This window comes from Pseudophryne corroboree, chromosome 2 (genome assembly GCF_028390025.1).
Source record: "Pseudophryne corroboree isolate aPseCor3 chromosome 2, aPseCor3.hap2, whole genome shotgun sequence".
NCBI lineage: Eukaryota > Metazoa > Chordata > Amphibia > Anura > Myobatrachidae > Pseudophryne > Pseudophryne corroboree.
The window spans coordinates 1,053,815,649-1,054,338,797 of NC_086445.1; the positions used below are offsets into that span (position 1 = coordinate 1,053,815,649).

Genomic DNA, 523,149 nt, shown 5'->3' on the forward strand with positions numbered 1-523,149 from the left:
ATGCCGGACTGTAACCTGATATACACCGCAGACTGATGCCGGACTGTTACCTGATACACACCGCAGACTGATGCCGGACTGTAACCTGATATACACTGCAGACTGATGCTGGACTGTTACCTGATATACACCGCCGACTGATGCCGGACTGTAACCGGATATACACCACAGACTGATGCTGGACTGTTACCTGATATACACCGCAGACTGATGCCGGACTGTAACCTGATATACACCGCAGACTGATCCCGGACAGTAACCTGACATACACCGCAGACTGATGCTGGACTGTAACCTGATATACACTGCAGACTGATGCTGGACTGTAACCTGATATACACCGCAGACTGATGCCGGACTGTAACCTGATATACACTGCAGACTGATGCTGGACTGTTACCTGATATACACCGCCGACTGATGCCGGACTGTAACCAGATATACACCACAGACTGATGCTGGACTGTTACCTGATATACACCGCAGACTGATGCCGGACTGTAACCTGATATACACCGCAGACTGATCCCGGACTGTAACCTGACATACACCGCAGACTGATGCTGGACTGTAACCTGATATACACTGCAGACTGATGCTGGACTGTAACCTGATATACACCGCAAACTGATGCCGGACTGTAACCTGAATACACCGCAGACTGATGCCGGACTGTAACCTGATATACACCGCAGACTGATGCCGGACTGTAACCTGATATACACTGCAGACTGATGCCGGACTGTAACCTGATATACACTGCAGACTGATGCCGGACTGTAACCTGATATACACCACAGACTGATGCCGGACTGTAACCTGATATACACCGCAGACTGATCCCGGACTGTAACCTGACATACACCGCAGACTGATGCTGGACTGTAACCTGATATACACCGCAGACTGATCCCGGACTGTAACCTGACATACACCGCAGACTGATGCTGGACTGTAACCTGATATACACCGCAGACTGATGCCGGACTGTAACCTGATATACACCGCAGACTGATGCCGGACTGTAACCTGATATACACCGCAGACTGATGCCGGACTGTAACCTGATATACACCACAGACTGATGCCGGACTATAACCTGATATACACCGCAGACTGATGCCGGACTGTAACAGGATATACACCGCAGACTGATGCCGGACTGTAACCCGATATACACCACAGACTGATGCCGGACTGTAACCTGATATACACCACAGACTGATGCCGGACTGTAACCTGATATACGCCGCAGACTGATGCCGGACTGTAACATGATATACACCACAGACTGATGCCGGACTATAACCTGATATACACCGCAGACTGATGCCGGACTGACTATAACCTGATATACACCGCAGACTGATGCCGGACTGTAGCAGGATATACACCGCAGACTGATGCCGGACTGTTACCTGATACACACCGCAGACTGATGCCGGACTGTAACCTGATATACACTGCAGACTGATGCTGGACTGTTACCTGATATACACCGCCGACTGATGCCGGACTGTAACCGGATATACACCACAGACTGATGCTGGACTGTTACCTGATATACACCGCAGACTGATGCCGGACTGTAACCTGATATACACCGCAGACTGATCCCGGACTGTAACCTGACATACACCGCAGACTGATGCTGGACTGTAACCTGATATACACTGCAGACTGATGCTGGACTGTAACCTGATATACACCGCAAACTGATGCCGGACTGTAACCTGAATACACCGCAGACTGATGCCGGACTGTAACCTGATATACACCGCAGACTGATGCCGGACTGTAACCTGATATACACTGCAGACTGATGCCGGACTGTAACCTGATATACACCGCAGACTGATGCCGGACTGTTACCTGGTACACACCGCAGACTGATGCCGTACTGTAACCTGATATACACCGCAGACTGATGCCGGACTGTAACCTGATATACACCGCAGACTTATGCTGTACTGTAACCTGATACACACCGCAGACTGATCCCGGACTGTAACATGATATACACCGCAGACTGATGCCGGACTGTAACCTGATATACACCACAGACTGATGCCGGACTGTGACCTGACATACACCGCAGACTGATGCCGGACTGTAACCTGATACACACCGCAGACTGATGCCGGACTGTAACCTGATATACACCGCAGACTGATGCCGGACTGTTACCTGTTCGGCATCAGTCTGTGGTGTGTATCAGGTTACAGTCCGGCATCAGTCTGCGGTGTATATCAGGTTACAGTCCGGCATCAGCCTGCAGTGTATATCAGGTTACAGTCCGGCATCAGTCTGCGGTGTATATCATGTTACAGTCCGGCATCAGCCTGCGGTGTATATCATGTTACAGTCCGGCATCAGCCTGCGGTGTGTATAAATGTACAGTCCAGCATCAGTCTGCGGTGTGTATCAGGTTACAGTCCGGCATCAGTCTGCGGTGTATATCAGGTTACAGTCCGGCATCAGCCTGCGGTATATGGGGCAAATTCAGTATAAATCGCAAGTAGCGATTCGTGCAGAATTTTTGCTGAGCGGGCGCATGCGCAGCAGGCCCTACTGCGCATGTGCCTGCATTTTCTGCGGGGGGGGGGGGGGGCGCAGAAAATACGATCGCCTCTGCCTGTCAATCAGGCAGAGGCGGGGTGGGAGGGAGGCGGCAATGGAGCGTTGCGGGGGCATGCCAGCCCAAATGGTGGGCTGGTACGCGCGTACGGGGGCGTGTTGTCACACGCAGCCGCTGCGACAGCAAAAATGGCGCCGAGACTCCTGCGGTTGCAGCTAAGCTGTGCCGGCAGGCGTCATCCTTAATTTCTACCTCCTGTAATTCCCGACTGTTACCTGGATACATGATATAGACTGCCTGTAATTCTGGACTGTTACCTGTATACACAGTATAGACTGCCTGTAATTCTGGACTGTTACCTGGATACACAGTATAGACTGCCTGTTACCTGAATACACAGTATAGACTGCCTGTAATTCCGGACTGTTACCTGCATACACAGTATAGACTGCCTGTTACCTGAATACATAGTACAGACTGCCTGTAATTCCGGACTGTTACCTGGATACACAGTACAGACTTCCTGTAATTCTGGACTGTTACCTGGATACACAGTATAGACTGCCTGTAATTCCGGACTGTTACCTGGATATACAGTACAGACTGCCTGTTACCTGGATACACAGTACAGACTGCCTGTAATTCCGGACTGTTACCTGGATACACGGTATAGACTGCCTGTAATTCCGGACTGTTACCTGGATACACGGTATAGACTGCCTGTAATTCCAGACTGTTACCTGGATACACAGTATAGACTGCCTGTAATTGTGGACTGTTACCTGCATACACAGTATAGACTGCCTGTAATTCTGGACTGTTACCTGGATACACAGTATAGACTGCCTGTTACCTGAATACACAGTATAGACTGCCTGTAATTCCGGACTGTTACCTGCATACACGATATAGACTGCCTGTTACCTGAATACATAGTACAGACTTCCTGTAATTCTGGACTGTTACCTGGATACACAGTATAGACTGCCTGTAATTCCGGACTGTTACCTGGATATACAGTACAGACTGCCTGTTACCTGGATACACAGTACAGACTGCCTGTAATTCCGGACTGTTACCTGGATACACGATATAGACTGCCTGTTACCTGGATACACGGTACAGACTGCCTGTAATTCCGGATTGTTACCTGGATACACGATATAGACTGCCTGTTACCTGGATACACAGTACAGACTGCCTGTAATTCCGGACTGTTACCTGGATACACGATATAGACTGCCTGTTACCTGGATACACAGTACAGACTTCCTGTAATTCTGGACTGTTACCTGGATACACAGTATAGACTGCCTGTAATTCCGGACTGTTACCTGGATACACGGTACAGACTGCCTGTAATTCCGGACTGTTACCTGTATATACAGTATAGACTGCCTGTAATTCCGGACTGTTACCTGGATACACAGTACAGACTGCCTGTAATTCCGGACTGTTACCTGTATATACAGTATAGACTGCCTGTAATTCCGGACTGTTACCTGTATATACAGTATAGACTGCCTGTAATTCCGGACTGTTACCTGGATACACAGTATAGACTGCCTGTAATTCCGGACTGTTACCTGGATACACAGTATATACTGCCTGTAATTCCGGACTGTTACCTGGATACACAGTATAGACTGCCTGTTACCTGGATACACAGTACAGACTGCCTGTAATTCCGGACTGTTACCTGGATACACAGTATAGACTGCCTGTAATTCCGGACTGTTACCTGGATACACAGTACAGACTGCCTGTAATTCCGGACTGTTACCTGGATACTCAGTATAGACTGCCTGTAATTCCGGACTGTTACCTGTATACACAGTATAGACTGCCTGTAATTCCGGACTGTTACCTGGATACACAGTATAGACTGCCTGTAATTCCGGACTGTTACCTGGATATACCCTGTATGTAATGTTGGAGATGCAGGAGGGGGTGGGGGATGGGTTGGAAGAGACAACTCTTAGAGGTTACTCACACAGCATTCTGTCCAATATATGTGCAAGAAGGGGAAGGTCAGCAGAGCCTTGTTTCCCTCTTTTGGTAAAAGCTCCTCCTTGTACTGGACAAAGTTGGACTCCAGATGGACCATTTTAGGAGCACGGCCATATGCTCTGCAGGAAGAGTAATTAGATGGAAAGATCAGAGATAGATAGATAGATAGATAGATAGATAGATAGATAGAGAAAACAAATACGTTGGGCGAGCAGGTCTTTCCTCACCTTCTCCATTCCATCGGCTCTTTAGGCAGCTGCTGGGTGAGGGTAGAATAAACAGCAGTGAACAAACTCTGGTCCCCAGCACCTGAAACACACACACTACACCTTAGTCACATCTAGGCTGGATAATGTCAGTAATAGCCTAAAATACATACAGGGCACTGAGAACAATTATCATTCAAAATCTTTGCAAACACCAAGACTAACACCACACCTGGAGCCACTTATTCCACCAGGCTCCTACACCGGCACCTGGAGACACTTATTCCACCAGGATCCTACACCGGCACCTGGAGCCACTTATTCCACCAGGATCCTGCACCGGCACCTGGAGACACTTATTCCACCAGGATCCTGCACCGGCACCTGGAGCCACTTATTCCACCAGGATCCTACACCGGCACCTGGAGCCACTTATTACACCAGGCTTCTACACCGGCACCTGGAGACACTTATTCCACCAAACTCCTACACCGGCACCTGGAGCCACTTATTCCACCAGACTCCTACACCGGCACCTGGAGCCACTTATTCCACCAGACTCCTACACCGGCACCTGGAGCCACTTATTCCACCAGGCTCCTACACCGGCACCTGGAGCCACTTATTCCACAAGACTCCTACACCGGCACCTGGAGCCACTTATTCCACCAGGATCCTACACCGGCACCTAGAGACACTTATTCTACCAGGATCCTGCACCGGCATCTGGAGACACTTATTCCACCAGGATCCTGCACCGGCACCTTGAGACACTTATTCCACCAGGATCCTACACCGGCACCTGGAGCCACTTATTCCACCAGGATCCTGCACCGGCACCTTGAGACACTTATTCCACCAGGATCCTACACCGGCACCTGGAGCCACTTATTACACCAGGATCCTACACCGGCACCTGGAGCCACTTATTACACCAGGATCCTACACCGGCACCTGGAGCCACTTATTACACCAGGATCCTACACCGGCACCTGGAGCCACTTATTCCACCAGACTCCTACACCGGCACCTGGAGCCACTTATTCCACCAGGCTCCTACACCGGCACCTGGAGACACTTATTACACCAGACTCCTACACCGGCACCTGGAGAAACTTATTACACCAGGATCCTACACCGGCACCTGGAGCCACTTATTCCACCAGGATCCTACACCGGCACCTGGAGCCACTTATTCCACCAGGATCCTGCACCGGCACCAGGAGCCACTTATTCCACCAGGATCCTACACCGGCACCAGGAGCCACTTATTCCACCAGGATCCTACACCGGCACCTGGAGACACTTATTCCACCAGGATCCTACACCGGCACCTGGAGACACTTATTCCACCAGGATCCTGCACCGGCACCTGGAGACACTTATTCCACCAGGATCCTGCACCGGCACCTGGAGCCACTTATTCCACCAGGATCCTGCACCGGCACCTGGAGCCACTTATTCCACCAGGCTCCTACACCGGCACCTGGAGCCACTTATTCCACCAGGATCCTGCACCGGCACCTGGAGCCACTTATTCCACCAGGCTCCTACACAGGCACCTGGAGCCACTTATTCCACCAGGCTGCTACACAGGCACCTGGAGCCACTTATTACACCAGGCTCCTACACCGGCACCTGGAGACACTTATTCCACCAGGCTCCTACACCGGCACCTGGAGCCACTTATTCCACCAGGATCCTACACCGGCACCTGGAGCCACTTATTCCACCAGGATCCTACACCGGCACCTGTAGCCACTTATTCCACCAGGATCCTGCACCGGCACCTGGAGACACTTATTCCACCAGGATCCTACACCGGCACCTGGAGACACTTATTCCACCAGACTCCTACACCGGCACCTGGAGCCACTTATTCCACCAGGCTCCTACACCGGCACCTGGAGACACTTATTACACCAGGATCCTACACCGGCACCTGGAGCCACTTATTACACCAGACTCCTACACCGGCACCTGGAGACACTTATTACACCAGGATCCTACACCGGCACCTGGAGCCACTTATTCCACCAGGATCCTGCACGGCACCTGGAGCCACTTATTCCACCAGGATCCTGCACCGGCACCTGGAGCCACTTATTCCACCAGGATCCTACACCGGCACCTGGAGCCACTTATTCCATCAGGATCCTACACCGGCACCTGGAGCCACTTATTCCACCAGGATCCTACACCGGCACCTGGAGCCACTTATTCCACCAGGATCCTACACCGGCACCTGGAGCCACTTATTCCACCAGGATCCTACACCGGCACCTGGAGCCACTTATTCCACCAGGATCCTGCACCGGCACCTGGAGCCACTTATTCCACCAGGATCCTACACCGGCACCTGGAGACACTTATTCCACCAGGATCCTGCACCGGCACCTGGAGCCACTTATTCCACCAGGATCCTGCACCGGCACCTGGAGCCACTTATTCCACCAGGATCCTACACCGGCACCTGGAGCCACTTATTACACCAGGCTCCTACACCGGCACCTGGAGCCACTTATTCCACCAGGATCCTGCACCACACCTGCAGCCACTTATTCCACCAGGATCCTACACCAGCACCTGGAGCCACTTATTCCACCAGGCTCCTACACAGGCACCTGGAGCCACTTATTACACCAGGCTCCTACACCGGCACCTGGAGCCACTTATTCCACCAGGATCCTACACCGGCACCTGGAGACACTTATTCCACCAGGATCCTACACCGGCACCTGGAGCCACTTATTCCACCAGGATCCTGCACCGGCACCTGGAGACACTTATTCCACCAGGATCCTACACCGGCACCTGGAGCCACTTATTCCACCAGACTCCTACACCGGCACCTGGAGCCACTTATTCAACCAGGCTCCTACACCGGCACCTGGAGACACTTATTACACCAGGATCCTACACCGGCACCTGGAGCCACTTATTACACCAGACTCCTACACCAGCACCTGGAGACACTTATTACACCAGGATCCTACACCGGCACCTGGAGCCACTTATTCCACCAGGATCCTGCAGCGGCACCTGGAGCCACTTATTCCACCAGGATCCTACACCGGCACCTGGAGCCACTTATTCCATCAGGATCCTACACCGGCACCTGGAGCCACTTATTCCACCAGGATCCTACACCGGCACCTGGAGCCACTTATTCCACCAGGATCCTACACCGGCACCTGGAGCCACTTATTCCACCAGGATCCTACACCGGCACCTGGAGCCACTTATTCCACCAGGATCCTGCACCGGCACCTGGAGCCACTTATTCCACCAGGCTCCTACACCGGCACCTGGAGCCACTTATTCCACCAGGCTCCTACACCGGCACCTGGAGCCACTTAGTCCACCAGGCTCCTACACCGGCACCTGGAGCCACTTATTACACCAGGCTCCTACACCGGCACCTGTAGCCACTTATTCCACCAGGATCCTGCACCGGCACCTGGAGCCACTTATTCCACCAGGATCCTGCACCGGCACCTGGAGCCACTTATTCCACCAGGATCCTGCACCGGCACCTGGAGCCACTTATTACACCAGGCTCCTACACCGGCACCTGGAGCCATTTATTCCACCAGGATCCTGCACCGGCACCTGGAGCCACTTATTCCACCAGGATCCTGCACCGGCACCTGGAGCCACTTATTACACCAGGCTCCTACACCGGCACCTGGAGACACTTAGTCCACCAGGCTCCCACACCGGCACCTGGAGCCACTTATTCCACCAGGATCCTACACCGGCACCTGGAGCCACTTATTCCACCAGGATCCTACACCGGCACCTGGAGCCACTTATTCCACCAGGATCCTACACCGGCACCTGGAGCCACTTATTACACCAGGCTCCTACACCGGCACCTGTAGCCACTTATTCCACCAGGATCCTGCACCGGCACCTGGAGCCACTTATTCCACCAGGATCCTGCACCGGCACCTGGAGCCACTTATTCCACCAGGATCCTGCACCGGCACCTGGAGCCACTTATTACACCAGGCTCCTACACCGGCACCTGGAGACACTTATTCCACCAGGATCCTGCACCGGCACCTGGAGCCACTTATTCCACCAGGATCCTGAACCGGCACCTGGAGCCACTTATTACACCAGGCTCCTACACCGGCACCTGGAGACACTTATTGGCCCTACACACTGGCCGATTTTTTGAAAGATATGAACGATCTCGTTCATAAATGAACGAGAACTCGTTCATATCTTTCAGTGTGGAGGCTCCAGCGATAATCGATGCGCGGTCCCGCGCTCGTTCATCGCTGGTCCCCCGTCGGCTGTGCATGCAGGCCAATATGGACGATCTCGTCCATATTTGCCTGCAGTTCTATGGAGCCGCGTGACGGGGGAGTGAAGAAACTTCACTCCCCCCGTCACTGCCCCCCCTGCCGCCGGGTCGCTCGTCGGCCGTATCCGCCGTCGGGCAGCTCGGCGGCGGGTCGGCCAGTGTGTAGGGCCCCTTAGTCCACCAGGCTCCTACACCGGCACCTGGAGCCACTTATTCCACCAGGCTCCTACACCGGCACCTGGAGCCACTTATTCCACCAGGATCCTACACCACACCTGGAGCCACTTATTCCACCAGGATCCTACACCGGCACCTGGAGCCACTTATTCCACCAGGATCCTACACCGGCACCTGCAACCACTTATTCCATCAGGATCCTACACCGGCACCTGGAGCCACTTATTCCACCAGGATCCTACACCGGCACCTGGAGCCACTTATTCCACCAGGATCCTGCACCGGCACCTGGAGCCACTTATTACACCAGGATCCTGCACCGGCACCTGGAGCCACTTATTACACCAGGATCCTGCACCAGCACCTGGAGCCACTTATTCCACCAGGCTCCTACACCGGCACCTGGAGCCACTTATTACACCAGGCTCCTACACCGGCACCTGGAGCCACTTATTACACCAGGCTCCTACACCGGCACCTGGAGCCACTTATTCCACCAGGATCCGGCACCTGGAGCCACTTATTCCACCAGGATCCTGCACCAGCACCTGGAGCCACTTATTCCACCAGGATCCTGCACCGGCACCTGGAGCCACTTATTACACCAGGCTAATGCACCGGCACCTGGAGCCACTTATTCCACCAGGATCCTGCACCGGCACCTGGAGCCACTTATTCCACCAGGATCCTACACCGGCACCTGGAGCCACTTATTCCACCAGGATCCTACACCGGCACCTGGAGCCACTTATTCCACCAGGATCCTACACCGGCACCTGGAGCCACTTATTCCACCAGGATCCTACACCGGCACCTGGAGACACTTATTCCACCAGGATCCTGCACCGGCACCTGGAGACACTTATTACACCAGGATCCTGCACCGGCACCTGGAGCCACTTATTCCACCAGGCTCCTACACCGGCACCTGGAGCCACTTAGTCCACCAGGCTCCTACACCGGCACCTGGAGCCACTTATTCCACCAGGCTCCTACACCGGCACCTGGAGCCACTTATTCCACCAGGATCCTGCACCGGCACCTGGAGCCACTTATTCCACCAGGATCCTACACCGGCACCTGGAGCCACTTATTCCACCAGGCTCCTACACCGGCACCTGGAGCCACTTATTCCACCAGGATCCTGCACCGGCACCTGGAGCCACTTATTCCACCAGGATCCTGCACCGGCACCTGGAGCCACTTATTACACCAGGCTCCTACACCGGCACCTGGAGACACTTAGTCCACCAGGCTCCTACACCGGCACCTGGAGCCACTTATTCCACCAGGCTCCTACACCGGCACCTGGAGCCACTTATTCCACCAGGCTCCCACACCGGTACCTGGAGCCACTTATTCCACCAGGATCCTGCACCAGCACCTGGAGCCACTTATTACACCAGGCTCCTACACCGGCACCTGGAGACACTTAGTCCACCAGGCTCCTACACCGGCACCTGGAGCCACTTATTACACCAGGCTCCTACACCGGCACCTGGAGACACTTAGTCCACCAGGCTCCTACACCGGCACCTGGAGCCACTTATTCCACCAGGCTCCTACACCGGCACCTGGAGCCACTTATTACACCAGGCTCCTACACCGGCACCTGGAGACATCTGGGGTGACAGTAAATAGGGGGTATATATAAGGGCCTATGTGGGATGACAGTGTATAGGGGAGTATATATAGGGGCTATGTGGGGTGACAGTGTATAGGGGAGTATGTATAAGGGGCTATGTAGGATGACAGTGTATAGGGGAGTATATATAGGGGGCTATGTGGGGTAACAGTGTATAGGGGAGTATATATAAGGGGCTATGTAGGATGACAGTGTATAGGGGAGTATATATAGGAGTCTATGTGGGGTGACAGTGTATAGGGGAGTATATATAGGGGGCTATGAGGGGTGACAGTGTATAGGGGAGTATATATAGGGACCATGTGGGGGTGGCAGTGTATAGGGGAGTGTATATATAGGGGGCTAGGTGGGGTGACAGTGTATAGGGGAGTATATATAGGGGGTATGTGGGGTGACAGTGTATAGGGGAGTATGTATAAGGGGCTATGTAGGATGACAGTGTATAGGGGAGTATATATAGGGGGCTATGTGGGGTAACAGTGTATAGGGGAGTATATATAAGGGGCTATGTAGGATGACAGTGTATAGGGGAGTATATATAGGAGGCTATGTGGGGTGACAGTGTATAGGGGAGTATATATAGGGGGCTATGAGGGGTGACAGTGTATAGGGGAGTATATATAGAAACCATGTGGGGGTGGCAGTGTATAGGGGAGTATATATAGGGGCTATGTGGGGTGACAGTGTATGGTGGAGTGTATATATAGGGACTATGAGGGGTGATAGTGTATAGGGGAGTATATATAGGGACTATGTGGGGGTGGCAGTGTATAGGGGAGTGTATATATAGGGGGCTAGGTGGGGTGACAGTGTATGGGGGAGTGTATATATAGGGACTATGTGGGGTGACAGTGTATAGGGGAGTATATATAGGGGCTATGTGGGGTGACAGTGTATGGGGGAGTGTATATATAGGGACTATGTGGGGTAACAGTGTATGGGGGAGTATATATAGGGGCTATGTGGGGTGACAGTGTATGGGGGAGTATATATAGGGGCTATGTGTGGTGACAGGGTATAGGGGAGTATATATAGGGCTAAGTGGGATGACAGTGTATAGGGGAGTATATATAGGGGCTATATAGGATGACAGTGTATAGGGGAGTATATATAGGGCTATGTGGGGTGACAGTGTATAGGGGAGTATATATAGGGGGCTATGTGGGATGCCAGTGTATAGGGGAGTATTTATTGGGGCTATGTGGGGTGACAGTGTATAGGGGAGTATATATAGGGCTATGTGGGGTGACAGTGTATAGGGGAGTATATATAGGGCTATGTGGGGTGACAGTGTATAGGGGAGTATATATAGGGCTATGTGGGGTGACAGTGTATAGGGGAGTATATATAGGGCTATGTGGGGTGACAGAGTATAGGGGAGTATATATAGGGCTATGTGGGGTGACAGTGTATAGGGGAGTATATATAGGGCTATGTTGGGTGACAGTGTATAGGGGAGTATATATATAGGGCTATGTGGGGTGACAGTGTATAGGGGAGTATATATAGGGCTATGTTGGGTGACAGTGTATAGGGGAGTATATATAGGGGCTATGTGTGGTGACAGTGAATAGGGGAGTATATATAGGGGCTATGTTGCATGACAGTGTATAGTATGGGGGCTATGTGGGGTGACATTGTATAGGGGAGTATATATATATATATATATATATATGGCTATGTGGGGTGACAGTGTATAGGGGAGTATATATAGGGGATATGTGGGATGACAGTGTATGTGGAGTATATATAGGGGCTATGTGGGGTGACAGTGTATAGGGGAGTATATATAGGGGGCTATGTGGGATGACAGTGTATAGGGGTGTATATATAGAGGCTTTGTGGGATGACAGTGTATAGGAGAGTATATATAGGGGCTATGTTGGGTGGCAGTGTATAGGGGAGTATATATAAGGGGTATGTGGGGTGACAGTGTATAGGGGAGTATATATAGGGGCTATGTGGGATGACAGTGTATAGGGGAGTATATATAGAGGCTATGTGGGATGACAGTGTATAGGGGAGTATATATAGAGGCTATGTGGGATGACAGTGTATAGGGGAGTATATATAGGGGCTATGTTGGGTGGCAGTGTATAGGGTAGTATATATAGGGGCTCTGTGGGATGACAGTGTATAGGGGAGTATATATAGGGGCTATGTGGGATGACAGTGTATAGGGGAGTATATATAGGGGGCTCTGTGGGGTGACAGTGTATAGGGGAGTATATATAGGGGCTCTGTGGGGTGACAGTGTATAGGGGAGTGTATATATAGGGGCTATGTGGGGTGACAGTGTATAGGGGAGTATATATAGGGGCTATGTGGGGTGACAGTGTATAGGGGAGTATATATAGGGGCTATGTGGGGTGACAGTGTATAGGGGAGTATATATAGGGGCTATGTGGGGTGACAGTGTATAGGGGAGTATATAAAGGGGCTATGTGGGGTGACAGTATACATGGGGATGTGCAGGACTATAAGGACGTCTTACAGGTGACTATGGGCTTGTTCTCCATGGTGTACACAACCCCCGGATCCTCGTTTCCAGTTTCCCCAGGCTCCGCCCCTTCCATGGGCTCCGGTCACCGCTCCATCCCGGGGCCCTCAAGAGTCACCGCGCAGTCACTTCCGGCTTCCTCATCGCCGCAAGCAACAACTTCCGGGTCCATCTCTTCCCTGGGATTGGTGGTAGCGGGCTAGACACGCTATTGGTTAACGGTTATGACGTCACTCTTGAGGTGTTGGCGACGCCGCCATTTTTGTAACTGGCACGAAGCCGGGCTGATTTGTCGGGGTCATGTGACCTGAGCTGAGTGAAAAGGCGGGAACTCTGTCAGGCGGTTCCCTGGTGGGTGATCTATGATCGTCAAACTGAGGACCCCTCACCCTCACCTTCAGCTTCTAGGGCACAGTGTGGGTGGCAGCTGGAGGGGCAGAGAGGAGCGAGGTGTCGTCTGATAGGTAGTGTATGCTGGCGCTAGCGGAACGCAGGTGATATATAATATATAGATAGATATATATATATATGTGTACACTGCCCAAAAAAATAAAGGGAACACTAAAATAACACATCCTAGATCTGAATGAATGAAATATTCTTATGAAATACTTTGTTCTTTACATAGTTGAATGTGCTGACAACAAAATCACACAAAAATTATCAATGGAAATCAAATGTATTACCCCATGGAGGTCTGGATTTAGAGTCACCCTCAAAATTAAAGTGGAAAAACACACTACAGGCTGATCCAACTTTGATGTAATGTCCTTAAAACAAGTTAAAATGAGGCTCAGTAGTGTCTGTGGCCTCCATGTGCCTGTATGACCTCCCTACAACGCCTGGGCATGCTCCTTATGAGGAGGCGGATGGTCTCCTGAGGGATCTCCTCCCAGACCTGGACTAAAGCATCCGCCAACTCCTGGACAGTCTGTGGTGCAACGCCACAATGGTGGATGGAGCGAGACATGATGTCCCAGATGTGCTCAATTGGATTCAGCTCTGAGGAACGGGCGGGCCAGTCCATAGAATCAATGCCTTCGTCTTGCAGGAACTGCTGACCAGTGCTGTAACTAGGCATTTTAGCACTGTGTGCAAGAAACGACATTGGCTGCCCCCCCCCCCCCCCCATGTAAGACAGGGGCAGTGCGCGCCACAGGCGCGCAAAAAATATATAGGGGCGTGGCTTCATGGGGAAGGGGCGTGGCCACAAAATAATAGCAATTCATACTACGGTGCACAGTAGTCTACATTATTCAAGTTACGCTGCACAGTAGCGCCACTACACCAGGTAGAGCCCCTTTTCTCTGACGTCCTAAGTGGATGCTGGGACTCCGTAAGGACCATGGGGAATAGCGGCTCCGCAGGAGACAGGGCACAAAAGTAAAGCTTTAGGATCAGGTGGTATGCACTGGCTCCTCCCCCTATGACCCTCCTCCAAGCCTCAGTTAGATTTTTGTGCCCGAACGAGAAGGGTGCAGGCTAGGTGGCTCTCCTGAGCTGCTTAGAAGTAAAGTTTAAATAGGTTTTTTATTTTCAGTGAGACCTGCTGGCAACAGGCTCACTGCATCGTGGGACTAAGGGGAGAAGAAGTGAACTCACCTGCGTGCAGAGTGGATTGGGCTTCTTGGCTACTGGACATTAGCTCCAGAGGGACGATCACAGGTACAGCCTGGATGGGTCCCGGAGCCGCGCCGCCGGCCCCCTTACAGATGCTGAAGAGTGAAGAGGTCCAGAAATCGGCGGCAGAAGACGTTCCTGTCTTCATTAAGGTAGCGCACAGCACTGCAGCTGTGCGCCATTGCTCCCAGCACACTTCACACTGCGGTCACTGAGGGTGCAGGGCGCTGGGGGGGGGCGCCCTGGGCAGCAATGTAAATACCTCCTATGGCAAAAAATACATCACATTGTCAAAGTCAAAAATATTACATAGAGAGAACATACAAACTACACACATTTAAGTCGCTATACTTGCAAATATGCACAGCGAGCACAGCAATATATGGTAACACACGCATTTGCTCAGACATGGCACGGAGATGGATTCGGCGCTTGTTTCATACAGTACATGGTTATGATAATGTCGGGCACCAGACATCATGGAGATTTAGAATTGGCTGATGAATTGATGTCATTAATGTGTATTATTTGAACAGAACCAGATGCGCCCGTCATGTTTGGTATTGAAGCAAGCAGATTGATGTGTGGGTTAGTTTGAGGATTGTTGTGAAGTTGTGGGACATTGCAGCGGATAGATATGATTATATGTATAAAAGCTAAGATCATTTTGTTAGAACAATGAATGATCAAGCCAACCCTTTACTAAGATTTCAGGGCTGAACCTGATTAGCATATACAAAGCAAAAGAGACCCCTCCCCCAGGAACTAGGAAAACAAAGCTTTTGCTTTGTATATGCTAGAAAAGAAGTCAGTTTCAGTTTGCTTGGGGCCTCTGAGGACAGATATACTGTAGCTACTCACACAGCTACCTGGCACCCAGCAGCATGGCGGCTACATCCCCAGGACTGACCTCCAAACTAAAGGCTAAGTATTGAATTCACATGGCTAGATAAGGAAATATAGACAGATTGCTTTAAGGTCAATGGTGCTGGTTTAAATAGGATATTGTAACTTGTTTGTGTGATAGATCTGGGAATATGTGCTGGTAGCAATGGCAGGCTGATATGTGTGGTTACATTGTGATCTGGTCTTGTGATGAATATGCTCTGGTTATTGAGACACTGAAGTTGTTTGGAATGTGAAATTGAATAAGGTGGTTCTAGGAAGTTGGATTGTAATTGTGAAAGGTGATTTAGATGGTTTGGAATTGTAAAATCAGAACATATGCATTGTTTTGAGGCTTGGACATTTTGGAATAAAATGGAGTCTTGTGTCTTCTGCTATGTGATTGTGGTGTAGCAGAGAGTGCCATGTGTTTGGACCTGCAAATCTAAAATGGCTGCTGCCGGGTATTTTCCCCTCCCCCTTTCAACCATGTGGTGCAGTCTTTGGAATCATGGGAGTTTTCCCAAAATGGAGTCTAGCTTCTGTCCCATGCGGTATTGTAGGGTTGTGTATATAGGGACAGCCAGTATGGGTAAGGTCAAGTATTTTCTCCACAAAGATTCTCAGCATTGACTAACTGCGCAGCGATTGTCTCTCACATGTGTAGTTTTATCCGCAATCATATTGATCTTACTGTTATTGTAAGCCATTTCTCTCTCTCTCTCTTTTCTCCTCTTTCTCTCTTATTTTCCCTTAAAACGTAATTGTATTGTATTGTATTTCCCGTGTAGTTATCTGGTTAGTTAGTCTATGTTATATTGTAGTGTATGACTTGTATTGTATTAATTCTTTTGCAAGTATAACATTCATAATATATATATAAGGCGTTGGACCCTAAGCACGGTATCTGTGTATTTCTTATAGTGTTAAGTATTCTCAGAGCGTCGGTGACGCTCGAACAGCTTTTAAGTTAATAAGGTTATACTGTGCTGCATTTACACTCTATCACTACACTAAGGTCTTACTGCATAATACACTGTTTATGGTTTAGATATAAAGGTTTAACATTGTGAGCGTCAGCGCCGCTGGTGATCTCCTCGTGGTCCCGAGCGTCCGCTACGCTATAGCGAATCATTACGTTAGTCGGCAGCCAATAGCGTGCCTGCCTGTGATCTCTTGGCCGTGAGCGAACGTGACGCTTGAGCGTCTCGACTACGGCTAAGCGATTGTTACGCAACATGCGTACCCTTACGGTACTCCATACGTAAATAGCGTACAGTGTTCTTAGACCTCATAAAGGGTATTATATAAGATAAATATTTAGCTTTATCAACATATAGCCCCTGGGCTATATGGATGTATTTAACCCCTGCCAGTTTTCCAGATAAAAGCGGGAGAAGAGCCTGCCGAGAAGGAGGCGGGGCCTATCTCCTCAGCACACGGCGCCATTTTCCCACAAAGCTCCGCTGGTAGGAAGGCTCCCAGACTCTCCCCTGCACTGCACTACAGAAACAGGGTACAACAGAGAGGGGGGGCACTTATTTGGCTAAAAATATATATAAGCAGCTATAAGGGATAGACACTTATTATAAGGTTGTCCCTATACAGTTTATAGCGCTTTGGTGTGTGCTGGCAAACTCTCCCTCTGTCTCCCCAAAGGGCTAGTGGGGTCCTGTCCTCTATCAGAGCATTCCCTGTGTGTGTGCTGTGTGTCGGTACGTTTGTGTCGACATGTATGAGGAGAAAAATGATGTGGAGACGGAGCAGATTGTCTGTAATAGTGATGTCACCCCCTAGGGGGTCGACACCTGAGTGGATGTACTGTTGAAAATTACGTGACAGTGTCAGCTCTGTATAAAGACAGTGGTTGACATGAGACAGCCGGCTACTCAGCTTGTGCCTGTCCAAACGTCTCATAGGCCGTCAGGGGCTCTAAAGCGCCCGTTACCTCAGATGGCAGATACAGACGCCGACACGGATACTGACTCCTGTGTCGACGGTGAAGAGACAACCGTGATTTCCAATAGGGCCACACGTTACATGATTGAGGCAAGGGAAACTGTTTACACATTTCTGATAATATGAGTACCACCAAAAAGGGGTATTATGTTTGGTGAGGAAAAACTACCTGTAGTTTTCCTGAATCTGAGAAATAAAATGAGGTGTGTGATGATGCGTGGGTTTCCCCCCGATAACAATTGATAATTTCTAAAATGTTTTCTCTGACGTCCTAAGTGGATGCTGGGGACTCCGTCAGGACCATGGGGATTAGCGGCTCCGCAGGAGACAGGGCACAAAAGTAAAAGCTTTAGGATCAGGTGGTGTGCACTGGCTCCTCCCCCTATGACCCTCCTCCAAGCCTCAGTTAGATTTTTGTGCCCGGCCGAGAAGGGTGCAATCTAGGTGGCTCTCCTAAAGAGCTGCTTAGAGTAAAAGTTTGTTAGGTTTTTTATTTTCAGTGAGTCCTGCTGGCAACAGGCTCACTGCTACGAGGGACTTAGGGGAGAGAAGTGAACTCACCTGCGTGCAGGATGGATTGGCTTCTTAGGCTACTGGACACCATTAGCTCCAGAGGGAGTCGGAACACAGGTCTCACCCTGGGGTTCGTCCCGGAGCCGCGCCGCCGACCCCCCTTGCAGATGCCGAAAAGTGAAGGTCCAGAAACGGCGGCAGAAGACTCTTCAGTCTTCATAAGGTAGCGCACAGCACTGCAGCTGTGCGCCATTGTTGTCAGCACACTTCATAGCAGCGGTCACTGAGGGTGCAGGGCGCTGGGGGGGGGGCGCCCTGGGCAGCAATGATAGTACCTTATTCTGGCTAAAAATACATCACATATAGCCCCTGGGGGCTATATGGATGTATTTAACCCCTGCCAGGTCTCAAAAAAACGGGAGAAGAAGCCCGCCGAAAAGGGGGCGGGGCCTATTCTCCTCAGCACACAGCGCCATTTTCCCTCACAGAAATGCTGGTGGGAAGGCTCCCAGGCTCTCCCCTGCACTGCACTACAGAAACAGGGTTAAAACAGAGAGGGGGGGCACTTATTTGGCGATATGTATATATATATTAAAATGCTATAAGGGAAAAACACTTATATAAAGGTTGTCCCTGTATAATTATAGCGTTTTTGGTGTGTGCTGGCAAACTCTCCCTCTGTCTCCCCAAAGGGCTAGTGGGGTCCTGTCCTCTATCAGAGCATTCCCTGTGTGTGTGCTGTGTGTCGGTACGTGTGTGTCGACATGTATGAGGACGATGTTGGTGAGGAGGCGGAGCAATTGCCTGAAATGGTGATGTCACTCTCTAGGGAGTCGACACCGGAATGGATGGCTTATTTAAGGAATTACGTGATAATGTCAACACGCTGCAAGGTCGGTTGACGACATGAGACGGCCGGCAAACAAATTAGTACCTGTCCAGGCGTCTCAAACACCGTCAGGGGCTGTAAAACGCTCATTTACCTCAGTCGGTCGACACAGACACGGACACTGACTCCAGTGTCGACGGTGAAGAAACAAACGTATTTTCCTTTAGGGCCACACGTTACATGTTAAGGGCAATGAAGGAGGTGTTACATATTTCTGATACTACAAGTACCACAAGAAGGGTATTATGTGGGGTGTGAAAAAACTACCTGTAGTTTTTCCTGAATCAGATAAATTAAATGAAGTGTGTGATGATGCGTGGGTTTCCCCCGATAGAAAATTATTGGCGGTATACCCTTTCCCGCCAGAAGTTAGGGCGCGTTGGGAAACACCCTTTAGGGTGGATAAGGCGCTCACACGCTTATCAAAACAAGTGGCGGTACCGTCTCCAGATAGGGCCGCCCTCAAGGAGCCAGCTGAGAGGCTGGAAAATATCCTAAAAAGGTATATACACACATACTGGTGTTATACTGCGACCAGCGATCGCCTCAGCCTGGATGTGCAGCGCTGGGGTGGCTTGGTCGGATTCCCTGACTGAAAATATTGATACCCTTGACAGGGACAGTATTTTATTGACTATAGAGCATTTAAAGGATGCATTTCTATATATGCGAGATGCACAGAGGGATATTTGCACTCTGGCATCAAGAGTAAGTGCGATGTCCATATCTGCCAGAAGATGTTTATGGACACGACAGTGGTCAGGTGATGCAGATTCCAAACGGCACATGGAAGTATTGCCGTATAAAGGGGAGGAGTTATTTGGGGTCGGTCCATCGGACCTGGTGGCCTCGGCAACAGCTGGAAAATCCACCTTTTTTACCCCAAATCACATCTCAGCAGAAAAAGACACCGTCTTTTCAGCCTCAGTCCTTTCGTCCCCATAAGGGCAAGCGGGCAAAAGGCCAGTCATATCTGCCCAGGGATAGAGGAAAGGGAAGAAGACTGCAGCAGGCAGCCCATTCCCAGGAACAGAAGCCCTCCACAGCTTCTGCCAAGTCCTCAGCATGACGCTGGGGCCGTACAAGCGGACTCAAGTGCGGTGGGGGGTCGTCTCAAGAGTTTCAGCGCGTAGTGGGCTCACTCGCAAGTGGACCCCTGGATCCTACAAGTAGTATCCCAGGGGTACAGACTGGAGATTCGAGACGTCTCCCCCTCGCAGGCTCCTGATGTCTGCTTTACCAACGTCTTCCTCCGACAGGGAAGGCAGTATTGGAAACAATTCACAAGCTGTATTCCCAGCAGGTGATAATCAAAGTACCCCTCCTACAACAAGGAAAGGGGTATTATTCCACACTATATTGTGGTACTGAAGCCAGACGGCTCGGTGAGACCTATTCTAAATGGGAAATCTTTGAACACTTACATACAAAGGTTCAAATCAAGATGGAGTCACTCAGAGCAGTGATAGCGAACCAGGAAGAAGGGGACTATATGGTGTCCCTGGACATCAAGGATGCTTACCTCCATGTCCCAAATTGCCCTTCTCACCAAGGGTACCTCAGGTTCGTGGTACGGAACTGTCACTATCAGTTTCAGACGCTGCCGTTTGGATTGTCCACGGCACCCCGGGTCTTTACCAAAGTAATGGCCGAAATGATGATTCTTCTTCAAAGAAAAGGCGTCTTAATTTTCTCTGACGTCCTAGTGGATGCTGGGAACTCCGTAAGGACCATGGGGAATAGCGGCTCCACAGGAGACTGGGCACATCTAAAGAAAGCTTTAGGATCACCTGGTGTGCACTGGCTCCTCCCCCTATGACCCTCCTCCAAGCCTCAGTTAGATTTCTGTGCCCGACGAGAAGGGTGCACACTAGGGGCTCTCCTGAGCTCTTTGTGAAAGTTTTAGTTTAGGTTTATTATTTTCAGTGAGACCTGCTGGCAACAGGCTCACTGCATCGAGGGACTAAGGGGAGAAGAAGCGAACTCACCTGCGTGCAGAGTGGATTGGGCTTCTTAGGCTACTGGACATTAGCTCCAGAGGGACGATCACAGGTTCAGCCTGGATGGGTCACCGGAGCCGCGCCGCCGTCCCCCTTACAGAGCCAGAAGAGCGAAGAGGTCCGAAAAAATCGGCGGCAGAAGACGATCCTGTCTTCAGATAAGGTAGCGCACAGCACCGCAGCTGTGCGCCATTGCTCTCAGCACACTTCACACTCCGGTCACTGAGGGTGCAGGGCGCTGGGGGGGGCAGCGCCCTGAGACGCAATAAATCGATAAAAAAAACCTTATATGGCTAAAATAAATGCATCACATATAACTCCTGGGCTATATGGATGCATTTAACCCCTGCCAAAACATACAGAAAAAGGATGATAGGCTCCGCCCCTTTCTCGGCGTCCTTATCTCCTCAGCACACTGGCGCCATTTTCCCTCACAGCTCAGTTGGAGGGAAGCTCCCTGGCTCTCCCCTGCAGTCACTACACTACAGAAAGGGGTTAAAAAAGAGAGGGGGGCACAAATTAGGCGCAGTATATAACAATACAGCAGCTATAAAGGGAAAAACACTTATATAAGGTTATCCCTGTATATATATAGCGCTCTGGTGTGTGCTGGCAAACTCTCCCTCTGTCTCCCCAAAGGGCTAGTGGGGTCCTGTCCTCTATCAGAGCATTCCCTGTGTGTGTGCTGTGTGTCGGTACGTTGGTGTCGACAAGTATGAGGAGAAAAATGATGAGGAGACGGAGTAGAGTGTCTGAAATTGTGTTGTCACCCCCTAGGGGGTCGACACCTGAGTGGATGTACTGTTGAAATTGCGTGACCGTGTCAGCTTTGTATAAAAGACAGTGGTTGACATGAGACAGCCGGCTACTCAGCTTGTGCATGTCCAGACGTCTCATACAGGGGCCCTAAAGCGCCCGTTACCTCAGATACAGACGCCGACAGGGGTACTGACTCCTGTGTCGACGGTGAAGAGACAACCGTGATTTCCAATAGGGCCACACATTGCATGATTGAGGCAATGGAAAAAGTTTACACTTTTCTGATAATATGAATACCACCAAAAAAAGGGGTATTATGTTTGGTGAGGAAAAACTTCCTGTAGTTTTCCTGAATCTGAGAAATAAAATGAGGTGTGTGATGATGCGTGGGTTTCCCCCCGATAACAATTGATATTTTCTAAAAAGTTATTGGCAGTATACCTTTTCCCGCCAGAGGTTAGGGTGCGTTGGGAAACACCCCCTAGGGTGGATAAAGCGCTCACACGCTTGTAAAAACAAGGGCTCTACCCTCTCCTGAGATGGCCGCCCTTAAGGATCCTGCTGATAGAAAGCAGGAGCGTATCCTAAAATGTATTTACACACATACTGGTGTTATACTGCGACCAGCAATCGCCTCAGCCTGGATGTGCAGTGCTGGGTTGGCGTGGTCGGATTCCCTGACTGGAAATATGATATCCTAGATAAGGACAGTAGATTATTGCCTATAGAGCAATTAAAAGATGCATTTCTATATATGCAGGATGCACAGCGGAATATTTGCCGACTGGCATCAAGTATAAGTGCGTTGTCCAATTATTCCAGTAAAGTGGTCAGGTGATGCGGATTCCAAACGGCATTTGGAAGTATTGCCTTAAAAGAGGGGATGTACCCCAGGTCGCCTCTCAAAATAAGACGCCGTATTATCAGGCGCAGTCCTGGTTGGCAAGCGGACAAAAGGGTTCCTCTTTTCTGCTCGTGACAGAGGGAGAGGAAAATGGCTGCAGAGATCAGCCAGTTCCAAGGAACAGAAACCCTTTTCCGCCGCTGCCAAGCCCTCAGTATGACGCTAGGGCTTTACAAATTCAGGCACGGTGGGGTCCCGTTCTCAATGAATTTCAGTGCGCAGTGGGCTCACTCGCAAGTAGACCCCTGGATCCTTCAGATAATTCAGGGGTACAAATTGGAATTCGAGACGTATTCCCCTCGCCGTTTCCAAAAGTCTGTTTTACCGACGTCTCCCGCTGACAGGGAGGCAGTTTTGGAAGCCATTCACAAGCTGTATTCCCAGCAGGTGATAATCAAGGTACCCCTCCTGCAACAGGGAACGGGGTATTATTCCACACTATTGTGGTACCGAAGCCAGACGGCTCGGTGAGACCGATTTTAAAATCTAAAATCTAAAATCTTTGAACACTTGCATACAGAGGTTCAAATTCAAAATTGAGTCACTCAGAGCAGTGATTGCAAACCTGGAAGAAGGGGACTACATGATGTCTCGGGACATCAAGGAGGCTTACCTTCATGTCAAAATTTACCCTTCTCACCAAGGGTATTTCAGGTTATGGTACAGAACTGTATCAGTTCGGACGCTGCCGTAGGGATGGTCCACGGCACCCCGGGTCTTTACTGAAGTAATGACCGAAATGATGATATTCCTTCGAAGGAAGGGAATTTTAGTTATCCTTTACTTGGACGATTCCCTGATAAGGGTAAGATCCAGGGAACAGTTGGAGATCGGTGTAGCACTATATCAGGTAGTGTTGCGGCAGCACGATTGGATTTTCAATATTCTAAAATCGCAGCTGGTTCCGACGACTTGTCTTCTGTTCCTAGGGATGATTCTGGACATAGTCCAGAAAGAAGGTGCTTCTCCCGGAGGAGAAAGCCAGGGAGTTATCCGAGCTAGTCAGGAACCTCCTAAAACCGAACCAAGTCTCAGTGCATCAATGCACAAGGGTTCTGGGTAAAAATGGTGGCTTCCTACGAAGCAATCCCATTCGGCAGATTCCACGCACAGTGGAACCTTCTGGACAAATGGTCCGGGTCGCATCTTCAGATGCTTCAGCGGATAACCCTGTCACCAGGGACAAGGGTATCCCTCCTGTGGTGGTTGCAGAGTGCTCGTCTTCTAGAGGGCCGCAGATTCGGCATTCGGGACTGGGTCCTGGTGGCCACGGATGCCAGCCTGCGAGGCTGGGGAGCAGTCACACAGGGAAGGAATTTCCAGGGCTTATGGTCAAGCCTGGAGACATCTCTTCATATAAACATTCTGGAACTAAGGGCCATTTACAATGCCCTAAGTCAAGCGAAACCCCTGCTTCAGGGTCAGGCGGTATTGATCCAATCGGACAACATCACGTCAGTCGCCCACGTAAACAGACAGGGCGGCACGAGAAGCAGGAGGGCAATGGCAGAAGCTGCAAGGATTTTCGCTGGGCGGAAAATCATGTGATAGCACTGTCAGCAGTGTTCATTCCGGGAGTGGACAACTGGGAAGCAGACTTCCTCAGCAGACACGACCTTCACCCGGGAGAGTGGGGACTTCACCCAGAAGTCTTCCACCTGATTGTAAACCGTTGGGAAAAACAAAAGGTGGACATAATGGCGTCCCGTCTAAACAAAAAACTAGACAGATATTGCGCCAGGTCAAGGGACCCTCAGGCAATAGCGGTGGACGCTCTGGTAACACCGTGGGTGTACCAGTCAGTGTATGTGTTCCCTCCTCTGCCCCTCATACCAAAAGTACTGAGAATCATAAGAAGGAGAGTAAGAACTATACTCGTGGTTCCGCTTGGCCAAGAAGGACTTGGTATCCGGAACTTCAAGAGATGCTCACGGACGAACCGTGGCCTCTACCTCTAAGAAAGGACCTGCTCCAGCAAGGGCCTTGTCTGTTCCAAGACTTACCGCGGCTGCGTTTGACGGCATGGCGGTTGAACGCCGGATCCTGAAGATCCCTACCCTGGTCAAGGCCAGGAAAGACGTAACCGCAAAACATTATCACCGCATTTGGCGAAAATATGTTGCGTGGGGTGAGGCCAAGAAGGCCCCTACAGAGGAATTTCAACTGGGTCGTTTCCTCCATTTCCTGCAAACAGGACTGTCTATGGGCCTAAAATTAGGGTCCATTAAGGTTCAAATTTCGGCCCTGTCGATTTTCTTCCAAAAAGAACTGGCTTCAGTGCCTGAAGTTCAGACATTTGTAAAAGGGGTGCTGCATATACAGTCTCCTTTTGTGCCTCCAGTGGCACCTTGGGGATCTCAATGTTGTGTTGAGTTTCCTAAAATCACATTGGTTTGAACCACTCACCACTGTGGACTTAAAATATCTCACATGGAAGTGACGAGTTAGCCCTGGTTTCAGCCAGGCGGGTGTCAGAATTGGCGGCTTTATCATATAAAAGCCCTTACTTAATATTTCATTCTGAAAGGACAGAATTGAGGACTCGTCCTCAAATTTTCTACCTAAGGTGGTTTCTGCATTTCACATGAACCAACCTATTGTGGTACCTGCGGCTACTAAGGACTTGGAGGATTCCAAGTTGCTTGACGTGGTCAGGACCCTGAAAATACATGTTTCCAGGACGGCTGGAGTCAGAAAATCTGACTCGCTGTTTATCCTGTATGCACCCAACAAATTGGGTGCTTCTGCTTCTACGCAGACGATTGCTCGTTGGATTTGTAGTACAATTCAGCTTGCACATTCTATGGCAGGCCTGCCACAGCCAAAAATCTTAAAATGCCCACTCCACAAGGAAGGTGGGCTCATCTTGGGCAGCTGCCCGAGGGGTCTCGGCTTTACAACTTTGCCGAGCAGTTGCTTGGTCAGGAGCAAATACGTTTGTAAAATTCTACAAATTTGATATCTTGGCTGAGGAGGACCTGGAGTTCTCTCATTCGGTGCTGCAGAGTCATCCGCACTCTCCCGCCCGTTTGGGAGCTTTGATATAATCCCCATGGTCCTTACGGAGTTCCCAGCATCCACTAGGACGTCAGAGAAAATAAGAATTTACTTACCGATAATTCTATTTCTCGTAGTCCGTAGTGGATGCTGTGCGCCCATCCCAAGTGCGGATTGTCTGCAATACTGGTACATAATTATTGTTACCAAAAAATTCGGGTTATTGTTGTAGTGAGCCATCTTTTCTAGAGGCTCCTCTATTATCATGCTGTTAACTGGGTTCAGATCACAAGTTGTACAGTGTGATTGGTGTGGCTGGTATGAGTCTTACCCGGGATTCAAAATCCTTCCTTATTGTGTACGCTCGTCCGGGCACAGTATCCTAACTGAGGCTTGGAGGAGGGTCATAGGGGGAGGAGCCAGTGCACACCAGGTGATCCTAAAGCTTTCTTTAGATGTGCCCAGTCTCCTGCGGAGCCGCTATTCCCCATGGTCCTTACGGAGTTCCCAGCATCCACTACGGACTACGAGAAATAGAATTATCGGTAAGTAAATTCTTATTATCCCTTACTTGGACGATCTCCTGATAAGGGCAAGGTCCAGAGAACAGTTGGAAGTCGGAGTAGCACTATCTCAAGTAGTTCTACGACAGCACGGGTGGATTCTAAATATCCAAAATCGCAGCCGTTTCCGACGACACGTCTGCTGTTCCTAGGGATGGTTCTGGACACAGTCCAGAAAAAGGTGTTTCTCCCGGAGGAGAAAGCCAGGGAGTTATCCGAGCTAGTCAGGAACCTCCTAAAACCAGGAAAAGTGTCAGTGCATCATTGCACAAGAGTCCTGGGAAAAATGGTGGCTTATTACGAAGCGATTCCATTCGGCAGATTCCACGCAAGAACTTTTCAGTGGGATCTGCTGGACAAATGGTCCGGATCGCATTTTCAGATGCATCAGCGGATAACCCTATCTCCAAGGACAAGGGTGTCTCTCCTGTGGTGGTTACAGAGTGCTCATCTTCTAGAGGGCCGCAGATTCGGCATTCAGGATTGGATGCTGGTGACCACGGAGGCCAGCCTGAGAGGCTGGGGAGCAGTCACACAGGGAAAAAATTTCCAGGGAGTGTGATCAAGTCTGGAGATTTTTCTCCACATAAATATACTGCAGCTAAGGGCAATTTACAATGCTCTAAGCTTAGCAAGACCTCTGCTTCAAGGTCAGCCGGTATTGATCTAGTGGGACAACATCACGGCAGTCGCCCACGTAAACAGACAGGGCGGCACAAGAAGCAGGAGGGCAATGGCAGAAACTGCAAGGATTTTTCGCTGGGCGGAAAATCATGTGATAGCACTGTCAGCAGTGTTCATTCCGGGAGTGGACAACTGGGAAGCAGACTTCCTCAGCAGGCACAACCTCCACCCGGGAGAGTGGGGACTTCATCGGGAAGTCTTCCACATGATTGTGAACCGTTGGAAAAGACCAAAGGTGGACATGATGGCGTCCCGCCTGAACAAAAAACTGGACAAGTATTGCGCCAGGTCAAAAGACCCTCAGGCAATAGCTGTGGACGTTCTGGTAACACCGTGGGTGTACCAGTCGGTGTATGTCTTCCCTCATCTGCTTCTCATACCCAAGGTATTGAGAATTATAAGACGTAGAGGAGTAAGAACTATACTCGTGGCTCCGGATTGGCCAAGAAGGACTTGGTACCCGGAACTTCAAGAGATGCTCACAGAGGACTCATGGCCTCTGCCGCTAAGAAGGGACTTGCTTCAGCAAGTACCATGTCTGTTCCAAGACTTACCGCGGCTGCGTTGACGGCATGGCGGTTGAACGCCGGATCCTAAGGGAAAAAGGCATTCCGGAAGAGGTCATTCCTACCCTGGTCAAAGCCAGGAAGGAGGTGACCGCACAACATTATCACCACATGTGGCGAAAATATGTTGCGTGGTGTGAGGCCAGGAAGGCCCCATGAAGAAATTTCAACTCGGTCGTTTCCTGCATTTCCTGCAAACAGGAGTGTCTATGGGCCTCAAATTGGGGTCCATTAAGGTTCAAATTTCGGCCCTGTCGATTTTCTTCCAGAAAGAATTGGCTTCAGTTCCTGAAGTCCAGAAGTTTGTCAAGGGAGTACTGCATATACAACCCCCTTTTGTGCCTCCAGTGGCACTGTGGGATCTCAACGTAGTTCTGGGATTCCTAAAATCACATTGGTTTAAACCGCTCAAATCTGTGGATTTGAAATATCTCACAGGGAAAGTGACCATGCTGTTGGCCCTGGCCTCGGCCAGGCGAGTGTCAGAATTGGCGGCGTTTGTCTCAAAAAAGCCCATATCTGATTGTCCATTCGGACAGGGCAGAGCTGTGGACTCATCTCCAGTTTCTCCCTAAGGTGGTGTCAGTGTTTCACCCGAACCAGCTTATTGTGGTACCTGCGGCTACTAGGGACTTGGAGGACTCCAAGTTGCTAGATGTTGTCAGGGCCCTGAAAATATAGTTTCCAGGACGGCTGGAGTCAGGAAAACTGACTTGCTGTTATCCTGTATGCACCCAACAAACTGGGTGCTCTTGCTTCTAAGCAGACGATTGCTAGTTGGATGTGTAGTACAATTCAGCTTGCACATTCTGTGGCAGGCCTGCCACAGCCAAAATATGTAAATGCCCATTCCACAAGGAAGGTGGGCTCATCTTGGGCGGCTGCCCGAGGGGTCTCGGCTTTACAACTTTGCCGAGCTGATACTTGGTCAGGGGCACACCCTGACTGAGGAGGACCTGGAGTTCTCTCATTCGGTGCTGCAGAGTCATCCGCACTCTCCCGCCCGTTTGGGAGCTTTGGTATAATCCCCATGGTCCTGACGGAGTCCCCAGCATCCACTTAGGACGTCAGAGAAAATAAGAATTTACTTACCGATAATTCTATTTCTCGTAGTCCGTAGTGGATGCTGGGCGCCCATCCCAAGTGCGGATTGTCTGCAATACTTGTACATAGTTATTGTTACAAAAATCGGGTTATTATTGTTGTGAGCCATCTTTTCAGATGCTCCGCTGTTATCATGCTGTTAACTGGGTTCAGATCACAGGTTGTACAGTGTGATTGGTGTGGCTGGTATGAGTCTTACCCGGGATTCAAAATCCTTCCTTATTGTGTACGCTCGTCCGGGCACAGTATCCTAACTGAGGCTTGGAGGAGGGTCATAGGGGGAGGAGCCAGTGCACACCACCTGATCCTAAAGCTTTTACTTTTGTGCCCTGTCTCCTGCGGAGCCGCTAATCCCCATGGTCCTGACGGAGTCCCCAGCATCCACTACGGACTACGAGAAATAGAATTATCGGTAAGTAAATTCTTATTATTGGCAGTATACCTTTTCCCGCCAGAGGTTAGGGTGCGTTGGGAAACACCCCCTAGGGGGGATAAGGCGCTCACACGCTTGTAAGAACAAGGGCTCTACCCTCTCCTGAGATGGCCGCCCTTAAGGATCCTGCTGATAGAAAGCAGGAGGGTATCCTAAAATGTATTTACACACATACTGGTGTTATACTGCGACCAGCAATCGCCTCAGCCTGGATGTGCAGTGCTGGTTTGGCGTGGTCGGATTCCCTGACTGGAAATATTGATATCCTAGATAAGGACAGTATATTATTGCCTATAGAGCATTTAAAATATATGCGAGATGCACAGCGGAATATTGCCGACTGGCATCAAGTATAAGTGCGTTGTCCAATTCTACCAGTAAAGTGGTCAGGTGAGGCGGATTCCAAACGGCATTTGGAAGTATTGCCTTAAAAAAGGCATTTGGGGTCGGTCTTTCAGACCTGGTGGCCACGGCAACAGCTGGGATATCCACGTTTGTACCCCAGGTCGCCTCTCAAAATAAGACGCGGTATTATCAGGCGCAGTCCTTTGTTGGCAAGCGGACAAAAGGTTCCTCTTTTCTGCTCGTGACAGAGGGAGAGGAAAAAGGCTACAGAGATGAGCCAGTTCCCAGGAACAGAAACCCTTTCCCGCCTCTGCCAAGCCCTCAGTATGATGCTAGGGCTTTACAAGCTCAGGCACGGTGGGGGCCCGTTCTCAAAGAATTTCAGTGCGCAGTGGGCTCACTCGCAAGTAGACCCCTGGATCCTTCAGGTAATTATTCAGGGGTACAAATTGGAATTCGAGACGTCTCCCCCTCGCCGTTTCCAAAAGTCGGTTTTACCGACGTCTCCCTCTGACAGGGAGGCAGTTTTGGAAGCCATTCACAAGCTGTATTCCCAGCAGGTGATAATCAAGGTACCCCTCCTGCAAAAGGAAACGGGGTATTATTCCACACTATTGTGGTACCGAAGCCAGACGGCTCGGTGAGACCGATTCTAAATCTAAAATCTTTGAATACAGAGGTTCAAATTCAAGATTGAGTCACTCAGAGCAGTGATTGCGAACCTGGAAGAAGGGGACTACATGATGTCTCGGGACATCAGGGATGCTAACCTTCATGTCAAAAAATTTACCCTTCTCACCAAGGGTACCTCAGGTTATGGTACAGAACTGTCACTATCAGTTCAGACGCTGCCGTAGGGATGGTCCACGGCACCCCGGGTCTTTACTAAAGTAAGGACCGAAATGATGATATTCCTTCGAAGGAAGGGAATTTTAGTTATTCTTTACTTGGACGATTCCCTGATAAGGGTAAGATCCAGGGAACAGTTGGAGGTCAGTGTAGCACTATCTCAGGTAGTGTTGCGGCAGCACGATTGGATTCTCAATATTCCAAAATCGCAGCTGGTTCCGGCGACTTGTCTTCTGTTCCTAGGGATGATCCTGGACACAGTCCAGAAAGAAGGTGTTTCTCCCGGAGGAGAAAGCCAGGGAGTTATCCGAGCTAGTCAGGAACCTCCTAAAACCGAGCCAAGTCTCAGTGCATCAATGCACAAGGGTTCTGTGTAAAAATGGTGGCTTCCTACGAAGCAATCCCATTTGGCAGATTCCACGCAAGGACTTTCCAGTGGGACCTACTGGAAAAATGGTCCGGGTCGCATCTTCAGATGCATCAGCGGATAACCCTGTCGCCAAGGACAGGGGTATCCCTCCTGTGGTGGTTGCAGAGTGCTCATCTTCTAGAGGGCCGCAGATTCGGCATTCAGGACTGGGTCCTGGTGACCACGGATGCCAGCCTGCGAGGCTGGGGAGCAGTCACACAGGGAAGGAATATCCAGGGCTTATGGTCAAGCCTGGAGACATCACTTCACATAAATATCTGAAGCTAAGGGCCATTTACAATGCTCTAAGCTTAGCAAGACCCCTGCTTCAAGGTCAGCCGGTGTTGATCCAGTCGGACAACATTACGGCAGTCACCCACGTAAACAGACAGGGTGCCACAAGAAGCAGGAGGGCAATGGCAGAAGCTGCAAGGATTCTTCGCTGGGCGGAAAACCATGTGATAGCACTGTCAGCAGTATTCATTCCGGGAGTGGACAACTGGGAAGCAGATTTCCTCAGCACGACCTCCACCCGGGAGAGTGGGAACTTCACCCAGAAGTCCTCCACATGATTATAAACCGTTGGGAAAAACTCGACAGGTATTGCGCCAGGTCAAGGGACCCTCAGTCAATAGCTGTAAAGGCTCTGGTAACACCGTGGGTGTACCAATCAGTGTATGGGTTCCCTCCTCTGCCTCTCATACCCAAGGTACTGAGATTGGTAAGATGGAGAGGAGTAAGCACTATATTCGTGGCTCCGGATTGGCCAATAAGGACTTGGTAACCGGAACTTCAAGAGATGCTCACGGAGGATCCGTAGCCTCTACCTCTAAGAAGGGACCTGCTCCAGCAAGGACCCTGTCTGTTCCAAGACTTACCGCGGCTGCGTTTGACGGCATGGCGGTTGAACGCCGGATCCTGAAGGAAAAAAGCATTCCGGATGAAGTCATCCCTATCCTGATCAAAGCCAGGAAGGATGTAACCGCAAAACATTATCACCGCATTTGGCGAAAATATGTTGCGTGGTGCGAGGCCAGTAAGGCCCGACGGAGGAAATTCGACGATTCCTACATTTCCTGCAAACAGGAGTGTCTATGGGCCTGAAATTGGGGTCCATTAAGGTTCAAATTTCGGCTCTGTCAATTTTCTTCCAAAAAGAACTAGCTTCAGTCCCTGAAGTTCAGACGTTTGTAAAAGGAGTACTGCATATACAGTCTCCTTTGGTGCCTTCAGTGGCACCTTGGGATCTCAATGTAGTTTTTGGGTCCCAAAAGTCACATTGGTTTGACCCACTTAAATCTATGGAGTTAAAATATCTCACAGGAAAAGTGGTCATGCTGTTGGCTCTGCCCTGGGCCAGGCGCGTGTCAGAATTGGCGGCTTTATCCTGTAAAAGCCCTTATCTGATTTTCCATTCGGACAGGGCGGAATTGAGGACTCGTCCTCAGTTTCTCCCTAAGGTGGTTTCAGCGTCCACCTGAACCAACCTATTGTGGTGCCTGCGGCTACTAGGGACTTGGAGGACTCCAAGTTGCTAGACGTTGTCAAGGCCGGAAAATATATGTTTCCAGGACGGCTGGAGTCAGAAAATCTGACTCGCTGTTCATCCTGTATGCACCCAACAAGCTGGGTGCTCCTGCTTCTAAGCAGACGATTGCTCGTTGGATTTGTAGTACAATTCAGCTTGCACACTCTGTGGCAGGCCTGCCACAGCCAAAATCTGTTAAAGCCCATTCCACAAGGAAAGTGGGCTCATCTTGGGCGGCTGCCCGAGGGGTCTCGGCTTTACAACTTTGCCGAGCAGCTACTTAGTCAGGGGCAAACACGTTTGCTAAATTCTACAAATTTGATACCCTGGCTGAGGAGGACCTGGAGTTCTCTCATTCGGTGCTGCAGAGTCATCCGCACTCTCCCGCCCGTTTGGGAGCTTTGGTATAATCCCCATGGTCCTTACGGAGTCCCAGCATCCACTTAGGACGTCAGAGAAAATAAGAATTTACTTACTGATAATTCTATTTCTCGTAGTCCGTAGTGGATGCTGGGCGCCCATCCCAAGTGCGGATTGTCTGCAATACTTGTATATAGTTATTGTTACAATAACATCGGGTTGTTTTTGTGAGCCATCTTTCAGAGGCTCCTACGTTTTATCATACTGTTAACTGGGTTCAGATCACAAGTTGTATGGTGTGATTGGTGTGGCTGGTATGAGTCTTACCCGGGATTCAAAATCCTTCCTTATTATGTACGCTCGTCCGGGCACAGTATCCTAACTGAGGCTTGGAGGAGGGTCATAGGGGGAGGAGCCAGTGCACACCACCTGATCCTAAAGCTTTACTTTTGTGCCCTGTCTCCTGCGGAGCCGCTATTCCCCATGGTCCTTACGGAGTCCCAGCATCCACTACGGACTACGAGAAATAGAATTATCGGTAAGTAAATTCTTATTTTATACATTACAGCAGACAGCGTCCCCCTTTTTACACATTACAGCAGTCTCCCTTTTAACACATTGCGGCAGCCAGTCCCCCTTTTTACACATTGCGGCAGACAGCGTCCCCTTTTTTACACATTACAGCAGACAGCGTCCCCGTTTTTACACATTACGGCAGACGGTGTCCCCCTTTATACACATTGCGGCAGCCAGTCCCCCTTTTTACACATTACGGCAGCCAGTCCCCCTTTTTACACATTGCGGCAGCCAGTCCCCCTTTTTACACATTGCGGCAGCCAGTCCCCATTTTTACACATTGCGGCAGCCAGTCCCCCTTTTTACACATTGCGGCAGGCAGGCCCCCTTTTTACACATTGCGGCAGCCAGTCCCCCTTTTACACATTGCGGCAGCCAGACCCCCTTTTTACACATTGCGGCAGCCAGTCCCCTATTTACACATTGCGGCAGCCAGTCCCCTATTTACACATTGCGGCAGCCAGTCCCCCTTTTTACACATTGCGGCAGCCAGTCCCCCTTTTTACACATTATGGCAGACGGTGTCCCCCTGAGAGAGAGAGATACATACTTACCATCTCCCCACTGACAGGCTCCTCGTGCAGCTCCCTCGGTGCAGGCAGGTGAGAAGGAGGAGGAGGGAGGGGGACTGGAGCCGCAGCAGCGCTATTTCATTGGTAGTAAGCGCCCCTGCAGCATCCCCCTCTCCTTCCGTATTGGCTGCCCGGCGCTGCTGTGGATGCTGGGATGGAGGAACCGCATCCCAGCATCCACAGCAGCGCCGGGCAGCCAATACGGAAGGAGAGGGGGATGCTGCAGCGGCGCTTACTACCAATTAAATAGCGCTGCTGCGGCTCCAGTCCCCCTCCCTCCTCCTCCCTCTCACCCTCCGGCGCCGTAGCTCTCCTCCACAGCGCGGCTGGGGCGCACGGCGCAGACTTCAGAGGCATGTAATGAGTCAATTTGACTCATTACATGCCGCTGGCCGTGCGCCCTCAGGGCAACTGCGCTGTGTGCCAAACCCACTTGGCACACACGTAGTTACGGCCCTGCTGCTGACACACTCCAGCCACATGAGGTCTAGCATTGTCTTGCATTAGGAGGAACCCAGGGCCAACCGCACCAGCATATGGTCTCACAAGGGGTCTGAGGATCTCATCTCGGTACCTAATGGCAGTCAGGCTACCTCTGGCGAGCACATGGAGGGCTGTGCGACCCCCCAAAGAAATGCCATTACTGACCCACTGCCAAACCGGTCATGCTGGAGAATGTTGCAGGCAGCAGAACGTTCTCCTTGGCGTCTCCAGACTCTGTCACGTCTGTCACGTGTGCTCAATGAGAACCTGCTTTCATCTGTGAAGAGCACATGGCGCCAGTGGCGAATTTGCCAATCTTGGTGTTCTCTGGCAAATGCCAAATGTCCTGCACAGTTTTGGCCCGTAAGCACAACCCCCAACTGTGGACGTCGGGCCCTCATACCACCCTCATGGAGTCTGTTTCTGATCGTTTGAGTAGACACATGCACATTTGTGGCTTGCTGGAGGTCATTTTGCAGGGCTCTGGCAGTGCTCCTCCTGTTCCTCCTTGCACAAAGGCGGAGGTAGCGGTCTAGCTGCTGGGTTGTTGCCCTCCTACGGCCTCCTCCACGTCTCCTGATGTACTGGCCTGTCTCCTGGTAGCGCCTCCATGCTTTGGACACTACGCTGACAGACACAGTAAACCTTCTTGCCACAGCTCGCATTGATGTGCCATCCTGGATGAGCTGCACTACCTGAGCCACTTTTGTGGGTTGTAGACTCCGTCTCATGCTACCACTAGAGTGAAAGCACCGCCAGCTTTCAAAAGTGACCAAAACATCAGCCAGAAAGCATAGGAGCCGAGAAGTGGTCTGTGGTCACCACCTGCAGAACAACTCCTTTATTGGGGGTGTCTTGCTAATTGCCTATAATTTCCACCTGTTGACTATTCCATTTGCACAACAGCATGTGAAATTGATTGTCAATCAGTGTTGCTTCCTAAGTGGACAGTTTGATTTCACAGAAGTGTGATTGCCTTGGAGTTACATTGTGTTGTTTAAGTGTTCCCTTTATTTTTTTGAGCAGTGTATATACACATGCACACTATATAATGCCCCTCAGACCCCGGTCCCTGTACTCATCCTCTCCCATCATGTCTACTGTAACCTCCTGCCATGCTGCTGCTCCTCGCTCTCTCTGTGCACCCTATACAATGACTGAGCCGATAATCGGGCGATCGCCCTGTGTCTTTGTACAGGCATGAGAGTTTTGTCAATAAAACATCCAGAAACGCTCGGCTCCGGTTATCCGATGGGTCAGACTTGCCAGAAGGTCCCGATATCAGGCGATGTCTGCCCGTATTTCCTATGGTTCCTCCTCCATGTGGGCGGACATATGCAAATGAGTGCTGTGTGGCAGAAAATCACTAACTAAAATCACGTAATGGCCTAATACAGAGCTGACGCAAAGGCGATTTTATCTGCAGTGGAGCGTTTTTTTTACCACTGTTCATGCTTATAACTCGCACTGCGCGTGCTCCGTAATGCTCTTCCAACGGCGGATGCTGAGAGGATTTATTTGCAAAGTGATCTTAAGGGACCATTTGTGGCAGTTTGCAACCGTTTCTAGGGCATGTCACAGCTTGCAACTGCAATACTATATGCAGTTCCAATGGTTCCGGTGAGTTACCGCCAACAGCCTGGTTGTGCGACCAGTGGTTGCGTGTTTGTACACAAGCAGCAGTTCTGTGGAAGTCTCAGTACAATTGCTGCCTGCAGCTACAGCATTTACATACATCTCTGAATCAGGCCCAGTATGTGCTGCTGACCGTCCGCTGGCAAAAAAATGAGACAAACTGAAAGCAAGCACGACCCGTTCTTCATTGTTCTCAAAGGGACATGTGGGAGCTCCAATCAGCTATTACATACACTGGAGACATGAACAGTCCAGCATCACTAGCAGGGAGTCTGCTGTCCCAGGGCCTGCCTACTCTCCGGAGACCAGAGGGAGTAGCCTGTCCCGGGAGCAGGCCTTCTGGGAGTATTCTAAGCAGAAGATGTAGAGATAACAGCCCTCACCGAGATTTCCAGGCACACCATCTTGGCCAGTAAGGGGAAAACGCTCTCCCTGTATCGGTATTATTATTATCCTTTATTTCTCCTTCATCCACTAGGGGACACAAGCGTAGTTACAATGGGGAAATAGTAGGCAGTAACTGGGAGCTGGCACTTTAAAACTCAAACACTGTGGCTAGCTCCTCCCCTACTAGGTCCCCCCTCCAAGCCAGTCTTATTTTTTTTTTTTTTGTATAATCAATTTTTATTCAGGATTTTAAAAGACATGAACAAAGAAAGAAAGACACAAATATAATTCCAAATATAGAAACACCTATACGAGTAAAGCTACTATACACAAATCTGATTGTACAAATGCCTGATGAAGTGATAGCAAACCAGCAGAAAAGAGTGAAACCATCAAAGGCAATATATACCCAGTGGGCAGGCACTTAGAGCGGAACACCCGAGGAGCAAGAGATACTCTAATGAAATATCGCAGGGGAATCTTGCTATATCTGCGTAAGGGCTGCAATGCACATCAGCGATAAAAAGTGTTTTCAAACATGTGAAACAAAAAACTAAAAGAAAAGCAAAACAGGAAAGCCGATAGGCATCAGGGATAGGAGCTAGAAGCAGTAGGAAGGAAGAAAAAGAGAGAAAGAAAAAGAATGGGTGGGTAAGAGGTACCACTTAGAAAGCAATGTGAAACAGAGAAATAGGGAAACTAACTACTATCCAAGGGAGTGGCCATGTAGGCCTGGGAAGCCTTGTATTCTAGCCAGGGGGACCACGTGGAATTAAATTCACGAGATTTGCCTATCGATGAGAGGAACAGGTCCTCCATTCTCATGAAGTAATCTAGTTGAGTGAGCCATGTACGACTCGTGGGAGGGAGGTGGGACCTCCACATGGCCGGGATTACAGCCCGCGCTGCGTTACTTAAATGTCGCAGCAAGGAATGTTTGTGTTGGGACACTGGAATATTGGAGTGATTAATAAGCCAGAATGCTGGATCCTGCGGAATTTGAGTCTTAAGAATAACCTGGGAGATGTGCATAACCTCCCGCCCAAAAAGTTGGATCAGCGGGCATGTCCACCAAATATGTAGGAGGGTGCCAGATGGGGAAGAGCAGCGCCAGCAGTGGGCTGATGAGGAGGGATACATAGCATGGAGGAGGGAGGGATGTCTGTACCACCGTGTCACCACTTTATATTGAGTCTCCCTGATCTGGACACAAACAGAACTCGTGTTGGTTTTCAAGATTTTTTTTCCCCAGTCCCTAGGCGACAAGGAAATGCCCAAGTCCCTCTCCCAAGCCACAGCAAAGGATGGAGTAGCGATAGGTCGGTAATGGCATACAATTTTGTACAGGGTGGATATGGCGTGGGTCGGGTCAAGGACAACAACACAGAGGTTCTCAAATAGAGTAAATTCTCTAGCGGCGCTCCGGAGTCTAGAGCCAGTCACCAAGAAGTGTCGTATTTGTAGGAATTTCCAAAAGTCCTGTTGGGGGACGTCCCACCTCTCCCTCAAATCTGAGAATTGTTTGACTCCAGTCGGTGATACCATCTGACGACCCTGAACAGTCCTGCCACAGCCCAACGTGAGAAGTGGGCGGGATTAACACCCGGAACAAAATCAGGGTTGGCCAAAAAGGAGGTCAAGGGGCCAAACTTGGAAGAGATATAAGGAAGTTCCCTTAGTGATTTCCAAGCGGTTAGTGTGCGAGTTATAGTAGGTTGGAGGAGGGGAGCCAGGGGAATATTTCCGTGAATTGCTGCACGTACAGGCATTCTAGCTCCACCCATTGTTTAAGTTTGCGGTTTCTTGTCCAGTCTATAATTCTACTCAAAAGAATGGCATGGTAATAACATTTTATATCAGGAAGTTGAATGCCGCCATTCTCAATTGATTTAGTCAACTGGGAGCGTTTAAGCCTGGGTCTCTTCCTCTGCCAGACAAACTGCTGGATCAAAAGTGAAATAGATCGGAACCAGGACTCTGGGATGCGGATTGGGAGGGCCTGCATTAAATACAATAATTTAGGGAGGGTATTCATCTTAACTATATTTATCCTCCCAAACCAAGAAAGATATTTCATATTCCATCTAGAGTAGTCATTGCGAATCGTTTGTAGAAGAGGTAAATAGTTCAACAGGAACAACTGGGACTCGTTAGCGGACAGCTTAACACCAAGATAAGTTATGTGAGACGATTGCCATAAGAAAGGGAAAGAACGTTTAAGGGCCGTAACGGATTCTGCAGGGGTGGAAATATTAAGAGCGCTGGATTTAGAATAATTCATTTTGAAATTAGAAAGCTGTCCAAAGAGGTCAAGTTCCTTCATTAGGTGCGGTAGGGAGTCAGTGGGATAGGATACTATGGCTAAGAGGTCATCGGCAAATAGGGCTAACTTATATTCACCGTCTCCCACGGCAAAACCCCTGATGGCATGGTTGGCTCGGATAGCTCTAGCCAGCGCTTCAATACATAGCACAAAGATCAATGGAGATAATGGGCAGCCTTGCCTAGTGCTGTTGCTTATGGTAAATGGGTCAGATAAGGTGCCATTTACGTGCACCTTTGCCGTCGGAGAGTCGTAAAGGGCCAGTATCCAAGTAAGTGCATTGAGACCTAAGCCTATATGCTCCAAAAGTGATTTCATACATTTCCAACTGACCCTATCAAATGCCTTTTCGGCGTTGGGAGAGAGTAACATAGTAGGGGTTGAACTCTGGGATGCTAAATGGATGAGGTTGAGGATTTTGGTTGTGTTGTCTTTAGTCTCTCGGCCAACAACAAATCCTACCTGGTCGCTGTGAACTAAGAGAGGGACCAGCGCACTTAATCTATTTGCCAAAATCTTCGCATAGAGTTTGAGATCCACATTTAGGAGGGAAATGGGTCTGTAGCTGGAGCATGCCGAAGGGTCTTTGCCCTACTTCGGTATCATATTAAGGTTGGAATTCTCTTGCACTAGTGCAACATCCGCTCTTTCAGATCTCAGTAGACGTAGGAGGCTAGATCTCTTCTCTGGCCTGTTAAGACCACGTGCGTTGAGGGACAGCACTTTAATCTTCCCTGGGGAACTCATGGTGGGGTGAAGTAGAACGAATTCCCACAAATCTGAAAGTGGACAGAAAGAAGAGGGGGAGAAGGAAGAGCAAGCATGGAAAAAGAGACAAAGAAGAAAGAAATACAAGAACAATGTAATAACATCAGCAAAAGACCCGCAGGAGAGAGACTGAACCGTAACACCGTCAGCCTCCCTACCGGCATGTAGCCAAAGACGGGTTTAATGGGGGGGAGCGGGAGTGAACCGCAACAGGAACCACGGTGAAAAACATGGCTGGAACTGACACAAAAAGAAAGGAAAAATCCTGCAATAAGAAGAATAGCCGGTGGGTGACAAAGGCAGCAGAAAATCCACAACCCTCACCACCCACTGGCCAGCATAAGCAAACAAATTAAACCATTATCAAAACCATCCATTAGCAGCTAGAAATTTAACACAGGCATATGTGAAAACTCTTCAAAAAGGAAAAAATACCCTCCAACACTGCGTTAGCAGCATGAGCCCCTAGAAATGTAAAACAAGCAAGGACAACAAAGTCATACAGAAGGGTCCTTCATAGAAAGTCAGTCTTGGAGAGAGAAGCAGTCGACTGTGCTCTTTTCCTGGCGCCCCGAACCTCGTGCCATGGCTGTGAGCTAGGAGCTCGTTTAGGGAGAGGAACATCAGGGAGGGGAAACTCCCAGTCCGGAATGACCAACGAAGGTAGACCCAGTGAAGAGCAGAACGAGGAGAGGTCCGCGTGGGAAGACAGGGCGTACCATTTTCCAGAGGAACAGGCTTGAAGGTCAAAAGGGAAACCCCAGCGATAACGTAGCTGACGCTTTCGTAATTCATGCGTTAGGGGTTTCAAGGATTTCCGTTACTGGAGCGTGTACCAGGAAAGATCCTGATAGAGGCTTATTTCAGAGCCATTGAAGTCGATACCGTCCAATTGACGGGCTTTGGACATAATGTCCTCTTTCTGGGCGAAATAATGGAGCCGGCAAATACCGTCACGGGGTCGGTCAGTGGAGAGGCCTCTCGGCCTGACTGCTCTGTGGGCTCTATCAAAAGTGATAACGTCTGAATCCTTATTCAAGAGTTCGTTAAATATCTTAGTCAGAGCGTCCACTAATCCGGATTGGGTAACGTCCTCCGGGAGACCACGGACGCGGATGTTATTCCGTCTGCCCCTGTTATCGATATCCATCATTCTGGACTGTAAGGCACGGATTTCTTTGGATTGAGCAAGGATGGAGTCTCAACAAGGACATACAGGAAACGTTAGCCTCCTGATCTTCTTCCAGATTCACCAAGCGATCAGACAGATGTGAGATTTCGCTTTTAATGGAGGCAAGCTCAGACCTAATAGTATCTTGAAGGTCTTGCTTGGTAGGAAGGGCCCTCTTGAAGGTCAGGATTTCCCGGAGATCACGGCCGCCCGCTGACAGAGTCAGCAATATCGTCAGCCGGATTAGAGATCGAGGAAACAGAAGGAGATGTCGGAGAGCGAGGAGAGGAACGGTTTTCAATCTGTGGGGAGGTCGTAGGATGGAGGAAAGGCCTCAGGTCCGTTTGAGACCTCGTGACTTTTTGAGGTTGATTGTTGCTCCGTCTAGAGGATTTCGAGGTACGCCCCATACTCCGGGGGGGACAGCCAGGAGGATGTTTGCAATTAGCTCAGGGTGTGTCAGGATCAGTAAGATACATGCAACAGCATAGCTCCTGGGGAGCGGTCACTCCCCGCGGCCTGATCTCAGATGGCCATCAGATGGCTCCAAGTAAAATAGTAGAGAACAAGAGCTCAGAGCGGAGCATCACCACATGGAGTAGCAATGCTGGCAGGTTGTGACAAAATTGCAGGGAGTCCCGAGAGGAGGCGGCACGCCAATCAGTTGAGGGTGTAAAATGAAGGGGCAGTAGGCCTCTATAAATGAGGAGGGACCCGGCAGCTGGGAGCAAGGGTGGACGACAAGCAAATCCTGCCTGCACAGTCCCATGTGGGGCCTTATCACAGCCCGGGGAAACAGGATGCTGCTCTATATGTAACTAAGGGCCGCAGCTGGGAGGCCCCTGGCCAGGTAGATCTCGCCACAGGGGGCAGGGAGAGGCTGTGCGGGGTGTAATAAAAGTAACGTCAGGGGGAGCTCCCAGGAGCACGGGAGCGTCACCCCAGAGGACCACCAAACCAGGCCGGGGGGGGGGGTGCGCAGCCGAACCGGCGGTCCGTCCGTACCGGGAAAGTGCGCACACCAGTAGTAAGGGTAAGGGTGGGAGAGGGGGGGGAGAGCGCTCTAAGCGGGCTGGGACGGCGTGAAAGGGCCACCTGAATGCCGAGGGACACCTCCGCCGGGCTTCCGCCATCTCTCCCTCCGTGTCTGCAGTCAAAGATGGCCGCCACCGGGACTCTGGAGCCACCCGCCCAGCTCTGGCCGGTTCCCGAGTCGCCTCTACCGCTCGTCCGTGCCAGCGGTGCAGGAGGGGGTGAGTCCAAGGCGGGGGCAAGGTCCAGGGATCTCTGTCAGGCGTCCCGGGAGAGTTCGCAACACAGCGGAAGGACGTCCACTAATTGAGGCCCCGGCTCAGGGCAGTGAGCAGGCCGCAATCCGCGGGAGCCAGGAGACCGGCTCCCCGACTCTGCAGCACCGGCTCACCACGATCCCAGCAGGATAATGCCGCAGGACAGGGCAGATAATACTGGTAACTGGCGTGGGGAAGCTGAATAAGGCAACAAGAATTCCCAGGTCCTTGGGAGCTCATGTGTAATTTTTTTTTTCTCTTCTTTCTTCACAGACTGGCAGCTCTGCCTCTGCCAGTCTGCACCGTGGGAGCTGCCGGCGGGGTCCCATCGCAGCTGCGTGCGGCTTGGGATGGTCCCCAGCTGGAGGAGACGCTGAGCTCACCGGAGCTGGCCGGACACCGCTGCGTGCGGTCAGCAGAAGATTCCGGCAGCGGTATCAGTGGCCGGACACCGCTGCGTGCGGCGCGTGTTGGGGCCACTCTATCAGGTCAGCAGCGGTGAGTAGAAAGTTTGTACTTTAGGATAAAGTGCTAGTACTCTACTAATTGAACTGAGCTGCAATTATATTGAAAGCCGCGGCTTCTCTCCACTCTGCCGGGCTCAGCGCGCACTGGCAGACATTATACAAGGCTGCAGCACGGAAAGTGGAGACTCGGAAGCTTCGTTCCGGTCACAGTGAGACAGTTTTCAGTGGGGACAGGGGGCACTAAGGGAATAGTGAGGCACCTGTAATTATTATTAGTGCCTGACTCTGCACAATAACGTGCAGGATTAAAACATAGAAACAGAGAATTTGTCGGCAGATAAGAACCACTTGGCTCATCTAGTCTGCCCCTTTTTTTTTTTTTTTTTTTTACATTATTTTTATCTCTAACCCTATTTGATCCTTATTTCTTTGTAAGGATATCCTTATGGTTATCCCATGCATGTTTAAATTGCTCTACTGTCTTAGCCTCTACCACCTCTGATGGGTGCCTATTCCATACTTGCCTACCCTCCCGGAATGGCCGGAAGGCTCCCGAAAAACGGGTGACCCTCCCGGCCCCCCGGAAGAGCAGGCAAGTCTCCCGATATCCGCGGGTCACCCCCTGCCCGCCGCCCACTTAACGAGTAAAGTGGGCGGTCCAGGCAGGCGATGACGCGATTCTTGTTGAATCGCGTCATCGTAACCACGCCCCCTGCTGTATAATGTCGGTAATCGCGGCATTACACAGTGGGGGCATGGCTTAAATGATGCGGTCCAGAAGCCACGCCCCGTTCCTCCTCTGGCCCGCCTTTGGCCCGCCCCCTTTCACGTGACCTCACTGCCCGCGCCCCCCTGCTGAGCCGACGGGCTCCTCTCTCCCGGAGAGAGCAGCCCAGAAGTCGGCAACTATGGCCTATTCCACTTGTCCACTACCCTTTCTGTGAAGTAATTTTTCCGTAAATTTCCTCTAAACCTCCCCCCCTCCAGTCTCAGTGCATGTCCTTGTGTCCTATTGCTTCTCTTCATTTGGAGAATGTTTCCCTCCTGGACTTTGTTAAAACCCTTGATATATTTGAAAGTTTCTATCATGTCCCCCCTCTCCTTTCTCTGCTCCAAACTATACATATTGAGATTTCTTAGTCTTTCCGGGTAAGTTGTGTGATGTAGGCCATGCACCATTTTAGTTGCCCTTCTTTGTACACTCTCTAATGTATTTATATCCTTCTGGAGATACAGTATGGTCTCCAGTACTGGACACAGTATTCTAGATGAGGCCGCACCAATGACCTATACAGTGGCATTATTACTTCTTTCTTTCTGCTGCTGATTCCTCACCCAATGCAACCAAGCATCTGACTAGCCTTCCTCATTGCTGTGTTACATTGCTTACCTGCCTCTATGTCACCTGAAATAGTGACTCCTAGATCCCTTTCCTCCTCAGTAGTCCCCAGTATAGTGCCATTAATACTATATTTATCCTTTATGTCACCTGAGATAGTGACTCCTAGATCCCTTTCCTTCTCAGTATTTTCCAGTATAGTGCCATTAATACTATATTTATCCTTTGTCACCTGAAATAGTGACTCCTAGATCCCTTTCCTCCTCAGTAGTCCCCAGTATAGTGCCATTAATACTATATTTATCCTTTATGTCACCTGAGATAGTGATGCCTAGATCCCTTTCCTCCTCAGTAGTTTCCAGTATAGTGCCATTAATTTAATACTATATTTCTCTAACATCCTAAGTGGATGCTGGGGACTCCGTAAGGACCATGGGGAATAGCGGCTCCGCAGGAGACTGGGCACAAAAGTAAAAGCTTTAGGACTACCTGGTGTGCACTGGCTCCTCCCCCTATGACCCTCCTCCAAGCCTCAGTTAGATTTTTGTGCCCAAACGAGAAGGGTGCACACTAGGTGGCTCTCCTGAGCTGCTTAGTGAAAAGTTTAGTTTTAGGTTTTTTATTTTCAGTGAGACCTGCTGGCAACAGGCTCACTGCACCGAGGGACTAAGGGGAGAAGAAGCGAACTCACCTGCGTGCAGAGTGGATTGGGCTTCTTAGGCTACTGGACATTAGCTCCAGAGGGACGATCACAGGCCCAGCCATGGATGGGTCCCAGAGCCGCGCCGCCGGCCCCCTTACAGAGCCAGAAGACTGAAGAGGTCCGGGAAATCGGCGGCAGAAGACGTCCTGTCTTCAATAAGGTAGCGCACAGCACCGCAGCTGTGCGCCATTGCTCTCAGCACACTTCACACTCCGGTCACTGAGGGTGCAGGGCGCTGGGGGGGGGGCGCCCTGAGACGCAATAAAAACACCTTAGATGGCTAAAAATACATCACATATAGCTCCTGGGCTATATGGATGCATTTAACCCCTGCCAGTTTTTCCTTAAAAAAGCGGGAGAAAGGCCGCCGAGAAGGGGGCGGAGCCTATCTCCTCAGCACACAAGCGCCATTTTCCCTCACAGCTCCGTTGGAGGGAAGCTCCCTGACTCTCCCCTGCAGTCCTGCACTACAGAAACAGGGTAAAACAAGAGAGGGGGGGCACTAAATTTGGCAGATTAATAATACAGCAGCTATATAAGGGAAAAACACTTATATAAGGTTATCCCTGTATATATATAGCGCTCTGGTGTGTGCTGGCAAACTCTCCCTCTGTCTCCCCAAAGGGCTAGTGGGGTCCTGTCCTCTATCAGAGCATTCCCTGTGTGTGTGCTGTGTGTCGGTACGTTGTGTCGACATGTATGAGGAGGAAAATGGTATGGAGGCGGAGTAATTGCCTGTAATAGTGATGTCACCCCCTAGGGAGTCGACACCTGACTGGATGGTCGTATGGAAGGAATTACGTGATAGCGTCAGCACTTTACAAAAGACTGTTGACGACATGAGACAGCCGGAAAAACAGTTAATACCTGTCCAGGCGTCTCAAACACCGTCAGGGGCTCTAAAGCGCCCGTTACCTCAGATGGTTGACACAGACCCAGACACGGACACTGACTCCAGTGTCGACGGTGAGGAAACAAACGTATTTTCCAGTAGGGCCACACGTTACATGATCACGGCAATGAAGGAGGTTTTGAACATTTCTGATACTACAAGTACCACAAAAAAGGGTATTATGTGGGGTGTGAAAAAACTACCCGTAGTTTTTCCTGAATCAGATGAATTAAATGAGGTGTGTGATGAAGCGTGGGTTTCCCCCGATAAAAAACTGCTAATTTCTAAAAAATTATTGGCATTATACCCTTTCCCGCCAGAAGTTAGGGCGCGTTGGGAAACACCCCCTAGGGTAGATAAGGCGCTCACACGCTTATCAAAACAAGTGGCGTTACCGTCTCCGGATACGGCCGCCCTCAAGGAGCCAGCTGATAGAAAGCTGAAAAATATCCTAAAAAGTATATACACACATACTGGTGTTATACTGAGACCAGCAATCGCCTCAGCCTGGATGTGCAGTGCTGGGGTGGCTTGGTCGGATTCCCTGACTGAAAATATTGATACCCTGGACAGGGACAGTATATTATTGACTATAGAGCATTTAAAGGATGCATTTCTATATATGCGAGATGCACAGAGGGATATTTGCACTCTGGCATCAAGAGTAAGTGCGCTGTCCATTTCTGCCAGAAGAGGGTTATGGACGCGACAGTGGTCAGGTGATGCGGATTCCAAACGGCATATGGAAGTATTGCCGTATAAAGGGGAGGAGTTATTTGGAGTCGGTCTATCGGACCTGGTGGCCACGGCAACGGCTGGGAAATCCACCTTTTTACACCAGGTCACCTCTCAGCAGAAAAAGACACCGTCTTTTCAGGCTCAATCCTTTCGTCCCCATAAGGGCAAGCGGGCAAAAGGCCACTCATATCTGCCCCGGGGCAGAGGAAGGGGAAAAAGACTGCAGCAGGCAGCCTCTTCCCAGGAACAGAAGCCCTCCCCCGCTTCTGCCAAGTCCTCAGCATGACGCTGGGGCCTTACAAGCGGACTCAGGTACGGTGGGGGGTCGTCTCAAGAATTTCAGCGCGCATTGGGCTCACTCGCAAGTGGACCCCTGGATCCTGCAGGTAGTATCTCAGGGGTACAAATTGGAATTCGAGACGTCTCCCCCTCGCCGGTTCCTGAAGTCTGCTTTACCAACGTCTCCCTCCGACAGGGAGGCGGTATTGGAAGCCATTCACAAGCTGTATTCCCAGCAGGTGATAATCAAGGTACCCCTCCTACAACAGGGAAAGGGGTATTATTCCACGCTGTGTTGTGGTACCGAAGCCGGACGGCTCGGTGAGACCTATTTTAAATCTGAAATCCTTGAACACTTACATACAAAGGTTCAAATTCAAGATGGTGTCACTCAGATCAGTGATAGCGAACCTGGAAGAAGGGGACTATATGGTGTCTCTGGACATCAAGGATGCTTACCTCCATGTCCCAATTTGCCCTTCTCACCAAGGGTACCTCAGGTTTGTGGTACAGAACTGTCACTATCAGTTTCAGACGCTGCCGTTTGGATTGTCCACGGCACCCCGGGTCTTTACCAAGGTAATGGCCGAAATGATGATTCTTCTTCGAAGAAAAGGCGTCTTAATTATCCCTTACTTGGACGATCTCCTGATAAGGGCAAGGTCCAGGGAACAGTTAGAGGTCGGAGTAGCACTATCTCAAGTAGTGCTACGACAGCACGGGTGGATTCTAAATATTCCAAAATCGCAGCTGATTCCGACGACGCGTCTGCTGTTCCTAGGGATGATTCTGGACACAGTCCAGAAAAAGGTGTTTCTCCCGGAGGTGAAAGCCAGGGAGTTATCCGAGCTAGTCAGGAACCTCCTAAAACCAGGCCAAGTGTCAGTGCATCAATGCACAAGGGTCCTGGGAAAAATGGTGGCTTCTTACGAAGCGATTCCATTCGGCAGATTCCACGCAAGAACTTTTCAGTGGGATCTGCTGGACAAATGGTCCGGATCGCATCTTCAGATGCATCAGCGGATAACCCTGTCTCCAAGGACAAGGGTGTCTCTCCTGTGGTGGTTGCAGAGTGCTCATCTTCTAGAGGGCCGCAGATTCGGCATTCAGGACTGGGTCCTGGTGACCACGGATGCCAGCCTGAGAGGCTGGGGAGCAGTCACACAGGGAAAAAATTTCCAGGGCTTGTGGTCAAGCCTGGAGACATCACTTCACATAAATATCCTGGAGCTAAGAGCCATCTACAATGCTCTGAGCCTAGCAAGACCTCTGCTTCAAGGTCAGCCGGTGCTGATCCAGTCGGACAACATCACGGCAGTCGCCCACGTAAACAGACAGGGCGGCACAAGAAGCAGGAGGGCAATGACAGAAGTTGCAAGGATTCTTCGCTGGGCAGAAAATCATGTGATAGCACTGTCAGCAGTGTTCATTCCGGGTGTGGACAACTGGGAAGCAGACTTCCTCAGCAGACACGACCTCCACCCGGGGGAGTGGGGACTTCACCCAGAAGTCTTCCACATGATTGTGAACCGTTGGGAAAAACCAAAGGTGGACATGATGGCGTCCCGCCTCAACAAAAAACTAGACAGATATTGCGCCAGGTCAAGGGACCCTCAGGCAATAGCTGTGGACGCTCTGGTAACACAATGGGTGTACCAGTCAGTGTATGTGTTCCCTCCTCTGCCTCTCATACCCAAGGTACTGAGGATCATAAGAAGGAGAGGAGTAAGGACTATACTCGTGGCTCCGGATTGGCCAAGAAGGACTTGGTACCCGGAACTTCAAGAGATGCTCACAGAGGACCCGTGGCCTCTACCTCTAAGAAAGGACCTACTCCAGCAGGGACCCTGTCTCTTCCAAGACTTACCGCGGCTGCGTTTGACGGCATGGCGGTTGAACGCCGGATCCTGAAGGAAAAAGGCATTCCGGATGAAGTCATCCCTACCCTGATCAAAGCCAGGAAGGATGTAACCGTACAACATTATCACCGTATTTGGCGTAAATATGTTGCGTGGTGCGAGGCCAGGAAGGCCCCTACAGAGGAATTTCAACTGGGTCGTTTCCTGCATTTCCTACAAACAGGACTGTCTATGGGCCTAAAATTAGGGTCCATTAAGGTTCAGATTTCGGCCCTGTCGATTTTCTTCCAAAAAGAACTGGCTTCAGTTCCTGAAGTACAGACGTTTGTCAAGGGGGTACTGCATATACAACCTCCTTTTGTGCCTCCAGTGGCACCTTGGGATCTAAATGTAGTTTTGGGATTCCTAAAATCACATTGGTTTGAACCACTTTCCACTGTGGACTTAAAATATCTCACATCGAAGGTGGTAATGCTGTTAGCCCTGGCTTCAGCCAGGCGTGTCTCAGAATTGGCGGCTTTATCCTATAAAAGCCCTTACCTAATTTTTCATACGGACAGGGCAGAATTGAGGACTCGTCCTCAATTTCTCCCTAAGGTGGTTTCAGCATTTCACTTGAACCAGCCTATTGTGGTGCCTGCGGCTACTAGGGACTTGGAGGACTCCAAGTTGCTGGACGTAGTCAGGGCCCTGAAAATATATGTTTCCAGGACGGCTGGAGTCAGAAAATCTGACTCGCTATTTATCCTGTATGCACCCAACAAGCTGGGTGCTCCTGCTTCTAAGCAGACTATTGCTCGCTGGATTTGTAGTACAATTCAGCTTGCACATTCTGTGGCAGGCCTGCCACAGCCAAAATCTGTAAATGCCCATTCCACAAGGAAGGTGAGCTCATCTTGGGCGGCTGCCCGAGGGGTCTCGGCTTTACAACTTTGCCGAGCAACTACTTGGTCAGGGGCAAACACGTTTGCTAAATTCTACAAATTTGATACCCTGGCTGAGGAGGACCTGGAGTTCTCTCATTCGGTGCTGCAGAGTCATCCGCACTCTCCCGCCCGTTAGGGAGCTTTGGCATAATCCCCATGGTCCTTACGGAGTCCCCAGCATCCACTTAGGACGTTAGAGAAAATAAGAATTTACTTACCGATAATTCTATTTCTCATAGTCCGTAGTGGATGCTGGGCGCCCATCCCAAGTGCGGATTGTCTGCAATACTTGTACATAGTTATTGTTACAAAAATCGGGTTATTATTGTTGTGAGCCATCTTTTCAGAGGCTCCTCTATTATCATACTGTTAACTGGGTTCAGATCACAGGTTGTACGGTGTGATTGGTGTGGCTGGTATGAGTCTTACCCGGGATTCAATATCCTTCCTTATTGTGTACGCTCGTCCGGGCACAGTATCCTAACTGAGGCTTGGAGGAGGGTCATAGGGGGAGGAGCCAGTGCACACCAGGTAGTCCTAAAGCTTTTACTTTTGTGCCCAGTCTCCTGCGGAGCCGCTATTCCCCATGGTCCTTACGGAGTCCCCAGCATCCACTACGGACTATGAGAAATAGAATTATCGGTAAGTAAATTCTTATTTTATCCTTTATGTCACCTGAAATAGTGACTCCTAGATCTCTTTCCTCCTCAGTAGTTTCCAGTATAGTGCCAGTAATACTATATTTATCCTTTATGTCACCTGAAATAGTGACTCCTAGATCCCTTTCCTCCTCAGTAGTTTTCAGTATAGTGCCATTAATACTATATTTATCCTTTATGTCACCTGAAATAGTGACTCCTAGACCCCTTTCCTCCTCAGTAGTTTCCAGTATAGCGCCATTAATACTATATTTATCCTGTATGTCACCTGAGATAGTGACTCCTAGATCCCTTTCCGCCTCAGTAGTTTCCAGTATAGTGCCATTAATACTATATTTATCCTTTATGTCACCTGAAATAGTGACTCCTAGATCCCTTTCCTCCTCAGTAGTTCCCAGTATAGCGCCATTAATACTATATTTATCCTTTTATGTCAGCTGAGATAGTGACTCCTAGATCCCTTTCCTCCTCAGTAGTTTCCAGTATAGTGCCATTAATACTATATTTATCCTTTATGTCACCTGAAATAGTGACTCCTAGATCCCTTCCTCCTCAGTAGTTCCCAGTATAGTGCCATTAATACTATATTTATCCTTTATGTCACCTGAGATAGTGACTCCTAGATCACTTTCCTCCTCAGTAGTCCCCAGTATAGTGCCATTAATACTATATTTATCCTTTATGGCACCTGAGATAGTGACTCCTAGATCCCTTTCCTCCTCAGTAGTTCCCAGTATAGCGCCATTAATACTATAGTTATCCTTTATGTCACCTGAAATAGTGACTCCTAGATCCCTTTCCTCCTCAGTAGTTCCAGTATAGTGCCATTAATACTATATTTATCCTTTATGTCACCTGAAATAGTGACTCCTAGATCCCTTTCCTCCTCAGTAGTTCCCAGTATAGTGCCATTAATACTACAGGTTGAGTATCCCATATCCAAATATTCCGAAATACGGAATATTCCGAAATACGGACTTTTTTGAGTGAGAGTGAGATAGTGAAACTAGAGATGAGCGCCTGAAATTTTTCGGGTTTTGTGTTTTGGTTTTGGGTTCGGTTCCGCGGCCGTGTTTTGGGTTCGAACGCGTTTTGGCAAAACCTCACCGAATTTTTTTTGTCGGATTCGGGTGTGTTTTGGATTCGGGTGTTTTTTTCAAAAAACACTAAAAAACAGCTTAAATCATAGAATTTGGGGGTCATTTTGATCCCAAAGTATTATTAACCTCAAAAACCATAATTTACACTCATTTTCAGTCTATTCTGAATACCTCACACCTCACAATATTATTTTTAGTCCTAAAATTTGCACCGAGGTCGCTGTGTGAGTACGATAAGCGACCCTAGTGGCCGACACAAACACCGGGCCCATCTAGGAGTGGCACTGCAGTGTCACGCAGGATGTCCCTTCCAAAAAACCCTCCCCAAACAGCACATGACGCAAAGAAAAAAAGAGGCGCAATGAGGTAGCTGTGTGAGTAAGATTAGCGACCCTAGTGGCCGACACAAACACCGGGCCCATCTAGGAGTGGCACTGCAGTGTCACGCAGGATGGCCCTTCCAAAAAACCCTCCCCAAACAGCACATGACGCAAAGAAAAAAAGAGGCGCAATGAGGTAGCTGTGTGAGTAAGATTAGCGACCCTAGTGGCCGACACAAACACCGGGCCCATCTAGGAGTGGCACTGCAGTGTCACGCAGGATGTCCCTTCCAAAAAACCCTCCCCAAACAGCACATGACGCAAAGAAAAAAAGAGGCGCAATGAGGTAGCTGTGTGAGTAAGATTAGCGACCCTAGTGGCCGACACAAACACCGGGCCCATCTATGAGTGGCACTGCAGTGTCACGCAGGATGTCCCTTCCAAAAAACCCTCCCCAAACAGCACATGACGCAAAGAAAAAAAGAGGCGCAATGAGGTAGCTGACTGTGTGAGTAAGATTAGCGACCCTAGTGGCCGACACAAACACCGGGCCCATTTAGGAGTGGCACTGCAGTGTCACGCAGGATGTCCCTTCCAAAAAACCCTCCCCAATCAGCACATGATGCAAAGAAAAAGAAAAGAAAAAAGAGGTGCAAGATGGAATTGTCCTTGGGCCCTCCCACCCACCCTTATGTTGTATAAACAAAACAGGACATGCACACTTTAACCAACCCATCATTTCAGTGACAGGGTCTGCCACACGACTGTGACTGATATGACGGGTTGGTTTGGACCCCCCCCCAAAAAAGAAGCAATTAATCTCTCCTTGCACAAACTGGCTCTACAGAGGCAAGATGTCCACCTCATCATCACCCTCCGATATATCACCGTGTACATCCCCCTCCTCACAGATTAACAATTCGTCCCCACTGGAATCCACCATCTCTGCTCCCTGTGTACTTTGTGGAGGCAATTGCTGCTGGTCAATGTCTCCGCGGAGGAATTGATTATAATTCATTTTAATGAACATCATCTTCTCCACATTTTCTGGATGTAACCTCGTACGCCGATTGCTGACAAGGTGAGCGGCGGCACTAAACACTCTTTCGGAGTACACACTTGTGGGAGGGCAACTTAGGTAGAATAAAGCCAGTTTGTGCAAGGGCCTCCAAATTGCCTCTTTTTCCTGCCAGTATAAGTACGGACTGTGTGACGTGCCTACTTGGATGCGGTCACTCATATAATCCTCCACCATTCTATCAATGTTGAGAGAATCATATGCAGTGACAGTAGACGACATGTCCGTAATCGTTGTCAGGTCCTTCAGTCCGGACCAGATGTCAGCATCAGCAGTCGCTCCAGACTGCCCTGCATCACCGCCAGCGGGTGGGCTCGGAATTCTGAGCCTTTTCCTCGCACCCCCAGTTGCGGGAGAATGTGAAGGAGGAGATGTTGACAGGTCGCGTTCCGCTTGACTTGACAATTTTGTCACCAGCAGGTCTTTCAACCCCAGCAGACTTGTGTCTGCCGGAAAGAGAGATCCAAGGTAGGCTTTAAATCTAGGATCGAGCACGGTGGCCAAAATGTAGTGCTCTGATTTCAACAGATTGACCACCCGTGAATCCTTGTTAAGCGAATTAAGGGCTCCATCCACAAGTCCCACATGCCTAGCGGAATCGCTCCGTGTTAGCTCCTCCTTCAATGTCTCCAGCTTCTTCTGCAAAAGCCTGATGAGGGGAATGACCTGACTCAGGCTGGCAGTGTCTGAACTGACTTCACGTGTGGCAAGTTCAAAGGGCATCAGAACCTTGCACAACGTTGCAATCATTCTCCACTGCGCCTGAGACAGGTGCATTCCACCTACTATATCGTGCTCAATTGTATAGGCTTGAATGGCCTTTTGCTGCTCCTCCAACCTCTGAAGCATATAGAGGGTTGAATTCCACCTCGTTACCACTTCTTGCTTCAGATGATGGCAGGGCAGGTTCAGTAGTTTTTGGTGGTGCTCCAGTCTTCTGTACGTGGTGCCTGTACGCCGAAAGTGTCCCGCAATTCTTCTGGCCACCGACAGCATCTCTTGCACGCCCCTGTCGTTTTTTTAAAAATTCTGCACCACCAAATTCAAGGTATGTGCAAAACATGGGACGTGCTGGAATTTGCCCATATTTAATGCACACACAATATTGCTGGCGTTGTCCGATGCCACAAATCCACAGGAGAGTCCAATTGGGGTAAGCCATTCCGCGATGATCTTCCTCAGTTGCCGTAAGAGGTTTTCAGCTGTGTGCGTATTCTGGAAAGCGGTGATACAAAGCGTAGCCTGCCTAGGAAAGAGTTGGCGTTTGCGAGATGCTGCTACTGGTGCCGCCGCTGCTGTTCTTGCGGCGGGAGTCCATACATCTACCCAGTGGGCTGTCACAGTCATATAGTCCTGACCCTGCCCTGCTCCACTTGTCCACATGTCCGTGGTTAAGTGGACATTGGGTACAACTGCATTTTTTAGGACACTGGTGAGTCTTTTTCTGACGTCCGTGTACATTCTCGGTATCGCCTGCCTAGAGAAGTGGAACCTAGATGGTATTTGGTAACGGGGGCACACTGCCTCAATAAATTGTCTAGTTCCCTGTGAACTAACGGCGGATACCGGACGCACGTCTAACACCAACATAGTTGTCAAGGCCTCAGTTATCCGCTTTGCAGCAGGATGACTGCTGTGATATTTCATCTTCCTCGCAAAGGACTGTTGAACAGTCAATTGCTTACTGGAAGTAGTACAAGTGGGCTTACGACTTCCCCTCTGGGATGACCATCGACTCCCAGCAGCAACAACAGCAGCGCCAGCAGCAGTAGGCGTTACACGCAAGGATGCATCGGAGGAATCCCAGGCAGGAGAGGAATCGTCAGAATTGCCAGTGACATGGCCTGCAGGACTATTGGCATTCCTGGGGAAGGAGGAAATTGACACTGAGGGAGTTGGTGGGGTGGTTTGCGTGAGCTTGGTTACAAGAGGAAGGGATTTACTGGTCAGTGGACTGCTTCCGCTGTCACCCAAAGTTTTTGAACTTGTCACTGACTTATTATGAATGCGCTGCAGGTGACGTATAAGGGAGGATGTTCCGAGGTGGTTAACGTCCTTACCCCTACTTATTACAGCTTGACAAAGGGAACACACGGCTTGACACCTGTTGTCCGCATTTCTGGTGAAATACCTCCACACCGAAGAGCTGATTTTTTTGGTATTTTCACCTGGCATGTCAACGGCCATATTCCTCCCACGGACAACAGGTGTCTCCCCGGGTGCCTGACTTAAACAAACTACCTCACCATCAGAATCCTCCTGGTCAATTTCCTCCCCAGCGCCAGCAACACCCATATCCTCCTCATCCTGGTGTACTTCAACACTGACATCTTCAATCTGACTATCAGGAACTGGACTGCGGGTGCTCCTTCCAGCACTTGCAGGGGGCGTGCAAATGGTGGAAGGCGCATGCTCTTCACGTCCAGTGTTGGGAAGGTCAGGCATCGCAACCGACACAATTGGACTCTCCTTGTGGATTTGGGATTTCGAAGAATGCACAGTTCTTTGCTGTGCTGCTTTTGCCAGCTTGAGTCTTTTCATTTTTCTAGCGAGAGGCTGAGTGCTTCCATCCTCATGTGAAGCTGAACCACTAGCCATGAACATAGGCCAGGGCCTCAGCCGTTCCTTGCCACTCCGTGTCGTAAATGGCATATTGGCAAGTTTACGCTTCTCCTCCGACAATTTTATTTTAGGTTTTGGAGTCCTTTTTTTTCTGATATTTGGTGTTTTGGATTTGACATGCTCTGTACTATGACATTGGGCATCGGCCTTGGCAGACGACGTTGCTGGCATTTCATCGTCTCGGCCATGACTAGTGGCAGCAGCTTCAGCACGAGGTGGAAGTGGATCTTGATCTTTCCCTAATTTTGGAACCTCAACATTTTTGTTCTCCATATTTTAATAGGCACAACTAAAAGGCACCTCAGGTAAACAATGGAGATGGATACTAGTATACAATTATGGACTGCCTGCCGAGTGCCGACACAGAGGTAGCCACAGCCGTGAACTACCGCACTGTACTGTGTCTGCTGCTAATATATAGACTGGTTGATAAAGAGATAGTATACTCGTAACTAGTATGTATGTATAAAGAAAGAAAAAAAAACCACGGTTAGGTGGTATATACAATTATGGACGGGCTGCCGAGTGCCGACACAGAGGTAGCCACAGCCGTGAACTACCGCACTGTACTGTGTCTGCTGCTAATATAGACTGGTTGATAAAGAGATAGTATACTCGTAACTAGTATGTATGTATGTATAAAGAAAGAAAAAAAAACCACGGTTAGGTGGTATATACAATTATGGACGGGCTGCCGAGTGCCGACACAGAGGTACCCACAGCCGTGAACTACCGCACTGTACTGTGTCTGCTGCTAATATATAGACTGGTTGATAAAGAGATAGTATACTCGTAACTAGTATGTATGTATAAAGAAAGAAAAAAAAACCACGGTTAGGTGGTATATACAATTATGGACGGGCTGCCGAGTGCCGACACAGAGGTAGCCACAGCCGTGAACTACCGCACTGTACTGTGTCTGCTGCTAATATAGACTGGTTGATAAAGAGATAGTATACTCGTAACTAGTATGACTATAAAGAAAGAAAAAAAAACCACGGTTAGGTGGTATATACAATTATGGACGGGCTGCCGAGTGCCGACACAGAGGTAGCCACAGCCGTGAACTACCGCACTGTACTGTGTCTGCTGCTAATATATAGACTGGTTGATAAAGAGATAGTATACTCGTAACTAGTATGTATGTATAAAGAAAGAAAAAAAAACCACGGTTAGGTGGTATATACAATTATGGACGGGCTGCCGAGTGCCGACACAGAGGTAGCCACAGCCGTGAACTACCGCACTGTACTGTGTCTGCTGCTAATATAGACTGGTTGATAAAGAGATAGTATACTCGTAACTAGTATGTATGTATAAAGAAAGAAAAAAAAACCACGGTTAGGTGGTATATACAATTATGGACGGGCTGCCGAGTGCCGACACAGAGGTAGCCACAGCCGTGAACTACCGCACTGTACTGTGTCTGCTGCTAATATATAGACTGGTTGATAAAGAGATAGTATACTCGTAACTAGTATGTATGTATAAAGAAAGAAAAAAAAACCACGGTTAGGTGGTATATACAATTATGGACAGGCTGCCGAGTGCCGACACAGAGGTAGCCACAGCCGTGAACTACCGCACTGTACTGTGTCTGCTGCTAATATATAGACTGGTTGATAAAGAGATAGTATACTCGTAACTAGTATGTATGTATAAAGAAAGAAAAAAAAAACACGGTTAGGTGGTATATACAATTATGGACGGGCTGCCGAGTGCCGACACAGAGGTAGCCACAGCCGTGAACTACCGCACTGTACTGTGTCTGCTGCTAATATATAGACTGGTTGATAAAGAGATAGTATACTCGTAACTAGTATGTATGTATAAAGAAAGAAAAAAAAACCACGGTTAGGTGGTATATACAATTATGGACGGGCTGCCGAGTGCCGACACAGAGGTAGCCACAGCCGTGAACTACCGCACTGTACTGTGTCTGCTGCTAATATAGACTGGTTGATAAAGAGATAGTATACTCGTAACTAGTATGTATGTATAAAGAAAGAAAAAAAAAAACACGGTTAGGTGGTATATACAATTATGGACGGGCTGCCGAGTGCCGACACAGAGGTAGCCACAGCCGTGAACTACCGCACTGTACTGTGTCTGCTGCTAATATAGACTGGTTGATAAAGAGATAGTATACTCGTAACTAGTATGACTATAAAGAAAGAAAAAAAAAACCACGGTTAGGTGGTATATACAATTATGGACGGGCTGCCGAGTGCCGACACAGAGGTAGCCACAGCCGTGAACTACCGCACTGTACTGTGTCTGCTGCTAATATAGACTGGTTGATAAAGAGATAGTATACTACTAATATTATATATACTGGTGGTCAGGTCACTGGTCACTAGTCACACTGGCAGTGGCACTCCTGCAGCAAAAGTGTGCACTGTTTAATTTTAATATAATATTATGTACTCCTGGCTCCTGCTATAACCTATAACTGGCACTGCAGTGCTCCCCAGTCTCCCCCACAATTATAAGCTGTGTGAGCTGAGCACAGTCAGATATATATATACATTGATGCAGCACACTGGGCTGAGCAGTGCACACAGATATGGTATGTGACTGAGTCACTGTGTGTATCGTTTTTTTCAGGCAGAGAACGGATATAGGCCCTCATTCCGAGTTGTTCGCTCGGTATTTTTCATCGCATCGCAGTGAAAATCCGCTTAGTACGCATGCGCAATGTTCGCACTGCGACTGCGCCAAGTAACTTTACTATGATGAAAGTATTTTTACTCGCGGCTTTTTCATCGCTCCGGCGATCGTAATGTGATTGACAGGAAATGGGTGTTACTGGGCGGAAACACGGCGTTTCAGGGGCGTGTGGCTGAAAACGCTACCGTTTCCGGAAAAAACGCAGGAGTGGCCGGAGAAACGGTGGGAGTGCCTGGGCGAACGCTGGGTGTGTTTGTGACGTCAACCAGGAACGACAAGCACTGAACTGATCGCACAGGCAGAGTAAGTCTGGAGCTACTCTGAAACTGCTAAGTAGTTAGTAATCGCAATATTGCGAATACATCGGTCGCAATTTTAAGAAGCTAAGATTCACTCCCAGTAGGCGGCGGCTTAGCGTGTGTAACTCTGCTAAATTCGCCTTGCGACCGATCAACTCGGAATGAGGGCCATATTAAATAAAACATACAACTGCACTGTCTGGTGGTCACTGTGGTCGTCAGTCACTAAACTCTGCACTCTCTTCTACAGTATCACAGCCTCAGGTCAATCTCTCTCTCTCTCTCTCAACCCTAATCTAAATGGAGAGGACGCCAGCCACGTCCTCTCCCTATGAATCTCAATGCACGTGTGAAAATGGCGGCGACGCGCGGCTCCTTATATAGAATCCGAGTCTCGCGATAGAATCCGAGCCTCGCGAGAATCCGACAGCGTCATGATGACGTTCGGGCGCGCTCGGGTTAACCGAGCAAGGCGGGAAGATCCGAGTCGCTCGGACCCGTGAAAAAAAACATGAAGTTCGGGCGGGTTCGGATTCAGAGAAACCGAACCCGCTCATCTCTAAGTGAAACCTTTGTTTTTTGATGGCTCAATGTACATAAACTTTGTTTAATACACAAAGTTATTAAAAATATTGTATTAAATGACCTTCAGGCTGTGTGTATAAGGTGTATATGAAACATAAATGAAATGTGTGAATGTAGACACACTTTGTTTAATGCACAAAGTTATAAAAAATATTGGCTAAAATGACCTTCAGGCTGTGTGTATAAGGTGTATATGAAACATAAATGCATTCTGTGCTTAGATTTAGGTCCCATCACCATGATATCTCATTATGGTATGCAATTATTCCAAAATACGGAAAAATCCCATATCCAAAATACCTCTGGTCCCGAGCATTTTGGATAAGGGAGACTCAACCTGTATATTTATCCTTTATGTCACCTGAGATAGTGACTCCTAGATCCCTTTCCTCCTCAGTAGTTCCCAGTATAGCACCATTAATACTATATTTATCCTTTATGTCACCTGAGATAGTGACTCCTAGATCCCTTTCCTCCTCAGTAGTTTCCAGTATAGTGCCATTAATACTATATTTATCCTTTATGTCACCTGAAATAGTGACTCCTAGATCCCTTTCCTCCTCAGTAGTTTCCAGTATAGTGCCATTATACTATATTTATCCTTTATGTCACCTGAAATAGTGATTCCTAGATCCCTTTCCTCCTCAGTAGTTCCCAGTATAGTGTCATTAATACTATATTTATCCTTTATGTCACCTGAGATAGTGACTCCTAGATCCCTTTCCTCCTCAGTAGTTCCAGTATAGTGCCATTAATACTATATTTATCCTTTATGTCACCTGAAATAGTGACTCCTAGATCCCTTTCCTCCTCAGTAGTTCCAGTATAGTGCCATTAATACTCTATTTATCCTTTATGTCACCTGAAATAGTGACTCCTAGATCCCTTTCCTCCTCAGTAGTTCCCAGTATAGTGCCATTAATACTCTATTTCTCTATCGTCCTAAGTGGATGCTGGGGTTCCTGAAAGGACCATGGGGAATAGCGGCTCCGCAGGAGACAGGGCACAAAAAAGTAAAGCTTTTACCAGATCAGGTGGTGTGCACTGGCTCCTCCCCCTATGACCCTCCTCCAGACTCCAGTTAGATTTTGTGCCCGAACGAGAAGGGTGCAATCTAGGTGGCTCTCCTAAAGAGCTGCTTAGAGAAAGTTTAGCTTAGGTTTTTTACTTTACAGTGAGTCCTGCTGGCAACAGGATCACTGCAACGAGGGACTTAGGGGAGAAGTAGTGAACTCACCTGCGTGCAGAGTGGATTTGCTGCTTGGCTACTGGACACTAGCTCCAGAGGGACGATCACAGGTACAGCCTGGATGGTCACCGGAGCCGCGCCGCCGGCCCCCTTGCAGACGCTGAAGAGAGAAGAGGTCCAAAATCGGCGGCTGAAGACTCCTGAGTCTTCATAAAGGTAGCGCACAGCACTGCAGCTGTGCGCCATTTTCCTCTCAGCACACTTCACACAACAGTCACTGAGGGTGCAGAGCGCTGGGGGGGGGCGCTCTGAGAGGCAAATAAAAACCTTATTAGAGGCAAAAAATACCTCACATATAGCCCACAGAGGCTATATGGAGATATTTAACCCCTGCCTAACTTCAAAAATAGCGGGAGACGAGGCCGCCGAAAAAGGGGCGGGGCCTATCTCCTCAGCACACAGCGCCATTTTCTCTCACAGAAAAGCTGGAGAGAAGGCTCCCAGGCTCTCCCCTGCACTGCACTACAGAAACAGGGTTAAAACAGAGAGGGGGGGCACTGATTTTGGCGATATTGTATATATATAAAAGATGCTATAAGGGAGAAACACTTATATAAGGTTGTCCCTATATAATTATAGCGTTTTTGGTGTGTGCTGGCAGACTCTCCCTCTGTCTCCCCAAAGGGCTAGTGGGTCCTGTCCTCTGTCAGAGCATTCCCGGTGTGTGTGCTGTGTGTCGGTACGTGTGTGTCGACATGTATGAGGACGATGTTGGTGAGGAGGCGGAGAAATTGCCTGTAATGGTGATGTCACTCTCTAGGGAGTCGACACCGGAATGGATGGCTTATTTAGAGAATTACGTGAGAATGTCAACACGCTGCAAGGTCGGTTGACGACATGAGACGGCCGACAATCTATTAGGACCGGTCCAGGCGTCTCAGAAACACCGTCAGGGGTTTTAAAAACGCCCATTTACCTCAGTCGGTCGACACAGACACAGACACGGACACTGAATACAGTGTCGACGGTGAATAAACAAACGTATTTCTCATTAGGGCCACACGTTAAGGGCAATGAAGGAGGTGTTACGTGTTTCTGATACTACAAGTACCACAAGAAAGGGTATTATGTGGGAGTGAAAAAACTACCTGTAGTTTTTCCTGAATCAGATAAAATAAAATGAAGTGTGTGATGATGCGTAGGGTTACCCCGATAGCAAATATTGGCGTTATACCCTTTCCCGCCAGAAATTAGGGTACGTTGGGAAACACCCCTTAGGGTGATAAGGCGCTCACACGCTTATCAAGTGGCGTTACCGTCTCCAGATACGGCCGCCCTCAAGGAGCCAGCTGATAGGAAGCTGGAAAAATATCCTAAAAAGTATATACACACATACGGTGGTTATACTGCGACCAGCGATCGCCATCAGCCTGGAGATGCAGTGCTGGGTTGGCTTGGTCGGATTCCCTGACTGAAAATATTTTATTCATGTAGAGCATTTAATAGGATGCATTCTATATATATGTATGTGAGATGCACAGAGGGATATTTGCTCTCTGGCATCAAGATAAGTGCGTTGTCCATATCTCCCAGAAGATGTCAGGGACACGACAGTGGTCAGGTGATACAGATCCCATACGGCAGATGGAAGTATTGCTGTATAAAGGGAAGGAGTTATTTGGGGGTCGGTCCATCGGACCTGGGGACCACAGCAACAGCTGGGAAATCCAACCTTTTTTACCCCAAGTTACATCTCAGCTAAAAAAGACACCGTCTTTTCAGCCTCAATCTTTCCTTTCCCATGAGGGCATGCAGGCAAAAGGCCAGTCATATCTGCCCAGACATAGAGGTAAGGGAAGTAGACTGCAGCAGGCAGCCCTTTCCCAGGAAAAGAAGCCCTCCACCGCGTCTGCCAAGTCCTCAGCATGACGCTGGGGCCGTGCAAGCGGACTCAAGGTGGGGGGGTAGTCTCAAGAGTCTCAGGGCGCAGTGGGATCACTCGCAAGTTGACCCCTAGATCGTACGAGTATTATCCCAGGGGTAAAGATTGGAGAGTCGAGACATCTTCTCCTCGCAGCTTCCTGAAGTCTGCTTTACCAACGGCTCCCTCCGACAGGGAGGCAGCATTGGAAACAATTCACAAGCTGTATATCCAGCAGGTGATAATCAAAGTACCCCTCCTACGACAAGGAAAAGGGTATTATTTTTCCACACTATATTGTGGTACTGAAGCCAGACGGCTTGGTGACACATAGTCTAAATCTAAAATGTTTTGAACACTTACATAAAAGGTTCAAATCGAGATAAAGTCACTCAGAGCAGTGATAGCGAACCGGAAAAAAGGGGACTATATGGTGTCCCTGGACATCAAGGATTACCTCCATGTCCAAAATTTGTCCTTCTCATCAAGGGTACCTCTGGTTCGTGGTACAGAACTGTCAATATCAGTTTCAGACGATGCCGTTTGAATTATCCACGGCACCCCGGGCCTTTTTACCAAGGTAATGGCCGAAAAGATGTTTCTTCAAAGAAAAAAGGCATCTAAATTATCCCTTACTTGCACGACCTAAAAAGGGCAAGTTCCAGAGAACAGTTGGAGGTCGGAAGAGCACTATCTAAAGTAGTTCTTCGACGGCACGACTGGATTCTAAATATTCCAAGAATCGCAGCTGTTTTCCGACGATACGTCTGCTGTTCCTAGGGATGATTCTGGACACGGTTCAGAAAAAGGTTTTTCTTCCCGAGGAAAAAGCCAAGGAGTTATCCGACCTGTCAGGAACCTCCTAAAACCAGGAAAGGTGTCTGTACATCAATGCACAAGAGTCCTGGGAAAAATGGTGGCTTTTTACGAAGCAATTCCATTCGGCAGATTCCATGCAAGAATTTTCCAAAGGGATCTGTTGGACAAATGGTCAGGGTCGCATCCTCAGATGCACCTGCGAATAACCCTGTCGCCAAGGACAAGGGTATATCTTCTGTGGTGGTTGCAAAAGGCTCATCTATTGGAGGGCCGCAGATTCGGCATACAGGATTTGATCCTGGTGACCACGGACGCCAGCCTGAGAGGTTGGGGAGCAGTCACACAAGGAAGAAACTTCCAGGGGGTATGGACGAACCTGGAAAAGTCTATTCACATAAACATTCTGGTACTAAGAGCAATCTAAAATGCTCTAAGCCAGGCGGAACCACTCCTGCAAGGAAAACCGGTGTTGATTCAGTCGGACAACATCACGGCGGTCGCCCATGTAAACAGACAGGGCGGCACAAGAAGCAGGAGTGCAATGGCAGAAGCTGCCAAGATTCTTCGCTGGGCGGAGAATCACGTAATAGCACTGTCAGCAGTGTTCTTCCCGGGCGTGGACAACTGGGAAGCAGACTTCCTCAGCAGACACGATATACACCCGGGAGAGGGGGGTCTTCATCCAGAAGTCTTCCACATGCTAATAAACTGTTGGGAAAGACCAATGGTAGACATGATGGCGTCTCGCCTCAACAAGAAACTGGACAAGTATTGCGCCAGGTCAAGAGATCCACAGGCAATAGCTGTGGACGCACTGGTAACACCTTGGGTGTACAAATCAGTATATGTGTTTCCTCCTCTGCCTCTCATACCAAAGGTATTGAAGATTATACGGTGAGGAGGAGTAAGAAATACTAGTGGCTCCGGATTGGCCAAGAAGGACTTGGTACCCGGAACTTCAAGAGTTGGTCACGGACGACCCGTGCCCTCTACTTCTGAGAAGGGACCTGCTACAACAGGGTCCCTGTCTCTTTCAAGACTTACCGCGGCTGCGTTTGACGGCATGGCGGTTGAACGCCAGATCCTAAAAGGGAAAGGCATTCCAGAAGAAGTCATTCCTACCTTGATTAAGGCAAGGAAGGAAGTCACCGCGAAACATTATCACCGCATTTGGCGAAAATATGTCGCGTGGTGCGAGGATCGGAGTGTTCCGACGGAGGAATTTCAACTGGGTCGTTTCCTACATTTCCTACAATCAGGATTGTCTAGGGGTCTCAAATTGAGATCTATTAAGGTTCAAATTTCGGCCCTGTCAATATTCTTCCAAAAAGAATTGGCCTCAGTTCCTGAGGTACAGACTTTTGTTAAAGGAGTACTGCATATACAGCCTCCTGTGGTGCCTCCGGTGGCACCGTGGGATCTAAATGTAGTTTTAGATTTCCTCAAATCCCATTGGTTTGAACCATTGAAAAAGGTGGATTTTAAATATCTCACATGGAAAGTGACTATGTTACTGGCCCTGGCTTCCGCCAGGAGAGTATCTGAATTGGCGGCTTTATCTTATAAAAGCCCTTATCTAATCTTCCATTCGGATAGGGCAGAACTGAGGACTCGTCCGCATTTTCTCCCTAAGGTGGTATCAGCGTTTCACCTGAACCAACCTATTGTGGTGCCTGCGGCCACTGGCGACTTGGAGGACTCCAAGTTGTTGGACGTTGTCAGAGCCTTAAAAATATACATTTCAAGGACGGCTGAAGTCAGAAAATCTGACTCGCTGTTGATACTATATGCACCCAACAAGTTGGGTGCCCCTGCTTCTAAGCAGACGATTGCTCGTTGGATTTGTAACACAATTCAACTTGCTCATTCTGTGGCAGGCCTGCCACAGCCTAAATCTGTTAAGGCCCATTCCACAAGGAAGGTGGGCTCATCTTGGGCGGCTGCCCGAGGGGTCTCGGCATTACAATTCTGCCGAGCAGCTACGTGGTCGGGGGAAAACACGTTTGTAAAATTCTACAAATTTGATACCCTGGCAAAAGAGGACTTGGAATTCTCTCATTCGGTGCTGCAGAGTCATCCGCACTCTCCCGCCCGTTTGGGAGCTTTGGTATAATCCCCATGGTCCTTTCAGGAACCCCAGCATCCACTTAGGACGATAGAGAAAATAAGAATTTACTTACCGATAATTCTATTTCTCGGAGTCCGTAGTGGATGCTGGGCGCCCATCCCAAGTGCGGATTATCTGCAATACTGTACATAGTTATTGTTAACAAATTCGGGTTATATTGTTAAGGAGCCATCTTTAAGAGGCTCTTTCTGTTATCATACTGTTAACTGGGTTTAGATCACAAGTTGTACGGTGTGATTGGTGTGGCTGGTATGAGTCTTACCCGGGATTCAAATTGCCTCCCTTATTGTGTACGCTCGTCCGGGCACAGTACCTAACTGGAGTCTGGAGGAGGGTCATAGGGGGAGGAGCCAGTGCACACCACCTGATCTGGTAAAAGCTTTACTTTTTTGTGCCCTGTCTCCTGCGGAGCCGCTATTCCCCATGGTCCTTTCAGGAACCCCAGCATCCACTACGGACTCCGAGAAATAGAATTATCGGTAAGTAAATTCTTATTTTATCCTTTATGTCACCTGAAATAGTGACTCCTAGATCCCTTTCCTCTTCAGTAGTTCCCAGTATAGTGTCATTAATACTATATTTCTCTAACGTCCTAGTGGATGCTGGGGACTCTGTAAGGACCATGGGGAATAGACGGGCTCCGCAGGAGACTGGGCACTCTAAGAAAGATTTAGTACTACTGGTGTGCACTGGCTCCTCCCTCTATGCCCCTCCTCCAGACCTCAGTTAGAATCTGTGCCCGGACAGAGCTGGGTGCTTTTAGTGAGCTCTCCTGAGCTTGCTAATAAGAAAGTATTTTGTTAGGTTTTTTATTTTCAGAGAGCTTCTGCTGGCAACAGACTCTCTGCTACGAGGGACTGAGGGGAGAGAAGCAAACCTACTAACTGCGGCTAGGTTGCACTTCTTAGGCTACTGGACACCATTAGCTCCAGAGGGTTCGAACACAGGATCTTAACCTTGGTCGTCCGTTCCCGGAGTCGCGCCGCCGTCCCCCTCGCAGAGCCAGAAGACAGAAGCCGGCAGAAGCAAGAAGACATCGAAATCGGCGGCAGAAGACTCCTGTCTTCACATGAGGTAGCGCACAGCACTGCAGCTGTGCGCCATTGCTCCCGCATTACACCCACACACTCCGGTCACTGTAGGGTGCAGGGCGCAGGGGGGGGGGGGGGGGGGGGCGCCATGGGCAGCAATTAAGTACCTACTGGCAAAAGCAGCATATATACAGTTGGACACTGTTATATGCATGAGCCCTCGCCATTAATTTTACACAAAATCGCGGGAGAAGCCCGCCGCTGAGGGGGCGGGGCCTTCTTCCTCGGCACTCACCAGCGCCATTTTCTCTCCACAGATCCGCTGAGAGGAAGCTCCCCAGGCTCTCCCCTGCACGATAGAGAGGGTGAAAAAGAGAGGGGGGGCACATAAATTTGGCGTAAAAACAATATATACAGCAGCTACTGGGTTAACACTAAGTTACTGTGTGATTCCTGGGTCATATAGCGCTGGGGTGTGTGCTGGCATACTCTCTCTCTGTCTCTCCAAAGGGCTTTGTGGGGGAACTGTCTTCAAATAGAGCATCCCCTGTGTGTGTGGTGTGTCGGTACGTGTGTGTCGACATGTCTGAGGTAAAAGGCTCCCCTAAGGAGGAGATAGAGCAAATAATAAGATTTTACTCACCGGTAAATCTATTTCTCTGACGTCCTAGTGGATGCTGGGAACTCCGTAAGGACCATGGGGAATAGCGGCTCCGCAGGAGACTGGGCACATCTAAAGAAAGCTTTAGGACTATCTGGTGTGCACTGGCTCCTCCCCTATGACCCTCCTCCAAGCCTCAGTTAGATTTTTGTGCCCGACCGAGCAGGGTGCAATCTAGGAGGCTCTCCTGAGCTTCTTAGAAAAAGTTAGTTTTAGGTTTTTTATTTTCAGTGAGACCTGCTGGCAACAGGCTCACTGCATCGAGGGACTAAGGGGAGAAGAAGCGAACCTGCCTGCTTGCAGCCAGCTTGGGCTTCTTAGGCTACTGGACACCATTAGCTCCAGAGGGACCGAACACAGGCCCAGCCTCGGAGTCCGGTCCCAGAGCCGCGCCGCCGGCCCCCTTACAGAGCCAGAAGCAAGAAGAGGTCCGGAAAATCGGCGGCAGAAGACATCAGTCTTCACCAAGGTAGCGCACAGCACTGCAGCTGTGCGCCATTGCTCCTCATGCACACCACACACTCCGGTCACTGAGGGTGCAGGGCGCTGGGGGGGGGGGCGCCCTGAGCAGCAATATAAACACCTTGGCTGGCTAAAATACATCACATATAACCCCCAGGGCTATATGGATGTATATTAACCCCTGCCAGATTCCATAAAAATGCGGGAGAAAAGTCAGTGAAAAAGGGGCGGAGCTATCTCCTCAGCACACTGAGCTCCGTTGGAGGGAAGCTCCCTGGCTCTCCCCTGCAGTTAATACACTACAGAAAGGGTTAAAAAGAGAGGGGGGGGCACAATTTAGGCGCAGTATACAACATATATGCAGCTATAAGGGAAAACACTTTTTTATAGGTGCTATCCCTGTGATATATAGCGCCCTGGTGTGTGCTGGCATACTCTCCCTCTGTCTCCCCAAAGGGCTTTGTGGGGTCCTGTCCTCTATCTGAGCATTCCCTGAGTGTGTGCTGTGTGTCGGTACGGCTGTGTCGACAGGTATGTGGAGGATAATGAGGTGGAGGCGGAGCGAATGCCTGTAAATATGTTGTCACCCCCTGCGGGGTCGACACCGGTGTGGTTGAACTTATGGAAGGATTACGTGAAAGTGTCAACTCCTTACATAAAAGGTCGACGACACGGAACAGCCGGCTACTCAGCTTGTGCCTGTTCCAGCGTCTCAAATGTCATGGGGGGCTCTAAAATCGCCCGCTACCTCAGATAACAGACACAGATGTCGACACGGATACTGACTCCAGTGTCGACATCGATGAGACTGGTGTACCCTCCAAATAGGTCCACCCGTTACAGGATTGAGACAATGAAAAATGTATTACACATTTATGATTATACCCCAGGTACCACATAAAAGGGTATTGTGTTTGGTGAGAGAAAACTATTAGTAGTTTTTCCTGCATCTGAGAAATTAAATGAGGTGTGTGGGGAAGAGTGGTCTTCCCCCGGTAAGAAATTGATAATTTCTACAACGGTTATTGGCAGCGTACCCTTTCCCGCCAGAGGATAGGTCACGCGGGGAAACACCCCATAGGGTAGATACAGCGCTTACACGCTTATCAGAAAAGGTGGCATTACCGTCTTCGGGTACGGCCGTCCTGAAGGAACCTGCTGATAGAAAGCAGGAGGTTACCCTATAAGATATGGTCACACACTAGGGCATTATATTGCGACCAGCCGTTGCTTCGGCATGGATGTGCTGTGCTCCCGCTGCGTGGTCAGATTCCCTGTCGGAAAATAACTATGGATAGGGACAATATTTTGCTGAAAATAGAGCATATAAAAGACGTGGTCTTATACATGCGTGATGCACAGAGGGATATTTGCCGGCTGGCATCAAAAATAAGCGCTAGGTCCATTGCCGCCAGACGGGGGTTATGGACTTGGCAATGGTCAGGCGATGCCGACTCGAATCGGCACATGGAAGTTGCCCTATAAGGGGGTAAAACTGTTTGGGGATAGTTTTTCAGACCTCGTTTCCACAGCTACTGCTGGGAAATTATTTTTTTTGCCACAGGCTACCCCACAACAAAGGAAAGCACCGTATCATCAAGTACAGTCCTTTCGGCCCCAGAAAAACAAGTGGGCTAGAGGCTCATCCTTTCTGCCGAGAGGCAAAGGTAGAGGAAAAAAGCTGCAACACAAAGCTAGTTCCCAAGAGCAGAAGTCCTCCCTGCGTCCGGTAGGTCCACAGCATGGTGCTGGGGCTGCTCAGGCGGACCCGGGTACGGTGGGGGCCCGTCTCAGATATTTCAGCGGACAGTGGGCTCTCTCACATGGATCCCTGGGTCCTTCAAGTAGTATCTCAGGGGTACAGGCTGGAGTTCGAGATGTTCTTCCCCCCGCCGTTTCCTAAAATCTGCCTTACCGGCACCTCCCTCTGCCAGGGAGACGGTGTTGGTGGATATTCAACACTATAATCACAACAAGTTATTGTCAAGGTGCCCCTCCTTCAGCAAGGAAGGGGTTACTATTCCACAGTGGTTGTGGTACCGCAACGGTTCGGTGAGACCCATCTTGAAATTAAAATACTTGAACTTTTACATCAGAAGATTCAAGTTCAAGATGGAATCGCTCAGGGCGCTTATTACGAGCCTGGACGAGGGGGATTACAGGGTCTCCCTGGACATCAAGGATGCGTACCTGCATGTCCCCATTCCCCCCCCTCACCAGGAGTACCTCAGATATGTGGTACAGGACTGTCACTATCAGTTCCAGACGCGGCCGTTGGAGTTGTCCACGGCACCGAAGGTCTTTACCTAGGTAATGGCCGAAGTGATGATACTCCTTCGCAAGAAGGAAGTTTTTATTATCCCGTACTTGGACGATCTCCTGATAAAGGCGAGGTCCAAAGAACAGTTGGTAGTGGGGGTAGCACTCTCTCGGGAAGTGCTACAACAGCACGACTGGATTCTCAATATTCCAAAGTCACAGCTGGTCCCGACGACACGTCTTCTGTTCCTGGGAATGTTTCTGAACGCAGACCAGAAAAGAGTGTTTCTTCCAGTGGAAAAAGCCGAGGAGTTGTCATCTCTAGTCAGAGACATCCTAAAACCAGGACAGGTGTCGGTACATCAATGCACACGAGTCCTGGGAAAAATGGTAGCTTCGTACGAAGCATAATTCCATTCGGAAGACTCCACGCAAGGACGTTCCAGTGGGACCTGTGGGACTAATGGTCCGGGTCCCATGTACAGATACAACAGCGGATAACCCTGTCAGCAAGAAACAGGGTGTCGCTGCTGTGGTGGCTGCAGAGGGCTCATCTACTAGTGGGCCGCAGATTCGGAATACAGGACTGGGTCCTGGTGACCACGGATGCCAGCCTTCGGGGCTGGGGTGCAGTCACACAGGGAAGAAATTTCCAAGGAGATTTCGCTTCACATAAATATTCTGCAGCTAAGGGCCATTTACAATGCCCTAAGCTAAGCAAGGCCCCTGCTTCAGAACCAGCCGGTACTGATCCAATCAGACGACATCACGGCGGTCGCCCATGTAAACAGACAGGGCGGCACAAGAAGCAGGATGGCGATGGCAGAAGCCACAAGGATTCTCCGATGGGCGACCTACACCCAGGAGAATGGGGACTTCATCCAGAAGTTTTCCAAATGCGGGTAAACCGTTGGGAATGACCACGGGTGGACATGATGGCGTCCCGCCTCAACAAGAAGTTGAAAAGATATTGCGCCAGGTCAAGGGACCCTCAGGCGATCGCTGGGGACGCTCTAGTGACACCGTGGGTGTACCAGTCGGTTTATGTGTCTCCTCCTCTACCTCTCATACCCAAGGTACTGAGAATAATAAGAAGGCGAGGAGTGAAAACCATACTCGGGGTTCCGGATTGGCCATAAAGAGCTTGGTACCCGGAACTTCAAGAGATGCTGGCAGAGGACCCTTGGCCTCTGTCGCTCAGACAAGACCTGCTGCAGCAGGGACCCTGTCTGTTCCAAGACTTACCGCGACTGCGTTTGACGGCATGGCGGTAGAACACCGGATCCTAAAGGAAAAGGGTATTCCGAAGGAAGTCATCCCTACCCTGATCATAGCCAGGAAGGATGTCACCGCAAGACATTATCGCCGCGTTTGGCGAAAATTTGTTGCTTGGTGGGAGGCCATGAAGGCCCCGACGGAGGAATTTCAACTATGTCGATTCCTGCACTTCCTGCAAGCAGGGGTGACGTTTGGGCCTCAAATTGGGGTCCATAAAGGTCCAGATTTCGGCTCTGTCGATTTTCTTCCAGAAAGAACTGGCATCACTGCCGGAAGTTCAGACTTTGGTTAAAGGAGTACTACATATTCAGCCTCCTTTTGTGCCTCCTGTGGCAATTTTTGGATCTCAACGTGGTGTTGGATTTCCTAATGTCGCATTGGTTGAGCCACTTAAAACCATGGAGCTAAAGTATCTCGCGTGGAAAGTGGTCATGCTGTTGGCCTTGGCCTTGGCCAGGCGTGTGTCAGAATTGGCGGTTTTGTCATGTAAAAGGCCTTATCTGATTTTCTGTATGGATAGGGCAGAGTTGAGGACTCGTCCTCAGTTTCTCCCGAAGGTGGTCTCAGGTTTTCACTTGAACCAACCTATTGTGGTGCCTGCGGCTACTGGGGACTTGGAGGATTCCAAGTTGCTGGACGTAGTCAGGGCCCTGAAAATTTTATTTTTCCAGGACGGCTGGAGTCAGGAAAACTGACTCGCTGTTTATCCTGATGGCACCCAACAAGCTGGGTGCTCCTGCTTCTAAGCAGTCTATTGCGCGCTGGATTTGTAGCACTATTCAGCTGGCGCATTCTGCGGTAGGATTACCGCAGCCTAAATCAATAAAAGCCCATTCCACAAGGAAGGTGGGCTCATCTTGGGCGGCTGCCTGAGGGGTCTCGGCTTTACAACTTTGCCGAGCAGCTACTTGGTCAGGGGCAAACACGTTTGCAAAATTCTACGAATTTGATACCCTGGCTGAGGAGGACCTGGAGTTCTCTCATTCGGTGCTGCAGAGTCATCCGCACTCTCCCGCCCGTTTGGGAGCTTTGGTATAATCCCCATGGTCCTTACGGAGTTCCCAGCATCCACTAGGACGTCAGAGAAAATAAGAATTTACTTACCGATAATTCTATTTCTCGTAGTCCGTAGTGGATGCTGGGCGCCCATCCCAAGTGCGGATTGTCTGCAATACTTGTACATAGTTATTGTTAACTAATCGGGTTCTTGTTTTGAGCCATCTATTCAGAGGCTCCTCTGTTATCATGCTGTTAACTGGGTTTCATATCACAAGTTGTACGGTGTGATTGGTGTGGCTGGTATGAGTCTTACCCGGGATTCAAAATCCTTCCTTATTGTGTACGCTCGTCCGGTCACAGTATCCTAACTGAGGCTTGGAGGAGGGTCATAGGGGGAGGAGCCAGTGCACACCAGATAGTCCTAAAGCTTTCTTTAGATGTGCCCAGTCTCCTGCGGAGCCGCTATTCCCCATGGTCCTTACGGAGTTCCCAGCATCCACTACGGACTACAAGAAATAGAATTATCGGTAAGTAAATTCTTATTTTCTCATAGTCCGTAGTGGATGCTGGGACTCCGTAAGGACCATGGGGATTAGCGGCTCCGCAGGAGACTGGGCACAACTAAAGAAAGCTTTAGGACTACCTGGTGTGCACTGGCTCCTCCCACTAAGACCCTCCTCCAGACCTCAGTTAGGATACTGTGCCCGGAAGAGCTGACACAATAAGGAAGGATTTTGAATCCCGGGTAAGACTCATACCAGCCACACCAATCACACCGTATAACTCGTGATACTATACCCAGTTAACAGTATGATAACAACTGAGCCTCTCAACAGATGGCTCAACAATAACCCTTTAGTTAGGCAATAACTATATACAAGTATTGCAGACAATCCGCACTTGGGATGGGCGCCCAGCATCCACTACGGACTACGAGAAATAGATTTACCGGTGAGTAAAATCTTATTTTCTCTAACGTCCTAAGTGGATGCTGGGACTCCGTAAGGACCATGGGGATTATACCAAAGCTCCAAAACGGGCGGGAGAGTGCGGATGACTCTGCAGCACCGAATGAGCAAACTCTAGGTCCTCCTCAGCCAGGGTATCAAACTTGTAGACTCTTGCAAGAGTGTTTTAACCCGACCAAGTAACAGCTCGGCAAATTTGTAAAGCCGAGACCCCTCGGGCAGCCGCCCAAGAAGAGCCCACTTTCCTCGTGGAATGGGCTTTCACAGATTTAGGGTGCGGCATTCCAGCCGCAGAATGTGCAAGTTGAATCGTGCTACAGATCCAGCGAGCAATAGTCTGCTTAGAAGCAGGAGCACCCAGCTTGTTGGGCGCATACAGGATAAATAGCGAGTCAGTTTTCCTGACTCCAGCCGTCCTGGAAACATATACTTTTCAGGGTCCTGACTACGTCCAGAAAACTTGGAATCCTCCAAGTCCCAAGTAGCCGCAGGCACCACAATAGGTTGGTTCACATGAAAAACTGATACCACCTTAGGAAGGAATTGGGAACGAGTCCTCAATTCCGCCTTATCCATATAGAATACAGATAAGGGCATTTGTATGACAAAGCCGCCAATTCTGATACACGCCTGGCCGACGCCACGGCCCACAGCATGACCACTTTCCACGTGAGGTATTGTAGCTCCACGGATTTAAGTGGCTCAACTCAATGCGACTTCAGGAAATCCAACACTACGTTGAGATCCCACGGTGCCACTGGAGGCACAAACGGGAGTTGACTATGCAGCACTCCCTTAACAAAAGTCTGAACTTCAGGCAGTGAAGCCAGTTCTATTTTGGAAGAAAATCGATAGAGCCGAAATCTGGACCTTAATGGAACCCAATTTTAAGCCCATAGTCACCTCTGACTTGTAGGAAGTGCAGAAAACGACCTAGCTGAAATTCCTCCTTTGGGGCCTTACTGGCCTCACAGCACGCAACATATTTCCGTCATATGCGGTGATAATGGATTGCATTCACTTCTTTCCTAGCTTTAAATAGCGTAGGGATAACTTCCTCCGGAATGCCCTTTTCCTTCAGGATCCGGCGTTCAACCGTCATGCCGTCAAACGCAGCCGCGGTACGTCTTGGAACAGACAGGCCCCCTGCTGCAGCAGGTCCTGTCTGAGCGGCAAAGGCCATGGGTCCTCTGAGATAATTTCTTGGAGTTCTGGGTACCAAGCTCTTCTTGGCCACCCGGAACAATGAGTATAGTTCTTACTCATCTCCTTCTTATTATTCTCATTACCCTGGGTATGAGAGGCAGAGAAGGGAACACATACACCGACTGGTACACCCACGGTGTTACCAGAGCGTCCACAGCTATCGCCTGAGGGTCCCTTGACCTGGCACAATATCTTTGTAGCTTTTTGTTGAGGCGGGACGCCATCCTGTCCACCTGTGGCCTTTCCCCACGGTGTACAATCATTTGGAAGACTTCTGGATGAAGTCCCCACTCTCTCGGGTGGAGGTCGTGTCTGCTGAGAAAGTCTGCTTCTCAGTTGTCCACTCCGGGAATGAACACTGCTGATAGTGCTAACACATGATTTTCCGCCCATTGGAGAATCCTTGTGGCTTCTGCCATCGCCGTCCTGCTTCTTGTGCCGCCCTGTCGTTTTACATGAGCGACCGCCGTGATGTTGTCTAACTGGATCAGCACCGGCCGGTGTTGAAGCAGGGATCTAGCCTGACTTAGGGCATTGTAAATGGCCCAAAGTTCCAGAACATTTATGTGTAGGGAAGTCTCCTGACTTTTCCATAGGCCTTGGAAGTTTCTTCCCTGTGTGACTGCCCCCCAGCCTTGAAGGCTGGCATCCGTGGTCACCAGGACCCAGTCCTGTATGCCGAATCTGCGGCCCCCTAGAAGATGTGCAGTCACCACCACAGCGACACCCTGGCCCTTGGAGACAGGGTTATCCGCCGATGCATCTGAGAATGCGACCCGGACCACTTGTCCAACAGATCCCACTGGAAGATCCTTGCATGGGACTTGGCGAATGGAAATTCTTCGTAAGAAGCTACCATCTTTCCCAAGGCTCGCGTGCATAGATGCACCGATACCTGTATTTGTATTAGGAAGTCTCAGTCTAGAGACGCCAACTCCTTGGACTTCTCCTCCGGGAGAAACCCTTTTTATCCTGTTCTGTGTCCAGAACCATACCCAGGAACAGTAAACGCGTCGTAGGAACCAGCTGTGACTTTGGAATATTCCGAATCCAGCCGTGCTGTTGTAGCACTTCCCGAGATAGTGCTACTCCGACGAACAACTGCTCCCTGGACCTCGCCTTTATAAGGAGATCGTCCAAGTACGGGATAAGTACTTCGGCCATTACCTTGGTAAATACCCTCGGTGCCGGGGACAGACCAACGGCAACGTCTGGAATTGGTAATGACAATCCTGTACCACAATTTTGAGGTACACCTGGTGACGAGGGTAAATAGGGACATGCAGGTAAGTATCCTTGATGTCCAGTGATACCCTGAAATTTTCCAGGCTTGCAATAATCGCCCTGAGCGATTCCATTTTGAACTTGAACCTTCGTATATAAGTGTTCAAGGATTTCAATTTTAGAATGGGTCTCACCGAACCGTCTGGTTTCGGTACCACAACATTTTGGAATAGTAACCCCGGCCTTGTTGAAAGAGGGGTACATTGATTTCACCTGCTGGAAGTACAGCTTGTGAATTGCCGCCAGTACTACCTTTCTCCGAGGGCAGCAGGCAAGGCTGATGTGAGGCAACGGCGAGGGGGAGTCGTCTCGAACTCCAGCCTGTATCCCTGTGATACTACTTGCAGAACCTAAGGATCCACCTGTGGGCAAGCCCACTGATCTCTGCAGTTCCCGAGACGCGCCCCCACCGCACCTGTCTCCACCTGTGGAGCCCCAGCGTCATGCGGTGGACTCAGAGGAAGCGAGGGAAGATATTTGATCCTGGAACTGGCTGACTGGTGCAGCTTTTTCCTTCTTCCCTTGTCTCTGTGTAGAAAGGAAGCGCCTTTGACCCGCTTGCTTTTCTGAAGCCGAAAGGACTGTACCTGAAAATACGGTGCTTTCTTTAGGCTTTTGTGAGGAAACCTGAGGTAAAAAAAATTTCTTCCCAGCTGTTGCTGTGGATACGAGGTCCCAGAGACCATCCCCAAACAATTACTCACCCTTATAAGGCAGAATCTCCATGTGCCTTTTAAATGCAGCATCACCTGTCCACTGCCGGGTTTCTACTACCCTCCTGGCAGAATGGACATTGCATTAATTCTGGATGCCAGCCGGCAAATATCCCTCTGTGCATCCTTTATATATAAGACAACGTCTTAAATATGCTCAATGTTAGCAAATATTATTATCCCTGTCTTAGCGTATTAATATTATCTGACAGGGTGTCAGACCACGCTGCAGCAGCACTATTTATGCTGAGGCAATTTCAGGTTTCAGTATATAACCTGAGTGTGTAAATACAGACTTCAGGATCGCCTCCTGCTTTTTATCAGCAGGTTCCTTCAAGGTGGCCGTATCCTAAGACGGCAGTGCCACCTTTTGACAAACGTGTGAGCGCCTTATCCACCCTAAGGGATATCTCCCAACGTGACCTATCCTCTGGCGGGAAAGGGTACGCCATCAGTAACTTTTTAGAAATTACCAGTTTCTTATCGGGGGAAACCACGCTTCTTTACACACTTCATTCATTCATCTGATGGGGGAACAAAAAAGTGGCTGTTTTTTCTCCCCAAAAATAAAACCCCTTTTATGTGGTACTTGGGTTTATGTCAGAAAATGCGTAACACATTTTTCATTGCCGAGAACATGTAACGGATGTTCCTAGTGGATTGTGTATATGTCTCAACCTCGTCGACACTGGAGTCAGACTCCGTGTCGACATCTGTGTCTGCCATCTGAGGTAACGGGCGTTGTTTTGAGCCCCTGATGGCCTTTGAGACGCCTGGGCAGACGCGGGCTGAGAAGCCGGCTGTCCCACAGCTGTTACGTCATCCAGCCTTTTATGTAAGGAGTTGACACTGTCGGTTAATACCTTCCACCTATCCATCCACTCTGGTGTCGGCCCCACAGGGGGCGACATCCCATTTATCGGCCTCTGCTCCGCCTCCACGTAACCTTCCTCATCCAACATGTCGACACAGCCGTACCGACACACCGCACACACACAGGGAATGCTCTGACTGAGGACAGGACCCCACAAAGTCCTTTGGGGAGACCGAGAGAGAGTATGCCAGCACACACCAGAGCGCTATATAATGCAGGGATTAACACTATAACTGAGTGATTTTTCCCCAAATAGCTGCTTCTATACATATATTGCGCCTAAATTTAGTGCCCCCCCCTCTCTTTTTAACCCTTTGAGCCTGAAAACTACAGGGGAGAGCCTGGGGAGCTGTCTTCCAGCTGCACTGTAAAGAGAAAATGGCGCCAATGTGCTGAGGGAGAAGCCCCGCCCCCTTTTCGGCTGACTTTCTCCCGCTTTTTCTGTGATACTGGCAGGGGTAATTTTACATCTATATAGCCTCTGGGACTATATATGATGTATATTTTGCCAGCCAAGGTGTTATTTATTGCCCTCAGGGCGCCCCCCCCCCCCCCCCCCCCAGCGCCCTGCACCCATCAGTGACCGAAGTGTGAGGTGTACATGAGGAGCAATGGCGCACAGCTGCAGTGCTGTGCGCTACCTTGGTGAAGACTGATGTCTTCTGCCGCCGATTTTCCGGACCTTCTTCGTGCTTCTGGCTCTGTAAGGGGGACGGCGGCGCGGCTCCGGGAACGAACACCAAGGTCGGGTCCTGCGGTCGATCCCTCTGGAGCTAATGGTGTCCAGTAGCCTAAGAAGCCCAAACTACCACCTGTTAGGTAGGTTCGCTTCTTCTCCCCTTAGTCCCTCGCTGCAGTGAGTCTGTTGCCAGCAGATCTCACTGAAAATAAAAAACCTAAATATACTTTCTTTCTAGGTGCTCAGGAGAGCCCCTAGTGTGCATCCAGCTCAGCCGGGCACAGAAATCTAACTGAGGTCTGGAGGAGGGTCTTAGTGGGAGGAGCCAGTGCACACCAGGTAGTCCTAAAGCTTTCTTTAGTTGTGCCCAGTCTCCTGCGGAGCCGCTAATCCCCATGGTCCTTACGGAGTCCCAGCATCCACTTAGGACGTTAGAGAAATCATGTGTTAGCACTGTCAGCAGTGTTCATTCCGGGAGTGGACAACTGGGAAGCAGACTTCCTCAGCAGGCACGACCTCCACCCGGGAGACTGGGGACTTCATCCAGAAGTCTTCCAAATGATTGTACACCGTTGGGAAAGGCCACAGGTGGACATGATGGCGTCCCGCCTCAACAAAAAGCTAAAAAGATATTGCACCAGGTCAAGGGACCCTCAGGCGATAGCTGTGGACGCTCTAGTGACACCGTGGGTGTACCAGTCGGTTTATGTGTTCCCTCCTCTGCCTCTCATACCCAAGGTACTGAGAATAATAAGAAGGAGAGGAGTAAGAACTATACTTGTGGTTCCGGATTGGCCAAGAAGAGCTTGGTACCCAGAACTTCAAGAAATGATCTCAGAGGACCCATGGCCTCTGCCGCTCAGACAGGACCTGCTGCAGCAAGGACCCTGTCTGTTCCAAGACTTACCGCGACTGCGTTTGACGGCATGGCGGTTGAACGCTGGATCCTGAAGGAAAAGGGCATTCCGGAGGAGGTCATCCCTACGCTGATTAAAGCTAGGAAGGAGGTGACCGCAAACCATTATCACCGCATATGGCGAAAATATGTTGCGTGGTGTGAGGCCAGAAGGGCCCCAACAGAGAAATTTCAGCTGGGTCGATTTCTGCACTTCCTACAGTCAGGGGTGACTATGGGCCTCAAATTAGGTTCCATTAAGGTCCAGATTTCGGCTCTGTCGATTTTCTTCCAAAAAGAACTGGCTTCACTGCCTGAAGTTCAGACGTTTGTTAAAGGTGTGCTGCATATTCAGCCCCCTATTGTGCCTCCAGTGGCACCTTGGGATCTCAACGTGGTGTTGGATTTCCTTAAGTCACATTGGTTTGAGCCACTTAAAACCGTGGAACTAAAATATCTCACATGGAAAGTGGTCATGCTGTTGGCCTTGGCTTCGGCCAGGCGTGTGTCAGAATTGGCGGCTTTGTCATGTAAAAGCCCTTATCTGATTTTCCATATGGATAGGGCAGAATTGAGGACTCGTCCCCAATTTCTTCCTAAGGTGGTATCTGCTTTTCATGTGAACCAACCTATTGTGGTGCCTGCGGCTACTAACGACTTGGAGGATTCCAAGTTGCTGGACGTAGTCAGGGCCCTGAAAATTTATGTTTCCAGGACGGCTGGAGTCAGGAAAACTGACTCGCTATTTATCCTGTATGCGCCCAACAAGCTGGGTGCTCCTGCTTCAAAGCAGTCTATTGCTCGCTGGATCTGTAGTACGATTCAACTTGCACATTCTGCGGCTGGACTGCCGCATCCTAAATCTGTAAAAGCCCATTCCACGAGGAAAGTGGGCTCTTCTTGGGCGGCTGCCCGAGGGGTCTCGGCTTTACAACTTTGCCGAGCTGCTACTTGGTCGGGTTCAAACACGTTTGCTAAGTTCTACAAGTTTGATACCCTGGCTGAGGAGGACCTTGCTTTTGCTCATTCGGTGCTGCAGAGTCATCCGCACTCTCCCGCCCATTTGGGAGCTTTGGTATAATCCCCATGGTCCTTACGGAGTTCCCAGCATCCACTAGGACGTCAGAGAAAATAAGAATTTACTCACCGGTAATTCTATTTCTCGTAGTCCGTAGTGGATGCTGGGCGCCCATCCCAAGTGCGGATTGTCTGCAATACTTGTATATAGTTATTGCCTAACTAAAGGGTTATTGTTTAGAGCCATCTGTTGAGAGGCTCAGTTATTTTTCATACTGTTAACTGGGTATAGTATCACGAGTTATACGGTGTGATTGGTGTGGCTGGTATGAGTCTTACCCGGGATTCCAAAATCCTTTCCTTATTGTGTCAGCTCTTCCGGGCACAGTATCCTAACTGAGGTCTGGAGGAGGGGCATAGAGGGAGGAGCCAGTGCACACCAGGTAGTCCTAAATCTTTCTTAGTTGTGCCCAGTCTCCTGCGGAGCCGCTATTCCCCATGGTTCTTACGGAGTTCCCAGCATCCACTACGGACTACGAGAAATAGAATTACCGGTGAGTAAATTCTTATTATATGTATATATAGAGCTATATATATATTAAAGATGCTGTCTTAAGTGATAGGTATATATATATATATATATATATATATTAAACATGCCCAAAGAGACATGAGTATACTGGGTCCTAGAGTCAAAGCTATGTCGATTTCTGCTTGACGTGTCCTGTAGAATATGCAATGGACAGATGATGCCGACTTAAGAGGCATGTGGAAGGCTGAGGATTGTGTGGAGAAGGGTTCTCGGACCTGGTCTCCACAACTATAGCTGGTAATTCTGATATTTTGCCTTATATTCCTGCACTGCCTAGGAAAGCACGACATTATCAAATGCAGCCTTTCGAATAAAGAAACAAGAAAGTCCGAGGTGCGTCCTTTCTTGCCAGAGGCGGGGGCAGAGGAAAGAAGCTGCACAACACAGCTAGTTCCCAGGAACAGAAGTCCTCCCCGGCCTCTACAAAAATCCACCGCATGTCGCTGGGGCTCCACAGGCGGAGCTAGGCCCGGTGGGGGCACGCCTTCGTAAGTTCAGCCACAAGTGTTAGATCCCTGGGCAATAGATATTGTGTCTCAGGGATACAAGCTGGACTTTGAGAAGATGCCCCCTCACCGACGGCCCTGCCGGCTTCCCCCCACGAGAGGGAAACAGTGTTAACTGCAATTCATACATTGTATCTTCAACAGGTGGTGGTCAAGGTTCCCCTCCTTCAACAAGGAGGGGGTTATTATTCGACCATGTTGTAGTCCCGAAACCAGACGGTTCGGTCGGACCCATATTGAATTTAAAATCCCTGAACATATACCTGAAACGGTTCAAGTTCAAGATGGAATCGCTAAGAGCGGTTATTGCAAGCCTGAAAGGGGGAGATTTTATGGTGACTCGGGACATAAAGGATGCATTCCTTCATGTCCCCATTTATCCACCTCATCAGGCGTACCTCAGAATTGCGGTACGGGATGGTCATTACCAATTTCAAACGTTGCCGTTTGGTATCTCCACGGCCTTAAGAATATTCACCAAGGTAATGGCGGAAATGATGGTGCTCCTGCGGAAGCAAGGTGTCACTATTATCACGTACTTGGACGATCTCCTCATAAAAGCGAGATCAAGAGAGCAGTTGCTGAATAGCGTATCGCTTTCTCCAGAAGTGAAACGGCAACACGGCTGGATTCTATATATTCCAAAGTCGCAGTTGGTTCTTACAGCTCATCTGCCTCTCCTAGGCATGATCCTAGACACAGACCATAAAAAGGTTTATCTCCCGATAAAGAGAGCTCAGGAGCTCGTGACACTGGTCAGGAATCTATTAAAACCAAAACAGGTGTCAGTGCATCACTGCACTCGAGTCCTGGGAAGGAGGGTGGCATCATACGAGGCCATTCCCTTCGGCAGGTTCCATACCTTCCAATGGGACTTACTGGACAAGTGGTCCGGATCACATCTTCGGATGCATCGGTTAATCACCCTATCCCCCAGAGCAAGGGTGTCTCTCCTGTGGTGACTGCAGAGTGCTCACCTTCTCGAAGGTCGCAGATTCGGCATTCAGGACTGGGTCCTGGTGACCACGGATGCAAGCCTCCGAGGGTGGGGGGCAGTGACACAGGGAAGAAATTTCCAAGGGCTGTGGTCAAGGCAGGAGACTTGCCTTCACATCAATATCCTGGAACTAAGGGCCATATACAACGCCCTAAGTCAAGCGGAGACCCTGCTTCGCGACCAACCGGTTCTGATCCGGTCAGACAATATCACCGCAGTGGCTCATGTAAACCGCCAAGGCGGCACAAGGAGCAGGGTGGCGATGGTAGAAGCCACCAGAATTCTTTGCTGGGCGGAGAATCACGTAAGCACACTGTCAGCAGTGTTCATTCCGGGAGTGGACAACTGGGAAGCAGACTTCCTCAGCAGGCACGACCCCCACCCGGGAGAGTGGGGACTTCATTAAGAAGTCTTCACGCAGATTGCAAATCGACGGGAACTGCCACAGGTGGACATGATGGCGTCCCGCCTCAACAAAAAGCTAAAAAGGTATTGCGCCAGCTCAAGGGACCCTCAGGCGATAGCTGTGGACGCACTAGTAACACCGTGGGTGTTCCAGTCGGTCTATGTGTTTCCTCCTCTTCCTCTCATACCAAAGGTGCTGAGAATTGTAAGAAAAAGAGGAGTGAGAACAATACTCATTGTTCCGGATTGGCCAAGAGGGACTTGGTACCCGGAACTGCAAGAAATGCTCACAGAGGACCCATGGCCTCTGCCTCTCAGACAGGACCTGTTGCAACAAGGGCCCTGTCTGTTCCAAGACTCACCGCGGCTGCGTTTGACGGCATGGCGGTTGAACGCCGGATCCTAGCGGAAAAAGGCATTCCGGATGAAGTTATTCCTACGCTGATAAAGGCTAGGAAGGACGTGACAGTAAAGCATTATCACCGTATATGGCGAGGATATGTTGCTTGGTGTGAGGCCAGGAAGGCCCTACAGAAGAATTCCAGCTGGGTCGATTCCTGCACTTCCTACAGTCAGGAGTGACTATGGGCCTAAAATTAGGGTCCATAAAGGTCCAGATTTCGGCCCTATCCATTTTCTTTCAAAAAGAACTGGCTTCACTGCCTGAGGTTCAGACGTTTGTTAAGGGAGTGCTGCATATTCAGCCCCCTTTTGTGCCACCAGTGGCACCTTGGGATCTTAAAGTGGTGTTGGGTTTCCTGAAATCCCACTGGTTTGAGCCACTTAAGACTGTGGAGCTAAAGTATCTCACGTGGAAAGTGGTCATGCTGTTGGCCTTAGCTTCGACTAGGCGTGTGTCAGAATTGGCGGCTTTGTCATGTAAAAGCCCCTATCTGGTTTTCCAGATGGATAGGGCAGAATTGCGGACTCGTCCGCAATTTCTGCCAAAGGTGGTGTCATCTTTTCATTTGAACCAACCTATTGTGGTGCCTGCGGCTACTTGTGACTTGGAGGATTCCAAGTTGCTTGACGTAGTCCGGGCTTTGAAGATTTATGTAACCAGAACGGTTGGAGTCAGGAAGACTGACTCGCTGTTTATCCTGTATGCATCCAACAAACTGGGTGCTCCTGCTTCAAAGCAAACTATTGCTCGCTGGATCTGTAACACGAATCAGCAGGCTCATTCTGCGGCTGGATTGCCGCATCCAAAATCAGTGAAAGCCCATTCCACAAGGAAGGTGGGCTCTTCTTGGGCGGCTGCCCGAGGGGTCTCGGCATTACAGCTTTGCCGAGCAGCTACTTGGTCGGGTTCAAACACATTTGCAAAATTCTACAAGTTTGATACCCTGGCTGAGGAGGACCTTGTGTTTGCTCATTCGGTGCTGCAGAGTCATCCGCACTCTCCCGCCCGTTTGGGAGCTTTGGTATAATCCCCATGGTCCTTACGGAGTCCCCAGCATCCACTAGGACGTTAGAGAAAATATGAATTTACTCACCGGTAAATCTATTTTTCGTAGTCCGTAGTGGATGCTGGGCGCCCGTCCCAAGTGCGGACTTTCTGCAATACGTGTATATAGTTATTGCTTAATAAAGGGTTATGTTATGTTGGCATCCATTGGTTGATGCTCTGTTGTTTGTTCATACTGTTAACTGGGTAAGTTTATCACAAGTTATACGGTGTGATTGGTGTGGCTGGTATGAGTCTTACCCTGGATTCCAAAATCCTTTCCTTGTAATGTCAGCTCTTCCGGGCACAGTTTCCTTAACTGAGGTCTGGAGGAGGGGCATAGAGGGAGGAGCCAGTGCACACCAGTAGTACTAAATCTTTCTTAGAGTGCCCAGTCTCCTGCAGAGCCCGTCTATTCCCCATGGTCCTTACGGAGTCCCCAGCATCCACTACGGACTACGAGAAATAGATTTAGCGGTGAGTAAAATCTTATTTTATCCTTTGTCACCTGAAATAGTGACTCCTAGATCCCTTTCCTCCTCAGCAGTTCCCAGTATAGCGCCATTAATACTATATTTATCCTTTGTCACCTGAAATAGTGACTCCTAGATCCCTTTCCTCCTCAGTAGTTCCCAGTATAGCGCCATTAATACTATATTTATCCTTTATGTCACCTGAAATAGTGACTCCTAGATCCCTTTCCTCCTCAGTAGTTCCCAGTATAGTGCCATTAATACTATATTTATCCTTTATGTCACCTGAGATAGTGACTCCTAGATCCCTTTCCTCCTCAGTAGTTTCCAGTATAGCGCCATTAATACTATATTTATCCTTTATGTCACCTGAGATAGTGACTCCTAGATCCCTTTCCTCCTCAGTAGTTTCCAGTATAGCGCCATTAATACTATATTTATCCTTTATGTCACCTGAAATAGTGACTCCTAGTTCCCTTTCCTCCTCAGTAGTTTCCAGTATAGCGCCATTAATACTATATTTATCCTTTATGTCACCTGAAATAGTGACTCCTAGATCCCTTTCCTCCTCAGTAGTTTCCAGTATAGTGCCATTAATACTATATTTATCCTTTATGTCACCTGAAATAGTGACTCCTAGATCCCTTTCCTCCTCAGTAGTTTCCAGTATAGCGCCATTAATACTATATTTATCCTTTATGTCACCTGAAATAGTGACTCCTAGATCCCTTTCCTCCTCAGTAGTTCCCAGTATAGTGCCATTAATACTATATTTATCCTTTATGTCACCTGAGATAGTGACTCCTAGATCCCTTTCCTCCTCAGTAGTTTCCAGTATAGTGCCATTAATACTATATTTATCCTTTATGTCACCTGAGATAGTGACTCCTAGATCCCTTTCCTCCTCAGTAGTGTCCAGTATAGTGCCATTAATACTATATTTATCCTTTATGTCACCTGAAATAGTGACTCCTAGATCCCTTTCCTCCTCAGTAGTTTCCAGTATAACGCCATTAATACTATTTCTCTGACGTCCTAGTGGATGCTGGGTACTCCGTAAGGACCATGGGGTATAGACGGGCTCCGCAGGAGACTGGGCACTCTTAAAAGAAAGATTAGGTACTATATCTGGTGTGCACTGGCTCCTCCCTCTATGCCCCTCCTCCAGACCTCAGTTAGTATCTGTGCCCGGCCAGAGCTGGATGCACCCTAGGGGCTCTCCTGAGCTTCCTAGAAAAGAAAGTATTTGTTAGGTTTTTTATTTTCAGTGAGATCTGCTGGCAACAGACTCACTGCTACATGGGACTGAGGGGAGAGAAGCGAACCTACCTGCTTGCAGCTAGCTTGGGCTTCTAAGGCTACTGGACACCATTAGCTCCAGAGGGATCGAACACAGGCCCAGTCCTCAGTCGTCCGGTCCCGGAGCCGCGCCGCCGTCCCCCTTGCAGTGCCAGAAGAACGAAGAGAAGTTGAAAATCGGCGGCTGAAGACTCCGGTCTTCATTAAGGTAGCGCACAGCACTGCAGCTGTGCGCCATTGCTCCCTTAGCACACCACACACTCCGGTCACTGATGGGTGCAGGGCGCTGGGGGGGGCGCCCTGGGCAGCAATTAGAGTACCTTACTTGGCGAAAAGCACATAATACAGTCTGATAAACTGTATATGTGCATTAACCCCCGCCATTAAAGTACATAAAAGGACAGAAGCCCGCCGCTGAGGGGGCCGGGCCTTCTTCCTCAGCACACCGGCGCCATTTTCTCTTCACAGCTCAGCTGGAAGGAAGCTCCCCAGGCTCTCCCCTGCAGTATCCTGGTAAACAAAGGGTAAAAAAGAGAGGGGGGGCACATAAATTTAGGCGCAAAACTGTGTATATAAGCTGCTATAGGGGAAAAATCACTCAGTATAGTGTACATCCCTGTATTATATAGCGCTGTGGTGTGTGCTGGCATACTCTCTCTCTGTCTCTCCAAAGGACCTGGTGGGGGAACTGTCTTCAAATAGAGCATCCCCTGTGTGTGTGGTGTGTTGGTACGCGTGTGTCGACATGTCTGAGGTGTGTGGGAGGGTGTCTCCGTCGACAACGCCGACACCTGTTTGGATATGTGTAAGTGCTGAGGTAAAATGATTGCACAAAAGGTTAGGGAACAGAAAGGAAATCTACCCTGGTCTGTCCCTATGTCACAGAGTCCTTCAGAGTCTCTCTATGTTCACTATCCAAAATAACAAAGTATCGACACGGAGTTTAACTCCACTGTCGACTACGATAATGCAAAGTTACAGCCAAGAGGGCTAAAAGATATTCAATATATGATTATTGGAATAAAAGATGATTTGCATATCACTGATGACTCATCTGTCCCTGACACGAGAGTACACATGTTAAGGGGAAGAATGCTGAGGTAAATTTCCCTCCTCTCATGAGGAAAAAGAGCGGGAATCTCCAGACAAGAGACGGCAGCTTCCCACAAGAGAATTCTCAGGCTGTATCCTTTCCCCACTAGGGCCAGGATGTGTTGAGAATCTTCCCCTTGGGTGTCCTGTTTGCACTAGCTATTCTCAGGGATCCTGCAGATAGTGTGCACATTCTAGTATACTACCCAGACCGGCGATTGTGTCGGCATGGGTTTATAGCGCTGTGGCAGCGTGGACAGGTACCTTATCAGCAGAGATTGAGACCCTAGTATGCATATAAATATTTTAAGATGCTGTCTTAAGTGATAGATATATAATTATAAAGCATGCCCAAAGGGACATGAGTATACTGGGTCCTAGAGACAAATGCTATGTCGATTTCTGCTTGACGTGTCCTGTAGAATATACATTGGACAGATGATGCCGACTTAAGAGGCATATGGAAGGCTGAGGATTGTGTGGAGAAAGGTTCTCGGGCCTTGTCTCCACAGCTATAGCTGGTAATTCTGATATTTTGCCTTATATTCCTGCACAGCCTAGAAAAGCACAACATTATTAAATGCAGCTTTTCGAATAAAGAAACAAGAAGGTCTGAGGTGCGTCCTTTCTTGTCAGAGCCGGGGGCAGAGGAAAGAAGCTGTACAACACAGCTAGTCCCCAGGAACAGAAGTCCTCCCCGGCCTCTACAAAAATCCACCGCATGTCGCTGGGGCTCCACAGGCGGAGCTAGGCCCGGTGGGGACACGCCTTCGTAAGTTCAGCCACAAGTGGGTTCACTCCCTGTTAGATCCCTGGGCAATAGAAATTGTATCGCAGGGATACAGGCTGGACTGTGAGAAGATGCCCCCTCACCGAGGACCCGGCGGGCTTCCCCCCAAGAGAGGGAGCCAGTGTTAACTGCAATTCGTAAATTGTATCTTCAACAGGTGGTGGTCAAGGGTCCCCTCCTTCAACAAGAGGGTGTTATTATTCGACCATGTTATAATCCCGAAACCAGACGGTTCGGTTAGACCCATATTGTATTAAAATCCCTGATCATATACCTGAAAAGGTTCAGGTTCAAGATGGAATCGCTAAGAGCGGTCATTGCAAGCCTGAAATGAATCGGGACATAAGGGATGCATACCTTCGTGTCCCCATTTATCCACCTCATCAGGCGTACCTCAGAATTGCGGTACGGGATTGTCATTACCAATTTCACCAAGGTAATGGCGGATATGATGGTGCTCCTGCGGAAGCAAGGTGTCACTATTATCACATACTTCGATGATCTCCTCATAAAAGCGAGATCAAGAGAGCAGTTGCTGGACAGCGTATCACTTTCTCTGGAAGTGAAACGGCAACACGACTGGATTCTATATATTCCAAAGTCGCAGTTGGTTCTTACAGCTCATCTGCCTCTCCTAGGCATGATCCTAGACACAGACCAGAAGAGGGTTTATCTCCCGATAGAGAGAGCTCAGGAGCTCATGACACTGGTCAGGAATCCATTGAAAACCAAAACAGGTGTCAGTGCATCACTGCACTCGAGTCCTGGGAAGGATGATGGCATCATACGAGGCCATCCCCTTCGGCTGGTTCCATGCAAGGACAATGGAACTTACTGGACAAGTGGTCCGGATCACATCTTCAGATGCATCAGTTAATCACCCTATCCCCCAGGGCCAGGGTGTCTCTCCTGTGGTGGCTGCGGAGCGCTCACCTTCTCGAGGGCCGCAGATTCGGCATTCAGGACTGGGTCCTGGTGACCACGGATGCAAGCCTCCGAGGGTGGGGGGCAGTGACACAGGGAAGAAAATTCCAAGGTTTGTGGTCAAGCCAACAGACTTGCCTTCACATCAATATCCTGGAACTAAGGGCCATATACAACGCCCTAAGTCAAGCGGAGTTCCTGCTTCGCGACCAACCGGTTCTGATCCAGTCAGACCGCAGGGGCTCATGTAAACCGCCAGGGCGGCACAAGGAGCAGGGTGGCGAGGGTAGAAGCCACCAGAATTCTTCGCTGGGCGGAGAATCAAGTAAGCGCACTGTCAGCAGTGTTCATTCCGGGAGTGGACACGACCTCCACCCGGGAAAGTGGTGACTTCATCAGGAAGTCTTCACGCAGTTTTGCAAATTGATGGAAACTGCCTCAGGTGGACTACATGGCGTCCCACCTCAATAAAAGATAAAAAAGGTTTTATGCTGGGTCAAGGGACTCTCAGGCGATAGCTGTGGTCGCACTAGTAACACCGTGGGTGTTCCAGTCGGTCTATATATTCCCTCCTCTTCCTCTCAGACCCAAGGGCTGAGAATTGTAATAAACGGAGGAGTGTGAACAATATTCTTTGCTCCGGATTGGCCAAGAAGGACTCGGTACCCGGAACTGCAAGAAATGCTCTCAGAGGACCCATGGCCTCTGCCTCTCAGTCAGGACATGTTGCAACAGGGACCATGTCTGATCCAAGACTTACCGCGGCTGCGTTGGACGGCATGGCGGTTGAACGCCAGATCCTAGCGGAAAAGGGCATTCCGGATGCAGTTATTCCTACGCTGATAAAGACTAGGAAAAACGTGACAGCAAGACTTTTTCACTGTATATGGCGAAAATAGGTTGCTTGGTGTGTGGACGGGAAGGCCCTACAGAGGAATTTCAGGGGGGTCGATTCCTGCACTTCCTACAGTCAGGAGTGACTATGGGCCTAAAATTAGGATCCATAAAGGCCAAGATTTCGGCCCTATCCCTTTTTCTCTCAAAAAGAACTGGCTTCACTGCCTGAAGTTCGGACGTTGTTACAGGGGTGCTGCATATTCAGCCCCTTTTGTGCCTCCAGTGGCACCTTGGGATCTTAACGTGTGTTGGATTCCTAAAATCCCACTGGTTTGAGCCACTTAAGACCGTGGAGCTAAAATATCTCACGTGGAAAGTGGTCATGCTTTTGGCCTTAACTTGGACTAGGCGTGTGTCAGAATTGGCGGCTTTGTCATGTAAAAGCCCATATCTGATCTTCCATATGGAAAGGGCAGAATGGAGGACTCGTCCCCAATTTCTCCCTAAGGTGGTATCATCTTTTCATTTGAACCAACCTATTGTGGTGCCTGCTGCTACTAGGGACTTGGAGGATTCCAAGTTGCTGGACGTAGTCCGGGCCCTGAAACTTTATGTTTCCAGGACGGCTAGAGTCAGAAAACTGACTCGCTATTTATCCTGCATGCACCTAACAAGCTGGGTGCTCCTGATTCAAAGCAGACTATTGCTCGCTGGATCTGTAGCACGATTCAGCTTGCACATTCTGCGGCTGGACTGCCGCATCCTAAATCAGTAAAAGCCCATTCCACGAGGAAGGTGGGCTCTTCTTGGGCGGCTGCCCGAGGGGTCTCGGCTTTACAACTTTGCCGAGCTGCTACTTGGTCGGGTTCAAACACTTTTGCAAAATTCTACAAGTTTGATACCCTGGCTGAGGAGGACCTTGAGTTTGCTCATTCGGTGCTGCAGAGTCATCCGCACTCTCCCACCCGTTTGGGAGCTTTGGTATAATCCCCATGGTCCTTACGGAGTACCCAGCATCCACTAGGACGTCAGAAAAAATAAGAATTTACTCACAGGTAATTCTATTTCTCGTAGTCCGTAGTGGATGCTGGGAGCCCGTCCCAAGTGCGGACTCTCTGCAATACATGTATATAGTTATTGCTTAACTAAAGGGTTATTGTATGAGCCATCTGTTGAGAGAGGCTCAGTTATTGTTCATACTGTTAACTGGGTATAGTTATCACGAGTTGTACGGTGTGATTGGTGTGGCTGGTATGAGTCTTACCCTGGATTCCAAATCCTTTCCTAGTAATGTCAGCTCTTCCGGGCACAGTTTCCCTAACTGAGGTCTGGAGGAGGGGCATAGAGGGAGGAGCCAGTGCGCACCAGATATAGTACCTAATCTTTCTTTGAAGAGTGCCCAGTCTCCTGCGGAGCCCGTCTATACCCCATGGTCCTTACGGAGTACCCAGCATCCACTACGGACTACGAGAAATAGAATTACCGGTGAGTAAATTCTTATTATTTATCCTTTATGTCACCTGAGATAGTGACTCCTAGATCCCTTTCCTCCTCAGTAGTTTCCAGTATAGCGCCATTAATACTATATTTATCCTTTATGTCACCTGAGATAGTGACTCCTAGATCCCTTTCCTCCTCAGTAGTTTCCAGTATAGCGCCATTAATACTATATTTATCCTTTATGTCACCTGAGATAGTGACTCCTAGATCCCTTTCCTCCTCAGTAGTTTCCAGTATAGTACCATTAATACTATATTTCTCTATCGTCCTAGTGGATGCTGGGGTTCCTGAAGACCATGGGGAATAGCGGCTCCGCAGGAGACAGGGCACAAAAGGTAAAGCTTTTCCAGATCAGGTGGTGTGCACTGGCTCCTCCCCCTATGACCCTCCTCCAGACTCCAGTTAGATTTTTGTGCCCGGCCGAGAAGGGTGCAATCTAGGTGGCTCTCCTAAAGAGCTGCTTAGAAAAAGTTTAGCTTAGGTTTTTTATTTTACAGTGAGTCCTGCTGGCAACAGGATCACTGCAACGAGGGACTGAGGGGAGAAGAAGTGAACTCACCTGCGTGCAGGATGGATTGGCTTCTTGGCTACTGGACATCAGCTCCAGAGGGACGATCACAGGTACAGCCTGGATGGTCACCGGAGCCGCGCCGCCGGCCCCCTTGCAGATGCTGAAGTCAGAAGAGGTCCAGAATCGGCGGCTGAAGACTCCTGCAGTCTTCTAAAGGTAGCGCACAGCACTGCAGCTGTGCGCCATTTTCCTCTCAGCACACTTCACACGCAGTCACTGAGGGTGCAGGGCGCTGGGGGGGGGCGCCCTGGGAGGCAAATGTAACCTATATAAAGGCTAAAAATACCTCACATATAGCCCCCAGAGGCTATATGGAGATATTTAACCCCTGCCTGGATTCACTAAATAGCGGGAGACGAGCCCGCCGGAAAAGGGGCGGGGCCTATCTCCTCAGCACACGGCGCCATTTCCTCTCACAGCTCCGCTGGTCAGGACGGCTCCCAGGTCTCTCCCCTGCACTGCACTACAGAAACAGGGTAAAACAGAGAGGGGGGGCAAATTTATGGCGATATTTTGATATATATAAAGCAGCTATAAGGGAGCACTTATTATAAGGCTATCCCTGTTATATATAGCGCTTTTGGTGTGTGCTGGCAAACTCTCCCTCTGTCTCCCCAAAGGGCTAGTGGGTCCTGTCTTCGTTAGGAGCATTCCCTGTGTGTCTGCTGTGTGTCGGTACGTGTGTGTCGACATGTATGAGGACGATATTGGTGTGGAGGCGGAGCAATTGCCAAATATGAGGATGTCACCCCCTAGGGAGTCGACACCAGAATGGATGCCTTTATTTATGGAACTACGGGATAGTGTCAACACGCTAAAGCAGTCGTTTGACGACATGAGACGGCCGGACAATCAATTAGTGCCTGTCCAGGCGACTCAAACACCGTCAGGGGCTGTGAAACGCCCTTTGCCTCAGTCGGTCGACACAGACCCAGACACAGGCACTGACTCCAGTGGTGACGGTGACGAATCAACCGTATTTTCCAGTAGGGCCACACGTTATATGATTTTGGCAATGAAGGAGGCGTTACATTTAGCTGATACTACAGGTACCACTAAACAGGGTATTATGTGGGGTGTGAAAAAACTACCTATAGTTTTTCCTGAATCAGAAGAATTAAATGACGTGTGTAATGAAGCGTGGGTTGCCCCTGATAAAAAGCTGATAATTTCAAAGAAATTATTGGCATTATACCCTTTCCCGCCAGAGGTTAGGGAGCGCTGGGAAACACCTCCTAGGGTGGACAAGGCGCTAACACGCTTATCTAAACAAGTGGCGTTACCCTCTCCTGAGACGGCCGCACTTAAAGATCCATCAGATAGGAGGATGGAAAATATCCAAAAAAGTATATACACACATGCAGGTGTTATACTACGACCAGCTATAGCGACTGCCTGGATGTGCAGTGCTGGGGTAGTTTGGTCAGAGTCCCTGATTGAAAATATTGATACCCTGGACAGGGACAATATTTTACTGTCGTTAGAACAAATAAAGGATGCATTTCTTTATATGCGTGATGCACAGAGGGATATCTGCACACTGGCATCACGGGTAAGTGCTATGTCCATTTCGGCCAGAAGAGCTTTATGGACGCGACAGTGGACAGGCGATGCGGATTCAAAACGACATATGGATGTTTTGCCGTATAAAGGGGAGGAGTTATTTGGAGTCGGTCTATCAGATTTGGTGGCCACGGCTACAGCCGGGAAATCCACCTTTCTACCTCAAGTCACTCCCCAACAGAAAAAGGCACCGACTTTTCAACCGCAGCCCTTTCGTTCCTTTAAAAATAAGAGAGCAAAGGGCTATTCATATCTGCCACGAGGCAGAGGTCGAGGGAAGAGACAGCAACAGGCAGCTCCTTCCCAGGAACAGAAGCCTTCCCCGGCTTCTACAAAAGCCTCAGCATGACGCTGGGGCTTCTCAAGCGGACTCGGGGACGGTGGGTGGTCGTCTCAAAAATTACAGCGCGCAGTGGGCTCACTCGCAGGTATATCCCTGGATCCTGTAGATAATATCTCAGGGGTACAGGTTGGAATTAGAGACAGATCCACCTCGCCGTTTCCTGAAGTCTGCTTTACCAACGTCCCCCTCCGAAAGGGAGACGGTTTTGGAAGCCATTCACAAGCTGTACTCTCAGCAGGTGATAGTCAAGGTACCTCTTCTACAACAAGGGAAGGGGTATTATTCCACTCTTTTTGTGGTACCGAAGCCGGATGGCTCGGTAAGGCCTATTCTAAATCTGAAGTCCTTGAACCTGTACATAAAGAAGTTCAAGTTCAAGATGGAGTCACTCAGAGCAGTGATAGCGAACCTGGAAGAGGGGGACTTTATGGTATCCTTGGACATCAAGGATGCGTATCTCCACGTTCCAATTTACCCCTCACACCAGGGGTACCTCAGGTTCGTTGTACAAAACTGTCACTATCAGTTTCAGACGCTGCCGTTCGGATTGTCCACGGCACCTCGGGTCTTTACAAAGGTAATGGCCGAGATGATGATTCTTCTTCGAAGAAAAGGCATATTAATTATCCCATACTTGGACGATCTCCTAATAAGGGCAAGGTCCAGAGAACAGCTAGAGATGGGATTAGCACTGTCGCAAGAAGTGCTAAAACAGCACGGGTGGATTCTGAATATTCCAAAATCCCAGTTAATGCCGACAACTCGTCTGCTGTTCCTAGGGATGATTCTGGACACGGTTCAGAAAAAGGTTTTTCTCCCGGAGGAAAAAGCCAAGGAGTTATCCGAGCTTGTCAGGAACCTCCTAAAACCAGGAAAGGTGTCTGTACATCAATGCACAAGAGTCCTGGGAAAAATGGTGGCTTCTTACGAAGCAATTCCATTCGGCAGATTCCACGCAAGAATTTTCCAAAGGGATCTGTTGGACAAATGGTCAGGGTCGCATCTTCAGATGCACCTGCGGATAACCCTGTCTCCAAGGACAAGGGTGTCTCTTCTGTGGTGGTTGCAGAGTGCTCATCTATTGGAGGGCCGCAGATTCGGCATACAGGATTGGATCCTGGTGACCACGGACGCCAGCCTGAGAGGCTGGGGAGCAGTCACACAAGGAAGAAACTTCCAGGGAGTATGGACGAGCCTGGAAACGTCTCTTCACATAAACATTCTGGAACTAAGAGTAATATACAATGCTCTAAGCCAGGCAGAACCTCTGCTTCAGGGAAAACCGGTGTTGATCCAGTCGGACAACATCACGGCAGTCGCCCATGTGAACAGACAGGGCGGCACAAGAAGCAGGAGTGCAATGGCAGAAGCTGCAAGGATTCTTCGCTGGGCAGAGAATCATGTGATAGCACTGTCAGCAGTGTTCATCCCGGGAGTGGACAACTGGGAAGCAGACTTCCTCAGCAGACACGATCTTCACCCGGGAGAGTGGGGACTTCATCCAGAAGTCTTCCACTTGCTGGTAACCCGTTGGGAAAGACCAATGGTGGACATGATGGCGTCTCGCCTCAACAAAAAACTGGACAGGTATTGCGCCAGGTCAAGAGATCCGCAGGCAATAGCTGTGGACGCGCTGGTAACGCCTTGGGTGTACCAGTCGGTGTATGTGTTTCCTCCTCTGCCTCTCATACCAAAAGTATTGAGAATTATACGGCAAAGAGGCGTAAGGACGATACTAGTGGTTCCGGATTGGCCAAGAAGGACTTGGTACCCGGAACTTCAAGAGATGATCACGGAAGATCCGTGGCCTCTACCTCTAAGGAGGGACTTGCTTCAGCAGGGTCCCTGTCTGTTTCAAGACTTACCGCGGCTGCGTTTGACGGCATGGCGGTTGAACGCCGGATCCTAAAGGAAAAAGGCATGCCGGAAGAAGTCATTCCTACTTTGATTAAAGCAAGGAAGGAAGTAACCGTGCAACATTATCACCGAATTTGGCGAAAATATGTTGCGTGGTGCGAAGATCGGAGTGCTCCGACGGAGGAATTTCAACTGGGTCGATTCCTACATTTCCTGCAATCAGGATTGTCTATGGGTCTCAAATTGGGATCTATTAAGGTTCAAATTTCGGCCCTGTCGATTTTCTTTCAAAAAGAATTGGCTTCAGTCCCTGAAGTCCAGACCTTTGTTAAGGGAGTGCTACATATACAGCCTCCTGTGGTGCCTCCAGTGGCACCGTGGGATCTCAATGTGGTTTTGGACTTTCTAAAATCTCATTGGTTTGAACCACTAAAGAAGGTGGATTTGAAATATCTCACATGGAAAGTGACCATGCTTCTAGCCCTGGCTTCGGCCAGGAGAGTGTCAGAACTGGCAGCTTTATCTTACAAAAGCCCATATCTGATTTTCCATTCGGACAGGGCAGAACTGCGGACTCGTCCGCATTTTCTCCCTAAGGTGGTGTCAGCATTTCATCTGAACCAGCCTATTGTAGTGCCTGCGGCTACAAGTGACTTGGAGGACTCCAAGTTACTGGACGTTGTCAGAGCATTAAAAATATATATTGCAAGGACAGCTGGAGTCAGAAAATCTGACTCGTTGTTTATATTGTATGCACCCAACAAGATGGGTGCTCCTGCGTCTAAGCAGACGATTGCTCGTTGGATCTGTAGCACAATCCAACTTGCACATTCTGTGGCAGGCCTGCCACAGCCTAAATCTGTAAAGGCCCACTCCACAAGGAAGGTGGGCTCATCTTGGGCGGCTGCCCGAGGGGTCTCGGCATTACAACTTTGCCGAGCAGCTACGTGGTCAGGGGAGAACACGTTTGTAAAATTTTACAAATTTGATACTCTGGCTAAGGAGGACCTGGAGTTCTCTCATTCGGTGCTGCAGAGTCATCCGCACTCTCCCGCCCGTTTGGGAGCTTTGGTATAATCCCCATGGTCCTTTCAGGAACCCCAGCATCCACTAGGACGATAGAGAAAATAAGATTTTACTTACCGATAAATCTATTTCTCGGAGTCCGTAGTGGATGCTGGGCGCCCATCCCAAGTGCGGATTATCTGCAATAATTGTACATAGTTATTGTTAACTAATTCGGGTTATTGTTGAAGGAAGCCATCTTTCAGAGGCTCCGCTGTTATCATACTATTAACTGGGTTTAGATCACAAGTTGTACGGTGTGATTGGTGTGGCTGGTATGAGTCTTACCCGGGATTCAAAATCCTCCCTTATTGTGTACGCTCGTCCGGGCACAGTACCTAACTGGAGTCTGGAGGAGGGTCATAGGGGGAGGAGCCAGTGCACACCACCTGATCTGGAAAAGCTTTACCTTTTGTGCCCTGTCTCCTGCGGAGCCGCTATTCCCCATGGTCCTTTCAGGAACCCCAGCATCCACTACGGACTCCGAGAAATAGATTTATCGGTAAGTAAAATCTTATTTTATCATTTATGTCACCTGAGATAGTGACTCCTAGATCCCTTTCCTCCTCAGTAGTTTCCAGTATAGTGCCATTATACTATATTTATCCTTTATGTCACCTGAAATAGTGACTCCTAGATCCCTTTCCTCCTCAGTAGTTTCCAGTATAGCGCCATTAATACTATATTTATCCTTTATGTCACCTGAAATAGTGACTCCTAGATCCCTTTCCTCCTCAGTAGTTCCCAGTATATTGCCATTAATACTATATTTATCCTTTATGTCACCTGAAATAGTGACTCCTAGATCCCTTTCCTCCTCAGTAGTTTCCAGTATAGCGCCATTAATACTATATTTATCCTTTATGTCACCTGAAATAGTGACTCCTAGATCCCTTTCCTCCTCAGTAGTTTCCAGTATAGTGCCATTAATACAATATTTATCCTTTATTGCACCTGAAATAGTGACTCCTAGATCCCTTTCCTCCTCAGTAGTTTCCAGTATAGTGCCATTAATACTATATTTATCCTTTATGTCACCTGAGATAGTGACTCCTAGATCCCTTTCCTCCTCAGTAGTCCCCAGTATAGTGCCATTAATACTATATTTATCCTTTATGTCACCTGAGATAGTGACTCCTAGATCCCTTTCCTCCTCAGTAGATCCCAGTATAGTGCCATTAATACAATATTTATCCTTTATGTCACCTGAGATAGTGACTCCTAGATCCCTTTCCTCCTCAGTAGTTCCCAGTATGGTGCCATTAATACTATATTTATACTTTATGGCACCTGAGATAGTGACTCCTAGATCCCTTTCCTCCTCAGTAGTTCCCAGTATAGTGCCATTGATACTATATTTATCCTTTATGTCACCTGAAATAGTGACTCCTAGATCCCTTTCCTCCTCAGTAGTGTCCAGTATAGTGCCATTAAAACTATATTTATCCTTTATGTCACCTGAGATAGTGACTCCTAGATCCATTTCCTCCTCAGTAGTTTCCAGTATAGCGCCATTAATACTATATTTATCCTTTATGTCACCTGAAATAGTGACTCCTAGATCCCTTTCCTCCTCAGTAGTTTCCAGTATAGTGCCATTAATACAATATTTATCCTTTATGTCACCTGAGATAGTGACTCCTAGATCCCTTTCCTCCTCAGTAGTTTCCAGTATAGTGCCATTAATACTATATTTATCCTTTATGTCACCTGAGATAGTGACTCCTAGATCCCTTTCCTCCTCAGTAGTTTTCAGTATAGTGCCATTAATACTATATTTATCCTTTATGTCACCTGAAATAGTGACTCCTAGATCCCTTTCCTCCTCAGTAGTTCCCAGTATAGTGCCATTAATACTATATTTATACTTTATGGCACCTGAGATAGTGACTCCTAGATCCCTTTCCTCCTCAGTAGTTTCCAGTATAGTGCCATTAATACTATATTTATCCTTTGTCACCTGAAATAGTGACTCCTAGATCCCTTTCCTCCTCAGTAGTTTCCAGTATAGTGCCATTAATACTATATTTATACTTTATGGCACCTGAGATAGTGACTCCTAGATCCCTTTCCTCCTCAGTAGTTTCCAGTATAGTGCCATTAATACTATATTTATACTTTATGGCACCTGAGATAGTGACTCCTAGATCCCTTTCCTCCCCAGTAGTTTCCAGTATAGTGCCATTAAAACTATATTTATCCTTTATGTCACCTGAAATACTGACTCCTAGATCCCTTTCCTCCTCAGTAGTTCCCAGTATAGTGCCATTATACTATATTTATCCTTTATGTCACCTGAAATAGTGACTCCTAGATCCCTTTCCTCCTCAGTAGTGTCCAGTATAGTGCCATTAAAACTATATTTATCCTTTATGTCACCTGAGATAGTGACTCCTAGATCCATTTCCTCCTCAGTAGTTTCCAGTATAGCGCCATTAATACTATATTTATCCTTTATGTCACCTGAAATAGTGACTCCTAGATCCCTTTCCTCCTCAGTAGTTTCCAGTATAGTGCCATTAATACAATATTTATCCTTTATGTCACCTGAGATAGTGACTCCTAGATCCCTTTCCTCCTCAGTAGTTTCCAGTATAGTGCCATTAATACTATATTTATCCTTTATGTCACCTGAAATAGTGACTCCTAGATCCCTTTCCTCCTCAGTAGTTCCCAGTATAGTGCCATTAATACTATATTTATACTTTATGGCACCTGAGATAGTGACTCCTAGATCCCTTTCCTCCTCAGTAGTTTCCAGTATAGTGCCATTAATACTATATTTATCCTTTATGTCACCTGAAATAGTGACTCCTAGATCCCTTTCCTCCTCAGTAGTTTCCAGTATAGTGCCATTAATACTATATTTATCCTTTATGTCACCTGAAATAGTGACTCCTAGATCCCTTTCCTCCTCAGTAGTTTCCAGTATAGTGCCATTAATACTATATTTCTCTGACGTCCTAGTGGATGCTGGGAACTCCGTAAGGACCATGGGGAATAGCGGCTCCGCAGGAGACAGGGCACATCTAAAGAAAGCTTTAGGATCACCTGGTGTGCACTGGCTCCTCCCCCTATGACCCTCCTCCAAGCCTCAGTTAGATTTTCTGTGCCCGACGAGAAGGGTGCACACTAGGGGCTCTCCTGAGCTCTTTGTGAAAGTTTTAGTTTAGGTTTATTATTTTCAGTGAGACCTGCTGGCAACAGGCTCACTGCATCGAGGGACTAAGGGGAGAAGAAGCGAACTCACCTGCGTGCAGAGTGGATTGGGCTTCTTAGGCTACTGGACATTAGCTCCAGAGGGACGATCACAGGTTCAGCCTGGATGGGTCACCGGAGCCGCGCCGCCGGCCCCCTTACAGAGCCAGAAGAGCGAAGAGGTCCGGAAAAATCGGCGGCAGAAGACTTTCCTGTCTTCAGATAAAGGTAGGCGCACAGCACCGCAGCTGTGCGCCATTGCTCTCAGCACACTTCACACTCCGGTCACTGAGGGTGCAGGGCGCTGGGGGGGCAGCGCCCTGAGACGCAATAAATCGATAGAAAACCTTTTATGGCTAAAATAAATGCATCACATATAACTCCTGGGCTATATGGATGCATTTAACCCCTGCCAAAACATACAAGAAAACGGATGATAAGGACGCAGAGAAAGGGGCGGAGCCTATCTCCTCAGCACACTGGCGCCATTTTCCCTCACAGCTCAGTTGGAGGGAAGCTCCCTGGCTCTCCCCTGCAGTCACTACACTACAGAAAGGGGTTAAAAAAGAGAGGGGGGCACAAATTAGGCGCAGTATAAACAATACAGCAGCTATAAAGGGAAAAACACTTATATAAGGTTATCCCTGTATATATATAGCGCTCTGGTGTGTGCTGGCAAACTCTCCCTCTGTCTCCCCAAAGGGCTAGTGGGGTCCTGTCCTCTATCAGAGCATTCCCTGTGTGTGTGCTGTGTGTCGGTACGTTTGTGTCGACATGTATGAGGAGAAAAATGATGAGGAGACGGAGTAGAGTGTCTGTAATAGTGTTGTCACCCCCTGGGGGGTCGACACCTGAGTGGATGTACTGTTGAAATTGCGTGACAGTGTCAGCTTTGTATAAAAGACAGTGGTTGACATGAGACAGCCGGCTACTCAGCTTGTGCATGTCCAGACGTCTCATACAGGGGCTCTAAAGCGCCCGTTACCTCAGATACAGACGCCGACACGGATACTGACTCCTGTGTCGACGGTGAAGAGACAACCGTGATTTCCAATAGGGCCACACATTGCATGATTGAGGCAATGGAAAAAGTTTACACTCTTCTGATAATATAAATACCACCAAAAAAAAAAAGGGGTATTATGTTTGGTGAGGAAAAACTTCCTGTAGTTTTCCTGAATCTGAGAAATAAAATGAGGTGTGTGATGATGCGTGGGTTTCCCCCCGATAACAATTGATAATTTCTAAAAAGTTATTGGCAGTATACCTTTTCCCGCCAGAGGTTAGGGTGCGTTGGGAAACACCCCCTAGGAGGGATAAGGCGCTCACACGCTTGTAAGAACAAGGGCTCTACCCTCTCTTGAGATGGCCGCCCTTAGGGATCCTGCTGATAGAAAGCAGGAGGGTATCCTAAAATGTATTTACACACATACTGGTGTTATACTGCGACCAGCAATCGCCTCAGCCTGGAGGTGCAGTGCTGGGTTGGCGTGGTCGGATTCCCTGACTGGAAATTTGATATCCTAGATAAGGACAGTATATTATTGCCTATAGAGCAATTAAAAGATGCATTTCTATATATGCATGATGCACAGCGGAATATTTGCCGACTGGCATCAAGTATAAGTGCGTTGTCCAATTATACCAGTAAAGTGGTCAGGTGATGCGGATTCCAACCGGCATTTGGAAGTTGTGGCCGGAGAGCCCCAGCCACGAGGCAAATGGCCGCCCTGGCACTGAAGGGGTTAATCCCTAGTGCCCGGCGCCATTTGTAAGGACAAAGGGGCGCTTGGCGCCAAATTTGAAATGTATTGGGCGCTAGGCGCCGGGTTGTATTAAATGTTTTAAATGTATTTTTTAAACTGTGCCGTGGTCCCGGACCCCTCCGGAGACCACGGCAGGGAGGACAGCTCCCCGGCGCGCTCAGCAGAGTGTGCGCGCCGAGGGAGAGGAGGCAGCCGCTGACCGCCGGAGTCCGGGAGCTCCGCTCCCGGCAGCGGTCAGTGTAGCCCCGGGCGCACTGGAGTGTGCGCGCCGGGGAGAAGGGTGAGCGCTGCAGCTGGGAGCTCGGCTCCCGCTGCAGTGCTCTATGTGAGAGCCGCCGCTGGGGGCCGGGAGCTCTGCTCCCAGCGCCTCAGCACAGCACGAGTGGCCAGCCGCAGCAGCCGGGACGGACGTCCCGGGCTGCTAGCCGGCGAGGGGGGTGCGCTGCAGCCCGGCTCCCCGCCGGACGCTGCAGCGAGGCCACAAGACAGGCGCCGCTCAGGGGGGACCGGGCTAGCCGGCTCCCTAGCGGCGTGGGCACATTAGGCGGGCGAGCAGGCTGATGAGCACTGGGGTCCGGGAGCTACGCTCCCGGCGCCCCAGCGCCACAACAAAGCCAGAGTCACGGCGGCCGGGACAAGTGTCCCGGGCCGCCGGGCTTAGGTACAGGGGGGTGCGCCGCTGCGTGCGGCGAGGCCACTGATTAGTGCCACCCTGGGGGGACAGGGAGAGCCAGCTCCCTGGAACCCCAGAGGCAGAAAAGCAGGCTGGAGGATGGGGGAAGCCAGCCCCATACCTCCAGCACTGAGAGGGAGAGCCCTAGCAGCCAGGCTGCAGGGCTAGGGAAGCACAGCAGTTAAATAAAACATTGTGTAAAATAATGACATACAGTGTGTTGTAAGGCACTGCAGTACCTGAGTATGTAGAGTCTGTGCAGGGCACAGGCTCAGTGTATAGTTACAGGGAAATGTACAGTGTGGTTTAAAATGTAATGTATTTAAAGAGAAATTGCACTTACTTGATTGTGTGTCCCAGGAGGGGGGAATCCATAGCTGTGCAGGCTGATGGATTCTCCCAGACCTTTTCCCTAAAAACGGAATGCTTTCCCATCCAGCCTCACAGTTCCAATGGGGACAGGGAGAAAGAGAAGCAGCTTAGCTATAAAACAAGCTGAGTGGTTTCTTGGAGCTCCATGGAGATTAGCCGTAGTGGCCAGGAAACCTGGACCGGGGAGCCAGGCTGCCCAGCTCTGGAGCCCAAATCCAGGCTGCAGGCAGTGAGAGGGGTCCCGGGCAGGTTTCTGGAAGTCAGTTTAGGAGGGAAAACCTCCCCCCCAGCCAGACTGAACGGCACCGTGGGAGTACCCTGCTCTCCCAGATGGGAGAGACAAAGGAGACCGACCACTCCCCACTGTCCATTGGGGACAATGTTAGGTGTGCATGAGACCAGAGCATGCACAGCTCATGGGTAAACATTGATTGGTTGTACACCACAGGGCGGGCTTACCCCCTGTGGTAAGGGGTCTTGGAGAGGGATAAAAGAAGGGCAGTTGGCCCATAGGATTGTGTATTGTAACATCTTCTTCTGCTGAAAAGATCTTAATTGTATGCTGTTGCCCCTAGCAATAGGGAGGAGCCTTTTTAAAGGTTTTTGAGCAATAAACACCTTTGCCTCAAGAAGACTGCTTCATCTTGTGACCAACAGGGTTAGGCCAAACCTAGCCCCGTCCTCCGGCTGTCCAGGGAAGCACCTGACGTCTCCAAGCTCCGCCTTCCGCCAGCTACCGGTAGAGGCCTAGCAAGTGGCTAGTGGGGATTCGTCGACACCGCACAGGTGTGGTAAAGCAGTGCGTCGGCACATACAGAGCAGAACCGTGGTTCCAAACGCCACGGCAGGTTAGGAGTTTGGTGGTGGCAGCGAGAACCCGCCCACAGCGCAGTGGGTGGAGTCAGTAACAGGCGGTTACTGACGGTAAGCGGGAATCCCCTATGTGGTCAGGCCTCGTGCGGCTTGACCTTCCATTCTGTGCGCAGTCAACGGGACGCGGAAGCTGCGAGTGCTTCCGTACGGTATCGTCCTGTCACAGAAATTGGTGGCATAGTGGTGGGATAGTCCCAGGCGGCTTTTCATCACCCAATTGGAGAAGCCGAGTTACTCAGGAGAGGAGTAACTGCAGCGCAGGAGAACGCACAAGATGGCGGAATTCAGCGGAATGTCCAAGGAGGATCTGGAGATCGTATGCCAGGGGAAGGGTGTGGATATCCCTTCCAACGCGTCCAGAAGCGTCATGAAGGCGGCGCTCAGGAGCTGGGAGGAGTCTCATCGGGTAGAGGTGGAAAACACTGATGGCGTCAGCATCGCAGAGGACGACCCAACAGTGGACCTTCGCACAGGACCGGTGAGATCCACAAGCCCCGCCCTCTCTCACAACAGCCATGTTTCCCAGCAATCCCTAGCAGGGCCAGGATCCCAACGTCCCAGGGGGGGCGACCCGGATACCCTAGCAGATCGGCTAGCGGAATTGGGGGAAAGGGCAACGGAGCAAGAACGCATGCTTGTCATTCGGATGTGGCATGCGGAGCGGGCACCACAGGCCGTGGTACCCCGGGAGCCGTTGTCAGCTGTTGTGCACAGATCAGGACGAGTTCAGTTTGCCAAGTTTGCAGACAGTGATGGGGACATTGATGGACATTTGCAAGTTTTTGAAAGGACTTGTAAACTACACGATCTACCCAAGTCAGAGTGGGTGAGACACCTTGTGCCCACTCTGCATGGAGAGGCCTTGGAGGCCTATCGAGGAGTGGCGACGGAGGACTGTGGGAACTACGACGAAGTCGAGAAGGCCCTCCTCCAGCGATTCTTCATCACTCCCGAGTCTTACAGGAAGAAATTCAGAGACTTGCCTAAGAATCCTAGCAGCACCCATGAGCAGTTCGCCACCCAGCTGCGGCAGTACGTGGTGAAGTGGGTGAAGGATTCGGAAGCCACTACATGGGACGCACTGATCGACCTGATCTGCAGGGAGCAGTTCTACCGCAGGTGCGCCCAAGAAGTGAAGGAGTGGGTGCTAGATCGGGAGCCACCCAGCTTAAAAATGGCTGCCCAATTAGCCGACAAATATGTGGCAATTCGGCCACGGGGCCAGAAGCGCCCAGCGAGCAGCCAGCTCCAAAAGACTGTACCACCAGGGGGACCCCCCTCTTCAACTCATCACCCCCAAAGACAAGCATCTTCCAACCCGGGTGCTCTTGGCCAGCAACCGCACCGCAGCGTCCCTGCAACTGATCAGAGATCATCGGTGCCACGACTGGAGAAGAAGTGCTACGGCTGTGGGAAAATCGGACATCTGAGGACGAACTGTCCTGCATCCCAAGCACCCCAGACTCGTGCCCCAAATCCGAGTGCTGGAGCCCGGATCGCTTGTTTGACGAGAGGAGATGAGCCTACAGAGACTGTTCCCCCTCCAGTCAGTCCGATGGAGTGTGGCGAGAGACAGGTGCACTCTGCGGAGAGAGTCACCTGCATGGCCAAACAGCCCCTACACAACATGTGGAGGCACCTGCAGCCGGTCCACGTGGGACCCCTGCAGGGGGAAGGCCTAAGAGACTCTGGGGCCTCAATCACTGTGGTGAGCCCCCACCTTATAGATCCTGCTGCAGTATTGCAGGGTCGCACTGCCACGATCACCCTGGCAGAAGGAACAGAAAAAGCGGTTCCCATGGCAAGAGTCTACCTGGACTGGGGAGCTGGACCCGAGTTGCGAGAAGTTGCCGTCATGGATGGTCTCCCAACTGATGTGGTCCTAGGAAATGATCTGGGTGGTGGGATCGTCACTATGTTTGTTGGCGCCATTCCCCGGAGTCAAGTTCCAAAACCACCGTTGACATCAGCTACTCCAGCCCAGCCCAGCCCAGAGGAAAAGACTACAGCTGCTAGACAACTGCCAGCACAGCCAACCACAGTATCAACCAGCCCAGAGGAAAAGATTACAGCGGCTAGATCAGTACATCGACCCCGCATGCCTTTTGCCTCTGGTATGCCTACGTCCCCTAGCAACGCAGAGGATGTCGGTTCCAGCTCGTGTGATCCTGTGGGGGTGCCCAATGATGCTCCTGACCCAAGTGGTTTGCCAACTCCGGCGGTGAGTATGAGAAACCACACTGACTTTTCCATGACTGACCCCTACCAGACTGACCCTAGTAGTCCCCACCTAGATCCCCCTGTAGAGTGTCCCAATTTAGGAGAGATTAAGGGCCACAGGCAGGAGTTTAGGGAGGCTCAACTCTCTGACCCATCCCCGAAAGGCATGAGGCGCCACTCTGGCAGCGGCCTTGACAGGGTTGGGGCGGGGAGGTTGACCTGGCGGGAAGGGTTAAGGTACAGGGTAGCCAGGAAAGTGGGAGGGGATAGACCAGATAGGGAATGTGTCCAACTGGTCCCCTCAGGGAACGTTCCTGCGCAACCGGTGTCGGTTGCCAGCGAAACCCCTTTGGACAGTAACCCGGAGACAGACCATACCCTGAAGTGCCTGACACAGAGCTTACCCTGGTCTGGAATGTCGGATGACGCCCAGACCAACTGTAAGGCTGGTGCCATGCGTTGGCAGCCGGGGCACTCCAGCGTTTGTGTTGTCTCTGGGCCTCTGCCCATAGGAGAACCCTTGCAGCAAGTTGCTGTGGACATAGCAGGTCCCCTGCCTGTGCGCAGTAGATCGGGGAAGACACGCAGCCTCCCTGTAGTGGATGCCACACAGGATCCAGAGGCTGGTGGTCTGGCCGCCATCACTGTGGCACAGGTAGCGGACGAGGAGGGAAGAGTAGGCCTAGGTGACAGGGTAGGTTTCCCGAGTCATAGGTTGACGGAGGAGGATTGGAGGGCAGGTCTGACAGTTCGGGCAGACAGTTGCCAGATAGGTATGACGGAGGTGCAGTGCCTGGGGCACCATGTGGGAGGAGACAGGGGTAGGCCCAACCCAGAGGGGGTGGAGGCAACCAGAGGCTGTCCCCGACCCACATCACCCAGACCGGTACTGACCTTAGAACCTGTAAGGCCCTACGGACATGTTGTCATTGACTTTAGTCCTGTAGTGAACCCCTTGACAGAGATGGCTAGGAAGGGCATTCCCAAGTCAGTGGACTTTGCACCCGCTTGCGAGTTGGCATTCCAGTCATTGAAAGAGGCTCGGGTACCCGCTCCAGTGCTGATGGCGCACATTCTTGACCAGGACTGTGTGTTACGAACTATTGCGCCACTGCACGGACTGGGAGCAGTACCGAGCCAGAAAGAGCCATATGGGCAGGAACACCCTGTGGCCTGTTTGAGCAGAATACTGCTATTGTGGGAGGTGGGGTATGCCACAGTTGGGACACCGTGGGTGGCACTTGTTTGTAACCGGCCCCCCACCGTGGTGACTTACCACCTACCTGTTAGGTGGCTGCAACCGACCTTGGGGGAATTGGACAGACTTTTGTGGTGGAGCCTTGAACTTGGACTTCAGGTGGACTATTTGAACATTGTGCACCCACGAAGAGAGGCCCACTACACTATGGATGAACTGTCTAGGCCAGAGCCTACACCCCCCAGGTAGCGTCCCCTTCACCCCAACGGACTGCGGGACCAGGACCCAAATCGTTGGGACATGGGTCCCTGGTTGACCCGCTTGAATGGGGGGGGAGGAGTGTGGCCGGAGAGCCCCAGCCACGAGGCAAATGGCCGCCCTGGCACTGAAGGGGTTAATCCCTAGTGCCCGGCGCCATTTGTAAGGACAAAGGGGCGCTTGGCGCCAAATTTGAAATGTATTGGGCGCTAGGCGCCGGGTTGTATTAAATGTTTTAAATGTATTTTTTAAACTGTGCCGTGGTCCCGGACCCCTCCGGAGACCACGGCAGGGAGGACAGCTCCCCGGCGCGCTCAGCAGAGTGTGCGCGCCGAGGGAGAGGAGGCAGCCGCTGACCGCCGGAGTCCGGGAGCTCCGCTCCCGGCAGCGGTCAGTGTAGCCCCGGGCGCACTGGAGTGTGCGCGCCGGGGAGAAGGGTGAGCGCTGCGGCTGGGAGCTCGGCTCCCGCTGCAGTGCTCTATGTGAGAGCCGCCGCTGGGGGCCGGGAGCTCTGCTCCCAGCGCCTCAGCACAGCACGAGTGGCCAGCCGCAGCAGCCGGGACGGACGTCCCGGGCTGCTAGCCGGCGAGGGGGGTGCGCTGCAGCCCGGCTCCCCGCCGGACGCTGCAGCGAGGCCACAAGACAGGCGCCGCTCAGGGGGGACCGGGCTAGCCGGCTCCCTAGCGGCGTGGGCACATTAGGCGGGCGAGCAGGCTGATGAGCACTGGGGTCCGGGAGCTACGCTCCCGGCGCCCCAGCGCCACAACAAAGCCAGAGTCACGGCGGCCGGGACAAGTGTCCCGGGCCGCCGGGCTTAGGTACAGGGGGGTGCGCCGCTGCGTGCGGCGAGGCCACTGATTAGTGCCACCCTGGGGGGACAGGGAGAGCCAGCTCCCTGGAACCCCAGAGGCAGAAAAGCAGGCTGGAGGATGGGGGAAGCCAGCCCCATACCTCCAGCACTGAGAGGGAGAGCCCTAGCAGCCAGGCTGCAGGGCTAGGGAAGCACAGCAGTTAAATAAAACATTGTGTAAAATAATGACATACAGTGTGTTGTAAGGCACTGCAGTGCCTGAGTATGTAGAGTCTGTGCAGGGCACAGGCTCAGTGTATAGTTACAGGGAAATGTACAGTGTGGTTTAAAATGTAATGTATTTAAAGAGAAATTGCACTTACTTGATTGTGTGTCCCAGGAGGGGGGAATCCATAGCTGTGCAGGCTGATGGATTCTCCCAGACCTTTTCCCTAAAAACGGAATGCTTTCCCATCCAGCCTCACAGTTCCAATGGGGACAGGGAGAAAGAGAAGCAGCTTAGCTATAAAACAAGCTGAGTGGTTTCTTGGAGCTCCATGGAGATTAGCCGTAGTGGCCAGGAAACCTGGACCGGGGAGCCAGGCTGCCCAGCTCTGGAGCCCAAATCCAGGCTGCAGGCAGTGAGAGGGGTCCCGGGCAGGTTTCTGGAAGTCAGTTTAGGAGGGAAAACCTCCCCCCCAGCCAGACTGAACGGCACCGTGGGAGTACCCTGCTCTCCCAGATGGGAGAGACAAAGGAGACCGACCACTCCCCACTGTCCATTGGGGACAATGTTAGGTGTGCATGAGACCAGAGCATGCACAGCTCATGGGTAAACATTGATTGGTTGTACACCACAGGGCGGGCTTACCCCCTGTGGTAAGGGGTCTTGGAGAGGGATAAAAGAAGGGCAGTTGGCCCATAGGATTGTGTATTGTAACATCTTCTTCTGCTGAAAAGATCTTAATTGTATGCTGTTGCCCCTAGCAATAGGGAGGAGCCTTTTTAAAGGTTTTTGAGCAATAAACACCTTTGCCTCAAGAAGACTGCTTCATCTTGTGACCAACAGGGTTAGGCCAAACCTAGCCCCGTCCTCCGGCTGTCCAGGGAAGCACCTGACGTCTCCAAGCTCCGCCTTCCGCCAGCTACCGGTAGAGGCCTAGCAAGTGGCTAGTGGGGATTCGTCGACACCGCACAGGTGTGGTAAAGCAGTGCGTCGGCACATACAGAGCAGAACCGTGGTTCCAAACGCCACGGCAGGTTAGGAGTTTGGTGGTGGCAGCGAGAACCCGCCCACAGCGCAGTGGGTGGAGTCAGTAACAGGCGGTTACTGACGGTAAGCGGGAATCCCCTATGTGGTCAGGCCTCGTGCGGCTTGACCTTCCATTCTGTGCGCAGTCAACGGGACGCGGAAGCTGCGAGTGCTTCCGTACGGTATCGTCCTGTCACAGAAGTATTGCCTTAAAAAAGGGGATGTACCCCAGGTCGCCTCTCAAAATAAGACGCCGTATTATCAGGCGCAGTCCTGGTTGGCAAGCGGACAAAAGGGTTCCTCTTTTCTGCTCGTGACAGAGGGAGAGGAAAATGGCTGCAGAGATCAGCCAGTTCCCAGGAACAGAAACCCTTTTCCGCCTCTGCCAAGCTCTCAGTATGACGCTAGGGCTTTACAAGTTCAGGCACGGTGGGGGCCCGTTCTCAATGAATTTCAGTGCGCAGTGGGCTCACTCGCAAGTAGACCCCTGGATCCTTCAGGTAATATTTCAGGGGTACAAATTGGAATTCGAGACGTATTCCCCTCGCCGTTTCCAAAAGTCTGTTTTACCGACGTCTCCCGCTGACAGGGAGGCAGTTTTGGAAGTCATTCACAAGCTGTATTCCCAGCAGGTGATAATTAAGGTACCCCTCCTGCAACAGGGAACGGGGTATTATTCCACACTATTGTGGTACCGAAGCCAGACGGCTCGGTGAGACCGATTTTAAAACAAACCTGGAAGAAGGGGACTACATGATGTCTCGGGACATCAAGAATGCTTACCTTCATGTCAAAATTTACCCTTCTCACCAAGGGTATCTCAGGTTATGGTACAGAACTGTCACTATCAGTTCAGACGCTGCCGTAGGGATGGTCCACGGCACCCCGGGTCTTTACTGAAGTAATGACCGTAATGATGATATTCCTTCGAAGGAAGGGAATTTTAGTTATCCCTTACTTGGACGATTCCCTGATAAGGGTGAGATCCAGGGAACAGTTGGAGATCGGTGTAGCACTATCTCAGGTAGTGTTGCGGCAGCACGATTGGATTCTCAATATTCCAAAATCGCAGCTGGTTCCGACGACTTGTCTTCTGTTCCTAGGGATGATCCTGGACACAGTCCAGAAAGAAGGTGTTTCTCCCGGAGGAGAAAGCCAGGGAGTTATCCGAGCTAGTCAGGAACCTCCTAAAACCGAACCAAGTCTCAGTGCATCAATGCACAAGGGTTCTGGGTAAAAATGGTGGCTTCCTACGAAGCAATCCCATTCGGCAGATTCCACGCAAGACTTTCCAGTGGAACCTACTGGACAAATGGTCCGGGTCGCATCTTCAGATGCTTCAGCGGATAACCCTGTCACCAGGGACAAGGGTATCCCTCCTGTGGTGGTTGCAGAGTGCTCATCTTCTAGAGGGCCGCAGATTCGGCATTCGGGACTGGGTCCTGGTGGCCACGGATGCCAGCCTGCGAGGCTGGGGAGCAGTCACACAGGGAAGGAATATCCAGGGCTTATGGTCAAGCCTGGAGACATCTCTTCACATAAATGTCCTGAAGCTAAGGGCCATTTACAATGCTCTAAGCTTAGCAAGACCTCTGCTTCAAGGTCAGCCGGTGTTGATCCAGTCAGACAACATTACGGCAGTCACCCACGTAAACAGACAGGGTGCCACAAGAAGCAGGAGGGCAATGGCAGAAGCTGCAAGGATTCTTCGCGGGGCGAAAAACCATGTGATAGTACTGTCAGCAGTTTTCATTCCGGGAGTGGACAACTGGGAAGCAGTTTTCCTCAGCACGACCTCCACCCGGGAGAGTAAGGACTTCACCCAGAAGTCTTCCACATGATTATAAACCGTTGGGAAAAACTCGACAGGTATTGCGCCACGTCAAGGGACCCTCAGGCAATAGCTGTAGATGCTCTGGTAACACCGTGGGTGTACCAATCAGTGTATGGGTTCCCTCCTCTGCCTCTCATACCCAAGGTACTGAGATTGATAAGATGGAGAGGAGTAAGCACTATATTAGTGGCTCCGGATTGGCCAAAAAGGAATTGGTAACCGGAACTTCAAGAGATGCTCACGGAGGATCCGTAGCCTCTACCTCTAAGAAGGGACCTGCTCCAGCAAGGACCTTATCTGTTCCAAGACTTACCGCGGCTGCGTTGACGGCATGGCGGTTGAACGCCGGATCCTGAAGGAAAAAGGCATTCAGGATGAAGTCATCCCTATCCTGATCAAAGCCAGGAAGGATGTAACCGCAAAACATTATCACCGCATTTGGCGAAAATATGTTGCGTGGTGCGAGGCCAGTAAGGCTCGACGGAGGAAATTCAACTGGGTCGATTCCTACATTTCCTGCAAACAGGAGTATCTATGGGCCTGAAATTGGGGTCCATTAAGGTTCAAATTTCGGCTCTGTCAATTTTCTTCCAAAAAAGAACTAGCTTCAGTCCCTGAAGTTCAGACATTTGTTAAAGGGGTACTGCATATACAGCCTCCTTTTGTGCCTTCAGTGGCACTTTTGGGATCTCCAGGTGGTTTTTGGGTTCCAAAAGTCACATTGGTTTGACCCACTTAAATCTGTGGAGTTATGTATCTGGCAGGGTCAGCCTCGTAAAAATGATAATACTACCTAAGATTCTATATGTGGTTCTGCAATCCCCTGTATATATTCATCCATCCTCCTTTAGAAAATTGAATAGTGTCCTGTCTTCTTTAATATGGGCTAGCAAACGTCCTAGAATACAACTGAACACTCTCACCAGGCTGCGCAGCGACGGAGGTCTGGCCTTGCCAAACTTTCAGATGTACTACTATGCCGCTCAGCTGTCTCATATTAGTGCATGGGTGCAGGATACTGGCGTCACTTCTCTACACTGGGTATTTGTCCAATGCTACTTCCCCGACTTATCCCCCCTGCAGGTGTTGCTGAGTGGGAGCTTGGCCCGGTTCCTCCCTCCTCTTATATACCAAGCCATGAAGGTGTGGCAGGCACTAAAAATTCTTTTGAAATTTGATGGATTGGACCCGGACACCCCCCTCTGGTATTCTAAATGGCTCCCTGAACTGTATGCGCTCGAGGGGAGGGAAGTTTGGGCCCCTAAATCAGTGATTTCCATAAATCACCTTTATACGGATAATACGCTCAAATCCTTCCAACAACTAAAAGATGAGTTTAATTTGCCTAACTCCTATTTTTTTAGATACCTCCAGCTCAGACATGCCTTGCAGTCCCAATTCGCCAATTCCCCCCCTAAAATTATACCATTTCCCATTAAGACCTTTGTAAGTATGCTGGGTCGAGTTAAGATGATTTCCCATGCTTATGGTTATCTACTCGCCAAACTCCATATAGATCCTTTGACACGTCTCCGTGTCAAATGGGAGCAGGATCTGGGCCCCATAGATGAAGAGAACTGGGCCCTTGCTTTGGAAACTCCGTGCACGGTTACCAAATCCATCAGGTATCAACAGATACAATACTTCCTTTTGCATAGAATATATATGACCCCGGCCAGACTGGCCAAATTCGGGACGGGTCGTGTGGGTGACTGCCCTAAGTGTGGGATGACTGCAGGTACTTTTTGGCACCTCATTTGGGATTGTCCGGTGCTGCGGGCTTTCTGGGCGGGGGTCGGATCGATTCTGGGGAACACAGGGGTGGAAGAGGCCATGCTTACTCAGCAATTTTGCATCCTGGGAATGGGTAGCTCTGACTTTGTGTCTGGTCCAGAGGGCCTATATGCTCGCAACATATGTGCAATGGCGAAGGTGAGCATTGCGAGGCTATGGATGGCCCCTAAGGGCCCTACACTCCCCGTTCTTAAGGCACTAATAAACGACACTGTTTTTAAGGAACGATACATTTATATGAAACACAATGCCTCCGCTAAATTTGAAAGAATTTGGTCTCCATGGCTGGAATCCATATACTCCGTTCCAGACCCTACAACTTAATGGTGATAGGGTTACTAACAGGTCCTGGATTTGCCAAGTTATGATCTTCTAGGGCCATAGGCTTCCCTCTCACCCAATGGGTTGTGAATGAGAGAGTGGATCTGTGCCCATCTGGACAGGGTAGGATTTAGAGTGCTAGTATCCCCCAATGCGTCCTCTTCCCCATAATGTTTTTTGTCTCTTTGTTTTTTTTATTTTTTTTTTATTTCTGGGGTTCTCTGTGTTTGGTTTCTGATTGTTTTCTTCTCTTTTAAAGGGTTTTACTCGGACGGATTGTCCGTAAGAGTTATATTTGAGGGGGGGGGGGGGGGGAACAAAACAAAGTATAATGTGATTTCATGAATACTAGAGTGTATGGATAATGCAAAATAATGGTATATATAACTGTACATTCCTATGCGCCTATGAGCAAATGACATAGTTTGAAAATAAGTCGAAAGTGAATGCTGTTCCCCGATGAGGACATGTCATTACGTGTTTAATGTGTTCCTGTTATGCAATGTCTGTATGCAAACTACTCTCCTTCGAAATAAAAATACTTTATTTAAAAAAAAAAAAATCTGTGGAGTTAAAATATCTCACAGAAAAAGTGGTCATACTGTTGGCTCTGGCCTGGGCCAGGCGCGTGTCAGAATTGGTGGCTTTATCCTGTAAAAGCCCTTATCTGATTTTCCATTCGGACAGGGCGGAATTGAGGACTCGTCCTTAGTTTCTCCCTAAGTGTTATGCACACCAGTGCCTGCAGGAAAGTACTGGTGTCAGAACTGTTATGCACTCCAGTGTCTGCAGGAATGTACTGGTGTTTGAACTGTTATGCAAAACAGATGGACTCACAGACAAACTGGGGAATATGACATAACGTACACAGAAGGTAATAGGGTAACAAAATACACACAAAGTGAACAGAGAAGCCCAGAGGCTAAGGAACTGGGTATCTCCCTTGTATTAGAACTGCTCAGATGGAAAAGCAAGATGTTGTGTTTTAATACGTAGAGAACCCGAAATGCTGTTGCTAAGGGCAACAGCAAAACCCTAAAGGGTTACCAACGGGTGTGGCAGTAAACTCCTTGGTCAGAGATGGAATGATAGACACAAGGAGAATCTCCACAATCCTAATTCTCACTTGCAGTGCACAGGTTTTAGCTTACTGCCACTAAACTGACCCCTGACACCTAGCACAGTGAGACAGGATTAGACAGGCAAGTCTTAGAATACAGCCGCAAACTTGCTAAGTTCACAGAGTAGTAACAGAACCCCAGCAAGCTAAACGACTGACTCCAGTCTTACTGCTAGGTCTGGATTGGCAGAGTGTAATACCAAATCCCCAGGCCTATTTGCAGTAAGCAACAAACAAATACAAAGCTACACAGTACTGGCTAACTTTCATGAACTGACTAACCAACAAAGATTCAGCAGCATCTGCTTACCCTGAAAAGAGGCCTTATAAAGCAGGTGCTGTCCACGCCCCACTCAGACCTCACAGACTGTGAGCACAAAAACCAGCACCGGATCCCCTGCCGTGCACAGAGCCTATAACCACTGCACAGCAAAAGACCCGAACCGGAGTATCAGCTGCGCTCAGGTTACTCCACTAGCACTTGTCTCCCGGTTGCCATGACGACGTGGCAGCACAGGGCAGGAGACCCTAACAGTACCCCCCCTCTGACGAGGGGTCAAAGAACCCCTACCACCGGGTTTATCGGGGAACTGCGAGAAGAAAGAGCGTATCAGTCTGGGGGCATGAAGATCACAACTGCGCACCCATGACCGCTCCTCCGGGCCATACCCCTTCCAGTGCACCAAAAATGACAGCCGACCCCGAACCACCTTGGAGTCAAGAATCCTTTCAACAACAAACTCCCTCTGGCCACGTATCAGAAGAGGGGAAGGTCTTCCACTGGAAGAAGGATTACTAATCGCCCGTTTTAAAAGGGAACAATGAAATGTTTTATTGATACCCAAAGAACGGGGCAGATCTAACTGAAATGCCACCGGATTGATAACCCTGGTGATCTTATAAGGGCCAATGAACCGGGGCCCTAACTTATGAGATGGCTGTCTCAACTTCAAATTCTTGGTAGACAACCAGACGAAGTCTCCTAATTTGAAGCTGCAGGGTCTTTTCCGCTTATCAAAAACCCTTTTGGTCACTAATGCCACAGACACAAGGGCTTTCTTCACTTTCCGCCAAATACCTCTAAGGACCGAAACCACAGAGGAACCACCAGGCGTGGAGTCCAGGGGGTCAAAAGAATTGGCCTTAGGATGATGCCCATACACACAAAGGAAGGGAGAGATCCCTGTAGCAGAGTGAGCCGCGTTGTTATAGGCAAACTCCGCCATGGACAGATGAGCAACCCAGTCAGTCTGACACTTGGAGACATAACACCTGAGGAACTGCTCCAAGGACTGGTTCACCCTTTCAGTCTGCCCATTAGACTGCGGATGGTAGCCTGACGACAAGCTGACAGAAATCTGGAGATCGGAACAAAATGCCCTCCAGAATTTGGCCACAAACTGGGATCCGCGGTCAGAGACCACATCAAGTGGCAACCCGTGGAGGCGCACAACATGCAGCATAAATAATTCAGACAGGCGTCTGGCTGATGGCAGCCCAACCAGTGGAACGAAGTGCGCCATCTTCGAAAACCTGTCAACGACAACCCAGATGGCTGTCATCCCCGAGGATTTGGGCAAGTCCACCACAAAATCCATTGAAATGTGGGTCCATGGCTTAGATGGGATAGAGAGTGGATGTAATGGGCCAACAGGAACCCCTCTAGGAGTCTTATTTCGGGCACAGATGTCACATGCCCGAACCCACTGATCCACATCCTTAGCCACCGAGGGCCACCACACCGCCCTAGATAGCAACTCCCGAGTTCTGGCAATACCCGGGTGACCTGCCGACTTCTTGGCATGGAATTCCAGGAACACTCGCTGTCTTAACCTAGGAGGCACAAACAAAAGACCTACCGGAAGGTCTGGAGGAGCCTGCTCCTGTGCTCTAAGGACTAATGATAAGAGGTCCTGGGTAATGCCCACTTTAATACATGATGGGGAAACAATGGGCAACGGCTCCTCGGTGGTCTCCTGGATTGGAGCAAAACTCTGCGAGAGCGCATCAGCCTTGATGTTTTTTGACCCAGGGCGATATGTTATCAAAAAATTAAAGCGAGCAAAAAACAAAGCCCATCGTGCCTGCCTGGCATTGAGACGCTTCGCTGACTCTAAATATGCCAGATTCTTATGGTCAGTGAGAATTGAGACCACAAACTTAGCCCCCTCAAGCCAGTGTCTCCACTCCTCGAGTGCATCCTTAATAGCCAACAATTCCCGGTTACCCACGTCATAATTCATCTCGGCAGGCGAAAATTTACGGGAAAAGTAAGCACAGGGATGAAGGCGATTATCAGACACTCCCATCTGAGAAAGCACTGCCCCAATACCCATCTCAGAGGCATCCACCTCCACCACAAAAGGACGCTCTGGATCTGGGTGTCGCAGCACCTTGGCCGAAACAAATGCCCTTTTGAGACGGGCAAAAGCCGCTTTAGCCTCACAAGACCAGTGAGCAACATCCGCCCCTTTCTTAGTGAGTGCCACCAAGGGCGCCACTATAGACGAAAATCCAGCGATAAATCGTCTATAAAAATTCGCAAAGCCCAGGAAACGCTGAAGCGCCTTCAAACTAGTGGGCTGCACCCAATCCAGGACTGCCTGTACCTTGGAACCCTCCATTTGGAAACCTTCTGGGGAGATAATATATCCTAGAAATGCGATTTGCTGAACTTCAAATTCGCACTTCTCCAGCTTCGCCCCAAGCCGGTGGTCTCTGAGTTTCTGGAGGACTAAGCGTACATGCTTCCGATGTTCCTCCAGGGAATGGGAGAAGATTAGGATGTCATCTAAGTATACAACTAAGAATCTATCCAAATATTCCCTGAGCACATCATTCATGAAATCCTGGAAGACTGCCGGGGCATTACAGAGCCCAAAAGGCATCACCAAATATTCATAATGCCCTGAGTGGGTATTAAAGGCAGTCTTCCATTCATCCCCCTCTCTTATTCGGATTAGATTGTACGCACCGCGTAGGTCAATCTTAGAAAAAATGGTGGCAGTACGAAGCTGGTCAAACAAGACCGAAATGAGAGGCAGTGGGTATGAGTTTTTAATCGTGATACGGTTCAATTCCCTGAAGTCGATGCAGGGTCGCAACGAACCGTCCTTTTTACCCACGAAGAAGAACCCCGACCCAACTGGAGACTGTGAAGGTCTGATAAATCCCTTAGCCAAGTTCTCCTGAATGTACTCTGCCATAGCCTGAGTCTCAGGACGTGACAGGGAGTACAACCTGCTCTTGGGAAGCTTAGCATTTGGCAACAAATCAATGGCACAGTCATAGGGGCGATGGGGAGGTAGTACCTCTGCAACTTTTTTGGAGAACACGTCCGCAAAATCTGCTTAACACCCTGGCAATCCTGGCAAACTTAGCTGTGAGAGCCTGACTGGAAGGCTCAAGCAACTCCTGAAACAATCAGTACCCCAACTAAGAATCTCCCCAGAGACCCAGTCAAATTGAGGATTGTGGGCCCTTAACCAGGGTAACCCCAACACCAATGGGGCAAAAGTACAGACAGTCACATAAAAGGACAATTTTTCAGAGTGTGTGGCTCCAATAAACAAAGAAATCTGGCTAGTGCAAGAGGTAATTTTACCTTGGGATAATGGTTCCCCGTTTAACCCACAAATCTCAATTTCCGATGCCAAGGGTACTAAGGGAACAGAGTGTTTCAGGGCGAATTGGCGGTCCATAAAAACCCCGTCGGCCCCACTGTCCACAAAGGCCTCAGTCTTGACAGTTTGACCGAGGATCTTCAAGGTCACCGGAATGATAAAAGTCTTCTTGGGAAATTCTGACTTCTGGCCTGACAGGATATTTCCCATCACCCTCAGGCCCTGAAGTTTTCCGGCTTTTCTGGGCATGATACTACCACTTGACCTTTATTCCGACAGTACAAACACAACCCCTGCTGTCTCCTCCGCGTCTTCTCACGCGAGGAGAGGCGGGTAGCCCCAATCTGCATAGGCTCCTTGGAAAATTCCTCAGAGTCTGAGGTTCCCTTGGGAAGGAAGGAAATCTCAGTCTCCCTTTCAAGCCTACGCTCTCTCAGCCGTCTATCCACCCGGATGGATAACTGCATGAGCTGATCCAAGCTATCAGGCAAGGGATATTGTACCAGTTGGTCCTTTATCTGGTTAGAAAGACCTCTTCGGTACTGGTGTCTCAGGGCTGGGTCATTCCACTGGGTATCATGGGCCAACCTCCGAAACTCCGTACAGTAAACCTCAACTGGCCTTCGCCCTTGCTTAAGGATCGAAATCTGAGCCTCGGCTGAGGCCGTCTTGTCAGGGTCATCATACAACATGCCCAGTGCCGTAAAAAAAAGCATCAACACTTTTAAGCGACGGACAGTCAGGCTGCAACCCATATGCCCAGACCTGTGGGTCTCCTTGTAGCAAGGAAATCACTATGCCCACCCGCTGAATCTCCGACCCAGAAGACTGAGGCCTAAGCCGGAAGTATAGCTTGCAGCTCTCCTTGAAACAAAAGAACTGCGAGCGATCTCCAGAAAAACGATCCGGGAGATTTACTTTCGGCTCCTTAACCCCTGCAGGTGCTGCTGCTGCGGGAGCTCCGCCAGCAGCCTGGGAGGTGTGCATTTTAATGGACAAATCATTAAATTGTCGAGTCAGGACCTGCACCTGATCGACCACCTGTTGCAACGTATTTTGAGGGGTATGCTCCATATTCCCACAAAATTTCAACAGGAGTATTAGGCTGCTGAATATGTTATGCACACCAGTGCCTGCAGGAAAGTACTGGTGTCAGAACTGTTATGCACTCCAGTGTCTGCAGGAATGTACTGGTGTTTGAACTGTTATGCAAAACAGATGGACTCACAGACAAACTGGGGGATATGACATAATGTACACAGAAGGTGAAAGGGTAACAAAATACACACAAAGTGAACAGAGAAGCCCAGAGGCTAAGGAACTGGGTATCTCCCTTGTATTAGAACTGCTCAGATGGAAAAGCAAGATGTTGTGTTTTAATACGTAGAGAACCCGAAATGCTGTTACTAAGGGCAACAGCAAAACCCTAAAGGGTTACCAACGGGTGTGGCAGTAAACTCCTTGGTCAGAGATGGAATGATAGACACAAGGAGAATCTCCACAATCCTAATTCTCACTTGCAGTGCACAGGTTTTAGCTTACTGCCACTAAACTGACCCCTGACACCTAGCACAGTGAGACAGGATTAGACAGGCAAGTCTTAGAATACAGCCGCAAACTTGCTAAGTTCACAGAGTAGTAACAGAACCCCAGCAAGCTAAACGACTGACTCCAGTCTTACTGCTAGGTCTGGATTGGCAGAGTGTAATACCAAATCCCCAGGCCTATTTGCAGTAAGCAACAAACAAATACAAAGCTACACAGTACTGGCTAACTTTCATGAACTGACTAACCAACAAAGATTCAGCAGCATCTGCTTACCCTGAAAAGAGGCCTTATAAAGCAGGTGCTGTCCACGCCCCACTCAGACCTCACAGACTGTGAGCACAAAAACCAGCACCGGATCCCCTGCCGTGCACAGAGCCTATAACCACTGCACAGCAAAAGACCCGAACCGGAGTATCAGCTGCGCTCAGGTTACTCCACTAGCACTTGTCTCCCGGTTGCCATGACGACGTGGCAGCACAGGGCAGGAGACCCTAACACTAAGGTGGTTTCAGCGTTCACCTGAACCAAACCTATTGTGGTGCCTGCGGCTACTAGGGACTTGGAGGACTCCAAGTTGCTAGACGTTGTCAGGACCCAAAAAAAATATATGTTTCCAGGACGACTGGAGTCAGGAAATCTGACTCGCTGTTTATCCTCTATGCACCAAACTAGCTGGGTGCTCCTGCTTCTAAGCAGACTATTGCTCGTTGGATTTGTAGTACAATTCAGCTTGCACATTCTGTGGCAGGCCTGCCACAGCCAAACATCTGTAAATGCCCACTCCACAAGGAAGGTGGGCTCATCTTGGGCAGCTGCCCGAGGGGTCTCGGCTTTACAACTTTGCCGAGCAGTTACTTGGTCAGGAGCAAATACGTTTGTAAAATTCTACAAATTTGATACCCTGGCTGAGGAGGACCGGGAGTTCTCTCATTGGGTGCTGCAGAGTCATCCGCACTCTCCCGCCCGTTTGGGAGCTTTGGTATAATCCCCATGGTCCTTACGGAGTTCCCAGCATCCACTAGGACGTCAGAGAAAATAAGAATTTACTTACCGATAATTCTATTTCTCGTAGTCCGTAGTGGATGCTGGGCGCCCATCCCAAGTGCGGATTGTCTGCAATACTGGTACATAATTATTGTTACCAAAAAATTCGGGTTATTGTTGTATTGAGCCATCTTTTCTAGAGGCTTCTCTATTATCATGCTGTTAACTGGGTTCAGATCACAAGTTGTACAGTGTGATTGGTGTGGCTGGTATGAGTCTTACCCGGGATTCAAAATCCTTCCTTATTGTGTACGCTCGTCCGGGCACAGTATCCTAACTGAGGCTTGGAGGAGGGTCATAGGGGGAGGAGCCAGTGCACACCAGGTGATCCTAAAGCTTTCTTTAGATGTGCCCTGTCTCCTGCGGAGCCGCTATTCCCCATGGTCCTTACGGAGTTCCCAGCATCCACTACGGACTACGAGAAATAGAATTATCGGTAAGTAAATTCTTATTTTATACTTTATGGCACCTGAGATAGTGACTCCTAGATCCCTTTCCTCCTCAGTAGTTTCCAGTATAGTGCCATTAATACTATATTTATACTTTATGGCACCTGAGATAGTGACTCCTAGATCCCTTTCCTCCTCAGTAGTTTCCAGTATAGTGCCATTAATACTATATTTATACTTTATGGCACCTGAGATAGTGACTCCTAGATCCCTTTCCTCCTCAGTAGTTTCCAGTATAGTGCCATTAATACTATATTTATCATTTATGTCACCTGAAATAGTGACTCCTAGATCCCTTTCCTCCTCAGTAGTTTCCAGTATAGTGCCATTAATACTATATTTATACTTTATGGCACCTGAGATAGTGGCTCCTAGATCCCTTTCCTCCTCAGTAGTTCCCAGTATAGTGCCATTAATACTGTATTTAGCTTTAGGATTTTTGAGACCCAAGTGCATGATTTTGCATTTTTTGGTAATAAACTGTAATTGCCACACTCTTGACCATTCCTCTAGTCTACCTAGATCCTCAATCATTTGTTTTAATAGGATTAATAGGGCTGCTGTGGCTGCGCGTCTCTCTGCTCTCCCCCTCCCTCCCCTTCTGCCTATTGCTGTCTGTGTGGGGAGTGTGACAGGTGCTGCCATGGCTGGTAAAGACTCCAAGGCAACACCATAAAAATGTCAATGTCAGAAATGTTCTGCAAAATTCACCCAGGGACAGTCTGATAATTCCCTTTTATGTGAGGATTGTGGGTCAGAGCCTTCTGCTCAGCCCTCATTAGAGCCCCAGAGCACCCCTGTTTGGACAACACAGCTCACAGAGGTTATGTCCCTGTTGACTAGGGAACTGAAGTCTTCTCGGGAAGATAGAGAGGCGGCCCGGTTCCAACAGCTTGTCCCAATACTGGAGCCTGAACCAGCATGGGCTCGTTCCCTGGCGAAATCAGTTGAAGGGCTCTCTAGGGCTGTAATCCCTTCCCAAGCCCCGTCCTTTAGTCCTCCCCCACAGGCTTCTAAAAAGATATTGCTAGCCTCTGTGTTGCAGGACTATGACAATGATATTCCTCAATTAGATGAGGCGTGGTAGATATACAGGATACTGATGACGATCAGGTGTACGAGGACTCTGAACCTGTGGCTCAGTGTATGAGGCGCTTATTACAGCTATTCGCTCAGTATTACACGTGGAGGAGACGGAGCAGGACACCTTACGCCCTTCAAGGTTTGGCACCAACCAATGCCTGCCGGTGGAGCTAGATGCGCTCATAACGGCAGCCTGGAAACATCCAGATGCAAAATTTCAGGTATCAAGGAAAATTTTGTCTTCCTATCCTTTTCCGGCAGATAGCAGGAAGCGTTATGAGACCTCTCCGATTGTGGATCTTTCTGTGTCCCTGTCTGTCCAAGATGATGGTTCTGCCGGTTCCTGGAGCGACTTCGCTGAAGGAAGCGTCGGATAGGAAGTTGGAATACACCTTGAAGACTATTTACTCGGCAGCGGGGGTATTACACTGCCCGGCGCAGGTAGGTTGCTGGGTCAACAAGGCGATGGAAGCTTGGGCGGAGCAATTGTCCTCTGGAATTCGGGACGATTTGCCCGCGGATCAACTGATACAGTTGGCGTAACACATCCGTGAATCAGCCCTTTATCTTTGCGAGGCTTCCAAGGACATCTGTATTCTCGGTGCTAGGATTTCCGCTTTAGCAATTTCGGCCCGCAAAGCTCTCTGGCTGCGGCAGTGGCAGGCGGACACAGAGTCCAAAAGGGCAGCAGAAGCGTTGCCCTTTACGGGAGAGGTCCTGTTCGGTAAGGATGCCTGGATTTCTCAGGGCACTGGAGGTAAGTCGACTTATCTTCCTTCTGCTGCTCCAGCCTCTCGCAGGCCTTATAGGGGTCCCTCCTTTCGATCCTTTCGTGCCCCATCTAGGTTTCGAGGCCAGGCCAGGGGAGGAGCTTCCGTCTCCCGTGGCCATAGAGGTAGGAGCAGAGGTAGAGGTTCCACAGCCTCCGCCCAGTCAGAGGTTAAGTCCTCCACCGCTACTACCGCATGACGGGCTTCCCTCCCACCTGGGAGATCACAGGGTGGGAGCTCATCTGTGGGATTTCAGGGAGGTCTGGGTACAGTCCTGTCCAGATGCTTGGGTCAGGGATCTCATCATTTGCGGTTACAAGCTCGCTTTTCAGGCCCGACCGCTTCAACGTTTTTTCACCACGGGTTTACCAGTTTCCGACAACAGAAGAGTTGCCTTTCAGGCAGCGGTCCAGAAGCTTTTATACGCAAAGGTACTGATCCCTGTTCCCTCTCATCAAGCCTGTTTCTCGTACCGAAGCCGGGCGGCTCGGTCAGGCCAATCCTGAACTTGGAGGATCTCAATCCGTATTTGAGGGTATTCAAGTTCAAGATGGAGTCCCTCCAGTCTGTTATTGCGGGGTTTGAGCAAAACGAGTTTCTGGCATCCTTAGACATCAAGGATACATACTTACATGTTCCCATTTGGCCTCCTCATCAGGCTTTTCTCCGGTTCGCGATACAGGATGCTCATTTCCAGTTCCAGGCCCTTCCGTTCGGTCTCTCTTCTGCTCCCAGAGTGTTCACAAAGGTCATAGCGGTCATGATGGCCCTACTTCAGAAGCAGGGTGTGACGATTGTCCCCTATCTGGACGATCTGCTAATAAAGGCACGCTCTGCAGACCTGTTACTTCAGAATATCCGGATAACGCAGGACCTTCTGATTCGGCACGGGTGGATCCTGAACTTCCCGAAGTCTCACTTATGCCCCTCACAACGGTTGCTGTTTTTGGGGATGATTCTCGACACGGTCCGTCAGAAGGTTTTCCTTCCTCAGGACAAGATCCTGTCTCTGCAGATGCTGGTAAGGTCGGTACTTTGACACCGTCGGGTGTCAGTGTATCTGTGCATTCGCCTTCTGGGAAAGATGGTAGCTGCGTTCGAAGCTCTTCCGTACGGTCGCTTCCACTCTCGACCGTTCCAGTTGTGTCTTCTACATCAGTGGTCAGGATCTCATCTATTCCTTCATCAGCGGGTGACGCTATCTCCAAAGGCACGGTTATTGCTTCTCTGGTGGCTCCAGTCGGCGCATCTGGAAGGCGGTTCGGCGTTTGGGATTGGACTCTCCTCACCACGGACGCAAGTCTGCGAGGCTGGGGGGCAGTGACCCTCGAACATTAGTTTCAGGGGCGCTGGTTGATTCACGAATCCACTCCCCCATAAACATTCTCGAACTACGGGCGGTATACAACGCCCTACTTCAGGCACATCACCTGCCGCGTGGTCAAGCGATCAGAGTTCAGTCCGACAACGCCACGACGGTAGCGTACATCAACCGTCAGGGCGGCACTCGCAGCCGTGCGGCGATGAGGGAGGTCACCAACATCATCTGGGCGGAGGAGTATGCTCTGTCCTTCTCGGCGATATTCATTCCAGGAGTGGACAATTGGGAAGCCGATTATCTCAGCCGACAGGACATGCACCCGGGAGAGTGGTCACTCCATCCCCAGGTATTTTGTCAGCTGGTCCACCGGTGGGGAAAACCACAGATCGACCTCATGGCGTCCCGCCTGAACCATCAACCGCCTCTGTATTACTCTCGAACGAGGGACCCGGCGGCGGCGGGCGTGGATGCCCTCACAGCTCCTTGGAATTTCCGGTTCGTTTACCTCTTTCTTCCTTTCTCGTTGTTGCCTCGGGTTCTGCAACGCATCAAGAGAGAAGACGCTCTGGTCCTCTTGGTGGCTCCAGATTGGCCGCGCAGGGCTTGGTACTCCACCCTACACCTGTTGTCAGTAGCCGAGCCTTGGCCCCTGCCACTACGGGACGATCTGCTACAACAGGGTCCTTTTCTTTATCCAGACTAACCAGGCTACGTTAGACAGCGTGGCTGTTGAGAAGGCAATCTTGAAAAGGAAGGTGATTCCTCGTACGGTTATACCTACTAGCTTCAGGCTAGAAAGTCAGTCACATCGTCTCACTACTACCGCATTTGGAAGGCCTATGTGGCCTGGTGTGAACGTCGAGAGTTTTCTCCTTCAGTTTTTCGCTTAGCCCGCCTTCTCAGTTTTTTGCAGGCGGGATTCTCGGCAGGACTACGACTGGGTTCACTAAAGGTGCAGGTCTCTGCTCTTTCAGGTTTCTTCCAGAAAAAGTTAGTCTTGCTGCTGAAATTTCAGACTTTCTTTCAGGGGGTTCTACGAATACAGCCTCCCTTTCGCCCTCCGACAGCACCATGGGACCTCAATCTGGTCCTCTCCTTTCTGCAGTCTTCGTTGTTTGAGCCTCTGGAATCAGTGGAGATGAAATATCTCACCTGGAAGGTGGTCCTTCTCCTGGCTCTGGCTTCGGCCAGACGGGTGTCGGAACTTGGGGCTCTCTCTTTTCAACATCTTTACCTGGTGTTTCATGCGGATAGGGCCGAGCTCCGTACCCGCATGTCTTTTCTACCTAAGGTGATGTCCGATTTTCACATCAATCAGCCACTTGTGGTTCCGGCCCTCTCGGTGGACTCTCCGGATTCGAGATCGTTGAACGTTGTCAGGGTGCTCAAGATCTATGTGGATAGGATTTCGGCTTTTCAGAAGTCGGACTGTTTATTTGTTCTATACGATGCTGCCCGCCGTGGTTGGCCGGCTTCTAAGCAGACTTTGTCCCGATGGATTCTGCTGACCATCAGACAGGCTTATTTGACAGCTGTACGCGCTCTGTGGGACTCTCGTGGGCGGCTGCCCGTAGGGTCTCCATGACTTCTTTATGTCGGGCGGCTACTTGGTCGGGCCGACATACGTTTTTCAAATTTTACAGGTTTGACACTTTTGCGGCCTCTGCGTCACAGTTTGGCCGAGCGGTTTTACAGGACTCTCAGCGCTCTCCCTCCCGTCTTGGGAGCTCTGGGACGTCCCCATTGTAACTGCTCTCCAGTGTCCCCTAGTGGATGAAGGAGAAATCAGGATTTTGGTACTTACCGATAAATCCGTTTCTCCGATTCCACAGGGGACACTGGACGCCCACCCAGCGCTGTTTCCTCCTTTTTCCCTTAACGGTTTGCAGATCACTATGTGACTGCTTGTTTGGTTCAGGTTAACCTTTTGTCAGGTTATGTTCCAGGTTTGTTTCGTGTTATCTTGATTTACATGGCGGCGTTAACCTCCTCTACTTTAACGATTGTCTATTCCAGCTCTCCTCGGGCACAGTTTTACGTAGACTGGCAAGGAGGCGGGACATAGTAGGGGAGGAGCTAGCCACAGTGTTAGAGATTTAAAGTGCCAGCTCCCAGTTACTGCCGACTATTTCCCCATTGTAACTGCGCTCCAGTGTCCCCTGTGGAATCGGAGAAAGGGATTTATCGGTAAGTACCAAAATCCTGATTTATAGGGGTCCGCAGCAACTTACAACATACGTAAACAGTATGAACACAAAAAAAAAAAAAAGGGTCTTACGGTACAAATCATTTCAGAAAATGAGCAAGGTGGTTTATAAACATTACTGCATCAGCCGTCATCAGATCCAAATCAACTGTGGGACAAAGGTTTAGTTCTGTTGTTGGCAGTGGGGAGGAGATGATGGTATAAGTGAAGAAAAAGCCCAAAAAGGAGGAGGGCCCTGCTCGTTAGAGCTTACAGTGTAAAACAAAATGAAACTTCACCAGCTAAATACACGTGCACAGTGCATGCATTCAGCTGGATTAGTTAAAAGGGACAGAATCTGGATGCAACTAAGACCCTCATCCACTCACTGGTCATCTCCAGATTGGACTACTGTAATCTCCTATCTGGCCTCCCTGACAACTGCATCACTCCAACCTGTGCTCAGTGCTGCTGCCCGGCTCAACTTCCTCTCCAAACGTACTAACTACATCCACCTCCCCTCTCCTACAAGTCCTACATTGGCTGCTCTTCCCCTTCAGAATCCAAGTCAAGCTCCTCACACAAAGCCCTCACCCACTCCTCTCCCATTTACATCTCTGACCTCATCTCCCTTTACACTCCCACCCACCCATTTTGCTCCATAAATGCACGCCGCCTCTCCTGTCTTCTGATTACTACCTCCGATTCCTGCCCAAGATTTTAGCCGTGGTGCTCCCTGCCTCTGGAATTCTCTACCTCTCCCCCTCAGACTCTCCACCTCTCTACAAAATTTCCAGTGTGCTCTCATACCCACTTCTTCCCCAAAGCCAGCCATCTCTCATCCTAACCCTCTGTTCCACGCTCACTGCCTACCCCATCTGTGCCGCCCCCGTCTGTCTGCCGCTGTAGAATGTAAGCTCTCAGAAGCCGGGCCCTCTCCCCTCACGTGCTATCCCTTTTCTTACTTCGACAATCTCCAGCACCATACACCTTACAAAGGCACATCACCCTTGTTTTCTGTCATCCCCTGATGCAGAAATATTTATATACCGTGTATACGTTATGTACGCTAAGTCGCTGTTTTCTTTTTTTGCCCATAGACCCACATGCTTAATGGTGGCCACGGCACTGAAGGGGTCAACCCTGTGCAGCGCCGTTTTTTTTAAATAGACAAAGAGACGCTAGGCACCAGATAATGCAAATGTGTGTTTAATATTCAGTGCACTTTTGGATAATTATGGGAACGCATGAACGATGCACGTCTGTTTAAGGTACCTGTATATTGCTTTAAAAAGGCTTTGCCATTTGGGAACAAATTGCCTTGGGACATTCTCACCTAGGAATTGATATGTTAATGACCCTAACACCAGCAAGTGTCTTTGGACAAGCAGTTTCTTTGAGATGCAGTCCAGGGGAATAAACAGGATGGTTGGGTTTCAGAATTTCATGTTGTCCCCAAGAAGTTCTCAGATTCTGATCGGGTCAAACTGGTTTTGTATAGATAAGTGAAAGGGGGAGATGCAATTGAAATTCGATGTTTACAATTGTGAAAGAGACAGTATGTTAAATGAGACTTTTAGGGTTGCAGACTGGTTGAGTTGTACATGTGTATATGGAGGGGAAGCAGGACATTGCTTTATCTAGTGATTTAACTCTTTTGATATGTAATCTGTAGTTAATTAGATTTTGTGCATAGCCTGATTGGTTAATAAGACCCAGGGTGGACCTACTCCCTGTGCATACCTCCCAACGGTCTGTTTGAATAAGGAGGGACTTTTGGTGCGGCGTAGCTGCGGCCCGCCCAGAAAAGGGGGCGTGGACTCAGGGAAGGGGCATTACTTTGCGGGAGTGCCGCGAACCACCGAGCCACGCCCCCTGTTTCTCATGTCCTAGAGGATGCTGGTGATGCTTCAAGAACCATGGGGTATAGACGGGATCCGCATGAGACATGGGCACTTTAAGACTTTGAATGGGTGTGAACTGGCTCCTCCCTCTATGCCCTTCGTCCAGACTCCAGTTAGATTCTGTGCCCAGGGAGACTGGTCACACACTGAGGAGCTCTACAGAGTTTCTCAGAAAAAAGACTTTGTAGGTTTATTATTTTCAGGGAGACCTGCTGGCAACAGGCTCCCTGCATCGTGGGACTGAGGGGAGAGAAGCAGCCCTACTTCTCTGAGTTCAAGGGCTCTGCTTCTTAGGCTACTGGACACCATTAGCTCCAGAGGGTCCGATCACTTGGTGCGCCTAGCTGCTTGTTCCCGGAGCCACGCCGTCACCCCCCTTGCAGAGCCAGAAGATAGAAGCCGGGTGAGTAGCAGAAGATCAGAAGACTTCAGTGACGGCAGAAGACGACTTGTTGAGGTACCGCGCAGCGCGCCATGCTCCCACATAAGAACGGAACTGCAGGGCGCAGGGGGGGCGCCCTGGGCAGCATAAATCCTCAATTTAGCGAATGGCAGAAAGTGTATAAAGTGCCTGGGCACCAATTACAGACCCCCGCCAGTATAAAGATGTAAAATTAAGCGGGACTGAAGCACGCCATAAAGGGGGGGGTGGCTTAGCCCTCACAGCTCTGACCAGCGCCATTTTCTCTTCACAGAAGCTGCAGAGACGCTGAGCCTGGCCTCCCACACTACTGTACAAGTAACAGGGTGCAAAACGGGGGGCACAAGAGATTTGGTGCTAATTAGTTGAAAGTAAAAGCGCTAACAGGTCTGGGCAGTAATTTACTGGCTTCAGAACCGGGACAGGTGCTGGGATGTGAGCTGGCAGAACTCCCTCTGTGTTTCTCTAACAGGCTTTGTTGTGGGTCTGTCTCCTATAGCCCCAGTGTGGTTGTGGGTGTCGGTACGTGTGTGTCGACATGTCTGAGGCTGAGTGCTCTTCCCAGGAGGAGGCTGGAGTGGGGACAGAAAGGCTGTTGGAGTGACCATGTCGGCACCGCCGACGGCTGATTGGGTAAATATGTTGAGTGTTTTGAATGCTAATGTGGCTCAGTTGACGAAGAGATTATATAAATCTGAGTCTAAAAGCCAGACATGGAGGAAATCCATGGAAGATGCTATGTCACAAGCTCAGACCCCTTCGGGGTCACAGAAATGTGCATTTACCCAGATAACAGATACGGATACCGACACAGACTCTGATTCCAGTGTCGACTATAGTGATGCCAGATTGAATCCTAAACTGGCTGAGAGCATTCAGTACATGATTGTGGCGATAAAAGAAGTGTTGCATATAACAGAGGGGGTTCACCACGATATGCCGGCGGTCGGGCTCCCGGCGACCAGCATACCGGCACCGGGAGCCCGACCGCCGGCTTACCGACAGTGTGGCGAGCGCAAATGAGCCCCTTGCGGGCTCGCTGCGCTCGCCACACTATTTTATTCTCCCTCCAGGGGGGTCGTGGACCCCCACGAGGGAGAATAAGTGTCGGTATGCCGGCTGTCGGGCTCCCGGCGCCGGTATGCTGGTCGCCGGGAGCCCAACCGCCGGCATACTGAAGACCACCCAACAGAGGACCCTGCTGTTCCTGATACTAGGGTCTGTATGTATAAAGGAAAGAAACCTGAGGTAACATTTCCTCCCTCTCATGAACTGAACGCTCTTTTTGAAAAGGCTTGGGAAAATCCTGACAAGAAGGTACAGGTTCCCAAAAGAATTCCAGTGGCGTATCCGTTTCCTTTTGGGGACAGGGAAAAGTGGGAGTCAACCCCCACGGTGGATAAAACTCTATCGCGTCTATCCAAAAAGGTGGCGCTTCCGTCCCCTGACATGGCAGCCCTAAAGGATCCTGCGGATCGTAAACAGGAAAATAAACTAAAATCCATTTATGTCACTGCGGGTTCGCTGCTCAGGCCTGCCGTTGCTTCGGCATGGGTGAGTAGCGTTATTGAAAAGTGGGCAGATAACTTGTCATCTGAGAGATTCCCTAGACAGGGATAGCGTACTTTTGACTCTGGGTCATATCAGGGACGCTGCAGCATACTTAAAAGAAGCTATAAGGGATATTGGCCTTTTGGGATCAAGAGCCAATGCCATGGCAATCTCAGCTAGTAGAGCATTGTGGATTCATCGATGGAATGCTGATGCTGACTCTAAGAAGGTGATGGAGTCTTTACCGTTTAACGGTAGTGTCTTATTTGGTGACGGCCTCACTGACCTGGTATCTACGGCTACCACGGGTAAGTCGTAATTTTTACCTTATGTTCCTGCACAACAGAAGAAAACGCCCCGGACGGCTCAGTCAGACCGATTCTGAACCTAAAATCCCTCAATTTCTTTCTGAAAAAATTCAAGATGGAATCTCTCCGAGCAGTGATCTCCAGTCTGGAGGAGGGGGATTTTATGGTGTCGGTCGACATAAAGGATGCCTACTTACACGTTCCCATATATCCTCCATCAGGCATACCGGAGGTTTGCTGTTCAGGATTGTCATTACCAATTTCAGACGTTTCCGTTTAGTCTGTCCACGGCTCCGAGGATTTTCACCAAGGTTATGGCGGAAATGATGGTTCTCCTGCGCAAGCAGGGAATTACAATTGTCCCGTACTTGGACGATTTCCTCATAAAGGCGAGATCCAAGGAGCAATTGATGAAAAATGTTGCCCTTTCACTGACGAGTCTGCAACAACACGGTTGGCTCCTAAATTTGCCAAAATCACAGTTGGTTCCGACGACACGGCTGTCATTCCTGGGCATGATTCTTGATACAGAATTACAGAGAATTTTTCTTCCAGTGGAAAAGGCTCTGGAAATACAGAACATGGTAAAACAGATTCTGAAACCGGCAAGAGTGTCGATTCTTCAGTGCACTCGGTTGCTGGGGAAGATGGTGGCTGCCTACGAGGCCATTCAGTATGGCAGGTTCCATGCCAGGGTGTTTCAGTGGGACCTGTTGGACAAGTGGGCCGGGTCTCACCTGGACATGAACCGGAAAATAATCCTATCTTCCAGGACCAGGATCTCCCTCCTGTGGTGGCTGCACAGTTCTCACCTTCTGGAGGGCCGCAGGTTCGGGATTCAGGATTGGATCCTGGTGACCACAGATGCAAGTCTCCGAGGCTGGGGAGCAGTCACACAGGGGAGAAATTTTCAGGGAAAATGGTCAAGCCAGGAAGCTTGTCTGCACATAAACATTCTGGAATTAAGAGCCAGTTACAACGGCATTCTGCAAGCGGAACATCTTCGCGGTCTGCCTGTCTTGATTCAGTCAGACAACATAACAACAGTGGCGTACATAAACCGCCAGGGCGGAACAAGGAGCAGAGCGGCGATGGCCGAGGTCACAAAAGTTCATTGCTGGGCGGAGAGACATGCAAGCGCTCTGTCAGCAGTCTTCATTCCAGGAGTGGACAACTGGGAAGCAGACTTCCTCAGCAGACACGATCTCCATCCAGGAGAGTGGGGTCTTCATCAAGAGGTCTTTGCAGAAGTGACAAGTCATTGGGGAATTCCTCAAATAGACATGATGGCATCCCGCCTCAACAAGAAACTTCAGAGATATTGTTCCAGGTCGAGGGACCCTCAAGCAATAGCAGTGGACGCCCTAGTGACACCGTGGGTGTTTCCGTCGGTCTATGTGTTCCCTCCACTTCCATTCATTCCAAGGGTGATAAAGATTATAAGAAGAACAAGGGTTCAGGCGATACTCCTTGTTCCAGACTGGCCAAGAAGGGCCTGGTATCCAGATCTTCAGCAGTTGCTCATAGAAGATCCCTGGCCTCTTCCGCTACAGGAGGACCTGTTACAACAAGGACCGTGCGTGTATCAAGACTTACCGCGGCTGTGTTTGACGGCATGGCGGTTGAACGCCAAATCCTAGCCCGAAAGAGTATTCCCAGTGAAGTCATTCCCACACTTCTTCAGGCTAGGAAAGAAGTAACGGCAAAGCATTACCACCGTATTTGGAGGAAATATGTGTCTTGGTGTGAATCCAAGAAGGCTCCTACGGAAGAGTTTCAGCTGGGGCGTTTACTCCATTTTTTCAAGTAGATGTGGATGCGGGCCTAAAGTTAGGCTCTATTAAAGTACAGATTTCGGCCTTATCAATCTTCTTTCAGAAAGAATTGTCCTCCCTTCCAGAAGTTCAGACCTTCGTGAAAGGCGTGCTGCACATCCAACCTCCATTTGTGCCTCCTGTGGCACCGTGGGATCTTAATGTGGTATTGCAGTTCCTGCAATCTCATTGGTTTGAACCTTTACGTAAGGTTGAGTTAAAGTTCCTTACTTGGAAAGTAGTCATGTTGTTGGCCTTGACATCCGCAAGGCGGGTATCTGAGTTGGCGGCTTTGTCTCACAAGAGCCCCTATTTAATCTACTATGCTGATACAGCGGAGTTGAGAACTCGTCAGCAATTTCTGCCAAAAGTGGTTTCATCGTTTCACGTAAACCAACCTATTGTGGTGCCAGTGGCTACTGACACCTTGGCGGAATCGAAGTCTATCGATGTGGTTAGAGCTTTGAAAATCTATGTTGCCAGAACGGCTCAAATTAGGAAAACGGAGGCTCTGTTTGTCCTGTGGGATCTCAACAAGATTGGGGCTCCTGCTTCCAAGCAGAATATTGCGCGCTGGATCTGTAATACGATTCAGCAGGCTCATTCTACGGCTGGATTGCCATTACCGAAATCGGTGAAAGCCCATTCTACCAGAAAGGTGGGCTCTTCCTGGGCGGCTGCCCGAGGGGGTCTCGGCATTACAGCTTTGTCGAGCTGCTACTTGGTCGGGTTCAGACACCTTTGCGAAGTTTTACAAGTTTGATACCCTGGCTGAGGAGGACCTCTTGTTTGGTCAATCGGTGCTGCAGAGTCATCCGCACTCTCCCGCCCGTTCTAGAGCTTTGGTATAAACCCCATGGTTCTTGAAGCATCCCCAGCATCCTCTAGGACGTATGAGAAAATAGGATTTTAATACCTACCGGTAAATCCTTTTCTCTTAGTCCGTAGAGGATGCTGGGCGCCCGTCCCAGTGCGGGCTGTATCTGCAGTATTGGTTATGTTTACACATGTTGTGTTGAGTTCAGTCAGTCTGTGACTGATGTTGGTCATGCCGTTGCAAGCGTTGTTGTTGAATGCCATGTTGTACAGCGTGTTTGAGGTGTGAGCTGGTATGTATCTCACCTTAGTTTAAAAAAAATAGTTAAATAAATCCTTTTCCTCAAAATGTCCGTCTCCCTGGGCACAGTTCCAATAACTGGAGTCTGGAGGAGGGGCATAGAGGGAGGAGCCAGTTCACACCCATTTAAAGTCTTAAAGTGCCCATGTCTCCTGCGGATCCCGTCTATAGCCCATGGTTCTTGAAGCATCCCCAGCATCCTCTATGGACTAAGAGAAAAGGATTTACCGGTAGGTATTAAAATCCTATTTTTTATCACTGAGTGGGCATGCCCAGCGCTCTATGAGCTGCTGGCATGCCCCCTCTCCCTCTGTCTCCCCATGAATAGACGTTGTGTGCATGTGCATAGCGTCTATTCACCGTGACAGGAACCTCCCAACTGCCGGGACACTGTGGCCCGTGGGTGGGACAGCGGGACAGTCCCTAAAAAACAGGACTGTCCCGAGAAAATCGGGCCAGTTGGGAGGTATGCCTGTGGTGTTGTGTGTTGGATTGAGATAAAAGGAGGGCTGAGAGCCCTGTGTAAAGTACATTCTTCTGGGACATCAAGAGGGATTGAACTGCTGTACACATCTTTTTTGTATGCTTTTCCCCCTGGTGACAGGAGAGGGTCCTTTTGAGGACTTCATTTTGGCAAATAAACCTCATTGCCTCAAAACGTTTGCCTTCATCCTGTGACCAACAGGAATTCAACAAACGCAGTCCCGTTCTCTTTCTGTCCTGGACTGAGCCCAGCGTCTCCAAGCTCCACCAGCTGCCGACGCAGAGGCCTGGTCAGTAAGTGGGGGTCCTCCAGCCCCAGTCAGGAGGTGTGTCAGAAGCATGTCGAAGCATACACAGCAGCAATTGGTATTCAGGTGCTGATGGTAGGAGCCTGAGCAGGAACGTGGTTTCTGGTGCCTTGGGGACTAGGATCCTGGTGGCGGCGGTGGCATACCCCCCCCCCCCCCCCACTGCGTATGGGTGGAGTCAGTAACAGGCAGTTTCTGACGGTAAAAGGGATTCCCCTATTGGCCAGGTCCCATGTGACCCAAAGCCAATCTGTGATCTCTGGGCGTGGACAGGGCGGAGGCATCTGGTCATAGTTTATGTACTTTGCTAGGCTGCTGTATTGTTAGAACTGAATAAAGCAGATTATAGAGCCTTATTTTGGTGTATACGCTTCATCAACCAAGTGGATTGTATGACATCTGCATACCGTGGTATTCCTAGTATCTCCAACTGGGAATAATTGTCTTTTTAAACATATTTATTTACAGCTACTAAAAATCTTCTTGCTTCAAGACACCCGTATTCACAACTTGTGCCTACCAAGATATGTGTAAACCATTTCTCCGTTCTGCGGCTGTCCGAGCTCACCTACTCACTGCCAGCGTAGTACTGGTCCAGCGGGGAATTAGCAGACACCAACGAGGAGGTGTGGCCACACATACCCAGAAGTGGGCGGTTTCACCTGCCTGTGTAGGAGCCAGACGGTGGCATGTCATTGTGGGAGGAGTCCATACGCAGACTTGCACGGGCGGTTTTTCACTCTGTCTGGGCGGCAACAGTTCGACCGCAGACCTCTGCAAATTCGCAGAGGTGCGATCAGGTCTGAATTAGGCCCAAAGTCATGGAGGTGAACTATGAACGCAGGCTTATACATTAGAGCACAGCAAGCGATTGTACATAGAACATTGGTCATCAGGATAGGTCAAAGTAATTTTCTTAGAATGGAGGCGCACCGTTTTCTAAGACAATCGTTATACCAAGTAGTTCATTTTAGCGCGTTCTGAACGTTGTTAATCATGATCGGGGACAAAGTGACCAAATATGGCAGCCATGTATCAAACAAGGATTGTGCCTTAGATTCCGCGTCTTGTGAACCTACTTAAACCATTTGGAAGTGATAGTTTATTCGCTGCATTAATAAAGATAAGGAAATATAATCAGGTGCGATCCATCGGGATAAAATAGCTTTTTTTAGGCTGCAGCAATACGAGCTAACAATAATTTATTACCCCGTGAAACCATCGGTGGAGGAGGGTGAATATATATTCCATAAGGCAACGAAATAGTAATTGTAAAAGGGAGTTTTAGTTATGAGTTAATGTAGGTCTGGACATTTTTCTGCACAATAGAATAGTGGCTCTCAAGCTTTCTTGAATCACGGCGCCATAGAGCATAAGAATTGTTTCAAGTTTCTTATGGAGAAATTTAGAAAATAAATATTACATTAAATCAATCGTGATCGCAGCAGCAAATTTGTTAGCAGTTTGGCAAAACTATGGGGGTTATTCCGACCCAATAGCTCGTTGCAGTTTATCGCAGCGATCGGGTCGGAATTGCGCATGCGTCGGCACTGCAGTGCGCCGGCGCATGCCGGACGGCCGAAGACCGTCGTTCAGTAGCGATCGCCTCTGCCTGATTGACAGGCAGAGGTGGGAGGGGGCGTGGTCCGGCCAACGCAGGCGTGGCCGGACCGTTGGGGGGGTGGGCCGCGGCGGCTGCATGACGTCTCACGCTGCGGCCAGTGGCAGCGGCGATCAACTCCCGGCCAGCTGCAGGAGCTGCGCTGGCCGGGAGTTACTCCACAAATACAAAAGCATCGCCGCTGTGCGGCACTGACATGTGGGGCGGACTAGCCGTGTGCTGGGCGTCACCCAGCATTACAGGGAAGATGATTGTAACTCGGAATGACCCCCCCATGTGCACTGCGGGAGGGGGGGATAGGTTTAATGTGCAGAGAGAGTTAGATTTGGGTGGGTTATATTGTTTCTGTGCAGGGTAAATACTGGCTGCTTTATTTTTACACTGCTATTTATATTTAATTTTGAATACACCCCACCCAAATCTAACTCTCTCTGCACTTGTTATATCTGCCCCCCTCGCCCCCCCCCCCCCCCCTGCAGTGCACATGGTTTTGCCCAACTGCTAATAGATTTGCTGTTGCAATCAGGTCTGAATTAGACCCTTAGTTCGGAGAACTGCTCTGTGACCGGACGCTTCTGAAGAGCCCTCACTGACTCGCCTCCTGGGTCACAGAATAGGTTTAGGTCACACGGGACCTGGCCAATTAGAGGATTCCCACTTACCGTCAGTAACCGCCTATTACTGACTCCACCAACTGCGCAGTGGGCGGGTACAATGCTGTCACCACCAGACTCCTCCTTCCCTGTGGCGTCTGGAACCATGGTTCTGCTCTGTATGCGTCGACACGCTCTTACCACACCTGTATGGCGTTGACTGATCCCTACTGGTCGCTTGACCAAGCCTCGGCATGGTAGCTGGCGGATGGCGGAGTTTGGAGACTCTGGGTGCAGCCGGAGAACGGGGCTATGTGTGGTATACCCCTGCTAGTCACAAGGTGAAGCGGTCGTCTTCAGGCAAAAGATGTTTATTCGCTCAAATCATGCCCACAAAAGGGCCCTCCCTGTTTCCAGGGGGGCAGCAACACAGCAAGATGTTCACAGCAGATAGAAGATGGTATCATACAACTTTACACAGGGGATGCAGTCAAAATACCGACAACTTCAAAATACCAACATTTAAAATGCTGACAGGTCAAAAAGTCGACATGAGTTTTTCATGATTTTTTTCATCGAAACCGACTTGTACATACTTTACCATCCCAGTGGACCTGGAGGGCGAATATAATAGTGAGCCCGCTGCATGGTGAGCCATGTGAGGGGACGCAGTACACTTACACAGTGTCCATGTTGACCTATGTCGACATACACATCAAAAACCCATGAAAAACTTGCGTTGCCATTTTGACCTGTGAACATTCTAAATGTCGGTATTTTGACTGCATCGACATTTTAAATGTCGGTATGTTGACCTTGTTGGTATTTTGACCGTCGGGAATTTGATTGTGGGTATTCCATACTGATCCCGCTGAGACAGCCAGGAAACTAGATGCTACAAGTCTGCTTTGTCCTTCATTTAGAGAAGCGGAGGTGGGGGCCGCTTTTCCCAAAACAGGGGTATCCGCCATGCTGTTGCCTTGGAAATGTGCCATGCCAGTTTCTGAGAGTGCTTGGCGATGCCAGGTCTGAGATAGATCCAGGGTAACGTGTAAGTAGATAATCCTAACATCATGTTAGCCTACTCTGCACTGGACATACTGTACACCAGTGGAGCCATGTGAATAAGGAGCAAGAGTACAATATCAGCAATCTCCACCGTCAGGTTGTTATAGTTTGGCTATAATTCTGGAAATGCGGAATGGTGATCAGTACAGGTGTGCCACACAGACGCTGTCACAATGTACAAGTACTGTATTAATAATTTTATATTGGTTGGAAATAATGGAGTGTCGGGATGTGTATTCTTGTGTTCCTAGGGAAGACTTCTGGCCTGTGTTCATGCAGGTGTGCTTGTGTATAAAGCTGTGTGGCCGGACACAGCGCTTGCTCTTGTATGAAGAATGTGGTCGTATTGGTAATAGGGAGTTGACTAATACCCTAACCAGATGTGCAGAGTCTAGACACGTCGGTGGTCTTCACAAGGGACCCTGGCAGAGGTTTGGCTCGGCTGCTCCCGACTTGTAGGTTGCGGCCCTCTGGGTTCAATAGAACCAGACTTGGCTTGCGGCTGGATGTGAGAGATGATAATGTCAACTGGAAGATTAGTCAGCTGGAACCGATGACACTGACGGTTGGCACTGATTTGGGTGAAATAAGTGGAATCGATGTTGTAGCAGGATTGGCTGGGACCGATGTCATAGCAAGATCAGCTGGGACCAATATTGTAGCAGGATCGGCTGGGACCGACGCTGTAGCAGGATTGGATGGGACCGATGTCGTAGCAGGATCGGCTGAGACTGATGTCGTAGCAGGAATATCGTCTGGGACCGATCTTGGAGCAGGAATATCAGCTATGTCCGATGGAGAAGGAATATCGACCCTCATTCCGAATTGATCGCTCGCTAGCTACTTTTTGCAGCCGTGCAAACGCATAGTCGCCGCCCACGGGGGAGTGTATTTTCGCTTTCCAAGTGTGCAAACGCCTGTGCAGCCGAGCGGTACAAAAAATTTTTGTGCAAAACAGGACCAGCCCTGAAGTTACTTATCCTGTGAGATGATCCTAGCGACGGAAGTCCCGGAATTGACGTCAGACACCCGCCCTGCAAACGCTTGGACACGCCTGTGTTTTCCCTACCACTCCCAGAAAACGGTCAGTTGACACCCAGAAACTCCCTCTTCCTGTCAATCTCCTTGCGATCGGCTGTGCAAATGGATTCGTCGCTAGAAGCATTGCACAGCAACAATGCTCTTTGTACCCGTACAACGCGCGTCCGCATTGCGGAGCATACGCATGCACAGTTTTGCCATTTTTTTACCTGATAGCTGTGCTGCGAAAATCGTCAGCGAGCGATCAACTCAGAAGGACCCCCATCGTCTGAACCCGAGGGAGCATGAATAACGTCCAGAAGCGAAATATCGCCTGGAACTGATAAAGCAGGAATATCGTCCAAAACTGATGGTGTAGCCAGTTGTGAGGCAAGGTCTGATTAGCTCACACAGGTGGCTAATCAGCAGCTAGCAACACAGACTGCAGCTTGAATGCGGAACAAACGTCCCAGACAATGGCCCTCATTCCGAGTTGATCGCCAGCTGCTGTTCGCAGCGCAGTGATCAGGCTAAAAATCGGCATTTCTGCGCATGCATATGGGCCGCAGTGCGCACGCACGAAGTACTTTCACAAAAAACGATGCAGTTTCACACAAGGTCGAGCGGCTCTTTTCAGTTGCTCTGCTGATCGGTGAGTGATTGACATGAATGGGGCGTTTCTGGGAGGTAACTGACCGTTTTTCGGGAGTGTCAGATGAAAACGCAGGCGTGCCTGGGGAAACGGGGGAGTGGCTGGCCGAACGCAGGGCGTGTATGTGACGTCAAACCAGGAACATAATAGTCTGAAGTGATCGCAAGGTAGGAGTAGGTCTGGAGCTACTCAGAAACTGCAGGGAATTATTTAGTAGCAGTTCTGCGAACCTTTCGTTCGCACTTCTGTTAAGCTAAGATACACTCCCAGAGGGCGGCGGCCTAGCGTGTGCAATGCTGCTAAAAGCAGCTAGCGAGCGAACAACTCTGAATGAGGGCCAATGAACACAGCCAAACAGAACACACTGGAACTGGAAAGCTGGGCCAAACCCAGTAAGCAGGAAACATTGGACTGCAGGCTGTTGGCAGAGGTAAGTCATGATAAGCTACAATGACAAGAGGGTCAGGATCATGACATGGAGAAGTGCAAGTTCCAGGGTGGTCAAACTAACATCAAATCTAGTGACTTGGGATAACTTAGTAATTTTGGAGCATTGGGTTCTGATCACTGCGCATTCCCAGGAGACATGACCACAGCCCCCTCATTCAGCATGAATCATTATTGAGATTGAAATTATGATTGTCTCAAAAATCGCATGTGAAGATGGTAAAAGACGGCCACCGACGCAATCGCAACTCTGCATATGCGTTCTCAGAACTGCGATCCATACGCAGAAACCGAGTACCATCGTCAGTTGTGGCTGACCCATGCCTACTCAGAATAATGCGGATGCAGTCGCACTGGCGCCATGTTTTTAATTGCAAGCAATCGCAGCTGACGTCATATATACGCCCCAAAAACGGCCGTGATCCGCCTGCGTTTTCCCAACCACTCCCCACAAACGCCATGTTACCTCCACAAATGATCACTTCCTGTCAATTACTTAGCGATCGCAACTCACTGACCCTGTGAACGCACAGCAATCGCAATGTGTACTTTGCAGTCTGACGTAATCGGCTAATTTGCGTTTTTGCAGTTTAGTGATCCAAGCTGAATGAGGGCCGTTGTCTTAGATGGCCAAAGCGTATGACGCACACAGGGAGCCATATGCCGTCGGGGTATCAGTCTGGTCAGTTTAAATATACTCACCTACCTATAACTACTGTGTCGGTTCCAGGTTCAACGTTTCGTTGTTGCCACCTTTATTAAGAATGCAAACACCATAGTCTAAAAATATAACGTAAATACACGGTTGTACAAAATCCAGTGTGCTCCCGCCCACCGCCGTTCTGGTGACATCATCGGTCTCACAGTGCGGCATGTCACCACATTCAGCGTGATGACATCATACGCACAAACATACGTTCCAAGTCTCCTGCTAACAAATCAGAGGGAGACACAAGGATGTGGATAAACAATATGACGGTTGCCTAACAACCGAGTATACAGTACATAGCGCTGGTGCACAGTTCACTATAATAGTTATTTATATTGTACTGTATTAGTGCGCTTTCAAAAAGCCGCTTCACAAGCGCTATGTACTGTATACTCGGTTGCTATGCAACTGTCACGTTTATGTGCATCATTTATGTGTCTCCCCCTGATTTGTTGGCAGGAGACGTGGAGCGCATGTTTGTGCGTATGACGTCATCACGCTGGACGTGGTGACGCACCGCACTGTGAGATGCCGGTGCAATCCAATGACATCACCAGCACGGCAGTGGGTGGGACTGCACTGGATTTGATGCAACTGTGTACGTAAGGTATGTTTTTACACTATGGTGTTTGTGTTCTTGATAAAGGTGGCAACACTGAAACGTTGAACGTGGAACCAACTCCGTAGTCCTTTATTTGGTTATAGGAAGACCCGTGAGTGCCGCCTGACTTGCATTTCTACATATGGGGCGTGACTGACTCGGGAGGGCACCAGGGCAAGTAACAACATATAGCATTGGAGTGCCGGCATCTTCTCATTATGGGGCTAATTCAGGTCAAGTCGCGATCCAACCGGAATTATTATGATCACCCCGAGAGCGCATGTGCAGCGCCAATCCTGCAGGGGGGGGGGGGGGGGGTGCAGGAAATGCGATCGCCTCTGCCTGTTAATCAGGCAGGGGGAGGCGACAACGCTCCTTTTCCAGGGTGGGGCGGTGCAAGAGAAATCCGACAGTTGCGCCAGCGCCGTGCGAATCTCCGCTGCCACCAGCAGACTTTTCAACATATTACGGACGTTGCAGGTTTCTTTAGTTTCACCTGTAACCACCAATCTTAATATCATGAAAACAATAGGTAACGTACTTCACTTGGCTTGACTTGGGTTCAAGAACACAGCAGTCAGATCTAATTATATGTTTATTATAATTAAGAAATCTCTTCGGGTTTACAAGGGTAAAAAGATTACAAAGACTATAAGAAGTTTAGAAAAGATATACAGGTTACTAGCAGTCTCAATAAACAAAAAGGGAATAAAGAAATTCAGAACCTAATTACGCTTACGTAGTGCATTAAGATCTGCGTGAGGAAGCTTCCCAGGAATACAGACATTAATCCAGGCACCGGTAGCCACTTCCATCAGAATGAACAAAACAGTGTGTGTGTGAGGGGCAGATATAACCCCATCATAGCTGCAGGCCTCCACCCTCTCCTTAACTCTCTCAATGCTGTGTACCTGGGTAGTAAGAAACCAGATTTACTTTGGTTTCACTTTCAACAATTGTCTTTCTTTTAAGTTACAAGAGGTCAGGTTTCTTGGCCTGGCCTGGCTTTTTGTAATGTCGTGTATAGCTTCTTAGATAAGGTAAGAGCCATAAACTAACCTCTGACTCCCCCATTATACATCAGTGTCCTCTACTCCCATACCTATGTTGTTATGGGTTCACTTAAAGGACAGGTTGGAAACCATTTTGTGTTGCAGACTCTATTACAATATACACGTAGACATTACATACAAGTCTTATATCGCTGGATACAAATGAACGTCCCATTTGCCACATGTGGATTCTGTACAGTCCCCCTGTGTCACACACCTCCCTCCCGCAGCTTCGGGCTCCTTCCTAGACATTGCCAGCGTTCCGGCACAGGTCTCCTAGCTGCAGCCGCCCCGTATCTCTTCAGTAATATGTCCACAGGCGCTGGCAGAGCTGCACTGCTTCCCACACACCGCCATTCCTCCGCTCTTCACACCAGATTTTCTGGATGTGGTTGTGAAATGTAACAACACAGCCGCCTCTAACAGATACGCCGTCCTACTCACAGCATGCCAGGCACAGTGGAGGGCAGCCCTGGGGTCCTCTCTACGTCTGGGACGGCTCGCTACCTGCCTGATGCACGAAGTTCCGGACCCGGCGCTTTCTGTTGGCTGGCACTCTGCATGCTTGCGTAGTTGTGTCCTTGTTACACTAATAAAGCTATCTGCCGGTATTAGCCGGTGGTAGGGAGGTCTGTCACCGGTAAGTGAGTGTTGGGTAACGAGGTGTAGAGTGTAATCCTGTGGGTACATATGTGCAGCAGATTGTTTCCGGGTCCTATCTATGTCCAGTGGTGGTGCTGACCAGGTTTCTGGATGGAAGAGACCCGCTTTGGACGTGCCTCTGTTACATCCTGTGACTGGTGAGGCCCAATTGGGAGCGGAGATCGGGGGGTAAATTTACTAAAGGTCGATTAAATTACTTTCTGTAATATCCCCTCAAATCTGCAAAGTGGAGATTTACTAAAGACATTGGGCCAAATATCATATCCCGTACATAGGGGGTCATTCCGAGTTGTTAGCTCGCTAGCAGATTTTAGCAGTATTGCACACGCTAAGCCGCCACCCTCTGGGAGTGAATCTTAGCTTAGCAGAATAGCGAACGAAAGATTAGCAGAACTGCGAATAGAAAATTCTTAGCAGTTTCTGGGTAGCTCCAGACTTACTCACAGATTGCGATCAGTTCAGTCCGTTTCGTTCCTGGTTTGACGTCACAAACACGTCCTGCGTTCGGCCAGACACTCCCCCGTTTCTCCAGACACTCCCGCGTTTTTACCTGGCACGCCTGCGTTTTTCCGCACACTCCCTGAAAACGCTCAGTTTCCGCCCAGAAACACCCACTTCCTGTCAATCACACTCCGATCACTTCAACGCTGAAAATTCTTAGTTCGGACGTGAGTAAATCTACTAAGTTTTGTGCTAAAATACTTAGCGCATGCGCACTGCGTACCATGCACATTTTAGCCTTAATCGCTCCGTTGCGAAAATCGGCAACGAGCGATCAACTCTGAATGACCCTCTTAGCAATAGAAATCCCAGATTTACTAAGAATCGTGTTGCTAAAACCGATAGAACCCGCAGGAAAATTGCATAGCGACAGGTATATAACTAAACAGGAAACCACATCAGTGGCGGGATTAGATATGACTAGGCCTCCAGTTCCCTCAGCCTGCGGGGCCGGATTATGCCTTAGGACAGGGGGGCCTCTGGCAGTGCCTGGTGTGTGCCTTCTGCCCCCCCCCATCCCCATATAGAAACGGCACCGGAATTCCTGATCAGGCTGCACCTCACAGGCTATTACATATGCCCCTTGTCTCTGACAGCGGAATGTACTAACATACCTGTGAGAGGGTTGGCAGGGGGTCTCTGGTCCATCACCTCCCAGCCACGAGCTCCTCCGCCCCCCTGCAGCTAGAAGGACAATGGCTGTGCTGGGGGGGGGGGAGGTCGGGAGTCTGCAAGGTCGCAGGTGAGGGGGTCGGCGTGAGTGGCGTATGGCAGCACAGGGCGGCGGAATGCGGCAAGAAGCCCATAGGCTTCTATAGGGTATCGTCATAAAAAGATGGCGATACCCTCCTCATCGATATGCGGGCGGCCGGGGTTTAGTACACTTGAAAATGCGGTAAAACCCTGAAATGGGGGTTTTATGGCATTTTTCCTTTAGTATAACCTGCTGTACGTCTATTATAGATCTCTTATTATATATCGCTTAATCCGCAGCACTTTATATTTAACCGCTCACATCTGACGCTGCGGGAATGACTCCTGTCTCGTACCACATGGGCGCAGACACAGCCTGTATGTTTATGGAGGGTGAGAGGAACCCCACACAATCATGGGGCAATGCAGACACTCCACACAGTGGGGATCCTGAGTGGAATCATATCCATGTCCACAGCACTGTGAGGTAGCAATGCTAATCACTGTGCCGCCGAGGTCTCACGGATCAGTGGCTCTGTAGTAGGTTGATGCGTGGTGCATGCGTTCCAGCAGACGGTTTCCCCGCGGCCCCTGGGGCCAGCGCTGGTTGCAGGATGTAATTACCACGATACAAATCTTCAGCTATAATACCTCTGGCTGAGAACATGTTCCTACAACAGCAGATCCCGGATGATGGGATCAGTCTTCCTCCGGCAGGGAGGGGACAACACCTGTCACTACTAGATGTAACCCTGTTACTGGTACACGCCTACAGGCTGCTGTATAGAAATACAATTATTATCATTAGCATCGGATGCTGAGAAGTCTTTCACAGGATTTTACCGTCATTTTCTTGGATCACACATTTAAAGGGCGAACGTGCGCGTTACACTGATCCCACAGCTAGCGTCACTATAATGGAGTTACTTATAGCTTCCTGGCCTGGCGTACCCAACTTCACACGCACTGTCACAGCGGCTTTATTCAGACGCAGCAGCGATCCCCATCAGTGACAGAACGGCGAGACATCACAAGTGAAGAGAGATGACCCACCGTATCCATCGCAACCACCACACAGATGTGAGGAACATCGATTCCATGGCCGCGCAGGACAGTGGTGGGAGCTGCAACACTGGAGCCATGTTTTATATGTATGAGATCGCAGTCACACCGAGACACACCCGGAACGGTCACAACACATCTCCCCATTACCTAGCCACAACGGCCTGTTCCTGTCACTCTGCGACTGATCCCACGCTGAGACTGCCATCGCAATGGTAACTGCGCACTGCGGCACATGCGGTCTGCTTATAATCACTCAGTTGTGACGCCATCTGAATGAGGCCCGGTGTTCTATCTCTGCCTCCTGCAGATTCAGGCACTGGCCTCCAGTCCCACCCGAGCTGTGTACACATACCAGCAGCCTCACATAGTCCATCCCAGACGGACTCCACTCCGCAGCCAATAGATGTGGCCATTCCTCCTTTTATTCCCCATGTGTGGGCGGATCACTCCAGCCCCACACACCATCCACGGCTCACTGGGCCTAATTCAGACCTGATCGCTCGCTAAGGGTTTTTTGCAGCCTACAGGGGAGTGTATTTTCACTTTGCAAGTGTGCGATCGCATGTGCAGCCGAGCGGTACAAAAACAGGTTGTGCAGTTTCTGAGTTGCCCAGGACTTACTCAGCCGCTGCGATCACATCAGCCTGTCCGGGACCGGAATTGACGTCAGACACCCGCCCTGCAAACACTTGGACACGCCTGCGTTTTTCCAAACACTCCCATAAAACGGTCAGGTGACACCCACAAACGCCTTCTTCCTGTCAATCTCCTTGCGAACGGCTGTGCGAATGGATTCTTCGCACAAATCCGTTGCTGAGCGGCGATCCGCTTTGTACCCGTGCGACGTGCCTGCGCATTGCGGTGCATGCGCAGTCCGGATCAGATCGCAGCGCTGCAAGAAACGCTAGCGAGTGATCAGGTCTGAATTAGGCCCACTATCGCCATCTAGCTTCATACTGTCACTAGGGGGTAAATGTAATAGGGTGTGAGCTGCTGGAGGGGCGGGAGTATGCGAGAATGCCGTGTTTTTAAAGCAGCAACCTGGTGTCACCTTGTATAGCATTTAAAGCTTTAAAAATACCGACATTCTCCCCCAAAGTCCCGCACCTCTGCCAACTCACATCCTGTTACATTTACCCCTATATCTCGCTTTCTATATATATATATATATATATATATATATATAGTTGCCAGGTCAAGCTTACATGCATTGTACAATTCAACAACCGAAACCCCATTGTTTATCTAGTTGTATATTAAAGCATCAAGGTGAATAAAACTGCTAAGGATATGCAGGGTTCTCTGTATATATAAATATATTATCAGTGCCGACCCTTCGTTGCCAGGTGGCTATTAATTATTTTCAAGGATAAAAAAAAAATGATTTCCCATTATTTTAGCTCACTCGTCTGTCTTAACGTCTTCTAGTTATTTGAGTGCGACGGGAGCTCTACAGACATGGTGGCAGTGGTGAGGCAGCAACAACGTACACATGCATAGGCGGAATCAGGGGGGGGCACCAAGACACATGCCCCATGACTTTTAGGAATTTTTTCATTTTATTCAAGTGCAGCTGCAGTGTGCAAAGATGTACGCCGGTACAGGGCAAGAAACATGCACGTGACGGGCAAATATTATTAGTGCCCCCAGCACACTGCACCCCACAACACTAACTGGCTCCCCCTTACACCCCCCCCCCCCCCCACCCAGTGCACACCTGTGTTGCTGCACTTGAATGAAATATCATTTACACTTTCCTTATCCCTGCGACACCTCCCCCCCATTATCCATGTGTGGCTCTAACCCCATTATCTGCTTGTAGCATGATGAGAAAGAAGGTTCGATGCATCGATTATGGGGTCATTCCATGTTGATCGCTCGCTAGCTACTTTTAGCAGCCGTGCAAACGCATAGTCGCCGGCCATGGGGGGAGTGTATTTTCACTTTGCAGGAGTGTGAACACTTGTGCAGCAGAGCGGCTGCAAACACATTTTGTGCAAAACAAGACCAGCCCTGCAGTTACTTATCCTGTACGATAATTGCTGTGACGAGTGACACGGTAATGACGTCAGATACCCGCCCGGCCGCGCCTGCGTTTTTCCAAACACTCCCAGAAAATGGTCAGTTGACACCCAGAAACGCCCACTTCATGTCAATCTCCTTGCGATCGGCTGTGCGATTGGAATCGTCGCTAGAACCAGTGCAAAACTACAATGGACTTCGTACCCGTACGACGCGTGTGCGCATTGCTGTGCATACGCATGCACAGATTAGCCATTTTTTTCACTGATCACAACGCAGCGAACAACTCAGAATGATCCCCTAAGTTCACTAATTAGCCAATTAACATGATAGCGAGAGGATTCATAGCCTGTGCTACTCGGAGGAACATTTCAGTGAAAACCCAATCTAAATCAGTACAGTAGTTTTTGAGTTTATGGCGAACATACATACTAACTATGTGTATATATATATATATATATATATATATATATATATATATATATATATAAATAAATAAATAAAAGGAGATTTATGGTAAGACTTACCATTGTTAAATCTCTGTGAGGTACACTGGATTCCACAGGGAATAACATCGGGGTGTAGAGTTGGATCTTGATCCGAGGCACCAACAGGCTAAAGCTTTGACTGTTCCCAGGATGCACTGCACAGCCTCCTCTATATTCCTACCTCCAAGCACTGGAGCTCAGTTTTGTTAACCAGTCCAATGCAGTAGCAGGTAAGAGAGAAGGTAGATGTAAGCCACAGAGAACCACATTCTCACGACAGGAGAAGGTATCAGCGGCTAATGAAACAACAAAGAAGCTAAGTGCGTCAGGGTGGGCGCCCTGTGGAATCCAGTGTACCTCGCAGAAAGAGATTTAACAATGGCAAGTCTTACCATAAATTTACTTTTCTGCAGCAGGGTACACTGGTATTCCACAGGGAATAACATCGGGGATGTCCTAAAGCAGTTCCTCATGGGAGGGGACGCACTGTAGTGGGCACAAGAACCCGGCATCCAAAGGAAGCATCCTGGGAGATGGAAGTATCAAAGGCATAGAACCTGATGAACGTGTTCACTGAGGACCACGTAGCCGCCTTGCACAATTGTTCTGCAGACGCGCCACGGCGGGCCGCCCAAGAAGGTCCAACCGACCGAGTAGAATGGGCCTTAATAGCAGCAGGAGCTGGAAGACCAGCCTGCGCATAAGCTTGTGCAATCACCATTCTAATCCATCTGGCCAAAGTTTGCTTATTCGCAGGCCAGCCACGTTTGTGAAAACCAAAAAGAACAAAAAGAGAATCTGACCTCCTGATGGAGGCAGTCCTCTCCACATATATACGGAGAGCCTGTACTACATCCAAAGACCACTCTTTGGAGAATAAATCAGGGGAGATAAAGGCCGGAACCACAATCTCTTGGTTAAGGTGGAAAGAGGACACCACCTTAGGTAGATAACCAGGGCAAATTCAAAGAACTGCACGGTCACGGTGAAAAATCAGAAAGGTTGAATGACAGGACAAAGCTCCTAAGTCTGACACCCTCCTAGCAGAGGCAATAGCCAGCAGAAACACGACCTTAAGGGTAAGGCATTTAAGGTCCGCAGACTCCAGAGGTTCAAATGGAGACTCTTGTAGGGCATCAAGAACAACAGACAGATCCCATGAAGGGACATAGGGAAGCTGAATCCGTAAAACACCCTGAGTGAAAGTATGAACATCAGGAAGAGACGCAATTTTTCTTTGAAACCACACCAACAAGGCAGAAATATGAACCTTGAGGGAGGCCAAACGAAGGCCTAAGTCCAGGCCTTGTTGCAGAAAAGCCAAAAGTCTGGCAGTGCTGAACTTGTATGCATCATAATTCTTGTTAGCACACCAGGTGAAGTAAGAATTCCAGATAAATCCGAGCCGAAGCCGGTTTACGGGTCTTCAACATAGTTTGAATGACCACCTCAGAGAATCCTTTGGCCCTCAGTAGTGAAGCTTCAAGAGCCACGCTGTCAAAACCAGTCGAGCCAGATCCTGGTAGACACAAGGGCCCTGAATGAGGAGGTCTGGGCGTTGAGGAAGTAGAAGAGGACGCTCTATCGAGAGACCCTGCAGGTCTGAGAACCAATGCCGTCTGGGCCACGCTGGAGCGATTAGAAGTAGTATTCCTCCTTCTTGCTTGAACTTCCGAATTACCCTGGGCAGTAGTGACACTGAAGGGAACACGTATGGCAGCCGAAAGTTCCATGGAATTGCCAGTGTGTCCACGAACGCTGCTTGAGGATCCCTTGTCCTTGCTCCGAAGACCGGACCCTTGTGATTGTGTCGAGAGGCAATCAGGTCTACATCTGGTAGCCCCCACTTGTCCACTAGGAGTTGAAATACTTCCGGATGAAGACCCACTCTCCGGCGTGTACATCCTGATGACTGAGGAAGTCTGTTTCACAGTTGAGGAACCCCGGAATGAACACTGCCGATATGACTGGCAGATGGCGTTCCGCCAATTGAAGAATTTTTGACACTTCCATCATTGCCATGCGGCTTTGAGTGCCGCCTTGATGATTTATGTACGCCACCATGGTGGCATTGTCCGACTGTACTTGAACAGGCCTGTTCTGTACCAGAGGCAGGGCAAGGTTCAGAGCATTGAACACTGCCCGCAATTCCAGAATATTTATCGAGAGGAGAGATTCCTCCCTGGTCCATCGACCCTGGAGAGAGTGTTGCTCCAACACCGTGCCCCAACCCCGCAGACTGGCATCCGTTGTCAGGAGGACCCAGTTGGAGATCCAGAAGGGATGACCCCCTGCTCAATTGTTGGTCCTGTAACTATCAGGTCAGTGACTGATGAACCTCCAGAGTCAAGGAAATCATGTGAGATCTGAATCGGTGAGGCAAGCCATCCCACTTGTAAAGGATTAACCTCTGCAGAAGGCGGGAATGAAATTGAGCGTACCCTACCATGTCGAAAGCAGACACCATGAGGCCTAGTACTTGCATCGCAGAGTGTATCGACACTCTTGGGCGAGAAAGGAAGTATCTTCTCCGGTCCTGAAGCTTCAGGACCTTCTCTGGAGACAAGAACAAGCGTTGGTTGCGTGCATCCAGTAATGTCCCCAGGTGCACCATCCTCTGAGCAGGGACCAGTGAGGACTTCTTCCAATTGATGAGCCACCCGTGTGCTTGTAGGAATTGGACCGTCAGTTCCAAATGACAGATGAGAACCTCTGGGGAGTTCACCAGGAACAACAAGTTGTCCAGATACAACAGGGATCCTGATTCCTTGCCAACAGAGAATGACTGCCATGACTTTGGTGAAGATCCGAGGAGCTGTAGTCAGTCCAAAGGGCAAGGCTTGGAATTGATAATGTAGGTTGCCAATAGCAAACCGCAGATATTGCTGATGTGACATGGCAATAGTAGTGTGTAGGTAAGCATCCTGCATGTCCAGGGATACCATGTAATCCTTGGGCGCCAAAGCCAGAACAATAGAGCGAAGAGTTTCCATACGGAATTTGGATACCTTCACAAATTTGTTCAAAGATTTGAGGCTGAGAATAGGTCGGGAGGATCCATTTGGCTTCGGAACTAGAAACAGCGTTGGATAGTACCCCTTGCCTCTCTGAGACAGAGGCACCGGCACTATCACTCTTGTGTCCAGGAGGGATTGTACAACCAAACGTAGAGTTTGTGCTTTTAATGTATCCGAAGGGATAACCTTCGAGCAAAACTGCCGAGGGGGGCGTTTCTTGAAAGAGATGGCGTATCCGTGAGAGGCGACTTCCAGCACCCAGGCATCTGAGGTGGTCTTTAACTATACCTGGGTGAACTGTAGAAGTCAGCCCCCCACCCTGGGGTCATGCAGCAGGGTTGTCTGATTTGGAAGCAGGCTGACAGGCGGCCCAAGCACGTTTAGGTTTGGGCTTAGAGGATTTGGAAGCGCAAGTTTGTCTCGGGTACGCCTGACCCTTTACTTTACCTGGAGGTCGAAAGGAACAAAAAGTGGTACTCTTAGCCTTCGGAGCCGAAGGATTAGTACTTGGGAGACATGCAGTCTAGTCAGAATCTAGTTCAGATCTTCCCCAAATAGTATATCTCCCTTAAAAGGGAGCACCTCCAAGGTCTTCTTAGAGTCCAGGTCCACACACCAGGACCGTAACCACAGAATCCGGCAGACCAGTATGGACGTAGTAGACGCCTTGGCCGCCATAACCCCTGCATCAGAGGCTGCCTCCTGAATGTAATGGGAGGCTGTGGTAATATATGATAGACATAGTCTGGCATTATCAGGAAAATTCAGAGGTAGCTCTGCCTCAACTGCTTGAACCCAGGCTTCAATACCTTTTGCAGCCCAAGAGGCTGCCATAGTGGGTCTATGTACAGCACCAGCAAGAATATGTAAATAGACTTCAAGCATCCCTCCACACGCTTATCATGTCGGTTCCTTCAGAGAAGTGACGGTTGTGACAGGCAGAGTAGATCACACCACAAGACGGGCCACATGCAAGTCCACTGGTGGTGGGGTTTCCCACTTGGTACTTAACTCTGCAGAGATAGGATAATGAGCTAGCATCTTTTTAGACAGGGAAAATTTCTTTCCTGGAGACTCCCAGGATTCCTGACGTATGTCATCTAAATGGTCAGAATGTGGTAAAACTTAGTAACCTTCTGACAATTGAACTTATCAGGTTTCTTAGACGTATCTGGAGGGTCAGTCTCATCATCAATCTGAAGAATCAGCTTGATAGCCTCCACTAGGTCAGGAACATCAACATGCTTTGCAGATTCCACATAAGAAGCAGCTGTATCAATGTGTGAGGGATCGGTGTATTCCCCATCTTCATTGGATGAAGTATCCAAAACATGAGTAGATTTTGAGGCAGAAATGGCCTGCTTAGATGACCCTTTGGTCCCAGTAGGGCGAGGGTTAGGCTTTTGTTTAACCAAGGACTGATTTAATTGCTGTAACTGAGCTGACAGAGTATCCGCCCATGGCGGATTAACTTCAGGGACAATATGTGGCTGTTATGGCACAGGAGGTCCCACAGGGAGCGTAAGTCGTGTTACAAGCGTAGTCATCAGATTTGAAAAAGCTGCCCAAGAACACCCAGTACCTGGACCCTCAGCTGAAATTTTTTCCTCAGGTAAAACCATGGCATCTGCACTGCATAAAGCTGGAGCGTCCACGGAGTTCCCACCCTGTGTAGCAGACATTATTGGGAATGTAGCCTTAGGGTGTAACAGTACAATATAGCCAGACAAACCCAATACCTGACAAAAAAAACCCTTGTGTTATGTGACCGCAAATGCAGAGCACAAACAGAGGATTTAAGCGGTATGAGGTGACCGAAACACAGTGAAAAATAATAAACAGCATATCCTGTGGAACACTATACAGTATATGAGACCCTGACGCACTTAGCCCCCTAGGGTACAGAATATAGTGATAGCAATATGTGAGATACACAGAATAGAATCTACACAGCAGCTATAGGCACACACAGTCAATGTACAATGCAGACATTATTACATATAAACAATAAAACCACTGGACTAGCAATACAGCTATGTATATATACAGATAATAAGAATTTACTTACCGATAATTCTATTTCTCGTAGTCCGTAGTGGATGCTGGGGACTCCGTAAGGACCATGGGGATTAGCGGCTCCGCAGGAGTCTGGGCACAAAAGTAAAGCTTTAGAACCACCTGGTGTGCACTGGCTCCTCCCCCTATGACCCTCCTCCAAGCCTCAGTTAGGATACTGTGCCCGGACGAGCGTACACAATAAGGAAGTATTTTGAATCCCGGGTAAGACTCATACCAGCCACACCAATCACACCGTACAACTCGTGATCTAAACCCAGTTAACAGCATGATAACAGAGGAGCCTCTAGAAAAGATGGCTCACTACAGCAATAACCCGATTTTTTTGGTAACAATAACTATGTACCAGTATTGCAGACAATCCGCACTTGGGATGGGCGCCCAGCATCCACTACGGACTACGAGAAATAGAATTATCGGTAAGTAAATTCTTATTTTCTCTAACGTCCTAAGTGGATGCTGGGGACTCCGTAAGGACCATGGGGATTATACCAAAGCTCCCAAACGGGCGGGAGAGTGCGGATGACTCTGCAGCACCAAATGAGAGAACTCCAGGTCCTCCTCAGCCAGGGTATCAATTTTGTAGAATTTTACAAACGTATTTGCTCCTGACCAAGTAGCTGCTCGGCAAAGTTGTAAAGCCGAGACCCCTCGGGCAGCCGCCCAAGATGAGCCCATCTTCCTTGTGGAGTGGGCATTTACAAATTTTTGGCTGTGGCAGGCCTGCCACAGAATGTGCAAGCTGAATTGTACTACAAATCCAACGAGCAATAGTCTGCTTAGAAGCAGGAGCACCCAGCTTGTTGGGTGCATACAGGATAAACAGCGAGTCAGATTTTCTGACTCCAGCCGTCCTGGAAACATATATTTTCAGGGCCCTGATAACGTCTAGCAACTTGGAGTCCTCCAAGTCCCTAGTAGCCGCAGGCACCACAATAGGTTGGTTCAGGTGAAACGCTGAAACCACCTTAGGGAGAAACTGAGGACGAGTCCTCAATTCCACCCTGTCCGAATGGAAAATCAGATAAGGGCTTTTACAGGATAAAGCCGCCAATTCTGACACGCGCCTGGCCCAGGCCAGGGCCAACAGCATGACCACTTTCCATGTGAGATATTTTAACTCCACAGATTTAAGTGGTTCAAACCAATGTGACTTTTGGAACCCAAAAACTACATTGAGATCTCAAGGTGCCACTGGAGGCACAAAAGGAGGCTGTATATGCAGTACCCCTTTTACAACGTCTGAACTTCAGGGACTGAAGCTAGTTCTTTTTGGAAGAAAATTGACAGGGCCGAAATTTGAACCTTAATGGACCCCAATTTCAGGCCCATAGACACTCCTGTTTGCAGGAAATGTAGGAATCGACCCAGTTGAATTTCCTCCGTCGGGCCTTACTGGCCTCGCACCACGCAACATATTTTCGCCAAATGCGGTGATAATGTTTTGCGGTTACAGCCTTCCTGGCTTTGATCAGGATAGGGATGACTTGATCCGGAATGCCTTTTTTCCTTCAGGATCCGGCATTCAACCGCCATGCCGTCAAACGCAGCCGCGGTAAGTCTTGGAACAGACAGGGTCCTTGCTGGAGCAGGTCCCTTCTTAGAGGTAGAGGCCACGGATCCTCCGTGAGCATCTCTTGAAGTTCCGGTTACCAAGTCCTTCTTGGCCAATCCGGAGCCACGAATATAGTGCTTACTCCTCTCCATCTTATCAATCTCAGTACCTTGGGTATGAGAGGCAGAAGAGGGAACACATACACTGACTGGTACACCCACGGTGTTACCAGAGCGTCTACAGCTATTGCCTGAGGGTCCCTTGACCTGGCGCAATACCTGTCGAGTTTTTCCCAACGGTTTATAATCATGTGGAAGACTTCTGGGTGAAGTCCCCACTCTCCCGGGTGGAGGTCGTGTCTGCTGAGGAAGTCTGCTTCCCAGTTGTCCACTCCCGGAATTGCTGACAGTGCTATCACATGATTTTCCGCCAAGCGAAGAATCCTTGCAGCTTCTGCCATTGCCCTCCTGCTTCTTGTGCCACCCTGTCTGTTTACGTGGGTGACTGCCGTGATGTTGTCCGACTGGATCAACACCGGCTGACCTTGAAGCAGAGGTCTTGCTAAGCTTAGAGCATTGTAAATGGCCCTTAGCTTAAGGATATTTATGTGAAGTGATGTCTCCAGGCTTGACCATAAGCCCTGGAAATTCCTTCCCTGTGTGACTGCTCCCCAGCCTCGCAGGCTGGCATCCGTGGTCACCAGGACCCAGTCCTGAATGCCGAATCTGCGGCCCTCTAGAAGATGAGCACTCTGCAACCAACACAGGAGGGACACCCTTGTTCTTGGTGACAGGGTTATCCGCTGATGCATCTGAAGATGCGACCCGGACCATTTGTCCAGCAGGTCCCACTGGAAAGTTCTTGCGTGGAATCTGCCGAATGGGATTGCTTCGTAGGAAGCCACCATTTTACCCAGAACCCTTGTGCATTGATGCACTGAGACTTGGCTCGGTTTTAGGAGGTTCCTGACTAGCTCGGATAACTCCCTGGCTTTCTCCTCCGGGAGAAACACCTTTTTTTCTGGACTGTGTCCAGGATCATCCCTAGGAATAGAAGACGAGTCGTCGGAACCAGCTGCGATTTTGGAATATTGAGAATCCAATCGTGCTGCCGCAACACTACCTGAGATAGTGCTACACCGACCTCCAACTGTTCCCTGGATCTTACCCTTATCAGGGAATCGTCCAAGTAAGGGATAACTAAAATTCCCTTCCTTCGAAGGAATATCATCATTTCGGCCATTACCTTGGTAAAGACCCGGGGTGCCGTGGACCATCCATACGGCAGCGTCTGAACTGATAGTGACAGTTCTGTACCATAAACCTGAGGTACCCTTGGTGAGAAGGGTAAATTTGGACATGAAGGTAAGCATCCTCGATGTCCCGAGACATCATGTAGTCCCCTTCTTCCAGGTTCGCAATCACTGCTCTGAGTGACTCAATCTTGAATTTGAACCTCTGTATGTAAGTGTTCAAAGATTTTAGATTTAGAATCGGTCTCACCGAGCCGTCCGGCTTCGGTACCACAACAGTGTGGAATAATACCCCGTTCCCTGTTGCAGGAGGGGTACCTTGATTATCACCTGCTGGGAATACAGCTTGTGAATGGCTTCCAAAACTGTCTCCCTGTCAGAAGGAGACATCGGTAAAGCCGACTTTAGGAAACGGCGAGGGGGAGACGTCTCGAATTCCAATTTGTACCCCTGAGATATCACTGAAGGATCCAGGGGTCTACTTGCGAGTGAGCCCACTGCGCGCTGAAATTGATTGAGACGGGCCCCCCACCGTGCCTGATTCTGCTTGTAAAGCCCCAGCGTCATACTGAGGGCTTGGCAGAGGCGGGAAAGGGTTTCTGTTCCTGGGAACTGGCTGATTTCTGCAGCCTTTTTCCTCTCCCTCTGTCACGGGGCAGAATGAGGAACCTTTTTCCCGCTTGTCCACAAAAAGACTGCGCCTGATAATACGGCGTCTTCTCATGTTGCTTCCAAATGCCGTTTGAAATCCGCATCACCTGACCACTGTCGTGTCCATAACCCTCTACTGGTAGAAATGGACAACGCACTTAGACTTGATGCCAGTCGGCAAATATTCCGCTGTGCATCACGCATATATAGAAATGCATCTTTTAAATGCTCTATAGGCAAAAATATACTGTCCCTATCTAGGGTATCAATATTTTCAGTCAGGGAATCCGACCACGCCAACCCAGCACTGCACATCCAGGCTGAGGCGATTGCTGGTCGCAGTATAACACCAGTATGTGTGTAAATACATTTTAGGATACCCTCCTGCTTTCTATCAGCAGGATCCTTAAGGGCGGCCATCTCAGGAGAGGGTAGAGCCCTTACAAGCGTGTGAGCGCTTTATCCACCCTAGGGGGTGTTTCCCAACGCACCCTAACCTCTGGCGGGAAAGGATATAATGCCAACAACATTTTAGAAATTATCAGTTGTTATCGGGGGAAACCCACGCATCATCACACACCTCATTTAATTTCTCAGATTCAGGAAAACTACAGGTAGTTTTTCCTCACCGAACATAATACCCCTTTTTGGTGGTACTCGTATTATCAGAAATGTGTAAAACATTTTTCATTGCCTCCATCATGTAACGTGTGGCCCTACTGGAAGTCACATTTGTCTCTTCACCATCGACACTTGAGTCAGTATCCGTGTCGGCGTCTATATCTGCCATCTGAGGTAACGGGCGCTTTAGAGCCCCTGACGGCCTATGAGACGTCTGGACAGGTACAAGCTGAGTAGCCGGCTGTCTCATGTCAACCACTGTCTTTTATACAGAGCTGACACTGTCACGTAATTCCTTCCAACAGTTCATCCACTCAGGTGTCGACCCCCTAGGGGGTGACATCACTATTACAGGCAATCTGCTCCGTCTCCACATCATTTTTCTCCTCATACATGTCGACACAAACGTACCGACACACAGCACACACACAGGGAATGCTCTGATAGAGGACAGGACCCCACTAGCCCTTTGGGGAGACAGAGGGAGAGTTTGCCAGCACACACCAGAGCGCTATATATATACAGGGATAACCTTATATAAGTGTTTTTCCCCTTATAGCTGCTGTATTGTTTATACTGCGCCTAATTAGTGCCCCCCTCTCTTTTTAACCCTTTCTGTAGTGTAGTGACTGCAGGGGAGAGCCAGGGAGCTTCCCTCCAACGGAGCTGTGAGGGAAAATGGCGCCAGTGTGCTGAGGAGATAGGCTCCGCCCCCTTATCGGCGGCCTTTTCTCCCGTTTTTCTATGTATTCTGGCAGGGGTTAAATGCATCCATATAGCCCAGGAGCTATATGTGATGCATTTTTTGCCATCCAAGGTGTTTTTATTGCGTCTCAGGGCGCCCCCCCCCAGCGCCCTGCACCCTCAGTGACCGGAGTGTGAAGTGTGCTGAGAGCAATGGCGCACAGCTGCAGTGCTGTGCGCTACCTTGTTGAAGACAGGACGTCTTCTGCCGCCGATTTTCCGGACCTCTTCTGTCTTCTGGCTCTGTAAGGGGGCCGGCGGCGCGGCTCTGGGACCCATCCATGGCTGGGCCTGTGATCGTCCCTCTGGAGCTAATGTCCAGTAGCCTAAGAAGCCCAATCCACTCTGCACGCAGGTGAGTTCGCTTCTTCTCCCCTTAGTCCCTCGATGCAGTGAGCCTGTTGCCAGCAGGTCTCACTGAAAATAAAAAACCTAAAACTAAACTTTTCACTAAGCAGCTCAGGAGAGCCACCTAGTGTGCACCCTTCTCGTTCGGGCACAAAATCTTAACTGAGGCTTGGAGGAGGGTCATAGGGGGAGGAGCCAGTGCACACCAGGTGGTTCTAAAGCTTTACTTTTGTGCCCAGACTCCTGCGGAGCCGCTAATCCCCATGGTCCTTACGGAGTCCCCAGCATCCACTTAGGACGTTAGAGAAATAACATGAACAGTAAAAACTGGATGTATATCACAGGATACTTGTACTAAATATTACTGTAGTAATGCACTTGTTCTTAACTAACGCTGTCTAAACGACATGTAGAATACTTAAGTGTCCTACAAATGCACAGCGCTGATGAGGCAGGCGGCTTTACAGAGGAGACTTCACCAAGCAGTCCCAGAATCAGCGCAGCTCTGTGTAATGGCGCCCAAACGCTGACAGGGAGTGAGGGAGAGAGAGATGCAGCTCTAGGGCGGGAACACCAGCAGTAGATGGCGCCCAGAGCTGGGGGAGGGGCTACAGGTCAGCGCCTTATCCCCTCTGCTGGACTTCACCACCGGGTACTATGGAGCCTATAACAAACGGATTTTGGTAAATCCGACATGTGCTCCTTGCCCTGGTGGATATAGTGGGGTCCCTGTGCAGTACAGTGTCCATGCCAGCGGTGCGGTCCGTCTCCTGGGAGCGTGTCTGCATCGCGATTTCGGTGGGTCCCACCTGGGGGACCCTCTTACCTCCTCCCTGAAGAGCGGCCACGCGATCCAGGAGAGCAGCAGCGGTGATGTGTGCCTTATGGGAACTGGAGCACCTCCGCTGCAAGTACCCGGCAACCAGGAACGTGGGAGTATACAGCGCCGCTGGGGGAGGTGAGGGAGCCATAGTACGATATGTCAGTGTGACATATAGCATCTAGTAACTGTTCTGCGGCCCTAGAAGTCTTCTTTCTCAGAAAAGCTTATTAGGGCTGCCTAGCGCAGCCCATCCTGTTAGCTGCAGGCACCAACTTACAAACAGCTCCTGTGCATGGAGGCGTGGATATAGAGGAGGTGGTGCAGTGCATCCTGGGAACAGTCAAATATTTAGCCTTAGATCAAGATCCAACTCTACACCCCGATGTTATTCCCTGTGGAATACCAGTGTACCCCGCTGCAGAAATATACATACATACAGTATAGCAGTGTCTACCCGTCGTTGCAGAGTCCTTCCTTTTATTCAACGATCCATCTTTTTCCCAGTTTTTTGGTTCACTCGTGTCTTAATATTTTCTGTAGTAAATGATTTTTATTTTCTTGTTTAGCAATTCTCAGTCTGTAACTACGTCTTTGTAATCTGCATTATGGGTCTTATTACTGTTGTCAACTATAGAGTATGTTGTTACTGACACGGGAGACCCACGTATAACTGACCACGTGAGAAGACCGCACCGGTGACATCAGAGTACTGACCTTGTGCTTTGTTTTTTGTCATTCCATAACATATCCCAATGGGAAATTGGTAGCGCTTAAATAGAAGTTGCATTTCTGATTGGCACTGTACAATCTCGTTGCTTATGTAAGCGCAGCTCATTACTGCGCGCATCTCTCCCTAGCTGGACACAGAAGTCCTACATTGCCCTCTCGTCCAGCGATTCTAGAATTTTTCAACAGGTTCGATTTTGCTTCAGGCATTTTACCGAATCAACGATGAATTCATGTATTATGTGGATGGGGAACCTCACCCGGTTGTCTGTGAGATCAGTCTGCCTGCTTAGAGCTGTGCAGGCAGTGTGGCGGCCACCCCTTCCCTCTCCGTCAGTCTGCTCCTGCACTGGGGTCCTCGGAGCCTGACAGGCACAAGCTCCACCCCCACCAGGATCTGCAGATATATCTATAGCCGGATCGGGCAGTGTATTGTGCATACACACTGTCCGATCCGTCGAGACTGACATCACGAACTGAGGGGGCATTTACATGCTACCCACCCAACTGACCCCATCAAACTTCGATGGCTAGTGCAGGAAGTGTTCGGGTGGTAGACGACTGCCCATACACACAGAATGATGCACCAATATCTCTGTAGATATATTGGGATTGTATGTGCTGCAGGGCTGACGAGCTATATCGCCCAGTGTGTACACACCTTAATTTGTAGCCTAATTGTATTTTCTAAAATGTCCTCACATCTTTTTTTCTCATACGTCCTAGAGTATGCTGGGGACGACATCAAGACCATGGGGTATAGACGGGATCCGCAGGAGACATGGGCACTCTAAAGACTTTTCATTGAGTGTGAACTGGCTCCTCCCTCTATGCCCCTCCTCCAGACCTCAGTTTTAGAAATGTGCCCAGGCAGACTGGATGCACTCTGAGGAGCTCTACTGAGTTTCTCTGAAAAGACTTACGTTAGGTTTTTTATTTTCAGGGAGATCTGCCGGCATCAGACCGCCTGCTTCGTGGGACTGAGGGGGCAGAAGCAGAACCAACTTCCTCAGAGTTTCATGGCTCTGTTTCTGGCTGACAGGACACCATTAGCTCCTGAAGGGAACTGAATGCTAGCCGTGTCTAGATGCTCCCACAGCACGCCGTCACCCCCCTCACAGAGCCAGAAGACAGGTGAGTATAAGAATGATCTTCTATCAAGTAAGGGACGGCTGATGTGCGGCACGGCTGGCGGGAGCACAAATACCTCAAACTGGCTAAAAGAGGACATAAGTTGCCGCTGGCACAGCCCTACCCCGCCAGTATAAATATTACAGTGCTTGTATGAGTGTAAGGTGTGGGTCTGTCCCAGAGCCAGCCCTAGGTATAGGCAAACTAGGCAATTGCCTAGGGCATCTGGCATGCCTAGGGGCACAAGCAGCTTCTGCTGATTAAAATGATATGTGGCATGCCTATATTCTGCGTGTAGCATTTCATATGCAGATACAGCCACAGTCGCACACAGTATATAAGCATGCCGCATATCATTTTAATCAGCAGAAGCTGCTTGTGCATCCTAGCCACATAGCAATGCAAATAAGATGCATTTTCACAAAAAATAGGGACCCGACGTAAGCAGAGCTGCCAGTTGACTCACACCAGTTACTATGTGTCATTATGTGTAAAAGGGCATTAATAATGTGTAGAAACATGTTTTTTGTGGAACCGCACTAGTTAAACAATATTACTAACGTACCAAAATAAATGTTAACAATGACATACCAATATACATGCAGTTATTAAGTAGTTCTAGAACTGCTAATGATTGGCGGTGCTCCCAGGAATTTTGTAGGTTATACTACAATTGGAAAAGACAAGAGGAAAAGACAAAAAAACCCTTGTTTGGGAGCACTCATTTGAAAAGATAAGGATAATATGTATAGTGAAAGATATTAAGACATAACCTTTATTTTAGTCCTTGAATAAAAATAAATTTTGGACAGAAAATTGGGACTCGTGTGGGTAAAAATCTTGTTTAACCTTTTTAGCAAATGAGGTACAAGATGATAAAGATGGTGAAAATATCAGTGGAGTAGTGAGGGATACCAAATGGTCTCATTGAGATACAGGGTATCCAGAAAATCACTGTACTAGCCTGGATTAAGGATATCAATGATAGAAGCAGTATGGGCAATATTCTGAGTTAGGTCAAGGTAGATCTCAAGGGGAATAGGAGGCTCTCGCGACCAAGCCCACCCAGGTGAAACGTACGTCGAGAGAGACGTCCTTCGGTGACGTCATCGCGGCAACGCCCAGTCCGGAAGCGGGCGGCCGCGTCCTTCACTGACGCCGGGGGATCCCTGGAGAACACTGGCCGCACACATTGCGGCCGCGGTAATACACCCTAGACCACCCAGGACTTGATTCATTTCTCCCCCCCTCCAAACAACCTGCTCCCTGCAGTAAAATTGTATAGCAATAGGAGCAGTACAAATAGAACTTATAAGATTGTTTATATTCTACATCTTATTACTTCCCCGCCTATGCCTCAATGGATATCATTTATAGCCCTGCCATTTACTTTTTACATTAATGTATTTTTTCTATTTTTATGGTCTTCATGAATAGCAGCATTTAAGTGCAAAATACTTTCTATTATTCTGTATTGTTATGTCAGTCCTCAAGAGGATGCAATTATGTATCTATTTGTGAGCCAGCCCTGAGCTCTAAAACCTATATATTCTTCATTTATTTACTGATTTTTGTTTCCATGGAGCAAGCAATATTGCACATTTTGTGTTTAAAAATTCTCTGTGAGCCAGCCTTGAGCTCATAAATTGTATTGTGGGTTTCTCCCATTTAGCAAACAACCCTGCACTCGCAGAACATAACATATTAGTCTATTACTTTGCATCTATTTTATTTCTGTTAACCACATTTTTTTCTGTTTAACACTCTTCTGGAAATACCATTTCATACCATTTTTGTGCTGATTTATGTAAAATACAGTAAGGAGAATGTGACCCTCTGTTCCCCCTTATTAACGGCCCACGGCCATACTACCCTGAATACGCCCGATCTTGTCCGATCTCGGAAGCTAAGCAGGTATGGCCTGGTCAGTATTAGGAAGGGGAACCTCCTGAGAATACCAGGTGCAGTGGGCCATTTTTAAGGGAGAAACCTGCATCCTATAAACCCCCATACACACTCTCTAATCTGGAAAAACTATCTCAGACCATCATGGTATTGATTCATTAGAGTACAGAAAATAGAAGTGTCTCTCCCTCTCTTTTCCATTTCTTTTTGATAACGGCCCACTGCCATACTACCCTGAATATGCCCGATTTCATCTGATCTCGGAAGCTAAACAGGCATGGCCTGGCCAGTACTAGGACGGGAAACCTCCTGAGAATACCAGGTGCAGTGGGCCCAGTGTTACCTACCCCACCACATTAAACCCCCCCACCCCCCCTCCTCTTCCACCAAGGGAAGCTCGATCACATTCCTTGCTCCACCCTTCTCGCATTCCCCTTAAGATCTACCTTGACCTAACTCAGAATATTGCCCATACTGCTTCTATCATTGATATCCTTAATCCAGGCTAGTACAGTGATTTTCTGGATACCCTGTATCTCAATGAGACCATTTGGTATGCCTCACTACTCCACTGATATTTTCACCATCTTTATCATCTTGTACCTCATTTGCTAAAAAGGTTAAACAAGATTTTTACACACACAAGTCCCAATTTTCTGTCCAAAATTTCTTTTTATTCAAGGACTAAAATAAAGGTTATGTCTTAATATCTTTCACTATACATATTATCCTTATCTTTTCAAATGAGTGCTCCCAAACAAGGGTTTTTTGTCTATTCCTCTTGTCTTTCCCATTAATAATGTGTAACATATGTGTAAGGGGCTCTATGTCTGTCATTATGTGTATAAGGGCACTAATAATGTGCGTCATATGTGTAAGGGACATTGTGTGTGTCATTATGTGTATAAGGGCATTAACAATGAGGCATATATGTAAGGGAAATTATGTGTATAAGGACATTAATAAGAGTTGGCATAATGTGTAAGGCGCATTATGTTTATAAGGACATTAATAATGTGTGTCATGTGTAAGGGGCATTACTGTGTGGTATTATGTGTATAAATACATTACCAATGTGTGGCATTATGTGTTTAAGGTGCTCTACTGTGTGGCATTATGTGTATAAGGTGCTCTACTGTGTGGCGTAATGTATAGAAAGGGCACTACTGTGTGGTCTAATGTAAATAAAGAGCAATATGGTGTGGTGTAATGTGAATAAGGAGCAATTCAGTATGATGGTATGTGAATGAGGGGCACTACTGTGAGGAGTAACGTATATAAGGTAATGTGATACTACTGTGTGATGTAATGTGAATAAGGGACACTATTGTATGATAAATTGTGAATAAAGTTGCATTACTGTGAAGCATAATTTGAATTGGGGGTACTATTGTCTGGCCATGCCCCTTGCTAGCAAAAACACATACCTTTTTGGGCTGTGCACCGAATGTGCACACTGTTCTTATTTAAATTACAGGGGGTAGGAAAAAAAAAAAAAAAGGACTGCTATGGGTGGGGGGGTGATGGTGCTGGGAAAGGGGTGCAGGGTCAGAGGCGGAACTAGTGGTGGTGGTGCTAGGGGGCACCCGCCAAAATCTTGCCTAGGGCATCATATTGGTTAGGGCCGGCTCTGGTCTGTCCCCAAAATAAGTCCCAGTGTGTCTGTGAGTGTGCTGTACACGTGTGTGGCATGTCTGAGGCAGGGAGTTCCTCCCCGGAGGAAGCCATTTTAGGGACACAGAGTTGTAATGTGGTGGTGCTACCGGCACACCAAGAGCCTGCATGGATGAAAGATACGTGACAGTATGCATCTGATTAACCGTAGATTAGATAAGTCTGAATCTAAGGCCGCATGCTGGAGAAAATCTGTGGAAGATGTGATTTTTCAGGATGCTGTTATTCCTTATGCGGGCGGCCCCTCTGGGTCACATAAGAGACCATTTGAAAATGTTGTAAACACTGATACCGACACGGATTCTGACTTGTGTCGACGATAGTGAATCCAGAGAGATAGATCATAAATTGGCAAAAAACATACAATATATGATTGTGGCTATAAGGGACATGTTGGAGGTTACAGAAACCACTCCTGTGCCTCAGGAGAAGGCTTATTTATGTAAGGAAAATAAGTCCAAAGTCACGTTTCCCCCTTCACACAAACTAAATGCTCTGTTTGAGGGATGTGGGTGAATCCTGATAAAAGATTTCGTATTCCCAAAAAGATTCACATAGCTTATCCTTTCCCGGCTGAGGACAGGAAAAAGTGGGAGTCACCCCCTGTGCTAGACAGTGCACTTTCCAGGTTGACAAAGAAGGTAATTCTCCCTGCTCCTGGTACAGCTTCTCTTAAAGAGCCGGCCAACCGCAAAATGGAAACGACATTGAAATCCATTTATGTTACCAATGGTACACTGATCAGGCCCACTATTGCCTGCGCATGGGTGAGTCGCGCTATTGAAAAATAGTCAGAAAGCGTGTCATCAGAAATTGACACGATTGATAAAGATTAGATACTCCTTAAGTTAGGGAATATCAAGGATGCTGCCGCCTACATGCTGGAAGCAATGAAGGATATTGGACTCTTGAGTTCACAGGCCGCTACCATGGCAGTATCGGCTAGGCGGGCGTTGTGGATTCGCTAGTGGAACGCGGATGCAGATTCCAAAAGAAACACAGAGGCTCTCCCATATAAAGGTGAGGCCTTATTTGGCGATGGCCTGGATGCGTTAGCCTCAGCGGCTACCGCAGGTAAGTCGACATCTTTGCCCTCTGTGCCTGCACCGGCAAAAAAGACCTATCACCCACAAATGCAGTCCTTTCGGCCCAATAAATACAAAAAGACGAGAGGTTCCCCTTCTTTGCAGGTAGGGGAAGGGGAAAGAAGCCCACAGCAGCTCCAGGTTCCCAAGAGCAGAAGTCTACCCCTACTTCTGCTAAATCCCCAGCAGGACACTGGAGCTCCCTTGCGTGAGGCCGCTCGGGTGGGGGCATGTCTCAGACTCTTCAGACAGGATTGGATTCTGTCTGGCCTGGATCCCTGGGTGTTGCAAATAGTATCCCAGGGGTACAAGCTGGAGTTTCAAGACGTTCCCCATGCCGATTTTTCAAATCGACCTTGCCAGTTTCTCCGTCAGAAAGAGAAGCAGTAACAGCGGCAATCCAAAAATTATGTCAAGACCAGGTCATAGTCCTGGTACCGTTGTCACAACAAGGGAGGGGTTTTTATTCAAGCCTTTGTGGTCAGACCGATCCTAAATCTAAAGGATCTGAATTGTTACCTAAACAGGTTCAAGTTCAAGATGGAATCACTTAGGGCAGTGATTTCAAGTCTGGAGGAGGGGGGCTACTTGGTGTCGGTGGACATAAAGGATGCTTACCTGCATGTTCCCATTTATCCTCCTCACCAGATTTATCTGAGATTCGCGGTTCAGGATTGCCATTACCAATTTCAGACGTTACCTTTCGGTCTCTCCACGGTGCCGAGGGTTTTCACCAAGGTGATGGCGGAGATGATGGTTCTCCTTCGTCAGTAAGGAGTCAATATAATTCCTTATCTGGACGACCTCCTGATAAAGGCAAGATCCAGGGAGCAGTTGTTACAAAACATATCACTCTCTCTGTCAATACTCCAACAACACGGGTGGATCATAAATTACCCAAAGTCACAGTTGGAACCAACGACAAGGTTGTCTTTCCTGGGCATGATTATGGACACAGAAGTTCAGAGAGTATTTCTTCCGCTGGAAAAGGATTTGGAAATCCAGAAAATGGTAAAACAGATATTGAAACCATCAAGTGTGTCGATCCATCAGTGCATTCGATTGTTGGGGAAGATGGTGGCGGCCTACGAGGCCATACAGTTTGGCAGGTTCCATGCCAGAGTATTCCAGTGGGACCTGTTGGACAAGTGGTCGGGGTCATACCTACACATGCACAGAAAGATAATCCTGTCATCAAAAACCAGGATTTCGATCCTGTGGTGGTTACACAGTTCTCACCTACTAGAGGGACGCAGGTTCGGGATTCAGGACTGGGTCCTGGTAACCACGGACGCAAGTCTCCGAGGCTGGGGAGCAGACTCTCAGGGAGAAAACTTCCAGGGACGTTGGTCACAACAGGAAGCCTGCCTTCACATAAACGTTCTGTAGCTAAGAGCCATTTACAACGGCCTTCAACAAGCGGTACATCTTTTTCAAGACCGTCCCGTGCAGATCCAGGCGGACAATGTAACAGCAGTCGCATACATAAACAGGCAGGGCGGAACGAAAAGCAGAGCGGCAATGGCAGAGGCGACAAAAATCCTCCGCTGGGCAGAAAAACATCTACAAGCTCTGTCGGCAATATTCATTCCGGGAGTAGACAACTGGGAAGCAGACTTCCTCAGCAGGCATGATCTCCATCCAGAAGAGTGGGACCTCCACCAAGAAGTCTTCGCAGAGGTGACAAGTCTTTGGGGAGTTCCTCAAATAGACATGATGGCGTCTCATCTCAACAAGAAGCTTCAGAGATACTGTTCCAGTCGAGAGACCCTCAAGCAGTAGCAGTGGATGCACTGGTGACCCAGTGGGTGTTTCCGTCAATGTAGGTTTTCCCTCCACTTCCGCTGATCCCAAAAGTGCTCAGGATCATAAGAAAAACAAGGGTTCGCGCAATCTTCATTGCCCCAGACTGGCGAAGGAGGGCTTGGTACCCAGATCTTCAGCAGTTACTCATAGGAGATCCTCGGCCTCTTCCTCCTCGGGAGGACCTGCTGCAGCAGGAGCTGTGTGTGTACCAAGACTTACCGCGGCTACATTTGACGGCATGGCTGTTGAGCGCCGTATCCTAACCAGGAAGGGTATTCCCGAGGTCATCCCCACCCTTATTCAGGCCAGAAAGGGAGTAACGTCAAAACATTACCACCGTATTTGGAGAAAATATGTATCTTGGTGTGAATCCAGGAAAGCTACGGAAGAGTTTCATTTAGGACATTTTCTCAATTTTTTGCAGGATGGTGTGGAGGCGGGCCTCCGATTGGCATCAATCAAGGTCCAGATTTCGGCCTTGTCAGTGTTCTTCCAGAAACAATTGGCCTCTCTTCCAGAGGTTCAGACCTTTGTGAAAGGGGTTCTGCACATCCAGCCTCCATTCGTGCCTCCAGTGGCACCATGGGACCTTAACGTGGTATTGCAGTTCCTTCAATCGGATTGGTTTGAGCCTCTACAAAAGATAGAGTTGAAATTTCTCACTTGGAAAGTGGTGATGCTTTTGGCTTTGGCATCCGCAAAGGGGGGTGTCTGAATTGGGGGCCTTGTCTCACAAGAGCCCTTACCTGATCTTCCATGAAGATAGGGCAGAGTTGAGGACTCGTCAACATTTTCTTCCGAAGGTGGTTTCATCTTTCCACATAAACCAACCTATTGTGCCAGTAATTACTGACACATTCACGGATTCAAAATCTCTAGATGTGGTTAGAGCTTTGAAAATCTATGTGGCTAGAACAGCTCGTATACGGAAAACAGAGACTCTATTTGTCCTGTATGATCACAACAAGATTTGCTGTCCTGCTTCCAAGCAGACTATTGCACGCTGGATTAGAAATTCGATTCAGCAAACTCATACTACGGCTGGATTGCCATTACCGACGTCGGTAAAGGCCCACTCCACTAGGAAGGTGGGCTCATCCTGGGCGGCTGGCCGGGGCGTCTCGGCATTACAACTTTGCCAAGCAGCTACTTGGTCAGGGTCAAACACATTTGCTAAGTTCTACAAGTTTGACACCTTGGCCGATGAGGACCTCAAGTTTGGTCAATCGGTGCTGCAGGGTCATCCGCACTCTCCCGCCCGTACTGGAGCTTCGGTATATACCCCATGGTCTTGATGTCGTCCCCAGCATCCTCTACGGACTAGGAGAAAAAGATTTACCGGTAGGTTATCAAAATCCTATTTTTTTTTATTATTATTTACTAACTAGCATGATAGCAAGATGATTCATAGCCTAGTTTATTTGGAGGATCTCAAGGAACATTTCAGTGAAAACCCCATCAAAATCAGTTCAGTACTTGTCAAATTTAACCCGCACATACATACATACATACATACATACATTACTGTGCAAAAGTTTTAGGCAGGCGAGGAAAAAATGCTGCAAAGAATGCTTTCAAAAATAAAAGTGCCAATAGTTTATTTTTATCAATTAACAAAATAAAAATATTTGCTGTGACCACACTTTGCCATCAAAACAGCATCAATTCTTCTAGGTACACTTGCACGCAGTCTTTGAAGGAACTCAGCAGGGCGGTTGTTCCAAACATCTTGGAGAACTAACCACAGGTCTGCGGATGTAGACTGCTCAGATCCTTCTGTCTCTTCCTGTGATCCCAGACTGACTCGATGTTGAGATCAGGGCTCTGTGGGGGCCATATCATCACTTCCAGGAATCCTTGTTCTTCTTTACGCTGAAAATCGTTCTTAATGACATTGGCTGTATGTTTGGTGTCGATGTCCTATTGCAGAATAAATTTGGAGCCAATCAGAAGCCTGCCTGATGGTACTGCATGATGGAGAAGTACCAGACGGTATTATTGTACCGCTCTCCAGCCCTTCGGTGAACAAACTGCCTTCTGTTCCAGGCAAATATTTCACATTGTGACTCACAAGTCCAGAGCACCTGCCGCCGTTTTCTGCATCCCAGGTGCCACGTTTTTGTGCATAGTTGAGTCACTTGGCCGTGTTTCCATGGCGAAGGTATGGCTTTTTGGAAAGAAGTAAGCATGATGTGTCTTTCATCTGATACACTAAGTTTCCTTGGCTGACCATTGCATCTATGGTTCTCAATGTTGCCCGTTTCATCAAAACAGCTTGAACAGCACATCTAGAAACCCCGGTCTGCTTTGAAACCTTTGCCTGGGAGAGACCTGGCTGATGCAGCATAACTACATTGTGTCTTGTTGCTGTGCTCAGTCTTGCCATGGTGTATGACCTGTGACATGAACGGTCTTCCACAACCTCACCTTTGTAGCAGAATTTGTCTGTTCCTCCTACAAAGCTGTTTCTGTTAATGGTTACTCAGTCCTCATTATCCAAAGGTACCAAATTATTGTTGGCATATATAGCCGCAGCTACGAAGAAAACTATATTATCCTAATGGACACATAACGAGCCTGTGACACAGTATGCTGCCCTGATTATCTTACCTTTATCAGAAGGATTGGGTGGAGTGTTTATTAGATGCGGAATCTCGCCACCACACATTGTTACCCTCCCGTTGTCCACCAGAGATCTTCTGCGTAACGTGGTATAACATGGAACTGTGTCCACGAGGACCTCTGCCTTTCTAATCAGTGATGTGGTATTGTCTACACTTACAGTAACCGTCACGGCTTCAATTTATACGAGTTGTCATATTTGTGCCTTTATTGTCTGTTTTATATTCTGCCACTGCAGTGGTTTCTGTGAAAATAAAAAGATTCTAAAGGAAAATGTCTGGACACCTGTCCCTGAGCTGCATCTCAGGAGAACATGGGTCATGCAGCCAGACAACGACCCAACGCACCAGAGTGGTTAACCAATACATGTAAAGTTTCTCTAGCATCCATAAGGGATATTGGGGAACACATTAGTACGATGGGGTATAGACGGGTCCAAAGGAGCCGGTGCACTTTAAATTTCTTCAACTGGGTGTGCTGGCTCCTCCCACAGGTCAGTTTAGAAAAAAGTGCCCTCAGGAGAGGATGCACACTCTGCAGCTCGAGTTTTTCTTCAATTTAAACTTTTACTTATTTCGGCCTGCTGTTTGGGCTTCAACATACCTGTGCCGTGGGAGTTAAGGCTGGGACGGTCACCGGCCTCATGAGGTGCAGAGCCGCTTCCCCGCTGCAGGACCACCGTCCTGAGGGGCTGGGCATGGTGCCTTGGCTGTCGCAGCCGCAGCTTGCCGCACACCCGTAACAGAGCCTGAAGGTGATCGTCCTGGTGAGTACAAATCGAGGACCTCACTAGGCGTATGGGTCCCTCCTGGAGGGGACCTGCAGGTGCCCCTGCGTGAGGCTGGCCGGAGGGGTGTTGTACCAAGCGTTTATGTGAGGCTACACAGACATTGCCAGTATAAAACTTATTAGTAGCTCCGACGCTATAGCTGGAGGTGGAGTTACATCAGAGCGGGCTCAGCTGCATTTTGGCGCCTTCCTCTGCATAAGCAAGAAGCAACCTCATACAGCTCCTCAAAACAGTCACAGGATCACTGGTACCAGGTGTTGAGCGGCTATTGGTGCAGTTTACATTCCTCTGGGGAATTCTCTGTACAGCAGTATCACTGTTATATGTTACTACATAAAACGCTGACAGCCTCACTGGGGCTGCGCAGCGTTGGGTGCGCTGGTATACTCTCTTCTGTGTCTCCTCTCACATGCAATAGGGCAGGCTTGTATTGTATTCAGTCTGTGTTGTATGTGTATTGTTTCTGTCTTTCATTATGTTGAAACAGAAGTCATGCAATGTATGTAATGCTAGATTCTCCCCTAGTTCATCGGGCTCCATATCCTGTGAGCAGTGTAGTCAGTCATCACAAAATGCTAACAACAACAGGGAGGAGAGTCCAGAGCCCTCCTGGCTGGGGGCTATAAAAACTATGATGTCGGATATGTCATCTCAGCTCACTGCAAATGCCAATAAAACACAAGATCTGCAAAAAGCTATCTTAACTGCCAAGGCTGATGCTTCCCATCCCCCGCTGGCTAAAGGTGCACAAAAACGTGCTTTGCCTGCAATCCTATCAGATTCTGATGATGATATACAGGATGATGGGGATGATGTGGATCCCATTAGTGGGGATTCCACCCCTACACAGGGTATTGAACCCCTCATATTGACTATACAGGATGTGTTAAAGCTCCCCCTGGAGGACACTACTAATCAGCAGTCATCTTTTCTCCCACAAGACAAACTGATTTCCTGATTCCAAAGAATTGGACGATTTATTTAAATTAGCCTGGAAAAATCCAGATAAAAAATATCAGGTGTCCAAAAGATTTTTGAATACATTCCCCTTTACCCCTGAATGCAGGAAATTCTGGGAAGAATCTCCAGCAGTAGACGTCTCAGTCTCTCGCCTTTCCAAAAAAACGGTGCTCCCTGCTCCGGGCTCCTTTACGGTAAAGGACCCGGCAGATAGGAAAATTGAGACCACTCTAAAATCTATCTACACTGCTGTAGGAATAGCTCAAAGAGTGGTCATTGCTGGTTGCTGGATGACACGTGCCATTCATACATGGGCTACTCAGACTCAAGAGGGTCTTTCAGGTGATATGACCTTGGTTACTACTGTAACTGTCCTAAAACACATTCAGGACACAGCAAGAGTCCTCTGTGACTCCCTTAAAGAGAGATTGGCAATATAAATGCTAGAACCACTGCTATGGCTGTGTCTGCACACAGAGCCATATGGATGCGTCAGTGGATTGCAGATGCTGACTCCAAATGTAATGTGGAATCTCTTCCCTTCACAGGTGAATGGCTCTTTGGAGGCGAATTGGACGCATGGATCTCCAAAGCTAATGCTGGAAAATCCACGTTTCTTCCCTCAGGGGCTCCGTCTGCTAGATGTACCTACCGGGGACTGTCTACTCAGTCCTTTCGGTCCTCCAGATTTCGATCTAGGACCAGAGGTGCCTCCAACGTATCTAGAGGTACCAGAGGTAAGAATAAGAAACCAGCCATTGCCAGCTCTCAGGAACAGAGCACCAGTTCAGCTTCCGCAAAAACTTCAGCATGGCGGTACCCACCCACCCCGAGGGGATATCGTGGTGGGAGCTCGGTTACGTCACTACAGCCACATCTGGGACAGTTCCTGCCAGGATGCCTGGGTAAGGCACCTTATCTCTCAGGGTTACAAGCTGGAGTTCAATGGTGCTCCTCCCCAACAATTTTTCAAATCAAGCTTACCAGCTTTGGAAAATGTGCGTGTTACGCTACTACTGGCCATCGAAAAGTTGGTCCAGTCCCAGGTCATTGTTCAAGTACCCCTGCTACAGCAAGGACAAGGTTGCTACTCCAGTCTGTTCATAGTGCCAAAACCAGATGGGTCTGTGAGACCCCTTTTGAATCTGAAGACCTTGAATCCTTACCTGAAGGTTTTCAAATTCAAGATGGAATCTTTAAGGGCGGTGATCGCAGGCCTGTAACAACAGGAATTCCTAGTGTCCCTGGATATCAAGGACGCCTACCTCCATATCCCAATTTGGCCTCCTCATCAGGCCTATCTGAGGTTCGCCCTGCTGAACGATCACTACCAGTTTCAGGCGTTACCCTTTGGCCTATCTACAGCTCCGAGGGTGTTCACGAAGGTGATGGCGGAAATGTTTCAGCTCAGAGTCCAGGGGGTCAACGTGGTTCCTTACCTGGATGATCTCCTGATAAAAGCGAGTTCCAGGGAGCTTCTACTGCTCCATATAGATCGCACTATAAAACTTCTGTCTCACCACGGGTGGATCCTCAATCTACCGAAGTCCCACCTGGAGCCATCTCAGCGGCTCCTGTTTCTGGGAATGCTACTAGATACTGTAGCGCAAAGTGTTCCTCCCAGAGGACAAAGCGAGAACACTCCAAGAAATGGTTTACATAGTTCTCCGACCTGCTCGAGTATCCATTCATCCTTGCATAAAATTGTTGGGAAAGATGGTGGCCTCATACGAGGTGATACAGTATGGAAAGTTCCATGCCAGACACTTTCAATTGGACATCCTGAACAAATAGTCTGGTTCCTATCTTCAGATGCACCGAGTGATTCAGCTGTCACCACAGGTCAGAATTTCGCTCCTGTGGTGACTACAGTCTTCCAATCTGCTGGATGGTCGTTGCTTTGGGATTCAGGATTGGATCCTCCTCACGACGGATGCGAGTCTGAGAGGATGGGGAGCTGTCACTCAGGGGGCGCAGTTCCAGGGCAGGTGGTCTGCCCTAGAGGCCCTGCTTCCGATCAACATCCTGGAATTTCGGGCTATCTACAATGCTCTGATTCAGGCTTCCCTTCTACTCTGTGATCGGGCAATCCAGTTTCAGCGGGACAACGCCGCGGCGGTGGCGTACATCAATCGACAAGGAGTAACAAAAAGCAGAGCCTGCATGCGAGAGGTGTCAAGAATACTCCTCAGGGCAGAAAGAATTACAAGAGCACTGTGCGCAATCTTCATCCCAGGAGTGGACAACTGGGAAGCGGACTTCCTGAGTCGCCACAATCTCTACCCAGGGGAGTGGGGACTACACCCTCCAGGTATTTCAACAGATCGACAGGTGGGGTTGCCCCCAGATCGACTTGATGGCGTCTTGCCTCAACAAGAAACTTCACTGCTATTGCTCGCGAACCAGAGACCCTCAGGCGAGCGCAGTGGATGCACTGACATCACCTTGGCCTTACCAGCTGGTCTACCTATTTCCCCCGATTCCGTTGATTCCAAGGGTGCTCAAGAGAATCGCCCATCAGGGAGTGCAGGCAATCCTGACTGCCCCGGATTGGCCCCGAAGAGCGTGGTACGCAGCTCTTCTGGACATGTCCACAGAAGACCCTTGGCCTCTGCCAATAAGAAAGGATCTTCTTCAGCAAGGACCGTTCGTTTACCCGGACTTACGGTGGCTTCGTTTGACGGCATGGAAGTTGAGTGGAACATCCTACCTGACAAAGGTCTTTCCAAAAAAATCATTGCCACTATGGTGCAAGCCAGGAAACCCTTGACATCAAAACACTATCATCATATCTGGCAGAGATATGTCTCCTGGTGCGAGGAATGCACTTATCCGTCTGCAGAGTGCCACTTGGGAAGATTAGATTCCTGCAGGCTGGAGTGGATAAGGGCTTACGTCTGGGATCAATTTTGGTCCAGATTTCAGCTCTTTCGATCTTCTTCCAGAAGAAGTTGGCTATGTTGCCGGAAGTCCAGACCTTCTTGCAAGGTGTACTTCACATACAACCTCCATTTGTGCCACCTACGGCACCTTGGCATTTGGTGTTTTCTACAGTCCTCCTGGTTTGAAAGGTTTTCTAGTCCTCCTGGTTTGAACCTCTAACGACGGTAGAAGATAAGTACCTCACGTGGAAGACAGTGATGTTACTGGCCCTGGCTTCTGCTAGGCGTGTTTCAGAATTGGGGGTCTTATCGTGTAAAAGTCCATACTTGGTCTATTACGAGAACAGAGCAGAGCTCAGGACTAGACAGCAGTTCCTGCCAAAGGTGGTCTCTGCGTTTCACTTGAATCAACCTGCTGCGATTCCATCCAGTTCTGGCACTTCTGCCCCTCCAGAGGCATTGGATGCAGTGCGAGCCTTGAAGATCTATGTCAAGAGGATGGCTCGTGTTAGAAAGACGGATTCCTTGTTCATGCTGTATGATGCAGTATGAATGGTGTGATTGGGCAGTATGAATGGTGTAGTGGTTAGCATTACTGCCTCACAGCACTGAGGTCATGGGTTCGATTCCCACCATGGCTCTAATTGTGTGGCGTTTGTATATTCTCCCCGTATTTACGTGGGTTTCCTCACACAATCCCAAAATATACTGGCAGGTTAATTGTCTCCCAACAAAATTAACCCTAGCATAAATGTGTGTGTGTACATGTATAGATTGTAAGCTCCATTGGGGCAGGGACTGATGTGAATGGCTAAATATTCTCTGTTAAGTGCTGCGGAATATGTGTGCGCTATATAAATAACTAGTAATAATAAATGATGCGCAGAAAAAGGGTTGTCCTGCTTCTAAGCAGTCCATTGCTCGTTGGATTAGGCTTACTATCCAACAGGCCTATGTGTGGGCAGCCTTACCTGTTCCACAGTCTCTGAAGGCCCACTCTACCAGATCAGTGGGGTCTTCCTGGGCGGCTGCCCGTGGAGTCTCGGCCCTGCAACTATGCCGAGCTGCTACCTGGTCAGGGAAGAACACTTGTGGAGTTCTACAAGTTTGATACTCTGGCCAAAGAGGATACCCAGTTTGGGCAGGTGGTGCTGCAGATATCTCTGGCCGTTCTGGAAGCTTTGGGACATCCCCATCGTACTAGATTCCCCCAATATCCCTTATGGATGCTAGAGAAAAAATAAGAATTTACTCACCGGTAATTCTATTTCTCGTAGTCCGTAGTGGATGCTGGGAACTCCGTAAGGACCATGGGGAATAGCGGGCTCCGAAGGAGGCTGGGCACTCTAGAAAGATTTATGACTACCTGGTGTGCACTGGCTCCTCCCACTATGACCCTCCTCCAAGCCTCAGTTAGGACACTGTGCCCGGACGAGCAGACATAATAAGGAAGGATTTAGAATCCCGGGTAAGACTCTTACCAGCCACACCAATCACACCATACAACTCGTGATACTATATCCAGTTTGACAGTATGAAAACAACTGAACCTCTCAACAGATGGCTCAACAATAACCCTTTAGTTAACAATAACTATTTACAAGTATTGCAGACAATCCGCACTTGGGATGGGCGCCCAGCATCCACTACGGACTACGAGAAATAGAATTACCGGTGAGTAAATTCTTATTTTCTCTAACGTCCTAGTGGATGCTGGGAACTCCGTAAGGACCATGGGGATTATACCAAAGCTCCCAAACGGGCGGGAGAGTGCGGATGACTCTGTAGCACCGAATGAGAGAACTCCAGGTCCTCCTCAGCCAGGGTATCAAATTTGTAGAATTTTGCAAATGTGTTTGCCCCTGACCAAGTAGCTGCTCGGCAAAGTTGTAAAGCCGAGACCCCTCGGGCAGCCGCCCAAGATGAGCCCACCTTCCTTGTGGAATGGGCATTTACAGATTTTGGCTGTGGTATGCCTGCCACAGAATGTGCAAGCTGAATTGTACTACAAATCCAGCGAGCAATAGACTGCTTAGAAGCAGGAGCACCCAGCTTGTTGGGTGCATACAGGATAAACAGCGAGTCAGATTTTCTGACTCCAGCAGTCCTGGAAACATATATTTTCAGGGCCCTGACAACGTCTAGCAACTTGGAGTCCTCCAATTCACTAGTAGCCGCCGGCACCACAATAGGCTGGTTCAGGTGAAACGCTGACACCACCTTAGGGAGAAATTGGGGACGAGTCCTCAACTCTGCCCTATCCATATGGAAAATCAGATAAGGGCTTTTACATGATAAAGCCGCCAATTCTGACACTCGCCTGGCTGAAGCCAAGGCTAATAACATGACCACTTTCCACGTGAGATATTTCAGATCCACGGATTTTAGTGGCTCAAACCAATGTGATTTTAAGAAACTCAACATCACGTTGAGATCCCAAGGTGCCACCGGAGGCACAAACGGGGGCTGAATATGCAGCACTCCTTTTACAAAAGTCTGAACTTCAGGTACTGAAGCTAGTTCTTTTTGAAAGAAAATTGACAGAGCCGAGATCTGTACTTTAATGGAGCCTAGTTTTAGGCCCATATCCACTCCTGCTTGCAGGAAATGCAGAAATCGACCTAGTTGAAATTCCTCTGTTGGGGCCTTATTGGCCTCGCACCATGCAACATATTTTCGCCATATGCGGTGATAATGCGTTGCCGTAACATCTTTCCTGGCCTTAATATCCCCCTCGTCCAGCCTTGCAATAACCGCCCTGAGCGATTCCATCTTGAACTTGAATTTCTTTATGTACGTGTTCAAGGATTTCAAATTTAGAATGGGTCTCACCGAACCGTCCGGTTTCGGTACCACAAATAGTGTGGAATAATAACCCCGGCCTTGTTGAAGTAGGGGTACCTTGATTATCACCTGCTGGGAATACAGCTTGTGAATTGCCGCTAGCACCGCCTCCCTGTCTGAGGGAGCAATCGGCAAGGCAGATTTTAGGAACCGGTGGGGTGGGGACGCCTCGAATTCCAGCTTGTACCCCTGAGATACTATTTGCAGGATCCAGGGATCCACCTGTGAGCGAACCCACTGATCGCTGAAATTTTTGAGGCGACCCCCCACCGTACCTGGCTCCGCCTGTGGAGCCCCACCGTCATGCGGCGGACTTGGAAGAAGAAGCGGGGGAGGACTTTTGCTCCTGGGAACCTGCTGTTTGTTGCAGCCTTTTTCCCCTACCTCTGCCTCTGGACAGAAAGGACCCGCCTTTTCCACGCCTGTTTTTCTGGGTCCGAAAGGACTGTACCTGATAAAACGGCGCTTTTTTAGGCTGTGAGGGAACCTGGGGTAAAAATGCTGACTTCCCAGACGTTGCTGTGGAAACTAGGTCCGAGAGACCATCCCCAAATAATTCCTCACCCTTATATGGTAACACTTCCATGTGCTTTTTTGAATCTGCATCTCCTGTCCACTGGCGAGTCCATAAGCCTCTCCTAGCAGAAATGGACAATGCACTTACTTTAGATGCCAGTCGGCAGATTTCCCTTTGTGCATCTCTCATATATAAGACTGAGTCTTTTATATGGTCTATGGTTAACAGGATCGTGTCTCTGTCTAATGTGTCAATATTTTCTGACAGTTTATCTGACCACGCAGCGGCAGAACTGCACATCCAAGCTGACGCAATAGCTGGCCTAAGTATAATGCCTGTGTGTGTATATACAGACTTCAGGATCGCCTCCTGCTTTCTATCAGCAGGTTCCTTGAGGGCGGCCGTATCCGGAGACGGTAGTGCCACCTTTTTAGACAAACGTGTGAGCGCTTTATCCACTCTAGGGGGTGTTTCCCAACGTGACCTATCCTCTGGCGGGAAAGGGAACGCCATTAGTACCTTCTTAGGAATTACCAATTTTTTATCAGGGGAAGCCCACGCTTCTTCACACACTTCATTTAATTCATCCGATGGGGGAAAAACTACGGGTAGTTTTTTCTCCCCAAACATAATACCCTTTTTAGTGGTACCTGTAGTTATATCAGAAATGTGTAACACCTCTTTCGTTGCCTCAATCATGCAGTGAATGGCCTTAGTGGGCATCAGGTTAGACTCATCGTCGTCGACACTGGTGTCAGTATCAGTGTCGACATCTGGGTCTGCTTGAGGTAGCGGGCGTTTTAGAGCCCCTGACGACCCATGCGACGCCTGGGCAGGCACGAGCTGAGAAGTCGGCTGTCCCACATTTGGCATGTCGTCGATTTTCTTATATAAGGAGTCTATACGTGCACTCATTACTTTCCATAAGCCCATCCACTCAGGTGTCTGCCCCGCAGGGGGTGACATCCCTTCTAAAGGCATCTGCTCCGCCTCCACATCATTATCCTCATCAAACATGTCGACACAGCCGTACCGACACACCGCACACACACAAGGAATGCTCCGAATGAGGACAGGACCCACAAAAGCCCTTTGGGGGGACAGAGTGAGAGTATGCCAGCACACACCAGAGCGCTATATAATGCAGGGACTAACTGAGTTATGTCCCCTATAGCTGCTTTTTATACTATATATATATTGCGCCTAAATTTAGTGCCCCCCCTCTCTGTTTTTACCCTGTTCTGTAGTGTAGACTGCAGGGGAGAGCCAGGGAGCTTCCTTCCAGCGGATCTGTGAAGGAGAAATGGCGCCAGTGTGCTGCAGGAGATAGCTCCGCCCCTTTTCCGCGGACTATTCTCCCGCTTTTTTCCATATTCTGGCAGGGGTATTTTCCACATATATAGCCTCTGGGACTATATATTGTGGAGTTTTTGCCAGCCAAGGTGTTATTATTGCTTCTCAGGGCGCCCCCCCCCCCAGCGCCCTGCACCCTCAGTGACCGGAGTATGAAGTGTGTATGAGGAGCAATGGCGCACAGCTGCAATGCTGTGCGCTACCTTGGTGAAGACTGATGTCTTCTGCCGCCGTATTTCCGGACCTCTTCTTGCTTCTGGCTCTGTAAGGGGGACGGCGGCGCGGCTCCGGGACCGAACACCAAGGACTGGGCCTGCGGTTGATCCCTCTGGAGCTAATGGTGTCCAGTAGCCTAAGAAGCCCAATCCGGCTGCAAGCAGGCGAGTTCGCTTCTTCTCCCCTTAGTCCCTCGCTGCAGTGAGCCTGTTGCCAGCAGGTCTCACTGAAAATAGAAAACCTAAATTATACTTTCTTTCTAAGGGCTCAGGAGAGCCCCTAGTGTGCATCCAACCTCGGCCGGGCACAAAATCTAACTGAGGCTTGGAGGAGGGTCATAGTGGGAGGGGCCAGTGCACACCAGGTAGTCATAAATCTTTCTAGAGTGCCCAGCCTCCTTCGGAGCCCGCTATTCCCCATGGTCCTTACGGAGTTCCCAGCATCCACTACGGACGTTAGAGAAATAAGAATTTACTCACCGGTAATTCTATTTCTCGTAGTCCGTAGTGGATGCTGGGAACTCCGTAAGGACCATGGGGAATAGCGGGCTCCGAAGGAGGCTGGGCACTCTAGAAAGATTTATGACTACCTGGTGTGCACTGGCTCCTCCCACTATGACCCTCCTCCAAGCCTCAGTTAGGACACTGTGCCCGGACGAGCTGACATAATAAGGAAGGATTTAGAATCCCGGGTAAGACTCTTACCAGCCACACCAATCACACCGTACAACTCGTGATACTATACCCAGTTAACAGCATGATAACAACTGAGCCTCTCAACAGATGGCTCAACAATAACCCTTTAGTTAACAATAACTATTTACAAGTATTGCAGACAATCCGCACTTGGGATGGGCGCCCAGCATCCACTACGGACTACGAGAAATAGAATTACCGGTGAGTAAATTCTTATTTTCTCTAACGTCCTAGTGGATGCTGGGAACTCCGTAAGGACCATGGGGATTATACCAAAGCTCCCAAACGGGCGGGAGAGTGCGGAAGACTCTGTAGCACCGAATGAGAGAACTCCAGGTCCTCCTCAGCCAGGGTATCAAATTTGTAGAATTTTGCAAACGTGTTTGCCCCTGACCAAGTAGCTGCTCGGCAAAGTTGTAAAGCCGAGACCCCTCGGGCAGCCGCCCAAGATGAGCCCACCTTCCTTGTGGAATGGGCATTTACAGATTGTGGCTGTGGTAGGCCTGCCACAGAATGTGCAAGCTGAATTGTACTACAAATCCAGCGAGCAATAGACTGCTTAGAAGCAGGAGCACCCAGCTTGTTGGGCGCATACAGGATAAATAGCGAGTCAGTTTTTCTGACTCCAGCTGTCCTGGAAACATATATTTTCAGGGCCCTGACAACGTCTAGCAACTTGGAGTCCTCCAATTCACTAGTAGCCGCCGGCACCACAATAGGCTGGTTCAGGTGAAACGCTGACACCACCTTAGGGAGAAATTGGGGACGAGTCCTCAATTCTGCCCTATCCATATGGAAAATCAGATAAGGGCTTTTACATGATAAAGCCGCCAATTCTGACACTCGCCTGGCTGAAGCCAAGGCCAATAACATGACCACTTTCCACGTGAGATATTTCAGATCCACGGTTTTTAGTGGCTCAAACCAATGTGATTTTAAGAAACTCAACATCACGTTGAGATCCCAAGGTGCCACAGGAGGCACAAACGGGGGCTGAATATGCAGCACTCCTTTCACAATGTCTGAACTTCAGGTACTGAAGCTAGTTCTTTTTGAAAGAAAATCGACAGAGCCGAGATCTGTACTTTAATGGAGCCTAGTTTTAGGCCCATATTCACTCCTGCTTGCAGGAAATGCAGAAATCGACCTAGTTGAAATTCCTCTGTTGGGGCCTTTTTGGCCTCGCACCATGCAACATATTTCCGCCATATGCGGTGATAAAGCTTTGCTGTAACATCTTTCCTGGCTTTAATAAGCGTAGGAATGACTTCTTCCGGAATACCCTTTTCCTTCAGGATCCGGTGTTCAACTGCCATGCCGTCACACGCAGCCGCGGTAAGTCTTGGAACAGACAGGGCCCCTGCTGACGCAGGTCCTGTCTGAGCGGCAGAGGCCATGGGTCCTCTGGTATCATTTTCTGAAGTTCCGGGTACCAAGCCCTTCTTGGCCAATCCGGAACCACGAGTATCGTTCTTACTCCTCGCCATCTTAGTATTCTCAGTACCTTTGGTATGAGAGGCAGAGGAGGGAACACATAACCGACTAGTACACCCACGGTGTCACTAGAGCGTCCACAGCTATCGCCTGAGGGTCCCTTGACCTGGCGCAATATCTCTTTAGCTTTTTGTTGAGGCGGGACGCCATCATGTCCACCTGTGGCCTTTCCCAACGGTTTACCAACAGCAGGAAGACTTCTGGATGAAGTCCCCACTCTCCCGGGTGTAGGTCGTGTCTGCTGAGGAAGTCTGCTTCCCAGTTGTCCACTCCCGGAATGAACACTGCTGACAGTGCTAGTACGTGATTTTCCGCCCATCGGAGAATCCTTGTGGCTTCTGCCATTGCCATCCTGCTTCTTGTGCCGCCCTGTCGGTTCACATGGGCGACTGCCGTGAGGTTGTCTGACTGTATCAGTACCGGCTGATTTTGAAGCAGGGGCCTTGCCTGACTTAGGGCATTGTAAATGTCCCTCAGTTCCAGAATTTATATGTAGGGAAGTCTCCTGACTTGACCATAGGCCCTGGAAGTTTCTTCCCTGTGTGACTGCTCCCCAGCCTCGAAGGCTGGCATCCGTGGTCACCAGGACCCAGTCCTGTATGCCGAAACTGCGGCCCTCTAGAAGATGAGCACCCTGCAGCCACCACAGTAGAGACACCCTGGTCCTTGGAGACAGGGTTATCATTTGATGCATTTGAAGATGCGATCCCGACCACTTATCCAAGAGGTCCCACTGGAAAGTCCTCGCATGGAACCTGCCGAATGGAATTGCTTCGTATGAAGCCACCATTTTTCCCAGGACTCGTGTGCAACGATGCACCGATACCCTTTTTGGTTTTAGGAGGTCTCTGACTAGAGATGACAGCTCCTTGGCTTTCTCCTGCGGGAGAAACACTTTTTTCTGTTCTGTGTCCAAAATCATCCCCAGGAACAGTAAGCGAGTGGAAGGAACCAGCTGTGACTTAGGAATGTTCAGAATCCAGCCATGCTGTTGTAGCACCTCCTGAGATAGTGCTACTCCGACCAGTAACTGCTCCCTGGACCTTGCCTTTATAAGGAGATCGTCCAAGTATGGGATAAATAAAAACTCCCTTTTTATGAAGGAGTATCATTATTTCTGCCATTACCTTGGTAAACACCCTCGGTGCCGTGGACAGTACAAACGGTAGTGTCTGGAATTGGTAATGGCAATCCTGTACCACAATCTGAGGTACTCCTGGTGAGGAAGGTAAATAGGGACATGCAGGTAAGCATCCTTGATGTCCAGGGATACCATGTAATCCCCCTCGTCCAGGCTTGCAATAACCGCCCTGAGCGATTCCATCTTGAACTTTGTTATGTAAGTGTTCAAGGATTTCCATTTTAAAATGGGTCTCACCGAACCGGCTGGTTTCGGTACCACAAACAGTGTGGAATAGTAACCCCGTCCTTGTTGAAGTAGGGGCACCTTGACTATCACATGCTGGGAATACAGCTTGTGAATTGCCTCTAGCACAGCCTCCCTGCCTGAGGGAGTTGTCGGCAAGGCAGATTTGAGTAAACGGCGGGGGGGAGACGCCTCGACTTCCAGCTTGTACCCCTGAGATATTACTTGAAGGATCCAGGGATCCACCTGTGAGCGAGCCCACTAATCGCTGAAATTTTTGAGGCGGCCCCCCACCGTACCTGGCTACGCCTGTGGAGCCCCCGCGTCATGCGGTGTACTCAGAGGAAGCAGGGGAAGAATTTTGATTCTGGGAACTGGCTGCTGGTGCAGCTTTTTTCCTCTTCCCTCGTTTGACCCGCCTGCTTTTTTGAAGCCGAAAGGACTGTACCTGATAATACAGTGCTTTTCTTAGGCTGTGAGGAAACCTGAGGTAAAATATTTTCATCCCAGCTGTTGCTGTGGATACGAGGTCCCAGAGACCATCCCCAACCAATTCCTCACCCTTATAAGGCTCTATGTGCCTTTTAAAGTCAGCATCACCTGTCCAGTGTCGGGTCTCCAATACCCTCCTGACAGAATGGACATTGCAATAATTCAGGATGCCAGCCGGCAAAATATTCCTCTGTGCATCCCTCATATATAAGACGACGTCTTATGTTCGCAAAATAGTATCCCTGTTTGAAAGGGGTACAGACCACGCTGCAGCAGACTGCAGGTCTCAGTCTAGTACCTGAGTGTGTAAATACAGACTTCAGGATAGCCTCCTGCTATTTATCAGCAGGTACCTTCAAAGTGGCCGTATCCTAAGACGGCAGTGCCACCTTGACAAACGTGTGAACGCCTTATCCACCCTAGGGGATATCTCCCAGCGTAACTTATCCTCTGGCGGGAAAGGGTACGCCATCAGTAACTTGTTAGAAATTACCAGTTTCTTATCGGGGAAACCCACGCTTTTTCACACTTCATTCACTCATTTGATGGGGGAACAAAACACTCCCTGCTTTTTCTCCCCACACATAAAACCCTTTGTTTTTAGTGGTACTTGGGTTAATGTCAGAAATGTGTAACACATTTTATATTGCCGGGATCATGTAACGGATGTTCCTAGTGGATTGTGTACATGTCTCAACCTCGTCGACACTGGAGTCAGACTCCGTGTCGACATCTGTGTCTGCCATCTGAGGGAGCGTTGATGGCCTTTGAGACGCCTGGGCAGGCGCAGGCTGAGAAGCCGGCTGTCCCATAGCTGTTACGTCATCCAGCCTTTTTCGGTTAATACCTTCCACCTATCCATCCACTCTGGTGTCGGCCCACAGGGGCGACATCTCATTTATCGGCATCTGCTCCGCCTCCACATAAGTCTCCTCATCAAACATGTCGACACAGCCGTACCGACACACCGCACACACACAAGGAATGCTCCAATGAGGACAGGACCCACAAAAGCCCTTTGGGGGGACAGAGTGAGAGTATGCCAGCACACACCAGAGCGCTATATAATGCAGGGACTAACTGAGTTATGTCCCCTATAGCTGCTTTTATATAATTTATACTGCGCCTAAATTTAGTGCCCCCCCTCTCTGTTTTAACCCTGTTCTGTAGTGTAGACTGCAGGGGAGAGCCAGGGAGCTTCCTTCCATCGGATCTGTGAAGGAGAAATGGCGCCAGTGTGCTGCAGGAGATAGCTCCGCCCCTTTTCCGCGGACTATTCTCCCGCTTTTTTCTGGATTCTGGCAGGGGTATTTTCCACATATATAGCCTCTGGGGCTATATATTGTGGTATTTTTGCCAGCCAAGGTGTTATTATTGCTTCTCAGGGCGCCCTCCCCCCCAGCGCCCTGCACCCTCAGTGACCGGAGTGTGAAGTGTGTATGAGGAGCAATGGCGCACAGCTGCAGTGCTGTGCGCTACCTTGGTGAAGACTGATGTCTTCTGCCGCCGATTTTCCGGACCTCTTCTTGCTTCTGGCTCTGTAAGGGGGACGGCGGCGCGGCTCCGGGACCGAACACCAAGGACTGGGCCTGCGGTCGATCCCTCTGGAGCTAATGGTGTCCAGTAGCCTAAGAAGCCCAATCCGGCTGCAAGCAGGCGAGTTCGCTTCTTCTCCCCTTAGTCCCTCGCTGCAGTGAGCCTGTTGCCAGCAGGTCTCACTGAAAATAAAAAACCTAAATCTATACTTTCTTTCTAAGGGCTCAGGAGAGCCCCTAGTGTGCATCCAACCTCGGCCGGGCACAAAATCTAACTGAGGCTTGGAGGAGGGTCATAGTGGGAGGAGCCAGTGCACACCAGGTAGTCATAAATCTTTCTAGAGTGCCCAGCCTCCTTCGGAGCCCGCTATTCCCCATGGTCCTTACGGAGTTCCCAGCATCCACTAGGACGTTAGAGAAATAGGATTTTGATACCTACCGGTAAATCCTTTTCTCGTAGTCCATAAGAGATATTGGGCGCCCGTCTCTGTGCGGTGACTTCCTGCAGGTTCTCTGTTCTGTGTTACCTGTTCAGCTGTTGCTGTATTGTGTTGCCAGCCGTTGCTGGCCTGGTTATGTTATTGGTGTGCTGGTGTGTAAATCTTACCACACTTATTGTTATGTTCCTCCTCTCATGTATGTCATTCTCCTTCGGGCACTGTTTTACCTATTACTGCCTGTGGGAGGGGGCATAGAGGGGAGGAGCCAGCACACCCAGTGAAGAAATTTAAAGTGCACTGGCTCCTTTGGACCCGTCTATACCCCATCGTACTAATCTGTCCCCAATATCCCTTATGGACTACGAGAAAAGGATTTATCGGTAGGTATTTATAATCCTATTTTTGGAATGGCTGAGTCAAAGTCCTGACATTAATCCAATGGAAATGTCATGAAAGGACCGGAAGTGAGCAGCTCATGGGATGAAACCACCACAGATACCAGAGGTGAAGCTTTTCTGTACGGAGGAACGGGGTAAATTCCTCCAAGCCGCCGTTCAGGACTAATCAGCGATTACCAGTTATTACTGCACAAGGGGTCATACCAGATACTGACAGCAACGGGTCACATACTTCTACCGCTCACACATACCGACAGCAACGGGTCACACACTTCTACCACTCACACATACCGACAGCAACGGGTCACACACTTCTACCACTCACACATACCGACAGCAACGGGTCACATACTTCTACCACTCACACATACCGACAGCAACGGGTCACATACTTCTACCACTCACACATTGTTAGGCGCGGCGGTCTTCGGCCGTGCCCTGACTGAGCAGCGGTCACGGCCGCCGCGCCTCTCTCCTTCCCTGTCCCCCGCACGGCGCCTAGCAACGCCAGGACGCCGTGCGCACGATAGCCGCCGGGTCCCTGGCAACGCAGGACGCCGTGCGTGCAGGGCCGCCGGGTGCATAGCAACGGGGACGCCACAGGTGGACCGCGTTCCCCGTTGCTAAGAATAGTTAATTAGGTTGCTCGTGCAGCAGGGCAGCTGCACGGCAACTAGTAATTAGGGTCTGGTCCTGCTGGCCCTCCTGTTATTGGCCAGCAGGGCCTTTTTATGTGAGCCAGCACACTGCAGCCCCGCCGGTGATAGCTTCTTGTATGCTGTTCCTGCCTTGCAGAACTCTGTTCCTGTCAGCCGTGTTTGGTGGATCTTGCTCCCTGCCCTTTGGTACTTTGGAGGTCCGAAGCCGGTCCTGGGAATCCTTCTAGTCCTTGCGAACCTGTTTGTCATCTGGGGTTCTCGCCCGGTTGCGTGAGTAGCGGCTTCTGCCGCGTGTTGCGGCCTATGCCGCTAAGTGTTTACTTTACTGTGAATTGGTGCATTTGCGGAAGTTTCCGCTTTCACTGTCCTCCCCGGAACTCGGCGGTGCCGTGTAGGGGAGTGGACAGTGGTTTCTTTGTAGTTCTTTTTCCTTTGGCGGCGTGCCGCACATACGTTTAGTTTTTAGGTAGTTTATAGCCCCTAGCGTGGTTGTTTCAGTTAGAGGTCCCCTTGTTATTACCCTGTCTCAGTTCACGCCTTGTCTCTCTTTAAGACCTGAGGGGGCATCGGAGTTGGGCAGACCTAATCCGCCCTTCAAACTCGGCTGCCATGGGCCCAAGAAACCATAGTTGTTCAGGCGTGAATTGATAACACGGGTAAGACAACGGAGGTAGGGTGCTAGGGGCTATTTCCTTCCAATTTCCCAATCCCAGCATTCCGTCTTGGTGCTCAGGACTCACTACATAAGATCTCCCCTGTCCTGAGCATCAGGATCGTAACATTATCACCAGCCCTCATAAAAAAAAAGGGGGGTTTAATTTTTTCCGTTGTATTGGTGGGCCTAGAAATTCGGCCTCATGAATCCGGCAGGTTTAGGGCCAAACCCCAGTCAGCTTTTGGTTAACCAAATACAGGAATTAACTCAGATGGTTCAGGACCTTACTCTTCGGGTGAGATCGCAGGAAGATCTTTTGCGAGCCTCCCCGAGTATGGTTCCAGAACCAAAGATGCATTTACCTGACCGTTTTTCGGGTAACCGAAAGGATTTTTTTAATTTTAAGGAAGCTTGTAAGCTTTATTTTCGTTTAAGGCCCCGTTCCTCTGGTACTGAGTCTCAGCGGGTCGGGATTGTGATGTCTCTACTTCAGGGTGATCCACAGACCTGGGCGTTTGGGCTAAGAGCGGATGATGCTGCTTTGTTATCAGTAGACTCCTTTTTTAAATCCTTAGGCCTCTTATATGACGACCCAGATAAAGAAGCATCAGCTGAGAGTCACCTGCATGCCCTTAAGCAAGGCAAAAATCCCTCAGAGGTGTATTGTACCGAATTTCGCCGTTGGTCGAACGACTGTGGCTGGAATGACCCGGCCCTGCGCAGTCAGTTTCGCCACGGACTGTCGGAAGTGATTAAAGACAGTCTCCTTCAGTACCCCGCTCCTGAGACTCTAGACAAACTCATGGAGCTCGCTATTAAAATTGATTGTCGTCTCCGAGAGCGGAGGGCTGAAAGAGGAACAACTTTTAGGCCTAATCCATGTGTATATACTTTTCCTGAGGACGTCGAGGAGCCCATGCAAATGGGTCTCTCCCGGCTGTCCCCAGAGGAAAGAACCAGAAGGTTAAGTTCTGGTCTTTGTTTGTATTGTGGTGGTAAGGGACATATCGCACGTAACTGCCCGAACAAGCAGGGAAACGCTCTGACCAAGTGAATTGTGAGGGGGTTCACTTGGGTCTGCAGTTAATCTCCTCTAATAATTCTCTATTAGTTCCGGTAAAGATTTCCTTTGGCAGCCTCAGTTTGTTGGGTGTCGGCCTTCGTCGACAGTGGAGCTGCAGGAAATTTTATGGATTTAGCTTGGGCTAAGGCTTTAGGCGTTCCACTTATACCCTTAGATAGACGTATCACCATGCACGGCTTGGATGGGGGTCCGCTTTCCAATGGGGTTATTACTCACCGCACACCTCCAGTATTGCTGACAGTGGGGGCCCTACATTCAGAAGAAATAGAATTTTACCTTACACATTGTCCGGCAGTTCCAGTAGTTTTGGGTCACCCCTGGCTTGCCTTTCATAATCCCACCATAGATTGGCGGTCTGGGGAGATTTCCCAATGGGGTCCTTTTTGTGTTAAGGAGTGTATTTCCCATCCTGTACGGGTTGCGGCAGTTACCCCAGAACTTATTCCTCTGGAATATCAGGATTTTGCTGATGTGTTCTCCAAGGGTAATGCGGACGTTCTGCCTCCCCATCGGTCCTATGACTGCGCTATAGATTTAGTTCCCGGGGCCACTTTACCTAAGGGGAGATTATATGCCCTCTCCGGGCCAGAAACCACAGCTATGGATAATTATATCCAGGAAAGCCTGAAAAAAGGCTTCATTAGGCCTTCGAAATCTCCTTTGAGTGCAGGATTCTTTTTTGTTGAGAAAAAAGATGGGTCGCTCAGACCATGTATTGATTTTCGGGCTCTGAATAAAATTTCTGTTAAAAACACCTACCCTTTGCCTTTGATTTCAGTACTTTTTGATCAGTTACGCTCTGCCGTTATCTTCTCAAAAATCTATCTTAGAGGAGCTTACAATCTCATCCGAATAAGATCTGGGGATGAGTGGAAAACGGCTTTCAGCACACAGTCGGGTCATTATGAATACCTGGTGAGGCCCTTTGGGCTGTCAAATGCTCCTGCGGTATTTCAAGACCTCATCAATGATGTTCTTCGTGACTTTCTTGGAAAGTTCGTTGTCGTTTATTTAGACGACATTTTGATTTATTCTGAGTCTATGGAACAACATATTACCCATGTGCGTCTGGTTCTTCAAAAACTACGGGAGAATCATTTATACGCAAAACTAGAGAAATGTGATTTTCACATCACGGAAGTGTCCTTCTTGGGGTATATTATTTCTCCCCAGGGATTTTTCATGGAACCGAAAAAACTCCAGGCCATCCTTAATTGGGCGCAACCCATAAATTTAAAAGCAATTCAGCGCTTTTTAGGGTTTGCAAACTATTATAGGCGGTTCATTCATTCCTTTTCTGATTTGGTCGCTCCTATAGTAGCATTGACTAAAAAAGGAGCGGACCCTTCCAATTGGTCGCCTGCAGCCGAGTCTGCCTTTCGGGCCTTAAAACAGGCCTTTGTCTCGGCTCCTGTTCTCAGGCACCCTAACCCGGAGCTCCCCTTTATAGTCTAGGTAGATGCCTCAGAGGTTGGAGTGGGGGCTATCCTATCTCAGGAAGATCCGGAGTCTCAGGAATTACACCCTTGTGCCTTCATGTCCAGGAAATTCTCCTCCGCAGAATCCAACTATGACGTTGGTAATCGAGAATTGCTGGCAGTTAAATGGGCTTTCGAGGAGTGGAGGCATTGGCTGGAGGGAGCTAGGCATACCATTACAGTGTTTACTGACCATAAGAACCTGCAGTATATTGAGTCAGCTAAACGGCTTAATGCTCGGCAGGCACGTTGGGCATTGTTTTTTACTCGTTTCAGGTTTATTATCACCTTCAGGCCCGGTTCAAAAAATACTAAAGCTGATGCCCTGTCACGTTGTTTTCTTCCGGTTCACAATAACCATCCTGCTACTACCCCCATAGTTCCATCATCTGTCATCCGGGCAGGCCTCACACAGGATTTATTTACTCAGTTAGTCCAGCTTCAACAGCAGGCCCCTAAACCGACTCCTGCTGATCGTCTCTTTGTCCCTGAATTTCTGAGAGGCACTGTTTTAGCTGAGTTTCATGACAACAAAGTCTCTGGTCATCCAGGTATCACTAAGACCTTGGAGTTAGTCTCTCGCTCGGTGTGGTGGCCTAGTCTTTCTAAAGATGTAAGGGAATTTGTCCATTCCTGTCAGGTTTGTGCACGGCATAAGGTTCCTTGTTCATTGCCGATCGGGCAACTCGTACCTTTAGCCGTTCCTCTCAGGCCATGTTCACATATATCTATGGATTTCGTGGTGGACCTTCCTCTTTCAGCCGGATTTCGAGTCATTTGGGTGGTAGTAGATCGTTTTAGTAAGATGGCTCATTTCATTGCTCTTCCCCGATTACCCGCTGCTCAAGGGTTGGCAGTCTTGTTTCTCCGTGATGTGTTCAGGCTCCATGGGTTGCCCAGGGATATTGTCTCTGATCGGGGTCCGCAATTCATTGCTCGTTTCTGGAAACGTTTTTGTGCCTCATTAAATATGAAACTCTCTTTAACATCTGGGTACCATCCACAATCTAACGGACAAACTGAACGAGTTAACCAGTCATTAAAACAGTATTTACGGTTGTATTCGGCCAAACTCCAGAATGATTGGTCTGAATTTCTTCCGTTAGCCGAATTTGCTTATAAGAACTCTTGTCATTCTTCCACCAAGGAGTCCCCATTCTTTTCAGTCTTTGGCTTTCATCCTAAAGCCAACTCTTTTTTTTTCCTCATTCTCCAGTCTCCTCGTTGACCTTAACCTCCCATCTCAGAACAATTTGGAGAAAGGTGCACCTTGCCTTGAGAAAAGCTGCCTTCCAAGAAAATAAATTTTCGGATAGGCTCCGACGTCCTTGCACTTTTAAGGTGGGAGATAAGGTATGGTTGTCAACTCGCAACATCAAGCTCCGACAACCTTCGGCTAGATTGGGACCCAAATTTATTGGACCATTCCTTATTATTAAGAAGGTCAACCCAGTTGCTTTTCGGCTACGCTTGCCGAGATCTCTCAAAATTGGCAATACTTTTCACTGTTTTCTTTTGAAACAGTATTTTTCTTCCAGGAGATTTCCTCGGAGGACTTCCCAGGGTAGATCTCCGGTGGATGTTCAGGGGCAACAAGAGTTTTTGGTGAAGGTTTTAGATTCTAAGCTTTCTCGGGGTCGGCTCTATTTTTTGGTCCACTGAAAAGGTTATGGCCCTGAAGAAAGATCTTGGGTGTTGGATAAAAATTTACATGCTCCCAAGCTGAAGAGGATTTTCTTTCAGGAGTTTCCTCAGAAACCTGGTTCTAGGGGTTCTTTAACCCCTCCTCAAGGGGGGGGTACTGTTAGGCGCGGCGGTCTTCGGCCGTGCCCTGACTGAGCAGCGGTCACGGCCGCCGCGCCTCTCTCCTTCCCTGTCCCCCGCACGGCGCCTAGCAACGCCAGGACGCCGTGCGCACGATAGCCGCCGGGTCCCTGGCAACGCAGAACGCCGTGCGTGCAGGGCCGCCAGGTGCATAGCAACGGGGATGCCACAGGTGGACCGCGTTCCCCGTTGCTAAGAATAGTTAATTAGGTTGCTCGTGCAGCAGGGCAGCTGCACGGCAACTAGTTGTTAGGGTCTGGGGGCTGGTCCTGCTGGCCCTCCTGTTATTGGCAAGCAGGGCCTTTTTATGTGAGCCAGCACACTGCAGCCCCGCCGGTGATAGCTTCTTGTATGCTGTTCCTGCCTTGCAGAACTCTGTTCCTGTCAGCCGTGTTTGGTGGATCTTGCTCCCTGCCCTTTGGTACTTTGGAGGTCCGAAGCCGGTCCTGGGAATCCTTCTAGTCCTTGCGAACCTGTTTGTCATCTGGGGTTCTCACCCGGTTTCGTGAGTAGCGGCTTCTGCCGCGTGTTGCGGCCTATGCCGCTAAGTGTTTACTTTACTGTGAATTGGTGCATTTGCGGAGGTTTCCGCTTTCACTGTCCTCCCCGGAACTCGGCGGTGCCGTGTAGGGGAGTGGACAGTGGTTTCTTTGTAGTTCTTTTTCCTTTGGCGGCGTGCCGCACATACGTTTAGTTTTTAGGTAGTTTATAGCCCCTAGCGTGGTTGTTTCAGTTAGAGGTCCCCTTGTTATTACCCTGTCTCAGTTCACGCCTTGTTTCTCTTTAAGACCTGAGGGGGCATCGGAGTTGGGCAGACCTAATACGCCCTTCAAACGTGGCTGCCATGGGCCCAAGAAACCATAGTCGTTCAGGCGTGAATTGATAACACGGGTAAGACAACGGAGGTAGGGTGCTAGGGGCTATTTCCTTCCCATTTCCCAATCCCAGCATTCCGTCTTGGTGCTCAGGACTCACTACATAAGATCTCCCCTGTCCTGAGCATCAGGATCGTAACACACATACCGACAGCAACGGGTCACATACTTCTACCACTCACACATACCGACAGCAACGGGTCACATACTTCTACCACTCACACATACCGACAGCAACGGGTCACATACTTCTACCGCTCACACATACCGACAGCAACGGGTGACATACTTCTACCACTCACACATACCGACAGCAACGGGTCACACACTTCTACCGCTCACACATACCGACAGCAACGGGTCACACACTTCTACCACTCACACATACCGACAGCAACGAGTCACACACTTCTACCACTCACACATACCGACAGCAACGGGTCACACACATCTACCGCTCACACATACCGACAGCAACGGGTCACATACTTCTACCACTCACACATACCGACAGCAACGGGTCACATACTTCTACCACTCACACATACTGACAGCAACGGGTCACATACTTCTACCGCTCACACATACCGACAGCAATTTGGTCACACACTTCTACCGCTCACATACCGACAGCAACGGGTCACACACTTCTACCGCTCACACATACTGACAGCAACGGGTCACACACTTCTACCGCTCACACATACCGACAGCAATGGGTCACACACTTCTACCGCTCACACATACCGACAGCAATGGGTCACACACTTCTACCACTCACACATACCGACAGCAATGGGTTACACACTTCTACCGCTCACATACCGACAGCAATGGGTTACACACTTCTACCGCTCACATACCGACAGCAATGGGTCACACACTCCTACCGCTCACACATACCGACAGCAACGGGTCACACACTTCTACCGCTCACACATACCGACAGCAATGGGTCACACACTTCTACCGCTCACATACTGACAGCAACGGGTCACACACTTCTACCGCTCACATACCGACAGCAACGGGTCACACACTCCTACCGCTCACACATACTGACAGCAACGGGTCACACACTTCTACCACTCACACATACCGACAGCAATGGGTTACACACTTCTACCACTCACACATACCGACAGCAACGGGTCACACACTTCTACCGCTCACATACTGACAGCAACGGGTCACACACTCCTACCGCTCACACATACCGACAGCAACGGGTCACACACTCCTACCGCTCACACATAACGACTGCAACGGGTCACATACTTCTACCGCTCACACATACAGACAGCAACGGGTCACATACTTCTACCGCTCACAGATACTGACAGCAACGGGTCACACACTTCTACCGCTCACACATACCGACAGCAATGGGTCACACACTTCTACCACTCACACATACCGACAGCAATGGGTTACACACTTCTACCGCTCACAGATACTGACAGCAACAGGTCACATACTTCTACCGCTCACACATACTGACAGCAACGGGTCACATACTTCTACCGCTCACACATACTGACAGCAACGGGTCACATACTTCTACCACTCGCAGATACTGACAGCAACGGGTCACATACTTCTACCGCTCACACATACCGACAGCAACGGGTCACATACTTCTACCACTCACACATACCGACAGCAACGGGTCACACACTTCTACCGCTCACACATACCGACAGCAACGGGTCACACACTTCTACCGCTCACAGATACCGACAGCAACGGGACACATACTTCTACCACTCACACATACTGACAGCAACGGGTCACACACTCCTACCGCTCACACATACCGACAGCAACGGGTCACATACTTCTACCGCTTACACATACCGACAGCAACGGGTCACATACTTCTACCGCTCACACATACAGACAGCAACGGGTCACACACTTCTACCGCTCACATACCGACAGCAACGGGTCACACACTTCTACCGCTCACAGATACTGACAGCAACGGGTCACATACTTCTACCGCTCACAGATACTGACAGCAACGGGTCACATACTTCTACCGCTCACAGATACTGACAGCAACGGGTCACATACTTCTACCGCTCACACATACTGACAGCAACGGGTCACATACTTCTACCGCTCACACATACTGACAGCAACGGGTCACACACTTCTACCACTCACACATACCGACAGCAACGGGTCACATACTTCTACCGTTCACACATACCGACAGCAACGGGTCACATACTTCTACCGCTCACACATACCGACAGCAACGGGTCACATACTTCTACCACTCACACATACCGACAGCAACGGGTCACACACTTCTACCGCTCACACATACCGACAGCAACGGGTCACACACTTCTACCGCTCACAGATACCGACAGCAACGGGACACATACTTCTACCACTCACACATACTGACAGCAACGGGTCACACACTCCTACCGCTCACACATACCGACAGCAACGGGTCACATACTTCTACCGCTTACACATACCGACAGCAACGGGTCACACACTTCTACCACTCACACATACCGACAGCAACAGGTCACACACTTCTACCGCTCACACATACCGACAGCAACGGGTCACATACTTCTACCACTCACACATACCGACAGCAACGGGTCACACACTCCTACCGCTCACACATACCGACAGCAACGGGTCACATACTTCTACCACTCACACATACCGACAGCAACGGGACACATACTTCTACCACTCACACATACCGACAGCAACGGGACACATACTTCTACCACTCACACATACCGACAGCAACGGGTCACATACTTCTACCGCTCACACATACTGACAGCAACGGGTCACACACTTCTACCACTCACACATACTGACAGCAACGGGTCACATACTTCTACCGCTCACACATACTGACAGCAACGGGTCACACACTTCTACCACTCACACATACTGACAGCAACGGGTCACATACTTCTACCGCTCACACATACTGACAGCAACGGGTCACACACTTCTACCACTCACACATACTGACAGCAACGGGTCACATACTTCTACCGCTCACACATACTGACAGCAATGGGTCACACACTCCTACCGCTCACACATAGCGACAGCAACGGGTCACATACTTCTACCGCTTACACATACCGACAGCAACGGGTCACACACTCCTACCGCGTACACATACCGACAGCAACGGGGCACACACTTCTACCACTCACACATACCGACAACGGGTCACACACTCCTACCCCTCACACATACCGACAGCAACGGGTCACATACTTCTTCCGCTCACATACCGACAGCAACGGGTCACATACTTCTACCGCTCACACATACCGACAGCAATGGGTCACATACTTCTACCGCTCACACATACCGACAGCAACGGGTCACATACTTCTACAACTCACATACCGACAGCAACGGGTCACACACTCCTACCGCTCACACATACCGACAGCAACGGGTCACACACTTATACCACTCACACATACCGACAGCAACGGGTCACATACTTCTACCGCTCACATACCGACAGCAACGGGTCACACTTCTACCGCTCACACATACCGACAGCAACGGGTCACACTTCTACCGCTCACACATACCGACAGCAATGGGTTACACACTTCTACCACTCACACATACCGACAGCAATGGGTTACACACTTCTACCGCTCACATACCGACAGCAACGGGTCACACACTCCTACCGCTCACACATACCGACAGCAACGGGTCACACACTTCTACCACTCACACATACCGACAGCAACAGGTCACACACTCCTACCGCTCACACATACCGACAGCAACGGGTCACATACTTCTACCGCTCACACATACCGACAGCAACGGGTCACACACTTCTACCGCTCACACATACCGACAGCAACGGGTCACATACTTCTACCGCTCACAGATACCGACAGCAATGGGTCACATACTTCTATCGCTCACACATACCGACAGCAACGGGTCACACACTTCTACCACTCACACATACCGACAGCAACGGGTCACACACTTCTACCACTCACACATACCGACAGCAACGGGTCACATACTTCTACCACTCACACATACTGACAGCAACAGGTCACATACTTCTACCGCTCACACATACCGACAGCAACGGGACACATACTTCTACCACTCACACATACCGACAGCAACGGGTCACATACTTCTACCACTCACACATACTGACAGCAACAGGTCACATACTTCTACCACTCACACATACCGACAGCAACGAGTCACATACTTCTACCACTCACACATACCGACAGCAACGGGTCACATACTTCTACCACTCACACATACTGACAGCAACAGGTCACATACTTCTACCGCTCACAGATACCGACAGCAACGGGACACATACTTCTACCACTCACACATACTGACAGCAACGGGTCACACACTCCTACCGCTCACACATACCGACAGCAACGGGTCACACACTCCTACCGCTCACACATACCGACAGCAACGGGTCACACACTCCTACCGCTTACACATACCGACAGCAACGGGTCACACACTTCTACCGCTCACACATACCGACAGCAACGGGTCACACACTCCTACCGCTCACACATACCGACAGCAACGGGTCACACACTTCTACCGCTCACACATACCGACAGCAACGGGTCACACACTTCTACCGCTCACACATACCGACAGCAACGGGTCACATACTTCTACCGCTCACACATACTGACAGCAACAGGTCACATACTTCTACCCCTCACACATACCGACAGCAACTGGTCACACACTTCTACCGCTCACAGATACCGACAACGGGTCACACACTTCTACCGCTCACACATACCGACAACAACGGGTCACATACTTCTACCGCTCACAGATACCGACAGCAACGGGTCACATACTTCTACCGCTCACAGATACCGACAGCAACGGGTCACATACTTCTACCGCTCACACATACTGACAGCAACGGGTCACATACTTCTACCGCTCACAAATACCGACAGCAACGGGTCACATACTTCTACCACTCACACATACCGACAGCAACGGGTCACATACTTCTACCGCTCACAGATACCGACAGCAACGGGTCACATACTTCTACCGCTCACAGATACCGACAGCAACGGGTCACACACTTCTACCACTCACACATACTGACAGCAACGGGTCACATACTTCTACCGCTCACAAATACCGACAGCAACGGGTCACACACTTCTACCGCTCACAGATATGTGACATTGGATCGATTTCCTCATTAAACAAATTATCATGTCTCATTTTTGTCTCATTTGTTTGATCTGGTTCTTTATCTACTTTTAGGACTTGTGTGAAAATCTGAGGTAGAAGAAATATAGAAAATTCTGAAGGGTTCACAAACTTTCAAGCACCACCGTATATGAAAGGTGGAAATAGTTTTGCCCCTTTTGATACATAAGATGTATTTATTTGTTTATATTTCATGAGACAGTTGTCCTACAGGTCGGGGGCAGGGCTGTATCCCGCTGTATTGTGTGCTCTCCTGTGATCTTCTGTAACAATAAACATCTACACGTGCTGTATCCTGGGACAAACAGAATTGGGCAAACTGCTATTGCGTTCTCCAGCTGTCCTGGAACCCAGTGTCTCCAAGCTCCGCCTTCTGCGAGCCACTGTGCAGGGTCTGGTCCAGGGTGAGGGACCAATGGGAACTAGCAGACACCAACTAGCAGCAGCAGCATGTCGACGCCTACACAGACGTAGGTGGTTTTCAGATGGACTTTAGGAGCATGGTGGTGGAAGTATGTTACCTGCCCACTGCACAGTGGGCAGAGCCAGTAACAGATAGTTACCGACGGTGAGAGGGAGTGCCTTAGCAGCCCAGGTCCAATGAGACCAAACAGATCTGTGATCGCCTTGGGCAGCAAGGAGCATCCAGTCCCATGTTCCCCCATACATATTCCTATATCTTCCCCATATCCATACCCCCTACTCTAACACAGTCCCCACCATCCCCCAGTCCTGCATCCAACCCCAACAGCCTACTGTATCTCTATCCCATACATATCCCTGTATCCCCCATATCCATACCCCCTACTCTAACACAGCCCCCACCATCCCCCAGTCCTGCATCCAACCCCAACACCCTACTTTATCCCTATCCCATACATATCCCTGTATCCCCCCCATATCCATACCCCCTACTCTAACACAGCCCCCACCATCCCCCAGTCCTGCATCCAACCCCAACACCCTACTGTATCCCTATCCCATACATATCCCTATATCCCCCCATATCCATACCTCCTACTCTAACACAGCCCCCACCATCCCCCAGTCCTGCATCCAACCCCAACACCCTACTGTATCCCTATCCCATACATATCCCTATATCCCCCCATATCCATACCTCCTACTCTAACACAGCCCCCACCATCCCCCAGTCCTGCATCCAACACCCTACTGTATCCCTATCCCATATATATCCCTATATCCCCCCCATATCCATACCACCTACTCTAACACAGCCTCCACCATCCCCCAGTCCTGCATCCAACCCCAACACCCTGCTGTATCCCTATCCCATACATATCCCTGTATCCCCCCATATCCATAACCCCTACTCTAACACAGCCCCCACCATCCCCCAGTCCTGCATCCAACCCCAACACCCTGCTGTATCCCGATCCCATACATATCCCTATATCCCCCCCATATCCATACCCCCTACTCTAATACAGCCCCCACCATCCCCCAGTCCTGCACCCAACACCCTACTGTATCCCTATCCCATACATATCCCTATATCCCCCCATATCCATACCCCCTACTCTAACACAGCCCCCACCATCCCCCAGTCCTGCATCCAACCCCAACACCCTACTGTATCTCTATCCCATACATATCCCTATATCCCCCCCATATCCATACCCCCTACTCTAACACAGCCCCCACCATCCCCCAGTCCTGCATCCAACCCCAACACCCTACTGTATCCCTATCCCATACATATCCCTGTATCCCCCCATATCCATACCCCCTACTCTAACACAGCCCCCACCATCCCCCAGTCCTGCATCCAACCCCAACACCCTGCTGTTTCCCTATCCCATATATATCCCTATATCCCCCCATATCCATACCCCCTACTCTAACACAGCCCCCACCATCCCCCAGTCTTGCATCCAACCCCAACACCCTACTGTATCCCTATCCCATACATATCCCTGTATCCCCCCCATATCCATACCCCCTACTCTAACACAGCCCCCACCATCCCCCAGTCCTGCATCCAACCCCAACACCCTACTGTATCCCTATCCCATACATATCCCTGTATCCCCCCCATATCCATACCCCCTACTCTAACACAGCCCCCACCATCCCCCAGTCCTGCATCCAACCCCAACACCCTACTGTATCCCTATCCCATACATATCCCTGTATCCCCCCATATCCATACCCCCTACTCTAACACAGCCCCCACCATCCCCCAGTCCTGCATCCAACCCCAACACCCTACTGTATCCCTATCCCATACATATCCCTGTATCCCCCCATATCCATACCTCCTACTCTAACACAGCCCCACCATCCCCCAGTCCTGCATCCAACACCACTGTATCCCTATCCCATACATATCCCTATATCCCCCCATATCCATACCCCCTACTCTAACACAGCCCCCACCATCCCCCAGTCCTGCATCCAACCCCAACACCCTACTGTATCCCTATCCCATACATATCCCTATATCCCCCCATATCCATACCCCCTACTCTAACACAGTCCCCACCATCCCCCAGTCCTGCATCCAACACCCTACTGTATCCCTATCCCATACATATCCCTGTATCCCCCAATATCCATACCCCCTACTCTAACAGTCCCCACCATCCCCCAGTCCTGCATCCAACCCCAACACCCTACTGTATCCCTATCCCATACATATCCCTGTATCCCCCAATATCCATACCCCCTACTCTAACACAGTCCCCACCATCCCCCAGTCCTGCATCCAACCCCACTGTATCCCTATCCCATACATATCCCTGTATCCCCCCATATCCATACCCCTACTCTAACACAGCCCCCACCATCCCCCAGTCCTGCATCCAACACCCTACTGTATCCCTATCCCATACATATCCCTGTATCCCCCCCATATCCATACCCCTACTCTAACACAGCCCCCACCATCCCTCAGTCCTGCATCCAACACCCTACTGTATCCCTATCCCATACATATCCCTGTATCCCCCCCATATCCATACCCCCTACTCTAACACAGCCCCCACCATCCCCCAGTCCTGCATCCAACCCCAACACCCTACTGTATCCCTATCCCATACATATCCCTATATCCCCCCCATATCCATACCACCTACTCTAACACAGCCCCCACCATCCCCCAGTCCTGCATCCAACCCCAACACCCTACTGTATCCCTATCCCATACATATCCCTGTATCCCCCCATATCCATACCCCCTACTCTAACACAGCCCCCACCATCCCCCAGTCCTGCATCCAACACCCTACTGTATCCCTATCCCATACATATCCCTATATCCCCCCATATCCATACCCCCTACTCTAACACAGCCCCCACCATCCCCCAGTCCTGCATCCAACACCCTACTGTATCCCTATCCCATACATATCCCTGTATCCCCCCCATATCCATACCCCCTACTCTAACACAGCCCCCACCATCCCCCAGTCCTGCATCCAACCCCAACACCCTACTGTATCCCTATCCCATACATATCCCTGTATCCCCCCCATATCCATACCCCCTACTCTAACACAGTCCCCACCATCCCCCAGTCCTGCATCCAACCCCAACACCCTACTGTATCCCTATCCCATACATATCCCTATATCCCCCCATATCCATACCCCCCTACTCTAACACAGCCCCCACCATCCCCCAGTCCTGCATCCAACCCCAACACCCTACTGTATCCCTATCCCATACATATCCCTATATCCCCCCCATATCCATACCACCTACTCTAACACAGTCCCCACCATCCCCCAGTCCTGCATCCAACCCCAACACCCTACTGTATCCCTATCCCATACATATCCCTATATCCCCCCATATCCATACCCCCCTACTCTAACACAGTCCCTACCATCCCCCAGTCCTGCATCCAACCCCAACACCCTACTGTATCCCAATCCCATACATATCCCTGTATCCCCCCCATATCCATACCCCCTACTCTAACACAGCCCCCACCATCCCCCAGTCCTGCATCCAACACCCTACTGTATCCCTATCCCATACATATCCCTGTATCCCCCCCATATCCATACCCCCTACTCTAACACAGCCCCCACCATCCCCCAGTCCTGCATCCAACCCCAACACCCTACTGTATCCCTATCCCATACATATCCCTGTATCCCCCCATATCCATACCCCCTACTCTAACACAGCCCCCACCATCCCCCAGTCCTGCATCCAACCCCAACACCCTACTGTATCCCTATCCCATACATATCCCTGTATCCCCCCATATCCATACCTCCTACTCTAACACAGCCCCACCATCCCCCAGTCCTGCATCCAACACCACTGTATCCCTATCCCATACATATCCCTATATCCCCCCATATCCATACCCCCTACTCTAACACAGCCCCCACCATCCCCCAGTCCTGCATCCAACCCCAACACCCTACTGTATCCCTATCCCATACATATCCCTATATCCCCCCATATCCATACCCCCTACTCTAACACAGTCCCCACCATCCCCCAGTCCTGCATCCAACACCCTACTGTATCCCTATCCCATACATATCCCTGTATCCCCCAATATCCATACCCCCTACTCTAACAGTCCCCACCATCCCCCAGTCCTGCATCCAACCCCAACACCCTACTGTATCCCTATCCCATACATATCCCTGTATCCCCCAATATCCATACCCCCTACTCTAACACAGTCCCCACCATCCCCCAGTCCTGCATCCAACCCCACTGTATCCCTATCCCATACATATCCCTGTATCCCCCCATATCCATACCCCTACTCTAACACAGCCCCCACCATCCCCCAGTCCTGCATCCAACACCCTACTGTATCCCTATCCCATACATATCCCTGTATCCCCCCCATATCCATACCCCTACTCTAACACAGCCCCCACCATCCCTCAGTCCTGCATCCAACACCCTACTGTATCCCTATCCCATACATATCCCTGTATCCCCCCATATCCATACCCCCTACTCTAACACAGCCCCCACCATCCCCCAGTCCTGCATCCAACCCCAACACCCTACTGTATCCCTATCCCATACATATCCCTATATCCCCCCCATATCCATACCACCTACTCTAACACAGCCCCCACCATCCCCCAGTCCTGCATCCAACCCCAACACCCTACTGTATCCCTATCCCATACATATCCCTGTATCCCCCCATATCCATACCCCCTACTCTAACACAGCCCCCACCATCCCCCAGTCCTGCATCCAACACCCTACTGTATCCCTATCCCATACATATCCCTATATCCCCCCATATCCATACCCCCTACTCTAACACAGCCCCCACCATCCCCCAGTCCTGCATCCAACACCCTACTGTATCCCTATCCCATACATATCCCTGTATCCCCCCCATATCCATACCCCCTACTCTAACACAGCCCCCACCATCCCCCAGTCCTGCATCCAACCCCAACACCCTACTGTATCCCTATCCCATACATATCCCTGTATCCCCCCCATATCCATACCCCCTACTCTAACACAGTCCCCACCATCCCCCAGTCCTGCATCCAACCCCAACACCCTACTGTATCCCTATCCCATACATATCCCTATATCCCCCCATATCCATACCCCCCTACTCTAACACAGCCCCCACCATCCCCCAGTCCTGCATCCAACCCCAACACCCTACTGTATCCCTATCCCATACATATCCCTATATCCCCCCCATATCCATACCACCTACTCTAACACAGTCCCCACCATCCCCCAGTCCTGCATCCAACCCCAACACCCTACTGTATCCCTATCCCATACATATCCCTATATCCCCCCATATCCATACCCCCCTACTCTAACACAGTCCCTACCATCCCCCAGTCCTGCATCCAACCCCAACACCCTACTGTATCCCAATCCCATACATATCCCTGTATCCCCCCCATATCCATACCCCCTACTCTAACACAGCCCCCACCATCCCCCAGTCCTGCATCCAACACCCTACCGTATCTCTATCCCATACATATCCCTGTATCCCCCCCATATCCATACCCCCTACTCTAACACAGCCCCCACCATCCCCCAGTCCTGCATCCAACCCCAACACCCTACTGTATCCCTATCCCATACATATCCCTGTATCCCCCCATATCCATACCCCCTACTCTAACACAGCCCCCACCATCCCCCAGTCCTGCATCCAACACCCTACTGTATCCCTATCCCATACATATCCCTGTATCCCTCCCATATCCATACCCCCTACTCTAACACAGCCCCCACCATCCCCCAGTCCTGCATCCAACCCCAACACCCTACTGTATACCTATCCCATACATATCCCTATATCCCCCCCATATCCATACCCCCTACTCTAACACAGCCCCCACCATCCCCCAGTCCTGCATCCAACCCCAACACCCTACTGTATCCCTATCCCATACATATCCCTGTATCCCCCCATATCCATACCTCCTACTCTAACACAGCCCCCACCATCCCCCAGTCCTGCATCCAACCGCAACACCCTACTGTATCCCTATCCCATACATATCCCTGTATCCCCCCATATCCATACCCCCTACTCTAACACAGCCCCCACCATCCCCCAGTCCTGCATCCAACACCCTACTGTATCCCTATCCCATACATATCCCTGTATCCCCCCCATATCCATACCCCCTACTCTAACACAGCCCCCACCATCCCCCAGTCCTGCATCCAACCCCAACACCTTACTGTATCCCTATCCCATACATATCCCTGTATCCCCCCATATCCATACCCCCTACTCTAACACAGCCCCCACCATCCCCCAGTCCTGCATCCAACCCCAACACCCTACTGTATCCCTATCCCATACATATCCCTATATCCCCCCCATATCCATACCCCCTACTCTAACACAGCCCCCACCATCCCCCAGTCCTGCATCCAACACCCTACTGTATCCCTATCCCATACATATCCCTATATCCCCCCCATATCCATACCCCCTACTCTAACACAGCCCCCACCATCCCCCAGTCCTGCATCCAACCCCAACACCCTACTGTATCCCTATCCCATACATATCCCTATATCCCCCCATATCCATACCCCCTACTCTAACACAGCCCCCACCATCCTCCAGTCCTGCATCCAACCCCAACACCCTACTGTATCCCTATCCCATACATATCCCTGTATCCCCCCATATCCATACCCCCTACTCTAACACAGCCCCCACCATCCCCCAGTCCTGCATCCAACACCCTACTGTATCCCTATCCCATACATATCCCTATATCCCCCCATATCCATACCTCCTACTCTAACACAGCCCCCACCATCCCCCAGTCCTGCATCCAACCCCAACACCCTACTGTATCCCTATCCCATACATATCCCTATATCCCCCCATATCCATACCCCCTACTCTAACACAGCCCCCACCATCCCCCAGTCCTGCATCCAACACCCTACTGTATCCCTATCCCATACATATCCCTGTATCCCCCCATATCCATACCCCCTACTCTAACACAGCCCCCACCATCCCCCAGTCCTGCATCCAACACCCTACTGTATCCCTATCCCATACATATCCCTATATCCCCCCATATCCATACCTCCTACTCTAACACAGCCCCCACCATCCCCCAGTCCTGCATCCAACCCCAACACCCTGCTGTTTCCCTATCCCATATATATCCCTATATCCCCCCATATCCATACCCCCTACTCTAACACAGCCCCCAACATCCCCCAGTCTTGCATCCAACCCCAACACCCTACTGTATACCTATCCCATACATATCCCTATATCCCCCCCATATCCATACCACCTACTCTAACACAGTCCCCACCATCCCCCAGTCCTGCATCCAACCCCAACACCCTACTGTATCCCTATCCCATACATATCCCTGTATCCCCCCATATCCATACCTCCTACTCTAACACAGCCCCCACCATCCCCCAGTCCTGCATCCAACCGCAACACCCTACTGTATCCCTATCCCATACATATCCCTATATCCCCCCCATATCCATACCCCCTACTCTAACACAGCCCCCACCATCCCCCAGTCCTGCATCCAACCCCAACACCCTACTGTATCCCTATCCCATACATATACCTGTATACCCCATATCCATACCTCCTACTCTAACACAGCCCCCACCATCCCCCAGTCCTGCATCCAACACCCTACTGTATCCCTATCCCATACATATCCCTGTATCCCCCCCATATCCATACCCCTACTCTAACACAGCCCCCACCATCCCCCAGTCCTGCATCCAACCCCAACACCCTACTGTATCCCTATCCCATACATATCCCTGTATCCCCCCATATCCATACCCCTACTCTAACACAGCCCCCACCATCCCCCAGTCCTGCATCCAACCCCAACACCCTACTGTATCCCTATCCCATACATATCCCTGTATCCCCCCATATCCATACCTCCTACTCTAACACAGCCCCCACCATCCCCCAGTCCTGCATCCAACCGCAACACCCTACTGTATCCCTATCCCATACATATCCCTATATCCCCCCCATATCCATACCCCCTACTCTAACACAGCCCCCACCATCCCCCAGTCCTGCATCCAACCCCAACACCCTACTGTATCCCTATCCCATACATATACCTGTATACCCCATATCCATACCTCCTACTCTAACACAGCCCCCACCATCCCCCAGTCCTGCATCCAACCCCAACACCCTACTGTATCCCTATCCCATACATATCCCTGTATCCCCCCATATCCATACCCCCCTACTCTAACACAGCCCCCACCATCCCCCAGTCCTGCATCCAACACCCTACTGTATCCCTATCCCATACATATCCCTGTATCCCCCCCATATCCATACCCCCTACTCTAACACAGCCCCCACCATCCCCCAGTCCTGCATCCAACCCCAACACCCTACTGTATCCCTATCCCATACATATCCCTATATCCCCCCCATATCCATACCACCTACTCTAACACAGCCCCCACCATCCCCCAGTCCTGCATCCAACCCCAACACCCTACTGTATCCCTATCCCATACATATCCCTGTATCCCCCCATATCCATACCCCCTACTCTAACACAGCCCCCACCATCCCCCAGTCCTGCATCCAACACCAACACCCTACTGTATCCCTATCCCATACATATCCCTATATCCCCCCCATATCCATACCACCTACTCTAACACAGTCCCCACCATCCCCCAGTCCTGCATCCAACCCCAACACCTTACTGTATCCCTATCCCATACATTCCTATATCCCCCCATATCCATACCCCCTACTCTAACACAGCCCCCACCATCCCCCAGTCCTGCATCCAACACCCTACTGTATCCCTATCCCATACATATCCCTATATCCCCCCATATCCATACCCCCTACTCTAACACAGCCCCCACCATCCCCCAGTCCTGCATCCAACACCCTACTGTATCCCTATCCCATACATATCCCTGTATCCCCCCCATATCCATACCCCCTACTCTAACACAGCCCCCACCATCCCCCAGTCCTGCATCCAACCCCAACACCCTACTGTATCCCTATCCCATACATATCCCTGTATCCCCCCCATATCCATACCCCCTACTCTAACAGTCCCCACCATCCCCCAGTCCTGCATCCAACCCCAACACCCTACTGTATCCCTATCCCATACATATCCCTATATCCCCCCATATCCATACCCCCCTACTCTAACACAGCCCCCACCATCCCCCAGTCCTGCATCCAACCCCAACACCCTACTGTATCCCTATCCCATACATATCCCTATATCCCCCCCCATATCCATACCACCTACTCTAACACAGTCCCCACCATCCCCCAGTCCTGCATCCAACCCCAACACCCTACTGTATCCCTATCCCATACATATCCCTATGTCCCCCCATATCCATACCCCCCTACTCTAACACAGCCCCCACCATCCCCCAGTCCTGCATCCAACACCCTACCGTATCTCTATCCCATACATATCCCTGTATCCCCCCCATATCCATACCCCCTACTCTAACACAGCCCCCACCATCCCCCAGTCCTGCATCCAACCCCAACACCCTACTGTATCCCTATCCCATACATATCCCTGTATCCCCCCATATCCATACCCCCTACTCTAACACAGCCCCCACCATCCCCCAGTCCTGCATCCAACACCCTACTGTATCCCTATCCCATACATATCCCTGTATCCCTCCCATATCCATACCCCCTACTCTAACACAGCCCCCACCATCCCCCAGTCCTGCATCCAACCCCAACACCCTACTGTATACCTATCCCATACATATCCCTATATCCCCCCCATATCCATACCCCCTACTCTAACACAGCCCCCACCATCCCCCAGTCCTGCATCCAACACCCTACTGTATCCCTATCCCATACATATCCCTGTATCCCCCCCATATCCATACCCCCTACTCTAACACAGCCCCCACCATCCCCCAGTCCTGCATCCAACCCCAACACCTTACTGTATCCCTATCCCATACATATCCCTGTATCCCCCCATATCCATACCCCCTACTCTAACACAGCCCCCACCATCCCCCAGTCCTGCATCCAACCCCAACACCCTACTGTATCCCTATCCCATACATATCCCTATATCCCCCCCATATCCATACCCCCTACTCTAACACAGCCCCCACCATCCCCCAGTCCTGCATCCAACACCCTACTGTATCCCTATCCCATACATATCCCTATATCCCCCCATATCCATACCCCCTACTCTAACACAGCCCCCACCATCCCCCAGTCCTGCATCCAACCCCAACACCCTACTGTATCCCTATCCCATACATATCCCTATATCCCCCCATATCCATAACCCCTACTCTAACACAGCCCCCACCATCCTCCAGTCCTGCATCCAACCCCAACACCCTACTGTATCCCTATCCCATACATATCCCTGTATCCCCCCCATATCCATACCCCCTACTCTAACACAGCCCCCACCATCCCCCAGTCCTGCATCCAACACCCTACTGTATCCCTATCCCATACATATCCCTATATCCCCCCATATCCATACCTCCTACTCTAACACAGCCCCCACCATCCCCCAGTCCTGCATCCAACCCCAACACCCTACTGTATCCCTATCCCATACATATCCCTATATCCCCCCATATCCATACCCCCTACTCTAACACAGCCCCCACCATCCCCCAGTCCTGCATCCAACACCCTACTGTATCCCTATCCCATACATATCCCTGTATCCCCCCCATATCCATACCTCCTACTCTAACACAGCCCCCACCATCCCCAGTCCTGCATCCAACACCCTACTGTATCCTTATCCCATACATATCCCTGTATCCCCCCATATCCATACCCCCTACTCTAACACAGCCCCCACCATCCCCCAGTCCTGCACCCAACACCCTACTGTATCCCTATCCCATACATATCCCTGTATCCCCCCATATCCATACCCCCTACTCTAACACAGCTCCCACCATCCCCCAGTCCTGCATCCAACACCCTACTGTATCCCTATCCCATACATATCCCTATATCCCCCCCATATCCATACCCACTACTCTAACACAGCCCCCACCATCCCCCAGTCCTGCATCCAACACCCTACTGTATCCCTATCCCATACATATCCCTGTATCCCCCCCATATCCATACCCCCTACTCTAACAGTCCCCACCATCCCCCAGTCTTGCACCCAACACCACTGTATCCCTATCCCATACACATCCCCCTGTATAACCCCCCCCCAGCTCTAGCACAGCCCCCACATGAAGCAGTGATCCTGGAGCCGGGTGACACCACGTCTTGTTTCAGCTCTTTATTGTTACTCCTAACGTCTCTTTACAGGGGAGATAAAGGTGATCACACGGGCAGCGACATAAAGCAACACTACAGTCTGCTCACGCGTCTCTCTGGCCACTCACACCCGTATGACACACAGGATTAACCCCTACATGCAGTATTCTCCTCCCTAGTGGATGATATGTCATATATGATATTAGTGTGAAGTTGTCAGTCTGGTTTGTTACATGCTAATGACATGTTAAGGTCTAAAGCACTAATCCCTGGCAGAGGTAGTCACATACTATGACACAGACGTCCCGTGCCCCGCGGCGGTGCCAGCCCTTCCCGTGCCAGAGACATGATGCCACAGGTGAGCGTGGGAAGAGGAGAGCTGCCCTGAGGGTTCCGGAGAGAGATGAAGGTCCAGACAATTCCTTCACACATAACGGAGTGGTTTGTGCATATACAGAAATAACATTCATTCACACTCATACACCGGCGCCAGTCCTGACTGCAGTGTACTGTGGGCATAGATCTGTGGCTCTGGACGTTACAACAGCGGCACGGCAGGCTTCACACCGGGGGCCGGCTCAGATTAGCGTCATTCCAGTGTGTCAGGAGCCCCCGTTTCCTCTGCAACACTGGGGGTGGGCGGAGATACAACAGTACCTGATGAGAATTCTCTCAGTAATACTACGGGAAAAAGTCCAGGTATTAAACAGAAGGAGGGGGGGGGGGCTGGATTAAGGGAAGGTGGTCCCACAAACATGGAGGAGCAGAGGGCACACAGGAGGGGCAGTATACACCCATGCCAGCAATGGCATACATCATGAGTGATAAAGAAAGGGGGTATACAGGGAACAAGAGATAAGGGGAGAGCAGAGAAGAGGCACTGGGCATTGTGTAGGGGCAATAAGATGGACCTAGTGATAAGGAGAACGGAGGGCACAGAGTAGGGGTAACGTGGACTCAGCCATCAGGGGAGGAGGAGCAGAGGGCATAGAGTAGGGGTAACATGGACTCAGCCATAATGGGAGGAGAAGCAGATGGCATAGAGTAGGGGTAACGTGGACTCAGCCATAATGGGAGGAGGAGCAGATGGCATAGAGTAGGGGTAACGTGGACTCAGCCATAATGGGAGGAGGAGCAGAGGGCATAGAGTTGGGGTAACGTGGACTTAGCCATAATGGGAGGAGGAGCAGATGGCATAGAGTAGGGGTAACGTGGACTCAGCCATCAGGGGAGGAGGAGCAGATGGCATAGAGTAGGAGTAACGTGGACTCAGCCATCAGGGGAGGAGGAGCAGAGAGCATAGAGTAGGGGTAACATGGACTCAGCCATCAGGGGAGGAGGAGCAGATAGCATAGAGTAGGGGTAACGTGGACTCAGCCATCAGGGGAGGAGGAGCATAGGGCACAGAGTAGGGGGTAACATGGAATCAGCCATCAGGGGAGGAAGAGGAGCAGATGGCATAGAGTAGTGGTAAAGTTGACTCAGCCATCAGGGGAGGAGGAGTAGAGAGCAGAGAGTACGGGTAACGTGGACTCCGCCATCAGGGGAGGAGGAGCAGAGGGCATAGAGTAGGGGTAACGTGGACTCCGCCATCAGGGGAAGAGGAGCAGAGGGCATAGAGTAAGGGTAACCTGGACTCAGCTATCAGGGGACAAGGAGAAGATGGCATAGAGTAGGGGTAACGTGGGCTCAGCCATCAGGGGAGGAGCACAGGGCATAGAGTAAAGGTAACGTGGACTCCACCATCATGGGAGGAGGAGCAGAGGGCACAGAGTAGGGGTAATATATCCTCTGGCGTTGCAGCTGTTCTTGCACCTATGAAATGGCAGGTTCCTATTGACTCATGGTGCCAGTCCAGGATGGAGGCCCTGAAAGGCAGACTACCCCCTCAGTTCATGTTAGTAAGAAACCAAGATAAAGTTCAAACTGCCTTAGGTATGTGGTGCCTGCAGCTAATTCTTCTTCTTCTTCACCTCACTGTTACCGTAACTAGAACCTCGCTCAATCTCCGTCACCCCAATCAGGCGGCGCACAGCAAAGGAGGCTATGAGAAAAGGAAAAACAGGTTCATTAGAAGAAAAGATACCTCTAGAATGAGGGTAACACTCCATGCCACAGGCACAATATGTAATATCTGGTTACCTGCCCAGATGAAGCCCATGAAGGAAAGGATTAGAAGGGGAGAACCACTGGCAAAGATGCCAATTCCAAATGAGAACAGGGGAGATAGGAGAAGTGTTGCCCAGAACAAAAAGTTGAGGAGGGTCCAAGGCCGGCGGGAGGGCACGATCTGGGTACCAGGATATAATCCCTCTTGGAGGTACTGTTCCTGTAAAGCATCCTGAAAAGAAGAAGCAAAACATAAGTGGAAGAACCAGTGTCGCATATCTACACGTTGGCCTGAGTCCAGCATAATGATGCCCAGGTGACGGGCGGGGGATGTGAGGGTACTGGATTTAGGACATAAAGCCCACCTTTATTTTTGGAGCACCCTTACATACAGCGTTCACACAGATAAGAAGATGCTTCACAAACCTCCTAGGTGACATCACACAATCAACAAAGAGTATCTACCAATATCTCTTAATAGCAGTAAGCTCTCACCAGCAGGGCCCTCTTCCCTTCTCTTACTTAAAACCATCTTCTACTCCATACGCCTTTGACGGCACCAAATCCCTCAGTTCCTGCCGCCCTGATACTTGTGTCAGTGTCATCTGCTGCTGCAGCCATGTCTATATACCCTGTACTTGTCCTGTATTGTTTTCAACTTTAAGTCGCTGTTTTCCTGTTTTGGTTACTTGTTTATGTACTCTGGAATTGGGCGCTGCGGATCCTTTGTGGCGCCATATAAAGCATAATAATAATAACAGATTGAAAACCAGTCTCCCCAAAAGTCCCAGCAGGGTCCCGAAAAACTCATCAGAGGCCGTTACTCCAGTATAATACAGATCCTACCAGGACTTCAGGTTGACAACGGCAGCACACTCTTCTGAGTCCCAGCCGCATGGTCACTGTGCTTCACCAACACGGTGATGTCCCAGCAGCTATATCCTGTCATCTGCAGCTATAAGATTATGCCAGCGGACCTCCCAGCACCTTCACAATACCTGCTGCCCAGGCTCTGCTGGCATAACCAGCTCCCGCTGCCAAACACACAGCCTCCGACAACACACAGGCTCTGGTAATACAGGATTTGGAAAGACTGACTCCATCACCTGTTCCCTTCTAAAACCACATGATAAGGGGCTTTTTGCCCCTGACACGGCTAGCAAAAATAGGATTTTGGTACTTACCAGATAAGTCTTTTTCTTTGAATCCACAGGGGTCACTGGAGTACTCTTGTGATATGGACGGGGCGTTAGCAGGGATAGGCACATTTAAATATTTAAATTAGTAACCATCCTCCCCCTCCATACTCCCAAAGGTACCTCAGTGTTTTTACTGAGCCGAATATGAGAGATAGAGAGGATAACCAATGGAGAATTACATATAACATAACTGACAACAATGAAGTTGACACATAACGGAAAACTAAACAGTTGACACGACAATAGATAACAATCACCTTAACATTTGAGCAAGTCGGTGAGAATGTGTTACCATAAGATCTACTGAACTTACCACAAGACAGGTAAAACTGCTCTGGGTGGGCGTCCAGTGCCCCCTGTGGATTAAAAGAAAAGGATTTATCTGGTAAGTACCAAAATCCTATTTTCTTTTTCATCCACTAGGGGTCACTGGAGTACTCTTGGGACGTACCAAAGTTTCCCTCCTGGGCGGGAGAGCTGTTTGGCACCTGTAACACTAGACGGCCAAAGCTAGATGCTGATGCCGCAAACGTATCAAACTTGTAAAAGCGCACAAACGTGTGCACTGATGACCATGTAGCCGCACGTCAAAGCTGTGTCGTAGAAGCTCCACGACCTGCTGCCCATGAAGTTCCCACAGAACGTGTGGAATGAGCAGAAACTGATGTAGGCGGTTGTAGCCTAGCATGAAGGTAAGCCTGACGTATAGTCAGTATAATCCATCTGGATAAGGTCTGCTTAGAAGCTGGCCAACCCATCTTGGCAGCATCATAGAGAACAAACAATGTATCCGTCTTACGAACTGTAGACGTTCGGGATACATAAACACGTAGTGCGCGTACCACATCCAAAGTAGCTGGAGTTCCTGCACTTTCTGATAATACCGGAACTACGATTGGTTGATTGATATGAAAAGATACCACCTTTGGTAGGAAAGCGGGATTCGTCCGAAGTTCCGCTCTATCATGAAACACCAGATACGGTGGCTTGCATGACAAGGCACCCAATTCTGAAACACGTCTTGCTGAAGCTAAGGCTAGCAGAAAAACTGTTTTCCAAGTGAGAAACTTAACATCCACTTGTTGTAAGGGTTCAAAAAGTGAAGACTGTAAAAAATCTAAAACCAGATTCAAGTCCCATGGAGCTGTAGGTGGTATAAATGGAGGTTGTACTTTGAGGACACCTTGCAGGAAAGTGTGTGCTGTTGGCAAAAGGACCAAACGCCTTTGAAAGTAAATTGACAAGGCCGAGACCTGCACAGTTAGTGTAGATAAACGTAGTCCTCCATCTAACCCAGTCTGTAAAAATAGCAAAAGACGGGATAACTTGAAAGATGTCGGAAACTTCCGAGCTTCACACCACCCTATATAGGCACTCCAAATCCTGTGATAATGAGCTGCCGTAACTGGCTTCCTAGCACGCAACATGGTTGGTATAACAGATTCTGGAATGCCCTCTCTTCTTAAGACGGCGGTTTCAACAGCCATCCTGTCAAACGCAGCCGGATAAAGGAACGGACCCTGTTGTAACAGGTCCGGACATAGCGGGAGCGGCCAAGGATCATCTGCGAGTAGCCCGCGGAGATCCAAGAACCATGCTCTCGAGGGTCAATGAGGCGCCACAGGTATGACTGTCGTGGACTCTCGTTTGATCCGCTTTAGCAACCGAGGAAGCAGCGGAAACGGTGGAAACAGATACATGATCCTGTACGGCCACGTGATCGTGAGAGCATCCACTGCCACTGCCTTTGGATCTCATGATCTGGACACATACTGGGATGTTTGATGATTTTGGCGAGATGCCATTAGATCCACCTGTGGGTAACCCCACCTCTGGACCAACATGCGAAACACTTCTGGATGTAAAGCCCATTATCCTGGATGAAAATCCTGACGGCTGAGAGATAATCTGCCTCCCAGTTGTCCACTCCTGAAATGAACACTGCCGACAATATCACCTGGTGAAGCTCGGCCCAATTGAGGATTCGAGCAACTTCCCGCATGGCCATGCGACTGTGTACCTCCATGTTTGTTGATGTATGCGACTGTTGTCGCGTTGCCTGACTGGACCGTCTGAGACTGGAGCATGTGCACTGCCCGTCGCAGTGCGTTGTAAATTGCCCTGAGTTCAAGCACATTTATTGACAGTAATCTTTCTTGGTCTGACCAGAGACCCTGAAGCTGACAATTTTGGACCACTGCTCCCAAACCTCTGAGACTCGCGTCCGTCGTTAGAACTATCCAATTCCAGACTCCGAACCTTTTCCCTGCGGTGAGATTGTGTACTTGGAGCCACCAGAGTAGTGATACTCTGGCCCTTGGAGACAACCGCACCATCTGATGAATTTGTAGATGCGACCCTGACCACTGTGCGAGAACATCCAGTGGAAAAGGACGCGAGTGAAATCTTCTGTACTGGAGTGCTTCGAAAGACGCCATCATCTTTCCTAACAGTCGAATGCACAAATGTACCGAGACTGTCCGTGGTTTGAGCACTAATTGTACCAGATGACGAATACTGTGTACCTTCTGTTCTGGCAGGTAAATTCGTTGATCCACCGTTTTGAGAATCATTGCTAGGAATTGAAGTCGTTGCGACGGAATCAGATGTGATTTCTTGAAGTTGACAATCCAACCTTGCTGAACTAGTACATTGTATGTCAGTAAGGCATGTTGAAGAGTATCTGTTGAGACGGAGCTTTGATGAGCAGATCGTTTAAGTACGGACTTTTATCACTCCCATGGATCTGAGATGAGCAATCACCACAGACATCACTTTTGTGAATACCCGAGGCGCTGAGAGGCCAAACGGTAGAGCCTGAAATTGATAATGGTTTGCTGTACTTAAGTACACCTGATGCGCTGGCCAAATTGGAATGTGTAAGTACGCATCTTTGAGATCCAGCGAAATTATGAACTCCTGTGGCTCTAAACCTGCAATCGCTGACCGCAGGGATTCCATCTTGAATCTGTAGTAAGTGACGTACTGATTGAGCCCCTTTAGGTTCAATATCGGTCTGACAGAGCCATCCGGCTTTGGAACTACAAAAAGACTGGAATAATAACCTTGACCCTGTTGGTGAACTGGAACCGAAATCAAAACTGCTGAATCTACGAGAGACTGAATCGCGGTCTGCCGAACTGCCTTTTTGTCTTCTGACACAGGCAGACCCGTCTAGAAAAATCGCATTGGTGGAAGACAATCGAACTCTATTTTGTAACCTTTGAACACTAAATTGCGGATCCACCCATCTGTGTATGTCTGAAACCACGCCAAGTGAAATGTCTGAAGGCGTGCTCCCACAACTGAAGATCGGAGATGGGCTGGAAGCCCGTTATGCCACTGGCTTATCGGCGGTCTTAGGGTCCTGACTACGGGTTAGAGGTGTTGAAAACCACATCCTCTACCATGTCTACCGTGTGTGGTTGTTCCTCTATCACGGCCTCGAAAAGACTGAGGTATAAAGGATTTGAACGCTGGTCCCGAGTATTTCCGTTTAGGAACCTGTGTAGGCAATGGTAGGAAAAAAGACTCTCCCCCCAGTGGCCTGAGAAATCCATTTGTCCAATTCCGGACCAAACAACATCTCGCCAGCATAAGGCAACGCTTCTATTCCTCGTTTGGACTCTGTCTCCACCTGCCAAGAACGCAGCCAAAGTGCACATCGTGCCGCAATTAGTGATGCTGAAAGGCGAGAACTAACCTGCCCGACGTCCATAGAAGCCGTGCCTAGATATTCAGCAGATTCACATATGTGATCTGCTAGAAGTATAAGGTGGTCTTCTTGTAGGCCCAACTAGAGCTGTGTTGCCCACGCAACTACATCCTTGTTAACCCAAACTCCAACCAAAGCAGGCCTAAGCAACACCCCTACTACTGTATACATTGACTTTAGCATTGTTTCTAGCTTACGCTCTGACGGGTCTTTAAGCGTCGTAGCAGCTAGTACTGGAATTTTTATTTTTTTAGAAAGTTTTGACACAGAGGAATCCACAGCCGGTGGATTTTCCCATTTAGACGTCAAACTCTGGAAACGGGTAGCTCAACAGAAACCGCCAAGGTATGGAAAAATAAGAATTTACTTACCGATAATTCTATTTCTCATAGTCCGTAGTGGATGCTGGGAACTCCGTAAGGACCATGGGGATTAGCGGCTCCGCAGGAGACTGGGCACAAAAGTAAAAGCTTTAGGACACCTGGTGTGCACTGGCTCCTCCCCCTATGACCCTCCTCCAAGCCTCAGTTAGGATACTGTGCCCGGACGAGCGTACACAATAAGGAAGGATTTTGAATCCCGGGTAAGACTCATACCAGCCACACCAATCACACCGTACAACCTGTGATCTGAACCCAGTTAACAGCATGATAACAGAGGAGCCTCTGAAAAGATGGCTCACAACAATAATAACCCGATTTTTGTAACAATAACTATGTACAAGTATTGCAGACAATCCGCACTTGGGATGGGCGCCCAGCATCCACTACGGACTATGAGAAATAGAATTATCGGTAAGTAAATTCTTATTTTCTCTAACGTCCTAGTGGATGCTGGGAACTCCGTAAGGACCATGGGGATTATACCAAAGCTCCCAAACGGGCGGGAGAGTGCGGATGACTCTGCAGCACCGAATGAGAGAACTCCAGGTCCTCCTCAGCCAGGGTATCAAATTTGTAGAATTTAGCAAACGTGTTTGCCCCTGACCAAGTAGCTGCTCGGCAAAGTTGTAACGCCGAGACCCCTCGGGCAGCCGCCCAAGATGAGCCCACCTTCCTTGTGGAATGGGCTTTTACAGATTTAGGCTGTGGCAGGCCTGCCACAGAATGTGCAAGCTGAATTGTACTGCAAATCCAACGAGCAATAGTCTGCTTAGAAGCAGGAGCACCCAGCTTGTTGGGTGCATACAATATAAACAGCGAGTCAGTCTTTCTGACTCCAGCCGTCCTGGAAACATATTTTCAGGGCCCTGACTACGTCCAGCAACTTGGAGTCCTCCAAGTCCCTAGTAGCCGCAGGCACCACAATAGGCTGGTTCAAATGAAATGCTGAAACCACCTTAGGGAGAAATTGAGGACGGGTCCTCAATTCTGCCCTGTCCGTATGAAAAATTAGGTAAGGGCTTTTATAGGATAAAGCCGCCAATTCTGAGACACGCCTGGCTGAAGCCAGGGCTAACAACATTACCACTTTCCAAGTGATATATTTTAAGTCCACAGTGGAGAGTGGTTCAAACCAATGTGATTTTAGGAAACCCAAAACTACATTGAGATCCCAAGGTGCCACCGGAGGCACAAAAGGAGGCTGTATATGCAGTACCCCCTTGACAAACGTCTAAACTTCAGGAACTGAAGCCAGTTCTTTCTGGAAGAAAATCGACAGGGCCGAAATTTGAACCTTAATGGACCCTAATTTTAGGCCCATAGACAGTCCTGTTTGCAGGAAATGTAGGAAACGACCCAGTTGAAATTCCTCTGTAGGGGCCTTCCTGGCCTCGCACCACGCAACATATTTACGCCAAATCCGGTGATAATGTTGCACGGTTACATCCTTCCTGGCTTTGATCAGGGTAGGGATGACTTCATCCGGAATGCCTTTTTCCTTCAGGATCCAGCGTTCAACCGCCATGCCGTCAAACGCAGCCGCGGTAAGTCTTGGAACAGACAGGGTCCCTGCTGAAGCAGGTCCTTTCTTAGAGGTAGAGGCCACTTCTCTGTGAGCATCTCTTGAAGTTCCGGGTACCAAGTCCTTCTTGGCCAATCCGGAGCCACGAGTATAGTCCTTACTCCTCTCCTTCTTATGATCCTCAGTACCTTGGGTATGAGAGGCAGAGGAGGGAACACATACACTGACTGGTACACCCACGGTGTTACCAGAGCATCCACAGCTATTGCCTGAGGGTCTCTTGACCTGGCACAATACCTGTCCAGTTTTTTGTTGAGGCGGGACGCCATCATGTCCACCTTTGGTTTTTCCCAACGGTTCACAATCATGTGGAAGACTTCTGGGTGAAGTCCCCACTCCCCCGGATGGAGGTCGTGTCTGCTGAGGAAGTCTGCTTCCCAGTTGTCCACTCCCGGAATGAACACTGCTGACAGTGCTATCACATGATTTTCCGCCCAGCGAAGAATCCTTGCAACTTCTGTCATTGCCCTCCTGCTTCTTGTGCCGCCCTGTCTGTTTACGTGGGCGACTGCCGTGATGTTGTCTGACTGGATCAGCACAGGCTGACCTTGAAGCAGAGGTCTTGCTAGGCTTAGAGCGTTGTAGATGGCCCTTAGCTCCAGGATATTTATGTGGAGTGATGTCTCCAGGCTTGACCACAAGCCCTGGAAATTTCGTCCCTGTGTGACTGCTCCCCAGCCTCTCAGGCTGGCATCCGTGGTCACCAGGACCCAGTCCTGAAAGCCGAATCTGCGGCCCTCTAGAAGATGAGCACTCTGCAACCACCACAGGAGAGGCACCCTTGTCCTTGGTGACAAGATTATCCGCTGATGCATCTGAAGATGCGACCCGGACCATTTGTCTAGCAGATCCCACTGGAAGGTTCTTGCGTGGAATCTGCCGAATGGGATTGCTTCGTAAGAAGCCACCATCTTTCCCAGGACCCTTGTGCATTGATGCACTGAGACTTGGCCTGGTTTTAGGAGATTCCTGACTAGTTCGGATAACTCCCTGGCTTTCTCCTCCGGGAGAAACACCTTTTTCTGGACTGTGTCCAGGATCATCCCTAGGAATAGGAGTCGGGTAGTCGGGATCAGCTGAGATTTTGGAATATTGAGAATCCAACCGTGCTAGCGCAGCACTATCTGAGATAGTGCTACCCCGACTTCCAACTGTTCCCTGGATCTTGCCCTTATCAGGAGATCGTCCAAGTAAGGGATAACTAAAACTCCCTTCCTTCGAAGGAGTATCATCATTTCGGCCATTACCTTGGTAAAGACCCGGGGTGCCGTGGACAATCCAAACGGCAGCGTCTGAAACTGATAGTGACAGTTCTGTACCACAAACCTGAGGTACCCTTGGTGAGAAGGGCAAATTGGGACATGTAGGTAAGCATCTTTGATGTCCAGAGACACCATATAGTCCCCGTCTTCCAGGTTTGCAATCACTGCTCTGAGTGACTCCATCTTGAATTTGAACCTTTGTATGTAAGTGTTCAAGGATTTTAGGTTTAAAATTGGTCTCACCGAGCCGTCCGGCTTCGGTACCACAAATAGTGTGAATAGTACCCCTTTCCCTGTTGTAGGAGGGTACCTTGATTATCACCTACTGGGAATACAGCTTGTGAATGGCATCCAATACTGCCTCCCTGTCTGAGGGAGACGTCGGTAAAGAAGACTTTAGAAAACGGCGAGGGGGAGACGTCTCGAATTCCAATTTGTACCCCTGAGATACCACTTGAAGGATCCAGGGGTCCACTTGCGAGTGGGCCCACTGCGCACTGAACTTCTTGAGACGGGCCCCCACCGTGTCTGCTTGTAAAGCCCCAGCGTCATGCTGAGGACTTTGCGGAGGCGGGAGAGGGCTTTTGTTCCAGGGAACTGGCTGTTTGTTGCAGCCTTTTTCCTCTCCCTCTGCCACGGGGCATAAATAAGGCGCCTTTTGCCCGCTTGCCCTTATGGGGCCGAAAGGACTGCGCCTGATAATACGGCGTCTTCTTAGGTTGAGAAGCTACCTGGGGTAAAAATGTGGATTTTCCAGCAGTTGCCGTGGCTACCAGGTCTGATAGACCTACCCCAAATAACTCCTCCCCCTTATAAGGCAATACTTCCATGTGCCTTTTAGAATCCGCATCACCTGACCACTGCCGCGTCCATAAACCTCTTCTAGCAGAAATGGACAGCGCGCTAACTCTTGATGCCAGACGGCAAATATCCCTCTGTGCATCACGCATATATAGAAATGCATCCTTCAAATGCTCTATAGTCAGTAATATACTGTCCCTATCTAGGGTATCAATATTTTCAGTCAGGGAATCCGACCACGCCAGGCCCGCACTGCACATCCAGGCTGAGGCGATTGCTGGTCGCAGTATCACACCCGTGTGAGAGTATATACATTTTAGGATATTCTCCAGCTTTCTATCGGCAGGTTCCTTTAGGGCGGCCGTATCAGGAGAGGGTAGTGCTACCTGTTTTGACAAACGTGTGAGCGCGTTATCCACCCTAGGGGGTGTTTCCCAACGTGCCCTATCCTCTGGCGGGAAAGGGTACGATGCCAATAACCTTTTAGGAATTATCAGTTTTTTATCGGGGGAAACCCACGCCTCATCACACACTTCATTTAATTCCTCGGATACAGGAAAAACTACAGGCAGTTTTTTCTCACCAAACATAATACCCTTTTTAGTGGTACTTGTATTATCAGAGATATGCAATACATTTTTCATTGCTTCAATCATGTAACGTGTGGCCCTAGTGGAAGTCACGTTTGTCTCATCATCGTCGACACTGGAGTCAGTATCCGTGTCTGTGTCTGCCATTTGAGGTAGCGGGCGTTTTAACGCCCCTGATGGCGTTTGAGACCCTTGGACAGGCACAAGCTGAGTAGCCGGCTGTCTCATGTCGTCAACTGTCTGTCGTAACGAGCTGACCCTGTCACGCAATTCCTTCCATAAGCTCATCCACTCAGGTGTCGACTCCCCAGGGGGTGACAACTGTATAATAGGCAATTGCTCCGCCTCCAACTCATTTTCCTCCTCAAACATGTCGACACATTCGTACCGACACCCAGCACACACAGGGAATGCTCTGATAGAGGACAGGACCCCACTAGCCCTTTGGGGAGACAGAGGGAGAGTATGCCAGCACACACCAGAACGCTATATATAAACAGGAATACCACTATAAAATGTGCTTTTCCCTTTATAGCTGCTGTTAGTATCAAAACTGCGCCAAATTAGTGCCCCCCTCTCTTTTTTACCCTTTTCTGTAGTGCAGGACTGCAGGGGAGAGTCAGGGAGACGTCCTTCCAGCGGAGCTGTGATGGAAAATGGCGCCCGTGTGCTGAGGAGATAGGCTCCGCCCCCTTCTCGGCGGCCTTTTCTCCCGCTTTTTTGTAAGTTCTGGCAGGGGTTAAAATACATCCATATAGCCCTGGGGGTTATATGTGGTGTATTTATGCCAGCCAAGGTGTTTTACATTGCTGCTCAGGGCGCCCCCCCCTAGCGCCCTGCACCCTCAGTGACCGAAGTGTGAAGTGTGCCTGAGTAACAATGGCGCACAGCTGCAGTGCTGTGCACTACCTTGTTGAAGACTGATGTCTTCTGCCGCCGATTTTTCCGGACCGCTTCTGGCTCTGTAAGGGGGCCGGCGGCGCGGCTCTGGGACCGAGCTCCGAGGCTGGGCCTGTGTTCGGTCCCTCTGGAGCTAATGGTGTCCAGTAGCCTAAGAAGCCCAATCCACTCTGCACTTCAGGTGAGTTCGCTTCTTCTCCCCTTAGTCCCTCGATGCAGTGAGCCTGTTGCCAGCAGGTCTCACTGAAAATAAAAAACCTAAAACTAAAACTTTCACTAAGAAGCTCAGGAGAGCCCCTAGTGTGCACCCTTCTCGGCCGGGCATAAAAATCTAACTGAGGCTTGGAGGAGGGTCATAGGGGGAGGAGCCAGTGCACACCAGGTAGTCCTAAAGCTTTTACTTTTGTGCCCAGTCTCCTGCGGAGCCGCTAATCCCCATGGTCCTTACGGAGTTCCCAGCATCCACTAGGACGTCAGAGAAATAAGAATTTACTTACCGATAATTCTATTTCTCATAGTCCGTAGTGGATGCTGGGAACTCCGTAAGGACCATGGGGATTAGCGGCTCCGCAGGAGACTGGGTACAAAAGTAAAAGCTTTAGGACTACCTGGTGTGCACTGGCTCCTCCCCCTATGACCCTCCTCCAAGCCTCAGTTAGGATACTGTGCCCGGACGAGCGTACACAATAAGGAAGGATTTTGAATCCCGGGTAAGACTCATACCAGCCACACCAATCACACCGTACAACCTGTGATCTGAACCCAGTTAACAGCATGATAACAGAAGAGCCTCTGAAAAGATGGCTCAACAATAATAACCCGATTTTTGTAACAACAACTATGTACAAGTATTGCAGACAATCCGCACTTGGGATGGGCGCCCAGCATCCACTACGGACTACGAGAAATAGAATTATCGGTAAGTAAATTCTTATTTTCTCTGACGTCCTAGTGGATGCTGGGAACTCCGTAAGGACCATGGGGATTATACCAAAGCTCCCAAACGGGCGGGAGAGTGCGGATGACTCTGCTGCACCGAATGAGAGAACTCCAGATCCTCCTTAGCCAGGGTATCAAATTTGTAGAATTTAGCAAACGTGTTTGCCCCTGACCAAGTAGCTGCTCGGCAAAGTTGTAAAGCCGAGACCCCTCGGGCAGCCGCCCAAGATGAGCCCACCTTCCTTGTGGAATGGGCTTTTACAGATTTTGGCTGTGGCAGGCCTGCCACAGAATGTGCAAGCTGAATTGTACTACAAATCCAACGAGCAATAGTCTGCTTAGAAGCAGGAGCACCCAGCTTGTTGGGTGCATACAGGATAAACAGCGAGTCAGATTTTCTGACTCCAGCCGTCCTGGAAACATATATTTTCAGGGCCCTGACTACATCCAGCAACTTGGAGTCCTCCAAGTCCCTAGTAGCCGTAGGTACCACAATAGACTGGTTCAAGTGAAACGCTGAAACCACCTTAGGGAGAAATTGAGGACGAGTCCTCAATTCTGCCCTGTCCGTATGAAAAATTAGGTAAGGGCTTTTATAGGATAAAGCCGCCAATTCTGAGACACGCCTGGCTGAAGCCAGGGCTAACAACATTACCACTTTCCATGTGAGATATTTTTTTTTTAAATCAAGTGTTTTTTTATTGAGTTTTGTGTCACATACAAACAAAACAAAACATCAACATTGACATTTAACTACAACATTAACAGTTGCCATCAACAAACAGATATTATCCAATCACAATTTGGTGTGCGTGTTATTTCTTATCATATATCTTTATATTTTTATATACATGTATCCACGACAAGGAGTATCCATGTTTTTACTAATGTCGCTCATGTGCTCAATATACTTGCTCGCCTAATCCTGCGCTACCCCAGCGGCCCCACATTTTCGTAAATCGCGAGGTGGAACCCCTTATTTTGTACATATGTCTCTCATGACGAATTACCTCGTTCACCAACGCCCTCCAGTGCTCCACTCTAGGTACATCAGCAGAGAACCAGACCCTAGCAATAACCACCTTAGCTAGCGTTGTGAGACACAGGACATATTTGTATAGTAAAACAGAATGTGTCTCCTCCAAATCTAGCCCAAATAAACATATGCCAGGATCTAATGTAGGGAGGGACGGTGCTGTCATGACCACATCACACCACACTTTATGCCAGAAAAGGGAGATCTCAGGGCAGTCCCACAGTAAGTGCCAAAAACCGGCATCAGCTGCCTGACACCTGGGGCAGTTAGAGTCCTCCCTAAGACCAGCCCTCTGTAAAATAACCGGAGTGCGATAGGCCCTGTGTAGAGTGTAGAAAAAAACCTGTTTATACCTTATACATGGAGTAGTGTATTTAAGGGAGCTCATAATCTGGAGCCACTGCTCTTGGGACAATTGCCCCAAATCAATCTCCCATTTAGTACGGAGATTATTTAATAGATCGGGATAGCTATTGTTATTTAAAGCAGCATATATGGTAGAAACCCTCCCCCTCAAAGAAGCAAGCAGCGTCTTAACAGGTGAGTCAGCAATTGATGGTGGGCCGCGAGGGAATTGGGTCTGTGCAGCATGTCTAAGCTGGAAATATCGAAACATAACTGTGTTAGGCACATCAAATTCGATTTTCAGTTGCTGAAATGACTTCAGCACTCCACCGTGGTATAGCTGACCCAGTGCCACGACTCCCCTAGCAATCCATATGTTATCTAGCGACATCTCATATAGCTCAGGGTATGCACTATTGAACCACAGTGGGGTACAGGTATCATGTCCCTCCCAGTCATACAAAGTGTGCGCATAGCGCCAGATAAGCAAGGCTTGACGCAACAGGGGAGGCAAGCCAGACGTTGAGAGACCAGAAAGGAGAAGCTGAAGAGGAGAGAGAGAAAAAGCAGGAGAACACTCCGTCCGCTCAGCCAGAAACCCCCTCATCGTATCCCCCAGAGAGTCCCCGGTCCATTCACTCAGATGGGCCAGCTGAGCGGCCACATAGTATAGTCTGAGATCTGGGAGACCTGCACCGCCGGACATTTGAGATCTGCATAATGTTCTGATAGAGACCCGCGCCGGCCTACCACTCCATATAAATGAGGATAAAACTCCCTCAATAACAGCAAAGGTCTTCTTGGGAAGGTAGACCGGGGAATTCTGTAGAGCATAGAGAAACTTTGGCTGCATCACCATTTTGAATAAATTAACCCTACCCAGGACCGACAGCGGTAATTTTTTCCAGCTATGTGCCTTCTCTTTAAATGTCGCTAGTATGGGGTCAATATTTTGGGCCATATAGCTACGCGCCATAGGAGTAATCCAAATGCCTAGATATTTGAACCGCAGTGTCCATTGCAAAGGATACGCCCCCTGTGTATTTTCGGGGAGAAGGCCAGAAATAGGGAAAACGTGGGATTTGTCCCAGTTAATTAGCAGACCGGAAAAGATACCAAAGTTCTCTACTACCTGTAATGCTGTTTGAAGAGAGTCGTCAGAGTCCTGTAGAAAAAGTAACATGTCATCCGCGTATAGCGCCACCACATCCACATGACCCCCAATCTCAACTCCCCTGACCCCGCCATCACCGCGCAGCAGGGCGGCCAACGGCTCCACGGCCATCGCAAACAGTGCAGGAGATAGGGGGCAGCCCTGTCGAGTGCCCCTCTCCAATGCAAAAAGCTCAGACGTGAAACCATTGGCCGTCACACGAGCCACAGGCAAGGAATACAGTAATTGGATAAAGCCAATAAATCGAGGGCCAAAGGCAAATTTCTCCAGCACCCCCCACAGGTACCTCCATTCTACAGAGTCGAACGCTTTGGCCGCATCAAGGGACACCACCACCGCGTCCGACCCCCCTATATCACTTCTCTGGAGATGACAGAACAATCTACGTAGATTTTGGGCCGTGGACTTACCCGGCATAAAGCCAGTCTGGTCTGGATGAATTATAGTTGTAATTACCAAATTCAATCGAGATGCCAAGATTTTTGCTAGTATTTTTACATCAGTATTGAGGAGGGAAATGGGTCGATAAGACTCAGGGAGCAGGGGGTCCTTCCCCGGTTTCAGCAGGACAATTATATTGGCCTCGGCCATAGAGCGCGGGAGAGCCCCACCCTCTAAGAGTAGTTCAAACAGTTGTAAGATAGGGGGCAAAAAAAGTAATGTATTTTTTATAGACCTCACCCGGAAGTCCATCAGATCCCGGTGCCTTAGACGCCGGGAGAGACAGGATCGCGGCCTCCACCTCCTCCACCGTGATAGGCGCATCCAGAGCCCCAGAGTCCTCCCGGGACAAGCATGGCAAGGTCAACTGAGCCAAAAACTCCCCCAGCTGATCATCCGAGTAACTGGCCCGGGAGGCATAAAGCGAGGAATAACAACTACGGAAGGTCTCCGCCACCTCTGCTCCAGAATAACACAGTTGGCCAGCAGAATTCTTCACACACTGAATCACTGTTCTAGGGGAATCAGACCGGGCCAAAAAGGCCAGATAGCTGCCATTCATCTCAGCCCGAAAATACTGCTCATGTCCCGCAAAAAGGAGTCTACGCCTGGACTTCTCAAATAAACAATCCGACCACTCACTCTGCGCGTTCTTCCACAACAACTCATCAGACCGCAAATGGGTAACAAGATATTGAGATTCCAACTGCTGGCACAAAGATTCCAACCGCATCTCCTCCCTCTTACTAAACGCTTTAACTTCAGAGATCCTCTTTATAAAGGAGCCCCGCAAAAACGCCTTAAAGGCATCATGTTTCATCGTCAGAACATTGTATAGTGAGTTATCTTCCTGGAACCCTTCCCAGGCGGCTATCAGATCCGCACCCTCCCCCAACAGAGTCAGCCAAAAGGGGTTAAGCTTCCACATTCTTGCTCCCCGCTCCCAACCCATATTAACTGAGACTAAAACAGGAGAATGATCCGATATGCCCCTAGGGAGATAGTCCACTGCCAGCACGTCCGGAGACAAATCAGGGGAAACCAACACCAAATCAATACGAGAGAATGCATGATGGGTAGCGGACTGACAGGAGAACTGAGCGGCCGCGGGATTACGACATAACCATATATCCACCAGCCCCAGCTCCCCCACCAGTCTCGCGAACGAGGTAGGGGACGCCAGGGGAGGGGAAGACGCAACTGACTCCCTCCACCTGTCCATACCACCATCCATGACATTGTTAAAATCTCCTAGGCATATCACAGGGGTAGCAGGGGACCGGGCCAGGAAACGGGCAGCGTGCCGGAGGACCTCGTTATTATATGGCGGGGGGACGTATACTGCTAATATATGAAACAGTCTGCTGTTAATATGGGCTCGTAGGAAGACGTACCTGCCGTATTGGTCAGTTTCACATACATCCGGATGAAATTGTACGGACTTTCTAATCATTACAGAAACGCCTCTGGCATTATTAGAGAAGGTGGAATGATACACGTGACTGACCCAGGGTTTTCTAAGCGCCAACACTCTACTTCCATGCAAATGTGTTTCAGAAAGACAAATTATGTCTGCCTGATATTTTTTAACCTGAGTAAGGACTAACGATCTTTTGATTCTTTCATTCAATCCCCGAACGTTCCAGCTGAGCAGACGGAGCCCCTCAGAAACAGCAGACATAGAGATCATAACGGAGAGGGGTAGCAGGATAGGTTAAAGAGACATACAGCAGAGCCTGGCATCGCAACATAGCAACGTTGAGCAAATAGTACATAGGGACAGGGACAATCAGTCCCCCTACGTTCCAGGAGGCAAGAGAGCACAGAGCAACATAATACAGAAAGCACTTGTCATTGCAAAATACGCACAGAACTAAAAAATGATGGCTTGGAAAAAAATAAACTAACCCCCCCCGCACCCACCCTGTATCACCTCGCAAACTTAAGGCATACCTGGATCCCATAACTCCCATTAAGTAACCAAACTAAGGGATAAGGGCCTAACCAAAGAACCTAAGGAAAAGCCCTTACACTATTTTCAGTAAGAGCTCTCCACAATTCGTAGAGAGAAAAAAAAAAATAAGAATTTACTTACCGATAATTCTATTTCTCATAGTCCGTAGTGGATGCTGGGGACTCCGTCAGGACCATGGGGAATAGCGGCTCCGCAGGAGACAGGGCACATCTAAAGAAAGCTTTTAGGATCACATGGTGTGTACTGGCTCCTCCCCCTATGACCCTCCTCCAAGCCTCAGTTAGGTACTGTGCCCGGACGAGCGTACACAATAAGGAAGGATCTTGAATCCCGGGTAAGACTCATACCAGCCACACCAATCACACCGTACAACTTGTGATCTGAACCCAGTTAACAGTATGATAACAAACGAAGTAGCCTCTGAAAAGATGGCTCACAACAATAATAATAACCCGATTTTTGTAACAATAACTATGTACAAGTATTGCAGACAATCCGCACTTGGGATGGGCGCCCAGCATCCACTACGGACTATGAGAAATAGAATTATCGGTAAGTGAAATTCTTATTTTCTCTAACGTCCTAGTGGATGCTGGGGACTCCGTCAGGACCATGGGGATTATACCAAAGCTCCCAAACGGGCGGGAGAGTGCGGATGACTCTGCAGCACCGAATGAGAGAACTCCAGGTCCTCCTTAGCCAGAGTATCAAATTTGTAAAATTTTACAAACGTGTTCTCCCCTGACCACGTAGCTGCTCGGCAAAGTTGTAATGCCGAGACCCCTCGGGCAGCCGCCCAAGATGAGCCCACCTTCCTTGTGGAGTGGGCATTTACAGATTTAGGCTGTGGCAGGCCTGCCACAGAATGTGCAAGTTGGATTGTGCTACAGATCCAACGCGCAATCGTCTGCTTAGACGCAGGAGCACCCATCTTGTTGGGTGCATACAATATAAACAACGAGTCAGATTTTCTGACTCCAGCTGTCCTTGAAATATATATTTTTAATGCTCTGACAACGTCCAGTAACTTGGAGTCCTCCAAGTCGCTAGTAGCCGCAGGCACCACAATAGGCTGGTTCAAGTGAAAAGCCGAAACCACCTTAGGGAGAAAATGAGGACGTGTCCGCAGTTCTGCCCTGTCCGAATGGAAAATCAGATATGGGCTTTTGTACGATAAAGCCGCCAACTCTGAAACTCTCCTGGCTGAAGCCAGGGCCAGTAGCATGGTTACTTTCCATGTAAGATACTTCAAATCTACAGATTTGAGAGGCTCAAACCAATGAGATTTGAGAAAATCCAAAACTACGTTTAGATCCCACGGTGCCACTGGGGGCACAATCGGGGGCTGTATATGTAGTACACCCTTGACAAAAGTTTGTACTTCAGGCACTGAAGCCAATTCCTTCTGGAAGAAAATCGATAAGGCCGAAATTTGAACCTTAATAGACCCCAATTTGAGGCCCATAGACAATCCTGCCTGCAGGAAATGTAAGAATCGACCCAATTGAAATTCTTCCGTTGGGGCCTTCTTGGCTTCCCACCACGCAACATATTTTCTCCAAATGCGGTGATAATGTTGTGCGGTCACTTCCTTCCTAGCCTTAATCAAGGTAGGAATAACTTCCTCTGGAATGCCCTTTTCTTTTAGAATCCGGCGTTCAACCGCCATGCCGTCAAACGCAGTCGCGGTAAGTCTTGGAACATACAAGGTCCCTGCTGAAGCAGATCCCTTCTTAGAGGTAGAGGCCACGGATCCTCCGTGAGCATCTCTTGAAGTTCCGGATACCAAGTTCTTCTTGGCCAATCCGGAGCCACTAGTATTGTTCTTACTCCCCTTTTCCGAATAATTCTCAGTACCTTTGGTATGAGAGGCAGAGGAGGAAACACATACACTGACTGGTACACCCATGGTGTTACCAGAGCGTCCACAGCTATTGCCTGAGGGTCTCTTGACCTGGCGCAATATCTGTCCAGTTTTTTGTTGAGGCGAGACGCCATCATATCCACCTTTGGTTTTTCCCAACGGTTCACAATCATGTGGAAAACTTCCGGATGAAGTCCCCACTCTCCCGGGTGAAGGTCGTGTCTGCTGAGGAAGTCTGCTTCCCAGTTGTCCACTCCCGGGATGAACACTGCTGACAGTGCTATGACATGATTTTCCGCCCAGCGAAGAATCCTTGCAGCTTCTGTCATTGCTCTTCTGCTTCTCGTGCCGCCTTGTCTGTTTACGTGGGCGACTGCCGTGATGTTGTCCGACTGGATCAACACCGGCTGACCCTGAAGCAGCGGTTTTGCCAAGCTTAGAGCATTGTATATCGCTCTTAGCTCCAGTATATTTATGTGAAGAGACGTCTCCAGGTCTGACCATACACCCTGGAAGTTTCTTCCCTGTGTGACTGCTCCCCAGCCCCGTAGGCTGGCATCCGTAGTCACCAGGACCCAGTCCTGTATGCCGAACCTGCGGCCCTCTAACAGATGGGCACTCTGCAACCACCACAGGAGAGACAACCTTGTTCTTGGTGACAGTGTTATCCGCTGATGCATGTGCAGATGCGATCCGGACCATTTGTCCAGCAGATCCCACTGAAATGTTCGTGCATGGAATCTGCCGAATGGAATTGCTTCGTAAGAAGCCACCATCTTTCCCAGGACTCTTGTGCATTGATGTACTGACACAGTTCCTGGTTTTAGGAGGTTCCTGACCAGTTCGGATAACTCCCTTGCTTTCTCCTCCGGGAGAAACACCTTTTTCTGAACCGTGTCCAGAATCATTCCCAGGAACAGCAGACGTGTTGTCGGGGTCAATTGAGATTTTGGAAGATTCAGAATCCACCCGTGTTGCTGAAGCACTACTTGGGTTAGTGCTACACCGACTTCCAGCTGTTCTCTGGACTTTGCCCTTATCAGGAGATCGTCCAAGTAAGGGATAATTAATACGCCTTTTCTTCGTAGAAGAACCATCATTTCGGTCATTACCTTGGTAAAGACCCGAGGGGCCGTGGACAAACCAAACGGCAGCGTTTGAAACTGATAATGACAGTCTTGTATCACGAACCTGAGATACCCTTGGTGTGAGGGGTAAATTGGGACATGCAGATAAGCATCTTTTATGTCCAGGGACACCATGAAGTCCCCTTCTTCCAGATTCGCTATCACTGCTCTGAGTGACTCCATCTTGAACTTGAATTTCTGTATGTACAGGTTCAAGGATTTCAGATTTAGAATAGGTCTTACCGAACCGTCCGGCTTCGGTACCACAAATAGTGTGGAATAATACCCCTTTCCCTGTTGTAGGAGGGGTACCTTGACTATCACCTGCTGAGAATACAGCTTGTGAATGGCTTCCAATACCGTCGTCCTTTCTGAGGGAGACGTTGGTAAAGCAGACTTTAGGAACCGGCGAGGGGGAGACCTTTCGAACTCCAACATGTAACCCCGAGATACTATCTGCAGGATCCACGGGTCCACCTGTGAGCGAGCCCACTGATTGCTGAAAATCTTTAGTCGACCCCCCACCGCTCCTGAGTCCGCTTGTAAAGCCCCAGCGTCATGCTGATGGCTTTGTAGAACCCGGGGCGGGCTTCTGGTCCTGGGCAGGGGCTGCTTGCTGCCCTCTCTTACCCTTTCCTCTGCCTCGCGGCAGATAAGACTGTCCTTTTGCTCGCTTGTTTTTATAGGAGCGAAAGGACTGCGGCTGAAAAGACGGTGTCTTTTTCTGTTGGGAGGGGGTCTGAGGTAAAAAAGTGGATTTGCCGGCAGTTGCCGTGGCCACCAGATCCGATAGGCCGACCCCAAATAATTCCTCTCCTTTATATGGCAATACTTCCATATGCCTTTTGGAATCCGCATCACCTGACCACTGTCGCGTCCATAAACTTCTTCTGGCAGATATGGACATCGCACTTACTCTTGATGCTAGAGTACAAATATCCCTCTGAGCATCTCGCATATAAAGAAACGCATCCTTTAATTGCTCTAGAGTCAATAAAATACTGTCCCTATCCAGGGTATCAATATTTTCAGTCAGGGAATCCAACCACACTACCCCAGCACTGCACATCCAGGCTGAGGCTATTGCCGGTCGCAGTATAACACCAGTATGAGTGTATATACTTTTCAGGGTAGTTTCCAGCCTCCTATCCGCTGGATCCTTGAGGGCGGCCGTATCAGGAGACGGCAACGCCACTTGCTTTGATAAACGTGTGAGCGCCTTATCCACCCTAGGGGGTGTTTCCCAGCGCGCCCTAACCTCTGGTGGGAAAGGGTATAATGCCAATAACTTCTTTGAAATTAGCAGTTTTCTATCGGGGTTAACCCACGCTTCATCACACACTTCATTCAATTCCTCTGATTCAGGAAAAACTACAGGTAGTTTTTTCAGACCCCACATAATACCCCTTTTTGTGGTACTTGCAGTATCAGAGATATGCAAAGCCTCCTTCATTGCCGTGATCATATAACGTGTGGCCCTACTGGAAAATACATTTGTTTCTTCACCGTCGACACTAGATTCATCTGTGTCGGTACCCGTGTCGACTGACTGAGGTAAGGGACGTTTTACAGCCCCTGACGGTGTCTGAGACGCCTGAGCCGGTACTGACTGGTTTTCCGGCCGTCTCATTTCGTCTACTGACTTTTGTAATGTACTAACATTATCACGTAATTCCATAACTAAAGCCATCCATTCCGGTGTCGACTCCCTAGGGGGTGACATCACCATTACCGGCAATTGCTCTGCCTCCACACCAACATCGTCCTCATACATGTCGACACACACGTACCGACACACAGCAGCCACACAGGGAATGCTCTAATCGAAGACAGGACCCCCTTAGCCCTTTGGGGAGACAGAGGGAGAGTTTGCCAGCACACACCAAAAGCGCTATAAATGTATATAAACAACCCTAAAAGGTGTTGTTTTTGTTATAAGCGCTTTTAATATATAAATATCGCCAATTTATGCCCCCCTTCTCTTTGTTACCCTGTTTCTGTAGTGCAGTGCAGGGGAGAGTCCTGGGAGCCTTCCTCACAGCGGAGCTGAGCAGGAAAATGGCGCTGAGTGCTGAGGAGAATAAGCTCCGCCCCCTTTTCGGCGGGCTTTTCTCCCGGGTTTTGAGAAATCTGGCCTGGGTTAAATACATACATATAGCCTTAATGGCTATATGTGATGTATTCTTTGCCACTAAAGGTATTTAATATTGCTGCCCAGGGCGCCCCCAGCAGCGCCCTGCACCCTCCGTGACTGGTCAGTGAGAAGTGTGTAGCAACAATGGCGCACAGCTGCCGTGCTGTGCGCTACCTTCATGAAGACTGAAGAGTCTTCTGCCGCCTGTTTCCGGACCTCCGATCTTCAGCATCTGTAAGGGGGGTCGGCGGCGCGGCTCCGGGACGAACCCCAGGATGACCTGTGTTCCGACTCCCTCTGAAGCTATGTCCAGTAGCCTAAGACTCCAATCCATCCTGCACGCAGGTGAGTTGAAAATCTCTCCCCTAAGTCCCTCGATGCAGTGAGCCTGTTGCCAGCAGGACTCACTGAGATTTAAAACCTAAAAAAACTTTTTCTAAGCAGCTCTTTAGGAGAGCCACCTAGATTGCACCCTGCTCGGACGGGCACAAAAACCTAACTGAGGCTTGGAGGAGGGTCATAGGGGGAGGAGCCAGTACACACCATGTGATCCTAAAAGCTTTCTTTAGATGTGCCCTGTCTCCTGCGGAGCCGCTATTCCCCATGGTCCTGACGGAGTCCCCAGCATCCACTAGGACGTTAGAGAAAAGGGTATTTCCCCAACCCTGAGAAGAGAAGAAGAAAAAGAAACAATACCAATTTAGCCGGGCATATGCCCCAGTACACAGCAGCAAATAGCAGTAAAATAATGTGGGACTGACCCTTATCTCCTCATCATAACGATACATAGCGAGCGATATCGTAAATTCTTCCCCCACACCCGTACACCCCACATTGCATATATTCTCATTTTGCATTTATATTTACAGGAATATGCATTTGGACAAATGGGTGCATAGGAAAAGCCGAAAGCAGCCTCAGAGCAACAACACAGTATTAAGGAGGACGTGGCTGACGCTCCAGCCATGCACCGGCATCCTGGGGAGATGTGAAAAAATGTGTGGTGTTGTTAAGCACCACCCGCAACCTGGCTGGAAACATCATAGCATATTGTATATTTCGGTCTCTGAGCTGGCGCTTGACTTGAATACATTGAGATCGGCTCTTTTGCACCTCCAGGGCAAAATCAGGAAATACGGAAATATTATGTCCATCTTGTTGGATAGGGCCCTTTGTTCGGGCCAGTCGGAGCACAGTGTCCCGGTCCTTGAAATGCAGGAGGCGTGCAATAAATGTTCTAGCCGGGGCCCCCGGCGGCGGCGGTCTAGGCGGGAGCCTGTGCGCCCTCTCCACCGCAAATTGGGAGGTAAACGCCTCCTTGCCAAACAGATCAATAAGCCATCCTTCAAGAAAAGACTCCGGGGAGTTGCCCTCCACCTTCTCGGGCAACCCGACAATTCGGATGTTGTTGCGCCGCAATCTCCCTTCAACATCAGACATTTTAGCCTGCATAGACGTCACTTGGGTAGATAGGTCTGCCACTTTCAGCTGCATGGGCGAAGCAGCATCTTCCAAAGCCGATATCCGATGTTCAGTTTCACCCACTCGCTCTCGGATCTTCTGCATATCCTGTCTTAGCAGAGAAACATCTATTTGTACTTGCCCAATCCGGTCCGTAACCCTCTGCTCGGATGCAGAGATGGCCTGCAATATTTGCTGGGTAGATTGAACCTGCTCATCTTGGTCGGAGGCGTCCACCTCGGCCTCAGGCGAGGGCGGGCCGGCTTCACCTCTCCTTGCCGACGCAGACGCCTGTTGTGGTCTGGCATATCTCTCCAGTTTCGCAGCAGCGTTAGCCGCACTCTGTCCTCCCTTCACCATGGTGCCCCTGGACGGGGGTACAGATCCACAGGAGTATTACCGCAGATTTAGCACACGGGTTAGGGCTGCCCGGGTCGGGCAGATATAGCACCCCAAATAAACAGAGCAAGTATGTAGAATCACTGCAGATAGTTAGGAAGCAGGCGTACGTGGTATAAATTGCAGCTGAGTAAAAGCTGAGTCAGGGTTACCTAGGTCGTCATCACAGCAGAACAGGCATTTTGATGAGAGCAGCCGGATTCAATGAAGTATATACAGTCCATCCAGGAGAAAATATAAAGGTCACTGGCTTTGCAGGGCTTCGTGGAAGTATTAAGCCCAGGAGGGAGACAGGATGGCAGCCCCAGTCATTGCTCCGCACAGCTAGGGGAGAAGGAGCTGCAGGGCTAAAGATGGCGGCTTTTCGCGGGCTTTTTTCCCCCAGGCTCGGTCTCCAGCGTCTCCGCAGCGGGGTCTCAGGCATGTACCCTTGCCGAACAGCAGATAATAGGGTCCCCTCCTCTGCAACTCTCAGCCTTAGGGCCAGCTCACAGGCACCGCCGGGCGCGCGGACACGCGCCGCTCCCGGAGCTCCAGCGGCGGCTGGCGGGGAGGCAGGGAGCCGGGGACCGCACTGAAAGGTCCACCACAGCTCAACCGTGCCGCGCAACGGGTCAGCAGGGGTAGCAGTCGAGGCAGCACACACTCAGGGGTCAGCTGGCAGGGAGCAGGATCCACGGGTTGGGGAAAACGGATGAGTTTTCAGGATTTTTTGTGGAGAGCTAAGGCTGCACGCAGCTACTCCATACCGATCCAAGCCACGCCCCCCCAAGTGAGATATTTTAAGTCCACAGTGGAGAGTGGTTCAAACCAATGTGATTTTAGGAACCCCAAAACTACATTGAGATCCCAAGGTGCCACTGGAGGCACAAAAGGAGGCTGTATATGCAGTACCCCCTTGACAAACGTCTGAACTTCAGGAACTGAAGCCAGTTCTTTCTGGAAGAAAATCGACAGGGACGAAATTTGAACCTTAATGGACCCTAATTTTAGGCCCATAGACAGTCCTGTTTGCAGGAAATGTAGGAAACGACCCAGTTGAAATTCCTCTGTAGGGGCCTTCCTGGCCTCGCACCACGCAACATATTTACGCCAAATACGGTGATAATGCTGCACGGTTACATCCTTCCTGGCTTTGATCAGGGTAGGGATGACTTCATCCGGAATGCCTTTTTCCTTCAGGATCCGGCGTTCAACCGCCATGCCGTCAAACGCAGCCGCGGTAAGTCTTGGAACAGACAGGGTCCCTGCTGAAGCAGGTCCTTTCTTAGAGGTAGAGGCCACGGGTCCTCTGTGAGCATCTCTTGAAGTTCTGGGTACCAAGTCCTTCTTGGCCAATCCGGAGCCACGAGTATAGTCCTTACTCCTCTCCTTCTTATGATCCTCAGTACCTTGGGTATGAGAGGCAGAGGAGGGAACACATACACTGACTGGTACACCCACGGTGTTACCAGAGCGTCCACAGCTATTGCCTGAGGGTCCCTTGACCTGGCGCAATACCTGTCCAGTTTTTTGTTGAGGCGGGACGCCATCATGTCCACCTTTGGTTTTTCCCAACGGTTCACAATCATGTGGAAGACTTCTGGGTGAAGTCCCCACTCCCCCGGATGGAGGTCGTGTCTGCTGAGGAAGTCTGCTTCCCAGTTGTCCACTCCCGGAATGAACACTGCTGACAGTGCTATCACATGATTTTCCGCCCAGCGAAGAATCCTTGCAACTTCTGTCATTGCCCTCCTGCTTCTTGTGCCGCCCTGTCTGTTTACGTGGGCGACTGCCGTGATGTTGTCTGACTGGATCAGCACCGGCTGACCTTGAAGCAGAGGTCTTGCTAGGCTTAGAGCATTGTAGATGGCCCTTAGCTCCAGGATATTTATGTGAAGTGATGTCGCCAGGCTTGACCACAAGCCCTGGAAATTTCGTCCCTGTGTGACTGCTCCCCAGCCTCTCAGGCTGGCATCCGTGGTCACCAGGACCCAGTCCTGAATGCCGAATCTGCGGCCCTCTAGAAGATGAGCACTCTGCAACCACCACAGGAGAGACACCCTTGTCCTTGGTGACAAGATTATCCGCTGATGCATCTGAAGATGCGACCCGGACCATTTGTCTTGCAGATCCCACTGGAAGGTTCTTGCGTGGAATCTGCCGAATGGGATTGCTTCGTAGGAAGCCACCATCTTTCCCAGGACCCTTGTGCATTGAAGCACTGAGACTTGGCCTGGTTTTAGGATATTTCTGACTAGTTCGGATAACTCCCTGGCTTTCTCCTCCGGGAGAAACACCTTTTTCTGGACTGTGTCCAGGATCATCCCTAGGAATAGGAGTCGGGTAGTCGGGATCAGCTGAGATTTTGGAATATTGAGAATCCAACCGTGCTGGCGCAGCACTATCTGAGATAGTGCTACCCCGACTTCCAACTGTTCCCTGGATCTTGCCCTTATCAGGAGATCGTCCAAGTAAGGGATAACTAAAACTCCCTTCCTTCAAAGGAGTATCATCATTTCAGCCATTACCTTGGTAAAGACCCGGGGTGCCGTGGACAATCCAAACAGCAGCGTCTGAAACTGATAGTGACAGTTCTGTACCACAAACCTGAGGTACCCTTGGTGAGAAGGGCAAATTGGGACATGTAGATAAGCATCTTTGATGTCCAGAGACACCATATAGTCCCCGTCTTCCAGGTTTGCAATCACTGCTCTGAGTGACTCCATCTTGAATTTGAACCTTTGTATGTAAAAGTGTTCAAGGATTTTAGGTTTAAAATTGGTCTCACCGAGCCGTCCGGCTTCGGTACCACAAATAGTGTGGAATAGTACCCCTTTCCCTGTTGTAGGAGGGGTACCTTGATTATCACCTGCTGGGAATACAGCTTGTGAATGGCATCCAATACTGCCTCCCTGTCTGAGGGAGACGTCGGTAAAGCAGACTTTAGAAAACGGCGAGGGGGAGACGTCTCGAATTCCAATTTGTACCCCTGAGATACCACTTGAAGGATCCAGGGGTCCACTTGCGAGTGGGCCCACTGCGCACTGAACTTCTTGAGACGGGCCCCCACCGTGTTTGCTTGTAAAGCCCCAGCGTCATGCTGAGGACTTTGCGGAGGCGGGAGAGGGCTTTTGTTCCAGGGAACTGGCTGTTTGTTGCAGCCTTTTTCCTCTCCCTCTGCCACGGGGCAGAAATGAGGCGCCTTTTGCCCGCTTGCCCTTATGGGGCCGAAAGGACTGCGCCTGATAATACGGCGTCTTCTTAGGTTGAGAAGCTACCTGGGGTAAAAATGTGGATTTTCCAGCAGTTGCCGTGGCTACCAGGTCTGATAGACCTACCCCAAATAACTCCTCTCCCTTATAAGGCAATACTTCCATGTGCCTTTTAGAATCCGCATCACCTGACCACTGCCGCGTCCATAAACCTCTTCTAGCAGAAATGGACAGCGCGCTAACTCTTGATGCCAGTCGGCAAATATCCCTCTATGCATCACGCATATATAGAAATGCATCCTTCAAATGCTCTATAGTCAGTAATATACTGTCCCTATCTAGGGTATCAATATTTTCAGTCAGGGAATCCGACCACGCCAGGCCCGCACTGCACATCCAGGCTGAGGCGATTGCTGGTCGCAGTATAACACCCGTGTGAGAGTATATACATTTTAGGATATTCTCCAGCTTGTGGATGGGATGAAAAATGCGTGGACCTGATGTTTCTATTGGAACCCTACTCTGAACTTAAGGACTCTGCAATCTCCCCATTTTGTGTTCTCTTCTAGGGGTGGACTATTCCACCGTGGGTAATCCTACGCAGTGCGCCTAAGATGGCTGCCGCACCTGGTGCCTTGTGATGGTGGAATACACAACCCCTGGAGGTTACTCCTCAAAATGCCTACACCAATCATGCATTATTCTTTCTGTGTCTTTGTCTGTGTGGTTTATCTTTTGATGTAATGCTTAAATCTTCTGTATTATGTGCATTATGTGAGTTCTAGTTGGCGCCGCGGATGGCTGCCTCGGTGCTGCTCTGCCAAGCAGCCTTAGTTTTTAGTCTTAAATGTATAATATGTCTACTGTACAGTTGCATATGTGCAGTATGAACTCATATGTGTAATGTTTGTAATGTATGCTACATTTTTTGTCCTCCATGTTGCTGCTTGGCGATGCATTGTACCACAAAGAATTCCTAGTGTACGTGAGTACACCTGGCCAATAAAGCTGATTCTGATTCTATCGGCAGGTTCCTTTAGGGCGGCCGTATCAGGAGAGGGTAGTGCTACCTGTTTTGACAAACGTGTGAGCGCTTTATCCACCCTAGGGGGTGTTTCCCAACGTGCCCTATCCTCTGGCGGGAAAGGGTACGATGCTAATAACCTTTTAGGAATTATCAGTTTTTTATCGGGGGAAACCCACGCCTCATCACACACTTCATTTAATTCCTCGGATACAGGAAAAACTACAGGCAGTTTTTTCTCACCAAACATAATACCCTTCTTAGTGGTACTTGTATTATCAGATATATGCAATACATTTTTAATTGCTTCAATCATGTAACGTGTGGCCCTACTGGAAGTCACGTTGGTCTCCTCATCATCGACACTGGAGTCAGTATCCGTGTCTGTGTCTGCCATTTGAGGTAACGGGCGTTTTAAAGCCCGGGATGGCGTTTGAGACCCCTGGACAGGCACAAGCTGAGTAGCCGGCTGTCTCATGTCGTCAACTGTCTGTCGTAATGAGCTGACACTGTCACGCAATTCCTTCCATAAGCTCATCCACTCAGGTGTCGACTCCCTAGGGGGTGACAACTCTATAATAGGCAATTGCTCCGCCTCCATCTCATTTTCCTCCTCAAACATGTCGACACAATCGTACCGACACACCGCACACACACAGGGAATGCTCTGATAGAGGACAGGACCCCACTAGCCCTTTGGGGAGACAGAGGGAGAGTATGCCAGCACACACCAGAACGCTATATATAAACAGGAATACCACTATAAAATGTGCTTTTCCCTTTATAGCTGCTGTTAGTATCAAAACTGCGCCAAATTAGTGCCCCCCTCTCTTTTTTTACCCTTTTCTGTAGTGCAGGACTGCAGGGGAGAGTCAGGGAGACGTCCTTCCAGCGGAGCTGTGATGGAAAATGGCGCCCGTGTGCTGAGGAGATAGGCTCCGCCCCCTTCTCGGCGGCCTTTTCTCCCGCTTTTTTGGTAATTCTGGCAGGGGTTAAAATACACCCATATAGCCCTGGGGGTTATATGTGGTGTATTTATGCCAGTCAAGGTGTTTTACATTGCTGCTCAGGGCGCCCCCCCCTAGCGCCCTGCACCCTCAGTGACCGGAGTGTGAAGTGTGCCTGAGTAACAATGGCGCACAGCTGCAGTGCTGTGCGCTACCTTGTTGAAGACTGATGTCTTCTGCCGCCGATTTTTCCGGACCTCTTCTTGCTTCTGGCTCTGTAAGGGGGCCGGCGGCGCGGCTCTGGGACCGAGCTCCGAGGCTGGGCCTGTGTTCGGTCCCTCTGGAGCTAATGGTGTCCAGTAGCCTAAGAAGCCCAATCCACTCTGCACTTCAGGTGAGTTCGCTTCTTCTCCCCTTAGTCCCTCGATGCAGTGAGCCTGTTGCCAGCAGGTCTCACTGAAAATAACAAACCTAAAACTTTCACTAAGAAGCTCAGGAGAGCCCCTAGTGTGCACCCTTCTCGGCCGGGCACAAAAATCTAACTGAGGCTTGGAGGAGGGTCATAGGGGGAGGAGCCAGTGCACACCAGGTAGTCCTAAAGCTTTTACTTTTGTGCCCAGTCTCCTGCGGAGCCGCTAATCCCCATGGTCCTTACGGAGTTCCCAGCATCCACTAGGACGTCAGAGAAACAGTTTATCCATATTCTTCCATGCTTCTGTTAACTGCTTATTAAGAGAATCTGAATAAGGAAAACAAACCTGTGTTGTCTTTCGTTTAGCAAATAACACTTCATCATTTGAAAGAGGTTTTTCAGTCTCCGTAAACTTCAGAACCTGACGTACTGCCCTGATGAGATTATCAATGGCCGGGATATCACTAACCTCACTATCTGACTCCTGGCCCACCTCACCTTCCTCATGTTCCTCTTGAGATATCAGGTCAGGCATTGAATAATCACAATGCAACATAGCTGAAACTGGTAAGTTATAAGACAAATGATAACAATTTTTTGGAATTGAGCTAGATTTAAACCTTCCTTCTGGTATCTTAGGAGGTATTACCCTAACCTCAGATCTAGCCGCCTAACGCTCCTTTCGCGCAGTGGCCAATTCTGATTAAAACCCAGTCATTACATCCGCCAGCATCGCCCAAGGAGGATAAGGGTTTGTATTTGGAGCCGTATTTGCAAGACATACTGTGTATGTGGTAGTTCCATCAGGTAACACACTGTTACAGACATTGCAGCTAAGCTGCTTTTTTGATTTTGCATTAGCCTTACTCCTTATGTACACAGACAGAGAAGTATAGAAAGAAAGCCAAGTCCCACGACTCAGTAAAAATGTTTTCTAAAAAGTGTGTACAGGTTGAGTATCCCATATCCAAATATTCCGAAATACGGAATATTCTGAAATACGGACTTTTTTGAGTGAGATAGTGAAACCTTTGTTTTTTGATGGCTCAATGTACACAAACTTTGTTTAATACACAAAATTATTAAATATATTGTATTAAATGACCCCCAAGCTGTGTGTATAAGGTGTATATGAAACATAAATGAATTGTGTGAATGTACACACGCTTTGTTTAATGTACAAAGTTATAAAAAATATTGTCTAAAATGACCTTCAGGCTGTGTGTATAAGGTGCATATAAAACATAAATGCATTCTGTGCTTAGATTTAGGTCCCATCACCATGATATCTCATTATGGTATGCAATTATTCCAAAATACGGAAAAATCCCATATCCAAAATACCTCTGGTCCCAAGCATTTTGGATAAGGGATACTCAACCTGTATAAGACAGAAGTGCAGTGCACGCTGGTACACACTACAATCAGTGAAATAAGTGCTCTACAAATTCCTACTAACACCCCTGCTCCCCCAGTGGCCGAGTGTTGTAGAATAGCAGCAAAACTTCCTGCAAGAAGTTAAGTTAAAATGGCGTCCAGCCATGTGCTTGCACTTGCAAAATTTTATTATATATAATAGGATTTTGGTACTTACCAGGTAAATCCTTTTCTTTGAATCCATAGGGGGCACTGGAGTACTCTTGGGATATGGACGGGCTTCCGCAGGAACAGGGCACTGAATATTTAAATTTAGAACACTCCACCCCTCCATATCCCAGAGTACCTCAGTGTTTTTTACTGAGCCGAACAGGAGCTATAGAGAGGTTGATAATGGAGAATTACATATAACATAACAGACAACAATAAAGTTGACACATAACGTTACTGACAACTAAACAGTTGACACCATAACCGATAGAACTTGATAATTTGAACCAGTCGGTGAGAGTGTGTTACCATAAGATCATCTGAACTTACCACAAACCAGGTAAAACTGCTCTGGGTGGGCGTCCAGTGCCCCCTATGGATTCAAAGAAAAGGATTTACCTGGCAAGTACCAAAATCCTATTTTCTTTTTCATCCACTAGGGGTCACTGGAGTACTCTTGGGACGTACCAAAGCTTCCCCCGTGGGCGGGAGAGCTATTTGGCACCTGTAACACTAGGCGGCCAAAGCTAGATGCTGATGCCGCAAACGTATCAAACTTGTAAAAGCGCACAAACGTGTGCACTGATGACCATGTAGCCGCACGGCAAAGCTGCGTCGTAGAAGCCCCACGACCAGCTGCCCATGAAGTTCCCACAGAACGTGTGGAATGAGCTGTTACTGATGTAGGCGGCTGTAACCTAGCATGAAGGTAAGCCTGACGTATGGTCAGTTTTATCCATCTGGATAAGGTCTGCTCAGAAGCTGGCCAACCCATCTTGGCAGCATCATAGAGAACAAACAACGTATCCATCTTACGAACTGTAGACGTTCGGGATACATAAACGCGTAATGTTCGTACCACATCCAAAGTTCCAGAATGTTCTGTTAACACAGGAACTACTATTGGTTGATTTATGTGAAAAGATGACACTACCTTTGGTAAGAAAGCGGGATTCGTCCGAAGTTCCGCTCTGTCATCATGAAACACCAAATACGGTGGCTTGAATGACAAGGCACCCAAATCTGAAACACGCCTTGCTGAAGCTAAGGCTAGGAGAAAAATTGTTTTCCAAGTGAGAAACTTAATATCCACTTGTTGTAAGGGTTCAAAATATGAAGACTGTAAGAAATCTAAAACCAGATTCAAGTCCCATGGCGCTGTAGGTGGAATGAATGGAGGCTGTACTCTGAGGACACCTTGCAGAAAGGTGTGTACAGACGGCAATAGAGCCAATCGTCTTTGAAAGTAAATTGACAAAGCAGATACCTGCACCTTTAGTGTAGATAAACGCAGTCCTCCATCTAACCCCGTCTGTAGAAATAACAAAAGATGGGATAACTTGAAAGAAGATGTCGGAAACTTCTGAGCTTCACACCAACCTATATAGGCATGCCAAATTCTGTAATAATGAGCTGCCGTAACTGGCTTCCTAGCTCGTAACATGGTTGGTATAACCGATTCTGGAATGCCCTCTCTTCTTAAGAGGGCGGTCTCAACAGCCACCCCCAATATCACTTGGTGATGCTCGGCCCAATTGAGGATTCGAGCTACTTCCCGCATTGCCATGCGGCTTTTCGTTCCTCCTTGTTTGTTGATGTATGCGACCGCCGTCGCGTTGTCTGACTGCACCTGGACAGTCTGAGACCGAAGCATGTGCACTGCTTGTCGTAGCGCATTGTAAATTGCCCGGAGTTCCAGGACATTTATAGACAGCAATCTTTCGTGATCCGCCCAGAGACCCTGGAGATGACAATTTTGAACTACAGCTCCCCAACCTCTGAGTCTCGCGTCCGTCGTTCGAATTATCCAATTCCAGGCGCCGAACTGTTTCCCTGCGGTTAGATTGTGTACTTTGAGCCACCAGAGTAGAGATACCCTGGCCCGTGGCGACAACCTCACCCTGTGGTGAATCTGCAGATGCGAGCCCGACCACTGTGCGAGCACATCCAGTTGAAAAGGACGTGAGTGAAATCTTCCGAACTGAAGCGATTTGAAAGCCGCCACCATTGTGCCTAAGAGGCGAATGCACAAATGTACCGAGACTGTGCGTGGCTTGAGTACTAATTGTACCAGATGACGAATAATCTGTACTTTCTGTTCTAGTAGGTAAATTCTTTGATTTACCGTATCGAGAATCACACCTAGGAATTGAAGTCGTTGAGACGGAATTAGATGTGATTTCTTGAAGTTGACAATCCAACCGTGGTGAACTAGAACATTGTACGTTAGCAACGCATGTTGGAGGAGCATCTGTTGAGACGGAGCTTTGATGAGCAGATCGTCCAAGTACGGAACTATTATCACTCCCAGGGATCTGAGATGAGCTATCATCACAGACATCACTTTGGTGAATACCCGAGGCGCTGACGAGAGGCCAAACGGTAGAGCCTGAAACTGGTAATGGTTCTGCTGTATCGCAAGAACCTCTGATGAGGTGGCCAAATCGGAATGTGTAAGTACGCATCCTTGAGATCTAGCGCAATCATGAATTCCTGTGGCTCTAAACCTGCAATTACTGACCGCAGAGATTCCATCTTGAATCTGTAGTAAGTGACATACTGATTGAGGCCCTTTAAGTTCAGTATTGGCCTGACCGAGCCATCCGGCTTTGGTACCACAAACAGACTGAAATAATAACCCTGACCTTGTTGTTGTGCAGGGACCAGAATCAAAACTGCTGAATCCAGCAGGGACTGAATGGCAATTTGCAGAACCGCCCTCTTGTCGTCCGACAGAGGCAGTCCTGTCTTGAAAAACCGCAGTGGTGGGAGACAGTCGAACTCTATTTTGTAACCTTTTAACACTAAATTGTGGATCCACCCATCTGTGGATGTCTGGAACCACGCCAAATGGAACGTCTGAAGGTGTGCTCCCACAATTGGAGATCCGAGATGGGCTGGGAGCCCGTCATGCCACTGGCTTGTCGGTGACCTTAGCGTCCCGACGACTTGTGTTGTTTTGTTGGAAACCACGTCCTCGACCCCGTGTACCAGGCGTGGCTGTTCCTCTGCCACGCCCGCGAAAGGGATGATGTCTAAAGGATTTGAACGCCGGGCCAGAGTATTTCCGTCTTGGTACCGTTGGAGGCAATGATAGGAAAACAGACTTTCCTCCCGTGGCCTCAGAAATCCATTTGTCCAATTCAGGACCAAACAATTTCTCGCCACCGTAAGGTAACGCCTCTATACCTCTTTTGACCTCTGCCTCCGCTTGCCAAGAACGCAGCCAGAGTGCTCGTCGTACTGTAACTAGCGACGAAGAAAGTGAGCTGACAGACGTCAGTAGAAGCTGTACATAGATACTCAGCAGCTTCACAGATTTGATCAGCGAGAAGTATAAGGTGATTGTCATGTAGGCCAGACTTGAGTTCTGTTATCCATACTATTAGCGCCTTAGTGACCCAAATGCCAACCAACCCAGGTCTAAGCAACACTCCTGCTGCTATATACATGGACTTTAGCATAGCTTCTATTTTACGGTCTGAAGGGTCTTTAAGCGTAGTAGCAGTTGGCACTGGTATGGTTAATTTCTTTGTAAGTTTTGACACAGACGAATCCACCATTGGCGGATTCTCCCATGTACATGTTACCGACTCTGGAAATGGGTAACTAGACTTAAATCTGCGAGGAATAGAAAACAGTTTATCCGGATTCTTCCGTGTTTCTACTAACATCTTATTAAGAGATTCCGAAACAGGAAAACACATTGGAGATCTCTGTCGTTTAGTAAAGACGACTTCATCATTTGTCAGAGGCTCCTCAGGTTCTGTAAACTTCAGAGACTGACGCACCGCTCTGATGAGATTATCAATGCCTGAGCTGTTAAAATCATCACTATCTGACTGCTGGTCCACTTCGCCCTCCTCACCCTCATCTTGCGCAGTGAGGTCTGGTATGGAATCGTCAGAATGCAACATAGCAGAAACGGGTACATCATAAGACATATGAAATTTATCCCGTCTACCCAAAATGGATTTGGACTTTTGGCAAGGCGGAGACCCCTCCGGTAGTTCTGGCGGTCTCACCCTAGACTCAGATCTTGCTGCTTCCCGCTCTTGTTGAGCGGCGGCCAATTCCGATTGCAACCCAGCCATTACATTTGTTAGCATAGCCCATGGAGGGTCCGGGGAGGAAACCGGCTTTAAAACCGGAGCCGAAATTGTATTCGTAGCTGAATTCACAAAACATACTGTACATGTGGTAGATCCATCCGGTAACACACTCTTACAGACATTGCAGTGAAACTGCTTTTTTGCTTTTGCTGGTGCCTTACTCATTATGCAGACAGACAATACAATATACAAAAACAGACAATTGCACGACTCAATAAAATAATACTAAGGTGTGTGTGATATATATATCTGGCCAAGTGCAGTACACGTGGCCAGTCCTATGAAATGTGATCCCAAATTCCCACTAACACCCCTGCGCCTCCGGTGGAGTAGAGATGTAGGACAGGAACGTTCTGGAATCACAACAGGAAGAACAGGAAGCATGGTTAAAATGGCCACCATGCCATGCTTACAGTTAAAATCACAGTACAGGTTAACTTTGCAAAACAGACATATAACCTGGGAATAATCCTGTTAAAAGAGGCTTAATAGTCTATGCTGTTATATAACCCATGCAGCGTTCATACTGCTGCTGCTTATGGGCACACTTCTCCCCCCTTGTGTGAGACTCCCCCCCCCCCCCCCCTCCCCCTCCCCCGTGCTCCGTGTACCGCTGTCCATTCCAGCAGGGAGCGGGTACACGGAGCCGGGGCTTACATAACTGAGCTATCTGCTCTGATTACGGGGAGCGGGAGCCGTGGAGCGGCGTCTATGGTGTGCAGCAAATGCGGCCGGCGCGGCTCTGTTAGCGGCGGGACTGAGCGGGTTCGGCATCCGCTCACAAGCTCCTCACATAGCGGCGGGCGGCGCTTCACCGTACAGTGTCCCCACACAGCGGGGCGGCAGCGTGAGCTGACCGCCCCGTCCCCCAACATACCTGGACGCCTGTGGTGAGGGGCTATGACGGGGCTTCTTCTGCAAGCTCCGTCCAGCCTTTCCTGCAGGTTGTCTGCACTTGGCTGTGAGGGTGCTCTTTTAGAGAGGACCGACACGCCAGTAGCTGCTTCTAGCAGCTTCCACTATCCCGGACCCACGCCTTTTGGAAAGGGGGAAGGGATGTGGAGAAAGTGAAAAAGAAAAATCAAAAATATAATAAAAATAAAAATATATTCAAAAGAAGTGTGGTTGAGCTCCACACAAGCCTTGTTGCTACATCGAGCACAGAAAAAACACTGAGGTACTCTGGGATATGGAGGGGAGGTGAGTTCTAAATTTAAATATTCAGTGCCCTGTTCCTGCGGAAGCCGTCCATATCCCAAGAGTACTCCAGTGACCCCTAGTGGATGAAAAAAAAAATTATATATTATATATATATATATATATATACACACACACACACGAATTGCTATGTCTACTACTATAACATAATCACCTCCCATATAAATGCAATACATTCCCTGTGTATTCGTAAAGAGTGATGTCCTTCCCCAGCTTCCTCTATAAGCATCAGGGTTATGAGCTGCAGTGCCGCTGCAGGAGTAAACTCCCCCCCCCCCTCCCTCCCTCAGCGTGCAGCGAGTGTTACTGGCAGACCGCAGCAGCAGCGATCACTGTCCTCAGTCTGGAAGGGAGAGGGAAGCAGCGGCAGCGTGCAGCTGCCCTGTAGTTTATCGGTTAGCAGGAGCTAACCGCGGGGACAACAGGGGAGCGGCAGAGAGTGCCCAGCGGCGGCTGCTAGGCAGTCCGCGGCTGGGATGAGGATCGGAAGCTGCTGGGAAGCGTGGGGCTGGGAAGTGGCGGCGGCTGGTGCTACTAGGCATGCCGCGGCTGTTAGGTGGACAGGAAATACAAAAGAAAACTTACAGTCTCCACATGTCGGGTGGCAGCGTGAGCTGACCGCCCCTCACCCCCTGCAATATACATAGCAAGTGAGCAGCGGCAGTGTGATCTGCCTAACCGCTCATTACCTGAGAGTAGTGGAAGCTATGACGGGGCTTCTTCACACAAGCTCTGTCCAGCTCCCTCTGCAGCCCCAGGCTGATACTGGTCTATGGCGGTGCTCCTCTCCTGAGCGCAGACAAGCCAATTGCTGCATGCAGCAGCACCAACAATCCCGGACCCAAGCCTCTTTATAAGCTGGGAAGGGATTGTGTGTTAAAATAGAAAAAAAAATTAGAAGAAAAACTGTTGAGATCCTGCACTGTACCTTCCCGACTGAGGCACAGAAAAACACTGAGGCACTTGGGAGTATGGAGGGGGTGGAGAGTTACTAATTTAAATATTTAAATGTGCCTATCCCTGCTAACGCCTCGTCCATATCCCAAGAGTACTCCAGTGACCCCCTAGTGGATGACAAAGAAACAGGAATGCTGGAAGATGTAGTCCTACTGGGTAGTAATACTAAAGAAACAGGAAATCACAAAAGGAGCGTGCTGGCAGATGTAGTCCGACTAGACCAGTGATGGCTAACCTTGACACTCCAGCTGTTGTTGAACTACACATCCCAGCATGCCCTGCATCAGTTTTAGCAAGGTCAAACAGCAAAACTGTAGCAGGGCATGCTGGGATGTGTAGTTCAACAACAGCTGGACTGTCAAGGTTAGCCAACACTGGACTAGACAAGAGCTGCTGGGGTAAGTCCCAGCACAAACTTTACCCAGAGAAGAGACAACCACAACCGCCGGGGCACTGGTTTACATCATGTTAGTAAAAAAAAGACGCCCTCCACAGTCTAGGACCTCGCAGGGTGTACCACGCCAAGGTGACGGTTGGGGGCAAAAAGAAAGGGGGGGGATTTGGGTCCAAGGTGAAGGTTGGGGACGAGAAAGGAGGGGACGGGGGGAAGGGGAGGGGGTTTGGGTCCCACGTCAAGGTGACTGTTGGGGACGAGAAGGGGGGGGGGGGGGAGGTGTTTGGGTACCACGCCGTGGATATCCCAAATCCAGTCCCCAGAGAGCCAGCCGCACATTTTCCAGGTCTCCTCACTGAATCACAAGTGAAGTAGTCAGTTCATAATAGATTCACCTGCACTCAGACACACAGGGGGGGATTCCAATGTTAGAAAAAAAAAACAGACACCCAACTGACTTTTCAATCTCATAGACAGGACAAACACCCAACCGACTTTTCAAACAATTGAATTCCCCCCATAGAATGTGACGGCAGATAAGAACCACTTTAACTATATTGTTCACTCAACCCCTATGTGATCCTTATTTCTGTGTAAAGAGATCCTTATAATTATTCCATACATTGCTCTACTGTCTTACCCTCTACCACCTCTGCTGGGAGGCTATTCCACTTGTCCACTACCCTCTCTGTGAATATTTCCTCCGATTTCCCCTGAACCTCCCCCCCCCTCCAGTCTCACTCATGTCCTCGTGGTCTAATACTTCTCTCCCTGTAAGGAATGTCTCCTCCTGTACCATGGTAATAACCCTGATATATGTGACAGTCTCTCTCATGTCCTCGAGTCCTATTACTTCTCTCCCTGTGAGGAATGTCTCCTCCTGTACCGTGGTGATACCCCTGATATATGTGACAGTCTCTCTCATGTCCTAATACTTCTCTCCCTGTGAGGAATGTCTCCCCCTGTACCGTGGTGATACCCCTGATATATGTGACAGTCTCTATCATGTCCTATTCTCTCCCTGTGAGGAATGTCTCCCCCTCCCCTGATATATGTGACAGTTTCTATCATGTCCTAGTGTCCTAATACTTCTCTCCCTGTGAGGAATGTCTCCTCCTGTACCGTGGTGATACCCCTGATATATGTGACAGTTTCTATCATGTCCTCGTGTCCTAATACTTCTCTCCCTGTGAGGAATGTCTCCCCCTGTACCGTGGTAATACCCCTGATATATGTGACAGTCTCTATCATGTCCTCGTGTCCTATTACTTCTCTCCCTGTGAGGAATATCTCCCCCTGTACCGTGGTGATACCCCTGATATATGTGACAGTCTCTCTCATGTCCTCGTGGTCTAATACTTCTCTCCCTGTAAAGGAATGTCTCCTCCTGTACCGTGGTGATACCCCTGACATATGTGACAGTCTCTCTCATGTCCTCGTGTCCTATTACTTCTCTCCCTGTGAGGAATATCTCCTCCTGTACCGTGGTGATACCCCTGATATATGTGACAGTCTCTCTCATGTCCTCGTGGTCTATTACTTCTCTCCCTGTGAGGAGTGTCTCCTCCTGTACCGTGGTGATACCCCTGATATATGTGACAGTCTCTATCATGTCCTCGTGTCCTATTACTTCTCTCCCTGTGAGGAATGTCTCCTCCTGTACCGTGGTGATACCCCTGACATATGTGACAGTCTCTATCATGTCCTCGTGTCCTATTACTTCTCTCCCTGTGAGGAATGTCTCCTCCTGTATCGTGGTGATACCCCTGATATATGTGACAGTCTCTATCATGTCCTCGTGTCCTATTACTTCTCTCCCTGTGAGGAATGTCTCCTCCTGTATCGTGGTGATACCCCTGATATATGTGACAGTCTCTCTCATGTCCTCGTGTCCTAATACTTCTCTCCCTGTGAGGAATGTCTCCCCCTGTACCGTGGTGATACCCCTGATATATGTGACAGTCTCTCTTATGTCCTCGTGTCCTATTACTTCTCTCCCTGTGAGGAATGTCTCCCCCTGTACTGTGGTGATACCCCTGATATATGTGACAGTCTCTCTCATGTCCTATTACTTCTCTCCCTGTGAGGAATGTCTCCTCCTGTACAATGGTGATACCCCTGATATATGTGACAGTCTCTATCATGTCCTCGTGTCCTATTACTTCTCTCCCTCTGAGGAATGTCTCCCCCTGTACTGTGGTGATACCCCTGATATATGTGACAGTCTCTCTCATGTCCTATTACTTCTCTCCCTGTGAGGAATGTCTCCTCCTGTACAATGGTGATACCCCTGATATATGTGACAGTCTCTATCATGTCCTCGTGTCCTATTACTTCTCTCCCTCTGAGGAATGTCTCCCCCTGTACCGTGGTGATACCCCTGATATATGTGACAGTCTCTCTCATGTCCTCGTATCCTATTACTTCTCTCCCTGTGAGGAATGTCTCCCCCTGTACTGTGGTGATACCCCTGATATATGTGACAGTCTCTCTCATGTCCTATTACTTCTCTCCCTGTGAGGAATGTCTCCTCCTGTACAATGGTGATACCCCTGATATATGTGACAGTCTCTATCATGTCCTCGTGTCCTATTACTTCTCTCCCTCTGAGGAATGTCTCCCCCTGTACTGTGGTGATACCCCTGATATATGTGACAGTCTCTCTCATGTCCTATTACTTCTCTCCCTGTGAGGAATGTCTCCTCCTGTACAATGGTGATACCCCTGATATATGTGACAGTCTCTATCATGTCCTCGTGTCCTATTACTTCTCTCCCTCTGAGGAATGTCTCCCCCTGTACTGTGGTGATACCCCTGATATATGTGACAGTCTCTCTCATGTCCTATTACTTCTCTCCCTGTGAGGAATGTCTCCTCCTGTACAATGGTGATACCCCTGATATATGTGACAGTCTCTATCATGTCCTCGTGTCCTATTACTTCTCTCCCTCTGAGGAATGTCTCCCCCTGTACTGTGGTGATACCCCTGATATATGTGACAGTCTCTCTCATGTCCTATTACTTCTCTCCCTGTGAGGAATGTCTCCTCCTGTACAATGGTGATACCCCTGATATATGTGACAGTCTCTATCATGTCCTCGTGTCCTATTACTTCTCTCCCTCTGAGGAATGTCTCCCCCTGTACTGTGGTGATACCCCTGATATATGTGACAGTCTCTCTCATGTCCTATTACTTCTCTCCCTGTGAGGAATGTCTCCCTCCTGTACCGTGGTGATACCCCTGATATATGTGACAGTCTCTATCATGTCCTCGTGGTCTAATACTTCTCTCCCTGTGAGGAATGTCTCCTCCTGTACCGTGGTGATACCTCGTGTCCTATTACTTCTCTCCCTGTGAGGAATGTCTCCTCCTGTACAATGGTGATACCCCTGATATATGTGACAGTCTCTATCATGTCCTCGTGTCCTAATACTTCTCTCCCTGTGAGGAATGTCTCCTCCTGTACCGTGGTGATACCTCGTGTCCTATTACTTCTCTCCCTGTGAGGAATGTCTCCCCCTGTACCGTGGTGATACCCCTGATATATGTGACAGTCTCTCTCATGTCCTCGTGTCCTATTACTTCTCTCCATGTGAGGAATGTCTCCTCCTGTACCGTGGTGATACCCCTGATATATGTGACAGTCTCTATCATGTCCTCATGTCCTATTACTTCTCTCCCTGTGAGGAATGTCTCCTCCTGTACCGTGGTGATACCCCTGATATATGTGACAGTCTCTCTCATGTCCTCGTGGTCTATTACTTCTCTCCCTGTGAGGAATGTCTCCCCCTGTACCGTGGTGATACCCCTGATATATGTGACAGTCTCTCTCATGTCCTCGTGTCCTATTACTTCTCTCCCTGTGAGGAATGTCTCCCCCCTGTACCGTGGTGATACCTCTGATATATGTGACAGTCTCTCTCATGTCCTCGTGGTCTATTACTTCTCTCCCTATGAGGAATGTCTCCTCCTGTACCGTGGTGATACCCCTGATATATGTGACAGTCTCTCTCATGTCCTTGTGTCCTATTACTTCTCTCCCTGTGAGGAATGTCTTCCCCCTGTACCGTGGTGATACCCCTGATATATGTGACAGTCTCTCTCATGTCCTCGTGTCCTATTACTTCTCTCCCTGTGAGGAATGTCTCCCCCTGTACCGTGGTGATACCCCTGATATATGTGACAGTCTCTATCATGTCCTCGTGTCCTATTACTTCTCTCCCTGTGAGGAATGTCTCCTCCTGTACCGTGGTGATACCCCTGATATATGTGACAGTCTCTCTCATGTCCTCGTGTCCTATTACTTCTCTCCCTGTGAGGAATGTCTCCCCCTGTACCGTGGTGATACCCCTGATATATGTGACCATCTCTCTCATGTCCTCGTGTCCTATTACTTCTCTCCCTGTGAGGAATGTCTCACCCTGTACCGTGGTGATACCCCTGATATATGTGACAGTCTCTCTCATGTCCTCGTGGTCTATTACTTCTCTCCCTGTGAGGAATGTCTCTCCCTGTACCGTGGTGATACCCCTGATATATGTGACAGTCTCTATCATGTCCTCATGTCCTATTACTTCTCTCCCTGTGAGGAATGTCTCCCCCTGTACCGTGGTGATACCCCTGATATATGTGACAGTCTCTCTCATGTCCTCGTGGTCTATTACTTCTCTCCCTGTGAGGAATGTCTCTCCCTGTACCGTGGTGATACCCCTGATATATGTGACAGTCTCTATCATGTCCTCATGTCCTATTACTTCTCTCCCTGTGAGGAATGTCTCTCCCTGTACCGTGGTGATACCCCTGATATATGTGACAGTCTCTCTCATGTCCTCGTGGTCTATTACTTCTCTCCCTGTGAGGAATGTCTCTCCCTGTACCGTGGTGATACCCCTGATATATGTGACAGTCTCTCATGTCCTCGTGTCCTATTACTTCTCTTCCTGTGAGGAATGTCTCCCCCTGTACCGTGGTGATACCCCTGATATATGTGACAGTCTCTCTCATGTCCTCGTGGTCTAATACTTCTCTCCCTGTGAGGAATGTCTCCCCCTGTACCGTGGTGATACCCCTGATATATGTGACAGTCTCTATCATGTCCTCGTGTCCTATTACTTCTCTCCCTGTGAGGAATGTCTCCCCCTGTACCGTGGTGATACCCCTGATATATGTGACAGTCTCTATCATGTCCTCGTGGTCTAATACTTCTCTCCCTGTGAGTAATGTCTCTCCCTGTACCGTGGTGATACCCCTGATATATGTGACAGTCTCTCTCATGTCCTCATGGTCTAATACTTCTCTCCCTGTGAGGAATGTCTCTCCCTGTACCGTGGTGATACCCCTGATATATGTGACAGTCTCTCATGTCCTCGTGTCCTATTACTTCTCTTCCTGTGAGGAATGTCTCCCCCTGTACCGTGGTGATACCCCTGATATATGTGACAGTCTCTCTCATGTCCTCGTGTCCTATTACTTCTCTCCCTGTGAGGAATGTCTCCCCCTGTACCGTGGTGATACCCCTGATATATGTGACAGTCTCTCTCATGTCCTCGTGTCCTATTACTTCTCTCCCTGTGAGGAATGTCTCCCCCTGTACCGTGGTGATACCCCTGATATATGTGACAGTCTCTATCATGTCCTCATGGTCTAATACTTCTCTCCCTGTGAGGAATGTCTCTCCCTGTACCGTGGTGATACCCCTGATATATGTGACAGTCTCTATCATGTCCTCGTGTCCTATTACTTCTCTCCCTGTGAGGAATGTCTCCTCCTGTACCGTGGTGATACCCCTGATATATGTGACAGTCTCTCTCATGTCCTCGTGTTCTATTACTTCTCTCCCTGTGAGGAATGTCTCCCCCTGTACAGTGGTGATACCCCTGATATATGTGACAGTCTCTCTCATGTCCTATTACTTCTCTCCCTGTGAGGAATGTCTCCTCCTGTACCGTGGTGATACCCCTGATATATGTGACAGTCTCTATCATGTCCTCGTGTCCTATTACTTCTCTCCCTGTGAGGAATGTCTCCCCCTGTACCGTGGTGATACCCCTGATATATGTGACAGTCTCTATCATGTCCTCGTGGTCTAATACTTCTCTCCCTGTGAGTAATGTCTCTCCCTGTACCGTGGTGATACCCCTGATATATGTGACAGTCTCTCTCATGTCCTCATGGTCTAATACTTCTCTCCCTGTGAGGAATGTCTCTCCCTGTACCGTGGTGATACCCCTGATATATGTGACAGTCTCTCTCATGTCCTCGTGGTCTATTACTTCTCTCCCTGTGAGGAATGTCTCTCCCTGTACCGTGGTGATACCCCTGATATATGTGACAGTCTCTCATGTCCTCGTGTCCTATTACTTCTCTTCCTGTGAGGAATGTCTCCCCCTGTACCGTGGTGATACCCCTGATATATGTGACAGTCTCTCTCATGTCCTCGTGTTCTATTACTTCTCTCCCTGTGAGGAATGTCTCCCCCTGTACCGTGGTGATACCCCTGATATATGTGACAGTCTCTCTCATGTCCTCGTGTTCTATTACTTCTCTCCCTGTGAGGAATGTCTCCCCCTGTACCGTGGTGATACCCCTGATATATGTGACAGTCTCTCTCATGTCCTCGTGTTCTATTACTTCTCTCCCTGTGAGGAATGTCTCCCCCTGTACCGTGGTGATACCCCTGATATATGTGACAGTCTCTCTCATGTCCTCGTGTTCTATTACTTCTCTCCCTGTGAGGAATGTCTCCCCCTGTACCGTGGTGATACCCCTGATATATGTGACAGTCTCTCTCATGTCCTCGTGTCCTATTACTTCTCTCCCTGTGAGGAATGTCTCCCTCCTGTACCGTGGTGATACCCCTGATATATGTGACAGTCTCTCTCATGTCCTCGTGTCCTATTACTTCTCTCCCTGTGAGGAATGTCTCCCTCCTGTACCGTGGTGATACCCCTGATATATGTGACAGTCTCTATCATGTCCTCGTGTCCTATTACTTCTCTCCCTGTGAGGAATGTCTCCTCCTGTACCGTGGTGATACCCCTGATATATGTGACAGTCTCTCTCATGTCCTCGTGTTCTATTACTTCTCTCCCTGTGAGGAATGTCTCCCCCTGTACCGTGGTGATACCCCTGATATATTTGACAGTCTCTCTCATGTCCTCGTGTTCTATTACTTCTCTCCCTGTGAGGAATGTCTCCCCCTGTACCGTGGTGATACCCCTGATATATGTGACAGTCTCTCTCATGTCCTCATGGTCTAATACTTCTCTCCCTGTGAGGAATGTCTCTCCCTGTACCGTGGTGATACCCCTGATATATGTGACAGTCTCTATCATGTCCTCGTGTCCTATTACTTCTCTCCCTGTGAGGAATGTCTCCTCCTGTACCGTGGTGATACCCCTGATATATGTGACAGTCTCTCTCATGTCCTCGTGTCCTATTACTTCTCTCCCTGTGAGGAATGTCTCCTCCTGTACCGTGGTGATACCCCTGATATATGTGACAGTCTCTCTCATGTCCTCGTGTTCTATTACTTCTCTCCCTGTGAGGAATGTCTCCCCCTGTACCGTGGTGATACCCCTGATATATGTGACAGTCTCTATCATGTCCTCGTGTCCTATTACTTCTCTCCCTGTGAGGAATGTCTCCTCCTGTACCGTGGTGATACCCCTGATATATGTGACAGTCTCTCTCATGTCCTCGTGTTCTATTACTTCTCTCCCTGTGAGGAATGTCTCCCCCTGTACCGTGGTGATACCCCTGATATATGTGACAGTCTCTCTCATGTCCTCGTGTTCTATTACTTCTCTCCCTGTGAGGAATGTCTCCCCCTGTACCGTGGTGATACCCCTGATATATGTGACAGTCTCTCTCATGTCCTCGTGTTCTATTACTTCTCTCCCTGTGAGGAATGTCTCCCCCTGTACCGTGGTGATACCCCTGATATATGTGACAGTCTCTATCATGTCCTCATGGTCTAATACTTCTCTCCCTGTGAGGAATGTCTCTCCCTGTACCGTGGTGATACCCCTGATATATGTGACAGTCTCTATCATGTCCTCGTGTCCTATTACTTCTCTCCCTGTGAGGAATGTCTCCTCCTGTACCGTGGTGATACCCCTGATATATGTGACAGTCTCTCTCATGTCCTCGTGTTCTATTACTTCTCTCCCTGTGAGGAATGTCTCCCCCTGTACCGTGGTGATACCCCTGATATATGTGACAGTCTCTCTCATGTCCTCGTGTCCTATTACTTCTCTCCCTGTGAGGAATGTCTCCCTCCTGTACCGTGGTGATACCCCTGATATATGTGACAGTCTCTATCATGTCCTCGTGTCCTATTACTTCTCTCCCTGTGAGGAATGTCTCCTCCTGTACCGTGGTGATACCCCTTATATATGTGACAGTCTCTCTCATGTCCTCGTGTCCTATTACTTCTCTCCCTGTGAGGAATGTCTCCCCCTTAACCGTGGTGATACCCCTGATATATGCGACAGTCTCTATCATGTCCCCCCTTTCCCTTCTCTGCTCCAAACTATACATATTGAGATTTCTTAGTCTTTCTGGGTATGTTGTGTGATGTAGGCCATGCACTATTTTAGTTGCCCTTCTTTGTACAGTTTCTAATGTATTAATATCCTTTTGAAGATATGGCCTCCAGAACTGAATACAGTATTCTAGATGAGGCCGCACCAGTGACCTATACAGTGGCATTATTACTTCTCTGCTGCCGATTCCTCTCCGTACAGATGTGTCCTCTTACATCCTTGCTGCAGTCACGCTAAACAGCCCTTTAAGTCGCGCCATGCCGTGGCGCTGTAGCGCAGAGCGGTTTTTTTTTGCATATTTTCTTCCACGATAATGTGCCTAAGTTGCAAAGTAATACAATAGGACGCACGCGCAGATCCTGCCAATTAAAATGATATGCAGCAGGCTTATATTCTATGTGTAACTGCGGTTCTATCTGCATCCGAAATGCCACGTTACAGTGATTTCCAGGAAAACACAGTAACGTAGCATTTCAGATGCAGATACAGCCGCGGTCACACTTAGAATACCGCCACGCTGCGTATGTTAATCTGCGGAAGCTGCTTGTGCGTCCTAATGCATTACTTTGAAAAAAAATGCTCTGCGTTACCAAGTCACACATTATGTGTAACATAGCGCACGGAGCAAAGATGTAACAGGACACACCTGTATGCAAGCATCCGACTTGTCTTTACGCTCCAGCAGGGAGTACGGAAAATATATACGGCTAGCGTGCCCCGGGGGCTGGAGTGGAGAAACAATATTCTATAGGGTTAATACTTCACATTGTAATTCTGCTGTTTGTTGTCTGAAGATTTAATAGGGCCGGAAACGTCTCAAAAGCTGTAGATATAACCCCTCATTGTTTCTTCTGCACATTTTCTGCCCATGTGGAAGCTTTAAAGCAGCATAATACACATATTTACTACTGTATGTCTACAGGGGCTGTAACCATGACTGCTGAATACGGTGTTACTGCAGCCACGTGACGTGTCACAAATAGTCCAAGAGAGAATGCCTTCATACACTGATTACCTGCTACAGGGGCCGGGACCCCCTCACTGACGCTACAGGAAAATGGCTGCTCTAGTCCAGTCCCGCCTCCCAGACACACTACAGGGAAATGGCTGCTGTGGTCCAGTCCCTCCTCCCAGACACACTACCGGGAAATAGCTGCTGTGGTCCAAGTCCCTCCTCCCAGACACACTACCGGGAAATAGCTGCTGTGGTCCGGTCCCTCCTTCCAGACACACAACAGGGAAATGGCTGCTATGGTCCGGTCCCTCCTCCCAGACACACTACCGGGAAATGGCTGCTGTGGTCCGGTCCCTCCTCCCAGACACACTACAGGGAAAATGGCTGCTGTGATCCGGTCCCACCTCCCAGACACACTACCGGGAAAATAAGAATTTACTTACCGATAATTCTATTTCTCGTAGTCCGTAGTGGATGCTGGGAACTCCGTAAGGACCATGGGGAATAGCGGCTCCGCAGGAGACTGGGCACAAAAGTAAAGCTTTAGGACTACCTGGTGTGCACTGGCTCCTCCCCCTATGACCCTCCTCCAAGCCTCAGTTAGGATACTGTGCCCGGACGAGCGTACACAATAAGGAAGGATTTATGAATCCCGGGTAAGACTCATACCAGCCACACCAATCACACCGTACAACCAGTGATCTGAACCCAGTTAACAGCATGATAACAGAGGAGCCTCTGAAAAGATGGCTCACAACAATAATAACCCGATTTTTGTAACAATAACTATGTACAAGTATTGCAGACAATCCGCACTTGGGATGGGCGCCCAGCATCCACTACGGACTACGAGAAATAGAATTATCGGTAAGTAAATTCTTATTTTCTCTGACGTCCTAGTGGATGCTGGGAACTCCGTAAGGACCATGGGGATTATACCAAAGCTCCCAAACGGGCAGGAGAGTGCGGATGACTCTGCAGCACCGAATGAGAGAACTCCAGGTCCTCCTCAGCCAGGGTATCAAATTTGTAGAATTTAGCAAACGTGTTTGCCCCTGACCAAGTAGCTGCTCGGCCAAGTTGTAAAGCCGAGACCCCTCGGGCAGCCGCCCAAGATGAGCCCACCTTCCTTGTGGAATGGGCTTTTACAGATTTTGGCTGTGGCAGGCCTGCCACAGAATGTGCAAGCTGAATTGTACTACAAATCCAACGAGCAATAGTCTGCTTAGAAGCAGGAGCACCCAGCTTGTTGGGTGCATACAGGATAAACAGCGAGTCAGATTTTCTGACTCCAGCCGTCCTGGAAACATATATTTTCAGGGCCCTGACTACATCCAGCAACTTGGAGTCCTCCAAGTCCCTAGTAGCCGTAGGTACCACAATAGACTGGTTCAAGTGAAACGCTGAAACCACCTTAGGGAGAAATTGAGGACGAGTCCTCAATTCTGCCCTGTCCGTATGAAAAATTAGGTAAGGGCTTTTATAGGATAAAGCCGCCAATTCTGAGACACGCCTGGCTGAAGCCAGGGCCAACAGCATTACCACTTTCCATGTGAGATATTTTAAGTCCACAGTGGTGAGTGGTTCAAACCAATGTGATTTTAGGAACCCCAAAACTACATTGAGATCCCAAGGTGCCACTGGAGGCACTAAAGGAGGCTGTATATGCAGTACCCCCTTGACAAACGTCTGAACTTCAGGAACTGAAGCCAGTTCTTTCTGGAAGAAAATCGACAGGGCCGAAATTTGAACCTTAATGGACCCTAATTTTAGGCCCATAGACAGTCCTGTTTGCAGGAAATGCAGGAAACGACCCAGTTGAAATTCCTCTGTAGGGGCCTTCCTGGCCTCGCACCACGCAACATATTTACGCCAAATACGGTGATAATGCTGTACGGTTACATCCTTCCTGGCTTTGATCAGGGTAGGGATGACTTCATCTGGAATGCCTTTTTCCTTCAGGATCCGGCGTTCAACCGCCATGCCGTCAAACGCAGCCGCGGTAAGTCTTGGAACAGACAGGGTCCCTGCTGGAGCAGGTCCTTTCTTAGAGGTAGAGGCCACGGGTCCTCTGTGAGCATCTCTTGAAGTTCCGGGTACCAAGTCCTTCTTGGCCAATCCGGAGCCACGAGTATAGTCCTTACTCCTCTCCTTCTTATGATTCTCAGTACCTTGGGTATGAGAGGCAGAGGAGGGAACACATACACTGACTGGTACACCCACGGTGTTACCAGAGCGTCCACAGCTATTGCCTGAGGGTCCCTTGACCTGGCGCAATACCTGTCTAGTTTTTTGTTGAGGCGGGACGCCATCATGTCCACCTTTGGTTTTTCCCAACGGTTCACAATCATGTGGAAGACTTCTGGGTGAAGTCCCCACTCTCCCGGGTGGAGGTCGTGTCTGCTGAGGAAGTCTGCTTCCCAGTTGTCCACTCCCGGAATGAACACTGCTGACAGTGCTATCACATGATTTTCCGCCCAGCGAAGAATCCTTGCAACTTCTGCCATTGCCCTCCTGCTTCTTGTGCCGCCCTGTCTGTTTACGTGGGCGACTGCCGTGATGTTGTCTGACTGGATCAGCACCGGCTGACCTTGAAGCAGAGGTCTTGCTAGGCTTAGAGCATTGTAGATGGCCCTTAGCTCCAGGATATTTATGTGAAGTGATGTCTCCAGGCTTGACCACAAGCCCTGGAAATTTCTTCCCTATGTGACTGCTCCCCAGCCTCTCAGGCTGGCATCCGTGGTCACCAGGACCCAGTCCTGAATGCCGAATCTGCGGCCCTCTAGAAGATGAGCAGTCTGCAACCACCACAGGAGAGACACCCTTGTCCTTGGTGACAAGATTATCCGCTGATGCATCTGAAGATGCGACCCGGACCATTTGTCTAGCAGATCCCACTGGAAGGTTCTTGCGTGGAATCTGCCGAATGGGATTGCTTCGTAAGAAGCCACCATCTTTCCCAGGACCCTTGTGCATTGATGCACTGAGACTTGGCCTGGTTTTAGGAGATTTCTGACTAGTTCGGATAACTACCTGGCTTTCTCCTCCGGGAGAAACACCTTTTTCTGGACTGTGTCCAGGATCATCCCTAGGAATAGAAGTCGTGTCGTCGGGATCAGCTGCGATTTTGGAATATTGAGAATCCAACCGTGCTGGCGCAGCACTATCTGAGATAGTGCTACTCCGACTTCCAACTGTTCCCTGGATCTTGCCCTTATCAGGAGATCGTCCAAGTAAGGGATAACTAAAACTCCCTTCCTTCGAAGGAGTATCATCATTTCGGCCATTACCTTGGTAAAGACCCGGGGTGCCGTGGACAATCCAAACGGCAGCGTCTGAAACTGATAGTGACAGTTCTGTACCACAAACCTGAAGTACCCTTGGTGAGAAGGGTAAATTGGGACATGTAGGTAAGCATCTTTGATGTCCAGAGACACCATATAGTCCCCTTCTTCCAGGTTTGCAATCACTGCCCTGAGTGACTCCATCTTGAATTTGAACCTTTGTATGTAAGTGTTCAAGGATTTTAGGTTTAAAATTGGTCTCACCGAGCCGTCCGGCTTCGGTACCACAAATAGTGTGGAATAGTACCCCTTTCCCTGTTGTAGGAGGGGTACCTTGATTATCACCTGCTGGGAATATAGCTTGTGAATGGCTTCCAATACTGCCTCCCTGTCTGAGGGAGACGTCGGTAAAGCAGACTTTAGAAAACGGCGAGGGGGAGACGTCTCGAATTCTGAGACGGGCCCCCACCGTGCCTGAGTCCGCTTGTAAAGCCCCAGCGTCATGCTGAGGACTTTGCGGAGGCGGGAGAGGGCTTTTGTTCCTGGGAACTGGCTGTTTGTTGCAGCCTTTTTCCTCTCCCTCTGCCACGGGGCAGAAATGAGGCGCCTTTTGCCCGCTTGCACTTATGGGGCCGAAAGGACTGCGCCTGATAATACGGCGTCTTCTTAGGTTGAGAAGCTACCTGGGGTAAAAATGTGGATTTTCCAGCAGTTGCCGTGGCTACCAGGTCTGATAGACCTACCCCAAATAACTCCTCCCCCTTATAAGGCAATACTTCCATGTGCCTTTTAGAATCCGCATCACCTGACCACTGCCGCGTCCATAAACCTCTTCTTGCAGAAATGGACAGCGCGCTAACTCTTGATGCCAGTCGGCAAATATCCCTCTGTGCATCACGCATATATAGAAATGCATCCTTCAAATGCTCTATAGTCAGTAATATACTGTCCCTATCTAGGGTATCAATAGTTTCAGTCAGGGAATCCGACCACGCCAGGCCCGCACTGCACATCCAGGCTGAGGCGATTGCTGGTCGCAGTATAACACCCGTGTGAGTGTATATACATTTTAGGATATTCTCCAGCTTTCTATCGGCAGGTTCCTTTAGGGCGGCCGTATCAGGAGAGGGTAGTGCTACCTGTTTAGACAAGCGTGTGAGCACTTTATCCACCCTAGGGGGTGTTTCCCAACGTGCCCTATCCTCTGGCGGGAAAGGGTACGATGCCAATAACCTTTTAGGAATTATCAGTTTTTTATCGGGGGGAAACCCACGCCTCATCACACACTTCATTTAATTCCTCGGATACAGGAAAAACTACAGGTAGTTTTTTCTCACCAAACATAATACCCTTTTTAGTGGTACTTGTATTATCAGAGATATGAAATACATTTTTCATTGCTTCAATCATGTAACGTGTGGCCCTAGTGGAAGTCACGTTTGTCTCCTCATCATCGACACTGGAGTCAGTATCCGTGTCTGTGTCTGCCATTTGAGGTAACGGGCGTTTTAAAGCCCCTGATGGCGTTTGAGACCCCTGGACAGGCACAAGCTGAGTAGCCGGCTGTCTCATGTCGTCAACTGTCTCGTAAAGAGCTGACACTGTCACGCAATTCCTTCCATAAGCCCATCCACTCAGGTGTCGACTCCCTAGGGGGTGACAACTCTATAATAGGCAATTGCTCCGCCTCCATCTCATTTTCCTCCTCAAACATGTCGACACAATCGTACCGACACACCGCACACACACAGGGAATGCTCTGATAGAGGACAGGACCCCACTAGCCCTTTGGGGAGACAGAGGGAGAGTATGCCAGCACACACCAGAACGCTATATATAGACAGGAATACCACTATAAAATGTGCTTTTCCCTTTATAGCTGCTGTTAGTATTAAAACTGCGCCAAATTAGTGCCCCCCTCTCTTTTTTACCCTTTTCTGTAGTGCAGGACTGCAGGGGAGAGTCAGGGAGACGTCCTTCCAGCGGAGCTGTGATGGAAAATGGCGCCCGTGTGCTGAGGAGATAGGCTCCGCCTCCTTCTCGGCGGCCTTTTCTCCCGCCTTTTGGTGAGTTCTGGCAGGGGTTAAAATACATCCATATAGCCCTGGGGGTTATATGTGGTGTATTTATGCCAGCCAAGGTGTTTACATTGCTGCTCAGGGCGCCCCCCCCTAGCGCCCTGCACCCTCAGTGACCGAAGTGTGAAGTGTGCCTGAGTAACAATGGCGCACAGCTGCAGTGCTGTGCGCTACCTTGTTGAAGACTGATGTCTTCTGCCGCCGATTTTTCCGGACCTCTTCTTGCTTCTGGCTCTGTAAGGAGGCCGGCGGCGCGGCTCTGGGACCGAGCTCCGAGGCTGGGCCTGTGTTCGGTCCCTCTGGAGCTAATGGTGTCCAGTAGCCTAAGAAGCCCAAGCTGGCTGCAAGCAGGCAGGTTCGCTTCTTCTCCCCTTAGTCCCTCGATGCAGTGAGCCTGTTGCCAGCAGGTCTCACTGAAAATAAAAAACCTAAAACTAAACTTTCACTAAGAAGCTCAGGAGAGCCCCTAGTGTGCACCCTTCTCGGCCGGGCACAAAAATCTAACTGAGGCTTGGAGGAGGGTCATAGGGGGAGGAGCCAGTGCACACCAGATAGTCCTAAAGCTTTACTTTTGTGCCCAGTCTCCTGCGGAGCCGCTATTCCCCATGGTCCTTACGGAGTTCCCAGCATCCACTAGGACGTCAGAGAAATAGCTGCTGTGGTCCGGTCCCTCCTCCCAGACACACTACAGGGAAAATGGCTGCTGTGGTCCGATCCCTCCTCCCAGACACACTACCGGGAAATAGCTGCTGTGGTCCAAGTCCCTCCTCCCAGACACACTACAGGGAAATGGCTGCTGTGGTGCGGTCCCTCCTCCCAGACACACTACCGGGAAATGGCTGCTGTGGTCCGGTCCCTCCTTCCAGACACACCACAGGGAAATGGCTGCTGTGGTCCGGTCCCTCCTCCCAGACACGTTACAGGGAAATGGCTGCTGTGGTCCGGTCCCTCCTCCCAGACACGTTACAGGGAAATGGCTGCTGTGGTCCGGTCCCTCCTCCCAGACATACTACAGGGAAATGGCTGCTGTGTCCCAGTCCCTCCTCCCAGACACACTACAGGGAAATGGCTGCTGTGGTCCGATCCCTCCTCCCAGACACACTACAGGGAAATGGCTGCTGTGGTCCGGTCCCTCCTCCCAGACACACTACAGGGAAATGGCTGCTGTGGTCCGGTCCCTCCTCCCAGACACACTACAGGGAAATGGCTGCTGTGGTCCGGTCCCTCCTCCCAGACACGTTACAGGGAAATGGCTGCTGTGATCCGGTCCCTCCTCCCAGACACGTTACAGGGAAATGGCTGCTGTGATCCGGTCCCTCTTCCCAGACACACTACCGGGAAATAGCTGCTGTGATCCGGTCCCTCCTCCCAGACACACTACAGGGAAATGGCTGCTGTGGTCCGGTCCCTCCTCCCAGACACGTTACAGGGAAATGGCTGCTGTGATCCGGTCCCTCCTCCCAGACACGTTACAGGGAAATGGCTGCTGTGGTCCGGTCCCTCCTCCCAGACATACTACAGGGAAATGGCTGCTGTGGTCCGGTCCCTCCTCCCAGACACGTTACAGGGAAATGGCTGCTGTGGTCCGGTCCCTCCTCCCAGACACCTTACAGGGAAATGGCTGCTGTGGTCCGGTCCCTCCTCCCAGACATACTACAGGGAAATGGCTGCTGTGGTCCGGTCCCTCCTCCCAGACACGTTACAGGGAAATGGCTGCTGTGGTCCGGTCCCTCCTCCCAGACACCTTACAGGGAAATGGCTGCTGTGGTCCGGTCCCTCCTCCCAGACACGTTACAGGGAAATGGCTGCTGTGGTCCGGTCCCTCCTCCCAGACACGTTACAGGGAAATGGCTGCTGTGGTCCGGTCCCTCCTCCCAGACATACTACAGGGAAATGGCTGCTGTGGTCCGGTCCCTCCTCCCAGACATACTACAGGGAAATGGCTGCTGTGTCCCAGTCCCTCCTCCCAGACACACTACAGGGAAATGGCTGCTGTGGTCCGATCCCTCCTCCCAGACACACTACAGGGAAATGGCTGCTGTGGTCCGGTCCCTCCTCCCAGACACACTACAGGGAAATGGCTGCTGTGGTCCGGTCCCTCCTCCCAGACACACTACAGGGAAATGGCTGCTGTGGTCCGGTCCCTCCTCCCAGACACGTTACAGGGAAATGGCTGCTGTGATCCGGTCCCTCCTCCCAGACACGTTACAGGGAAATGGCTGCTGTGATCCGGTCCCTCCTCCCAGACACGCTACAGGGAAATGGCTGCTGTGGTCCGGTCCCTCCTCCCAGACACGTTACAGGGAAATGGCTGCTGTGGTCCGGTCCCTCCTCCCAGACATACTACAGGGAAATGGCTGCTGTGGTCCGGTCCCTCCTCCCAGACATACTACAGGGAAATGGCTGCTGTGGTCCGATCCCTCCTCCCAGACACACTACAGGGAAATGGCTGCTGTGGTCTGGTCCCTCTTCCCAGACACACTACCGGGAAATAGCTGCTGTGGTCCGGTCCCTCCTCCCAGACACACTACAGGGAAATGGCTGCTGTGGTCCGGTCCCTCCTCCCAGACACAATACAGGGAAATGGCTGCTGTGGTCCGGTCCCTCCTCCCAGACACGTTACAGGGAATTGGCTGCTGTGGTCCGGTCCCTCCTCCCAGACATACTACCGGGAAATGGCTGCTGTGTCCCAGTCCCTCCTCCCAGACACGCTGCAGGGACATGGCTGCTGTGGTCCGGTCCCTCCTCCCAGACATACTACAGGGAAATGGCTGCTGTGTCCCAGTCCCTCCTCCCAGACATGCTACAGGGAAATGGCTGCTGTGTCCCAGTCCCTCCTCCCAGACACGCTGCAGGGAAATGGCTGCTGTGGTCCGGTCCCTCCTCCCAGACATACTACAGGGAAATGGCTGCTGTGGTCCAGTCCCTCCTCCCAGACATACTACAGGGAAATGGCTGCTGTGGTCCGGTCCCTCCTCCCAGACATACTACAGGGAAATGGCTGCTGTGGTCCGGTCCCTCCTCCCAGACACACTACAGGGAAATGGCTGCTGTGGTCCGGTCCCTCCTCCCAGACACACTACAGGGAAATGGCTGCTGTGGTTCGGTCCCTCCTCCCAGACACACTACAGGGAAATGGCTGCTGTGGTTCGGTCCCTCCTCCCAGACACACTACAGGGAAATGGCTGCTGTGGTTCGGTCCCTCCTCCCAGACACACTACAGGGAAATGGCTGCTGTGGTCCAGTCCCTCCTCCCAGACACACTACCGGGACATGGCTGCTGTGGTCCAGTCCCTCCTCCCAGACACACTACAGGGAAATGGCTGCTGTGTCCCAGTCTCTCCTCCCAGACACACTACTGGGAAATGGCTGCTGTGATCCGGTCCCTCCTCCCAGACACAATACAGGGAAATGGCTGCTGTGGTCCGGTCCCTCCTCCCAGACACACTACAGGGAAATGGCTGCTGTGGTCCGCTCCCTAATCCCAGACACACTACTGGGAAATGGCTGCTGTGGTGAGGTCCCTCTTCCCAGACACACTACAGGGAAATGGCTGCTGTGGTGCGGTCCCTCTTCCCAGACACACTACAGGGAAATGGCTGCTGTGGTGCGGTCCCTCCTCCCAGACACACTACAGGGAAATGGCTGCTGTGGTGTGGTCCCTCCTCCCAGACATACTACAGGGAAATGGCTGCTGTGGTCCGGTCCCTCCTCCCAGACACACTACAGGGAAATGGCTGCTGTGGTCCGGTCCCTCCTCCCAGACACACTACCGGGAAATGGCTGCTGTGGTCCGGTCCCTCCTCCCAGACACACTACCGGGAAATGGCTGCTGTGGTCCGGTCCCTCCTCCCAGACACACTACCGGGAAATGGCTGCTGTGGTCCGGTCCCTCCTCCCAGACACACTACCGGGAAATGGCTGCTGTGGTCCGGTCCCTCCTCCCAGACACACTACAGGGAAATGGCTGCTGTGGTCCGCTCCCTAATCACAGACACACTACAGGGAAATGGCTGCTGTGGTCCGCTCCCTAATCAAAGACACACTACAGGGAAATGGCTGCTGTGGTCCAGTCCCTCTCCTCCCAGACACTACAGGGAAATGGCTGCTGTGGTCCAGTACCTCCTCCCAGACACTACAGGGAAATGGCTGCTGTGGTCCGGTCCCTCCTTCCAGACACTACAGGGAAATGGCTGCTGTGGTCCGGTCCCTCCTCCCAGACATACTACAGGGAAATGGCTGCTGTGGTCCGATCCCTAATCACAGACACACTACAGGGAAATGGCTGCTGTGGTCCGGTCCCTCCTCCCAGACACTACAGGGAAATGGCTGCTGTGGTCCGGTCCCTCCTCCCAGACACTACAGGGAAATGGCTGCTGTGGTCCGGTCCCTCCTCCCAGACACTACAGGGAAATGGCTGCTGTGGTCCGGTCCCTCCTCCCAGACACTACAGGGAAATGGCTGCTGTGGTCCAGTACCTCCTCCCAGACACTACAGGGAAATGGCTGCTGTGGTCCGGTCCCTCCTTCCAGACACTACAGGGAAATGGCTGCTGTGGTCCGGTCCCTCCTCCCAGACATACTACAGGGAAATGGCTGCTGTGGTCCGCTCCCTAATCACAGACACACTACAGGGAAATGGCTGCTGTGGTCCGGTCCCTCCTCCCAGACACTACAGGGAAATGGCTGCTGTGGTCCGGTCCCTCCTCCCAGACACTACAGGGAAATGGCTGCTGTGGTCCGGTCCCTCCTCCCAGACACTACAGGGAAATGGCTGCTGTGGTCCGGTCCCTCCTCCCAGACACAATACAGGGAAATGGCTGCTGTGGTCCGGTCCCTCCTCCCAGACACTACAGGGAAATGGCTGCTGTGGTCCGGTCCCTCCTCCCAGACACTACAGGGAAATAGCTGCTGTGGTCCGGTCCCTCCTCCCAGACACTACAGGGAAATGGCTGCTGTGGTCCGGTCCCTCCTCCCAGACACTACAGGGAAATGGCTGCTGTGGTCCGGTCCCTCCTCCCAGACACAATACAGGGAAATGGCTGCTGTGGTCCGGTCCCTCCTCCCAGACACAATACAGGGAAATGGCTGCTGTGGTCCGGTCCCTCCTCCCAGACACTACAGGGAAATGGCTGCTGTGGTCCGGTCCCTCCTCCCAGACACACTACAGGGAAATGGCTGCTGTGGTCCGGTCCCTCCTCCCAGACACTACAGGGAAATGGCTGCTGTGGTCCGGTCCCTCCTCCCAGACACTACAGGGAAATGGCTGCTGTGGTCCGGTCCCTCCTCCCAGACACTACAGGGAAATGGCTGCTGTGGTCCGGTCCCTCCTCCCAGACACAATACAGGGAAATGGCTGCTGTGGTCCGGTCCCTCCTCCCAGACACTACAGGGAAATGGCTGCTGTGGTCCGGTCCCTCCTCCCAGACACTACAGGGAAATGGCTGCTGTGGTCCGGTCCCTCCTCCCAGACACACTACAGGGAAATGGCTGCTGTGGTCCGGTCCCTCCTCCCAGACACACTACAGGGAAATGGCTGCTGTGGTCCGGTCCCTCCTCCCAGACACACTACCGGGAAATGGCTGCTGTGGTCCGGTCCCTCCTCCCAGACACACTACCGGGAAATGGCTGCTGTGGTCCAGTACCTCCTCCCAGACACTACAGGGAAATGGCTGCTGTTACCGGATTAGGCCTCCCAGAAGGAAGGCGACTGATCATACTTTTACCTTCTCTTGATAGAGTTTATGAAGCCAGTTTGCAGCCTCTCTCTCATCTTCTGGAATATCTTCCAAAGGGAAACGTCTGGGACAGATGGGAAAACAGAGGTCATCAGAGAATAACACACGGCAAAAGAGGAACAAAAGGAAGACAAAACGCTGGACAGTTTATGGCTTTATCATATTTAGGTCGCACAAGTAGCACAACCAACACCTTACATGTGTGCACATTGTTATTACTACTGAACACGGCAAGCAGATTAATTCCATGTCTGTCCGGGGGTAAAGAGACTGGAAGATAAAATGGGAGAGGTGGTCTTGGAGGAGATTACATGTGAGAGATAGTCATACCGTGTACGTGGCAGACCCCGAGATTACATGTGGGAGATGGAGATACCGTGTACGTGGCAGACCCCGAGATTACATGTGGGAGATGGAGATACCGTGTACGTGGCAGACCCCGAGATTACATGTGGGAGATGGAGATACTGTGTACGTGGCAGACCCTGAGACTACATGTGGAAGATACTGTGTACGTGGCAGAGCCTAAGTGAGGAAACACGGAGATTACATGTGGAAGATACTGTGTACGTGGCAGAGCCTAAGTGAGGAAACACGGAGATTACATGTGGAAGATACTGTGTACGTGGCAGAGCCTAAGTGAGGAAACACGGAGATTACATGTGGAAGATACTGTGTACGTGGCAGAGCCTAAGTGAGGAAACACGGAGATTACATGTGGAAGATACTGTGTACGTGGCAGAGCCTAAGTGAGGAAACACGGAGATTACATGTGGAAGATACTGTGTACGTGGCAGAGCCTAAGTGAGGAAACACGGAGATTACATGTGGAAGATACTGTGTACGTGGCAGAGCCTAAGTGAGGAAACACGGAGATTACATGTGGAAGATACTGTGTACGTGGCAGAGCCTAAGTGAGGAAACACGGAGATTACATGTGGAAGATACTGTGTACGTGGCAGAGCCTAAGTGAGGAAACACGGAGATTACATGTGGAAGATACTGTGTACGTGGCAGAGCCTAAGTGAGGAAACACGGAGATTACATGTGGAAGATACTGTGTACGTGGCAGAGCCTAAGTGAGGAAACACGGAGATTACATGTGGGAGATGGAGATACTGTGTACGTGGCAGACCCTGAGATTACACGTAGGAGATGGAGATACTGTGTACGTGGCAGACCCTGAGATTACACTCACTAGTGAGGCCACACCTTGAATACTGTGTACAATTCTGGGCACCGTACTACAAAAAGGATATCCAGGAGCTAGAAAAGGTTCAGAGGAGGGCGACCAAACTAATTAAGGGCATGGAGACGATGGAATACAAGGAACGGCTTGAAAGACTAGGCATGCTTACACTGGAAAAGGGGAGACTAAGAGGGGACATGATCAACATCTACAAATATATAAGGGGACAATACACAGAGCTTGCGTTGGACCTGTTTTTGGTTAGATCAACACAGAGGACTCGTGGACACTCGCTCAGGTTAGTGGAGAGGAGATTCCGCACAATACGGCGTAAAGGCTTTTTCACGGTAAGGACAATACGTGTTTGGAATTCCCTGCCCGAGGGAGTTGTAATGGCGGAATCTGTCAACACCTTTAAGAATGGGTTACATAAATTCGTAATGGATAAGGATATCCAGGGGTATGGTGCATAGTCATGCATTATAGTTACTATAAATAGGGATAAAATGCAATGGCTGACAGCAGCATCAGTCAGAAATTTTAGTCAAATCATCATGCATAGGAGACCACAAATAGGTTGAACTCGATGGACAATTGTCTTTTTTCAACCTCAGATACTATGTTACTATGTTACATGTGGAAGATACTGTGTGCGTGGCAGACCCTGAGATTACATGTGGAAGATACTGTGTACGTGGCAGACCCTGAGACTACATGTGGAAGATACTGTGTACGTGGCAGACCCTGAGATTACATGTGGAAGATACTGTGTACATGGCAGACCCTGAGATTACATGTGGAAGATACTGTGTACGTGGCAGACCCTGAGATTACATGTGGAAGATACTGTGTACATGGCAGACCCTGAGATTACATGTGGAAGATACTGTGTACGTGGCAGACCCTGAGACTACATGTGGAAGATACTGTGTACGTGGCAGACCCTGAGATTACATGTGGAAGATACTGTGTACGTGGCAGACCCTGAGATTACATGTGGAAGATACTGTGTACATGGCAGACCCTGAGATTACATGTGGAAGATACTGTGTACGTGGCAGACTCTGAGATTACATGTGGAAGATACAGTGTACGTGGCAGACCCTGAGATTACATGTGGAAGATACTGTGTACGTGGCAGACCCTGAGACTACATGTGGAAGATACTGTGTACATGGCAGACCCTGAGATTACATGTGGAAGATACTGTGTACGTGGCAGACCCTGAGATTACATGTGGAAGATACTGTGTACGTGGCAGACTCTGAGATTACATGTGGAAGATACAGTGTACGTGGCAGACCCTGAGATTACATGTGGAAGATACTGTGTACGTGGCAGACCCTGAGATTACATGTGGAAGATACTGTGTACGTGGCAGACCCTGAGACTACATGTGGAAGATACTGTGTATGTGGCAGACCCTGAGATTACATGTGGAAGATACTGTGTACGTGGCAGACCCTGAGACTACATGTGGAAGATACTGTGTACGTGGCAGAGCCTAAGTGAGGAAACACGGAGATTACATGTGGGAGATGGAGATACTGTGTACGTGGCAGACCCTGAGTGAGGGAACACGGAGATTACATGTGGGAGATGGAGATACTGTGTGCGTGGCAGACCCTGAGATTACATGTGGAAGATACTGTGTACATGGCAGACCCTGAGACTACATGTGGAAGATACTGTGTACGTGGCAGACCCTGAGACTACATGTGGAAGATACTGTGTACGTGGCAGACCCTGAGATTACATGTGGAAGATACTGTGTACGTGGCAGACCCTGAGATTACATGTGGAAGATACTGTGTACGTGGCAGACCCTGAGACTACATGTGGAAGATACTGTGTACGTGGCAGACCCTGAGATTACATGTGGAAGATACTGTGTACGTGGCAGACCCTGAGACTACATGTGGAAGATACTGTGTACGTGGCAGACCCTGAGATTACATGTGGAAGATACTGTGTACGTGGCAGACCCTGAGACTACATGTGGAAGATACTGTGTACGTGGCAGACCCTGAGATTACATGTGGAAGATACTGTGTACGTGGCAGACCCTGAGACTACATGTGGAAGATACTGTGTACGTGGCAGAGCCTAAGTGAGGAAACACGGAGATTACATGTGGGAGATGGAGATTCTGTGTACGTGGCAGACCCTGAGTGAGGGAACACGGAGATTACATGTGGGAGATGGAGATACTGTGTACGTGGCAGACATTGAGATTACATGTGGAAGATACTGTGTACGTGGCAGACCCTGAGATTACATGTGGAAGATACTGTGTACGTGGCAGACCCTGAGATTACATGTGGAAGATACTGTGTACGTGGCAGACCCTGAGATTACATGTGGAAGATACTGTGTACGTGGCAGACCCTGAGACTACATGTGGAAGATACTGTGTACGTGGCAGACATTGAGATTACATGTGGAAGATACTGTGTACGTGGCAGACATTGAGATTACATGTGGAAGATACTGTGTACGTGGCAGACCCTGAGACTACATGTGGAAGATAGTGTACGTGGCAGACATTGAGATTACATGTGGGAGATACTGTGTACGTGGCACACCCTGAGATTACATGTGGGAGATACTGTGTACGTGGCAGACCCTGAGACTACATGTGGAAGATACTGTGTACGTGGCAGAGCCTAAGTGAGGAAACACGGAGATTACATGTGGGAGATGGAGATTCTGTGTACGTGGCAGACCCTGAGTGAGGGAACACGGAGATTACATGTGGGAGATGGAGATACTGTGTACGTGGCAGACCCTGAGATTACATGTGGAAGATACTGTGTACGTGGCAGACCCTGAGACTACATGTGGAAGATACTGTGTACGTGGCAGACATTGAGATTACATGTGGAAGATACTGTGTACGTGGCAGACCCTGAGATTACATGTGGAAGATACTGTGTACGTGGCAGACCCTGAGACTACATGTGGAAGATACTGTGTACGTGGCAGACATTGAGATTACATGTGGGAGATACTGTGTACGTGGTACACCCTGAGATTACATGTGGGAGATACTGTGTACGTGGCAGACCCTAAGTGAGGAAACATGGAGATTACATGTGGGAGATGGAGATACTGTGTACGTGGCAGACCCTGAGACTACATGTGGAAGATACTGTGTACGTGGCAGACCCTGAGATTACATGTGGAAGATACTGTGTACGTGGCAGACATTGAAATTACATGTGGAAGATACTGTGTACGTGGCAGACCCTGAGCTTACATGTGGAAGATACTGTGTACGTGGCAGACCCTGAGACTACATGTGGAAGATACTGTGTACGTGGCAGACATTGAGATTACATGTGGAAGATACTGTGTACGTGGCAGACCCTGAGATTACATGTGGAAGATACTGTGTACGTGGCAGACCCTGAGACTACATGTGGAAGATACTGTGTACGTGGCAGACATTGAGATTACATGTGGGAGATACTGTGTACGTGGCAGACCCTAAGTGAGGAAACATGGAGATTACGTGTGGGAGATGGAGATACTGTGTACGTGGCAGACCCTGAGACTACATGTGGAAGATACTGTGTACGTGGCAGACCCTGAGATTACATGTGGAAGATACTGTGTACGTGGCAGACCCTGAGATTACATGTGGAAGATACTGTGTACGTGGCAGACCCTGAGATTACATGTGGAAGATACTGTGTACGTGGCAGACCCTGAGATTACATGTGGAAGATACTGTGTACGTGGCAGACATTGAGATTACATGTGGAAGATACTGTGTACGTCGCAGACCCTGAGATTACATGTGGAAGATACTGTGTACGTGGCAGACCCTGAGACTACATGTGGAAGATACTGTGTACGTGGCAGACATTGAGATTACATGTGGAAGATACTGTGTACGTGGCAGACCCTGAGATTACATGTGGAAGATACTGTGTACGTGGCAGACCCTGAGACTACATGTGGAAGATACTGTGTACGTGGCAGACATTGAGATTACATGTGGGAGATACTGTGTACGTGGCACACCCTGAGATTACATGTGGGAGATACTGTGTACGTGGCAGACCCTAAGTGAGGAAACATGGAGATTACATGTGGGAGATGGAGATACTGTGTACGTGGCAGACCCTGAGACTACATGTGGAAGATACTGTGTACGTGGCAGACCCTGAGATTACATGTGGAAGATACTGTGTACGTGGCAGAGCCTAAGTGAGGAAACACGGAGATTACATGTGGGAGATGGAGATTCTGTGTACGTGGCAGACCCTGAGTGAGGAAACACGGAGATTACATGTGGGAGATGGAGATACTGTGTACGTGGCAGACCCTGAGATTACATGTGGAAGATACTGTGTACGTGGCAGACCCTGAGACTACATGTGGAAGATACTGTGTACGTGGCAGACATTGAGATTACATGTGGAAGATACTGTGTACGTGGCAGACCCTGAGATTACATGTGGAAGATACTGTGTACGTGGCAGACCCTGAGACTACATGTGGAAGATACTGTGTACGTGGCAGACATTGAGATTACATGTGGGAGATACTGTGTACGTGGCAGACCCTGAGACTACATGTGGAAGATACTGTGTACGTGGCAGACCCTGAGATTACATGTGGAAGATACTGTGTACGTGGCAGACCCTGAGATTACATGTGGAAGATACTGTGTACGTGGCAGACCCTGAGATTACATGTGGAAGATACTGTGTACGTGGCAGACCCTGAGATTACATGTGGAAGATACTGTGTGCATGGCAGACCCTGAGATTACATGTGGAAGATACTGTGTGCGTGGCAGACCCTGAGATTACATGTGGAAGATACTGTGTACGTGGCAGACATTGAGATTACATGTGGAAGATACTGTGTACGTGGCAGACCCTGAGATTACATGTGGAAGATACTGTGTACGTGGCAGACCCTGAGACTACATGTGGAAGATACTGTGTACGTGGCAGACATTGAGATTACATGTGGAAGATACTGTGTACGTGGCAGACCCTGAGATTACATGTGGAAGATACTGTGTACGTGGCAGACCCTGAGACTACATGTGGAAGATACTGTGTACGTGGCAGACATTGAGATTACATGTGGGAGATACTGTGTACGTGGCAGACCCTAAGTGAGGAAACATGGAGATTACATGTGGGAGATGGAGATACTGTGTACGTGGCAGACCCTGAGACTACATGTGGAAGATACTGTGTACGTGGCAGACCCTGAGATTACATGTGGAAGATACTGTGTACGTGGCAGACCCTGAGATTACATGTGGAAGATACTGTGTACGTGGCAGACCCTGAGATTACATGTGGAAGATACTGTGTACGTGGCAGACCCTGAGATTACATGTGGAAGATACTGTGTGCGTGGCAGACCCTGAGATTACATGTGGAAGATACTGTGTACGTGGCAGACATTGAGATTACATGTGGAAGATACTGTGTACGTGGCAGACCCTGAGATTACATGTGGAAGATACTGTGTACGTGGCAGACCCTGAGACTACATGTGGAAGATACTGTGTACGTGGCAGACATTGAGATTACATGTGGAAGATACTGTGTACGTGGCAGACCCTGAGATTACATGTGGAAGATACTGTGTACGTGGCAGACCCTGAGACTACATGTGGAAGATACTGTGTACGTGGCAGACATTGAGATTACATGTGGGAGATACTGTGTACGTGGCACACCCTGAGATTACATGTGGGAGATACTGTGTACGTGGCAGACCCTAAGTGAGGAAACATGGAGATTACATGTGGGAGATGGTGATACTGTGTACGTGGCAGACCCTGAGACTACATGTGGAAGATACTGTGTACGTGGCAGACCCTGAGATTACATGTGGAAGATACTGTGTACGTGGCAGAGCCTAAGTGAGGAAACACGGAGATTACATGTGGGAGATGGAGATTCTGTGTACGTGGCAGACCCTGAGTGAGGAAACACGGAGATTACATGTGGGAGATGGAGATACTGTGTACGTGGCAGACCCTGAGATTACATGTGGAAGATACTGTGTACGTGGCAGACCCTGAGACTACATGTGGAAGATACTGTGTACGTGGCAGACATTGAGATTACATGTGGAAGATACTGTGTACGTGGCAGACCCTGAGATTACATGTGGAAGATACTGTGTACGTGGCAGACCCTGAGACTACATGTGGAAGATACTGTGTACGTGGCAGACATTGAGATTACATGTGGGAGATACTGTGTACGTGGCAGACCCTGAGACTACATGTGGAAGATACTGTGTACGTGGCAGACCCTGAGATTACATGTGGAAGATACTGTGTACGTGGCAGACCCTGAGATTACATGTGGAAGATACTGTGTACGTGGCAGACCCTGAGATTACATGTGGAAGATACTGTGTACGTGGCAGACCCTGAGATTACATGTGGAAGATACTGTGTACGTGGCAGACCCTGAGATTACATGTGGAAGATACTGTGTACGTGGCAGACATTGAGATTACATGTGGAAGATACTGTGTACGTGGCAGACCCTGAGATTACATGTGGAAGATACTGTGTACGTGGCAGACATTGAGATTACATGTGGAAGATACTGTGTACGTGGCAGACCCTGAGCTTACATGTGGAAGATACTGTGTACGTGGCAGACCCTGAGACTACATGTGGAAGATACTGTGTACGTGGCAGACATTGAGATTACATGTGGAAGATACTGTGTACGTGGCAGACCCTGAGATTACATGTGGAAGATACTGTGTACGTGGCAGACCCTGAGACTACATGTGGAAGATACTGTGTACGTGGCAGACATTGAGATTACATGTGGGAGATACTGTGTACGTGGCAGACCCTAAGTGAGGAAACATGGAGATTACGTGTGGGAGATGGAGATACTGTGTACGTGGCAGACCCTGAGACTACATGTGGAAGATACTGTGTACGTGGCAGACCCTGAGATTACATGTGGAAGATACTGTGTACGTGGCAGACCCTGAGATTACATGTGGAAGATACTGTGTACGTGGCAGACCCTGAGATTACATGTGGAAGATACTGTGTACGTGGCAGACCCTGAGATTACATGTGGAAGATACTGTGTACGTGGCAGACATTGAGATTACATGTGGAAGATACTGTGTACGTCGCAGACCCTGAGATTACATGTGGAAGATACTGTGTACGTGGCAGACCCTGAGACTACATGTGGAAGATACTGTGTACGTGGCAGACATTGAGATTACATGTGGAAGATACTGTGTACGTGGCAGACCCTGAGATTACATGTGGAAGATACTGTGTACGTGGCAGACCCTGAGACTACATGTGGAAGATACTGTGTACGTGGCAGACATTGAGATTACATGTGGGAGATACTGTGTACGTGGCACACCCTGAGATTACATGTGGGAGATACTGTGTACGTGGCAGACCCTAAGTGAGGAAACATGGAGATTACATGTGGGAGATGGAGATACTGTGTACGTGGCAGACCCTGAGACTACATGTGGAAGATACTGTGTACGTGGCAGACCCTGAGATTACATGTGGAAGATACTGTGTACGTGGCAGAGCCTAAGTGAGGAAACACGGAGATTACATGTGGGAGATGGAGATTCTGTGTACGTGGCAGACCCTGAGTGAGGAAACACGGAGATTACATGTGGGAGATGGAGATACTGTGTACGTGGCAGACCCTGAGATTACATGTGGAAGATACTGTGTACGTGGCAGACCCTGAGACTACATGTGGAAGATACTGTGTACGTGGCAGACATTGAGATTACATGTGGAAGATACTGTGTACGTGGCAGACCCTGAGATTACATGTGGAAGATACTGTGTACGTGGCAGACCCTGAGACTACATGTGGAAGATACTGTGTACGTGGCAGACATTGAGATTACATGTGGGAGATACTGTGTACGTGGCAGACCCTAAGTGAGGAAACATGGAGATTACATGTGGGAGATGGAGATACTGTGTACGTGGCAGACCCTGAGACTACATGTGGAAGATACTGTGTACGTGGCAGACCCTGAGATTACATGTGGAAGATACTGTGTACGTGGCAGACCCTGAGATTACATGTGGAAGATACTGTGTACGTGGCAGACCCTGAGATTACATGTGGAAGATACTGTGTACGTGGCAGACCCTGAGATTACATGTGGAAGATACTGTGTACGTGGCAGACCCTGAGATTACATGTGGAAGATACTGTGTGCGTGGCAGACCCTGAGATTACATGTGGAAGATACTGTGTACGTGGCAGACATTGAGATTACATGTGGAAGATACTGTGTACGTGGCAGACCCTGAGATTACATGTGGAAGATACTGTGTACGTGGCAGACCCTGAGACTACATGTGGAAGATACTGTGTACGTGGCAGACATTGAGATTACATGTGGAAGATACTGTGTACGTGGCAGACCCTGAGATTACATGTGGAAGATACTGTGTACGTGGCAGACCCTGAGACTACATGTGGAAGATACTGTGTACGTGGCAGACATTGAGATTACATGTGGGAGATACTGTGTACGTGGCAGACCCTAAGTGAGGAAACATGGAGATTACATGTGGGAGATGGAGATACTGTGTACGTGGCAGACCCTGAGACTACATGTGGAAGATACTGTGTACGTGGCAGACCCTGAGATTACATGTGGAAGATACTGTGTACGTGGCAGACCCTGAGATTACATGTGGAAGATACTGTGTACGTGGCAGACCCTGAGATTACATGTGGAAGATACTGTGTACGTGGCAGACCCTGAGATTACATGTGGAAGATACTGTGTACGTGGCAGACATTGAGATTACATGTGGAAGATACTGTGTACGTGGCAGACCCTGAGATTACATGTGGAAGATACTGTGTACGTGGCAGACCCTGAGACTACATGTGGAAGATACTGTGTACGTGGCAGACATTGAGATTACATGTGGAAGATACTGTGTACGTGGCAGACCCTGAGATTACATGTGGAAGATACTGTGTACGTGGCAGACCCTGAGACTACATGTGGAAGATACTGTGTACGTGGCAGACATTGAGATTACATGTGGGAGATACTGTGTACGTGGCACACCCTGAGATTACATGTGGGAGATACTGTGTACGTGGCAGACCCTAAGTGAGGAAACATGGAGATTACATGTGGGAGATGGAGATACTGTGTACGTGGCAGACCCTGAGACTACATGTGGAAGATACTGTGTACGTGGCAGACCCTGAGATTACATGTGGAAGATACTGTGTACGTGGCAGAGCCTAAGTGAGGAAACACGGAGATTACATGTGGGAGATGGAGATTCTGTGTACGTGGCAGACCCTGAGTGAGGAAACACGGAGATTACATGTGGGAGATGGAGATACTGTGTACGTGGCAGACCCTGAGATTACATGTGGAAGATACTGTGTACGTGGCAGACCCTGAGACTACATGTGGAAGATACTGTGTACGTGGCAGACATTGAGATTACATGTGGAAGATACTGTGTACGTGGCAGACCCTGAGATTACATGTGGAAGATACTGTGTACGTGGCAGACCCTGAGACTACATGTGGAAGATACTGTGTACGTGGCAGACATTGAGATTACATGTGGGAGATACTGTGTACGTGGCAGACCCTAAGTGAGGAAACATGGAGATTACATGTGGGAGATGGAGATACTGTGTACGTGGCAGACCCTGAGACTACATGTGGAAGATACTGTGTACGTGGCAGACCCTGAGATTACATGTGGAAGATACTGTGTACGTGGCAGACCCTGAGATTACATGTGGAAGATACTGTGTACGTGGCAGACCCTGAGATTACATGTGGAAGATACTGTGTACGTGGCAGACCCTGAGATTACATGTGGAAGATACTGTGTACGTGGCAGACATTGAGATTACATGTGGAAGATACTGTGTACGTGGCAGACCCTGAGATTACATGTGGAAGATACTGTGTACGTGGCAGACCCTGAGACTACATGTGGAAGATACTGTGTACGTGGCAGACCCTGAGACTACATGTGGAAGATACTGTGTACGTGGCAGACATTGAGATTACATGTGGGAGATACTGTGTACGTGGCACACCCTGAGATTACATGTGGGAGATACTGTGTACGTGGCAGACCCTAAGTGAGGAAACATGGAGATTACATGTGGGAGATGGAGATACTGTGTACGTGGCAGACCCTGAGACTACATGTGGAAGATACTGTGTACGTGGCAGACCCTGAGATTACATGTGGAAGATACTGTGTACGTGGCAGACCCTGAGATTACATGTGGAAGATACTGTGTACGTGGCAGAGCCTAAGTGAGGAAACACAGAACACACAATTATGGTCAGGAAGGGGGCATTGTGTGACCGGCTGTAGATGTTTATCCCACCCTCGCAGAGTCTGTAGGTTCTGTATCTACCTTACATCTCACCTAACACACATATCTGCTTCATATCTCTTCCCGTACAGAATTCCCAGCAAGGATGGGTTCTTGTTTCCACGGAAATTCAACGTTACATCATAGACCGCAGCAACTGCAAGACACGGGGAAGAGCAATGCCATGTGTGAGAATAGCTGTCCGAATAGGCTTCCGTGTGTGTGGGTGTGAGGAAGACATTACAATGTGCCGGGACGTTCAGTACCTTAACGTGTGCACCATGGCCAAAATACACCAGACATCCCACCCCGAGATCCCGGGCAGAGCGAGGGGCCAGACACCCCACCCCGAGATCCCGGCCAGAGCGAGGGGCCAGACACCCCACCCCGAGATCCCGGCCAGAGCGAGGGGCCAGACACCCCACCCCGAGATCCCGGCCAGAGCGAGGGGCCAAACACCCCACCCCGATCCCGGCCAGAGCGAGGGGCCAGACACCCCCCCACAGCCCCAGGAAGACTGCGGGGCCAGACACCCCACCCCGATCCCAGGTAGAGCGAGGAGCCAGACACCACCCCCCCCCCCCCGATCCCAGGGAGAGCAAGGGGCCGGACACCCCACCACAACCCCAGGAAGACTCGGGGCCAGACACCCCACCACAACCCCAGGAAGACTGCGGGGCCAGACACCCCACCACAACCCCAGGAAGACTGCGGGGCCAGACACCCCACCACAACCCCAGGAAGACTCGGGGCCAGACACCCCACCACAACCCCAGGAAGACTGCGGGGCCAGACACCCCACCACAACCCCAGGAAGACTGCGGGGCCAGACACCCCACCACAACCCCAGGAAGACTGCGGGGCCAGACACCCCACCACAACCCCAGGAAGACTGCGGGGCCAGACACCCCACCACAACCCCAGGAAGACTGCGGGACCATACACCCCACCACAACCCCAGGAAGACTGCGGGGCCAGACACCCCACCACAACCCCAGGAAGACTGCGGGGCCAGACACCCCACCACAACCCCAGGAAGACTGCGGGGCCAGACACCCCACCACAACCCCAGGAAGACTGCGGGGCCAGACACCCCACCACAACCCCAGGAAGACTATGGGGCCAGACACCCCACCACAACCCCAGGAAGACTGCGGGGCCAGACACCCCACCACAACCCCAGGAAGACTACGGGGCCAGACACCCCACCACAACCCCAGGAAGACTGCGGGGCCAGACACCCCACCACAACCCCAGGAAGACTCGGGCCAGACACCCCACCACAACCCCAGGAAGACTGCGGGACCAGACACCCCACCACAACCCCAGGAAGACTGCGGGACCAGACACCCCACCACAACCCCAGGAAGACTCGGGGCCAGACACCCCACCACAACCCCAGGAAGACTGCGGGGCCAGACACCCCACCACAACCCCAGGAAGACTGCGGGGCCAGACACCCCACCACAACCCCAGGAAGACTGCGGGGCCAGACAACCCACCACAACCCCAGGAAGACTGCGGGGCCAGACACCCCACCACAACCCCAGGAAGACTGCGGGGCCAGACAACCCACCACAACCCCAGGAAGACTGCGGGGCCAGACACCCCACCACAACACCAGGAAGACTGCGGGGCCAGACAACCCACCACAACCCCAGGAAGACTGCGGGGCCAGACACCCCACCAGGAAGAGCTCAGGGCTCAACCCATTACAGAGCCAGGGCTGGATAAATTCTTTATGGAACCAAATAACCCATTAAATTCCCAGGGAGATTGTGGGGATGTATAACCCATTAGTCCCAGGGAAAGCTCAGGCCTAGACATCACAGCACCAGGTTGACTGCAGGGCCGGAAACAAGGGGCCAGACGACCCATTATGGGAACAATGACAGCGTAAGGCTGGATGAGCCATTGTGGGAATAGTCACAATGAAGGGCTAGACACCCCATTATGGGAATAGTCACAATGAAGGGCCGGACAAACCATTATGGGAACAGTCACAATGAAGGGCCGGATGAGCCATTATGGGAATAGTCACAATGAAGAGCCGGACACCCCATTATGGGAATAGTCACAATGAAGGGCCGGACAACCCATTATGGGAATAGTCACAATGAAGGGCCGGACACCCCATTATGGGAATAGTCACAATGAAGGGCCGGATGAGCCATTATGGGAACAGGAAAATTAAGGGGTCGGATTAATATACAAAATGTAATGCCAGGATGTGAGAGCCGGGGGATGAGATGGAAGAGAAGATGGAATAAGCAGCAGATACAGATGGAAGAATGGACGGAGCAGTTGGTTACCTGTCCCCCGCAGACACTGGACGGCAGTAGTGAATCCTCGGGTCCGGGGCAGGAGGTGATGCTTCAGACGAGCCAGCCCTTTTTTATCTGCAACTTCCATACTGATTTTATGCTTTGTTTCGGTGAAACGCGTGCCCTCACAATACAGCAGGAACTATACGGGGAAGGAAGGAGACAGGTCAGACCAGCGTCCAGGGGCACCTGGTGGTTCCAGCCACTGACTTATGTATTCAACAGGAAACAAACGGCACATTTCCCAGCAGGTGAAATGAATCTCTGAGCTCAGCGAACTAGCTTATTGCCCGGACCACCACTGAGGAGGTTCCGCAGCAGCTGAACACACAGTCGGTGCTTGCTCTCACATTTGAATGTCGCCGTTACCTTATAGGAAATATACGTTATGGTAAGAACTTACCGTTGATAACGGTATTTCTCCCATGTCCACAGGTTCCACAGGATAACATTGGGATATGATGGAGCGACAGCGTATTGGCACCAAATGATCACAAGCTTTCAGTCCTCCCAGGATGCACCGGGCTCGTCCATATAATCCCACCCACTGGCTCGGGCAAATCAGTTGTATTCCAAAGCACTTAGGCAGGAGCATTATGTAGAACCCTATTCAGGCGAGAAGAACACACATGCACACCCTTCCATACAAGAGGTAAGAGGTTAGCGAGTATAAAGATCCTCAAATCAGGTGTGCCAGGGTGGGATCCCTGTGGAACCTGTGGACATAGGAGAAATACCGTTATCAACGGTAAGTTCTTACCATAACGTATATTTCTCCGGCTGGGTCCACAGGTTATCCACATGATAACAATGGGATTTCCTAAAGCAATTTTCAGTGGTGGGGACGCTCCTGATTGGACAGGAGAACCTTTCACCCAAATTCAGCGTCATGAGAGGCAAAAGTATCCAAGGCATAATGTCTGATGAATGTGTTAATGGAAGACCATGTGGCTGCCCTACATATCTGTTCTGCTGAAGCACCATGTTGTGCTGCCTATGAAGGACCTACCTTACGTGTAGAGTGCGCAGAGACATTAGCCGAGACAGGGAGATCAGCTTGAGAATAAGCTTCTGAAATCGTCATTCGAAGCCATCTTGCTAGCGTCTGCTTAGTAGCAGGCCATCCCCTCTTGCGAAATCCGTAGAGAATGAAGAGAGACTCTGTCTTTCTGATGGCACTGGTACGATCCACGTAGATTCTTAATGCCCAGACTACGTCCAGCGACGCATCTCCCACAGAAAATCCCGATTCCCGACAAGCCGGGACTACAATTTCTTCATTAAGGTGGAATTTAGACACCACCTTAGGAAGATAACCAGACCTAGTTCTGAGAACTGCTTTATCTGGATAAAAAAAATCAGAAAAGGAGATTTACATGACAGTGCCCCTAAATCTGATACTCTTCTAGCTGATGTCATAGTCCGTAGAAAGAGAACTTTAGCTGTCAACCATTTAAGATCCACTTTATTAAGTGGTTCAAACTGAGCACCCTGAAGGGCTTTGAGAACCAGACTTAAATCCCAAGGCACTGCAGGAGGAACAAAGGGCGGTTGAATGCGCAGCATCCCTGGAAAAAAGTACGCACATCCTGTAAAGTGGCAATTTTCATTTGGAACCATACAGTTAATACTGATACTTGTACTCTCAAGGAAGCCACCTTCAAACCCTTATCCATTCCTGCTTGAAGGAAATCTAAGACCATGGAAACTTGGAAAGATTTTGGGTCCATATTTCTTTCATTACACCATTGACTATAGGCTTGCCATATTCGGTGATAAATGTGAGCTGAGGAGGGTTTCCTTGTTCTGAGCATTGTTTGAATTACTTATTGTGAGAATCCTCTTGACTTTAGGATAGAGGTTTGAAGAGCCACGCCGTCAAAGACAGCCGATCCAGATGCCTGTGATAACAAGGACCTTGAGTCAGTAGCTCTGGACGCTGAAGGAGCAGAATTGGAGCATCCATCGTCATCCTCTGCAGATCTGTATACCAATGCCTTCTGGGCCAAGTCGGAGCTATTAGTATCACGGCACCATTTGCTTGCTTTATTTTCCTCATCACCCTGGGTAACAGGGAGATTGGAGGAAACAGAAACGCAAGATGAAAGTCCCATCGCACTGACAGTGCGTCTACAAAGATCGCTCCAGGATCTTTTGTTCTTTTTTAAATTGTGTACTTTTTATTGAACATTTTATAGAGTATACACCCCCGAAAAAAGTAAAACAGACGAGAATGGCAGATAAGGTACAGTTTGCAATATGTACGGCCAGGCAATATCAATAAGGAAAAAAATCACAATACAGGCTAAATAAACAGGACATAACAAATGCCCCACATTAAAACAATAAGAGCCCACAGGCGCCACGCGAGTTCATGTAACAAGGATAGAGTGAAAAAGACCAGTACATGAGGCATAAAAAAAGTGCAAAAAATAATATCAACATTGCAGAGCAGAAGAAAGAATAATCGCATCTCAATGTAGCATAAAAGTAAAAAATAATACCCTAAGACATCTGCCATATAGCTGAGATAAAAATAAAAAACATCCAATATATAACGAAACTAAAACAAAAACAGAATCCCACCCAAAACCCCCCACCCTGTATAACCTAACCCCAACCTAGGTATACCTGGACCCCCCAGAACCCCTCACCCCACACTAAGCTATGTGTCCTATCGAACATCTAAATCCCCCCCGCCCCATACCCAAAAAAAGGATAAATGAAATGGAAATGACTGGGGCAACTAGAAAAATGGCTGAGGTCTATATAGAGTAGGTCTCCTTCAAAAAAAGAGGTATATGCAACTATAGAGAAATGAGAAATGACCATAAAATATAAAAATAAGTAGCACCCGACAGACAGTACAATAGATCCGGATATATAAACCCTCGAATAAGAGACATTTAGACGCAACATAGCTTGAATCAATAAAATAATAAATTGCACCAACGGGAAGACATGCAAAAGAAAAAAAAAAGAAAAAAACATAAGAGTGCACAATAATTCAGAGAGTAACTAAGGGTCCCGGCCACCAATCAAGCGACACACAGACCGGAAAATAAACAAAATCAGTCCGGTGGAGAAGACCACTCCGGAACCAAGTAGCCCAACGGATCACGATCCGCAACCAGTAAATAGACGAAGCCGTCAACCATCTTGTGTAGCAGTCTCCAAGTAGCCAGGAGGATAGGCCACAGTTTCATGGAAATTGTAGAATAGAGAACCATCCTTCTTCTTAACACCACAACAGACTGAAGTGACATCATACAAGTCTCCCCCAGTATCTAGAAAATCACACTGTGGAACCTGTGATGGAATTACAATGGTAGTCCATACAGTCACCAATGCAGACATCTCATGCGCCATCACCAACTGCAAGTAACGGTGAATATACGCAAGATTAATCTGCAACTTCTCCAATACAGCTAGGATGTGTTGTTCAAAGAAACCACCAGCGCTAACCACCGGTTGTGGAGAAGCAGCAGGCATAGCAGATACAGGCTCATCCAAGGGCTCCGGGGGTAGCAACAAAGGTGGGCCCCACAGGGGAAACAGTCACCACAACAGTCTCTTCTCCAAACATAGTAAGAACCCTTTTCTCGGATTCCGCAACAGCTTTTAGGATGGAGGAGATCGAGAAACCAAAGGAATTAACAGGGTTAAACATGGCTGAGGTAGGGGCCAGCTCCTGATGCACAGATGAATTGTATCCAAAATGGAGGCAGCAAGATGCAGTAGAAAGAACTAACCGTAGGTCAATCCCCTATCCCTCGTGCCCAGGACTTTCACAATCCAGAGAAGGAGAACCGAGGAGCAGGAGCTGGTGTGGAGGCTGAAGCCGCAGAGCAACAGGGCATGTGACAGCAGACATCCACAGAGCAGAGACCAGCGCAGGCGGCACAACGTGGTCCACTCAAGATGGCCGCGTCAGGACGTTGCAGGAAGAAAATAGTCCGGCGGACTCCTCACACGCCACCCCGCCCGGCGGAGGTTTAGAGCCGGAGACCGGAACCAGTGGGAGATGCTCTGAAGCAGCAGATGGGCACCACGGAGAGGGCGTGGCCGGAGTCACACAGACCGGAGCTGCCGCCGTCCACGAAGGATAAATAGCCAGAGGGCCTCCCGAAACACCAGAGCTGGTAAGTAAGGCACCCGGATCACAGTCAGCATGAGACCAAGTACAGGGTATGCAGGAAGGCACAGTGCATCCACCGTGTAAGCCAAGCCACTAGACCACCAGGAAAATAGGATGAAATCAGAATATTGGCTGGGAGCTACAGGATATTGCTTCCTACTCCATGTGCAGCTAAGCCAAGCCCTATCCAGGATCCTTTGTTCTTGACCCGTATGCTGGCACTTTGTTGTTCAGACGGGACGCCATGAGATCTCTCTCTGGCAAACCCCACTTGTCTACCAGAGTCTGAAATACTTCCGGGTGTAGAGCCCATTCGGTTGCTCGAATGGTGTGTCGACTGAGAAAGTCCGCTCCCAGTTTAGGACTCCCGGAACGAACACTGCGGACAATGCTGGAAGATGGAGTTCTGCCCACTTTAGTATGTGACTTACCTCCTTCATTGCTTTTTGGTTGCGAGTTCCTCCCTGATGGTTGAGGTACGCTACTGCAGTTGCATTGCCTGAGCGGATCTGGACTGGTTTTCCTTGCAGAATGTCCTTTGCCTGAATCAGTGCCATGTATATGGCTCGGAGTTCCAACAGGTTTATTGGCAGGCAACTTTCTTCTGCGGTCCACTGTCCGTGGAACCATAATTTTCCAGACACCGCTCCCCAGCCCTGAAGACTGGCATCCGTTGTCAGGATCTCCCAATCTGATATCAAAAAGGGTCTCCCCTTGTCTAGATGGGATATCTGCAGCCACCAGGCTAATGACCCTTTTACCTTTTCTTAAAGTACTATGGTCTGTTTCTTTATTGTATGATGTATTCCATTCCATCTGGCCAGACTCGGACGCTGCAGAGGTCTTCAGTGGAATTGTGCATACTCCACCATGTTGAATGTTGACACCATCAAACCCATCAGTTGCATTGCTGCATGAATTGATATTGTTTGACTGTGTAACAACTCCTGAGTCCTTAACTGCACCTTGGATATCTTGTTCCAAGGTAAAAAATATTCTCTGCAGACTTGAATCTAATACAGCCCCCAAGTGAATTATCCATTGTGACGGAATCAGAGATGACTTGCCCAATTTATGAGCCATCCATGCTCCTGTATACAAGCTATTGTCTGTTGGAGATGGCCCAGGAGCAATTCCTGGTATTGTGCCAGGATTAAAAGGTCATCGAGGTATGGTAAAATTCTTATCCCCTGCTTGCGGAGATAAGCTGCCATAACCACCATAATTTTGGTAAATACTCTGGGGGCTTTGGCTAACCCAAAGGGTAAAGCCTGAAACTGAAAATGCTGCTGGAGGATGGCGAACCTGAGATAACACTGATGAGACAGTGCTATAGGAACATGTAGGTAAGCATCCTGTATATCCAGGGATACCATATAATCCTCTGGTTCCATGGCCAAAACTATGGAGCGTAACGTCTCCATGTGGAAACGCGATACACAAATGTATTTGTTTAGCATTTTAAGATTGAGAATGGGCCGAAACGACCCATTTGGCTTCTGAACCAAAAACAGGTTGGAGTAAAACCCTGTCCCCTTTGTGCAGGGGGTACTGGAATAATTACTCCTGACTGAAGCAATTTCTGAACTGCTTCTTGCAGGGTTCTGGCCTTCGCCTCTACCCGAGGTGGGCTGGTGCAGAAGCAGCTTCTTGAAAGGGAAAACATAACCCAGAGATACCGCTTCTTGCACCCAGGCATCTGTTGTAGACTGCTGCCATATGCGTGCAAAATGAAGTCGGCCCCCTACCCTGGGGTCCCCCAGGCGGAGGCCCGCACCATCAGGCTGATGGATTATCTTCTGGTTTGGAAGCTGGCCCTCTGGTGGCCCAATGCTTCTTTGCCTTACCAAACTTATTGTACTGGGGCTGCTTACGTTCACTTTTTCCTTTTGCTTTTCCTTGTGACCGAAATGGCCGAAAAACCGGACCCTTAGGCCTGGGGTTATATGTGGCAGGAAACCTGACTATCTTGGATTCTGCTTCTGATTCCAGAATATCTGTCAATTCCTTACCAAACAGAATATTCCCAGCAAAAGGCAAAGATTCCAGAACCTTTTTTGATTCTGAATGAGCTTTCCATGTACATAACCAAACTGCTCTATGAGCAGCTACCGTTAAGGCTGACGCTTTGGAAGCAAGAGTACCCATATCTATTGCCGCTTCTTCCAAGAATACTGCAGCCTGTTTCATGTGAGCTATATGGGATTCTTGCTCCCTAGTAGGTGCTGAAAGCCCGTCTTCCAGTACCTCAGCCCATTCAGCTACAGCTTTTGCCATCCAAGCTGAAGCCATAGCTGGCCTTATGACTACACCAGACAGAGAAAAATAAGATTTTAAACCTACCGGTAAATCTTTTTCTCCTAGTCCGTAGAGGATGCTGGGGACTCCGTAAGGACCATGGGGAATAGACGGGCTCCGCAGGAGACATGGGCACTAAAAAGAACTTTAGCTATGGGTGTGCACTGGCCCCTCCCTCCATGCCCCTCCTCCAGACCTCAGTTAGAGAAACTGTGCCCAGAGGAGACAGACAGCACGAGGAAAGGATTTTGTTAATCTAAGGGCAAGATTCATACCAGCCCACACCATTCACACCGTATAACATGGACTATACGAACCAGTTAACAGTATGAAACAACACAGCCTCAGCTAAAGACTGAGAAAACCGTAACATAACCCTTATGTAAGCAATAACTATATACAAGTCTTGCAGAATTTAGTCCGCACTGGGACGGGCGCCCAGCATCCTCTACGGACTAGGAGAAAAAGATTTACCGGTAGGTTTAAAATCTTATTTTCTCTTACGTCCTAGAGGATGCTGGGGACTCCGCAAGGACCATGGGGATTATACCAAAGCTCCAAACGGGCGGGAGAGTGCGGATGACTCTGCAGCACCGAATGAGAAAACATGAGGTCCTCATCAGCCAGAGTATCAAACTTGTAGAATTTTGCAAAGGTGTTTGAACCCGACCAAGTCGCCGCTGGGCACAGCTGTAAAGCCGAGACGCCTCGGGCAGCCGCCCAAGAAGAGCCCACCTTCCTAGTGGAATGGGCCTTTACTGAATTTGGCAACGGCAATCCAGCCGTAGAATGAGCTTGCTGAATCGTGTTACAGATCCAGCGAGCAATAGTCTGCTTAGAAGCAGGAGCACCAACCTTGTTGGCTGCATACAGGACAAACAGAGCCTCTGTTTTCCTAACCCGAGCCGTCCTGGCTACATAAATTTTCAATGCCCTGACCACATCAAGGGACTCGGAATCCTCCAAGTTCCGCGTAGCCACAGGCACCACAATAGGTTGGTTCATATGAAAAGAGGAAACCACCTTAGGCAAAAATTGAGGACGAGTCAGCAACTCAGCTCTATCCACATGGAAGATCAGATAGGGGCTTTTTTGAGACAAAGCCGCTAACTCAGATACTCGCCTTGCAGATGCCAAGGCCAACAACATGACCACCTTCCAAGTGAGATACTTTAAGTCCACCGTTTGAAGCGGCTAAAACCAGTGAGACTGAAGGAACTGCAACCCCACGTTAAAGTTCCATGGTGCCACTGGAGGTACAAAAGGAGGCTGAATATGCAGCACTCCCTTCACAAAAGTCTGGACTTCTGGGAGAGAAGCCAATTCCTTCTGAAAGAAAATGGATAGGGCCGAAATCTGAACTTTAATGGAGCCTAATTTTAGGCCCAAATTCACTGCAGTCTGTAGGAAGTGAAGAAAACGGCCCAGATGGAATTCTTCCGGAGGAGCATTCTTGGACTCGCACCAAGACACATACTTCCTCCATATACGGTGATAATGTTTTGCGGTCACCTCCTTCCTAGCCTTTATCAGAGTAGGAATGACCTCATCTGAAATGTCCTTTTCCGCTAGGATCCGGCGTTCAACCGCCAAGCCGTCAAACGCAGCCGCGGTAAGTCTTGGAATAGACAGGGCCCTTGTTGCAACAGGTCCTCTCAGACAGGAAGAGGCTACGGATCTTCTGTGAGCATTTCCTGCAGATCCGGATTCCAGGCCCTTCGAGGCCAATCTGGAACAATGAGAATTGTCTGTACTCCTCTTCGTCTTATGATTCTCAATATCTTTGATATGAGAGGAAGAGGAGGGAACACATAGACCGACTGGAACACCCACGGTGTCACCAGGGCGTCCACTGCTACCGCCTGAGGGTCCCTTGACCTGGCGCAATAACCTCGGAAGTTTCTTGTTGAGGCGTGACGCCATCATGTCTATTTGAGGCAGTCCCCACTGACTTGTAAACTCTGCAAAGACTTCCTGATGAAGTCCCCACTCTCCTGGATGTAGATCGTGTCTGCTGAGGAAGTCTGCTTCCCAGTTGTCCACTCCCGGAATGAAGACTGCTGTCAGAGCGCTTACATGATTTTCCACCCAGCAAAGAATCCTGGTGGCTTCTGCCATTGCCACTCTGTTCTTTGTACCGCCTTGGCGGTTTACATGAGCCACTGCGGTGATGTTGTCTGACTGAATCAGAACCGGTAGGTCACGAAGCAAATTCTCCGCTTGACGAAGGCCTTAATTCCAGTACGTTGATGTGTAGACAAGCCTCCTGGCTTGATCACAGACCTTGGAAATTTCTTCCCTGTGTGACTGCTCCCCATCCTCGGAGGCTCGCGTCCGTGGTTACCAGAACCCAGTCCTGAATGCCGAACTTGCGACCCTCTGGAAGGTGAGCACTCTGCAGCCACCACAGGAGAGATACCCTGGCCCTGGGGGACAGGCTGATCATCTGATGAATATGTAGATGTGATCCGGACCACTTGTCCAGAAGGTCCCACTGAAAAGTCCTTGCATGGAACCTGCCGAATGGAATGGCCTCGTAAGACGCCACCATCTTCCCCAGAACTTGAGTGCATTGATGCACCGACACCCTTTTTGGCTTCAACAGGTCTCTGACCATGTTCTGGAGTTCCTGGGTCTTTTCCCTTGGGAGAAAAACCCTTTTCTGCTCTGTATCCAGAATCATGCCTAAGAAAGGCAAACGGGTCGTTGGAACCAACTGTGATTTTGGGAAATTGAGAATCCAGCCGTGCTGCTGCAACACCCTCAGAGAGAGTGATACACTGTTCAGCAACTGCTCTCTTGATCTCGCTTTTATTAGGAGATCGTCCAAGTACGGGATAATTGTGACTCCCTGCTTGCGCAGGAGCACCATCATTTCCGCCATTACCTTCGTGAAAACCCTCGGGGCCGTGGAAAGCCCAAACGGCAACGTCTGAAATTGGTAATGACAATCCTATACAGCAAATCTCAGGAACGCCTGATGAGGAGGAGATATGGGGACATGAAGGTAAGCATCCTTTATGTCCAGGGACACCATATAATCCCCCCCCCTCCAGGCTGGCGATGACCGCTCTGATGGATTCCATCTTGAACGTGAACCTTTTTAAGTATAGGTTTAAGGATTTTAAATTCAGAATGGGTCTGACCGAACCGTCCGGTTTCGGGACCACAAACAGGGTTGAGTAATAGCCCATCCCTTGCTGAAGCATGGGAACTTTGACCACCACTTGTTGAAGACACAATTTTTGAATTGCATTTAAAACTATCTCCCTCTCTGGGGAAGAAGATGGTAGGGCAGATTTGAAAAACCGTCGAGGAGGCACCTCTTTGAATTCCAGCTTGTAACCCTGGGAAACAATGTCTATTGCCCAGGGATCCACCTGTGAGTGAACCCAGACGTGGCTGAAAAGTCTAAGACGTGCCCCCACTGGGGCGGACTCCCTCAGCGGAGCCCCAGCGTCATGCGGTGGATTTTGTAGAAGCCGGGGAGGACTTCTGTTCCTGGGAACTAGCTGTAGTTGGCAGCTTTTTCCCTCTGCCCTTACCTCTGGCAAGAAAGGAAGATCCCCGTACTCTCTTGGATTTATGCGACCGAAAGGACTGCATCTGATAATGAGGCGTTGATTTACCTGCAGTAGCTGTGGAAGCAAAGTCCGTGAGACCTTCCCCAAATAAGTCCTCACCCTTGTAAGGCAAAACCTCCATATGCCTCTTCGAGTCGGCATCACCCGTCCATTGTCGGGTCCATAGGGCTCGCCTAGCAGAAATTGCCATAGCGTTGGCTCTGGAACCCAGTAGGCCAACGTCTCTCTGAACATCTCTCATATATAGGACAGCATCCTTAATATGACCCAGGGTCAATAAAATGGTTTCCTTATCCAGCGTAGCAATATCAGCAGATAAGGTATCTGTCCACGCTGCAACAGCGCTACAAACCCAGGCCGACGCTATCGCCGGTCTGAGTAACGTACCAGTATGTGTGTAAATTGACTTCAAGGTAGTTTCCTGCCTGCGATCAGCAGGATCCTTGAGGGTTGCAGTATCTTGAGATGGCAGCGCTACCTTCTTGGATAAGCCTGTCAATGCTTTGTCCACCCATGGGGAGGATTCCCACCATATCCTGTCCTTAGCCGGGAAAGGATACGCCATAAGAATCCTTTTGGGAATCTGCAGTTTTTTGTCTGGAGTTTGCCAAGCCCTTTCAACCAACTCGTTTAGCTCATGTGAAGGGGGAAAAGTAACCTCAGGCTTCTTTTCTTTAAACATGTGGACCCTCGTGTCAGGTACAGAGGGGTCATCTGTTATATGCCACACGTCTTTTATTGCAATAATCATATAATGAATACTTTTTGCCAACCTTGGCTGCAACTTCGTATCATCGCAGTCGACACTGGAGTCAGAATCCGTGTCGATATCAGTGTCTACTACTTGGGATAGTGGGCGCTTTTGAGACCCAGAAGGTCCCTGCGACATAGTGAAAGTCAGGGCTCGACTCCCTGTACATTCCCTGGACTCCGCTTTGTCCAGCCTTTTGTGTAATAAATTCACATTTGCATTTAAAACATTCCACATATCCAACTAGTCAGGTGTCGGCGTTGCCGACGGAGACACCACACTCATTTGCTCCACCTCCTCACTAGAAGAGCTTTCTGCTTCAGACATGCCGACACGCGCGTACCGAAACCCCACACACTCAGGGAAATCTCTAATCTGGAGACAGTTCCCCCAACCAGGCCCTTTGGAGAGACAGAGAGAGAGTATGTCAGCACACACCCAGCGCCAATGACCTTGGAAAAAATTCCCAGATATATAGAGCGCTTTTTATTATATATATATATATATATATATATATATATTCTCAACTGCGCCAAATTATGTGCCCCCCCCCTTCTTTAAAACCCTCTGTCACCGTGTTCAGCAGGGGAGAGTCCGGGGAGCCAGCTTCTCAGCGGTGTGCTGTGGAGAAAATGGCGCTGGTAAGTGCTGAGGGATCAAGCTCCGCCCCCTCAGCGGCGGGCTTCGGTCCCACTCGATTTCTTTAAAAACTGGCGGGGGTTTTCTATATACAGCCCTTAGAGCCTATATATAATGTCTGGCCAGTCCTAGAGGTTTAAAATTGCTGCCCAGGGCGCCCCTTCCTGCGCCCATCAGTGCCTGCCGTGTGTGGAAGCAATGGCGCGCAGCGTTACCTCAGCGAAGATCTGAAGTTTTCTGCCGCCTCTGACGTCTTCTATCTTCCGGTTCTGTGAGGAGGACGGCGGCGCGGGGAGACCTGCGTTCCGACCCTCTGGAGCTAATGGTGTCCAGTAGCCTAAGAAGCAGAGCCTATCATTTAAGTAAGTCTGCTTCTCTCTCCTCAGTCCCACGATGCAGGAAGCCTGTTGCCAGCAGGGCTCCCTGAAAATAAAAAACCTAACAAAATTCTTACTTTCAGAGAACTCAGGAGAGCTCCCTGTAATGCACCCAGTCTCCTCTGGGCACAGTATCAAACTGAGGTCTGGAGGAGGGGCATGGAAGGAGGGCCAGTGCACACCCATAGCTAAAGTTCTTTTTAGTGCCCATGTCTCCTGCGGAGCCCGTCTATTCCCCATGGTCCTTACGGAGTCCCCAGCATCCTCTAGGACGTAAGAGAAATATGGTTTTCAAAAACCCATCCACTCTCTTGTCTGACATCTAATGACGTTGATGGTAAACGCAATATAGATTTTCGCACTAATCGAATGACATGCGTATCTACTTTAGGAGGCACTTCCCTTTTTAAACAGTCCCCATTTGGAAAAGGATAATAGGAATCCCATTTTCTGGGAATTCTGTATTTTTTATTGGGTGTAGCCCAAGCTTCTTCCATGATTTCCGTCAGCTTATCTGATTCTGGAAACCCTATCCTAACTGTTTTGGGATGTTTAAACACAGGTGCCTTAAGTTTTTAACACCGGCTCTGCTGAATCCTCTAAGTACAGAATAGCCTTCATAGCTCTAATTAATTCAGCTATATCCTCTGAGGTGATACCTTCTACCTGTTCTTCGTATGCTGAAGCAGAGTAGATAGAGCTATCATCGTCTGATATATCATCCTGTGTAACCTGTGAATTTGAGGATATATTTACACTCGGTTCATCAGCTTGTTTCATTGGAGAAGCTGTTGTGGATATACCGTAGGAAGGGAGCTGCATGTATGGGTTAATAGTGTACCCTACTCCTGGTACTGAAGCTGTAGGGATTACCCGTTCAGCTATACTGGACAAGGTCTGTGCAAACATTGCCCAAGGTGGATCTACCTGACGCTGAACAGGGATCTGCCTTGTAATCTGCTGAAAAGCAAAACAATTTGCACATAAACCATCCTGTACCAGATCCTGAGAGAATAATACCGTTTTGCAGGACACACATGATGATATGAGTGTTGGTGTTACTGTCAGTGTAACCTAGTCCCTTTTGTCGCTCTTAGACTTGATAAATAATCAGCACTTCCACAGTATACTACACAATTTATGACTAATCATTTTACCATTTAAAGCGATATCAATCTGACCCCATCCCATGCACCAGCATTGAGGATCAGAAGAAACCACTGACAAACATATATAAAGTCAGCAATAACACTAGCAGTCACATGTTATATATTAGTCATATGAGCATGTTATCAACTACAAACATTTCAAAGTATGTAGGAGTACATTTACTGAATTCTGTTCTATACAGTTATTTAACGTATTCAGACGCATTGCGAAGAAAACCACAGTAATGTACACAGACTCGTATGCAATAGACACTAAACTTAACTATTCATACTAACCAAAGTAGATAGAAATTTAGTGCTGTATAACCCGTACTCGGTAGAGTGGGATGCAGGGAGACTAACCCCACTTCCAGGATCGATCAATACGTTAGCGAACGCTGAGTGGATCCAGACGCTACTAGTGTACACTGTTGCTCAGGGAACTTGAGGTGAACACAGACGCACTGTGTACACAGACGCTCCGGTCACACAGATGTACTGCGACCGGGTCTCCTCGCAGTAACGCTTAGTGTATACAGACACAGCAGCCTATGCTGCGACAGAGTCCCCTGAGGCAGCATCTGAGACAGAAGCGAGGAATCAGTTCATGGCGGTAGACTCGCGGAAACTGGTCATGAACTGGGGGGAGAAGCGACCAGGAGAGCATCCGACTCCCCACCGCTGACATCAACCCTAGGGATCGCAGCCTCATACTATTCCTGGTGCCTTATGATCCCTAAGGCCTAGCGCTGGAGCACCCGTGGTGGCGGCACGTCAGTTACTGTTTGGTAGTCTTCTTCCAATACAGTGCGGCTGTGTCCGTATTCCCCTTCTAAGTGGAACCGGTGCCTTACCTTCTCCCCGTGCTCCGGCCACAGCCTGGTAACGTCTGCTGGACCTGCTAGTATATCCGACACAGACGCCCGCCGAGACAGCACTGTACCGTGGGTAAGCGTGGTCACGGCCCGGCGGAGAGTTGTTGGAGCGACTCTTTCCAATATGCGTGTAAGACGCGGTTAGCAAAGATCACTCAGAACACAGTAAGACTATAAAAATAAATTAGTAAAGCTTAGGGCTGCTAAAAAACAGCAGCCCTGTGACCATGGTCCGGCTCCTGCCGCACCAATCAAAAAACTGATTTTGCCAGAGCCAGTGGGTGGGGATATATGGACGGGCCCGTTGCATCCTGGGAGGACTGAAAGCTTGTGATCGTTTGGTGCCAATCCGCTTTCGCTCCATCATATCCCATTGTTATCCAGTGGACCCAGCCGGAGAAAATGAAATTATGAGATATTATCGCCCTCGCACAGCAGAGCCCTTAGATACCGCGCATTCGGGATATACGCCGATATCTCCTGGGTGCTGCACCATCCGCTCAATATAAAGGCAGAACCAGAGCCTCATACCTCCCTCTGACAGTGTGAGGACGCTGGTAACTGGGGTGGGTCCACCTCACTATGCCAACGCCGGGATGCTGACACAGGTGTAATACCACTTACAGCATTATAACTATAAATATGCTGCTTACCGGCAAGTTCTAGCACCGCCGCGGTTCCAAAGCTCCGAGTAGGATTACACCGCGTCTGCTATTACCAGATCAACCTGCTCGCTGCGGCCATAGTGAGGGTCAACCTGCCAAACTGAACCACAGTAGCTGACTGGATAGTAGCGCATGCCCATCCTGCAACACATGTAGGCAAACCACAGTCCTACTGCGCCATGTGCAGGTAACTCATTGGCACCCGGAACCACCCACACTGCTACACCGGCACCCGGAACCACCCACACTACTACACCGGCACCCGGAACCACACCGGCACCCGGAACCACCCACACTACTACACCGGCACCCGGAACCACCCACAGCACTACACCGGCACCCGGAACCACCCACACTACTACACCGGCACCCGGAACCACCCACACTGCTACACCGGCACCCGGAACCACCCACAGTACTACACCGGCACCCGGAACCACCCACACTACTACACCGGCAACTGGAGCCACCCACACTACTACACCGGTAACTGGAGCCACCCACACTATTCTGCCACCTGGAACCACCCACACTACTACACCGGCACCCAGAACCACCCACACTTCTACACCGGCACCTGGTACCACCCACACTAACACTGGTACCTGGTACCACTACTCCCAGACTCCTACCTCTGGCACCGCCTATTCCTGCATGTGTGGGAGTAGATTACACCGCGTCTGCTATTACCAGATCAACCTGTTCGCTGCGGCCAAAGTGAGGGTCAACCTGCCAAACTGAACCACAGTAGCTGACTGGATAGTAGCGCATGCCCATCCTGCAACACATGTAGGCAAACCACAGTCCTACTGCGCCATGTGCAGGTAACTCATTGGCACCCGGAACCACCCACACTGCTACACCGGCACCCGGAACCACCCACACTGCTACACCGGCACCCGGAACCACCCACACTGCTACACCGGCACCCGGAACCACCCACACTGCTACACCGGCACCACCAACAGTACTACATCGGCACCTGGAACCACCCACACTACTACACCAGCACCCGGAACCACCCACACTACTACACCGGCACCCGGAACCACCCACACTACTACACCGGTAACTGGAGCCACCCACACTATTCTGCCACCTGGAACCACCCACACTGCTACACCGGCACCAGGAACCACCCACACTGCTACACCGGCACCCACACTATTCTGCCACCTGGAACCACCCACACTACTACACCGGCACCCAGAACCACCCACACTTCTACACCGGCACCTGGTACCACCCACACTAACACTGGTACCTGGTACCACTACTCCCAGACTCCTACCTCTGGCACCGCATATTCCTGCATATGTGTGGGTGCTGCAACACTTCATGGGTAGTGTTGGCTAATATACGTGTGGGTATTATACACAGGTGCAGCGGTATATACACATGTGGGCATTATACACAGGTGCAGCAGTATATACACATCTGGGCATTATACACAGGTGCAGCAGTATATACATGTGGGGGCATTATACACAGGTGCAGCAGTATATACATGTGGGGGCATTATACACAGGTGCAGCATTATATACATGAGGGCATTATACACAGGGGCAGCGGTGTATACATGTGGGCATTATACACAAGTACAAATAAAAAGGAACAGAATTGCCTTATGATGGTGCACTGAATTTAATCTTTGATAATAAATAAGAATTTACTCACCGGTAATTCTATTTCTCGTAGTCCGTAGTGGATGCTGGGGACTCCGTAAGGACCATGGGGAATAGCAGCTCCGCAGGAGACTGGGCACAACTAAGAAAGATTTAGGACTACCTGGTGTGCACTGGCTCCTCCCCCTATGACCCTCCTCCAGACCTCAGTTAGGATACTGTGCCCGGAAGAGCTGACACAATAAGGAAGGATTTTGAATCCCGGGTAAGACTCATACCAGCCACACCAATCACACCGTATAACTCGTGATACAATACCCAGTTAACAGTATGATAACAACTGAGCCTCTCAAACAGATGGCTCAACAATAACCCTTTAGTTAGGCAATAACTATATACAAGTATTGCAGACAATCCGCACTTGGGATGGGCGCCCAGCATCCACTACGGACTACGAGAAATAGAATTACCGGTGAGTAAATTCTTATTTTCTCTGACGTCCTAGTGGATGCTGGGGACTCCATAAGGACCATGGGGATTATACCAAAGCTCCCAAACGGGCGGGAGAGTGCGGATGACTCTGCAGCACCGAATGAGCAAACTCAAGGTCCTCCTCAGCCAGGGTATCAAACGTGTAGAACTTGGCAAATGTGTTTGAACCCGACCAAGTAGCAGCTCGGCAAAGTTGTAAAGCCGAGACCCCTCGGGCAGCCGCCCAAGAAGAGCCCCTTTCCTCGTGGAATGGGCTTTTACAGATTTAGGATGCGGCAGTCCAGCCGCAGAATGTGCAAGTTGAATCGTACTACAGATCCAGCGAGCAATAGACTGCTTTGAAGCAGGAGCACCCAGCTTGTTGGGCGCATACAGGATAAATAGCGAGTCAGTTTACCCGACTCCAGCCGTCCTGGAAACATAGATTTTCAGGGCCCTGACTACGTCCAGCAACTTGGAATCCTCCAAGTCCCGAGTAGCCGCAGGCACCACAATAGGTTGGTTCAAATGAAAAGCTGATACCACCTTAGGAAGAAATTGGGGACGAGTCCTCAATTCCGCCCTATCCATATGGAAAATCAGATAAGGGCTTTTACATGACAAAGACGCCAATTCTGACACACACCTGGCCGAAGCCAAGGCCAACAGCATGACCACTTTCCACGTGAGATATTTTAGTTCCACGGTTTTAAGTGGCTCAAACCAATGTGACTTAAGGAAATCCAACACCACGTTGAGATCCCAAGGTGCCACTGGAGGCACAAAAGGGGGCTGAATATGCAGCACTCCCTTAACAAAAGTCTGAACTTCAGGCAGTGAAGCCAGTTCTTTTTGGAAGAAAATCGACAGAGTCGAAATCTGGACCTTAATGGAACCTAATTTGAGGCCCATAGTCACCCCTGACTGTAGGAAGTGCAGAAAACGACCCAGCTGAAATTCCTCCGTTGGGGCCCTTCTGGCCTCACAGCACGCAACATATTTTCGCCATATGCGGTGATAATGGTTTGCGGTCACCTCCTTCCTAGCTTTAATCAGCGTAGGGATGACTTCCTCCGGAATGCCCTTTTCTTTTAGGATCCGGTGTTCAACCGCCATGCCGTCAAACGCAGCCGCGGTAAGTCTTGGAACAGACAGGGCCCCTGCTGCAGCAGGTCCTGTCTGAGCGGCAGAGGCCATGGGTCCTCTGAGATCATTTCTTGAAGTTCTGGGTACCAAGCTCTTCTTGGCCAATCCGGAACCACAAGTATAGTTCTTACTCCTCTCCTTATTATTCTCAGTACCTTGGGTATGAGAGGCAGAGGAGGGAACACATAAACCGACTGATACACCCACGGTGTCACTAGAGCGTCCACAGCTATCGCCTGAGGGTCCCTTGACCTGGCGCAATATCTTTTTAGCTTTTTGTTGAGGCAGGACGCCATCATGTCCATCTGTGGCCTTTCCCACCGGTGTGCAACCATTTGGAAGACTTCTGGATGAAGTCCCCACTCTCCCAGGTGGAGGTCGTGTCTGCTGAGAAAGTCTGCTTCCCAGTTGTCCACTCCGGGAATGAACACTGCTGACAGTGCTAACACATGATTTTCCGCCCATCGGAGAATCCTTGTGGCTTCTGCCATCGCCATCCTGCTTCTTGTGCCGCCCTGTCGGTTTACATGGGCGACCGCCGTGATGTTGTCTGACTGGATCAGCACCGGCTGGTGTTGAAGCAGGGGTCTTGCCTGACTTAGGGCATTGTAAATGGCCCTTAGTTCCAGAATATTTATGTGCAGGGAAGTCTCCTGACTCGACCATTGTCCCTGGAAGTTTCTTCCCTGTGTGACTGCCCGCCCAACCTCGAAGGCTGGCATCCGTGGTCACCAGGATCCAGTCCTGTATGCAGAATCTGCGGCCCTCTAGAAGATGAGCACTCTGCAGCCACCACAGCAGCGACACCCTGGCCCTTGGAGACAGGGTTATCAGCCGATGCATCTGAAGATGCGATCCGGACCACTTGTCCAACAGATCCCACTGAAAGATCCTTGCATGGAACCTTCCGAATGGAATTGCTTCGTAAGAAGCCACCATCTTTCCCAGGACTCGCGTGCAGTGGTGCACAGACACCTGTTTTGGTTTTAGGAGGCCTCCGACTAGAGATGACAACTCCTTGGCCTTCTCCTCCGGGAGAAACACCTTTTTCTGGTCTGTGTCCAGAACCATCCCCAGGAACAGCAGACGCGTCGTAGGAACCAGCTGCGACTTTGGAATATTCAGGATCCAGCCGTGCTGTTGTAGCACCTCCTGAGATAGTGCTACTCCGATCAACAACTGTTCCCTGGACCTCGCCTTTATAAGGAGATCATCCAAGTACGGGATAATTAAAACTCCCTTTTTCCGAAGGAGTATCATCATTTCGACCATTACCTTGGTAAATACCCTCGGTGCCGTGGACAGACCAAACGGCAACGTCTGGAATTGGTAATGACAGTCCTGTACCACAAATCTGAGGTACTCCTGGTGAGGAGGGTAAATGGGGACATGCAGGTAAGCATCCTTGATGTCCAGTGATACCATGTAATCCCCCTCGTCCAGGCTTGCAATCACCGCCCTGAGCGATTCCATCTTGAACCTTCTTATATAAGTGTTCAAGGATTTTAAATTTAAAATGGGTCTCACCGAACCGTCCGGTTTCGGTACCACAAACATTGTGGAATAGTAACCCCGTCCTTGTTGAAGGAGGGGTACCTTGATTATCACCTGCTGAGAATACAGCTTGTGAATCGCCTCCAGCACTGCCTCTTTGTCCGGGGGAGCTGTCGGCAAGGCAGATTTGAGGAAACGGCGAGGGGGAGACGTCTCTAATTCCAGCCTGTACCCCTTGTAGAATCCAGGGATCCACCCGTGAGCGAGCCCACTGATTGCTGAAATATTTGAGACGGGCCCCCACCGTACCTGGCTCCGCCTGTGGAGCCCCAGCGTCATGCGGTGGACTCAGAGGAAGCGGGGGAGGACTTTTGTTCCTGGGAACTGGCTGTATGTTGCAGCTTTTTCCCTCTACCTCTGCCTCTGGGCAGAAAGGACGCGCCTCTAACCCGCTTGCCTTTCTGGGGCCGAAAGGACTGTACCTGATAATACGGTGCTTTCTTTGGCTGTGAGGGAACATGGGGTAAAAATGCTGACTTCCCAGCTGTCGCTGTGGAAACGAGGTCCGAGAGACCATCCCCAAACAACTCCTCACTCTTGTAAGGCAAAACTTTCATGTGCCTTTTAGAATCTGCATCTCCTGTCCACTGACGAGTCCATAATACTCTCCTGGCAGAAATGGACATTGCGTTTATTTTAGATGCCAGCCGGCAAATATCCCTCTGTGCATCTCTCATGTATAAGACAGCGTCTTTAATATGCTCTATGGTTAGCAATATAGTGTCCCTGTCTAGGGTATCAATGTTTTCCGACAGGGAATCTGACCACGCAGCTGCAGCACTGCACATCCATGCTGAAGCAATAGCCAGTCTCAGTATAATTCCTGAGTGTGTATATACAGACTTCAGGATAGCCTCCTGCTTTCTATCAGCAGGCTCCTTTAGGGCGGCCGTGTCCGGAGACGGTAGTGCCACCTTTTTTGACAGACGTGTGAGCGCTTTATCCACCCTAGGGGATGTCTCCCACCGTGACCTGTCCTCTGGCGGGAAAGGGTACGCCATTAGTAACACTTTAGAAATTACCAGTTTCTTATCGGGGGAAGCCCACGCTTCTTCACACACTTCATTTAATTCATCAGATGGGGGAAAAACCACTGGTAGCTTTTTCTCCCCAAACATAATACCCTTTTTAGTGGTACCTGGGGTAATATCAGAAATGTGCAACACATTTTTCATTGCCGTAATCATATAACGAGTGGCTCTATTGGAATGTACACTAGTCTCATCGTCATCGACACTGGAGTCAGTATCCGTGTCGACATCTGTGTCTGCCATCTGAGGTAGTGGGCGTTTTAGAGCCCCTGATGGCTTTTGAGACGCCTGGGCAGGCACGGGCAGAGAAGCCGGCTGTCCCACATCTGTTATGTCGTCAAACCTTTTATGTAAGGAGTCGACACGGTCGCGTAATTCCTTCCACATGTCCATCCATTCAGGTGTCGACCCCGCAGGGGGTGACATCACATTTATCGGCACCTGCTCCGCCTCCACATAAGCCTCCTCATCAAACATGTCGACACAGCCGTACCGACACACCGCATACACACAGGGAATGCTCTGACTGAGGACAGGACCCCACAAAGTCCTTTGGGGAGACAAAGAGTATGCCAGCACACACCAGAGCGCTATATAATGCAGGGATACACACTACACACAGTGATTTTATCCCCTATAGCTGCTATAATACACAGTTTGCGCCTAAATTTAGTGCCCCCCCTCTCTTTTTTACCCTATTGAGCCTGGAAACTGCAGGGGAGAGCCTTGGGAGCGTCCTTCCAGAGGAGCTGTGAGAGGAAATGGCGTCAGTGTGCTGAGGGAGATAGCCCCGCCCCCTTCCCGGCGGACTTCTCCCGCTTTTTTCAGGATATTTTTGGCAGGGGATTTTACACATATATAGTCTTACTGACTATATTATGTGTTTATTTGCCAAGCTAAGGTACTCTTATTGCAGCCCAGGGCGCCGCCCCCCAGCGCCCTGCACCCATCAGTGACCGGAGTGTGTGGTGTGCATGGGGAGCAATGGCGCACAGCTGCAGTGCTGTGCGCTACCTTAATGAAGACCGCAGTCTTCAGCCGCCGATTTCCTGGACGTTCTTCTTGCTTCTGGCTCTGCAAGGGGGACGGTGGCGCGGCTCCGGGACCGGACGACCGAGGCTGGGCCTGTGTTCGATCCCTCTGGAGCTAATGGTGTCCAGTAGCCTAAGAAGCCCAAGCTAGCTGCAAGCAGGTAGGTTCGCTTCTTCTCCCCTCAGTCCCTCGTAGCAGTGAGTCTGTTGCCAGCAGATCTCACTGAAAATAAAAAACCTAAATATTACTTTCTTTTCTAAGAGCTCAGGAGAGCCCCTAGTGTGCAACCAGCTCGGCCGGGCACAAAATTCTAACTGAGGTCTGGAGGAGGGGCATAGAGGGAGGAGTCAGTGCATACCAGGTAGTCCTAAATCTTTCTTAGTTGTGCCCAGTCTCCTGCGGAGCCACTATTCCCCATGGTCCTTACGGAGTCCCCAGCATCCACTAGGACGTCAGAGAAATTGGAAATAAAGGGGGTTCTCATACAAATGAGTAATGACTTGTGCGACCTTTTCCTCGTAAACATTATACACAAGTGCAGCGGTATATACATGTGGACATTATACACAGGTGCAGCGGTATATACATGTGGACATTATACACAGGTGCAGCGGTATACACATGTGGACATTATTGACAGGTGCAGCAGTATATACATGTGGGTATTATACACAGGTGCAGCGGTATATACATGTGGACATTATGGACAGGTGCAGCAGAATATACATGTGGGCATTATACACAGGTGCAGCAGTATGTACATGTGGGCATTATACACAGGTGCAGCAGTATATACATGTGGACATTACTGAGAGGTGCAGCAGTATATACATGTGGACATTATACACAGGTGCAGCAGTATGTACATGTGGGCATTATACACAGGTGCAGCAGTATATACATGTGGACATTACTGAGAGGTGCAGCAGTATATACATGTGGACATTATACACAGGTGCAGCGGTATACACATGTGGACATTATTGACAGGTGCAGCAGTATATACATGTGGGCATTATACACAGGTGCAGCGGTATATACATGTGGACATTATGGACAGGTGCAGCAGAATATACATGTGGGCATTATACACAGGTGCAGCAGTATATACATGCGGCCATTATACACAGGTGCAGCGGTATATACATGTGGACATTATGGACAGGTGCAGCAGAATATACATGTGGGCATTATACACAGGTGCAGCAGTATATACATGTGGGCATTATACACAGGTGCAGCAGTATATACATGTGGGCATTATACACAGGTGCAGCGGTATATACATGTGAACATTATACACAGGTGCAGCAGACAGAGGGCTTCAGCTTGAAGACACTGGCCTCAATCCAGAACAGCTGTTTTACCGTTATTCCGGTGGTCACAGGATACAGATGCAGTCGTTTTAAGGGCAAGAGGTTTATTGCTCAAAAAGTGGTTAGAATGACTAAGGCCCATCGCTAAAGGTGCGAGGGAGCAGTCACAGTATATAGATATCATCAGCAGCACAATCCGTGATGATGAAAAGGATACACAGTCAGAGCGTGCGGCCTGTTCCCATTCTTACACAACACTACAGCGCACCCTATGGGCCTCATTCAGTAAGGACGGCACATGCTGCTAATTAGCAGAATCTACAATCCTTTTGTTTGCATGTAAGGGGCCGCCCAGCATGCTGACCGCCACCTCACACCTTGATAACAGCACAAATTGCGATCACCTCGCAATTTCTGCTTCACCGTAATTTTGTGGTTGCCTCCTGCTGCGCTGACAGGAGGCCCGCCACCATGTTTCTGATCGCGGCAACTGCGTGCGACTCATGCAGCTACTGTGATCACGCCCACGCCCCCCGTTTCACTGACACTGCCTCCATTTGGTCACCTCTGCAACGCTCTGTCTAGGAAACGGAGCGCTGCCGCCCTACCCCCGTCCCTGCCTCATTGACAGGCACAGGCAAACGCATTTTCTGCGCCCCCCGCACAAAATGCATGCGCAGGACGGGCACTGCGCATGCACCCGCATCTTTTTAGCAATTTTTGCGGTGTGATCGTGTTTTGCGAACTAATCGGACTTAGGCTCCATATACCTTAGCCAATCATACATCGCACACAAGTTTAACAGTTCTCCCTATTATACATACACCATGGAACCAGAGGCTGTCCTAAAACACAATCTATTTAGTATATAAGGGGGTACACAGCGAGAGATCCGTGCTGACTAGACTGTGTGTATGCCCACAGTGACAACAATGCACGGCGTCACGATCGCCGGTTCTAGATTAACCTGCATGCACATCGCTCACTTCACCACTGCCCTCCCCCCCCTCGCTCAGCACACATCTCTACTGTGCGTACCCCCTTCAGTGTCACAAATGCAGTAGAGTTTCTTGAAAGCAAACAAACTGCTTTTCCCCAAACCTGCTACACAATCCACACAAAGACACAAATGAGACCCCCCCAGTGTGACTAGACAATTACCAGCTAAGGTGTACAGTCCAGTCACATGCGTTCCTACAATTATCCAACTGCACACAGCACATTACGCACACCATTTCAGAACACATTACACCGGTCTCACACAGCACAATACGCACAGGTCTCACACAGCCCACTACGCATAACATCTCAGAACACATTCCACTGGTCTCACACAGCATACTACGCACACCATCTCAGAACACATTACACCAGTCTCACGCAGCACACCATCTCAGAACACATTACACCGGTCTCACGCAGCACACCATCTCAGAACACATTACACCGGTCTCACACAGCACACCATCTCAGAACACATTACACCGGTCTCACGCAGCACACCATCTCAGAACACATTACACCGGTCTCACGCAGCACACCATCTCAGAACACATTACACCGGTCTCACGCAGCACACCATCTCAGAACACATTACACCGGTCTCACGCAGCACACCATCCCAGAACACATTACACCGGTCTCACGCAGCACACCATCTCAGAACACATTACACCGGTCTCACGCAGCACACCATCTCAGAACACATTACACAGGTCTCACGCAGCACACCATCCCAGAACACATTACACCGGTCTCACGCAGCACACCATCTCAGAACACATTACACCGGTCTCACGCAGCACACCATCTCAGAACACATTACACCGGTCTCACGCAGCACACCATCTCAGAACACATTACACCGGTCTCACGCAGCACACCATCTCAGAACACATTACACCGGTCTCACGCAGCACACCATCCCAGAACACATTACACCGGTCTCACGCAGCACACCATCCCAGAACACATTACACCGGTCTCACGCAGCACACCATCTCAGAACACATTACACCGGTCTCACGCAGCACACCATCTCAGAACACATTACACCGGTCTCACGCAGCACACCATCCCAGAACACATTACACCGGTCTCACGCAGCACACCATCCCAGAACACATTACACCGGTCTCACGCAGCACACCATCTCAGAACACATTACACCGGTCTCACGCAGCACACCATCTCAGAACACATTACACCGGTCTCACGCAGCACACCATCCCAGAACACATTACACAGGTCTCACACTAAGCACACCATCTCAGAACACATTACACCGGTCTCACACTAAGCACACCATCCCAGAACACATTACACCGGTCTCACGCAGCACACCATCTCAGAACACATTACACCGGTCTCACGCAGCACACCATCCCAGAACACATTACACCGGTCTCACGCAGCACACCATCCCAGAACACATTACACCGGTCTCACGCAGCACACCATCTCAGAACACATTACACCGGTCTCACGCAGCACACCATCTCAGAACACATTACACCGGTCTCACACTAAGCACACCATCTCAGAACACATTACACCGGTCTCACACTAAGCACACCATCTCAGAACACATTACACCGGTCTCACACTAAGCACACCCTCTCAGAACACATTACACAGGTCTCACAAGGCACACCATCTCAGAACACATTACACAGGTCTCACACTAAGCACACCATCTCAGAACACATTACACAGGTCTCACAAGGCACACCATCTCAGAACACATTACACAGGTCTCACACTAAGCACACCATCTCAGAACACATTACACAGGTCTCACGCAGCACACCATCTCAGAACACATTACACCGGTCTCACGCAGCACACCATCTCAGAACACATTACACCGGTCTCACACTAAGCACACCATCTCAGAACACATTACACAGGTCTCACAAGGCACACCATCTCAGAACACATTACACCGGTCTCACACTAAGCACACCATCTCAGAACACATTACACCGGTCTCACAAGGCACACCATCTCAGAACACATTACACCGGTCTGACAAGGCACACCATCTCAGAACACATTACACAGGTCTCACGCAGCACACCATCTCAGAACACATTACACAGGTCTCACAAGGCACACCATCTCAGAACACATTACACAGGTCTCACGCAGCACACCATCTCAGAACACATTACACCAGTCTCACACTAAGCACACTACGCACACCATCTCAAAACACATTACACAGGTCTCACACAGCCCACTACGCATAACATTTCAGAACACATTCCACTGGTCTCACACAGCATACTACGCACACCATCTCAGAACACATTACACCGGTCTCACAAGGCACACCATCGCAGAACACATTACACCGGTCTCACAAGGCACACCATCTCAGAACACATTACACCGGTCTCACAAGGCACACCATCTCAGAACACATTACACAGGTCTCACAAGGCACACCATCTCAGAACACATACACCGGTCTCACACAGCACACTACGCACACCATCTTAGAATACATTACACCGGTCTCACACAGCACACCATCTCAGAACACGTCATTACACAGGTCTCACACAGCACACTACGCACACCATCTCAGAACACGTCATTACACAGGTCTCACACAGCACACTACGCATAACATCTCAGAACACATTCCACTGGTCTCACACAGCACACCGTCTCAGAACACATTCCACTGGTCTCACACAGCACACCATCTCAGAACACATTACACCGGTCTCACAAGGCAGACCATCTCAGAACACATTACACCGGTCTCACAAGGCAGACCATCTCAGAACACATTACACCGGTCTCACAAGGCACACCATCTCAGAACACATTACACAGGTCTCACACTAAGCACAAAATCTCAGAACACATTACACAGGTCTCACACAGCACAGCATCTCAGAACACATTACACAGGTCTCACACAGCATCTCAGAACACATTACACAGGTTTCACAAGGCACACCATCTCAGTACACATTACACCGGTCTCACAAGGCACACCATCTCAGAACACATTACACCGGTCTCACAAGGCACACCATCTCAGAACACATTACACCGGTCTCACAAGGCACACCATCTCAGAACACATTACACAGGTCTCACACAGCACACTAAGCACAACATCTCAGAACACATTACACCGGTCTCACAAGGCACACCATCTCAGAACACATTACACCGGTCTCACAAGGCACACCATCTCAGAACACATTACACAGGTCTCACACTAAGCACACCATCTCAGAACACATTACACCGGTCTCACAAGGCACACCATCTCAGAACACATTACACCGGTCTCACAAGGCACACCATCTCAGAACACATTACACAGGTCTCACACAGCACACCATCTCAGAACACATTACACAGGTCTCACACAGCATACTACGCACACCATCTCAGAACACATTACACAGGTCTCACAAGGCACACCATCTCAGAACACATTACACAGGTCTCACACAGCACAGCATCTCAGAACACATTACACGTCTCACACAGCACACTAAGCACAACATCTCAGAACACATTACACAGGTCTCACACAGCACAGCATCTCAGAACACATTACACCGGTCACACAAGGCACACCATCTCAGAACACATTACACAGGTTTCACAAGGCACACCATCTCAGAACACATTACACAGGTCTCACACAGCACACCATCTCAGAACACATTACACAGGTCTCACACAGCACACCATCTCAGAACACATTACACAGGTTTCACAAGGCACACCATCTCAGAACACATTACACCGGTCTCACAAGGCACACCATCTCAGAACAAATTACACAGGTCTCACACAGCACACCATCTCAGAACACATTACACAGGTCTCACACAGCACACTAAGGGGGTAATTCCAAGTTGATTGCAGCAGGAATTTAGTTAGCAATTGGGCAAAACCATGTGCACTGCAGGTGAGGCAGATTTAACATGTGCAGAGAGAGTTAGATTTGGGTGGGTTATTTTATTTCTGTGCAGGGTAAATACTGGCTGCTTTATTTTTACACTGCAAATTAGATTGCAGATTGAACACACTCCACCCAAATATAACTCTCTCTGCACATGTTAAATTTGTCTCCCCTGCAGTGCACATGCTTTTGCCCAATTGCTAACTAAATTCCTGCTGCGATCAACTTGGAATTACCCCCTAAGCACAACATCTCAGAACACATTACACAGGTCTCACACTAAGCACACCATCTCAGAACACATTACACAGGTTTCACAAGGCACACCATCTCAGAACACATTACACAGGTTTCACAAGGCACACCATCTCAGAACACATTACACAGGTCTCACAGCACAACATCTCAGAACACATTACACAGGTCTCACAAGGCACACCATCTCAGAACACATTACACAGGTCTCACACAGCACAGCATCTCAGAACACATTACACAGGTCTCACAAGGCACACCATCTCAGAACACATTACACAGGTCTCACAAGGCACACCATCTCAGAACACATTACACAGGTCTCACACTAAGCACACCATCTCAGAACACATTACACAGGTCTCACACTAAGCACACCATCTCAGAACACATTACACAGGTCTCACACTAAGCACACCATCTCAGAACACATTACACAGGTCTCACACTAAGCACACCATCTCAGAACACATTACACAGGTCTCACACTAAGCACACCATCTCAGAACACATTACACAGGTCTCACACTAAGCACACCATCTCAGAACACATTACACAGGTCTCACACTAAGCACACCATCTCAGAACACATTACACAGGTCTCACACTAAGCACACCATCTCCGAACACATTACACAGGTCTCACACTAAGCACACCATCTCCGAACACATTACACAGGTCTCACACTAAGCACACCATCTCAGAACACATTACACAGGTCTCACACTAAGCACACCATCTCAGAACACATTACACAGGTCTCACACTAAGCACACCATCTCAGAACACATTACACAGGTCTCACACTAAGCACACCATCTCAGAACACATTACACAGGTCTCACACTAAGCACACCATCTCAGAACACATTACACAGGTCTCACACTAAGCACACCATCTCAGAACACATTACACAGGTCTCACACTAAGCACACCATCTCAGAACACATTACACAGGTCTCACAGCACACTAAGCACACCATCTCAGAACACATTACACAGGTCTCACACTAAGCACACCATCTCAGAACACATTACACAGGTCTCACACTAAGCACACCATCTCAGAACACATTACACAGGTCTCACACTAAGCACACCATCTCAGAACACATTACACAGTTCTCACACTAAGCACACCATCTCAGAACACATTACACAGGTCTCACACAGCACACTAAGCACACCATCTCAGAACACATTACACAGGTCTCACACTAAGCACACCATCTCAGAACACATTACACAGGTCTCACACAGCACACCATCTCAGAACACATTACACAGGTCTCACACAGCACACTAAGCACACCATCTCAGAACACATTACACAGGTCTCACACTAAGCACACCATCTCAGAACACATTACACAGGTCTCACACAGCACACTAAGCACAACATCTCAGAACACATTACACAGGTTTCACACTAAGCACAACATCTCAGAACACATTACACAGGTTTCACACTAAGCACACCATCTCAGAACACATTACACAGGTCTCACACAGCACACTAAGCACACCATCTCAGAACACATTACACAGGTCTCACACAGCACACTAAGCACACCATCTCAGAACACATTACACAGGTCTCACACTAAGCACACCATCTCAGAACACATTACACAGGTCTCACACTAAGCACACCATCTCAGAACACATTACACAGGTCTCACACTAAGCACACCATCTCAGAACACATTACACAGGTCTCACACTAAGCACACCATCTCAGAACACATTACACAGGTCTCACACTAAGCACACCATCTCAGAACACATTACACAGGTCTCACACTAAGCACACCATCTCAGAACACATTACACAGGTCTCACACTAAGCACACCATCTCAGAACACATTACACAGGTCTCACACAGCACACCATCTCAGAACACATTACACAGGTCTCACACTAAGCACACCATCTCAGAACACATTACACAGGTCTCACACAGCACACTAAGCACACCATCTCAGAACACATTACACAGGTCTCACACAGCACACTAAGCACACCATCTCAGAACACATTACACAGGTTTCACACTAAGCACAACATCTCAGAACACATTACACAGGTTTCACACTAAGCACACCATCTCAGAACACATTACACAGGTCTCACACAGCACACTAAGCACACCATCTCAGAACACATTACACAGGTCTCACACTAAGCACACTAAGCACACCATCTCAGAACACATTACACAGGTCTCACACAGCACACTAAGCACACCATCTCAGAACACATTACACAGGTCTCACACTAAGCACACCATCTCAAAACACATTACACAGGTCTCACACAGCACACTAAGCACACCATCTCAGAACACATTACACAGGTCTCACACTAAGCACACCATCTCAGAACACATTACACAGGTCTCACACTAAGCACACCATCTCAGAACACATTACACAGGTCTCACACTAAGCACACCATCTCAGAACACATTACACAGGTCTCACACTAAGCACACCATCTCAGAACACATTACACAGGTCTCACACTAAGCACACCATCTCAGAACACATTACACAGGTCTCACACTAAGCACACCATCTCAGAACACATTACACAGGTCTCACACTAAGCACACTAAGCACACCATCTCAGAACACATTACACAGGTCTCACACAGCACACTAAGCACACCATCTCAGAACACATTACACAGGTCTCACACTAAGCACACCATCTCAAAACACATTACACAGGTCTCACACAGCACACTAAGCACACCATCTCAGAACACATTACACAGGTCTCACACAGCACACTAAGCACACCATCTCAGAACACATTACACAGGTCTCACACAGCACACTAAGCACACCATCTCAGAACACATTACACAGGTCTCACACAGCACACCATCTCAGAACACAATACACAGGTCTCACAAAGCACACCATCTCAGAACACAATACACAGGTCTCACACAGCACACCAAGCACACCATCTCAGAACACATTACACAGGTCTCACACAGCACACTAAGCACACCATCTCAGAACACATTACACAGGTCTCACACAGCACACCAAGCACACCATCTCAGAACACATTACACAGGTCTCACACAGCACACTAAGCACACCATCTCAGAACACATTACACAGGTCTCACACAGCACACTAAGCACACCATCTCAGAACACATTACACAGGTCTCACACAGCACACTAAGCACACCATCTCAGAACACATTACACAGGTCTCACACAGCACACCATCTCAGAACACAATACACAGGTCTCACACAGCACACCAAGCACACCATCTCAGAACACAATACACAGGTCTCACACAGCACACCAAGCACACCATCTCAGAACACATTACACAGGTCTCACACAGCACACTAAGCACACCATCTCAGAACACATTACACAGGTCTCACACAGCACACTAAGCACACCATCTCAGAACACATTACACAGGTCTCACACAGCACACTAAGCACAGCATCTCAGAACACAATACACAGGTCTCACACAGCACAGCATCTCAGAACACAATACACAGGTCTCAGGCAGCGGCTTCCTCTGCACTACAGCAATCTACACCACATCCCTCGGCAGACTATCAGCTCTGTTGGATTTCATTATCTGTCTACAGATGATAACTATCCACCCCAGATGTGTCACTGTGGCCGAGGGCCTGAACCCACGTGGAGAGGACAGCACTGGAGGGGTTAACCATGCTGTGGCGCAATCACTAAAGGGTCACTAATTTCAGAAAGTATTACCAGGAGCGTAAACATGTCATTCTGAATGTGTGTCATGTGCTGCGTTGCCTGATCTTCTCCAGCAGCCGCAGCAGTAATTCCCGGGGACCAGGACAGCCGGGGAGACTGGCGCTAGCTCCGGGTGTTCACAAAATCTATCATTTAATGCTTTGTGCTGCAAACTCGGATCCGCTCTGGTGGCCGCGGCAGTGCTGACCGCTGAGGTCCAGGAGTGTCGCTCCCTGTGCTTCAGCGTAACAGGGAGGTAGAGAGCGGCGCTCAACCACTATTGGTCGACAATGAGTAGGTCGTCACCTGAAATGAGTTTCATGGGTTTTTTTCTGGTGTCATTTTCTCCGCAGTGACAGGGAACCCTAATTAGTGCACCGCGTCCCCTCACGTGTCGCTGCGCTCGGCACAGGTTACTATTCCCAATCGTCGTCCACGTGGATGGTAAAGTAACAAAAAAAAAGTTACAGAAATTCATTTTTTTTAAACTCATGCCGACTTTCCATGTGTCGACCTTTGCTGTGTCGACCTGAAGACCATGTCGTCCTAATGCATGTCGACCAATAGTGGTCAGCCTAATGACTGTCACCTGAACACTGGATACTGAGTGACGTGAGCAATACTCTGGTTACAGCGCTGGGAACGGCCCCTGGGCGGTCTCTGGCGTCTGTACTATTGGGGAAACCGGTCTGTTCTCACTGATCTCCTGTATATTCACTGCAGATACCTGAATGGCCGGGGAAACAATTTGTATACTTTGCATAAGTTGTTTCCTGTACCATTTGTTACACATACAGACACTGCTCTATAAACTATAGAATCTGTGTGATCATAGGATGATAAATCACATTGGGTTTTACGAATTCAAATTAAATTGTATTACCAGTAGCGTTGTGTAAAGACAATGTGATATAAGATTTCCTGGCCTGCACTATTAAGGTTGTATTACCGGTAGCGTTGTGTAAGGACAATGTGATATAAGATTTTACTCACCGGTAAATCTATTTCTCGTAGTCCGTAGTGGATGCTGGGGACTCCGTAAGGACCATGGGGAATAGACGGGCTCCGCAGGAGACTGGGCACTCTATAAGAAAGATTTAGTACTATCTGGTGTGCACTGGCTCCTCCCTCTATGCCCCTCCTCCAGACCTCAGTTAGGATACTGTGCCCGGACGAGCGTACACAATAAGGAAGGATTTTGAATCCCGGGTAAGACTCATATGTCGAAGTCAGAAAAATGTCTCAATGCACACTGCCATATTTGCACCGCACACTGGTCCGTGCTGCGCGTGCGTACGCTCTCCCGTGGAGGCGCATACCCGCAATAGCGTGCACACGCAGGCGCGGTATGCGCATTTACGGTAGAGTTTATGTGATCGTAGCGTGCGACTCATTCGTTACAAATGTTCACAATTAATGTAGTTTATAGATTATGGTCCCTTTGATAGATTCTGAAAGTTTGGTTAATATAGAATGTCCCTGAACGGAGGAATCCCTCTTTGTATTGTGCGAAGGATCTAACAGGGGTCATACAGCAGTGTTTGGTACCCATCGGAAGAGTATTTAAACAGCAATATTCCGGTGTTGGTTTGGAGCGGATTAATCGCTCGTGCGAATAGTTATGGACATAACAAGTTATGTCTATTTTCTATTATCATTTGTTCTTACTTAGTCATGCATCAGTGGGTCTCAAATGGCTCTTTGACCTCAGAGATCCCCCAAACAATAGTTTGCATGTTAAGAGGGCCTCATACCTACACATGCATAAGGTAAACACAGGAATAGTAATTGAAGATCAATTGTACTCCAAATCAGTATCTTTCCCGCAGACGGAGTACAATAGTCTGTAATTACACTGAGCTTTTGAGACTCAATGAGGAAGGCCAACACCTGTGTTTACAAATGGGGCTGGATTTGTATACAGGAGAATGAGGGCTGAGATGTCATTGTCTCAACTGAAAGTGGACATCATGAATATAGAGCAGAACCCAGACAGGATTCTGGGTTTGTATTCGCCAAACAATAGCTTCTCACTAGACAGGAATGTGTTGGTCATCACCCATTGTGTTACATAACCAAGGCCACTGATGCAGCTGGCTCACATGCTGGGAGGGACACACACTTCTTGTGGTTGACACACCCCCACAGCTGGAATGCAGGTATGATATACCCACTGGAGATCACAGGGCTGACTCACTCACTCAGAACTAAGCTAGCATCAAGCAGCATGGCGGCTACATCCCCAGGACAGAATTCCTTCCCAAAGGCTAAGTATTGAACTTCACATGGCTAGATAAGGAAACAGATAGATTGCTTTCTGGTTTAAATAGGATATTGTAACTTGGTTGTATGATTGTTGGGTGTTTGTGTTGGTGCCCTGTGGAATCTGTGATGGTAGCTGGGATCTTGTTAATCATAAATACCACCATGCAGTACTTTTGAATATGTGCTGGTAGCAATGGCAGGCTGATACTTGTGAGTACCTGGTGGTCTGGTCTTGTGATAACTCATATGCTCTGGTTATAGAGATACTGAAGTTGTTTGGGATGTGAAATTATGAGATGGTTCTAGGAAGTTGGATTACATTGTGAAAGGTGATTTAGATTGTTTGGAATTGTAAAATCAGAACATATGCATTGTTTTGAGGCTTGGACATTTTGGAATAAAATGGAGTCTAGCTTCTGCCCCATGCGGCATTGTAGGGACGATTGTGTAGCTGGGTGTTGTGTATATAGGGACAGGCAGCATGGGTAAGCTCAAGTACTTTCTAAACAAAGATTCTCAGCATTTATTAACTGCGCAGCGATTGTTCCTCACATGTGTAAGCTTCGCTGCAACCATATTGTTTTTTAATGTTATTGTGAGCCAATTTCTCTCATCTCTCTCCGTCTCTCAGTCTCTCTCTCTCTCTCTCTCTCTCTCCTCTTTTCTCTTATATCTCTCATAGTATTATAGTATTGTACTGTATTGCATTTAGGTCAGTGTAGTATTGTCTTTTTGTATTTATTGTTTAGATCTGTGGTTAGGAAGTCTCTGTTATATTGTAGTGTATCATTTGTACTGTTACCCCCTTTTTACAAGTATATTAGATATAATACAGTTAATAGGCCTTGGAACCTAAACCAGTATCTGTGTATTTTCTATAGTGTTAAGTGTTCACTTGAGCGTCGGTGACGCTCAAGCAGCTTTGTAGATAGTCAGGTTACACAAGGTTGCACTTACACCCTGTACTCACATTAAGGTATTCTGTGTATTTCATCGGTATAAGGTTTAATATCAAGGTATAGTGTTGTGAGCGTCTGCACCGCTGGTGACCTCCTCGTGGTCTCTAGCGTATGCTACGTTACAGCGAATCTTTCCCCTAGACATAACCAATAACGTGTCCTGTGATCACTGGGCCGTGAGCGAACGTGACGCTTGAGCGTCTCGCCTACGGCTGAGCGATCGTTACGCAAATAGCGTATCATTACGGTATTTCTTAAGTAAACAGCGTACAGTGTTCTTAGCTTCATAAGGGTTGTTTATACGACAAAGGAATTTAGCATTGTCAATTGCGGGCTCGTCCTATACTTCTCATATCTGCACTAGGTAGATCAGCAGACATTATCCCTCCAGCAAAGGGTGGGAGGTTGTCTCACAGTGCTGACGGGATAAGCGTCTGCTTCGCTTAGATAAAGAGTGCTGAAGGAACCCGGTAACCGGAGGTAAGAACAGTACGCTATTGTCTTTGAAAATCTGGTTTTTATTTCAATTTGGTGCCAACTACACACTCAGGCCTAGAATAACTTTAGGAGTTTTGAATGATGACTTTCTTTGTGACAAGAGGCCGCATGGTCTGTCCACCATTTTGTGTGACCCTCATGGAGGTGGAAGGGGGAGGAGCAGCGGCCATTTTGGGAAGGTCAAAAAAAATTTTTTTTTCTGAGCGGCTGGTTTTCAGTTGACTCAGGAAACAATCAGCCATCCACTGTCAAAAAGAAATCATCATTTAATGAGTTTTTTTTTTATGCATTTATTTAATCTATATCATAGTCAATCATAAGTAATAGTGATTGGTACTTATATGTAATTTCATATGCGTGTGCTTACATCAATGTATGTTATTAGATTAAATTTAGAATTGCATTTTTATCTGTGTAAGTTTCACATCTCACCTTCCTGTTTGCCATTTGCATTGATAACGTGCTGAGAAAAAAACAAGCACACAGCATAGAAGATACTGTGTGGTGTTTGGTAAGCGTTTATATAGTGAAATATCGCTTATAGTAAGGCGATACAGAAGCCACAAGACAATAGCACACATTTGTTCAGTTTCCAAAATTTAGTTTAAATACCTTACTTTACTGTAACGCCTCTGGGGAGAGCTATCAGACTACGGGAAATGATTTTTCTGATCAGAAAACTATAAGAATGATAGTGGGTTGAAAACGGTATGAGTGTATTGAATCCCGCTTTGTGGACTTTGTGATCTATGTGATAAAACGGTATTGAATTCCGCTTTGTGGACTTTGTGATCTGTGTGATCTATGTGGAACGTGATGAGCACGATCTGAGTGAAAACGTGCAACAGAGTGTGATAAAGTTTTCGTTGTATTACGCTCTGGCTGTTTTGGAGCACAGTAGGGAGACTCCAATGATCCTACCATTTATGGGCAACAAGTGTCTATAAGTGGTACGATTGGACCGCACGGTTGTATGTGTGACCAATAACGCAACGTGATATGAGGTCGTATATCCATGCGTAAATCTTGCCCTCATACGTGTTGTAGGGAGCACATGCAAGCGTGATTTGTGTAAAGAAAAAGGAAGGGAATTTTCTCAGGAAAATCTCTAGAGATAGGGCCTGCAACGGCTACACGTGTCTGCTAGAAGGCGGAACGGGGATACCCGGAGCAGAAGAAGTTCAGTGGAAGAGCTTTAAGGATTTCCAACGAAGTTCTGTGTTTGGTGCATTTTAGGAAGTTTTTCTGTGTTAAAAAGGTCCACAATGGCAGCCAAGTGCACAACACAGAGACGGTCGGAGGTCAGGATTCAGACTCCAGAGGCTTGCAGACACCGAGGGTCTGCTCGGTTAGTAATGTGGGGGAAATATGGTCCCCACACTGAGACCTTTTGTGATGAATGGACACGAATGACTGCGGGGGATAAGGCACCATTTCCCGGGATAGGTAGTTTTGACTCAGAGGTGTTGCATAATTTAAGGCAAAGGATCAGTCTCATAAAATCCTGGAAACAACGAGTTAAACATGATGATTGTTTACAGTTATGGCAACAGGAAAGTGAATTACAAAAAGAGTCTATTGACTTTTCTGACTCTTATCTTGAGAGGAGAGATATGGCAGCAGGAGAGGAGTTGATTGCGGAGAGAAAAGCACAAAGGTGGAACAATAAAAACGCTCTTAGCAACTGTAATATAGATTATAAGAATAAGTGTAATAAATGTAACAATGATTATTGTAATACTGTTGAATGTACAACTATTAACCCATGCAAGTCGCACCCCATGTTAAACTTTCCTCAGGAATACAAACAAGAAAGTGAGCCCAGAACGATGTCGGCACCTCTTCCAGAAGCCATCCTACAAGACATCCAGGTGGACGCGACCAAATTGGTAAAGGCAATAATCAAACCCCCTAACGGAGGGTCAGGTGAGGTCGTGTCCACAGGTACGTACAATGTTTTATATCACGCACAAACAAATGTACCCCATATTGTAAGACCAAAACAAGGTGATGTGATTGAGTTTAGTCCTGTCAGGGTGATCACAGTCCCCAATGGGAAGACTGATGATCAGGGAACCATTCCCGTCAAGGACAGTGCAATGCGCCATCCCTGGTCCCGGACAGAATTGAGATCAATCATGTCTGATTACCCAGATCCTAGGAAAGATCTAACTGTATGATCAAAGATTCACAGAAGGCATACCAACCCCCTAGACATGAAAATGAGCAAAAGTTATGACACACCAAATTACAAGCAGGGATCACATAGGAAGAATTTTGGGCCACACCCATGATATGTGGTCAGGAAAGGTGATCATTAGGACTGATGGTAAGCCTGAGGTAACGGTTAATGAAGTGGGAGGTCATTCCCTGAAGACACAGGAATGACCGGGTGAAAAGTTGTAAATGTATTCGTGAAAATCTTTTTCTCTTTTCTCACTCTCTATCCCCATCTCTGACGAGTATTGGTAAGAATTCACACATTGCATACCCACTTGGTCCTTGCAGAAGTCTACCAAACCCCAGCATGACCTATCCGCCACTATGTATTCTGGCCAGATACAGACAGTGGAGTAATGCAAGTGCTGGTGGGGAGGGACTGCTCAAGGAGACCAGTAGATACATAGATATGACAGCCTAATAAGTCTGACAATGTTTTTCTAATGCTAACAATGTTTTCTTACAATGTTTAAAAATGCTTTGTTTCTCTTTTCTTATTGATGGTTATTGTCGAGTTATGTAATGTATATATGCACATGAATTGTTCTCTATCTCTGTTGTTTTTTTTTATTTTCTCTCTCTTCTCACTCATGTTTCCATGGTTTAAAGATGGTATGTCACCCCTCAGTTGGACCAATGGTAATGCCAGATTTTTTTTTTTCTCCTTACAGAAAGATCGCCGGTTAGGAAGGAATATTGCATCACCAGAATGTTCGTTTGGAAGACTGAGAGACAGCACCTTTTGAGAGGACAGCAGAACAAGAAGAACAACAAAACGAGAGAACTTATTATCGTAACGAGTTCTCTCCCCCTCAAACTGATTTTCTTATACCCCCTTTACAAATTTCTTCTTTTCTCCTCCTGTAAGATGGACTTGCCCCAAGAGACTGTGATATGGATTTTCCTGTTGACCATGATGTTGACCAGAGCAGTCTGTTTCGGTGAGAGTACCAGTGAGGTCGAGAAAGGATCCAGAAAGGTCCTGATGACTGAGACGGAGGTGTGAATTTCCAATAGCAACCCAATCACCAAGCAAAGGCGAGTACCGGGCACGATCTAACAACCATGTTATTTGTAAACAACTGTGAAGGAATGTTAGTTCAAAAAGAAAGTTGTATCTGTAGGCTCTGTAACAAAGAAATGCCAATCTAGTTTTAATATCCATATGGACCGGCATCCATTGAGTGACTATCACTCCTTAGTGGGTAACGTATTAAACAAGACCGATTGTTGGGTATGCTCTCAAGTACCTCAGGGACACAGCAAATCAGGGCTAGTACCATTTCCTTTAACGTTAGGGGAGGTACTTGAGCTAAGTGGTGGGAGACCGGTGGACCGGAGGTTTAACATCTCCAGCCCTCCTAGTTTGAAGCTCCACCAATACCATGTGGATAGGTCCCTCATATGTTTTAACATCTCCAATCCCAGAAAACCGGGAAATTGGGAAGTGTCATGGAGCAACCTTACCATGACCTTTTCACACAGAGCAGATAGAATGCCTACAGATACAGAGCTCGTACGCCACATAGCCAGTAGAGGAAAATCTTTTCGGTATCGATATACCTTAGGAAATAGGATTACTAGAGTTGGAGAGGTATCACCAGGATACTGTGCACATATCGTACAAACTGATACGTGCATTAGACAGATGGAAGAATTAGGGTCAGGAGATTTCACCTGGAAGGTTTGTAACATGGTCATGTCCTTCTCCGTCCCTTATGTTCTCCCCGATGATGCATATTTCATATGCGGGAGAAAGGCGTACAAGTGGCTTGCCCCAAACTCTGAAGGATTGTGTTATATTGGAAAAGTATTGCCTGAAGTGATGACTGTTACACATGACAAAATGAAGGACATACACCGTGGTGCCCAAGCTCCTTATACTCACACTCATTACGAACACCGAGTTAAAAGACAACTGTCAGAAAGATTAGAGCATCCGGCCTCTGATCTTATCCATGAATCCACCGGGATTCAGGTTCTGGTAGCGTTAGATTTCACTCGCACCGCTCGAGGTGTGATGAATTATAAATACATTTCCGCACTCGCCAATTTGTTAGATAATATCACTGAAATGTATGATGACACGTTTAGATACACTGGAAGAGAACTTCAAGCTTACAAAACAGAACTAGTTCAGCATAGGATGGTTCTTAATTACCTTACAGCAGTAACAGGCGGATATTGTGTTACATTGGCAACACAGTACGGCATAAAGTGTTGCACGTATATCACAAATAGCACCGAGGATCCGATAGAGGTCATAGACCAAAAGATGGACGATATTCTGCAATTAAAGTGGGAATTTCGTCGAAAACACAATCTCACCCTTGCTGCTGTAGGTAATGAGCTGACTGGTTGGGTGTCATGGTTGAACCCGCGAAATTGGTTCTCCGGTTTGGGAGACTGGGCTCAAGGAGTCATAATGGATGTTGGAAAGTTTCTACTATGTATCTTGGGTGTCATTATATCGATTGGATTGATATTTAGATGCGGGCAGGCTTTAATGAGGTGCAAACAAAGTACAAAAGTGATGAGCTTGAGGAGTGAGGAAACTGTAATTAACCTGGATTTGATTTACGACCCAATGTTAGAAACCATGACGTAATGATGTAATGAGTATACGGTCCGTCTTTCACCCATTTCTATGTTTTCCTCCGAGGTACAAAGACCCACGTAGACGAAGGATTTGATGAGCCAAGGGGCCGACAACGGAAAGATGGAAAGAAGAAGAGCAGACGACCTGATATACAAGATTTTGATGGACAATGCCATGGGTACCCCAGTTTCCCTAGGAACTTTAAAATCACGCTAGCCCAACATTTTTTTTTTTGTAAATCCATGGACGTTGTTTGCTTTACTCACGATTTATGAGCAAAAGCACAAAGAAGAAGACTCCAATCAACCGACACCAATCAAGACCTCAATCGACGAATGTACATTTCCCTGACATAGAATATCATTGCATTTTCCATAAGTGTTCTTTATCTTCATCTCTACAACCCTCAGGTAATGACACACATAGTCGATAGGGAATACAGGCACAGATATCAGCAACCACATACCTCCCCCATTCATGTATCATCAACTAAAATGTGCATCCCCATTTTGTTACAACTGTAAGCCGAAATGAGCTCGGTAGAGTTTGACAGCCCATCCACAGACCCTTAGTACGGGATAAGAAGGAATTCAAATGTATACTTCGCAATACCTCGAAGCTTGATTTACCACACGTACGGCACGATGATACATGACCCTCCAAACATGGACTCATACACACATGCTTCTGCTTTCTCACTAGGTCATACCCTTTTCACACCTACTCCTCTCTTCTTCCTTACCCCACCATGGAAATCAATTAACCCCTGACTTACATTTTTCTCCTTAAATATTTTGTGGCAGTTATTATTGACTGCCAAAGGGTAGACTGTCGAAGTCAGAAAAATGTCTCAATGCACACTGCCATATTTGCACCGCACACTGGTCCGTGCTGCGCGTGCGTACGCTCTCCCGTGGAGGCGCATACCCGCAATAGCGTGCACACGCAGGCGCGGTATGCGCATTTACGGTAGAGTTTATGTGATCGTAGCGTGCGACTCATTCGTTACAAATGTTCACAATTAATGTAGTTTATAGATTATGGTCCCTTTGATAGATTCTGAAAGTTTGGTTAATATAGAATGTCCCTGAACGGAGGAATCCCTCTTTGTATTGTGCGAAGGATCTAACAGGGGTCATACAGCAGTGTTTGGTACCCATCGGAAGAGTATTTAAACAGCAATATTCCGGTGTTGGTTTGGAGCGGATTAATCGCTCGTGCGAATAGTTATGGACATAACAAGTTATGTCTATTTTCTATTATCATTTGTTCTTACTTAGTCATGCATCAGTGGGTCTCAAATGGCTCTTTGACCTCAGAGATCCCCCAAACAATAGTTTGCATGTTAAGAGGGCCTCATACCTACACATGCATAAGGTAAACACAGGAATAGTAATTGAAGATCAATTGTACTCCAAATCAGTATCTTTCCCGCAGACGGAGTACAATAGTCTGTAATTACACTGAGCTTTTGAGACTCAATGAGGAAGGCCAACACCTGTGTTTACAAATGGGGCTGGATTTGTATACAGGAGAATGAGGGCTGAGATGTCATTGTCTCAACTGAAAGTGGACATCATGAATATAGAGCAGAACCCAGACAGGATTCTGGGTTTGTATTCGCCAAACAATAGCTTCTCACTAGACAGGAATGTGTTGGTCATCACCCATTGTGTTACATAACCAAGGCCACTGATGCAGCTGGCTCACATGCTGGGAGGGACACACACTTCTTGTGGTTGACACACCCCCACAGCTGGAATGCAGGTATGATATACCCACTGGAGATCACAGGGCTGACTCACTCACTCAGAACTAAGCTAGCATCAAGCAGCATGGCGGCTACATCCCCAGGACAGAATTCCTTCCCAAAGGCTAAGTATTGAACTTCACATGGCTAGATAAGGAAACAGATAGATTGCTTTCTGGTTTAAATAGGATATTGTAACTTGGTTGTATGATTGTTGGGTGTTTGTGTTGGTGCCCTGTGGAATCTGTGATGGTAGCTGGGATCTTGTTAATCATAAATACCACCATGCAGTACTTTTGAATATGTGCTGGTAGCAATGGCAGGCTGATACTTGTGAGTACCTGGTGGTCTGGTCTTGTGATAACTCATATGCTCTGGTTATAGAGATACTGAAGTTGTTTGGGATGTGAAATTATGAGATGGTTCTAGGAAGTTGGATTACATTGTGAAAGGTGATTTAGATTGTTTGGAATTGTAAAATCAGAACATATGCATTGTTTTGAGGCTTGGACATTTTGGAATAAAATGGAGTCTAGCTTCTGCCCCATGCGGCATTGTAGGGACGATTGTGTAGCTGGGTGTTGTGTATATAGGGACAGGCAGCATGGGTAAGCTCAAGTACTTTCTAAACAAAGATTCTCAGCATTTATTAACTGCGCAGCGATTGTTCCTCACATGTGTAAGCTTCGCTGCAACCATATTGTTTTTTAATGTTATTGTGAGCCAATTTCTCTCATCTCTCTCCGTCTCTCAGTCTCTCTCTCTCTCTCTCTCTCTCTCCTCTTTTCTCTTATATCTCTCATAGTATTATAGTATTGTACTGTATTGCATTTAGGTCAGTGTAGTATTGTCTTTTTGTATTTATTGTTTAGATCTGTGGTTAGGAAGTCTCTGTTATATTGTAGTGTATCATTTGTACTGTTACCCCCTTTTTACAAGTATATTAGATATAATACAGTTAATAGGCCTTGGAACCTAAACCAGTATCTGTGTATTTTCTATAGTGTTAAGTGTTCACTTGAGCGTCGGTGACGCTCAAGCAGCTTTGTAGATAGTCAGGTTACACAAGGTTGCACTTACACCCTGTACTCACATTAAGGTATTCTGTGTATTTCATCGGTATAAGGTTTAATATCAAGGTATAGTGTTGTGAGCGTCTGCACCGCTGGTGACCTCCTCGTGGTCTCTAGCGTATGCTACGTTACAGCGAATCTTTCCCCTAGACATAACCAATAACGTGTCCTGTGATCACTGGGCCGTGAGCGAACGTGACGCTTGAGCGTCTCGCCTACGGCTGAGCGATCGTTACGCAAATAGCGTATCATTACGGTATTTCTTAAGTAAACAGCGTACAGTGTTCTTAGCTTCATAAGGGTTGTTTATACGACAAAGGAATTTAGCATTGTCACATACCAGCCACACCAATCACACTGTACAACTCGTGATATTATACCCAGTTAACAGTATGAAATATAACTGAGCCTCTCAACAGATGGCTCAACAATAACCCTTTAGTTAGGCAATAACTATATACAAGTATTGCAGACAATCCGCACTTGGGATGGGCGCCCAGCATCCACTACGGACTACGAGAAATAGATTTACCGGTGAGTAAAATCTTATTTTCTCTGACGTCCTAGTGGATGCTGGGGACTCCGTAAGGACCATGGGGATTATACCAAAGCTCCCAAACGGGCGGGAGAGTGCGGATGACTCTGCAGCACCGAATGAAAGAACTCAAGGTCCTCCTCAGCCAGGGTATCAAATTTGTAGAATTTAGCAAACGTGTTTGCCCCTGACCAAGTTGCAGCTCGGCAAAGTAGTAAAGCCGAGACCCCTCGGGCAGCCGCCCAAGATGAGCCCACCTTCCTCGTGGAATGGGCTTTCACTGATTTAGGATGCGGCAATCCAGCCGCAGAATGCGCCAGCTGAATTGTGCTACAAATCCAGCGAGCAATAGTCTGCTTAGAAGCAGGAGCACCTATTTTGTTGGGTGCATACAGGATAAAAAGCGAGTCAGTTTTCCTGACTCCAGCCGTCCTGGAAACATAAATTTTTAAGGCCCTGACTACGTCCAGTAACTTGGAATCCTCCAAGTCCCTAGTAGCCGCAGGCACCACAATAGGTTGGTTCAAGTGAAAAGCTGATACCACCTTAGGTAGAAACTGGGGACGAGTCCTCAATTCTGCCCTATCCATATGGAAAATCAGATAAGGGCTTTTACATGACAAAGCCGCCAATTCTGACACACGCCTGGCCGAAGCCAAGGCCAATAACATGACCACTTTCCACGTGAGATATTTCAGATCCACAGTTTTAAGTGGTTCAAATCAATGTGATTTTAGGAAACTCAACACCACATTGAGATCCCAAGGTGCCACAGGAGGCACAAAAGGAGGCTGAATATGAAGCACTCCCTTTACAAAAGTCTGAACTCCAGGCAGTGAAGCCAGTTCTTTCTGGAAGAAAATCGACAGAGCCGAAATCTGGACCTTAATGGAACCCAAATTTAGGCCCATAGTCACTCCTGACTGTAGGAAGTGCAGAAAACGACCCAGCTGAAATTCCTCTATTGGGGCCTTCCTGGCCTCACACCACGCAACATATTTTCGCCAAATACGGTGACAATGGTTTGCGGTTACTTCTTTCCTGGCTTTTATCAGCGTAGGAATGACTTCCTCCGGAATGCCCGTTTGCTTTAGGATCCGGAACTCAACCGCCATGCCGTCCAACGCAGCCGCGGTAAGTCTTTGAACAGACAGGGCCCCTGCTGCAGCAGATCCTGTCTGAGCGGTAGAGGCCATGGGTCCTCTGATATTATTTCTTGAAGTTCTGGGTACCAAACTCTTCTTGGCCCATCCGGAACCACGGGTATCGTTCTTACTCCTCGTTTTCTTATTATTCTCAGTACCTTTGGTATGAGAGGCAGAGGAGGGAATACATAAACCGACTGGTACACCCACGGTGTCACTAGACCGTCCACAGCTATTGCCTGAGGGTCCCTTGACCTGGCGCAATATCTAGTTTTTTGTTTAGGCGGGACGCCATCATGTCCACCTGTGGCCTTTCCCAACGGTTTACCAACAGTTGGAATACTTCTGGATGAAGTCCCCACTCTCCCGGGTGTCGGTCGTGTCTGCTGAGGAAGTCTGCTTCCCAGTTGTCCACTCCCGGAATGAACACTGCTGACAGTGCTAAGACGTGATTTTCCGCCCATCGGAGAATCCTTGTGGCTTCTGCCATCGCCATCCTGCTTCTTGTGCCGCCCTGTCGGTTTACATGGGCGACTGCCGTGATGTTGTCTGATTGGATCAGTACCGGCTGGTTTTGAAGCAGAGGCCTTGCCAGACTTAGGGCATTGTAAATGGCCCTCAGTTCCAGAATATTTATGTGTAGGGACGACTCCCGACTTGACCAAAGTCCTTGGAAATTTCTTCCCTGTGTGACTGCCCCCCAGCCTCGAAGGCTGGCATCCGTGGTTACCAGGACCCAGTCCTGTATGCCGAATCTGCGGCCCTCTTGAAGATGAGCACTCTGCAGCCACCACAGTAGAGATAACCCTGTCTTCAAGGACCAGGCTATCAGCCGATGCATCTGAAGATGCGATTCCGACCACTTGTCCAAGAGGTCCCACTGAAAGGTTCTTGCATGGAACCTGCCGAATGGAATTTTGCTTCGTAAGAAGCTACCATTTTTCCCAGGACTCGTGTGCAGTGATGCACCGATACCTGTTTTGGTTTTAGGAGGTCTCTGACTAGAGATGACAGCTCCTTGGCTTTCTCCTGTGGGAGAAACACTTTTTTTCTGTTCTGTGTCCAGAACCATCCCCAGGAACAGCAGGCGTGTGGTAGGAACCAGCTGTGACTTTGGAATGTATAGAATCCATCCGTGCTGTTGTAACACTTCCCGAGATAGTGCTACTCCGACCAACAACTGCTCCATGGACCTCGCCTTTATAAGGAGATCGTCCAAGTACGGGATAATTAAAAACTCCCTTTTTTCGAAGGAGTATCATCATTTCTGCCATTACCTTGGTAAAGACCCTCGGTGCCGTGGACAGACCAAACGGCAGTGTTTGGAATTGGTAATGGCAATCCTGTACCACAAATCTGAGGTACTCTTGGTGAGGATGGTAAATGGGGACATGTAGGTAAGCATCCTTGATGTCCAGGGATACCATGTAATCCCCCTCCTCCAGGCTTGCAATAACCGCCCTGAGCGATTCCATCTTGAACTTGAATTTTTTTATTGTGTTCAAGGACTTCAAATTTAAAATGGGTCTCACCGAACCGTTCGGTTTCGGTACCACAAACAGTGTGGAATAGTAACCCCGTCCTTGTTGAAGTAGGGGCACCTTGACTATCACCTGCTGGGAATACAGCTTGTGAATTGCCTCTAGCACAGCCTCCCTGCCTGAGGGTGTTGTCGGCAAGGCAGATTTGAGGAAACGGCGGGGGGGAGACGCCTCGAATTCCAGCCTGTACCCCTGAGACACTACTTGAAGGATCCAGGGATCCACCTGTGAGCGAGCCCACTGATCGCTGAAATTTTTGGAGGTGGCCCCCCACCGTACCTGGCTACGCCTGTGGAGCCCCCGCGTCATGTGGTGGACTCAGAGGAAGCGGGGGAAGAATTTTGATTCTGGGAACTGGCTGACTGGTGCAGCTTTTTCCCTCTTCCCTCGTCTCTGTGCAGAAAGGAAGCGCCTTTGACCCGCTTGCTTTTCTGAAGCCGAAAGGACTGTACCCGATAATACAGTGCTTTCTTAGGCTGTGAGGAAACCTGAGGTAAAAAATTTCCTTCCCAGCTGTTGCTGTGGATACGAGGTCCCAGAGACCATCCCCAAAGAATTCCTTTCCCTTATAAGGCTCTATGTGCCTTTTAAAGTCAGCATCACCTGTCCAGTGTCGGGTCTCTAATACCCTCCTGACAGAATGGACATTGCATTAATTCTGGATGCCAGCCGGCAAAATATCCCTCTGTGCATCCCTCATATATAAGACGACGTCTTATGTTCGCAAAATAGTATCCCTGTTTGACAGGGTTACAGACCACGCTGCAGCAGCACTATCTGCAGGTCTCAGTCTAGTACCTGAGTGTGTAAATACAGACTTCAGGATAGCCTCCTGCTTTTTATCAGCAGGTACCTTCAAAGTGGCCGTATCCTAAGACGGCAGTGCCACCTTTTTTGACAAACGTGTGAGCGCCTTATCCACCCTAGGGGATATCTCCCAACGTGACCTATCCTCTGGCGGGAAAAGGTACGCCATCAGTAACTTTTTAGAAATTATCAGTTTCTTATCGGGGGAACCCACGCTTTTTCACACTTCATTCACTCATTGGATGGGGGAACAAAACACTGCCTGCTTTTTCTCCCCAAACATAAAACCCTTTTTTAGTGGTACTTGGGTTAATGTCAGAAATGTGTAACACATTTTTTATTGCCGGGATCATGTAACGGATGTTCCTAGTGGATTGTGTATATGTCTCAACCTCGTCGACACTGGAGTCAGACTCCGTGTCGACATCTGTGTCTGCCATCTGAGGGAGCGGGCGTTTTTGAGCCCCTGATGGCCTTTGAGACGCCTGGGCAGGCGCGGGCTGAGAAGCCGGCTGTCCCATAGCTGTTACGTCATCCAGCCTTTTATGTAAGGAGTTGACACTGTCGGTTTATACCTTCCACCTATCCATCCACTCTGTTGTCGGCCCCACAGGGGGCGACATCCCATTTATCGGCATCTGCTCCGCCTCCACATAAGCCTCCTCATCAAACATGTCGACACAGCCGTACCGACACACCGCACACACACAGGGAATGCTCTGACTGAGGACAGGACCCCACACAGCCCTTTGGGGAGACAGAGAGAGAGTATGCCAGCACACACCAGAGCGCTATATAATGTGGGGATTAACACTATCACTGAGTGAATTTTCCCCAATAGCTGCTTGTATAAACAATATTGCGCCTAAATTTAGTGCCCCCCCTCTCTTTTTAACCCTTTGAGCCTGAAAACTACAGGGGAGAGCCTGGGGAGCTGTCTTCCAGCTACACTGTGAAGAGAAAATGGCGCCAGTGTGCCGAGGGAGATAGCTCCGCCCCTTTTTCGCAGACTTTTCTCCCGCTTTTTTTATGGATTCTGGCAGGGGTAATTATCACATATATAGCCTCTGGGGCTATATATTGTGATTATTTTGCCAGCCAAGGTGTTTTTATTGCTGCTCAGGGCGCCCCCCCCCAGCGCCCTGCACCCTCAGTGACCGGAGTGTGAAGTGTGCATGAGGAGCAATGGCGCACAGCTGCAGTGCTGTGCGCTACCTTGGTGAAGACTGAAGTCTTCTGCCGCCGATTTTCCGGACCATCTTCATGCTTCTGGCTCTGTAAGGGGGACGGCGGCGCGGCTCCGGGAACGAACACCAAGGACGGGTCCTGCGGTCGATCCCTCTGGAGCTAATGGTGTCCAGTAGCCTAAGAAGCCCAAGCTAGCTGCAAGCAGGTAGGTTCGCTTCTTCTCCCCTTAGTCCCTCGATGCAGTGAGCCTGTTGCCAGCAGGTCTCACTGTAAAATAAAAAACCTAACATATACTTTCTTTCTAGGAGCTCAGGAGAGCCCCTAGTGTGCATCCAGCTCGGCCGGGCACAGAAATCTAACTGAGGTCTGAAGGAGGGGCATAGAGGGAGGAGCCAGTGCACACCAGATAGTACTAAATCTTTCTTATAGTGTGCCCAGTCTCCTGCGGAGCCAGTCTATTCCCCATGGTCCTTACGGAGTCCCCAGCATCCACTAGGTCGTCAGAGAAATAAGATTTCCTGGCCTGCACTATTTAGGTTGTATTACCGGTAGCGTGGTGTAAGGACAATGTGATATAAGATTTCCTGGCCTGCACTATTAAGGTTGTATTACCGGTAGCGTGGTGTAAGGACAATGTGATATAAGATTTCCTGGCCTGCACTATTTAGGTTGTATTACCGGTAGCGTGGTGTAAGGACAATGTGATATAAGATTTCCTGGCCTGAACTATTTAGGTTGTATTACCGGTAGCGTGGTGTAAGGACAATGTGATATAAGATTTCCTGGCCTGCACATTACTAGTAGGTACTCCCCGTGGTACAGTGTGTAGAATAGAGATAAGAAGAGGGGGCCTGCGAGCCTCAAAGATGTATCCCGCCTCACTTTATTCTGCTGTGAACATCTTATTGTATGCCGTTTCCCCTAGCAACAGGGAGGAGTTATCTTTAGAACTGCTGCGCAAATACACATAATTTTCCTCAAGACGGCGATTGCTTTCCATCTTGCGACACCCAGGAATGCCCAGCAGCAGTCACGTTCTCCGGCTGTCCAGGGTACAAGCCTAGTGCCTTGTTACCGTGCAGAGGCCTAGTCAGTGACCAGTGGGGTCAGTCAATGCCAACCACATAGTGACAGCAGCGCATTGACGCACACACAGCAACAAGCGGTTTGCCAGGTGCCGGCGGTAGGAAAACATGGAGAAATGTGGTTTCAGGTGCCAAGGAGTCTGGTGGTGGCAGCATTGTACCCGCCCGCTGCGCAGTGAGTGGAATCAGTAACAGGTGGTTACTGACGGTAAGCTGGTGTCCCCTAATTGGCCAGATCTCATGTGACCCAAACCCATTCCATGACCGCTGGACGCAGACCGTGAGGGCGGTAAGGCATCCGGTCACAGGCCTTGTAATGGAATTCCCTGTGGTAGGTTCTCTCACCCCTATGCTGAGCCAACATCAGTGCAAATCTGTGTGTATACAGCAACAACAGCGAGGGTAATAATATGGTGATCAAAGAGCCCAATTCTCTGCACGTCCTACACCAGCCACCATTCCATTCCCAGCAGCACGGGCGTATTTATACATGTAACCCGCAATTACACCTTATATACCTTCACTTGCTGAAATACCATTAAACCTTTCTGTAATTCTCAGTATCTATTACTGATCTGTATACACAAGTGTGGCACATTACCACTTCTCATATATGCTGGGAGTAATTCTCAGTATCTATTCCTGATCTGTATACACAAGTGTGGCACATTACCACTTCTCATATATGCTGGGAGTAATTCTCAGTATCTATTCCTGATCTGTATACATGAGTGTGGCACATTACCACTTCTCATATATGCTGGGAGTAATTCTCAGTATCTATTCCTGATCTGTATACACGAGTGTGGCACATTACCACTTCTCATAACATATGCTGGGTGTAATTCTCAGTATCTATTCCTGATCTGTATACACAAGTGTGGCACATTACCACTTCTCATATATGCTGGGAGTAATTCTCAGTATCTATTCCTGATCTGTATACATGAGTGTGGCACATTACCACTTCTCATATATGCTGGGAGTAATTCTCAGTATCTATTCCTGATCTGTATACACGAGTGTGGCACATTACCACTTCTCATAACATATGCTGGGAGTAATTCTCAGTATCTATTCCTGATCTGTATACATGAGTGTGGCACATTACCACTTCTCATATATGCTGGGAGTAATTCTCAGTATCTATTCCTGATCTGTATACACAAGTGTGGCACATTACCACTTCTCATAACATATGCTGGGAGTAATTCTCAGTATCTATTCCTGATCTGTATACACAAGTGTGGCACATTACCACTTCTCATAACATATGCTGGGTGTAATTCTCAGTATCTATTCCTGATCTGTATACATGTGTGGCACATTACCACTTCTCATAACATATGCTGGGTGTAATTCTCAGTATCTATTCCTGATCTGTATACACGAGTGTGGCACATTACCACTTCTCATATATGCTGGGAGTAATTCTCAGTATCTATTCCTGATCTGCATACATGAGTGTGGCACATTACCACTTCTCATATATGCTGGGAGTAATTCTCAGTATCTATTCCTGATCTGTATACATGAGTGTGGCACATTACCACTTCTCATATATGCTGGGTGTAATTCTCAGTATCTATTCCTGATCTGTATACATGTGTGGCACATTACCACTTCTCATAACATATGCTGGGAGTAATTCTCAGTATCTATTCCTGATCTGTATACACGAGTGTGGCACATTACCACTTCTCATAACATATGCTGGGTGTAATTCTCAGTATCTATTCCTGATCTGTATACACGAGTGTGGCACATTACCACTTCTCATAACATATGCTGGGAGTAATTCTCAGTATCTATTCCTGATCTGTATACACGAGTGTGGCACATTACCACTTCTCATAACATATGCTGGGTGTAATTCTCAGTATCTATTCCTGATCTGTATACACGAGTGTGGCACATTACCACTTCTCATAACATATGCTGGGAGTAATTCTCAGTATCTATTCCTGATCTGTATACACGAGTGTGGCACATTACCACTTCTCATATATGCTGGGTGTAATTCTCAGTATCTATTCCTGATCTGTATACATGAGTGTGGCACATTACCACTTCTCATATATGCTGGGTGTAATTCTCAGTATCTATTCCTGATCTGCATACATGAGTGTGGCACATTACCACTTCTCATATATGCTGGGTGTAATTCTCAGTATCTATTCCTAATCTGTATACATGTGTGGCACATTACCACTTCTCATAACATATGCTGGGTGTAATTCTCAGTATCTATTCCTGATCTGTATACACGAGTGTGGCACATTACCACTTCTCATAACATATGCTGGGTGTAATTCTCAGTATCTATTCCTGATCTGTATACATGAGTGTGGCACATTACCACTTCTCATAACATATGCTGGGTGTAATTCTCAGTATCTATTCCTGATCTGTATACACAAGTGTGGCACATTACCACTTCTCATATATGCTGGGTGTAATTCTCAGAATCTATTCCTGATCTGTATACACGAGTGTGGCACATTACCACTTCTCATAACATATGCTGGGAGTAATTCTCAGTATCTATTCCTGATCTGTATACACGAGTGTGGCACATTACCACTTCTCATATATGCTGGGAGTAATTCTCAGTATCTATTCCTGATCTGTATACATGAGTGTGGCACATTACCACTTCTCATAACATATGCTGGGTGTAATTCTCAGTATCTATTCCTGATCTGTATACATGAGTGTGGCACATTACCACTTCTCATAACATATGCTGGGTGTAATTCTCAGTATCTATTCCTGATCTGTATACATGAGTGTGGCACATTACCACTTCTCATAACATATGCTGGGTGTAATTCTCAGTATCTATTCCTGATCTGTATACACGAGTGTGGCACATTACCACTTCTCATATATGCTGGGAGTAATTCTCAGTATCTATTCCTGATCTGTATACATGAGTGTGGCACATTACCACTTCTCATATATGCTGGGTGTAATTCTCAGTATCTATTCCTGATCTGTATACATGAGTGTGGCACATTACCACTTCTCATAACATATGCTGGGTGTAATTCTCAGTATCTATTCCTGATCTGTATACACGAGTGTGGCACATTACCACTTCTCATATATGCTGGGAGTAATTCTCAGTATCTATTCCTGATCTGTATACATGAGTGTGGCACATTACCACTTCTCATAACATATGCTGGGTGTAATTCTCAGTATCTATTCCTGATCTGTATACACGAGTGTGGCACATTACCACTTCTCATATATGCTGGGAGTAATTCTCAGTATCTATTCCTGATCTGTATACATGAGTGTGGCACATTACCACTTCTCATAACATATGCTGGGTGTAATTCTCAGTATCTATTCCTGATCTGTATACACGAGTGTGGCACATTACCACTTCTCATATATGCTGGGAGTAATTCTCAGTATCTATTCCTGATCTGTATACATGAGTGTGGCACATTACCACTTCTCATAACATATGCTGGGAGTAATTCTCAGTATCTATTCCTGATCTGCATATATATGCATGGCACATTACCACTTCTCATATATGCTGTTAGTAATTCTCAGTATCTATTCCTGATCTGTATACATGAGTGTGGCACATTACCACTTCTCATAACATATGCTGGGTGTAATTCTCAGTATCTATTCCTGATCTGTATACATGTGTGGCACATTACCACTTCTCATAACATATGCTGGGTGTAATTCTCAGTATCTATTCCTGATCTGTATACATGAGTGTGGCACATTACCACTTCTCATAACATATGCTGGGTGTAATTCTCAGTATCTATTCCTGATCTGTATACATGAGTGTGGCACATTACCACTTCTCATATATGCTGGGAGTAATTCTCAGTATCTATTCCTGATCTGTATACATGAGTGTGGCACATTACCACTTCTCATATATGCTGGGAGTAATTCTCAGTATCTATTCCTGATCTGTATACATGAGTGTGGCACATTACCACTTCTCATATATGCTGGGAGTAATTCTCAGTATCTATTCCTGATCTGTATACATGAGTGTGGCACATTACCACTTCTCATAACATATGCTGGGTGTAATTCTCAGTATCTATTCCTGATCTGTATACACGAGTGTGGCACATTACCACTTCTCATAACATATGCTGGGTGTAATTCTCAGTATCTATTCCTGATCTGTATACACGAGTGTGGCACATTACCACTTCTCATATATGCTGGGAGTAATTCTCAGTATCTATTCCTGATCTATAGACATGAGTGCGGCACATTACCACTTCTCATATATGCTGGGTGTAATTCTCAGTATCTATTCCTGATCTGTATACACGAGTGCGGCACATTACCACTTCTCATAACATATGCTGGGAGTAATTCTCAGTATCTATTCCTGATCTGTATACACGAGTGTGGCACATTACCACTTCTCATATATGCTGGGTGTAATTCTCAGTATCTATTCCTGATCTGTATACATGAGTGTGGCACATTACCACTTCTCATAACATATGCTGGGTGTAATTCTCAGTATCTATTCCTGATCTGTATACATGAGTGTGGCACATTACCACTTCTCATAACATATGCTGGGAGTAATTCTCAGTATCTATTCCTGATCTGTATACACGAGTGTGGCACATTACCACTTCTCATAACATATGCTGGGAGTAATTCTCAGTATCTATTCCTGATCTGTATACATGAGTGTGGCACATTACCACTTCTCATATATGCTGGGAGTAATTCTCAGTATCTATTCCTGATCTGTATACACGAGTGTGGCACATTACCACTTCTCATATATGCTGGGTGTAATTCTCAGTATCTATTCCTGATCTGTATACATGAGTGTGGCACATTACCACTTCTCATAACATATGCTGGGAGTAATTCTCAGTATCTATTCCTGATCTGTATACATGAGTGTGGCACATTACCACTTCTCATAACATATGCTGGGTGTAATTCTCAGTATCTATTCCTGATCTGTATACACGAGTGTGGCACATTACCACTTCTCATAACATATGCTGGGAGTAATTCTCAGTATCTATTCCTGATCTGTATACACGAGTGTGGCACATTACCACTTCTCATATATGCTGGGTGTAATTCTCAGTATCTATTCCTGATCTGTATACACGAGTGTGGCACATTACCACATCTCATAACATATGCTGGGTGTAATTCTCAGTATCTATTCCTGATCTGTATACACGAGTGCGGCACATTACCACTTCTCATAACATATGCTGGGTGTAATTCTCAGTATCTCTTCCTATTCCGCATATATATACATGGCACATTACCACTTCTCATATATGCTGGGTGTAATTCTCAGTATCTATTCCTGATCTGTATACATGTGTGGCACATTACCACTTCTCATATATGCTGGGAGTAATTCTCAGTATCTATTCCTGATCTGTATACACGAGTGCGGCACATTACCACTTCTCATAACATATGCTGGGTGTAATTCTCAGTATCTATTCCTGATCTGTATACACGAGTGCGGCACATTACCACTTCTCATATATGCTGGGTGTAATTCTCAGTATCTATTCCTGATCTGTATACACGAGTGCGGCACATTACCACTTCTCATATATGCTGGGAGTAATTCTCAGTATCTATTCCTGATCTGTATACACGAGTGTGGCACATTACCACTTCTCATAACATATGCTGGGAGTAATTCTCAGTATCTATTCCTGATCTGTATACACGAGTGTGGCACATTACCACTTCTCATAACATATGCTGGGTGTAATTCTCAGTATCTATTCCTGATCTGTATACATGAGTGTGGCACATTACCACTTCTCATAACATATGCTGGGTGTAATTCTCAGTATCTATTCCTGATCTGTATACATGAGTGTGGCACATTACCACTTCTCATAACATATGCTGGGAGTAATTCTCAGTATCTATTCCTGATCTGTATACATGAGTGTGGCACATTACCACTTCTCATAACATATGCTGGGAGTAATTCTCAGTATCTATTCCTGATCTGTATACACGAGTGTGGCACATTACCACTTCTCATATATGCTGGGTGTAATTCTCAGTATCTATTCCTGATCTGTATACACGAGTGTGGCACATTACCACTTCTCATAACATATGCTGGGAGTAATTCTCAGTATCTATTCCTAATCTGTATACATGTGTGGCACATTACCACTTCTCATAACATATGCTGGGAGTAATTCTCAGTATCTATTCCTGATCTGTATACATGAGTGTGGCACATTACCACTTCTCATAACATATGCTGGGAGTAATTCTCAGTATCTATTCCTGATCTGTATACATGAGTGTGGCACATTACCACTTCTCATATATGCTGGGTGTAATTCTCAGTATCTATTCCTATTCTGCATATATATGCATGGCACATTACCACTTCTCATATATGCTGGGTGTAATTCTCAGTATCTATTCCTGATCTGTATACATGTGTGGCACATTACCACTTCTCATAACATATGCTGGGTGTAATTCTCAGTATCTATTCCTGATCTGTATACACGAGTGTGGCACATTACCACTTCTCATAACATATGCTGGGAGTAATTCTCAGCATCTATTCCTGATCTGTATACATGAGTGTGGCACATTACCACTTCTCATAACATATGCTGGGAGTAATTCTCAGTATCTATTCCTGATCTGTATACACGAGTGTGGCACATTACCACTTCTCATAACATATGCTGGGAGTAATTCTCAGTATCTATTCCTGATCTGTATACATGAGTGTGGCACATTACCACTTCTCATATATGCTGGGTGTAATTCTCAGTATCTATTCCTGATCTGTATACATGAGTGTGGCACATTACCACTTCTCATATATGCTGGGTGTAATTCTCAGTATCTATTCCTGATCTGTATACACGAGTGCGGCACATTACCACTTCTCATACATGCTGGGTGTAATTCTCAGTATCTATTCCTGATCTGCATACATGAGTGTGGCACATTACCACTTCTCATAACATATGCTGGGAGTAATTCTCAGTATCTATTCCTGATCTGTATACATGAGTGTGGCACATTACCACTTCTCATAACATATGCTGGGTGTAATTCTCAGTATCTATTCCTATTCTGCATATATATACATGGCACATTACCACTTCTCATATATGCTGGGTGTAATTCTCAGTATCTATTCCTATTCTGCATATATATACATGGCACATTACCACTTCTCATATATGCTGGGAGTAATTCTCAGTATCTATTCCTATTCTGCATATATATACATGGCACATTACCACTTCTCATATATGCTGGGTGTAATTCTCAGTATCTATTCCTGATCTGTATAAACGAGTGTGGCACATTACCACTTCTCATAACATATGCTGGGTGTAATTCTCAGTATCGATTCCTGATCTGTATACATGTGTGGCACATTACCACTTCTCATAACATATGCTGGGTGTAATTCTCAGTATCTATTCCTGATCTGTATACATGAGTGTGGCACATTACCACTTCTCATAACATATGCTGGGAGTAATTCTCAGTATCTATTCCTATTCTGCATATATACACATGGCACATTACCACTTCTCATATATGCTTGGTGTAATTCTCAGTATCTATTCCTGATCTGTATACATGTGTGGCACATTACCACTTCTCATAACATATGCTGGGTGTAATTCTCAGTATCTATTCCTGATCTGTATACATGTGTGGCACATTACCACTTCTCATAACATATGCTGGGTGTAATTCTCAGTATCTATTCCTGATCTGTATACACGAGTGTGGCACATTACCACTTCTCATAACATATGTTGGGAGTAATTCTCAGTATCTATTCCTGATCTGTATACACGAGTGTGGCACATTACCACTTCTCATATATGCTGGGTGTAATTCTCAGTATCTATTCCTAATCTGTATACATGAGTGTGGCACATTACCACTTCTCATAACATATGCTGGGAGTAATTCTCAGTATCTATTCCTGATCTGTATACACGAGTGTGGCACATTACCACTTCTCATATATGCTGGGTGTAATTCTCAGTATCTATTCCTGATCTGTATACATGTGTGGCACATTACCACTTCTCATAACATATGCTGGGAGTAATTCTTAGTATCTATTCCTGATCTGCATACATGAGTGTGGCACATTACCACTTCTCATATATGCTGGGTGTAATTCTCAGTATCTATTCCTGATCTGTATACATGAGTGTGGCACATTACCACTTCTCATAACATATGCTGGGAGTAATTCTTAGTATCTATTCCTGATCTGCATACATGAGTGTGGCACATTACCACTTCTCATATATGCTGGGTGTAATTCTCAGTATCTATTCCTGATCTGTATACATGAGTGTGGCACATTACCACTTCTCATATATGCTGGGTGTAATTCTCAGTATCTATTCCTGATCTGTATACATGAGTGTGGCACATTACCACTTCTCATAACATATGCTGGGTGTAATTCTCAGTATCTATTCCTGATCTGTATACACGAGTGTGGCACATTACCACTTCTCATATATGCTGGGTGTAATTCTCAGTATCTATTCCTGATCTGTATACATGTGTGGCACATTACCACTTCTCATAACATTTGCTGGGAGTAATTCTCAGTATCTATTCCTGATCTGTATACACGAGTGTGGCACATTACCACTTCTCATATATGCTGGGAGTAATTCTCAGTATCTATTCCTGATCTGTATACACGAGTGTGGCACATTACCACTTCTCATAACATATGCTGGGTGTAATTCTCAGTATCTATTCCTGATCTGTATACACGAGTGTGGCACATTACCACTTCTCATATATGCTGGGAGTAATTCTCAGTATCTATTCCTGATCTGTATACACGAGTGTGGCACATTACCACTTCTCATAACATATGCTGGGAGTAATTCTCAGTATCTATTCCTGATCTGTATACACAAGTGTGGCACATTACCACTTCTCATAACATATGCTGGGAGTAATTCTCAGTATCTATTCCTGATCTGTATACACGAGTGTGGCACATTACCACTTCTCATAACATATGCTGGGTGTAATTCTCAGTATCTATTCCTAATCTGTATACACGAGTGCGGCACATTACCACTTCTCATATATGCTGGGTGTAATTCTCAGTATCTATTCCTGATCTGTATACACGAGTGTGGCACATTACCACTTCTCATAACATATGCTGGGAGTAATTCTCAGTATTTATTCCTGATCTGTATACATGAGTGTGGCACATTACCACTTCTCATATATGCTGGGTGTAATTCTCAGTATCTATTCCTGATCTGTATACATGAGTGTGGCACATTACCACTTCTCATAACATATGCTGGGAGTAATTCTCAGTATCTATTCCTGATCTGTATACATGAGTGTGGCACATTACCACTTCTCATATATGCTGGGTGTAATTCTCAGTATCTATTCCTGATCTGTATACATGAGTGCGGCACATTACCACTTCTCATATATGCTGGGTGTAATTCTCAGTATCTATTCCTGATCTGTATACACGAGTGTGGCACATTACCACTTCTCATATATGCTGGGTGTAATTCTCAGTATCTATTCCTATTCTGCATATATATGCATGGCACATCACCACTTCTCATATATGCTGGGTGTAATTCTCAGTATCTATTCCTGATCTGTATACATAAGTGTGGCACATTACCACTTCTCATATATGCTGGGTGTAATTCTCAGTATCTATTCCTAATCTGTATACACGAGTGTGGCACATTACCACTTCTCATAACATATGCTGGGTGTAATTCTCAGTATCTATTCCTGATCTGTATACACGAGTGTGGCACATTACCACTTCTCATAACATATGCTGGGCGTAATTCTCAGTATCGATTCCTGATCTGTATACATGAGTGTGGCACATTACCACTTCTCATAACATATGCTGGGAGTAATTCTCAGTATCTATTCCTGATCTGTATACATGAGTGTGGCACATTACCACTTCTCATATATGCTGGGAGTAATTCTCAGTATCTATTCCTGATCTGTATACATGAGTGTGGCACATTACCACTTCTCATATATGCTGGGTGTAATTCTCAGTATCTATTCCTGATCTGTATACACAAGTGTGGCACATTACCACTTCTCATAACATATGCTGGGAGTAATTCTCAGTATCTATTCCTGATCTGTATACATGAGTGTGGCACATTACCACTTCTCATAACATATGCTGGGTGTAATTCTCACTATCTATTCCTGATCTGTATACACGAGTGTGGCACATTACCACTTCTCATATATGCTGGGAGTAATTCTCAGTATCTATTCCTGATCTGTATACATGAGTGCGGCACATTACCACTTCTCATAACATATGCTGGGTGTAATTCTCAGTATCTATTCCTGATCTGTATACATGAGTGTGGCACATTACCACTTCTCATAACATATGCTGGGAGTAATTCTCAGTATCTATTCCTGATCTGTATACACGAGTGTGGCACATTACCACTTCTCATAACATATGCTGGGAGTAATTCTCAGTATCTATTCCTGATCTGTATACATGAGTGTGGCACATTACCACTTCTCATATATGCTGGGTGTAATTCTCAGTATCTATTCCTGATCTGTATACATGAGTGCGGCACATTACCACTTCTCATATATGCTGGGTGTAATTCTCAGTATCTATTCCTGATCTGTATACATGAGTGTGGCACATTACCACTTCTCATAACATATGCTGGGAGTAATTCTCAGTATCTATTCCTGATCTGTATACATGAGTGTGGCACATTACCACTTCTCATATATGCTGGTAGTAATTCTCAGTATCTATTCCTGATCTGTATACATGAGTGTGGCACATTACCACTTCTCATAACATATGCTGGGAGTAATTCTCAGTATCTATTCCTGATCTGTATACATGAGTGTGGCACATTACCACTTCTCATATATGCTGGGAGTAATTCTCAGTATCTATTCCTGATCTGTATACATGAGTGTGGCACATTACCACTTCTCATATATGCTGGGTGTAATTCTCAGTATCTATTCCTGATCTGTATACACAAGTGTGGCACATTACCACTTCTCATAACATATGCTGGGAGTAATTCTCAGTATCTATTCCTGATCTGTATACATGAGTGTGGCACATTACCACTTCTCATAACATATGCTGGGAGTAATTCTCAGTATCTATTCCTGATCTGTATACATGAGTGTGGCACATTACCAATTCTCATATATGCTGGTAGTAATTCTCAGTATCTATTCCTGATCTGTATACACGAGTGTGGCACATTACCACTTCTCATAACATATGCTGGGAGTAATTCTCAGTATCTATTCCTGATCTGTATACACAAGTGTGGCACATTACCACTTCTCATATACGCTGGGTGTAATTCTCAGTATCTATTCCTGATCTGTATACATGAGTGTGGCACATTACCACTTCTCATAACATATGCTGGGTGTAATTCTCAGTATCTATTCCTGATCTGTATACACGAGTGTGGCACATTACCACTTCTCATATATGCTGGGAGTAATTCTCAGTATCTATTCCTGATCTGTATACATGAGTGTGGCACATTACCACTTCTCATATATGCTGGGTGTAATTCTCAGTATCTATTCCTGATCTGCATACATGAGTGTGGCACATTACCACTTCTCATAACATATGCTGGGTGTAATTCTCAGTATCTATTCCTGATCTGTATACACGAGTGTGGCACATTACCGCTTCTCATAACATATGCTAGGAGTAATTCTCAGTATCTATTCCTGATCTGTATACATGTGTGGCACATTACCACTTCTCATATATGCTGGGTGTAATTCTCAGTATCTATTCCTGATCTGTATACACAAGTGTGGCACATTACCACTTCTCATAACATATGCTGGGAGTAATTCTCAGTATCTATTCCTGATCTGTATACATGAGTGTGGCACATTACCACTTCTCATAACATATGCTGGGAGTAATTCTCAGTATCTATTCCTGATCTGTATACATGAGTGTGGCACATTACCACTTCTCATAACATATGCTGGGTGTAATTCTCACTATCTATTCCTGATCTGTATACACGAGTGTGGCACATTACCACTTCTCATATATGCTGGGAGTAATTCTCAGTATCTATTCCTGATCTGTATACATGAGTGCGGCACATTACCACTTCTCATAACATATGCTGGGTGTAATTCTCAGTATCTATTCCTGATCTGTATACATGAGTGTGGCACATTACCACTTCTCATAACATATGCTGGGAGTAATTCTCAGTATCTATTCCTGATCTGTATACACGAGTGTGGCACATTACCACTTCTCATAACATATGCTGGGAGTAATTCTCAGTATCTATTCCTGATCTGTATACATGAGTGTGGCACATTACCACTTCTCATAACATATGCTGGGAGTAATTCTCAGTATCTATTCCTGATCTGTATACATGAGTGTGGCACATTACCACTTCTCATAACATATGCTGGGTGTAATTCTCAGTATCTATTCCTGATCTGTATACACGAGTGTGGCACATTACCACTTCTCATAACATATGCTGGGTGTAATTCTCAGTATCTATTCCTGATCTGTATACATGAGTGTGGCACATTACCACTTCTCATATATGCTGGGTGTAATTCTCAGTATCTATTCCTGATCTGTATACATGAGTGCGGCACATTACCACTTCTCATATATGCTGGGTGTAATTCTCAGTATCTATTCCTGATCTGTATACATGAGTGTGGCACATTACCACTTCTCATAACATATGCTGGGAGTAATTCTCAGTATCTATTCCTGATCTGTATACATGAGTGTGGCACATTACCACTTCTCATATATGCTGGTAGTAATTCTCAGTATCTATTCCTGATCTGTATACATGAGTGTGGCACATTACCACTTCTCATAACATATGCTGGGAGTAATTCTCAGTATCTATTCCTGATCTGTATACATGAGTGTGGCACATTACCACTTCTCATATATGCTGGTAGTAATTCTCAGTATCTATTCCTGATCTGTATACACGAGTGTGGCACATTACCACTTCTCATAACATATGCTGGGAGTAATTCTCAGTATCTATTCCTGATCTGTATACATGAGTGTGGCACATTACCACTTCTCATATATGCTGGTGGAATTCTCAGTATCTATTCCTGATCTGTATACATGAGTGTGGCACATTACCACTTCTCATAACATATGCTGGGAGTAATTCTCAGTATCTATTCCTGATCTGTATACACGAGTGTGGCACATTACCACTTCTCATAACATATGCTGGGAGTAATTCTCAGTATCTATTCCTGATCTGTATACACAAGTGTGGCACATTACCACTTCTCATATACGCTGGGTGTAATTCTCAGTATCTATTCCTGATCTGTATACATGAGTGTGGCACATTACCACTTCTCATAACATATGCTGGGTGTAATTCTCAGTATCTATTCCTGATCTGTATACATGAGTGTGGCACATTACCACTTCTCATAACATATGCTGGGAGTAATTCTCAGTATCTATTCCTGATCTGTATACACGAGTGTGGCACATTACCACTTCTCATAACATATGCTGGGAGTAATTCTCAGTATCTATTCCTGATCTGTATACATGAGTGCGGCACATTACCACTTCTCATATATGCTGGGAGTAATTCTCAGTATCTATTCCTGATCTGTAGACATGAGTGTGGCACATTACCACTTCTCATAACATATGCTGGGAGTAATTCTCAGTATCTATTCCTGATCTGTATACATGAGTGTGGCACATTACCACTTCTCATAACATATGCTGGGAGTAATTCTCAGTATCTATTCCTGATCTGTATACATGAGTGTGGCACATTACCACTTCTCATATATGCTGGGTGTAATTCTCAGTATCTATTCCTGATGTGTATACACGAGTGTGGCACATTACCACTTCTCATAACATATGCTGGGTGTAATTCTCAGTATCTATTCCTGATCTGTATACATGAGTGTGGCACATTACCACTTCTCATATATGCTGGGTGTAATTCTCAGTATCTATTCCTGATGTGTATACACGAGTGTGGCACATTACCACTTCTCATAACATATGCTGGGTGTAATTCTCAGTATCTATTCCTGATCTGTATACATGAGTGTGGCACATTACCACTTCTCATATATGCTGGGTGGCCCTATAACAGAAAGCTAGCCTTGATTACAAGAAAACCATTAAGTGCACTTCAGTGCATTTATAACTATATATTAAATATATGTAAACATATACTTTGGGGCTTGAACCCACCCCCGCAGCATAGGAATTACTCTGTGCCCAACGCTCAGTAGCCTGACCGCTGGAACTCTCCCCGGGTGCAGTGTGGCACGCCCAGGGTTTACATCCTAAAGCACCATACCGGTAGCTGGCTTGCTCGGTGCCCCCAGTGAGCAGCTTTACACACCTTGCCCCCCACTACACACACCCAGTGTAGAAAAGCGCACCAGGTGTAAAGCATTTTACTGCCGGCCCTGAGCACTGGGGTGCCGGCTCCGCTACTCAGACAATGCAGCGGATCACTGCTGCAACCGCCAGTGGTAATCCGCAATTCTTTAGATGATCTGCTATTGCCTGGTCTCCTTCCACCAAATTCTCACTCTCTGTCTTATGTCTTATTATTCCTCAGTTTTATTTTCTCCTTTCACTAATATACTTAAGCACAACATTAATCAGACACAAATATGTTCTGTAACGGTCAGTTGGCCAGGTTCAGAGCAGGATGGAAAGCCATCTTTACTTGTTGGCTGAAAATGACCTAGGTATAAAGGAGGCCATCATAAGACACCAGCTGGCACTCACCCACATGTACTCAGGGTAGTCTCGCAGGCTGTGGAGCCCATGGAGGACTGTGTCTCGATCTTCTTCCCACTTGCGTTTACAGAAGACTATTTCCAGAAAGTACCACGTCCACCCAATAAGCGGAACCATCAGAAGCTCTTTCTTCGCAAGGACCTTCGAGCTCTTTGGGGTTGAAGAATTAAAAGTAGAGAACACAAATTAAGACCAACTTAAGACTGAATAGAAGAAACTCTGTCATAGACATGTAAGGAAGGGGATACAGAGTAAATACTAAGTGGGAATACAACTGAGAAGATGTTAGGACAATGTGCCTGCATCTATTGTGAGACACCCACCACTAAGGAGTAGAGGCCATGATGAGCGAGGTAGGAGAGATGTCAGAAGAGACAGCAAGGGGGTTAGGAGGGAGGAGACGCTAGAGTAAACAGTGTCTCTCCACATGCATGGACTAGAGACAATAAGAGAGAACTGTAGGAAGAAGTCGATGCTAGAGAAGATGTGTATCTAGGGGAGATGGAGCAGAGAGACAGATGTGTGGGTGGAAGGAGGTGATGTTAGAGAAGATGTGTATCTAGGGGAGATGGAGCAGAGAGACAGATGTGTGGGTGGAAGGAGGTGATGTTAGAGAAGATGTGTATCTAGGGGAGATGGAGCAGAGAGACAGATGTGTGGGTGGAAAGAGGCGATGCTAGAGAAGATGTGTATCTAGGGGAGATGGAGCAGAGAGACAGATGTGTGGGTGGAAGGAGGTGATGCTAGAGAAGATGTGTATCTAGGGGAGATGGAGCAGAGAGACAGATGTGTGGGTGGAAGGAGGTGATGCTAGAGAAGATGTGTATCTAGGGGAGATGGAGCAGAGAGACAGATGTGTGGGTGGAAGGAGGTGATGCTAGAGAAGATGTGTATCTAGGGGAGATGGAGCAGAGAGACAGATGTGTGGGTGGAAGGAGGTGATGCTAGAGAAGATGTGTATCTAGGGGAGATGGAGCAGAGAGACAGATGTGTGGGTGGAAGGAGGTGATGCTAGAGAAGATGTGTATCTAGGGGAGATGGAGCAGAGAGACAGATGTGTGGGTGGAAGGAGGTGATGCTAGAGAAGATGTGTATCTAGGGGAGATGGAGCAGAGAGACAGACGTATGGGTGGAAGGAGGCGATGCTAGAGAAGATGTGTATCTAGGGAGAGATGGAGCAGAGAGACAGATGTGTAGGTGGAGGGAGGTGATGCTAGAGGAGATGTATATCTAGGGGAGATGGAGCAGAGTGATCTAAGGTGAGATGGATCATAGAGACAGACGTATGGGTGGAAGGAGGCGATGCTAGAGAAGATGTATATCTAGAGCGTGATGGAGCAGAAAGACAGACGTGTGGGTGGAAGGAAGTGATGTTAGAGAAGATGTGTATCTAGGGAGAGATGGAGCAGAGAGACAGATGTGTAGGTGGAGGGAGGTGATGCTAGAGGAGATGTATATCTAGGGGAGATGGAGCAGAGTGATCTAAGGTGAGATGGATCATAGAGACAGACGTATGGGTGGAAGGAGGCGATGCTAGAGAAGATGTATATCTAGAGCGTGATGGAGCAGAAAGACAGACGTGTGGGTGGAAGGAAGTGATGTTAGAGAAGATGTGTATGAAACGTGAGACGGAGCAGAGAGACAGTGAGATATGTGTGGGTGGAAGGAGGTGATGCTAGAGAAGATGTATATCTAGGGAGAGATGGAGCAGAGAGACAGATGTGTAGGTGGAAGGAGGTGATGCTAGAGGAGATGTATATCTAGGGAGAGATGGAGCAGAGAGACAGATGTGTGGGTGGAAGGAGGTGATGCTAGAGAAGATGTATATCTAGGGGAGATGGAGCAGAGTGATCTAAGGTGTGATGGAGCAGAGAGACAGATGTGTAGGTGGAAGGAGGTGATGCTAGAGGAGATGTATATCTAGAGCGTGAGGGAGCAGTGAGACAGATGTGTGGGTGGAAGGAGGTGATGCTAGAGAAGATGTGTATCTAGGGGAGATGGAGCAGAGACAGATGTGTGGGTGGAAGGAGGTGATGCTAGAGAAGATGTGTATCTAAGGCGAGATGGAGCAGAGAGACAGTGAGACAGATGTGTGGGTGGAAGGAGGTGATGCTAGAGAAGATGTGTATCTAGGGGAGATGGAGCAGAGACAGATGTGTGGGTGGAAGGAGGTGATGCTAGAGAAGATGTGTCTCTAAGGCGAGATGGAGCAGAGACAGTGAGAGATGTGTGGGTGGAAGGAGGTGATGCTAGAGAAGATGTATATCTAAGGTGAGACGGAGCAGAGACAGACGCGTGGGTGGAAGGAGGTGATGCTAGAGAAGATGTCTCTAAGGTGAGACGGAGCAGAGAGACAGATGTGTTGAGGGAAATAGAAGATGCTGGAGAACATAGAGCGTCTCCATTTATGGTGGGAGAGCCACTAAGATGAAAGACCGAGAACATGGGGGAGGGACAGAAGTCTGAAGTTTAAGGACACTGGTCACTCACCCCTAAGACTCCAAAGCGCTCACACATGGTCCAGCCACACAGGAAGTCAATCTCAAAGTTGTGATTGAGAATAATAATGACATGCTCCTTCCCAAAGTGATCCACAGTCTCCTGGTCTGTGAAGAGCGTGCACTGCGTACCAGACCACCACTCCAGCAGCATCACCAACTCTGGGGGCAAGAGAGGCACAGACACCGAGCCCACACTGGTTACCAGGGTTATGACAAAATACAAAGTAACAGCCACGTTACCGTGTCCCATCATGTAACCAAGTACAGTGCAATCTCCCATGGGTGTAACACGCTACTGAGTTACATAAAAATACAAGAAACTGCGCTAAACGGCTGCACTCGGACCTACAGGAGACATCCAGCTTCTATACACAATGCAAACACCGCCTGCTCCCGCGTCAGACACAAGAGATACGTAAAAGGAGTGCGGTACTCACGGCTCCATAGAGAGTAGGCCAGTCGGCAGTTGACCCTGCGATAAAGCTGCTTGTTGACGCCCCACAGTGGAAGGGTGCAGAGCTGCAGGAAGTTGATGATGAGGCCACTTATCACAAAGACGAATCCAATCAGCAGATGAACCACAAACTGCGTCTTCACGAACCCCCAGACCCCCATTCTGCACCCAGCACTTAGTGCCGCTTACACGGACCCTCACTCAATGCCACCGTCCTGAGAAGAGACGCAAAGAACAAGCGTTAGGAGAAGGGATTGGAGAAGCGATGCCAAAAACACTGCGGGAAGACTGGTCGGTGGGGAAAGGAGGCGTTTGGGTTAGGACACGTATCCTGAGAAGCTACAGGAGGCATCACAAGATATACAGGTGCAAAAATTATACAGGACTGTGCACGTTACACGGAATAAACCATATAATAATCTACGCTGACACTTTATGAGGTAAACCCTTCGAGGTAGGTCGTCCCCATGTACCCAGAACAGCCTGAGGCCTATGGTGACACAGTGATATTCCACAGCTGCTCCTGTTCGCCCACATCCCAGAGATACCCTATTGTACTGAGACCTGGTGACTGTGGCGGCCTTTGGCGTACACTGACCTCACTGTCATGTACGTGGTACCAGCGTGAGGTGACGTGTATTGTACTGAGACCTGGTGACTGTGGCGGCCACTGACCTCACTGTCATGTACGTGGTATCAGCGTGAGGTGATGTGTATTGTACTGAGACCTGGTGACTGTGGCGGCCACTGGGTGAGACGGACCTCAGTCATGTACGTGGTACCAGCGTGAGGTGACGTGTACTGTACTGAGACCTGGTGACTGTGGCAGCCATTGGGGCACACTGACCTCACTGTCATGTACGTGGTACCAGCGTGAGGTGACGTGTTCTGTACTGAGACCTGGTGACTGTGGCAGCCATTGGAGTACACGGACCTCACTGTCATGTACGTGGTACCAGCGTGAGAGGACGTGTACTGTGTGACACCTGGTGACTGTGGCAGCCATTGGGGCACACTGACCTCACTGTCATGTACGTGGTACCAGCGTGAGGTGACGTGTTCTGTACTGAGACCTGGTGACTGTGGCAGCCATTGGAGTACACGGACCTCACTGTCATGTACGTGGTACCAGCGTGAGAGGACGTGTACTGTACTGAGACCTGGTGACTGTTACGGCCATTGGGGCACACTGACCTCACTGTCATGTACGTGGTACCAGCGTGAGAGGACGTGTACTGTACTGAGACCTGGTGACTGTGGCGGCCATTGGGGTACACTGACCTCACTGTCATGTACGTGGTACCAGCGTGAGGTGACGTGTACTGTACTGAGACCTGGTGACTGTGGCAGCCATTGGGGTACACTGACCTCACTGTCATGTATGTGGTACCAGCGTGAGATGACGTGTACTGTACTGAGACCTGGTGACTGTGGCGGCCATTGGACAACACTGACCTCACTGTCATGTACGTGGTACCAGCGTGAGGTGACGTGTACTGTACTGAGACCTGGTGACTGTGGCGGCCATTGGACAACACTGACCTCACTGTCATGTATGTGGTACCAGCGTGAGATGACGTGTACTGTACTGAGACCTGGTGACTGTGGCGGCCATTGGACAACACTGACCTCACTGTCATGTATGTGGTACCAGCGTGAGATGACGTGTACTGTACTGAGACCTGGTGACTGTGGCGGCCATTGGAGTACACTGACCTCACTGTCATGTACGTGGTACCAGCGTGAGGTGACGTGTATTGTACCGAGACCTGGTGACTGTGGCGGCCATTGGACAACACTGACCTCACTGTCATGTATGTGGTGCCAGCGTGAGATGACGTGTACTGTACTGAGACCTGGTGACTGTGGCGGCCATTGGACAACACTGACCTCACTGTCATGTACGTGGTACCAGCGTGAGATGCTGTGTACTGTACTGAGACCTGGTGACTGTGGCGGCCATTGGGATACACTGACCTCACTGTCATGTACGTGGTACCAGCGTGACGTGTGCTGTACTGAGACCTGGTGACTGTGGCAGCCATTGGGGTACACTGACCTCAGTCATGTACGTGGTACCAGCGTGAGGTAACGTGTACTGTACTGAGACCTGGTGACTGTGGCAGCCACTGGGGTACACTGATTTCACCGTCATGTACGTGGTACCAGCGTGAGGTGACGTGTGCTGTACTGAGACCTGGTGACTGTGGCGGCCATTGGGGGACACTGACCTCACTGTCATGTACGTGGTACCAGCGTGAGGTGACGTGTGCTGTACTGAGACCTGGTGACTGTGGCGGCCACTGGGGGATGCTGACCTCATTAGAATGCTGTGCGTCCAGCGTGGCTCTGCTGCATGCCACCGTGTAAGAGGATTGGAAGCAGCATTATTGGTTGTCAACAGTTTGATTTGTCTGTGTTATGGTCTATATCAGGCCTGGCCAACTTGTGGCTCTCCAGCTGTTGTGCGTGCAACTACGAGTCCCAGCACATATCACAGCACTCAGCAGGTGCTCCGCACATATCACAGCACTCACCAGGTGCTCCGCACATATCCCTACGCTCACCAGGTGCTCCGCACATATCCCTACGCTCACCAGGTGCTCCGCACATATCCCTACGCTCACCAGGTGCTCCGCACATATCCCTACGCTCACCAGGTGCTCCGCACATATCCCTACGCTCACCAGGTGCTCCGCACATATCCCTACGCTCACCAGGTGCTCCGCACATATCCCTACGCTCACCAGGTGCTCCGCACATATCCCTACGCTCACCAGGTGCTCCGCACATATCCCTACGCTCACCAGGTGCTCCGCACATATCCCTACGCTCACCAGGTGCTCCGCACATATCCCTACGCTCACCAGGTGCTCCGCACATATCCCTACGCTCACCAGGTGCTCTGCACATATCCCTACGCTCACCAGGTGCTCTGCACATATCCCTACGCTCACCAGGTGCTCTGCACATATCCCTACACTCACCAGGTGCTCTGCACATATCACAGCACTCACCAGGTGCTCTGCACATATCACTACACTCACCAGGTGCTCTGCACATATCACAGCACTCACCAGGTGCTCTGCACATATCACAGCACTCACCAGGTGCTCTGCACATATCACAGCACTCACCAGGTGCTCTGCACATATCACAGCACTCACCAGGTGCTCTGCACATATCACAGCACTCACCAGGTGCTCTGCACATATCACAGCACTCACCAGGTGCTCTGCACATATCACAGCACTCACCAGGTGCTCTGCACATATCCCTACACTCACCAGGTGCTCTGCACATATCCCTACACTCACCAGGTGCTCTGCACATATCCCTACACTCACCAGGTGCTCTGCACATATCACAGCACTCACCAGGTGCTCTGCACATATCACAGCACTCACCAGGTGCTCTGCACATATCACAGCACTCACCAGGTGCTCTGCACATATTACAGCACTCACCAGGTGCTCTGCACATATCACAGCACTCACCAGGTGCTCTGCACATATCCCTACACTCACCAGGTGCTCTGCACATATCCCTACACTCACCAGGTGCTCTGCACATATCCCTACACTCACCAGGTGCTCTGCACATATCACAGCACTCACCAGGTGCTCTGCACGTATCCCTACACTCACCAGGTGCTCTGCACGTATCCCTACACTCACCAGGTGCTCTGCACATATCCCTACACTCACCAGGTGCTCTGCACATATCCCTACACTCACCAGGTGCTCTGCACATATCCCTACACTCACCAGGTGCTCTGCACATATCCCTACACTCACCAGGTGCTCTGCACATATCCCTACACTCACCAGGTGCTCTGCACATATCCCTACACTCACCAGGTGCTCTGCACATATCCCTACACTCACCAGTACAGGTAGTAGGCCAATGCTCCGCACATATTACTACATTCACCAGTACAGGTAGTAGGCCAATGCTCCGCACATATCACAGCACTCAGCAGGTGTTCTGCACATATCACAGCACTCACCAGTACAGGTAGTAGGCCAATGCTCCGCACATATCACAGCACTCACCAGTACAGGTAGTAGGCCAATGCTCTGCACATATCACAGCACTCACCACATGCTCCGCACATATCACAGCACTCACCAGTACAGGTAGTAGGCCAATGCTCCGCACATATCGCAGCACTCACCAGTACAGGTAGTAGGCCAATGCTCTGCACATATCACAGCACTCACCATGTGCTCCGCACATATCACAGCACTCACCAGTACAGGTAGTAGGCCAATGCTCTGCACATATCACAGCACTCACCAGTACAGGTAGTAGGCCAATGCTCCGCACATATCACAGCACTCACCAGTACAGGTAGTAGGCCAATGCTCCGCACATATCACAGCACTCACCAGGTGCAATGCACATATCACTACACTCACCAGGTGCTCTGCACATATCACAGCACTCCCCAGTACAGATAGTAGGCCAATGCTCTGCACATATCACTACACTCACCAGGTGCTCCGCACATATCACTGCACTCACCAGGTGCTCTGCACATATCACAGCACTCACCAGTACAGGTAGTAGGCCAATGCTCTGCACATATCACAGCACTCACCAGTACAGGTAGTAGGCCAATGCTCCGCACATATCACAGCACTCACCAGTACAGGTAGTAGGCCAATGCTCCGCACATATCACAGCACTCACCAGTACAGGTAGTAGGCCAATGCTCCGCACATATCGCAGCACTCACCAGTACAGGTAGTAGGCCAATGCTCCGCACATATCACAGCACTCACCAGTACAGGTAGTAGGCCAATGCTCTGCACATATCACAGCACTCAGCAGGTGTTCTGCACATATCACAGCACTCACGCGTACAGGTAGTAGACCAATGCTCCGCACATATCACAGCACTCACCAGTACAGGTAGTAGGCCAATGCTCCGCACATATCGCAGCACTCCCCAGTACAGGTAGTAGGCCAATGCTCTGCACATATCACAGCACTCAGCAGGTGTTCTGCACATATCACAGCACTCACCACATGCTCCGCACATATCACAGCACTCACCAGTACAGGTAGTAGGCCAATGCTCTGCACATATCACAGCACTCAGCAGGTGTTCTGCACATATCACAGCACTCACCACATGCTCCGCACATATCACAGCACTCACCAGTACAGGTAGTAGGCCAATGCTCCGCACATATCACAGCACTCACCAGTACAGGTAGTAGGCCAATGCTCTGCACATATCACAGCACTCACCACATGCTCCGCACATATCACAGCACTCACCAGTACAGGTAGTAGGCCAATGCTCTGCACATATCACAGCACTCACCAGTACAGGTAGTAGGCCAATGCTCCGCACATATCACAGCACTCACCAGTACAGGTAGTAGGCCAATGCTCCGCACATATCACAGCACTCACCAGGTGCAATGCACATATCACTACACTCACCAGGTGCTCTGCACATATCACAGCACTCCCCAGTACAGATAGTAGGCCAATGCTCTGCACATATCACTACACTCACCAGGTGCTCCGCACATATCACTGCACTCACCAGGTGCTCTGCACATATCACAGCACTCACCAGTACAGGTAGTAGGCCAATGCTCTGCACATATCACTACCTTCACCAGGTGCTCCGCACATATCACAGCACTCACCAGGTGCTCTGCACATATCACAGCACTCACCAGTACAGATAGTAGGCCAATGCTCTGCACATATCACTACACTCACCAGGTGCTCCGCACATATCACTGCACTCACCAGGTGCTCTGCACATATCACAGCACTCACCAGTACAGGTAGTAGGCCAATGCTCCGCACATATCACAGCACTCACCAGTACAGGTAGTAGGCCAATGCTCTGCACATATCACTACCTTCACCAGGTGCTCCGCACATATCACAGCACTCACCAGTACAGATAGTAGGCCAATGCTCTGCACATATCGCTACACTCACCAGGTGCTCTGCACATATCACAGCACTCACCACGTGCTCCGCACATATCACAGCACTCACCAGTACAGGTAGTAGGCCAGCGCCAGGGCAAACAGAGTGGCGCACACCCCGGAAAACAGGCAGACGGCAGACTGGTTGGCCAGCATCCTGGAAGTAGCGGAGCAGGATCTCACACCACTGCTGACTTCAGGTTACAGGACGGTGCTCCATCCAGGACAGATCAGGTCAGTCTGGGTCTTCACCACGTCTCTCCTCCCCGCAGGGGGGTCTACTCACGCCTCTCCAAATCTCTCCTGGATAACGGGAGGGGGGGGTCCTCTTTATGGTTTGGCTGTGAGTGAATACGGGGCACCCGCTGAGCGCCTACTGCTCTGCGTTCTCCTTCAGGACACGCACACAGATGTGACAGGTAACACGACTCTTACTAAATCCCGAAAATCCCTGAGGATTAAGATCGTTAGGAATAGATATGCAGGGTCAGCAGAAGCCAGAAAGAGGGAACCACACTGACCCCTACTCCCCAATACACACCCCACCCCGGGGAGGAGGGGACGCACACTAACAGAAGACCGAACAACGGGGTGAAACATAGAAGCAAAATAGTAAACAAAGTATTTCTGAGCTGGGAGAACCTTAAATCTGATAATCAGATTAACAAACCCATCAGACATGAGAGCAGCACAGACGCAGCATAGGAGGAGGAGGGGGACCAGCTCCCGTCCCTTATCCTTACAGTATTCCTCTCCTCCTGATGTGACCCCCCATCCAGCAATAATTCTAGCAAATGCCAGGCCCCCGTGTCACCTCCTGCCTCCCTTCAGACAGGAGCATCACAGCATAGAGTCCAAGGAGAGCACTGTACCCACGCACATTACTCCCAGGGACAATGTAGTGGTTCCCTTCTAGTTATTGCGTTATAAGAGAGAAAGAGCCACGGTGGTCCAAGGCTGATGCCAAGTATTCTCCAAAGTTGGAGAAATGCTGCACTATAGACTGCAATGGCAACAGAATGGTCCGATACCAGTTCAATATGCTCTCTAAAACCAACAATGCCCGAGCAAGTCATCTGTGGACCATGTCATCCAACCACTGAGATTCAGAGAAGCAGGTTACCATCATCTGTGGACCATGTCATCAGGCCACTGAGACTCCAAGAAACAGGTTACCATCATCTGTGGACCACTGAAATTCCGAGAAGCAGGTTACCATCATCTGTGGACCATGTCATCCGACCACTGAGTCTCAGAGAAGCAGGTTACCATCAACTGTGGACCATGTAATCTGACCACCGAGACTACAGGAAGTAGGTTACCATCATCTGTGGACCATGTTATCCAACCACCAAGACTACAAGAAGCAGGCTACCATCATCTGTGGACCATGTCATCCGAACTCTGAGATTACGAGAAGCAGGTTACCATCATCTGTGGACCATGTCATCCGACCATCGAGACTCCAAGAAGCAGGTTACCATCATCTGTGGACCATGTCATCCAACCACCAAGACTACAGGAAGTAGGTTACCATCATCTGTGGACCATGTCATCCAACCACCAAGACTACAGGAAGTAGGTTACCATCATCTGTGGACCATGTCATCCAACCACCAAGACTACATGAAGCAGGTTACCATCATCTGTGGACCATGTCATCCGAACACTGAGATTCCGATAAGCAGGTTACCATCATCTGTGGACCATGTCATCTGACCATCGAGACTACAAGAAGCAGGTTACCATCATCTGTGGACCATGTCATCCAACCACCAAGACTACAGGAAGCAGGTTACCATCATCTGTGGACCATGTCATCCAGCCACTGAAACCCAGACTCAGGGAAGGACGTTACCATCATCTGGTAACCATGTCATCCAACCACAGACTCCGAGAAGCAGATGGTCACCTGCAGATCATGTCATCTGATCAGAGACTGCTACTCCAGAAAGCAGATTACCATCATTGGAGGACGATGTCATCCAACCACTGAGAACCAATCTCTAGGAAACCAATTACTATCATCTGCGGACCACATTATTGAAATAAGGAGTCTGAAACCACATGGATCAAATTGCAGGATTTAATTTGGGCTGTCATTCTCCCGCTCCTCAAAACATCTGTCTCCTACTACACCCTACAAAACTTTTACTTCACAGTCTGACTTAACCCTAACCAGGCAATCTTCCATCTGCTCCCTGCCACAATCCCACAAAACCCTCTTATTTTCTTTCAACTAAAGCTTACTCTCTCACTCCACATTTGTCAACCCCCCCACCCCCAAAAAAAACCCTCTGGGTCTCCGATTCCGCTAAACTCACATAGACCGCCAGAGAATGGAACAGCATTTGCACTGGTGGTCAGAGGATAGAAGCAGGCACTTACTGCTCCAATGTCTTTACAAAGACCATTAACGCCAAAGCAAACGAGATGATACAGATGTGCATTCCTACCATGGTCAGAGGATATATAGATCTTTCAGCACTCTCAGAGTACCAGCCCGTCCTGGTCTCTCTATCCAATCAAGGTGCACACTGACCATTGTACCCAAATGACAGAGGGGAGCGGTCACTCTGTAAACCAGTCCCTGCTATAGAGTTGGAGCTCAATGGTGCAGCTCCCTCTGAGCCGAGAGGATGCTGCAGCTCCACCACCAAAGACAGAGCATTAATACGTACATTGTACCCTGACCCTGGATCTCAGCATCAGGCTGTACTCTCACAGCCACATACAAACGTTCCCTACACGCTTCACACACACACACACACACACACACACACACACACAACGAGTGGACACATTATCATGACCACCAAGTACTTTGTTGGGCCACCTCTTGCCCTTAGCTCTTCTATGCATCTATTCTGCTGCCTCTCTGTATGTTTCATGGAGAATACCTGCCTATTTGGAATGACCTGTATCTCTCAGTTTCTGGAGGTCTGCTGGTAGCAGATCAGAAGAATCCCTGCTTACCCTACCATCTGCATAGTGTACCTGAACATGTGTCCCTGAATTAGTTCAGTAATTTGATGCACTGTTGCCCGTTGGTGAGAATGAACAAGTCCGTCCACTCAAGCACCCACTAGCCATTTAGTCAGTCTTGCTAATGCGCGCACCACCATTCATTGGTCCATAAGATTGCGTACTTTACCCATTATTTCTCTTACGTCCTAGAGGATGCTGGGGACTCCGTAAGGACCATGGGGTATAGACAGGCTCCGCAGGAGATAGGGCACCTAAAAAGAACTTTGACTATGGGTGTGCACTGGCTCCTCCCTCTATGCCCCTCCTCCAGACCTCAGTTAGATCTTGTGCCCAGAGGAGAATGGGTGCACTGCAGAGAGCTCTCCAGAGTTTTCTGTGGAAAAAGAATTTTGTTAGGTTTTTTATTTCAGGGAGTCCTGTTGGCAACAGGCTCCCTGCATCGTGGGACTGAGGAGAGAGAAGCAGAGCTGGCTTGTCAAGTTGGGCACTGCTTCTAAGGCTACTGGACACCATTAGCTCCAGAGGGAGTCGGAACACAGGTATCACCTGGGGTTCGTCCCGGAGCCGCGCCGCCGTCCTCCTCACAGATGCCGAAGATAGAAGCCAGGTGAGTATGAGAAGGCAGAAGACATCAGGCGGCAGAAGACATCAGATCTTCATGAGGTACCGCTGCGCGCCATTGCTCCCAGTACTCACACACAAGCAGGCACTGAAGGGTGCAGGGCGCAGGGGGGGGCGCCCTGGGCAGCAATATTCCTCATTTGGTGGCAATATAAACAGGATTAGGCTGTGGCACAGTAAATCCACAAATCCCCCGCCATTTTTTATATAAGTTTACTGGGACCGAAGCCCGCCGTCGGGTGGGCGGGGCTTGATCCTCAGCACTAACCAGCGCCATTTTCTCCACAGAAACTGCATGAGGAAAAGCTGGCTCCCTGATCTCTCCCCTGCTGAACCTTCACAGGCTGGAAAAAAGAGGAGGGGGGCACTTTGGAACGCAGTGAGTGGGAATTAAGGCTATATATATATATAAAAAGCGCTATCTGGTATATATATTCCAGTGTTTAAGCGCTGGTGTGTGCTGGCATACTCTCTCTCTGTCTCTCCTAAGGGCCGGGTTGGGGTTTTGTCCCCTTATAGCAGGGGTGGCCAATCAGTCAGCAACAAAGAGCCAAGTAAAATCTTTGGGCATGCCAAAGAGCCGACACCATGTGCACGCCAAAAGCACCCGCGCAAAAATGGGGTATGGTCTTGTGCGCGCTAGGCCACGCCCACTATAAAATACATTGAAAAAGCCAGATCCAAAATAAAATACATAGAAATGGACAAATCCACATAAAATACATTTTAAAAGCCACATCCACATAAAATACATTAAAAAAGCCAGATCCAAATAAAATACGTTTAAAAAGCAAGATTAACATAATACACTTGAGTTCCCCCATGTGTCACTCCAGCCCCCCATGCCACTGTAGTAGCCCTTCATGTGTCCAGTAGCCCCTGCTCCAAACCCGAGGTGGTCCATGCTGAGGTAGCTGTAGTCCCACTCTGCTTGCCAGTGGGTTCTCACATAGTATCCGGCTCCCTCAGTCCACTTAGTGACGCCGGCACCTGACCTCAAATGTCAGGAGCCACATCTGAATGAAGAAAGAGCCGCATGCGGCTCAAGAGCCACTGGTGGGCCACCGCTGCCTTATAGGTTAATCCCTGTGTGTGTGGGGTGTCGGTACGTGTGTGTCGACATGTCTGAGGCGGAAGGCTTCTCCAAGGAGGCGGTGGAGCAAATGAGTGGTGTGTCCCCGTCGGTTGTGCCAACTCCGGATTGGATGGACATGCGGCATAAGTTGAATGCAAGTGTGGCATCTTTACATAAAAGGCTTGATAAGGCTGAATTAGGGGGGACATCAGGGGGTCAATCCTCAGATTGGACCGACTCACAGGGCCCGTCGGGGTCTCGAAAGCGTCCCTTAACACAAGACACTACTACTGACACGGATTCTGATTCCAGTGTCGACTATGACGAAGACTAAAACCATTCAGTGTATGATTGTGGCAATAAGGGATGTGTTGCATATTGAGGATGAACCCTCGGTCCCCGACACAAGGGTACACATGTTTAAGGAAAAGAAACAGATTATTAATTTTCCCACATCTTATGAATTAAATGATTTCTTTGGAAAAGCTTGGGAGACTCCGGAAAAGAGACCGCAGATCCCCAAAAGAATTTATATGGCATACCCCTTCCCTAAGCAGGACAGGGAGATTTGGGAATCACCCCCCACTGTGGACAAGGCCCTGACGCGCTTGTCCAAGAAAGTGGCGCTACCGTCTCCTGACACAGCGGCCCTTAAGGACCGTGCAGATCGCAGGCAAGAAACTACCTTAAAGTGTCTTTATTCTCATACGGGGGCTGTGCTAAGACCGACAATTGCGTCGGCATGGCAGTGTAGCGCAATTGCAGCTTGGACAGATGAGCCGACAGATCAATTTGATAATATGGATAAGGATACTATATTCTTAACTCTAGCCCATATAAAAGACGCAGTCTTATTTATGAGGGATGCTCAAAGGGACATTGGTTTGCTGGCTTCTAGAGCCGTGTCATGTCTATCTCAGCGAGAAGATCCTTATGGACTCGCCAATGGACGGGTGATGCGGATTCCAAGAAACATATGGAAGTACTACCCTATAAGGGTGATGTATTGTTTGGGGATGGGCTGACGGACCTGGTTTCCACAGCTACAGCAGGTAAATCAAATTTTTTACCATATATTCCCCAACAGCAAAAGAAAGTAACACCTTATCAGATGCAGTCCTTTCGGTCGCACAAGTCCAAAAGAGGTCGGGGATCATCTTTCCTCGTCAGAGGTAAGGGCAGAGGCAAAAGAGCACCTGCTTCGGCAGGTGCCCAGGAACAAAAGTCCTCCCCGGCTGCTCCAAAACCCACAGTATGACGCTGGGGCTCCCCTGAGGGAGTCCGCACCGGTGGGGGCACGTCTTCGACTTTTCAGTCAGGCCTGGATCAGATCAGACCTGAATCCCTGGGTGTTGGAAATAGTTTCCCTGGGGTACAAACTGGAATTCGACGAGGTGCCCCCGCGCCGATTTTTCAAATCGGCCCTACCAGCTTCCACATCGGAAAGGGATGTAGTGTTAGCTGCAATTCAAACGATGTGTATACAGCAAGTGATAATCAAGGTTCCCCTGCACCAGCAGGTTAGAGGTTACTACTCAACCCTATTTGTGGTCCCGAAACCGGACGGTTCGGTCAGACCTATTTTGAATCTGAAATCCCTAAACCTGTACATAAAAAGATTCAAATTCAAAATGGAATCACTCAGAGCGATAATAGCCAACATGGAGGAGGGGGAGTTTATGGTGTCTCTGGACATAAAGAATGGGTACCTTTATGTCCCCATATATGCCCCCCATCAGGAATACCTGAGATTCGCTGTACAGGATTGTCATTACCAATTTCAGACGTTGCCGTTTGGACTTTCCACGGCCCCGAGGATTTTCACCAAGATAATGGCGGAAATGATGGTGGTCCTGCGCAAGCATGGAGTCACAATTATTCCATACTTGGACGATCTCCTGATAAAAGCGAGATCAAGGGAGAAATTACTGAGCAGTGTGGCGCTCTCTCTGAGAGTGCTCCAGCAACATGGTTGGATTCTAAATCTACCGAAGTCACAGTTGATTCCGACAACTCGACTACCGTTCCCAGGTATGATACTGGATACGGAACAAATGAAGGTCTTCCTCCCAATAGAGAAAGCCCAGGACATCCAGAACATGGTCAGAGAACTGCTAAAACCGAAAAGGGTGTCAATTCACCAATGCACTCGAGTTCTGGGAAAAATGGTGGCGACCTACGAGGCCATTCCCTTCGGAAGGTTCCATGCAAGGACTTTTCAATGGGACCTTCTGGACAAGTGGTCCGGGTCCCATCTGCACTTACATCGGAAAATAACTGTCCCCAGGGGCCAGAGTGTCTCTCCTGTGGTGGTTGCAAAGTGCTCACCTGCTGGAGGGTCGCCGGTTCAGGATTCAGGACTGGATCCTGGTTACCACGGACGCGAGCCTCCGAGGATGGGGAGCGGTCACACAGGGAAAAAACTTTCAGGGACTTTGGTCAGACCAGGAGTCCTGTCTACACATCAATGTGTTGGAACTCAGGGCCATTTACAACGGCCTTCGACAAGCGGAGAGTCTTCTTCGAAACCTACCGGTTCTGATTCAATCAGACAATGTCACAGCAGTGGCTCATGTGAACCGCCAAGGCGGGGCAAGAAGCAGAGTCGCGATGGCGGAAGCCACCAGGATTCTTCGCTGGGCGGAAAATCACGTAAGCGCTCTGTCGGCTGTCTTCATTCCGGGAGTGGACAACTGGGAAGCAGACTTCCTCAGCAGACACGATCTCCATCCAGGAGAGTGGGGACTTCATCAAGAAGTCTTTGTAGACATAACACGTCTTTGGGGAACTCCTCAAATAGACATGATGGTGTCACGCCTCAACAAAAAGCTTCGGAGGCATTGTGCCAGGTCTCGGGACCCTCAGGCAGTGGACGCTCTGATAACACCGTGGGTGTTCAAATCGGTCTACGTGTTTCCTCCTCTTCCTCATCACAAAAGTGTTGAGGATCATAAGGCAAAGAAGAGTACAGACGATACTCGTTGTCCCAGACTGGCCTCAAAGGGCCTGGTACTCAGGCCCTTTGAGTACTCAGATCTACAAGAGATGCTCACAGGAGATCCCTGGCCTCTTCCTCTGAGGGAAGACCTGTTGCAACAGGGGCTCTGTGTATTTCAGGACTTACCGCGGTTACGTTTGACGGCATGGCGGTTGAACGCCGAATCCTAGCGAAAAAGGGGATTCCGGAAGAGGTCATCCCTACTTTAATAAAGGCTAGGAAGGAGGTGACGGTTAAGCACTATCACTGTATCTGGCGAAAGTAGGTGTCTTGGTGTGAGACCAAGAATGCACCTACGGAAGATTTTCATCTGGGTCGTTTTCTCCACTTCCTACAGACAGGAGTGGATGTGGGCCTGAAATTAGGCTCTGTTAAGGTTCAGATTTCGGCCCTCTCGATTTTCTTTCAGAAGGAATTGGCTTCTCTTCCTGAAGTCCAGACGTTTGTAAAGGGAGTGCTGCGCATCCAGCCTCCTTTTGTGCCTCCAGTGGCACTGTGGGACCTCAACGTGGTGTTGCAGTTTCTAAAATCACACTGGTTTGAACCGCTTAACAAGGTTGAGTTGAAATTTCTTACTTGGAAGGTGGTCATGTTGTTGGCCTTAGCATCGGCAAGGCGAGTATCAGAATTGGCGGCTTTGTCACACAAAAGCCCTTACTTGATTTTTCATGTGGATCGAGCTGAATTGAGGATACGTCCGCAATTTTTGCCTAAGGTGGTTTCTTCAAACGAGCGCTAAATTATGCGTGTAGAAAGTGAGTGTGGCACCTGTAAAAAAGAATAATGATTAATACTTAAAAACTTCTGTTTACAGCTCTTTTGAGAAATGGTTAGGTTGGTGGTATCCAAATATAGATGTAAAAGTCCGGAATCTAACTGTCCCTAACTTACCCACGGGGGTAAGGTGGTTGTTTGGATTAAAAGTCGTTTATTTATAGTAAAACTTTATCGTTCCCATCTGGAAAAAACTGAACTTCCGGGACTTCCGGACCGGAAGCGACATCATGATCCTGGAAGTTCTGGAAGTTCCGTTTTTTCCAGATGGGAACAATAAAGTTTTACTATAAATAAATGACTTTTAAACCAAACAACCACCTTGAAAAAGTGCTCTGAACAGCACGAAACGCGTTGGTGGACAAGTGGTATCACAGACAAGAACATCTACGCCGCTTTGCGGACTCGAACTGACGTCGCTATTTCCGGCTTTTCTACAACATCCTTCTCCCGCTGGACGCAGCGGTGAGAGCCGCGACTCACAAAGCCGGCCACGGACAGCTCTCACAGCGATACCAACGGCTGAGGAATCCCCGTGGGTAAGTTAGATTCCGGACTTTTACATCTATATCTGGATACCACCAACCTAACCATTTCTCAAAAGAGCTGTAAACAGAAGTTAAGTATTAACCATTATTCTTTTTTACAGGTGCCACACTCACTTTCTACACGCATAATTTAGCGCTCGTTTTAAACCTACAATTATCCATTTTCTCTGAGCTGCTTTTACATAAGCGCAGACAACATTTTTTTGATTTTAAGGTGGTTTCTTCATTCCATGTGAATCAACCTATTGTGGTGCCTGTGGCTACAAGTGACCTGGAGGATTCCAGATCCCTGGATGTAGTCAGGGCCTTAAAGATTTATGTAGCCAGGACGGCTAGAATTAGGAAAACAGAGGCTCTGTTTGTCCTGTATGCGGCCAATAAGATTGGCGCTCCTGCTTCGAAGCAGACTATTGCTTGCTGGATCTGTAATACGATTCAGCAGGTTCACTCTACGGCTGGATTGCCGGTACCAAATTCGGTTAAGGCCCATTCCACTAGGAAGGTGGGCTCTTCTTGGGCGGCTGCCAGAGGCGTGTCGGCATTACAACTTTGCCGAGCGGCAACTTGGTCGGGGTCAAACACTTTTGCTACATTCTACAAGTTTGATACCCTGGCTGAGGAGGACCTAGCGTTTGCTCAGTCGGTGCTGCAGAGTCATTCGCACTCTCCCGCTCGATTGGATGCTTTGGTATAAACCCCATGGTCCTTACGGAGTCCCCAGCATCCTCTAGGACGTAAGAGAAAAATAAGATTTTACTCACCGGTAAATCTATTTCTCATAGTCCGTAGTGGATGCTGGGGACTCCGTAAGGACCATGGGGAATAGACGGGCTCCGCAGGAGACTGGGCACTCTAAGAAAGATTTAGTACTACTGGCGTGCACTGGCTCCTCCCTCTATGCCCCTCCTCCAGACCTCAGTTAAGGAAACTGTGCCCGGAAGAGCTGACATTACAAGGAAAGGATTTTGGAATCCAGGGTAAGACTCATACCAGCCACACCAATCACACCGTATAACTCGTGATAACTATACCCAGTCAACAGTATGAACAAACAACATAGCATCAACCAAAGGATGCCAATATAAAACATACCCCTTTATTAAGCAATAACTATATACACGTATTGCAGAAAGTCCGCACTTGAGACGGGCGCCCAGCATCCACTACGGACTACGAGAAATAGATTTACCGGTGAGTAAAACCTTATTTTCTCTAACATCCTAGTGGATGCTGGGGACTCCGTAAGGACCATGGGGATTATACCAAAGCCTCCAAACTGGCGGGAGAGTGCGGATGACTCTGCAGCACCGAATGGGCAAACACAAGGTCCTCCTCGGCCAGGGTATCAAACTTGTAGAATTTTGCAAAAGTGTTTGAACCCGACCAAGTAGCAGCTCGGCAAAGCTGTAATGCAGAGACCCCTCGGGCAGCTGCCCAAGAAGAGCCTACCTTCCTTGTGGAATGGGCTTTCACCGATTTTGGATGCGGCAATCCTGCCGCAGAATGAGCCTGCTGAATCGTGTTACAGATCCAGCGCGCAATAGTTTGCTTTGAAGAAGGAGCACCCAGCTTGTTGGATGCATACAGGATAAACAGCGAGTCAGTCTTCCTGACTCCAGCCGTTCTGTTAACATAAATCTTCAAAGCCCGGACCACGTCCAGCAACTTGGAGTCCTCCAAGTCACGAATAGCCGCAGGCACCACAATAGGTTGGTTCAAATGAAACGAAGACACAACCTTTGGTAGAAATTGCAGACGAGTCCGCAATTCTGCCCTGTCCATATGAAAAACCAGATAGGGGCTTTTACATGACAAAGCCGCCAATTCTGACACACGCCTAGCCGACGCTAAGGCCAACAGCATGACCACTTTCCATGTGAGATACTTTAGCTCCACGGTCTTAAGTGGCTCAAACCAGTGGGATTTCAGGAAACCCAAGACCACGTTAAGATCCCAAGGTGCCACTGGTGGCACAAAAGGGGGCTGAATATGCAGCACTCCCTTAACAAACGTCTGAACCTCAGGCAGTGAAGCCAGTTCCTTTTGAAAGAAAATGGAGAGGGCCGAAATCTGGACCTTTACGGATCCTAATTTTAGGCCCATAGTCACTCCTGACTGTAGGAAGTGCAGGAATCGACCCAGCTGGAATTCCTCTGTAGGGGCCTTCCTGGCCTAACACCAAGCAACATATTTTCGCCATATACGGTGATAATGTTTCGCAGTCACGTCTTTCCTAGCCTTTATCAGCGTAGGAATAACTTCATCCGGAATGCCCCTTTCCGCTAGGATCCGGCGTTCAACCGCCATGCCGTCAAACGCAGCCGCGGTAAGTCTTGGAACAGACAGGGCCCTTGTTGTAACAGGTCCTGTCTGAGAGGCAGAGGCCATGGGTCCTCTGTGAGCATTTCTTGCAGTTCCGGGTACCTAGTCCTTCTTGGCCAATCCGGAGCAATGAATATTGTTCGCACTCCTCTTTTTCTTACAATTCTCAGCACCTTGGGTATGAGAGGAAGAGGAGGAAACACATAGACCGACTGGAACACCCATGGTGTTACTAGTGCGTCCACAGCTATCGCCTGAGGGTCCCTTGACCTGGCGCAATACCTGTTTAGCTTTTTGTTGAGGAGTGACGCCATCATGTCCACCTGTGGGAGTTCCCATCGATTTGCAATCAGCGTGAAGACTTCTTGATGAAGTCCCCACTCTCCCGGGTGGAGGTCGTGTCTGCTGAGGAAGTCTGCTTCCCAGTTGTCGACCCCCGGAATGAACACTGCTGACAGTGCTTGCACGTGATTCTCCGCCCAACGAAGAATCCTGGTGGCTTCTGCCATCGCCCCCCCTGCTTCTTGTGCCGCCCTGTCGGTTGACATGAGCCACTGCAGTGATGTTGTCTGACTGAATCAGCACTGGTTGGTCTCGAAGCAGAGGCTCCGCTTGGCTTAGGGCGTTGTATATGGCCCTTAGTTCTAGGATATTTATGTGCAGACAAGTCTCCTGACTTGACCACAGCCCTTGGAAGTTTCTTCCCCGAGTGACTGCCCCCCATCCTCGGAGGCTTGCATCCGTGGTCACCAGGACCCAGTCCTGTATGCCGAACCTGCGGCCCTCGAGGAGGTGAGCACTCTGCAGCCACCACAGAAGAGACACCCTGGCCCTGGGGGATAGGGTGATCAGCCGATGCACCTGAAGATGCGATCCGGACCACTTGTCCAACAGATCCCACTGAAAGATCCTGGCATGGAACCTGCCAAAGGGAATGGCTTCGTATGACGCCACCATCTTTCCCAGGACTCGCGTGCAGTGATGCACCGACACCTGTTTTGGTTTCAGGAGGTCCCTGACCAGAGTCACAAGCTCCTGAGCCTTCTCCTCCGGGAGAAAAACCTTCTTCTGGCCTGTATCCAGAATCATGCCCAGGAAGGGCAGACGCTTCGTAGGGATCAGCTGCGACTTTGGAATATTCAGAATCCAGCCGTGCTGCCGCAACACTTCCTGAGAGTGTGCTACGCTGATCAGTAACTGCTCCCTGGACCTCGCCTTTATGAGGAGATCGTCCAAGTATGGGATAATTGTAACTCCTTGCTTCCGAAGGAGCACCATCATCTCCGCCATCACCTTGGTAAATATTCTCGGTGCCGTGGACAGGCCAAACAGCAGCATCTGGAATTGGTAATGACAGTCCTGTACCACAAATCTGAGGTACTCCTGATGAGGTGGATAAATGGGGACATGCAAGTAAGCATCCTTGATGTCCAGAGACACCATGAAATCCCCCTCTTCCAGGCTTGCAATGACCGCTCTGAGCGATTCCATTTTGAACTTGAATTTCTTCAGATAAATATTCAGGGATTTTAAATTCAAGATGGGTCTGACCGAACCATCCGGTTTCGGTACCACAAACATAGAGGAATAGTAACCCCTTCCCTGTTGAAGGAGGGGACCTTTACTACCACCTGCTGGTGGTATAGCTTGTGAATTGCCGCCAGCACTACCTCCCTTTCCATGGGGGAAGCTGGCAAGGCCGATTTTAGGTAACGGTGAGGGGGCATCACTTCGAACTCCAGCTTGTATCCCTGAGACACAATTTGTATAGCCCAAGGATCCACCCGTGAGCGAACCCACTGGTGGCTGAAATTTCGGAGACGCGCCCCCACAGCTCCTGGCTCCGCCTGTGGAGCCCCAGCGTCATGCGGTGGATTTAGTGGCAGCCGGGGAGGACTTTTGTTCCTGGGAACCAGCTGCATGGTGCAGCTTCTTACCTCTACCCCTGCCTCTGTCAAGAAAGGATGCACCTCTGACTTTCTTGCTCTTTTGCGAACGAAAGGACTGCATTTGGTAATACGGTGCTTTCTTCAGCTGTGAGGGAACATAAGGCAAGAAATTTGACTTCCCAGCCGTAGCCGTGGAAACTAGGTCCGAGAGACCGTCCCCAAACAATTCCTCACCCTTATAAGGCAACACCTCCATGTGTTTTTTAGAGTCGGCATCACCTGTCCATTGCCGAGTCCATAAGAGCCTTCTGGCAGAAATGGACATTGCGTTTATTCTAGAGCCCAGCAGGCAAATGTCCCTCTGGGCATCGCGCATATATAGGACAGCGTCCTTGATATGTCCCAGGGTCAGTAGAACAGTGTCCCTGTCCAGGGTATCTATCTCCTCTGAGAGAGTAGCTGTCCACGCTGCTACAGCACTACACATCCAGGCCGAAGCAATTGCTGGCCTCAGTAGAGTACCTGAATGTGTATAAACAGACTTCTGGATAGCTTCCTGCTTTCTATCCGCAGGGTCCTTTAGGGCGGCCGTATCCTCAGAAGGCAGGGCCACCCTCTCAGATAAGCGTGTCAACGCCTTGTCTACCCTAGGGGAGGATTCCCAGCGTAACCTGTCCGTTGGCGGGAAAGGATACGCCATCAGTAATCTCTTGGAAATTACTACTTTCCTATCAGGGGAATCCCACGCTTTTTCACATAATTCATTTAATTCATGTGAAGGGGGAAAAGTCACTTCTTGCTTCTTTAGTCATTTTAGGCTGCAACTTTGCATCATCGTCATCGACACTGGAGTCAGACTCCGTGTCGGCATCTGTGGCAACCATCTGGGATAGTGGGCGCTTGCGAGACCCTGACGGCCTCTGCATTGTAGGATCAGGCATGGGTTGAGACCATGACTGTACCAAGGATACAGCTTTATCCAACCTGTTATGCAAGGAGCTTACATTATCATTTAACACCTTCCACATATCCATCCAATCAGGTGTCGGCACCGTCGGCGGCGACACCTCATTCATCTGCAATTGTTCTGCCTCCACATATCCTTCCTCATCAAACATGTCGACACAGCCGTACCGACACACCGCACACACACAGGGAATGCTCTGACTGAGGACAGGACCCCACAAAGGCTTTTGGGGAGACAGAGAGAGAGTATGCCAGCACACACCACAGCGCTATATAACCCAGGAATCACACTGTAACTTAGTGATTACCCAGTAGCTGCTATTTGTGAACGTTTGCGCCTAAATTTATGTGCCCCCCCCCCCCCCCCCCCTCTCTTTTTTACCCTTTTTGCACCTGGATACTGCAGGGGAGAGCCTGGGGAGCGTCTTTCCAGTGAAGCTGTGAAAAGAAAATAGCGCTGGTGTGCGGAGGAAGAAGGCCCCGCCCCCTCAGCGGCGGGCTTCTGTCCCGCTTCTATGGCGGGGGCTCGAACATATATCCAGTGCCTGACTGGATATATGTATTATTTTGCCAAAAGGTACCTTAATTGCTGCCCAGGGCGCCCCCCCCTGCGCCCTGCACCCTACAGTGACCGGAGTGTGCGGGTGTGCTGCGGGAGCAATGGCGTACAGCTGCCGTGCTGTGCGTTACCTTAAGTGAAGACAGGAGTCTTCTGCCGCCGATTTCGATGTCTTCATGCTTCTGCTGCTTCTGTACTTCTGGCTCTGCGAGGGGGACGGCAGCGCGGCTCCGGGAATGGACGATCAAGGTTAGGTACCTGTGTTCGATCCCTCTGGAGCTAATGGTGTCCAGTAGCCTAAGAAGCGCAACCTAGCCGCAGTTAGTAGGTTTGCTTCTCTCCCCTCAGTCCCACGTAGCAGAGAGTCTGTTGCCAGCAGATCTCTCTGAAAATAAAAAACCTAACTAAAATACTTTCTTTTTAGCAAGCTCAGGAGAGCTCACTAAAATGCACCCAGCTCTGTCCGGGCACAGATTCTAACTGAGGTCTGGAGAAGGGGCATAGAGGGAGGAGCCAGTGCACACCAGGTAGTACTAAATCTTTCTTTAGAGTGCCCAGTCTCCTGCGGAGCCCGTCTATTCCCCATGGTCCTTACGGAGTCCCCAGCATCCACTAGGACGTTAGAGAAATAAGATTTTAAACCTACCGGTAAATCTAGTCCGTAGAGGATGCTGGGCGCCCGTCCCAGTGCGGAAACTCTGCAAGACTTGTATATAGTTGTTGCTTACATAAGGGTTATGTTACAGTTGGAATTGGTCTTGGACCGTTACTGTAGTTTGTTCATACTGTTAACTGGTTATGTATGTTCCAGGTTACATGGTATGATTGGTGTGGGCTGGTATGAATCTTGCCCTTGGATTTCTAAATCCTGCCTTGTATTGTCCATCTCCTCTGGGCACAGTTCTCTAACTGAGGTCTGGAGGAGGGGCATAGAGGGAGGAGCCAGTGCACACCCATAGTCAAAGTTCTTTTTAGGTGCCCCATCTCCTGCGGAGCCCGTCTATACCCCATGGTCCTTACGGAGTCCCCAGCATCCTCTACGGACTAGGAGAAATAGATTTACCGGTAGGTTTAAAATCTTATTTTCATTAGTGATAACCTTCACTAGTGTCTGCATACCTTCTCCTTCATCCTGTCATCTTCTCCTATCCCCCACTCACATATGCCACCTCTTCCCGTCTCCCGCCAATACACAAGCCACTACCTCTCCCCGTCTCCCGCCAATACACAAGCCACTACCTCTCCCCGTCTCCCGCCAATACACAAGCCACCACCTCTCCCCGCCTCCCGCCAATACACAAGCCACCACCTCTCCCCGCCTCCCACCAATACACAAGCCACCACCTCTCCCCGCCACAAACACAAGCCACCTCCATCTCCGCTTCCACACCAACACGCCTGCTCCCGCCCCCCACACAAACTCGCCTCCTCCCGCCCCCCACACAAACTCGCCTCCTCCCGCCCCCCACACTCAACACGCACAATCCTCCTCTTTCACTGCGCAGGCACACTCACTCCTCATACCCAACCAGCACCGCACTCACTCCTCATACCCCCAGCATTGCACAGGCACACTCGCTCCTCCTACTCCCAGCATTGCACAGGCACACTCACTCCTCCCACTCACCAGCACCACACTCACTTCTCCTACCCCCAGCATTGCACAGGCACACTCAACTCCTCCTACCCCCCAGCACCACACTCACTCCTCCTACCCCCCAGCACCACACTCACTCCTCCTACCCCCAGCACCACACTCACTCCTCCTACCCCCCAGCACCACACTCACTCCTCCTACTCCCCAGCATTGCACAGGCACACTCACTCCTCCTACCCCCCAGCACCACACTCACTCCTCCTACCCCCCAGCACCACACTCACTCCTCCTACTCCCCAGCACCACACTCACTCCTCCTACCCCCAGCATTGCACAGGCACACTCACTCCTCCTACTCCCCAGCACCACACTCACTCCTCCTACCCCCAGCATTGCACAGGCACACTCACTCCTCCTACCCCCCAGCACCACACTCACTCCTCCTACCCCCCAGCACCACACTCACTCCTCCTACCCCCCAGCACCACACTCACTCCTCCTACCCCCCAGCACCACACTCACTCCTCCTACCCCCCAGCACCACACTCACTCCTCCTACCCCCCAGCACCACACTCACTCCTCCTACTCCCCAGCACCACACTCACTCCTCCTACTCCCCAGCACCACACTCACTCCTCCTACTCCCCAGCATTGCACAGGCACACTCACTCCTCCTACCCCCCAGCACCACACTCACTCCTCCTACCCCCCAGCACCACACTCACTCCTCCTACTCCCCAGCACCACACTCACTCCTCCTACCCCCCAGCACCACACTCATTCCTCCTACTCCCCAGCACCACACTCACTCCTCCTACCCCCCAGCACCACACTCACTCCTCCTACTCCCCAGCATTGCACAGGCACACTCACTCCTCCTACCCCCCAGCACCACACTCACTCCTCCTACCCCCCAGCACCACACTCACTCCTCCTACTCCCCAGCACCACACTCACTCCTCCTACCCCCAGCATTGCACAGGCACACTCACTCCTCCTACTCCCCAGCACCACACTCACTCCTCCTACCCCCAGCATTGCACAGGCACACTCACTCCTCCTACCCCCCAGCACCACACTCACTCCTCCTACCCCCCAGCACCACACTCACTCCTCCTACTCCCCAGCACCACACTCACTCCTCCTACCCCCCAGCACCACACTCATTCCTCCTACGCCCCAGCACCACACTCACTCCTCCTACTCCCCAGCATTGCACAGGCACACTCACTCCTCCTACCCCCCAGCACCACACTCATTCCTCCTACTCCCCAGCACCACACTCACTCCTCCTACCCCCCAGCACCACACTCACTCCTCCTACTCCCCAGCATTGCACAGGCACACTCACTCCTCCTACCCCCCAGCACCACACTCACTCCTCCTACCCCCCAGCACCACACTCACTCCTCCTACTCCCCAGCACCACACTCACTCCTCCTACCCCCCAGCACCACACTCATTCCTCCTACGCCCCAGCATTGCACAGGCACACTCACTCCTCCTACCCCCCAGCACCACACTCACTCCTCCTACCCCCCAGCACCACACTCACTCCTCCTACCCCCAGCATTGCACAGGCACACTCACTCCTCCTACCCCCCAGCACCACACTCACTCCTCCTACCCCCCAGCACCACACTCACTCCTCCTACTCCCCAGCACCACACTCACTCCTCCTACCCCCCAGCACCACACTCACTCCTCCTACCCCCAGCATTGCACAGGCACACTCACTCCTCCTACCCCCCACCCCCCCCATACCGCACTCAGGCCCTCATTCCGAGTTGATCGCTCGCTAGCTACTTTTAGCAGCCGTGAAAACACATAGTCGCCGCCCACCGGGGAGTGTATTTTCACTTTGCAGGAATGTGAACGCCTGTGCAGCCGCGCGGCAGCAAACACATTTTGTGCAGAACAAGACCAGCGCTGTAGTTACTTATCCTGTGCGATGATTGCTGCGACGAGTGACACGGTAATGATGTCAGATACCCGCCCAGCAAACGCCCGGCCACGCCTGCGTTTCTCCAAACACTCCCAGAAAACGGTCAGTTGCCACCCAGAAACTCCCACTTCCTGTCACTCTCCTTGCGTTCGGCTGTGCGATTGGAATCGTCGCTAGAACCTGTGCAAAACCACAATGGACTTCATACCCATATGACGCGTATGCGCATTGCGGTGCATGCGCAAATTAGCCGTTTATTTCACTGATCGCTACGCAGCGAACAACGGCAGCTAGCGATCAACTAGGTAAGACCCCTCAATCCTCCTACCCCCTCCCCCTGCATCACACAGGCACACTCATCCTCCTACCCCCAGCACTGCACTCACTCCTACCCCCAGCATCACACAGGCATACACTCCTACCCCCAGCATCACACAGGCATACACTCCTACCCCCAGCATCACACAGGCATACACTCCTACCCCCAGCATCACACAGGCATGCACTCCTACCCCCAGCATCACACAGGCACTCATCCTCCTACCCCCAGCAACGCACTCACTCACTCCTACCCCAGCATCACACAGGCATACACTCCTACCCCCAGCATCGCACAGGCATACACTCCTACCCCCAGCATCACACAGGCACACTCATCCTCCTACCCCCAGCAACGCACTCACTCACTCCTACCCCAGCATCACACAGGCATACACTCCTACCCCCAGCATCACACAGGCATACACTCCTACCCCCAGCATCACACAGGCATACACTCCTACCCCCAGCATCGCACAGACATACACTCCTACCCCCAGCATCACACAGGCATACACTCCTACCCCAGCATCACACAGGCATACACTCCTACCCCCAGCATCACACAGGCATGCACTCCTACCCCCAGCATCACACAGGCACACTCATCCTCCTACCCCCAGCAACGCACTCACTCACTCCTACCCCAGCATCACACAGGCACACTCATCCTCCTACCCCCAGCAACGCACTCACTCACTCCTACCCCAGCATCACACAGGCACACACTCCTACCCCCAGCATCACACAGGCATACACTCCTACCCCCAGCATCACACAGGCATACACTCCTACCCCCAGCATCACACAGGCATACACTCCTACCCCCAGCATCGCACAGGCATACACTCCTACCCCCAGCATCGCACAGGCATGCACTCCTACCCCCAGCATCGCACAGGCATACACTCCTACCCCCAGCATCGCACAGGCATGCACTCCTACCCCACCAGCACCGCACTCACTCCTACCCCCAGCATCGCACAGGCATACACTCCTACCCCCAGCATCGCACAGACATACACTCCTACCCCCAGCATCACACAGGCATACACTCCTACCCCCAGCATCGCACAGACATACACTCCTACCCCCAGCATCGCACAGGCATACACTCCTACCCCCAGCACCGCACTCACTCACTCCTACCCCCAGCATCGCACAGACATACACTCCTACCCCCAGCATCACACAGGCATACACTCCTACCCCCAGCATCGCACAGGCATGCACTCCTACCCCCAGCATCGCACAGGCATGCACTCCTACCCCACCAGCACCGCACTCACTCCTACCCCCAGCATCGCACAGGCATACACTCCTACCCCCAGCATCGCACAGGCATACACTCCTACCCCCAGCATCGCACAGGCATACACTCCTACCCCCAGCATCGCACAGACATACACTCCTACCCCACCAGCACCGCACTCACTCCTACCCCCAGCATCGCACAGGCAGACACTCCTAACCCCAGCATCGCACAGACATACACTCCTACCCCCAGCATCGCACAGACATACACTTCTACCCCCAGCATCGCACAGGCATACACTCCTACCCCCAGCATCACACAGGCATACACTCCTACCCCCAGCATCACACAGACATACACTCCTACCCCCAGCATCGCACAGACATACACTCCTACCCCACCAGCACCGCACTCACTCACTCACTCCTACCCCCAGCATCGCACAGGCACTCACTCCTACCCCCAGCATCGCACAGGCACTCACTCCTACCCCCAGCATCGCACAGGCACTCACTCCTACCCCCAGCATCGCACAGGCATACACTCCTACCCACAGCATCGCACTCACTCCTACCCCCAGCATCACACAGACATACACTCCTACCCCCAGCATCGCACAGACATACACTCCTACCCCCAGCATCGCACAGACATACACTCCTACCCCCAGCATCGCACAGACATACACTCCTATCCCCAGCATCGCACAGACATACACTCCTACCCCACCAGCACCGCACTCACTCCTACCCCCAGCATCGCACAGGCACTCACTCCTACCCCCAGCATCGCACAGGCACTCACTCCTACCCCCAGCATCGCACAGGCATACACTCCTACCCCCAGCATCGCACAGGCATACACTCCTACCCCCAGCATCGCACAGGCACTCACTCCTACCCCCAGCATCGCACAGGCACTCACTCCTACCCCCAGCATCGCACAGGCACGCACTCCTACCCCCAGCATCGCACAGGCATGCACTCCTACCCCCAGCATCGCACAGGCACTCACTCCTACCCCCAGCATCGCACAGGCACTCACTCCTACCCCCAGCATCACACAGGCATACACTCCTACCCCCAGCATCACACAGGCACTCACTCCTACCCCCAGCATCGCACAGGCATACACTCCTACCCCCAGCATCACACAGACATACACTCCTACCCCCAGCATCACACAGACATACACTCCTACCCCCAGCATCACACAGACATACACTCCTACCCCCAGCATCACACAGACATACACTCCTACCCCTAGCATCGCACAGACATACACTCCTACCCCCAGCATCGCACAGACATACACTCCTACCCCCAGCATCGCACAGACATACACTCCTACCCCCAGCATCGCACAGACATACACTCCTACCCCCAGCATCGCACAGACATACACTCCTACCCCCAGCATCGCACAGACATACACTCCTACCCCCAGCATCGCACAGGCATACACTCCTACCCCCAGCATCGCACAGGCATACACTCCTACCCCCAGCATCGCACAGGCATACACTCCTACCCCCAGCATCGCACAGGCATACACTCCTACCCCACCAGCACCGCACAGGCATACACTCCTACCCCACCAGCACCGCACTCACTCCTACCCCCAGCATTGCACAGGCACACTCACTCCGCCTACCCCCCCCCCAGCACCACACTCACTCCGCTTACCCCCCAGCACCGCACTCACTCCGCCTACCCCCCCCCCCCCCCCCAGCACGGCACTCACTCCGCCTACCCACCCAGCACCGCACTCTCCGCCTACCCCCCCTCCCCCCCCCCCCCCCGCCAGCACGGCACTCACTCCACCTACCCCCCCAGCCAGCACCGCACTCACTCCACCTACCCCTCCCCCAGCACCATACTCACTCCACCTGCCCCCCCAGCACCGCACTCACTCCACCTGCCCCCCCCAGCACCGCACTCACTCCACCTGCCCCCCCCAGCACCGCACTCACTCCACCTGCCCCCCCCCAGCACCGCACTCACTCCACCTACCCCTCCCCCAGCACCATACTCACTCCACCTGCCCCCCCAGCACCGCACTCACTCCACCTGCCCCACCCCAGTACCGCACTCACTCCTCCTTCACCCCCCCCCAGCACCGCACTCTCCTCCTTCACCCCACCCCCCCAAGCACCGCACTCACTCCTCCTTCACCCCCCCCAAGCACCGCACTCTCTCCTCCTTCACCCCCCCCCCAAGCACCGCACTCACTGCACCTACCCCCCCAGCCAGCACCGCACTCACTCCACCTACCCCTCCCCCAGCACCGCACTCACTCCACCTGCCCCCCCAGCACCGCACTCACTCCACCTGCCCCCCCCCCCAGCACCGCACTCACTCCACCTGCCCCCCCCCAGCACCGCACTCACTCCACCTGCCCCCCCCAGCACCGCACTCACTCCACCTGCCCCCCCCAGCACCGCACTCACTCCACCTGCCCCCCCCCCCAGCACCGCACTCACTCCACCTGCCCCCCCCCCAGCACCGCACTCACTCCACCTGCCCCCCCCAGCACCGCACTCACTCCACCTGCCCCCCCCCCAGCACCGCACTCACTCCACCTGCCCCCCCCCCAGCACCGCACTCACTCCTCCTTCACCCCCCCAGCACCGCACTCACTCCTCCTTCACCCCCCCAGCACCGCACTCACTCCTCCTTCACCCCCCCCAGCACCGCACTCACTCCTCCTTCACCCCACCCCCCCAAGCACCGCACTCACTCCTCCTTCACCCCCCCCAAGCACCGCACTCTCTCCTCCTTCACCCCCCCCCCAAGCACCGCACTCACTGCACCTACCCCCCCAGCCAGCACCGCACTCACTCCACCTACCCCTCCCCCAGCACCGCACTCACTCCACCTGCCCCCCCAGCACCGCACTCACTCCACCTGCCCCCCCCCCCCAGCACCGCACTCACTCCACCTGCCCCCTACAGCACCGCACTCACTCCACCTGCCCCCCCCCCCCAGCACCGCACTCACTCCTCCTTCACCCCCCCAGCACCGCACTCACTCCTCCTTCACCCCCCCAGCACCGCACTCACTCCTCCTTCACCCCACCCCCCAAGCGCCGCACTCACTCCTCCTTCACCCCCCCCCCCCAAGCGCCGCACTCACTCCTCCTTCACCCCCCCCAAGCACCGCACTCACTCCTCCTACCCTCCGGCACTGCACTCACTCCTCCTACCCCCCCCCCCCCCCCCCCCCAAGTACTGCACTCACTCCTCCTAGCCAACCCCCCCAGCATCGCACTCACTCCTCCTACCCCCCAGCATCGCACTCACTCCTCCTACCCCCCAGCATCGCACTCACTCACACCACCACCCCCAGCACCGCACTCACACCACCACCCCCCAGCACCGCACTCACTCCTCCTACCCCCCCAGCATCACACAGGCGCACTCACACTCACCCCTCCTACCCCCCAGCACCGCACTCACTCCTACTAGCCCCCCCCCAGCGCCGCACTCACTCCTCCTTCCCACCCCCACCCCACCCCCCCAGCAATGCACTCACTCCTCCTAACACCCCCTCCAGCACCACACTGGCGCACTCACTCCTCTTACCCCCCCAGCATAACACAGGCGCACTCACTCCTCTTACCCCCCCAGCATCACACAGGCGCACTCACTCCACCTACCCCCCTCCAGCACCGCACTCACTCCACCTACCCCCCTCCAGCACCACACTCACTCCACCTGCCCCCCAGCATCACACTCACTCCTCCTCACACTCACTCCTCCTACCCCCAGCATCACACTCACTCCTCCCACCCCCAGCATCACACTCACTACTCCTACTCCCCCCCCAGCATCACACAGGCACACACTGTCATCCTGCCCTCCATACATACCACACTCATTCAATCACCCCTCCTATCTCATACCCCCCAGTACTCGCCCCCAGCACCGCACCGGCACACTCACCCCTCCTACCCCCCGGTACGCTCCCCCGCGCCGCACAATTACACTCCTCCGTTGCTCACCTCCAAGTCTAGGGTCCAAGTGCAAGTGACACAAGATAGCCGGAAGTCCCGCCCTCAGACGCCGGCCTAAACCGGAAGAGCACGGCGCACGTGGGGAACGCACCAATCAGCTGTCTACTTGTAAACCACGCCTACTGATAAAAACACAAAAACTTCTGCTCGTAAAGCCACGCCCACTCACATGGTACCGTCTAAACACAATCCACGCCTACCTCATCAGCTGACTGTCACCTTATGGCTGCGACCCAATTGGCTGTCTGCCGCATTGTCTGCCGGGAGATGTAGTTCTCCCCCACTACAGCCCCGCGCACCCCACCCGCACTCATAACACATATATATGTATGTTACCTCAGGGGAGCGGGCTGCGGGCAGTGACGTCATATCTCTTATATACTACCCCTATACAGTACTCTTATATTACCCTTAGGAGCCCAATATATACATCTATATAACAGATTCCTCAGAGCATATAATACTATATGACACCGGGGAGCCCCATATAATAATACTGTATATATAACACAGAGACCCCTCAGAGCATATAATACTATATAACACCGGGGAGCCCCCATATAATAATACTGTATATATAACACAGAGACCCCTCAGAGCATATAATACTATATAACACCGGGGAGCCCCCATATAATAATACTGTATATATAACACAGAGACCCCTCAGAGCAGTGTGCAGCCCTATAATACTATATAACACCGGGGAGCCCCCATATAATAATACTGTATATATAACACAGAGACCCCTCATAGCATATAATACTATATAACACCGGGGAGCCCCCATATAATAATACTGTATATATAACACAGAGACCCCTCATAGCATATAATACTATATAACACCGGGGAGCCCCCATATAATAATACTGTATATATAACACAGAGACCCCTCAGAGCAGGGTGCAGCCCTATAATACTATATAACACCGGGGAGCCCCCATATAATAATACTGTATATATAACACAGAGACCCCTCAGAGCATATAATACTATATAACACCGGGGAGCCCCATATAATAATACTGTATATATAACACAGAGACCCCTCAGAGCAGGGTGCAGCCCTATAATACTATATAACACCGGGGAGCCCCCATATAATAATACTGTATATATAACACAGAGACCCCTCAGAGCATATAATACTATATAACACCGGGGAGCCCCCATATAATAATACTGTATATATAACACAGAGACCCCTCAGAGCAGGGTGCAGCCCTATAATACTATATAACACCGGGGAGCCCCCATATAATAATACTGTATATATAACACAGAGACCCCTCAGAGCATATAATACTATATAACACCGGGGAGCCCCCATATAATAATACTGTATATATAACACAGAGACCCCTCAGAGCAGGGTGCAGCCCTATAATACTATATAACACCGGGGAGCCCCCATATAATAATACTGTATATATAACACAGAGACCCCTCAGAGCATATAATACTATATAACACCGGGGAGCCCCCATATAATAATACTGTATATATAACACAGAGACCCCTCAGAGCAGGGTGCAGCCCTATAATACTATATAACTCCGGGGAGCCCCCATATAATAATACTGTATATATAACACAGAGACCCCTCAGAGCATATAATACTATATAGCACCGGGGAGCCCCCATATAATAATACTGTATATATAACACAGAGACCCCTCAGAGCAGGGTGCATCCCTATAATACTATATAACACCGGGGAGCCCCCATATAATAATACTGTATATATAACACAGAGACCCCTCAGAGCATATAATACTATATAACACCGGGGAGCCCCCATATAATAATACTGTATATATAACACAGAGACCCCTCAGAGCAGGGTGCAGCCCTATAATACTATATAACACCGGGGAGCCCCCATATAATAATACTGTATATATAACACAGAGACCCCTCAGAGCATATAATACTATATAACACCGGGGAGCCCCCATATAATAATACTGTATATATAACACAGAGACCCCTCAGAGCAGGGTGCAGCCCTATAATACTATATAACACCGGGGAGCCCCCATATAATAATACTGTATATATAACACAGAGATCCCTCAGAGCAGGGTGCAGTCCTATAATACTATATAACACCGGGGCGCCCCCATATAATAATACTGTATATATAACACAGAGACCTCTCAGAGCAGGGTGCAGCCCTATAATACTATATAACACCGGGGAGCCCCCATATAATAATACTGTATATATAACACAGAGACCCCTCAGAGCAGGGTGCAGCCCTATAATACTATATAACACCGGGGAGCCTCCATATAATAATACTGTATATATAACACAGAGACCCCTCAGAGCAGGGTGCAGCCCTATAATACTATATAACACCAGGGAGCCCCCATATATTAATACTGTATATATAACACAGAGACCCCTCAGAGCATATGTGGCCGGAGAGACTAGCCAGCCACACGTGTAATGGCGTCTGCGGCACTGAAGGGGTTAACCCTCGTGCCCGGCGCCATGTTACGGACTGTTTAAAAGTTTGTTTAATTATGTGTTTTACTTTTAACATGTCATATGTAGTGCTCTGTGCACTATTGCAGGAATGCATGTTTAACTGTATCTATTTTATATTCAAGACAGGCTTGGTGTATATTTAAAGGAAAAATGCAGTTACTATAGCTGTCTGAATACGCATCTCTTATCCTCTGGAAATAGGAAGGGGCATGCTAAGGGCCCTGTACTAGCAGTGAGGTGTGAAGGACAATACCTTTTGATGTGTAAGTTCCTTAGAGAGAGATGCTAATCATTGGGTTTATGGGCTTGGATTTGATATACGATCCCTGAATGGAAGTTAAAGGAAGGAAGACCGTTTGTTTGTATTGTAGCCATTCCTGTTGTAATCTTAAACACTGAGATTGCCTGCAGATGGGAATGACCAGACACATTTGTATTTTGAAGATATGTGATAAATTTATCAATAGTGAATGTTAATCTGATACCAAACGTTGTCTGGGTGACAGGAAGGAGGATATTGTTTTATTGCACTTATATCCTTGTAAAATGTAATTTATTGGTATTTTGTAAAATAACCTGATTGGTTGGAGAAGACAGGGAGGGCTTACCCACCTGTGGTACTGTGTGGAAAACTGACATAAAAAGGAGACCTGCGTGCCTCCAGTGTGGTAGTTGTAACATCTTCTTCTGCTGAAAACATCTTGATTGTATGCTGTTGCCCCTAGCAACAGGGAGGAGCCTTTTTAAAGGTTATTTGAGCAATAAACATCTTTGCCTCAAGACTGCTTCATCTTGTGACCTACAGGGTTAGGCCAAACCTAGCCCCGTTCTCCGGCTGTCCAGGGAAGCACCTGACGTCTCCAAGCTCCGCCTTCTGCCAGCTACCGGTAGAGGCCTAGCAAGTGGCTAGTGGGGATTCGTCAGCACCACACAGCTGTGGTAAGGCAGTGCGTCGGCACATACAGAGCAGAACCGTGGTTCCAAACGCCACGGCAGGTTAGGAGTTTGGTGGTGGCAGCAAGAACCCGCCCACAACGCAGTGGGTGGAGTCAGTAACAGGCGGTTACTGACGGTAAGCGGGAATCCCCTATGTGGTCAGGCCTCGTGCGGCTTGACCTTCCAGTCTGTGCGCAGTCGACGGGACGCGGCAAGCGGTGAGTGCTTCCGTACGGTACCGTCCTGTCACAGAAATTGGTGGCAGCAGTGGGATATTCCCAGGCGGCTTTTCATCACTCGATTGGAGAAGCCGAGTTACTCAGGAGAGGAGTAACTGCAGCGCAGGAGAACGCACAAGATGGCGGAATTCAGCGGAATGTCCAAGGAGGATCTGGAGATCGTATGCCAGGGGAAGGGTGTGGATATCCCTTCCAACGCGTCCAGAAGCGTCATGAAGGCGGCGCTCAGGAGCGTGGAGGAGTCTCATCGGGCGGAGGTGGAAAGCACTGACGGCGTCAGCATCGCAGAGGACGGCCCAACAGTGGACCTTCGTAAGGAACCGGTGAGAACCACAAGCCCCGCCTACTCTCACAGCAGCAATGTTTCCCAGCAATCCCTAGCAGGGCCAGGATCCCAACGTCCCAGCGGGGGCAGTACGGATAGCCTAGCAGATCGGCTAGCGGAATTGGGGGAAAGGGCAACGGAGCAAGAGCGCTTGATCATCATCCAGATGTGGCGTGATGAGCGGGCACCACAGGCCGTGGTACCCCGGGAGCCGTTGTCAGCTGTTGTACACAGATCAGGACGTATACAGTTTGCCAAGTTTGCAGACAGTGATGGGGACATTGATGGACATTTGCAAGTTTTTGAAAGGACTTGTAAACTACACGATCTACCCAAGTCAGAGTGGGTGAGACACCTTGTGCCCACTCTGCATGGAGAGGCCTTGGAGGCCTATCGAGGAGTGGCCACGGAGGACTGTGGGAACTACGACGAAGTCGCGAAGGCCCTCCTCCAGCGATTCTTCATCACTCCCGAGTCTTACAGGAAGAAATTCAGAGACTTGCCTAAGAATCCTAGCAGCACCCATGAGCAATTCGCCACCCAGCTGCGGCAGTACGTGGTGAAGTGGGTGAAGGATTCGGAAGCCACTACATGGGACGCACTGATCGACCTGATCTGCAGGGAGCAGTTCTACCGCAGGTGCGCCCAAGAAGTGAAGGAGTGGGTGCTAGATCGGGAGCCACCCAGCTTAAAAATGGCTGCCCAATTAGCCGACAAATATGTGGCAATTCGGCCACGGGGGCAGAAGCGTCCCGCCAGCAGCCAGCTCCAACAGACTGTACCACCAAGGGGACCACCCTCTTCAGCTCATCACCCCCAAAGACAAGCATCTTCCAACCCTGGTGCTCTTGGCCAGCAACCGCACCGCAGCGTCCCTGCAACTGATCAGAGATCATCGGTGCCACGACTGGAGAAGAAGTGCTACGGCTGTGGGAAAATCGGACATCTGAGGATGAACTGTCCTGCATCCCAAGCACCCCAGACTCGTGCCCCAAATCCGAGTGCTGGAGCCCGGATCGTTTGTTTGACGAGAGGAGATGAGCCTACAGAGACTGTTCCCCCTCCAGTCAGTCCGATGGAGTGTGGCGAGAGACAGGTGTACTCTGCGGAGAGAGTCACCTGCATGGCCAAACAGCCCCTACACAACATGTGGAGGCACCTGCAGCCAGTCCACGTGGGACCCCTGCAGGGAGAAGGCCTAAGAGACTCTGGGGCCTCAATCACTGTGGTGAGCCCCCACCTTATAGATCCTGCTGCAGTATTGCAGGGTCGCACTGCCACGGTCACCCTGGCAGAAGGAACAGAAAAAGCGGTTCCCATGGCAAGAGTCTACCTGGACTGGGGAGCTGGACCAGAGTTGCGAGAAGTTGCCGTCATGGATGGTCTCCCAACTGATGTGGTCCTAGGAAATGATCTGGGTGGTGGGATCGTCACTATGTTTGTTGGCGCCATTCCCCGGAGTCAAGTTCCAAAACCACCATTGACATCAGCTACTCCAGCACAGCCCAGCCCAGAGGAAAAGACTACAGCTGCTAGACAACTGCCAGCACAGCCAACCACAGCATCAACCAGCCCAGAGGAAAAGATCACAGCGGCTAGATCAGTACATCGACCCCGCATGCCTTTTGCCTCTGGTATGCCCACGTCCACTAGCAACGCAGAGGATGTCGGTTCCAGCTCGTGTGATCCTGTGGGGTGCCCAATGATGCTCCTGACCCAAGTGGTTTGCCAACTCCGGCGGTGAGTATGAGAAACCACACTGACTTTTCCATGACTGACCCCTACCAGACTGACCCTAGTAGTCCCCACCTGGATCCCCCTGTAGAGTGTCCCAATTTAGGAGAGATTGAGGGCCACAGGCAGGAGTTTAGGGAAGCTCAACTCTCTGACCCATCCCCGAAAGGCATGAGGCGCCACTCTGGCAGCGGCCTTGACAGGGTTGGGGCGGGGAGGTTGACCTGGCGGGAAGGGTTAAGGTACAGGGTAGCCAGGAAAGTGGGAGGGGATAGACCAGATAGGGAATGTGTCCAACTGGTCCCCTCAGGGAACGTTCCTGCGCAACCAGTGTCGGTTGCCAGCGAAACCCCTTTGGACAGTAACCCGGAGACAGACCATACCCTGAAGTGCCTGACACAGAGCTTACCCTGGTCTGGAATGTCGGATGACGCCCAGACCAACTGTAAGGCTGGTGCCATGCGTTGGCAGCCGGGGCACTCCAGCGGTTGTGTTGTCTCTGGGCCTCTGCCCATAGGAGAAACCTTGCAGCTAGTTGCTGTGGACATAGCAGGTCCCCTGCCTGTGCGCAGTAGATCGGGGAAGACACGCAGCCTCCCTGTAGTGGATGCCACACAGGATCCAGAGGCTGGTGGTCTGGCCGCCATCACTGTGGCACAGGTAGCGGACGAGGAGGAAGGAGTAGGCCTAGGTGACAGGGTAGGTTTCCCGAGTCATAGGTCGACAGTGGAGGATTGGAGGGCAGGTCTGACGGTTAGGGCAGACAGTTGCCAGATAGGTATGACAGAGGTGGCTAGGAAGGGCATTCCCAAGTCAGTGGACTTTGCACCCGCTTGCGAGTTGGCATTCCAATCATTGAAGGAGGCTCGGGTACCCGCTCCAGTGCTGATGGCGCACATTCTTGACCAGGACTGTGTGTTACGAACTATTGCGCCACTGCATGGACTGGGAGCTGTACCGAGCCAGAAAGAGCCATATGGGCAGGAGCACCCTGTGGTCTGTTTGAGCAGGAAACTGCTATTGTGGGAGGTGGGGTATGCCACAATTGGGACACCTTGGGTGGCACTTGTTTGTAACCGGCCCCCCACCGTGGTGACTTACCACCTACCTGTTAGGTGGCTGCAACCTACCTTGGGGGAATTGGACAGACTTTTGTGGTGGAGCCTTGAACTTGGACTTCAGGTGGACTATTTGAACATTGTGCACCCACGAAGAGAGGCCCACTGCACTATGGATGAACTGTCTAGGCCAGAGCCTACACATCCCAGGTAGCGTCCCCTTCACCCCAACGGACTGCGGGACCAGGACCCAAATCGTTGGGACATGGGTCCCTGGTTGACCCGCTTGAATGGGGGGGGAGGAATGTGGCCGGAGAGACTAGCCAGCCACACGTGTAATGGCGTCTGCGGCACTGAAGGGGTTAACCCTCGTGCCCGGCGCCATGTTACGGACTGTTTAAAAGTTTGTTTAATTATGTGTTTTACTTTTAACATGTCATATGTAGTGCTCTGTGCACTATTGCAGGAATGCATGTTTAACTGTATCTATTTTATATTCAAGACAGGCTTGGTGTATATTTAAAGGAAAAATGCAGTTACTATAGCTGTCTGAATACGCATCTCTTATCCTCTGGAAATAGGAAGGGGCATGCTAAGGGCCCTGTACTAGCAGTGAGGTGTGAAGGACAATACCTTTTGATGTGTAAGTTCCTTAGAGAGAGATGCTAATCATTGGGTTTATGGGCTTGGATTTGATATACGATCCCTGAATGGAAGTTAAAGGAAGGAAGACCGTTTGTTTGTATTGTAGCCATTCCTGTTGTAATCTTAAACACTGAGATTGCCTGCAGATGGGAATGACCAGACACATTTGTATTTTGAAGATATGTGATAAATTTATCAATAGTGAATGTTAATCTGATACCAAACGTTGTCTGGGTGACAGGAAGGAGGATATTGTTTTATTGCACTTATATCCTTGTAAAATGTAATTTATTGGTATTTTGTAAAATAACCTGATTGGTTGGAGAAGACAGGGAGGGCTTACCCACCTGTGGTACTGTGTGGAAAACTGACATAAAAAGGAGACCTGCGTGCCTCCAGTGTGGTAGTTGTAACATCTTCTTCTGCTGAAAACATCTTGATTGTATGCTGTTGCCCCTAGCAACAGGGAGGAGCCTTTTTAAAGGTTATTTGAGCAATAAACATCTTTGCCTCAAGACTGCTTCATCTTGTGACCTACAGGGTTAGGCCAAACCTAGCCCCGTTCTCCGGCTGTCCAGGGAAGCACCTGACGTCTCCAAGCTCCGCCTTCTGCCAGCTACCGGTAGAGGCCTAGCAAGTGGCTAGTGGGGATTCGTCAGCACCACACAGCTGTGGTAAGGCAGTGCGTCGGCACATACAGAGCAGAACCGTGGTTCCAAACGCCACGGCAGGTTAGGAGTTTGGTGGTGGCAGCAAGAACCCGCCCACAACGCAGTGGGTGGAGTCAGTAACAGGCGGTTACTGACGGTAAGCGGGAATCCCCTATGTGGTCCTTGACCTTCCAGTCTGTGCGCAGTCGACGGGACGCGGCAAGCGGTGAGTGCTTCCGTACGGTACCGTCCTGTCACAGCATATAATACTATATAACACCGGGGAGCCTCCACATAATAATACTGTATATATAACACAGAGACCCCTCAGAGCAGGGTGCAGCCCTATAATACTATATAACACCGGGGAGCCCCCATATAATAATACTGTATATATTACACACATAGACCCCTCAGAGCAGGGTGCAGCCCTATAATACTATATAACACCGGGGAGCCCCCATATAATAATACTGTATATATAACACAGAGACCCCTCAGAGCAGGGTGCAGCCCTATAATACTATATAACCCCGGGGAGCCCCCATATAATAATACTGTATATATAACACAGAGATCCCTCAGAGCAGGGTGCAGTCCTATAATACTATATAACACCGGGGCGCCCCCATATAATAATACTGTATATATATAACACAGAGATCCCTCAGAGCAGGGTGCAGCCCTATAATACTATATAACACCGGGGCGCCTCCATATAATAATACTGTATATATAACACACATAGACCCCTCAGAGCAGGGTGCAGCCCTATAATACTATATAACACCGGGGAGCCCCCATATAATAATACTGTATATATAACACAGAGAGCCCTAAGAGCAGGGAGCAGCCCTATAATACTATATTACACCGGGGAGCCCCCATATAATAATACTGTATATATAACACAGAGACCCCTCAGAGCAGGGTGCAGCCCTATAATACTATATAACACCGGGGAGCCCCCATATAATAATACTGTATATATAACACAGAGACCCCTCAGAGCAGGGTGCAGCCCTATAATACTATATAACACCGGGGAGAATCCATATAATAATACTGTATATATAACACAGAGACCTCTCAGAGCAGGGTGCAGCCCTATAATACTGTATAACACCGGGGAGCCCCCATATAATAATACTGTATATATAACACAGAGACCTCTCAGAGCAGGGTGCAGCCCTATAATACTATATAACACCGGGGAGCCCCCATATAATAATACTGTATATATAACACAGAGACCCCTCAGAGCAGGGTGCAGCCCTATAATACTATATAACACCGTGGAGCCCCCATATAATAATACTGTATATATAACACAGAGATCCCTCAGAGCAGGGTGCAGTCCTATAATACTATATAACACCGGGGCGCCCCCATATAATAATACTGTATATATAACACAGAGATCCCTCAGAGCAGGGTGCAGCCCTATAATACTATATAACACTGGGGCGCCTCCATATAATAATACTGTATATATAACACACATAGACCCCTCAGAGCAGGGTGCAGCCCTATAATACTATATAACACCGGGGAGCCCCTATATAATAATACTGTATATATAACACAGAGACACCTCAGAGCAGTGTGCAGCCCTATAATGCTATATAACACCGGGGAGCCCCCATATAATAATACTGTATATATAACACAGAGACCCCTCAGAGCAGGGTGCAGCCCTATAATACTATATAACACAGAGGAGCCTCCATATAATAATACTGTATATATAACACAGAGACCCCTCAGAGCAGGGTGCAGTCCTATAATACTATATAACACCGGGGAGCCCCCATATAATAATACTGTATATATAACACAGAGACCCCTCAGAGCAGGGTGCAGCCCTATAATACTATATAACACCGGGGAGCCCCCATATAATAATACTGTATATATAACACAGAGACCCCTCAGAGCAGTGTGCAGCCCTATAATACTATATAACACCGGGGAGCCCCCATATAATAATACTGTATATATAACACAGAGACCCCTCAGAGCAGGGTGCAGCCCTATAATACTATATAACACCGGGGATCCCTCATATAATAATACTGTATATATCACACAGAGACCCCTCAGAGCAGGGTGCAGCCCTATAATACTATATAACACCGGGGAGCGCCCATATAATAATACTGTATATATAACACAGAGACCCCTCAGAGCAGGGTGCAGCCCTATAATACTATATAACACCGGGGAGCCCCCATATAATAATACTGTATATATAACACAGAGACACCTCAGAGCAGGCTGCAGCCCTATAATACTATATAACACCGGGGAGCCCCCATATAATAATACTGTATATATAACACAGAGACCCCTCAGAGCAGTGTGCAGCCCTATAATACTATATAACACCGGGGAGTCCCCATATAATAATACTGTATATATAACACAGAGACCCCTCAGAGCAGGGTGCAGCCCTATAATACTATATAACACCGCGGAGTCCCCATATAATAATACTGTATATATAACACAGAGACCCCTCAGAGCAGGGTGCAGCCCTATAATACTATATAACACCGGGGAGCCCCCATATAATAATACTGTATATATAACACAGAGACCCCTCAGAGCAGGGTGCAGCCCTATAATACTATATAACACCGGGGAGCCCCCATATAATAATACTGTATATACAACACAGAGACCCCTCAGAGCAGGGTGCAGCCCTATAATACTATATAACACCGGGGAGCCCCCATATAATAATACTGTATATACAACACAGAGACCCCTCAGAGCAGGGTTCAGCCCTATAATACTATATAACACCGGGGAGCCTCCATATAATAATACTGTATATATAACACAGAGACCCCTCAGAGCAGGGTGCAGACCTATAATACTATATAACACCGGGGAGCCCCCATATAATAATACTGTATATATAACACAGAGACCCCTCAGAGCAGGGTGCAGCCCTATAATACTATATAACACCGGGGAGCCCCCATATAATAATACTGTATATATAACACAGAGACCCCTCAGAGCAGGGTGCAGCCCTCTAATACTATATAACACCGGGGAGCTTAATATAATAATACTGTATATATAACACAGAGACCCCTCAGAGCAGGGTGCAGCCCTATAATACTATATAACACCGGGGAGCCCCCATATAATAATACTGTATATATAACACAGAGACCCCTCAGAGCAGGGTGCAGCCCTATAATACTATATAACACCGGGGAGCCCCCATATAATAATACTGTATATATAACACAGAGACACCTCAGAGCAGGGTGCAGCCCTATAATACTATATAACACCGGGGAGCCCCCATATAATAATACTGTATATATAACACAGAGACACCTCAGAGCAGGGTGCAGCCCTATAATACTATATAACACCGGGGAGCCCCCATATAATAATACTGCATATATAAAACAGAGACCCCTCAGAGCAGTGTGCAGCCCTATAGTACTATATAACACCGGGGAGCCCCCATATAATAATACTATATATATAACACAGAGATTCCTCAGAGCAGGGTGCAGCCCTATAATACTATATAACACCGGGGAGCCCCCATATAATAATACTGTATATATAACACAGAGACCCCTCAGAGCAGGGTGCAGCCCTATAATACTATATAACACCGGGGAGCCCCCACATAATAATACTGTATATATAACACAGAGACCCCTCAGAGCAGGGTGCAGCCCTATAATACTATATAACACCGGGGAGCCCCCATATAATAATACTGTATATATAACACAGAGACCCCTCAGAGCAGGGTGCCGCCCTATAGTACTATATAACACCGGGGAGCCCCCATATAATAATACTGTATATATAACACAGAGACCCCTCAGAGCAGTGTGCAGCCCTATAGTACTATATAACACCGGGGAGCCCCCATATAATAATACTGTATATATAACACAGAGACCCCTCAGAGCAGGGTGCAGCCCTATAGTACTATATAACACCGGGGAGCCCCCATATAATAATACTATATATATAACACAGAGATTCCTCAGAGCAGGGTGCAGCCCTGTAGTACTATATAACACCGGGGAGCCCCCATATAATAATACTATATATATAACACAGAGATTCCTCAGAGCAGGGTGCAGCCCTATAATACTATATAACACCGGGGAGCCCCCATATAATAATACTGTATATATAACACAGAGACCCCTCAGAGCAGGGTGCAGCCCTATAATACTATATAACACCGGGGAGCCCCCACATAATAATACTGTATATATAACACAGAGACCCCTCAGAGCAGGGTGCAGCCCTATAATACTATATAACACCGGGGAGCCCCCATATAATAATACTGTATATATAACACAGAGACCCCTCAGAGCAGGGTGCCGCCCTATAGTACTATATAACACCGGGGAGCCCCCATATAATAATACTATATATATAACACAGAGACCCCTCAGAGCAGTGTGCAGCCCTATAGTACTATATAACACCGGCGAGCCCCCATATAATAATACTGTATATATAACACAGAGACCCCTCAGAGCAGGGTGCAGCCCTATAGTACTATATAACACCGGGGAGCCCCCATATAATAATACTATATATATAACACAGAGATTCCTCAGAGCAGGGTGCAGCCCTGTAGTACTATATAACACCGGGGAGCCCCCATATAATAATACTGTATATATAACACAGAGACCCCTCAGAGCATATAATACTATATAACACCGGGGAGCCTCCATATAATAATACAGTATATATAACACAGAGACCCCTCAGAGCAGGGTGCAGCCCTATAATACTGTATAACACCGGGGAGCCCCCATATAATAATACTGTATATATAACACAGAGACCCCTCAGAGCAGGGTGCAGCCCTATAATACTATATAACACCGGGGAGCCCCCATATAATAATACTGTATATATAACACAGAGACCCCTCAGAGCAGGGTACAACTCTATTTTACTATATAACACCGGGGAGCCCCCATATAATAATACTGTATATATAACACAGAGACCCCTCAGAGCAGGGTGCAGCCCTATAATACTATATAACACCGGGGAGCCCCCATATAATAATACTGTATATATAACACAGAGACCCCTCAGAGCAGGGTGCAGCCCTATAATACTATATAACACCGGGGAGCCCCCATATAATAATACTGTATATATAACACAGAGACCCCTCAGAGCAGGGTGCAGCCCTATAATACTATATAACACCGGGGAGCCCCCATATAATAGTACTGTATATATAACACAGAGACCTCTCAGAGCAGGGTGCAGCCCTATAATACTATATAACACCGGGGAGCCTCCATATAATAATACTGTATATATAACACAGAGACCCCTCAGAGCAGGGTGCAGCCCTATAATACTATATAACACCGGGGAGCCCCCATATAATAATACTGTATATATAACACAGAGACCCCTCAGAGCAGGGTGCGGCCCTATAATACTATATAACACCGGGGAGCCCCCTTAAAATAATACTGTATATATAACACAGAGACCCCTCAGAGCAGGGTGCAGCCCTATAATACTATATAACACCGGGGAGCCCCCATATAATAATACTGTATATATAACACAGAGACCCCTCAGAGCAGGGTACAACCCTATAATACTATATAGCACCGGGGAGCCTCCATATAATAATACTGTACATATAACACAGAGACCCCTCAAAGCAGGGTGCAGCCCTATAATACTATATAGCACCGGGGAGCCCCCATATAATAATACTGTATATATAACACAGAGACCGCTCAGAGCAGGGTGGAGCCCAATAATACTATATAGCACCGGGGAGCCCCCATATAATAATACTGTATATATAACACAGAGACCCCTCAGAGCAGGGTGCAGCCCTATAATACTATATAACACCGGGGAGCCCCCATATAATAATACTGTATATATAACACAGAGACCCCTCAGAGCAGTGTACAGCCCTATAATACTATATAACACCGGGGAGCCCCCGTATAATAATACTGTATATATATATATAACACTTAGACCCCTCAGAGCACGGTGCAGCCATAATATTGTATACTTTGTAACATTGGGAAACCTAGGCCTGTGAGGCGTTGAAACGTCGGTTTTGCATCATGCTTGTATTATGATTTAAAATAAAAAACAGGTTTTTAAAATGAGAAAGCCATGGAGTGCCGCCTGGTTTCTTACATAGTTGGAGACACACCAGTCTGACTCAGGGAACCAAGCTCTCTACTGTACAGCTTAATTCCGGCATTTCCTACAGTTCCATTATTTTATACACTCCCTAAAATCTATAAAAAAACTGGACCCTCCACCTGGATGTGCCATTATTGGAGCAAGGGCTCCTTGTTCCAGCCTTTTGCAACGTATTTGGACTCAATACTACAACCGCTTGTTCAAAATGAACCTACTTTCTTATTAGACACTACCTGTCTTCTCAACACGGCCAATTGTTCTAATCGTTTTGATGATTGTTGGTTAATAAGTGTCGATGTGATTAATCTTCATACTTCAATATCTTGAATACTGTGTACAATTTTGGGCACCATATTACAAAAAGGATATTCTAGAGTTAGAAAAGGTTCAGAGGCGGGCGACCAAACTAATCAAGGGCATGGAGACGCTGGAATACGAGGAAAGGCTTGCAAGGCTAGGCATGTTTACATTGGAAAAGAGGAGACTAAGAGGGGACATGATCAACATCTGCAAATATATAAGGGGTCAATACACAGAGCTTGGGAGGGACCTGTTTTCTATAAGATCAGCACAGAGAACACGTGGTCACTCGCTTAGGTTAGAGGAGAGGAGTTTTCACACATTGAGGCAAAAAGGTTTTTTCACAGTAAGGACAATATGTGTTTGGAATTCCCTGCCTGAGACAGTAGTAATGGCGGACTCAGTCAACACCTTTAAGAATGGGTTAGATAAATTCCTATTGGATAAAGATATTCAGGGTTATGGCGCGTAGGCATGCATTGTAGCTAATATAACTAGTCCTAACATAAAAATAACTAGTCCTATAATAAGACTGCATAGGAGACCACAAATAGGTTGAACTCGATGGACAATTGTCTTTTTTCAACCTTAGATACTATGTTAATACCGCATTGTTTTGATTTACTTGCAGTTAGAAGATTCATGATAAAAAATGACTTGTTTTCAGCCTCTTACATTAATTTTTTTCTTGCTTTGCTTGAATTGATACTAACGAAAAATGTATTTTTATATGATAATCAATTTTTCCTACAGGTAAAAGGTTGTGCTATGGGCTCGAGTGCAGCCCCTGTGTATGGAAACATTGTTATGTTTGCCGTTGAACAAGATGCATTTTTTGCTGATACTATATTTTCAACTAAATTTGAATTTTTCACACGTTTTATAGACAACCTTTTGATTATCTGGCATGGTGATATCAACGACTTTATTAAATTAATTGACACTCACAATACCGGGTTATCCCCAATTAAATTTACTTACAATTATAGTAAAGAACACATTTATTTTCTAGATGTCTTGATCTCCCTGAAGGATGGTCAGATCAATACTTCTGTATTCACAAAACCAGCAGATGGAAATCTGCTTTTACAAGCTGGTAGTTGTCATCCTAAACGTCTCATACGTGGTTTGCCGTACTCGCAAATTATCCGTTTACACAGAATTAATAATCAGAAAGAGGTTGCAACTAAACAGATTGACACTTTAGTAACAAAGCTCACCCAGAGGGATTATCCTTTCAATGATCTACTATACACCAGAGAAAGAGTTCTAAATATGGATCGTAAATTACTTTTGGAATCTAACTTCAGATCAGCTATTAAAAATACTAATAAATTTAATGTTGCTTCCCCTTTGATTAATAATATTTCTAAGAAACATTGGCCATTGGTTGAATCGGATCAAAATTTACCATTAGGAGATTCCTCCTCGGTGCCCTGTTACTCACGTGGTCACAATTTGCAGGATTTTTGTTAGGATCTCCTGCTCTGTGCTGCCACGTCGCCATGGCAACCGGGAGGCAAGTGTTAGCGAAGTAACCTGAGCGCAGCTGATACTCCGGTCTTTTGACCCCCTTGATTCCACGCCTGGTGGTTCCTCTGTTGTTTCGGTCCTTAGGGGTATTTGGAGGAAAGTGAAGAAAGCCCTTGTGTCTGTGTCATTAGTGACCAAAAGGGTTTTTGATAAGCGGAGAAGACCCTGCAGCTTCAAATTAGGAGACTTCGTCTGGTTGTCCACCAAGAATTTGAAGTTGAGACAGCCATCTCATAAGTTAGGCCCCCGGTACATCGGCCCTTATAAGATCACCAGGGTTATCAGTCCGGTGGCATTTCAGTTAGATCTGCCCCGTTCATTGGGTATCAATAAAACATTTCATTGTTCCCTTTTAAAACTGGCGGTTAGTAATCCTTCTTCCAGTGGAAGACCTTCTCCTCTTCTGATACGGGGTCAGAGGGAGTTTGTGGTTGAAAGGGTTCTTGACTCCAAGATGGTTTGGGGTCGGCTGTCATTTTTGGTGCACTGGAAGGGGTATGGCCCGGAGGAGCGGTCGTGGGTGCGTAGTTGTGATCTTCATGCCCCCAGACTGATACGCTCTTTCTTCTCGCAGTTCCCCGATAAACCCGGTGGTAGGGGTTCTTTGACCCCTCGTCAGAGGGGGGGTACTGTTAGGATCTCCTGCTCTGTGCTGCCACGTCGCCATGGCAACCAGGAGGCAAGTGTTAGCGAAGTAACCTGAGCGCAGCTGATACTCCGGTCCGGGTTTTTACTGTGTAGTGGTTACAGGCTCTGTGCACGGCAGGGAATCCGGCGCTGGTTTTGTGCTCACAGTCTGTGAGGTCTGAGTGGGGCGTGGACAGCACCTGCTATATAAACCATCCTCTCAGGCTAGGCAAATGCTGCTGAATCTTTGTTTGTTAGTCAGTTCCAGAGAGTTAGCTAGTACTGTGTGACTTTGTATTTACTTGTTGCTTACTGCGAATAGGCCTTGGGATTCGGTACTTCATTCTGCCAATCCGGACCTAGTAGTAAGACTGGAGTCAGTTGTTTGACCTGCTGGGGTTCTTTTGCTATTCTGTGAACCCAGCAGGTTTGCGGCTGTACTCTCAGACCTGCTTGCTTAATCCTCCCTCACTGTGCAGGGCGTCCAGGTGTCAGTTTAGTGGCAGTAAGCTGAACCTGTGCCCTGCAAGTGGGGGTTAGGATTGTGGATACTCTCCTTGTGTCTATATTTCTATCTCTGACCAAGGAGTTTATTCCCACACCCGTTGGTAACCCTTTGGGGTTTTTTCTGTTGCTCTTAGCAACATCATTTCAGGTGCTCCACATGTTAAATCACTACACCTCGCTTCATTGTCCGCTCTATTCCATCTGAGCATTCCTGACACTAGGGAGACACCCAATTCCTGAGCCTTTGGGCTTCTCCGTTCACTTTGTGTTTATTAGTTATTCCATCACCTCCTGTGTATGTTATGTTATACTGTCTGTGAGTTCGTTTGCTTCGCTTCCCTCTCTGTTCATACACCGGTATACTCCTGTTAGCACTGGTGTGCGTAACAATTTTCTTGTGAAATCTGATATTGCTAAATATCCCCCAACTTCTTTACATACCAGCTGTATACGCTGTACTTGCGTTACGTGTCAATTTTTGCTCACGGGTAATAAGTTTGCACACTCTCATACAGGGAAAATTATCTTTATTAACCATTTACTTACCTGTAATTCATCCTTTGTTGTTGACCAGCTTATTTGCCCTTGTGGCTTAAGCTATGTGGGCAAAACTGAACGTAAATGTAAAGAACGGACGTCAGCACACCGCTCTGATATTAGGAATAGGCTGAGCACAGGTAACAGTGAGCCACCTGTTTCTCGTCACTTTTTAGCACCACGTCATCCGTTAAACAGCTTACGTTACCGTATGATTGACTACGTTCCTCCTTCTGTTAGGGGGGGTGATAGATCCCGTGAATTGTTACAATGTGAAACTCGCTGGATCATGCGATTGGGGGTGCTTGCTCCTAAAGGTTTGCTATCTCCCATGCATGCTTTTACTGACTTGATTATTATTTTTTCAATATAGCACCTTGATTACATTTCTCTATCGTCCTAGTGGATGCTGGGGTTCCTGAAAGGACAATGGGGAATAGCGGCTCCGCAGGAGACAGGGCACAAAAAGTAAAGCTTTAGGATCAGGTGGTGTGCACTGGCTCCTCCCCCTATGACCCTCCTCCAAGCCTCAGTTAGATTTTTGTGCCCGGCCGAGAAGGGTGCAATCTAGGTGGCTCTCCTAAAGAGCTGCTTAGAAAAGTTTAGCTTAGGTTTTTTATTTTACAGTGAGTCCTGCTGGCAACAGGATCACTGCAACGAGGGACTTAGGGGAGAAGAAGTGAACTCACCTGCGTGCAGGATGGATTGGCTTCTTTGGCTACTGGACATTAGCTCCAGAGGGACGATCACAGGTACAGCCTGGATGGTCACCGGAGCCTCGCCGCCGGCCCCCTTGCAGATGCTGAAACGAGAAGAGGTCCAGAATCGGCGGCAGAAGACTCCTCAGTCTTCTTAAGGTAGCGCACAGCACTTCAGCTGTGCGCCATTTCCTCTCAGCACACTTCACACGGCAGTCACTGAGGGTGCAGGGCGCTGGGAGGGGGGCGCCCTGGGAGGCAAATGAAAACCTTTTTTGGCTAAAAATACCTCACATATAGCCTCCGGGGGCTATATGGAGATATTTAACCCCTGCCAGAATCCATTAAAGAGCGGGAGACGAGCCCGCCGAAAAAGGGGCGGGGCCTATCTCCTCAGCACACAGCGCCATTTTCCCTCACAGAAAGACTGGAGGGAAGGCTCCCAGGCTCTCCCCTGCACTGCACTACAGAAACAGGGTTAAAACAGAGAGGGGGGGCACTAATTTGGCGTTAGAAATATATAAAAGATGCTATAAGGGAAAACACTTATATAAGGTTGTCCCTATATAATTATAGCGTTTTTGGTGTGTGCTGGCAAACTCTCCCTCTGTCTCTCCAAAGGGCTAGTGGGTCCTGTCCTCTATCAGAGCATTCCCTGTGTGTGTGCTGTGTGTCGGTACGTGTGTGTCGACATGTATGAGGACGATGTTGGTGAGGAGGCGGAGCAATTGCCTGTAATGGTGATGTCACTCTCTAGGGAGTCGACACCGGAATGGATGGCTTATTTAGGGAATTACGTGATAATGTCAACACGCTGCAAGGTCGGTTGACGACATGAGACGGCCGACAAACAATTAGTACCGGTCCAGACGTCTCAGAAACACCGTCAGGGGTTTTAAAACGCCCGTTTACTTTAGTCGGTCGACACAGACACAGACACGGACACTGAATCCAGTGTCGACGGTGAATAAACAAACGTATTCCTTATTAGGGCCACACGTTAAGGGCAATGAAGGAGGTGTTACATATTTCTGATACTACAAGTACCACAAAAGAGGGTATTATGTGGGATGTGAAAAAACTACCGTAGTTTTTCCTGAATCAGATAAATTAAATGAAGTGTGTGATGATGCGTGGGTTCCCCCCGATAGAAAATTATGGGCGGTATACCCTTTCCCGCCAGAAGTTAGGGCGCGTTGGGAAACACCCCTTAGGGTGGATAAGGCGCTCACACGCTTATCAAAACAAGTGGCGGTACCGTCTATAGATAGGGCCGTCCTCAAGGAGCCAGCTGACAGGAGGCTGGAAAATATCATAAAAAGTATATACACACATACTGGTGTTATACTGCGACCAGCGATCGCCTCAGCCTGGATGTGCAGAGCTGGGGTGGCTTGGTCGGATTCCCTGACTAAAAATATTGATACCCTTGACAGGGACAGTATTTTATTGACTATAGAGCATTTAAAGGATGCATTTTCTATATATGCGAGATGCACAGAGGGATATTTGCACTCTGGCATCAAGAGTAAGTGCGATGTCCATATCTGCCAGAAGATGTTTATGGACACGACAGTGGTCAGGTGATGCAGATTCCAAACGGCACAAAGGTGTATTGCCGTATAAAGGAAGAGGAGTTATTTGGGGTCGGTCCATCGGACCTGGTGGCCACGGCAACTGCTGGAAAATCCACCGTTTTTACCCTAAGTCACATCTCTGCAGAAAAAGACACCGTCTTTTCAGCCTCAGTCCTTTCGTCCCTATAAGAGTCATATCTGCCCAGGGATAGAGGAAAGGGAAGAAGACTGCAGCAGGCAGCCCATTCCCAGGAACAGAAGCGTTCCACCGCTTCTGCCAAGCTCTCAGCATGACGCTGGGACCGTACAGGACCCCTGGATCCTACATGTAGTATCCCAGGGGTACAGATTGGAATGTCGAGACGTTTCCCCTTCGCAGGCTCCTGAAGTCTGGTTTACCAAGGTCTCCCTCCGACAAGGAGGCAGTATGGGAAACAATTCACAAGCTGTATTCCCAGCAGGTGATAATCAAATTACCCCTCCTACAACAAGAAAAGGGGTATTATTCCACATTATATTGTGGTACTGAAGCCAGAAGGCTAGGTGAGACCTATTCTAAATCTAAAAAAATTTGAACACTTACAAAGGTTCAAATCAAGATGGAGTCACTCAGAGCAGTGATAACGAACCAGGAAGAAGGGGACTATATAGTGTCCCGAGACATCAGGGATGCTTACCTCCATGTCCAAAATTTGCCCTTCTCACTAAGGGTACCTCAGGTTCGTGGTACAGAACTGTCACTATCAGTTTCAGACGCTGCCGTTTGGATTGTCCACGGCACCCCGGGTCTTTACCAAGGTAATGGCCGAAATGATGATTCTTCTTCGAAGAAAAGGCGTCTTAATTATCCCTTACTTGGACGATCTCCTGATAAGGGCAAAGTCCAGGGAACAGTTGGAGGTCGGAGTAGCACTATCTCGGATACTGCTACAACAGCACGGGTGGATTCTAAATATTCCAAAATCGCAGCTGATCCCGACGACAAGTCTGCTGTGCCTAGGGATGATTCTGGACACAGTCCAGAAAAAGGTGTTTCTCCCGGAAGAGAAAGCCAGGGAGTTATCCGAGCTAGTCAGGAACCTCCTAAAATCAGTGCATCATTGCACAAGGGTCCTGGTAAAGATGGTGACTTCCTACGAAGCAATTCCATTCGGCAGATTTCACGCAAGAATTTTTCAGTGGGATCTGCTGGACAAATGGTCCGGATCGCATCTTCAGATGCATCAGCGGATAACCCTATATCCAAGGACAAGGGTGTCTCTCCTGTGGTGGTTATAGAGTGCTCATCTTCTAGAGGGCAGCAGATTCGGCATTCAGGATTGGATGCTGGTAACCACGGAGCCCAGCCTGAGAGGCTGGGGAGCAGTCACACAAGGAAAAAATTTCCAGGGAGTGTGATCAAGTCTGGAGACTTTTCTCCACATAAATATACTGGAGCTAAGGGTAAATTTATAATACTCTAAGCTTAGCAAGACCTCTGCTTCAAGGTCAGCCGGTATTGATCCAGTGGGAAAAACATCACGGCAGTCGCCCACGTAAATAGACAGGGCGGCACAAGAAGCAGGAGGGCAATGGCAAAAACTGCAAGGACTTTTCGCTGGGCGGAAAATCATGTGATAGCACTGTCAGCAGTGTTTCATTCCGGGAATGGAAACTGGGAAGCAGACTTCCTCAGCAGGCACGACCTCCACCCGGCAGAATGGAAACTTCATCGGGAAGTTTTCCACATGATTGTAAACCGTTGGGAAATACCAAAGGTGGACATGATGGCGTCCCGTCTGAACAAAAAACGGGACAGGTATTGCGCCAGGTTAAGAGACCCTCAGGCAATAGCTGTGGACGTTCTGGTAACACCATGGATGTACCAGTCGGTGTATGTGTTCCATCCTCTGCTTCTCATACCTAAGGTACTGAGACTTATAAGACGTAGAGGAGTAAGAACTATACTCATGGCTCCGGATTGTCAGACTTGGTTTTGTCTGTGTCCCCGGAGGGGGCGCTAGTGGGTCAGTGGAGGTGGATGGGAGAAAACGAGGAGGCTGGATTATGTTTCTGCGCATGAGCGCAATGATCTTTATTAAACAGATGATTCACAAAACGGCAGCAGAAAATAACAGTAGGAAATGCAAATGTCAATTGTACAGCGTGGCAGCTGAAAGTCTATGGTAACAGAATGAATGGTGACTGATGAAATAATAACCGGTAGTGATGATAACAGATGAGTGATAATTTGGCAGAGAATATTCTGGTATGGGAACCAGAGCAGGTTAAAACATGGAACCAGCAGAGATGGTGTTGTATAGCAAACCTGGTAGCAGAGGCAGGAGTCTGACTCACAGTGCAGGTGATGAGGCACTGGCAGCAAGCAAGCTGTATCACAGGTGGAGAGATGGAACACACCTGGAGTCAGTCTCTACTGCTAGGCTGAAGCACACAGAGATGGTGATGAGTGTGAAGCCTGTAGATGGAAGCAGGTATTGCTGGGGCTTGAAGTTCCACGGAGCTGTGAAAAGTAACCAGGAGTACAAAGTCTCAGGTAGAAAGCCAGGAACACGGAACAGCAGGTAGGTATCCAGGTACACGGAGGAAACAGGAACCAGATCCTTACACATGAGTCGCAGGAGTGACACAAAGTTCAGGATGCCTGCAGACTGATCCTGCAGCTTCATATATACCCCTTGTTAAACAGTCATTGGTGGAGTGAGGAAAAGTGGGTGCGGCCAAGCACCGGATTGGCCGCCGTATGCTGACTGCTGGAGGCTGTCATGGCGGCGCCCATGCCGCGGCCTAGCGGGAACGCGGCGTGCTACACGCCCGCTATCACAGGAGCGCTCCCAGGCCCAGGATGGCGTCTGATGGCAGAGACGCGGATGACAGATGAACGCAGGGACCCAGGACGGAGTCCGCAGCGGCGGACAGATGTCAGCTTGGTGAGTCGATTCCTGACAGTACCCCCCCTTTAAGGGTGGGCACCGAACACCCACGTGGCTTGGAAGGATGAGTGTTATGGAAGACACGGACCAACCTTGGAGCATGGACATCCAACGAATTCACCCAACTTCTCTCCTCTGGGCCATAACCGGACCAATCGACAAGGTATTGAAGACGTCCATACCGGCAACGGGAATCCAGAATCTTGCCAATCTCGAACTCCACGCCCCGCTGAGTTCGAACTTTGGGGCCAACTGGAAGAGCTCTTTGGAAATGATTCAGGACTAAAGGTCTGAGGAGAGAAACATGAAAAGCATTAGGTATTCGCAGAGAAGGTGGTAACTTCAGCTTGTAGGCCACAGGGTTGATGACTCTTTCGACAGGGAAGGGGCCAATGAAACGTGGTGCAAATTTCATAGACGGGACCCTAAGACGGAGGTTCCGGGTAGACAGCCAAACCTTGTCCCCAGGTTTCAGGCTAGGAACTGCGCGTCTTTTGCGATCAGCAAAGTATTTATACCGGCTGGAGGCCTTTTTGAGAGAAATGTGAATCTTCCTCCAGATTGAAGAAAACTGACTCAGGGCAGTAGTGGCAGCAGGAACATCCATGTGAGGGAGTTCTTGGAAGTCTGGAACACGAGGATGTTGCCCATATACTGCAAAGAATGGAGTTGTCTCAGTAGCAGTGTGGTAGCGGAAGTTGTGGGCAAACTCGGCCCATGGGAGCAGATCAAACCAGTCATCCTGAGAAGATGAAACATACAATCTTAAAAATGTCTCTAGTTCTTGATTTACCCTCTCTGTCTGCCCATTCGTCTGAGGGTGGTAAGATGACGAGAACTTCAGTTTAACCTGCATGGCAGAACAGAGAGCCCTCCAAAACCTCGCTACAAACTGTACACCTCGGTCGGATATTATTTCTGAGGGTAGACCATGTAAGCGGAAAATCTCCCGTAGGAAGATTTGGGCGAGTTTTGGGGCAGAAGGGAGACCCTGGAGAGGAACAAAATGGTCCATCTTGGTAAATCTATCCACTACAACCCAGATGGTATTGTATCCTTGAGAAGGAGGAAGGTCGGAGATAAAGTCCATGGACAGGTGTGACCAAGGGCGACTAGGAATAGACAATGGTTGTAACTGACCTGCTGGAGACTGACGAGGAGTCTTGTGCTGCACACACTTAGGACAGGATGCTAGAGATGAGCGGGTTCGGTTTCTCTGAATCCGAACCCGCACGAACTTCATGTTTTTTTTCACGGGTCCGAGCGACTCGGATCTTCTCGCCTTGCTCGGTTAACCCGAGCGCGCCCGAACGTCATCATGACGCTGTCGGATTCTCGCGAGGCTCGGATTCTATCGCGAGACTCGGATTCTATATAAGGAGCCGCGCGTCGCCGCCATTTTCACACGTGCATTGAGATTGATAGGGAGAGGACGTGGCTGGCGTCCTCTCCGTTTAGAATAGATTAGAGAGACACTTGATTTACTAATTTTGGGGAGCATTAGGAGTACTCAGTACAGTGCAGAGTTTTGCTGATAGTGACCACCAGTTTTATTTATAATCCGTTCTCTGCCTGAAAAAAGCGATACACAGCACACAGTGACTCAGTCACATACCATATCTGTGTGCACTGCTCAGGCTCAGGCCAGTGTGCTGCATCATCTATTATCTATATATAATATTATATATCTGTCTGACTGCTCAGCTCACACAGCTTATAATTGTGGGGGAGACTGGGGAGCACTACTGCAGTGCCAGTTATAGGTTATAGCAGGAGCCAGGAGTACATAATATATTATATAGTGAGTGACCACCAGACACACAGTGCAGTTTATTTAATATATCCGTTCTCTGCCTGAAAAAAGCGATACACACAGTGACTCAGTCAGTCACATACCATATCTGTGTGCACTGCTCAGGCTCAGGCCAGTGTGCTGCATCATCTATTATCTATATATAATATTATATATATCTGATTATCTGTCTGACTGCTCAGCTCACACAGCTTATAATTGTGGGGGAGACTGGGGAGCACTACTGCAGTGCCAGTTATAGGTTATAGCAGGAGCCAGGAGTACATAATATATTATATAGTGAGTGACCACCAGACACACAGTGCAGTTTATTTAATATATCCGTTCTCTGCCTGAAAAAAGCGATACACACAGTGACTCAGTCAGTCACATACCATATCTGTGTGCACTGCTCAGGCTCAGGCCAGTGTGCTGCATCATCTATATATATATATTATATATCTGTCTGACTGCTCAGCTCACACAGCTTATAATTGTGGGGGAGACTGGGGAGCACTACTGCAGTGCCAGTTATAGGTTATAGCAGGAGCCAGGAGTACATAATATTATATTAAAACAGTGCACACTTTTGCTGCAGGAGTGCCACTGCCAGTGTGACTAGTGACCAGTGACCTGACCACCAGTATATATAATATTAGTAGTATACTATCTCTTTATCAACCAGTCTATATTAGCAGCAGACACAGTACAGTGCGGTAGTTCACGGCTGTGGCTACCTCTGTGTCGGCACTCGGCAGCCCGTCCATAATTGTATATACCACCTAACCGTGGTTTTTTTTTCTTTCTTTATACATACATACTAGTTACGAGTATACTATCTCTTTATCAACCAGTCTATATATTAGCAGCAGACACAGTACAGTGCGGTAGTTCACGGCTGTGGCTACCTCTGTGTCGGCACTCGGCAGCCCGTCCATAATTGTATATACCACCTAACCGTGGTTTTTTTTTCTTTCTTTATACATACATACTAGTTACGAGTATACTATCTCTTTATCAACCAGTCTATATATTAGCAGCAGACACAGTACAGTGCGGTAGTTCACGGCTGTGGCTACCTCTGTGTCGGCACTCGGCAGCCCGTCCATAATTGTATATACCACCTAACCGTGGTTTTTTTTTCTTTCTTTATACATACATACTAGTTACGAGTATACTATCTCTTTATCAACCAGTCTATATATTAGCAGCAGACACAGTACAGTGCGGTAGTTCACGGCTGTGGCTACCTCTGTGTCGGCACTCGGCAGCCCGTCCATAATTGTATATACCACCTAACCGTGGTTTTTTTTTCTTTCTTTATACATACATACTAGTTACGAGTATACTATCTCTTTATCAACCAGTCTATATATTAGCAGCAGACACAGTACAGTGCGGTAGTTCACGGCTGTGGCTACCTCTGTGTCGGCACTCGGCAGCCCGTCCATAATTGTATATACCACCTAACCGTGGTTTTTTTTTCTTTCTTTATACATACATACTAGTTACGAGTATACTATCTCTTTATCAACCAGTCTATATATTAGCAGCAGACACAGTACAGTGCGGTAGTTCACGGCTGTGGCTACCTCTGTGTCGGCACTCGGCAGCCCGTCCATAATTGTATATACCACCTAACCGTGGTTTTTTTTTCTTTCTTTATACATACATACTAGTTACGAGTATACTATCTCTTTATCAACCAGTCTATATATTAGCAGCAGACACAGTACAGTGCGGTAGTTCACGGCTGTGGCTACCTCTGTGTCGGCACTCGGCAGCCCGTCCATAATTGTATATACCACCTAACCGTGGTTTTTTTTTCTTTCTTTATACATACATACTAGTTACGAGTATACTATCTCTTTATCAACCAGTCTATATATTAGCAGCAGACACAGTACAGTGCGGTAGTTCACGGCTGTGGCTACCTCTGTGTCGGCACTCGGCAGCCCGTCCATAATTGTATATACCACCTAACCGTGGTTTTTTTTTCTTTCTTTATACATACATACTAGTTACGAGTATACTATCTCTTTATCAACCAGTCTATATATTAGCAGCAGACACAGCACAGTGCGGTAGTTCACGGCTGTGGCTACCTCTGTGTCGGCACTCGGCAGCCCGTCCATAATTGTATATACCACCTAACCGTGGTTTTTTTTTTTTTCTTTATACATACATACTAGTTACGAGTATACTATCTCTTTATCAACCAGTCTATATATTAGCAGCAGACACAGTACAGTGCGGTAGTTCACGGCTGTGGCTACCTCTGTGTCGGCACTCGGCAGCCCGTCCATAATTGTATATACCACCTAACCGTGGTTTTTTTTTCTTTCTTTATACATACATACTAGTTACGAGTATACTATCTCTTTATCAACCAGTCTATATATTAGCAGCAGACACAGTACAGTGCGGTAGTTCACGGCTGTGGCTACCTCTGTGTCGGCACTCGGCAGCCCGTCCATAATTGTATATACCACCTAACCGTGGTTTTTTTTTCTTTCTTTATACATACATACTAGTTACGAGTATACTATCTCTTTATCAACCAGTCTATATATTAGCAGCAGACACAGTACAGTGCGGTAGTTCACGGCTGTGGCTACCTCTGTGTCGGCACTCGGCAGCCCGTCCATAATTGTATATACCACCTAACCGTGGTTTTTTTTTCTTTCTTTATACATACATACTAGTTACGAGTATACTATCTCTTTATCAACCAGTCTATATATTAGCAGCAGACACAGTACAGTGCGGTAGTTCACGGCTGTGGCTACCTCTGTGTCGGCACTCGGCAGCCCGTCCATAATTGTATATACCACCTAACCGTGGTTTTTTTTTCTTTCTTTATACATACATACTAGTTACGAGTATACTATCTCTTTATCAACCAGTCTATATATTAGCAGCAGACACAGTACAGTGCGGTAGTTCACGGCTGTGGCTACCTCTGTGTCGGCACTCGGCAGCCCGTCCATAATTGTATATACCACCTAACCGTGGTTTTTTTTTCTTTCTTTATACATACATACTAGTTACGAGTATACTATCTCTTTATCAACCAGTCTATATATTAGCAGCAGACACAGTACAGTGCGGTAGTTCACGGCTGTGGCTACCTCTGTGTCGGCACTCGGCAGCCCGTCCATAATTGTATATACCACCTAACCGTGGTTTTTTTTTCTTTCTTTATACATACATACTAGTTACGAGTATACTATCTCTTTATCAACCAGTCTATATATTAGCAGCAGACACAGTACAGTGCGGTAGTTCACGGCTGTGGCTACCTCTGTGTCGGCACTCGGCAGCCCGTCCATAATTGTATATACCACCTAACCGTGGTTTTTTTTTCTTTCTTTATACATACATACTAGTTACGAGTATACTATCTCTTTATCAACCAGTCTATATATTAGCAGCAGACACAGTACAGTGCGGTAGTTCACGGCTGTGGCTACCTCTGTGTCGGCACTCGGCAGCCCGTCCATAATTGTATATACCACCTAACCGTGGTTTTTTTTTCTTTCTTTATACATACATACTAGTTACGAGTATACTATCTCTTTATCAACCAGTCTATATATTAGCAGCAGACACAGTACAGTGCGGTAGTTCACGGCTGTGGCTACCTCTGTGTCGGCACTCGGCAGCCCGTCCATAATTGTATACTAGTATCCAATCCATCCATCTCCATTGTTTACCTGAGGTGCCTTTTAGTTGTGCCTATTAAAATATGGAGAACAAAAATGTTGAGGTTCCAAAATTAGGGAAAGATCAAGATCCACTTCCACCTCGTGCTGAAGCTGCTGCCACTAGTCATGGCCGAGACGATGAAATGCCAGCAACGTCGTGTGCCAAGGCCGATGCCCAATGGCATAGTACAGAGCATGTCAAAACCAAAACACCAAATATCAGTAAAAAAAGGACTCCAAAACCTAAAATAAAATTGTCGGAGGAGAAGCGTAAACTTGCCAATATGCCATTTACCACACGGAGTGGCAAGGAACGGCTGAGGCCCTGGCCTATGTTCATGGCTAGTGGTTCAGCTTCACATGAGGATGGAAGCACTCAGCCTCTCGCTAGAAAACTGAAAAGACTCAAGCTGGCAAAAGCACCGCAAAGAACTGTGCGTTCTTTGAAATCCCAAATCCACAAGGAGAGTTTAATTGTGTCGGTTGCGATGCCTGACCTTCCCAACACTGGACGTGAAGAGCATGCGCCTTCCACCATTTGCACGCCCCCTGCAAGTGCTGGAAGGAGCACCTGCAGTCCAGTTCCTGATAGTCAGATTGAAGATGTCAGTGTTGAAGTACACCAGGATGAGGAGGATATGGGTGTTGCTGGCGCTGGGGAGGAAATTGACCAGGAGGATTCTGATGGTGAGGTGGTTTGTTTAAGTCAGGCACCCGGGGAGACACCTGTTGTCCGTGGGAGGAATATGGCCGTTGACATGCCAGGTGAAAATACCAAAAAAATCAGCTCTTCGGTGTGGAGGTATTTCACCAGAAATGCGGACAACAGGTGTCAAGCCGTGTGTTCCCTTTGTCAAGCTGTAATAAGTAGGGGTAAGGACGTTAACCACCTCGGAACATCCTCCCTTATACGTCACCTGCAGCGCATTCATAATAAGTCAGTGACAAGTTCAAAAACTTTGGGTGACAGCGGAAGCAGTCCACTGACCAGTAAATCCCTTCCTCTTGTAACCAAGCTCACGCAAACCACCCCACCAACTCCCTCAGTGTCAATTTCCTCCTTCCCCAGGAATGCCAATAGTCCTGCAGGCCATGTCACTGGCAATTCTGACGAGTCCTCTCCTGCCTGGGATTCCTCCGATGCATCCTTGCGTGTAACGCCTACTGCTGCTGGCGCTGCTGTTGTTGCCGCTGGGAGTCGATGGTCATCCCAGAGGGGAAGTCATAAGCCCACTTGTACTACTTCCAGTAAGCAATTGACTGTTCAACAGTCCTTTGCGAGGAAGATGAAATATCACAGCAGTCATCCTACTGCAAAGCGGATAACTGAGGCCTTGGCATCCTGGGTGGTGAGAAACGTGGTTCCGGTATCCATCATTACTGCAGAGCCAACTAGAGACTTGTTGGAGGTACTGTGTCCCCGGTACCAAATACCATCTAGGTTCCATTTCTCTAGGCAGGCGATACCGAAAATGTACACAGACCTCAGAAAAAGAGTCACCAGTGTCCTAAAAAATGCAGCTGTACCCAATGTCCACTTAACCACGGACATGTGGACAAGTGGAGCAGGGCAGGGTCAGGACTATATGACTGTGACAGCCCACTGGGTAGATGTATGGACTCCCGCCGCAAGAACAGCAGCGGCGGCACCAGTAGCAGCATCTCGCAAACGCCAACTCTTTCCTAGGCAGGCTACGCTTTGTATCACCGGTTTCCAGAATACGCACACAGCTGAAAACCTCTTACGGCAACTGAGGAAGATCATCGCGGAATGGCTTACCCCAATTGGACTCTCCTGTGGATTTGTGGCATCGGACAACGCCAGCAATATTGTGTGTGCATTAAATATGGGCAAATTCCAGCACGTCCCATGTTTTGCACATACCTTGAATTTGGTGGTGCAGAATTTTTTAAAAAACGACAGGGGCGTGCAAGAGATGCTGTCGGTGGCCAGAAGAATTGCGGGACACTTTCGGCGTACAGGCACCACGTACAGAAGACTGGAGCACCACCAAAAACTACTGAACCTGCCCTGCCATCATCTGAAGCAAGAAGTGGTAACGAGGTGGAATTCAACCCTCTATATGCTTCAGAGGTTGGAGGAGCAGCAAAAGGCCATTCAAGCCTATACCATTGAGCACGATATAGTAGGTGGAATGCACCTGTCTCAAGTGCAGTGGAGAATGATTTCAACGTTGTGCAAGGTTCTGATGCCCTTTGAACTTGCCACACGTGAAGTCAGTTCAGACACTGCCAGCCTGAGTCAGGTCATTCCCCTCATCAGGCTTTTGCAGAAGAAGCTGGAGGCATTGAAGAAGGAGCTAAAAGGGAGCGATTCCGCTAGGCATGTGGGACTTGTGGATGCAGCCCTTAATTCGCTTAACAAGGATTCACGGGTGGTCAATCTGTTGAAATCAGAGCACTACATTTTGGCCACCGTGCTCGATCCTAGATTTAAAGCCTACCTTGGATCTCTCTTTCCGGCAGACACAGGTCTGCTGGGGTTGAAAGACCTGCTGGTGACAAAATTGTCAAGTCAAGCGGAACGCGACCTGTCAACATCTCCTCCTTCACATTCTCCCGCAACTGGGGGTGCGAGGAAAAGGCTCAGAATTCCGAGCCCACCCGCTGGCGGTGATGCAGGGCAGTCTGGAGCGACTGCTGATGCTGACATCTGGTCCGGACTGAAGGACCTGACAACGATTACGGACATGTCGTCTACTGTCACTGCATATGATTCTCTCAACATTGATAGAATGGTGGAGGATTATATGAGTGACCGCATCCAAGTAGGCACGTCACACAGTCCGTACTTATACTGGCAGGAAAAAGAGGCAATTTGGAGGCCCTTGCACAAACTGGCTTTATTCTACCTAAGTTGCCCTCCCACAAGTGTGTACTCCGAAAGAGTGTTTAGTGCCGCCGCTCACCTTGTCAGCAATCGGCGTACGAGGTTACATCCAGAAAATGTGGAGAAGATGATGTTCATTAAAATGAATTATAATCAATTCCTCCGCGGAGACATTGACCAGCAGCAATTGCCTCCACAAAGTACACAGGGAGCTGAGATGGTGGATTCCAGTGGGGACGAATTGATAATCTGTGAGGAGGGGGATGTACACGGTGATATATCGGAGGGTGAAGATGAGGTGGACATCTTGCCTCTGTAGAGCCAGTTTGTGCAAGGAGAGATTAATTGCTTCTTTTTTGGGGGGGGTCCAAACCAACCCGTCATATCAGTCACAGTCGTGTGGCAGACCCTGTCACTGAAATGATGGGTTGGTTAAAGTGTGCATGTCCTGTTTTGTTTATACAACATAAGGGTGGGTGGGAGGGCCCAAGGACAATTCCATCTTGCACCTCTTTTTTCTTTTCTTTTTCTTTGCATCATGTGCTGATTGGGGAGGGTTTTTTGGAAGGGACATCCTGCGTGACACTGCAGTGCCACTCCTAGATGGGCCCGGTGTTTGTGTCGGCCACTAGGGTCGCTAATCTTACTCACACAGTCAGCTACCTCATTGCGCCTCTTTTTTTCTTTGCGTCATGTGCTGTTTGGGGAGGGTTTTTTGGAAGGGACATCCTGCGTGACACTGCAGTGCCACTCCTAGATGGGCCCGGTGTTTGTGTCGGCCACTAGGGTCGCTAATCTTACTCACACAGCTACCTCATTGCGCCTCTTTTTTTCTTTGCGTCATGTGCTGTTTGGGGAGGGTTTTTTGGAAGGGACATCCTGCGTGACACTGCAGTGCCACTCCTAGATGGGCCCGGTGTTTGTGTCGGCCACTAGGGTCGCTAATCTTACTCACACAGCTACCTCATTGCGCCTCTTTTTTTCTTTGCGTCATGTGCTGTTTGGGGAGGGTTTTTTGGAAGGGACATCCTGCGTGACACTGCAGTGCCACTCCTAGATGGGCCCGGTGTTTGTGTCGGCCACTAGGGTCGCTAATCTTACTCACACAGCTACCTCATTGCGCCTCTTTTTTTCTTTGCGTCATGTGCTGTTTGGGGAGGGTTTTTTGGAAGGGACATCCTGCGTGACACTGCAGTGCCACTCCTAGATGGGCCCGGTGTTTGTGTCGGCCACTAGGGTCGCTAATCTTACTCACACAGCTACCTCATTGCGCCTCTTTTTTTCTTTGCGTCATGTGCTGTTTGGGGAGGGTTTTTTGGAAGGGACATCCTGCGTGACACTGCAGTGCCACTCCTAGATGGGCCCGGTGTTTGTGTCGGCCACTAGGGTCGCTAATCTTACTCACACAGCTACCTCATTGCGCCTCTTTTTTTCTTTGCGTCATGTGCTGTTTGGGGAGGGTTTTTTGGAAGGGACATCCTGCGTGACACTGCAGTGCCACTCCTAGATGGGCCCGGTGTTTGTGTCGGCCACTAGGGTCGCTAATCTTACTCACACAGCTACCTCATTGCGCCTCTTTTTTTCTTTGCGTCATGTGCTGTTTGGGGAGGGTTTTTTGGAAGGGACATCCTGCGTGACACTGCAGTGCCACTCCTAGATGGGCCCGGTGTTTGTGTCGGCCACTAGGGTCGCTAATCTTACTCACACAGCTACCTCATTGCGCCTCTTTTTTTCTTTGCGTCATGTGCTGTTTGGGGAGGGTTTTTTGGAAGGGACATCCTGCGTGACACTGCAGTGCCACTCCTAGATGGGCCCGGTGTTTGTGTCGGCCACTAGGGTCGCTTATCTTACTCACACAGCGACCTCGGTGCAAATTTTAGGACTAAAAATAATATTGTGAGGTGTGAGGTATTCAGAATAGACTGAAAATGAGTGTAAATTATGGTTTTTGAGGTTAATAATACTTTGGGATCAAAATGACCCCCAAATTCTATGATTTAAGCTGTTTTTTAGTGTTTTTTGAAAAAAACACCCGAATCCAAAACACACCCGAATCCGACAAAAAAAATTCGGTGAGGTTTTGCCAAAACGCGTTCGAACCCAAAACACGGCCGCGGAACCGAACCCAAAACCAAAACACAAAACCCGAAAAATTTCAGGCGCTCATCTCTACAGGATGCTACGAAATCCTTGATGTCAGCTTTCATCTTTGGCCACCAGTATGTCTCAGAGAGGAACTTGAAGGTTTTCAGGACACCGGGATGACCAGTGAACTTGGATTGATGGGCCCAAGACAGCAACTTGGGACGGAGTTCTAGGGAAACAAAAGTCTTACCAGGAGGAGGAGCTGGGGAGACTTGAGATGCAGCAAATACCACTGGACTCAGGATGGAATGTGGAACTGAGTCAGGCGTTTCCTCTTCGGATTCCATAGATCGGGATAAGGCGTCAGCTTTAACATTCTGCGAACCTGGGCGGAAATGAAGCTTAAAGTTAAAACGTGAGAAAAACATAGCCCACCTGGACTGGCGAGGATTAAGGCACTGGGCTGCCTTTAAATATAGCAGATTTTTATGATCCGTGTAGATGTTGAACGGATGTTTGGCCCCTTCCAGGAGATACCTCCATTCCTCGAGGGCCAGCTTAATCGCCAGTAGTTCTTGATCTCCAATGGAGTAGTTAGCTTCTGCAGGGAGGAATTTACGAGAATAAAATCCACAGGGGTGGATTTTCCCATCGGTTCCCTTCTGGGAGAGAACAGCTCCAACTCCAACTGTAGAGGCATCCACCTCCAACTCGAACGGTCTGTTTACATCTGGCTGGGACAGAACTGGAGCAGACATAAAGGCCAGCTTGATCTTCTGGAAGGCCGCTAAAGCCTCTTCTGACCAGTTGGAATGGTCTGCCCCTTTCCGAGTTAAGTTGGTAATAGGAGCGATGATAGTGGAGAATCCCCGAATAAATTTCCTATAGTAGTTGGCAAATCCCAGGAACCGCTGAATAGACTTGAGAGAATTTGGAATGGACCAATTGGCAATGGCTTCCAACTTTGTCGGGTCCATCTGGAGATCCGATCCGGAAATTATATAACCCAGGAAGGGTATAGAGGAAACTTCAAAGGTACACTTGGATAGTTTACCGTAGAGCCGGTTCTCACGAAGACGTCGGAGGACTTCACGGACTTGTAGACGATGAGAGGGAAGATCTTGGGAGAAGATGAGGATATCATCCAGATAAACAACGAGGTATTTATACAGAACGTCACGGAAGATTTCGTTCACAAAGTGTTGGAACACTGCTGGGGCATTACTCAACCCGAATGGCATTACCAGGTACTCGTAATGACCATCTCGAGTGTTAAAAGCTGTCTTCCATTCGTCACCACTCCGGATTCTGATGAGGTTGTAGGCACCGCGGAGATCTAGCTTGGTGAAGATGCGGGCTCCTTTAACTCTGTCAAATAATTCGGTAATGAGTGGTAATGGATAACTATTTTTAATGGTAATGTCATTGAGACCCCGGTAGTCAATGCATGGACGCAGTCCTCCATCCTTCTTTTTAACAAAGAAGAAGCCTGCACCAACGGGTGATGATGAAGGACGGATGAATCCCTTCTGTAAATTTTCCCGGATGTAGTCGCTCATCGCTTCAGTTTCAGGAACAGATAACGGGTAGGTACGCCCCCTAGGTGGCTTCTTGCCAGGAAGGAGATCGATGGGACAATCCCATTCTCTATGGGGCGGCAGGACATCCGCGGCCTTTTCACTGAAGACATCAGAGAAATCTTGATAAGCCGCAGGAAGACTTGACTGGGTTTTTACTTCAGTAGACTTGATTGGACAAACTTGGGCTAAACAGGACTGATGGCAATGTGAACCCCATGAAGTAAGTTGTAACGTTGACCAGTCAAACTGTGGATTGTGTAGCTGGAGCCAGGGCATGCCCAAAACGATCTCCTGGGTGGCTTGAGGAATGACTAAGAACTTTATTAATTCTGAGTGTAGGAACCCAACTCCCAAAACCACTGGTGCAGTTTGGTGAGAAATATTCCCCTTGGAGATTCGGCTACCATCCACGGCGGTAATGTAGACTGGGTAAGAAAGTTCACATACAGGCAAGCAAAATTTATTTACCGCAGCTTGGGTGATGAAATTTCCTGCGGCTCCACAGTCCACTAATGCTGATGCAGACTGAAGCCCAACTGAAGTCTCTAAAGTCACAGGAAGGATAAGGTCTTGATTAGAAGGAGCTTGTCTAGAAGATCCCAACTTGACTCCTCCTTTACAAGTCAGGATCTGGCGTTTCCCGAACGCACTGTGCAGGAATTAATCTGGTGACCTGCAGCCGCACAATAAAGACAAAGTCTCTCACGAAGTCTTCTTGACCGCTCCTCAGGAGTTAGGCGGGACCTATTTATTTGCATAGGCTCATCAGAAGGTGGAGACTGGAACTGTACGGAAGGTATCATCCTTGATCTGCGTGGCTCACTCCGAGCACGTTCATTGTTGCGTTCGCGGATGCGAGAGTCCAACTTGATGCACAGGGAAATTAAATCAGACAATTGTACAGGAAGATCGCGGGTTGCCAGTTCGTCCTTGATCCGATCAGAGAGTCCATGCCAGAAAGCTGCTACCAGGGCTTGATTGTTCCACTGAATCTCTGCGGCCAACGTCTGGAACTGGATGACATATTGTCCCATACTACGGGTACCTTGACGAAGTTGGATTAGGTCTGCAGAAGCTGATGTTGCACGACCAGGCTCGTCAAAGATCCGTCTGAAGGTTGACACGAATTCTGTATAGTTGTTAATCAGAGGGTCGGCACGTTCCCACAGAGGAGACACCCAACTCAAAGCAGATCCAGAAAGTAGAGAGATGATGTAGGCAACCTTGGATCTTGACGTGGGGAAATTATGTGACAACAATTCAAACTGGATTTCACATTGGTTGAGAAACCCGCGACATAACTTTGGGCTGCCATCATACTTGCTTGGCACGGGCAGGTGCAGACGTGACACTGGAGCTGATGCAGCCGGCATAGAGGAACTCACAGTACTGGCAGGTGCTGGAGTAACAGGAACTGTAGGAGTGTGTACACTAGGCAGGGATTGCTGTAGTGTATCTATCCGGGAGGACATCCCTTGCAGGAACTGGAACATCTGCTGCTGCGCAGCCTCTTGACCATCCAGACGGGAGACCAGATTTTGCAAGGCCTCTGACCCCACACTCCGTCCACCATCCGAGTCCATCGATCCTGAACTTACTGTCAGACTTGGTTTTGTCTGTGTCCCCGGAGGGGGCGCTAGTGGGTCAGTGGAGGTGGATGGGAGAAAACGAGGAGGCTGGATTATGTTTCTGCGCATGAGCGCAATGATATTTATTAAACAGATGGTTCACAAAACGGCAGCAGAAAATAACAGTAGGAAATGCAAATGTCAATTGTACAGCGTGGCAGCTGAAAGTCTATGGTAACAGAATGAATGGTGACTGATGAAATAATAACCGGTAGTGATGATAACAGATGAGTGATAATTTGGCAGAGAATATTCTGGTATGGGAACCAGAGCAGGTTAAAACATGGAACCAGCAGAGATGGTGTTGTATAGCAAACCTGGTAGCAGAGGCAGGAGTCTGACTCACAGTGCAGGTGATGAGGCACTGGCAGCAAGCAAGCTGTATCACAGGTGGAGAGATGGAACACACCTGGAGTCAGTCTCTACTGCTAGGCTGAAGCACACAGAGATGGTGATGAGTGTGAAGCCTGTAGATGGAAGCAGGTATTGCTGGGGCAACACGGAACAGCAGGTAGGTATCCAGGTACACGGAGGAAACAGGAACCAGATCCTTACACATGAGTCGCAGGAGTGACACAAAGTTCAGGATGCCTGCAGACTGATCCTGCAGCTTCATATATACCCCTTGTTAAACAGTCATTGGTGGAGTGAGGAAAAGTGGGTGCGGCCAAGCACCGGATTGGCCGCCGTATGCTGACTGCTGGAGGCTGTCATGGCGGCGCCCATGCCGCGGCCTAGCGGGAACGCGGCGTGCTACACGCCCGCTATCACAGGAGCGCTCCCAGGCCCAGGATGGCGTCTGATGGCAGAGACGCGGATGACAGATGAACGCAGGGACCCAGGACGGAGTCCGCAGCGGCGGACAGATGTCAGCTTGGTGAGTCGATTCCTGACACGGATTGGCCAAGAAGGACTTGGTACCCGGAACTTCAAGAGATGCTCACAGAGGACTTATGGCCTCTGCCGCTAAGAAGGGACTTGTTTCAGCAAGTACCATGTCTGTTCCAAGACTTACCGCAGCTGCGTTTGACGGCATGGCGGTGGAACGCCGGATCCTAAGGGAAAAAGGCATTCCGGAAGAGGTCATTCCTACCCTGGTCAAAGCCAGAAAGGAGGTGACCGCACAACATTATCACCACATGTGGCAAAAATATGTTGCGTGGTGTGAGGCCAGAAAAGCCCCACGAAGAAATTTCAACTCGGTCGATTCCTGCATTTCCTGCAAACAGGAGTGTCTATGGGCCTCAAATTGGGGTCCATTAAGGTTCAAATTTCGGCCCTGTCGATTTTCTTCCAGAAAGAAGTGGCTTCAGTTCCTGAAGTCCAGAAGTTTGTCAAGGGAGTATTGCATATACAACCCCCTTTTGTGCCTCCAGTGGCACTGTGGGATCTCAACGTAGTTCTGGGATTCCTCAAATCACATTGGTTTAAAACCAGTCAAATCTGTGGATTTGAAGCATCTCACATGAAAAGTGACCATGCTCTTGGCCCTGGCCTGGACCAGGCGAGTGTCAAATTGGTGGGTTTTTTCTCAAAAAAGCCCATATCTGGTTGTCCATTTGGACAGGGCAGAGCTGCGGACTCGTCCCCAGTTCTCTCCCTAAGGTGGTGTCAGTGTTTCACCTGAACCAGCTTATTTTGGTGCCTTGCGCCTACTAGGGACTTGGAGGACTCCAGGTTGCTAGATGTTGTCAGGGCCCTGTAAATATAGGTTCCAGGACGGCTGGAGTCAGGAAAACTGACTTGCTGTTATCCTGTATGCACCCAACAAACTGGGTGCTCTTGCTTCTAAGCAGACTATTGCTAGTTGGATGTGTAATACAATTCAGCTTGCACATTCTGTGGCAGGCCTGCCACAGCCAAAATATGTAAATGTCCATTCCACAAGGAAGGTGGGCTTATCTTGGGCGGCTGCCCGAGGGGTCTCGGCTTTACAACTTTGCCGAGCGGCTATTTAGTCAGGGGCAAACACGTTGGTAAAATCCTACAAATTTGATACCCTGGCTAAGGAGGACCTGGAGTTCTCTCATTCGGTGCTGCAGAGTCATCCGCACTCTCCCGCCCGTTTGGGAGCTTTGGTATTATCCCCATGGTCCTTTCAGGAACCCCAGCATCCACTAGGACGATAGAGAAAATAAGAATTTACTTACCGATAATTCTATTTCTCGGAGTCCGTAGTGGATGCTGGGCGCCCATCCCTAGTGCGGATTATCTGCAATACTTGTACATAGTTACAAAAATCGGGTTATTATTGTTGTGAGCCATCTTTTCAGAGGCTCCGCTGTTATCATACTGTTAACTGGGTTCAGATCACAGGTTGTACAGTGTGATTGGTGTGGCTGGTATGAGTCTTACCCGGGATTCAAAATCCTTCCTTATTGTGTACGCTCGTCCGGGCACAGTATCCTAACTGAGGCTTGGAGGAGGGTCATAGGGGGAGGAGCCAGTGCACACCACCTGATCCTAAAGCTTTACTTTTTGTGCCCTGTCTCCTGCGGAGCCGCTATTCCCATGGTCCTTTCAGGAACCCCAGCATCCACTACGGACTCCGAGAAATAGAATTATCGGTAAGTAAATTCTTATTTTATGCCACTGATGCTGTATATATTTTTTACTCGATAGCTTTACTATCTATTGATTACCTTCATACCAGCTTCCTGTTTGATGTATCTCCATGGCTACTATTGTCACATGATACTCTGATGCATGGTCCTCTTGTAATGATGTCATCATGTGCTGCCGCTGGGCAGGTGTTTGGTCCCGATCCCGCAGTTCGGCGTGTTTTCACCTGTACACTGTTCTCTATAAAGGTATGTTTCTCTGACGTCCTAAGTGGATGCTGGGGACTCCGTAAGGACCATGGGGATAGCGGCTCCGCAGGAGACAGGGCACAAAAGTAAAAGCTTTAGGATCAGGTGGTGTGCACTGGCTCCTCCCCCTATGACCCTCCTCCAAGCCTCAGTTAGGTTTTTGTGCCCGGCCGAGAAGGGTGCAATCTAGGTGGCTCTCCTAAAGAGCTGCTTAGAGTAAAAGTTTTGTTAGGTTTTTTATTTTCAGTGAGTCCTGCTGGCAACAGGATCACTGCAACGAGGGACTTAGGGGAGAAGAAGTGAACTCACCTGCGTGCAGGATGGATTGGCTTCTTAGGCTACTGGACACTAGCTCCAGAGGGACGATCACAGGTACAGCCTGGATGGGTCACCGGAGCCGCGCCGCCGACCCCCTTGCAGATGCCGAAGAGAGAAGAGGTCCAGAAACCGGCGGCTGAAGACTTCTCAGTCTTCATGAGGTAGCGCACAGCACTGCAGCTGTGCGCCATTGCTCTCAGCACACTTCACACCAACGGTCACTGAGGGTGCAGGGCGCTTGGGGGGGCGCCCTGGGCAGCAATGAAAGTACCTATTCTGGCTAAAAATACATCACATATAGCCTCTGGGGCTATATGGATGTATTTAACCCCTGTCAGGTTGTCAGAAAAACGGGAGAAGAAGCCCGCCGAAAAGGGGGCGGGGCCTATTCTCCTCAGCACACAGCGCCATTTTCCTACACAGCTCCGCTGCTAGGAAGGCTCCCAGGCTCTCCCCTGCACTGCACTACAGAAACAGGGTTAAAACAGAGAGGGGGGGCATTTTATGTGGCGATATTATTATATATTTCTCTGACGTCCTAGTGGATGCTGGGACTCCGTCAGGACCATGGGGATTAGCGGCTCCGCAGGAGACAGGGCACAAAAATAAAAGCTTTAGGACTAGGTGGTGTGCACTGGCTCCTCCCCCTATGACCCTCCTCCAAGCCTCAGTTAGGTTTTTGTGCCCGTCCGAGCAGGGTGCAATCTAGGTGGCTCTCCTAAAGAGCTGCTTAGAAAAAGTTATTAGGTTTTTTATTTTCAGTGAGTCCTGCTGGCAACAGGCTCACTGCAACGAGGGACTTAGGGGAGAAGAAGTGAACTCACCTGCGTGCAGGATGGATTTGCTTCTTAGGCTACTGGACACCATTAGCTCCAGAGGGATCGAACACAGGCCCAGCCATGGAGTCCGGTCCCGGAGCCGCGCCGCCGACCCCCTTGCAGATGCCGAAAAGTGAAGAGGTCCAGAAACCGGCGGCAGAAGACTTTTCAGTCTTCATGAGGTAGCGCACAGCACTGCAGCTGTGCGCCATTGTTGTCAGCACACTTCACACCAGCGGTCACTGAGGGTGCAGGGCGCTGGGGGGGGGCGCCCTGGGCAGCAATGATAATACCTTGTTCTGGCTAAAAATACATCACATATAGCCCCTGGGGCTATATGGATGTATTTAACCCCTGCCAGGTCTCACAAACACCGGGAGAAGAGCCCGCCAAAATAGGGGGCGGGGCCTATCTCCTCAGCACACAGCGCCATTTTCCTGCACAGCTCCGCTGCGAGGAAGGCTCCCAGGACTCTCCCCTGTACTGCACTACAGAAACAGGGTAAAAAAACAGAGAGGGGGGGCACTTTTTTGGCGATATTGATATATTAAGCTGCTATAAAGGAAACAACACTTCTGTAGGGTTGTTCCTATATATTTATAGCGCTTGGATGTGTGCTGGCAAACTCTCCCTCTGTCTCCCCAAAGGGCTAGTGGGGTCCTGTCTTCGATAAGAGCGTTCCCTGTGTGTCTGCTGTGTGTCGGTACGTGTGTGTCGACATGTATGAGGACGATGTTGGTGTGGAGGCGGAGCAATTGCCGGTAATGGTGATGTCACCCCCTAGGGAGTCGACACCGGAATGGATGGCTTTGTTTATGGAATTACGTGATAATGTCAGCACATTACAAAAATCAGTTGACGACATGAGACGGCCGGCAAACCAGTTAGTACCTGTCCAGGCGTCTCAGACACCGTCAGGGGCTGTAAAACGCCCTTTACCTCAGTCGGTCGACACAGACCCAGACACGGACACCGAATCTAGTGTCGACGGTGAAGAAACAAACGTATTTTCCAGTAGGGCCACACGTTATATGATCACGGCAATGAAGGAGGCTTTGCATATCTCTGATACTGCAAGTACCACAAAAAGGGGTATTATGTGGGGTCTGAAAAAACTACCTGTAGTTTTTCCTGAATCAGAGGAATTGAATGAAGTGTGTGATGAAGCGTGGGTTAACCCCGATAGAAAACTGCTAATTTCAAAGAAGTTATTGGCATTATATCCTTTCCCGCCAGAGGTTAGGGCGCGCTGGGAAACACCCCCTAGGGTGGATAAGGCACTCACACGCTTATCAAAACAAGTGGCGTTACCGTCTCCTGAAACGGCCGCCCTCAAGGATCCAGCTGATAGGAGGCTGGAAACTACCCTGAAAAGTATATACACTCATACTGGTGTTATACTGCGACCAGCCATCGCCTCAGCATGGATGTGCAGTGCTGGGGTGGTTTGGTCGGATTCCCTGACTGAAAATATTGATACCCTGGATAGGGACAGTATTTTATTGACTATAGAGCAATTAAAGGATGCTTTTCTTTATATGCGAGATGCTCAGAGGGATATTTGCACTCTGGCATCGAGAGTAAGTGCGATGTCCATATCTGTCAGAAGAAGTTTATGGACGCGACAGTGGTCAGGTGATGCGGATTCCAAACAGCATATGGAAGTATTGCCGTATAAAGGGGAGGAATTATTTGGGGTCGGTCTATCGGATTTGGTGGCCACGGCAACAGCCGGGAAATCCACCTTTTTACCTCAGGTCCCCTCCCAACAGAAAAAGACACCGTCTTTTCAGCCGCAGTCCTTTCGTTCCTATAAGAACAAGCGGGCAAAAGGACAGTCATATCTGCCCCGAGGCAAAGGAAAGGGTAGGAGAGTGCACCAAGCAGCTCCCTCCCAGGAGCAGAAGCCCTCCCCGGCTTCTGCAAAGCCCTCAGCATGACGTTGGGGCTTTACAAGCGGACTCAGGGGCGGTGGGGGGTCGACTCAAGAATTTCAGCGCACAGTGGGCTCACTCACAGGTGGACCCCTGGATCCTGCAGGTAGTATCTCAGGGTTACAGGTTGGAATTCGAGAAGTCTCCCCCTCGCCGGCTCCTACAGTCTGCTCTGCCAAGTTGCCAACGTCTCCCTCAGACAGGGCGACGGTATTGGAAGCCATTCACAAGCTGTATTCTCAGCAGGTGATAGTCAAGGTACCCCTCCTACAACAGGGAAAGGGGTATTATTCCACACTATTTGTAGTACCGAAGCAGGACGGCTCGGTAAGACCTATTCTAAATCTGAAATCTTTGAACCTGTACATACAAAAATTCAAGTTCAAGATGGAGTCACTCAGAGCAGTGATAGCGAATCTGGAAGAAGGGGACTTTATGGTGTCCCTGGACATCAAGGATGCTTACCTGCATGTCCCAATTTGCCCTTCACATCAAGGGTACCTCAGGTTCGTGGTGCAAAACTGTCATTATCAGTTTCAGACGCTGCCGTTTGGATTGTCCACGGCACCTCGGGTCTTTACCAAGGTAATGGCCGAAATGATGTTTCTTCTGCGAAGAAAAGGCGTATTAATTATCCCTTACTTGGACGATCTCCTGATAAGGGCAAGGTCCAGAGAACAGCTGGAGGACGTAGTAGCACTAACCCAAGTAGTGCTGCAACAGCACGGGTGGATTCTGAATTTTCCAAAATCTCAATTGACCCCGACGACACGTCTGCTGTTCCTGGGAATGATTCTGGACACGGTTCAGAAAAAGGTGTTTCTTCCGGAGGAGAAAGCCAGGGAGTTATCCGAACTTGTCAGGAACCTCCTAAAACCAGGAAAAGTGTCTGTGCATCAATGCACAAGAGTCCTGGGAAAAATGGTGGCTTCTTACGAAGCGATTCCATTCGGCAGATTCCACGCACGAACTTTTCAGTGGGATCTGCTGGACAAATGGTCCGGATCGCATCTGCAGATGCATCAGCGGATAACTTTGTCTCCACGGACAAGGGTGTCTCTTCTGTGGTGGTTGCAGAGTGCTCATCTGTTAGAGGGCCGCAGATTCGGCATACAGGACTGGGTCCTGGTGACCACGGATGCCAGTCTGAGAGGCTGGGGAGCGGTCACACAGGGAAGAAACTTCCAGGGAGTGTGGTCAAGCCTGGAGATGTCTCTTCACATAAATATACTGGAGCTAAGAGCGATTTACAATGCTCTAAGCCTGGCAAAACCCCTGCTTCAGGGTCAGCCGGTGTTGATCCAGTCGGACAACATCACGGCAGTCGCCCACGTAAACAGACAGGGCGGCACAAGAAGCAGGAGGGCAATGGCAGAAGCTGCAAGGATTCTTCACTGGGCGGAAGATCATGTGATAGCACTGTCAGCAGTGTTCATTCCGGGAGTGGACAACTGGGAAGTGGACTTCCTCAGCAGACACGATCTACACCCGGGAGAGTGGGGACTTCATCCAGAAGTCTTCCACATGATTGTGAACCGTTGGGAAAAACCAAAGGTGGATATGATGGCGTCCCGCCTCAACAAAAAACTGGACAGGTATTGCGCCAGGTCAAGAGACCCTCAGGCAATAGCTGTGGACGCTCTGGTAACACCGTGGGTGTTCCAGTCAGTGTATGTGTTTCCTCCTCTGCCTCTCATACCAAAAGTACTGAGAATTATACGGCAAAGGGGAGTAAGAACGATACTCGTGGCTCCGGATTGGCCAAGAAGAACTTGGTACCCGGAACTTCAGGAGATGCTCACGGAAGATCCGTGGCCTCTACCTCTAAGACGGGACCTGCTTCAGCAGGGACCGTGTCTATTCCAAGACTTACCGCGGCTGCGTTTGACGGCATGGCGGTTGAACGCCGAATTCTAAGGGAAAAAGGCATTCCGGAAGAGGTCATCCCTACCCTGGTAAAAGCCAGGAAGGAGGTGACTGCACAACATTATTACCGCATTTGGAGAAAATATGTTGCGTGGTGTGAGGCCAGGAAGGCCCCGACGGAGGAATTTCAACTGGGTCGATTCCTACATTTCCTGCAAACAGGATTGTCTATGGGCCTCAAATTAGGGTCCATTAAGGTTCAAATTTCGGCCCTGTCGATTTTCTTCCAGAAAGAATTGGCTTCAGTTCCTGAAGTCCAGACTTTTGTAAAAGGAGTACTACATATACAGCCCCCGGTTGTGCCCCCAGTGGCTCCGTGGGATCTTAATGTAGTTTTGGATTTTCTCAAATCCCATTGGTTTGAGCCACTCAAATCGGTGGATTTGAAATATCTTACATGGAAAGTAACCATGCTACTGGCCCTGGCTTCAGCCAGGAGAGTGTCCGAATTGGCGGCTTTATCGTATAAAAGCCCATATCTGATTTTCCATTCGGACAGGGCAGAACTGCGGACGCGTCCTCAGTTTCTGCCTAAGGTGGTTTCAGCGTTTCACCTGAACCAGCCTATTGTGGTGCCTGCGGCTACTAGCGATTTGGAGGATTCCAAGTTGCTGGACGTTGTCAGGGCATTGAAAATATATATTTCAAGGACGGCTGGAGTCAGAAAATCTGACTCGCTGTTTATACTGTATGCACCCAACAAGCTGGGTGCTCCTGCTTCTAAGCAGACGATTGCTCGTTGGATTTGTAGCACAATTCAACTTGCACATTCTGTGGCAGGCCTGCCACAGCCTAAATCTATCAAGGCCCATTCCACAAGGAAGGTGGGCTCATCTTGGGCGGCTGCCCGAGGGGTCTCGGCATTACAACTCTGCCGAGCAGCTACGTGGTCGGGGGAGAACACGTTTGTAAAATTCTACAAATTTGATACCCTGGCTAAAGAGGACCTGGAGTTCTCTCATTCGGTGCTGCAGAGTCATCCGCACTCTCCCGCCCGTTTGGGAGCTTTGGTATAATCCCCATGGTCCTGACGGAGTCCCAGCATCCACTAGGACGTCAGAGAAAATAAGATTTTACTTACCGATAAATCTATTTCTCGTAGTCCGTAGTGGATGCTGGGCGCCCATCCCAAGTGCGGATTGTCTGCAATACTTGTACATAGTTATTATTACAAAAAAATCGGGTTGTTATTGTTGTGAGCCGTCTGTTCAGAGGCTCCTACGTTTGTCATACTGTTAACTGGGTTCAGATCACAGGTTGTACGGTGTGATTGGTGTGGCTGGTATGAGTCTTACCCGGGATTCAAAATCCTTCCTTATTGTGTACGCTCGTCCGGGCACAGTATCCTAACTGAGGCTTGGAGGAGGGTCATAGGGGGAGGAGCCAGTGCACACCACCTAGTCCTAAAGCTTTTATTTTTGTGCCCTGTCTCCTGCGGAGCCGCTAATCCCCATGGTCCTGACGGAGTCCCAGCATCCACTACGGACTACGAGAAATAGATTTATCGGTAAGTAAAATCTTATTTAAGATGCTATAAGGGAAAACACTTATATAAGGTTGTCCCTGTATAATTATAGCGTTTTGGTGTGTGCTGGCAAACTCTCCCTCGGTCTCCCCAAAGGGCTAGTGGGGTCCTGTCCTCTATCAGAGCATTCCCTGTGTGTGTGCTGTGTGTCGGTACGTGTGTGTCGACATGTATGAGGACGATGTTGGTGAGGAGGCGGAGCAATTGCCTGTAATGGTGATGTCACTCTCTAGGGAGTCGACACCGGAATGGATGGCTTATTTAGGGAATTACGTGATAATGTCAACACGCTGCAAGGTCGGTTGACGACATGAGACGGCCGGCAAACCAATTAGTACCTGTCCAGGCGTCTCAAACACCGTCAGGGGCTTTAAAACGCTCATTACCTCAGTCGGTCGACACAGACACGGACACTGACTCCAGTGTCGACGGTGAAGAAACAAACGTATTTTCCATTAGGGCCACATGTTACATGTTAAGGGCAATGAAGGAGGTGTTACATATTTCTGATACTACAAGTACCACAAAAAAGGGTATTATGTGGGGTGTGAAAAAACTACCTGTAGTTTTTCCTGAATCAGATAAATTAAATGAAGTGTGTGATGATGCGTGGGTTTCCCCCGATAGAAAATTATTGGCGTTATACCCTTTCCCGCCAGAAGTTAGGGCGCGTTGGGAAACACCCCCTAGGGTGGATAAGGCGCTCACACGCTTATCAAAACAAGTGGCGTTACCGTCTCCAGATACGGCCGCCCTCAAGGAGCCAGCTGATAGGAGGCTGGAAAATATCCAAAAAAGTATATACACACATACTGGTGTTATACTGCGACCAGCGATCGCCTCAGCCTGGATGTGCAGCGCTGGGGTGGCTTGGTCGGATTCCCTGACTGAAAATATTGATACCCTTGACAGGGACAGTATTTTATTGACTATAGAGCATTTAAAGGATGCATTTCTATATATGCGAGATGCACAGAGGGATATTTGCACTCTGGCATCAAGAGTAAGTGCGATGTCCATGTCTGCCAGAAGATGTTTATGGACACGACAGTGGTCAGGTGATGCAGATTCCAAACGGCACATGGAAGTATTGCCGTATAAAGGGGAGGAGTTATTTGGGGTCGGTCCATCGGACCTGGTGGCCACGGCAACAGCTGGAAAATCCACCTTTTTTACCCCAAGTCACATCTCAGCAGAAAAAGACACCGTCTTTTCAGCCTCAGTCCTTTCGTCCCCATAAGGGCAAGCGGGCAAAAGGCCAGTCATATCTGCCCAGGGGTAGAGGAAAGGGAAGAAGACTGCAGCAGGCAGCCCCTTCCCAGGAACAGAAGCCCTCCACCGCTTCTGCCAAGTCCTCAGCATGACGCTGGGGCCGTACAAGCGGACTCAGGTGCGGTGGGGGGTCGTCTCAAGAGTTTCAGCACGCAGTGGGCTCACTCGCAAGTGGACCCCTGGATCCTACAAGTAGTATCCCAGGGGTACAGATTGGAAATTCGAGACGTCTCCCCCTCGCAGGTTCCTGAAGTCTGCTTTACCAACGTCTCCCTCCGACAGGGAGGCAGTATTGGAAACAATTCACAAGCTGTATTCCCAGCAGGTGATAATCAAAGTACCCCTCCTACAACAAGGAAAGGGGTATTATTCCACACTATTTGTGGTACTGAAGCCAGACGGCTCGGTGAGACCTATTCTAAATCTGAAATCTTTGAACACTTACATACAAAGGTTCAAATCAAGATGGAGTCACTCAGAGCAGTGATAGCGAACCAGGAAGAAGGGGACTATATGGTGTCCCTGGACATCAAGGATGCTTACCTCCATGTCCCAATTTGCCCTTCTCACCAAGGGTACCTCAGGTTCGTGGTACAGAACTGTCACTATCAGTTTCAGACGCTGCCGTTTGGATTGTCCACGGCACCCCGGGTCTTTACCAAGGTAATGGCCGAAATGATGATTCTTCTTCAAAGAAAAGGCGTCTTAATTATCCCTTACTTGGACGATCTCCTGATAAGGGCAAGGTCCAGAGAACAGTTGGAGGTCGGAGTAGCACTATCTCAAGTAGTTCTACGACAGCACGGGTGGATTCTAAATATTCCAAAATCGCAGCTGATTCCGACGACACGTCTGCTGTTCCTAGGGATGATTCTGGACACAGTCCAGAAAAAGGTGTTTCTCCCGGAGGAGAAAGCCAGGGAGTTATCCGAGCTAGTCAGAAACCTCCTAAAACCAGGCCAAGTGTCAGTGCATCAATGCACAAGAGTCCTGGGAAAAATGGTGGCTTCTTAACGAAGCGATTCCATTCGGCAGATTTCACGCAAGAATTTTTCAGTGGGATCTGCTGGACGAATGGTCCGGATCGCATCTTCAGATGCATCAGCGGATAATCCTGTCTCCAAGGACAAGGGTGTCTCTTCTGTGGTGGCTGCAGAGTGCTCATCTACTAGAGGGCAGCAGATTCGGCATTCAGGACTGGGTCCTGGTGACCACGGATGCCAGCCTGAGAGGCTGGGGAGCAGTCACACAGGGAAGAAATTTCCAAGGAGTGTGGTCAAGTCTGGAGACTTCTCTCCACATAAATATACTGGAGCTAAGGGCAATTTACAATGCTCTGAGCCTAGGAAGACCTCTGCTTCAAAGTCAACCGGTGCTGATCCAGTCGGACAACATCACGGCAGTCGCCCACGTAAACAGACAGGGCTGCACAAGAAGCAGGAGGGAAATGGCAGCAAGGATTCTTCGCGGGGCGAAAAATCATGTGATAACACTGTCAGCGGTGTTCATTCCGGGAGTGGACAACTGGGAAGCAGACTTCCTCAGCAGGCACGACCTCCACCCGGGAGAGTGGGGACTTCATCTGGAAGTCTTCCACATGATTGTGAACCGTTGGGAAAGACCAAAGGTGGACATGATGGCGTCCCGTCTGAACAAAAAACTGGACAGGTATTGCGCCAGGTCAAGAGACCCTCAGGCAATAGCTGGGACGCTCTGGTAACACCGTGGGTGTACCAGTCGGTGTATGTGTTCCCTCCTCTGCCTCTCATACCCAAGGTACTGAGAATTATAAGACGGAGAGGAGTAAGAACTATACTCGTGGCTCCGGATTGGCCAAGAAGGACTTGGTACCCGGAACTTCAAGAGATACTAAGAAGGGACTTGCTTCAGCAAGGATCATGTCTGTTCCAAGACTTACCGCGGCTGCGTTTGACGGCATGGCGGTTGAACGCCGGATCCTAAGGGAAAAAGGCATTCCGGAAGAGGTCATCCCTACCCTGGTCAGAGCCAGGAAGGAGGTGACCGCACAACATTATTACCGCATTTGGCGAAAATATGTTGCATGGTGTGAGGCCAAGAAGGCCCCCACGGAGGAATTTCAACTCGGTCGATTCCTGCATTTCCTACAAACAGGAGTGTCTATGGGCCTCAAATTGGGGTCCATTAAGGTTCAAATTTCGGCCCTGTCGATTTTCTTCCAGAAAGAATTGGCTTCAGTTCCTGAAGTCCAGAAGTTTGTCAAGGGAGTACTGCATATACAACCCCCTTTTGTGCCTCCAGTGGCACTGTGGGATCTCAACGTAGTTCTGGGATTCCTCAAATCACATTGGTTTAAACCGCTCAAATCTGTGGATTTGAAATATTTCACATGGAAAGTGACCATGCTGTTGGCCCTGGCCTCGGCCAGGCGAGTGTCAGAATTGGCGGTTTTGTCTCACAAAAGCCCATATCTGATTGTCCATTCGGACAGGGCAGAGCTGCGGACTCGTCCCCAGTTTCTCCCTAAGGTGGTGTCAGCGTTTCATCTGAACCAGCTTATTGTGGTACCTGCGGCTACTAGAGACTTGGAGGACTCCAAGTTGCTAGATGTTGTCAGGGCCCTGAAAATATAAATTTCCAGGACGGCTGGAGTCAGGAAAACTGACTTGCTGTTATCCTGTATGCACCCAAAAAAAAACTGGGTGCTCTTGCTTCTAAGCAGACGATTGCTAGTTGAATGTGTAGTACAATTCAGCTTGAACATTCTGTGGCAGGCCTGCCACAGCCAAAATATGTAAATGCCCATTCCACAAGAAAGGTGAGCTCATCTTGGGCGGCTGCCCGAGGGGTCTCGGCTTTACAACTTTGCCGAGCTGCTACTTGGTCAGGGGCAAACACGTTTGCAAAATTCTACAAATTTGATACCCTGGCTGAGGAGGACCTGGAGTTCTCTCATTCGGTGCTGCAGAGTCATCCGCACTCTCCCGCCCGTTTGGGAGCTTTGGTATAATCCCCATGGTCCTTACGGAGTCCCCAGCATCCACTTAGGACGTCAGAGAAAATAAGAATTTACTTACCGATAATTCTATTTCTCGTAGTCCGTAGTGGATGCTGGGCGCCCATCCCAAGTGCGGATTGTCTGCAATACTTGTACATAGTTATTGTTACAAAAATCGGGTTATTATTGTTGTGAGCCATCTTTTCAGAGGCTCCGCTGTTATCATGCTGTTAACTGGGTTCAGATCACAGGTTGTACAGTGTGATTGGTGTGGCTGGTATGAGTCTTACCCGGGATTCAAAATCCTTCCTTATTGTGTACGCTCGTCCGGGCACAGTATCCTAACTGAGGCTTGGAGGAGGGTCATAGGGGGAGGAGCCAGTGCACACCACCTGATCCTAAAGCTTTTACTTTTGTGCCCTGTCTCCTGCGGAGCCGCTATCCCCATGGTCCTTACGGAGTCCCCAGCATCCACTACGGACTACGAGAAATAGAATTATCGGTAAGTAAATTCTTATTTTTTTCTTTACTTCTTTTTTTTGTAAACATATATTTATTTGGATTTTTCTTTCAGTTTTTAGAAAAAACATAACATACAGGTATACACGTTGAATCATCAGAAAGTTGTAGGGCATGGTGATCATAACATGACTGAAGACGTTTCAGAATCTTGTGAACGTTATAAACAAATAAAGTGATACAATGTCTTTACATCCAACGTCGTCTGTGTACATCATTGCCAGTTTCATGAAGCATTTACGTGAGACAGATCGGATAGATCGGATCACTGCTCAAAATATAAATACAATACCCGTAATGCCATCAGTGTACAAAATAGAAGAGAAAATAGCATATATATTTAAATATAATAACTGGGGGGGGGGGGGGGGGAGGAAGGGTAAGAGGAGGGGGGGGGTTGGACTAGGCGACAAGACCCTCACGAACCAACATCGATACCCTGATAGGAAAATAGAATGCATCGCAAGACCATGTACACTAACACAATACTGGGTTATATTTTATCTTGTTCAAAGAACTTCAGAATTTGGGAGCTTGCCACTGGAGTTCTTGTAATAATATAAGGTCTCCATTTTTTGAAAAAAGCTGCAGACCCCCTTTGTATGTTAGGCAAGAGAGAATATCTCTCAAAATACATCATTTTTCGTAAGGAATTATGTACCTCCGTCATAGAAGGAGCAAATTTTGATATCCATTAATTTAAAATTATTTTCTTGGCTACCGTGACCAGAATCGTCAGAAATATGTGGTATCTGTCACAGGGTGCTAGTGAGCACTCATCAAAATTAGCAAATAGCATCGATATTGGTTCCAAAGGTATAGATTGAAAAAGAAGAATTAATCAAGTCTCTGAGCTTATGCCAGAAGCGTTTAATCGGGCCACATGACCAAAAGTTGTGATAAAATGAAGCAGAAAAATGGCGACATTTAGGGCATGAGGATCCTCTTCTTGAACAAAGAAACTCCTTTGTTTCTGTGACATGTAAGCCCTATACAATGTTTTAAAGTGTGTTTCTTGAAGGGAGGAAGAATGTAACAACTTCATCGTTTTCTGAAAATGTTTAAATAACATGTCACCAGATATAGGAAGTAAAACATCCCTCCTCCACATATCAGCTATGGAAGCCCAAATATCGACTCTTCTAGATGATACTATGTTATGGTAAATCAAGTTTGTTTTGAAGGTATTTTTCAAGAAATTATCCACCACTGTGATTAGGGGGTCTGGAGAATCTGGTTGTAGCATCCTGCGGGGTAGAGATTTAATATAGTGTGTAAGTTGAAAGTAAGGAAATCTATAATGGTCGGTAAGACCAAACATTTCTTTCATATGGTTGAAAGAAAAGAAACTGCCACCGGGATCAAACACTGGAGAAGTGCTGCGGAGCCCCTTCAACTTGAGTCTATGAAAATAAATATCGTGTAAGCTAGGAGTAAACATGGGATTTCCCCAGAGTGGGATCTACTTTGAATTTAGAGGATTTTTACCTATTTTTTTGTTAATTGCACACCAAACATTATATGTATCTGTAAAAAATAGATGAGAGTAGATTCCAGGGGGAAGATTAGGTCTTGACGTATGTAGAAGAGCTCCGGGAGCGTAGGGTGCAAACAAAGCGTAATCTAATTCATACAAAGTATATTTACTCGTTTCCAAGAGCCAATCCAGAGTGTACCTGAACAACAATGCACAGGAATAAGTAAGCAAATCTGGAAAGCCCCAACCTCCATCCTTATTAGGTAATTTCAATTTCTGTCTGGATAACTTAAGTTTTTTAGACTTCCACATAAATTTCTTAAAAGTCGAGTAAAACTCACCAATATCCCTTAAAGTAAGACGAATTGGCAATAATTGAATACAGTATGTAAGTTTAGGTAAAAGCATAGCCTTTATAACTTCTATCCTACCCAATAACGACAAGGGGAGATTACTCCAAGTTTCCAGAGATTTGGTAAAATGAGTGAGCATTGGGGTGTAGTTAAGTTTGTACAGGGATGAAATATTGTGCAGGATCATAACACCCAGATATTTGAGATACGAGTGCATAAGTTTTTATTTAGATTGTCTTCGCTTGGAAGGACAGGGGGAGGACCTTTGAGCATTAGCAATTCAGATTTATTAACATTAATTTTATACCCGGAGAACGAGTTGAAATGTTGTATAATATCAAAAATCAGCGGTATAGAGTTTTCTGGGACACATAAGAAGAGTAGCATGTCGTCTGCAAGAAGGGATATACGGAGGTCCACTTTACCTATTAAAATACCTGAAAACAAGGGGGATTGTTGCAATGCAATTGCTAACAGTTCCAATGCTAGTACAAACAGTAAGGGGGAGAGTGGGCACCCCTGCCGAGTCCTCTTCAAGATTGGGAAGCTATCTGATAAAGCACCATTACAGAGTATTCGTGAAGAGGAGTTGGAGTATAAAGTTCGTATAAAAGTGAGAAACTGTTGCGGAAAACTAAAACTATGTAACGCATCAAAGAGGTGGCCCCAATGCACCATGTTGAATGCTTTCTCTGCACCAAGAGATAAAATAGCTTGGGATGCATCAGACATGGCGCACTGGGAACCACATACCACTGCCAATACCCTTCTAATGTTTGTCACAGAATTTCTGCCCTGTACAAAACCCGTCTGGTCCGGGTGAATGATATCGGGAAGCAATAATTTGAGTCTGTTGGCTGGTATTTTAGTTAGAAGTTTGTAGTCAACATTAAGGAGGGATATTGGTCTATAAGAGCCCGGATCGGAGGGGTTGCGACCCGGCTTCGGTAGTAATCTTAATATAGCTGAGTTAAAATAAGGGGGCATGGATTCAGAATTAAGAATGTCATTAAATACCAAGGTCATGAGGGGTATTCGTTTAGGACCAAGCAGCTTATAGTAATCTGGGGTGAGGCCATCTGGTGCCGGAGCCTTTCCAGATTTCAACCCCGAGACAGCTTTGGTAACTTAATTTCACTTATTGGGGCAATCAGGGTCAATCCCTGGGTCATGGTAAGCTGCGGGATCGGAAGGCCCTCCCAAAATAAAGGACTATTGGAAGTAGGCAGAGGAGGGGGGGAATATAAAGTGGTATAAAATTCTGCCAATACAGATGTCGTTTGGTCATTTTTAGAGGATAAGGAACCATCTGTCATCTGTAATGGATGGATAGTGGATGAAGGGCGTTGTACCTTCAAAAGGTTCGATAGAACTTTGCTCGACTTATTGCCGAATTTATAAAATTTAGACTCCTTCCTAAAAGAGTAATTTGATTCCGGTTTTGTAAGGATAGCATCAAACTGTATCTTAGCATTAGTGAAGTCTAATTTAGTACCCTGAGAAGGGGAATGTTTAAAAGCATTAAACGTACAAGTAAGGCTATGTTGCGCTGCAATATACTCTTTCAGTAAAGATTTTTTCGTGGTAATAGAGTGAGCAATAATATCGTCCCTGACCCTAGCCTTAGAGGCCCGCCAAAATAAAACTGGTTTGTCAGTTAACACATCAGAGTTATGTAGAACAAAATCATCCCAGCTAACATGAACTCTCTGCCTGAGAGTAGGAGACGTGGCGAGTGTGGGGGGGCAGCACCAAGAGATAAAAAATTTCTGAGTAGGGGACATATGGATTTCCACCCATAATAAGGCGTGGTCTGATCAAGAAATAAATTCAATCTCTGAGCGGGTGGTTCTAGCTAGTAAAATTTCAGAGAGAAGTATATAATCAATACGGGACAATGTACCTCTTGCTGCGGACAGACATGTAAAGTCACGTTCAGTGGGACGCATAACTCTCCAAATGTCAATTAATTGCAATTTCTTGGCTAAGGATGGCATACCAAACTTAGGTGGGATGCTGCCATGTTCTTTGGGGAATTGTTTATCTAAAAAATTTGACGATATAATATTCCAATCACCACAAAGAATAAGCGGAGAACCAGCATAAGGTACAAGTAAAGTGAGAATGGATTGCATAAAACTTTTGGTATAGACATTGGGCGCATATATGTTACACAGTATATACAGTTGATTATGAAACACAGTTTGACATAGAACCCATCTTACCTTCTGCATCAGCAGAAACGGATTTAACTTCAAAAGGCAAAGTCTGTTTAGCTATAATAATCACACCCCTAGCTTTTTTCGAGAATGAAGCAGACGCCAGCACTTTCCAACCTAAAGCATTGAGTCTAAGAACGTCAGTAGGCAACAAGTGTGATTCTTGTAGAAATACTAAATCCATATGCAATTTCTGCAAATATGTGAGTATTTTCTTACGTTTCTGTGGGGAGTTCATTCCCCCCCACGTTCCAGCTGCCTATTTTAATAGAAGACATTTAGTCAGAGAGATAGAAGTTTGCCTAATAGCTCGAAATGAAATATATCACCCATCCGGGAGAAAGATACAGTAAGCAGTACGGGTCTCGTCACCCAGAGGGAAAAAGGGAAAGGAGGGGGGCACAACAAAACAAATAACAACAAACAAAAAAATAACATAAAAATGACATTCCGGTAAAGTAACCAAAATAGAAATAGAAAACATTCCTAATCATAAATCTCGCCAACCATCCCATAAACTTTAGTAAAGCGACCAGCCGGTCAAGAAAATCGCATCAGAAGAAATTGAAGAAATCAAGCGCCAGTTGGTTATCGCATAAATCATATCCCATCTGATTCCTCAGAATAAAAATAAAAGTAAAAATTCAAGGCACGAGAGGGTAGTATAATGACAATTTGAAATCAGACAGTGTATATGAGCCCTGCTGTAGAACATTTGGAGCATAAGCTAATTACAGTGCATGTAGGAGAGCCCTGAACAATGAACTCAAGCTCAGGACTATATATCAAGAAAAAGACAGGCAAAGATATCATGAGATCTTAGATTGCAAGTGTGCAAAGGTATCGAGGCATATCATAACGCCCAGGCCAGGAGAGCAAGATCAGTCTCGAGCGCCAGAGTCATCCGTGTGTGTTTGCAGATAGGCTTCTGCATCTTGTATGGAGAAAAAAATCTTTAAATGAGTTATCCTTGTAAATGCGTAATCTCGCGGGGTACAGCAGTGCAAACTTCTGACGTTCATGTATGAGCCTGGAGCATAGTGGGGAAAATTATTTTCTAGCTTTTGTCAGTTCTTCTGCGGAATAGTCCTGAAAAATCAGAAGGTTGTGGCCCTCCCAAGATATGTTACGGTGTTTGCGGGAAGCGTGCCAGAGTATCTCCTTGTGAAGATAATTCAAAACCTTAAAAGTTACAGCACGAGGCCTGCTGCCCTCTTGTGGGCGAAAAGGACCTAAACGGTGGGCCCTGTGAATGCTGATTATTTTACAGGACAAAAGCAATACCTTAATACACTTAAATTCGAGCCGCTGCGGCCGCTGTAAGTCTTCCTTACCCTACGTACTTTTTACACAGTTAGCGTACAAGAGCCCGTACCGTGTACGCACTTTGCGTACACACGCCGCGATGGACGTACAAAGGTAGATGACCTTCAGAGATTGTGTGTGACTGGGCCTGCAGCTGGCTTTTTATACATTTGTCCAAAACCTAATACAATGGAATCTGTAATCTCTTCATCTCTTGGTCACTGGGATGATCATTTACAGTACAGGAGAGGTCATAGGTCGGTTTGAATAGGTGGGCGATGTCTGGTCCAGGTGTGCTTGCAGTTGGTCTCCACTGGGTTCCCGCCGTATATCAGGAGTACAGTAAATACAGTTAATATTAATATTCTGCTACTGCACATATCTATTCGCAGGAGCATGCTATCTTCCGCAAACCAACACCGGAATATTGCTATTAAAATACCCTACAGCTGGATACCAAACACCACCTCCTAACCTAATTCTGTCCCCTCTTATCCTGTAAAGGTGAATCCCTTTGTTATTATACCCTTTAAGCAAGTGTAACTCGCTGGTGTGGTGTATGCTGACTATGTGTAAATCGTGCACTATGTGTATTAAATATGAAATGTGTCTTTAGGGCTTTTCCATGCGATCACAAATACCACCGTAATTACTCATACCACGTGCTAATACGCAGGACCACATGAGCGGTCATACGCAACTTGCGAATATGTGCACGCACAGCAGAAAAAGTACGCGCACGGAGGCCATCTGTGTGTAGTTTGCATGTGATGTGTGTACTGCAATATTTTCGACTTCGACAGTCCACCCTTTGGCAGTCATCAATAACTGCGACACTTGGCTACTAAACAGAAAATAATATCTACACAATATATACAAGTTTGGATGATCAGGGGAGAGTTGTAGGTGGTAAATGTATGGCCTAGTGGGATAGTAAAAAGCATGTATGTATGAATCAATGTCTGAGGGGCATGTATCATCGTGCCGTATATGTAGTAAGCTTCGAGGTATTGCAAAGTATACATTAAATCCTTCTCATCCCGTATTAAGGCTCTGTAAATGGGCAAACAAACACTACCGAGCTCTTTTCGGCTTCTTATTCCAACAAATGGGGAGCACATTTAGTGTATGATACATGGATGGGGAACATATGTGAGTGCTAGTATATGTGGATAACACCTGTCGACTATGTGTGCCATTAACTGGAGGTTGCAGAGATGAAGGTAAGACACATATATAAACATGCATTCACATAAACATTTGGGTAGGGCTGACGTCTTTTCCGGTAGGATGTTTTCTGGGTAAAAAGGGGGAAACAGAGAAAAATGGTGAAAGAAACAGGCCATGAAATTAATTTTAACACTGTCTCTATGGATGGATCATAAATCAAATCTGCTGCTGTAACAACGCCCTAGCTCCTTAGACTCATCAAATTTGTGCTGTGCTTGCGCCGCGTCAGAATTCGAACACACTTACATATCAAGCCAATAATTATGATGACACCCAGAATACAAAGGAGAAACTTTCCTACACTTCCAATTACATTCTGCACCCACTCTCCTAATCCAGAAAACCATTTGAGTGGGTTTAACCATGAGACCCAGCCGGTCAATTCATTACCCACAGCCGTCAGGGTAAGATTGTGTCTCCTCCTGAACTCCCACTTCAACTGCAAGATCTCGTCCATCCTTTGATCGATGATCTCCGTGGGGTCATCAGTGCTGTTCGTACAGCACTTCACACCATATTGAGTTGCCAAAGTGACGCAATATCCACCCGTCACTGCCGTGACATAATTCAGGACCATCCTGTGCTGGACCAACTCCGTCTTGTAGGCTTGTAACTCCCTGCCTGTATACCTAAAGGTGTCATCATACATCTCAGTGATATTATCTATCAAGTTCGCTAGCGCATGGATGTACCTATAATTTATAATTCCTCTGGCAGTACGGGTGATATCTAATGCGAGAAGGAACTGAATCTCTGTGGATTCATGGATCAAATCAGAGGCTGCGTGCTCTGCCCTATCTATGAGGTGTCTCTTGATGATGTGTTCATAGTGAGTATGAGTATAAGGAGTCTGAGCGTTGCGGTGAATGTCTTTCATTTTATTGTGCTCTAAAGTCATGACCTCTGGTAGTACCCTTCCAATGTAACACAATCCCTCAGAGCTCGGAGTGAGCCACTTGTACGCTTTCCTCCCACATATGAAATAGGCATCATCTGGGAGAACATAGGGGACAAAATGTAACAACACCATATTGCAAATTTTCCAGGTAAAGAAACCAATCCCCAGTTCTCTCATCTGCTCAGTACACGTATCAGGCTGGATGATGTGGGCACAATATCCCGGTGACACTTTTCCAACCCACATGGTCTTGCTCCCACGTGTATACCTATACCGAAAATACCTCCCACTATTGGTTATCTTGCGTACAAGTTCAGAGTCAATAGGTATCCTATCAGCTCTGTGTGAGAAGGTAATTGTCTAATTATTCCAGGTTACTTCCCAATTTCCGGGTTTTCGGAAATTGGAGACATTAAAGCATATTAGTGATCTATCTACATGATACTGGTGAAGCTTCAAGCTATGGGGCCTAGATATATTGAATTTCTTGTCCACCGGTCTCCCACCCCGTAATTTGAGTACCTAATCTAACGTTAAAGGATATGGCACTAATCCTAACTTACTCTGTCCTTGAGGTACTTGTGAGCACACCCAACATTCTGTCTAGTTTAAAACCTTACCCACTAATGAGTGGTAATCACTCAACGGATGACGGTCCATGTCGATATTAATGTTGGACAGACATCTCTGGATGCACCCATCTTCGACTATGTTCTCGCAATATTTACAAATACAATATTCATAGGACAATAACCCCTCACAGTGCCTCCGAGCTCCATGACTACCAGAGCGCTTACTGATACCAGCCTTTACTAGAGTGATGTGCTGCTCCTGAGATCCTACAAGTTCGTACTCGCCATCAGAACCCATTCCAGATCCTTGCTCAACCTCTCTGGGACCCTCACCAAAACAAATTGTCCTGAGCAAAAACAGAATTACTAACAGAACCCGAAACGCAGTCTCTTGTGATAGATCCATTTCGTTAGGGGAAAGAAGGAAAATAAGGAGGAGAAAAGAAAGGAAAATGCAATGGGGAGGTGAAAAAAAGAAAATGGTGCAACAACCATCCTTGATCTTGTTGCTCTCCGCGCTCAGGTGCCGCTCAACAGTCCTGCCTCTCAACTTTCCCAGAATAGACTCTCTAGTGATACAACGTTCTCTTCACCTTGCTCTTTGTCACGAGTTCTCTCCGGGTCAGTGACCTTCTTGCAGTGGGACGATTGGACCAAGTCTCTCTTTCAGCAACCTTTAATACTGTTGTGCTGGTTAACAAGACTTGGTATGGTCCTTCCCACCTGTCTATGAGGCAACCTGAGCGTAGAAAATTTCGTATCATCACATAATCCCCAGGCTCAATGTCATGACAATTACTGTTCGGTAGGTCAGGAATCACCAGCTTTAGATTTCTTTGTTGATTCCTCAGCTGCTGGCTCATCCTAACCAAATATTTCACAGTTATTTCATTATTGCATTTCAAATCATCCTGGGGGTCTATCATTACATGCGGTTGTCGACCAAAAAGAACTTCAAAGGGTGATAAGGTAAGTGGAGACCTGGGAGTGGTTCTGATGCTGTACAACACTAGTGGCAAAGCTTCTGGCCACGACAATCCAGTTTTAGCCATCACTTTGCTCAGCTTGTTCTTAATAGTGCTGTTCATTCTCTCCACCTTCGCACTCGCCTGTGGTTGGTACGGAGTATGCAGCTTGCTATTAATTCCCATCAGTTTGCAGATGACCTGAAAGATTTCACCTGTAAAATGGGTACCCCTATCACTTTCGATCATTCTAGGGATACCATATCTGCACACAAATTCCTGCATGATTTTCTTTGCAGTGAACACAGCAGTATTTGTGGCCGCAGGGAACGCTTCTACCCAGTTTGAAAACACATCGGTACATACTAACACATATTTCAAATTCCTACAGGGTGGTAACTGTATGAAGTCGATTTGTATTACCTGAAAAGGTCTGTCTGTAGGAGGGATATGGGATGGCTCCGTTGGTATTGCCTTACCAATATTCTTCCTCAAGCAAGTAAGACATGTCATTGCTTTCTTACCTGCATGAGAAGAGAATCCTGGCACACTCCAGTAGGTTCTTACCAGCTTGCACATACCCTCTTTGCCCAGATGAGTCAGTTCGTGTGCCGCCTCAGCTAGACTTGGAAGATATGCTCTGGGGGCCACTGGCTTACCGTGTCCATCTGTCCAAAGTCCTGAGGACTCCTGACCATATCCCTTCGCCTTCCAGACTGCCTTTTCCTGTAGGGAGCACAAATTTTGCATTTCAATTAGCTGTTGCATGTTAACTGTTTCAAATGTCATCAGTGATGTGATGTTCGTTTGTACGGTTGTGCTTGCTGCTGATTTTGCAGCTTTGTCTGCCCGGCTGTTACCAAGTGATATTGGGTCTTGGTTGTAAGTATGTGCTTTACACTTGAGAACAGCCACTCTGTCTGGTTCTTGTATTGCTGTCAGGAGCCTTTTGATGTGAGACGCATGCGCTACAGGTGTGCCAGCTGCCGTCATGAAATTTCTGAGGTGCCATAGGGCCCCAAAATCATGCACCACTCCAAAAGCGTACCTAGAGTCTGTGTATATATTAGCTGACTTACCTATGGCCAACTCACATGCTCTGGTTAGGGCGACCAGCTCAGCGAATTGCACTGAGTGTGGTCGGCCAAGGGGTTCAGCTTCTATGATACCTTCATCATCTACAACTGCATATCCGGTGCACAAGTCTCCCGATTCCGTCTGTCTGTGGCAACTACCATCAGTGTAGAAGGTAAAGTCTACTCCTTCCAGTGGGTTGTCACTGATGTCAGGTCTCGCAGTGAAAGTTTGGTTCAGGTATTCCATACAATCATGCATATCAGTATCTGCACTAAATCCTCCTTCACCATCATTCTCATCCTCCACCCTTTGTGCATGACCAGGCACACTTGGCAAGTAAGTTGCAGGATTTAGTGAGCTGCATCTCTTAATGGTGATGTTTACAGGGGCCATCAGTGATAACTCCCACTTTGTAAACCGTGCTGATGAGACATGTCTGGTTTGGGCAGAGTTCAGTAAGGCTGATACTGCATGAGGTGTATGGATGGTCAAGTCGTGTCCTAACACTACGTCCTCGCTTTTACTTACCAGCAAAGCTATCGCTGCAACACTTCGCAAGCAAGTGGGGAGAGACCGTGCTACAGTGTCCAACTGTGCACTGTAGTAGGCTACCGGTCTGCTGGCATCACCATGTCTCTGTGTTAAGACTCCTGCCGCACACCCAGCACTTTCAGTACCGTACAATTCAAAGGGCTTCTCATAATCTGGCATACCTAATGCAGGTGCTTGTGATAGACACTGTTTTAGTCTCTCAAACGCCAGTTCGGACTCATCTGTGTGAGAGATCTGTTCCGGTTTGCTCGACGAGACAATTTCTTGCAAAGGTAAAGCCAGTATGGAGAACCCTGGAATTCAGTTCCTACAGTACTGTACTCCCCTGTACGTGAAGGCAAAGAGGTATTGGCTGTCAGGGTGAAGAGGGACAGAAAAGAAAGCAGAGCAGAGATCAATGACAGTGAAGAATTTTGCAGTAGGGGGAATTTGCATGAGGATGACAGCTGGATTGGGCACTACGGGGAATTGGCTCTCAACTATTTTGTTTATCCCCCTTAAATCCTGCACTAGCCTGTAACCCCTCCCCCCACTCTTTTTCACAGGGAAGATGGGACTATTGGCGGTGCTGGATGTCCTGACTAGGATGCCCTGTTGTAGCAGCAGCTCTATGACTGGGTACACTCCTAACTCTACCTCTGGCTTCAGAGGATATTGAGGGATTTTTGGAGCTATCCTACCATCTTTTACTTGTACTGCTAATGGAGCTACATTCACCATCAATCCAGTGTCCTGTCCATAATTTCCTCTACCTTTGATGGACATGTGTCTATAACAGTAGAATGTGACATTAGCCTTTGAGGGGTGTCTAGTATATCTTGCACTTCTTGAGCATGGTTCTCAGGTATATCCAAGAAGACACCCTCAGGAGTACAATATATGACACACCTCATTTTACACAATAAATCTCTGCCGAGTAGATTAGTCGGAGCCGATGCAGCCAACAGGAATGAATGTTTGGTTTGCAAGGGCCCTATCGTAACCTCTGCAGGTCTACTCAAAGGGTATTGTTGCAACGTTCCTGTTACTCCCATTGCCGAAATCGTTTTTCCCGTAGTTTTCACACCTGATGTGGAATTCAACACTGACCTGGCCGCCCCTGTATCTACAAGAAATGGTAATGGTACACCAGCTACATCAACCATGACCTCAGGTTCCTTTCCAATGCTAGCAATCAACTTCACTGGCTGCAGACTACAGGTGTGGCCTGACCTCTATTGTGTAGTGGGACCTTCCCGCAGCGCATTGGCAGCTACGATATGTGAGGGGGGTAGCTGAGAGTTTTCGGAGGTCTGCCAATCCCTCCTAGGTGGGTACCTCCGTGTTTCCCCTCTATGTGGTCCCTGTTCCCAACTATGTGTGTTATAGCGTGGTTCATATCCTGGTCTAGGGGGTCTGTATACATTATGTGTCCTTTTATCCCTACATTCCCTTGAGTAGTGCCCTTCCTTCTGGCAATTGTAGCATACTATTACCCGAGACTTACCATCAGGGGTCTGGGGTTTTGGCTGATGGGACTTTCCTGTAAGTGCCTGTATACTTACCATCATCAGCTCATCCCCTTGCAACTCCCTGTGTTTTGTGATATTCCAATCATGTTCGATAACGGACTCTCTCAATGCAGCCACCGAGATACCTCTCCAGTTAGGTAGAGAGGTTTGCACCCTAGTCCTCAGTGTTTCCTTTAAACCATCCATTAACACCGAGACTGCTACCTCCCTGTGATGTGCATTATGCTCAATGTCCTCGACCCCAGTGTATCTAGCTATTTCCTGCAGTGCTCTATGGAAATATTCGGCTGCCGTTTCACCTTCCTTTTGTCTTATGGAGAAGATTTTATTCCATTTAACAACAGTAGGGAAATATACTCCTAATTGCAGATTGATTTGCTTTACGTTCTCCTGATTGTATTCATCAGTGAGAGGTACTTCTACATCTAATTTACAATCCGTTATGAATTTCGTGATGTCAATATTGGAGGGTAAACACACCCGTAGCACTGTTCGCCAATCTTTATTTGTGGGTTCATGGGCGTTACCTAACTCTCTAACAAATTTCTGGCATCTGACTAGATCTTTTCTGGGATCGGGGAACTCAGACATAATTGACCTTAACTCTGCTCGGGTCCAAGGACAATGCATGGCAATGTTCCTGATGGGAGTTACTCCCTGAGTGTCAGTTCTCCCATTGGGGACTGCGATCACCCTGACAGGATTTAATTTAATTACATCATTCTGGCTTGACTCTATAATGCGGGGAGCTATTGTCTCTGCATAGAGTATGGTGCCGTACTTACCTGTGGACACAACCTCACTTACCCCTCACTAGGGAGCATCGCTACAACCCTTGGTGGTTGGGCCATGCCCACCTGAGTATTCTGTATGGTGGCTGCTAGAGAGAGTGCCGATATCCTACTGGGCTCATCTTCCTGCTCACAGTCCTGGGGAATATTTTAAACGGGATACAGCTGGCAAGGGTTAGGGTTAGTACATTGATTAATTACTTTCTTATCCTTTACCAATGCACCATTGCTTGTAGCCAATTTCTCCCCATCAACATATGGTGGTGGTGGTGGTGGCAACATATGGTGGTGGTGGTGGTGGTGGTGGTGGTGCGGTCGCCATCGCTTTCCCGCTAGGTTTGGAACCTACTGTGTGAGCCAATTCCCTTTGCACATCCCCCTCTTGCTGCCACGAGTTTAAACAATCTGTATGTCTAATCCTTTGTTTTCTAGATTTTATCTGACATATCCTAATCCTTATGTTCTGTAATACCTCTGACTCAAAGCTGCCCATCCTAGGGATTGATGCCCTATCTTCCGCAGTCATACGTACCCATTCAGAACAAAAAGTCTCTGCGTGTGGACCATATTTCCCACACATAATGAACCTCGCCGACCCTCTCGGCCGCAATTCTTCAGCCTGAACCCTGGCTACCATACGTCTCTTACTTGAGCAACTGGCTCCCATTGTGGGTCCTTTCCCACAAACACCACTAAAATACACAATGCAAGCAGACGGTGAAAGTTCTCCGAGCACTCTTCACCCGCTCTCGCCCACATTGGCCAGTACTACAATACACTGTTGATAGTGGAAGACAATGTACCCAACTTAGGGCCCTAACTGGCTTCTATTCACTGGAAGTTTTTTAGGAGTGACTTAGCTTTTCCAGTGAATATCTACCGTTGGAGATTTTCCTGAGAGAGACCAGCGAAAACTCCCTGTCAGATTGTGTTTGGTCTGTGTCCCCGGAGGGGGCGCTAGTGGGTCAGTGGAGGTAGGAGGAAAGAGACGAGGAGGTTGTATCACGTTCTTGCGCATGAGCGCAAAGGTATTTTATTCAGCAGATAAGTTTAAACAGAAATGCAGCAGAAATAATATATCAGATGAGAAAACACTTGGAATGATAACAAATAGTCTATGGCAATGGATGATAGGTGACTTGAGAAATCATATCCGGAAATAAAACAACAGAATGAATGTCAATGAAATGATTCTGGTTTGGGAACCAGAGCAGGGTTATAAAACAGAGAACTAAGGCAGTAGATGGATATTGCAAACCTGAGCATAAGCAGGAGACCAACTCACAGTGCAGGTGATGAAGCACTGGCAGCAGCAAGCTGTGTCACAGGTGGAGGAATGAACACACCTGGAGTTTAGTCTTCAACTGCAGGCTGAAGCACACAAGGTGGTGATGAGTGTGAAGCCCAATGCAGGTTGCTGGTATTGCTGAGCCTTGAAGTTCCACGGGAGCAAGCAGAATCACCAGGAGTATAAGTTCTTAGCAGAGAACCAGGAACTCAGGAGAAACAGGAGCCGATCCTTTCATGCAGGTTGTCAGAATGACACAAAGTCCAGGATGCCTGTGAGGTGAAACTGTAGCCTCCTATATACCCCATGGTGTGCAGGGATTGGATGGAGGAAAGGACAGTGGGTGCGGCCACGCACCGGATTGGCCGCAGTATACTAGCTGTTTGGAAACTGTCATGGCGGCGCCCACGCCGCGGCCCAGCGGGGACGCGGCGCGCACACGCCCGCTGGCTCAGGAGTGTTCCCAGGACCTTGATGATGTCCCATGGCAGGGGCATAGGCGACAGGTGACCGCAGGGAGCCAGGACGGAGTCCGCAGCGGCGGACGGAAGCCAGTCTGGTAAGCCGATTCCTGACAGTACCCCCTCCTTTAGGGGTGGACACCGAACACCCACGTGGTTTGGAGGGATGAGTGCTGTGGAAGATACGGACCAACCTAGGAGCATGGACATCAGATGAATTCACCCAGCTTCTCTCCTCTGGGCCATAACCGAACCAGTCGACCAGGTACTGGAGACGTCCATACCGGCAACGAGAGTCCAGAATCTTGTTGATCTCAAATTCCACGCCCCGCTGAGTTCGAACCTTGGGACCTACTGGAAGAGTATTCTGAAAGCGGTTTAGGATTAGAGGTCTGAGGAGAGAAATGTGAAAGGCATTAGAAATACGAAGTGAAGGTGGTAATTTCAACTTGTAAGCCACTGGGTTGATGACACTCTCAATAGGGTAAGGACCAATGAAGCGTGGTGCAAACTTCATGGATGGGACCCTGAGACGAAGGTTGCGGGTTGATAACCAAACCCTGTCCCCCGGTTTCAAATGGGGAACCGCACGTCTCTTGCGGTCGGCGTAGATCTTGTATCGATTGGAGGCTTTTTTGAGGGAAACATGAATTCTTTTCCAAATGGAGGAAAACTGAGTCAGAGCAGTAGTGGCAGCAGGAACATCCAAGTGAGGGAGTTCTTGGAATTCAGGTACTCGAGGATGTTGCCCGTAGACTGCAAAGAATGGTGTCGTGTCTGTAGCAGTGTGGTAACGAAAGTTATGGGCGAACTCGGCCCATGGGAGCAGATTGAACCAATCATCCTGGGAGGATGTCACATATAACCTTAGAAAAGTCTCAAGTTCTTGATTGACTCTCTCTGTCTGCCCATTCGTCTGAGGATGGTATGATGACGAGAATTTCAATTTTATCTGCATGGCAGAACAGAGGGCCCTCCAAAACCTCGCTACAAACTGTACCCCCCGATCAGATATTATTTCGGAGGGTAAACCGTGTAAACGGAAGATCTCCTGTAGGAAGATCTGGGCAAGTTTCGGGGCAGAAGGGAGACCCTGGAGAGGAACGAAATGAGCCATCTTGGAAAATCTGTCCACTACAACCCAAATAGTGTTATGTCCCTGAGAAGGTGGAAGATCAGTGATAAAATCCATTGATAGGTGAGACCAAGGACGATTAGGGACAGATAAGGGTTGTAACTGACCTGCTGGAGACTGACGAGGAGTCTTGTGCTGCACACATTTCGGACAGGATGCCACGAAATCCTGGATGTCCACTTTCATCTTCGGCCACCAATATGATGCAGAAAGGAACTTGAATGTCTTCAGGACACCAGGATGACCAGAGAACTTGGATTGGTGGGCCCAAGCTAGCAACTTGGGACGGAGTTCTGGGGAAACAAAAGTCTTACCCGGAGGTGGAGCTGGAGAGACTTGAGAGGCAGCGAAAACCACGGGACTCAGGATGGAATGTGGCACAGAGTCAGATGTTCCCTCTTCTGATTCCATGGACCGGGATAATGCGTCGGCTTTCACATTCTGTGAACCTGGGCGGAAATGAAGCCTGAAATTAAAACGTGAGAAAAATATAGCCCACCTGGACTGGCGAGGGTTAAGGCACTGAGCTGCTTTTAGGTATAGCAGGTTTTTATGATCCGTGAAGATGTTAAACGGATGTTTAGCCCCTTCTAGGAGATATCTCCATTCCTCGAGAGCCAGTTTGATTGCCAGTAACTCTTGATCTCCCACGGAGTAGTTAGCTTCTGCGGGAAGAAACTTGCGAGAAAAGAATCCACAAGGGTGAACTTTCCCATCAGATCCCTTCTGGGAGAGAACAGCTCCAACCCCAACTGTAGAGGCATCTACCTCCAACTCGAACGGCCTGTTGACATCTGGCTGTGACAGCACTGGAGCAGACATAAAGGCTAGCTTGATCTTCCGGAAGGCTGCCAAGGCTTCTTCTGACCAGTTGGAATGATCTGCCCCTTTCCGAGTCAGGTTGGTAATAGGAGCGATGAGAGTGGAGAATCCTCGAATAAATTTTCTATAATAGTTGGCAAAACCCAGGAACCGCTGGATAGATTTGAGGGAGTTTGGAATGGACCAATTGGCAATGGCTTCCAATTTTGCCGGGTCCATCTGAAGATCCGATCCGGAAATTATATACCCCAGGAAGGGTATAGAGGGAACTTCGAAGGTACATTTAGATAATTTCCCGTAGAGACGGTTCTCACGAAGACGTCGGAGAACTTCACAGACTTGTAGGCGATGAGATGGAAGGTCTTGAGAAAAGATAAGAATATCATCTAAGTAAACAACAAGGTACTTATACAGGACATCACGAAAGATCTCGTTCACGAAGTGTTGGAATACCGCTGGAGCATTACTTAACCCAAATGGCATTACCAGGTATTCATAATGGCCATCTCGAGTGTTGAAGGCTGTCTTCCACTCGTCACCACTCCGGATTCTGATGAGATTATAGGCACCGCGGAGATCTAACTTGGTGAAGATGCGAGCCCCCTTAACTCTATCAAAAAGTTCGGTAATAAGTGGTAGAGGATAACTATTCTTGATGGTAATGTCATTGAGACCCCGATAGTCAATGCATGGACGTAATCCACCATCCTTCTTTTTGACGAAGAAGAACCCTGCACCAGCGGGTGAAGATGACGGACGGATGAATCCTTTCTGAAGATTCTCTCTGATGTAATTACTCATCGCCTCTGTTTCAGGAACAGACAAAGGGTAGGTGCGCCCCCTGGGTGGCTTCTTGCCAGGAAGGAGATCGATGGGACAATCCCATTCCCTATGGGGCGGCAGGATATCAGCAGCCTTTTCACAGAAGACGTCTGCGAAATCTTGATAAGCTGCTGGGAGTGTTAGCTGTGACTTTACTTCGGTAGACTTGATGGGACACACTTGGGCTAAGCAGGAATGATGACAGTGTGAACTCCATGAGGTAAGCTGCAACGTTGTCCAGTCGAACTGTGGGTTATGTAGTTGAAGCCAAGGCATGCCCAAGACAATCTCCTGGGTGGCTTGAGGGATGACCAGGAACTTGATCACTTCTGAATGGAGAAATCCAACTCCCAGAACCACTGGGGTAGTTTGATGTGAAATGTTCCCTTTAGAGATTCTACTACCATCCACAGCAGTAATGTATACAGGATAAGAGAGTTCACAGGTAGACAAGCAAAATTTGTTTACCGCAGCTTGGGTGATAAAATTTCCTGCAGCACCGCAGTCCACTAATGCTGACGCAGACTGGAGCCCAACGGAAGTTTCTAACGTCACTGGAAGAATGAGATCTTGTTGAGAAGGAGCTTGACTGAATGATCCTAACTTGACTCCTCCCTTACAAGTCAGGATCTGGCGTTTCCCGAACGCATCGTGCAGGAGTTAATTTGATGACCCGCAGCAGCACAGTATAGGCAAAGCCTCTCTCGTATTCTTCTTGCCCGCTCCTCAGGGGTTAGGCGGGACCTATTTACCTGCATAGGCTCGTCAGAAGAAGGAGGCTGAAACTGTACAGAAGGTATGAACCTTACTCTGCGAGGTTCACTCCGAGCGCGTTCATTATTGCGTTCGCGGATGCGAGAGTCCAGCTTTATACACAGGGAGATCAAGTCAGACAGTTGAACAGGAATGTCACGGGTTGCCAGTTCGTCCTTGATCCGATCCGAAAGTCCGTGCCAGAAGGTTGCTACCAGAGCTTGGTTGTTCCATTGGACTTCTGCAGCCAACGTCTGGAACTGGATGACATATTGTCCCATGCTTCGGTTACCTTGACGAAGTTGGATCAGGTCTGCCGAAGCTGATGTTGCACGACCAGGCTCGTCAAAGATCCGTCTAAAGGTTGACACGAAGTCAGAGTAGTTATTGATCAGAGGGTCAGCACGTTCCCACAAAGGAGACACCCAATTCAGAGCAGATCCAGAGAGTAAGGAAATGATGTAGGCAACCTTGGACCTTGGTGTAGGAAAGTTATGTGGTAATAACTCAAACTGTATTTCGCACTGATTAAGAAACCCGCGACATAATTTAGGACTGCCATCATATTTGCTCGGCACGGGCAGGTGCAGACGTGACACTGGAGCTGATGCAGCCGACATAGAAGAACTTACAGCACTGGCAGGTGCTGGGGTAACAGTAGGTGAGAGTACACTTGGCAGGGACTGCTGCAGTGTATCCAATCGGGAGGACATCCCTTGTAGAAAGTGAAGCATCTGCTGCTGCGCAACCTCTTGACCATCCAGACGGGAGACCAGATTTTGCAAGGCCTCTGACCCCACACTCCGTCCACCATCCGAGTCCATCGATCCTGGACTTACTGTCAGATTGTGTTTGGTCTGTGTCCCCGGAGGGGGCGCTAGTGGGTCAGTGGAGGTAGGAGGAAAGAGACGAGGAGGTTGTATCACGTTCTTGCGCATGAGCGCAAAGGTATTTTATTCAGCAGATAAGTTTAAACAGAAATGCAGCAGAAATAATATATCAGATGAGAAAACACTTGGAATGATAACAAATAGTCTATGGCAATGGATGATAGGTGACTTGAGAAATCATATCCGGAAATAAAACAACAGAATGAATGTCAATGAAATGATTCTGGTTTGGGAACCAGAGCAGGGTTATAAAACAGAGAACTAAGGCAGTAGATGGATATTGCAAACCTGAGCATAAGCAGGAGACCAACTCACAGTGCAGGTGATGAAGCACTGGCAGCAGCAAGCTGTGTCACAGGTGGAGGAATGAACACACCTGGAGTTTAGTCTTCAACTGCAGGCTGAAGCACACAAGGTGGTGATGAGTGTGAAGCCCAATGCAGGTTGCTGGTATTGCTGAGCCTTGAAGTTCCACGGGAGCAAGCAGAATCACCAGGAGTATAAGTTCTTAGCAGAGAACCAGGAACTCAGGAGAAACAGGAGCCGATCCTTTCATGCAGGTTGTCAGAATGACACAAAGTCCAGGATGCCTGTGAGGTGAAACTGTAGCCTCCTATATACCCCATGGTGTGCAGGGATTGGATGGAGGAAAGGACAGTGGGTGCGGCCACGCACCGGATTGGCCGCAGTATACTAGCTGTTTGGAAACTGTCATGGCGGCGCCCACGCCGCGGCCCAGCGGGGACGCGGCGCGCACACGCCCGCTGGCTCAGGAGTGTTCCCAGGACCTTGATGATGTCCCATGGCAGGGGCATAGGCGACAGGTGACCGCAGGGAGCCAGGACGGAGTCCGCAGCGGCGGACGGAAGCCAGTCTGGTAAGCCGATTCCTGACACTCCCTATACACTAATACACAAATCACGCTTGCGTATGCTCTACACGCTGCTAATGATGCCGCGTCACGTATTGCACCCACAAACGCGCGGTCCAATTGCACAGCGTATAGGTACTTGTTACCTATCTGCTCTACGACCACTAGAGTCGAATATACAAGCTGCGCTCCTCAGCCGGAGCGTAGCAAAAAAAACCTTTACTTCAATACTACACAATGCACAATTCTCTATTACGCTCCTCTGCAAATCTCCTCACGATTTGCGTATTTCACTATCTGTATTAACGTGAGTCAGCCGCCTCACGCCGCCAAGCCTCCACTTACTTGGTGTACCAACGACGGGATCCGAATTCCCGGGGTTTAATACAATCACTCATACTTTCAGCTCACACAAATACACAGTGTTTTTCTGTACAGAAAAATTTCCACTCTTTCTGATTGGCAGCTTTACCCCAGAGGCAGTACAGTTTAAACAAAAGTCTTACACTAATCTGCTTTTGAAATCGGATAGTTATGTTCTATTGTATTTAAGGTATCCCACCTTTAATTGAGCAACTATCGTGTGATTTGTACTTAGCGTCTGCACTCCTACGCAACCTTGCATAAACACGCGAGCGTGCGTGCCTTTTCCACCGCGTGCGTGGCCCTGTACTTTGTCCGGCCCACGTGTACAAATGTGCGTCCACAATTATACAATCCACACAATCTCTATAAATGTGAGCAATACAAACTATAATTGCCCACAAACACAACCCACACTTGTTCTGTGTAAACCTTTACAACCAGGCCAGAATTGTGTTTTGTGTCTTTATAATTACTCCCTTAACACACTAATTCAAATTTATCTATATAGCGAACAAATGTATCCGATTTCACGCAGATCTAAACTGATTTAAAAATCTATACCTTGTGGCAACAATATGTGAGAGGGTATGCAAAGTATAGGTACGCCCTGTGTACGCTTTTTCGTGCCAAAAAATTACACTGAGACAATAAACAGCTTCTTTCTGTATCCGGGTTTCACACCAGCACCTCTTAAGACTACAGCCACAGACGTGATCTAACAACACAGAATAGGGTTTAAAAACGCCCAAGCAACCAGAAAAAGTTTATCTTAAGATGCGTCTCCACCCTTTGTTGATAGATCAAAGTCTGTTTTATGGGCTGCAAATCTGTGAGTATGTAGTGAACCGGAGGAGCCCCCAATTGTGAATGCTGATTATTTTGCAGGACAGAAAGCTATACCTTAATACACTTAAATTCGAGCTGCTGTGGCCGCTGTAAGTAATCCTTACCCTACGTACTTTTTACACAGTTAGCATACAAGAGCCCGTACCGTGTACGCACTTTGCGTACACACGCCGCGACGGACATACAAAGTACACGCAGTGCATACACACACACCGACACGCGGTTAGCACAATGCAGATACACGTGTGATAGAAATACACCTTAAACCTTTAGCAGGAAATGGGACATGACACCAATTGTATTTCAAAACTATGTTGGGGTCCAACCCACCAACGGTTATTTTACTAGCAGGGGGTTACAACAATAATACAATACAATAAGAGAAAAAGGCTACAGTCAATGGTACATACATTTGTTTGCCTGCGCTTCCCGGTCCGGTCCTCAGTCATCAAGGTAGATGACCTTCAGAGATTGTGTGTGACCGGACCTGCAGCTGGCTTTTTATACATTTGTCCAAAACCTAATACAATGAAATCTGTAATCTCTTCATCTATTGGTCACTGGGATGGTCATTTACAGTACAGGAGAGGTCATAGGTGAGTTTGAATAGGTGGGCGATGTCTGGTCCAGGTGCAGGTGCAGTTGGTCTCCACTGGGTTCCTGACGAATATCAGGAGTACAGTAAATACAGTTGATATTAATATTCTGCTCCTACACATATCTATTCGCAGGAGCGTGCAATCTTCCGCAAACCAACACCGGAATATTACTCTTAAAATACCCTACAGCTGGATACCAAACACCACCTCCTAACCTAATTCTGTCCCCTCTTATCCTGTAAAGGTGAATCCCTTCGTTATTATACCCTTTAAGCAAGTGTAACTCGCTGGTGTGGTGCAGGGAGACTATGTGTACATTGTGCACTATGTGTATTAAATATGTAATGTGTCTTTATGGCTTTTCCATGCAATCACAAATACCACAGTAATTACTCATACCACGCGCTAATACGCAGGACCACGTGAGCGGTCATACGCAACTTGCGAATATGTGCACGCACGGCAGAAAAAGTACGCGCACAGAGGCCATCTGTGTGTAGTTTGTATGTGATGTGTGTACTGCAATATTTTTGACTTCGACAGCCCGTTCAATAATCATATCAGAGCATTCATCTTGGACATCCAATAAAGCTGGGAGGACGTCACGTATTAATTTCAATAGCTCCGAACCTTTCACAGCCTCAGGCAATCCAATAACCCGGAGTTTCAGTCCCCTGGACCTATTTTCCAATTCATCTGTCTTGTTATGTAGCTGGTAACAAGACTTGGTGTTTAAACTGACAGCTTTCTTCAGATTGGCAATATCAGCAAAACATTCCCCCAATCTATGCTCAGTAGTTGTAAGACTCTGGTAGAACTGGGCTAGCTGCCTGTTAATATCTGCAGTTTGTTCTTTCAAAAGAGGACCCACAGTCTCTTTAATAGCATTATCCAGTGCAGTGTAAGTAAGGGGAACCTCTGCGGCTTGTGGCACAGCAGGTGAGTGTGGGGGGGTGCTCCCATTAGACATCTCATGGGAGGAAGAGGGAGAAGGCGACCTACCCCGTGATGGCAGCGGAGGAGAGCTCTGTGGAGAGGCAGTAGGCAGGGTGGGTTGCAGAGCTGCCAAGGAGTCCCCAGCGCCCGCCATTTTTTCTTCAGTGCGGCGCCGCTCCTTCTGGCCTTTACTGCGCAGCATGAGGGGAGTCATATAGCGCTCCATACACTGCAAGCTGTCACCGGCGCTATGGGGACATGGTGGTCCAATCACGGGAGGCTGAGGGCAGTGGAAAGGGTGCAAATTATTGGGAGGTTAGCAGAGCCGATCTCCCTAGCTGCTAACCATGCGGCACCCGGAACTGGAAGTCATTTCTTTACTTCTTTATTAAAACCTGACGACAGTGCTGGGGCACTGAAACGTTGTTTAAAGATACGAGACCGCTGTTTGTCCGTTACTAATGCCGTGAGTGCCGCAACTCCATTCTCCTATACGTTACATATGTGAGGGCATTGGCTCCATCATTTTATATATATATATATATATATATATATATATATATATATATATATATATATAGTATCCAAATAATCCGGCACTCTTGCTAATGTCCAGCTGCCTGGGTGCCATTGTCTAAAATTGTACACATGATGGAGTCAGAACAGTATATGCTCAAGACAGACACGGCACTCCAGGACTAACTATAAAGGTTTTTAATAATCCAGCTTATTCAACAACCTGCATACCATCCGGTCCAAGGTGCAAATGTCCGCAGGGACCAGTGGTGCGATATATGACATCAAAGCACAAGCATGTTACAATGCAGCATTTCGGACCATACAAGGCCCTTCATCAGGTGATGCTGGTGCTGGCAACAAACAAATAAAAAATAAAAAAAAACTTTCATGCTATAATTGAACTGTTTCAGTTCCAACACCTCCGGTAATTCTTCTCTAAATTGGATATAAGAGGGACTGCCACTTAAAGGGCTACTGCATATGTTTTTTAGTTTATTGGAAATGAATTTGTCTATGTTTATAAATATGTATTAAACTATACTTCACTATATAAACCTTTTCTCATTTGCATATTGACACAACCTCCCTCTGCAATGAGGAAGTAAGCGATAAAATTCAACAAATAACAGAATACCAAGGAGCGCTAGTTGAGTAACCCCTCTGTTTATTATTGTTATTGACACTTTTGAGTAGAAAACTTTAGTTTGACTTGGAGTGCCATACACAGACTTTGCCAGAATTTGGCTACGAACTGGACACCTCTATCGGAGATAATCTCTTCAGGAAGACCATGTAATCTGAAGATCTCTTGAATATAGACTTGAGCCAGCTTGGAAGCTGATGGAAGACCGGTGAGAGGGACAAAGTGAGCCATCTTGGTGAACCGGTAAACTACCACCCAGATGGTATTATACTTGTTACACTCAGGAAGATCTGAAATAAATTCCATGGATAAATGGGTCCATGGGCGGTGAGGAATAGACAATGGTACCAGTTGTCCAGCGGGTGGCTGGTGAGGTACTTTGTGCTGAGCACACTTGGGGCAGGATGCAATAAATTCTGTAGTGTCCTTCTTCAGGGTCAGCCACCAGTATGATATGGAAACAAATTCAAAGGTTTTTTGAATACCCGCGTGTCCGGCGAAGCGAGAGGAATGTGCCCATTGCAAGAGCTTCTTTCTGAGTGACGGTTTAACAAAGCTTTTCCCTGGTGGAGGCATAGAGTCCACTCTCACAGTGGCGAATGCCATTGGATCAAGAATAGGATGTTTACCAGTAGATTCAGACTCATTTTCTTGCTCCCAGGAGCGGGAAAGAGCATCAGCCTTGTGATTCTGTATCCCTGGACAAAACGAGAGTTTAAAGTTAAACCTGGTGAAGAAGAGTGCCCATCTGGCTTGACGAGGATTGAGGCATTGGGCGGCTTTTAAGTACAGAAGATTCTGGTGGTCTGTCAGGATATTGATGGTATGAGAAGCCCCCTCCAGTAGATATCTCCATTCTTCGAGAGCGAGCTTGATTGCAAGAAGTTCTTGGTCACCAATAGCGTAATTGCGCTCAGCAGGAGAGAACTTCCATGAGAAGCCACAAGGATGTAAGTGGCATTCAATGGCTCTTTGAGACAGGACTGCGCCAACTCCAACTGATGAGGCATCCACCTCCAGGGTGAAGGGCGAGCTGGTATCAGGCTGTTTCAGAACTGGAAAAGAGACAAACTTTGGTTTAAGTAAATAAAAGTCTTGAGTAGCTTTTTCCGACCACTTGGAGGGATTGGCACCTTTTCTTGTAAGAGCAGTGATAGGTGCCACAATAGTAGAGAAGCCTCGAATGAACCTCCTGTAATAATTGATGAACCCCAAGAATCTTTGAACACCCTTGAGTGTCGTGGGTATTGGCCAATCGCGGATAGCCTGGAGTTTCTCAGGATCCATCTCTAATCTAGAACCGGACACAATGTAACCCAGAAACGGAATTGACTTGACCTCGAAGACACATTTTTCCAAATTACAACAAAGATGATTGGCACGGAGGCGAGACAGGACCTCCTTGACCCAGTGACGATGTTCCTTTAAATCATTAGCGACGATGAGAATATCATCAAGGTAGACCACAACATGTCGGTAGAGGATATCTCAGAAAATTTAATTCACAAAATTTTGAAATACCGCTGGAGCGTTGCTGAGTCTGAAAGACATGACGCGGTACTCATAATGTCCGTCACGGGTGTTAAACGCGGTCTTCCACTCGTCACCCTTCCAGATACGGATGAGGTTGTACGCACCCCTCAGGACCAACTTGGAAAAGATGGTGGCTCCACTGACACGATCAAATAGCTCAGTGATGACAGGCAAAGGGTACCAGTTTTTCACAGTGATGTCGTTAAGCCCATGGTTAGTCAATACAGGGTCGCAGACCGGGATCAGTACTAAATGCTACCGGCCGGAATCCCGGCGGTCGAAATACCGATGCCGGAATCCCGACCACACAATCCCGACAGGGCTGGCGAGCGGAACGCAGCCCCTTGCGGGCTCGCTTCGCTCGCCACGCTGCGGGCACGGTGCCTCACTACGCTCGCCACACTATTAGATTCTCCCTCTATGGGTGTCGTGGACACCCACGGAGGGAGAATATGTCGGGATTGTGGCGGTCGGGATTGTGGCGTCGGTATTTCGACCGCCGGGATTCCGGCCGGCGGAATCTTGACCGCATCCCCGCAGACCACCGTCTTTCTTTATCATGAAGAAGAAGCCTGCGCCGGCTGGAGAGGAGGAAGGCCGGATAAAACCTTTAGAAAGGTTCTCTTCAATATACTCCTCCATGGAGTGGGTTTCTGGAAGCGACAGCGGATAAGTGCATCCCCAAGGTGGAGTCTTCCCTGGAATTAGATCAATAGGACAATCCCACTCCCTATTAGGAGGAAGACTATCTGCGGAGGACTTGCTGAATACATCAGTGAAATCTTGGTACGGTGGAGGTGGAACATCTGGAGATTTGGAAGAAGAGGTGCAGACTGGAAGTACCTTTTGAAGACAGGTCTCCTAACAGGAAGGACTCCATGCCAGGATACGCGTAGTCTTCCAATCAAGTTGTAGATTATGGAGACAAAGCCATGGAAGGCCTAGAACCACAGGATGTGTGGCTTTTGGAATAACCAGGAATGATATCAATTCAGAGTGAAGAGCTCCTACCTTCAGACGGATAGGCAGGGTCTTGAAGTTAATGACTACATCGGAAATCCTGCTGCCATCCACAGCAGTCAAGCATATAGAAGATGAAAGTCTCTTGGTGGGTAGGGACCACTGCTTAAGGAATTCCTCAGTCACAAAGTTTCCAGCTGCTCCAGAGTCCAGCAAAGCAATGAGGTTCTTGAAGCGCAGAGACACTTGAAGAGAAACTGGAAGATTGTAATCACATGAAGATGGAGAGTAGGTCATTACTCCTAGCCGGCCCTCTCCCTGTCTGGCTGGGATTTGGGGTTTCCCTGACGCTTCGGAGAAGCGTTGATGACATGAGATGGAGCAGCACAATATAGACACAGGTGTTCGGACAGGCGTCTCCTATGCTCTGTAGGCGACAGACGAGAGCGATTGATCTGCATGGGCTCATCTTTGGGCGGAGATAGCTGACGAGGAGGATTAACGATAGAGGTCTTAGGAAGCGTGGACCTTCCTCGCTCAGTCACCCTTTCGCGGAATTGGAGATCAACTTTGGTGCAGAGAGATATGAGCTCATCTAGTTTTGGAGATAAGTCTCTAGTAGCAAGCTCATCCTTGATTCGTTCGGATAACCCGTGCCAGAAGGCTGCATAGAGCGTTGTCATTCCAGGAGAGTTCAGACGCTAGGATTTGGAACTGTACCAGATATTGGCCAACTGTCCATGTCCCCTGACGTAGCCGGAGAAGATCAGTGGAGGCATATGTCACACGTCCTGGTTCGTCAAAGATGCGTCCGAAGGTTGCCACAAAATCTGCATATGAAGAGAGCAGAGCATCCGACTTCTCCCATAGAGGTGAGGCCCAATCCAAGGCAGAGCCACTGAGGAGGGAGATGATGTAGGCAACCTTGGTGCGGTCAGTTGGGAAATTGCCAGGCTGTAACTCAAAGTGTATTTCACACTGATTTAGAAACCCTCGACAGGCTTTGGTGGAACCATCGAACTTGGCTGGTGTCGGCAAATGGAGACGAGGTGCAGAAAGGGGAATGGTGGGTGGGGTTACCACCTGAGGTACTGTAGTCAGAACACTGGACGCCCCTGAACCACGGAGGGTTGCTTGAATTCCATCCAGCCGGGAGGAGAGGTCCTGGAGACAGCAAATCACTTGACCTTGTACAGCTTCCTGATGTTCTGAGCGGGCTGCAAGTTGTTGCATCGGGTTGATCGCTTGGGCCTGGTCTCCAGTTGTATCCATTAGGTCAGTGCTTACTGTCACAACTGAGGGCTGAGGCTGACCTGGGGAAGCCTCAGATGTAGGGGCTGGCGTGTAGGTGAACCGGGAAGGTAGAATTGGGTTCCTAGCTATACAGGAGATCTAGCACCATCTGCCCGAAGGCGTGACCACGACAACGGAGTTATAAAAATAAAAGTCTGTTTAATGAACACACAGTATAGACACCTTGGTTATGCAATGACTTCAACAGAAGATGTGCAGATAGATATTACAGTACAGTTCCTAGAAGCGCGGAGGTAATAAGTGCTGTGGCTTTGCAGAACGGTATGTTAAAGTCCTTGCCAAATCCGGAGCTGGTAAGTCCGTATGCCACAGCTAACCGCTGAGGTGAGGAACGAGCTGGTACTGCCCAGCAGATGATACACAGAGGCTGGGGTAAACACAGGTGCACAGAAGTTGAGATGGTACTTGGTAGAACTGCAGAGAATACCAGATGGAACTGGTGTGAACCAAAAGGTGTACTGAACTCAACGCTGGAGTCCGATGCAGAGGCAGAACTCTGGGAGGCAACGGAGTCATCTGCCGCCGGGCTCCTGCTCTGAAGGGGGCACCTGTCCTCCCATTCTGTGACACCATTGAATTAAGTTAATTGATATCTGTCACTGTCTTTTCAGTGGCCAACTTCCTCACTGGTCCCTGCACCTTACAAATCACACCCTCTTTATTATACACATTTTACAAGTGTCACACCCAGGATTAGAAACCACTGCAAAGAAATGTGTGATTTAAAATAAGAATTTACTTACCGATAATTCTATTTCTCGTAGTCCGTAGTGGATGCTGGGAACTCCGTAAGGACCATGGGGAATAGCGGCTCCGCAGGAGACTGGGCACAAAAGTAAAGCTTTAGGACTACCTGGTGTGCACTGGCTCCTCCCCCTATGACCCTCCTCCAAGCCTCAGTTAGGATACTGTGCCCGGACGAGCGTACACAATAAGGAAGGATTTTGAATCCCGGGTAAGACTCATACCAGCCACACCAATCACACCGTACAACTTTTGATCTGAACCCAGTTAACAGCATGATAACAGAGGAGCCTCTGGAAAGATGGCTCACAACCACAATAACCCGATTTAGTTAACAATAACTATGTACAAGTATTGCCGACAATCCGCACTTGGGATGGGCGCCCAGCATCCACTACGGACTACGAGAAATAGAATTATCGGTAAGTAAATTCTTATTTTCTCTGACGTCCTAGTGGATGCTGGGAACTCCGTAAGGACCATGGGGATTATACCAAAGCTCCCAAACGGGCGGGAGAGCCGAGACCCCTCGGGCAGCCGCCCAAGATGAGCCCACCTTCCTTGTGGAATGGGCTTTTACAGATTTTGGCTGTGGCAGGCCTGCCACAGAATGTGCAAGCTGAATTGTACTACAAATCCAACGAGCAATAGTCTGCTTAGAAGCAGGAGCACCCAGCTTGTTGGGTGCATACAGGATAAACAGCGAGTCAGATTTTCTGACTCCAGCCGTCCTGGAAACATATATTTTCAGGGCCTTGACTACGTCCAGCAACTTGGAGTCCTCCAAGTCCCTAGTAGCCGCAGGTACCACAATAGGCTGGTTCAGGTGAAACGCTGACACCCTCTTAGGGAGAAACTGAGGACGAGTCCTCAATTCCGCCCTGTCCGAATGGAAAATCAGATAAGGGCTTTTACAGGATAAAGCCGCCAATTCTGACACGCGCCTGGCCGAAGCCAGGGCCAACACATGACCACTTTCCACGTGAGATATTTCAAATCCACAGATTTAAGTGGTTCAAACCAATGTGATTTTAGGAACCCCAAAACTACATTGAGATCCCAAGGTGCCACTGGAGGCACAAAAGGAGGCTGTATATGCAGCACCCCCTTGACAAACGTCTGAACTTCAGGAACTGAAGCCAGTTCTTTCTGGAAGAAAATTGACAGGGCCGAAATCTGAACCTTAATGGATCCTAATTTTAGGCCCATAGACACTCCTGTTTGCAGGAAATGCAGGAATCGACCTAGTTGAAATTCCTCCATTGGGGCCTTACTGGCCTCGCACCGCGCAACATATATTCGCCAAATGCGGTGATAATGCTTTGCGGTTACATCCTTCCTGGCATTGATCAGGGTAGGGATGACTTCATCCGGAATGCCTTTTTCCTTCAGGATCCGGCGTTCAACCGCCCTGCCGTCAAACGCAGCCGCGGTAAGTCTTGGAATAGACAGGGTCCTTGCTGGAGCAGGTCCCTTCTTAGAGGTAGAGGCCACGGGTCCTCCGTGAGCATCTCTTGAAATTCCGGGTACCAAGTCCTTCTTGGCCAATCCGGAGCCACGAGTATAGTTCTTACTCCCCTCCGTCTTATAATTCTCAGTACTTTTGGTATGAGAGGCAGAGGAGGGAACACATACACTGACTGGTACACCCACGGTGTTACCAGAGCGTCCACAGCTATTGCCTGAGGGTCCCTTGACCTTGCGCAATACCTGTCCAATTTTTTGTTTAGGCGGGACGCCATCATGTCCACCTTTGGTTTTTCCCAACGGTTTACAATCATGTGGAAGACTTCTGGGTGACGTCCCCACTCTCCCGGGTGGAGGTCGTGCCTGCTGAGGAAGTCTGCTTCCCAGTTGTCCACCCCCGGAATGAACACTGCTGACAATGCTATCACATGATTTTCCGCCCAGTGAAAAATCCTTGCAGCTTCTGCCATTGCCCTCCTGCTTCTTGTGCCGCCCTGTCTGTTTACGTGGGCGACTGCCGTGATGTTGTCCACTGGATCAGCACCGGCTGACCTTGAAGCAGAGGTCTTGCTTGGCTTAGGGCATTGTAAATGGCCCTTAGCTCCATTTATGTGAAGTGATGTCTCCAGGCTTGACCACAAGCCCTGGAAATTTCTTCCCTGTGTGATTGCTTTCCCGCCTCGCAGGCTGGCATCCGTGGTCACCAGGACCCAGGCCTGAATTCCGAATCTGCGGCCCTCTAGAAGATGAGCACTCTGCAACCACCACAGGAGAGACACCCTTGTCTTTGGTGACAGGGTTATCCGCTGATGCATCTGAAGATGCGATCCGGACCATTTGTCCAGCAGGTCCCACTGGAAAGTTCTTGCGTGGAATCTGCCGAATGGAATTGCTTCGTAGGAAGCTACCATTTTTCCCAGGACCCTTGTGCACTGATGCACTGACACTTGGCCTGGTTTTAGGAGGTTTCTGACTAGTTCGGATAACTCCCTGGCTTTCTCCTCCGGGAGAAACCCCTTTTTCTGGACTGTGTCCAGGATCATCCCTAGGAATAGAAGACGTGTCGTCGGGATCAGCTGCGATTTTGGAATAATGAGAATCCAACCGTGCTGCCGCAGCACTACTTGAGATAGTGCTACCCCGACTACCAACTGTTCCCTGGATCTTGCCCTTATCAGGAGATCGTCCAAGTAAGGGATAACTAAAACTCCCTTCCTTCGAAGGAGTATCATCATTTCGGCCATTACTTTGGTAAAGACCCGGGGTGCCGTGGACAAACCAAACGGCAGCGTCTGAAACTGATAGTGACAGTTCTGTACCACAAAGCTGAGGTACCCTTGGTGTGAAGGGTAAATTGGGACATGTAGGTAAGCATCCTTGATGTCCAGAGACACCATATAATCCCCTTCTTCCAGGTTTGCAGTGACTCCATCTTGAATTTGAACCTCTGTATGTAAGTGTTCAAGGATTTTAGATTTTAAATAGGTCTCACCGAGCCGTCCGGCTTCGGTACCACCAATAGCGTGGAATAATACCCCTTTCCCTGTTGTAGGAGGGGTACCTTGATTATCACCTGCTGGGAATACAGCTTGTGAATGGCTTCCAATACCGCCTCCCTGTCGGAGGGAGACGTCGGTAAAGCAGACTTTAGGAAACGGCGAAGGGGAGACGTCTCGAATTCCAATTTGTACCCCTGAGATACCACCTGAAGGATCCAGGGGTCCACCTGTGAGTGAGTGAGTGAGTGAGCCCACTGCACGCTGAAATCTTTGAGACGGGCCCCCACCGTGCCTGAGTCCGCTTGTAAAGCCCCAGCGTCATGCTGAGGACTTGGCAGAAACGGGAGAGGGCTTCTGTTCCTGGGAATTGGCTGTTTGCTGCAGCCTTTTTCCTCTCCCTCTGCCACGGGGCAGAAATGAGGAGCCTTTTGCCCGCTTGCCCTTATGGGGCCGAAAGGACTTATGTTGAGAGGCTACCTGGGGTAAAAATGTGGATTTCCCAGCCGTTGCCGTGGCCACCAGGTCTGTTAGACCTACCCCAAATAACTCCTTTTTGTAATCAGCATCACCTGACCACTGCCGCGTCCATAACCCTCTTCTGGCGGATATGGACAGCGCACTTACTCTTGATGCCAGTCGGCAAATATCCCTCTGTGCATCACGCATATATAGAAATGCATCTTTTAAATGCTCTATAGTCAGTAATATACTGTCCCTATCTAGGGTATCAATATTTTCAGTCAGGGAATCCGACCACGCCAGGCCCGCACTGCACATCCAGGCTGAGGCGATTGCTGGTCGTAGTATCACACCCGTGTGAGTGTATATACATTTTAGGATATTTTCCTGCTTTCTGTCAGCAGGTTCCTTAAGGGCGGCCGTATCCGGGGACGGTAGTGCCACCTGTTTAGACAAGTGTGTGAGCGCTTTATCCACCCTAGGGGGTGTTTCCCAACGTGCCCTATCCTCTGGCGGGAAGGGGTATGATGCTAATAACTTTTTAGGAATTAACAGTTTTTATCGGGGGAAACCCACGCATCATCACACACTTCATTTAATTCCTCAGATGCAGGAAAAACTACAGGCAGTTTTTTCTCACCCAACATAATACCCTTTTTAGTGGTACTGGTATTATCAGAAATATGTAAAACATTTTCCATAGCCTCAATCATGTAACGTGTGGCCCTACTGGAAGTCACATTCGTCTCTCTATCGTCGACACTGGAGTCAGTATCCGTGTCGGCGTCTGTATCTGCCATCTGAGGTAACGGGCGTTTTAGAGCCCCTGATGGCTTTTGAGACACCTGGACAGTGTAAAGAGCTGACACTGTCACGTAATTCCTTCCATAAGCTCAGCCATTCAGGTGTCGACTCCCTAGGGGGTGACATCTCCATTACAGGCTATTGCTCCGCCTCCACACCATTTTCCTCCTCATACATGTCGACACAATCGTACCGACACACAGCACACACACAGGGAATGCTCTGATAGAGGACAGGACCACACAAAGCCCTTTGGGGAGACAGAGGGAGAGTATGCCAGCACACACCAGAGCGCTATATATATATACAGGAATACCACTATAAAATGTGCTTTTCCCTTATAGCTGCTGTTATTATTAGAAACTGCGCCAAATTAGTGCCCCCCTCTCTTTTTTTACCCTTTTCTGTAGTGCAGGACTGCAGGGGAGAGTCAGGGAGACATCCTTCCAGCGGAGCTGTGATGGAAAATGGCGCCCGTGTGCTGAGGAGATAGGCTCCGCCCCCTTCTCGGCGGCCTTTTCTCCCGCTTTTTGGTGAGTTCTGGCAGGGGTTAAAATACATCCATATAGCCCTGGGGGTTATATGTGGTGTATTTTTGCCAGCCAAGGTGTTTACATTGCTGCTCAGGGCGCCCCCCCCTAGCGCCCTGCACCCTCAGTGACCGAAGTGTGAAGTGTGCCTGAGTAACAATGGCGCACAGCTGCAGTGCTGTGCGCTACCTTGTTGAAGACTGATGTCTTCTGCCGCCGATTTTTCCGGACCTCTTCTTGCTTCTGGCTCTGTAAGGGGGCCGGCGGCGCGGCTCTGGGACCGAGCTCCGAGGCTGGGCCTGTGTTCGGTCCCTCTGGAGCTAATGGTGTCCAGTAGCCTAAGAAGCCCAATCCACTCTGCAAGCAGGTGAGTTCGCTTCTTCTCCCCTTAGTCCCTCGATGCAGTGAGCCTGTTGCCAGCAGGTCTCACTGAAAATAAAAAACCTAAACTAAAACTTTCACTAAGAAGCTCAGGAGAGCCACCTAGTGTGCACCCTTCTCGTTCGGGCACAGAGATCTAACTGAGGCTTGGAGGAGGGTCATAGGGGGAGGAGCCAGTGCACACCAGGTAGTCCTAAAGCTTTACTTTTGTGCCCAGTCTCCTGCGGAGCCGCTATTCCCCATGGTCCTTACGGAGTTCCCAGCATCCACTAGGACGTCAGAGAAAATAAAAGACAATTAAATATATAAATACAGTATATACATTTTTTTCACACACACACACACACACACACACACACACATTTATCTTGATATAGGAAATACCAATATTTATCTTGCCTCCGGGCAACTGGGACGAACTTATGCCACTGGTCCGATGGTGAGTATCGATGGAGACTGTGGTTCGATGTTGTGTGGTCACAGATGCAGAGCGATTTTGGAATACCGCTGGTAATGTAGAATGATACATGAGATAATGTAGAACACCACTTGAAGGCTGATAGTGACACAGGAGCACTGTAGAGAGCTGGTAGCCAGTGATGAATTCACTATGTAGCATAGAGAGCGATGCTGCAGGGAATAGAAGCTGGAAGTGATACCAGGACACCGCTGGAGGCGAAGCAGGACCAACGCTGTCAGCAGGAAGCCGGTGTCCGATCGCAGCAGGTAACCGGGAGCAATGCTGGAACACTGCAGAAGTCAGGCTGCACCGCAGGATGGAAACAGGTGCAGGTCTCTTAGTGGAGCTGAATCACAGGAGCTGGAATACCTGGAAAAACAAGCTGTAGAATCCACAAGCAGGAGTGACATGTGTACAGGTTAGACAACCAAAGCACTGACGATCATCCAGCCCTGGAGCAGGATATTTATACCAGCTGATAAGCAAGTATTGGCTGGGTAATTAGGCAGAGTCCAGAGTGCAGCTGATAGGCTGTAGAATAACATGTGATGGGAACAAATATGGCTGCGCCCATGTTTGAATCTGGAGGGAAAGTCTGTTTGTATATACATGTGGTAATTAGTAGTAATGGCGGCAGAGGCTGCGGAGGGCAGGAGACGCCATTCTTTAAAACAAATGAGATTAACTGTAAAGCTGCCATGACAGCGCTGCCGGGATCACAGAGAAGAGACTTGAGGCCATGATATGCAGCGCGCTGCCCGCAGACAGCGCAGGTGGAATCCAGGCTTGGAACGCTGGGCCAGTCTCAGGACACACTTAGGGGTATATTTACTAAAATGTATAATTTTCAGATTAGGTTGAAGATTAAATACGAATGACATCGGGAGTGTTAATTTGCAACTTTTTTTTAACGACTAATTTATTATGCTTTTGTATTTTGTGTTTTCGTAATTTCCGATGTCGATGTTATTCGTATTTTCTTCAGTGTGAACGCGGCCGATTACTGTATTTGCGGCCGTATATTTGTGTTATTTTACGGATTCGTAATTCTATTTTACACGGCAGACTTTTTGTCCCTTCCCGGCCGCGTTAATTTCTGACTTCCGTTTTCGTCACTCGTCCGTGATTGGTTGTGTTTGTGATGGAGGAGTGTCTGTGCTCATTAGTATAAAAACGCCCCAACCAGCCGCACTTCGTGGGTTTAGCTAGTGGAGAAGTGAGAGGAAGTTGTGGATTTAGGGTTGGTGATTTGTTGGTAGGTTTTGGTGATTTTTGGCGATTGCTGAGTGCTGTATTGTGTGTGTAAGTAGTCTTGTGATACTTGTTGTGTAGTTGCTTTAAATTTTGTTTCATTTTTAGTGTTTGTTTTTTATTTACAGTCTCTTGTCATTGTTTGTTTGTGAGTGTGTGTGTGTGTGTGTGTGTGTGTGTGTGTGTGTGTGTGTGTGTGTGTGTGTGTGTGTGTGTGTGTGTGTGTGTGTGTGTGTGTGTGTGGTGGTAGTGGAGGAGTGTGTTTTGTGGTTTGTTTTTTTACTCAGTGTTATTTGTTGTTTGTCATTATTATGTCCCAGTCAGAGGTGAGTGAGAGGGAGGAGGTGAGTGAGGTGGAGGAGGTGAGTGAGGGGGAGGAAGTGAGTGAGGTGGAGGAGGTTAGTGAGGTGGAGGAGGAGGGTGAGGTTGCTGCTGTGGCCTCCAGTGAGAGTGACCACTACCAAGACGGGCAGAAATGTTAAATTTAGCTATGCGGAAAATATGGCTTTGGTGCGGGAGTTGATGCGCCACCATCGCCAGCTGTTTGGGCGTGATGCGGCCAAGGTTCCTTCACGCAGGAAAACTGTTCTGTGGGGGAAGGTAGTAGCGGCAGTAAACAGTGAGGGTGTGGTGAAGAGGACCGAGGACACGTGTCGGAAGAGATTCTATGACATCAAGCGCCGTGTCAAGGCAAAGATGGCAAAGGAGGCTAAGTCAGCCAGGCAAACAGGGGGTGGCCATCCCTTTATAGCGTCTTATCGGGAGTGGGAGGAGCCTGTGCGGACCCTTATTCCGCATTAAGTTTTTGGTGCCACTAATGTCCGGGATTCGGATCGTCCTAGGCAGGATGGTGAGTATTTTTGTTTAATTGTGTTTTATATTTGCATATGTGTTTGTGCCTTATTAGTATTTGATTAATTATATTTTATTTGTAATATAGTTATATGTTTAAAAGAGCTTTGCTATTTGTGTATTTTATTTTAGGATCTTGTCTTTGTATAGTGAAGTGTTTGGATTTTATGGAACTTCAGCTTTTATTTTGTGTTTTTTTAACATTTTGTAAGATGTGAGTTCTTCCCTATATGTTTTCATTTTTAAAGGTTCATTAGTTATGTGTGAGTCACGTGTTGTGAGGTTTTATTTTTTTTGTAGGTTGGTGTTTTATTTGGATAATGTATTGTTATTTTGCGGCCTTTGTGGACAATATGTTGTTAGTCTAGCAGGCTAAGTATTGTCTTTTCCTTTTATAACCACTTTGCCTTAAATTTTTTTGGCCTATTCATTTGAAAGGTTTTTTGTTTTTTTTTTGGTTTTAAAGGTACAAAAAAAACAAAAAAACCTGGGGGTTAATTTACTAAGATGAGAGTTCTATTTAAGATGGGATGTTGCCCATAGCAACCAATCAGATTCCAGGTATTATCTTCTAGAAGGTGCTAGATAAAAGAGATGTAGGATCTGATTGGTTGCTATGGGCAACATCCTGTCTGAAATAGAACTCCCATTTTAGTAAATTTACCCCTGGTTGTATATTGAGCTGTTGGCCATGGAAAACTAAACACCTTGGACTATATTTTTGTCTTTGGAAATGTTACCTCATTAGACTAGACACAAACAATGAAGCAACCCATTTTTTTCGAGTTATTGCTTTTAAAGTTTACTCATAGTAGTAATCATATGGACATATCATAAAATGTTCCTGCTTACAAAATGAAACAATGTCAATAATGGGAATAAACACAAACTTCACATTTTTACAGTACGAAAGCAAGCCACCACTTCCAGGACACAAGCCACACTGGCAAGAGCTGTGGATGCTGGCGATACAGGTAAGCAAAAATTGTCTGCACTGAATGTGCCCAGAACAAAATGACCAAACAATCTAATGTTTTAATTAACCCATAGGAACTTCTACATCGCATCCCAGTCCACAAAGACGTCCTTCACAGGGGTCTGGCAGCCACACGAGCAGGCCTACCAAGAGACGTCGTCCTGATGTGGCACCAACACCAGCATTAAGCCCACCCCAACGTCGTATCTCAACTGTGTTGCCTCAGCCACCAGAACACATTTTGGAGAGTCCACAATCCCCGGAACCACAATACCCTCAGCTGTCTGGTGAGAAACCAAAACACAAACAAAATTAAACTTACACACTGTTTTTGCACGCAAAAAACAGAACACAAAAATTATCCACTAATCCTAGTACTGGTCCACAGCAGCAAGCACATGGCTTGCAAGATTAAAAGGTTCCAATCTCCTCTTTACAAATTGCGTAACTTTAGAGTGTTCTCTTGCCCCTTACAGTAGTATTGTGTTTACATTTTTTTTTTAATTATAAAAATTATTGTTTGAGCTAGATTCACACCCTTTCACAATGGTGAGTGTATTCATATAGTAATTTAGTGTTTTCTATTTTAATGCAGATGTAAACTCTAACTTGTGTTTTGTGGTCACTTTGTAGAGTGGTGTGTTTGTCATTAAGTGTGGGCTTTGTCAAACATGTGTACCTTTTTTTTTGTTGACATTTTTTTGGCTCCATAAAAAACAACATAATTTGCCTTTTTGCTTTTCCACTTTATCTTTAGTAAATTGTTTGGCAAACATAGGTAAGGAAAAGTGGGAAAGTGTATCAAATAGCGCAATGCAGCTAGAGTACCTGAAGGTTTAAATATAAATGTCACCACATTTAAAGACTATAATCGAATGCAAAAAAGTATAAACCTTCCTAGTACATACAGCGCAAAAAGAGAAAAATAAAAAAGGGGGATACGTTCCTGGTTCAATGTGCAGGATCAGATGTCTCTGGCTGGATCCTCCAAATAGGTAATAATAAGAATTTACTTACCGATAATTCTATTTCTCGGAGTCCGTAGTGGATGCTGGGGTTCCTGAAAGGACCATGGGGAATAGCGGCTCCGCAGGAGACAGGGCACAAAAAGTAAAGCTTTAGGATCAGGTGGTGTGCACTGGCTCCTCCCCCTATGACCCTCCTCCAAGCCTCAGTTAGGATACTGTGCCCGGACGAGCGTACACAATAAGGAAGGATTTTGAATCCCGGGTAAGACTCATACCAGCCACACCAATCACACTGTACAACCTGTGATCTGAACCCAGTTAACAGTATGATAACAGCGGAGCCTCTGAAAAGATGGCTCACAACAATAATAACCCGATTTTTGTAACTATGTACAAGCAGTGGCGTAAGTTCGTCCCAGTCGCCCGGAGGCATGATAAATGTTGGTGCCCCCCTACATATACACATACACACACATACCATATGTAGCTATCCGGCACTAAGGGTGAACAGTAGCAGCGTGCTCAGGTACCTTTCCCAGTAGTAATATAGATACACATACAAAGTGGATGCACACCAAGTCAGTTATTACAATAAAACAGACACCAGCATACCATTATAGTACACCTACAGTGCTCCCTCACCCGCCAGCAGGTCTCGATGGAGATGCTTTGGCGCAGTGGTGTGCCGATATAATTAGTGTTCACTGTAGGATTTTTTTTACGGCAGGGTGCTGATCACGGGGAGGGATGGGCAAACTTAGGTACATACTATAATGCTTGGTGCTCCCATACCTATGGGCCAAAACATGGACAGTCCGCGCCGAAGGCGCGCTCCAAAAATCTAGCGGCGTTGTTTCATAATAGTGGCAATTCACATTACACCACACGGTAGTGCACCTAATACACATTGCACCAGATAGAACCTCCTACACACTGCGACAGATAGAGCACGTTATACACATTGCGCCAGGTAGAGAGCACTGAGGCACACTGCACCAGGTAGAGAGCACTGAGGCACACTGCACCAGGTAGAGAGCACTGAGGCACACTGCACCAGGTAGAGGGCACTGAGGCACACTGCACCAGGTAGAGAGCACTGAGGCACACTGCACCAGGTAGAGAGCACTGAGGCACACTGCACCAGGTAGAGAGCACTGAGGCACACTGCACCAGGTAGAGAGCACTGAGACACACTGCACCAGGTAGAGAGCACTGAGGCACACTGCACCAGGTAGAGAGCACTGAGGCACACTGCACCAGGTAGAGAGCACTGAGGCACACTGCACCAGGTAGAGAGCACTGAGGCACACTGCACCAGGTAGAGAGCACTGAGGCACACTGCACCAGGTAGAGAGCACTGAGACACACTGCACCAGGTAGAGAGCACTGAGGCACACTGCACCAGGTAGAGAGCACTGAGGCACACTGCACCAGGTAGAGAGCACTGAGGCACACTGCACCAGGTAGAGAGCACTGAGACACACTGCACCAGGTAGAGAGCACTGAGGCACACTGCACCAGGTAGAGAGCACTGAGGCACACTGCACCAGGTAGAGAGCACTGAGGCACACTGCACCAGGTAGAGAGCACTGAGGCACACTGCACCAGGTAGAGAGCACTGAGGCACACTGCACCAGGTAGAGAGCACTGAGGCACACTGCACCAGGTAGAGAGCACTGAGACACACTGCACCAGGTAGAGAGCACTGAGGCACACTGCACCAGGTAGAGAGCACTGAGGCACACTGCACCAGGTAGAGAGCACTGAGGCACACTGCACCAGGTAGAGAGCACTGAGACACACTGCACCAGGTAGAGAGCACTGAGGCACACTGCACCAGGTAGAGAGCACTGAGGCACACTGCACCAGGTAGAGAGCACTGAGATTGAAGTTTACAGCTGCAAAATACTTACAAGGTTAATTTAGCCCAGGGGGACTCTCATGTGCTTACCGGGTCCGGCGGCGCACGGCTGGGTCTGGCGGCGTGGCGGGGTACGGCAGGCAGAAAACGGCGGGTTGGTAGGGCGCACAAAAACGGGCAGGGTGGGATTCATCTGTCTAAAAAAAGGTGCAGACACCTAGCGTGAACACTAGATATATATATAAAAAAAACACAAACGCCTCATTCACTTAAACACACACACACACACACGTCTCTTTCACTTACACACACAAGTCTCTCTTACATACACATGCCTCCCACTTACACACACATACATGCCTCTCACTTACATACACATGTCTCTCACTTACACACACACACACATCACTCACACACATGCCTTTTACTTGAATGCACAACTTTCATTAAAAACACACACACACCTCACTTAAAAACAAGCACACACAAAACACAGTGCTTCCCCCCAAATACACCTCTCCCCTACCCCCCACACAGTGTCTACCTTTGGCTTTCATCATCAGGCTGACGGAGCAGAGAGCTTCCCTCGGCTGGCTAGAAGAGGAGCTGTGCTCTGGAGCTCCCCCTAGCTGCAGCCAGTGCCATCTCTCCCTACAGGAGGCAGCTTCCGTGTCAGTGACTGCTCCTCCGTCCACAATAGCAGCGCAGTTCTCAGGCTGCGGGAGACAGTGGAGGAGATGCGCCCCCTTGTGGTCAGGAGCCCGGCGGCAGCCGACTCCACTGCCTCCCACAGTTCCGCCCCTGTGTACAAGTAATGCAGATAATCCGCACTTGGGATGGGCGCCCAGCATCCACTACGGACTCAGAGAAATAGAATTATCGGTAAGTAAATTCTTATTTTCTCTATCGTCCTAGTGGATGCTGGGGTTCCTGAAAGGACCATGGGGATTATACCAAAGCTCCCAAACGGGCGGGAGAGTGCGGATGACTCTGCAGCACCGAATGAGAGAACTCCAGGTCCTCCTTAGCCAGGGTATCAAATTTGTAGGATTTTACAAACGTGTTTGCCCCTGACTAAATAGCCGCTCGGCAAAGTTGTAAAGCCGAGACCCCTCGGGCAGCCGCCCAAGATGAGCCCACCTTCCTTGTGGAATGGGCATTTACATATTTTGGCTGTGGCAGGCCTGCCACAGAATGTGCAAGCTGAATTGTATTACACATCCAACTAGCAATAGTCTGCTTAGAAGCAAGAGCACCCAGTTTGTTGGGTGCATACAGGATAACAGCAAGTCAGTTTTCCTGACTCCAGCCGTCCTGGAACCTATACTTTCAGGGCCCTGACAACATCCAGCAACTTGGAGTCCTCCAAGTCCCTAGTAGGCGCAAGGCACCACAATAAGCTGGTTCAGGTGAAACACTGACACCACCTTAGGGAGAGAACTGGGGACGAGTCCGCAGCTCTGCCCTGTCCGAATGGACAAACAGATATGGGCTTTTTTGAGAAAAAACCCACCAATTTGACACTCGCCTGGCCCAGGCCAGGGCCAAGAGCATGTTCACTTTTCATGTGAGATGCTTCAAATCCACAGATTTGACTGGTTTTAAACCAATGTGATTTGAGGAATCCCAGAACTACGTTGAGATCCCACAGTGCCACTGGAGGCACAAAAGGGGGTTGTATATGCAATACTCCCTTGACAAACTTCTGGACTTCAGGAACTGAAGCCAATTCTTTCTGGAAGAAAATCGACAGGGCCGAAATTTGAACCTTAATGGGCCCCAATTTGAGGCCCATAGACACTCCTGTTTGCAGGAAATGCAGGAATCGACCGAGTTGAAATTTCTTCGTGGGGCCTTCCTGGCCTCACACCACGCAACATATTTTCGCCACATGTGGTGATAATGTTGTGCGGTCACCTCCTTCCTGGCTTTGACCAGGGTAGGAATGACCTCTTCCGGAATGCCTTTTTCCCTTAGGATCTGGCGTTCCACCGCCATGCCGTCAAACGCAGCTGCGGTAAGTCTTGGAACAGACATGGTACTTGCTGAAGCAAGTCCCTTCTTAGCGGCAGAGGCCATAAGTCCTCTGTGAGCATCTCTTGAAGTTCCGGGTACCAAGTCCTTCTTGGCCAATCCGGAGCCATGAGTATAGTTCTTACTCCTCTACGTCTTATAATTCTCAGTACCTTAGGTATGAGAAGCAGAGGAGGGAACACATACACCGACTGGTACACCCACGGTGTTACCAGAACGTCCACAGCTATTGCCTGAGGGTCTCTTGACCTGGCGCAATACCTGTCCCGTTTTTTGTTCAGACGGGACGCCATCATGTCCACCTTTGGTATTTCCCAACGGTTCACCATCATGTGGAAAAACTTCCCGATGAAGTTTCCACTCTCCCGGGTGGAGGTCGTGCCTGCTGAGGAAGTCTGCTTCCCAGTTTCCACTCCCGGAATGAAACACTGCTGACAGTGCTATCACATGATTTTCCGCCCAGCGAAAAGTCCTTGCAGTTTTTGCCATTGCCCTCCTGCTTCTTGTGCCGCCCTGTCTGTTTACGTGGGCGACTGCCGTGATGTTTTTCCCACTGGATCAATACCGGCTGACCTTGAAGCAGAGGTCTTGCTAAGCTTAGAGCATTATAAATTTACCCTTAGCTCCAGTATATTTATGTGGAGAAAAGTCTCCAGACTTGATCACACTCCCTGGAAATTTTTTCCTTGTGTGACTGCTCCCCAGCCTCTCGGGCTGGCCTCCGTGGTCACCAGCATCCAATCCTGAATGCCGAATCTGCGGCCCTCTAGAAGATGAGCACTCTGTAACCACCACAGGAGAGACACCCTTGTCCTTGGATATAGGGTTATCCGCTGATGCATCTGAAGATGCGATCCGGACCATTTGTCCAGCAGATCCCACTGAAAAGTTCTTGCGTGAAATCTGCCGAATGGAATTTCTTCGTAGGAAGCCACCATTTTTACCAGGACCCTTGTGCAATGATGCACTGACACTTTTCCTGGTTTTAGGAGGTTCTTGACTAGCTCGGATAACTCCCTGGCTTTCTCATCCGGGAGAAACACCTTTTTCTGGACTGTGTCCAGAATCATCCCTAGGCACAGCAGACGTGTCGTCAGGATCAGCTGCGATTTTGGAATATTTAGAATCCATCCGTGCTGTTGTAGCAGTATCCGAGATAGTGCTACTCCGACCTCCAACTGTTCCCTGGACTTTGCCCTTATCAGGAGATCGTCCAAGTAAGGGGTAATTAAGACGCCTTTTTTTCGAAGAAGAATCATCATTTCGGCCATTACCTTGGTAAAGACCCGGGGTGCCGTGGACAATCCAAACGGCAGCGTCTGAAACTGACAGTGACAGTTCTATACCACGAACCTGAGGTACCCTTGGTGAGAAGGGCAAATTTGGGACATGGAGGTAAGCATCCCTGATGTCCCGGGACACTATATAGTCCCCTTCTTCCTGGTTCGTTATCACTGCTCTGAGTGACTCCATCTTGATTTGAACCTTTGTAAGTGTTCAAATTTTTTTAGATTTAGAATAGGTCTCACCTAGCCTTCTGGCTTCAGTACCACAATATAGTGTGGAATAATACCCCTTTCCTTGTTGTAGGAGGGGTAATTTGATTATCACCTGCTGGGAATACAGCTTGTGAATTTTTTCCCATACTGCCTCCTTGTCGGAGGGATACCTTGGTAAAGCAGACTTCAGGAGCCTGCGAGGGGGAAACGTTTCGACATTCCAATCTGTACCCCTGGGATACTACTTGTAGGATCCAGGGGTCCTGTACGGTCCCAGCGTCATGCTGAGAGCTTGGCAGAAGCGGTGGAAGGCTTCTGTTCCTGGGAATGGGCTGCCTGCTGCAGTCTTCTTCCCTTTCCTCTATCCCTGGGCAGATATGACTCTTATAGGGACGAAAGGACTGAGGCTGAAAAGACGGTGTCTTTTTCTGCAGAGATGTGACTTAGGGTAAAAACGGTGGATTTTCCAGCAGTTGCCGTGGCCACCAGGTCCGATGGACCGACCCCAAATAACTCCTCTTCCTTTATACGGCAATACACCTTTGTGCCGTTTGGAATCTGCATCACCTGACCACTGTCGTGTCCATAAACATCTTCTGGCAGATATGGACATCGCACTTACTCTTGATGCCAGAGTGCAAATATCCCTCTGTGCATCTCGCATATATAGAAATGCATTTTTAGTCAGGGAATCCGACCAAGCCACCCCAGCTCTGCACATCCAGGCTGAGGCGATCGCTGGTCGCAGTATAACACCAGTATGTGTGTATATACTTTTATATGATATTTTCCAGCCTCCTGTCAGCTGGCTCCTTGAGGACGGCCCTATCTATAGACGGTACCGCCACTTGTTTTGATAAGCGTGTGAGCGCCTTATCCACCCTAAGGGGTGTTTCCCAACGCGCCCTAACTTCTGGCGGGAAAGGGTATACCGCCAATAATTTTCTATCGGGGGGAACCCACGCATCATCACACACTTCATTTAATTTATCTGATTCAGGAAAAACTACGGTAGTTTTTTCACATCCCACATAATACCCTCTTTTGTGGTACTTGTAGTATCAGAAATATGTAACACCTCCTTCATTGCCCTTAACGTGTGGCCCTAATAAGGAATACGTTTGTTTATTCACCGTCGACACTGGATTCAGTGTCCGTGTCTGTGTCTGTGTCGACCGACTAAGGTAAACGGGCGTTTTAAAACCCCTGACGGTGTTTTTGAGACGTCTGGACCGGTACTAATTGTTTGTCGGCCGTCTCATGTCGTCAACCGACCTTGCAGCGTGTTGACATTATCACGTAATTCCCTAAATAAGCCATCCATTCCGGTGTCGACTCCCTAGAGAGTGACATCACCATTACAGGCAATTGCTCCGCCTCCTCACCAACATCGTCCTCATACATGTCGACACACACGTACCGACACACAGCACACACACAGGGAATGCTCTGATAGAGGACAGGACCCACTAGCCCTTTGGAGAGACAGAGGGAGAGTTTGCCAGCACACACCAAAAAACGCTATAATTATATAGGGACAACCTTATATAAGTGTTTTCCCTTATAGCATCTTTTTATATATTTCTAACGCCAAATTAGTGCCCCCCCTCTCTGTTTTAACCCTGTTTCTGTAGTGCAGTGCAGGGGAGAGCCTGGGAGCCTTCCCTCCAGCCTTTCTGTGAGGGAAAATGGCGCTGTGTGCTGAGGAGATAGGCCCCGCCCCTTTTTCGGCGGGCTCGTCTCCCGCTCTTCAATGGATTCTGGCAGGGGTTAAATATCTCCATATAGCCCCCGGAGGCTATATGTGAGGTATTTTTTGCCAAAAAATAGGTTTACATTGCCTCCCAGGGCGCCCCCCTCCCAGCGCCCTGCACCCTCAGTGACTGCCGTGTGAAGTGTGCTGAGAGCAATGGCGCACAGCTGCAGTGCTGTGCGCTACCTTAAGAAGACTGAGGAGTCTTCTGCCGCCGATTCTGGACCTTCTTCTCTTTTCAGCATCTGCAAGGGGGCCGGCGGCGAGGCTCCGGTGACCATCCAGGCTGTACCTGTGATCGTCCCTCTGGAGCTAATGTCCAGTAGCCAAAGAAGCCAATCCATCCTGCACGCAGGTGAGTTCACTTCTTCTCCCCTAAGTCCCTCGTTGCAGTGATCCTGTTGCCAGCAGGACTCACTGTAAACTAAAAAACCTAAGCTAAACTTTTCTAAGCAGCTCTTTAGGAGAGCCACCTAGATTGCACCCTTCTCGGCCGGGCACAAAAATCTAACTGAGGCTTGGAGGAGGGTCATAGGGGGAGGAGCCAGTACACACCACCTGATCCTAAAGCTTTACTTTTTGTGCCCTGTCTCCTGCGGAGCCGCTATTCCCCATGGTCCTTTCAGGAACCCCAGCATCCACTAGGACGATAGAGAAACAGGGGTGGCCAACCAGTCAGTGACAAAGAGCCAAAAAATCTTGTTTGGTACGTCAAAGAGCCGACGGCGCGCATGCAAAAATGGAATGTGGCCTTGTGCCTGCTAGACCACACCCCTGGTATAAAATACATTGAAAAAGCCAGGACATAAAATAAATTTTTTAAAGCCAAATCCATTGAAAAAGCCACTTTCACATAATAAACTACAGCTCCCCCATGTGTCACTCCTGCTAGCGCCCTCCTATGTCACTCCAACCAGCTCCCTCATGTCACTCCAGCCAGCTCTCCCATGTGTCACTACTGCCAAGACCCTGCTGTGTCACTCCAGCCAGCTCTCCCATGTGTCACTACTGCCAAGACCCTGCTGTGTCACTCCAGCCAGCTCTTCCATGTGTAACTCCAGCTAGCACCGTCCTATGTCACTCCAGCCAGCTCCCCGTATCACTCCTGCCAACACCTTCCTGTCACTCCAGCCAGCTCTTCCGTGTGTCACTCCTGCTACCACCTTCCTATGTCACTCCAGCCAGATCTCCCATGTGTCACTCCTGCCAACAGCCTCCTGTCACTCCAGCCATCTCTTCAATGTGTCACTCCCGCTACCACCCTCCTATGTCACTCCAGCCAGCTCTCCCATGTGTCACTGCTGCCAAGACCCTGCTGTGTCACTCCAGCCAGCTCTCCCATGTGTCACTCCTGCCAACACTCTCCTGTCACTCCAGCCAGCTCTTCCATGTGTCACTCCTGCTAGCACCGTCCTATGTCACTCCAGCCAGCTCCCCGTGTCACTCCTGCCAACACCCTCCTGTCCCTCCAGCCAGCTCTTCCATGTGTCACTCCTGCTACCACCTTCCTATGTCACTCCAGCCAGATCTCCCATGTGTCACTCCTGCCAACAGCCTCCTGTCACTCCAGCCATCTCTTCAATGTGTCACTCCCGCTACCACCCTCCTATGTCACTCCAGCCAGCTCTCCCATGTGTCACTGCTGCCAAGACCCTGCTGTGTCACTCCAGCCAGCTCTCCCATGTGTCACTCCTGCCAACACTCTCCTGTCACTCCAGCCAGCTCTTCCATGTGTCACTCCTGCTAGCACCGTCCTATGTCACTCCAGCCAGCTCCCCGTGTCACTCCTGCCACCACCCTCCTGTCCCTCCAGCCAGCTCTTCCATGTGTCACTCCTGCTACCACCCTCCTATGTCACTCCAGCCAGATCTCCTATGTGTCACTCCTGCCAACACTCTCCTGTCACTCCAGCCAGCTCTCCCATGTGTCACTCCTGCCAACACTCTCCTGTCACTCCAGCCAGCTCTTCCATGTGTCACTCCTGCTAGCACCGTCCTATGTCACTCCAGCCAGCTCCCCGTATCACTCCTGCCAACACCTTCCTGTCACTCCAGCCAGCTCTTCCGTGTGTCACTCCTGCTACCACCTTCCTATGTCACTCCAGCCAGATCTCCCATGTGTCACTCCTGCCAACAGCCTCCTGTCACTCCAGCCATCTCTTCAATGTGTCACTCCCGCTACCACCCTCCTATGTCACTCCAGCCAGCTCTCCCATGTGTCACTGCTGCCAAGACCCTGCTGTGTCACTCCAGCCAGCTCTCCCATGTGTCACTCCTGCCAACACTCTCCTGTCACTCCAGCCAGCTCTTCCATGTGTCACTCCTGCTAGCACCGTCCTATGTCACTCCAGCCAGCTCCCCGTGTCACTCCTGCCACCACCCTCCTGTCCCTCCAGCCAGCTCTTCCATGTGTCACTCCTGCTACCACCCTCCTATGTCACTCCAGCCAGATCTCCTATGTGTCACTCCTGCCAACACTCTCCTGTCACTCCAGCCAGCTCTCCCATGTGTCACTCCTGCCAACACTCTCCTGTCACTCCAGCCAGCTCTTCCATGTGTCACTCCTGCTAGCACCGTCCTATGTCACTCCAGCCAGCTCCCCGTGTCACTCCTGCCACCACCCTCCTGTCCCTCCAGCCAGCTCTTCCATGTGTCACTCCTGCTACCACCCTCCTATGTCACTCCAGCCAGATCTCCTATGTGTCACTCCTGCCAACACTCTCCTGTCACTCCAGCCAGCTCTCCCATGTGTCACTCCTGCCAACACTCTCCTGTCACTCCAGCCAGCTCTTCCATGTGTCACTCCTGCTAGCACCGTCCTATGTCACTCCAGCCAGCTCCCCGTGTCACTCCTGCCAACACCCTCCTGTCCCTCCAGCCAGCTCTTCCATGTGTCACTCCTGCTACCACCCTCCTATGTCACTCCAGCCAGATCTCCTATGTGTCACTCCTGCCAACACCCTCCTGTCACTCCAGCCAGCTCTCCCATGTGTCACTACTTCCACCACCCTCCAGCGTCACTCCTGCCAGCACCCTCCTGTGTCTCTCCAGCCAGCTCTGCCATGTGTCACTCTAGCCCACCCTCATGTATCACTACAGCCCCCCCCCCCCCAATCAACTCATGCTATTGCAGCAGTCTCTAATGTGTCCTCTGTTTGCTTGTGGGTGTCTCACCTCTAGTATCTGGCTCCTTCAGTTTTCAGCCCCTGTGGTGCTGCTGCGTGTCTGGCTGGAGTGCAGCGGTTTCTGTATCTGTTGTGGTCACATGATTTAGAGTGTTGGGAGCCACATTTGAATAGAGAAAGAGCCACATGCGGCTCAAGAGCCACAGGTTGGCCACCGCAGAGGTAATATCCAGTTTGAATATTCCAAATATGAAACATAAAATAAAAAAACAACCAATGTGTAGTAATTCACAATAATAAACTGTAAAAAGTCTCTGAAGAAAAGGGAAAGCAAGGGTCTAGATCCAGCGTACCCCACTCACTCAATAAAGGGTGGATATATATATATCAAGGTATCTTTGTGCAGTGAACTGCCGTATCCATACACCCTTAAAGTGCGCAGTGAGGGTAGGTATAGAGTAATTCGTCTGATACAGTGCGTACCCCGAAACTCACAGGAGACAAGAAGATATGAAGTACATCAAGGTTTCTTTAGAGTGTGCGATTTCTCATACACAGCGTACCCCAACTCACTCTTAACGATGTGGAAAAATTCCTATCAAGGTATCTTTAAACGATTTCCTCGAACAATATTTCTTTCTCAAGAGAATCTCATATATCCTCGATGTAATGTATACAGGGAGAAACAAAAAGGAAAGGCCAATGTGTAGGATGTATTCAATAATGCAGGAACTTTTCAAACAATATCCTAAGTGGATGCTGGGACTCCGTAAGGACCATGGGGAATAGCGGCTCCGCAGGAGACTGGGCACAACTAAAGAAAGCTTTAGGACAAACTGGTGTGCACTGGCTCCTCCCACTATGACCCTCCTCCAGACCTCAGTTAGATTCTTGTGCCCGGCTGAGCTGGATGCACACTAGGGGCTCTCCTGAGCTCCTAGAAAGAAAGTATATTTAGGTTTTTTATTTTACAGTGAGATCTGCTGGCAATAGACTCACTGCAGCGAGGGACTAAGGGGAGAAGAAGCGAACCTACCTAACAGGTGGTAGTTTGGGCTTCTTAGGCTACTGGACACCATTAGCTCCAGAGGGATCGAACACAGGACCCGACCTCGATCGTTCGGTCCCGGAGCCGCGCCGCCGGCCCCCTTACAGAGCCAGAAGCAAGAAGTGTTCCGGAAAATCGTCGGCAGAAGACTTCTGTCTTCACCAAGGTAGCGCACAGCATTGCAGCTGTGCGCCATTGCTCCTCATACACACTTCACACTCCGGTCACTGATGGGTGCAGGGCGCTGGGGGGGGGCGCCCTGAGGGCAATATAAACACCTTGGCTGGCAAATCTACACCATATATAGTCAGGAAGGCTATATATGTGATAAATTACCCCTGCCAGAATTCCAGAAAAAGCGGGAGAAGTCCGCCGGAAAAGGGGCGGGGCCATCTCCCTCAGCACATTGGCGCCATTTTCTCTTCACAGTGCAGCTGGAAGACAGCTCCCCAGGCTCTCCCCTGTAGTTTTCAGGCTCAAAGGGTTAAAAAGAGAGGGGGGGGCACTAAATTTAGGCGCAATATATGTATACAAGCAGCTATTGGGGGAAAATTCACTCAGTTATAGTGTTAATCCCTGCATTATATAGCGCTCTGGTGTGTGCTGGCATACTCTCTCTCTGTCTCCCCAAAGGACTTTGTGGGGTCCTGTCCTCAGTCAGAGCATTCCCTGTGTGTGTGCGGTGTGTCGGTACGGCTGTGTCGACATGTTGGATGAGGAAGGTTACGTGGAGGCGGAGCAGAGGCCGATAAATGGGACACCAGAGTGGATGGATAGGTGGAAGGTATTAACCGACAATGTCAACTCCTTACATAAAAGGCTGGATGACGTAACAGCTGTGGGACAGCCGGCTTCTCAGCCCGCGCCTGCCCAGGCGTCTCAAAGGCCATCAGGGGCTCAAAAAAACGCCCGTTACCTCAGAGGGCAGACACAGATGTCGACACGGAGTCTGACTCCAGTGTCGACGAGGTTGAGACATATACACAATCCACTAGGAACATCCGTTACATGATCTCGGCAATAAAAAATGTGTTACACATTTCTGACATGAACCCAAGTACCACATAAAAGGGGTTTTTATTTTTGGGGAGAAAAAGCAGCCAGTGTTTTGTTCCCCCATCAAATGAGTGAATGAAGTGTGAAAAAGCGTGGGTTCCCCCGATAAGAAACTAGTAATTTCTAAAAAGTTACTGATGGCGTACCCTTTCCCGCCAGAGGATAGGTCACGTTGGGAGATATCCCCTAGGGTGGATAAGGCGCTCACACGTTTGTCAAAAAAGAAAGGTGGCACTGTCTTAAGACACCCCCTCCCAGGCATTTCATGACTCGGAGAAATGGCTGCTTTAAGTGCACTGGGTGCACTACGTGCACTCACATGTCTCCTGGCGATAGCATCTCGCACCCATTTTCTGGGGAAAAATTTAACATCAGATGGCCCCTTACATGCACTTCTAAATTTGTGGTGTATGCCATCATATGCCCATGCGGACGCTATTACATTGGAAAGACCGAATGTCAATTCAAGGTGAGGATGGCCCAACACCGACTCGCTATAAGGAACGCACTGGCATCTGGTAATGGAGAACAGCCTGTAGCTAAACATTTTGTAGAACATAGGCACAGTATGGCTACATTTAAACATCGCATTATAGATCATGTCCCTGAGTCTCCTCGGGGGGGGCAATAGGGGCAAAAAACTCCTTCAACTTGAGTCTATGTGGATACATAGACTCAATACTCTTAAACCGGGTGGGCTGAATGATAGCCTAGGCCTCATCAATTTTTTATAAACAGGGAGAATGTTTTGTGACATAGAGGGTCTGTTCTACTACTCTTGTGGCAATTTCTAGATATGGTTGTAGAGTAGCCGCGAAAGGGGTATAAAAACAGAGGCAGTCCAGGTGGTGTAATGTTTTTCAGGTTTATATGGACCATAGACATCTCACCTGGATTGTTCGTGATGAGGCGCAGCCTGTCTGGTCATTTGATAGGGTACTTGCACACATTTTATATGCATATGATTATGCCTATTTGATTCAATATGCTACACTGAATAACGTATTTTCATGATTAATGGTAGCATCATGTATAATTGTACAATGTCATTTTATAAAAATGTTGTTGTTTTTATGTATTGACAACTATGTTGTTGGTTTTTGGTAGCACGATTATGTACATTTTTATCTGCAACTTACTTGATGTAGCAGTCTTCCAAATAGACACGAGTGTTTTTACATTTTTTGTTTTGTTTACAGCGTCTCCATGGCCACACAGGAGGGAGCCGCGACGTCACTTCCGGTGCCGCTGATGCGAGCGGTGACGCCGAACGGAAGCCCGAGTGGCGTGGCCAGGGGAGAACGAGCGTGGGGAATCATGCAGGGGGGGTAAGTTCATTGCTATATAAGTTTGATTTATACACTGTTGTAGTTATCCTGACGAAGGGGAGGTGGTCCCCGAAACGTTGACATCACAAAATACACGTTTGATTTTTTTTTGCAAGTCTCTGAGTGCCGCCTCGTTATTCTACATTATATATATATATATATATATATATATAAAATGTGTGCGTATATATATATATATATATATATATATATATATATACATACATACACACACACATCTTGCATATATTTATATATATATATATATATATATATATATAGAAGTCTATATATCTGTCCATTGTCCACCCCCACCCCCTACACACACACTATACCTTGCCTGGGTGTCACCACAAAATGTAACACCTAGTGGGCTTTTTCATTTATGACTAGGGTGCACAGACACCTTGCACCGGCCCTGCGTGCATACCTATCAGAACACGGTAAAAAAAAAAGCTGGTCTATTTGAAAACTGCTTTTTTTTTACGATTTGTACTTTTTCCCGGCAGTGTATGGCTATTGTCGGCAGTGATTGAGATTAGTAAATGACCGAGTTCTATAATAACAGGCGTGTTTAACCGATGGTGTATTCATTCATATTTTTTTTCTCAGCCCACAAAAAAAAAAACTGAATGCCCTCATCACTGCCGAGATTGGTGTTTAGTAAATGACCAACATGACACTTTGAAGAAAAAACACCAACGCGGTAAAAATCGGGAGCTTAGTAAATATACACCTCTGTCTTTCCCTGTCTCTCTCTTCCTCCATCTCTCTCTCGAATTCCAGTGACTGTACCAAGTCCAAAAAATCATCTGTTGGGAGGCCGATGCCGGCATTCCAACGCAGTAATGCCAACAAGGGTGCAGAGAGTACCCAAACCTCCCTTCCGTACCCCTAACCCTCCCACTCTGTAGACTATACCTAACCCGCCCCCCTTAGTGCCTAACCCCCTCTCTGTAGCCTAACCCTCAAACCCCCCCCCCCGAGTGTGCCTAACCATAACCCATAACCCCCCCTGCGTGCTGTGGCAGGGCCGGCTCCAGGCATGTTCCAATAGAGTGGCCGCGCAGGGCGGCAGCCTTAAAGGGTGGCGCATGCTAGTGCCGCCATATTGGAGCCTGCCTGCAGCCAGGTCCTGCAGTAGTGGCTGTGTGTGTCAATGAGGGGGGAGTACTGTGGGTGGGACAAAGCTAAACTACTCTGCACGCTGTGCGGCACCAGCGTCACACACCGCGCACAGATTAGCTTTGCTTTAGTCCGCTTACAGCACTCCCCCTCGTCGGCACACACAGCCACTGATAGGACTCAGCCAGGAGGTGGGCCGCGGGATGGACACTGGTGCAGACTCAGTGCAGCTGGCACTCTGGGGGCGAGTGTATCTGGCTCTGTTGGGGGCACGTGTATCTGGCACTGCTGGGAGCATATACTGTGTATCTGGCACTGCTGCGGGCATATGCTGTGTATCTGGCACTGCTGCGGCCATATACTGTGTATCTGGCACTACTGGGGGTGTATGTGTATTTGGCACTACTGGGAGCATATGTGTAACTGGCATTGCACACTATACTGGAGACATTATGTGTAAAGTACACTACTGTGAGCGTTATGTGTAAGGCTGCTAATTGTGTGTGTATAGAGGGGTGTGAAAATATATCTATAATCTGATAATATAAAGTTGCGAGGCCACGCCCACTTTTCCAGAAAAAAAAAGGGGGGGCCGCACTTTCAAATTTCATCGCTCTGGGTGCTAGTAGGCCTGGTGCCGGCCCTGTGTTTATATTACAGCTGGCGAGATCCCCACAGCTGGGAATCTGAACGCATACCTCCAGTATGATAACAGCCCAACAGCATTGTCACCCTCTCACCCCCCACCCCCTGCAATACTTTTGTAATGTCTAAATCCAGTCTCTGGCTCCTATCATAGCAGCACCATGAACCCATTGCATATATAAAATATATGTTTTAGTAATGTGTTTAGAATTATTTATTGACCTGTTTTTTTAATCTAATAATTGCTAAGTGCTTTACCTGGCGCAAAGTGTATAACGTGCTCTACCTGTTGCAATGGGTGTAGTACTGCTGACCGGCGGTCAGGAGACCGGCGGTCAACTTACCGACGCCGGGATCCCGGCAGCATACCGACGCCGGGATCCCGGCGGGGAGGGGCGAGTGCAGCAAGCCCCTTGCGGGCTCGCCGCGCTCGCCACGCTGCGGGCTCGGTGGCGACCTGCGGTTGCCACGGGTTCTATTCCCACTCTATGGGTGTCGTGGACACCCACGAGTGGAAATAGTCCCTGTTGGTCGGCATGCCAACCATCGGGATAGTGAGCCGTCGGGCTGGTGGAGGAGGTCATGTGACTGTCGGTCAGCCGACCGGCGGTCACATGAATACCACCCGTTGCAATGTGTACTGTATAATGTGCTGTACCTCGTGCAATGTGTATTGCTCTGCCCAGTGCAATGTGTATAATGTGCTTTAACAGGTGCAGGGGAAGTGGGGGCAGATATGTGTTTTTCAACCACTGCATTTCTGGGGGCATATTTGTTTACCAGACACTGTGTTTTTAATTTTTACACAGAAATGGCTAGTGAGCAGTATCGTCAATTCTGGGCAGGCTTCATAGAAATTTATCATGAGAATGAGTGCCTGTGGAGAGTGAAGAGCGCGGACTATTCCAACAGGAACAAGAAGAATCGGGCATTTCAACAGTTGATCGAGTACAGTAGAGGCCAAAACAGTTCTGCGGACATTGGTTGGGTGAAGAAGAAGATTTCTAATTTCCGAACAGTCTTCATAAAGGAGCACAAGAGGGTGGAAGAGTCACAGCGATCCGGAGCCGGGACAGATGAGGTCTATAAGCCGACGCTGTGGTACTATGACCTCTTCAAGTTCACGTTGGAGCAGGAGCCGCGGACAAGGTCACTGGGAAGCCTGGATCCAGAATCTCCAATCCTCCTGGAAGAGGAGGCCCAGGAGAGTCTGGATCTGGTAAGTACATACATATTTGTATTGTATTGTTCCCACAACATTTTGACTTGGAATCAATTTGCTGTTATTCAATTATTTTGCAGGATCTTACCCAGGAGCTGGAGGTGGAGCAGTTGACTCCGGAATCTGCAGAGGTGGTCGAGTCTGAGGAATCTGCAGCACCTCAGCCACGTCCTCCCACACGACGGAGGACATCCAGGAGAGTCACCTCTGCCGCCTCCAGCTCACAGCATTTTTTTGCACATGCTGAGGAGGTTCTGAATAGGTCCCCGGATTATGAACAAACCTTTGCCAATTTCATTGCGGCGGAGATGAGGCAGATGACTGAGGATCAAAAGAGGATCCACAAGCGCCTGGTACTTGATGCTACCACACGCGCCATCGACCGGACACTGGTTGATGAGTGTGAGATAGGGCCACCTGCCAGGCGCCATCTCCAAAATGTTCCCCCATCCACCTTTCCACATCACCATCCCATGCAGTATGCACCGGGAAACTCTCCTCATCAGATGTCTTATTTTCCGACGGGACCCACACAGCCCAGCCCCTCCCCTCAGCCTAGCACATCGTCCAGTAGCATGTACTCAGACATGCCACCTTCACAGGCATCGGTCCTGGGCGACCCTCGTTTTTTTAATTTATAATTTTTTTTTCAGCCCGGTTTTTTAGTAAGTGTAAAAATCTGTTGTTGACCTTTTTCCTACACTGTTGCTCCAAGTGAACTATACTGAGGTCTATAGTTCCGCAGCGTTGGTTTTATGACCTCATTGTCCCGGACTTTTGATCGTTGTGATAAGTCCACTCCTTGTGCTCCTTCGGAGAGAGAAATGACTGCATAGGAAAGAAAAGAGTTAAACATCCTGTGAGGGGTGGACCTAGCTGTGAGGAAAGTACAGCCTTTGGAAAAAGAGGAGGGGTAATATATATAGGGAATGCTAGGCCAGCTTGGTCTCTCTTGCTGCTGAATTGCCTTCCCGCCCTCCCGCCCTGTCGGTAGAGGTTCTGGCACGGAGTGCCTTGGCGTTGAATTGTTGGCTGGTTTTATCGTTGGCTATTTTGTTGGCGGAAAAGAACGGCAGGTTGTAGTTTGTCTGGTTAGCTATAGTGATTTACAGTTTGGTGTGGTTTAGGTGCACTCACCTCCATCGACTTTTAAGGACGCTCGACCACCCGTCCGGGAGCAGCGGCAGGCACCCATCAGGGTGGGTAGTCACTGTGGGGGTTGAGTTGGGCACCTATTACCGATTTTATAGTTTGTATTTAAATTAGGATAGTTTGAATTTTAACGTTTTTTAAGATTAGCGTCAGTTCAATAGAGCCGTTCTTTTTTCTGCCACCATATGCCGGCTGAATCGGCATGTTAAATACATTTTCAATTTACAGGTTTGCTAATGGTTAGGGTACAATAAATAGCTAACAATTTTTCTGCCAAATTCAAGTCTCCGTGTCATTATATCTTGGTATTAGAGGTAATGAATGCTTTACTTTGAATGAAGGGGTCCACAGAGTATCATTAGGAGGTTGAAAGAGACTGTTCGGAAAAGTGCACTATTTCTTCTTCACCCAGTGCATGTTCGCAGCACTGTTAGCCTCTACTGTACTGTTGTAAGAGTTATGCCCGATTCTTCTAATGTTCTGTTGGGATAGTCCGCGCAAAAAGGGCACTTATTCTCATGATACAGTCAATGAAGCCTGCCCAGAATTGGCTTTATACTGTATTATTTTCAAATTTTATAAAGTTTTTCAAAAGCAACAAATTGTCTGGAGTATTTTTCCCTATTCAGTATGGGTGATTTATATTGTAACTTTTTAAAAGAAGATATTTCTTTAAACAGCACAGGACCAGTCTTCCCAAAACTATGAGATATTCAGTGATTGCTAAAACGCACTATAATGCGTATTATATCCAGTTTTGTGGACTGGGGACCCACATTGCCAAACTGGGTGGGTCCCCAGGACACGCTATGCTGCAATCAATCTCTGAGTGTTCTCGTGGTGGGAGGGGGCAGCCATCCGCTGAGTGTTACTGCAGCAAGAGGGGCGAGCCATGATCAGAGTGTTACTGCGACGGAAGGGAGGAGCCAGGGAGCTGAGTGTTCCTACGGCGGGACTAGAGGGGGGAGCAGGGAGCTGAGTGTTCCTACGGCGGGACTAGAGGGGGGAGCAGGGAGCGGAGTGTTCTTACGGCGGGACTAGAGAGGGGAGCAGGGAGCTGAGTGTTCCTACGGCGGGACTAGAGGGGGGAGCAGGGAGCTGAGTGTTCCTACGGCGGGACTAGAGGGGGGAGCAGGGAGCTGAGTGTTCCTACGGCGGGACTAGAGGGGGGAGCAGGGAGCTGAGTGTTCCTACGGCGGGACTAGAGGGGGGAGCAGGGAGCTGAGTGTTCCTACGGCGGGACTAGAGGGGGGAGCAGGGAGCTGAGTGTTCCTACGGCGGGACTAGAGGGGGGAGCAGGGAGCTGAGTGTTCCTACGGCGGGACTAGAGGGGGGAGCAGGGAGCTGACTGTTCCTACGGCGGGACTAGAGGGGGGAGCAGGGAGCTGAGTGTTCCTACGGCGGGACTAGAGGGGGGAGCAGGGAGCTGAGTGTTCCTACGGCGGGACTAGAGGGGGGAGCAGGGAGCTGAGTGTTCCTACGGCGGGACTAGAGGGGGGAGCAGGGAGCTGAGTGTTCCTACGGCGGGACTAGAGGGGGGAGCAGGGAGCTGACTGTTCCTACGGCGGGACTAGAGGGGGGAGCAGGGAGCTGAGTGTTCCTACGGCGGGACTAGAGGGGGGAGCAGGGAGCTGAGTGTTCCTATGGCGGGACTAGAGGGGGGAGCAGGGAGCTGAGTGTTCCTACGGCGGGACTAGAGGGGGGAGCAGGGAGCTGAGTGTTCTTACAGCGGGACTAGAGGGGGGAGCAGGGAGCTGAGTGTTCCTACGGCGGGACTAGAGGGGGGAGCAGGGAGCTGAGTGTTCCTACGGCGGGACTAGAGGGGGGAGCAGGGAGCTGAGTGTTCCTACGGCGGGACTAGAGGGGGGAGCAGGGAGCTGAGTGTTCCTACGGCGGGACTAGAGGGGGGAGCAGGGAGCTGAGTGTTCCTACGGCGGGTCTAGAGGGGGGAGCAGGGAGCTGAGTGTTCCTACGGCGGGACTAGAGGGGGGAGCAGGGAGCTGAGTGTTCCTACGGCGGGACTAGAGGGGGGAGCAGGGAGCTGAGTGTTCCTACGGCGGGACTAGAGGGGGGAGCAGGGAGCTGAGTGTTCCTACGGCGGGACTAGAGGGGGGAGCAGGGAGCTGAGTGTTCCTACGGCGGGACTAGAGGGGGGAGCAGGGAGCTGAGTGTTCCTACGGCGGGACTAGAGGGGGGAGCAGGGAGCTGAGTGTTCCTACGGCGGGACTAGAGGGGGGAGCAGGGAGCTGAGTGTTCCTACGGCGGGACTAGAGGGGGGAGCAGGGAGCTGAGTGTTCCTACGGCGGGACTAGAGGGGGGAGCAGGGAGCTGAGTGTTCTTACGGCGGGACTAGAGGGGGGAGCAGGGAGCTGAGTGTTCCTACGGCGGGACTAGAGGGGGGAGCAGGGAGCTGAGTGTTCCTACGGCGGGACTAGAGGGGGGAGCAGGGAGCTGAGTGTTCCTACGGCGGGACTAGAGGGGGGAGCAGGGAGCTGAGTGTTCCTACGGCGGGACTAGAGGGGGGAGCAGGGAGCTGAGTGTTCTTACGGCGGGACTAGAGGGGGGAGCAGGGAGCTGAGTGTTCCTACGGCGGGACTAGAGGGGGGAGCAGGGAGCTGAGTGTTCCTACGGCGGGACTAGAGGGGGGAGCAGGGAGCTGAGTGTTCCTACGGCGGGACTAGAGGGGGGAGCAGGGAGCTGAGTGTTCCTACGGCGGGACTAGAGGGGGGAGCAGGGAGCTGAGTGTTCCTACGGCGGGACTAGAGGGGGGAGCAGGGAGCTGAGTGTTCTTACGGCGGGACTAGAGGGGGGAGCAGGGAGCTGAGTGTTCCTACGGCGGGACTAGAGGGGGGAGCAGGGCGCTGAGTGTTCCTACGGCGGGACTAGAGGGGGGAGCAGGGAGCTGAGTGTTCCTACGGCGGGACTAGAGGGGGGAGCAGGGAGCTGAGTGTTCCTACGGCGGGACTAGAGGGGGGAGCAGGGAGCTGAGTGTTCCTACGGCGGGACTAGAGGGGGGAGCAGGGAGCTGAGTGTTCCTACGGCGGGACTAGAGGGGGGAGCAGGGAGCTGAGTGTTCCTACGGCGGGACTAGAGGGGGGAGCAGGGAGCTGAGTGTTCTTACGGCGGGACTAGAGGGGGGAGCAGGGAGCTGAGTGTTCCTACGGCGGGACTAGAGGGGGGAGCAGGGAGCTGAGTGTTCCTACGGTGGGACTAGAGGGGGGAGCAGGGAGCTGAGTGTTCCTACGGCGGGACTAGAGGGGGGAGCAGGGAGCTGAGTGTTCCTACGGCGGGACTAGAGGGGGGAGCAGGGAGCTGAGTGTTCCTACGGCGGGACTAGAGGGGGGAGCAGGGAGCTGAGTGTTCCTACGGCGGGACTAGAGGGGGGAGCAGGGAGCTGAGTGTTCTTACGGCGGGACTAGAGGGGGGAGCAGGGAGCTGAGTGTTCCTACGGCGGGACTAGAGGGGGGAGCAGGGAGCTGAGTGTTCCTACGGCGGGACTAGAGGGGGGAGCAGGGAGCTGAGTGTTCCTACGGCGGGACTAGAGGGGGGAGCAGGGAGCTGAGTGTTCCTACGGCGGGACTAGAGGGGGGAGCAGGGAGCTGAGTGTTCCTACGGCGGGACTAGAGGGGGGAGCAGGGAGCTGAGTGTTCCTACGGCGGGACTAGAGGGGGGAGCCAGGGAGCTGAGTGTTCCTACGGCGGGACTAGAGGGGGGAGCAGGGAGCTGAGTGTTCTTACGGCGGGACTAGAGGGGGGAGCAGGGAGCTGAGTGTTCCTACGGCGGGACTAGAGGGGGGAGCCAGGGAGCTGAGTGTTCCTACGGCGGGACTAGAGGGGGGAGCCAGGGAGCTGAGTGTTCCTACGGCGGGACTAGAGGGGGGAGCAGGGAGCTGAGTGTTCCTACGGCGGGACTAGAGGGGGGAGCAGGGAGCTGAGTGTTCCTACGGCGGGACTAGAGGGGGGAGCCAGGGAGCTGAGTGTTCCTACGGCGGGACTAGAGGGGGGAGCAGGGAGCTGAGTGTTCCTACGGCGGGACTAGAGGGGTGAGCAGGGAGCTGAGTGTTACCTCAGTGGAAGGGGAAGCCGGGTGCTGTATTACCGTGATAGGAGAGGGAAGCTGGGTGATGAGTGTTACCGATGGGAGGTGAGTTCATGGGCACCAAAAGATCTAATTATCTATGTAACGGAGGAAACTAATAGTACTAGTATACTAGTACTTAAACCCCTTTCACATCACACAAATAACCGGATATCGACCCGCTATATTGCCGGGTCGACTCGGGTTACTGTGCGATGTTAAAGGGGCCATGGAGAATTCCCGGTATGCCTTACCTGGTAATTCAACCCAGGTTAGAACAAGGGTTATTCCCGGGTTGAATACTGGGTCAGTGGCAGTGTAAATGGGTTACTGAGGCGATGCAACCTGGGCCCCATTCACTACATAGGAAGAGGCGGTGCAGTGATGACCTTATCTCCCAGCGCTGCTACCAGCTCCGCCCCCTCCAATGTTATTGCAACCATTACGACATATTGCCAGGTCAGGAAGCCTGCCAAAGACTGCCGTTAGGGTCCATTGCCAAATTCCACCCGGGAAAGCCCCGTTTCCAATTCCAGGGTGGGATTCGGCATTGGAGATGTGAAAGGGGTATTGTATGTTGCACTTGTTTACATAGATGTTTGGATATGTGGTTAATCAGGATGAATAATGAAATCCTGACTGCCGCCACAACGATATACAAGATAACAACAACGGGATGCAGGCCACCCGAATGCAGTCAGTGGGTCGAGCACAAATAAGCACCTTGCGGGATCCCAAGTATATCCCTGTTATTTAGCTGCAGCGCAGTTACGTTTTTAAAACCACAATATGCAAACAAATATGTAAATTGGTAATAGATGGTGGCACAAATCTCTTCGTCATTAACCGATGACTCTCTTCATAAAATTTGGGTAATCTTTTAAAAAATACTGCACAGAGGGAAACACAAGGCCTTGCATGGAGGTAAGGGATTTGTAATTAGTTTCAGGACACGGTTCAATTAGCTAACAAATACAAATTTAAAACAAATCAAAATCGCAGACACAAAGTAGAAAGGACACACCAAAACCATGCAGCAGACATCATTTATTTCACCACAGATAGTAAACAATCCCTGAAATACATTTACTCAATTGCAGCGTCCTGCCAGTCCTCTGCCCCAACACCGTTAAAGTAGGCCATGTACTCCTTCCTGACTTTTTTGTCCTTTGCATTGGTGGCTTGTGAGTTATGTCCTACAGGTGTTTCCACACCAGGCCACCTGGCAGAGTCAGGATCGCGTGGCTTGTCTATTGGTGGTGCTGTAGGTGGTGGCCTTGTGGGTGTTTTTTTTGTGCCTCAAATAATTGTGCAAGGCGCAACACCCAAATACCACCCAGTTTATTAGAAATACGAAATCGCCTACTCATGATCCCAAAAGCGTTCTCCACTACGCATTGGGCCCGAGATAGGCGATAGTTATAGATCCTCTTTTCCAAGGTAAGCTGCCTTTGAGGGTAGGGCTTTAGAATGTGTTTGTGCAGAGCAAAGGCTTCATCTCCTACAAATACAAAATTCAGCCCCTGCTTGCACTCCTCTGCTTTAGGCAGATGTAGCTGCTGTGTGAGGAGCCGCCGATAGAAGCCGGTGTTTTTTAATGAATCCCCATCTGATGCTCTCCCATTTTTGCCAACATCTGTGAAAATAAATTCGTAGTTGGCATTAACAATTGCCATGAGGACTATGCTGAAAAAGCCCTTATAGTTGTAGTAAAGGGAGCCACTCTTGGAAGGAGGTGTTATGCGCACATGCTTCCCGTCAATTGCTCCGCCACAATGAGGAAAATGCCAGCTCTTTTCGAAATTCTCAGCAATGACTCTCCACTCCTCGGCTGAGGCAGGAAACTATTTATTTATATATATATTCAGGGTGCTGAACTTCAGGTCCTGCAGCGATCTCCCGGTAGCCACGTAGCGCAGGGTAGCCACCAGCCAGTCCTGCACAGATATGGCCTGCCGCATGTTCGTATCCTGCTTCTGAATGAGAGGTGTCACCAGTCGCAGCAGCTCCTGGAACATCTCCGCATCCATCCGCAGATAATTCCGGTAATACTCTGGATTGTTCTCCTGAATCTGCTTCAGCAATGGCATATGAGAGAGAGATTTCCTCTGCAACAGCCACTGCTTGGTCCAACAGGATCAACGAGCACGTCTGCTCTCCCTCCTCTGTGCTGTCTCCATATCCCACACTGCCACAGCCTGAGCATATAATACCCTGACTTGGTAGTTGTGATCCATAACGAAAAGCTCTTTGTTCTGTCTTGCCAAACAAAGAATAGCGCACTAGCAATGTGAAGCGTTCAAGTAGGTAAACCTAACTAGAACTAGCCACAAAGCATATAATGCACTGAGTTATAATGGCTGATGCTATTTATTACCACAATACTGACACAACCCCCACTGTGTAATATCACCCTATTTTAGTGACACTCCCCACCCTGTACAATCATCCTATATAGGACACTCCCCCACTCATCCCCTTATTTAAATGAGATAGCCAAAATCTCTTGCACACTTAGGCCCTCATTCCGAGTCGTTCGCTCGGTATATTTCATCGCATCGCGGTAAAATTCCGCTTAGTACGCATGCGCAATATTCGCACTGCGACTGCGCCAAGTAATTTAACAATGAAGATAGTATTTTTACTCACGGCTTTTTCTTCGCTCCGGCGATCGTAATGTGATTGACAGGAAATGGGTGTTACTGGGCGGAAACACGGCGTTTCAGGGGCGTGTGGTTAAAAACGCTACCGTTTCCGGAAAAAACGCAGGAGTGGCCGGAGAAACGGAGGAGTGTCTGGGCGAACGCTGGGTGTGTTTATGACGTCAAACCAGGAACGACAAGCACTGAAATGATCGCACAGGCAGAGTAAGTCTGAAGCTACTCTGAAACTGCTAAGTAGTTTGTAATCGCAATATTGCGAATACATCGGTCGCAATTTTAAGAAGCTAAGATACACTCCCAGTAGGCGGCGGCTTAGCGTGTGTAACTCTGCTAAAATCGCCTTGCGAGCGATCAACTCGGAATGAGGGCCTTAGTCAAAATCTCCTACTGCCAGTTCAAGGGAAATCTCTCAGTCAAAATCTCTCATAGAGGACCTAGGATAGGGGCTCATTCACACAAGTTTATTTGCGGACAATATTCTGGTCTGTGTGCTAGATCCAGAAAGCTCTTTGCCAGAACTTCATGTGGTACTGTTAAATACTTGGCGGTATCTTATTACAAACTAAATACTACTAAGACGGAAGCCCTCTCTTTCAATATCCCGGGGGACACATTGACGAGACGTAAAGATTCATATAGATATGCGTGGCAGGTAAAATCCCAGATATATTTAGGTATTAATTTGGAAAGTGGTTCTAATATAATCCATTGTAATTCCGGTCTCTTTTGAAGGCTTTTGAGGGACAGACTCGGGAATGGATAATGCAGGAGGAGTTGCAGCGGTAATAATCTTTTCTATCGAGCTATCCCTAAACCACTTCCAAAATCATTATATATTAAATTTCATCAGATCCTGGTACAGTATGTATGGAAAAGTTCGAAACTTAAGATTCCAAAGAGCATTTTATCTTGGTGTAAAATGGCAGGAGGTCCAGCACTTCCAGATGTGGAAAAATATCATTCTGCCGGTCTGCTGAGTCAGAAAGTGACAGTATTTTTCCCTTAGCTCGTGCGGATTTATTTTGGTCGCCGCCCTCTGCAGTTCACAGTAAGCTTGGGGACTATACCGCAGTCAAGTCTACAGTGAAGGTATGGCACAAGTTGGTCTTATCTAGTGAGATTACCCCGTTGTCTTCCCTTTTAACACCTACATCATTAATGTCAATCATTCCGAATTCATCAATAGACAATTGGATAAAGGGGGTCATTCCGAGTTGTTCGCTCGTTGCAGATTTTCGATATACTGCGATTAGTCGCTAACTGCGCATGCGCTTAGTTATTTTACTAAAAACTTAGCTGTTTTGCTGTAGCGTCTGCAGCGCTTTTCAGTCGCACTGGTGTTCGGTAAATGATTGACAGGAAAGGGGCGTTTCTGGGTGGTAACTCAGTGTTTTCCCGGCATTGGCTAAAAAACGCAGGCGTGTCAGGGAAAAAGGCGGGAGTGTCTGGAGAAACGGGGGAGTGGCTGGGCGAACGCAGGGCGTGTTTGTGACGTCAAACCAGGAACGAAACTGACTGAACTGATCGCAGTGGCAGAGTAAGTCTCGAGCTACTCAGAAACTGCTAAGAATTTTCTATTCGCAGTTCTGCTAATCTTTCGTTCGCTATTCTGCTAAGCTAAGATTCACTCCCAGAGGGCGGCGGCTTAGCGTGTGCAATGCTGCTAAAATCAGCTAGCGAGGGAACAACTCGGAATGACGCCCAAAGGGCAGTATTGTAAATATAGGAGACTTATTTTTAGGGGATAATTTAGCTCCCTTCTCCTACCTCCAGGATCAATATGGAATCCAGAAGCAAGATTTCTTTAAATAAGTACAACCGACAGACAGCGTCCCCTTTTTTACACATTACGGCAGACAGCGTCCCTTTTTTACACATTACAGCAGACAGCATCCCCTTTTTACACATTACGGCAGACAGCGTCCCATTTTTTGCACATTACGGCATACAGCGTCCCATTTATTACACATTACGGCAGACAGCGTCCCATTTTTTACACATTACGGCAGACAGCGTCCCCTTTTTACACATTACGGCACACAGCGTCCCTTTTTTACACATAACAACAGACAGCGTCCCCTTTTTACACGTCCCCTTTTTACACATTACGGCAGACAGCGTCCCTTTTTTACACATTACAGCAGACAGCGTCCCCTTTTTACACATTACGGCACACAGCGTCCCTTTTTTACACATTACAGCAGACAGCGTCCCCTTTTTACACATTACGGCAGACAGCGTCCCATTTTTTGCACTTTACGGCAGACAGCGTCCCATTTATTACACATTACGGCAGACAGCGTCCCATTTATTACACATTACGGCAGACAGCATCCCATTTTTTGCATATTACGGCAGACAGCGTCCCATTTATTATACATTATGGCAGACAGCGTCCCATGTTTTGCACATTACGGCAAACAGGATAGATAGATAGATAGAATAGGTATACTTACCGTTTCCGCTGGCTCAGACTCCTCGTGCAGCTTCTGGCAGGGGAGAAGGAGGAGGGGGGACGGAGGAGGGAGCCGCAGCAGCGCTATGTCATTGGTAGAAGCGCTGCTGCTGGACCTCTCCTTTACCATAGGCTGCCCTCCGCCGCTGTGAATGCTGGGATGCGATGCGCATCCCAGCATTCACAGCGGCGGAGGGCAGCCTATGGTAAAGGAGAGGGCCAGCAGCAGCAGCGCTTCTACCAATTACACAGCGCTGCTGCGGCTTTCCCCCCTCCTCCTCCCCCCCCCCCCGGTAGCCGGTGCGCATCCTCTCCTCGGCGGCGGCGGAACACAGCGGCAGCCAGGCGGCATGTAATGAGTCAGACTCATTACATGCCGTTCTGGCTGCGGGCCCCTTGACAGTTGCGGGCCCCAGTGCAAGGCACTGCCTGCACTGGCGCTAGTTCCGCCTCTGTGGGAGAGGGATCTTTCTAGGACACTCCAGGATGAAGAGTGGGACTCTAGTTTTAGTAACTGTTTAAAACGCTCCAGATGTATTAACCACTCAGAAATGTTCTTTAAATTGGTTCAAAGGTTCACTCTGGAGCGGCAACATAAAATATGGCCTGCTATCTCTAGACTATGTTGGAGGAATTGTGGGGGAGTAGGTGATTTGTTTTACGTCTTTTGGGCGTACCCTCTCCTTCAGCCGCTCTGGAGGGAGGTGTTCCATATGGCAAGTAAAGTGGTTAGAATTGAGGTTCAGGCAGATCCTGCTATTGCGTTGTTTCACGACGGGTGGGCTCCACAACCTCCAGGGTCAGCTGCTCCTCATCCTCAGACCCGGAATCTGACTGTTTCTCTCCAGCTCCTTGCTGCTGGTCTGTTTCCATCAGGGTTTGGATCATCTGTTACCTGGTCTGGCCCTTGCTGGCCAGACCCTTCCCCAGGCATTGTGCCACAAGATCTTTCTTCCCGAGCTTTTTTTACTTTGCAGCCATTTTTGCCAAACAAAAACACAAAACAGGGATGGGGAACAGAAATTGTTTTCACTGCGTGACTTTTACTAATATGAGCTTTGAGTTCTGGTATCTGGTGAATTTGGGCTTCTCTCGGAGTTACTCCATCATTCACTTAAGTTTTATAAATAAAAAATTACTTTTTAGATCTCCCACCGCTGTCCCAGTTTGTCACAACTCCGGCGCGCCGATCCTCCAGATACACCAATCTGAGAATCACCGCCCGTGACTTTCTAATTACCTCAGTGCATGTGGTTAATCAACACAATTACTGCCACCAGCTCAAGTGACATTTTGAGACAATGCCCAGGGCAAGCTTCAGCTCTCACCCGCACACACAATTATTTATACTTGAAATATAGGTAACATGGGCTACACGAGGCGTTAGGTCAGAAAACACAGCACCAGAACTAGAATTATTGTATTTAATCCAAGAATATCTTCAACATTTATAGTCACTAAAAAAAAAAGTTACAAGATTATAATAATTTAAATAGTCACACAAGTAATCACAATTTCAAGAAATAAAATAAAGGAAGAAAACAATGTTCAGGTAACTTTATCCACCTCATAACAATGCACACTATCTGTGGAGTATTACTCAAATTTAAACACCCCCCCCCCCCCCCCCCTTGAAGGTATCTTAACCCTCCCCTAGCCAGAATGGAGTGAGTGTAAGATTACGCTATGGGATCTCTGGGTCACTCAAGCAGGGGCTGAGGCTCTTATCTCTGTCGCTGTTTGAAGCTCGGAGATTTGGTCTTGTGATCAGCATGGACTAGTTTTTACAACATGCCCCAGGAAGAACAGTTCACACTCTTCCGGCCATAGCGTCTCTGAGGGGTTCCCCCAGGGGCACTTAATGAATTCTCCAAACAAGTTCTTGTCCCCTACATCAAAGGAGATCTGACACCTGTGGGCTGTATTGTAATCAAGCAGTGTCCCAGCAAAGTAATTAAGTTTCAACCAGTTGTCAGCCTAATACATTTTCCACAATACAATATACATTGATACATATCCCAATGTAAATAATACAATTTTTAATCATGCCCACTCTGATATACAATTGGGCATTCCCTACAAGTATAGAGAGGTTAGACAAAACAAACATGGGGCCACGGTTGCAAGTGTCTCTTCATTTCCTCCCCGGGTGCGGTCACCTTCAGTTCCTTCTGGACTCACCCACTTATGTGTTTCGATCTGGTATGGATCTTTCTCAAGGTGACAAGGCTCTAACCTCTCTACAGCTCAGGTCCCTTGTCGTATGGAATAAAAAGATCTCTTGTATGATCTTTCTCCTCTGCATCTACATCTGTACATTCCTGATAGTAAATCCCCTGAGAGAAGGGTATTTATTCATCTGAAGGACAAGGAGAGCAATGCCTCCATTACACCATGAGGAACAAGACCCACCTGCTGTCCCCAGCATGTGAGGAAGGCGCTTGTCCTATTTGCATCTTGAGTTCAGTTTCGATGTGCTTGTTTTCTGCATGTGCTTTGTTGAGTATCCTGCTGAGGGGGCAACCCCATGAATTATCATATTACACCTGTGGATGGATGGGTGTGTCTCACGGGTTGAACGTGTGTACTGTAAATTCTGGTATTTTAAACTGAATTACACAAAGAACTACAGTATTTGTGTTTCTCTTTCTCCATATACAAGATAGTGGTGGTGGGCGTCAGCTAAGGCTAATCACAGGGGGCGGCGGCTTGGGCTAAGACACAGGTGGGTGTGGCAGCTGCGTCTAACCCCCCTGCAGTGCCTAACCCAAACCCTCACCCCAATACTTACCATCGGGATGCCATCGGTTGTTCTGCCACCGGGATTCCGTGCGGTGTCTGAATTCTGGGGTCGGTCACCTGACGGACCGCACCCTGTTATACAATAGAAACGGTTTTACTATTGCTTTGTGGGGACATATGATGTGACCCTTTCCTTCTGTTGTACAGAGGCTGCTGGTGTGAGCCCTGGGAATATATACACTTACAGCCTCACACACCTTCCAGTGTTCTAGGTTTTGGCGGTGTTTTGCCACAGTCAGGCAGCCCACCAGCGCCTCTGCCTAGGTTACTGTGTCCTGCCTCAGTGTTCCTGTGAGTTCTAACCAATGAGTAAGAGCATCATCCGTGCATCTAATTTCACCCACACCAGTTCTTACCAACTTTGCCCAGTGGTCCCAGTTCTGTGCTCACAGCAAGTACATAATCTGACATGGGGTATGATAGATCTATTATGGTGGTTCTACCTCATGGTGACTAGCGGGGTATAATAGATCCAGTATGGTGGTTCTACCTCACGGTGACTAGCGGGGTATGATAGATCCAGTGTGGTGGTTCTACCTCACGGGGACTAGCGGGGTATGATAGACAGTATGGTGGTTCTATCTCACGGTGACTAGCGGGGTATGATAAATCCAGCATGTTAGTCCTACCTCACAGTGACTAGAAGGTAAGATAGATCCAGCGTAGTGGTTATACCTCACAGCGACTAGTGGGGTATGATAGATCCAGTATGGTGGTACTAGGTCACAGTAGCTAGCAGGGTATCATAGATTCAGTGATGTGGTTCTACCTCACAGCAGCTATCCGGGTACTAGCGGGGTATGATACAGTATGGTGGTTCTACCTCACGGTGACTAGCAGGGTATGAGAGATACAGTATGGTGGTACTACCTCACGGTGACTAGCAGGGTATGATAGAGACAGTATGGTGGTTCTACCTCACAGTAACTAGTGGGGTATGGTAGATCCAGTATTGTGGTACTAGGTCACAGTGACTAGTGGGGTATGGTAGATCCAGTATTGTGGTTCTACCTCACGGTGACTAGCGGGGTGTGATAGGTCCAGTATGGTGGTACTACGTCACAGTGACTAGGGGGGTATGATAGATCCAGTATTGTGGTTCTACCTCATGGTGACTAGCGGGGTATGATAGATACAGTATGGTAGTACTAGGTCACAGTGACTAAGGAGGTATGATAGATACAGTATGGTACTAGCTCACAGTGACTAGCGGGGTATGATAGAGACAGTATGGTGGTACTAGGTCACAGTGACTAGAGGGTATGATAGATCCAGTATTGTGGTTCTACCTCATGGTGACTAGCGGGGCATGATACAGCATGGTAGTACTAGGTCACAGTGACTAGGGAGGTATGATAGATACAGTATGGTACTAGCTCACAGTGACTAGCGGGGTATGATAGAGACAGAATGGTTGTACTAGGTCACAGTGACTAGAGGGTTTGATAGATACAGTATGGTGGTACTAGGTCACAGTGACTAGTGGGGTATGGTAGATCCAGTATTGTGGTTCTACCTCCCAGTGACTAGCGGGGTGTGATAGGTCCAGTATGGTGGTACTAGGTCACAGTGACTAGTGGGGTATGGTAGATCCAGTATTGTGGTTCTACCTCCTGGTGACTAGCGGGGGATGATATACAGTATGGTGGTACTAGGTCACAGTGACTAGTGGGGTATGGTAGATCCAGTATTGTGGTTCTACCTCCTGGTGACTAGCGGGGGATGATATACAGTATGGTGGTACTAGGTCACAGTGACTAGTGGGGTATGGTAGATCCAGTATTGTGGTTCTACCTCCTGGTGACTAGCGGGGGATGATATACAGTATGGTGGTACTAGGTCACAGTGACTAAGGAGGTATGATAGATACAGTATGGTACTACCTCACAGTGACTAGCGGGGTATGATAGATCCAGTATTGTGGTTCTACCTCATGGTGACTAGCGGGGCATGATACAGTATGGTAGTACTAGGTCACAGTGACTAGGGAGGTATGATAGATACAGTATGGTACTAGCTCACAGTGACTAGCGGGGTATGATAGAGACAGAATGGTTGTACTAGGTCACAGTGACTAGCGGGGTATGATAGATACAGTATGGTGGTACTAGGTCACAGTGACTAGTGGGGTATGGTAGATCCAGTATTGTGGTTCTACCTCCCAGTGACTAGCGGGGTGTGATAGGTCCAGTATGGTGGTACTAGGTCACAGTGACTAGTGGGGTATGGTAGATCCAGTATTGTGGTTCTACCTCCTGGTGACTAGCGGGGGATGATATACAGTATGGTGGTACTAGGTCACAGTGACTAGTGGGGTATGGTAGATCCAGTATTGTGGTTCTACCTCCCAGTGACTAGCGGGGTGTGTCAGGTCCAGTATGGTGGTACTAGGTCACAATGATTAGCAGGGTATGATAGATCCAGTATTGTGGTTCTACCTCCTGGTGACTAGCGGGGTATGATAGATACAGTATGGTGGTACTAGGTCACAGTGACTAGTGGGGTATGGTAGATCCAGTATTGTGGTTCTACCTCCTGGTGACTAGTGGGGTATGATAGAGACAGTATGGTGGTTCTACCTCACAGACTAGCGGGGTATGATAGATCAAGTATTTTGGTTCTACCTCATGGTGACTAGCGGGGTATGATAGATACAGTATGGTGGTATTAGCTCACGGCAAGTAGCAGGGTATAATGAGAATATGAATACGCTTTTCTCCCGTAGGACTCAATGTAGCTCTACAGACATCAGTAACACGGTACATTGTACAGGGAATTGGTGTTACAGAATATAGAAACCACACAGAAATAGTTAAACCAACAGAAACCTAGCGCAAACAATAAGCATATTGCAGGGTTGGTGTAGTGTAAGCATTTGGGGGTAATTACTTCTAAGGGTTATATATTCCACCCATTAAAGATACCAGATGAGGCAGCCATGGTGGGTGCTATATGTAAGAGTATCCTGGGTGGAATAGGTTACTAGTAGAAGACGTGACACAAATTGGCAGTTGCAGCGACCTAACGCTCAGAGTAGGGTCCCACCAGAACAGTCAGGTCCATGCATTTCTCATCCCATCCACAAGTGTACCAGATGAGGCATGTTGGGTGCACTACGGAGGTTACACTGTGGGAGGTTGTCCATACAAGGACCTATGGCTTACATGTGAAAACTAACGTGTGTGGAGGCATAGCAGACAGGTATAACAACATGGGGTGAAAGTACATGGTAAAAGCATGGAACAACAAATACAGCAAACAGTAAAGTGGATCAGGCACAATCCGTGGTGGTACCATGTGCTGACCAATGGAGGTGGCAGAATCAGCAAAAGACGGGGTAACAGAGTCAAAAATGAAACAGTGGCGACTGAACGTTTGATAGGATAGGGCACTGTGAATGTTGCCACAGCCCCCAGCATAAGACTGTTGGCGTGTTGATAGGGGGCACCGGAGGCTCTTTAGCCCATACATGCTAACAGATGTGGCCCTTCTCACTGGGGTAGCAGGTGTCTGGTGTTAGCTGGAAATAGAGACACCCGATAGTAAAGTGGCCCTGGGGTAGGGAAGTAGACGGGCGTGGGATTGGCAGTATGATGGCGAGTCCCCTTGCACCCGCCTCCCAGCGTAGCCACGGAGTCCAGCGGCAGATGCATGCGCTGCAGAATACTTGCCTACCTGACCCTCTCCATGAGGGAGAAAATGCTCTGTTCCTGGACTTTCCTGGTAATGTATGATTGCCATCACCTGTGGTGAGCTAGGTAATTGATAAGAAAGGTGTTTCACCACAGGTGATGGCAATCATACATTACCAGGAAAGTCCAGGAACAGAGCATTTTCTCCCTCATGGAGAGGGGCAGGTAGGCAAGTATGCACTGCAGTAGCTGGCAGCAAACACGTGGTGGCAAGATGTCGTCTGCAGTCCGGCGAGTGGCCCCGGCTCCCTCCTCGGCTACCAGCTCCCCTCTCCACAGGTGCTCACAACGGGCAGCGCACCTCGATGCTGACCAGGGCATATCTTGGGTGGATGGCACAGCAGGCAGAGCCTGGATTCGGAGGAGAGAGCATGGTGTTGCTGCGATGGCCGGTTAGCGTGCCAGGCATCCCCGGGGAGGCACGATCATTATGTTGTGGTAGGAGGGCACTGGCAGCCACAGCTGAAGCGGGGGCATTATGCTGGAAGCAGCAGCCAACTACCGTGCAGGGGGTGGAGTTGTGAAGCCGGGGACGGGAGCTCTTTGAGCATGCTACCATCCCCGGCCCCAGCGGAAGCCGGGTCTGATAGACCTTGTATCTACCTCACAATGACTAGCAGGATGTGGTATAAGGAGAGTTATGGTAGACTTACTTTGGTTAACTCTCTTACTCTAAGTTCATAGGCTCCACAGGTAAACATTGGGGGTTGTAGTGGTGGACTAAGAGTTCAGGCAGCATACGGTTAAAGCTTTCAGTATATCCCAGAATGCCTGGCTATTCCTCCCTCTAAGCACGCCTCCACGCTCAGGATTCTCTGTTTTGGTAACTAGCGTAGAGCAGAAAGCAGAGAAAGGAGAAGAGAAACATGTTAGGCTCATAAGAACACATTCTCACGGGCAGGAGAAGTGAACCAGAGACCAATGCCGTGGAAACCCAGGGGGTAATTCAGATCTGGTTGCTGCTGTGCATTTTATCACAGTGGGCGATCAGGTAGTAACTGCGCACACGCATCGGACAACAACGGGCATCACCGGCCAGCAATGGGATGGTGTGAAAAATCCGATCACACGGGAATTCGCAAGGTGATTGACAGGAAGAGGCCGTTTGTGGGTGGCAACTGACCATTTACAGGGAGTGTCTGGAAAAACGCAGGTGTGTCCAAGCGTTTTCAGGGAGGGTGTCCGTCAGCTCCGACCCCGATCAGCCTGTTCTCATCACACTGTAGGAGTAAGTCCTGGGTTGCGCACAGAGGCCCTCATTCCGAGTTGTTCGCTCGCTAGCAGCTTTTAGCAGCATTGCACACACTAGGCCGCCGCCCTCTGGGAGTGAATCTTAGCTTAGCAGAATTGCGAACGAAAGATTAGCAGAATTGCGAATAGAAATTTCTTAGCAGTTTCTGAGTAGCTCGACACTTACTCCTACACTGCGATCAGCTCAGTCAGTTTCGTTCCTGGTTTGACGTCACAAACACACCCAGCGTTCACCCAAACACTCCCCCGTTTCTCCAGACACTCCCGCGTTTTTCCCAGAAACGTCAGCGTTTTTCAGCACACTCCCATAAAACGGCCAGTTTCCGCCCAGAAACAGCCACTTCCTGTCAATCACACTCCGATCACCAGAACGAAGAAAAAACTTTGTAAGGCCGTGAGTAAAATACCAAACTTCTGTGCTAATTTACTTGGCGCAGGCGCACTGCGAACATTGCGCATGCGCAGTTTGCGACTAATCGCTCCGTAGCGAAAAAAACTAACGAGCGAACAACTCGGAATGACCTCCCCAAGTGCACACACTGGATTTTCGCAGCTCGGTGTACACATGCGATCGCACACTTGCACGGCAAATTTACTCACCCTGGAGGCGGCGACTGATCGCAAGACAGCAAAATTAGCAGCCCAGCGATCAGATCTGAATTACCCCCCCAGAGAGTCCAGGTGGGTTAGGGTGGGCACCCTGTGGACCCTATGAACTTAGAAGAGAGAGAGAGAGTTAACCAGGGTAAGTCTACCATAACTCTCCTTTTCTTCTGCAGGGTTCATAGGGTGTCCACAGGGAAACATTGGGGATGTCCTAAATCAGAACTTCAAGGGTGGGGATGCACTTGAAAGGATAAAAGAATCCGGTGTCCAAAGGAAGCATCCTGGGAGGCAAATGTATCAAAGACATAAATCTGTAGAAACGTCTGTACCTTAGACCACGTAACCGCCTTGCACAATTGTTCAGTAGACACACCACGGCGTGCCACCCAAGAAGGTCCTACAGACCAAGTAAAATGGGCAGAAATCGAAGCTGGAACAGGTAGATCAGCTCGACGGTAGGCACATGCAATGACCATTCTAATGCATCTGGCTAGCGTTTGCTTATTAGCAGGCCAACCACGCTCGTGGAAACCAAATAGAACGAACAGAGCATCAGACCGTCTGGTGGAGGTAGAATGGTCTACAGAGACCGGCAGAGCATGAACCACATCCAAAGAATGTTCTTTTGGGGGGAGGTCTGCAGAGACAAAGCCTGGAACCACAATCTTCTGACTGATATGGAACTTAGAGACCACCTTAGGGAGGTAACCCTGGCTTAGCCCCGTGATTGATATGGAACTTAGAGGCCACCTTAGGGAGGTAACCCTGGCTTAGTTCTGAGGACTTCTCTGTCCTGATGAAAGATGAGACAGGGAGAACGACAGAAGAGAGCTCCCAAGTCCAACACCCTTCTGGTTGATGCAATGGCGAGTAGAAGCAGTATCTTCGCTGTCAACCATTTGAGATAGGCAGATTCCAACGGTTCAAAAGGGTGCTCCTGTAGAGCATCCAGAACAACAGAGAGATCCCATGGAGCCACCGGAGGAACATAAGGTGGCTGTATACGAAGGAACCCCTAAAAAGTGCACACATCCGCAATTGTGGAAATTCTGCGTTCGAACCAAACCGGAAGGCCAAAAACTAATCTTTGAGAGAGGCAAGTCGTAAGCCTAGATCCAAACCATGTTGCAAAAAGACAAGAATCCTTGAGGTCTTAAAGACATTTGCGTTATAGTGCTTTTCAGCGCACCAAGCAAACTAGACATGCTGCACTCTATAATAGATGCGTGCAGAGGTAGGTTTATGTGCCCTGAGCATAGTTTTGATAACAGTTTCTGAAAATCCTTTGTTCCTTAGGATTGATGACTCAAGAGCCACACCATAAAAGACAGGTGGCCAAGGTCTGGATGGAGACAAGGACCCTGAGACAGAAGGTCCTGTCACTGAGGAAGTAGAAGACGGTCTATAGGCAGACTCTGGAGATCGGAGAATCAATGTCTACTGGGTCACGCAGGGGCTACCAGAATTAGGTACCCCTCCATCTTGTTTGAATTTTCGCAGCAATCGAGGAAGAAGAGCTACCAGAGGGAAGGTGAACGGTAGGCGAAATGTCCATTGAATTGACAGAGTGTCTACAAATGCTGCTTGAGGATCCCTGGACCGGGATCTAAAACACAGGAACTTTGTGGTTGTGGCGTGAGGTCATGAGATCCACGTCCAGAAGACCCTATCTGTCCACGAGGAGCTGGAAGACTTCCGGGTGGAGAGCCCATTCTCCAGCGTGAACATCCTCACGACTGAGGAAGTAGCTTCCCAGTTGAGTACGCCTGGAATGAACACCGCCGGTAATGCCGAGAGATGTAGTTCGGCCCACCGAAGAATCTTGGGTCATCTCATTTTGCTGCGATTGCCGCCCTGATGGTTGATGTATGCCACTATCGTGGCTTTATCTGACTGTAATTTGACAGGTCTGCCCTGAAGAACTGTCCGACCGAGATTCAACGCATTGTACACTGCCCGCAATTCTAACACATTGATTGACAGCTGAGATTCTACTAAGCTCCATCTCCCTTGGATCAACTGTTGGTCTATCATTACTCCGCAGCCACGCAGGCTGGCATCTGTTGTGAGTAACACCCAATTGGAGATCCAGAACGGTAGGCTCCTGCTGAGTTGGTGATCTCTGAGTCACCAAGTTAGGGAGAAATGAACCTCCGGAGTCAAGGTTATCATTTGTGACTTGATGAGATGCGGTTGACTGTAGGTCGTCCAGGTATGGTAAGATTCTGATTCCTTGATGACGAAGGTGTGCAGTCATAACAGCCATGACTTTGGTAAAAATTCTGGGCGCCGTAGCTAAGCCAAACGGCAGAGCCCGACACTGAATGTTGGTTGACAATAGCAAACCGCAGAAATTGCTGGTGTGCAATAGGGATATGGAGATATGCATCCTGTATGTCCAGGGATACCATAAAGTCCATAGGTTCCATGGCCAAAACTATAGATCGCAGGGTTTCCATGCAAAACTTTGAGACTTTCACAAACCTGTTCAAAGATTTGAGGTCGAGAATCGGTCAGTGTGAACCATTTGGCTTTGGTACCAGGAACAGTGTGGAATAATATTCTCTGCCTCGCTGAGGTATAGGCACTACCACGACTGACTGAAGAAGGGAGTTGACCACAGTTTGTAGTATAAGGGCCTTGCTTTGATCTGTTGGAAGGCCCGTGGTAAAGTACTGGTGAGGGGGATGCCTCCTGAACGAGATGGTGTACCCGTGAGAGAGTACTTCCTCCACCCAAGCGTCTGTTGTTCTCTCTGTCCATACCTGCGCAAAGAGCAGAAGGTGGCCCCCAACTCTGAGGTGCCCCAGAAGGAGGCCCGCACCGTCAGACTGCAGGCTTGTCAGGTTTTGTGGTAGGTTGACGTGCAGCCCAGGATTGCTTAGCCTTGGCCTTAGAGGTCTTTGCGGCATGTGTTTGGGAAATACTTCTGCTGGGGGACGAAAGGTACGTACGATAGAGCATTTAGGGCGATGAGTCGGAGCTGGTGGTAAAAAGGCAGTTTTGGCTGCTGCTAATGATGTCACAATTTTGTTCAACTCCTCACCAAAAAGAATATCACCTGTAAAGGGAGGATTTCCAACATTTTCTTGGAATCCAAATCTACTTTCCAAGACTTTAGCCAAAGGATATGTCTTGCTAGTACACATGAAGCAGACGCCTTTGCCACTAACACACCAGCATCAGAGTGCCTCGCCAATGTAGCTAGCAGCAGGATTTAATATGGTCTAGGTAAAGGCAGCATATATAAGACATATCTGACGGTAGTTCCTCCTCTATGGGCTGTAACCACGGTTCAATAGCTTTTGCAGCCCATGAAGCTGCCACTGTGGTCCTATATATAGCCCCAGAAAAGGAGTAAATGGATTTGAGGCAGTTTTCCATACGCCCATCTGTCGGCTCTTTTAATAAAGAGACAGTAGTGACAGGCAAAGTCGATGTCATTATTAGACGTGTGACATGAGAATCCACTAGTGACCCATCTCTCTCCTCCAAACTTTTTGAGCATATTGTCTACAACTACCTTACTGCCTTTCTTTCCTCCCACTCTCTGCTTGACCAATTTCAGTCTGACTTTTGTCTTCTCAACTCCACTGAAACTGAGCTCACAAGTCAGCAATGATCTCCTTGCTGCCAAATCCAAGGGCCATTCCTCTGCTCATTCTCCTTGGCCTCCCAGCTTTTTAGAATCAGAATCAATTTTTATTGACCAAGTATGCCTCCGTATACCTGGAATTCACTCTGGTTTACTGCACGCCAGAAAACTCACAGACAACTTTCATTCCAATCATAATACATAAAAACAATACATAAGTAATAACAATCATTAGACAATATCACTTTTGACACTATGGACCACCCTCTCCTCCAGCAAAACCTATCACTTGATCTACGTGATACTGCCCTCTCCTGGTTATCCTCCGGCCTTCTCTGTTACTTGTCTCCTTTCATAATTCCACTCCATCCTTGCTTCCACTAGCAGTAGGTATCCACCAAGGTTCTGTTCTTGGTCCCCTCCTTTTCTCTCTCTACAAGTCCTCTTTAGGTGAGCTCATCTGCTCTTTTGACCTCCAATATCATCTCTATGCTGATGATACTCAGATCTACCTTTCCTCTCCTCCTCTCGTATCTCCAACTGTCTCTCTGCTATCTCTTTCCAGACGTCCCAGTGCACTCCTGAACTAAACGTGTCTACAAATGAGCTAATCAACTTCCCACCTTCCAGCATGAGTTCACCTCCCACCATTTCCATAATATTTCTAGGATCAGACCCTTTCTCACCATGGAGGCTACTGTGACCCTCATCCACTCACTGATCATCTCTAGGAAATTACAGAAATCCAATATGGCCTCCATGAGATGCGCCTTTCTCCACTTCAATCTGTCCTCCATGCAGCGGCCCGGCTCATCATCTTCTCCACATGTACTATATCTGCCACCCTACTCCTACAGGCTTCCCTTCCCCTTCAGAACCAACTTAGGACCGCTGATACAGGAATGCTCATATACCATGTACTTGTCTTGCTTTGTCTTGTACTGTAAGTCGCTGTTTTCTTGTTTTTAGGTGCTGTGGAACCCTTGCGGCACCAAATAAAGGATTATAGTAAATAACAATAAACGTTGTATGCTTAGGTATACAACTCCCATCTGCTGCAGCTAGAAGAATCTATGCCCAGGGTCATGTATCACATTCTCTCTTCCAACACGCTGGACTGAGATACAGAACACACACACCGGTAATAGTGCACTGGGGCAGAAAAGTGATTATTATACATTGCCCTGAAGGTGAATGCCCCTATCATTTGAAGAACAGCGGGTGGTATGGTGTAACACTGCAGTAAAACAAAACATGAACGACATCTGATTATATATATATATATATATATAAAATGTGTGGAATAAAATGGACGGCGCTGTGCTGTATACCAAGAGTAGAGACATTTCTATGATCAGGGAAATCCTTTCTTCTGATTTTCCATTTATTCTAAAGATACGTAGAAATATAAGAGGGTAACGTGATGCCATACAATAGACTTGGGATGCAGAGCGGATGAAGACGCTGACATCGGAGGACAGAAAACACGCAAAGCACAAGTCACCGCCTACAAAATATATAATGAGCCGTTTAGGATTAGATCCAAGAGTGTCTGATACAGCTTTGGGATGATGAGGGAGGATGTACAAAGGCTTAATATAAAGGCACTTTATAAACAGTTCATGTGGAAGAGGAGATCAGAGCAATACTAGGTGAGTTGCAGTTGAGGAATATTGCAGCGGGAGATGACAACTGAGATAAAGACATGTCACAGACAGCACTGGAGACAGGAAGGGGTGATATAGGAGTGGGGTGAGGAACATTGCAGCGGGAGATGACAACTGAGATAAAGGCATGTCACAAACTGCACTAGAGACAGGAAGGGGTGATATAGGACTGGGGTGAGGAACACTGCAGCGGGAGATGACAACTGAGATAGACATGTTAAATACCACACTGGGGACAGGGAGGGGTGATGTAGGAGTGAGGTGAGGAACACTGCAGCGGGAGATGACAACTGAGATAAAGGCATGTCACAGACCGCACTGGAGACAGGACGGGGTGATATAGGAGTGGGGTGAGGAATATTGCAGCGGGAGATGACAACTGAGATAGACGTTACAGAACACACTGGGGACAGGAAGGGGTGATATAGGAGTGAGGTGAGGAACACTGCAGCGGGAGATGACAACTGAGAAATACAAGTTACAGACCACACTGGAGACAGGGAGGGGTGATATAAGACTGGGGTGAGGAACACTGTGACAACTGAGATAAAGACATGTTACAGAGCACACTGGGGACAGGAAGGGGTGATGTGGGAGTGGGGTGAGGAACTGAGATAAAGACAGGTCACAGACCACACTGGAGACAGGGAGGGGTGATATAAGACTGGGGTGAGGAACACTGTGACAACTGAGATAAAGACATGTCACAGACCACACTGGAGACAGGAAGGGGTGATGTAGGACTGGGGTGAGGAACACTGCAGCGGGAGATGACAACTGAGATAAAGACATGTCACAGACCACACTGGAGACAGGAAGGGGTGATATAGGACTGGGGTGAGGAACACTGCAGCGGGAGATGACAACTGAGATAAAGACATGTTACAGACAGCACTGGAGACAGGAAGGTGTGATATAGGACTGGGGTGAGGAACACTGCAGCGGGAGATGACAACTGAGATAAAGACATGTCACAGACCACACTGGGGACAGGAAGGGGTGATATAGGACTGGGGTGAGGAACACTGCAGCGGGAGATGACTGAGATAAAGACATGTTACAGACAGCACTGGAGACAGGAAGGGGTGATATAGGAGTGGGGTGAGGAACATTGCAGCGGGAGATGACAACTGAGAAAGACAAGTTACAGACCACACTGGAGACAGGGAGGGGTGATATAAGACTGGGGTGAGGAACACTGTGACAACTGAGATAAAGACATGTTACAGAGCACACTGGGGACAGGAAGGGGTGATGTGGGAGTGGGGTGAGGAACTGAGATAAAGACAGGTCACAGACCACACTGGAGACAGGGAGGGGTGATATAAGACTGGGGTAAGGAACACTGTGACAACTGAGATAAAGACATGTCACAGACCACACTGGAGACAGGAAGGGGTGATGTAGGACTGGGGTGAGGAACACTGCAGCGGGAGATGACAACTGAGATAAAGACATGTCACAGACCACACTGGAGACAGGAAGGGGTGATATAGGACTGGGGTGAGGAACACTGCAGCGGGAGATGACAACTGAGATAAAGACATGTTACAGACAGCACTGGAGACAGGAAGGTGTGATATAGGACTGGGGTGAGGAACACTGCAGCGGGAGATGACAACTGAGATAAAGACATGTCACAGACCACACTGGGGACAGGAAGGGGTGATATAGGACTGGGGTGAGGAACACTGCAGCGGGAGATGACTGAGATAAAGACATGTTACAGACAGCACTGGAGACAGGAAGGGGTGATATAGGAGTGGGGTGAGGAACATTGCAGCGGGAGATGACAACTGAGAAAGACAAGTTACAGACCACACTGGAGACAGGGAGGGGTGATATAAGACTGGGGTGAGGAACACTGTGACAACTGAGATAAAGACATGTTACAGAGCACACTGGGGACAGGAAGGGGTGATGTGGGAGTGGGGTGAGGAACTGAGATAAAGACAGGTCACAGACCACACTGGAGACAGGGAGGGGTGATATAAGACTGGGGTGAGGAACACTGTGACAACTGAGATAAAGACATGTCACAGACCACACTGGAGACAGGAAGGGGTGATATAGGACTGGGGTGAGGAACACTGCAGCGGGAGATGACAACTGAGATAAAGACATGTTACAGACAGCACTGGAGACAGGAAGGTGTGATATAGGACTGGGGTGAGGAACACTGCAGCGGGAGATGACAACTGAGATAAAGACATGTCACAGACCACACTGGGGACAGGAAGGGGTGATATAGGACTGGGGTGAGGAACACTGCAGCGGGAGATGACTGAGATAAAGACATGTTACAGACAGCACTGGAGACAGGAAGGGGTGATATAGGAGTGGGGTGAGGAACACTGCAGCGGGAGATGACAACTGAGATAAAGACATGTTACAGACAGCACTGGAGACAGGAAGGGGTGATGTGGGAGTGGGGTGAGGAACACTGCAGCGGGAGATGACAACTGAGATAAAGACATGTTACAGAGCACACTGGAGACAGGAAGGGGTGATATAGGACTGGGGTGAGGAACATTGCAGCGGGAGATGACAACTAAGATAAAGACATGTCACAGACCACACTGGAGACAGGAAGGGGTGATATTGGAGTGGGGTGAGGAACACTGCAGCTGGATATGACAACTGAGATAAAGACATGTTACAGACAGCACTGGAACCAGGAAGGGGTGATGTAGGAGTGAGGTGAAGAACATTGCAGTGGGAGAAGACAACCGATATAAAGGCATGTTACAGACTGCACTAGGGACAGCAGTGGAGTAAGGAGGGTTTATAAAGCATGGCCGAGATGTTGCAGAGACAGAAGGTGATACATTGTACACTGCGGCAGCTGGATGTGGAATGTGAAGGGGAAGTACGACACAATGACCGCAGTGTAGGAAGAACAGGAGATAGAGGGAAACAAGGCAGATGAAGATACTACATCCTAGCACCTGAAGAAGGGAAGGAAGACGGACGTGAATGAAGGGAAGAACAGGATATGGAATAGAAAGGTGTCAGTCTGTTATTGTCTAGGATCTGAACCAGTGGGAGGACAGAACTGCAATTATTTTGTTCTACAAAGAGGCCACAAATCCAAAGTAAACCTTATACAGACAGATATACAGATGGCTCAATAAGACAGACAAGTGCGATGGAGGCCACAAGGAGTCCAGCCTCCTCTGTCCAGATCTGAGGATATCACAGCTACAGAGGTGCCTCCGTCAGTTAATACGATCTCTAAGACAATAATTTTATTTACCACGTGCAGCCAAAGCCACAAATCAACATGTTTGGTTAGATGGTGATATCTTGCATCACAGTGCCTAGATTCCACCCAGATTATGCCCACATACAGCTGTGCAAGAGAAGGTCATGGTGATGTAGCCAGGACCTCCAATGTGGACCCTTCATTCTCGCAGGTCGCTGGTGAGTTTCTACTAAAGGAAAGGACAGCTCCCATTATCCTAGAGAGGGACCACGAAGCTTCTGTTCCTCAGGGTAAATGCGGCTGTGGGCTCTGCACTGGGTCCCAAGGTCACTCTGTGGGTAAGGTGCAGAGCCTCAACATTAGTCCCCATCCTTTATAACACAGTGCCCATTATAATCAGCTCCGGGTTCTCAATGTCCTTTTTGCTCTGCACCATCCGGAGTTCAAGCTGGGCGTAGGATGGCCTCTTCCCAGGCCCGGCTAGAGCTGCAAAGAGATAATGTAGGAACAAACCATCATACACAGAGCCAACAGCATAAATCCCTCACACTGCACTGATTGGTCATGTGGAGCTGAGACCCCTCCCACCGCAATACTAGCTGAGACCCCCCCCTCCCACCGCAATCCTAGCCGAGACACCCCCCACTGCATTACTATCAGAGACCCCTCCCACTGCATTACTATCAGGGACTCCGCATACCATAATCCTAGCAGAGACCTGCGTTACCCCATTAACAGCTGAAGTCTGTCCCTCCCCGAACTCACCACGGGCACTACTGATAGTCCTCTGTAGCACATGCTGCATGGCGGACACAGTCTTCTCACAGGCCAGCTGGAAGAGAACAGATGAGGGGATCAGGAAGAGAGGTGGCACAGGGAGACAGTCTCAGACATGTACACAGATTTACAGTCATATGTAGATGCTACTTATTACACAGATATACAAGTGTGACTTTTCAAATTACAAGAGTCTTATCTTTGAGACTGAGGTTACTGTACTCCTTCCTCGGCCTCCCCATTGCTTTAATAGGCAGCCTCCCCCACCACTACTCCCACCTCCTGTGAGACTTGCAATTTCACAGACTGGGTGCACTGCTTAGTAAATGACAAACACAACACGGTCTGTACACTACTGTATGTATATGAATGGCTCATGCTGTCATTTACTAAGCAGTGCACCCAGTCCGTGAAGTCACGAGTCTCACGGGGGCGGGATTGGAGGTGGGGGAGGCTGCCTATTAAAGCAATGGGGAGGGCCGGGAAGAAGTACAGTAACCTCAGTCTCAAAGATAAGACTCTGGTAATGTGAAAAGTCACACTTGTATATCTGTGTAATAAGTAACACGTACAGTTTTTCTCTAATTTTGACTGTATATCTGTGTGCATGTCTGAGACTGTATACGGAGTATGACACAACTGGCTTTGGGAAAATTAGAAAGAAAACTGTGGATGCTAATTTTTACACAGATGTACTATACATGTGTGTCCTTAGCTCACGGGCATGGTAACCATGGGTGATACCACTATGCCAAGTGAGCTATGAAGACAGGTGACTATAGTTATGTTTTTATAATGCTGTGTATCTCAATTATAACACTGATAGTAATGATTTTTTTCTGTTAGAGATCTGTGCAGAACTCTGAACTGCGCTTTTCTTTGTTTGCGTTGGAAACGCTGAGCAAATCTTTTTTTGTTTAAATTTCTACTTAAAGTATGGATCATTTTATACAACGCACCAGGGGAGCTTTCAGTTGTAAGGCATGTTGCCCCTGGGTGCCTGCCGATCTGGTGATTTTGTTCTCTACCCTGCAGTGTTAATGTATTAAAATAGGACTACTGTATTTACTGTGCACCGGCCGGCGTATCAGGGCTTGCTTACATTGTACAGTATTCTGTAGTGCTACATCCATCCGCTGCTACTCAGCACTGTACTGTAGTTTTAATTAGTGGAGCAATCGCCACCTAGTGGTGAAGCTATGTATTGCATGCCGTGGATCCTCTTGTGCCTTATCATGCCTTACTTCGCCTACCTGCGCATTTGTGTGGCACGACTAGGACACATGGATGGACGGATAGACATGCTGCATGGCCTATAATATCCTCAGTAAGAAAATTGATAATATCTGTGTAGATACTAATTAATTATTCTGTGGCCAGGGTGTTCTGACCGACATATTTAAATTAAACCAAGCGACTATATGGTGTTTAATTGGCTATATTTAGATTTTTTTTATATGGATACAAATAACTTATTAACATTGTATCATGCAGCAGTTGTGGATTGGCGCTTTTACTGCTGATATAGTTTTGGTCTCTCTAGTGAGACAGTAACAAGATATCACATCTAGCGCTACAAACCTCACTGCTAATAGCACCATCGCAGACATCACTTTCATTACTAATATATAGCGCCCTTTCTATCTTTTTGGGTTGCTATTTGGCAAAGGGTTTCAGCTTGGAGAATCCAGAACAGCCAAAGCACCAGTAGAGTTTGGCGCTATTCTGTGGGTCACAGGATACAGGCAGATGTCTTTGTAAAGACATATGAGCAATAAACATCTTGCTGTGAGACATGTCCTTGTGCTAAAGGTGCTTGTAACAATCACATATGGCACAATAGTCTCTGTATGGTTAGGATATACTCATTCAGGGTCCGCAGGCCTCTTTCATGCTGTTCTGACACACAGTACCGCAGTAAACACGCCCTGGGTTCCTTAACCAATCAAGCTAAGTGCATGTGCTGTCCTAATGGTGACTCTTCTGTGACTGAGGTCACCTGGACCTGTCCTACACCCCAGGTTCCTGCAAGTCTGGAGAGGGAGGGAGGTTCTCCCCAAAACTTTTCTCCAGAATTCAGCGGGGTAACCCGATCACCTTCTCTGGCTGGATCTGGACTCCAGAGGGTGGGAGAAGCGGTTTCGTGGCCACGGAGTAATGGCTCTGATAAAATAATTACCTCTCCCTGCACCTCCTGATCTCACTTTCAGCCATGCGGCTGCAGGGGAAGACATACTGCGGTTCAGAGGGAGGACTGGGGGAACAAACAGCCCACAGAGGCTCCGGACCCCCTAGACTACCAGGGAAAAGGTAAGTGCACTTTAATACTTTAAATACATACATATTTATAATGCTATACAGCCCCCGGCGGTCTTACACTGCTGCAGCGCTCCAGTAACATACTTATTATACACTGTTACTCGTGTGATATATCTATGCATCGTTCTACTGGGGCACAGGACCGGTTATTAAATATCTTCTTTATTTACACCGATTTCTGAAATTGTTACCCAGGCACCCCAATGGGGTAAAATAGAAAAGAGGGGGGTAATCGGGGCGAATAGAATAGAGGGGGGTAATCGGGGAGAACAGAGGGGGGGGGGTAATCGGGTAGAATACAATAGAGGGGGGTAATCGGGTAGAACAGAGGGGGGGGGGGGTAATTGGTAGAATAGAATAAAGGAGGGTAATTGGGTAGAACGGGGGAGGGGGGTGTAATTGGTAGAATAGAATAGAATAGAAAGGGGTGATTCGGTAGAATAGAGGAGGGGGGTAATTGGGTAGAACAGAGGGGGGTAATTGGGTAGAATAGAGGGGGGTAATTGGGTAGAACAGGGGGGTTGGTAATTGGTAGAATAGAATAGAGGGGGTAATCGGGTAGAATAGAATAGAGGGGGGTAATTGGTAGAATATAATAGAGGAGGGTCATTGGGTAGAACAGGAGGGGGGGTGTAATTGGTAGAATAGAATAGAGGGGGGTAATTGGGTAGAACAGAGGAGGGTAATTGGGTAGAACAGAGGGGGGGGGGGTAATTGGTAGAATAGAATAGAGGGGGGTAATTGGGTAGAACAGCGGGGGGTAATCGGGTAGAACAAAAGGGGGTGTGTGATTGGTAGAATACAATAGAGGAGGGTAATCAGGTAGAACGGGGGGGGGGGGGGGTGATTGGTAGAATAGAATAGGGGAGGGTAACTGAGTAGAACAGAGGGGGTAATTGGTAGAATAGAGGAGGGTAATTGGGTAGAACAGAGGGGGGTAATTGGGAGAATACAATAGAGAGGGTAATCAGGTAGAACAGAGGGGGGGATAATTGGTAGAATAGAATAGAGGGGGGCAATCAGGTAGAACCGGGGGGGGGGGGGGGGGGGGGGTAATTGGTAGAATAGAATAGAGGAGGGTAACTGAGTAGAACACAGGGGGTAATTGGTAGAATAGAATATAGGAGGGTAATTGAGTAGAACAGAGGGGGGTAATTGGTAGAATAGAATAGAGGAGGGTAATTGAGTAGAACAGAGGGGGGTAATTGGTAGAAAACCATAGAGGAGGGTAATTGGGTAGAACAGAGGGGGGTAATCAGGTAGAACAGGGGGGGTGATTGGTAGAATAGAATAGAGGAGGGTAATTGGACAGAACAGAGGGGGGTAATCAGGTAGAACAGGGGGGGGTGATTGGTAGAATAGAATAGAGGAGGGTAATTGGACAGAACAGTGGGGGGTAATTGGTAGAATAGAATAGAGGGGGTAATCAGGCAGAACAGAGGGGGGGGTAATTGGCAGAACAGAATAGAGGAGGGTAATTGGGTAGAACAGAGGGGGGTAATTGGTAGAATAGAATAGAGGGGGTAATTGAGTAGAACAGAGGGGGGGTAATTGGTAGAATAGAATAGAGGAGGGTAATTGGGTAGAACAGAGGGGGGGGTGATTGGTAGAATAGAATAGAGGAGGGTAATTGGGTAGAACAGAGGGGGGTAATTGGTAGAATAGAGGAGGGTGATTGGGTAGAACAGAGGGGGGTAATTGGTAGAATATAGAGGAGGGTAATTGGGTAGAACAGAGGGGGGTAATTGGTAGAATATAGAGGAGGGTAATTGGGTAGAACAGAGCGGGGTAATTGGTAGAATAGAGGAGGGTAATTGGGTAGAACAGAGGGGGGTAATTGGTAAATATAGACAGAATATAGACAGAATTATTCAACCAGTCATTAGCTACAGGAGTAATTCCAGAGGACTGAAAAAGAGCAAACGTAGTCCCACTGCACAAAAGTGGAAGCAAGGAAGAGGCAAACAACTACAGACCAGTGAGTCTTACATCAGTAGTAGGGAAATTGATGGAAACACTCTTAAAAGAAAGAGTTGTAGATTATCTCAAATCCGGCAATTTACTGGATTCCAAACAGCATGGATTCACTGGGGGGAGATCATGTCAAACAAATCTTATTGACTTTTTTGATTGTGTGACTAAAGTGATGGATAAAGGTGGAGCCATGGATATAGCTTATCTAGACTTTAGTAAGGCTTTTGACACAGTTCCACATCGCAGACTGCTAAATAAACTTGAAAGTTTGGGATTGGATATTAGGATTATTGAATGGATAAGATCTTGGTTGAAGGATAGAAAACAGAGAGTTGTGGTAAATGGAGTGCATTCACAGGAGGGAAATGTTACCAGTGGAGTACCCCAGGGATCTGTACTTGGACCAGTGCTTTTTAATATCTTTATTGGTGACATTGCAAATGGCATTAAAGGGAAAGTATGCCTTTTTGCAGATGACACAAAGGTATGCAACAGGGTAGACACACCAGGTGGGGTAAAACAAATGATTGAGGATCTAGGTAGACTAGAGGAATGGTCAAGAGTCTGGCAATTACAGTTTAATGCCAAAAAATGCAAAATCATGCACTTGGGTCTCAAAAATCCTAAAGCTAAATACAGTATTAATGGCACTATACTGGAAACTACTGAGAAGGAAAGGGATCTAGGAGTCACTATTTCAGATGACTTAAAGGCAGGTAAGCAATGTAACAAGGCAATGAGGAAGGCTAGTCAGATGCTTGGCTGCATTGGGAGAGGAATCAGCAGCAGAAAGAAAGAAGTAATAATGCCACTGTATAGGTCATTGGTACGGCCTCATCTAGAATACTGTATTCAGTTCTGGAGGCCATATCTTCAAAAGGATATTAATACATTAGAAACTGTACAAAGGAGGGCAACTAAAATGGTGCATGGCCTACATCACAAAACATACCCAGAAAGACTAAGAAATCTCAATATGTATAGTTTGGAGCAGAGAAGGGAAAGGGGGGACATGATAGAAACTTTCAAATATATCAAGGGTCTTAAAGTCCAGGAGGGAAACATTCTCCAAATGAAGAGAAGCAATAGGACACGAGGACATGCACTGAGACTGGAGGGGGGAGGTTCAGGGGAAATTTGCGGAAAAATTATTTCACAGAAAGGGTAGTGGACAAGTGGAATAGCCTCCCATCAGAGGTGGTAGAGGCTAAGACAGTAGAGCAATTTAAACATGCATGGGATAGACATAAGGATATCCTTACAAAGAAATAAGGATCAAATAAGGTTAGAGATAAAAATAATATAAAAAAAAAAAGGGGCAGACTAGATGGGCCAAGTGGTTCTTATCTGCCGACAAATTCTATGTTTCTATGAGGGTAATTGGGTAGAACAGAGGGGGGTAATTGGCAGAACAGAATAGAGGAGGGTAATTGGTAGAATAGAATGGGGGGGGGGGGGGGGGGGGGGAGTTAAAGCACAGTAACAGACTGTGAGAGACACTTATATAAATCACTGATAGTATAAAATCCCGTGTGTACCATGTAGCCTGGTCTGTGCCAGGAGGTCACCAGCACCTGTGTGACATAGATAGGGACATGGATGGCAGTTTCTGGAATTTACCTTAAAGTTATTAGGATGAAGGTGCGTCCAGGCCAGGAGCATAGCCGCAAAGAGATCTCCGGTGCCCACAAACACCGCGTCCACGCGCGGTAACTCCAGGCAGATCCTCAGCGTCTGTGTCCGTCCCTTCTCATCCACTAGAGATAAGCAGGGTTTACATTTACATAGAGATAACCTTCAGGAGAACGCATAGAATATGGGAGCTCACAGCTAGTACACAGTGCATCCGGAAAGTATTCACAGTGCTTCACTTTTCCCACATTTTGTTATGTTACAGCCTTATTCCAAAATGGAATAAATTAATTTTTTCCCTCAAAATTCTACACACAATACCCCATAATGACAACATGAAAGTTTTTTTTTTTTACATTTTTTGCCAATTAAAAATGAAAAACTGTACATAAGTATTCACAGCCTGTTTCCACTGATCATCCTTGAGATGTTCCTTGTTTAATTGGAGTCCACCTGTGGTAAATTCAGTTGATTGGACATGATTTGGAAAGGCACACACCTGTCTATATAAGGTCCCACACTTGACAGTGCATGTCTGAGCACAAACCAAGCATGAAGTCAAAGGAATTGTCTGTAGACCTCCGAGATAGGATTGTCTTGAGGCACAAATCTGGGGAAGGGTACAGAAGAATATCTGCTGCTTTGAAGGTCCCAATGAGCACAGTGTCCTCCATCATCCGTAAATGGAAGAAATTAGGAACCACCAGGACTCTTCCTAGAGGTGGCCTGCCATCTAAACTGAGCGATCGGGTGAGAAGGGCCCTAGTCAGGGACACTCTGTCAGAGCTACAGCATTCCTCTGTGGAGGGAGGAGAACCTTCCAGAAGGACAACCATCTCTACAGCAATCCACCAATCAGGCCTGTATGGTAGAGTGGCCAGGCGGAAGCAACTCCTTTAGTAAAAAGCATATGGCAGCCCACCTGGAGTTTGCCAAAATACACCTGAAGGACTCTCAGAACATGAGAAACAAAGTTCTCTGGTTTGAGGAGACAAAGATTTAATTTTTTGGTGTGAATGCCAGGCGTCATGTTTGGAGGAAACCAGGAACCGCTCATCACCAGGCCAATACCATCCCTACAGTGAAGCATGGTGGCGACAGCATCATACTGTGGGGATATTTTTCAGCGGGAGGAACTTGGAGACTAGTCAGGATAGAGGGAAAGATGAATGCAGCAATGTACAGAGACATCCTGAATGAAAACCTGCTCCAGAGCGCTCTTGACCTCAGACTGGGGCGACTGTTCATCTTTCAGCAGGACAATGACCCTAAGCACACAGCCAAGATATCAAAGGAGTGGCTTCAGGACAACTCTGTGAATGTCCTTGAGTGGCCCAGCCAGAGCCCACACTTGAATCCGATTGAACATCTCTGGAGAGATCTGAAAATGGCTGTGCACTGACGCTTCCCATCCAACCTGATGGAGCTTGAGAGGTGCTGCAAAGAGGAATGGGCGAAACGGGCCAAATATAGGTGTGCCAAGCTTGTGGCATCATATTCAAAAAGACTTCAGGCTGTAATTGCTGACAAAGGTGCGTCAACAAAGTATTGACCAAAGGCTGTGAATACTTATGTGCATGTGATTTCTTAGTTTTTTATTTTTAATAAATTAGCAAAAATCTAAAAAAAACTTTTTTCACATTGTCATTATGGGGTATTGTGTGTAGAATTTTGAGGGAAAAATGAATGTATTCCATTTTGGAATAAGGCTGTAACATAACAAAATGAAAAAGTGAAGCGCTGTGAATACTTTCCGGATGCACTGTATATTATATGCTTCCCAAGATCCATACCTGGCAAAACGCCCTGTGTAACATCAGTGGGACACTACCTTCCATTTGTCCAGTATATGTTATTTACAGCCAAGCATGGCGGCTACTATTTCTTTACAATGCCGCTCTAAGAATGCTCATACAGGCTGCCAACCAGGTAAGTGTCCATCTCGCATCACCTGCACACCCAGCTGTGACGTCAGCCCCTGCTGCAAATGTGCACCACCCGTACACAACCAGGTGCACTGATATATCGGCCAGACATATTGTTTGCATACACCCGCCGGCCCGCTAGCCTTCAAACGTCCGATATATCGCCTAGTGTGTATCAAGTTTAAGTACCTCCGACATATGACCTCACTCCCATGCTATATCACTTCTTCCTGTCATTATACAATGCTCTGCTCCCAGCCTTCCCACCTACACGTCCCCTCCCCGCTCCTACTTGTATATCTGTCTATATGTACCGAGGCACACAGACATAATGCTCCTTCCTAAACCTTCCCACCTACAGACCCTCCTAACATGTCCCCTCCCCCCGGTATCTCCTACTTGTATTTCGTCTTCAGGGCCCACAGTTGATCCACAGGACTGACATGGGGTGTAGGTGGTTGGATAAGGATCGGGCACCAAACGGTTAAGCTTTTGAGCTCCCAGGATGCTCCGGTACAACCTCTCCTATAACCCCACCTCCTGGCCAAGAGAAGTCAGTTTTTTGTTTGGTGCGGCAGGAGCCGGACCACATGTAAAATGGTGTGACTGTGAAGCTTTTTTAAAAAAGAGCGTGCCGCGCCAAGCCTCTCAGAGCGTGCACGGGTGTTCACCAAAATCATGGTGGTAATGGCAGCTCAGCTTCGTTGCCAGGGGATAAGGACATTTCCGTGCCTGGATGACCTGCTCGTCCTGGCAAAATACCAGGAAACCCTCCTCTGCCATCTACAAGTGACTAGAACATTCCTACAGGCTCACGGATGGCTTATAAATTGGGCAAATTCCTCCCTAGTCCCATCCCAACGGATGACGCACTTATGAGCGATACTGGATCCAGTTTACAGAATATCCATGATACCGATGAGAATCCACAGCTTGCTGCACAGTCGGCGAGTATCCATTCATGCAGCGATGCGGATAATGGAGTCAATGGTTTCGCCATTCAACATGGTAGAATATGCCCAGTTCCATTCAAGTCCCCTTCAACATCTGATTCTCTCCAGATGGAATAGACAGCGTCAGTCGATAAAAACACAGAAGATGATTCTTCCTCAGGAAGTATGTCTGTCCCTGACCTGGTGGCTACAAGCATCCCACCTGGACAAGGGTCGACCCTTCTGGATCTCAGACTGGCAACGGACACCAGTCTCTGAGGCTGGGTAGCCGTAATAGGTCAATACTCTCTTCAGGGCATTGGACCAAGGAAGCGAGTGGTCTATCAAGCAATGTCCTGGAGTTTCGGGCCATCTACATGGCACTCACTCAGGCAAGGGAAATACTGCACGGCAAACCGGTTCAGATCAAGTCGGACAACACCACTGCAGTAGCCTACCTCAATCACCAAGGAGGCACTCGCAGCCGGATGGCAATGAAGGAGGTAGGCCGCATCCTTAGGTGGGCCGAAAGCCATCATCCAGAAATGTCTGCGGTATTCATACCAGGAGTCCTAAATTGTTAAGTGGACTTCCTCATGCAGGCGAATAGGCCCTGCACCCAGAAGTCTTCTAGATTCTGGTAGACAAATAGGGTTTGCGGGAAGTGGGCCTCATGCCTTCACGTCAGAACCACAAGGTCCCAGTATACAGATCCAGGACAAGAGATCCCGAAGCAGTCTTCGTGGATGCTCTGTCAGTAAGATGCAAATTTCATTTGGCGTATGTCTTCCCGCCAATCTCCCTGTTGCCCAGGGTGATTCACAAATCTAAACAGTAAGGCGGCGCCATGATATTGATAGCTCCGGCTTGGCCCAGACACAATTGGTACACAGATCTGCAGAGGCTATCAGTGGACAAACCATTGCTGCTTCCTCAACGATCAGATCTATTGATTCAAGGTCCCTGTCTCTACTCACACCTGGATCGGCTGTCTTTGACGGCGTGACTCTTGAGTCATCCGTCCTAAAGGCAAAAGGATTTTCACAAGCGTTAATTCAAACGATGCTTCAGGCAAGGAAACCATCCTTGGCCAGCATCTATTACTGGATCTGGCAAGCATAATTCCAATGGTGTGCTGCCAGAAGTTATGAACCTCGATACTTTAGAGTTTCCAGAATATTGGCATTCCTTCAAGCTGAAATTGACCAAGGTCTCCGCCTAACCTCCCTTAAGGTACAGGTTTCTGCATTATCAATATGGTTTCACAGAAAAATTGCAACTCTACAAGATATTCGCAATTTCTTCCAGGGAGTGCTTCACATCCAGCCTCCTTTTGTACCTCCAACAGCTCCATGGGACCTAGGACTAGTACTTAGATCTCTTCAAGCTCCACCATTTGAGCCATTCCAAGTGGTGGATCTCAAGTGGTTGACAGCTAGAACTCTATTTCTACTGGCAATAGCTTCAGCTAGAAGAGTATCAGATTTAGGGGCACTTTCCTATCGCCCCCCATTTCTGGTCTTTCATCCAGGCAGAGCAGTTCTCAGAACCAGGTCTGGTTATCTTCCTAAGGTGGTCTCTAAATGTCACCTTAATGAAGAAATTGTAGTTCTGGCCTTCCAATTGCCTGACCTCTCTGCGGGAGATGCATCATTGAACGTAGTTCGTACACTAAGGATCTACATTGATCGTACCAGTGACATCAGAAGCACAGACTCGCTCTTTGTCCTATATGGATTCCATAAGAGATGATGGCCTGCTAATAAGCAAACACTGGCAAGATGGCTTTAGAGGATGATCTCAGAAGCCTACTATCGAGCTGATCTCCATATCCTGGATAATGTCTCTGCCCATTCTATCCGCTCAGTTGGTCCGCATTGAGCAGCCTGCCGTGGTGCCTCAGCTGAACAACTCTGTAAGGCAGCCACATGGTCATCTATCAATACGTTTTTAAGACATTATGCCTTTGATACCTTTGCTTCTCAGGATGCTGCGTTTGGGCGTCAAATTCTCCTGTCAAATCAGGAGCGTCCCTTTACCTTAAATTCTGCTTCGGGACATCCCCATGTCAATCCTGTGGATCAACTGTGGACCCTGAAGAAGAAAACAAGAGTTATGGTAGACTTACCATGGTTAACGCCATTTCTTTGAGGTCCACAGGGCACCCACCCCGATGCACCTAATTTGGGTATCTTTCACTAACTCCTTCCTTCTGTTATGTTGATGTTTTTCTCGTATGTACAGGTCTTCCTTCTCGCTTAATTCTGCTCTTGCCTTGGGCTTGCTGTCAAAACTGACTTCCCTTGGACAGGAGGTGGGATTATAGGGGATGTTGGACCGGAGCATTGTCAGCGCTCAAAAGCTTAACCGTTTAGTATCCAATCCTTATCCAACCTCCTACACTCCATATCAATCCTGTGGATCTCGAAGAAACTGAAATAACCATGGTAAGTCTACCATAACCTTCTATATGTACCTAGGCACACAGACATAATGCTCTGCTCCCATCCTTCTCACCTACAGACCCTCC

The 523,149-nt window shown here is 48.9% G+C and overlaps 3 protein-coding genes, 1 long non-coding RNA gene and 2 pseudogenes across 6 annotated transcripts; 3 read left to right on the forward strand and 3 right to left on the reverse strand.

Annotated features, from left to right (window-relative positions):
• Positions 1-4,541: 4,541 nt before the first annotated feature.
• Positions 4,542-13,615, reverse strand: LOC135050410 (trafficking protein particle complex subunit 10-like). The gene is made up of 3 exons (XM_063956902.1): positions 13,426-13,615; positions 4,816-4,897; positions 4,542-4,707 (listed from the first exon to the last, which is right to left on the reverse strand). Exons 1-3 carry the CDS (start codon positions 13,505-13,507, stop codon positions 4,557-4,559), a joined length of 315 nt encoding a protein of 104 aa, XP_063812972.1. The 5' UTR covers positions 13,508-13,615; the 3' UTR covers positions 4,542-4,556.
• A 147,159-nt stretch (positions 13,616-160,774) lies between these two features.
• On the forward strand, positions 160,775-160,892 carry LOC135054309 (5S ribosomal RNA; annotated as a pseudogene).
• A 148-nt stretch (positions 160,893-161,040) lies between these two features.
• Positions 161,041-161,158, forward strand: LOC135052760 (5S ribosomal RNA; annotated as a pseudogene).
• Positions 161,159-207,610: 46,452 nt separating this feature from the next.
• On the reverse strand, positions 207,611-469,624 carry AGPAT3 (1-acylglycerol-3-phosphate O-acyltransferase 3). Of its 3 annotated transcripts, XM_063956906.1 has the most exons (10): positions 469,606-469,624; positions 469,152-469,258; positions 348,499-348,730; positions 348,051-348,220; positions 345,549-345,710; positions 281,381-281,534; positions 279,123-279,225; positions 267,474-267,549; positions 209,746-209,944; positions 207,611-209,647 (listed from the first exon to the last, which is right to left on the reverse strand). In XM_063956906.1, exons 3-10 carry the CDS (start codon positions 348,674-348,676, stop codon positions 209,556-209,558), a joined length of 1,134 nt encoding a protein of 377 aa, XP_063812976.1. In that variant the 5' UTR covers positions 348,677-348,730; positions 469,152-469,258; positions 469,606-469,624; the 3' UTR covers positions 207,611-209,555. The 3 variants fall into 3 exon arrangements, with proteins under 3 accessions (XP_063812976.1, XP_063812975.1, XP_063812977.1); XM_063956905.1 differs by lacking the exons at positions 469,152-469,258; positions 469,606-469,624 and adding an exon at positions 378,337-378,435; XM_063956907.1 differs by lacking the exons at positions 469,152-469,258; positions 469,606-469,624 and adding an exon at positions 354,549-354,570.
• Positions 456,301-485,385, forward strand: LOC135031103 (uncharacterized). The gene is made up of 3 exons (XM_063953986.1): positions 456,301-456,367; positions 483,483-483,892; positions 483,976-485,385. The coding sequence occupies exons 1-3, from the start codon at positions 456,301-456,303 to the stop codon at positions 484,534-484,536; spliced, it is 1,038 nt and encodes a 345-aa protein (XP_063810056.1). The 3' UTR covers positions 484,537-485,385.
• Positions 485,386-511,088: 25,703 nt separating this feature from the next.
• On the reverse strand, positions 511,089-517,914 carry LOC135050413 (uncharacterized). Its single transcript, XR_010241610.1, has 3 exons — positions 517,751-517,914; positions 511,826-511,892; positions 511,089-511,546 (listed from the first exon to the last, which is right to left on the reverse strand). It is a non-coding gene; the product is annotated as an uncharacterized LOC135050413 (long non-coding RNA).
• Between the last annotated feature and the right edge of the window lie 5,235 nt (positions 517,915-523,149).

Excerpts from the sequence above, each read along its gene's own strand:
- LOC135050410 (XM_063956902.1), bottom strand. The coding sequence starts at position 13,507 with ATGGAAGGGGCGGAGCCTGGGGAAACTGGAAACGAGGATCCGGGGGTT. Across the intron at positions 4,898-13,425 it reads GAACAAGCCCATAGTCACCT|GTGCTGGGGACCAGAGTTTG; the intron begins GTAAGACGTCCT and ends TGTGTGTTTCAG. Across the intron at positions 4,708-4,815 it reads GAGCCGATGGAATGGAGAAG|AGCATATGGCCGTGCTCCTA; the intron begins GTGAGGAAAGAC and ends CTCTTCCTGCAG.
- AGPAT3 (XM_063956906.1), bottom strand. The coding sequence starts at position 348,676 with ATGGGGGTCTGGGGGTTCGTGAAGACGCAGTTTGTGGTTCATCTGCTG. Across the intron at positions 345,711-348,050 it reads AGCGCTTTGGAGTCTTAGGG|AGCTCGAAGGTCCTTGCGAA; the intron begins GTGAGTGACCAG and ends TCAACCCCAAAG. Across the intron at positions 281,535-345,548 it reads ACTACCCTGAGTACATGTGG|TTCCTGCTGTATTGTGAGGG; the intron begins GTGAGTGCCAGC and ends TTCCCCGTATAG.
- LOC135031103 (XM_063953986.1), top strand. The coding sequence starts at position 456,301 with ATGCGTCCGAAGGTTGCCACAAAATCTGCATATGAAGAGAGCAGAGCA. Across the intron at positions 456,368-483,482 it reads ATCCGACTTCTCCCATAGAG|AAATGGCTAGTGAGCAGTAT; the intron begins GTGAGGCCCAAT and ends ATTTTTACACAG. Across the intron at positions 483,893-483,975 it reads CCCAGGAGAGTCTGGATCTG|GATCTTACCCAGGAGCTGGA; the intron begins GTAAGTACATAC and ends ATTATTTTGCAG.